This window comes from Rhinolophus hipposideros (genome assembly GCF_964194185.1).
Source record: "Rhinolophus hipposideros genome assembly, chromosome: 6".
NCBI lineage: Eukaryota > Metazoa > Chordata > Mammalia > Chiroptera > Rhinolophidae > Rhinolophus > Rhinolophus hipposideros.
In genome coordinates, this window is record NC_138052.1 from 46,167,577 (window position 1) to 46,744,292 (window position 576,716).

The 576,716-nt window shown below is 37.6% G+C and overlaps 9 protein-coding genes and 3 pseudogenes across 37 annotated transcripts; 7 read left to right on the forward strand and 5 right to left on the reverse strand.

Annotated features, from left to right (window-relative positions):
• Positions 1-59,960: 59,960 nt before the first annotated feature.
• DHRS9 (dehydrogenase/reductase 9) lies at positions 59,961-68,813 on the forward strand (the record flags this gene model as incomplete). Its single annotated transcript, XM_081051620.1, has 4 exons — positions 59,961-60,273; positions 61,451-61,709; positions 65,580-65,743; positions 68,590-68,813. 4 exons carry the CDS (start codon positions 59,961-59,963, stop codon positions 68,811-68,813), a joined length of 960 nt encoding a protein of 319 aa, XP_080907746.1.
• A 31,812-nt stretch (positions 68,814-100,625) lies between these two features.
• On the reverse strand, positions 100,626-300,472 carry LRP2 (LDL receptor related protein 2). Its single transcript, XM_081052410.1, has 79 exons — positions 300,262-300,472; positions 265,047-265,154; positions 262,127-262,249; positions 256,102-256,218; positions 242,230-242,340; positions 241,820-241,933; positions 240,510-240,626; positions 238,924-239,076; positions 237,470-237,589; positions 232,054-232,182; positions 229,757-229,926; positions 228,586-228,809; positions 225,825-226,031; positions 222,138-222,340; positions 220,169-220,309; positions 218,198-218,401; positions 212,495-212,687; positions 210,401-210,526; positions 209,415-209,545; positions 206,693-206,830; positions 206,027-206,308; positions 204,381-204,623; positions 203,149-203,268; positions 202,927-203,043; positions 200,557-200,934; positions 199,087-199,335; positions 197,627-197,838; positions 196,653-196,837; positions 195,509-195,737; positions 194,398-194,575; positions 192,156-192,284; positions 186,781-186,947; positions 185,642-185,785; positions 181,509-181,618; positions 177,603-177,780; positions 174,914-175,127; positions 173,560-173,799; positions 170,917-171,105; positions 168,075-168,995; positions 167,773-167,938; positions 167,227-167,385; positions 165,511-165,800; positions 164,564-164,767; positions 163,249-163,491; positions 160,362-160,487; positions 158,887-159,006; positions 156,093-156,224; positions 154,524-154,725; positions 149,119-149,414; positions 147,597-148,113; positions 144,648-144,800; positions 143,964-144,134; positions 141,972-142,195; positions 140,389-140,566; positions 139,059-139,255; positions 137,718-137,963; positions 136,885-137,013; positions 135,764-135,883; positions 134,519-134,635; positions 133,627-133,743; positions 132,623-132,760; positions 130,105-130,227; positions 128,469-128,597; positions 124,556-124,687; positions 123,289-123,420; positions 121,121-121,264; positions 119,535-119,700; positions 117,712-117,840; positions 116,446-116,666; positions 115,478-115,654; positions 112,886-113,005; positions 110,231-110,321; positions 109,330-109,397; positions 109,063-109,180; positions 108,459-108,588; positions 107,282-107,383; positions 105,592-105,699; positions 102,394-102,465; positions 100,626-102,212 (listed from the first exon to the last, which is right to left on the reverse strand). Exons 1-79 carry the CDS (start codon positions 300,338-300,340, stop codon positions 102,051-102,053), a joined length of 13,962 nt encoding a protein of 4,653 aa, XP_080908536.1. The 5' UTR covers positions 300,341-300,472; the 3' UTR covers positions 100,626-102,050.
• Positions 300,473-302,283: 1,811 nt separating this feature from the next.
• Positions 302,284-369,678, reverse strand: LOC308498533 (interferon-induced protein with tetratricopeptide repeats 1-like; annotated as a pseudogene). The gene is made up of 9 exons: positions 369,548-369,678; positions 335,452-335,548; positions 334,177-334,372; positions 325,852-326,081; positions 306,813-307,103; positions 305,592-306,680; positions 303,660-303,742; positions 302,593-302,794; positions 302,284-302,434 (listed from the first exon to the last, which is right to left on the reverse strand). The product of its transcript is annotated as an interferon-induced protein with tetratricopeptide repeats 1-like (transcript).
• Positions 369,534-393,163, forward strand: BBS5 (Bardet-Biedl syndrome 5). Its single transcript, XM_081052047.1, has 12 exons — positions 369,534-369,735; positions 371,930-372,012; positions 376,089-376,154; positions 376,839-376,888; positions 377,020-377,147; positions 380,202-380,337; positions 382,706-382,801; positions 385,368-385,430; positions 386,870-387,004; positions 390,286-390,369; positions 391,374-391,397; positions 391,548-393,163. Exons 1-12 carry the CDS (start codon positions 369,677-369,679, stop codon positions 391,647-391,649), a joined length of 1,026 nt encoding a protein of 341 aa, XP_080908173.1. The 5' UTR covers positions 369,534-369,676; the 3' UTR covers positions 391,650-393,163.
• Positions 393,164-394,422: 1,259 nt separating this feature from the next.
• Positions 394,423-409,994, forward strand: KLHL41 (kelch like family member 41). Its single transcript, XM_081052046.1, has 6 exons — positions 394,423-395,641; positions 398,702-398,859; positions 398,982-399,089; positions 402,561-402,746; positions 404,422-404,568; positions 408,200-409,994. The coding sequence occupies exons 1-6, from the start codon at positions 394,532-394,534 to the stop codon at positions 408,309-408,311; spliced, it is 1,821 nt and encodes a 606-aa protein (XP_080908172.1). The 5' UTR covers positions 394,423-394,531; the 3' UTR covers positions 408,312-409,994.
• A 6,987-nt stretch (positions 409,995-416,981) lies between these two features.
• Positions 416,982-417,926, forward strand: LOC308499220 (ester hydrolase C11orf54 homolog; annotated as a pseudogene). The gene is made up of 2 exons: positions 416,982-417,488; positions 417,640-417,926. The product of its transcript is annotated as an ester hydrolase C11orf54 homolog (transcript).
• A 654-nt stretch (positions 417,927-418,580) lies between these two features.
• On the reverse strand, positions 418,581-458,074 carry FASTKD1 (FAST kinase domains 1). 5 transcript variants are annotated; one of them, XM_081052412.1, is made up of 17 exons: positions 457,498-458,074; positions 454,248-454,369; positions 451,440-451,629; positions 447,064-447,576; positions 444,599-444,667; positions 441,047-441,172; positions 438,644-439,042; positions 436,184-436,294; positions 435,115-435,246; positions 430,946-431,432; positions 428,668-428,782; positions 425,219-425,347; positions 424,285-424,416; positions 423,801-423,914; positions 421,914-422,052; positions 421,132-421,246; positions 418,581-420,629 (listed from the first exon to the last, which is right to left on the reverse strand). In XM_081052412.1, exons 4-17 carry the CDS (start codon positions 447,396-447,398, stop codon positions 420,528-420,530), a joined length of 2,505 nt encoding a protein of 834 aa, XP_080908538.1. In that variant the 5' UTR covers positions 447,399-447,576; positions 451,440-451,629; positions 454,248-454,369; positions 457,498-458,074; the 3' UTR covers positions 418,581-420,527. The 5 variants fall into 5 exon arrangements, 4 of the variants coding, with proteins under 4 accessions (XP_080908538.1, XP_080908537.1, XP_080908540.1 ...); XR_013993568.1 differs by lacking the exon at positions 451,440-451,629 and having other exon boundaries at positions 423,805-423,914; XM_081052411.1 differs by lacking the exon at positions 451,440-451,629.
• Positions 457,841-505,401, forward strand: PPIG (peptidylprolyl isomerase G). Of its 15 annotated transcripts, none has more exons than XM_081052429.1 (16): positions 457,844-457,993; positions 458,900-458,967; positions 468,978-469,087; positions 470,527-470,574; positions 470,898-470,975; positions 471,070-471,144; positions 471,559-471,666; positions 472,317-472,361; positions 476,498-476,585; positions 480,848-480,877; positions 480,969-481,108; positions 491,567-491,777; positions 495,149-495,316; positions 496,412-496,499; positions 499,508-499,644; positions 499,833-505,401. In XM_081052429.1, the coding sequence occupies exons 5-16, from the start codon at positions 470,915-470,917 to the stop codon at positions 500,935-500,937; spliced, it is 2,256 nt and encodes a 751-aa protein (XP_080908555.1). In that variant the 5' UTR covers positions 457,844-457,993; positions 458,900-458,967; positions 468,978-469,087; positions 470,527-470,574; positions 470,898-470,914; the 3' UTR covers positions 500,938-505,401. The 15 variants fall into 15 exon arrangements, with proteins under 15 accessions (XP_080908549.1, XP_080908555.1, XP_080908541.1 ...); XM_081052424.1 differs by having other exon boundaries at positions 457,859-457,993; positions 470,884-470,975; XM_081052426.1 differs by lacking the exon at positions 457,844-457,993 and adding an exon at positions 458,082-458,371 and having other exon boundaries at positions 470,884-470,975.
• A 2,960-nt stretch (positions 505,402-508,361) lies between these two features.
• CFAP210 (cilia and flagella associated protein 210) lies at positions 508,362-530,713 on the reverse strand. Of its 5 annotated transcripts, none has more exons than XM_081052219.1 (9): positions 530,575-530,713; positions 525,474-525,697; positions 523,723-523,896; positions 523,431-523,624; positions 521,508-521,664; positions 518,816-518,955; positions 516,495-516,687; positions 515,575-515,739; positions 508,362-509,762 (listed from the first exon to the last, which is right to left on the reverse strand). In XM_081052219.1, exons 1-9 carry the CDS (start codon positions 530,621-530,623, stop codon positions 509,421-509,423), a joined length of 1,638 nt encoding a protein of 545 aa, XP_080908345.1. In that variant the 5' UTR covers positions 530,624-530,713; the 3' UTR covers positions 508,362-509,420. The 5 variants fall into 5 exon arrangements, 4 of the variants coding, with proteins under 4 accessions (XP_080908345.1, XP_080908344.1, XP_080908346.1 ...); XM_081052218.1 differs by having other exon boundaries at positions 518,816-518,982; positions 530,575-530,636; XR_013993559.1 differs by lacking the exon at positions 516,495-516,687 and having other exon boundaries at positions 509,065-509,762; positions 530,575-530,636.
• A 174-nt stretch (positions 530,714-530,887) lies between these two features.
• PHOSPHO2 (phosphatase, orphan 2) lies at positions 530,888-545,478 on the forward strand. Of its 2 annotated transcripts, XR_013993560.1 has the most exons (5): positions 530,888-531,052; positions 531,569-531,602; positions 533,304-533,469; positions 540,372-541,510; positions 543,632-545,478. XR_013993560.1 is itself a non-coding variant. In XM_081052222.1 (3 exons), the coding sequence occupies exon 2, from the start codon at positions 540,398-540,400 to the stop codon at positions 541,121-541,123; it is 726 nt and encodes a 241-aa protein (XP_080908348.1). In that variant the 5' UTR covers positions 533,332-533,469; positions 540,372-540,397; the 3' UTR covers positions 541,124-541,510; positions 543,632-545,478. The 2 variants fall into 2 exon arrangements, 1 of the variants encoding a protein (XP_080908348.1); XM_081052222.1 differs by lacking the exons at positions 530,888-531,052; positions 531,569-531,602 and having other exon boundaries at positions 533,332-533,469.
• Positions 545,479-558,175: 12,697 nt separating this feature from the next.
• On the forward strand, positions 558,176-575,568 carry KLHL23 (kelch like family member 23). Of its 3 annotated transcripts, none has more exons than XM_081052150.1 (4): positions 558,176-558,272; positions 559,652-560,866; positions 564,353-564,505; positions 573,607-575,568. In XM_081052150.1, the coding sequence occupies exons 2-4, from the start codon at positions 559,654-559,656 to the stop codon at positions 573,915-573,917; spliced, it is 1,677 nt and encodes a 558-aa protein (XP_080908276.1). In that variant the 5' UTR covers positions 558,176-558,272; positions 559,652-559,653; the 3' UTR covers positions 573,918-575,568. The 3 variants fall into 3 exon arrangements, with proteins under 3 accessions (XP_080908276.1, XP_080908275.1, XP_080908277.1); XM_081052149.1 differs by lacking the exon at positions 558,176-558,272 and adding an exon at positions 558,483-558,787; XM_081052151.1 differs by lacking the exon at positions 558,176-558,272 and adding an exon at positions 559,322-559,462.
• Positions 566,494-566,904, reverse strand: LOC308498970 (histone H3.3A-like; annotated as a pseudogene). The gene has a single exon. The product of its transcript is annotated as a histone H3.3A-like (transcript).
• Positions 575,569-576,716: the final 1,148 nt, after the last annotated feature.

Sequence of the window (576,716 nt, forward strand, 5' to 3'; positions counted from 1 at the left end):
GCAGATTCATTCTTTAATTCAGCTAATAAATATTTATGAGCACATCATATCATGTCTGTGTCTCTAATTTTTGCCCCTCTAACGGTTATTTCCAAATTTTAAGATGTAACAGAATAACAATAATAATAATAATAATAATAATAATAAAAGTTATAACAGGATATACTTTCAGGAATTTTCGCTTGAAAAATTTTATCTTCCTGAGTGTCATTAATATTTTTGGATCAACTTACACCATACAGAAGTCTGAATGCATTTTCTTTTCAAATGGGGAAGCGATTAACTTTACATTTTGTAGTCATACCACTGTGTAAAAAGCTGTTCATTTCTGCCCTCCAACATAAATGAAAGACTCGAAAAACTGTCGTTGAAAAGAGTCTCTCTTTTGTGCAAACTGTTCTGAGTCCAAATTTAGAAAAGAAGCATACATATTTAGACATTGAGAAATGTATTTCTCTGGGGCAGCAGTTAGCTCAGTTGGTGAGAGAGTGGTGCTCTTAACAACAAGGTTGCCAGTTCCACCCTACATGGGCCACTGTGAGCTGTGCCCTCCATAACTAGATTGAAACAACTACTTGACTTGGAGCTGATGGGTCCTGGAAAAACACACTTAAAATAAATAAAAGTTTACCAAAGACAAAAAAAAAAAAGAAGAAATTTATTTCTCAGGAGTAGTCTTAGCATTTTTTAAAGTGTAATTCTGCACATTTATGTTATCCTGTACTTTTCTCTCAAGCACTAACCAGTTTGCAACCACATATTTTTCTGAATGATCATTGGTTTAATGATGGTTTTGCTGACTAGACCTAAGCTCCATGAAGATAAGGACCATGACTCTTAAGATAACCACTGTATCCTTGACACACAAGTTCCTGGTACATGGCTGGTGCACAAAAATTTTGGTTGAATGAGTAAGTGAATGAAAGATTCTAAGAGGAGATAGTTTTATGCAAGTGTCAGCGATTTTAAAGGATTTGTTCATGATCTGGAATCAAGCCTGTAGACATTTTTAAAAATGAAAATGACAAAATATCAATTCATCTGAGGGAACTGTTCCAAGTATCTATCTAGCCAGGATGTGCCCAGCCTTTGATTTTTCAAACTTGAGTGTGTGGGTTCAAACATGCCAATCAGCTTGTTCTGGCCCTGGGGAAATTCATGTTTCTGTTCGCTCTGTTAGATGTCATTCCAGCTCAGTCAATGAAGTCCCCTTTACAAGTTTTGAATTACAATTTAAGATATGAACTAAAAAAGTAAAAAATGAAAAATAGCAGCCTACCCACAGCGCAGTCCATTTGTCCCGTTCTGGGGGAGGGAGCCGTTGGTCCACACTATGGTGTTATTCACACAGGCTTTTCCTGGGATCTGGAGTTCTTGTAATTCAGTGTCGTAGTCAATAAAAACATCTGTCATGGTGCCAAAAATGAGTAGCACGCCTGGATGGGCTAATCCATGGAGAAATGCGCATAAACTTCCCACAGACATCAGCCAAATGTCAGTCGTTGAAGAAAATCGAAACTTGAAAAACAAAGGATTCAGAGATCATCTATGGGTGAAAAGCAGGAGAGGTAGGAGGACTATTTAATTGTAGTGACTAGATTCTGATAAATAGTATTCAACACCAAGTTCTGTGGGAAACATCTTAACTGAACAACAGAGTTCTCACTAGTTATATCAAAATAAACAGTATATCAATTATCTAAAATGTCACACTTATATTATTAGTCCATGTTATTTCTTTCCTAGTTTCTAAACTCGTTCTCTTTATCTTAAAAGCTGACTTTAGTCTTAGCCATATATCCACAACTTAAGGGGGAAATAGTCGTGGACACTGATGCCATTGCCATGTGTATATACTGTCTGGGGCATTCAGCAATAGCATAAATTTGTTCCCAGAACTGATATCGACAGTGAATATGCCTATGTGTGCCTAAAAATGCCTCTACCCTGAGCAAATCGGGAAAAAAATACCTGTACAATGGAATTTCTAAAGACTTGTCATAAGAATACATATACGTGATATGATTACTGTGATGATTTTCCTTACTAAAATGATAATTATGGGCCTAGTGATTATTTCCCAGGACAATTTTTGATCTACCAAATAGAAATTGTGTGTTTAATCAGCAATATATTTCTAATTACCAGTCAGCATGTTATCACAGAGACAAAGTTGATGACTGAAAAAGTAATCACTGTAGTTAAAAACCTGCCAATATGACTAAAGATTTAACATCTTCTCCATGATCTGAACAAATTCACAGTTGCAAAACATATGTCATAAATCAGCACAGTTTTATTACCAATTGAAAGAAGCTAACTTGACTGCTGTCACCTTTCTTCTTATTTTGTAACCTGTGGAGAAAAATATAGCGATTTACTGACCATCCTTTCCAAACAATAAGAAATTCTCACTTGGTGGTGATTTTATGAGTCATTCTTTAGTAAGAAAACAAAAACAAAAACAAAAACAAAAAAAGGAGCCCACTGGCTGAGAAATTCTTGCGAAAACTGTTACCTTAAAAACAAGCTTCTATTCTCAGATTTACCTCTTCTAGAGATTCCAGTGTAGCTAATCTCATGTTCAGTAGAGATTCGTTGAGGTTTCTCTGAGAGAAAATAAAAAGTACTCTGCACTCCAATAAATAATTATTGGAGCTCAAACTTGACCCTTGACCTATTTCTACCCACATTTTCTTGTGGGTAAGTTGAGGTGGTTGGATTAGCTGATTTAAAATTCCTTCTATCATTTAAAAAGATTTATAATTATATTAAACAGAGTTGATATGATGAAAAATTCCAAAAACAAAACCCTCCCATACTTTCCAATTGAATCATATTTCCTTAGTATTTCTTGTCCATTTCATTTCTCATAAATTTCTTATTTATTTCATTTCATTCATTTCATTTCTCATTCTTATACTTAACCTGCCTTTGCCTTCTCAACTCCAGGGATCTCTACTTCTCCTGAGTCATGCATTCCTGGATACACCCTGACCTTGTTTTCATCAGGAACAACTCTACTCCATCGCAGGCTGGGACTACCCTGGCATCTTGTTTTCTCACTTCCTTCCTCCTTCCACACCTATTTGTCACTTCAGTGGAGACCTGCAGTCCCTTACACCTTTCATTTAGTATAATTGCTAAAACCCATCACGATTTTGCTTCCTGCCCCACGCATTCCAGGTGAATCATACTCTCATCTTCACCCTCAATTATTTTCCTCAAATCCTTCCTTGGAAACTCATTTCTGCATCTGTCCAGCTGTTTGCCCTCTCCTCCTGAAGCTAGGCTCTGGTTCTACTGGAGGCAACCTCTTCACCATGTGAACTGATGTCAACATATGCCATACCTAGCACTCGGTTGCCCTCCCTAAGATTTCTTTCCAGGTCAGAGTGGAATCCAAAGTCCTTGCCAAGACGCCCAAGGCCCACCATGATCTGCCTTAATTGGCTCTCTGGCCTGATCTCTGACTAACCTCCAGTTCTCACCACCTGAGCCACCTGGTCTCTTTGCTTACCTTCGTTCATACGAAATTTGTTCCCACCTCTGGGCATTTGAACTTGCTATTTTCTATCACCAGTACTCTCTTCAGATAACTGCATGACCAATTCCCTCACTTCCTTCAGATCTTCCCTCAAAAGTCATTTTCTCAATGGTGCCTTCCCTGACCAAAGTGTAAAATTTTTACTTTCCCTGCATATCATTTCATATCTCCATTCCATGTTTACTTTTTTATTTGTGATACAAGAAAGTGATAGATTATCACTAGCTACCATACTATATATTTTACTTATTTACAGTGTTTATTATGCCTCCATCACTAAAATGTAAGCTCCTCAAAGGCAGATATTTTTGCCTATTTTGTTCTTTTCTGTATCTTCGGCACCTAATTTTAGTGCCTGACACCTTAAGTAGGCACTCAATTAATATTTGTGAAATGAATGAATGAATGAATGAATGAATATGATCTGCAGCCTTAGCGCAATCCACAACATTGTACTTCATCCCTCTAGAGATTGTTTCCATTACCCTTAGCATCTTTATCAAACTTTGCTCTGATCTTCTCATTCTACATTACCACATCTATTATCTATTAGGAGATAGATTCATCTCCTGCTAATGTTACCACACCCAACACTTCCCTCTGCCATGAATTAAAATTTCTTAAATACCTTCAACCGCTCCCTTTCCACCACCTCTGTTTCAGAAACTTGCCTGGTGCCTCTTTTCTGTCTTCTAAACTAGACTCCATCTAATCCTGCCCTCATGCTAAAGTATGATTAAATGTTTTATATGAGAATTTAAACTCTTAAACTAAACAAAAATATCTAACAATTAAATTTTAGGTTTCTACTATTTGCCTGTGGGAAGAATTTTGGATTTGGGGACCTCCCCAGTGCCCACGGAATCATATGTATCTAACTTTACCTCTGTCCACTTAGGTGGAAAATTCTGTGGTTTTCTTAGATACACAGGGAAGATTTGGGCCTAGTCCCGAAGGATTTTCCAAAAGGTTTTCAAATCAAATTATAGCAATGTTTTAAAGAGAAAAAGAATTGATTATCTATACCATTTTACAGGAAGTGCAATGTGCATAAAAATATTTTTTTTGTACCATTTACAGGAATATTATGGAGTTAGACTAGAAAAGATGCACTGTTGAAATAATCACTTACCGTGAATTCTTGTCATTGTTATCTGTCAGAATAAAAACAATGCATAAAGCAATTAATAATGACAAAATGCAAGAGTCATTAACAATTTTACTCTGGAAAACATTGCTATAAATTACTTTTATTCATGGAATATTGCAAAATGATTATTTTTTTCTCCTTTCTTCCATTCTCTCTCTCTCTTTCTCTCTCTCTCTCTCTCTCTCTCTCTCTCTCTCTCCCTCTCTCTCTCTGTATAAACACACACTGATTCTCCTGGCATTTTAATTTAATTTAATTTGATTAATAAATCAATAAAGACACATTATAGTATATGTGGAGATTAATATCTTAGGTTTTGTAATCAGATAGAACTGGATTAGGACTATGGCTCCATTCATTATTAGTCATGTGATCTTTGCCATGTTTTAAAAAATTTATCCAAGTCTCACTTTCTTCTTCTGTAAAATGTAAAATCATAATATTTGTTTTAAAAAAATAAGAATTGCTTAGAATCATCTGTACTCACTATTGGTACTAGTGCTAGAGGCCCCTTTCACATTTTTTCATTCTGACCAACACAGTCTTGGTACAGTTCCTCTCAGGGAACAACACTCACAAAATAATTACTATTATAATTAATTATAACATTATATGAGTAAAGGTAGTAATAATCGCCAACGTTGGAAACAATCCTACTCTACTCTGCCTAGAAAAAAAGATATTTATAGGTGAGATACTTTCATTCACCCATACTTCGTGCATTTTTACCTTAGCATTTTCAGACATTCCATTACATGGATTCTAGGAAGAACCACCCATTCGTGTGTAAGGAACACATCCAGTAACAGTTCTAAATATTGTTTAACAGTTCTAAAATATAATTTTTCTCGGCCCCTTCAAACTTCACTAGCTTATTCCACTTTTGTTCTAACCTCTCTTTGTACAAGAAATAGTGAGAGAAAAAGGCCACATACATGATTCATCGGACTCAAAACCACGATTCTCCTCTCCAAATTTCTTCACACTGCGAAGAATTACTGAGTCAGACATGGTAATTGCAATCTGCAGCCAGTCACCCTATAAAATAAAATAAAAGAACCATTGCAACTATTCCTTTTCTCTTCTTTAACAACTTAGCCAAATGAAAGGAAAACTTGGTTCAAGAAATAGCCTTCACTAACAATCTTAGACAAAAACAGGTTTTTTAAGTGGTTAATAATTCCATGAAAGAGTCTAATGATTAAGAAAGATAAACCCAAACCATCGATTATGATTTTTTCTTGCTGATGAATGGATAGTTGCTTTTTATTTATTTGTTCTTTCTGCTTATCTGTTCATTCTTTTCTTTCTTTCTTTCTTTTTTTCTTCCTTCCTTCCTTAGTCTTTATCTTTTCTTCTTTCTTTTTAACAGTAAAAAAAGAAAAAAAAAAAGCACTAGAAGGGCACAGCCAACCAGAGACATTGTTGAGTCAGTATAGCTAACAAAAGATACTCAAATACTAGTGGGTAGCCTTTAACGCTTTTTTGTGAATGAAGCCCCTCGATCCAGGATACAGTAAGTCCAGTGTGGACCAGAAGAACTGCCACTCAACTTATTTTATAAAACAAGTATAACTTTGACATCAAAACAAACAAGCATGTTATAGAAAGAATTAAAGCTACTTTCCAAATAGATTTAAAATCACTAAATGAGATATGCTAAGTATAATTCAGCAGTTTGTGAAAGCACATAAGGATCAATGTTGAACCCAGAAATATCGTGATTGTTCAATTTAAAAAAAAAAGATCATTTTGATAAATGCAGAAAAAGTATTCAATAAAGATCTGTATGTATTCCTGATTCTTAAAATCCTATAAAATCAAAAGAATTATTATTTTGCAACGCCAATGAATAAACTTTAGGAAATGATCAGCAATGAGTACTAAAACCATTAATTGATATACTGGCAAAGATTGAATACCCAATAGTACAAAGTGTTGTGAAGATGTAGAAGGAAGACATTATATTGAGTCATCATATTTCCTTAATGTCCTCTTGCCTATGACAATTTCTCATAATTCGCTTGTTTTTAATGACTTTGACTGTTTTGAGGAGTATTGAACAGTTATTTTGTGGAAGGTCCCTTGAAATGGGATTTATATGATATTTTTCTCATGATTAAACTGGGAGTGTGTATTTTGGGGAGGAAGACCACAGAGGTAAAGTACCGTTCTCATGACATCATATCAAAGGTACTATGAACACGATAGTATCTACCAACATGCTTTAATAAAAGTTACATTTTTAAAAATAAATTCAATATTAAGAAGCAGAGTGAGAAACGTGATTTAATTAATTAGCTTATGAGGCCACTACATATAAAAAAATTAAATGAACCACATTCAAAATTATTTTATTCAACAAAATTTGTTCAGTATAGCAGTATTATATTCAGAGACTGCAATGTTTGCTTGTTCTATTGATTTTGATATTCTAACCTAAAAAAAATTTTTTTTTAGAAAGCACAGAAAGAAAATCTTTGATAATGAGAATATAATAAAACAACTTTAACAATAGTTAAATATTATCGCTTCTCGGCCTTTTGGCTAAGATCAAGTGTAGTACAATAGTTAAATATCGCATCTCCTAATTTTAAAATAAGACATTTTTTAAAAATTCAGTCTCCAATTACATATTCCCTGGTTTAGTTCTTCATTTAAAAAGGTGTAAATATTTGGCAGTATTTAGCAGCCACTGGCATAGCGTCTTGCCTGTGAACTTCAGAGTCTCACAGATCCTATGGCTTCACTCTATGTTACCAGATATGTTTTTTAACTTATTTCCGGGCCCTTATTTCTCCATCTTTTAAGTGAGGGACTGGTAGTGATGGTGGTAAATCCCACCATGCAAGGCTCGTGTGAAAATGAAATAAAACTGTTTCTGTACATTAACTGGCACAAATGGAGAAGGTAAGGTAATGTTCCCTTTGCCTTCCAAGCTTAGAGATCCAGTACCCCATTCCACCTCCTATTCCCTCCTTCTAGTGTCATTTGTAGTCATTATATGCTCTGTTAAGGAGGAGAATGCTGATCAACCAACATACTCTTTTTGGTTTCACTCTCTGTCCCCTCAGCAATTCTATACATTAGGTCTCACATTACATTTGCTTACCTTTTCCTTCTTTCTGAATGCAATGACTTTCGTGATCTCTATTTTGCTATTAAAAAGTAATGTTCTCAAAGACAAAAATTCATGCATAGCATGGATTTCTATATGCATAGCAATGTCATGCCCTTCAATTAAAGACCACCAGGAATATACCTATACCTGAACAATCTGGACTTATTACTCATTGCAGCAAAAGAAAACATACTGGGGAGGACCATACGTTTCTCAGAAAGAGGGTGTTAGGAAGAACACATTATAAGACTTGGGTTTTAGTTAAGTGATTCGGGAAAGAGTCCAAGGAAGTGGAGGTTTGCTCCAGATTGGATGTAGTCCAAAAGCCAGAGCAATTTTATGGTTAGGTAAAGAAACAGCAGGAACTCGTTTAGCAAGAGAGGGGATGTTTGGTATTTTGTACGCTGCTCAGTGACTTTGTTTTGTCCTGTACTTTGGACAAAATTATGAACTGGGCTTGCTTTTTCTCATTTTATCCTGGTCTTCGAGTGGCCTTGTCTGAGATTGGTGAGATGTTTAATTTTATGTGTGAATTTGAGTGGGGAAAGGGATGCCCATATAGCTGGTGAAACATTATTTCTGGGTGTGTCTGTGAGTATGTTTCCAGAAGAGATTATCATTTGAATCAGCAGAAGATCACCCTCACCAATGTAGATGGATATCATTCATTCAATCCTTTGACGACCTGAACAGATCAAAAAGGCAGGGAAACTGGGGGGGTGGAAGAACTGAATAGATGTTTTACAAAAAAAACATCCAAATGGCCAACAGGTGTGTGAAAAGATGCTCAATACTCATCACCAGGGAAATGCTAATCAAAACCACTATCAGGTATCATCTCACACATGTTAGAATGGCTATCATCAAGAAGACAAGAGATAACAGGGTTGGCGAGGATATGGAGAAAGGGGACTCTTTTGTACTGTTGGTGGGATATATTAGTTCTGCCACTATGGAAAACAGTATGGAGGTTCCTCAAAAAATTAAAAATACAACTACCACATGATCCAGCAATCCCTCTTCTGTGTATATATCCAAAGGAAATGAAAATAGGATATCAAAAAGATGTCTGCACTCCCCTATGTATTACAGCATTACTCATAATACTCAAGATATGGAAACTACCTAAGTGTCTGTCAACAGATGAATGGATAAAGAAGATGTCACACACACACACAAAATGGAATACTGTTCGGGGATGAGAAAGAAAAAATTTCTGCCATTCGTGATAGCATGGATGAACCTTGAGGGCATTATGCTCAGTGAGATGAACCAGACAAAGAAAGACAAGTATTGTCTGATATCACTTATAAGTGGAATCTGAAAAAGGTGAACTCATAGAAACAGAGAGCAGAATGGGGATTACCAAAAGCTTGTGGGTTGAGCAGTTGGAGAGATGTTGTTACAGGTACAAACTGGCAACTAGAAGATGAATAAGTTCTAGAGACCTAGAGCCCAGCACAGTGATTACAGTCCACAGCACCGTATTGTATACCTCAAATTTTCGGAGTCTAGATCGTAAATGTTCTCACCACAAAAAGAAATGATAGCTTTGGCATTAAAAAGATCAAGCTGGAAAAATGGCAGTGTGAGGTGGGCTTCTTGAGTTCTCCCTTGGAAGTTACCACGAATTGAACTCATCTATAACTCTTCAAAGGATTCTCTGCTCATCACGCAGAACAGCTAAGAGATACACCCGAAGGTGGGCAAACCAGAGGAGCTGGGGAAGAGGGGAGGGGGAAGTGCAGAGATGCAGCCTTTAGGCACAGAGACGTAGCCCACAGCCACGAAGACACGGGCCCCAGGACATAGACCAGAGATTTACAACAGCCAGGCTGTGGGCTCTCTCCCTGTGCCCCACAGTTCTGCCCTGCTGAAGGATCAGTATAGAGGACAGTGGTGCCCAGAGTTTGAGGCACAGACCTCAGCTGAGAAGACCTCTGCCTCATGGTCAGGCAGAGAGCAGAGAAAGTAGGGTGCCTAAACCCCTCCCCTCACTCTCCCTTAGCTCTCCTACCCCCTGCTCTTCCAGTTTTAAGCTGGTCCCAGAACGGAAAGGAGTAGTGTCAGATTACAGAGGAGCTGCAACCCCCAGGAACTGGAAGAAAGCCAGTTTGTAGCTGTGACCAAGAGAAGAGGCTGGGAAGACTGTGACACTGCTGGGCTGGCCAAAGGGAGACAAAGGCACCTGTTTACCCAGCTCCCACCTTTTCTCAGTGGCTCTTGGCAGGGCAATTAGAGCTGCTGAGACACACGCAGATATTAGCAGTGGCTTGCAGAGACAGCCCTGGGCTTGTAGCAGTTCAGAAATCTCATGCCTTCCACACCCCCCAACAGAAGAAGTGCCCTAAGACCCACGAGATCTGTGCACAGAGAAGAAGCCCACCTCCCAGTGGCTGGCTATGGTGCTCTTAGCGTGCTAATGTGCAGGCGAGAGCAGAAACTGCACTGACTTTGTAAAAACTACCAACCACACCCCGTAGCACCACCCACTTAGAACTGCATTGCCAGGGTCACTCTGGGTGCCAGGTGGCCATTTCCACCTCCACAAGATGCAGAGGAGTCTTTGCAAAGCAAAGGACAACCTGGAGATAGCTTGGCGGACTTAAGCCAAGACTGGTGCTGGGTTTTTTTTGTTTGTTTGTTTTATATTATCATTTTAAGTTACATATACATTTTTTCTTTCTTCTTTTTTTCCACATCTCTCTCTTTTTTCTTTTCCTTACTCTATTTTTCCTCCTTTCTGTTTTTCTGTATTTATTTTTTTTGTTATTGCTGGTTTCATGTTTTGCTTTTTGTATTTTTGATATTTTTGTTTGTGTTGAGTGTTGGTTGTCAGTTGTTTTTATGTGTTAGTGTATTTGTTTTTGTTGTTGTTGTTGTGCTTGTTGGTTTGTTTTGTTCTGAAATCACCCTGTACAAGGGTCCAGATCAAGAGGCTCAAGAATCAACACACACAGAGATCAACTCCAGACCAAACCAGAGCATTACAGGGTTAGACCTACCAGTGAAACACCCAAAGGGAATTCTCTACAAACACAAGAGCCCATAGGAGCCAAGGCTCGTCTGAGCAGTCATCCCTCACACAGCAGTTCATACACTGTGGGCATAGCCAATTCTCACAGCTAGTCAGCCTGGGAGGCAATCCCACCCACTGACAAGCCAAAAGCAAGTAAAGCTCAACATCAACAGGAGAATACACACAACACAAGGGACACCTCTGGAACACACGCACAGGAGAATAGGGAGACTGTGCCATTCAAATATGAAGGGCACAAACTACATAAGACCACTCAGCAAAGACTGAGAGACATGGGGAATCTACCTAATACATCAAAGCAAACACAGAGAAACAGCCAGAATGAGGAAACAAAGAAACATGTTCCAAATAAAAGAACAGAAGAAACCTCCAGAATTGGAACTAAATGAAAGAGTGGTAACCAACCTATTAGAGACAGAGTTTCGAAAACTGATTATAAGAATGTTTAAGGAACTTAGTGAGAACATAAAGAAGGATACAGAAATCACAAAGAAATAATGAGTCAGAATTGAAAAATACAATAACAGAAATACAATAACAAATACAATAACAAAAAGAACACACTCAAAGGAATTACCAGCAGATGAAGCAGAGGACTGAATCAACAATTTAGAAGATGAAATAACAGAAATCACCAAATTGGAAAAACAAAAAGAAAAAAAGAATAAAAAGCTATGAAAATAGCTTAAGAGACATGTGGAATAACATCAAGCACAAAAACATGTGCATAATAGGAATGCCAGAGGGAGAAGAGAGGGAGGAAGGAATTGAGAATATATTTGAAAAAACGACCAAAAACTTCCCTAACCTGGTGAAGGAAATTGACATACAAGCCCAGGACGTGCAGAGAGTTTCAACCAAGATGAACCCAAACAGGCCCACACCAAGACACATTATATTTATAGTTAAAATGGTAAAGGTTAAAGACAAAGAGAGAATCCTAAAAGCAGCAAGAGACAGACAGCAAGTTACTTACAAGAGTGCTCCCATAAGACTATCAGCTGACTTTTCAATAGAAACTTTGCAGGCCAGAGGAAGTGGCAGGAGATATTCAAAGTGATGAAAAACAAAGGCCTACAACCTAGATTGCTTTACCCAGCAAGGCTATCATTTAAAATTGAAGGAGATATAATGAGTTTCCCAGAAAAAAATAAACTCAAGGAATTCGTTACCACCAAGCCAGCATTGCAGGAAATGTTAACAGGGCTTCTTTAAGCAGAAGAAAGATGAAAACATCTAACTAATGAAGACCAGAAATACAAATAACAAAATGGCAATAACTATGTACCTATCAATAATCACTTTAAGTGTAAACGGATTAAATGTTCCAATCAAAAGACATAGGGTGGCTGAGTGGAGAAGAAAACAAGACCTATGCATAGGCTGTATACAAGAGACTCACGTCAGATCAACAGACACACACAGTAAAGACACACACAGTGAAAGTAAAAGAATGGAGTAAGATATTTCATAAAAATGTAAATGAGAAAAAACTAGAGTAACAATACTTATATCACACAAAATAGACTTTAAAATGAAGAACATAATAAAGACAAAGAAGGGTACTACATAATAAAGGGATTGATAAACAAGAGGACATAATCCTAGTAAACATCTATGCAGCCAACATAGGAGCACCTAAATATATAAAACAGATATTGACTGACATAAAGACAGAGATCAACAGTAACACTATCATAATAAGGGACTTCAACACACCATTGACACCAAGGGACAGTTCCTCCAGACAGAAAATCAATATGGAAACTACAGCGTTAAATGACACATTAGACCAGTTGGATTTGATCAATATTTTTAAAGCATTTCACCCCAAAGCTCCAGAATATACATTCTTCTCGAACGCACATGGAACATTTTCCAAGATAGACCACATGTTAGGCCACAAAATAAGTCTCAATAAATTTAAGAAAATTGAAATCATATCAAGTGTCTTCTCAGATCACAGTGCTCTGAAATTAGAAATCAATTACAAGAAAAAACTGGAAAACACAAATACATGGAGGCTGAAAAACATGTTACTAAATAATGAATGGGTCAACAATGAGATCAAGGAAGAAATCAAACAATACCTCAAAAAAATGAAAATGAAAACACAATGACCCAAAATCTATGGTATGCAATGAAAGCAGTCCTAAGAGGGAAATTCATAGTAAGGCAGGCCTAACTAAAAATACAAGAAAAATCTCAAATCAACAGTCTATCCTTACACCTAAGGGAACTGGAAAAAGAACAACAAAATAAGGCCAAAGGGAGTACAAGGAAAGAATTAATAAAGATCAGAGCAGAAATAAGTGAAATTGAGACCAAAAAAACAATACAAAAGATCAATGAAACCAAGAGCTGTTTTTTTTAAAAGATAAACAAAATTGACAAACCTTTAGCCAGACTCATCAAAAAAAGACAGAGAGGACCCAAATTAATAATATCAGAAATGAAAGAGAAGTGACAACAGACACCACAGAAATACAAAAAAATTTAAGAAAATACTATGAGCAACTATACACCAATAAATCAGACAATCTGGAAGAAATGGTTATTTTTCTAGAAGCGTCTAACCTTCCAAAGCTAACTCAAGAAGAAACGGAAAATCTGGATAGACTGATTACTACTAGTGAAATTGATTCAGTAATCAACTAGCTCCCAACAAACAAAAGCCCTGGACCAGATGGCTTTACAGGTGAATTTTACGAAATATTCCAAAAAGAATTATCACCTATTCTTTTCAAACTATTCCAAAAAACCCAGAGGGGGGGAAGGCTTCCAAATTCTTTTTATGAGGCCACTATCACCCTGGTCCCAAAATCAGACAAAGACATTACAAAAAAAAAAAGAAAAGAAAATTACAAGGCAATATACCTAATGAACACAGATGCAAAAATCCTCAACAAAATAGTAGCAAACAGAATTCAGCAATACATTAAAAAGATCATACACTACGATCAAGTGGGATTCATTCCTGGTATGCAAGGTTGGTTCGATATCTGCAAATCGATTAATGTGACACACCATATTAACAAAATGAAAAATAAAAATCATATTGTTGTATTAAGAGATGCAGAAAAAGCTTTTGACAAAATCCAGCAGCCATTTATGATAACAACTTTTACCAAAGTGGGAATAGAGGGATCATATCTCAACATGATAAAGGCCATATATGATAAACCCACATATTCAATAGGGAAAGCTAAAACCATTCCCCTTAAGATTAGGAACAAGACAAGGTTGCCCACTTTCTCCACTTTCATTCAACATAGTTGTGGAAATTCTAGCCACAGCAATCAGACAAGAAAAAGAAATAAAAGGCATCCAAATTGGAAAGGAGGAAGTAAAATTGTCATTATATGCAGACGACATGACTCCACCAAAAAATTATTAGAACGGATAAATGAATTTAGGAAAGTAGCAGGATATAAAATTAATATTCAGAAATCAGTTGCATTTGTATATACCAATAATAAACTATCAGAAGGAGAAATTAAGAAGACAGTCCCATTTACAATTGCTTCAAAAACTGTAAAATATTTAGGAATAAATTTAACCAAAGTAAAGGACCTGTAGTCAGAAAATTATAAGACACTGAAGAGAGAAATTAAAGAGATACAAATAAATGGAAACACATACCATGCTCGTGGATAGGAAGAATTAGTATGGTTTAAATGTCCATACTGCCTGAGGCAATATAAAGATTCAACGCAATTCCTACCAAACTACCAATGACATTTTTCACAGAAATAGAATATATAATCCTAAAATTTATAGGGAATCATAAAAGACCCCGAATAGCCATGGCAATCCTGAGAAACAACAAAGTGGGAGGTATCACGATACCTGACATCAAATCATACTACAAGGCTATAATAATCAAAACAGCATGGTACTGGCATAAAAACAGACACATAGATCAATGGAACAGAGTAGAGAGCCCAGAAATAAATCCATACCTATATGGTCATTTAATCTACTACAATGGGAGCAAGAATTTACATTGGGGTAAAGACAGTCTTTTCAATAAATGGTGCTGGGAAATCTGGACAGACACATGCAAAAAAATGAAGCTGGACCACCTCCCTACACCATATATAAGAATAAATTCAGAATGGATTAAAGACTTAAATGTAAGATCTGAAATCATAAAACTCCTAGAAGAAAATATAGAAGGTAAATTTGTAGACATTATCCTTAGTTATATTTTTACTGATATATACCCTCAGGCAAAAGAAGAGAAAAAATAAACATATGGGATTACATCAAACTAAAAAGTTTTTTTCACAGCAAAGGAAACCATCAATAAACAAAAAGTCATCCTACCAAATGGGAGACGATATTTGTGAATACATCTGATAAGGGGTTAATATCCAAAATTTATAAAAAAAAAAAAAAAACTCATTCAACTCAATACACCCAATTGAAAAATGGGCAGAACACATGAAGAGACATTTCTCTAGGGACATACAGATGGCCAACAGACATATAAAAAATGCTCAACCTCACTAATCATCAGAGAAATGCAAGTAAAAACCACAATGAGGTACAACCTCACTCCAATCAGAATGGCTATCATCAGTAAATCAACAAACATCAAGTGCTGGCAAGGATGTGGACTAAAGGGAACCCTTGTGCACTATTGGTAGGATTGCAAATTGGTGCAGCCACTATGGAAAACAGTATGGAGGTATCTCAAAAAACTGGAAATGGAACTACCTTATGACCCAACAATTCCACTCCTAGGTATCTATCCAGAGAAATACTAAATGCTAATTCGAAATAATATATGCACCCCTATGTTTGTTGCAGTGCTGTTCACAATAGCCAAGGCATGGAAACAACCTAAATGCTCATGGGTAGATGATTGGATTAAGAAGCTGTGGTACATATTTATACAATGGAGTATTTTGCAGCCATAAAGAAGAATGAAATCTTACCATTTGTAATGATATGCATGGACCTAGAGAACAACATGCTAAGTGAAATAAGTCAGATGGAGAAAGACAAATACCATATGATCTTATTTATATGTGGAATCTAAAGAATAGAATAAATGAACAAACTAATAAGAAAGTCTCAGATATAGAGAAAAAATGAGGGTTGCTAGATGGGAGGGGCATTGGGATGAAGGAGAAGGTGAGGGGATTAGAAAGCACAAATTGGTAACCACAAGATTGCCACAGGGATACGAAAGACAGTTTGGGGAATATAATCAATAAAGTTGTAAAGATTTTATAGGGTATCCAATGGACGCTTGTGTTATTAGGGAGACCACTTCATGGGTGTTGTAGATGCTTGATCACTGCAGTACACTCCTGAAGCTGAAGCTGAATAATATTGTATGTCAACTATAATTTAATATATATATAACTATAATTATATATATATATATATATATATGTAATCACAGGATGTGGATTACAGCATAGAGAATAGTCAATGAAACTGTAACAGCTATATACAATGTCAGAAGGGTAGTAGATTGAGGGAGGGGGTTCTCACTTTGTGAGGGGTGTTAATGTCTTGCACACCTGAAACTAATAAAAAAAAGAAATGATAATTATGTTACTTGATAGAGGTATTAGCTAAAGCTATGGTGGTAATCATATTGCAGTATATAAGCGTATCAAATCAATATGTTGTACACAATGTTGTATGTCAATTATATTTCAATAAATATTAAGTATCTATCATCTATCTATCCTATTGGTCCTATTTCTCTGGAGAACTCTGACTAATAGTATTCTGTGAGATTGCTTATTTCTAAATAGAGCATAACATTAGATGTGAATGCTACTCCAGCTACCAAATATCTGGGGCTGTACTTTTGTTTGTTTGTTTTCTTCCTCAGCATTCAGTGCATCACTCTGAACTTTGGTCGTCCCCGGGTCCCTTTTGATGATACTAAGGAGCTCTCCTTGGAAAGATGTATACTCTCCCGTGCTACAGGGCATGTGTTGTGTAGTATCTGACTGTTACTGAATCAGAAATGGAAGTTAGTTGCCTTATCTCTGGCCAGTTTAGAAATGGCAGTGATGACCTTTGAAGGCCATTGTGTTAAAAACGTTAATTACTTGCATGCACCCACAAAGACAGTGACAATTTTATAACACTAAGTTTAGGAAAGTGAAATGAGATACCAAAGTTACTAGAAAGAATAAACGAAGGCCTTGCAATGTTTCCAAGAGTTGGTGTTAGATCAATTGCTTCATATCATTATAAGTGTTGAATGAAACTCTGATATACCATTAGTTTTCTCCCACTAGTTTATTCCCTTTTCATTAGACAAGATCCTGGGAACATCATATAGTGTATGCTGGAGAATATCTCTGCTAATCTCTAAAATCCTGGAAATACAGTGGGAATCTGGTTTCCAGTGATAGATTTGTTTTATAGGGTTATGAGTATCTGCTCTTCACTTGGTACACTCTATGATTTAAGAGTGCTATGATATTTCATCACATTGTTTTTCCCCATTAATACAAGCAGATGTAATGCTATCTAATTCTATTCTCTCTGCACCGAAGATGACAATCTGTTTTTCAGCTTCCTAAAGCATGTGAAAGGTGCTTGGGTGTCATACCTTGCAGGAAGTTTAAATTAGGCTTTCTTAACAATTTACAATAACAAAATTTTTCTTTAACCAACACAAAACTCAGAGTTAAAAATAAGGTACCATACTATTTCCTTTTCACTCTGCATTTTTATATAGTAAATTATTTTAATCTCAAAAAAAATCTCTTTGGAAACTAATTTTTCAGGGTCTTTCAGAAAAACATTTCTTTCAACAAACTTGAGAATCTAGGCATTAGTAATAGGAAATCAAGATTTCTAAGCACTGGTTGGCAGACTTTGACCACCTAATCATGGATATCCCATGAATTCTTTTTTTTTTTTTTCCAGGATATATAAAGTTCTCTATTGGATATCTGTTAAGACAATACAGGGGAGTAGGATCTTCCTCTTACTTATTTATTTTTGTAACAGTTTTACTGAGATATAATTTAAGTACTATACAATTCACTCATCTAAAGTAAAATGCAATGGTCTTTAGTATAATCACAAGATTGTGCAGCCATTACCACAATCAATTTTAAAACATTTTCATCATCCACAAAAGAAACCTCGTACCATTTAGCTATCAATCCCTCAACCTCCCTATCCACTAGCTCTAAGCACCACTAGTCTATTTTTTGTCTCTATAGATTTGCATGTTCTGGAAATATCACATAAATGGAATCATATAACGTAGTCTTTTGTGACTGGCTTCTTTCACTCAGCATAAATATTTAGAGTTTCATCTATGTTGTTGTGTACACATTCTTTTTTGCTGAGTAATATTCCATTGTATGGATACACCACAATTTGTTTATCTGTTCATCTGTTGACCATTTTGGCCATTTCCAGTTTGGGACAATTACAAATAAAGCTTCTATGAATAGTTGTACACATGGTTTTGAATGAACGTGTATTTCCTATCCCCTTGGGTAAGTAACTAGAAATATAATTGCTGGATCACATGTTTAACTTTTAAGAATGAGCCAAACTATTTGCCAAAGTGTTTATAGCATTTTACACCCCCACCAGCGTACCTTCAAGTTCCAGGTCCTCCATATCCTGCCACCACCTCGCATGTGCAGTGTTTTTATCTTCAGCCATTCTAATATATATCTCTTGAGGGTTTAATTTGCATTTTCCCTATGACTCAAGGTGTTGAGCATTTCTTCATGGGCCTATTTGCCATCTACATATCTTCTTTTATCCCATGAATTCTTAATTGTCCATGCTAACACCAGTGTCCCTCTTCTAAGTGGCTTACACTCTATAACCTGTGTTCTACATATGCTTCAGTTTAACTTCAGGGTTAAAGTTTTCTTTTTTTTGATAATATGTAATCTTATCAACACAGAAACTCATATAAAAGAACCGTCTTTTGACCTTTACTGGTAGACATGTCAAAGATTTTTCTACCTTAGAACATTAGCAACTATATTCTGTAAGAACAGCACTGGAGGGAGGGGGCGGGGATGAGAGCAGCATGGGGTTGTCACCTGAGAGAACCTGGGTTATTGAAAGACCTCAGAAAGAGGGCTGAGTGAGCAGTGCCTCAGGGGCATGAGGCTGCCCAAACTAGAGGAGATACAGGGTCCTACAAGCCATGCCAGGAACAAATCAAAAATCCTAGGAGTACAAAACGTCAGTGCCCACCACGCGCCATCACACCAAGGCTGCTAGTGTGACTTCAAGAGACCAGCCTGGAGCAACAAACAAGTGAGCTAACCTTCACCAAAGACTGGGAGTGACACTAGGAACTCGCTACTGATATTGAAGGAGAACTGAAAAGAAGATGAAGGTGAAGTTGTGACAGACTATACCCCCCACCTCTATGCCTAAAAACATGTACTTTCGAGCTCTTTACAGGACATGTTTGCTAACTCGTGTATCATGAGGTCAGTTCAGGGCAGCCTAAAGCCCAGGGATAAATCTTCACGAACCTGATTGACCCATCTGAAAAACTGTGTGACGCTCCAGCCCTCCGACCAGCCCTACTTTTGGGGAGTTTATTGTATGGCAGGAAAGATAGATGACGCATAAGACATTACAAACATGGTGACTGAATAAAGAGGAAGCATGGGCATCTCCTAGACCCTCAAGCAGAGGCCCTTCCTTTCTCTGGAGAGTGAGGGAAGTCTCTGGAACCAGCGAGTTTAGGATGAGAACTTGAAGATGATGGGAAGTTAGCCAAGGGAAGAAGAGAGAGAAGAGTGTTGCAGGCAGGAAACAGCATGTACAAATGCCCAGACCTAAGAGACGGTACAGTAGGTTTAAGGACTGAAGGAGGTCCAGTGAGTCTGGGGCTAAGTGGATGTGGCAGCCTTGGAGGATGTGGCAGCCTTGGAGGATGTGGCTGGTTGATTCCTTGGGGCCTGGTAATCCTTAACATTGAGGACTTGGGACCTTATCCCAAGGGCAATGGGAACTAATAAAGGCTTTCACACAAAAAAAGGATATGATCACGTTTATGTTTTTTTAAAAACCCCAACATTGATAAGGCTTGGGACTTGGGAGCCAACACCCAGAGAGAGAGAGAGAGAGACTAAGAAGTCATATTGGGAAGGACAGAAATCTCCCCAAGACGAAGCAGCAGCTCAACCTCATTTATTAAAGTCGGGAACATATATAGTTCATTTCATTCCCAGGCAGATAGGCCGTAGGTGACCAAAGGAAACAGACTGTGTGATGTGACACAGCCAAGCCAACGGAGCCCAGGCTCTTGTCACTTTAGAAGATGGCTTTCTTGACTCGTCAGTGTTTGGGGTTTTGAATATTTTCTGGGGAGATTTGTTCTGCTTTCCTATCTCATTTTCTCCCCAATACTATTTTTAGAACATGCTGGTCTTGTCTAGACTGAATTTAGGCAGAAGAGGCTGTTTTCCCCATCCAGGCTAAGATGGTAAGGAGGATCTAAATGCTCTAACAGAGATCGAGGAGCTAAAGGGACAGCACAGTGCCAGGCTCAGGAGTGTAGCGGCCTTCCCTCAACCCCACATCACACTGTGAGTATTCTCCTTGGCTTTTCGCTTGTGAAGTCGTCCCCTCTGTGAAAACCTTTCAAGGCTGCCAGCTCCACAATTTCCCTTCCCTGCACTGCTAAGCGACAAAAGCAGAACTGCACCTGCTCCTCTTGAGTTTGAAAGTCATTTTCCAAGCCACAAATTCCGATTTTTCTCAAAAGCCCTTAAAATGTCTTTCACGGCTGACATTTAGGGATGTAAGTAGGGCCCCTTTGTTATCATCAAACCCAGCAAATTATTTCTTTTCCCCAAAGATAGAGGAGGAAAGAAATATTAGCTTACACTAGGAAGCTAGAAAAACATTATCTTGCAGGTTTTGGGCTGATGTGTGTCAACAATGGGGGAGACATTGCCAAGGAATAGGATGAACATGGAGCCCTTTCCGCCCTGAAGGGAAAGAAATACACAGGGATCCTCATGGAACACACAAATATCCTTTCTGCACAGAGTCACGATTGAGATGAAGGACTAAGGAATTGCTCTTGAAGGAAATACAATTTAAACTCAAAGTGCTTCCCAGCTCTTCTTTGTCTCTCCATGCACGCATAGTTCTTTCAATTTCAGAAAGTAACACATAACTCCAATACTTTGGAATTGGAGGAATACTGCAGGAATCCATTGATTCCTGCAATGAATGGAACTTGATCTTTTTTTTTTTTCTTTTTAGCAATTTTGGTGTCTTCTAAAACCACAGAGTCAGCAATGTTTTTCCTGAATTACTTCCTAATCCAATTCCAGGATTCATCAGCAAATATTTGTTGACATTACTCTTAGTAGTCGGACACACAAGTTATTCAAGGGGCTTACAATCAAATGGGGGGAGGGGTGTGTAAAGTTACTTCTAGGCAGGAAAACGGAGGCTTCAAACAGACAATTACAGAATGTTACAGAGCAGAGCATAATGGTAGCCGAGACTGGAATGGTAAGGGAGGTGTGGTGACAGGGTGGAGGGTGACAATGTGGTAACGGGAGGTGGGGTGGAAGGGGAAGAATTTTATTAAACAAGAGCCTATAAATAAGTCAATACTTTAAAAGTTTGATAATAACTACTATTAGATCCCAATATTAAGAGGCTTAGGTACAATCCTTATAATTTGTTTCTAACATGCCGAGAAAGTGACTCCTCCTTCAGAACCTTTAGAAACACTGCACTTTATTCCCAGTCTTAAATGTGAATATTTGATCTGTGTGTTCAAATCATCAGCAACATGTGATTTCTACTGGTGAGGGAAAACTAAAAATTGAGATAAGAGTCTATAAACCAACTTTTCCCCTCTATCCAGAGCTCATATTTTTTAGTATCTAAATTATTGAAAACTGGGAGACTGAGGAAAGGAGCATGGCATTGGGGAAAAGATAAGTTGGTATAGTTCTATATTAAACCAGCACCAACTTTCTGGGAAAGGATTTTTTGTTATCAATGCAAACAGAATTATGCTTTTATAAAGGCTAGTTAAGAAAGTTCTCCTGCATTTTCACTTTTGACAGATTATTCAATCTACTCACCCATTTGTACCACATACCCCATACATCACGGATTCTCAAAACAATTAATGTATAAACTAGGCTTGCTACCGTGTTTCCCCGAAAATAAGACCTAGCCAGACAATCAGCACTAATTTCGTCTTTTGGAGCAAAAATTAATATAAGGGTCTTACTTTACTACAAGACCGGATCTTATAACATAATGTAATATAATATAATGTAATGTAATGAAATATAATGTAATAGAGTATAATATAATATACGCCAGGTCTTATATTAATTTTTCTCCAAAAGATGCATTACAGCTAATTGTCTTGGTAGGTCTTATTTTTGGGGAAACAGTATAAACGAGACAGCAGCTAAGAGTCATCTGTATTGTATAATATTATGAAACCATTCATATATTCTGCAAGTTCCTATCCAGTCATTGTCACCTTATTTATCACATGACAAGAGGCCACCGTATTGTAAATTAGAAACACATCTCCCACAAAGTAAGCCTTAGAGGGTAAGGCCTTGACGAACATAGTCCTCAAATGCTGTAGACAGTATAAGTCACTTACCTATGAAAGTGAACTTGAGGAAGCCAGGAGAAACAATGAACTCCACTGTAGAGAGTCAAAGGGTTTTACACCCTTTTCTAACTTTGGTTTTCATCATTATAAAGCATTGAACAGAATTCAAGCTTTTTCGAGAACGTTATCTATTTACTTATGGGTCAATGCCCTGTCGGCCAGCCTAAGCACAGTTCAGTGACATCTGAGGAAAGGTTGAACATGCTCAAAGTAATAACCCCAAACACAGAGTGTACTGGGGAAGCCCTCTGAAGGGTCAACAGGCTCTGGAAATTGCTGACTTGCCTTGGAAAGACAGGTGAGACATGGGTCATGGGCCAGTAAGAGCCCTGGGATTCTGGCTATGTCCAGCTCTTCTTTTTATAGGCCCTACTTTTGAAAAGTTACTTAAAACATAACAAGGTTAAAAAGAAATATCTTTAAAGTTTTCCCAACAATTTGAAAGATTACTCTTGGAAAAATCCTTAGGTTGCATGCCCCTGAGGTTCCTGACCTAGCCCCAGAATTTCTAGAGACAGATGACTTAAAAGAACAACTGACACAGCCTTTTGTTCAAAACTCTGAGTGCTCTGCTGACCTTTGCACCCTGGCTTGAACAGTCATAACCCCAGGCTCTACCCACCAGATGAAGCCCTGTGTAAGTACAGATTAATGATTTTTTAAAAGGTTCAAATTAACAGGACTCCAAGTCCAATAAACACGTATCGTTTCTCCAGTAGTTTTGTGTTGCCCATATCTGTTGCTCTTCCTTTTTTTAATCCTTCCATTTTCTCAAAAGCTCCTATTTTTTGTCTCTCTCCCTGCCTGAGCTAACCCTTTCCTAAGTGTGCCTTACTATGGCCTTCCATGAAAGGACAACTAATAGTAGCCAAATGCTTATTGGCTGCCTGGCTCAGTTGAAGAGTTTTGTTTGTACCAACCTCATTTTGGCTTCTCAATAACCCTGGAATTTACGTGCTATCATCATTATTCCTGTTTTATAGTTGAGGAAACTGAAGCACAGAAAGGTTAAATAATCTACCCAAGGTCTTACAACTAACAGGTCCAGAGCGCATGCTCCTGACCACACTATGCCAACCTTCTTCCTCCCCATGCTTTGAAAAGCAGTCAATGTACCATTACTCCTCATTTTGCAGAAAATAAGATCAAGTAAAATAAGATCAAATTTTCCCAATTTAAAATTTTTCTTCTACTCTGGATCAAAATGGCGGCTTGAGGTAAGCCTCTGTAAAGCTCCCCTGGAATTTACAACTAACCAAACAACAACAACGCCACAAAGGACTCCCTGCACAGCAGACAGGCAAGACGAAGAGGCCCACTACTGAATTCACCTACAGTTGGGAGAATCGCGCGAGCGGGGAGGAGGGAAGGGAGAAGTGCAGAGACAGAGCCGCACAGGCGCAGGACGCAGACCTGGCTCAGTGCTCTGAGCTCGCTGCATCCTGGAACTACCGCAGCTGTGGGAGAGGGAAGAACTCGGACTGCTAGGGCTCTGCTTAGGACGCACAGGGCTGAGGGGGCAGCATATAACACGCCTGAACACAACACTCATGCAGAGACCTCGGAGAAAAGACTGAGGGAAGAAGCTGAAAATGATGGTTTAAACCCTCACTGCCGAGCGGAGAACAGAAGCTTGAGGCACTGAGACTAGCCGCCCCCTCCCTACCCTCCCAGAGCTCGCCCCACCCCCACCTGCCTGATGCGAGAAGCAGAACAGTAGCAGTGTCAGATCAAAAGAACAGAAAATTTGCTGTTCTGAGAATTGTGGACTGCAGACACAGATTCGCAGTCCAACTAGTTCTGGCAAAGGGGAGGGAGCTGTGGAAGCGGGACTGGCTGTGGTGGTGGTCGCCGCCATTGCTCTGGGCCACCTCTCACAACTCACCCCGCCCCTGGCCCCACCTATCTGGGCAGATCCCTGCAGGAGTAAACAGAACTGGTGAAACATGGGCTCTGAATCTGATGCAGGAAGAGCTTTGGAACTTCAAAAGCTCTCTGCACCCCCACAGGGAAATGGTGTCCCATAAACCAGGCAAACTGTTAACAGAGGAGAAGCCCATTTCCCAGGGAATCCCCCCATTGTGTGAGAAGCTGGAATAGTGCAGAGAAAACATAGAACTACTGTGTGAGAGAGGAAAAAAAAGGCTGTAGTCGGAAAGAAAATAAAACATTCTACCAACAAGTATTGGAAAACAAAAGAAAGACTTCTTCCTATCAACCTGTTGCAGAAACCACTCCTGGAGATGTCTAGGAAGAGAAATAATAAATCAGTAATTGCCATGAATAACCAAGGCAATAAGACAGCTTTGAAAGAAAGTGAAAAGTCTCCAGAAAAGGAACTTAAAGATATGGAGATATGTGACTTAAATGACAGAGAATACAAGATTGCAGTTCTGAAAAAACTCAATGAGATGCAAGAAAACACAGAAAGGCAATTTAATGAACTCAGAAATACAATCAAAGAACAACATGATCATTTTATGAAAGAGATTAAAATTTTAAAAAAGAACCAAATGGAATTTCTGGAGATAGAAGAAATTAAGAATGAAATAACCAGTTTAGGTAGTAGAATTGACCAGATGGAGGAAAGAATCAGTGACATCAAAGATAGAAACCTGGAAATTACACAGATGGAAGAAGAAAGAGACTTGAGACTTAAAAGAAATGAAAGAACTCTACAAGAACTTTCTGACTCTATCAGAAAGAGCAATATAAGCATAATGGGCATACCAGAAACAGAAGAAAGAGAGAAGGGAACAGAGAATATATTCAAACAGATTGTGGACGAGAACTTCCCAAACTTGTGGACAGAACTGGATCCTCGAATCCAAGAAGCAAATAGAACACCTAATTACCTCAATCCCAACAGGCCTTCTCCAAGGCACATTGTATTGAAGCTGTCTAAAATCAACGACAAGGAAAGAATCCTCAAGGCAGCCAGGGAAAAGAAGATGGTAACCTAAAAAGGAAAGCCCATTAGATTATCATCAGAGTTTTCAGCAGAAACTCTACAAGCCAGGAGGGAGTGGAACCAAATATTCAAACTATTGAAAGAGAGAAATTATGGGCCAAGAATAATATATCCAGCAAAGATATCCTTTAGATATGAAGGCGGAATAAAGACCTTTCCAGACATACAGAAGCTGAGGGAATTTTCTAATACACGATCTGCACTACAAGAAATACTAAAGGAGGCTATTCGACCACCATCAACAGGGACAATTTTGTGGCAACCAAAACATAAAAAGGGGGAGAGTAAAGTCCTGAACCGGAATATGGGAATATAGAAAGTAAGCGTGCTGAAGAAACTGGAATGCTCTAAATATCAAACTTTTTTTTACATAAACTTAAGGGTAACCACTTAAAAAAATCCAGAACTGAAATACATACTGCAATAAAAGAAGAAACAGAGGGAAACATCATAGAATACCACCACACAGAAACAATAGAAAATAACAAAAAGGCAAAGAAACAATGGAGACACAGCCTTACCAGAAAACTAAAGATAGAATGACAGGAATTCCTCACATATCAATAATCATCCTAAATGTAAATGGATTGAACTCACCAATAAAAAGGCACAGAGTAGCAGATTGGATCAAAAAACTAAACCCAACCACATGCTGTCTCCAAGAGACACATCTCAGCTACAAGGAGAAGCATAGACTCAAAGTGCAAGGGTTGAAATTGACACTCCAAGCAAATGGTACCCAGAGAAAATCAGATATAGCCATAATGATATCAGATGAAACAGACTTCAGGGTGAAAAAGGTAACGAGAGAAAAAGATGGACATTTCATAATGGTAAAGGGGACTATACAACAAGAAGACATAACAATCCTCAATATTTATGCCCCCAATCAGGGAGCACCAAAATATACCAAGCAACTACTAACAGAACTAAAGGGAGAAATTGACCAAAACACAATTATACTAGAGGACTTAAATACATCATTGACAGCTATGGATAGATCATCTAAACAGAAAATAAATAACGAAATAGCAGCCCTAAATGACACATTAGATGAAATGGACATAATTGACATATATAGAGCACTTCATCCTAAAACATCAGACTATACATTCTTTTCGAATGTACATGGAACATTCTCAAGGATAGAACATACATTGGGACATAAAATCAGCCTCAGCAAATTTAAGAAGACTGAAATCATACCAAGCATATTCTCTAATCACTAGGCTTTGAAATTGGATATCAACTGCGAAAAAAAAGCAGGAAAAAACACAAATACATGGAGATTAAACAACATACTTTTAAAGAACAACTGGGTCAAAGAAGAAATTAGAGGAGAGATCAAAAGATACATAGAAACAAATGACAATGAAAATACATCCTACCAAAATTTTTGGGATGCAGTGAAAATAGTTTTAAGAGGGAAATTTATATCACCACAGGCCTATCTCAAGAAACAAGAAAAATCCCAAATAAATAACTTCATGTTACACCTTAAAGAACTAGAAAAAGAAGAACAAGTGAAACCCAAGGTCAGCAGAAGAAAGGAAATAACAAAAATCAGAGCAGAACTAAATGAAATAGAGAACAAAAAGACAATAGAAAAAATTAATGTGACAAAGAGCTGGTTCTTTGAAAAGATTAACAAAATCGACAAACCCTTGGCTAGACTCACTAAGATAAAAAGAGAGAAGACACTAATTAACAAAATCAGAAATGAAAAATTGGAAGTTATCATGGACACCACAGAAATACAAAGGATCATCCAAGAATACTATGAAGGACTATATGCCACCAAATTCAATAACCTATAAGAAATGGACAAGTTCTTAGAAACATATAGCCTTCCAAGGCTGAATCATAAAGAACTGGAAAATCTAAACAGACCTATCACCAGTAACGAAATTGAATCAGTCATCCAAAACCTTCCCAAAAGCAAAAGTCCAGGACCAGATGGCTTCACCAGTGAATTCTACCAAACCTTCAAAGAGGATCTAATACCAATCCTGCTCAAACTCTTCCAAAAAATTGAAGAAGAGACAGTACTCCCTAACTCATTTTATGAGGCCAACATTACCCTGATACCAAAACCTGGTAAGGACAACACAAAAAAAGAAAACTACAGACCAATATCTCTGATGAATACTGATGCAAAAATCCTAAACAAAATTTTAGCAAATCGAATACAACAATGCATTAAAAAGATTATTCATCACGACCAAGTGGGGTTCATCCCTGGGGCACAAGGATGGTTCAACATCCGCTAATCCATCAATGTGATACATCACATAAACAAAATAAAAAACAAAAATCATATGATTATATCAATTGATGCAGAAAAAGCATTTGACAAGATACAACATCCATTTATGATTAAAACACTTAGTAAAATGGGTATAGAAGGAAAATACCTCAACACAATAAAGGCCATATATGACAAACCCTCAGCTAATCTCGTAATTAATGGTAAAAAACTGAAGCCCTTTGTCTACATTCAGGAACATGATAGGGCTGTCCCCTATCACCTCTGCTTTTCAACATAGTGTTGGAAGTCCTCGCCAGAGCAATCAGGCAAGAGGAAGAAATAAAATGCATCCAAATTGGGAATGAAGAAGTTAAATTATCACTCTTTGCAGATGACATGATGCTATAAATAGAAAACCCTAAAGACTCCACCAAAAAGCTGTTAGAAACAATCAATGAATACAGTAAAGTTGCTGGCTACAAAATCAACGTACAAAAGTCCATTGCATTCCTATATACTAACGATGAAATCTCAGAAAAAGAAATACAAAAAAACAATTCCCTTTGCAATTGCAGCAAAAAGAATAAAATACCTAGGAATAAACTTAACCAAGGATGTGAAGGACCTATATGCTGAAAACTATAAGACATTTTTGAAAGAAATTGAAGATGACACAAAGAAATGGAAAGACATTCTGTGCTCATGGATTGGAAGAATCAACATAATTAAAATGGCCATATTACCCAAAGCCATATACAGAATTAATGCAATCCCCATCAAAATCCCAATGGCATTTTTTAAAGAAATAGAACAAAAAATCATCAGATTTGTTTGGAACCACAAAAGACCCCGAATAGCCAAAGCAATCTTAAGAAAAAAGAACAATACTGGAGGTATCGCACTCCCTGACGTTAGCTTGTACTACAGGGCTACAATAATCAAAACAACATGGTATTGGCAGAAAAACAGACACATAGACCAATGGAATAGAATGAGAACCCAGAAATAAAACCACATAAATATGGACAGACATTTTTTGACAAAGAAGCTAAAAACATACAATGGAGGAAAGACAGCCTCTTCAATAAATGGTACTGGGAGGCAACCGACTGAATGGGAGAAGATTTTTGCAAACAGTGCCTCCGATAAGGGGCTAATATCCAAAACATGCAAGGAACTCATGAAGCTCAACAACAAAAAAAACAAACAACCCAATTGTAATATGGGCAGAGGACCTGAAGAGACATTTCTCCAAAGAGGACATACAAATGGCAAATAGACATGAAAAAATGCTCAACATCACTAATCATCAGAGAAATGCAAATAAAAACCACAATGAGATATCACCTCACCTCAGTCAGAATGGCTATCATCAACAAGACAAATAGTAACAAGTGTTGGAGAGGCTGTGGGAAAAAAGGAAACTTCATACACTGTTGGTGGGAATGCAGACTGGTGCAGCCGATATGGAAGGCAGTGTGGATGTTCCTCAAAAAATTACGAATAGAATTACCATATGACCCAGCAATCCCTCTCCTAGGTATCTATCCAAAAGATTTGAAAACATTTATACATAAAGACACGTGTGCTGCAACGTTCATTGCAGCTTTGTTTACGGTGGCCACGACATGGAAACAACCAAAATGTCCTTCGATAGATGAATGGATAAAGAAGTTGTGGTATATATACATAATGGAATACTATTCGGCAGTAAGAAAAGATGATATAGGAACATTTGTGACAACATGGATAGATCTTGAGAGTATAATTCTAAGCGAAATAAGTCAGACAGAAAAAGCAGAGAACCCTATGATTTCACTGATATGTGGTATATAAACCAAAAACAACAAAAGAACAAGACAAACAAATGAGAAACAAAAACTCATAGACACAGACAATAGTTTAGTGGTTACCAGAGGGCAAGGGGGGTGGGGGGGAGGGAGATGAGGGTAAAGGGGATCAATTATATGGTGATGGAAGGAGAACTGACTCTGGGTGGTGAACACACAGTGGGATTTATAGATGATGTAATACAGAATTGTACACTTGAAGTGTATGTAATTTCACTAACAATTGTCACCCCAATAAATTTTTTAAAAAATTTTTCTTCTGTAAATATTTCTTTAAAATTCAGCATCCACTACTGTTTGTCTCTACTGGAATCTAGATATAAGGTGGTTTATGATTTAACCCCAAATTTTGTATATTTTTATTAAATTTATATGTTAAAATCTCAATATATCAAGGTCAGCAAAAAAAGAAAATTTCCTACATGTTCCCCTATCTAAACTGGTTTGAGAAACTCTGAGATAGATTGACTTCCGAGGCAATGCAAATGTAATAATATTTGGTTTGGCACCAAGTAGGAACCAGGAAAAAGAACTTTACACAAAACCAAAAAAGCAGCTTTCATTGGGAAAAGATTCTCAATAGAATTTTGCCCCCTTTGTGTGGCAAAGTGATTGACAATAGCTGAAGGGTAAAAATGCTCAGGAAGGGGGCGATCCAAAATGGTGGAATAGATAAACACTGTGCATGCTTTCTTCCATGAACACATTAAAGTTACAACTAAATTATAGAACAATCAAACAGAGAACCATTTGAAGTCTAGCTGAACAGAAGTTTTAAAACTAAAAACATAAACAAAAAGCCATATTGAAACTGGTACAAGGGGTAGAGACACGAAATGGGCTGGCCCCAAACTTCTGTGTGGAGGTTGAGAATCAGGATGAGTATTTCAGCCATGGAGGTTTCCCCAGGAGAAGCAAGGTACTGCAGTTCAAAACCAGGCTCCCCAGCCCAGGGTACTGAGAAGAGGAGCCTCCACAACATCTGGCTGTGAAAAACAATTGGGATTCTGACCATCCGAGTGGGATGGAAGGCTAAGGGAAAACCAGACATCCTCTTAAATGGCTGGCTCACAGATTCTCTCACTCCCAGGCACTCACCCTGGGCTCTGGCAGAGGTACTGTGACTTAGGGAGTGGGGTGTTAGAGGCATATGGGGGCAGGCTGAGGTGTGTGACTTTGATGCAAGGACTGTAGGACGGTTGCTGTTTTCCCTGTATGGGGTCCTTCTCCTGTACAGCCAGCAGATAGGCACCATCTTACCTGTGTTGAGCCCTCCCACACCACTGCCAAATCTGAATCTTATTGACCTGGTGAGCTCTACTGGGATCCTATCCCACCTAACTCCCCCAATGCTGGAGGCACTTTCTCCCAAGCATCCAGCCCCACCCACATTGCACTCCGTAGGCCAAAGGCAGGCAGTGGTTCTGAGATTTGCTGAGTAGCTCCAGGCTCAGCACTGGCACCAAACCAGAGTCTACATTAACTCTTCCCACTCTAGTGACTCCGTGAGACCCTGCCTCACCCAACTCATATAACACACGAGTTATCAGTGGCTGGGCTTTAAGGGAGCCAGCAAGTGGTAGAAGGCCTCGAGGTGTCATGGTTTTTTGCAGAGCTACCCCAGGCCCAGAACTGGTGGCAACCATCCTCGATTCACAGTGTGATCCACATGCATCCAACTTTAGTAAAGGCAGTAAACAACCATGATCACTTTGTAGCTCCTACTAGGTAGTCCCCAGCTGGTCACAGGCAGTGGGTGACCTGGGCCTGCCCTGGAGCCCCTCCCAAGAAGCCCGAGAACCAACATAGTTGGAGGTTGTCTTTGGACCACAGCAGAACACCGCCCAATTAGCTCCACAAGTGGCACACACAAGGGGCAGTCTCAACTAGCACCAGAACCCACTGGGGTGAACTCCACTCAATGGGGTAAGACCCTTGCACAGCAGCCTCTAAGCTGTGGATGGGGCCAAACCACATAGCCAGTCATGGCTATCAATCCCACCCACTGACATGCCAGTAGCAATCAAGGCTCACCTATAACAGGAGGGCACACACAACCCACACAAAGGACACTCCCAGAGCACCTAGTGCAGGTGACCAGGAAGGCTGTGCTAGAGCCCCAAAGAGCTCCTAGTACATAAGGCCACCTAGCCAGGACTGAGAGACATAGCAGATATACCTAATACATAGTAACAAACACAGAGAAGCAGCCAAAATGAGGAAATAAAGAGAACATCCCAAATGAAAGAAAAGGAGAAAACTCCAAAAAAAGAACTAAATGAAATAGAGGCAAGCAACCTATCAGAGACAGAGCTCAAAATAATGCTTATAAGGATATGAAAGGAACTTAGTGAGAACTTCAACAAAGAGATAGCAAGCATTTACAAAGACGTAGAAATCATAAAAAAGAAGCAGTCAGAAGTGAAGAATACAATAACTGAAATGAAGAATGCACTAGAAAGAATCACCAGCAGACTAGCTGAAGCAGAAGATTAAATCAATGATTTGGAAGACAAGATAGCAGAAAACACTTAATCAAAAATAAAACAAAAAGAGGGCCGGCCCAGTGGCTCAGGCAGTTAGAGCTCCATGCTCCTAACTCCGAGATTCCCACATGGGCCAGTGCTCTCTCAACCACAAGGTTGCCAGTTCGATTCCTCGAGTCCCGCAAGGGATGGTGGGCAGCGCCCCCTGCAACTAAGATTGAACACGGCACCTTGAGCTGAGCTGCTGCTGAGCTCTCAGATGGCTCAGTTGGTTGGAGCATGTTCCCCCAACCACAACGTTGCCGGTTCGACTCCTGCAAAGGATGGTGGGCTGTGAGTCCTGCAACTAGCAACGGGACCTGGAGCTGAGCTGCGCCCCCCACAACAAAGACTGAAAGGACAACAACTTAAAGCTGAACGGCACCCTCCACAACTAAGATTGAAAGGACAACAACTTGACTTGGAAAAAAGTCCTGGAAGTACATACTGTTCCCCAATGAAGTCCTATTCCCCTTCCCCAATAAAATCTTTAAAATAATAATAACAATAATATTTTTTAAAGAAAAAAGAACTCCCCAAAACAAGAATACTTCAAGAGGTCTCTGGGACATCAAGCATAACATTCACATCATAGGGGTACAAGGAAAAAAGAGAAAGCAGGGTTTGGGAATCTATTTGGAGAAATGACTGAAAACTTTCCTCATCTGGCAAAAGAATTAGACATACAAGCCTAGGAAGTGCAGAGTCCCAAACAAGATGAACCTAAATAGGCCCACACCAAGACCCATTATAATTAAAATGGCAAAGGTTAAAGACAAAGAGAGAATCCTAAAAGCAGCAAGAGAAAGGCAACTAGTGACTTATAAGGGAGTCTCCATAAGATTGTCAGCTGATTTCTCAACAACTTTGCAGGTCAGAAGGGATTGGCACAAAATATTCAATGTGATAAAAAGTAAGGACCTACAACCAACATTACTCTACCCAGCAAGATTTAAAATCGAAAGACAGATAAAGAGCTTCCCAGACAAGAAAAAGCTAAAGGAGTACATCTCCACCAAATCAGTATTACAAGTTATGTTAGAGGGATTTCTTTAAGGCAGAAAAAAATAAATAAATAAAAATTATGAATAATAAAATGATAATAGCTACACATCTATCAACAATTACTTTCAATGCAAATGGATTAAATTCTCAATTAAAAGACAAAGGAGGGCTGAATGGATAAGGAAACAAAACCCTTACATATGCTGCCTACAAGAGACTCACTTCAGATTGAAAAACACACACAAATAGAAAGTAAAGGGATGGAAAAAGTTATTTCACGAAAATGGAAATGAGAAAAACAAAATCTGGGGTAGCAATCCTTATACCAGACAAAATAAACTTTAAAACAAAGGCTATAACAAGAGACAAAGAAGGACCCAGTAATCTCGCTTCTGGGTTATTATCTGAAGAAAACCAAAACGCTACTTCAAGGGGACATGTGCCTCCATATGTTCATTGCAGCAGTGTTCACAATGGCCAACATGTGGAGGCAGCCCGGGTGTCAGTTGATGGAAGAATGGATAAAGAGGAAGTGGTACATATACAGTGGAGTATTGCGAGGCCATAGAAGGGAATGGGTTCTTGCCATTTGCAGTGGCATAGATGGACCTAGAGTGAAGTGTCAGACAGTAAAAAAACAGATGCAATGTGATTTTGGTCATATGTGGAATCCAAAGAACAAAATGAATGAACAAACAACACAGAAACAGACTCATAGATACAGACAACCGTTTGATGGTTGCCAGATGGGAGGGGGTTTGGGAGTGTGCATGAAGAAAGGGGAAGAGATTAACAAGTACAAATTGGTTGTTAAAAAGTAGTTATGGGGATATAGGGTATAGCATAAGGAATATTGTAAGAAGTATGTATGGTGTCAGATGTGTATGAGATTTGTTGGGGTGATAGATGGGAGGGGGTTGGAGGGCAGGGTAAAAAGAGTGAAGGGATTAAGAAGTACAAATTGGCAGTTACAAAATAGTCATAGGAATGTAGATACAGCATAGGGGATATAGTCAATGATATGACAATAATTACGTGTAGTGCCAGATGGGAGCTAGACTAGTCAGGGGGATCACTTCTTAAACTATATAAATGTCTAATTACTATGCTGTACCCCTGAAATTAATGTAAACTAATATAGAATGTCAACTGTAATTGAAAAATTTATAAAGGGGGGGGAAACGTGAAAGGGAATAAGAGGTTCATATTTCTAGGTATAAAACAAGTTAATCATGGGGATGTAATATATAGCATGGGGAATATAGTCAATATTATTGTGATAGAATAGGATGGTGTCAGATGGTTGCTGGACCTATCATGGTGATCACTTCCTTAGGAATATAAATGTTGAATAACTATTTTGTACCCCTGAAACTAATAAAATATTGTATGTTAGCTATATTTTTAATAAAAATCTTAAAAAGACAAATATATGGTAATGGAAGGAGAACTGACTCTGGGTGGTGAGCACAAAATGTAATCTATAGATGATGTATTACAGAATTGTAGACTTGAAACCTATGTAACTTTAGTAACCATTGTCACCCCAATAAACTTTAATTTTAAAAAAATCTTTAAAAAAAGAAAAGAAAAGAAAATGCTCGGGAGAAAACTGTCACCTCAGGACCAGAGCAGAACGGCTCACTGGTCCTAGTGTCCTCAGACTTCCCTCTGTATGGCATGGCGACCTAGAGGAAGAGAAAAGCATGGAGTTTTAGAGTTGGAAACAACATTGCAGATACAGTAAGCCTTCATTTAATGTCATAGATAGGTTCTTGGAAACTTTGACTTTAAGCGAAGCAACATGTAACAACATCAATTTTACCACAGGTTAATTGATACCAACAAGAGTTAAGTTCCTATGGCATATTTCTGGTCACAAAGACATCACCAAACTTCTAAATAAAGACACAAAATACATTTACCATTAAACATTGAAATAATGTGAGCTATACATAAATTTAAGAAAGATTAATAAAACCAAGTATGATCATTACATTCCAGTCTGCTTACGCCAGTTCAGGGTCATAGGTGGCCAGAAGCTATCCCAACAGCTCAGGGTGCGAGGTGGGACCCACCCTGAATAGAAAACCCTTTTATCAATTTAAACACACACCGAGCACACACACACCCAACCTCACTCAGACCGGGACAATGTAGTCACACCAATTCATCTCACGTGCACATCTTTAGGATGCGGGAGGAAACTGGAGTGCCTGGAGAAAATCCACACAGATATGGGGAGAACAAACTCCACACAGACAGTGGCCCTGGCCAGGAATAGATTTTTTTTTCCCCTATCAACGTTGTAATGAAATGACATGGGAAAAAACGATGTTGTTATTCAAGGACCGTCAGCATTTCATCTCCTACCACCTTGTCTTGTAGATTAGAAAAGAGAAGACAAAGCGGCTTACCTATCCTCAGCCCCATTATCAGAGGGTTCATGGTGTCTTCCCCTGCTCCATCAGTTTGGCCCCCTGACAGGCCTGGGCAAAGAGAGTACAGAGTTGTTTCTAATTTATTTCAGTAAAGGGTGGGTTTTCTTTATGGTTTATGGTCTGAAAACAGGTAGTGCTATGGTTCCTGCTGTCCTCCAGTTAAAACAATGACTTTTTTAGTGAGTACTATGTGCCAAAGCTGCTTTAACCTCTGGGATTCAGGAAAGAGCAAAACATATGCGAATCCTTACCCTCAGAAATTTACATGCTAGAGAGGGAACGGGTAGAAAATAAACAAATAAGTAAAACATATGATATGTCAGATGGTGATAAATGTTATGGAGAAAAGCATTTCAGGAAAAGGACATGATAGGAAGTGTGTATGAATGTGTATGAGTGTGTGTTAGAGGAGAAGTATTGCTATTTTAAATCAGGTGGTTAGGGAAGGACTCACTGAGAAGGTGACATATGAGGAAGCAGGTGAGGAAGCAAGTACATAAGTATCTGGAGAAGAGCAAATACAAAAGCCCTAGGTGGGGCAGGGGAATACCTGGTTGTTTAAGAGACGACATAGAAGTCAATGCTGCTGGAATACAGTAAGAAAGCAGTAGTAGACAAGTGTCAGTGTAGTAATGTAGGACAGAGGCTCTCAAAGTGTGATTACTAGGCCAGCAGCATCAGCATTTCCTGTTAGAGATGTAAATTCTAGAGTCTACCCCAGACCGACAGAATCAGACACTCTGGAGGTGGGCCCAGCATGCCCAAGCTTGAGAACCACTATTGTAGAGCCTTGGAGGTCACTTTAGACCAATTTGGACCATGTTTCAAAATCATGGCCAAAAATACCTCAGGGAGGTCCCTAAATGACGAAGATAGAATTTAGCCAATTGTTGGTTTTAAAACTGTGTTGGGGATCATTCTAGGTGCTATAGAAGAAAGAAAAGAAGTTACTTCATTCCTTGAATTATTAAAAAAAAAAAGTTACTGAGTACCTTCTGTTTGCAAGACACCATGTCAGGTGTTATGCCGGTTGCCAACTGGCACACATTACAGTTAGTATCCTTGAGAAAGTTTAAATTTTAAAGGGAAGATAAAGCTTAACATAAAAAGCAATTAAGAAAAAAAATAAAACAGAACATCAAATATTAACAATGTAGATCTTAAGTGTTTAAAAAGTGCCATAGCAGTTGGGGACAGGAATAATCAGGGAGAGATTCTCAGAGGCAGGGGGATTTGAGTTAAGACTCCAAGTATGAGATGGACCAGGTCAGAAATATAGCATTAGCAAGTTCATAGAACACACGCAGGAAGCATTGAAAAGAACCAGAGGCCTACTGAGAGTAGAGGCTAGAAAACGGTGTTTGTTTTGCTGGCAAGGCAACATAGGCGAAGAAAGGTTTGCAATGCCAATAGAACGAGTTGCAGACAGCCTAAGACTGGAACTTCAGTCCAGGGAAAGTCTTGCACATGTACACCAATGACAGACTCTTTTGCTTGGTTATTACCACCCTGAAAATCAATATAAGTTGTGAAAAGCCAGGTTGACACAATATAATTGGCTGTACTTTTGTGGCATAGAAACTAGCAGAGAAAATAAAAAAGTCTAAATTAAAGCTTCCTTGAGTAGTTGTGTGTTTGTAAAGCAAGATGTGTGGAAGAATATGATTTCTATAGTTTAGTTCACTGCAGAGGGAGGCAGAATGGTACAGTGAAAAGAGCATAGGATCCCCTTTGTTCCGTGTATAGTCTGTCCCAACCCTATTTCAGATCTGGCCTTGGCTCCTGGAACTCCTTCAGGCCCCACCTGCTCGGCCATTTAGAGTAAAACACTTAAATAACACATTACACTTCATTATAGTCTCCAAATCATGCTTCCTTTAAGATGGTGGTGGGGATAAAAGTTAAAAGTAGTAAGTTGAGTAACCTCAGTATGTATTTCAGATGTTTTATGCTCCCTCTATAGAATTAACACCAAAAAAGACCATTGAATCACACTCTTATCATGTTGTCATTTAAAATTATCTAAATGAAATGCATACATTGATTTCCACAGCTATTTATCTTCTTCAGCACTCAATACTTAGTCAGAATTTCTATTTTTGTTCACATCTCTAGTGAGGAAAACTGGCACCAAAATATAGACTTCACTCATAAGCCAATCTTTTCTCACATTTCTGAGTGTATAGTTCTTGTCTGGCCCTACAGTATCATCACTGCTCATATCATGTCAAATACAAAAAATAATTATAAGGGAACATCAGTAATTGGAGAAGGGAGAGAAATAGGTGAAAGAAATAAAGAAGAAAATCATCAAAGAGAATTCTGCTACAAAACAAAATTAATTAATAAGTAGTTTTGCCTATGGTGTTGAGCAGACATTTGAACTGTCAAATGAACTCATGTCTTATTGGAGAAGGGCAAGCCTGCCTGAGCCTTTGGGTGGATTGAGTTTTCATGTCTTAGCTTCACTCAGCACACCTCCCTTCTTAAACTGATGTTTTGGAAATCTTTACTTTGTTGAGGTGGAAGAGGAGATGGGAAGGAATGGGTGGTTGTTTTTTTCCAACACAGTGTACACAATGGAATACTATTCTGCCATAAGAAAAGAGGAAATAGTGCCATTTGCAACAACATGGATGGATCTTGAGATTATTATGCTAAGCGAAATAAGCCAGACAGAAAAAGTTGAAAACCGTATGATTTCACTGATATGTGGGATATAAAACTGAAAGCAACAGAGGAACAAGACAAAGAAATAAAAACTGATTGACATAAACAATAGTTTAGTGGTTACCAAAGGGTAAGAGGGCGGGGGGAATGGTAGCTGAGGGTAAATGGGATCAAATACATGGTGATCGAAGAACTGACTCTGGGTGGTGAACACACAATGGGATATATAGAAGATGTATTACAGAATTGCACACTTGAACACTATGTAACTTTACTAACCGTTGTCACCCCAATAAACTTTAATTTAAAAAAAAAGAAATGGGTGGTTTTTATAGTCAAACATAGGTTTAGTGATCCACACCAAGTGGTTATAAATAAGATGTGAATGATATCTACTACTCCTTAGCTTAAAGCAAGACAATTTATTCTTAATACAACACACCTTTGTAACAAAGAACCAGTTTTACCAAATTAGTCAGTCGTGTCTTTGGATAACAATTCAATAGCCTCATAAAACCAAAATCTACTTATCTATGTAAACTTTTCAATCCAGGTGGATGTTGATATTTTTAGAGTCGAGGGGGAATAAAATGAAGGCAGACACATTATTTTTATTGCTATGTTGCAAATGGCTGTTTAGAGCTTCCCAGTTCCACTCATAGTAACTCTGGGTGACTCCATAGTGCAGCAGAAAACATAGCTGGTTTTCTGCTACTCTGAAACCTACTCTAAGGCAGTGAGCTATCTAGACCTAAGTCATTAATTCATTGTTTCTCAATGATACTTGTCTAGGCACACATTTGAGAATGTCACAATTTTAAATAACAATGATTAAGAATGACTAACTAGGGGACCCTGGTCATGTGCATTAAACCTCAAACTCAGGTAGGATAAAATAAAGGACTTGCAGTGAGTTCCAACCTGCATCTGACTGATAGAAATGTCAAGGTGGCTGCCATAACACTAGGGACTCTCTTCCAGTTCAGCCCTGGGACTGCAGCAGACCTCATGTCAGAGTCCACACTTACTGCTCTCAGCACGCAGTCAGACATCCTTATCTTTAGACCACAGCCCATCCCAAAATAGCTGATTTGCCTCACCCTTACTTCCGTATTGGGTGTGAAAGGCTGGTTGCCTGAATTCTCAGGAATTCAGTTCAGACGATCACATGTTACATACGAGCATATTACCAATGACAGTCACTAGTTCTTTTTTATTCTTCTGGATTGTTGAATATGTCTTTCTTTGTAATAAAAATGAATGAGTGTGTGTGTGTGTGTGTGTGTGTGTGTGTGTGTGTGTCTGCCAAGCAGAATCAAACTCACAATGCATATTCTAAGTTATAGTATTTCTCTCTAAGTCAAAATTTAAGAAATTATATCTGGTGACCATAAGGTGACATACCAAAAAATGAAGGGTCACATGCTGAAGATGGCAGGGTGGAGAGATAGAAAGAGCCTGGGCCTTAATGATATGATTGAGCCACTGAACCAACCCTGAAACTAAATGCCTCCAGATTTTATATAATGTGAAATGATTGCCTTTATTACTTAACGCCACCATTACCAGGATATTCTTTCCTATGAAACTAGATATAGGTTAACTGATATTCCTTAGCATTCCTAGATAGCTCCAGAAACTAAATTGCATCATTATTTTTCAAAGAGGTACAGGAAAACACACACACACACACACACACACTTTTATACATTCTAAAGATTTGATTATAAGGAATTCAGAAAATGACATGAGAAAATGAGTAAGAAAGAAAAAGAGGAAGAAACAGTCCAACTAAGTGACTCTTCAATGATTCATCTCAAATCTTTATTCCAATGACTTCTCATGGCTTTTCCCAGTGATTCTCCACATCAGTGATAATTGACTTCCCTCTTCTCCCTCATTCTGATTCCTGATGTGTCACTGCTAATTGAAATCCACTGTTAAAACATTAAACTTTTTTCTCCTCTAATCTCTACTTCCTGGTTCCCTTTCTTGTAAAATATCTGTAAAATATTGTGTAAAATATCTGTAATTATTTCAGTCAGCCATTCGTGGTGACAAACTTTCCATCCTAGAACCATAGTCAACCACTGAGAAGGCTCTGGGGTTGGTAATGTTGCTGCAATTTACTCAAATCCTGGATTAGCCACATTTTGACATGACTTTAAGGTTGAACTGGTTCCTTCAACCCCTGCTGAGATTCCTACAGATAATTAGAGCATGAAAAAAAAAATAATAATAATGAAGAGTACTCAAACCAGTAGCTGCAAACAGCTCACAGTAAAGGAAGCTGGGCTGAATGGTTTGGTGGCCACTGAGGTGTAGTGTGTTTTTATATCAGTGAGATCACAGGCAAGAGTGACATCATTGGCTATAACACTTAAGGACTAATCTTTAAATTTGTTTATATTTGGTTTCTTATTTTAATGTTCTTGGACCATGTGTGATCAGACTAGTAGCTGATCAAAATAAGATAATGAGTGATAAAAAACAAACAAACATGCTTTTTTCATGCATGAAACCCCATCGATCATTTCTGATAACTCCTACTATGTACTAAATTCTAAAACATTTGCATTTAAATTGTATATTAGGGGTAAAATTCACAGCAATGCTAAGTATACACATCCTCATAATTTCCAGTGTTGCTTCTCAATCATCACCTGTAAATCTCTAAGCCCTAAGCTACTTATAACTCCCAGCTCTGAGAAACTACTTCCTCTTTTCTTCATATTCCCACTGGATTCACATTTTTTTATTTCCCCTTGTAGGGGTCTGTAGCTGTGAGTTTTTGACACCGCTGTTAGATTTTATCTTAACTCCAGTGTCCTTCGCTCTCATTTTTATTTCATTTATATCATTATAACATTTCTGATAAATCCCTTATAAACCCATGGCCTTTTGAACTTCTGAAACAACCCAACAGTGTTAGAGGTTCTCCTTCTTCTTGGTAATTCCTCCTTCATTGTGAATATAAAGAAGAAGACTTCTCCCTTGCCGTTCGCTCATCTTGGCATTCATTTCCTCCATCCCAGAGTAAAGTGTTTGAACAAAGCAGACATTCCTGACACATTTAAGAGGGAGAAGAACAAGGGAAAGTAGGGGTTCACTCTCAAAAACATGTATACTCATTTTAAGAGATGTTATCTATGTATTATTTTTCAAAGTTAAATATGGTAGCAATGTGTAGTATGACACTTGCTCAAAGATGGCATTGATCAAATAAATGCTAGTATCACTATGTGACAGGCAGGACAGTCAAAGAAAATGGTGGTAGCACTGTTGTCGTTGGAGGAGCACAAGACCATTTTGAAGTGGTATTTGAAATTCGAGAATGTTGTAGAAGTACAACAACAATGGAGGTGTGAGTATGCAACAGAACCTCCAACACACCTAACAATTATATGCATTTGTGATAAGTTTGAGATACGTGGTACTGTGTGAAGAAATTGAAACAGATTGCATAGCTATGCAAGTAGACACTTTGGTCAACATTGCTCAAGCAGTAGTTTGTCACAATCAGAAGTGTCCGGACGCTGATGGTAACCACTATGAGCCCATTGTAATTGCAGAAGTCAAATGTGACTTGTATTCATCTTTTGTTTTCAGTATATATTGAGTATTACAATTTTAATACATTTTTTCTTTCTTAAAATATGTATACATTGTTTTGACACCCTCTGTATGTACATATATATGATTAGTTATTATTTATTAATTATTAAAATTAATAGATTTGTGGGTCAGGAGGGATGGAAAGTCAAGGATCACTCCAAAATTCCTAGAATAAATGACTAGATTGAAATGTCACTTAGTAATATGGAAAAGAAGTAGGAATAAAAATAATTGCAAGAGTAAGAACTAAGTGTACAGTTTTTAACATGCTTATTTTGATATGTTATGAGATATTAAGGAGAAATGTCTAGTAGCAGTGGGGTCTGGAATTCAGCAAGTAACTCTAGATTAGAAATATTAATTTTGGAGCCATTGTAGTACCTGTAGTATTTATGAGCTTGGGAGAATATAAAATCCCCTAGGAGAATAAAAAATGAAAAGAAATCCTACAATTGATCCCTGAAGGACTCCGTCATATAGAGTAGGGCCAAGAAGGGGTGGGTCAGCAAAGGAGATTAAAAATCAACTTCTAGAAATTTAAATTAAAAACCAGAAGAGTGTCTAGTAGAGGATTCTAGAAACTAAGTTTTTTAGATAGTCCATCTTTTCAGCATATCAGAGTCAGACATTAAGCAGGAAGAAAATAAATCCTGTCATTATCTTCCACAATTGTCAAAGAAAAAAGCATGCTAGACAATAGAAGTTAAATTAGTAGTATTTAGATCAATCTTCTATTCAACTGGAGAGAATCAAAAGGGATTCAAACATTATTCAAATGGATTGGTAACATCAGTGAAGATGGCAGAGTAGGAACGTAAGGGTCTTGTCTCTTCCCATGAATTCCTAAAAAAGTCTGTCAAAAACTGCAAGGAGCAACTTTATTGCAACTCTTGAAGATAGGCAACAGTTTACAGCAACCAAGTGAACATTTAAGCAGGAGAAACTCTGCTAGAACATAGTAAGAGAACTCTATGACTCTTTAACTAGTACTTACCCCACCCCCATCCTACTCCCCAGCACGATGGCAGCTTGAATGCCCAGTATGAACACACGGTACTGGAGAAAGTAGAGAGCACCTTGTTCCCAAAGAATCATGTGGGTTTTCTGAAGAACTAATACAAGGAGCCCTTGTTTCACCTAACTTGGAATTCTCTCAGGGTGGAAGATGTTCCTCAAAAATATTGACAACCAAATTAATAAGCTTCTGCCTACTGGGACAAAAATCAACAGTTGAAGCAAACACTAGACAGGAAAAAAGCTGGGGAGTGAGACTTTCTGTGGTATAAGGGCTTTGAAAAGCTCCTGAGTGTATCAGGTAAACCTAGAAAGCCATCTGTCTGTCTTCAATCTAGAAAGCATCATGCATGCTCAGGAAAAAAAAAAAGAAAAACTAGAGAACACTGAAAGCTTTCACTTCTAGCTGATCTTTAGGCTCAGCATAAGTGAAGGCTAATTCAGAGTTGTAAATGGCCTAGTTAAAAGTTGAGGAGTGGCCCAACATGGAGCCAATCTGCAAAGATCTGGAGACAATTTTTTCTCTTTTTTTCTTTTCTTTTGTTTGCTCTAGCCATTTAAGGAAACTGCTATCAAACAACTAGCTGACTACTAAGCTAAGAAATAGAAACTTCAGAGATCAACAAAAAACACATTCTTCACAAAAATAGCTTAGAAAAGTCATCCAACAAACTATAATCCACAGCAAGGAACAACAACAGATTCTAGAAAGAAGAGAATGATTTTCAGTTTTCAGTGGAAAAGGAATAGTCTTTTCAACAAAGGGTGCTGGAACAACTGGACATCCACATACTTCTACTTCAACTTCTACTTAGTTTTCAGAGCTTCTCCTATGTCTGCAGTTTTAAAAAAAAAAATTAACCAGCCTACAATAATCCTAAATCAGAGGAGACATATATTGGGGTGGCAAATTCCACTCCCCTACACTTACATGTTTAGTGGTTTGATGCTGGCAGATGGCTGTGCCACAGGACTCCAGCCACCTAGCCCAAATTTGATATGGTGGCAGCATTACAAGAGGGCAGGCACCGATATGCTCGTTTTTTAAGCCTGTCCTTGCATCACTTCTGATGATGTGCCATTGTCTGAAACCTGCCCTTTGGCAAACCCAAAGTTATTATGGGAAGGGACTACACACGAGGGCATGGATAGGGGGACGTTATTATTGAAACAATCTAACACAAACGTCAATCATATAAACCTGTTTAAGCAGTATAAATTTTAAGAATCTATTCTAAGTAAACAACCAGATGTGTACAAAGACATTCATTTAAACATGTTCTTCAAAGCATTATTCATAATGAAAAATTAGAACAATCAAAATGCCCAATTATAGGAGGTAAGCCACGCAAACCCATATGATGGAAAACAACTATAAAGAAACAAATCACTGAACAAAAGAATACGTGTTAATATCAGAAAATGTTTGAGATAAATTTATGGTAAACTTTTCAGAAAGCTGCCAGCCAGGAAGTACTCCCGGTACATTGTAAATATAAGGCACAAAGTTCATTTGGGACACTGACTTAGCAAATATTTGGCATCCCACTGGAGGGCCACTGACAGCTGGGGAGTTAGCCTGTATTAGGCCAGATCTACTTTGCCATGGGACATTATCTGTGTCTACAGCCAACCAACTTCCACAGGGGATTATAAAAATGTATCCTTTGTTTTTGGTAGGTTTCATTAACAACATCCCCATTCCCAGGATGTGATATTTTGCACTCAAATTAGTTTCAGGCAGTTCGCTTTCAAACTAATAATTCACATTTTATATATAAGTAACAAAGAGTGGTTATATCATGGTTTAAACTTTTTATAATAGAATATCTCAAACATACGTACAAGTAGGTTAGTATCCTGAACTCCCGTGTACCCATCACCAGCTCCATCATAAACCCATAGCTCATGCTGACCCAGCCATACATACCTACATCCAGAGTTCCCACTCCTACAGTATTTTGAAACAATTTCTAGACATCATATTAACTAATCCATTAATATTTCAGTAATTAACCTAAATAAGGGCTCATTTTAATAACATAATTCCATCTTCAATCTGAAACACTGATAACTAATATAATCAACTATTCATTGTTTAAATTTCCAATTGTCTCATAGAAATTGTCATAAATGAATTTATTGTTATTTTAAAGTATATTCCTTTGCATCAGGAGCCAAATAAAATTTGTGTATTATAATTGGCTATTGCATCTTTTAAGTCTCCTTTAAGCAATAGATTATCTCTTCATTTTTTATATGATTTATTTTTATTAAATAAATTAAGTTGTTTGTCCTTAGAATACCTTCTTGGTTTGCTGATTAGACTCCCAGGAAATCTTAACCTTTTTTCTTTATTCTCTGCTTTTCCTATAAATTGGTAATTGGATGTAAAGGCTCTCTCAGATTCAAGTTTTTTTGTTTGTTTTTGGTGCATTTGAGGGAGGAGGAGAAAAGCAGCAGGACTTGTTCCTAGCAGGCATTGTGTTGGATCATATTATTTTCAATGCAGTTTTAGAAAAATATCTTTTCTCTTTTCTCTTGCCTCTTCCTCTCCTTGTTTTATCTACACCACCTATGTACAAGTGACCCATATTCACAACCCAGTGCATATCCCGCCATATTTTCTCCACGTTCACTTAAATATCTTTATGCCCATTCACAGAGATTCTCTGTTTGCTTTAAAAAAAAAAAAGAAAAGAAAAGAAAAACCAAGTCATGGAGAGCTTTAGAAAGCCAAGTAGTAGAGCTCTCATTTGTTCTATTTAATGGCTGAAAAATAATATTCCATGTGCAGATCTACCACGATTGACTCAGCCACCCCACTTGAAGTGGCAATAACTGTTTCTGATTCTTATTGACACATCTTGTTCACCTATACATGTATACTGGGCTTTTGTTTTTAGATGGTGAATTGCCAGGAGTGGGATTGCTGGGTCAAAAAGTAATATGTAATTTTTTTATTTTAATAGATGTTTCCAAATAGCTTTCAAAAAAGTCTGTAGAGGTTCATATACGTCCCAGCTAAGAATGAGCTCACCCTTTCCCAAATAATCTAACACAGTCTCCAAGAGAAGGAAAATAGTCACAAATGAGTCACATGGGAGTGGGACTCATTCAAGGAGAGGAAAATCTCCATGGGATTCCTTACTCAGCAATTAATGAGCAAATGAATGGTTTCTCTATAGAAAAGGACCTATCTAGTCATCTTTGTATCTCATGAGTCTAACACAGGCCTGGCATGGAACAAACAATCCAGAATACCCACAAACAGGCTCGGAAGACAAGTTAGTTACCTCTAACTGCTCTCCATTTTTGGATCCCAGTGCGTTCTTTCCTACTGGATAGTGCTTGCATGTTACACAATAGGATGTATCTAGCATCTACTCTTAATTTCATTTGATTCTTTATTCATTTTAGTTAAGATTCTGGGGAAAGGAAGTTGTTTTTGGATTAGAAGAAACCAGGAAAGTTAGCAAGAGGATCATTCTTGATCCAGGGAACACTGCTGTTTTAATGCTCTACATGTGATGGTCACACCAAAAGGAATACCCACCTCCTCCCGAATGTGAGAGTCACATTTTTCTCATTAAATCTCCACTCTTATTTCTTGCAAGTCTCCCTGTTGCCAGGAATCCCTAGTGCTTCTAGTCCATTATCTCTGTTCTCACCCATCTTCTCTCTTGCTCCTTTTGCCTTTTCAGGACAACACTCCCCAATAATGCTCCCCAACCTACCTTTCAAATCAAGACTTCTTGTTTGAGTAACCTAAAAGGATGTGTGCTCTGCAAATAAGAAAAATCTTTCTTCAAAGAATCTACTAAACAGTCCCATGACTCAGTCCCTAAGAGTACTGGGAAGGGACTAATAGTCCCTAATGTACTATGTACTATGTACTAATAGTACATCTGAGGACCTTACTCTATAGGGGAACAAAAGATTAGCCCAGCTTCATCTTACAATTGGGAGCGCCAGGAAATGCCAAATGAGTAACAAAGCTCCTAGTTTTGACTAAGCCCAGCTATGTATTTATGGGCAGCATTTGCAATTAAGCTGCTTGCATGTCAAAGGCATTGTTAGTGTAGCTAGGGAGAACTTTCCAGCGGAAGTAAGAGAGCTGTCTGTTGACAAAGGGAGGAAGTAGAAATTACAAAGTACACTTTTAAAAACATAAAGTCATAATATCAATTCATAGTTATTAATATTAAGAGATATGCATTCCACTACAGGTGACCGTGGAGAGAGGATTATATTACTATGCCAGGAAAGAGGAGGTCAACAGGTACACTCCATACACTCCGTAAACAGCCTTGACCCTTGGTCAAGCTTACAAGAGTGACACCAGCCGTAGTCCAGGAGTTGGATACACCACGCCCTGCATCCAGCTGGGGTGTTTTTTTCTCCATTTGACTCCCATTTCAGGATTATCTGTGGCATAGACCACCCCCAGCAATGAGCAGTTACTAAGAAGCCCGATGTATGTCGCCTGAGACAACCTTGAATCAGGATATTCTCTCTGTGTTTTGGTGTCTGGAAAAGAGTGGAGAAGGCACCCTCAGGCAGAAATTGGAGACAAATATAGGCACATAAGGATTTAGAAGAAAGAGGACAGTCACTTGTTTAGTTTTTTGTCTGCGGCAATATCTAGCCTTACCCTATATAATTACAGTCTAATTGTCAACATTGATATTTACATTTGAATGAAATCCACAGAGCAATCTTCTGTTTTAAAAAGGAATTAGGGGGTAAAATAGAATGGCAATTTAGTTCTGGATTTTTTACATCACCTTTGATGACCAGAAGTCTAATGTTGGGAGAGTTCTGAACAAAGTAGCACTTTCTTGGTTTATCTTATTAAGGAATGGAATGAAAGAAAATTTAGCACTTAAGACGTGAATTGGAATGCAGATATAATTACAGTCTGGAAAAACTGCTGCTGACAAACGATTCCATTAACTGAACACCTAAATGGGACCATTTGATAAAGGGAGCAAGTGTTCCAACCCTGGTGCCAGGACTACTGAAACTGAACTCTTAAAAATTGGGTCCACTGGAATTGAGGGATCCAGACATGGCAAGAATTCTAGCTCTCAATATATAAATTAGTCAGAACATCTGACTTTTTTAAAAGTCTGTTTGGTGTCAATGTAAGAAATGTCTAAAAACCTGTAGAGAACTTTTATGAGTTTATGTGAGTCACATTGCTGGGAAACAATATCTCAATGAATTGAGAAAATGCTCCAGAGAATGGCAGTTTTGAAACTTATTTTATACATTAGAATCAAAGGAGGAGATGTTAGGAGAATTCCATGATATCCATTGGTGGTAGATTAAGGGGGCGGGAGAAAGCAAAGCAGGAAATCTCTGGGATTGGATGAAAAGTAAAACAGATACATACTTGTTTTACATAGGTGGGTACAGGATAGTTAATGTTTGCAGCACATAGAGATGGTATTTGGAGAACAAGGTATCAATGAGGGTTCTGTGGTCTCCTGTTCTGGTGCAGCTGTTGTGCCCTGAGGGGTCTGGAAAAGATTACTGTGACATTACACAGGTATGTTATCTTAGGGGCAAAAAGACAATAGACAGGCTCACTTAAGGTAAAGATTGATGTTTGTCAAGGAAGATACGGGCCCAGGATGTGATTACCCGGTATGACCCACTTTTGATTAGGAATTTGTATGTTTGGACCATACTATGTGGTTACTTTTGGTTTCTGAGTTTGCAGGCCCTGTCAGGATGGCCTCCCCTGAGCTTGTCAGGTTTAGAATGTGGCCTCTTTTTTGTCCACATCGGGAAGTTTTTAAAACAGGGTTGCACTAGATGAGAGTATTGAATCAGCAAAACGTACTACTGTTATAGCCTTTTCTTTGCCATTTTCCCTTCTCTATTCCACAACCACCCAGGTGTCTGCAGATATCTCCACCTCTCAGTGACATAAGCTGCTCACAGGAAGGGTCTAATATTAATCAATTACCCCTTTCTTCATGTGGATTTGAGTCAACATATTATTTCTCTAACAGGTTTTCTATTTAAGCCTTATGTTGACTTGCAGAGTGTTAAAGGGGAAAAAGTATATTTGGCATATTTTTGGTACTCTAAATCTTTACCTGAGGAGATTGCAGTCTTCCTTTCTTTTTTCTTTTGGAGAAAAAAGACCCCCATTTAACTTATAGGGTGATAGCAGCGTCTAGACTCTCCCTAGACAGATACGTCTATTCATCCACTCATCCCAGCTAAACCATAATAAACTGCATTTGAAAAGGAGGGAAATCTGAGATATAATAGCAATAATTTGGTGTATATTAGAAACTGAAACTACACAACCAGTGGAGTTTGTACCCGTCTGTCAACCTGTCTGGAAAGACTGCTGCTGACAAATGATTCCATTAACTGAACACCTAAATGGGGAGAGGAGGGGCTGGAGGGGAAGGGGTGAATATTAGCACCATGTCTTCTCATCACCTACAGCCTTAACACTTTCCATCACAGCCCAGGATATGACAGGTCAATTGTGCTAAACTCTGACACCGAGCAACTCTGGGAAGGGAAGGGGGTATCCTTTCCTATCCTCAGTGATCTCCATTCCAGAGACCACTTCAGTAAGATTTTCATCATACCACAAAACACAAATTAAGGCTCATAAATAAGTCCCAAATCTTGTTTCAGTCTTGTTTTGATCTCCTTGTTCACTAATGGTTTTAAAAAAGAAAGAAAGAAAAGTGGTAAAAATAATCATCAGAGACTCATTTCCCATACCTACTCTCCTAGGAGGAAAGGGTACTAAATCAGTAAAGGCACATTAACAGGAAGAAAAAAAACCACAGAGATCATGAACAATAATTATAATTCAAACATTAAATGACCAAAACAATGCACCAGGCAGCTTACAAAATGCTTCCATGTTACAGTATTTCAGCTGCTGAATTTGGCCAAGGGATTGTACTCACCGTTAAAGGAATGTTACTGATCATTTTTAAGTCCCTTCTGAAAGTTGCTAAATTCAATTTACTAAAGATACTGCAGAGTCCTTTGGAAACATATGACCCACAGCTTCTTGGTTTCCTTCATCCATAGAAGAGTTGATTTAGTCATCAGCCAGTGTCACAATGAGGGTGACTCACAGAGTGAGAAGGGAACTTGAGGGCACCTCACACATATGGGTACTCAGTCCTTGACGGAAGCCCAGGCACCTCCACCTCAAGAGGCTCAGCGAGGTCAGGGTGACACCACTCTTCCCCCCCAGCACCACGGACAGATCTCAGTCAGCCCAGTAGGTCCACAACAGCTTCTGCATCCCGACGTGTCCTCAGAAAGGTAACCAATGATGGAGTTTTGTTATTTGTTCCTTCCTTTCTCATGTCAGTCTTCAAACTGTCTGATTTTCTTCCCTCTTACAGAATGAATCAAGTTGTGTTTCATGCTGTGGTCAACTGTTGCTATTTAAAGAAAGTAATATGTTGGAAGGCAGTGATGGGCCCTGGTTTCATCTCGCCATAGAAGTGAGGTCCGTGTCACTGGGACCTGGCCTTGAACTCCCCCAGGCCCCTCTTTGAATGTTCTTTAGCGCCCTAGAGTTACAATGAAGTTTACATCTAGTTATTCTATCTGTGACTGTTCAACACCATCTGTAAATCTCATAATTAATTGGAAATGGGAGTGAGGAGTTGCTCCAAAAAAGAGTAAGAATTTTAGCTGAGTTTCTTACTGGAACAACAGATTTGCTTCCAGCTGTACGGCTGATCTTGTCTACCTGCTCTACCAATATTATCAGATGTCAATTTAGGTAAATGCGCTCACACACAGACACACACATACACACATACACATACACACACACCAAACTGAATGAGAAAAAAAATGCCTGCTAGGTGAGAAAGACATGGAAAAATTCCTCACAATGAACATTTGATTCCTGGATACTGGAATGATAGCAATAGACCTGTTTTTGATATTTAGTTTCCATTTTATGACCCTGTGGTTAGTATTTTACTTGAAGTGCATTGGGCCGAGGGCCCAATGTGAAAATCTGCTTTCACTTTGACCCTCAATTTACAGTGGGAATGGGAGAAAGTCAGTTTAGGGCTTTGCTGCCACTTAATCCTGGCAGCCCTTGTTCAAGGCTTTAGGATTTAAATGGTGCTCTCTGTGATGTTCTCTCTCAATGGGTTGATTTTTAGCGGTTGGTGAAAAAGTTTAAATAAAACACGTTTTTAAATTAAAAAATCAATTTAGGGTTGTACAAATAGTTCTGAAATGCCCTGCTATACTATTTGCTCAACGGTAAGGATTGTGCTTTATTTATCTTAGTATCCCTTAGCATATATTAGGTGCCTAAAAAATATTCTTCGCTAGTTACTACATAAAATGAAATTGAAATGTTGTATCATCTTTGTATTGCATTTTTGAGATTTGAAAAGTGTGCCCAATTTTTAGAACAAACTTCACTGTTTAAATACCAGAAAAAATTGTCACATATATTTCAAACGAGAAAAATGGGAATTGGACTTAAAACTCTTGTAACAAATGTCACTTTCTTAAGGTACCATCTTTAATAGCTCAGATCTTTTCTTGTGCTCAAAGATAATGCAATTGAAAGTAATATACTGAAGATTTGAACACACTTTCTGCATCTATACATAAAATTCTTTCTACATTCTAAGCTTTCTTTGAAGCCTTGTGACTATAAGCCATAATCATATACAATATATATTCTCTCCTAGTGAGCAATATTTATTCAGTGACCATAAATAGAGTAACCACAGCTGTAACAATAATTCTTAACCTGTCAATACTGTCAGGAGGCATACTGACAAAATAATAAAGCTAGGAGGGACTAGGAATAATTAATTAATTAATAATTATGAATGGTATGTAAATTATAATTAAAAGTTTGGAGAGAAGGCAAAAGAAAATCAGAAATGCTTTTATCCTTACAACTAAAAATGCCAAACGTAAATCCATCACCTTCCCTACATTAAGAGCAACTGGCGCACCTCTGCTAGGTGACTGAATGAGTCTGCAGAGGAAGCAGGCATTTCTCCATGTCTCGCTGTCCTGCCACCCAAAGGGCACTCGGGGTACTGTGAGCAGGTTCTCTCCTGCAGGACACAGGAGTCAAGGGAAAGGTACCTGATGGAGGAGCTTCTTTATCCCATTGACTGAGGGAACCTATATTCCATGATGAATACCACCTCAACGATATCATAAGCAGCATCATAATCATTATTAGCTATTTTAACCAGACCCTCAATGGAGCATGTTTTGCTTAATGTAAGCACATTCCATGTTGGCTCCATCTTAAATTTTTTCTTTGTATTTCTGGATGCCCAACTTAAGCATTTTTTTCACAGAAACATATTTCATTAGTCATAATTAAGTTTGTGTCGTAAGGCCCAAATGTTTGTTTTTCTTAAAGAAAAGTATAGCAGAAATCTATGAAAGGCCACTTGGGCTTTTTTAAAAAAAGAATTTCTTATTCCAATGAAAAGGTCAAAATAAAAATGAATTCGGTATCAGTTAACCAGGTTTACAATATTTAAATGTGCAAAGGACTTACATGTCAGTATTACATTACATGTCAGACCGCTGTCAGTATTACTTACATGTCAGACAGCTGTCAGTTTTAGGAAGCTTGTGAAAGAAAACCTCAAAGAGATAATATTTTAGAAAGCTATTGCTAAATGCTCTCTATTTAATGCAGATAAGTAACTTAGTTGTTTCAACTTAGGCCATGATTGCGACAAATTAAAAGTAAATAAAGATTCTAAAAATTCCAATCAGTGTGGTTGATTAGTCTTAGTATTGCTTTCTAAAACAACGATTTTCAGGGAGTTAATGTGTAAATGAAATCAAGTGGTGTGGGAGGAAGCATCTAGAAAGAACTCTGCTTTGTACAAAAAATATAACTCACAGTGACATTGAGACATTGTTTTCTGCTCCTTTTTTTTTTTAAACTGTCATTTATTTTTAAAGGGCAAAAGGATATGAATTAGAGAACTGAAACTACAGGATCTAACGTTAGACTTTTTACTAGAAAAAGAAACCCAAGAAGAGAAACTTAAAAGGAGCGGAAGTGAGCAAGGACAGCAATCGAATTACAATATTTTCCTATAGCTGCAGTCAGGTGGTTACTCTTTCTCATGAAAGAAAAATTAGTTCTTTCTTAGTTCCTTTTGAATCTTTGTGACATGGTAGAGCATTTTGGTGAAATATTTTTGTTCCTCTTATTAACTGATAATGTGTGCATCTCTTTGCAGTTCTCGTTTTACACAGTTTAAGAGTTCAGACATCAAAGTTTTAGTTTTAGCCACTCTGGCTAATGACTTTATGTGTGATATCTACCCTACTTAGCTGACAAAAATATTTTGAAACTTAAATGAGATAAATATTGCCTGAACACTTTTCAAAAAGTGTTGAAGTTATCTGATTGGAAGTGTAGTGACGATGATGATGATGATGGTGATTTTTGCCCTGATGATTGTGAGGACCCAAAAACTAATCCAATTATCACCAGAACCCTGGGGTTAGAGTGAAAGCCTCTTTCATCTCTTCCTCTCTTTCTCCTTTCCTTCCACATCATGTATTTACTTAATGTCAAGTATTACAAAAGGCAGTGGTGGTGTGGAGAAGGGTACACATAGCCAACACTCCAGCGTTAATGGGAATCCAGGTAGCAGGAGAGCAGAGGATTAAAGCATGATGGTGGAATACAGTGACCTAAGTGTCTTGAGCCAATTAACCTGCGTTTCTAAATTTGTTTCTTCATATATAAAACGGACATAATTTTATCCTAAGGTTTAAATTAGATAAATATTTATAGATCCTAGCAGAGGCCCTAAAACGTGGTAAGCACTCAATAAACCACAGCCATTACCATCATTCCTACCTGACTTGGTCATCTGAAAATCCCAAGAACCACGGGTTTCCTAGGAGCATATTCTGAATTCCACAGAGTCACCTGCCCACCCATCTGCAGGGAACCCCCAGAGGAAGTGCAAACTCAAAAGTCTTAGCTGGAATTTAGGCCTCACAAATGCTATAAGTGCTAATTTAGCAATTTCTAAATTCACAAATGGTGTCACACATTAGTTTAGCTTTGTTCACTGCCTCCTATCCTGCATGTGACAAAAAGTCTTTCTTTTTAAATCATAGAAATCAATGCTTGTAGCAACAGGATATGAGTACCGTTTATACGTAACAAAACTTTTCTAGTAAGGCCATAAAAAATAACACTCAGCAATATGTCATCACCAAGGAATCAATGACTAAGTTTCCAGAAAAATAGTTCTGGTTGCTATGAAGTTCTGGACCTCTAAGACAAGGAAGCTCTAGACCAGAGGTTCTCCACTAGGGGAATTTTTGACCCACACGGGACAGTTGGCATTATCTGGAGATATTTTTCATTGCCACGACTGGGGAGGGAAGCTACTGGCATCTAAGGGGTAGAGGCTAGGGGTACCACTAAACATCCTGCGATACACTGTCAAATAATTATCCTGGCCCGACTAGCAAAAGTACTGAGGTTGAGAAAGCCATGCCTAGATATGAGCACTACATACAGCAGACCCTTCACAAAGTAAAAGCTATTGATCTGGCCATCATGATAACGTTTACCCTGTAAGAAGGCATTTAGTCATTTTTATCTTACCACGTATTCTCCACGGTAGATATTATCTCTACTTTACAGATAGGAAAATAGAGTCTCAGAAATGATAAATGATTTGCCCAAAAGCCTTCTGAGGATAGAGGTACATGGACTGGACCTTTGTCTGCCTGATTCTGAGGCCTGAACTCCTAACCCTGCTCTAGTGCACGGGTGGGCACGGGCACGTATGTACACCTGTGTTGTCATAATCCTTGCTGCCTAGATTTTTACTAGCAAAGTGGCTAGTGTTTATTTTGGCTTAAGAAAAATCTCATGGCGAGCACAGTGGCTGTGTATTTAGAACTGCACCTGTCCTCATGCCCTGAGGCTTGGGGGCTGCAGACCTGCTTTCCTTGCTCTGTGCTCATCCTTGAGGAGCACCTGGGCTCACGGACACTGGATGCTAAAAGGACTGTTATAGACCGAGGCACTTCTCACTTTGTGCCTCTGCTAAGCAGTTTGTTGTGAGGTAAACTGGAAGACACAACAGATAAGCAAATAATCCAAGCAACTAAGGTCAGTGTCCTGAGTCTCTGAATTGTGGGGATCAGGGAGCCAAGTGGAGGTGACTACAGGGCAGAGTATGGTAGAGGCAGCCTTGTTAGTTGCAGTTATTCATTTACTTCTCAGTGGTCAATGAACCAATTAGTCATCAATCAGCTTCTGTGTACAGGTCATGTTCCCAAAGACTGACCAAGGGATATTTCTCAGAGGTAGCATCTTGGCTAAAATACTATTAGAGATCAAAGGTATCTGTTGGTTTGTGGCTGACCTGATCCAATGACCTAGAGGAATGTGAACTTTAGGGACTGAGGAAGAACGAGTATTTTTGGACAATAATATTTGGGGCAATGGCTCTGCAAAAACTCTAGGTCAAGGTGGGCAGTCCCTTGAATTCAGGCTGGAGGCTGGGACACCAGCATCTGAAATGACGCTCAGCCCAGAGGTGTACCTCATGAGGACAATACAATTGAATGGGAGCCCATCCTTAATCATTAAAAAGCTCCTCTCTCTTTACTTGTGATCAGGTAAAATTGGGTTTCGCTAGCAAAGGAGATTGAGGGGGAGATGGAAAGGATGAGGAGAGAAGAGGGAGTCTGACTGCTTTGGATTGAGTTTTTATTTTTCTCCAATAGTTGTGGAGGTGAAATTACGAAAAAGTAGAAGCCAGAATACTTGGTGTTGAAAGTCAGTAGACTCTGAAGGCCGAGGATTCTTATCTATTTTGTGCATGAGACCAGAGCAATCCAATGAAGCCATTTTTCGGGGGTGGGGGGGAAGGTTTACTTTCCCCTGTTATATCAAATCTCCAACTTTTTATTTTGAAATAATTTAGAACTTACGGAAAAGTTGAGAGAATAGTACAACCCAGATTTCCCAAATATTAACACTTTACCACATTCATGTTCTCATTCTCTCTTTATACATATATACGTATGTGTGTGTTCAATGTTTATTTATTTATACACATATTCTTATTATTTCCTGAACTGTTTGAGAGTAAGTTGAAGATATTGTGCTACTTAATCTTTAAATTTTTCAGTGTTTATTTCCTAAAAAGCAGGACATTTTCAACATAATCATAGTAAGTTATCAAAATTGAAAAATTAATATTAATGCAGTATTTTATCAGATCCACAGATCTTACTCAAATTTCACTAGTTGGTTCTTCCTGGCAAAAGAAAAAAAAATGATTTTCTGATCCAGGCTCACACGTTGCATCGGGTTATCACATCTCTTTAGTGTCCATTAATCTTTAACAGTCCTCGGTCTTTTTTTCCTTCATATCTTTGACATTTTTAAAGACTATGTATATGACTTTGGTTTGCCCCATAACTAGTGGTATTAATTTTTATCACTTGGTCAGGTGGCATCTGTCAGATTTTTCCACTGTGAAATTACTATTTTTCTTTTTTCACTTAGTATATATCTTATGGAGAGATTCTATAATTATTGTTTCTCGTTAGAATTTCAACCACTGGTTTTACATCCATTGATCATTCTTGCCTAAAAAATTGTTACCATGGCAGTTGCCAAATGGTGGTTTTCTAATTCCATCATTTCTTTTACATTTATTAGTTAGAATGTTAATTCTTCTATAAAATGAGGCAAATAATGTGTCCTCTCTAGCTCAAAAGGCTGTTGAGAGGATCAAATGAAACTTATAAGTGCAGTGTATAAGACTTCACAAATAGAAGCCATTGCTTTACTGTTACTACCCTATGCTGGCCCCAGGCGAACAAGACAATACAGAAAGTCCCCACTCTCTGCTCTAGGACACATTAAACCCCAGGGGTATTTGCCTTCTTCAAATAATTCTTGTGGGAGTTTGAATTGCAATGAGGGCTACCAGGAATCCATTCAGGGAATTTATCCAACATTTAGTTATTCAATAATTATTTATCAAGGCCAGACTTGAGCAAAACATTACACTAGTTGAATTTATAAATATAAAATTGCCTTAAAATGTCTAATTATGTAATTTTGCAAGAGCTAGCTACACCCACCCAAAACACCTATACATTTTTCATGTATTTATATATTTGAGAAGGGGGAATCCTGCTACGTGGGCATTGATTTGCAACAAATTAGTAACTCTGACACAGGAAAGTTTAGATAAACTATACCAAATTATTAAGCCCTGAGAGTCTAAAAACTTAACTGTTTTAGAAATAGTCATAGCCATACTACAAGAATCAATTAGTTTACCCAAACCTACAATATTTTAATATTTACCTTTGACTTACTTTTGTCAATTGATCATTCTTTTACCCTTTCTTTAACTGTAGATCTTTTGAGGGGGGAAATGTGAAAGTAGAGCCCAAAATTTACTTGAGAAACGAAGAACATATATTACATTGACCTATTTTTTACCTGAAATAATATGTTCCTTATAAAGCAGTAGAAATAAAATTGTGTATATATAAATATATATATATATTTATATATATATATATATATACACAATTTTATTTCTATATATATATATATATATAGAAATTGTGTATATATATATATATATATATATATATATATATACATGCATGTGTAATTCTATCTGTATGTATGTTTATATTACTTATTAGGGGGAAGATATTGATATGCACAGGGAAAAAACTGGAAAAAATGTGCTAAAATATTAAGAATCGAATGGGATAATCATTACTTCCTTTTTAAATTTTTTCTATATTTGCTAAAATTTTTTTTTACCATGAGCACGTCATTTTTTTTAATTCTAAGCTTTGTGTTTTACAATCCTCACAGTTTTGTTTTGTTTTACTTTTATTTTATTTATTTTAAGTGTGTTTTTCCAGGACCCATCAGCTCCAAGTCAAGTAGTTGTTTCAATCTAATTGTGGAGGGTGCAGCTCACACTGGCCCATACGAGGATCAAACCGCCAACCCTGGTGTTAAGAGCACTGTGTTCTAACCAGCTGAGCTAACCGGCCGCCCCATATAAGTCATTTTCACAAACAGAGAAAAAATGAGTCATTTAAAGAAATGAATCAAAGGAAAAGCCAGGAAATCATCGTTGTTAAAAAAAAAACAAAGTCCAAAGAAAGTTTGTAAAATTGCTTGGCCTTGCAAGTATTTTTTGAACATGGTGTCCATGAACAGCCATGACTCCAGAGGCATCCATGAGGCCCGAGCATCAGTCTGGGCCTATCTAGCCATTGTCTCCTATGAGGCACTCAAGGGCTCTCTTGATTCCAGATCAAGGACAAAGATATGATGTGGACCTGGGCAAAGCGAGGAAACTTTCTGAGGCATCAGGGAAGGAAATAACGCCTTTCCCACATGTGATGTTCTCTGTGGCCTCTCTTCCCTCCACAGACAAAGAAAGCCAATAGGGGCCCAGGGCTGCTCCTATGTGGCATCGGACCTGATAATCTCCTTCCCTTGGGTTTGCCCGATGGCTGTGAGTTAGGAGGCCTGGGCTGCCAGGATGCTCAGACCTGAGAGAAGCAGGCAAATGCCCTACAGTTCTTATTCACTTCCTTCCGGATGGCTTGTTCTTCCGCAGCTATCATAACCAGAGTAAAAGTGATAGTGTTGGCTGTCTTTGTAAATAATAAATGTTGTATTATAGATGGAATCTTTCCCTGTGATACTTTTGATATTACACATCCAAATTAATATTATACTTATTTTCAATAATAGAATTGTCTAGTTCATCCACTACTGTTATTTTGTACCCTGTATAATCATTAATGGAACTTTCAATGTGGTCAAGACTATTACATTTAGATAGATGGTCAAGACTATAAAATTAATATAGTATTTTTTAACATTTATTTTTAATCCAAAAATAATTGTGATGTTTCTAAATTGCTGCAGTAAACATACAACAAAAATTAAATTTCCTTTAAAAATAAATAAATAAATAAGTGATACATGCTAAGGCGAGATGCAGGGACATGCTGCTGAGGAAAAGGATAAGGATGCCCTCTGCCTGTTTGATTTTAGGCCCTAAGTTGTCGCTAGCCCTGACAAAATTGGTTTTCCAGGTCATTCAGCTGCCCTTATGGTCAAAGCCTCACAGTTTTAAAGTATGAATTTGCTTTACTTTGTCCTCTGTATATGTGATTTTTTTCCTCACAGGAACTTGGTATCCAGGACGGATGGAATCTGAGGATTATAGATTCTCATTTGGGATTTTGTTCCTTTGGCCATCATGTCTCTTTCAGTCTCTTCCCATTCATCTCACCCTCTCTCGGTGAACCTCACTCATTGGTGGCCTCATACTTTAATATTCCCTGCCTTGAGTTGTAATGGCATCAGAGTTGGGTTGAAGGATGACATTAACCCACTAAAATAAGAAAATGAAAAACAACTTGCAAAAATTTTTGTTGTGGCAGCACCAAACACTACTTTTCTCAACAGTCTGAAAAAAATTAAGAACCTCACAAATCAATTAAAATTGAACAATGTTTTCTAATAGAATTTTTCTATTCCAATCTTGAATTTCATGAAGTAGAAAGAGATAAGATTTTACCCTTCAGATAGATGAATTCACACATGGGATTAATGTCACATCAACCCAATGACCTGTGTCAGCTTTGCTGTGGCTCCTCTCTCTTTCTCTCTTCTCTCTCTCTTCTCTCTCTCTCTCTCTCTCTCTCTCTCTCTCTCTCTCTCTCTCTCTCTCTCTCTCGCTCTCTCTCTCTCTCTCTCCCTTCCTCCCTCCCTCCCTCTTCCATTTACTTTTTCTGACTATTACTTGGTTAGTTTTTTCATTACTTTAGAGAAGTGGTTTAGCACTTAAATGGCCATCTTCCCAAACAAATAAGAGTTATTTTTTAAACTATCTATCTACTATTTATTTATCTGCATTCAAATATCTCAAGTTCATCAATCCTGGAGTATAATGCTTTGATGGTTCTAATTTGAATTTTCTTTCTAATTTTGCATACTCAGGACAACGTCTTTTTCTTGTTCAAGAACAAAGTGTCGCTGTCATATAAAGGGGAAAAAATGTTCTTTTTTGTGTTAGCCCTCCTAATCCTCTGCGCTTTTCTATGGAATTATAAAGGACAACTAAAAATTTCAGACATCACTGATAAGTATATTTTCATTACTGGGTGTGACTCGGGCTTTGGAAACTTGGCCGCCAGAACTTTTGATAAGAAGGGATTTCATGTTTTTGCTGCCTGTCTGACTGAATCAGGATCAACAGCTTTAAAGGCAAACACCTCCGAGAGGCTTCACACTGTGCTTCTGGATGTAACTGACCCAGAGAATGTCAAGAGGACTGCCCAGTGGGTGAAAAACCAAGTTGGGGAAAAAGGTGAGTGATGTGATGACGGGGAGAAGGGGAGGGGGTGTTGCAAAGTAACTAGTGCTAAATAAAATGTGTTCAGATTTTCAATGGCCTTTCAAGAAAATGTCTTCTAAATACCAGCTGAACACTGGAGAAGCTTGGAATAATCTTAGGATAGCACCTGAGTAGTTCCAAGTTGCAAGCTCTCTGTGTGCATGAGAGACACAGCCCAAGTTATCCTCAGTCTCAAATCCAGTGGGTGAATTTAGAACTGAAACAGAGGTATTGACTTCTCCTGGTCTTCTCCCATGAAGTGCTACTCTAGCCACAAACACAGCAAAGGAACTCGAGGCTAAAATCTACAGGAGAATATGGGAACAATCCCCAAATTGTTATCTAGATACCCAAGCCCTTCTTCTCACTCCAAAATGCTTCTAGAACTTCTACATTTTTAATGGGAAAAGTAGAAAGTGCCCGAGAACCTGAGTAGAGGAGTCTGAGATAGTCATGGTAGCGTAGTAAGCCATTGGACTTCATTCTGCATTAGATGGCAGCATTCTGAGCTAGAAGACTTTTATTGGTTTGAATGAAGTTTGAAATATTCTCATAGGTGAAGATATTTGGGTCCACAAAAGAAAAAAGCAAATGTTTTTCTCTATCACATCTTCATAATAGATTAATAGTTGAGAGTCTGAACCTTAGAACCAATGGTTGGATAAGGCTCCAAATAAGTTTTAAAGCTTGAATTCCAAACACCTTTGCATACTAAATATTTCCCATCATAAATAGGCTAAGTAAATGATGGATTTTTTACCAAAAATAAACATGAAGTAGATTGATATTGCTCTTTGTCCATATAGAACTGTTTGTAAATATTCTCTGGCTTTGCCATCTAGCAAGGAAGAAAAATAGACCAATTTACTCTACATCTGAGATAAAAAGCAAAAAGTCTCACTGAGACAGTAGCAGTATTTGACATTCAGAACCAGAAATGGAGTAACTGTGAGATTAGCTTCTGATAACAGAACTTCAGCTATTTCAGTTTAGCCTCCTACCTTTTCTCTGCAATCACTTCCCAAAACTGCAAAGTATTTCAAAGCAGTAGTATGACTAGAGGAGGAAACAGCACCATTGTGTAAATCAGGGGCTGTATTTTCATTAAGGATGCTTCTACCACACCTCCTTTCCTTCCTCCCTGTGCTAGGTCTCTGGGGTCTGATCAACAATGCTGGAGTTCTCGGCGTGTTGGCTCCCACTGACTGGCTGACACTGGAGGACTACAGAGAACCTGTAGAAGTGAACCTGTTTGGACTCATCAATGTGACATTAAATATGCTTCCCTTGGTCAAAAAAGCTCAAGGGAGGGTTATCAATGTCTCCAGCGTTGGGGGCCGGCTTGCATTTAGTGGAGGGGGCTATGTTCCATCCAAATATGCAGTAGAAGGCTTCAATGACAGCTTAAGGTAAAGTAAACACTGACATATTAGGAAATAATAACTGTTAACATTTATTGAATGTTTATTATGTACCAGACACTATTTTTAGTGCTGTAAATTATTCCCAATTTATGGATGATCCCACTGAAACTAAGAAGGTCATTCCAAGATCATCTAACTATGATCTTAACCTAAGTCTATGTTTATAGAACTGAGATTTGAATGTCAGTCTTTTTTACTTTTTGCTTTAATGCATGATGCTGATAGAGGTAGTGAATTTATATTCAAAAGGTCAATTTGTTAAACAGTTTGGGAATCATATACAGAGGCTGAATCAAGGTAGGTCTCTCCATTGGTGTAACTGTCAGTGGTAGACACAACAGTATCATCTTATTTAAACCCTCAGTAGAAAATTATCTGGTAAAGTAAATGTAATTATCACAAAGTAAAGACTCAGCTATGCAGCTTTTTTTTTTTTTTTACCCTGTTGTAAGTTCTGGACACAAATCTCCATACATTTCATACACAATAGCTAAATGGATGATAATCTCTCCACCCCAATACCAAAGACAAGAAAGATAGCTTTCTTCTGATGCTTCCATTTTTAAATAAAACTCAGAACAGGAGTTTATTAATCAGAGGTGAAGATTTTGCATGAGAAAGCCATTGACCACATCTTTTTGCTGTGTGTTATCAAAGAACACCAGAGCTCAAAACAAAGGACCAAGGTAGCAAATAAATGCTCCAACTTAGTGCCCCCTAAGCATGGATTTCTCTGGGTTTATAATGTTTGAGTTTTACTGGGCTGCTTGAATCTGTAGGTTTGTGTCTTTTGCCAGAGTTGGGGAGTTTTCAGCCATCATCACTTCAAACATTTTTTTTCTGCAATCCTCCTCTCTCTCTTCTCCTTCTGAGACACTATGACACAAATGGTAGAACTTTTGGTTTTCTCCCACAGATCCATTGGATTCTTTTCACTTTTTCAATCATTTTTCTCTCTGCTTTTCAGACTGGATAATTTCTAATGATCTATCTTCAAATGCATTGACTTCCCCTCATTTCCATTCTGCTATTGAGTCCAACCAATAAATATTTTATTTTCATTATTGTATTTTTTCAAGTGGTTTCAAGTAGTACTTCAAAATCTGGTCTTCCATACCTTATCTACTAACATTTTCATTTTTGAGTTCTTTAATAGCTGCTCTGTGCGGGTTTTGTAGCTTCATTCAGTGGGAGAGACAGGGGAGGGGGGCAGTACTTAATCTATCTTACCTGAAACCAGAACTGATCACTGTCAGTTCAAAGTCCCTAAATCGCAAATGGTTGTTCCAGTCAAAGTTCTGGTAAGAAATGGAGGCACATTAAAACTGGGTAAATGGAGCAGAGTTTACTTTAAGAACTATTGGCAAACATGGGAGTTGTGTAGGGTAATAACAAAGGATGGTGTAGTATCTAGGGAATAATGGCAGCAGCGTTATCTCTATCCAAAGGACTGGAAAGAGGAGACAGAGCAGTTTCTAGAACCTGGATACACAGAGGCTATCACCTTCGGTTGAGGGATGAAATTAACCAGTTGCCATATCACAGTAGGAATAACTGTCCCAAGCTGTTCCTCAGATCTCCCTCTGGTACTCCCAACTGACTGTACCTGACAGAAGCCAAAATATAGTTAATACAGGTAGGCTTCCCAGGATACAGCGCCGGCAGAAGGGTGGAGGAGATTAGAGGAACAAACGGAAGGTATCTAGCTGAGTGTGCCATGATAGGCAAGAGAAAAGACACAAATATAGTCTTTTCTTTAATTCATCCACTTATTTATTCAACTAGTGTTTGTTGAACACACATTTTAGAGTTATAAACTAAAGCATGGATCTAGTTTTAGCTTACTAATAAGAGGTTAGATTATTCTACTGAAGTTAATAGAGCTAGAGCAACTCTATTTTGCCATTTGATCAGGGTGCCAGGTTTGATTCTCCCAGGAAATAAAAACAATGTCAGAATGCTTCTTTAAAAGAAAAAAAGATTTTTGTATTGAATATAGCTAACATACAATGTTATGTTAGTTTCAGGAACACAGCATAGTTATGCAACATTTACATACCTAAAGAAGGGATCATCATGGTAAGTCCAGCAACCATCTGACACAGTACTATGCCATCACAGTATAATTGACTATATTCCCCACGCTGTGCATTACATCCCGATGACTGATTTGTTTTATACCTGGAAATTTGAACCACTTATCGTAATAACTATGTATAGTGCTAGGGATGTACTAGTCAGGGGAATTACTTCATAAATCATATAAATGTCTAACCACTATGCTGTACCCCTGAAACTAATACAAAATAATATTGAATGTCAACTGTAATTGTAAAAAAATTTTAAAGGGGAAAGCAGATGAAGGAGAACCATGTTTCTTAAATCTTAATGCGCATATGAATCACCTTAATCTTTTCAAAATTCAGATTCTGATTCAATGAGTCTGGGGTGGGTCCTGAGTTTCTGCATTTATAACAAGCACCCAAATGCTGCTCCTGGTTCAGGGATCACACTTTGAGTAGCAAGGTCGTGGAGAACCTCCATTAGTCTCCTTTTAGAGATTTACTCACTTTTAAAAAGAGATTTCAACTGAAAGGTTTGTGGGATTGCAATGCAGGTATGCCAGGCCTGAAATTAACTGATAGAAAGTGTTTTTTTCTTTCTCAGTCATGGAGCCGGTATTGGAAATCGTACTGTGCATTCAGGCCACAGTCCAGTAGGAGCTCCAGAGTTTCCATATGGAGGAGGGTTACAGGCAGCAGTCCAGTTGGAAGAGGGTTGGGGCTCTTTAAAGCTGTATTTGCCCAGCAAGCATACTGGTTTCATACTTGCTTTACTCACCTGGTAAAGTTGATTGGGTGACTTAAAGCCATTTGTCCCTGGAGTATACGTTACTTTCATGCGTAGGTGGGGAGAAAAGTCTTCCCAAATACCCTTTTGGAACTGTTACTTTCCAAAACCCAAAGGAGTTCAGAAGACAAGTGAGTAAAATACAATTAAGTTGAAAATAACCTTTTTTATTTTACTTCAAGCAACATAGCTTTCAAAATATTTCAAGTGTCAAACTAATTTGCATTTTTAAAAATATACTTCAAACTAAACAACAGGTGTGTTGCTAGAATGTAAGACCTAAGATAAATCATATTTTAAGTTCACTGGTAGAGTTCTTAAAAAGTCTTATGGTAAAGTCTTCTGTAAAATGAATAATTGTTTTCCTAGATATTCCTAAAGGAAATACAAATTTAATGTAGGAAATCATTATTCATATAGTAGTTTGCCATTCATTGGTCTGCTTTAAAGAAAGGGGCACCATGATTCCCCTAATACCCTGTTGCCCAGTAAATGCATACACTTTTGAGTTTCTCCAGAGACATGATGAAAGAGCTTGCTGAGCAGCATAGAGAGCAGGTTAGTCAAGTCAGAACTGTCACACTGTGTCCCCCAGCATATCCTCATTTGTGCCGCAATCTCCTGAGATTCCTAAAATGGAGGTGAACTTGTCTATCCAGGCAAGTCATTGGTCAATGTCACCATAAAGTACCCCAAGTGCTGAACAGAAACCTGTCCTTAGACTAAATGCTTCTCAATTTAATGAGAGTACAGCTTAGGGGAAACACCGCACTGGGAGAGGGTCCTCCCAGGTCCCTTTCCTGTTCTGTCACTACATCAGCCCTCACTTCACCACCCTGAACTTGTTTCCTCATCTGCAAACTAAGTGGGTAGAACAAGATGCTCCTTTCCAATGCACCCAATTCTGTGATTCCACGAAAAGATTCACAAGAAAATAGTCACCCAAATAGCAAACATTCTCCAAATAAACCTCCATTAAACATCTGCAATGGGTTCTTTTCACAGAAGGGACATGAAGGCTTTTGGTGTGCATGTCTCATGCATCGAACCAGGATTGTTCAAAACAGAATTGTCAGATCCAGTAAAGACGACTGAAAAAAAACTCGCCATTTGGAAGCATCTGTCTCCAGACGTCAAACAACAATACGGAGAAGGGTACATTGAAAAAAGTGAGTTTCTGGATGACCCCAGGGTCCTCTAGGATTCATTGTCCTAGGTACCATGAAGGAGACTCAAACATAAATTCAAAAATAAGGTTCTCATAGTAATACACCAACAGAAATTTTATACGTAGATCAGGTATTCCTATTAATTCCAGTGTCATCTCTTCCTTCTTCGAGTGTTTACAAACATTTACTGAACATTTACTAAGTACCAAGTTCTGTACTAAGCACCTGATAAATTACCGGTATCATTTACTTCTCAAAAACAACTTCAGGAATAGTGAACAGAGACTCGGAAAGTGACATGTCCTACTCAAGGTAGTACAACTCCTCCTGATCATGCCCGTACTGGAGCCCATGGGCTTCACCTTTACACAAAACTCCTCTTTTTGGGAAACACCAACCACTCACTCAACATTGCTGCAGGACTTATGAAGGTTACCAAATATAAAGACTCAGACTCTGACCCTTGACTAGTTTACAATCTAGTTGACAACACAAAGTAACCAAGTAAGGCTGGAAAACAACGAGACTGCACAGCATACAAGAATATTGACCCTTTACTTCTTAGACATAACCCAACAGCTCAGAAGAGCGTTAGATGGTGTGGTCTCTAATTACCCAAGGAACTCACAGCAAGAAAAAAAAAAAAATCATTGCCTTTATTGGGCAGGCCAGGTTTAAGTAAAGCCTGAAGGACAGAAAGGAATTCTTTGGGTAGAAGCTTTCTGGAGCAGGAATGCATGGGAGTGGATATGGAAGGAGAAGTAACACAAGTCCAGAGATTCAGTCAGGGATGGAGGAATAATAATAAAGATTAGACTATGATAACATATAGTGAACATTTACCATGGACTTGTCACTATTATAAGAGCTTCATCTGCACCCTTTCTTTTAAAATGCCAAAAAAAAAAAAAAAAAAAAAAACCTATGAAGTAGATACCACCTTAGTTTCATAGGAACAGAGGGACAGGGAAGTAACTTGCCTCAAGTTGCACAGCTGATAAGTGGAAGAGCTAAATTTGAACCAGGCACCCTGACTTTGTTCCACACTGTGTCATGTCAACAAGGCATTAAAGAGCTGGTCAAATTTCCTGTGTCAGGGCTCCACCTCCACCTCAAACTCCCTGGCTGGTAAAATTTACTTCATGTTCTTCACACACTTACTGAGCTCCTGCTTTCAGCTGAACAGGGCCCCACCTAAGTATGTGTCACTCTCTCCCTCCAAACTGTGATCCTGCCTCTTCACCAGGTGGCTTGGTAAAACAGCCAACTGTAGTAAAGTTCAAGGCTAGGAGTTTGTAAGGTGGAGCTGAGACCAAGTCGGATCCTCCTGGGTATGTTTTTAGAATGACTGACTCCCTCAACCACCCCACCCACGAGAGAGAGAGACAGAGACATATATATCAACTAGAACATCAGGTTTGACAAACCTCACAGTGCTGACATGTCACTATAAATTTAAAACCATGGCTATTAAATGCTGTTTCTCACTCACTTACCAACTCTGAAGGCTCTAAGTAGATTCAGAAACAAAACCTCATTTAAAAAAATTTTCATTTGATATTGACATTGATACTTTCTAAATGTCTGTAAATACATCATCAACTTCCATCTCAAAATTATTTTTGCATTGGCCCCTGGTTCAAATGTCCCATCTCAGAAGTACCAACTGGCTTTGAGCCCAATTTTATACTGGTTGTTCTTATTGGCGTTTTCCAAGTCAGGACTTGGAGATCAGCCAGACTCACAATTCTGAAGAAGACCACAAATTTAAGCTCACCTTTCTTCGTTCCCCAGACTGGAGTAGTAGTAGTTTAAAATAGCCACTGAGATTTGTTAGGTAACCTCAGCTAAGATCTTTGAACAATCCAAGGCCTGAAGTTGAAAGGAAAATTTAAAACAATAGATTTCCCTTGAGAAGACACAACTCAGGTATGTCTTAAGAGCTCAGGATGAATGCTCCAAGCTACTACCAATCCCTTGATAAAATAACTGCCTCTTCAAAATTGTCTTAGCTCATTGCTCAAACACTTCATTTGCCTGAGAACCAGGATGTGTTTAGCTTCCTGAGTCAAGACCTTTGGGGGATGATTGTCTCTTTATTCACTGGATTATAGAGGCATGTGGTATATGAGTACACACATACACACGTGCACAAGTACACGTGTTTACCCACATTTCCTATAAACATAATACTCCCTGAAAACAAATTCGAAATCAAACCCATAACTTTCTGGGCTCAGGAAGCTCATTAGACTTTATGAAGTATCTTTACCTCATTGCTTTAAAGTAGTGCTTCTCAAAGTTAGTCTCTAGACCAGGGCTGTCAGCAGCACCTGGAAACTTGATAGAAATGCAAATTCTTGGGCCCCACTTTACATCTGCTGGAGGTGGGACCCAGCAATCTGAGTTTTAAAAAGCCTTCTAGGAGATTCTGCTGCTCACTCAAGTTAGAGCCAGTGGTCTAAAGAAAGCACTGCTAGGTCCATCCATATTTTGACTGGGGGTGAGGTGATGTCAGAGGGGTAGTAGATGGGGGAAGGGGGTTATCACGGTGTGAGGGATATAAATGAAAAATGTCTGTTACATTACATTGTTTTGTACACCTGAAACTAATAATAAATAAATAAATAAATAAATAAATAAATAAATAAATAAATAAAATAAAAATAAAGAAAGCATTGCTGCTTCCTTTTATGAGAAACAGACAGAAACCTGTCACAATGGGCCGCATTTATAATGGCAGATTCAGAGTTCCCACATATGCGTCTTCCCCTTGGCACCCTAACCACACATACTCCTTTTCCCTTTTTGCCAAAGAGTAAATATACTTTTTTCTCTTTTTATAGGCCTAGACAAACTGAAATGCACTACATCCTCTGTGAACACGGATCTCTCCCTCGTGGTGGAGAGCATGGACCATGCTCTCACAAGTCTCTTCCCTAAGACCCATTACGCCATTGGAAACGATGCCAAGACTCTCTGGATACCTCTGTCTTACATGCCAGCAGTTTTGCAAGACTTTTTATTGTTGAAACAGAAAGTAGAGCTGGCTAATCCCAAAGCAGTGTGACTCAGCTGACCACAAATGCCTGCGCCAGGCTATGAGTTCTGCTGGTTTCAAGGACACATCTCCTTTTTGAACTCATTCTTTGCCTAATCCAATGTGGACTCATTTAGGTCATGTTTCTTTGATAAATGAAGGGATCCCACCATCTCTGATGATGTCTCGGGGTCCTTTCTCAAGCATTCTTTGCAAAGAAGGGCAGGGGTGGCATATCACTTAGAAGGGCAGGCATGGTAGTTGCCCAATATTTAGGCTTTGCCTGCTTGGTATGACATAAGAGAAAGTGAAAGACTTTCTCATCCAAAATGCTCTCTGTCACAGCTTGCCCCATGCTTTGGGACTCCACCCCTTAGAATAACTCCTGAATGTTAATCATTTGTTTCTTATCAAAAAGTTCAGAGATAAATAGAATAACTTTCCTAAGTGGATTAGAGATGTTCTGTTATCTTGCTGAGAATAAAACCCTGAAGGACTGCAACTCTGTACACTTTGGTGGGAAAAGGAAAGGTAATGAAGTATAATGTGACTGGTATAAGCTAATGGGTAGCAGTAGGAGGGAAGGAAAAGGAACAGAGGACTGAAAAAAAGAAACAGGTATAAAAGTGGAGGCAAAGAGACTCAAAACAAGCTGCCTATTCTACAGGGAGATATGGAGGATGAACAGCCCATTCAAGGCCACTGTGAACACTGGTGCACACACCACTCTGGTGGAAAGATGATAACACCAAAGTGACTAACAATTCCAAAAGAAGAAAAAAGTAGGGAATATTAATGTGTCTTCTGGAGATTGTAAATATGACAAGACTAAGATTATCCAACTGAGAATGGTTGGAAATCCTGTATTTGAGGTGTCTCTGAAGTCCCCTGAAGACAGAGCTAAATAAAAGACTCTCTTTAGCCTACCATTACAGTGAGAGCAGCTCGGCTCCTTGCTCATATTCATGGTTCTAAATTGGATTGACCCTGGAGCCACACTCTATCCGAGAGAAGAATTCTCTAAACGGATGCTTCCCCAGATTCTAGTACACAGCATCACTCACAAAGGTGTGTTGAATAATTATATGGAAAAGCCTGAAGTGTCAGAATTCAACATTTGTTGCAGAGTCACATAGGGTAAAAGAGCCAGAGAAACTATCTATGGGCATGTGCAAACACATGCACACAACACACACTTATTATAAAGATCTGCTGCTTAAAACTATGTCCATTTAAAGTTATCAGTAATTCTTTTCATTTTCATTCACTTTTATGGAAACAACTGTTTATGAGGTAATTTCCTTCTTTCAAATGTACAACATATTGATGACTTTGAAAAATCAAATTATCAGTGGTGTCAGTCCACCTGGACATATATTTCATTATTCTGAGGGGAGATATACTCGTCCTTTTTTTGTCAAAATAAAGAAAATCACAGCAAGAATCAGGTAAAAGAATTCTCAGGCAAAGTTAACTAAACTATTATCATTAACTCTCTGTGAAGTCATTTTCTGGCCCTAGAGACATTTCATCTAAACACCTCTGATTTCTTCTAGTTATAATTAACCACCTATGGCTTAGGTGACCCTCACTCAACTTGTCCTTAGAGCTGAAGTTCATCAATATTGTTTGCTGGGGCTCCTCCTCCTCCTCACCTTGAATTCCCAGATCTTGGCTTCATTTCACTGCTTTAAAAATATCTGGCCTGCTGCTCCCTGATATTCCAGGCCTCTAGGGCTGCCAAGACTTTTAGAATCTGCAGGAAAGTCCTTTGCTAGCTTCAAGCATTTCAGTCCTGTTGTTGGGCTGACCTAATGATGTTATTTCCTTGGTTTTGCCTAGACCTGAGTTCTTCGCTCATTTCTCCAAGTAGCTACAGTTGGGAACTCCCTGTTTCATCCAACCCAAAAAAGCTCTGCTTAAATGAAAAAATATGGTAGCACCTCAAAATATAATCAAATATATTTAATTAAACAACTTCTATAGCTGCTAAAACTAAATGAAAAGTTGGGGTGTTTGGAGTATAAAGGTTTAACTGTCAACAAAAGCACTAGGCCTAGGGGGAAGGGCAAAAAGGAAGAAGGGAGAGACATCATGTCACTGCACCAGGAGTCTGAGGTATGGGTTCCTAGACTTCTCTCCATCTCACCATCACTTGTGGTCTCTGTGCTCTTGAGAAAATTATTTTTATCTATAATGTTTTGGGGAACACATGTGCTAGGAATTCTAATGAGTACTGGCCTGTAGTATGGAACAAAATAAATATGGGCTCTTCCTTCACAGAGCTTAAGATAATCCAAAGGCTGAGGGCCCTACTCAGGATGCCTTAGAGGAGCTTCTCCAGGACCATGGCCAAGATAAACTGAGATGCTGTCTTCTCCCCTCTAGCTTGGGGAATCCTTCCTCACTTAGTTTGGAGGGATCAGGAGAATCTCCCAGATTTTCCCTCTGATCTGATCCAAAAATCTAACTGTGTGCTCTATAGCTCTATCTGGACATCTACAATATTTTCAAATCTAGAGTTTCTGTCTCCCTCTCCTTACCTACCCTTTCCCAGTCCAGCAGTAACTACTGTTAATTTTATCTCCTAAGGATATCTCAAGTCCCTCTACTTTTCTTCATCTCCAGGGCAATCATTTGTTAAAGCTTCCGTTATCTCTTATCTCAACTATAGCATATTCACCCTGTGGCCCTACAATGATTGACCCTCACTGCAGTCACAATTGTTCAACATTAAAATCTGATCATTCTACTCCTCTCCCCACCACCACTTTCTTAAACCCTTCAGTGTATTCCCACTGCACATTGCCTGAAGACTAACATGCATAACATAAATTACATTGCCGTACTCCTCATTAGCCTCACTTTAGGCTACTATCCTTCGCATGTTGCTGCCTCAGGGTCTTTGCCCATGCTCTTCCTTGGAAAGTTCCCATTTTACCTGCTTGTCTAGTTTCCTCATCCTACATATCTGAGCCCCACCCTCAGGGAAGACCATACAATTCCAAATTCTGACCACCATCTTTTCATCCCAACTAGGTTCCCATTTTATACATTCTCACCGTGCCCTATAATTTATATCAGGGCACTCATCACAGTCTGTAATTATATATTTGTATGGTCAGTTAGTTAATATTGGTCTTCCCTATCTGATTTTAAGTTCCATGAAATCAGGAACCATTATGCTTTGCTTATCTTTATGTTCCCTTGCCTCGCACACTGCTGGCAGATAGGCCAGTGTGAAACAAATATTTGTTGAATTAATTCAGAAATCAAGTCTATATAATCCTTTCTGACTAAGGGGCAATCTATCACTTAAGATCAAGCTTGGCGACTCGATTAGTTGTGCCATCAATGTGTCAGTTCAATTTAAAACCTGTAACTTCCTTAAGCTTTTGACACTTCCACAAGGGCTCCTTCCTCTGGTTCTACTGTCAGCTTCCCCTAAAAGACTAGTAAGTGTTGCCATAGCGATTTCTCATGATCTGTTGGTCCAGAAACACTGTAAAGGAGCCTCCCTCCATGTTGAGCCATGTGGGACCCGGTGGTCACAGAACAAAGAACGTCAAGAATCATTTCATCCATTTCTCTGCCTGTAGACAGGACATGTCCAAGCCATCCAGGCTGAAGAGAATCTCTTCAACTTAAAATCTCTGCAGAAACTCCATAACTTCTGTGGGTAACCCAGCCCAATACTTAATGAGGAAAACTTCTAGGAGCCTCTAAGAAAAATGATGAATTTTAGCTCTTCTCCATACCATTAATCCCAATAATTCTCAAGAACATGAGAGATACAGTCCCATCAGTGGAGGAAATAAACATTCTCAAAATGAAAAGCTTTTTAATACTTAGAAATGATTTGTGACAACTTAAAATAAAACATAGCTTATAAGAATAATACTGGCCAACAGTTTCATGAATTTTTACATGTTGAAAAATGAGACAATTTTGTTGATGTTACTGACATCCTTCTTCAACTCTGTGATTCTTTTTTTTTTAATGAGTAATTTCTCTCCTGGTATATAAAGCACTAAAATAGCCAGGGCCGTAACACAGATTCTGGTTTAGCAGAGTTTCCAAATTCTTTTTTCACACAGCGCCTGCCCAACATAGAACCAGATTACAGCTTTTCCCTGATTAGTCCCTAGAAATAGATAGCACTCCAGCCTGAAATAGGTCAGGCAAGGCCCCATAGCATTCTACAACCAGCAACTGCACTGAACAGTTCCATTTCAGTTCCTTTTGAGAAATTGGAGATGGAAAGGATTCTGCTTTAGATACATACTATACGCTCTGGGCAAAAATCATTCAGTCCCATGACTAGGTAAAATATTTACTCTCTGCCCTCTAGGTCTGTTTTTTCCACCTAGATATGGCAACTAGAACTTGAGTAAGATGCCATCCAATGAATGGGGGTGCTTGGGTTGTGGATCGGTAATCAAAGCAACCTGGCTTCCCACCAGGTAGGTATAAGAAAAATAATAATGTTATTTAATAATTAGTACACATCAGGTTCTTAATGCATTTGCATATTACATGAATGATTCCACCTAATCCAAACCATATCTAAGGTATGTGTTTTTGTTTGTTTTTAATGTGGTAAGAACAGTTAAGATGCAATTCACCCTCTTAACAAGTGTACCACACAGTATTATAAATTATAGGCACAATGTTGTATAACAGATCTCTAGAACTTAATCATGTTGCATAAATGAAATTTTATACAAGTTGAACAGCAACTATCCATTTCCTCCTTCCCCCAGTCCTTAGCTACCACCATTCTACTCTCTCTTTTATGAGTTTGCCTATTTTGTATACCTCACATAAGTGGTATCATGCAGTATTTGTCTTTCTGTGACTGGCGAATTTAACCTAATATAATGTCTTCCGGTTCATCCATGTTGTTACATATGGAAGCATTTTCTTCTTTTTTAAGGCTGAACAATATCCCATTGTATGTATATACCACATTGTCTTTATTCATTCGTCTGTTGATGGACATTTAGATTGTTCCCATATCTTGGCTATTGTGAACAGTGCTGCAATGAACAGGGGAGTGCAAACATCTCTTTGAGATCCTGGTTTCAAATTTTTTGGGTCAATACCAAGAAATGGGATTGCTGGATCATATATTTCTATTTTTTAACTTTCTGAGGAACCTCCATGTTTTCTATAGCAGCTACAGCATTTTACATTCCCACTAACCATTCACAGGGTTCTAGTTTCTTCATGTCCTCAACAAGGCTTATCTTTTGTATTCTTTTTCATCTTTTATATTATTATTATTTTTTTAATTTATTGGGGTGACAATTGTAAATGAAATTACATAATTTCAGGTGTACAATTCTGTATTACGTCATCTATAAATCCCATTGTGTGTTCACCACCCAGAGTCAGTTCTCCTTCCATCACCATATATTTGATCCCCCTTACCCTCATCTCCCACCCCCGTCCTTGTATTCTTGATAATAGCCATTTTAACAGGAGTAAGGTGATACCTGACTGTGGTTTTGATTTGCATTATCTGATGATTGGTAATTAGTGATGTTGAGGAACTTTTCATATGCCTGTTGGACTTTGTATGTCTTCTTTGAAGAAATGTGTATTCAAGTCCTCTGCCCATTTTTAATTGGGTTATTTGGGGGGGGGGGGTTTGCTATTGAGTTGAAGGAATTCCTCATATATTTTGGATATTAGGTATGTTTCTCAGAGCTCTGGAAATAAAGTCACAGAGAGGTGAATAATTTGCCCAAGTTCATACTGCTAGTAAGTATGGGCCAGACTTTAAACCCAGGCAATCTGATGCCAGAGTACTCAGACAACTGTGCTGTACTATAGAGAACCTGAGTCTTACACACTTTTCTAAACCTCCATACTGGGTCTATACAAACAAAACCTTTATTAAATGAATCTAAAAGGAGTCTTGCCTAGGCAATAATTATTATGCATAAGAATGATGCATAATTTTGAGCATATATAAATACATACCCTTTTTGTTTTCCTAACTTCTATTTAAAAGTTTTTCTCACTTATGATAAAATAACAAAAGTACTTAAAGATTATCTCTCAGGTCCTTGAAGTTTTCTAACTAGATTTCTAGATTTTTCTTCTATCTTTTTTTTTCTTTTTTTGTTGTTGTTGTGAATTGTATTTATTTGTTGTTAATATTGTTGTTGGTTGTTTCAGGAATTTATATGTAATCACGTTTTGCTAATCTCAATAAAGGCTTTAGATCATCTGTCATGACTAAAAACCAACTCTGAATCTTTTAGCTTTTAAGATCAGAAAAAGAGAAAAGGACCTAAGACTGGGCTATATCACAGACTGTTTCCCTGTAGCTGTATCTTTTTTAATGTAGAGAAATGATGCAGTAGGTACCCTGGGAGTTAATGGGGGATTGTCCAGTGACAGTGGCTACCGCAAGCCCAGGAAATATTAATGAGGGAACTAAGGGAATCTTAGGAGGACCTAGGTCAGGGCCTCCTAGCACTAATGTTACAGTCTAAAGTAGAGCTAGTAGAGAGCCAGACATTCTGATTTGGCTGAAAGAGAACGTGTAGCTTAGTATGTCTCACAGAGATATTTCCACTAACAACATTCCCAGTATGATAACTTTCTGCTCCAATACCACCGAAGGATGGGAAGGTCACCACCTTTTAATTACCTTATTGATTATCTCTAGTTAATAGAATGTTCTTTAATTATTTTTGAACCAGAATCTATAAGTGGAGAACACAGAGGGGATAAAAGGCTACTGTTTCTGCAAACATCATGATAATAATGGTTTCTGTTCATTGAGCCTTTAAAATGAGCCAGGCTCCACCCAGAGAACTGTCCATGCATTTTCTCATGTAGTTGTTACAACATTTACACAACTCATCTCATTCCAGGTGACATAGAATGGTAGGGCTGGGGTCATGGATGTAAGCTACATAAAGTTCAAGTTTAGCGCCACTTAAGGAGGAGCTTTGCCAGTAAGGATTTGACTGAATGGCAAGCACAGCTGGAGGGCAAGCACAGAAAGGACAGCTCTTGGGATGGAGATGCTAAGAGATTCAAGTAATACGTGGTGGGGGTGGCTGATTTGGGTGACGTTTCAAGACTCTCACAAACCTAACATTCTATGATTGGAGTGAGGGGTTTTCCTCAAATATGGCACATACCAACAGGTAGACAGCTAAGAATTCCCAGCCTCTAAAGCCTGAGAAAGAAAGAAGCCAAATATATCTCACCCTACTTCTCACAAGGCCTGAAATTTTATTTCTTCAAGCTTTGAAAGGTGACCTTAGCCTCTGACGAGGAGAGTGCTCAAAGGGGAGCTACCAGACATCCAGATGAACTTAAGCTAAACTTCAGTTCATACTCAGAGGCAGCCTGAAAGTCAACACCGGGAGGGGAGGTTGGAAGTATTCTTCAAGCCTCCAAGACGCTTGCAATCCGCCTGTTCTTTACTAGTGTAGCTGTGTGTGTGTGTGTGTGCACGCGCGCACGCGCGCGTGCAGTTATCAAAAACATACGCTTACTTTTTAAGATGGATATGGTTTAAACAAATACAACTGTGCAAAGAGTATACAGTGAAAACCTAGTTTTCCTCCCATCATACCTCTAGTCCTTAGATAGGAGCGTTCTCAGTGTCCTTGTTGAGATGTGTAGATAAATATTGACGTATAGATATCCTCCTTGCACCCATTTTTACACAATGGTACCAATGCTAGACTCTACACACTTTTCTCTATAACATGTTTAAATTTAGTGAACAAAAGAGTGGAAACCTTTAAAACAATTCCTCACAGTTTCCTTTCTAAATCTGACCCAGCCATAGGCAATAGATGGCTGTAAGTCCATCATTTTACTTCTTCAGTGCCTGACTTAAACTAACATGCAAAGTCATTAAGTAGTGGTGCTGTTATTCCTTCATTAAATACATCTTAAAGTTTGTATTCCCTACACCCTGACTTCCTCTCTAATTTAGCGCAGCAATGGTCCTTACCCTGGATAAAATAATAAAGGAGACAAATGTGTTGATTGTAAGTAGTTCGTAAGAGTGTAATGCTATTTATCAACACAACACACTAGCGGTTACAACTGGAATCACCAATGCATTAATAATTGCCTCTGACTGTAAGTTGTTCCTCTATGAGAGGATAGTTAACTCTCTTAGGAAACCAATTAGAAAACGTTCGTTTCTCTTTTTGGGATATCTAATCTCGGAACAGTGTTTGATGCACTGAGTCCATTACATGTTATCAACAGTAAAGGGCTTCTGGGAGTTAGACACTGACTGAAACCTTCCTATTCACTCTTTATTCCTTAAACCTGTTCTTTCTGTTATTTTAGATGAAACCCAGAGATCTGCTTACTTGACTATTGGCCAAAAGTAGCAAACCCAGAGATCTGCTTACTTGACTATTGGCCAAAAGTAGCAGATAAGGCATTAACAAAGTTGCTCTGTTTGATTCCAAAAGCTAAACCTCTTGGACAGTTCCCTGTTAAGTAAACCACTTCTCAGCTGAGGGGATATGGCATCACTATGGTGATTATTATTTTGACACGACAGAAGGGAGATATTATGGGTTGAATTTTGTACCCTGCACAAAAAGATATGTTGGAGTCCTAACCCTCACACCTCACAAGGTGACTTTACTTGGAGACAGAGCCTTTCAGAGGCAAACAAGTTAAAATGAGGTCATCAAGAGGGCCCTAATCCAATATGACTGGTGTCCTTACAAAAAGGGACATTTGGACACAGAGACAAATACTCTTAGAGGGAAGAGACACAGAGAGAAGATGACCATCTACAAGCCACAGAGCGAAGCCTGGAACAGATCCTTCCCCCACAGCCTTTGAGAGGAGTCAACCCTGCTGATACCTGGATCTCTGACTGCTGGCCTCCAGAACTAGGGAACAATAAATTTCTGTTGTTTAAGCCCCCTGGTCTGTGGTACTTTATTACAGAGCTATGTAATGGTATTAATGTGGGATTGTTTTGGCAGAATCATGCAGTAAAAACAATCCTCAGGAGCTCACTAGTCCACCAACCTGCCTCTAAGCATCTTCCCCAGATGACTGCCTTTAAAAAATTGTGATAAGGCTGCCTAAAATTGCTTCACGAGTGGTTAAGAACAATACTCTTTGATCAAGCTGCTGGAGTCAAAACCTAGCTCTGCCATTCACCATTGGCAGGTTACTTCATTTCTGTAAACCTTAGTTTACTCATGTGTAGACTAGGGATAATAAGAGTACCTACATCCGACAGTTATAACAATTAGTGAATTCAGGTCAAAGCTTCGTGCTCAATAAATGTTAGGTACTGTTATTGTTCATTTTTTGTCACCTTCTCAGATTAGCTTAGATTCATGGCAGAATTTAGCTGTAGGTCAGCGCCTTCTTGGCCTGGTGTTTGAATGGACTGCCTAAGATAGAAGAAGAGCAACTTTTGTTCTTCTTAATTTTATAAGATAAGTGTGATAAGAAGGGATTGGATCTATAACAGAGCACACAGAATGATGAAAGGGAGAAGAACCGAGACCTGTGGGGAAAAAACAGCCACACAAAACATCTGCTGGTCACCACTTTTTTATCACTGGAGAGTCCTACCTGAGGTGCTGTCACCACAGAGGACAGAGGACAAAGATGGAGTCCAAAGATGGAGGGCTGGCCTGACAAGGGCTGCAGTTATTAGAAGGGTGTTAGAATTGAGAGTGGTAGAGTTTCAAGACCTTCAGATCTTTTGACCCATTTTCTAATTTCAAAGAACAGGAAATAGAGGCCTTGAAAGGTAGGGAAATCTGAACAAAATTATGTCAGATTCACAAGAGACCAATGAAATGGGCTTCCTCTGTTGTAAGAAAGATAAGAGAGTTCAGTTATGTAGAATGAAAACTGATTCCAGAGAGTGACTAAATGGAAATCTGAGAGCCCCAACATCATCGCACCTGAGGAGCTGTGGAAACAAGATGATGATGATGATGATATTATCAAATACTGGGCAAGGACTACACGTACAGCACTATGTTAATTGTTTTCCATACATGATTACCTCATTTAATTCTCACAAAACAACCTTGCAAAGTGGTTACAAAGAATATTAGAACTCAGATAGGATACTCAACTTACCCAGCACCTAGAGCGAGGGGGTAGCAGTTAGGACCATCAGCGTCTACTTTGGACAGGCACTTAGAGGCAGCCACAAGCAACAGATGCTGCGAAGGGCCCTTCTCGCACTGTGAGTACATATTTTTACAACATTCAAGACACAGCAATGAGAAGTTATATCTTTTATCAGCGAAGTAGATTCACTTGGTCTTCCATATAGACTTTTGAACTGAAAACTATCATTATCAAAAATAACCACTGCAATCATCTTGATGTAAGGACAGGTTCTCATACAAAATCTTTGGTGACATTTGGTCTAGTATTGATTGCTTTTGTGCTACCATAGACTTGCTGAAATCATTGCTTTTCGCTTAAGTGATAACATAGCAGTAGTTCCCCTTGTGCTTTTCTAGTACAATATAATGAAATGTAGTGAAAACCACAGGAAATACTGTGGTCGGGTTTTGAACTTGAGCCATCATGTGCACGTAAACACTGTGACAAGAGTTCTGTGGAATAAATAAAAGGGCTGACATAAGTGGAAGGTCTTAGTCCTTCTTTAGGTGACAAAGCAGCCTGGAGATGGCAAGAGAAACATCACTTGGGGGACCTGACTTATGGCCCTTGTTACAAATGTCTCCATTCAAATCCAAACTGAGGGCAAACCAGGGGGGTGCCATTTGGGACACACGCTCACCTCCGAGAAGCAGTGTGCTGACAAGAGGGAACATGGAAGGATGACTGGATGTGTAAGTCCTGGCATTTTTCCTAACAGCATTGTATTTAGCTTAAGTTAGATGACAAGCATTTCCTGAGCACCTTCTGTTTTCAGGGCCAAGAAGAGGACTAGCAGAATGTCCCGTTGCAGGATTACATAAACTCTTCCTCTCCATCTCATCCTTAGATGGTTAAAATAGCAACTGCTCTTCCATTTCAGCAGGAAGTGAAGTAAGACCACCTGTACTTCTGTAAATTGCCAAAGAAGCTTGCAAATGGTACATTATGAACCCAAAATAAGTTAGTGCAGAAGGAAAGTGTGAATGAATAGTTGCAGACATAGCATTTATTGAACACTGTTTATGTGAATGTGTGTTATGATACATTAGCTGACATAATCTTCTCAACAACCTTACGATAGGTGCTATTATGATGACTCATTTTACAGATGAGAAAACTAGAGATTTGGGAGAGGTGGAGTGACATATGCAAGGACACAAACACACACACACACTCCTGACCGGAACTCAGGCCTTGGGCATCAGACACGCGTGGGTGCCCTGCTGTTCCTTCCCCCACAGACAAGGCAAGCTTTCAAAATGACCCGTGTTCTAATTTACTCCCCTTTCTTTTAAGTAGTTAAGGCTATAGTAAGAGAAGTGAGCCTGTAAAATATTCCAACCCATACCTATACCGCCTAGGCTACCAACAATTTCTCTTTTCTCCCTCCAAAGTGAAAATGGAAGGCAGGAGAGTATTTTCTAATCAATCCTGTGAGAGAAAAGCTGCCCCAAATAAAGATAAGGGGAAATGAGAAGCCAAAAAGATTTTTTTTAAATATCAGAAAAATATTGCTATTTTTCAAATATTGTTAATCAAATATTGTTAGAAAAATATTTTGATATTACATTGGAGTGTGTCTCTAGGAAAATCTATGCATGACTTTTAGTCTGAAGCAGTACATCAGCAAGATAAGAGTTGTCACTGTCTGGAGGTTCTCTGCTGGCAACTCCAGGCAGGACAGGCCATCAGGGAGTGGGTCACCTCATTCAGCCACCGAGAGCTAAGGCTTGAAAGCTCAGCAGTTTAACACAATTGTCAAAGAGCAAATGGCCACATCTCAACTGGAAATGGTTCCAGGAGCTATTTTATATTCACGTTTGAGGGCGATTTACTTTTTAAAATCAATTAAAACAGCAAAACAAAAACCCCCAAACTCTTATAATATTTTTATACACGGAAAATAGCATATTCATGAAGCCAGCCCAGGTAGCTGTATCAAGTGAATTGGACCTGGGAAGTAGTTTCAAATTGGGATGAGGGACAGGAAAGAGGCAAAGGGGACTGTGATTTACTGAGAGATACTTCACATGTTGTTTCATTCTCATAGTAACCTGAAAATACACTTATTCCTGCCACCATTGTGAAGGTGCCAACATCAAAAAGATTAAGTGCTTAATACAAAGTCACACTGTTGGTTGGTGGCTAAGTTAGAGGTTGAGCTGTAGTTTTAATTCCCAAATTCAACCTCTTTCCTCTGTTTGTACCTGATCTCCTCGTGGTGACACTCGGTGAGTAAGGAAGTTGTGGACGAGGTCTGCCCTTTCTCCAAGTGGTATGGATACAGGACACAGCCGCTTCCAGGACTGAAGTGGTCCTGGAAGCTGGACCACTCCCTAACTCTCTTTCTCCCCACAACACCCCTAGCCCCAGGAAACAAATGAAATTAAGTGAGAACCCCCTCCTTACTTCCACATCTGTGCTCAGTTTGGGTCTGAATTAAAGTATGTTAGCCCAGTGCTGCCAATTGGACACGAGGGGGCGCCTGATGCTCACAAAATCCCTGGGACTCCCAGCAAGGGTCCTGCAGTTCCTGTTTGATGTTATTGGCATGGAACATAATCTATCCCTGTATTCCCAAGGAGTATCACTTCTAATGGATCAAAACATACCATGTTTTGCAACAAACTCACTTTTTTTGTTGTTTAATGGGCTTTTCCTACTGGAGAATTCTTCCTTTTAAACCATCTAAATCTGACATTCCTCCAGTTTAGTGCTATGAAAACACATTGAAAGAACAGCCTCTTTCATCTTATGGAAAACCATCATCCTCCTAAACCCTGCTATTCCTAGTCTTTAGGATAACCCAGAATAACACAGAATACAAGGAACAATGATAAATGTGATAATAAAAACAAAGGTGAGTTTTTCAGTCAAGATGACAGAGTAGGAAAACACTGCGCTCACCTCCTCTCAGGATCACATCAATTACAACTAAGCCACAGGACAATTATTGAGAATCACCTAAAGTCTAGTTGAACCAAAGTCCTACAACTACAGACATACAGAAGAAGCCACCACAAAACTGGTAGGAGGGCAGAGATGCAGGATGGAATGGGCTGGTCTCACAACCATGTGTGACCATCAAAAATTAGATATCTCAGCTGTGAAGGTTCCGCCTCCCCAAGGGGCCCCAGCCCAGGGTTTCAGAGCTGGGGAGGGAAGTCCCCATAATTTCTGGCTGCAGAAACCAGCAGAGATTGTGACTGAGTGCAATGCGATGGAGGGCAGCTGCACTCCCAGGTGTGACTTTTAAAGGGACTGTGCATGGACTTAGTTGCCGACAGACTCACTTGCTCTGAGTTCCAGTCCTGGGGCAGCAGCTTGAAAGGCACCAAGGACAGACATATGGGGAGGAACTAAATAGGCTAGCTTCACGGCAAGGACTGGAGGGGCAACTTTCTTCTGGTTGGAAGAGCTGGGGGAAGCCATGTTTTCTTGTTGGTCCCTCCTCTACCTTTGTGCAGATGCAGGCAGATGCTGTATCTGAGTCACCAACAAACTGGCTGTCACTTTTTGTGATTCCCTGAGACAATGCCCATCCAACTTTCGGGCACACCCAAGATGCTTCCAGTGGTTTTTCCATATAAATGGTATGCCTTGGCTTCTGCTGCAGACATTCCTAAAATCTCTCAAAGGTCCCAAACCCCAAACAAGCAGCATCTAGCTTCAATTTCTCCCATACCTCTGCCCGAGCAGCCCTAAGCCCGACACTACCAACAGCCAGCCTTGGTTCGCAGCTTGGCCTCTCAAGACAGCTCTAAGCACAGCATTGGTTACAGCCGGCTCTGGATTGCTTTGTGACTCGTGCCAGGTGGCCCCTGGCAGGGTACAGACTGAGGCTGAACTTGGCCTGCAGCAGGTCCCCTCCCAGGAGACCCCAGAATTGACAGGCCCAGTGAACAGCTTCAGACTTGGGCAGAACATCACCCGGCCACCTCCAAGGACAACACATCCAAAGACAGACTGGGCAGGCACCAGAGCCCCACTAAAGCAACCCCGGCTCTGCAGGGTCAGCCCCTGCACAACAGCTCCTCCACTGTAGTCACAGCCAGTCCTCACAACCAATCAACCTGTGGGTCAATCCCTCCCACTGACATGCAAACAGCAATCAAGTCTCAACTACAACAGGAGAGCACACACAAAGGACACATTTGGAGCACCCAACTCTGGTGACCAGGGAGAGTGCACCACTGTGTCCCACTGAACACCTACTACATAATGCCTCTCTACTGAGACTGGGAGGCATGAGAGCCCAATGTAGAAACAAACACAGTGAGGCATCCAAAGTGGGAAGACAAAGAAACATTTCCCAAATAAAAGAACAGAACAAAGCTCCAGAAAAAGAACTAAACAAAATGGAGACAAGCAATCTACCAGACACAGAGTTCCAAATACTGGTTATTAGGATGCTCAGTGATCTCAGGGAGAACTTCAACAAAGAGATAGGAAACATAAAAATGAAGATAGAAAACATTAAAAAAAACACAGTTAGAAGTGAAGAATAACTGAAATGAAGAATACATTAGAGGGAATCAACAGTAGATTAGAAGAATCAGAGGACCCAACCAGCAATGTAGAAGACAAGATAGCAGAAAACACTTAATATGAATAGCAGAACAGAAAAAGAATCCAAAAAAATGAGGAAAGTTTAAGGGGCCTCTAGGACAACATGAAGTACACCAGTATTCACATTACAGTGGCAGCAGAAGGAGAAGAGAGAGAGCAGGGAATTGAAAATCCATTTGAAGAAACAATGATGATGAAAAACTCCCCTAAACTGGCAAAGGAAATAGATATACAAACTCAGGAAACACAGAAAGTCCCAAACAAGATGAACACAAAAAGGCCAACACCAAGACACATCATAATTAAAATGCCACAGATTTAGACAAAGACAGAATCTTAAAAGTAGCAAGAGAAAAGCGGTTAGTTACCTACAAAGGAGCTCTCATAAGACTATCAGCTGATTTTTTTCAACAGAAATTTTGCAGGCCAGAAGAGATTGGCAGGAAATATTCAAAGTGATAAAAAGCAAGGATCTACAACCAATATTATTCTACCCAGCAAAGCTATCATTTAGAATTAAAGGACAGATAAAGAGCTTCCCAGAAAAGAGAAAGCTAAAGGAGATCATCACCCAACCAGTATTATAAGGAATGTTAAAGGAACTTCCTAAGACAGAAAAAAAAAAAGATGAATAATAAAATGGCAGTAAATACATATCTATCAACAATTACTTTTAATGTACATGGATTGAATGCTCCAATCAAAAGATACGGTGGCTGAATGGATAAGAAAACAAGACCCTTATATAGGCTGTCTACAAGAGACTCACTTCAGATCAAAAGACACACATGTGATTGTGCTTACATATGCAATCTAAAGAACAAAATAAACAAACAAAATTAAAACAAACTAATAGATACAGACAATATTTTGGTAGTTACCAGAGAGGGGGACAGTTGGGAATTGGGTGAAAAAGATGAAGGCATTAATAAGTACAAATTTGTAGTTATAAAATAGTCATGGGGATGTAAAGCAAAGCAGAGGGAATATAGTCAATAATATGGTAATAACTATGTATAGTGCCAGGTGGGTGCTAGACTAGTCGGGGGGGGGGTCACTTTTTAAGTTATATAAATGTCTAACCACTATGCTGTATACCTGAAATTAATATAAAATAATACTGAATGTCAACTCTAATTGAAACATTTTTAAAGGGTGGAAAAAGGTGAAGGGAGATAAGAGGTTCAAATTTCCAGATATGGAACAAAGAAGTTGTGGGGATGTAATGTAGAGCATGGGAATATAGTTAATAATATTGTGATAGTGTGGTAGTATGTCAGATGGTTGCTGGACTTATCATGGTGATTACTCTTTTAGGTATATAAATGTTGAATAACTAGTACGTACACCTGAAACTAATATAATATGGTATGTTAGCTATATTTTAATAATAATCTTTCTTTTAAAAAGGTGATCAAAACTACTCCAAGGCATAAAAGAAAAATGCCCCCCATCTCCCAATCCTGCCCATCTCCTGCGCCCAGGGCTCACTGTGCTTACATGTCTTCATGGAGAAAGGAGTGAAGATGTAGGAAGTCAGACACTTGGAGAAGCTGTTGTTCATTCTACACAGGGAAGCGCAGAGAGCCGCAGAAAGAAGGGGAGTGGCAGGGTGTTCTCATCTTGTGAAGCCCTATGCATAGATAGGCCCCAGGTTCTCCCCTACAGGCTGAGACCTTTCAAAGCTGGGCTCTTGGCAACAGCCTTTGAAATAACCAAGAGCTGGCAACACAGGTTTGACATGAATATGCAAATAAGAATACTCAAGTCTCCCACTCCATGCTTTTGGTTCTTTTTAAAAAATTCAGCCACTAACCATGACTAACAGAAAATAAAGGAGAAAGAAAAAGTGGTCTGACCTTCACTTAGTTTCTCTCACTGACCTTCTTGTGCTAGAGCCAAAGCACTTTTCAGATGAGAGAGAAAGATGGCTGGGGTCTCAACGAGGAGCTGGGACCACTAAGTGCTAAAGATATTTCCACCTCCCTTCTCTAACAAAAGCTTTAGAATGAATAAATGGGCACTACTCAGTTCTGTCAATCAACCTCCATTGCTCTATTTTCATTGCTACTAAGATGTATAAAAAGCTAAAGTTTGCTACAAAGCCCTCATCAATGTATTCAGGGAAATCATGGGGAGGCTTAATGAGTAATGTCTGTAAACTTGCCAGGACGCTAATTGTGCGTATCATTTCCTTACAGTCTCTCCATCCTGTCACTCTGGTCCCAATAATCACTTTGGCTTCCATACTTCTTCCTTTGTTTGCCTGCTCCCCGGAGATGGGCCTGGAGGGAGGTACCCCAGAGGCAGGCACGTCTCCATAACAAGATGTGACAATGAGTTTGGGGAATTCGCTGGCTAAACATAATTATAAAAAAAGAACTTTGCATCATTGTCCATTGCTCTTCTGAGGCACGAATGAGTGGTAAGGCTCCCCTGTTCCTACCACTCTCAGGATTGGGGCCGGCACACAGCAGGGATTGACTAACTGACCCATCCTGCCTATGGGGGAAGGGACAAATTTAAATAAAGCCTGAATCAACTGTCAAACCAAACCTAATACAAACAGCTGAATGCTGAGGAAACAACATGAAACATGTTCAGAAGATGAATTACTCCCATGCTCAAAATTCCTGGCACCCTTTAAGAGGAATCAGCATTTTGGACATTTCTTTGCCTTGATATCATTAGTGAGCAGGGGATTTCAAGCTTTTGCCATACGGATAGAGTCATAAGATGCAGGGCAGGAAATGGGGCAAAGATTATGTTTCTCTGCTAGAGCAGAACCAGGAAGAGGTGGCCTTACTGTCAAATGGAACATGGCTAACATACCAACATTCATAAAAAAGAAATCCTCCCAGGTCCCACTCCTGCAGGCCGGTAGATTACCACCATGTCCCCAACCCACACACCCACACACACCCTCCCAACAACATTCCCCAGCTCCTGGTCCTAATTCTCCTCCCGTTTTCTGATAACTGACCTTGCCTTTGGTACGAAACACAAACACTATGCACCTGGAGCTTCTTACGCACCAACCTTCACAGAAACCTTCTCCGAGCCTTCAACACCTTTTAATGTTTCTTCAACTTTATCTCTTTATTGATATCTGGACAGGCATTAGGAGTCACATTTTTTAGATGGAAATAGTGAACCCAGGGACCACAAATGACCTTCTCAGGCACAGAGGATCGCAGCCACAATGAAGCATCCAGACCAACTTCTGCCAGCCCGGTGGGGACGGCGTCTGGAGGGGGTGTGCCCGTGTATTTACCACTCTTGGCCTTTGTCTGCCCCTGAAGTCACCTCAGGGCCTTAGAACCTCCACCGGACAGTGGACACAAAGTGGCTTTATTCTAGCAACTGTCCTTTATGAGGAGAGGCAAGGGTGTAGGTAGGGTTGGAACCACCTCTTAGGGTTACGTTTAGGATTTACCTTCCAGCTTCTCTTATGCAGTTTTTTCCCTTCAGCCTTCATTATTGGGATTAATTGAGACATATTGGCATAATTTTTGAAGGTAACCTAATATTTGATAATCCGTGAAAGAAATTGCAATGTTCTAGAGAAACACAATGTCCAGATAGCACATTCGAAGCTCTGCTGCACTGGGGCAACTCCCAGTGTTCCATTTCTTTTTCTCCCCAATCCTTTGGCAACAATTCCTAGCATTCTTACTGAGGGCAGGGAGAGGGGAAGGAGACAGTGGGAAGCTATCTGGCTGCCCTTTAAGTGAAACTGTCAAATCAGTTTGCTGTAGCTAACAAGGGGAGGCAGGGAGCCAAATGGACACAATCGTACTGCATTGTAACCTGTTTGACCCATTAACATTTATATCCATCTGTCATGCTCCTCATCTTCCTCCTCTCTCTTCCTTGTTAGAGGGTAGGTGGGAAGAGATCCCCAAACTGAAATCTACAGGTAAATCCCCACATTTCAAAAGTTGTGAATTCCAGGAGTCTTTTTATAAGATTAGCACTAGTTCTGATAGAAGCCAAAAAGGTTACATTCAGGCAGGGTGGGGTTGAGCTGGGTCCTTCTGAATGCCCAGCTGTGGGCATCAATAGTCCTGCCAACTACCCATGGGCTCATTTCCCAGTACCCCACATCCCTTAGGGTGACCAGGTCAGTCCTCGGCAGCTGAAGGGTAATTTGGTCATTCTCCCCACTTCCCCACCCTGACATGGCTCCAGTTGCTGCTCTCCCAGGTGAGAGGACACCTCCTACCAGCATGACAAACCTTTGATGGGATACCTAAAAGAGGACTTTCCTCTCTGGGTTTCTTTAACACCCCTAGTGGTGTATATCTTCCCTTGGCCCTCTCTACCCATTTAATAAATGTCTTTCCCCAGGTACGTGCCCCAGGCCCTCTTAGGAGCCTGGAAGGAAGAGAATATGAACACTTAGATGGCCACACCAAGATGGTCCTTGCTGCTGAAACTCAGCTAGCCTAGAATATTAAGGAGCAAATACATCTCTGGCCTTCAGTTTACACCCCTCCGATTTATTCAAGAATTTCCTGCCGCGGGCCTGTCAGCCCCATGTCTGCCTTCACTCTCCCTGGGGGCCTACCAGGTCTTTATAATGCAAACAGAACTCCCCAATGTCCCCCACCAAAAACAAGCCCTGATTTGTCTGGACAAATCCAGGACAGGGTCCAGAATGCGTTTCCTTCTGAGACCAATGCCATTAATCATATGTTTGCAATTGAGAATAAATCTCATGGAAACAATATATCAACTGGTTGTTCCGGTCCCTCTCCAGCTAGCAAGAGCCCATTGAACCAAACGTGGCTCAGCTGTAGAATTAACTGTAGTAGACTCAGTTCTGTGATTTCACAACAGAGGTTACACAATCAGGGGGCAGGGGAATATAGAAAAAAGAAAAGCAAACGTCTGTCTCCTTTTCTGGGTACAGGGCAGCCCTGGGAAAGTTCCTAAAACAAATGAAGCCTGTTGCATCTTTGGCTTTCTGCCATCTCCCCCATGCATCCTTTCCCCAGGACCTAATGCCCACCCCACCAAGTCTTGCAGGACTCTTGCTGTTTGAAATCCCTCAGCTAGGCACCCCCTCAGGCTGGCCTACCTCTGAGCAGGCTTTAGGCACCATCATTTGGCCTGCCACCCCATCCCACAGTCACTCTGCATAGCTCTGCCCTCTCCCTGGGTTGTAGAAGGAAGGCAGCCAAATGACCTACTGATCAAGTATGAGGATGGACTGCATGTTGGTCCTCCCAGATGTGTGTGCAAGAACCCCTGGTGGCCATTCAGGTGGGTAAGCAGTGGGGCGCAGGGGAGCGCCCCGGGTGGAATAACATCAGTTATGTTGTCATGAGCACCGGTGGAGCTCCAGGCCCTGTGCTAAGTGGTTTACTTACATTATTTATTCAGCGATATTTGAGTGCCAAGAACAACGAGCGCTAAGATTATAGTGCAAAGGAAACATGTCCCTGTCCTCATGGAGCTTACTTACATTCTTGTGCATTATCTCAATTAGTTTCCATCAACACCTAGAAGCCTACTACTGTCACGTTCCCATTTTACTCATTGAAAACTTGAAGTGCCTAGTGATTAAAACACACGTCAAGAGTATGCTGGTTAAGGAATGAAACTAAGACTCCAAGCCAGGGTCTCTGTGATGCCTGAGCCCATATCTTCACCATCGGGTCTGGTGAAGATGTGGGAGCCAGAGCTCCCCAACTCCCCACTCCCACCACAAATGGGATAAAAAGCCTGGGCTCAACAGATTGTTCCTGCTTTTGTCAGCCTCTTCCCTTTCTTGTCTTCTGAACTCACAGACCCTCTAGAGACCCCAAATTTCCTACAAGCTGAGGGGAGGGAAGAGGGGCCAGGAAGGCTGGGAGCTGTGGGTTATATGTGAACTGCAGGCTGTCTTTAGTACTGTAGCCTCCATGCATCTAATTAGAGGTTTTCTCCTTGAAGCCTCTGAGCCCATAAGTGTCCACGGGGAGAGTCATTGTATAGATAGTTCCATCTTGAAATAAAACATTTAGCGTAACAAAATCATTCAAAAGCTATTACCTGGAATCTGAATAATTGGTGTATTTTATACCAAAACAATTAGAAAACATAAATTCCCTTTGCAATCTAGTGTAAGACATGCACACTCACTAGTCACTGAGTTGAAGAAGCAAGTAGAGACTTTTAAAAAGGGGCCAAGGTTCCCATGAGATCTGAAAGTGGGTACATTTAGTCAAGGTTAGCACAGTCTCAACCACCCCTGACCTTTCTAGAACTGAATACTTGTTTAGTTCTTCAGGGTGACCTGTTGTTTTTCAGAGACAAAAAGAAACAACCGGGGACATGCCTCCTCTGCTAACACTTGATCTCAGAGAAATGCCCTTTCCATTTGCAAGATCGGAAGGCTTCCCTTCTGTAATATCGAGCTTTAGGGGCCACCTAGCTCAGTTTCAAGTTCTGAATTCTCAGGAGACTGTTAGCCATCTCCTTCCATTTAGAACAGCTATCACATGTGTAGTTCTAGTCAGCAAAAGGATTCTGACCCAGAAAGAGGACTCCCTGACTCCTTCCACCATCCCTCCACCCTTCTCAGACTGCACTTGCCCACATGGAGGTGTGTGCCCCTTCCCACCCTGCCCCCTCAGCCTCCTTCTCCAGGGCAAGGCTTTCCAAATGACCAACCTCCACTGCTCAAACGCTGTCTCTGACAGCTTGGCTGGAGAGTATAACTAACAGAGGAGAGGGCAATGAAAAGCAAGAAGGTGAGGGGCGACAGACTTTGAAAGAGCAGAAACGTAGCTCTTTGAGTTATTTTTAGTATTTTTTTTAAAGATTTTATTGGGGAAGGGGTACAGGACTTCATTGGGGAACAGTGTGTACTTCTAGGCCTTTTTTTCCAAGTAAAGTTGTTGTCCTTTCAATCTTAGTTGTGGAGGGTGCCATTCAGCTTCAAGTTGTTGTCCTTTCAGTCTTAGTTGTGGAGGGCGCAGCTCAGCTCCAGGTCCAGTTGCCATTTTTCTAGTTCCAGGGGGCACAGCCCACCATCCCTTGCGGGAGTCAAACCGGCAACCTTGTGTTTGAGAGGACGCGCTCCAACCAACTGAGCCATCTGGGAGCTCAGCGGCAGCTCAGCTCAGGGTGCCATGTACAATCTTAGTTGCAGGAGGCGCTGCCCACCATCCCTTGCGGGACTCGAGGAGTTGAACTGGCAACCTTGTGGTGCTAAGTGAGGACTTACTGACCTACGTGCAGCCCCCTCAGCGCAGAACAGCGCACACTGCCTGCTTGGTAGACAACAGCTACCATGGAGCCCGATCTCCAAAAGCCAGAAACCTGGAGTGATTCCACCAGTGGCTCTCAGCAGCCCTGTTCCGTCCAACCGCACCGGTAAGTTTTAGGCATCAAGGGACACTGGAGGGGTGAAGCTTCTCTACCTACATCCAGCTGAACTTTCAGTAATGGCTCATTTCCTCTCAGGAATCTTTCTGGAATGGCACGATGGTAGCTCCTCTGATGTCTTCTAAACAACATTTGACCATTTGATTCAATGAAAAGTCTTCATACATCCCAGGAGTTTAGAGGAAAACAGTCAAGATATAAATTTAAATGGTACCTTGTAGTGACTAGAGCAGCATCACATACGTTAACTGCTCTGAACCACCCTGTGGGGTGGGCAGCATAAACATGTACCTGTGAGATCGTTTCTCTTCCCCTGGAGGCTCCAGATTCGCTGAGAGGATTTTTCTTGCCTCAGCCTTTAACTTGTTTTTCATGCACCTCATAACAACGTGGTCCCATAAGATTATAATGGAGCTGAAAAATTCCCATTACCTAGTGATGTCATAGTCATCGTGCCGTTGTCACTATTGTGACATTGTGGCCATCATGACGTTGTAGCCACCCTAATGTCGTAAGGCAACACGTTACTCACATATTTGTGGTGATGCTGGGGTGAACAACCCTACTGCACTGCCAGTCGTATGAAAGGAGGGCACATACAATTATGGGCAGGACATACCACTTGATAATAATATTAAACGACGATGTTACTGGTTTGTGTACTATACTACACTTTTTATCATTATTTTAGAGTGTACTCTTTCTACTTATGAAAAAAATACATTTTTCTGTAAAAGAGTATGCTGTGATACTCCAGCACCAGCCTCATCTATCTCGTGTTTACTGCATCTCTTGATTACATCATTTTATCTTGTGCTGATTTAATCTCATGTGTGTTTGTACAGTTACATGCTGCACAGGCTTGTGGCCTGGGAGCAACAGGCGATATGTATCATACAGCCTAGGTGTGTAGTGGGCTCTACCATCCAGGCGTGTGTAAGTGCACTCGATGTTTGCGCAAAGACCAAATCGCCTGACGATGCATTTCTCAGAACATAGCCCCATCGTTTTTTTCTCTTTTTTTTTTCAATTGAAGTTGATTGGGGTGACAATGGTTAGTAAAGTTACATCAATTTCAAGTGTACATCTGTAATGCATCATCTATATATCATGTTGTGTGTATATCCCTATTGTTAAATAGTTCAGGACTGTATTTACTTACTTAGCTAATGTTTATTCAGCACCTATAAAGTGCCAGGTTCAATGTTAGGAGCTATGGGTATAGGAGTGGAAGCTAACCATTACCCCTGAGACACTCACACAGGATGGGGGAGACATACAAGAAGGAGGATGATTATAAGGTGTGACAAGACTAGTATGGAGGTGAGCTGAGGTCAGTCAGAGTTCAGAAAAAGGGCATGCATTCCTTGGTTAAGAGAGAGACATGCCCAGGAAATTACAAATAGAAATTAGGATAGGGTTAGCTGTCTAAGCTGTTTGACTCCACCATCTGTTTGGAGGTAGAGCTCAGAAAAGTCAATGGAGCGCCCTTTCACATTTTTCTGCCTCATTGTTTCCCAGGAACAAGCGCTTTGCGTGGTCGGACACAGCAGGAGGCCCACCACTAATATTCAGCCTGTCCTGGCAGATTTATTTCCCCACTGAATAAATCAAGGCATTGGTTCATTATATATTTAAATGCTAATGACTCGTGTGAAGAAAAGGTTAATGCTGGTGGCACAGCTAGTCAGGGCTGTCTTGGCCCTTCATTGTGGGAGAAGTCAGCACCCAGCAGGGGAAGGAGCACCCCAAAGCCAGTTCAGCACAAGGAAGTCCCTCACGTGACTGAAGTCTCTCTTCCAAAGGCTCTTATTAAATTGCATTAGGGTCAACTGAAGGCAAGATAGTAACGCACATGGGCCAGAATTGGCTTCTCTGTCGTCAGTAGAACACAAGTCACTGAAGGATTCCTTTGGGCAGGAAGTTTTGATAGTAGTTAAGAAAGGTGTTAAGACTAAGAAGCTGTTGGGCAATAAGAGAAGAATGAACAGGGATGGAGAAGGAGTCGGGTGTGTGTGGGTTAGGGCGGGATATCTCCTTGCCGTCCTCGTTAGAACTCAGTGTGGCATGATAGTGCACACCCAGGGGCCAGACAGACTAAGTTACGGTCCTGCATCCAATGCTGAATAACTATAAGACCTTATGCAAGGTATATTTAACCTCTCTTGCCTCAGTCTCTTCATCTGTAAAATGGGAATGATAATAATAATCGACTTCATAAAATTGTTGCGAGGATTAAATGAGTTATAATACTTGGAAAGAGCTTAGAAGAGGTCTTGACACATAAGAAACATTCAGTAAATACCTGCCATTATTATTTTGTTGCTAGATAGTATAGGTCACTAAGAATCCACAGAATTAAAATGGAGGAAATAAAGGAAAATTTTTCCTAAGTCATGACTTTGTCTTAAAGTATGTTGTAGTGTGCTTTATAATTTACAAAGCATCTTCCCATACGTTATCTCCATTTTATGATCTGTAAAATGGTGAAAATAGTACATCTCACAGAAGGCTTCCAGAAGGATTAATGAGATACTTCACATAAAGAGTTCAATAAATGTTAGCTGTTTCTATTCGATACTATTCCTTGGTACCTAGCAGATGTTCATTCAATGTTTGTTGAGTGAATGAATAAATATTATTCTCACGAGAGCCGTATGAAGTTTATTATCCTCAATTTTTTTTAGGTGAAAAAAACAGAGAAGTTCAACAGCTTGCACAAAGTCAGCCAGCTAGTTGAGTCGTGGCTCCAATTCTAGTTCACTTTCCAAGATACCAAAACTGACCTCTCAACCAGGACTTGGTGGCCATGTGCTTAAGGTATTAACACTGATGGCTTTACACTCTACACATCAGAGCCTAGACCCATTCTGAGAAGTAATTCACATGGCCATCATAGCTGACTATGGCATTTCCTGCTGGGCGGGGCTGAGCTGTGTTTCCTGACATCTTTTCATGGACTCTGACAGTCAGAACATTAGAAGGAAATACCACGCCACAGTGATTATCAAAGCCTTCTAAGGGCATCTTGAAAAGCAAAAACAAAAATAAAAAAGGCCCCAGATACAACTTGTACCAGACTGATCATTAAGAATTCAAGTTTAAAATTTTATGTGATATGTATTTTACTACAATTAAAACAATTAAATTCAAGTTTAACTATCAAAGAATGGAAAATCATGATTAATTTAGTTGACTTCTAGATTCATTTGTTCTTTAATCTAGAGGTCATTCATGGGCCTTGTAACTCATCAGAAGTCAGCAGGATGCCCTTGGTTCTTCACAGGTGGCTCTTGTTCCTCAGGCAATCCTCATTCTCTAAATCCCCTTCATGTGCCTTGGGAAATTTGGTGTGGGCTCAGGTGCCATGAAAGGCCCCTGCAGCCTTGGATCTGTAAATGATGTTTGCAGGAGTTTCCTGAAAAAAGGAACCCTGAATGGCAACTTTCAGCCCTGCAATTGACAGGCAGGCTCTCAGACACTTCAAAAAAGAATTTACTAAAATGCATTTCTGATAGCTCACCTTAGAGAGATAGTGTTTGAGGATAAAAATTAAGATGCTATCATTTAATCTGCCTCCTTTAAAGTTGCTATAACAAGCCTAGAACTTACTGAAGCAGCTGCAGTGAGTTTAAAATGAACTAAATTTCAAATGAAGAGTGAAGTAGAAACAAATCATTGAACCATAGTGCTTGAAAGCTAGAGGAAAACTTAGAGAAAACTTGTCCGACCCCTTCATTTCCTAGATAAAGCTATTAATCTGTGGGGAGGTGAAAAGACTTACCCAAAGTCACAAGGCCAGTCAGAGTTTCACTCTCTCCTGAAGACCTACCTGCCAGTCTGACTGCAGTCTGTGTCCGCTGTTGATATGAGGCCCTTGGCAAGGACAAATGACAGATACATGGACTCCCCTCACCCAAAGCCTAGGTACCACCACCATAATAGGAGTAACCAGTGGAGATTCTGACCATCGGGGGTGGGGGCACAGAAGGCTTTGGGAAACCCAGGAAATCCTCTTAAACAACCCGCAAACAGACTCACTCGCTTGCAGGTACTTACCTTGGGTTCCAGCGGAGAAACGGTGACTGGGGAAGCGGGGAGGGTCGGAGACATGTGGGGGCGGGATGCAGACTGAGGTTGTGGCTTCAGGTGAGGGCTGGAACATAGTCACCATTTTCCCTGTTTGAGGTCTTTCTCCCCAGCAGCCAGCAGCTACCATCTTTCTTGAGTTGAGCCCGCCCCCACCATGGCCAAATCCGAATCTGATTGGCCTGGTGGGCTCCGTTCGCTCCACCCTGCCGACTCACTGAGATCCTGCCTCACCCAGCTCCGTACCACATGAGGCTTTATCAGTGCCTGAACCTTACAGGACCCGGCAGGTGGAAGCAAGCCACTGGTGTCCTGACATTTTGTGGAACAACCTCAGACCCTGTACTGGTGGCAGCCATCCTCAGTTCAGCATGGCCTCTCCCACACATCTTTAGGTCCAGCATAGTGACCAACTGTGGATTGCTTTGCAGTGCGTACCAGGTAGTCCTCGACCAGTCACAGGCAGTGGCTGACCTGGGCCTGCACTGGAGCCCCTCCCAAGAGGGCTCAGAACCAACATACTTGGAGGTTGGCTTCAGATCACAGCACAGCACCACCCAATTAGCCCCACAAGTGGTACATTCAAAGGGCAATCTCAACAGACACCAGAGCACACAGGGTGGGGGTGGGGTAGGCCCCCTGCACAGCAGCCCATAAGCTGTGGACGTGGCCAAACCCCACAGCCAGTCAGCCTGAGGGTCAAATCCACCCACTGATGTGCCAATAGCAATCAAGGCTCAAATATAACAGATGACATACACAACCCATTCAAGGGACACTCCCGGAACACCCAGCATAGGTGACCAGGGAGACTATGCCATTGGGGTTCACAGCGCACCTACTACATAGGGCCACCCAGCTAAGACTGGGAGACATAGCAGATCTACCTAACACATAGAAACAAACACAGAGAGACCACCAAAATGAAGAAACAAAGACATGCATCCCATATGAAAGAATAGGGGGGAAATGCCAGAAAAAGAACTAACTGAAACGGAGGCAAGCAGCCTACCAGAGACAGAGTACAAAATGCTGGTTATGAGAATGCTCAAGGAACTTGATGAGCACTTTAACAAAGAGATAGCAAACATAAAAAAGGACATAGAAACCATAAAAGAGAACCAGTCAGAAGTGAAGAATACACTAACTGAAATGAAGAATACACTAGAAGGAATCACCAGCAGACTAGATGAAGCAAAGGATCGAGTCAACAATTTGGAAGACAAGGTAGAAGAAAACACCAATTGGAACAGCAAAAGGAAAACAGAATTTTAAAAGACCTCTGGGACAACATCAAGCATAGCAACATTCGCACCATAAGGGTACAAGAAGAAGAAAAGAGAAAGCATGGGACTGAGAACCTATTTGAAGAAATAATGACTGAAAACTTTTCTAACCTGGTGAAGGAAATAAACATACAAGCCCAGGAAGAGCAGAGAGTCCCTGGGCTCTCTGCACAAACAAGATGAACCCAAACAGGCCCACACCAAGACACATTATAATTAAAATAGCAAGGGTTAAAGACAGAGAATCCTAAACACAGCAAGAGGAAGGCAACTAGTAACTTATAAAGGAACTCCCATAAGATTGCCAGCTGATTTTCCAACAGAAACTTTGCAGGCCAGAAGGGATGGGCAGAAAATATTTAAAGTGATGAAAAGCAAGGATCTACAAACAAGATTACTCTACCCAGCAAGGCTATTATTTAGAATCAAAGGACAGATAAGGAGTTTCCCGGACAAGAAAAGCTAAAGGAGTTCCTCACCACCAAACCAGTATTACAAGGAATGTTAGAGGGACTTCTATAAAACAGAAAATTTAAAAAAAGATCAAAATTGTGAATAATAAAATGGCAATAACTACATCTCTATCAACAATTACTTTAAATGTAAATAGCTTAATGCTCCAATCAAAAACACAGGGTAGATGAATGCATAAGAAAACAAAACCTTTACATATGCTGCCTACAAGAGACTCACTTTAGATTGAAAGACACACAGACTGAAAGTGAAGTTTGGAAAAAGTTATTTCATGAAAATAGGGGAAAAAGCTGGAGTAGCAATAATTATATTACACAAAATATACTTTGAAATAAAGGTTATAACAAAAGACAAAGAAGGATCTAGTATCCCACTTCAGAGGGTATTTATCTGAAGAAACCCAAAACACTACTTCGAGGGGACATGTGCTTCCCTATGTTCTTTGCAGTATTGTTTAGAATAGCCAAAATGTGGAGGCAGCCTGGGTGTCTGTCAATGGATAAATGAATTAAGAACAGGTGGTACATATATACAATGGAATATTGCTCAGCCATGGAAAAGAATGGGTTCTTGCCATCTGCTGCAGCATGGATGGACCTGGAGGGTGTTGTGCTGAGTGGAGTGTCAGACAGTGAAAGACAGATGCAATGTGATTTCACATGTATGTAGAATTTAAAGAACAAAATAAACAAACAAAATAGAAACACACACACAATATTATAGATTAGCCACTTTCATTTAGATTAGTAGTTCTAACCCACCTGTACATTAAAATCACCCAAGGAGCTTTTATAAATAATTTACTTTTTTAAAAAAACCTCTTCCCTTCGCCTCCACTTAGTACATGATAACAATCATGGCTACTATGGATTGAGGGCTTCCTTTGTACCAGGCATGAGGCTGTACACTCTTCACATGCATTTTCGCACTGTATTCTCACAGCCAGTAATCTCACTGAGATTACTCCCAGTTTTAGAGTAAGTAGCTGGGGCTCAGAGATATTAATGGCGGGAGGATCGTCTGGCTCCTCTGATGAAAATAATTGGTTGGGCAGTTGTCCTCTTGGCAAATAACTATCATTTGGGGACACTAGTTATCAGAACAGGGATATGTACCTTTCCTCTCTGGTCCACATAAGCTGAGGATGGCATTAAGTGACTGAAGATACTGTCGCTAAGTAGGACTCAATGAGATCTAATAGTTTCTAGAGCTATTATGTTTTGTTTCTTGTCATTTATTTCAGACTATCATGGACAGATGCTTGTTGATTTTCAATCAAAATGCTCTGGATTCACTTCCAGGAAGGAGCGGCACAGAATTGGTGTGACTGAAAACTTTAGAAGTGGCAAGGGGTCAGCAAGACTGGTAACTTTCCAGAGTTGACATACCCAGGTGATTTTTTGGGGTGCACCGTCTGCGGTGGTTGTGTGTAGGACCATTGGTGGTGTGAGACAATGCACTGTCTCCCCCCGCCACACCACCCCCAGCAACTGGCCTTCCTTTCCAGGGCGTCAGACCTTTCACAATATAGGCCCGTCTAACCTCCTTTGTAGTTCCATTCGTGGCCCCCACACGTCTCCTCCATGCTCCGAGCTAAACTGTATTCAATCTATCCACATGGACTGCTTACTATTCTCAAGCACCTTGTGTATCTTCCTACCTCCCTGTTTTTGCTCATGGTCTATTTTCTGATAAGAGGATTATCCTTGAACTCCTTTGCTGGCAAACTTCATCTTTCAAGGTCCAACTTGAAGATGCGTGATGAGCCCTGCCTGCTCTTCTATGCTCCCACATACCACATTATTGGGATTCGGTTCCTCTACTGGACTGTGAGTTCCCTTGGAGAAGGCGCCATAGGTCTGGGTTGAAGAAAACAAGCTCTGGAGACAGAGCTGGGTTTAAATCCTAGCCCTACTGCTTCCTGTGTGTCTTTTGGAAAGGTATTTAATCACTCTGTGCCTCATCTGTAAATTGGGGGTAACAGTACTTACCTTACAAGATTGTTATGAAACTGAGATAAAACACATTAAGTGCTCAGAACTAAACCTGGCACATGGTAAAGTGCCACGAGCTATTATTTGTATCCCTAGTGCCTAGAACACAAGGGACTATGTCTATTGAACTGAGTGCTATGGTGGCAATTTGTGAATGTGTATGATTTGGATCCTGAGGGAAGAGGTACGTGTGTGATGATTGGGCAAATACAATGAAAGGATGTATCTAACTTATTCAGGAAAATGGCAAACACACAAGAATAGAGAAAATAGTATGCTGAACCGTGTACCCCATGCCCAGCCTCAACAATCACTGACTCATGGCCAATCTTGTATCTACAATCTTGTATCTACAATCAGCTCCTTGCCCTCTCCCCAAAGCAAACCCTGGATTATTTCAAAGCAAGTGACAGATATGAAGAAAGCAATTTTATTCTTTATGCTTTTAAAAGAGCTTTCGAAAATGAAACACATAATAATAATATTATCCTCATTGATTTGTGCCCTGTGAGCTAGATGAGTGCGTAGGGAAGGCTGGAGAGAGGCTGAGGCAAGAACAGCCAATGGCTCCAGACTGCACGTCCAGGGCTCTTTCCAGGACCCCTGGGAAAGCCTATGCATCTCCAACCAGCTTCCTTAGAATCCTTCCTCACTCCAGGCCTAATTAGTTCTTAATTATCTTTGAGCCAGCCTGAGCTATTCCACCTTAAAAATCAAGTAATAGTGGTGTTTTTTTCCCAATTCAGAGAAAAATACAAGTTAATGAATGGAATTCTCAATTGAAAATTCTCCTCACATATTTTTCTTAAACTCATGGTCTTTGCTTCCATTTGTCTGCAACTGAGTGCTGGTAGAACACTGAGTAAGTGTGTGAATGAATGAATGAATGAATGGCAAAAAGAAAAATATCAATCGGAAACCCTGGAAACAGTGTGTTTGATAACTTTCTGTGGACACATCTGCTGAAATTTCATATTGTGTAGTATAACACATGTCTGCTGGTAAAATTGTTCCTGCTTCTCGTGATGAAATGGTGAGCAACATGAGCTTTTCAGTCCCCTAAGCAGCACCCTGCCCTGTCTTCCACCTGGCTGAACTTCTGATGAGCTGCTCCGCCTGGAGAGAGCAAGGAGGTGGCACAACTCTTGCTGGGAGAGCCTACCAGGAGAGTGACACGTGACTCTCCCACTCCAATGTCCATGTTAAGTCCCAGAGGAGGAGCCCGCAGCAACAGGCTTTCGGGTTCCCTTCTACGACAGACCCAGAAAGAAGCTAAGCAGGAAACTCATTCTCACAGAAGAAATTCCCCAGAATAATTTCTTATTGGGCTCAAAGCCCAAGACAAGTATCAAAGCTGGAAATTACAACCATTTCCAAGGTTCTCTTGCCTCCCTTTTACTCTTGGTATTCAGTTTTTGATACAGAACTCACATTCCAGAGTTAAGACATCAAAATACACCCGCTGAAGCTTGAATTCCAGTTCTGAACCAAACTCTCTCCAGCTGTGACCATCCTCGCGGCTCTTTGGTCTCAGCATGAGCAGCTCCAGGATAACTCAAAAGGGGGTACTTCCCCTTAGCTCTGGAACACAATTCCATCCTAAACCAGAATATAGCCCAAGACCTAGGGTACAAGGAAGGAAAAGGGGAGGTGGAAATTGACTCTGAAAGGCAATTAAAGGGGCTGCCCACGCAGAGTTCAGGTGAGAACCTAAAGGCGGCTTTACACTTCTGAGATCACGCTGCCAGGCCTGTCAGGGCTGAGGGCGCTGGAAATTCCTCTGTCCCTACCTGAACTCTGGGCATCCCAGTTTCCCGGGTTCTCCAACACTCAAAGCCCCAAGCTCTCTGCACAGCAAAATACCAGATTCATGACCTGGCCTTAAGAAGCACACAAAAGAAGTCTGATAAAATACACATTTATTAGAAATTTTTCAGCAGCATCATTTCCATTTGCTTTTCTGATCAAAATACATTTCAAAGTAATTACAATGAGCACTCAAAATATGAGCAACAAGTATTTTGAGAACACAGGAATAAAATAATCAGTAGTACATGTTTCATCCATCCATTCGTCCATCCATCCATCCAATCATCCACCATTCATTCATTTTTAAAAATGTGCAATATTAGCACAGAGAGCCAGGAACTTTACTTAGTATGAAAAGTGACTATTCCTGTCATGGTTTCGGTTGTAGAGACTATACCCACTATTCAAGAGAAGCTGAACTCTACATTCTGATATAAATGTGTGATTTAGCCAAAGGACCTAAAGAAGGCTCAATAAGAACGGTTTCCCTTTCTATTCAGTTCAACTTAGGAAATAAATAGTTATTATAATGATATTTTCACACACGGAAACAAAAACCCACTTGAGGCTTCACTTAACCAGGATTTGCTTTGTACCTTACTTTAGGAAAACACAGATTGGGTTTTAGCAATTCAGATACTGAGCTCCAGGACCACCTGAGAGTCCAGGCAAGGACGTAAGAAGTCGCCCTATGGTCAATCAAGTGAAGCAGTTCATTCAATTAGATACAAACGCTTTGCAAATTAACTTGCACTTCATGACATGGGATTTTTTTTCCCCACAGATATTACAAAATAAAAATGTTGCCTTGGCAACTAGAGAAATAACATATGAAACAGTGTTCTGGTTAGACAATGCAAACATGAAGAAGGGTGAGACTGAATTGCTTTTTCTACCTTCTGCATTATCTGTGATATCTGCTGTCAAATCCAGATGTCTATACAATACACAGTGTCCTCTATCAATGTATCTATTAATCAGGTTAACTGTAATATTTGACATTAAGTGCTGACATGTAAAAATGAACCCAAGAGTGGGGCCTGGATTCTTTCCTGGATAACTCTAGGGAATCTGAGTGGTGCCTCTTCTTTAGACATGGCTAAAGGCCCCAAGTCAATTCCTTTCTTTATTGGATCATTTACTGTAATGACCACCAACCAATTCAGCAGGTAGTTTTATTAGCAAATTTAATGATGTGATAATCTTTCCAAAATTTACAAATGTACAATATATTTATAACATTACCTTTAGATAGCTTCAGTGCACAGATATACATATAGTACATTGTGATAATTATTTGTAAAAATATGAGATGGCCTTAAGTAAAAAAAAAAAAAAAAAAAAAAACAAACAGACACACAAGGCATAGTTTCCAGAAACTTCCAACTACAGGTGAACAGGGGGAAAAATATATTTTTTTAATAAAGTACTGAATGTTAAGATTTATTTCATCTGTTTGTAAAAAACATATGTGCAAAAGTGGGTTTCTAATTATTCCCTAAATAATTGTAGCGTAGCTACATGTCAGAGTCTTCTTTAACAAGATTTGCTGTGTCTTTAAAAGTGTCTTCTGTTGCAGTGTAGGCTGGAGCTGGGGTTTTTTTCGGACGAATTTTAGCAGGGAGAGAAGGTGATGGAGGTGGGGCCACAGCAGCACTTTCCTTTGGCTCATTCTCCATCTAAGGCCACAAGGAAACATGAATTAGCTATCTATTCCCCCAACATGACTGGAAACAGTTTTGCATAAAGAAGACGAATATCTTTACCAGCTTGTTCAGAATATCGAGTGTATGTCCAATTTAGCCAACAAGTTATTGCTAAGGCAGAATGCCTGTGCTAAGAAAAATTGTTAATAATTACCTCTGCATATATTGGATTTTCAAAGTTGGTAGTTTGTTTCAGTTTTCGTTTGAAGATATTCCATTTTGTTGCCTAAATGAAAAATGGGAAACAGAAAACCTTCAGTAATGATCATTTTTGTGAGTTTCTTCTCCCATGTCTAGGTTTTTAAATTTTCTTTTCATGAAGGAAAAAGCAATTTGAGACCTGGGACCATGTGACCTGGCCCATGTGGTCAACTGTTCAATTCCTCCCCGGAGGGTTCCTGAACGTTAACTGAAACTCTCTGGGCTCTTTTCATTTAATAATTTTAAAACACTTCCTAAGTTAGAAATTTATTGTTTACAGAATCTGTGCCCATAGTGTCCAGAAGCTTTGACAGAGACAGGCAAGAGATTTTTTTCAGGTGCTGCCCGAAAATTTTAAGGAAAATGCCAGAATGTACTCTCATTTCCTAAAATGGTCTTGCTCCTTGGTCAACTCAAGCACATATCTCTTCTCCATTCACCATTTCTTCCTGTAATCTTATTAGGTTGGTGCAAAAGTAATTGTGGTTTAAAAGGTTAAAAAAAAAAAATTGCAAAAGCCGCAATTACTTTTGCACCAACTGAATACTTTTATGGGGAACTTTCTATGTCAGGGACTCTTCTGAGTCTTACACGTTCCTGATTTAATCTTCCCAACTACTCTGTGAGCTAGGTGCTCTTACTATCTCTATTCTACAGATGAGAAAACGGAGTCACAGCAAGATCATATAACTAACTGTAGGTGTAAGAGCAGACAGCAACTACAGGACTTAGAGGCCCATAAACTGAAGAACCAAAGAGAAATCATCCCAGATTATGGTGGATGCCCCATCTTGCTGAAAAGTTGGCTGTGGTGGCAGTGGGCACAGTTCTGGCTTCCAGATGAAGGGAGAGAAGGGACCAGGAGACGGGGAACAGATCGCCTATTCCAGCAGGTAGGTAGGGTAGCCTATATGTTCTACAGAATATCTCTTGCTCTGTGAAGATAGGGGGCCAGCATGAAGGAGTGGGGAGCACATGACTACAGGAGAAGAGGCCATTCCCTTTAACCTGCATTTAAGTGAGCTCCTACTTTATATACGGTCTCCACCAAAGGGGAAGATGAAGATATTCAGGTCAGAGCCCGGTCTCTGGAAGCTTACACTTAAACGGGGAAGGCCAAAAACTGAAACGTCATTGCTTCAGAATGGAATGGTTATTTGGAATTAAGCAATTATTAACAAGGGAAATGGTGGTGATTTTCATTTTTATCTCCTTGGCAAATTCATCGCTTGTGAACATGACTTTTGGAAAATCATACGACTGAGTCACAGGAGTTCATGTTCTTAACTTTTAAGTTCTTTGAGCAGATTTATCCATGAGAAATACATTTGTGAGCCTCGTTGGCACATTAATGTCAACCTAGGGTGACCTTAACCAGGGCTTCTATAGTTTTCCCACTGGCTGTCATCTCAGTGGCCGGGAGACAACCAATACATAGCATGGAGGACAGACCTTAAAGGGTCTCAGCCTTACCTCATAAAAAAAAATAACTAACTAACCCAGAGGAACTGACACACTGCAAAGATGGAGGTGAGAAATAAAAAGACTACAACTGGTGAAGATCTGCTCTTATCTGAACAAGTCTTTCAGTGTGCGTTTTGCTTTCGATGACTGATGTGCTCGTCAGAGGCTGCAGCGGCCCCACCACGCTCCCTTCCTGCTCTGTGTAGGGAGGAAAACCACTGGACTCCAATGGACTGAGAATAAAATGGCCCACGGCCTCGGGCTTCAGTCAGACTTGGGGAACCAAATAGGTGACGTTCAAGTATTCTGGTGTCTGTGGAAAACTAATCTTCAAAGTCCACTTTTTAATGTAGCTTGAAGAAAAAATTCAGTCTCTTGAAAAACATAAAACTGCAAATTCCTTTCTAAGACAACATTCGTGTGTGTGAGTGTGTGTGTGTGTGTCAGAAGAATATATTAGTAAATCCAATGTGAAAAGGGGGACAAAGAGCCCTTTGTTACGAGCTCTTCTCATTTGCATCATTTAGTGCAACTTTTATTGTGACCTGAACAAGCATAACAGGAACCAATCTCTGAAGTACTTGAAAATCCAAAATGACCTCCAAGGTAACTTTGCAAATACCAGCTCTGTGTATAGATTATGCAGTTTGAGAAATAAGGATTGTATAAAATGGTAAGATTTCTAACTACCCTTAGACTTGTGTTTATATTATTTCATAGAAGTCATAGAACCTTAGAACTGAGACATTCCAGACCCTATTGTTCTCAACTGCGAAGGTGGGGAGAGGATTTCCGGGCTCACAATGCACTGGGGGAGACACTCCTGGCACTGAGTGGACTGAGGCCAGGATTACTAAAATTTCCTGCCATGCATATCGTTTTATACCACAAAGAACCATCCCACCAATATGCCAATAGTTCCCTCAATGAGAAATATTAAGGTAAAATAGTTTGCCCAGAACCAAACAGCTAGATCTTCGATAGCGTCATGTGTGTCCATTAAAACCAATAATATATTATCCATTAATATACAGCTTTATATCAATTTTATTATTGCATTTCTCTGTGTAGACCAAATACTCTACAAATTTCAAGTGGCCTGCAGACATGGTAGGGAAGCTCTGTCTAGTGGTCTTTTTTCCTGTTAAGCTCCACTATTAAACGCTGTGCTTGGCACACTGAGGGCAATGATGTTGGTTGGGCAATTAGATGAACAAAGAGGGTATAAATTAGTGCCATCTAGTGGTGAACATAGGTGACGGCAGTAGAGCTAAGAACAATATCCGTTATTAAGGGAACAAAGATGTCCACTGTAGAAAATCTGCATTACACAGGAAAGGAAAGGGTCTTCCCTACGTATCCTTGATGCAGTGAACTCTTTATTGATAGTAAGTCATTCTCTCAAATTAAACGCCTCTAGTCTGAAGGGGCTGCATCCAGAAGTCTGTTGCCCTTCTTTTCGGAACATCATGCTCATCTCAATGTTACAATGTAGATTTATTTTGGTAGAACATTTTTTCAATTTATAACCTTTGAAAATTATTTTTCACACATCTTGGGGTCTGTCTACACATCTTGGGGTCTGTGAGCCTATCAGGGTCTCCCTAGTTTGCGTAGGATTAACAACCCTAGCAATTGCAAGGTCCTTTACAAATCCCATATCATCTCAGTTGTCAGCCTCTGTTACCTGAGTTCCATCAGCACTTGGCGAGGTTGGCTTTGTGTCGGGAGCTACCTCAGAAGGGTTCATGGGACTTTCATAGTTCTTATTATCCACATTTTCGGATGCAGTCACCTGTGCAAATATTAGAGTCCATTAACCAATTTGGAAAAGTTTTGCTGTGAAGTTTCTTACCAAGTCTTTGGTTCTATTTGCTCTCCCACAGATCTGCTCAGGCACCATTTTTATTACATGCGACTGACCCCAGGACCCAGGAATAACTACCTTTCCCATCTCCCCAGAATCAGAACCGCTAAGTCATTTATCTCATGCCTTAATCCTGGGAGGCAAATATACCCACCCCTGGTCATGTAGTAACAGCAATTTCTACTGTGTTCTCTGTACCCCCTTATTCCCACTGTTGACCATATTTTTGGATAAAAGATACTCTGGTTCTATATTGGCACCCGATATTCTAGAAGAATAGCATAAATCATTCCCAAACTCATCAGTGAACTGAGAATCTTATCTTTGGATGTTTAAAATAAAATTAATAATTCCAGAGGACTGCTAAAAGGGGGTTGAATTTTTGAAACAAGAGGCATAATGGAATTAATACTCCTCTAGACATTCCTTCTTAAGCCCAAATTACCATGGATATCTAATTAATACATTACAAGTAGAAATTCACTCTTCTTTCTGTATTTTTACATTTGCTTCATTTCTTCTCAAACTTGGATATATGTTTGTAAACATGTCCTCATTTTGCTTCAAGGAAAAATGCCAAATAAAAATGTTATATCTATTTCACCATGTGATTCAAGTTTTCCTATCTGGATATGAAAGGATTAGACAAAATGCTTTCAAGAGTCAACTATTTCTGATCTTAAGAAAGCTATTCATAAAATAAACATTTCTATCTTGTATTAAAATGTACAATATCTTGTAAGTTCAAAAGAAGTGCAGGTGTTAACAATAAAACCGTATTTCGCTGAGGCTGCCGTTGTTTTGACAAAGAAAGAGCAGGCTAACAGGTGACACACAGTGGGAGAGAGGCTGGGGCCAAGGATCCCAACGTAATGAAAAGTTGTTCCCTTCATCCAGACTCCTCTCTCACTCCCTCGTCCTCTTGAAGGTGAATGAGTAATAGGGCTGCACCAAAGGGAATTTAGATATCTGCCTTTCAAGGGTGGAGACTTTCGTATACATGTCGTGCTTTTCAGAAAAGTATAAGAAAGGCAAGCGCAGGGAGGTCACCTAAAATCTCACCCTCATGAAACCAACAAGAACCCTGAAGGGTATAGCCAGTCCCCACACCTCTGCACAAGGACGTGACAATCATCCACTCATTCATTTCACAGATATTTCTGGAGAGTCTATACGTGTCATGCGCCGTTTGCCAAGCCTCTGAACAGACTCATAGCTCTTGCTCTGACCACTTAGGATGAAAGGGCTCTTAGGTCTGCACCCCCAGAATGGTTGTCAAACCTCAACAACTGTGCCCCAGAACAGGATTCTGATTGTTTTCAGGTCTCATGTCCTCGGATGAGTCCTGCCACTGCAGACAGTTAGAGAGTGAAGTTGAGGACTGGACCGCTGGGTCTCCTTCCATGTGAGGAAAAGGGAGGCAGCCCGGCCCCTCGAGGGCATTCATTATGTGACAGCGCCAGAGCCAGCGGCAGTGTCACCGGAAAGAAAGGACGACGCGACTTCTCACCTGCGGAGGCTGAGCCACTTTGATAGCACTGTCCCTGGTTGCATACATTGGGTTTTCAAATATTATGGGCTGCTTCCCCATCTCCATGGCAAAGTGATCACTCTGATAAAGAAAAAAAAAGATACTGATCTGGTTCACAGAGGAAGGTGTCCCCCTCTCACCTGGAGGCATGCTAGGTACCATGGAGAAACTCCTTTTGAAAGCCCAGAAGAAACTAAAAAAATAAAAAGAGGGGGAGGCGAAAGAGAAGAAGGAGAAACCAGCAGAGACACAAGGCCTCCATGTGGCAAACCATCATGTAAAGTAACATAAATGTACAAATCCATCAGCTCAAGAAAATAGAAACACTCTTCCTATATCTACGGCTCTTTAGTACAAATACTCACTTAGGGATTGGATTTAGACAACAGAGAAAAGGGTGGGTGGTAGAAGCAGAGCAAAGAAGAGAAGCGGGACGGGAGAAAGAAGAGTGGATAATATTGTGCTTTTAGATAGAGATGAAAATGAAAGCTTTGAGGAAAAGACAGAATACTGAAAATGATTTCCCAATACTTATTATGATTGTATTGATTATATTGTACTAGTCCACTCATGAAATATCCATTTGGTTCTCACAGAAAGTATTATTGTACCCATTTTACAGATGGGGACAGTGAGGGTCAGAGAGATCAAGCTCCATGCCCATTATTACATACTTAGAAGGTGGCAGTGTTGTGATTTGAACCAACCATTGGCTCTAAAAAAAAAAATCATGATTTATTCCATCACTATACATTGGTGGGAAAATATACGAGACTAAGAAATATATATTTCCCTACTCCTTCCTTTAAACATACGAAAAGTCATCAAGTAAAAAGAAAATATCATGCCCTCTCTCCCCTCTCCCAATAATCGTAAAACTATTTAAGATTCCAATTAAATATTCCAATTAAACTTGATGATTCCAATTCAACAGCTTAGAGCAGGGGTAAATTTCAATTTTATTACTATTTTTACACACATTTCTGCAACAGACCTAATGTTTTCTAACTTTGTGTAGTAAACACTTTATTCTGAGAAATATAAAGTCTTTTTTTGTTTTCTAGGTTAATTTTATTCTTTATAAAAAGTGTCTTTTTCTTTTTTAAAGTAAAACAGTAAAAATGACAACCTTCAGTTATTCTGAAACCATACTCACCATCACCATTGCTCTGTCAATAGCAGACTCAGGCCCAAAACCAGATACTCCAATATCCATGTTAACATCCGCCCCTGATCGGAAGGTCACCCCATTTCCATTTTCAGAAGATTTGACAAGACTGCTTAAACTGAAAAGAAGTAATCAAAACAGTGTTCCTATTTTTTTGTCACAACCTTTTGCAATAGTACCCTTTCCTCCATCATACTGCTAAATCTTGATTAAATGAAATGTTCAATCCCTTCTCTGAATGTATACACAAATATGGTAGTCAATGCCCTTAGCTCCCTGGAAATATTAAAGCTTTGGTACTCGCAGGGATAAAGCCTGGCCCATCACACAGCCAACTACATTCTCCAGCGTGCCCACCAGGGGACACAATCATTTGGCCTATAAAATGGGATTAGCATTCAAGCTTTAAAGAAGCACTTGATTAAGAAGTTGTGATTTGAAGTGACTTCTTCAAGTTCACTACTTTTTCTTCCTGTAGAATAAGTGAATTGCATATTGTGCTTTCTTGACTTGAAAAAAAACAAAACTAAGTTATTCACATAGTCGTATCGCACAGGCTTCTAAAATCAATATTCCACACAATGAAACTGACCTTGGCAGCTTGGGCAGAGAAGGCAAAAGGGAACCAGTTTTCCTATAGTGAAAAAATCCTAATGTCGCCAGAGCTCCAATAATGATGATCAGAATGACTGTCAACAGCACAGCCATTGCTGCCGTCCAGGAGGGAAGAAGAGAACATATTAACATGCGAAGCAGAGGAACCATTCATTCTTCAAAGACTGGGTTAAAAAGAATATAAACAGCATTCAATTTAGGTACTGTGAAGTATTTCCAAGTTGTTCATATTCTTAAAACTCACTTGTTCCTGGAGAAACTCCTTTTGAAAGCCCTATTTCACAGTAATTTCCCATGTAGCCACTAGGACACCTGAAAGTAAAAGAATTGTTCACAACGGGTTGCCTTCTTAGGTGTCTGTTGCAATTTTATAAGCACATCTTGAGATAGAGAGAGGTTTGACTGAGTACATTAACATATTGAACAGACAGTGTATCCTCTATGACTTTCGTTTATTCTGCCAAGAGATGAGAGGCAGAAAGAATAGTAATCTGACTTTGGAAATTCACTTTCAATAGAATAGCTATGGCATCTACAAGGTCAGCCTTATCAAATAAACTTAATTGGCGTCTTCTCGAATCTATGGAATGTTTCCTTAGAGAGGGAAAATGGAAACCATGGTTATGTCCTTTCCTCTGATGTGCTTTCATTAAATGCTTTTTAAAGACCTCCATTTATCTTATTCTAGTTTAGAGCTTTCTCAATAATTCTCTTCTTTCCATGTCTTTAGCTCAGACTCTGTCATGCGTGCCTGGTCCTGAAGCACCTCTGCTGACAGCTGCTCTCCCACAATCCAATTGTAGCTGACAGGTGAGTAAGAAAATGTGGTCGAAGTCATTTCTCTAACTCCTTGTTCCCCAAAATGTGGCCCATACTTCTGTGGTCTGTCCCGGCAGCTTGTTGGAAATACGTTGTGAATGACATGAGCTTTTGAGCCAGACCCCAGCTGGTTCTTCTGCATGTTACAGTTTGAGAAGTACTGCCTTTGTTCTCTGTGGATCCCCCCAAGGGAGGGCCAGCTGGGTAAGGTGTGACAATTAGTGAACTGGCAAGGTTCCTGTACCTGTTTTTCTGGCTACTTTAAGGTCTTGAATTCCCTCAGAAGAGGCAAGTCCTACAGCTCAGAACTCAACATTCAGACTTACTTGCATTTGGGGAAGTCATCCTCATCAAAATAGCAATTTCCTCCGTGCATACACCTGCATGGGGCGGGCATGGTGATGGGATTTTCGATGGCTGCAGAAAGGGAAAGCCATGCAGGTGTTAGTGATACTCAGCACAGCACCAATATCATGCAAACCTGCTTCCAGCCCAGGGTCTGAGGATGGGGGTGTGATGAAGGCAGGGAGCTTAGTCTCCCTTTAAAAACACTACCTTCCCCTTAAGTCAGATGAATTTCCTTATCAATAATAAGGTCTTGGGGAGTAACATACATTTGATGGAAAGAAAGAGGCAGTTTATAGCATTTCTCCCCACCCACAAAACAGTGGAGAGATGCTAGATTCCTGAACACACATTAATAGTCAAAAGAAACTTGTGGTAAGGAATCTCTAAGGATATTCACCTTCTCATTTGAAGTATTCAGAATTCTCCTCTATGAACCCAGTCAGAATCGAGAGTTCATGTTAGGCACACCTCCAAACTAAAGGCTCCAAAGCATCAGCAAACCATCAACCAATAGACAGACACATAGATACAGATATGTGGATGCTTGAGAGACAGCTGGAGAGAGATCTCTTCCCTTTAAGTCCTCCAAAACTGCCTTTGCTCTGGGTCCCTGCTCCAGCTCAGACCCCATGTACTCTGGATATGCCTGATGGGTCATTAGAGTTTCCATGTCTTGTGTCTAGAAGATGCTCAATAAGTGTTTATCACCTGTGTGTTTATTTAAGGAGTTCGGATACCCTTTTGGCTCAGTCCCTCAATTTGAGTCTCTACTTAAAATTCCCTTTATTAGAGAGGCCTTCCCTCTATCTAAAAAGGCAACCCCACTTTCATCCCTCTTTTGCTTTAGTTTTCTCCTTTTACTTTTACCACCTGACATATATTTATTGGGTTCTCTACTTAGGATCCTATTAGAATATAAATTCAATGAGTACAGGGGATTTGTTTGTTTTGTTCACTTCTATTATCTCCAGCACTTATCACAGTACCTAGTACATAGTAGACACTCACAAAACACTTATTAAAGTAATTGATTAATTAATATACCAAAGCAAGACCCCATATGCAATGACTACCATCACTAACAGGCTTACTTTGGTTAAAGTTCTTTTAAATGAGAATCTTAATATAATCTACTTGGCAAAAACTGTAAATGAGGAAAGTGGTAAATGACACGACAACCTGGACAACACCTCTCCTTCGAAGTGAAATTGCAATCAATGTAAGAACAATCCATCTACAGCACAAATCTCAAAAGCTTTAAATTGTCATTTTGTTCACAACGTTGCTAAATATTGTAATCTTGCCAGTATTTCCCCAGTAGCCCTGGAATGAGAGTAGGAGTAGGGGAAGGAAGGCAGAGGGAAGCCATTTTTATTCCCTGAGTTCATTACCTAAACCTGCCAACTTTTCAGCCTTGTCTGTAGAGTCTGCAGGTTGTGTCTTGTGTACCTGCTTGCTCCCCCTAGTGGTGGAAGGTTGTGGTTAAGCCTCTTCATTTCCCCATTGGCTAAAACTGGGAGACGTGAGCCATAAAATGGGCTGCTAGTAAACTGCAGGATGATTTTTTAATGTGCTTATCAAGCATTGAATAGTTAGGGACACTAGTTATTCCCCATGGCTTATTAGCTCCTCAATTTGAGTCATTGAGGAAAGGTCTTGCCAAGCACAGATCATCCCTAGCATTTGGTATGAGAGTTCAACCACTGCTTCCTTACTCTAGCCCCCATCCCCCCAACAACATAACATACCTTTTAAAATGTGGCCCTTCTGCACTTGAAATGAGCATGTGAGGAAAACAATGAACCTCCTCTAGCCCTCCTCTCTGTACTGTATAAGGCCCCCTACTGCAGGAACCTGGTCTTCCACCTTGAGGAATCCAGCTAAGGTTGAATGTATTCTGGGGTGATAGTCATCCAGTATGGGGTGGAGAAAGGAGGAAGACGCCTTACAGAAAATCCCATTTCAAAATGTCTTTGCAAAACAACACAACAGTAGGTTTAGAGGCACTGCATCTATATCTCTGCTGATCTTAGCAAGTAATTCTCAGAAATCATTGGCACACAAGTTCTGTTTGGCCCCTTAAGTCCCATTCAGCTCTGTTCATATTTGCTCCATCTCTCCTCCCTCCTTCTAGCCATCTGTCATGCGAGGCGACCTGCGGGGTCTCAGCTCCCGCTCCCCACATGAGAATGCAGGATATGCTGAGGCCAAACAGGAACACCAATGGAGCCATAGATAAGGGAGTCATACCACTATAGTCTCACTGGTGGCTAGATCCACACGACCTGCAACCTGCTGTCCACTTCTCTGCCTGCCAACCAACTGATTAAACAACCAATGCAGCCACCACAGTTATATCAGTGGCTCATTGGCTAACTGGTTACAGCTGATGGCCAACCAGCCACAGCTGACGGCCATCCACTACCTGAGCCAGCACCTTTCCACATGAGGCCGAGAGCCTGGAAACTGCTTTCTGGGGCTCTGTCCCCACATGATCCCCACTCCATTCTGCAAAGGACCCAGTCCACAGAGTCTTCAGGCTCCTGAAGAAGGTGAAGCATGGGTAGAAAACCTACTGAAGAAGGCAGAGCAGCTCTACCAAGCCCTCGTGGCTGTCCAGGCAGTGCCCCTACCTGCATTACACTCGGTGATGCTCCCGTCTACAAAGGTAGACCCTTGGGGACAGGCGCAGCTGTATCCTCCAGGTCTCAGGAGGCAGAGATGACTGCAGATATTTTTACAGCGGTTGGGCACTGGAAAGCAGATGAGAACAGCAGTTAGGTTCTGAGGAGGAAATGAATACCCCAACCAAAGATATGCCATTCAACTGAGTTATGGCCCTGCCAGGTGTCATGAAAGCCCAGGCAGCATCCTAACACCTCTAGGCCACGTATCACCTGCCACCCCACCAAAGTGGCACAGTCCCTCCCACTTCTGCACTACTCACATTTTCTACTGACATCGTTTGTCTCCTCTATTGCCTTAGCAGGTTTGGAAGGCAGTCTGGTCACTGCCCAACCTCACAAACTAATCAGTGCTAAGCAATTTGAGATAGTTCAAAACACCAGTAAGACCCCATTATCATATCAAGATTTGTCAGTACCCAAGTTTGGACAGGTCATACTGTGTGGTCCATCCAAAGCCTACACTGAATGTAATTTCCACCCTCAGCCACCAAGGAGAACTTCCTTATTTGTAGGACAAGGATATTTAGATCTATGATTATCAGGATCAATGGGGAGCTATTCACAATGATGGATGCCCAGTCACAGAAAGTCTTATTTAAATTGGTCTGAGGTAGACATCCAGTATTACCACTAAAAGATCTTCAGGTAATTCTAGAGTCTTCTGATTTCTACCTTAGCATATATTCTGAGCTATCCAAGGATTAGATGACCTCTAAATTCCTTCTCAGACTACTGTTCTGTGATCCTGAGTCTCTATCATCCAAAAAGTAACCATTGACAAGGCATGGCGACAAAATAAGGCATGTCCCGAAAGCCTCACTCAGAATCTGTCCCATTTTCATTTCTTCAGCTCTCTAGAGCAGAGATTTTCAAACTTTACTGTAATATAAAACAACGGGGAAATCTGATTCAAAACTGCTAGGATGGGGTGACAGTCTGCATTTCTAACCAGCTCCCACGTGATGCCAATGCTACTGGTCTATGACTCCCACGTTGAGCACGGATTCCCCAAATGGGGTCCCGGCACAGCAAATTAGCATCAGTTCGGCACTTGTTAGAAACGCAAATTAGGCCACCTCAGGCGTATTAAATCAGAAACCCCTCAGGTGTAGCACAACAATCTGTGTTCAACAAGCTCTCCAGGTGATTCTGACACATGCTAAAATGTGAGAACTATTGGTCCAGAGTGAATGCTAACTAGGCACAGCTGGGTGGGGTCTCTGGCCTACACAGCACTCGGCACAGCACTCGGCACTGGCCTTTGGGGGCTCAGAGCGTGGGCTGATGGTGATGCTTCCCCTTCAGAGGAAGTCTCCGGACTTGGCTCTGTCTGAATCCTAGGCAGTCTTCTCTGCAGGGGCCCGAGGGGGCTCACCAGGTGTACTGTGCTCTCGTCCCCTGCCTTCAAAACTGCTGAGTGGGAGAGCCACAGGAGCTTTTAGGACGTGAGAGCTGGAGTGTTTTGGAGTATCAGCAACACTACCAACACAAGGCAGTTAGTCCCTAGAAAGGGCATTTGCCACCAGTGCCACTTCCTCGGAGGCTCAGCTCTGAGTTCCAATTTGCCAAGGCTGATTCAGGGTCTCAGATTATCAGTGAATTCAAGGGGACCTCAGGTCCCACCTTTGTTTCACATACAGGGATGGGAAGGGAGGTGATTTGTCAAAGGTCACACAGCTGGATCTAGGTATACTGATCACGGGACCAGAACAGAAAAAAGCTGAGCTTTGGGTTGAATGGAATTAAATTTAAAGATCATTTCTGTTTAAAACCCATCTGTTGGTTGTGTAACTTGGGCACACGAGTTACTACATCTCTCCCATCCTCAGTTACCTTATAGGTGACAGGAGAATAAAACCTCATTATACAGTTTTAGAGAATATTAATTAAAGTAACAGACGTCTGGGTTAGCACTGAAGAGAGAATCTGACATATAGAACTTAAAAGTTCAGTTCCGTTCCTCACTTGAAAAAGTTCCCTTCCCTTTCAGCTTACTCCTTATGATGAATCAGAACACAGGTGACCTGATGAAAGGGAACCAAGAACTAAGAAAATGAGAAAGAGGGGAAGGGGGTAGAAATGTATCTGATGGACAATTTTAGAATAAGTCTCATATAGCTCAGGATAACTTCACTAGTCTGGTCTTACAATTGCAAGAGCGAGTAAGACTAATGATGTCCAGAAAACCAATTTTGTGACTTATTGACCCAACTCACATTTAGCAGGGACCTGATGCCTGCTGGATTCTGTGACCTGGAAATACAGATCCATAACTCCAAACAATGAGGACTGAAATATTTTTACTTCATTCTGCTGGTGGTGTACATAATTTCATTTGACCTCTAATTTTCTTTCTTTGGTCAAAATAATTAAAATACTCTCTCTCTCTCTCTCTCTCTCTCTCTCTCTCTCTCTCTCTCTCTCTCTCTCTCTCCACGCACCACGAGATCCGCCTATTATAATGCACTACCATTTTCCAACAATATAGCCATTAATTTGAAATAATAATGAACATCATATTCCAAGGTTGATGATTACCTGACTGATTATATCTGTGTTGATGAAAGACTCGAACTTGAGTGAGCCAAGGGCTCACTGTCAGCATTTTTTCTTTCTCGTCTTGCCCGAATTTATCTTGTGTCCATACTTCTCCCTTATCCTTAGATACCCAGTATAACCGGCCTTCAAAGATGTCCACACTGTAAGGGTTCATTGCTGCTTGCCCACAGGGTCAAAACAAAACAAAACAAGGTTACTGAAAAGAAAATACCCTAACCCCACTTCTACATCAGACAACATTCTGCTTGAAATTATCCCTGAAACCACCCCCTTGAAATTCCAGGAACATTCAGGCAGACTTTCCGTATATGAGACTGCAAAAGTGTGCTGTGCTGGGAAATCAAGATAATCGATATTAAACTAGATTAATGCCTACCGACTAACACAAATTATAGGACACTTGCTCACTTTTAAGTTGCTGATTTTATTTTATTTTTGGGAAGTGTTCTGTATGGCAGAGATTTTTTTTCTTTTTTCTTTGAACATAAGACACCACTTATCAGGTAAACCTGATATGTGCTGGATTGTTGCAGTTATGCTGAGTCTGGATAAGAAAACAAAATGCTTCTTTTCTTCTAGATGTTTCCAGTTGTACATAATAAATAATCTAGCACATTCAAAACAAATGTGTCTAGAAGTGGCTAGCCACGGATGACCACTGGTACACATGAGTGCTACCTCTATCTAGACAACCTAACAGGAAACTCAGTTATTTTGATACCTGCTGCTGAGAGCATGTCTTTAAAATTATGTAAAAAGAACAAAAAGGACTTAATTATTGCTAATAGTTTCATTTACATTTAAATCAGCAACTGGGAGCTGGAGGGAAGTGGTATCTAGGAAACTATATAAACCATTTATTAAAAGCAGGGTTCCTTTTTGAGAAAATGAGCAGAGACTGGAAATAGATGATTTTTTAATACATGAAATTTTAACTCATTTCTAACCTGCACTGGCAATGATTCTCCTATCAGTCCCATCATATTTTATGGTTTCAATAGTTTTCTCCTTGAAGTCACTCCAGTAGATCCGATCATTGTTCAAATAATCAATAGAAAGGCCGGTTGGCCAACCAAGGTCCTCATGAACCAGAGTGTTCCGATGCTGCCCATCCATCCAGGCAGACTCGATTTTAGGTTCTTTGCCCCAGTCGGTCCAGTACATAAGCCTGTAACAGAAGGTTTCTTCATTGTAGCATTTCATCTAGTGAGGCATCTTCCCTGAAAGGAAGCATGGACTTCCAAAAGACAAATCAACTGTTTTCCTGGGTGCTAAGTGACGCTATTTATCTACTTTACTTTAGAAGACAGGGAGAGAAAGGGGTCTATCCTTCTGGAACACTGCACTTCCTCCATGGAAACTGCCCAGCCCTGCCAGAGGATATACATTCACACCCTTTAAAATATATACGTAACTACAAAAGCTGTTCCTTCTTCAAAAAAATATTTATTGATGATTACTGTGTGAGAGGCACAATTCTGTGTTTGAGATGTATCAGAGAACAAACAAGGATTCCTACCCTCATGGAGCTTACGTCCTAACTCTTTTAAAATGTATTATTTTCCATCCAATGGAAAATTAGAGAAGAATTTCATAGACCAGGGATTGCACTACTTCGAATACCTAACAAGGACCAGGCAGGCAAGATAAATGAGTGGAGCAGAGCAGTTACAAATGTTGAGTGAAGGGGAAAGCAAGACCCTGTCTAAAGGTTCCAGGCAACACTGAGTCAAGGAAAACATACCTACCTAGTGCTATGAGTCCTTCTGATTTTGCAAGCCCAAAATACAGATTTAAAAAAAAATTTTTTTACATGTTAGCAAATAAGTAAACAAATGAAAAACTCAAAGCTCTGTTAGTTCAAATCAAATATGCGTATGGGCCATATTTAGCCCACCAGCCACCACTTTGCAATCTCCAGTCTAAATCAATCATCAGGCATAGGCCAATCCTTAGATTCCACTGAGGAATGTGTGGGCTCTGGAAACAAAGTTGCCAGAGGCCTCCCCCTTACACAGCATCAGTCTAAAGCCTGCTTGGTCCTAAATGATCTTTAGGGCCCATTATAATTCTTCAAAATAGTCATAGAGGCCACTACAAAAAAAAATCCAAGAAATTTTCAGTACAATTAGGAAAAAAATAATCAAACATGCAATTTTTTGAGAATCCAGTAGACAATATCTAGAATGTTAAAGACTCTTTCAAGTACTTACCCTAGTTTAGGATTCACAACCACTGCAGCTGGTTGATCCAGTTGGGTGGAAATCAGCCACTTTCTATACCTTCCATCAAGTTTAGCCACCTCAATCCGTTGACTCCTGGCATCTGACCAGTAAATATGCCTGAATTTAGAGGGACAAAGTTAAACGCCCAAAAAGTATAGACTGGTCACTTCTGGGGAGATTTGAAGATGAGAGCATTTAATTTGGAAGTTCTGGCTGGTGAGACAGCTACTCTGATATTGTGATCCCAGCACAGTATCCCTCTCTCGAGAATGCCCCAATCTCTGCAGCCACGGGGACATTTGGAAGGTTACAAGTAGAAAAAGGAGGCAAGGAGGAGACTCCTGCCTGACCAGCCAAAAATCTGAACCAGCCAAGGTTCAGCATGAAGATGGACCTCACATCTGGCATTAGTATGAGACATGTACTTCTAGGGACAAGTCTTAAACACGGTTGGGCTGCCCCTTTAATCCTCACTGGCTGTGAGTCGGCTGAATCAGCCAAGAGCCCCACTGGAAACAACAGGAATATGGCTTCAGTTCCAAGGATGGGAAATACGCTTTCAAAATAACAACCACAGCCAGGCCATCCTGTCTTCTTCCATCCCTAAAACTGCAGGTCTCAGTCTCTCACAGGCAGAAAGCATTCCTTCTGTTTCATAATTCACTCACTCATTAGGCTGAGAAAGAGGTAAAAACTTCAAACAAGAAGATAGGTCTGCTATTGCCGGCTTGGTTTGCAGAAGGAAGTGTTCAAGCCTAGAGTTTCAAGTTCCTGAATCTCTGAGGCCTTGTTTCCTGACAGAAAACGCTGAAATGAGTCTCCTGTTAGCCTGCAGTCACAGTGGGGACTTAATTAACTTCTTCAGAGATATTCAAGTCTTCCAGAAATACCAGAGTTTATTTAAATAAATATTAAGTTTATTTAAATAAATACCAAGTTTACTTAAAGGTTAAAATTAAGAAATATGGCAAATGACTCTCAATTCTCCGAGAGGGCAGCAAGTCCCTGAGCCTTCTCTCTCAAATCTGTTTCCCTTATTAGTTCATTTTCAAGGCCATAGGGGATTCTATGAATGCTTGAGCTCTGATTCTAATGATACCACTTTTCCACAAACATCACTCCAGTGCAAGGCTCTTTGATAAAGAAGGAGCTTACTGACTTTTCCACATCAGTTTGTGTCTCATACATCCACCTGATTATAAACCTATTTAAGGTTCTTACTTAGGGATCATCCAAAATGTGTGGCTCTGGTTTCTGGGGTTCTAGGAAATCTAAAAGAGCAGAATGGAGCTTACACTACCTCTATTATCAAAAAGAACCCCAAAGATTAAACAGGAGAATCAAATTTCCAATTTGTTCAGACAACATAGCCTGTTAAAAACACATGTAGATTGTTCCTCCCTGAAATGATTACCGCAGAGAAAAATGTTTCATCTCAACTGCTTTGCTGGGAGAATTGTGAAGCTGTCCCATTTCTTCACAAAATAAACAATGCTGAAAAGTTAATTTTGGAATCTAGAACTCTGTTGACAAGAATGTTCTCACAGATATAAATATAGAATCTTGACCTTTTGCTTTCCCAAACTTTGTCATGGTGCACATAGGATACAGGAAATGATAATGTTTCTAGGACACAGTGGGGTAAGCAGAGGTGGTCGCTGGGACTAGAACAAGCCCAGGCATCACCCAGCTGCTCCAGCGGCTGAGCATACCCATATCTGGTCCAGCTTAACTCATGAGCCCAGGTGTGCAGGAACCAGCTCTGGCCAGGAAAATAGAACAGGCAAGAAGGGAATGTGTGCTAAACTTACCTTCCTATCCAGTCCACTGCTAATCCATCAGGCTGCATTATGTACTTCAGGCCCAGGTTAATTACCTGCACATGATTATTGCTGCCAGATTCAAAGTTGGGGATGTAGGCACGTTTGATAGCACCAAAATTAGATCCATGCCCTAACACAGTGTAATACAGGACACCTGCAGAGGCAAGACACACACGTCAGTTTCCTGTTAAGGGAGGAACTGGGGTTAATTAGGTGAACTACTGTTCAATTACTGACATCTCTATCTCCTCATTGTTCCGATAATACTAAAAATTCAATAACATCAATACGATCAAACCTCAAAAACTTGAAGAGCTATTAGCAACGAATGCTTTAATTGATAGCACTAATACGTACTTCGTCATCTCTATTTGAAGATAATGCACTAAAACATATTTCAGCCAAGAGCTTATTTACTCTCATTAGGATCAAGTTCTAGTTTCCAAAATAGAATTATAGATAAACCAGGGGCAGGCTGTTCAGAGTTTGAAATCATACTTGGCAACAGTGACAGTAAAGGAGCCATGTAGATAAGTCCTATTTGATGTACAGACTAAAGGATAGTGGACAGCAGACACTTTAAAAAGCATAGGAAGATTGTGACTTTTAAGGAATATACTTTCCTAGCTATATACTAGTCTTAAAAAGCTTATTGTATTGCATAACTAAGTATGAAAACACAATAATAACAAATCATACATTGCATAGTTACTGAGAGTTTGCAAAACATTTTCCCATCTACGATCTCATTTGATCTTCAAAACAACTCTGAGGTAAGCAGGCAGAACAAGATTACTGCTCTTATTTTATAGATAAGAAAAGGAGATCCAGATAATTGTTACAATTATGTAAGGTCATAATATAGCTAGTAGATAACGGAGATAGGAATAGAAGTTTTCTAACTCCTGCCCCATTACCATCTCCCACACACTGACCAAAGCATGGCAGACTCAGCAATAAGCATTCTTCATTTTTTCATTAATAGAACTAATTTTTCGAGCTCCCATCTCATATACTACACTAAATATTGGGTCAGGTGCTAGGCATGTAGACATGAATTAGATTCAGTCTCTGGTTCCAAAGAGCACATGGTTAAGGGGTAGTGAGAAAAATGTGAACAAGTAGCTGTAACATGTGTTTTTGTAAAAGCATGGATAAAATGCTACAGGCTCATGAGTGAGCAGTCATGGAACTGCCAGGAGGAATTCCAAAAGATGTCACTGAGAAGGTGCCACCTGAACTGAGTCTTTGAAGTTTGAGTAGAAATTTTCTAAGTGTACAATGGCGGGGAAGAACAAGATCCGCATGAGCAAAGACAAGGAGATACTAAACAAAGGGATATGAAGTGGTCCTGAAAGTATTAATCTCCAGAGATGGGAAAGGTTTTGGTGAGAAGTTGTGAAAGGTTGGCTGGGACCCATAGCCGTGCTAAGGTGTCTGGAGCATGCTGGATTGGAGGAGCTTTCTCTTCTGCTCATGCAACAAAATTCATTCAAAAGAGTAATTCTCCAAGCTCAACACCTTGTAAATCAATCCAATCCATGTCAAGGACATATGCCAAAGCTGATACTCACTGAGTGCTATGCCTTCGGGGTCCCAGTCATAATCAATGGCCTGAATATGTTCCTGTTCTTCCAGATAATCCGCGTACTTCTCAGATGAGAGATTATATTTTCGAATTCGCACGTTTTCAGGAAGCAGCAACAAAGGAGGGTTACCTGTAAATAAATGAAAGTCTGCTTTATCTGTTTGAATTCTCCCTGAACTTTCTAAATATAAAGTATATAAAATACATTTTATATAAACTAGTACATGTCCTACCCCCCTTAAAAAAAATAACATGAGTTTTTATAGGAATCTGACTCTTTCTGCTAATCAATAGAGTTGACAACCCAACTGGGTTGCAAAGTCTAGGACAGTGAGTTCATCTCCATTTCAGGTGGAAAGCTAACATTTCTGTTAGGGACATTATCAGTTCTTTATTCTTTGTCCTCAGTGGGCAACAGTTTGGAGGAAGGCAAGACTGAGACCCCTAGAAAATGTCTTCTTTTCCCCTGAACTTTTTTCTTTATTCACTGACGATCAAACAGAAGAGATTGTAGACATTCAGCCTCACAGAAGAAATACATTATGTATAGATAGTCTTACTAAAAGTTTGCCAGTAAGTCCTCGTTGCTCACTCTTTACTGACACATTTTGTGATTCTTTTAATGGATAATCAGCTCCATGACCCAATTTAGCTTCTAGCTAATTACAAAGAACAGCTTGTTCTTGATTTAAAAAATTTTTTTTTTTTACCTACAGCAGCTATTCTAATGGTGACGCATCCTGAGATGTATTGTCTAGTTTTTTTTATTTAATTTACTTGCCTCCTGTCAGTTGAATCTAATGTAAGTAACATTTGAAAGTTCATTTTATAAATTTCCTATCTTGACATTGTTTTCTATGAATATTCTAATTCATTTCAGTCATCTCCTTAGTTAAAAGATTTAAATGCTTTTTAATTTGCTGCTTAATTACCCAACCAACTGTTCAAATGCCTTTACCCTAGTTTTCATTCAGTGTCAAAAATGTTTGGAGGGTAAAATATTTAAGTATGCTAGTCAAATATATGCATTAAAAGCGCAATTTGTATGAAGAACTTAAACATCCATTTACCCATAATTTGCAAAATAAAATGCTCTTTTCTTATCAAATTCCATAAACTCTACTACAAACTTCAGATTCAAATCTGTAAAATTTTAAAGACCTATACCTCTTAACTGGAATATGCTGATTTAAATCAGACCTCTGGAAATTTGGACTATACTACTTCTGAATTAGTCATTCTCTTTTTTTTTTTTTCATTTCTACCTAGTATTTGTTACTATTTTCTATCTATCAGGCCTGATTCTCAGATACTGGCCTTAACCTAAAATGTAGAACTAATGATTGAAATTATGAATGTGTCAGGCTTTCTGGCACATTTTTTCTATCTGTGATCAGTAGTCCATGGACCATAGAAAAGGGACATGTCAACCAGATGTGTTTGATTTGCACCAATTGAATGTGACTGTTTTTATGATCCATCGTGGATTAGAGGGCCTCAGACTTTGATGTCAGTGGAGTGGGAGCTGTAGAGCCAGAGCTTCATTAATCTCATTCTGTCAATGATCATTCTATGAGCATGCTTTTGTTGTTTGAATCTTCTGGAGGGTGATATCTTGTCCACCTTCTGAAGTTTTTATCAAGCTGGACAAGAGGCTAAGTCCAGAATAATAAGTAACACCTGATTGCTGTTTGATTTCTACTGTGTTTCCACGAAAATAAAATCTAGCTGGACAACCAGCTCTAATGCGTCTTTTGGAGTAAAAATTAATATGAGACCCGGTCTTATTTTACTATAATATAAGACCTGGTCTATGATATGATATGATATGATATGATATGATACTAGGTATAATATAATATAATATAATACTGGGTCTCATATTAATTTTTGTTCCAAAAGACGCATTAGAGCTGATTGTCCGGCTAGGTCTTATTTTCGGGGAAACACGGTATATATTTGTTGGAAGACTGTAGTTATTGTTTAAATCTGGCAAGGGAGGAGAGTGAAGAAGAGACTGGATGGGTTTTGGAAGAGAAGTAACTGATGAATTAAAAATAAGACTGAGAGTCTACAGTTCATTTTCTGGTATATCATACTCATCAGCATTTATTTCACCGAGAGTCAATTAATCCCGACATGAACCCATCGTACCATCAGCTTCGCACCGTTTTCCATAGATGCCACTCAAGGATCTGAAGCCTTCGGCACAGTAACACTCATAACTTCCTTTGGAATTTTGGCAGTTCTGGGGACAGGTCCCAAATTGCTCACATTCGTTGATGTCTGTAGGCAAAATAAAACCAAATACGCAACATCTGTTCTCATACATTCTTTAGAAACCCTGCTTTTGTTTAAATCCACATTCACAAGCAACGAGGACTGAGAAAACAAGCAGATACCAACATCTATAGAACACTGTTTCAGATACTGTTTCACATGCTTTCATGTTTTTTTCCCTTGTTTAATCTTCCAGAAAGACTCTATGAGGTTTGAACTATTGTTAAACCCAAAGTCCCAAAGCTGGTAAGCAATGAAGACAGGGTTTAAACTGAAGCAGTTTGACTCTGTACAATAGCAGAACAAAATTTTCCCTTTCAGGAAGCAGATATTTTTGTTGTTGTTGTTTGGTACCACTTCCCCTTCTGCTAACTAGCTTCAGGAATGTAAGCCATTGATTTGGTTTTTCAATAGAGTTCTTAAGCTTCAGCTTCCAAAAGAACTGTTCCAATCATCTGAGTATGGCACATCATGAATTAGAAAAAGTAAATTCAAATAATAAAGGACACAGAATCATACTCATCCCTTGCATCTTCATAAACTACTTTCCGATTCTATACCTTAGAACTCATTTATGTCTCACATAAGTAGGCATGTAATAAATATGTTGTCTGACTTAAGATGAAGAAAGTAAGGCTTGTGTTTGTTAAAAAAATTGGTCTCATACAGTGATACAATAAACAGCCATCATCATTGAGGCCTTCATAAATCATATCAATTGCACAGATTTTACTGCCGATGAGCTATCTGCCCAGTGCTCTGCTAGGCACGGTAATATTGCATGGAAAAAAGCAATTGGAAAAAAAAAAAAAAAAAGCAATTGGAAAAAAAAAAAAAGCAATTGGCATTCCCTGAGCTTTGGGTTTTATTTCACAGCCCAACAATTTAATGAGGAAAACAGATCTTGACATTTGTCACCATTGGTTATATACATCATGAATGTAGAGCTCACTACCTCATTCAAAACTGATCATTACTACCTAAGAGTAAAATCACTGTGCACCTGAGTTATTTTAATGAGCTAGAACCATGAGGTTAGCCCCATTAAGGGAATTAAACAGTGGTTTAACAAAAGGGAATGAATGGAGAACATAAAATGTACACTTTTCTCCTAAGAGGAATTGGAGGAAATACACTATACCATCACAGGAGTTTCTGTCCAAAATACTGGCTTTGAACCCAGGTCTACAGGAGCAGATAAATCCTCCTTCACTTAATTGGGTACAATTTTGTTCGCACAGATTTTCAGTACATGATCTTTCTTTTCCTTTATCTGTAAAACAAAATATCAGCATTACAAATGGAAGGTATAAACTAGATCAGTCACAACTACACATTGCTAAATAAGTTTTGGACAGCATGAATAAAATGCATGTAATTAGTTATAATTCATACTACTGTTATTAGAACCATAAATCGGTATACATGGAAAGGAATTTTGCAATAAGTATATATCAAGGACTTCAAAAATATTCATACTCTTTTACCCAGTTATTCCACATTAATAAATTTTCCCACAAGGAATAATAATATGCAGTATGATTTATGTTTAAGGGTTATAATATTATTTATAATGAGAAAAATTTGAAAACAACTTGAATGTACATTCAACAATAGGGAATAAATTATGGTGTACTGTGTTTTATCAAATCTAAGACACCACAATTATTTTATGTAACACTAAAATAGAAAAGATCTGGGACTAACACTATGGCATGTTATGAATTGTAAGATATATACTGGTTTCAGAGATATTAAGAGTGAAAATAAATATGCATCTTAAAATCAATGAGTTATGATTATCTATGATAGATTGCTACGTGACCATTAAAATTCATGGTTTCAAATGATGCTTTGACATAGAAAATATCTATAATAAAAATGGAGAAACAGATTGTAACAACATAAAACATTTCTTTAATTTTTTTAAATATTAAGAATGATTTTTTGCACATATGTGCAAAAGAAGACAACAGAAGTACATCAAACTTAGACTAGTTTTCTCTTAACAATGGGATTCAAGCAATTTTTACTTTTAATTGTTAATATATTTTCTAGATTTTATAACTTTCATAATAAAAATATTCAACTGATAGTTTATCTTTGTAGGGCCCATGTGAATGGCCCTTGTTATCCCTGCTGTTCTGTGGTCCAGATCCTCCAGGACAGACTTTTAATAGCTCAGACTCCACTGACACTACTTGCTCATCACCGCCCCCAGTTCTTGTCTCTGCCAATTTCTGTCCAAGCTATCTGGCTTTCATTCTTATCAGTTTGCTTCTTTTATCCTGAGTCCTCATCTTCCTCCAGACCTAGATCTTACAGGGAAGCTGACAAAGATAAACATAGATAGTGAGTGATGATGGGATGTGGGGGGCTGAGAAGGGTCGTTGCCTCCACAAAGGATTCGAGCTTCATCTACTTCTCAGATGGTCACAGCCTTCTGAATATTTTAGTCAAAGAGACTGTGGTATCTCCTGACTCAATTCTTTCAAATGCAAATAGATTTACATCTACCTATCTTCTACAGCAGGGATGAGGTGAACTTAACCACTTCTCAGGGACCCTTAGGGTACAGTGACTATATAAGTGTATGTGGTTTAAATAAACTAAAAACATTGACTTTCAAAAAAGAAAAATAACTACAAAATAAAACACAATAGTACTCAACGGAATGCTTCCCTTGGAGTTCATACTTCAGAGCTTTACACATGAAAGCCTTATAATAAAGGTTTAGTCTGAGCTCTTAACAACTACACATTGCTGAATACGTCTATTCATATTTTCTATTTCTTCTGGAGTGACTTTCAGTGTTTTCTGTCTTTCTAAGAATTCATCCTTTTCACATAAGTTGTCTAATTGATTGGCATAAAGTTTTTCACAGTATTCCCTTATTATATTTTTAATTTATGTAAGATTGTTGGCGATGTCTCCTCTACATTGCTAACTAAATGTGACCTATTTTTATTAACTTGGATAGCCTTCAGCCTGTCACATAACCTCTCTGAGTCTCATGTGGCTAGACTCTAATCTCCTCCCAGCTCTAAAATCTATAATGTCATTAGGGGTCCCAGGAGGTAACAATTTCTGGACCAACTGCTCTCTTGAGTGAATATACTCATGTGAAACAAGAGTCCTTAAGAAGAGCAGAAACCACATAACGTTATGAGATTGTTCCTCAAATTTGAGGGCCTTCTCATAACTTCTTTCATTTGAAAACAGTCACCATTTTAATCCATATAACAACAGATTTCTCCAAGTCCAGACATAGGACAATTTATTTTTAAAATAGACACTCTATTTTCCATTTTATGAAGAAGGAATCAGAACTCACTGAGACATAGCAAGTCAATCTACCTTTATAATCACATACATAATATTGGCAACCTAAGATTAACTTCTTTCCTTTATACCTCAATGGTACTAGAAAAAATACTGATGTCTTTCCTGATTTAAAATATTTTTTAAAAAGCAAATATATGTCCTGAACACCTTAGTGATCCTATTTAAAAGAAAATTTTAAAAAAGAAGAGGAATAGGAGATAGAAGAGGAGAAAAGGAAAAGAAAGTCAAGTAGATTAGATTAAGTCTTTGTCAAATTATTAGCCCATAACAGTAAGACTGAATTCCATGTCACATATCCACTTAATACATAAACAGAAATGCTGCTTTTATACCTAAATTAATGTATGCTACTTATTTCCTTTAAATAAACCTTGCTTTCAATTAAACATCATTTGAATACAAAGTACCATAGTCAATTTTAAGCCTTTTAGTTGGCACAGGCAACTAAAACAGAAACCAATGTTTGACCCAAGCCCAACTTGGAAATACTCCCAACTCCTAGAACTGCTCACATAGCAGTCTTTGAACATCAAACCCAAATCTACCATCCAATTTTGCAAATCCTGTCACATTCATGCTTTTTAAAAATATTTAATCAAGTACTGCATTATGTCAAAAACTCTAAAACCCCACCGAGAAAGTGTATGACATCAACTCTGTAGGGATGGTTATTCATCCCCCTTTGCAATCCAGGCAGTAGAAATGTCTGGGATGCCTCAGGAAAAAAACTGATTAAAGCCGAAGAAGTTGAAAACACACGGAGCTGACTAAGGTGACTAAGTCAGAGGCTCCTAGAATTTGAAGAACTCCCTCCTTTTTTCTGTGAAGAAACAGAGGCCTGGAGAATTCAGTAGGTGCCAAAGGGGCATAGCTAGTGGCAGAGGAACTAGAGGCCAGCTCTCCTAGCCTGGAGTCACGGGACTGCTCAAATTCTGCCTCTCCCACTCTATGTAATTTCACGCAAGTTACTTAAGCTCTCTGAGCTTCATTGTATAGTCATTATAGCAGTGCCCCAATGGGGCTAACTTGAATGACAAATTAAATGATGTCTGTGAAAGCATTTCATAAGAGCTATAAAGGACTGCAAAGGTGCAAATTATTAACATGTCTCTTGGTTGTGTTCATTATCCTTTTCCCACACACACTCCTCCCTCTACTTTGAAAATAAAAATAAATGTTCCTTCCAAGGTCCACTGTGACATTCCCGTCTTTACCAACTACCCTTAGAAGTTTTTTCCCTAAGTGCCAAGGATACTGTATTTGGCTTAAGGTGAAAAAATATGCAGACTGATAAACAAAAGATGCAGCCAAGAGGCACCTAGGGAACTGCGAAGAGAACACCTGGTGTTCTGCAGTTAGATGGATCAGAGTTCGAGCCCTGACTCAGTCTCTTAATGGCTGAAAGACATGGCCAATTTCACCTCCAGGCCTGTTTTCTCATTCGTATTATAAAAAGGGAGAGACAGAGAGAGAGAGAGAGAGAGAGAGAGAGAGAGAGAGAGAGAGAGACCTAACTCAAAAGCGTTTAGCACAATGTCTGGTATAAAGTAAGTGTTCAATAACAGGCAGCTGTGGGCTGGACTACAGTTCAAAGCACAGTGTACATTAAAGAGAAATATATGATTATCATATACTTTTAAGTCATTGCATGCTTTCCTTCTATAAGCCTGAGTTACCACAATAAAGTATAAAAATAAGCATTTACTTACTGCAACCCATTTCATCAGACTGGTCACCACAGTCATCAATGTCATCACATGCAAGGTGCTGGGAAATGCAATGCTTGTTGCTACATTTAAATTCATCTTCTCTACAAGGTCTAGGGGTTGAACCTACACCTGTAATTTAAGAACAAGTAAAAGTCAAAACTTTTTCTTCTGTGACACAAGATGCCTCCCTCTGTGGCAGAGACAGTTACTGCTCACAAATAAGCCCATGCTTCCTGACATTTCCCAGTCTCCCTGGCAACTATGTTGGGATCATGTGACAAGTTCTGGCCAAAGGACTATAAGTTGGAAGTGACGTGTCACTTCTGGGCTGAAGCTATTAAAAGCTCATGTGTCAACCCCTGCTTGGGCCACGTGTTTCAGGTGGCCTCGCTACAAGATGGAGGAGGGCTGTGTAACCTGCACTAGCATTTACATGAGTGATAGAGAAATCATTGTTGTCACACCACTGAGAGTTTAGGATTTGTTGGTTGGGACAGCTAATATTAATTACCCTGACTAATACAAATGCATGGTATTTTCATAACAAAAACCTAAAATATTGGCCTTGTCTTCACAACTAGGAAGCAAACGATGAGGAAACAGATGCTGGAGGCAGGAAAGATGGAGACTTGTGTGATGCAATGGTAAAGCATTTGGTAAAGCTGTCACCTTGGAAAAGTTGAAAGGCAGGCCAGGCTGACTGAACTTGTCAGTCTCAGCAAAGAGGGTAGAAAACGGAGGGTTAACGATATGCATTGCTTGCCATTACCTGCGTTTGGCAAGGTAGTATAAGAAAGAGATAAGCTCAGAGAAGAACTGGCTGATTTACAAGTAGAACTGAAAGAAAGTCAAGTCTGGAAATTTGCAGTGTGGGAAAAGCTGACTGCATTTAGATCCCAAACAGTGAGAGTCTAAAGTTTAAAAGGCTTTGAGACACAAAGGCCCAGTAAAACCTCTTAGTTGGATGAAATGACTGCCCGTCTACTTTTCTAGATGGCCTGAATGTAACTGACAAATAGCTAACACAAAGGTGCAGGAGGGAAACAAAACAAAGAAATAAAGCAGATTCAAGAACTATGGCTCAAAAGGAGCACTGAGTGAGGTTATTGACTTTTATAAGTGACAGGAAACAAATAGATCCAAAGCCTGCTGTTCTAAGAAAAATATATGACCAAATAAACCAAAGCACCGTGACTGAGACTTTTCAAAAGCTCTTGGGCCCCCACCCATTACAAGCTGGAAGTGGGCTGAGAAAGCTGGTCATATTCCCGTTTCCTCTTCACTTGAAGAGGAAACTAGACAAGGAGGCAGAGTCAGTGTGGAACAATGGACACAGGTAGTCCTTCCCGAGCAGAGCCATGGACTCTGCAATGATTGTCCTTCACTCCCCATTCCCCATGGTGGGGGCCTTCACTTGCCAATCTCTCCCTCAAAAGAGATAGGAATAAGTGGAGAAGGGTTGCATCTGAGTGATACATGTGTTTTTAGGGTCGGGGAAACAACTGTCAGCAGCGTGTACCGTCATAGGTATAGCTCAAGCCTCTGCAGAACAAACTGAAATCCTAGAGGTCGTTTTGCAAACTGCAGACACTTTAGGGCCCTTAGATTTTCCTTTTCCCTTTTGACTTTTGCTTACAGTTTTCCTCTTTCTCATCACTTCCATCTCCACAATCGTCCACATGGTTGCACACCTCATGACTGTAAATACAGCGATTGTTGTCACACCGGAAGCGGTATGGTGATTCACAGGGAACACTCACTAAAACAAAAGATGAAAAACCAAAAGTACAGGTTAAGAGTAAAACACGTGTCAATATTTAAACACTCCTATGCCAGCACCAGGCTTGCTTGATGCATCCATTCATTCGCTCATGCGATTAAGCAATGGAAACATACCTCCTGAGTACCTAGCACATGGCATAGCACTGTGCTAGCCTTCAGATCCAATGGGGAACAAGGAAGGCATGGAACTCAAGGAAGGCATTGTCCTCATGGAATCATCATCCTAGCAGAGAACTGGACTTTACACACTAACCATTCAACTACAATAGTGATAAGAGCCACAAAGGACACATGCTAGGAAAGCATCTACTGGGGGCACCTAATACAGATCTGGGGGAGGGGGGTTAGAAGAGGTTTCATGTGGAAAGGTTCTGAGTCAGGAAGGCGCATGGCAGGCTTTTGGACATGAATAAAAAGACTCTGTGGCTGGAGCACAGAGTGAGGACAATGGTGGCCGTGAGGCCGGAGGGCCAGCAGGACTATACATGAGCTCTTAGTCTAATAGCCAGGTGGCCATTGTTTGTCCCTCTCACTGCTGTTGTCATTGAGTCTCCAGAACATGAAGTCTTTTCATGAAAATCTTACAGCATGATGGCCTTTCCTTCCTTTATTCCCTCACCTATTACATTTAAAGTTGATATCTCACAATCAAACCCTGACTCATTTTGTTACCCAGAGTTAGACCTCTAACTGATGCTTGTGCACCTATGAGGAACCCAAGGGCAGACCCCAGGTACCTTACTTGTTTGGTGCAGGGGCAAGGTCCTCTATATATGGACCAGGAATTCAGTGACCTCCACACACGTGTGTGTTCTTTTTTCACATGGAGGACTTGGGCTGTTTGATTTCCTTCTGCCTTTGTACCACACACAGAGTAAGAAGAAAGACTTATAGTGACATTGGTTGGGGGAAAGATCAGGTTCAAGAGCTGGTTCTTGGAAGTATGGTTAATGGAAAAATATGGAAGAATTATTTGCTATGAAAGGCAAGTGCAACATTATAAAACAGTGTTGGTCACTTTTTAATGTGGTTGTGTCTCTGCCTCTCAAAAGTTTAATTCTACTAGCTACAAGCTCTTTATCCTATAGAGGAAAGTAACTTCCTAAAGACGTCTTTGAAAATTACACATGCTTAAGATATTTTTCAAGATTCATCAAGTTAAAAACAAAACGAAACATGGATAGATAGTTCCTAACAAAAACAAAGGTGGCAAGAAGGATGGTGGGGTGCCACTGTGAAAATATAACGTATGCCAATCACAGTTCTCTGAAGGGATGGAAATATTCTGATATACCATTTTCTAGAATCAAATCCCTGGGTTAAAATGAATAGTGATGAGTCTAGGAAACCAGAAGAGCTGAGGTGAACTTGAGAAGCAAACCGTAGTGGAGTCAGAGTAGGAGCTAATCAAGAGTTCCAGCAGGAATGTTTCTGGGGGTGCCTTCTCCTGTGCCGAGGGTTTTACTTACACAAAATTCTTAACCTTTAGCTTGTATCAGAATCATCTGTAGGGCTTATTAAGTGCAGAGATTGGTGGGCCTCACTGCCAGGGATTTGGATAAGGTATGGCTGGGGTGGGCCCATGAATTTGCATTTGTAACATGTTCCCAAGTGATACCAACTCTCCTAACACAAGGAAGGCACTTTGAGAACTCCTGCCCTAGAGTCTCTCCAACGACTTCAAGCATGTAGGAAAATAAACAAAACAAACTCTATTGTAAATCACTTTGTTAAAATCAGTAGTTTTCAACCACGGGACTAAATTAAAAGCTAAGGAGTTTTTTAAATGTACATTTGCCCAGCCCCCATACTTGGAGATTCTAGTGCATTAGGTCTAAGCCTGGCGTGAGTTCAGGGCATGTGATTTTAAAACACTTCTCCCCAAGTGATTCTGATGTGTACCCCAATTGAGATTCACTTGTTTAAAAAACAAATTTACATCATATGACAGAAGAGAATTAGATAAGCTTGATTTATGGCGTAAAGGAAAGTGACTTTGGGGTTTGGAAGAGATGCTTTTGAGGGGCACCGATAGTAGGATGAAGCAGGAGAGATACAACACCCCCATGTATTCAGACTTCAACCACCACAGATCTGCCTCTATTTATGTATATTAGGTTTCCAACTAAGACTTCTTTTAAAGAAATTGTGTTCTAAGGCCATTAAATGTTTAAAGCCATGGATGTTTGCCAACTTTCTCAGGTTCCAAATAGAGAACTAAGCAAGAAGTCCAAGTGAAATTACAGGAAAGCAGATCATGTGTCTGGTACTCAAAAACTGTACAACTGTCTTTAAGGTCACATGCTCCACGTAACAGACATTGAGATTTTGCTAACTAGCACTCCCATTCGCTCCATTTCTCTTCCTCTTACAGCACAGATGAAGTTCTTCATCGGAACCATCGCCACAGTCGTTATCGCCATCACATATCCAAGACGACTGGACACAAACATGATTTTTACATTCGAACATAACAGCTGGGCAGTAGGTACCATTGGGAAAGCGAGTGGCTGTTGGTGGGGAAGACACATATTCAAATTATTAGAAGAAGCTACTGGTTTTGACAAGTCAACCTGCTATTTCTTCTCCTTTAGCTCTTTCCATTATCACCTGTTCTTTCTTACTCGTGCAGAAGTACTATGGCCTTAAACTGAAATTCTGACGGAATACTTCTTAAGGGGAGTTGTCCAAGCCCAGTGTTCAATGACATGAGTCATTCTGTGGATAGCACTGGACTTTTCTTTATAGGCATGTGCCACTGTTCAGCTCTGTCAGCACTCGCTTTACCCATGATCCATGTATACAGTCTCGTTGAAAGCAGCTTTTAGGAAGTGGCAGCCTCATTATCAACAATATCTACCAGGGAGCATCATCAACAGTTATCGTTTATTCAGTGATCCATAAAGACTGAAATATGAATAATCATATTGACATTGCATTTTAAAATAATTTTCATATGCCATCATGCAATTCAGGAAAATTTTCAACACTGTAAATTCATTATATGCTAATACCCAATCCAAGTTCTTTATACCCACTAATTTATAGCTCAAATAGTCTTCTTTTACCTGCAATGTTTTTGTCCAATCAATGATTTGTATAGTAGCTGACACTATGTAAATATTTTTGATAACACAGATACTTAATGTAGTCTCTATTTAAAATACTATTAATGAAATGCCCTTGAAAGACTACTGCGAAATATATGGATATGGTGAGTTAGACCCTGGGTGTACTGATAATTATCAATGAACACTGAATAGAAAATACCTAAAGCCTTTTAATCTAAGAAGTGGTGGCTGATGTAAGAGGTGGGATTAAACTGCCATACCCATACAGTTCAGATAAACAATGCCACAGGTGTCTAGGCACTTACGACAAGCAGTTTCATCAGAGGCATCCAAACAGTCGATCATTCCATCACATTTCAAGTCGTCAGGCACGCAGTGTCCACTCTTACATTGAAAATATTCGGGATGGCAGGTCCTCATCTCTGAAGAGAAAAGACTGTCATTCCCAGAATGCTTTGGTATTCTCAGACAGGTATTAGCGCCATGGAGTGTCATAAGCACTCCATCACATTCCTAGCCATACCCTGTCACTGGCTCACAGCAAACCCACAACTTGTGGTTCGCGAATGAATAAACTCACAAAACTCACACCTTCTCCTTACAAGACAGGGAGATGGAAGTAACTATCTCTCCTCTATTAAATAATTTCTATCTCTTAAGCCTTTCCTTGGAAATCTGAATTCCCCAACTTTTAATGTTTGCTGATTTTTCTCAGACCCAACCCTTACCCATTAAAGAGCTATAAAAATTACTTGGGGTTTGACTCCTATTCTAATGCTCTGACGTCTACACCAGGGAACTACAGTGCTATAACCCTTAGGGCTACTTTCTGGGGAACAGTAAGACCAATGTTTCTATTTGTTTAAAAGGCCGATGCAGATTAAAATCTGCTCCTAGGAAATGTTTAAGTTATAATGAGATTTAGAAAGAGAGAGAGAGAGACAGAGAGAGAGAGAGAGAGAGAGAATCTCTTGCTATTTTCCCGTGTTGATCTAGACTGCTGAAGCTAAAAATAAAGCGTAGAAAATACAGAGCAGAAGGTACTGTGTAATGCTAAGGTTTATGTAAGATATAAATTATACAGAAATCATTTCACTCTAAAACCTTATAAACACTCCTTGGAAGTCCCTGCTTCTGTCAAATGTGCGGACATTAGGACGAGATGCTACGGACGCCCCTCAAAGGACTGACAGTTACCACAGTCCCGCTCATCTGAGTTGTCGCCACAGTCGTTGTTAAAGTCACATATCCATCGCGAGGGAATGCAGCTCTGATCGTCACACCGGAACTCACTCTCTGTGCACTCCCGAGGGACTGCAAGGGAAAAACACGTGGCCATCAGTGGGTACCAGGAGTCACGTGCGGAGCAGGTTAGTGAGGGGGCAGCAGTGCCCTCAGCGCCCAAAGGCCTCCGGTGTTCCAGGTCACCGAGGTCTGCTTAGGCGGACTGTCCATCCTCCAAAAACAGACCTTCCTCCTCAATTTCAAATCTGTACGTGGTGATTTAATCTTAAGATAAATTTGGATTTCATGAAACTCGAAGCTAACCTCCAATAGGATTCAACACGAACTTTCTTATAAACAATAAAATGCCAGCCGGCTTGCCCTTTTGTGTAAGAAGTTTTTCACCCGATTGATATTTGCAACTGTAATCAGCATCCTGATTTTCTCAATTGCCTATGGAAAATGATCACGTCTTACTTCTAAAAGGTGACTCCAATTAGAATGTATTTCGTATTAGTCAAACTGAAATTGACATGTATCATGAGTCAATGGTATATGTCCAGGGAAGGGCCTCAGTAAAGCCACCTTCAAAAACACATCTAATTATTCAGGACTATCTAGTTTGGTGGGATCCAGATCTTTGACTTTCTTTCTTCGTCCTTCCTGTCCAATTTCTTAGAGTCAGCACCTTCACTGAGAGCAAGGAATTAAAACCTGACCTGTTATCTAACCATTAGACCTCCTAACATAGCCAGCTATTCCAGGAAGTTTGAAAATCTGAAACACAAGTTCTCTTTCTTTTGCTATTAAAGCCCTTTTGGGGCAAGATCTTTAGAAGCAGGATCTTTGAATTCCTATATTTCTCTTGGTCCTGATTTTCTATTTCTATTCTATTTATCTTATTATATTTGTCCTTTATTTTAAGTCACCTCAAGTTCCTTTTGGGAAAAAAAGTTGGGTGTAAATAAATTCGACAGACAAAAAATATATACTTGGGTAAACATCCTCATCCCAAAGTTGGTTATAAGCATCTCAGAAGGAGATGCGTATGTTTTTAGTTAAAGAATAAGTAGAAATGCACCAGTCAGCAGAAAAGAAGAGCAGGTAGCTGTCATTCTAGGCCTTGAGGACAAATGGCACAGACAGTGGAATTAGGAACAAACAGCAGACATCACAGCTGTGGTGCGGCATAAGGATGACAGACCCCTGAACACTCACCACAGTTTTCCTCATCGGAGTGATCTCCACAGTCATCGTGCCCATCACATCTCCAACGAAGAGGGATGCACTGGTGATTAGTACAGCGGAAAACCCCCACAGGTTTGCATGTCATCTCCTCTGCAAAGCAGGCGTTGCAAAGAATTCAGAAGCCAATGAATGGTCAAGAAATGCCCAAATAGCGCTGGCTTTCCTGTGAGACAGCCTGAGAATTATGCTACCATATGCTCAAAGCTCCCAGAGGGAGGAATGCCAGCAACATTCATTATCAGTATTCTTCCTTTGGCTAACCTGAACCTGTCCTTGAAATTCGATCCATTCTCTTTTGTAGAAACTGTTCTAAGAATGAATTGGTATCTGGCTTATCATTTGCCACAAAGGCCTGAAAAGGAAAATTAAGTGATGCTACCAGCAAATAAATCATTGCCATCACATTGATTAGATTCAGTGTCATTTTTAAAATAACCTATTATTTCCCTATCTCTCTTCCAACTAACCCTAACACACACACACACACACACACACACACACACACACACACACCCATGCGTAAACATTTTGGTTTCAAGTTAGAGTATATGCCTAACCTTGACAAATTCCATTAATTCTTTTGGCCTTTTGTCCCTAAGTTCTTCTCAGGTTGCCAGAGTGACTACAGCTGACCAATAGATGATATGGAAAGTCAGAAAAACATTCAGAATATAAAAATCTCCCCATATGAAATATTAATTTTGGATCCTGTTTGGTGGTAGATACCAAATCTTTTCTCTACCCACCCCATCAATTTCAATCAATCTACAAGAGTAGACAAGTAATTGAAACGTATCAAGTATAAATAAGAATACTACATTAGGGAGAAATTTTACAAGTTCTTACTATTTTAATAATGTCTTCCCCAATTATAGCATCCTTTGGGATGAGATTTCATTTAAGATGCTATAAATTAAACTCCCCCAATAACTGTAAAATGCTACCAAAATGTAACATGTTATTGGAGGAATCAATAGATGGATGGCCCTTTTTCAGAAGTAAACAAGGAAAAGACTACATGGGAAATCCACTCATCTCCTAACAATGGCACTGGACACTTATCCCCTCCCACTCCCTGCAGTGCCTCCTACCGCAGCCTTGCTCGTCACTGTTGTCCCTGCAATCATCAACACCATTGCACACAGCCCACTGTGGTACACAGCGGTAATTCGTCTTACAACTGAATTCCGTGTGGTTGTCACAGCGATAGGCAGGGCCCACTGAAAAGAAAGAAAGTATCGAAGTCAGAACTCTCAGACCTGCCAGGAAACAGCACCAAAACACACCTTTCCATTGTCATGTTTAGGAAGTGATGCTGATGAGTAACAATTACCATGTCACAATGTCAATTAAATTGACTCAGGGAACGTGTCTATTTTCAGCGTTATCTATTCATCAAGAGTAGAAAGAATCCTGCTTTCTCACTATCTCAGTACCACTCATTTGTGTTGTGGTGTAATTTTGTGGGAGGAAAATGGACTGGATTTGAAATAAAAAGCTGTGGTTGTATGTCAGCTCTGCCACTAAATAGGAAGATGCCCATCCCCTGAATGTGAACCCCAGTTTCCTCATTTATAAAATGGGAATTGGTAACAACCACCTTTCCTACCTCACAGTGTTTCTCTGAGGCTCAAATGAGAAAGTTCTAGATACACAAAATGTAAGTTCTTGTTATCATATTCTGGACAGATAGACATTCAGAGAGGAGAAACCAGCTACTTCAGATACAGGGGTCTGGTTCACCCTGCAGGCCATATAGCTGCACTTCGTCTTGCAGTGCTAGAGTCAGCAGAGAGAGCCGAGAGGGGTGACCCATGGGCTGACGCAGGCGCGCCACATCCTCTCTCAGGCCTTACAGAGCTTCTCCTGGTTTCCTGCTCCTGGTCAGGCCACGCCCCCTCCCACTCCCCCAACAGGCACGTACTGCACTCCTGGATGGGCTCATCTGAGTAGTCTCCACAATCATTGTCCACGTCACACTTCCAGGACTGAGGGATGCAGTGGCCATTGGCACACTTAAAATAGCCCGGCTGGCAGATCCTGCTGGCACAGTGGGAACTGTCTTCATCTGAGTTATCCCCGCAGTCATTTATTGAGTCACACTGCCAGGCTTCCGGGATGCAACGTTTGTTGGCACACTGCCATTCATTGGACTCACATTGGTGGTGCTCTACAAGCAGGGGCATTTGGTTATCAGAATGCAGCATCAGGAACAGAAGTTATTAACGTACACTGATGGATCCTGGAGAACTCAATCTTAATTTCCTATTAGAGGAATTGTGTCCTCATGCACTTATTATCAACCAGTACGACTACATACACAGTTTGCCCCTGGGCTATTACTGTCTCCTAAATTCTTAAATATCTTTTCATTAGGTTGGCACAAAAGTAATTGCAGTTTGAAGGGTTAAAAATAATTGCAGGGGTCAGCCAGGTGGCTCAGGAGGTTGGAGCTCCAAGCTCCTAACGCCAAAGGCTGCTGGTTCGATTCCCACATGAGCCAGTGGGCTCTCAACCACAAAGTTGCCGGTTCGACTCCCGCAAGGGATGGTGGGCTCACCCCCTGCAACTAACAATGGCAACTGGACCTGGAGCTGAGCTGCTCCCTCCACAACTAAGACTGAAAGGACAACTTGATTTGGAAAAAATCCTGGAAGTACACACTGTTCACCAATAAAGTCCTGTTCCCCTTCTCCAATAAAAATCTTTTAAAAAAATAAATTGCAAAAACCTCAATTACTTTTGCATCAACATGCAAAATTAGGGGCTAAGGACTGAATCACTGATGGCCTACTAAACAAACCTTCTCCAGTCCCTGTTATCCTAATGAACAATGTTTTTCAAACATTGTGTTTGTTACTATTGTTGATGTTGTTTTAGGTTGGAGGGTTTTTGTTGTTTTAGGTTTTTCTGGCTTTTTAAAAATGGAAACATAAACATTACACCTGAGAGTCCTTGATTAAAATGAGGGTGGGAAACCTTCATTTTGCCCTCAGTGTTAACTCTCAAGGAGGATTCTATGCATAGCACATGGTAAAGAACCAATATAGTCAACTTACTATCTACCTCAACCTTTATACCTCAAGCTTTATAGAGACCTTAGGAATTCTAAAAAACTTTGTAAAAACAGATCTAGAATGGAGTTTTCTCCTAGGTCTTTGGACTGTTTTTTGGTTTATGACACTCAGAAAATCCTCACAGAATCCTGACTGTACACAATGAACTATAGAAATGGGCAAAGAAGGCATAAGGCAATTCAACACACCACAAAGAATAAGGTCTTCATCGGACCCATCAGGGCAATCTTGGTGGGCATCGCATAGGAAGTATGGGCTGGTGCAGTTGCCATCCTTGCACTGGAACCGTCCTAACCGGCAGTAACGCGGCGGGCAAATGGGGGGTTCATCGGAACCATCTGAGCAGTCTCTCTGTCCGTCACATTTCCACCAGATAGGAATACACCTGCATAGAGAAAATATACCTCATAGCAAAGTACCGAGTGGGGGTGATAAAGGAGCAGGCAATGACTATCTGAAGAGAAGGCAAAACTGAATTCCAAGTCATGACACTCATGAGTTCTCACATGGCCCCAGAAGAAGATAAAGTAAACTTTGATTACTGTGTGTATTTTCAGAGAAAACAACTAGATGAGATAGAACAGGTTTGTTAAGACTTAGATACATGCTGAAAAACTGCTTTGAGTCTGATGATTAAAATCCTGCCAAAACAAACAGTGGAGTGTGTGTTTGGAGCTATGGTTCAAGTAGTGGGAATTGACTAGGATTGTCTGCCAGGGTGATATAAGAGACATTTGAGTATTGGTTGGGAAGCTGGAGGGCACTAACATTTCTTGAGAGCTTATGTCATGATCAGTGTATGCTAGATTCTTAATCTAAGATATCTTATTTAGTCATCAAAATAATCTGCCATTGAATCTTAGATGCTATGATTTATATTAACACCTCCCCCCCCACACACACACACACTGCCTGACTCAGTCACCCTAATCATCAATGGCTTGTGGCCATTGTTAGGAAAATCATCTATAGTTATGTTTCACAGCAGACACGAATGATCAGAAATGGATTTGAATGTGTAATCCTAGATCCTCTGCCATAGTTAACTAAGGAGCTAGGTCAGTATATGTGTTAAAAAGACAAAAGAAAGTCTATCACTCTTCTGTAGTAGCTAAGTAAATACAATAAAAATAAATGTTTGACTTATAAAGTAATAAAATAAAATAAAATTTACAAAGGAAAAAAAAGAAAGTCTGTCACTCTTGAACGCCATTTTTCAGTGTATATGTATACTCTGGCCCTGACACTTAAGACAATTTATTCTAAATGAAAAACACATAGTTTGCATCCTCTACAGACATAAAAACTTGCATACGTAGGTATAAACACGTAGTTAACAAATTCCTTCTACTTATCTAAGAAATTATCTGAAATTGGAGACTTGGTACATTCTAAACGAATCACTTGAATTAGCCAAAACCTTGGTTCATTTGAAAACTTCCATACCCAGGAGCTTTGAAGTTCAATGTGTATCCAAGGAATGGAGAGGCAGTGGGGAGAAGGAACAGAGAGCCTTACTTTTCATTGTCAGCACACAGGAATTGTGTGCTAGAGCACATAGGCAAGCAGTGGGTACTGTCAACGAGGCGTATGGTCTTGAAGTCATCTGGACATTCGCAGGTGAATCCTTTTCCTCCTGCTTCGATGAGGCAGAGATGAGAACAGCCACCATTGTTGGTACCACAGGGATTGTTCACTGGTGAAAGCAGAAAGAAAACAGATGTTCATTCACTTAAAGAGAACATAAAGCACAGATAAGGTGATTACCCACCTGATTAAACTCATCACCTCTTAGTAACAAAAATCATTGTCCTAGTTTCATGCTTTTTCCTAAAGTTCATAAATAGGATGAATGAGAGAGCTGAATAAGCAACCCTGTGCTTTGAGAAAACTGATGTATGTGCTACCAGAAGTAAGGCATATCCAGGGTGTTTGGGGCTACAAAAGAAGTGTTTCTCCAAGTCTTTGGAGAGTAAGTGGGAAAGTTAGCTTGCATTCATGTGTCCTGAACCTAAGTTAACGTTTTAACTTCCAGCAGATGCTATATTCTCTCATACTAGGGATACAGGCAACAGAACTGTGGCCAAGAATGAGGAGGATGGATCACCTGAGGAGCATATCTACTAATTTTCTGGGCTGCTGCTTGGAAATGAAGATTAATTTGAACTTCTGCTAAAATAATATTAAGAATATTAACTTAAAAAATTTAAGTTAATTTTAAAGAAAAAAATACTGAGCTTATTTTGCCAATTCTCATTTTTCCTTACTTCCAAGTTTATTGTATGTTTTAGCAAGACACCACAAAAAAGCAGGCCCACAAAATCCATTCTACTCCCAAAATATACCAGACATTTGTTAGACTATCTCTAAATTATAAAAATGGCTTTAATTGTATGAAGAAGAATATAAGTTCACAAACAAATGAAAAAAATTCCCTAACTTATGATATACTGAAATGTGTTGTTCTCGACATTAATACCTTCTTGAAAAACATACATTCAATACACAATGTCATATGCAAATAGGAATTTAATAAATGATGTTTTATAATTAGTATTATTTTCTTTTAAATATTTCTTTTAACTCAATTACTTCAATAGATTGATCTTGGTATTAAGGAATGTTATAATTACATGTAAATAATTATAAGACATCTCTTAGGTATTATAATTTATTGTAGTTATATAGGAAATGTCCTTATTTTGCAAAAGTGCTTTCTTAAATATTTAAAGCTGAAATGTCACAATATTTTTAACTTGCTTTAACGTACTTCAGTCCTCCCACCAAAAGAGATGAAGTAAACATAGCAATATAACAACTGTTAGTTCTCATCAAAAACAAAAACTCAGATTGATCATTAAGAATAGAGCCACTGTTAAAAACAAAAAAGAGAGAGAGTTTTTTATACAGCCTTTCCAGGAGTAGGGGAATAAACTCTATAGATATTTCCATACCCTCAACACTCAGCATCTGCCTTGTAGAAAACATTAACAAGTAACACCATTCCCTTTATAAATCCCGATGTGTATGCTTAAAGAAACAAGAATGACATGCTCAAGAACCGAAAGCAACTGTGCCAAACTTCTGGATCACCTACTCACCAATTGGCTGCCTGTATGGATGATACACATGGATGTCATATGGCTTATGTGTGGTGTTCACCAGCATCATCCTATCTGATCCATCGTATTTGTTTCCCTTTTCAACTGTCCTTGTATTCCAATCTGTCCAATAAATAGTGTCTTCAAAAATGGTAAGAGCAAAAGGGTGAGACAGTGTCCCATCATACACTGCGTGTCGATGGCGGCCCTCCAAATCAGAGTACCTGGGGTGGGAGGAAGAAAGTCATTCAGTGAAGATAACTCCTCTCCTATAATGCCTTTAAGGATAGAGGAATTGATAAATTAATTAATAAAGTTCTACTTTCTAGAAGTAACTGAAGTTCAGATCCTCCCTAAAGCCCTAATCTTTATTTAAAACAAAAATAAACTAAAGGATATTTTGACTGAACAAAAGATGGAAAAGTTGAAAAAGCAATGCCTTAAAAATAGGACTATCCAGTGGAGTTTAAATAATCACAAATTCCTTCCAGCACATGCAGCTAGTTCAGTTGTTGTAGGTTAACAACCTCTTACATTGATGTTCTCCATTAAGCATTGTTTTGATATCCTAGGATGAACACCGGTCTTGTTTCCTAAGTCATCAGAAAAAATCAGAGGATAGCAACATAAAGCTGGAATTCTGCCTTCTCGTGAACATTTCAGGAGAGAAGCTGTTCTAGGAGACAGCTGGATTCTCAGTACACCTGAGCAGTACATGCTTGCTGACTTAAACGACAGGGCAGCACGGTTAACTTGCATACACTGGCAGCACACTAATTATCAACCACGCCCTGGGCACTATTAATGAATAAACCTCCACAGGAGGTTCTCTGATTTCAAGATGTCACAGAGCATCCACAGCCGAACATTAGGCCCTCCTACTTCCAATGGCTCATTCATTTCTGAGTCTATGTCAGAATATCAATATTTGAAAATTTTGGAGCAGATCCTAAAACTCAAACAGGAGATAGAATGAGCTAGCAACTAAGAAGCTTGATAATGTTACCCATGTGATGTTAGAAATATTTTTCAAAATATCATAATTGATAGTCACTTATAGAAGCCTTGAAAGGAAAACCTGAAGACCTTCTTGGTCTCTGTTGATAAGACTGCAGATAAATGACCAGAACTTAGTCACTATCCATTTCTTAAAAAAAAAAAAAAATCGTAGCCCAGAAAGTAGTTTTGAGATCTTCCTTTTCAGTTCTTGCAAGATCTCTACATGGAGATCTCAACACACCATTATGAGTATGTTTTGTCCAGTGTAGACCCACAGGCACACCTACAAAGGTGTGTTGGCACATCCCAATATGTACAAGAAATGGACTGGATGCTCTATGGAAATTTATTGATTTACACCGTCTATGAAATCTATTTCTGAACACAGGCATTGACACCCCTTCAAGAGCTGATCAAGTCAGCATGAACACTGAACGGGCTGGTGCAGTTGGTTCATTCATTCCAAGATCAGAATGCCTGGTATTATGATTTGACTTTTAGACAGTAACCTAGTGCCTGGATTTTAAAATACAGCTACACAAATTTGATAAAAAAGCGAACAGAATATTGAGTAGCTAGAACATTACTTTCTGCCTCTAACACTCCTTAAAATACTATCCATGTGTACACTGACCATTTCAGTTAAAGCCCAAGTACAAGGAAAAGGAAATGAACATGAGTTGAGCACTAAGCTGACTAACCACAGAAGAGAGATTACTAGCTCCATTTTTTTTAGATGAAAAAAATAAGAAGTGAAAGCACCAGGACAAAAACCTGATCTGTATAACTTGAAGGTTCACTGTCTTTCTAGTGCATCATACCTCAGAGCTCAGTGAATTGCCTGTAGGCTGTTTTAGATAGAAGTGACCTCAGAGTGACTTCCAATTCACAGGCCAGGTACAAGCTGCCTGCGAATGATACATTGGCAACACAAGCCCTGGTGTTTGGAACAAACAGTTACCCAGTTGACTTTATTCTTTTCTGTATACGTACTCGATGTAACCGAGGTGAGCATCAGCCCAGTAGAGTAGGTCATTGGTGTAATCAATGGTGATGCCATTGGGCCACTCTAACTTGGTAGAGATAATCACAGACTTATTCATTCCATCCATGCCGACTCTCCCAATGTATGCTCGGTGTGCCCAGTCTGCCCAGTAAACATACCTGTTGGAGCCAACACAAAGGGTCAGTTCCTAAAGCCAAAAGAAGTCAGTAGCCAAAAGACATAGCTCTTCTCCGATGAGAGAAATAAAGTGTACATTCTACAGAGCTTCTCAGAAAGCAATGAGAACTAACAGAAAATAATCTAAACGGGGATGATATACAGGGAATATTCAAGAACGAACATGATTAACTAGGGCATTTCACTGGACTTGATGTGGAAAGTAAAGGTCAGTTGTTTTGTTTTTAACCATAATTTTCTTTTCATGCAGCCAAAGCATGTGACTTGAAAAGTGAAATGATGAGTCAAGGCAAAGAAAACAGAATAGCTCATGAATATCATTGGAATAAGCCATGCTTCTACCCATTATACTAAACCATTTACCAGGTAAGAAAAGCAGAAGACAAATCCCAGCAAGATATTGGCCTTGAGATAACTACATGAACAGCCTTTCTGGCAACAGAGGCAGAATAAGGGCATGAAACAAGAGTCCAGGGTTACAGGGAAGACAATACCCATATTGAGGGTGAAGGGCAATTCCTCTGGGGTTATCAAAGCAGAAGGTGTTGTTGGCATCCAAACAGTGCTCGGCCAGCTTGCGGCGGTATCGACCATCAAGGTCAGAGACAGAGAGGCAATTCAGGTGGGCATCCACCCAATAGAGCTTTCTGAAATGCAGAGCCAGGAGTTACCAATACATCCAATTTGCTTGTGAAACTGCTTATTTAGCCACCCAAATTCCTATCCAAGCTACCTTGGAATCACACAGACAGCTGTTTGAAGGCAGTTTCCCCAGGCAAACAAGGACAAGGGGAAACAGTTGGCCTTCCTGCAATGAGGCAACAAAAGATGCAAGAACGTGTGCCACAATTCCCACTTTAAGATGATGTCACATAGGAAATTCTGGGGTCACACCTCACACAGGGATTCTGCCTTTACTTTCTTCATGTAACGTAAGCCAGCCCAGGCAATGCAAAGGCTTAGAGGAGCCTTTTGCTCCTCTAAGCAAGAACAATGAGTGTCATGAACTACAATTTAAATGGTTGAGCTGAGGAAACAGACTTGTCTAAGTGTATCCTTGAGACTGCACAAAGGAACTCTGAATTACGGCACCCTTAAAATAAAGAGAAACTTTACGCCACCCTGGCTCTGTCAGACTGTTGGCAAAATGAGTTTCTTACCCTGTGCTAAGTTTTACTTAATCAAATTTAGAAAGCTTTGAAAACTTACTAGAATCTGTTAGAAACTCCTATCTCAAGGATATTTCAGTTCTAAATATTTCTATTCAAAAAAGTCTATTTATTTTCTATAAGGCAGGGGTTCTTAATCTGGGGTCCTTTACCGGACATCAGTGTAGCCTGGGCTTTAGGGAGACTGTGTACTCTCTAAAATTGATACAAAATTGTGTGAGCATACATGTGTTACGTGCTTTTATCCAGAAAGGGGTCCATGGCGTTCACCAGAGTCTTAGGTATATATAACCCTCCACAGGGTTCAATGCCCCTAGAATTTGAGTGTCATGAGAGTCCAACAATCAATTCCAACTGGAAGAATGATTTTCCTTCCTGGATGTCTCCTTGCAAGAAGTAAGCGCTGATCCCACCATGCTGGGTGTGATAATATTTAACTGTTAGGATGGCAGCATCCTTTTAGGCTTCAGGAGGAGGGAATGGGTATGCATCAAAGCGCAAGCCTTGCCATTTAGTGAGGTAAATCCTGAGGAAGGAGATGGCCACAGTGTTGGATTCCATCATCGCAGATGCTAAGAATAGCGATAGTAGCAGCTACCGTGTTTCCCCGAAAACAAGACCTAGCCAGACCAGCAGCTCTAATGCGTCCTTTGGAGCACAAATTAATGTAAGACCCGGTCTCATTTTACTATAATGTAAGACTGGGTCTAATATAGTATAATATAATATAATAGCGGGTCTTACATTAATTTGTGCTCCAAACGATGCATTAGAGCTGATGGTCCGGCTAGGTCTTGTTTTCAGGGAAACAGGGTATGCCTTGAATACTTACTAAATGCCAGGCCTTAGGCTAAAAACTCTTTAAACCATTATTTTATTTAAGATCACAACAGCCCTAGGAGTAGGTACTATTTATTATTACCCCTGTTTTCCTGAGGAGGCTGCTGAGAGCCCAGGGTTGGATAATTAGTAAGTGCAGAGCAGGAATTCGAGACTGGCTACACCATACTGCACTCCACTCTGTTAAGCTTCCTGCCAATTCATTAATTTCTCTTCATTCCACCATCAAAAGACTGACCGTGTGAGCACTCTTTTCAAGAGAATGTGGAGAAGACATTCCTTCCCCATTGCTGGAAAAATTAAGAGGACTGAGAGCCAGCAAAATCTTCCAATGTGCACAGTGGTGCTTTTAAAAATGAATAGGTCAAGTTTAAGGGCCTTGGAAACTAAGCACCCTCGTGTTAGCAGTGGGCATCTTTATTGATATTGGGGATACCATTTCTAATTTCAATGCAGTTCCAATCTTACAAATGTCCCCTAAAAACTTAAATGTAATTACGTTCTAGTCTTCCTTTGTGTTTTAAGGAATGTTTAGCCTGGTTGTACTTCTTCCTGAACACCACTATTCTTTCTGACACCTCGTAAAGCCCCTATACATAAAATATTCATATTCAGCACTGTATTCATTATTCAGCAGGCACTTATTAAGCACCTATGGTAGGCCAGATAGACCTAGGGAGCAAACTCCCCACTCCCCATTTTACATCTTTACCCTTAAGACAGTCAAATAGAAAAGATGCAGAAGAGTCCTCTGGAGGTCTGGGCTGACTGCAGCGATAACATTGGCAGTATACGCGCCTCAGGCCTCATGTCTGTTAACCACAAAGCCAACTACTTTATGCTGCCAGGTCTCTGACAGATGGAATAGTCAATAGAGATGTTAAGAAGTGTGGTTGATTTGATAAAGTTTGATTAAAATATCCCTTGCCTACCTTAAAGACCCTCTTTTTCTTGAAGGGCTACCTCAAATCAAAAGTTTCAGGTTAACCATTCTCTATTTTATGACCAGCCCAACGCTGGGAATGACTAGTGTTACAAGCAAGCCTGTGAACTCCAGGAAAGCAGGGGCTGCTCTAACCCCCTAGTGCCTGGCAGAGCCCCTGCCATGAAGCAGTTGGAAATGACTGAATGCACCAGTGAATCCCTTAACAGCATTTCCGGTTGACTGAATGGCCAATAACAACAGAGCTCTTTCCTCATTTGTGATGCCCCTCCCCCAAAAAATGATACCGTAAATTCTTAAAATCACTAGATTTTAGGTTCGGTGGTATCTCACTTGAGTATTAGCTACACAGCAGGGGAAAAAATGTGGAAGCATTAAATGTATCCACATATTAACCCACATTGCAAAGATCAATTCTCTGTTAAGATGAAAACAGTTAGAATTTTTTTTTTTTAATTTAACTTTTAAAAGGCTCCTCAGTGTTTTCTTACCTGGCAACCCAGTCTACAGCCAGACTTTCTGCAGCTGGTAGTTTGTGCTTCATGATTGTCTCCCTGTTTGTCTTATTCAGAAACATTCTCTCAATGACTTTTTTCTCTATATCAATCCAGTATAACCTCTTTTCTACTCGGTCAAAATCCAATGCCACAGCATTGCCCAGTCCTTGCAAAATGAGGGAGTAAAAAGAGCCATCTACAGTTAGATTTCTCAAATAGTAACGGTTGCTAAAAATGAGATAGGGCTCGATGTTACTGTTCTGCCGACAGCTCTTTCCATCTGGTTCTCGGATGTAGCCTGGGGCACACTTACAGATGTAGGAGCCCATTACATTCTCACACCTCTGGCTACAGACAAAGGGCGTCTCCTTGCATTCATCAATATCACTACAAGTCCTCTTGTCAGACATAAGCTTGTAACCAGGACGACAGGAACAATAGAAACTGGTTAAGGTATTTGTGCAGTTTTGGTCACAGCCACTGAGTGAAGGGTCATTGCACTCGTTAATGCCTGTAGGTAAAAGAAAGTTATTAGAGAAGCTAAATGTCAGCAATGGATCCACCATAATGGTCCCAAGTTAACATTTCCACTCCACTGTACAGCACCAATTCTTAATGAATCATGCTAAAAGTAGACAAACAATAAGGGATTTCGCAAGGCCATATGCTATTCAAGTCTCCAATTTAATCTTTCACCAGTGGTTTTAACAACTAATACAACTAAGAAGCTTAAGTTCGACTTCAAATCCTGTACACGGCAAACTTCTTTTAACCAATAATGTACAAAGTAAAATGGCAAGAGAGAGGAGAAAGAGGAGCAAAAGAAAAGAGCCTGGCCAGTTGTGTTCTGGTCAAACGGGCCTCCAGGCTGGGGTACGGGCATTGGGAATGCCCTGATTATGTAGCATCTTCCATTTTGGTGGTGTGACTACATACACCATGGCCAATTTCAGGTTTCCAGTGTGACGTCACTGAACACTGGTAAGAGATGCACACATTTGGCTCTCACAAGATGGGATGAGCCACCCAGCACTCCACTGGGTATACCTCTGGCTGGTCCTGTGACACATGGCCAAACTCATGCAAAAACACAGGGAGGAGAACACGTTCTCATTAATTCTGTATTTTATACATTGTAGAGTGGTTTACTTCTGGAGGTTGGGATGAAAAACAGGCTAAGAAATTCTAGCAGAGGGGCAGTTCAGGCAACAAGTCATTCGAAGAGTTCAAAGAGAATCAACATTGTTTGCCTTGTATAACAATACTATTGGACACTGGTGGCCTGACTTTGCTCATCTTCTGCTCTCTGTAATGAACTAACTGACAAAAAGTCTAAAACCGTTTGTGTACTGAACTTATATACCAAGAAATCTTTGCTTTTGATAGATAAGGAACAGTAATTTTCTGGTAACTTTTTACTTAGAGGACAGACTGGAAAGTTCTGATGTCATAAAGGGTTGAGAATCCATATTCAATCTCCTCATTTTCCTTTTCCCAAATCTTATGTCATACTCACCACATCCTTTCTCATCACTGTTGTCTAAACAGTCATCTAGGTGGTTGCAGACTTTCACCATTTCAATGCAGTTCCCATTATCACACTTGAACTGATGAGGGGGGCAAGTGGCTTCCGGGGTATGGCAGAGGTGCTCCAGCTCATCAGAATCATCTCCACAGTCATTTTCCCCATCACAGGCGTAGCCCTTATAAATGCAGAGCCCGTTCTGACAGGTAAACTGATTTTCATTGCAGGTGGGGTATGAACAATCCCTCTCATCACTGTAATCACCACAGTCATTGTGCCGGTCACACCTGTGTGATGAGACCCGGTACAACTCTTAGAGAGGTTGATGAGACTCAACGATCTCCTCTACCTGAATGCCAGGTCCACCATTAACAAGATCACCCATGTCCTTAGTCCCCTAAAATCTTCATCTACCCCACCAGTCTCCAGCTCCATAAGAATCTAACATTTAGCATTTCACACAACATCCCTAAGGGATAGTTGCTACCACTGGAAATGTGGGTCTAGAGCTACTAAAAATAATTGCATTCATTTTTTTCCCCCAGTTGACTGACTAAATACAACTTTTATAAATCTGGTGTTCATCGGATATAATCATCAGATAATGAGACAGCTTATGGGCACAGGCAATATCCTGGTAGCCATGTGTTAGAAGTGCCCACAACCCAAGTAGATACTCAAAGGATAAGTGCTATGTATTATAAATGATGAGATTATTAAATGTGTCCTTGAAGAACACATGTCTTCTAATAGAAGTAATACTTGCACTAGCAGTCCTGTTCCTTCCATCTTTCGTTACAATATTCCTGCCACCTACCATGAGATATGAGTGGTTATGGTGATAGGAAGGAGGAAAAACTAGTAGGTTACCATGGATCACTGTCAAAGGAAAAAGGCATTTCATACTTCTAGAAGCTATTTTGGGACCTGACATTTCTAGGCGTCTCAAGGACAATGTAATTTCCTGAAGTTCTGTAAACCAGATTAGTCTTTCTTGTCTACATTACCAAGATCCCATCAAAGTCATGATTACTGAAGGGTGTCCTGGTAACAGTAACAAAACTCCTCATAAATATAAAGGGATCTTGAATAATTATTGGCAAAACTAATGTTTGGCAATTCATAAAAGAATTTACTTTTCCAGACAAGAAAAAGCTAAAGGAGTCCATCATCAGCAAACCAGTATTACAAGAAATGTTAAAAGACTTCTTTAAGAAAAAATAAATAAAAAATATTTTTAAAATATCAGACAGAAAAAAATTCATTGACAAAGGCAAACACATTAACAAAAGCAGTGTATCAACACTAAAGCTACAAAAGGTAAAAGGCAAAAGTAGAATGATAAAGTGTAATTACAACAGTCAATTAAGGGACACAAAGTAAAAACTAATGACAAAAAAATAAATATGGAGAGAGTGAATAAAAATAGTAGTGATTTTAGAATTGTTCAAACTTAAGCAACCATCAAATTAAAATAGACCACTATAAACATAGTTTGGTATATATGAAGCACATGGTAACCACAAATTTAAACTTTATAAGAGATATACAAGAAAGAAAGAGAAAGGAATCTAAACATAACACTACAGAAAGTCATCAACATACAAGAGAGCGAGAGAATAAGAAAGGAACAGAGAAGAATTACAAAAATAATCAGAAAACAATAAAATGGCAATACTACATACCTATCAATAATTACTTTAAATGTAAATGGATTAAATGCTGCAATCAAAAGACAAATGGATAAAGACAATGTAATGCAAAAATACAATGGATGGGCCGGCCCGGTGGCTCAGGCGGTTAGAGCTCCGTGCCCCTAACTCCGAAGGCTGCTGGTTCGATTCCCACATGGGCCAGTGGGCTCTCAACCACAAGGTTGCCGGTTCAGCTCCTTGAGTCCCGCAAGGGATGGTGGGCAGCGCCCCCTGCAACTAAGATTGAACACGGCACCTTGAGCTGAGCTGCCACTGAGCTACCGATGGCTCAATTGGTTGGAGCGCGTCCTCTCAACCACAAGGTTGCCGGTTCGACTCCCACAAGGGATGGTGGGCTGTGCTCCCTGCAACTAGAAATGGCAACTGAACCTGGAGCTGAGCTGCACCCGCCACAACTAAGACTGAAAGGAAAACAACTTAAGGCTGAACGGCACCCTCCACAACTAAGATTGAAAGGACAACACCTTGACTTGGGAAAAAAAAAAAAAGGCCTGGAAGTATACCCTGTTCCCCAACAAAGTCCTGTTCCCTTTCCCCAATAAAATCTTAAAAAAAAAAAATACAATGGATTATTACTCAGCCATAAAAAGAATGAAATCTTACCATTTGCGACAACATGGATGGACCTAGAGAGTATTACGCTAAGGGAGATAAGTCAGAGAGAAAAAGACAAATACCATATCACTTACATGTGGAATCTAAAAAACAAAATAAATGAATAAATAGAAACAAACTCATAGATACAGAGAACAAACTGATGATTGCCAGATGAGAGGGGTGTTTGGGGGCTAGGTGAAAAAGGTGAAGGGTTTAAGTACAAATTGGCAATTACAAAATAATCACAAGTATAACAAGGGGAATATAGTCGATATTATAATATTATAATATTATATGAGTATAATATTGTAATAATTATGGCGTTATATATGGTGTTATATATGGTGTTAGGCTATATATGGTGTTAGGTTGGTGCAAGACCTATCGGGTTCACTTTGTAAGTTATATAAATGTCTAACTACTATGCTGTACACCTAAAATTAATATAATATTGAATGTCCGCTGTAATTGAAAAATTAAAAAAAAACTAAGAATTTACTATGGAGGGCGTACAAGTTGGAGGCAGAGAATTAAAAGATGATAAGGTATCAAAGCGGAATGTGCTCAATTTTACAGCTCCTTCATGGTCAGGTCTTCTAACCAGCACACCCCTCCACAAACTTAGGGTATTGCCAATGTGATTTATATCAAAATGTGTACATGTAACTGTAAAGAACCTTCGATCAAAGCAAGCTGGCTCAGCCCCATTTGGTCTCTTAGGAGCTATTTAACCTATTTCCAAATGATTTAAGATACCAATGCTTTCTTTCCCCCAGCTTAGATGCAACTCATGAGAAGAAAAAAAAGTCAGTTAAGTAAGCAAATCACCAGTTTTAGACACAATTGCATGTCAGTATTCCAGCGAGCTGCTTACAACTGTGTCTTATCCAAGTTCTTCAGCAACATCAGTAATGAGCCAAGAGAAAAAAAAGTCGATAGGAAATATGATCCCTTGTACCACTGCACCAAATGCGGGAGCACCATTCTGCCAAGCAAGCGAGAGGGTGCCCGTTGAGGATGCACTTAGTGGGGGCCACTGGCACTCCAGGCAAACAGAATTGGGAGTTATTTTAGACCCTACAGCTCAGGTTTCCAGACAAACAGTATTTCTTCTCTTCTGCCATAGCCCTTGGCAAAAGCAATTCAGAAAGCTCAGACAAGGAGAAGTGGGGTGGGGGGAAGGAAGAGAAGATGAATGAAGTCAAAGTCTGGAAAGGCAAGTAAGTCAGCTGTGAGATCACAGTAATACTGACGGCAGAGCTCAGAGAGCTCAGAAAGGCAGTGAAATAATCTAGATCAAAATTAAGACCTGATATAATTCTATTCCTTAGATCCTATGTCTAAGTTTTCTAAGACAGATGGTATTAAATATTTACTAATGTCAAAAGGACCAGATCTCAGTACAAATGATAGAACTGTTGTGCAAGTAAGGAGAAAATATAAAGATCGATTCCTTTCCACTTACAAGGACTAAAAATCTACAGATCACATCCATATCAGATAAGTATAAACAAAGCATATTTAAATGCAAGATCACTACAAAAGGCAAGAGTTCTGTCTCCTGAATGTCTTCAGGTTGTCAGTACTCAGACGACCACCTCTCAGCAATGTCTGTGTGGGCTTCATGGGAGATGAGTCATTGCACAGGAGTACATAGAGTACATTTCCTAGATGACATTTATCTATCTCTTTAATCACTAACATTTTGGGGGGCAGAATGCCAAGTCCCTGTGCTTTCTGCATCCTTCACAGAAGGTAACCTAACCTTCTCTGGCTTCCTCAGGACCACCTTCATGAACACAGGGTTCTGCACCATGCTGTATTCCAGCAGTACTTCAGAGCCTGTTGAGAGGCTGCCTGCCCCTAAGCCAATGGCCCCGGAAGCTCTGCTGCTCTGATCTTGTGCCTGTTTCGTGTATCTTTTCCATCCCCTTCCCTAGCAGGCTGTAAGTTGACAGTTCTTATCTCAGTATGCATGTACGTCCTTAGTACACGTAATATGCGTATCTCTTCTTCGTTCCAGCTCCAGGTGTCTAAATGCCTAGTACATATTTTCACCTCAGGAAGTCCTACTACATCAAACTCACCTTTCACCTTAGGCAAACTCCCTCCTGCACTCCCCTACCTTTGTTAATGCTCTTATTATTCTGCCAGTCCATCAGGATGGAAACCTACACATCATTTTTCTTCTCTATTTCCTTCTATATCCGAAAAGTTTTTAAGTAGGAATAGTTAGCGGTTCGGGCACTAAAAATATATAAATCTTTGGAATGTCCTATTTTGGAAAAAAAATGATAAGAAATCAAACACCAGAATACTACAGAAGAGGTCCCCAAACTGGCAGGCTATCAGCTGAATCTGTCTGACTGACACAGTGTTAGAAGTTTCAAATCTGCTTTAAGCATTTAAAAATCAAAATATTTCATAAGAAAATCCAGATTTCCGACATCTCATTACAAAAGAGCTAAAAGGTGAGGCTTTCCTGCGACTCCTGCATGATGCTGAACGGAACCTGCGCTCTCCTCTCACCTCACCAGCCTTGCCCTGTTGTCTCATGACTCTGAGCCTAAGTGCCAAGCTCCATTGATCATCATGCTGGCATCATCGTGCTATTTTTCTCGTAGCAGAGAGAAGAAAGTGAAACATTTCTTATCCCCATGCCTCCTCTCCAAATGGAAAACCAAGAGGGTCACCTGCTTCAAGAAAAAAACTTTCTTATTGCAAGCCCCCTTTATTCATCTCCCTGGCCCTCTGGGCAGGGCTACATTATGCCTTTTATGAGCCCTAAGCACTTTCAACTTCATGGGCCCCTTCCTCCATAAAAATATTTAAAATTATATTTAATGACAGCATTTATATAAAGGTAGACATACATTCATGTTGTATCTTAAATAAAATACTTTCTTTGACCTAAAATTTCTCCTTGTTTTCCTTTTGATTTTAAAAGAAAGCTAAACATTTTCAGTGGCCACAAAAAATACCACGGGCCTGAGACACCGTGACCACCTGCCTAATGGAGAAAAAGGCAGCTCTACTGCCGTGGGTGCAGAAGTTTATCAGGAAATGTTTTAATCCCCAATTCACCTGTATGAGTCCGGGACACACTGCCCATTACTGCAGGTGAAATCGTTTTCAGAACAAGATCCTCTGGTGCAGTTCTGCCGCTCGTCGTAGCCATCAGTACAGTCTGCGTCTCCATCGCACACCCAAGACTGGGGAATGCACCTCCTGGATGGAGGCACATTATTTACACAGAGAAACTCAGAACTTGAGCAGCTGTGGCTCTCTGAAACCAAAGCACATGAGAATCAGAAACCACGGGAGCGCTCCTGTCAGCAGGCAAATTCATTCTGAGCCACTATTTCTCTTACTTTATGTTACTTAACAGCCTGAGAGACAAAAGGAAATGAAGGGAAAACAAGTTGACACATCAGATTGCTATGGTAACAATAAATCATAATAAAAATACCGCCAATAATGTTAATTGCTTTGGACCTTGGATTTTTTTTCAAAAGTAAGAAATAAACATAATAAAATACCTCACTTAGTTTGCCATAAAATTAATGTGAGACCATATTTTTCCCTTAAGGCTTCAATAAACTACTCCCATTTTGTTAACTGGATACCAAAAATGCCTTACGTTTGGTAATATCTTTTAGTTTACAAAGTGTAACCACACAAACACAATGTGAGATAGGTATTTTAATGCCAATTCTACAGCTGATAAAATTGAAACTCAAAATGGTTTACTAGATGGCTCAAAGTCATAACACTTTCTAAAGAGCTAGGGCTTCAAACCTAGGTCTTTTTTCCCCCAAATTTAGTGCTTTTTAAAGTGCATTATAGATACCACCCCAAGTAGAATTGGGGTATATAGGAAAAACATATACCAACAAGAATTGTCAGAAACCATGTTAGGAAAGAGATGAGATAGTAATATATAATTATTAATGTCCCAGAATAAAAGAACAGGTGTTTTATTTAATCTCATTGTGGGTGAATATGAGACAAACAGAAGGGACTCTTGGTGAAGGGGTGCAGAGAAAAGCATATGCTGCAATCCATGTTTGTGCACCTGCCTACCACCCATTTCAGTGGCTAGAGAGCTGTGGACCAATCACCAAAGTCACTGACATATGAAGTTACAATCAAACGCTAACCATCAAGGAACCATCATTTTAATTGTTCTACCATGGAAAGACACTTTTCTAATGCACCTTGGCTAAGACTTCCATGCCCTGTTGGTAATAGCAAATGGTGTTCCACAGTCTGTTCCACAACCCTCCCCCAAATAACAGCTCTATGGTAAGAGATGAAATCGGAGGCACAATTAATGCTACACTGTTAAAGCTACTAATAATATTAAGAGTGGCCTACTTAGTTGTCCTTATCTGCTCTAGAAATATAGATTATTTCTCTTAGCTAAATGAAAGAGAAAAAAATAAACATTAAAATCATTTTTCATCATCTGAAAGCATTTAAGTACTTGATATCAAACAATTCCAGAATGGAAAAATAAAGGTAACTTTCTATCAGTGTGTATTCAATTAAAGAGGAATCTGCCGGACAATCATATCTCCAAAGACAGAAAAATCAATCTACTGAGTTTCTCTGGAATGTGACTTTGCCAAGGAATTCATTGGTTTCACTTACCACAGTGATGTCTTTCATCCTCATCACTCATGTCCCCACAGTCATTATCACCATCACAGATCCATTCTCTTTGGATGCACCTTCCACTGTCACACTTGAACTCATCACTTAGGCATGTTGACTCATGGTACACTGAAAAAGTAAATAAAAAGCACTTTTGGTGAAAAGAATAGTTTGTAGTCCAGAAATCTTGAGAGAAGTCTGCTACAGCATAGGCTGTCTATAACACTGATACAAATTCTTTAATCATATCCCCACATGTGCCTATTCAACTAAGCAAGTTGTCAAAGACCCATAAATTCAGGGACCCCTCAAAATTTTGCCCTAGAGCAACAGAAAATTTAATTTTAACTATTAAAACCACGGTACAAGGATAACAGTAAGGAGAAATAGGACCTTTCATAAACAGATAAGAAAGGAGAACAGATCGTCACATATCCCCTTTGACAAAGCAACACCACTTCATGAAATCTAGCCTATAAGAATGTTCCCACATGCGCAAAAAGAAATTTATAATAGGATATTGAAGGGAATCAGAATAGGCCTCCTAGCCAAGATGTGCTACTTTTTTGGCATGTAGGTTATTTTGAGCTGAAGGCAATAGAGACCCTGTGGGCTTAAGAGAAACCTTTACCTCTCCCTTAAAGAATTTACATTGGGGGACTCTGATCATAATAAGAATATCACCAGAAATAAATTTAACTGACCTATCTATAGGGCAGGGCAAACTTCTAATTACTGAATATTTGCTCTCCTTACAATCTTGTGAATGACCTTCCTCCCCCCTGAAGCCCAAGGAATAATACCTCATCCTTCTAACTTTCTGTGTCTGAAGCTCACAGACAGAGCTTCATATGTAGGGCCTTTGACTCTCATGTATGTGGGGTTCCCATATGTACATATGTAATTAAATTTGGTTACTTCTATTCTTAATCTCTCATGTCAATTTGATTATTAGACAAGCTGAATGAATCTAGAAGAGTAGAGGAAAATTTCTTCCTCCCTCACAATGTTCATTCTAGCATTATTTTTCATAGTGAGAAAAAATGAAACTACCTAAATGTCGATAAGTTAGGAAAGGAATAAAATCACATGGAACATCCATACGCAAGAGTAATATGCATCAGTGCAAAGTAATGAGATAGATCTATATTTGCTCACATGCTGACAAGATGTTGCTAAGCTAATTAAAAAAGAGTGAGGGCAAATTGCAGAAAAATATATATAGTAAGATCCTGTGTTTTAAAAGCTACCTATCAGGATATACAGATAAAGGTGAGAAGACATCCACCAAACAATAGTGATTATCTCTGGGGAATGAGGGGGTTGAACAAGAGTGAAGAAATGGGAATTTTCCTGTTTTGTATACACCTTATTACTTCTTTAAAATAATTCCTCTGCATATTATGACAATGTATTCATATATATAGATTCTGTGTTTATTTTTATTTAAATATGTCAAGTAGTTGGTACTAATTGCTATCACTATGACTTTGGTTCTCATGGAAAAATCTGGAAACTATATTTATTCTTCATATGATTGAACCACTAATTCATATATTTAAAGCAATCTTTCATACTATTCTACTCACATTATTTCCTTTATGGCTTCTTAAAACTATATGTGTCCTTTGTTTTCTACAAAACTTTTAGCGTTTGGTAGGAAAAAGAACTTAACAGAGCTTCAAATACTCTCCAACTATTAGTCCCAGAATTTTAAACTGCGAGAAAATAGGAATAGAAGATCCTCTGAATTCAGCTGCAAAACTATGCTAACGATTCTAAGAAAACATCTCCCAAATAAAAAGTTTTATATATGATGGTATTTGCTGCAGTGACATTTATAACAGAGGAAAACTATAAGCAATCTAAATGTTTAAAATAGAGGCAGTTAACTCAATGACAATATAATCACTCAATGGAATATTAGACTGCCATTTAAAAAGGGATATAAAGACAATATAATAAGGGTCAGAAAACTTTCTCTTAACCAGATAGTAATAAGTTTTAGGCTTACAGGTCATATGTTCTCTGTACTTGTCACTACCATTGTGGCACAAAAGCAGACAATATGTGACCACCTTCTAATAATTTTTTTTTTTTTATATAAAGACAGGATGTTGGCCCATGGCCATAGTTTTCTGACCCATATACAGCAATATGATTTGTTGACAGATAAAAAAAATGAATGTAAAAGATTGTATCTTTATATTTTTATATTATGCAAAAAAAAGTTCTTGGATCTAGATTACAATCTGGAAAGGTAGCAGCCTGCAAATATAAACAAGCACAACTTTCTCCAAGAATATACCAAAAGCTCCCTGGAACTCTTAGGAATTTCAGATGGCCATGGACCTTACCTCATAAACTAGTACATAGACAGAACAGGAAGAGGATGTATGTCCCTTCCTGGTGCAGATGATGATTCCAATCCTTTTGGGATCCTCCCACAGTCTTATGGGTCAGAACTCAGCCCAAATCAGAAATTCCATTTCAGAATCAATTAAAATTAATTGAGTTCTACAAGCCAAGCACCACGTTAGGGGCAACACCAACATAGTCTCATTTATCAGCATCAATCAGCAATCTCCATATCCTGACCAGCAACCCACACCCTGCCCTGCACAACTAATACATTTTTAATGAATGTCTGCTGAGTGATTTCAGCATCTCAGCTGAAAATAGGAGCAGGGCATTGCAATCATTTAGTCATGACCCTGGTCTACATTTGAAGGAGTTGGAAGAGGTTCTCTAGCTGCATCATGGCGCATTTCATGTTTGCTTACTCTCTTACCACAAGTGGTAGGTTCATCAGAGCCATCAAGACAATCTCTTTCTTGATCACAGTACCAGTGGCTAGGAATACAGCGTCCAGACATGCAGTGGAACTCATTGTGGCTACACGTGTGAGAGGCTGCGAGAGGAGGGAAAGAAGATAAAAACCCATGAGCAAAACACAAGCTTGTTCCCATCAGTCTTAACAATCTGCCTATATCTCTGAACTGAATAAATAGTTGCCCAAAAAGGAAGATGGACGCTTAGGAAATGAGCTTTTGTATACGCTTTCCATGAAGAGGGAGGAGTACGGAAGGGAGAGAGGGCAGGCAATACTGCCCCCATTTTCCGGAATATGTTTTTCCAGAAATACCAAAATAAATTGTATTTGTTAGAAATAACAAAGTACCATCTTTTTGATATGGGAAATGACAGATTAATGTAAGAGAAGACATGCTTCTGCCATAACATAAAATTAAATAAATTCTATGGAAATAATGATTAAAAGCAAAACAACAACATAACCATATCTGAGCTCACCACACACATACAACCTTGAGCATGTCAGACCATGATTCTAGAGAATTAGCCAAGTTCTGGTCTTATCCATCCTTGTTATATGGGCTTTTGTTTGAGTAAATGACTCTGCCTGTGCTTGAATATTGGTTCTTTTCTCCAGGAACTTTAGGTAGCTCAGGCCAAAAGTATTTTCCAAATTGTTATGTGGATACAAACCAGAATCAAACCTTATAATTCTTTTGATCTACAAGGCTCCCTTGCTTTAGCCCATGATTTTGCCAGGAAAAAACTAATAAGAAAGCAGAGGTCTCTAAAAGAACAGTACTAGCTCCTATCTGTATGTCCTTATCTGACGGCTACATCCTGAATTCTGTTTCTTCTTGCTGCTGTTACTATAACTGACTCCTGCTCTTGGACTGTAGCCTGGCCTGGTGACTATTACTGAATTGTTAAATTATGCATCTATTTACACTAATAGTCCCAAAGTTATCAAGTTTAAGAAAGACCTTTTAATTTGAGCTACAAATACAGGAAACTGTGATTGAACCAAATTGCTAAATACGAAATAAAGGTTTCTGAAAATCAAACATTTAAAAACTGAAAAATCCTTTAAGTTATGAATGGCCACTATACCCATATTATGAGTAAATATAATGGCTTAACATGCACACTATGTCTGAAGTTCCTGAAGGCAAAAGGCCTTCAACTTACAGAAAAATGGCTCTGCAATTGCAGGTTAGGTATCACAGCAGGTCTCCGGGGAAATATGTGGAGTTGGGCCTCCAACCAGGAAACAGAGAGGGGCTTCTTATGCCCCTCCAATCACCTCCTAAAGTAACTGACTATTGCATCTACTTACAAGGTCAATTTGAGATGACAAATTGAAACTATCCCAAACACCCAGGCCATGCATCTTTGCATTAGCTGAAGGCATGCATCCTGGGAACCACAGAAAGAGAAGCAGGCTTATATTACCACAAAAGGTTGGGCTTTCGTCACTCATATCTCCACAGTCATTGTCTCCATCACACAAGTACGTACGAGGAATACAAATATTTGTACTGTGACATTTCGTGAATCCAGGCTGGCAAGTGCGATCAGCTTGAAAAAGACAACCAGATAAACATTTGGTTTATGTCCACCACATACAGATACCACAAAGAATGTTCATACTAACAGATCTATTGCAGAATTCAAACCATCAGAAGGGAGGCATTTTGAAAGCCATCACAGAGGCATGATCCATGACACTTATGTCACACCATAGAAAGATATTTCCAGCAGATATATACTGCAGGGAGGGGAGGGGACACAGAGAGAGAGAGAGACAGATAAAGACAGAGAGAGACAGAGAGAGAGACGATTGTATTAAAAACAACAATGAAAAAATAAACGAATTTTATTGTCACCCCTACGGATAGACTGAGAATACTAGTAAGGAGCGGACAGGGTGGAGAGGACAGGATGAGAGACTTCTGTCATATCATTTCGTCATATCATTTTGACTTTGGAACCATGTACATTATTTTGAATAAATAAAAACAATGTAATAAAAATGGGAAAAAGAAAGTAAATCCTAAAATTTGGAAATAGTAACAAATGAAGGTAATATAGTTAATGAAGTTGATAGCATAACCATACAGAGAAAAAAATTCAAATGACTAAAACCAGTATTTTTAACTGCATATCCCTAGAGGGAAATAATCTAAGAACGAGGACCTAAAATCTTAAATTACATTTAGTAGATTTATTGGTAGTGGTATTATTTGTGTGGTTATTTTGAAATTATTGTAGAAAAAAGCTAATCAGTCATTATGTTAATGTCATTAGAAACCAATATTTTTAGCATAAGAGACAAGATTATAAAATCTAGGAAGTTAGGTAAAAAAACTGTAATCTTAAATTAAAATGGAAAATACCAACACAAATTTATATTTTTCCTTAAAAAAATGTATTTCCTAGTTCTAGCCACTGAAAAGGCTTAGAAGCAATGAAAACCAATAGGAATGGGTACTCCAACCCTACGGTAACTTTTAAATACCATAAAAGGAATGAGGTCTCCTTCGATAGGTGGTTACTTCCAGGTATGAGACAGGAAATATACAAGTCTGAGCTATAGGAGACTGAATGGACCATGTCAGAATAACAGAGGAGCCAACTAAGCAGAGCTCCGCTGGCCTGAGATAGGACCATTGAACATCCAAAAGAATAAATGACTTTACTGCCTTAAAACTCATGTACGTAAAATATGGGAAATATGTAAAATCCATGAATTTAATAAAATACTAAAATCAAAACAAAAACTTAGAGCTCATTATTCACTAACATATTACTCTGACAACTGACAAAAACAGGAAAAGCATCAAACATGTATCCTGCATAACTGTATTTCAGGGTAACAAAATAGTTGATAAGGGAAATTTCTTCTTTATGGACCTTCAGCTAATCAATGTGGATGGAATAGCAGAGTTTTTAAATGCCTATTTTGTAACCCTTAAAGAAGTAATGGATTTATGGAACAACCATCCGTGGATGCTAAAACTATTGGGTGAAGGGTTGATGGGAACTTCCTAAGGAAAGATTCAGGCTGACTTCTAATCCACTAATTAATTTTATCACTACCTAAAGAGGAATCAAGCACTATGTGCCTCATAATGTGAAGCAACAGGACAAACATAGTTCCACCAACGAAGTATTCTTACCCAAAGAATTGAACCTAATGTATTCAAACCTCAAGGTCTAAATACCAGTTAGTAAGAAATAAGAGGGATAAAGTAACATATTAAATGGTTCAATTATGCAATTAGTAACATCCAGAATGGGGAACATTCCACAAGACAATTCAATGGCATTTTAAAACAATGGAAACTGTTGTGGCATAAAAGATATTAAAGAGTTATAACAATCAAAATCCATGTGTAGACTTTGAATCTTAATTTGAATAGAGCAACTGGAAAAAGACATTTTGGGGATAAGTGACAAAATTTGAATATGTACTGAGTACTAGAGGATATTAATTAAGTATTGTGACTTTACTATAGCAGTTGTTTTTCAAAATGTCTTTATCACTGATATGCTTGTCTACTGGAAGCTGCTTTAAAATACTCAGAAAAAAAGTGGAAAGAGATAGATGAAACAGATGGGCCATGTTGAACCTGGATGATGGGTATATTATATTATTCTTTTTGCTTTGGTGTATGGTTAAAATTTTCTGTAAGAAAAACTTCTTTTAGACGCATACCCAAATAAATATTGTGGTAACTCCCTACAAAAGCAGCAAAGCATGTAGATGTATCTAAACTGAAAATACATTTGAACTCACACTCTGCTTTTTTGTTTTCCCAAGATGCTGAACGGCAAACCCCAGAAATTTTGAATAAAATCAATTAATGAAAAAGCAATTTCCCAAAACAAAAAAGAAAAGAAAAGAAACAAAAAGAAAAGAAAAAATCATTTCCGTCAACACTCTACTGTATAGTTTTTTGCACAACAAATATTCACCACAAAACATTTATGCAATAATTTCTGTCAGGAAATATGTTGGTAGTTTTAAAACAATCAAAAATTTTGTCAAAAATGAAATTTTTAATTGACAGATATATAAACCAAGGATAAAATATTTAAGGTGATTTAAGTAATCAATAGTTGTATGGGTCCATAAATTTAGGTAAATAATTCAAATATTACGTAGAGTTCTTTTTTAAAAATCATTTAGTAGATATATTTAAATGAAATTTATGTTTTACATGAATATTTAATTCTTTGTTTTTTCAGAAAGACTTTGTTTTTATATAAAAATTTCATCTTTTATGATCTAAGACTTCAGACCCCAAAGCACAATAAGTACTTAAGATGAACTTACGGCAATTTTTCTCGTCTGAAGTATCATTATCATGGCAGTTGTTTATACCATTGCAGACAAACGCAAGAGGTATGCACCTTTTATTATTACAAGTAAACTCCGTGGTGGCATTACAGTCACTGAACAGGCACCCTTCCTCATCACTGTTGTCACCACAGTCGTTGTAGTGATCACAGCGATAGCGATACTGGACGCATCGCCCGTTGTCGCAGGTGAAGGCTGTCGAATGGCAAGTGTGAAACGCTAAAAGGAAAAAAACACAGTGAAGTAACCTCTTGATTAAAGCATCATCCTAATTTCTAAAAAGATGTAATCAAATAAAATAGACACTTTGAGTTTACCTTCCAAGGCAAAACGGCTGCAAAATGGACTGCATGCAAAGTGAGACAACACCTTAATTTAGTTAGACAGAGCAAAATATGTTGCGCGCTTTTTTTAAGCAAATGGCAAAGTCACTCCATTTCTCTATCATCTCAATTTCAAAATTTATCTCGATCATAGAAAAGCAGGGAATAGAGTATCTTTGGGGGGAAAAAAAACTTTTTGCCATTATATAGTCTACTAGAAAAAGGTCACTAACCAACCTCAGAAAATCTTAAGAAAGTCCACTGTGTTTTACTCACCCCATTCGGATGGAAGCTGCATATTGGGAAAGATTTTGGTAAAATTATTGAATTAATGATCATTCTTCTATGAAAATTAATAAAAATGATAATAATCACCGATCGGAGCTCTTAGTTCCGTGCTGTTATGCTTAACAGGCATCAAGTCTCACGCTTTCTTTTTATATATTGTTTCTCTTATGTCTCACAAGAATCCTAGTAATAGCTCCATTTCACATATGAGATGTCTGATGCTCAAAGAGGTTAAGTAATTTTCCCACGGCTATTCAGATTGTGTAAATGGCACAGGCAGGATTTTTATTCAGTCAGTACCTTTGCTCTTAAACACTACAGAAGGGCTTCCTAATAAAGCATCAAACGCTACTCCACAGCATATACCGAGGGAATCAAAAAATGTATACACATTTTAAGAAAGGAAAAAACTGCATTGAATATAATACTTGATACATACTAATACCAAAGATGAATGCAAGTCATGCATATACATTTTTTTGGCACCCCCAGTATATCAGCTTATATGTGATTTAGCAGAAATGCAGTCTGGATACTCAGAGTAAATATTTTTCCATTCTAACAGGATACTGACAAACACACAAAGCTCAAAGCTATTCACACACTGCAGGATACTGTACCAAATCCTTGACGTAAAGACATCATGAGCTCCTAACAAACGTTTCAAGAGTCCAACTCACCACAGACACTCTCCAACTCATCAGTGCCATCCCCACAGTCGTTGCTGTTGTCACACTTCCACTGCTCCAAGATGCAGTGCCCGTTGAGGCAGGTGAAATTGGAACCATCACACCGTATACCATTGTCCACAATGCAGTGCTTATTGTTGTTGGCCAGATACCAGTGGTGCCCCTGTGGACACTGGCACTCAGCACCATTTGGACCTGAAGAAAAGTAGGTCCAGAAAAAGCAAACGATTTGTGTAGCAAACATTCATATTTTATTCTCCTCCAGAATAGCACTGGTAACAGCTTCTATATTAAATGTGCTATAAGACAAGCCATGGAAACTGCTCCCATCAATCTTTCAATTACATTCTGAGTCATTTTTCCATCCAGAACAACAACCATCAATTAATAAATGTAGCTAATCCACCCTGACCTTTAAACAACTACCTCTCGTCTACATTGAAACAGGTGCAATGATTCTGCCTCCTCAGCAAAGTCTGCAAAGCAAAGGTATCAAAAGGCACATTTTCCTATGAATTTGTTGTTCTGTATAAAACACACCATGAAGCACAAATCACACATCATATCATCAGAAATATTGCAAACTATAAATAGTACTTCCTAAGTGAATGAATTAAATCCTTTCATAAGAAAGATAAGCTCAATGATGGAATTTCTATTCAAGTCAAAGTGTGGCAGCCAAACCCTCATTTTTCTTTCTATTTCCATCAAGCTTGAATTAAAAATGCTTTCGTAAGAGGGATCCATATCTAATAGGAAAAAAAAACCTGTCAAAATCTTCCTCTCAACATACAACCCCCCAACTCTACTTTTTAATTACCCTGAAATCAAGGAAAATTTGTTCGCCTGTTAGCGCTTAATATTCCTTCAGCTTTCCCTACCAGTTGTCATCATTATTATTACTCTCCTTGATTCTATATCCATGGGCAATGTCTTACCTGGTGCACAAATATGGCTGCAGCCTCCATTAAACTGGTCGCAAGGATTGCTGCATTGCTGTGGGTGGTCCTTTGCAACAAAGCGAATACCAGTAAGCCGGGAGGGAAAACTTGGGGTCATTGCAGTCTGGCCTGATCCATCATATTTGTTAGCTCGGTAAATTTTTCTTGTGGACCAGTCAGTCCAGTAAATATACTGGCCATTGATAGTCAAGCCAAAAGGACGAAAGGTTGTGCTGACAATGACCTCCCGCTCCATGCCCTTTAAAGTGCTGCGTTCAATCTTGCGCCTAAAACAAAGTTTAAAAAAAAAAAAATGCTATAATCCAGAAAGAATAATTGACATCCCAATGCCGGAGCCTAATCATTGCCTTATACATCTCAACTTTCTTTTCAAGTAGAGCATGTGCCAACAAGAAATGTTTCTTCTGGTGGTTTGCTTATCAAACAATGGTCTATATAAATCATTGATTTCCAAATATCAATATAACCTACAAGTAATCCTATAAATAGAACCAGACTCATATTAGTAATAAGAGAATATTCTGAAATAATACATGTAATCTGTGGAACTTGGTGTTTAGCACATAAAAGTGACTCAAAATGTTAATTACTTTTCCCTTCCCACTCCTTTAATGACTTTTTCAATTTGTCATTTACTAAGTGCCTTGAGATATTCACCTGCAATAATACAAATTTAGACACAAAACATCACTGCTTTGTTGCAAATGAGAAAATGAAGAAAAGATCAGGTTGTTAGGTGCTCAGTGTCACAAGACCGAAAACATACCCTGTTTCCCCGAAAATAAGACCTAGCCAGACAATTAGCTCTAATGCGTCTTTTGGAGCAACAATTAATATAAAAAGACCTGGTATTATATTATATATTATGTTATGCTATGCTATGCTACGCTACGCTACGTTACGTTACGCTACGCTACGCTATGTTACCTTACGTTATGTTATGTTATATTCCCAGTCTTATAGTGTAGTAAAATAAGACTGGGTCTTATACTAATTTTTGCTCCAAAAGACACATTGGAGCTGATTGTCTGGCTAAGTCTTATTTTCAGGGAAACACGGTAATAACATAAGCAAGAAAAATTAAGATTTCTGACATGTAGACACTAGCCATAATAAACAAAATCATCTCATCTCTTCAACTATTCCATTAGGATGATTGGAATGTGAACAATTTCAAGGGTTTCTTGGAGAAGTATATAAAATATAAAATTAGAGTTGACAAAAGTTTCTAAGGAAAACATGAAATTGGCTGAGAAGAAAGAAGCTGGCTCAACAAGAATCTATTTGAGAAGATGACCAAAAGTCAAGACTAAAGGAAAACGTTTTTATAAGACATTGAACGCTAAAGCCCAGAGAAAATATTCGTGTGCAAGTCATTCATATTTTATGGTAGTTACATAGGGTCTGTAGATTATAAAGTGAGTGATTACATTTGTAATTATAGCTGAAAATAACTCTAGTAAAGCATCCTGAAATGCCTTTAGTTCATAATTATTTAATCTCATGACATAGATCACTTTTCACAGGTATATTCACCAGGCTAGAATATCGTTCATAAAACTGTGATTCTACTATTTGGCCATGTCTCTTTGGCATACTTTATTTTCATCACATTATGCAAATCTCTCTCCTTTGGAAACAGGAGAAAAACTCTTCTTATCAACACCTGTATGAATAACCAACGACACATACAGACTAGCATCTGTCCAGTACAGAAGGTCTTCCTCATGGTCCACAGTGAGCCCACTGGGCCAGACCAGGCTGCTGTTCACAATGGGTTCCCGAAAATTTCCTCCCAGTGTGGCTCTCTCGATTTTGGCAGTAGTACCCCAGGAACTCCAGTAGATGTACCTAGTCATCCAAAAGGAGTCATAATTAACTCATCATACGGAAATTCATAATCTTTTTTAGTTAAAAAAGAATGGCAGCATTCTTTAACTGTAAATTGACATTAACTTGACAAATGTAATCCTACTCCATTCCCACCCACATAACTTGCCTGACCAAAGGGGATCTACTGAGTCAGAGCATTGACTCCCTAGTAAGCTGCCAACCTTTCTAGCATAACTATGATTTCCTTCCCGGGTAAAGTCACACATGACCTTTCACCCTTGAGTCTATAGCTACTCTGTTACAAGCCCATAAAATGTTGGCCCTCTATGAATACAAAATAATTTCAGGCCCCCCTCCCTACAGAAATAAGTAGACAGAAATATGGTAAAGAAGACGATGGCATACCCTCCACAAGGATCTAACACAATTGCTCTTGGCTTTGTAACGTGGGCTATCACAGTGCGCTGAGACCCATCCTCAGCCATGGAGTTAATCGTCTGGTTGGTGTAGTCACTGTAATAAATTCTTCTATTGACCCAGTCAAAAGCAATGCCGTCAGTAGTCCCTATATCTGGACACATACCAACAAACACACATACACAAAGACATTAAAGTCTCAATATGCATTTTAGAATCACTGGGTCATCCACGTGTGTTGATCCCCTTGTGTCAACTTCCAAGATAAGCTGCACCTGGAGAGCACTTACCTGAAACGATGACAATGGGAGAACTAATCCCTGCATTCATGTTGACATAGGAAATCTGGCCATGTCTAGTTTCTAAATTTTGTGTGAAGTAAATTCTGTTATTTATGCTGTCATAATCTAGGGCCATGGCATATCTTCCCACACTTATTGCTTGGAAAGGTGGGCTATGGTCTTCAGGATCCAAGTGTAAGCTTCCCAAGGAATTCTCCAAGGCAAAGATGAGGAAATTTTCTTTTGGAATGGCACAACTCTTGCCGTCACTGTTCAGAGTCCCAAAAACACAGCCACATTTTGGGGTGTGTGATCCAGGAAGAGCAAAGCAGAGATGGGAGCATCCACCATTATTTTCCAAACAAGGATTGTTGTTGACCTCTGCTGGTGAACGGGGCTGGACGTTCTGGTCAAAGATGGTCACATCTCTTAGCCAGTTGATATTGTCCCTTATCACTGCTGGCGGCTCTGTGTTCCCTGGCTCCTTGCTAGCTTGGAAGATTTTTTTTAAATTTCTGTCTACCCATATGATAGAATCTCCAAAAACAGTGATGGCATAAGGAGTTGGGTAACGACTGCCATAACGAATCACTTTCAATTCCTTCCCCTCAATACTGATCCTTGAAATTACATCTAAAGTATCATCAACCCAATAAATGTAGCCACTGCTATGGTCCACTGCCAAGCCCCGTGGTGTGACAATGCCCTCTGATACAAGCACAGTTCGATTGGTACAGTCAAGAAAAGAACGTTCAATCTTTGGGTTTTGCCCATAGTCAGCCCAGAAGAGATATCTGTTCTTGGGGTCTACAACAATATCCCTGGGCATATCCACTGTGACTCTAAGGAGAACACGGCGGTAGGTGGTATTGATCCGCAGAACTTCTATCAGTGCTTCAGATTCAAAAGCATTGATGAAATAAAGATTTTCTGCAGGAAAATAAAACAGCATGCTGATGAATGGAAAACCAAGAAAAAAAATAAGAGGATACTTCTTCAAATTCACAACAAAATATGTAACCTTGAGGTTTGGCTCAGTATAGAATGTCTTTTCCAAGATGATAAATGTCTCCATTTAGACTTAGGAAAATAAATATTAACTCTTAGGATCTAAAGAGATTGTTTCTTCAAATTTAAAACAAATGTGCCCATCTTCAGCTTCTAAAGCACATTAGAATTCATAGCAAATGTCATAAGCTACTTTCTATTGAAACGTGTATTTTCCAGAATGTCTTTCCTCTTTTACCTGAATGTTTAACACCTGAATCTTCAAAGGCTCTAAATATATATTATCATGGCATAACTTCTACTCCAACATGAAGAAAGGAGCAAAGAGAGAGACCCAGCAGGATCTCAGGTTGTGGATCAATGTCATCACATGATCTTTGTGCTTAGCATTATTAATATGGGATCTTTTCCTAGCCTTTCTAACTACCGTGTTTCCCCGAAAATAAGACGTACCCGGACCATCAGCTCTACTGCATCTTCTGGAGCAAAAATTGATGTAAGACCTGGTATTATATTATACCAGGTATTATATATTATATTATATTATATTATATTATATTATATTATATTATATTATATTATATTATATTATATTATATTATATTATATTATATGACCTGGTCTTATATTATATTAAAATAAGACTGGGTCTTACATTAATTTTTGTTCCAGAAGATGCAGTAGAGCTGATGATCCAGCTAGGTCTTATTTCAGGGGAATCATGGTAGGATAGGTGTTCTCATCACATGTACCTTCTAAAGCCACCAAAACAAAAGTGCATTTGCCTTTGAGTATTACAGAACAGTGAAGATGCTAGAACAAAAAGACCATGGTGTGAAGACAGTATAATGAGTAGAGAGTGATCCCAAATTGATTCCATGTAGTTGAAAGTCTGTCGTTAAACTATCTACCGAGGCACATCTACTTTGTTCTATATATGACTCAAAATGGCTCCAGAGTAATCAGGCCAATATGCAATATTACTGATCTACTCTTTTCATTACCTCTCTCTAATTGCACTATATGTGTACTCCAACACTTTAATCCAGGGTTGGCAAACTTTTTCTACAAAGGGCCAGATAATAAACATTTTAGGCTTTGCAGATTATATGATTTCTTTAACAAGTACTCAACTCTGCCATTGTAGCATGAAAGCAGCCAAAGACAATACACAAACAAATGGACATAGTTGTGTTCCAGTAAAACTTAATTTACAATAGGCAAGTGTGCTGCATTTAGCCCATAAGCCACAGACCACTCACCCCCAGAAATAACATAGTAAATCTGTAATCAGGAATGGGATTTAGGAACCCAATTAAGGCCTTATTTGACCATATTACCATATTCACTGCATGCAATAAATACATTTTTGAATAATACATTTTAGAATTTCTATGTGATGTCTACTTACCAAGATTGATTAACACTCAATGATACCTATTTTTATAGAATGGCATTATATTCTAAAAATTATAATACATTTAATACATTGGTTTCTCAGTGTGGCATTAAAAATGAGTGGTAATTCAAAATTAAGTACATGAATCAATACAACTAAGTTAATGTAATATTGGGCCCAGCATTTCAACAGAACTACAATAAAGTACCTAATGATCAAAAGAAATTTTATACGTTAACAAGAGGAAGCAATTAAGAATTTGGCAACTAAAACTGCTCAGCTTTAAAAGAAATGATTTCCATTTCATGGTTTACATTATATTTTACTATCAGAGAAACAGATCTGATGCATATAATGTTAGACTAAACTTTCTGGCATAAAATAAAATGATAGAAATACAAACACAAAAGACCTTTCAATGAAATCACTATACAGCTTACCTACCTGCTACCCAATCCACTGCAATACCCCGCACTCCATTTTCTCCTATTCCTTGGGTAATGATGTTTGTAAAACCAGATCCATCTGGTTTGACTCTACGGATTGCATTATACGATTTCTCAGAGATGCTAAAATCACACCAATAAATAAAGCCGGAAGATATATCCACGTCCACATGCAGTGCATTTCGTCCTGGAACATTTAAAAAAGATCATGAAACAAGGCTCTTGCTGGAACTAGAACTTTTCAATGCCTACCCTTCCTCTCAAACCCTCATTCCCAACTGCCTGCTCTGACTATGCCCCCGTTACAAAATATAACTATTTGTTTCCCAGGCAAAACAAACACACCTACCACCCAGATCTTGGTTTCTCACATTTCCGACAATAAGGAACACTGGCTCCTGGGAGAAATGGATGATGATGGCTTGATGTAGGAAAGTATGAGGTGAACCTGGAACATCTCATTGTACCAGAAAGCAAGGAAGCACTCAAACATGAATGAGATCATGTCAAAAGAACACAGACAGCCACTTTGAGAGGAGCCCCCTAGCCAAAATGAACCAACTGGAGCATCAGAAGAGTAAATATGTTAAATGATTGATAACACATTGAGTTAAAAAAGTAAAATCTTGAGGTCATAGTGATAATAAATATTTTTAAAGATTAATTGGGTAAAAAGGGCAGCTTTCCTAGAAGAATATTACCTAATAAATGTAGAAGAAATGATAGAATAAAAAAATTACCATTTTGCAATCCTAATTAATCATTTCAAATAAGAATCATCAATAGCTGCTAAAACCAATGGGTAAAAGGCACTTGGGGAACAAGATATTCACTGGGTGCCAAAGTATGACCCCAAAGATTTCACACAAGTTACAAAGGGAAAAAGACGCGTACACCGTGAAAAGGCTGGGATTTCATGGTGACCACCTTAATCAACTGATCAAGTTTAAGCATCACAAAGAGAGGGACAAGTGACATTATGTTCTTAATAAGATTCTGTATCAAGTACACAGCATCACCTATGAAGTATTCTTGCAAAATGTGTTCAACCCCAATTTAATCAAACAATTAGACTTAATTTTCATTTCATGGTAAGTACAAGCTGTAAATTGAAAAAAAGGTTAAATGACACCAGGAGACATTCCAAATACAATGTTATGGGCAGGTATGAATCTTGATTAGATCTTGGCTGGAACAAAACAACAGCCATAATAATATTCTGAGGCCAACTGGAGAAATATAAATATGAATATTAGATGATACTGCCCTTAGGTGCTGCATGCTAAAGTATGTAGGGGTGAAGTATCATGATATCTGTGATTTATTTTCAAAAAAATCATTAAAAATGTATATATACACATGCATACACACCTACAAACAACCACACAGAAATTGAGAGCTCAAATGTGGTGAAATGTTAACAACTGTTGAACCTACGGTGTTTCCCCGAAAATAAGACCTAGCCGGACAATCAGGTCTAATGCATCTTTTGGAGCAAAAATTAATATAAGACCCAGTCTTATTTTACTATAAGACCGGGTCTATTATAATACAATTTATAATATAATATGATATAATATAATACAGGTTCTTACATTAATTTTTGCTCTAGAAAATGCATTAGAGCTGACGGTCCGGCTAGGTCTTATTTTTGGGGAAACACGGTAGGTAAGAGTTTAAGGATGTTTACTGTTCCTTTCAACTTTTCTGCATTTAAAATTTTTCAAACTAAAAAGTTGGGAGAAAAAATGGTTGATTTTATAATATCTTTACAAGATGTTAATTCAGATGCATAACTTTTTATATACTGGAAAACAAAGATGAGTCATGAGTACATGTGAATCAAGCAGGAGCATGTGCGGTGCCAGAACACTGACAGCTTTCACCATTGGTTTTCTGTCTCTTCTGACCATTTCTCTCACCCCTTCATTCCCTTCATCCTTTCTTCCTCCCTTTCTGCTTTTTGTTTCTATCATTAGCCTGTGACATACTGCTTATGATGCTACTAAACACTTAGTTCCTCTTGTGGAAACATACACCTAGAAACCTCTTGGCTCATCTAGGAAGCAAGTGATCCTTTTATATGTTCATGGTACGCAAGCCTAAAGTGCTGCAAAATTATTAATTATTAAAGAGAGACTAATACTCAACTCATCAAAGATATATTGATAAATCATATTGGGGACTATTTCATTACTATTCTAAATAGTAGTATACTTTTACCCTAAACCTCCATTAATAGTCAGAAACAGGGTACAGTTCTTCTGATCACCAACTCTGTAATACTTCTTGTGATCTCATGCTACATTCTGTATTGCTCTAGGCCTGTCATTCTCAGGGTGGTCCAGGAACCGGAAACATCAGCATGCCCTGGGAATTTGTAAGGAATGCAGATTCTCTAGCCCTACCCCAGACTACTAACTCAGAAATTCTGGGGATGGGGCCCAGATCTGGTTTCAATAAGCCTTCCAATTCTGCTGCACACTCTAATTTGAGAACCACTCGAGGCTGAGACAGTTGAATGGGAAAGACAAGCTTCATTATGTGCTGAATCTAAACATGGAGACATGATTTATGGCACCAAGGATTTCAATGTGGCACCAGATGGAGTCAAATCTTACTTATATTGGAGTTGGCATACCTTGGCCTGCCACTGGCACCATGGCTTCTGAATGATCTGACAAGTCCAAGCTAAAGCCTCTGATTGCAGACAGCATTGAAACAACAATGAAAGAACTGTATGGAGAGCAGGTCTGATTATCAGGATTGAGTTTAAATCCAGTGGCACAGGCGCATGAGAACCGTCCTCCTGGTACGGGCAGGCAAATCTGCTGACAGGCATTCACATTGTTGCTACAGCCATTTGAGGATTGGACAGAATCTAAATGAAATCAAAATCAGTTTATAAGTTTTGAGCCTACATACTTGCCTCTCCATCTCAGACATTTAAAATTAAGGCACCAAATAATGCACTATAAAAATGAATAAGAAAATACGATATCTGAGTTAACAAACTCAAAATAATATTAGAGAAACTAGAATTTATGTAACTAACACCTAAAGGTATGAAAGCAGGACCACAACTATTATATAATAGTGAGAGAATGGAACATCAATTGTATTTCTTCCACAAATCTTGTAAGAATTAAGGCAGCCAGTATACAAATTCTAATTTTTTCCCACTCTTGGCCTATGTGCTGGCATTTAAAATTATATCAGTTTAATTATATGATCAACACTGTGATATGCAGTTTTTATAAAGTATATTAATAAGAGTATTTAAAGGGTTTTTTTTTTTCCACATGCAATAAATATAAACACCAAGTGGCAAACTAGTTACAGGACAGCTAACAAACTGATAATCTTTGGTTAGAGAGTAAAAGTTATGAAATATATCTAAAGAATAAAAAATAATCTCTAGATGATAATGCTAATTTAAAGGGTATGCTAATTTAAAGGGTCAAATCAAAAGTTAGATTATTTCGGAAAAAATATGTTGACACAGGCAACATCTAAGAGTATTCCTTTTAAGATTAAAAATTCTGATTAACTCTTTCCCAGCAGTAATTCAACAAATATTTACTGAGCACTTCAATGTGCCAGAACTATTCTAGTCACTGGGTAGAGAGCAAGAAACAAGACAGACAAAATGACTGCCCTTATGGAAGTCACATTCTAACGTGAAACACAGGAAATGAACAGATTTGTCAGCGAGTGCTATGAAGCAAAAGCAAAATAAGGAGTTTAAAGTGATGGGAAAAGAATGGAAATAAACTTACACTGAAATCAATCTGGCCTTTCAGATGCCAAATTAGTCTTTGACACTTAGCCATGCTTAAGACATTATCATTTTTTAAATATTTTGGGTAATATCTATTTGCATGCATGTGTATGTACATGGGTCTGTGTATGGGCATGTGTTTATATGTGTAAGTGTATAGATGTAAATATATTGTTCATTCATGAATGTATATGTTTCAGTAACAAATACTTACTGTGTCTGTGATAAACTCGAAGGCCCCTCAGATCTGGAGTATTATCTCGAAAGACCACTTTGTTGGACCCAGTGGCCTTGTCAACTCTTTCAATGACCTCATAATGTTCATCAGTATAATAAAGGAAAGGCCCATAGACAGCAATTCCCCACGGATGGGAAAGATGGTTTACCAGGACCATTCGATCTGTACCATCCACATTTCCTCTTTCAATCTAAAAGATCAGAGTTTTCATTATAGACTGATTCATGGTAAATGAGACACACATTTAAAACTAATATTCTCTTAATAATACCTCACATTTATACAGCACTCTGTCCTTTACAGACATTTTTCATATCTATTGTCTGATTTGATAGTCACAACTGCACAGAGCAGTAGGTCAGGCAAATGTCATTGTGCCCATTTCACGGATAATGAAGCTGGAGTCGAGTAAGTCAGTCAACTTTTCTCAAATCACATGGTGAAGAAAACGGGCCTAACTTCTTTCATCCCTGCATGTAATATTCTGGTCAAGGACACTCATTTAATATCTAACTGTGGGCTATTAAACAGTTGACTGACCCCGCATTTAACATCTCCATCAACAATTTCTGCAAAAGGAATAGGAAACGTGCTCCATACAATCACAGAAGACAGCAAGACTGGATGGGGCAAAGAGTAATGCTGTTATAGCAAAACAGGTAACAAGCCTTAGTCAAAATGATTTGGTAAACTGGAAAAGAACACACAAGAATGGATGTCCCAATGGAAAATGACAAATTGTCTGCTTCTAGAAGAAAAACAAACTATAGACATAGCTCGTTTGATTTCATTCCGAAAATGTGTCTCAAGTACCTCCTCTGTGCCAGGATGTGATCTGAGCACTGGCAAGAGAGGCAAACAAGGTCTCACATCCTTCCTCACTGGATAAGGGAGCTCAGCAATTATAAGAGCAGGTTGTGCCCGGGAAAGTGACAGAAGTTCCAGAAGGCTAGAGCACAGAGGAGATAAGCTTGTAGGGGAGTTGCTGAGGGAGTAATCTGGACCAGATCAAGCGTGACTGACCAAGCTGGACCAAGCGTGACTGAAGTATTTGGAGCTACTCCTCTAGGCCAGGGTTCTAGGCTGAGCAGTAATCTAACCTATTTTTTGTGGTTTAATGAAGACAACATGCCTCCATCATGAAAGCAGGTCCAGTAATGAGGGCCATGAGCTATTCAAGGCCAGAGAGGAGTGGCTCAGAATGGTGGAGGTGGCACAAAAAGGTTGGACCTGAGGAAAGAGGCAAAGGACAAGTTACCAGGATTTTGTAATGATTAAATAAGGACATGGTTACTAAAGTGAAGGAAAAATATGAGGATTCTAGCCTCGGAGAAAGGTTGGAGACTCACACCATTAATAAGCTCACGGATTCAGGAGAGCAGATCAGAAATAAAAATAGGAAGGGAGGCAGGTGGTGAGTACTGTGTAGGTCATGCTAAGTTGTATGCAGAAATCATACCACGTGACAAGAGCTTCCTCATTATTGCACACATGCATCAAAGTCTGTAAAGTACTTTCACATACATCACCACTTGTTTTTTTTTGTTGTTGTTATTTTTTTTTTATTTTTTTTTTACCACTTGTTTTTAATCCCCAAAGTTTATCACCATTACAAGTACATTTATTTTTTTTTCAAGTTTTTAGAAGTAAGATTAGTCAATGAACTGAAAACCAAATCTGCTGCACAATATTATGGACAGCACCCATGTCAAAGACAGATCTGAAATCACTGCCATTTAAAAAGCAAGGAAGATTGCTAGATGACGTAAACAAGATGAAAAACAGTGGGTAGTGAAATGAGTCATTAATTGGTAAACTTGTTACAATGTAATACATGTTCACAGTTGTAAGCATACATATATATGTGTGTATATATATATATATATATATATATATATATATATATACACACACATTCAATATACATCAAAAAAAAAAAGCAAGGAAGAGACTGGCACACATTCAATTCCATATCCAAGGCAATATTTTAATTGATCAGTAATTATTATTGACCACCGTCTTTATGCCTAGTCCCAGCTCAGCTGCGTAAGCATAGCAGGGAAGATCAAATATTATTTCTTTGAGTGAATGAAATTATATAGTTTCTGCTTCTTATTGCAGAATATAATAAACTCAACCTTAAAGTTTAAAACTACCAGTAAAGGAAGTTTTCACATATGTTCAACCATGTTATGATATTATAAAATAATATGTAGCTAGGAGGGGAGGCTGAGTGCAGAAGTTTGCTATATATTTGTTTTTCTTAGTCTCTACAACTGGAGAGCCTAGAGAACTTTCAAAGAAAAGCACTGAAGTCATTAGCACATGAAAGAAATGTCTCTTCATGGACAAATAAGAAATAAGAAATGGAATTATTTTATCTCAAAATGTAAACATTATAAGAAACTATGCACATACTATAAAAAATTGGACTTCAACTAGAGCAAGATTTGCTCAAGGGAAAGAAGTTATTGGGCAAAAAGGCAATAAAACACTGGTACAAGTTGCCACGTGAGATTGTTCAAGACCCACTGCCAGACAAAACAGAACAATCAGCGTCAGCTACGCAAGCTCAGCAATGACATAACCAACATGTGTAACCAACAGAAAAAAAGGGTGCTCATGTAACCTCATGTGTAACCAACAGACAAAAGGGTGCTCATACCACGCCCCTGCTGGTGACCGCCCAGTAGAGTTTCTGCTCCTCCATATCAAGGGTGAGAAACTCTAGGTGTTCAAGGTTCCCAGTGAAGAGAGTCTTTGGAGATGTGCCATCCATGTTAGCACTTGCAATCTTGGCAGGAACCCCACTGTCAGTTCCTTGGTCTGACCAATACAGTTTCCTACAACCATGAAAAACACCAACATTTAATGAGACAGAAGGCGGATTAGAGTAAATGGTGTTCCTAATTCAAAAATTTAAATGAAAAGGTGTGGGTTTCTTTGTCCTCAAGATGCATACAATTCAGTGGACAATGTCTGACACATCAATGTCTTGTTATATACGATGTGGAGGAGCGCTTAACCAGTGTTCTATCAATGTCTGTATACTACCTAGTTATTATTGGGGGAGATGCCATTTTAAATGGTATATAACTAGGAGGTTAGCATCTTCCATTGGTGGGTGACCCTTTAGGTTGGTCAGTCAGATGGAAAGGTTATGACTAAGAAGAAGCCTACATCAGTAGTCAATTCCTTTCAAAGGCTCACATATTGCCCAGTACCCTGGGAAGGGCAAAGCTAATGTAAATGTTGTCAGGTATCTCCCTGCTCACTTCTCAGGCTTTGTATTTAATTCTCCAAATCATCATCTACCACAAGACCCACTACTTTCTTATCTAATATGATTTCAGTGGTGAAAAATTAAAAGTTTGAAATTTAACATAAAAAATAGGAGAAAGTAAGAGTAATATTTTTCTGAGTGGAATCCCATTAGCATGCTAATATCAGGAAGTATGTGCAACTTTTTCTGACCTTTCCATTTCACAGTGAGATCAATGAATTAACTAGACTCAATATGCACACTTGAACCCTGATCACCATACAGAATTACCACACCTATGATATATGAAAGGTCATCAAAATATATGAAGGGTTCTTTCTATTTCCACTGAGGACATAACTTCTAGAGTTGAATCCAAGTTTCAACTCCTTTCTATCTCTTCTCCTGTTATAGCCAATAGACAATCCTTTCATACCCTTTTCTCACAAGTCCTCAAACTCCTTAATTCCAATCATCTTTATTTGCATACCTCTTCCACCACCAATCCAATATACCCATCCCATGAACCTCATCTTCATCTCTAAACTTCTCTCCCTCTTAAGTTCTCAAACTTTGAAATTCTCTTTGACCAAACTCTCCCATCTTTTCCCTGCTTCTATTTTATTTCTCCTGTTGAATCTTCTTTACCCTTAAAACTTGCCTGAGCTCCCAAACCTCCAGTCCTTCCATGCCTAGACCTCATGTGTAACAATTTTAACAATATTCTCATTTATTCTCTTTATCTCTCATTGTGCCTACCTTTCTAATTGCTAACCCTGCATTCTTGCCATTATTGTCTTTTACCTCTCCCATTCTAGGCTACCAAACTATGCTGGACAAAGTCACAAAACTCTTGTGAATTCGGAGTTCATTAAAAATTTAAGCTACCCAACCCTAGCTGAGAATGTTCACCCTTAGCTGACTTCATATCATGTTCTTCATATAGGTTCTTCCAAGGTCGTTCCTATTCTTCATGAATTTCTAATCCCTGGCCCATGATTTTCACTCTCAATTATTTCTCCATCATTGATCTTTAATCTGCTTTTAAAAATATGCTCAGTTTTCCCTATTCTAAAAAAATTATTTTTCTGCTACATTTTATCTTTTCTAATTTTTCAGTACCAAACTCCTAAAAATAGTCACACTTCCTCACCTTCCTTTCACTCTTTAACTTTTGTATCTCTAATGAATATTTTGTCTCAAATGTCACCAGCAAGTCTATAATCGCCTCAACCCTTTATTACTGATGATCCACAGAAGTAATTTTTGCAGCAATTGATTCAATAACATTAACCATAACTTTCTCAAGTGTTTCTTTTACTGAATATACAAGACATTACATCCATGAGTCTCTGTCCCGTTTCCCTTCCCACTTCCGCAAACAAAATTCTAAGCTCCTCTTTGCCTCCTAATCCAACTGGTCTGCTCTTAGTTATCTGAACATGTCCTCACTCTTCTGTCACTGTTCTTGACTTCCTTCCCTCATAGAATGGGAGGTATCTTCAAAGCTAGCTCTGCCTAGTGAAATGCTAGGTGTCTAAATGGCATCACCTCCATCAACCTGAAAATGTCTCTCTGTAGAACTCTCAAACCAATTTTTTTAGCCTCTCTTATGGCTCTTAATCATATATAGACCTAGTTATTTGGTGTCTATGCATAGGCTTTATCCTCCTTACTAAATTACAAATTCTTGAGGTAACAAAGTTACAGGTTATGTCTTTAATAATCTTTGTATCTACCCCACACACCCCCGACCTTGGCAGAGACTGCTTTCGCTGGCCAAAATCAATGTCTCCCTCTTCTTTCTTAGTAAAAAGCTGGACTACATGTTCTTCCTTTTTTGCAGTTAGTTGTGGCCATGTGATTGAATTCTCGCTGAAGGAATGTCAGCGGAGGTGGTATGCACTACTTGTAGGCCTGGTCCATAAAAACTACCCAGCACATTCCTGAATGCTCTTTCCTTTACAGCCCAAAGATGTCAACACCCAGGGTGACCCTGAAAGTCTCCTCCTGAAGATGCCATCAGCCTGAGCCTGGGTTCCTGAATGACTGTGTAGAGTAAAACTTCCTCACACCCTCTGCCCAAATGAAAGACAAATAAACTTCCTTTGAGCCATTATACATTTGGAGTTTATTGCAATAGTTAACTGATCCAAAATAATAGACCAGCCAATGACAGGAGTACAATAAAGAAGTGTCTAATGAATGAAAAATGAATAATGAATGAGCTTGAGTCTCAAAAGTGGGACTTTAAATCTAAGATAGTCCTTCTTCTGGAAAGGATAACTGAAAACCAGGACAATCAAGCGATCATGGAATAGAATTTTGATTTACACATCTACTTTATTTGAAGTAGGGAGCTAATACAAATTAGTTCTTCAGCTCCCTTCCAGGACTAAGAACCTGCTCACTTTCAAACAAAAGGTCAAAATCCACTTGGAGTGTCATAGTTAGTTCTTTAAAAAAAAAAAAAAAAAAATCAATGCTCATATTTTATAATTTATTATTCTGGTTTATAATTCAGTATCATAGAGCAACAAATTGAATAACTGATCAAACAAACTAGAGGACTCTAACGTCTGTCCATTAATTCCACTTTCTCCTAACTGTTCTCCCTGCCCCTGGCCTCTTCCACTCCAATCCTAAGCAATCTTTCTGAAATACAAATTTAGTTCTATCATTCCCTTTCTCCAAATTCCTTGGTGGCTCCTAATTTCTCAAAAAAACTAAAATCCAGCTCCCCAGAATGACATTAAAATCTCTCCATGATTTGTTCCTAAATATCTTTAGCTACTGTATTTCCCATCTGGTCAACTGCATCCTACCCTAAGCCTCTGGTTCCAGCCTTCTACACAATTATGCTAAATACCACAATGTTTCTACACCTTCAGTACTCACTTGGCTTCGAGTACAACTACCCAGCGGCAAGACAGTCTCCATCTACTGGAAGCCTTGTCCTCTTACAAGATCTATTTCAAATGTTATCAACCCTCTTAAAGCTTTCCACATACACTCAAAGTCAGAATATATAATTCATTCATATAATTCTACTTTACTATTCCTGAAATTCTTGTTTGTTTGGAATTAATTTTCAATCTAATGTCATTAATTTTAAGAACACAGAAAAAAACACATATCTTTCACATTAAATATAACACAGAGCTATTTCTTTTCCTCACCAATCTATATTTTTCAAATGTTGGCAAATGAAATCAAAAAATGTCCTAAGTTTGAAATCTTCCATTTAATCAGACCATAACACTTACGAACACAGTGCTGTATAGGTGTGAGCCATCTTTGAACACTCACCCATTAGTAGGATCGATAGTGATGCCAACCGGAAAACCAACTCCAAGAGCTGTTCCATCATTGGTAATAAGTGTTTTTCCATATCTGACATCACCCCGGAGTGTCAAAACCTAAGACATAAAATTACTTATTAGAACTGAGTTTCATAAGAGGAAAACAAAGAAAACTGAGATGAAGGAGAACGTAACACATACAACAAATTCCAAAGCATGATTAGAGATGAATGGGACGGTTTGGTGAGGTTTAGATAATTCCTAATTGCATTTCAGGGCTATGAGGAAATCAGCTCAACAGAAAATGAAAGTAAGAAAAGCAAAATCACCTTTCAAATTCCTAGTTTTAATTCACCTAAAATTTCAGAAGAGGAAATGTGTATGAAATAAAAGATTCAAATGGGCGGACGTAGAAAAATCACTGCTGGAGAGAAACTACAAAAATGCCATCAGAAAAAGATAAGACTCTGGAAGACAAATGGGAACCCCACAGCTCTCCTGCACCCAGTGCCTGGGCCACAGCACCCCTTGGCCCATCACTACAACATAGTTTATCACACAGTGCGAATTTACTCAGAGTTCAAGTGAATTCTGTTCCAAGTTAACAGCCTGACTTAAAACCCAAGAGTTCAAATCCCTGCCCTGCCACATCTGACTGAAACAAGTAATATCACCTCTCTGAACTTAAGTTTCTTTAGCATTACAATGTGGATGATAATGGCACCTTCTGCTTAGAGCTCACAGGATTACCATTTCTCATGTAAAGCCCTCAACACAGAACCTAGCAAAACTTTCTAATAAATGTTTCCTAAGTTTTTTATTTGTACATTTATTGGGCACTTACTATGTGTGCAATAACTGATGTGCCCAGCAATTCTACTAAGCATTATTGAATTCAATCTTTACAATAATTCTGTGAGATAAATACCACAGAATTTTATTATGCCCATAATTGTATTATGCCCATATAACAGATGATGAAAAAGAAGACTGAAAGGTTTATTAACGTTCCCAATGTTATCTATTTTGAATTATTGTTGCTATTATTGTTATAATCACAATGTTAACAGAACCCTGACACATCACAGAAAGATATGGATTACTGGACTAGAGGCAGTCTCTTATAGGAACAAGGCTATTTTAATAGGCACCTGAGATGGTCTGAGAGGAGAAACAACTAGTAAGAAATTTTAAAAATGCTTGTTGATTTGCATGAAGGATTTTCTATAAAATTGCTTTTCAATGCAAATAGTTACTTGTGTGTCTGTGTTTGTTTCTTTCTCTGCCCCTCTCTCTGTCTCTATGTCTGTCTCTCTATTTCTGTGCGTGTGCATGCGTGCACACACACACACACACACACACACACACACACACACCCTTCTTCTCTCCCTCACTCTTCTCTCTAAACCTTTCTCTCTCCTGTCTGGTATCTTTCTTTCTCTCCTCCTACTTGGACTAACATGATTTTTCTCTTTTCTGTTTGCCTCTTTCTGCTACCATTTCTCTGCTTTTCCTAGGCCTAAGGATCTCTTTAGTTCAAAGGAAAGTTCCTTCCTTGTCTTTTGGAATACTTCAAGCTCTCTCTCACACACCCATTCTGTAGGCTTCACATTTTAGTTACAAAATGGCTTTTAGTGAATGGGCACACAGCTACCCCTAGTGGAAAACTATTTCTTAAATGTTTCTCTTTTATTTTCAAGTTGGAATTAAATATGAATTACTCTTATGCTGGAAAGGATTTTGTACAGGTAAACAGTAAGTGAACACTATTCTTGTTTTCGTAAGCAATCTAACATTCTCCTGGAAAAGTCACAATTGATAGCACCAAAGGGGAAATCCAATAAAAGCACTAAAAGAGCAATTTACCTTTGGATCACTATTCTCATAGGTTCTTTATAGATATTCTAAATATATTGGTGATTTGAGGGAAACAGGGCCTGAGTGTCATGAAGTACTTTCACTTATTGAACAACTAACCCCATTTTACCAACAAGGAAAGAGAGGCTCAGAGAAGTTTAGTAATTTTTCCAAGGTCAAACAGCCGATGAGTAGAGGAAACATAGTAGTGTTCCCAGTCACAAAATACATCTTCGTATCCCAAGGTTTTCAATAAAGTATTTTTCTCTGCCTTGGCTGCCTCTCCCTACTTCTTCATTTGGCAGAAATAAATATTGGTCATCTTTCAAGACTCAGCTGACAACGACTTATGAAAAGGCTGCCATTCTCTCTCCCACACTTTTACCTCTGCCCTCAACCACACAGCTCTTTATATTCACTGCTTCTACCACACTTATCCCACTGCAGCAAAGGTATTTATGTGTCTAGTTCTCAGATGTGTGAGCTACTTAAAAATCAGAAAAAAAAACCACCTGTTTTGTTCATCTTGGAATGTCCAGGAGTAACCATGGGACTTATCCATAGAAAGCATTTACTAGTGTTCGTTGAATGAATGAATAAAAGAACCAGAAAACTAGACTCAGCACCAGGTCTTTGGACTCCAAAAGCAAATTATCTTCCCTCCATGCGTCCCTGCACTGGGGCACAATTACAAACTGTAGGTTTATACGGATACGTAGACACGTACACGCACATGCAGATGCACACGCACGTGCTCAGTTATTTTTCAACTGGCACCGTTCCATTCTACCTAATACTGATGCACGAGACACGTTCCCTGTTTGGGGAAAACTATCAGTCTAAAAGGGAAGACCTCCATTTACAAAGCAAGAGATCAAGAGATAGAAGAGAAGCATATTAATTGTCATTTGGAATTAAGGCAGCTTTGGGCTGAGTGGAGTCTGGAGAGATATGAGTTCGGTATTAAGGGTCCTAGGCTATAAATTTTGCCTACATTTTGATGGGAGAAGATATTTTAATTGAGATTATGAAAAACACCTTCCGTCACTGTCAGAAGGGGTTACACCAGGCTGGATTGCTAGAGTTGTGGTTTATAACAAGGCAAAGTTAGAACATTGCCCGGGAATTAGGCGGTGAAGCTGAATGATGAAGCCAAATTCTTAACTGCTGTGGGCTTCAGGTTCTTTACTGAAAAACAAAGGGCTTGCACCAGATGAGCCTCCAAGTTTCCCTGTTAAAGGAGTTGATTCTACCCAGTTTTATATATTCTGGGGGTTAGCATTTGTGCATATCACAAATGTTCCTCTCATTGTGAATGATTGCTACACTTGCCTGCCTTTGGGAATACGGTGGAGATTAAATGAGATGATGTTTATGGAAATTGTAAAATTGTAAAGCACTGTCTGACGTGAGCTGCTCCACGCAAATCTGCTCTAAATTAGCCACTTGGCTGCTGTGTGCCCTTCTCATCTTCAGTATCTCTCTGTCCGAATGCCCTAAAGAGCAACTGACATTGTAGCTGGGGCGTAACCCAGAACGGTGGATTGTCACTTTCCACGGCACTGCTAATGGTCCTTCTCCAAGACCCTCACTTTGCTTTAGGAATTTTCGCTGTCAAAACTATTATGAATTAATAATCCCTTACATGTTTTGACCTTGTCCCAGAGTGGAGAAAACCAACACTAGTCAAGTTACTTCTGATTTACTTCATGTGGTTTCATACCTGCACCCCATCTAGAATTTCTTCTGGGAATTGGAGTAAAAAAGAACAGTTATCGCAAAGAGGAGAGTATCAAAGGAATTAGAATCAAGTTTCTACTTTCTGTTTCACTGTTAGAAAAACTGTATTGGAGCCATAGAAAGATTTCCATCTTAGAACAGAGGTAACTTATAAATTTGGTGTGGGACTGAAATAGCATTGGAGATTTGATGAGGAAAGATAGTGAAAATTCCCTGCCTACTGTAATCTTCCCTTTATGCTGAATTCCTTATGTAATTTTTTATTTACCTTTTTATATATTTTTATAAATTATCTAAAATCCTTTTATAAGAACAAGTTAGTGTTGATGTTTAGGAGGAGACAAATAGAGCAGTAGAAAGTTCCAATAATTTATTTTTAAGTTGGCTTTCCTCCTTAGCATCAGAGACTTTGATAGCTAATACTCTCTTTGCTTTTGCTTCTGCTTAAAAATAATTTCAAAATCCATGAGAGCATTTCCTGATAATAGATTTTACATGAATCAGAAACCAATGCTTGTGTAAGTAGTAGTGTGGAATCATTACCTCAATTGACTGAGTTCCAGGATTGGTGTAATAAAGGTTTCTTGATATCCAGTCTAAGGCCAGGCTCATGGAAGAGCCCAAACTAGATAGAGGAACAAACACTGTCCTGTTAGTGCCATCGGTCTTCACTCTGTGAATTTCACCCTGAAAATAAGGACAAGAAGAGAGCTGTCTCAAGGCCACCACTTCTACGTGGAAACACTTTCTTCACGGTGGCTACTGCCAGCTACTGAGGAGTTTAACACTCCTCAGATTTGGAGAAAAGGCAGGGGTTCAGCACCATTGGGTGGCCTCATTGTGTATAATGCTAACGCCAGCAACACTGAAAACACTCAGTTTTAAGTGTGTCACAGGATACACAAGGCTAGCCATTCAGACTATCTTTGCTATTGGATACAGAGCGTTATTTCTTAGCTACCACAGGCTAGAGTCATAAAAGTAACCCAAGTCACAGGTGCGAATCAGACCAGGAGTATATTCTGCATAGTGGTGACAAGTATCAAACACAAAGATCTTTCGTTTCTTCCTCATTTGTGTTCTCTTTGCCCCTTCCCCATCCTCACAGGTTTCATTCCTAAAGGCTGAGGAAGGGGCCCAAGGGAATGGGAAAGGAATTGGAAAAATGTCCTTTTTATCCTGGAGGCAAAGATTCTAAATGAAGGCCCTAACAGCTACTTCAAATGCTTTCCTGAAATTCCTTTAGGGAACTACTGCTTTTTGCCTTGAGTTATGATCATTTTTATGTTAGTCTAATATCTTCTACGAGCTTAAAGCTCCTTAAGGACAATCTTTGTGGCTGTTGCTTCTAAGCATGTATTCTGCAGTTGAAAACAGCTAGTTCAGTGCAGAGCAAACAGTAAGCACTTAATAAATACTTGCTGAATGAATAAAGAATACCCAATAGATTCAATGTGTTTATTATTCGAAAGCTAAAGAGTTCCCCAATCTTTTCTCGAGGCCAACCTCCGATTTACATTCCTGAGTCAAAAAAAAGGAAAAAAATAAAAACTCAGTGGTAAATTAACTTATTTCTGGACCCTTTTCCTTGTATCCATCCAGCCAAAGTTTGCTTTTAAGAAGGCATCAGTGCAAGTTCTTTGAGAACAAGTTATATACTTGGAATGTTATTTAAAACTTACTGGATTCTCAACCCAATAGATGAATTCCTCTGAGTCATCAAATTCAACATCATAACCATTCTGTATCCCTGATATGGGAACCATAGCATTGTTGCTCTTCACCTCAGGGTTAAGGGAGATTCCAAAAATTACACTGCGTCTTACAGTTATTAAGAAAGGTTGATCATCTGTAAAAATAGCAAAATATCAGTCAACATTATATCCCACTATTCTCAGACATTTAGACATTTAGAGTAATAGAACACAGTGGTTGTTATCATTTTTTTTTAAGATTTTTTTGGGGGAAAGGGACTAGGACTTTATTGGGGAACAGTGTGTATTTTTCCAGGATTTTTTCCAAGTTGTTGTCCTTTCAGTCTTAGTTGTGGAGGGCGCAGCTCAGCTCCAGGTCCAGTTGCCGTTGCTAGTTGTAGAGGGCGCAGCCCACCATCCCCTGTGGGAGTCGAACCAGCAACCTTGTTTGAGAGCCCACGCTCCAACCAACTGAGACATCCCGGAGCTCAGTGGCAGCTCAGCTCAAGGTGCCGTGTTCAATCATTAGTTGCAGGGGGCAGAGCCCACCATTCCTTGCGGGGAAATCGAAACTGGCAACCTTGTGGTTGAGAGCCCACTGGTCCATGTGGGAATCAAACCGGCAGCCTTAGGAGTTAGGAGCATGGAGCTCTAACCGCCTGAGCTACCAAGCCGGCTCAGATTGTTACCATCTTACAGGATAAAATACCACTGCAGCACTGCAGCAATAAATATAATGCATGGAAGCTATTCCATCAGGCAATCCAGGGCCTTCCATTGGATTTCAGTGGGTCACTGGGTCACCAGACCTCTAACTCCACACACAGTGCTTCTGGGCTTTCCCAAGGCAGATCAGTATTTACCTTACTCTTCATCAATTCCCAACTTACACTGATAAACCACCCACCTTCACTAAGCATCACATTCAGGAAGTTCTTCCATTTCAACCCACAGACAAACCTCACTAACACTGAATAACTTAGGGAAAGGACAGTTGAATTTTGCAAAAAAAAAAAAAAAAAAAAAAAAAAAAAAACATGAGAAAACTTATAAACGATTCTTGGTGAATGGCAGTTTATTAGTTTTAAGTAGGTTCAGAAAATAAAACAACTCTGCAAAGCATTGCCTGGTGTTTATTAGAGACTTTAATTACAAAATAAATCCAATTTATAATCCCACCAGTTGTTTGGCTAATGAATGTCCTCCACCGTAGATTCTTACTCTCAAAAGGCAGTGACTATGTCTAATTTACTCACTACTATGGTCCCAAAGCCTGGCATATTATAGTTGCCTAATAAATAACTGCTGACTCAATGAATGACCACGTAAATAAATAAATGGATGGATGCATAAGTGAATATGTAAATATGTCTTCTAAAGTTTTCAAAAGTCTCTGTACATTGCAACTTAAGCAGCCTCATAATACGTTATTCAAACTATCGGTTCACTTAGCCTCCTTAATAGATAATAAAAGGTCCTTTTTCAAAGATAATCTTTATCCTAGATGTAGTCCCATTTTCAAAAAAAAAAGGAATATAAATTAATAAAATTCAAAAGTGGGCTTTTACTTTATAATTCCTCTGAGAAAAGGAAAACTTTGGAATGTGAGTTTTGTGTTAAGACACATAATAAGATATATCACATATTAAGACACAATGTAAAATGATTAATCGTTGCATAATTTTCATTGGCTAAAAATGACATTTTATTATTTTGATAATCTGGGAAGTTTTATATCTTCAGCGAGATTATTTTGACACTTTTTCCATTAATTTTCACATCTCATTAGCTTTTCCTCATTCCTGGTATTTTTATTACTGAGAAATAACTCAGCATTTATTAAATTTGTATTTATTAAATACAAATTTAAAGTAAATTTTGCAACTACTAATGCTTTCTGCTTTACAAAATTTTATAATATATAGCCTTTCATCTTTTACAACAAGCCTGCAAAGTTGTTTTTAACTGAGGCCGATGAGACTCGCAGGGGCTATGTGACCTGTACAGGAAACAATGCAACAAGGAGTAAATCACAGGTCCGTCCTCTCTTGGCTACTGCACATTACCCCTCTTCTAAACAACTGCAATAGCCATAATAATCACCCCCATTTACTGAGAATATGTCACACAGTATGTTCCAGGCAAATACTATTTCACTTAACTTATCTCCCGGAAGCCTCATAACTCTCTCTGTTAGATAGTTACCACCCCCATACATCCACACACAACTTTCAAATGAGGCACAAAGAAATTACCAATTTAACAAGTCACACAACTAGGTCTCTTGGACTCCAAAAACTATGTTCTTAATCATTAATTTGAAAAAAGTGCAGGTTGGGTGAAACTTGCTGCATATCCATTACCACTCAATCCATTTGACTTAATAGCAGTAACAAAAAATGAGAGCTATGAGTTCAGATATGCCTTGAAATTATATTGAGATGATATTTACTTATTTACTGATTATATGTTATAAATGCTATTGATTCAGTAAAAACAAGAAATATTTCCCAATTTCACAGGGGACATTTTAAATTTGACTTACTCAAAACCTAATCCTGCCCTTTTAATGGGTAATTAACTGGAGCAGTTCTCAACCAAAACACTGTTTTAAGACCTAAAAAACTTTGAATTTCTCATCAGACCTGGGCCTTCCTGATTCCTCTGAAGCACTCTTCTCTCAAGCACTCCCAGCTCTGCTCCTCCTTGGGCCATTACCCCTTCCTGGGGATGTGTCTCAGGGCCTTTATCTGATTGCTGCTGGGGTACTGAGAGCGCTTACCACCACTAAACATTTGTGGGCCATGGACTGGCAGAAAGTGTGAGATCCAAGGTGAATGATGTCAGAGAAACACTAGAAAGGAAGTGACCTCTGAGACCAGTGGCATAGGAGGGTGCATGAAACGTGCTCTGTCGGAAAGAAAAAAGGAGGAGGGATTTTATGACACTGCACCTGTATAAAGGAGCAAATGGGTGAAAAACACAGGACTGCAGAATGAACAGGAAAAAATAATAATAATGGAGGATCTGTCACTCACTCAGCATTTACTGAGTGCCACTATGTGTCACAGGCAATAATGTACGCCAGTGAATCATGTGGAGGCTTTACCCTCAAGGAACTTCAAGTCTAGAGGTCAAGACAAAGTATATGGGCCCTTACGATCCCCAATGTCAATAGCCAGGAAGGAGTAGGCACAGAAGAACCTAGGGTTAGGTGGAAAGGAGTTCAGGAGGAGGTGATATTTTTTAAGCTTTCCAAGGTCAGTATGCCTCAGTCTTTTGAAATGAAAGAGCATCTCTTCATTTTTACATTTTATGTCATGATTGCATTTAGATTAGTGTTAGCAGAAGTACAGAGACGACAGTCAGGAATGGGAAATTTATGTTGTAATTAAAGGGTGAGATTTATGACTCCCAAATCTAGGTCCCCCTTAACTCAGAACCTTGCAGACACTGACCAGCACTGCAACCCTGACTAGAGTATGGGCAAGGAGTGTTTGCATCTTTTTTTTGCACATAATCACTGAAGCAATTGTCTCATGTCCCTCAGACTGAGTCAGAAAACTATTTGGGATTTGAGGTTATTTTAGGAGGTGCTAGGGAAATGTTTTGGTTTGAGTTTTGTTTATTTGTTTTAGCATTATAGGGAAAATATTTTCAAAAGAAAAGCTAATTCATACGAAGAAGGCTCTCACTTTAAAATATCTATAACATAAAACTAGGAAAAAACCAGAAACATCCCCAAATTCCCTACCCAACTTTAACCACTATTTGGCATGTGTGGTTAAGTCTTCCAGGCTTTTTTAATGCTTGTTTTTACGTGTCTGTTCCTAGACAGCACCTGCTTTTTCACTTAACCTTATCACATAAGCATTTCCAAAGACATCCCACTTAGTGAACACTATTTTAAAGGCTATTGAACATGTACGTTAAGTCAAATGTTTTCATCTATAAACGTTAACAAGACTTCCAAACTTCCTGTTGAAAAAAATGTGTGACCTTTTTGTAGTCAACAAATAGTGACACTCAGTTACCTAACTTGTACTCAGAAACCAGCGGGGAAATAGCAGAAAAGTTCCACTTCAGTCAAGTCGGCCCATGGAAAAGCCACTAGTGGAATTATTTGTGAAACAACAAAAGGTACTGTTTAGAATTAATATTTATCAATCACCATCAGTTAGTAATATTGATGACACCAATCCCCAATGCACAATTCAACAATCTTTGTGTGGTGAAAGAATGCTTTGTATCCTAAATGTCTATAGCCCAGTTTAATCTTCTGCTGAAAGACTCTGAGGACACACTAAATTAAACAATGTCAACAGGGATTAGATGCATAATAAATCTCTGAAGAAAAATGGCAAATGCCAATCCCTTTGTAAGTATCACCAATAATTAAAATCTTTCATCATGGACATATCATTGCAAAATATTACATGCTGTTGGATTAAGCCTGCATCTGCATAATTTGTTAACTCCATAAATTTCCTGGATTCAGCATATATTTTCCATTTTTAAATTAAATTTCCTGGTAGATTAGGATTCTATTTTTGCTTAATGTAGGAATTTTTTATCATTAAACATTTAATTTTCTTATCTACAGCCATTTTTATGAGTATCAAAACACATTCACTCCCCTTCATTGAGAAATGAAGGAAACTTAAGCTTAGAATAACTCGTTAGATTTTTAAGCAAAGGCAAAATGCTTTTTTAAAAGAGTTTATTGTACATCAAGTACATACTCCAGAAGAAATCTCTTTTGTGGGTTGATTGCATCTTTTCCTTCCTTACTTCCTAAAGTACTGAGTATAACCCTTCTTCACATACTCATCTATCAACCCAGCAAAATATCTAAGAGGAGATAAAGATTAAATTGCTCAAATAATCACTTAAAATATTTCACACAAAGAGAACTTCAAGTATCAGACAATAATACTAAAGTTATTGAAATTAAAGTCAGAAGACCTAGGCTACAATACTCAACACTGACTATTGGCTTTGAGAATAAAAATGAGATACGAAACCTGAAAAATGAGGCCACACACTAATGTAGAGAAGTTTTGCTTCTTAGATGCAGAATTTGGAACTTTCCACTATCATAGCTTGTCTGACTGTAACCAGGTAAGAGAGAATATGAAATTAAAGATCGGTGAATCACATACACACGTAATATTAGCTCCATATACAGAAACTATATTACAACTGAGGTGTTCAATCGTATCACCCCAAGTAGCACACACTCCACAAATACCTGCCGAATCAAAGGGTACACACTCCATCAGCAAGTGGTTTAGAGTTTACATTGCTTTGCACAAACTTTGGCAAGCTCCAGCTTCAGGACACACTTCAGGGGCATACGGTACCTCTCAAGCAGGTCACAGAATCATGTGAGAGACTCCATCCCGAAGCACAAACACAGGAGTAAAGCTGTGGTTTCTGTGAGGAAAGCAGGCATAGATGGCTGCAGGGGGCAGAGGCACATGAATTTATGCCTGCAATAAAAAGAAAGAAGTAAACGTTGCTGAATGGAAACTCCACACACACACTAAAGTGCACAGAACGAATGGATAAAGAAAATGTGACATATATACAAACACACACAATGGAATATTATCGGGCCATTAAAAGAAGAACGAAATCCTACTATTTGCAACATAGTAGGACCTTGAGGTGCATTATGCAAAATGAAATAAATCAGACAGAAAAAGACAAATACCTACATGTGAATTCTAAAAAAAAACAGAACTCATAGAACAAATTGGTAGTTGACAGAATCAAGGAGTGTCAGGTGGGGCAAAATGGGTGAAGGTGGTCAAAAGGTACAAACTTCCAGTTATAAGATAAATTAGTCCTGTGGATGTAAATGTACAGCATGATGACTATAGTTAATAATACTGTATTATACATTTGAAAGTTGCTAAGAGAGCAGATCTTAAAAGTTCCATCAAACACACACAAAATTTGTAGGTATGTGTGGTGATGGATATTCACTAAACATTGTAGTGATCATTTCACAATATATGCATATATCAAATCATATTGTACACCTAAAATTAACACAGTGTTATGTGTCAATATGTCTCAATTTAAATAAATTTTTAGACGTCCACAAAGTCTGCTGTTATTGTCCTCCCCGAGGTCCCAGGTATTTGGAGTACACAAAGTTACCTCTGTTGGTTTGGTTTTTTTTCTGAAACTGTTTTACCCTTGCCTAACATCATGTTTTCAATATAAAATTCATAACAGGCATAAGAGGGAGGAGTGACTTGCCCAAGGTTACAGATAAATTCAGTCTATAACTGGATTATGAACAAACAGCCACTGAATAATCCAGGGCTTAGTATAAAAATATGATGCTAAATATTATGTGTCTCCTAGCCTGGCATAAAGGAGATCTTTTTACATTAAATGAAACCAAGGCATGTGCTCCCTATGTGACCTTGACATTTACCTACTGTTGTCCAAATTTTGGTTAGATAATAATCTTTTAATTTTTTATTGATGACATCTTTGTGTGTCTCTGCTCCTTGACAAAAGGATCCTTTGTGCATCCCAAGCTCACAGGATGTTCTCTAGATCTTACATGTTCTTATTACATATATCTTGTTCGATTCATTAATCCATTCAGTCATTCAAAAAAATGGTAAGCCATCACTATGTCCCAAACACCATTCCAAGCACTGGGAATACTATAAACACGGGGCAGATATTCTAACAAAAGGAGACAGAACTAAACTCATAAATAGTGTGATTTCAGAATGTGAGAATAAAGAGCAAAATAATTGTGAGAAGGGAAGGCTATTTTAGATAGGGTGGCTAAGGGCCACCAAGGAGTGTTTGGTAGACTCCTACGTGACATGAAGGAGCAACTAATGCGAGATCTGGAGGAGAGAAGTTCCAAGCAGACAGAAGAGCTAGTGCACAAGCACAGAGATGGGAAGTAGTTTGGTATGCTTCTGGGGCCAAATGAAGTCCGAGGTGGCAAGAGTGAGAGGGAGAAGAGACCAGGTAGATAACAGGGACCAGATTCTCAAATGTGATGAGAAACCATTATAGAGTTATAAGGAGAGAAGACTGAGTGACGTATTCCCTCCTCCCACCAGAAAGAACACTACCAAGGCCAAATTTTTAAATCACCTAACCACCCACACCATGCACTTAAGGATGATTTGACGTGACTGCAAGAAGACACCTACAGGGCAATGGTGCCACAATAAATCAGTCCGAAAAATAAGTTGCTTTAAACCGCAAAGTGGTAGCGATAAAAGGATCTAAGGGACTAGGTGTCTGGTCTATACTATATTTGTCAGCCAAGGAAACTGAGACTCAGAGAACAGTCACACAGGCAATAGTGAATTGCTGAATAAAATGACACATTAGATCTGCTGTTGTTACATACAAGATTTGAGTTTCCCATGGTAAATAAAAGTAATGGAAATGTTAGGCCTGGGGTGGTAAGTAAAGGAACATGTATTGCCCAAACAAAAGGGGTCTGCAACATTACGTATTTTGCATTCCCAGAATAAGTGTTTTCCAAGCCACTCCCAGGCAAGATGTCTCTCTCTCTCTCTTTCTCTTTCTCTCTCTCAATTTTATCTCATTTACCATTTGGCTGTTTCGCAGGATGAACTGCAACAATCCCAAAGGGCTGGTGGACATTGTAAATTACAACCGATTGGTTCCCTCCATGCCACTTGTTGGCTTGAGTAACCTGTTGAGTAATGCGGTCAGTCCAGTACACGGAATCTTCAAAGAGAGTTAGGGCATAAGGATGCCGCAGTATCTGTGAAGCAGAAGAGAGCAATGAGATCTCGCCCAGAAATAAAAACCAAGGTGAACAAAGTAGAAAAGGATGCCCAAGGAGATGGTTTCCTTTAGCGTTTAATTATTTAAGACAAACATAGGGAAGTCACTGTTCAAGAGACAGACAAAAAATATACCGCTTGACCTACCTCCCACTATACCACTCAAAATCCTTTCACACACGTGTCATTTAGTCTTCATTTTTACTGTCATAATCACACTGGGCATCCTCTTTACAAACGAAAGCAAAACCAGAGTGCAGAAAGTAAAGTGACTTATCTGGATCCCTTACTCCCAAGCCCTAACGGCCACCCTGTTATCCACACTCCTTATCCAGTGCTATTTCCAGTCTTGTTCTGCCACTCACATATGCATGTAAATCTGATAGAGCTTAGACACATATTTCCTGAAGGTGGGGAGGCCTCCCCAGGGTCTCTTCAAGTCACAGAACTGTGAACAATGACAATCTTAAATAGAAATCAGTAACAGTTCTTTTGGTAAAGTACATGTTTTCTGTATATTCTCACAACTTGCGAAAATAAATTCAACAGAATTTCCTGAATGGAAATACAAAACATATAACAAGCTATCATTTAACTGAGACGGTAAATATAATTATTAATTTTTTTAGCACTTTAAAAGGCACAAAAGCAACAGATTAATAGCTATAGATCAACTAAATCACACAAGTAATTGATCCTTCCTGAACATAGCAGAATCTGACATGAACCGAATTTTAAAAATATGTGTGATGTTACTGATAAAAGATGAACTGGCCCTTATTCCTCTTGATATTTCCTGGATTGGCCATGTCATGTCTACGACACAAAAATGAAATTCTTAGTTTTGTTACTCTATTGCTTTCCATGAAGCCACTATGATTTTAGTTTAGTTTTCCTCACTACCAACTTACCAAATCACTGGCTATCACCTGCCTCCGATGGTGTCCATCATAATCACAAAAGTCTAAGTAATCCAGATAGGCATCCAAGAAGTAGAGCAGTCTGTTGGGGTAGTCAATAGTCAAGCCATTGGGCCATAAAACCTTGTCCTGGACAATGACAGTGCGGAAACTGCCGTCCATGCTGGCTCGCTCAATACGAGGGTGATGGCCCCAGTCAGACCAGAATATCAGATGGTCACTGTAAAAAGAAACCAATTACCAATCGGTGGGGACATATTTCAATATGGAAAATAACTGTCACCTAAAGTAATAGAACATCACATTTATACTCTGCTTAAAAGAAATCATCTCCAGTTCAGAATATACGCACAGAGCTTATTATTTTCTCTGAGTGTCACAACGTAAAACTGTAATCATAATGTCATCAAAAGCCATGTGGGTGTTTTTATAATGTTCATAAAATTTGCAGTACATTATGACACTGCAATGTCTCAATGTCAATTCATGTTTCTGTACAATCCACAAATATTTGATCTAGAAAATTCCATCTATCCTTGATTATCTACCCTGTTATGGTTGAGATAAGAGAATCAATTTATTCATCATCAGAGATTCATCTAAGTTTCAGTGGTGTGTAATAGTCTACAATATCTAGAAGTCTGTGTCACATTGAACATAATTTGCCCAAATAACCATCGTGCAGAAAAGAGTCCAAGTGAAGAATTGAAGTAAATTCAAGGAAGGAAGCCCTCGGAGGTGTCTAAGCAAATGGGAATATTAATCCTTCTTCCCTTTAGGACCAACGAACAAAAATGTTCTTCTTTATATGATGTAAAAGGAAGTGCTAGGAAATGACTTATGTAATTCTACAGCAATCATTTCAGTAATTGTATTGCCCGGCTAATAAATCAATGTGGTCTCAAAGTGAGCAACCACTTGCTCTTGTGTACTTCATGAAGAAAACTTTCAGATAAAGGAAAGATAGCAACAACCAGTAGGATGCCTACCATTTCTATAGAGATGTTTAAACAAGGGATCATTTTAAATTTTATGATATTCATATTAGCTGTTTTACTGTTGTTTTACTGTTGTTTTTCCCTCATTATAACCAGGTCAAGGCAACATCATTTAAAAACACTATAGAAAGTCTTACCTAATTCTGGGATCTAACGCTAGTCCCCTTGGCATTGTCACATTGTCACTAATCAGCACAGTCCGATGGCTCCCATCCAGTTTAGAGACTTCAATTGTTTGCAGAACATAGTTCGTCCAGTAAAGATTGCGACCTACCCAATCTACCACCATACTTTCAGTCATGGTGCCACCACTATCAAGCACCTAAAGACAAAAGTGAATAAAGAATGAATTCTAAAAGGAATAAATGAATGCTAACATGGACATTATATGAAGATCTGGAATAAGGCATCTAACTTGTCCTAGGATTGCTTGTGAGCATCAGAAAATTTTGTCTTCCCATGTAAATAACCACAAAATCAACAGTAAGTCTTTGTAGGAAAAACATACAAGATTTTGAAGAATTGACTACTCTAAGATAACTCTACAGTTGGATAAGTATCTAGTTTCATTTTGGTTTCAAAGTGTTTGCAATTAAAAGAGCTCTATCCATTCACTAAATTGGCAACCCAATGAAACTTTATAATGTCCAGATGCCAAAAGTAACATTTTTATTAAGTACCAACAATTATGAAATAAAGTTCTAAGGGGCAGAGGAAACATGACCATCAAATTGGCCAAGAAATTGAAATTGGGAGATGGACTGAGAAACATAACTAAATTCAAACTAAGAAAATCAATCCCTTAACTCCCCTGCATTTTCCTCTGCTCTCATCCACTAGAAAAACTTTGCAAAGGGGACCTCATAGATTTTTGTGAAGTCTCTGCATTGCATAATCAGAGTAATGGATCTGCCTTTAGAGGCTACATACATATCTAAAACACCCACAAATTAGTCTTGGGTGTTTTATGCCCACGTTTCTTGGGTATGATGTGGCCCAGAGGGGAATATGAGTTACCCAAGATGAGGTAGGGCTTTCTTCCAAGCAAGAGTAATAGCAAATAGACCCAAGACAGGATGATTAGGCCAAATGTCAGTAGAAATCTACTTACCACTTTTCTATCTGTTCCATTTTGTAACACACTCCAGATTTTACCATCAGTTCTATCAGACCAAAAGACACGACCACTAATTGAATCAAAATCAATGGCTACAATGTGAGAGCCATCCTCAATAAGTGCATAGATATTGTGGACACTGGAGGTGATATTGTCAACAATAATTTGGTTCTGACTTGCCACGAGTAACAAAAGATTTTCAGATGCTGTCCAAAATGAAAATGCAAAAATGTCAGAAATTCTGGGAGAAAACAAAACTAAAGTGTCTCAAATATTTGATGTAATACTTTTGGTAACAGACGAAGATGTAATTCCAAAATACAGTAATGGGAAAAACAAACAAAAATCCCCATAAGAATGATTTTCTAATCATTTCATTCCTCACCTAAATAGCTGATTTTCATTAGTATCTAAAATAAGCTTTTTTCTGTAATATTTTTCTTCCTTGAATTATACTTCAACGTTTGACTGAATATCAATCTGGAGTGAACTATACTTGCATTCTTCCTAGTACTATAATTCCTTTTGTTCTTTGCTTATCTTCCTTCCTAGATTGTAGGCATCTTGATAGCAAGAATCATGTCTTAAATACTTTTGTTTTCCCCAAGGTGTTCAGCTGTGGCAGAGACTTCTAATTATTTCCCAGTATCCTCCCTCCTTTTCCTCCTTTTTAGTAATAAATCATGCCAAGTTTTAGATTGGCACACAGCCACCCAGCTAGAGATACTTCTCTGCCTCCACTTCAGTGTAGAGTGGCCATATGACTAAGTTCTGACCAATAAGATGTGAGTAGAAATGATGTATCAAATTTCAGGTCATATCCTTAAAAGGAAGCTACTTTCTCTCCATTTTCTCTTGTCCTTCCCTATTTTCTGAGAGCAAAGACTGAGGCAGTAGCACTGGATTCCTAGATGGAAACCACACAATGAGGATAACAGACCAGATTTACCCCCTGGATGGTCTACCATCTAGGCTCCTACTTGAAAAAGAAAGAAATTGTCTAATTTTTTTGTTTTTTGGCCTCCTTTATTTGGCCACTTTTAATGTACCCAAATTAATATCCTAATACATAGTATAATCACTTTCACATAGTAGAAACTGAAATTAATATTGGGTGAATTGAATTCATTAAGCATTATATAAAGATGATTAAATATAGAAATCATTTTTAAATAATATAAAAACCATTTTTATTTACTCTAAATAATAAAACAACTTCTATCTGTATATGTTTTAATGTCTATTTTCCAAAGTACATCAAGATCTTTATGCATAATAGCTCATTTAATCCTCACAAGAAACTGAGGTTTAAGGAAGGTATATAACCCATCCAGGATTCAAGTCCATTTGACTCCTAATCAACAGTCAAATCTCTACAGGCAACATTTGATCTTAAGCTCTGGGGTATGTTGTTAATAGGCGGAAGTTAGTTCACTTTCAAACTCAGTCATTACCTGTAACTTTGCAAGTCTTTCCATCAGTGTCTAACATGTATTCTTTATCACACCAGCACCGGAAAGAACCTCTTGTATTGTAACAGTGCTGGCTACAAAAGCCTGGAATGTCACATTCATCTATGTCTTCACAGGTCTTAGAATCATTGGCAAGCAGGTATCCCAATGGACATAGGCACTGAGCCCCAAAGGGCCCTTGAACACACTGGTGAGTACAACCAGCATTTAAATTTGAGCAGCTCTCCTGGTCTAGAATAAAGAAAAAGAATCAGAATGGGCAAAAGTTAGGAATTTTTGCTTTTTGGTTCACTCTGTTGTAATATTTGTCATACAGTCTTGGGCCATCTTCAGTACAATACTCCGGTAAGAGGTAAGAGCAGCATTCACTTGGATGAACTCTACAGGCTATTTATTCAGTGTCTGCTCTGGTTTGCCTGAGGATTTACCATCCTTCACATCCATTGGGCCTGGACCACTTTCTTCACTACAACTCTCTATTAAAACTCCATTTAGTGCAATGAAGGAAACTTGAGGAAATACTGTTGACATTGAGAAACACAATTGTTATGGATAAAGCATGCAAAGAGACCTAAATTACTTCCCACTTGCTTCCTGTTATTCTTCTACCTACACAGAAATGGACAATAAGACTTTGACATTTAAGAGCAAGGGCTGGAAGTTCTAAGAAAATGAATACATGGAAGGGGAAAGGCAGTTGGAACATTAGAAGGCACAGATTCACTAACATGCCATGCATTATTCTTTATTTTCTGGGCCCAAACAGCAATGCATGAAGTCACCCAAAGACAGTTCATATCCCTAGGGATGCAAATGCCCTCTATTTCCATGTGTACTTTAACTTAGTTATAAGAGTCAGGATATGAAACATGCACTAGAAGGGGAAGTAAGTCAAAAGGATTAGGACATTTTCAGAACAAACACAACGCATATAAAATCATAAGAATCGAAAATACTTTGCAATCATACCTGGCTGGGGTTCATCTGAGAGTGAGCATTGATTAAAGAAGAAAGAAAGAAAGGACAGTAATTAGGATTACATGCCAATCACAGACTTTTAATCACAGCAAACACAAATCCCCAGACCTCATTTGTTTTGTGGCAAGTTCTGATTGAAATTAGAAAACATTCAAGTTAGAAAAACTTATGAGCACATTATCAACAGAACCAAATTTAATTTGACAATCTAATGGCCTCATTTAGTCTTATTTTATTCAAACAAAATGATATAAAAAGAAGGAAAAACACAGAACCAAGTGCAGATGATTTAATGAGAGATATTATCCAGTGATTTATTTGAATCATGATGGTTATCCCTACACAGATTTGAACTCAGAGAGGAACTGAAATCCCCTCCTGAAAAGCTACATGGTGACAATGACAATGATGGTGCACTGCAGGCCACTGGTCAAAATGAATTTAAGTCCAGTAAACTGTGGTCAGGAAACTTACTGCAAAGTGGGGACTCATCTGTCCCATTGGGGCAGTCAGGGACGCCATCACATACTGCACTCAGATTCACACAGATGTTATGGCCGGGGCAATGCCATTGCCAACTGGGACAGAAAAAGGCCTGGGTGGGGCAGTCCTTCTCATCACTCATATCCCTGCAGTCATTGTCCCCATCACAGAGCCACTCTCTGTGGATGCAGTTTCCGTTGTCACAAAGGAAATGAGAAGAAGGGCAGGTCTTGAGCACACAGCCATGGTGCTCATCCGAACCCTGGATGCAGTCTGGGTGCCCATCACATTCCCAGGTCCCTGGGATGCAGAGACCATCTGCTTGGCACTGAAATTCATCTGGGTGGCACATACCAGGAGGCCTGGTTTCTAAGAGAAAAGCATGGGGGAAAATGGGCTTGTGAGTGTAATGTAGAATCTCTTTTATGCAATTCCTAGACTCCGAGGAAATGATTTTAGATCAATGATAGGTTTATACTATGACAAAATTAATATTAAAATCTAAAATGATACATATAGGGTCTTCTCCAACATTGTTGTAGATAGAAAATTTTTTTCTGATTAATGGATCTGACAATAAACTAAGAACAGGAGGCACAACTCAAATAGAAGATAAATCCCTGAGGCAAAAGAACGTCCTGGGGCCGGCCTGGTGGTTCAGGTGGTTGGAGCGCCGAGCTCCTAACGGCGGAGGTTGCTGGTTCAATTCCCACATGGGTCAGTGAGCTGTGCCCTCTACAACTAAGATTGTGAACAACAGCTCTCCCTGGAGCTGGGCTGCTGTGAGCAGCCAGAGGTTAGGGTGAGCTGCTGTGTGCTGCCGTACGAGGCAGCCGGGTGGGGGGAGCACAAGGCTCAAAGTACCAGCATGGGCCAGGGAGCTGTGTCCTACACAACTAGACTGAGAAACAATAGCTTGAACCGGAGTGGGGTGGGGGTGGGGGCAGGAAACAATTATAAAATATTTTTTAAAACACGTGACTATAAAATATTTTTTTTTAAAAAAAGAACATTCTGTTTTCTGCATTTCTAATGTTCATTCAATTATAGATTAAATAACACAATGTATCTATCTCTTTATTAAAGAATCATCAGAGCATTTCAATAGAGCTTAAATAGCTATGGTCACTTTGAATCTCATGTGTTTAATATCATACATTTGGATGTTATTATAGTTGCTCCTCAAATGGGCTCTGTATCCAAAGATACCATCACACATTGAGTAAACAAAAGGTGACAGAAGTCCTTAATTCTTTGCAAACTTTCTACTTCTCATCGATCTATCCTTGGGAGATACATTAAACTTGTATCCCTGTTTCACAGGGGTTACACCAAACTCCTTCCCAGGGACCTAATAGGGCAACAGCAAGTCACTGGCAACTGGAAGTTTACCCTCATATCATCACAGAAGTCTATGTTTTCAGTGTGAAACGGGAAAATCAGTGATTAAGAACTTCTGAGTGTGGTACACATCTTTAAAGTATGCAAACATTTTATTCAACTTTTCATTTATCCACAGATTTAAGCACTTCTTTTCTGATTGGGGAGAAGAATTGATAGAAACCTACTTTTTATGGTACAAAATATCATTATTCAAACAACTGACCCCCTCACCGACAATTTTTTACAAGTCTAAAATCCATTTAACACAAGAAGCAGACAATAATAACTCCTGGCCATTATAGGATTCTGGTCTGTGGAGATTGTAGGGCTAACAGATTTCTATTCCACTAAGTCCTCCTGGAATCCTCTGACTAGGAGGAATTTCTTTTCTCTGAGTCTTCATAGGATTTTATCTGTATCATTTCTAAGGCCCTTGTACTGTCCACCTAGCTTTGTCTCTTACTTTCTATAATTTCTCTTACCAGACTCTAAGGACAAAGACCATTTATATCTTAGCAGATATTCAACAAATAACAGCTGAAAGAATGAATTTATTAGAGTCAATATCTAATACTGCTCCATACCATATCCATACCATGATTTGACCTCCCTATTGAGATTTAAAAGAAACCATTAAAATACCATAAAATATATGCTAAGTCTCAAAAATTTGAAACACACTAATTTGGGATGCCCTAGTGAGAACAAAAATATCTCTAAGAAATATTTAACCTACTTAAGAAACTATTTGAAAGTGCCCATTTATACAACCACTTGGTTCACGAATTATAAAACATTACTTGGTAATGCCCCATCAACTTTATTAAATATTCAATACAGCATTTCTTCGATAATACTTTGTACTTCTGGCCATTTTCCCTCCAGTATGTTTGAGTTAGAGAAAATTTATGGTACTATCAATGCTGGTAAAATAAAATTATTCCTTCACCTGAAACATGCTGGGTATATGGTACTTACGACAGTCTTTCTCATCAGAGTGGTCATTGCAGTCAAAAACACCATCACAATGATATGTGTTGCTAATACACTTATCCTCACTGGCACATTTGAATTGAGAAGAAGTGCAATTAATTACTAAGAATGAAAGAGAAAAGCATTAGAAATGAGCTCAAGGAGAAAAATGACTCAACATTGAGATTTTTCTAAACATCATGAACAAAAATCAAGCTCTCCACTTACCACAACCATTCTCATCGGATCCATCAACACAGTCTTTATCCCCATCACAGACATAAAATATGTCAATACACCGATGGTCAGTGCAGTGAAATTGACTAGGTAGGCATGTCGCTGTAAAGTCTAATGTCATCCAAAAACAAAACCAAGTAACAGTTTATTGCTTGTTCAACATGTGCCAATACCACACTCAAAAATGCTAAGGAGATCATTATCTCAATTGTTTATGTGTTCCAAATTCCTTCAAATCAGCCACATTGCCAAAGTCAGCCCAGAAACAGCACTCAAAGTTAGGACAGTTTTTAGAACCAGGAATAAAAAGATGATGGGCCAAGTCAGAAACTGTGATTACACCTTTAAAAAGAGGCCACACTTAGAAAGTGAGCATGATGGGGTTGGGCTGGACTACACCCCATGAATGCTGTTAAGCCCATGACTCTCCACCACAGCTAAGCAATGGAGCCTGACTCAGCAGCATGGTCGGCACGACCCATAGACCTAGTAGCAACAGTGTATAGACAGATCAGGATAACTGAATTTAATCCAAACTTGGAGCAGAACAATTCTAAAACCAGGGTGCTCCTTTGCTGAAGAGACACAGCCCTAGAATTAGATATGCTGGCTGCCCCATCCACAACATGCAGTTGTATTAAGTATATGCATAGAATGTGAATGCTGGAAAGGATCTTAAAGCTCATCTATGCCAGAAGGAAAGTGACTGGCCTAGTCATAAAACCAAGACTAGAACTTAGTCCAGGGAACTTTGCAGACATGAAAACAACCTAAGGGAAATTAGAACTGGCAAGGTGAAAAGCAGGTGGGTAAGATTAATGGAAAGTTAAATGTGCTGTGCCTCTTTATTCTATTGCATTTTTTTCCTATATCAAAAGAAAAACCAATAGCCAACAGTCTGGATACGTTTATACGATTTAGAATAAAAAATTATTTTAAATATCTGAACAGTTAGTTGAGGGATTTTTTTTTTTTTCAATTTCTCTTTGGGTGTTAGATTTCAGAGGCAGTCCTAATTTCGCTTTCATAGAACTCAATATTTAGGACTCTCTACTTTCCATGTGTTTGCTCTTACGGCCAGTTTGACATGAGGATTGACCGGTAAAAGTGGCTAAGAGACAGTGAAAATTGTGTGAGCCTGAGAGGAATGTGTGCATGGCCTACTGATTGTTCAAATTTATTTACTCAGCTGACCGACCAAGAGAAATCAGTGCAAAACTTACTGCAGTCCTTTTCATCAGATCCATCCCCACAGTCATTATCTGTGTCGCAGACCCAGTTCCTTGAGATACACAGGTTATTATCACAAGTAAAGAAAGACGCAGGGCAGGAAGTGGGCGTGTGGGCGGGGCAGTTCTGCTCATCACTGCCATCCACACAATCACTGTGCTTGTCACAGCGCCAGTGGGCGGGGATGCACTCTCCTCCGTGGCTACAGGTGAACGCTGATGGTGCACAGGAATTGTCTACAACGGAAATGAAGGGATTGTGAAGACCTGTAAATGAGTTCTCACCTTGTAAAGACCCAATTCTCCTTTTTCAATAGAAGCATTATATAAAATACGAAAAAATGTGCAAGTCATTCAAACCATCATCATCATCATCACTGTCTGGCATTTTTTAAGCAATGATCATATACCAGGAACTTTTCTATGTGATTTATATGTTTTCTTCTTTCTTAATCCTCACAAGAATACTGTGAGGTACATGTAATTATCTGCATTTACGGATGAGGAATCTGAGACTTTGAGAGGTTGAGGAATCTGTCCAGGATTCAAGCTCTAGTTGGTGTGACTCTAAGGCCCATCCTTTACTTTTAAGCTTATACTTCCTCCAATAACAATTGCAAACTCAGTCTATAGAAACCTCAATAATCATTTTGAAAATGATTATTTTCAAAATGAAAATGAAAATGTCATTTGAAAAATGCAAATTAGTAAAATATTTGGGTAATAATCTGCACTTTTAAAAAGAGGGAGATAATACATAACAGAAAAAAAAACAGAAATTTCAGAAAAATGTACAAGCACTTATATTTTCAAATCTGTCATTCTTCTTTTTCTCTAAAAAAGACAGATTATTATTACTATTAATCTCACCTTGATAGAGATTTCTGAGATTTCAACTTTTCTCCATCTTTTTTTTTTTTATGGAATACTTTTGTCTTCTGCAATAGCATTTATTATGCTCCAAAATTTATAGACTGGATTACCATCAACAAAAGATTATAAAGGTTAAGACCACCATTTCACCCCTAATTCATTTTACACCAAACAGCAGGGGGAGAGGAACATAAGCCATTAGATTTTCTAAAGCTGTGGCTGGCCCAATGGCTCAAGTGGTTGGAACGCCGTGCTCCTAACGCTGAGGAGCGCAAGGCTCATAATACGAGCATGGGCCAGGGAGCTGTGTCCTACACAACCAGACTGAGAAACAATGGCTTGAACCAGAGTAGGGGGTGGCGGGGAGGAAGGGAATGGCGGAAGAAGTGGGTGGGGGGGAAGATTTTCAAAAGCTATTATTGCAAGTACTTATTCTGTGATACTTATTCTCTCAGATACTAAAGATTATATCCAGCTTATTTTGATTTGACTTTTTGAGTAATGACTTCATTGGTCCAAACAGCCAATGGCAAAAAGAAATTTTATTGAAGATCATCCAAATCAATGCTAGAAATCATTTGTAATATTATCTATGATATTTATTGTCTAACTTCCTAAAAGCATTTGGAGTACATGTTGAAAAACTGAAATTTTAAAGGATACTGTTTTTCCCACAGAGATAACCCAAGCTTCTTTTTTTTTTCTTTTTTTTCCCCCACCTCTCTCTGTTCATCCCAGGAAGTATCTCCAGTGTATAAGTTACTTACTAAATGTGCCACACAGATGCTCATCGCTGTTATCATGACAGTCATCAATTCCATCACAGCGGTAGTAACTGGGTACACATCTGCCGTTGTTACAGGGGAAGGAAAAGGAGCCACACTGCGCCAAAGGTGGTTCATGGGACGGGTCTTCCAGACACGTTAAGTGATTGGAAGTCAGGCTCATTCCATAAGGGCAACCACACACCCGCTGGAAATTTGGCACTGGGAAGCAGAAGTGGCTACAGTCGCCATTTGGATGGGTGGGTCGATTACAATAGTTAGAACCTGAAGAAACAATGCCCTGAAATAGTGAGTTAAGCGTATTTCCATTTGGTTGATCACATGTGCAGTTATTGCAGGAAAACAAATGAGAAAGAACGTTTTTCATACCCAATACTAAAAAGTACCTTCCTCTGGGAAATCAACATGACAAATAAAACATTCAATATAAATACAGAGAAGTGCTAACATGTGTGTTTTTTCTAGCAATACCGGTAGAGTTAATAGAGTAGAGCAGAGATTTTAAAGTTTTTTACACTATTAAACTATTTAGGTAACAGGAATATAAAACTATCAGGAACTACATGAAGTAACAATTACTGAAAGAAAAAAGGAGCCACCATATTAAATAAATCCACCCATATAAAAGAGCCCAGCAATCTCACTCACCAATTTGAATACTGTCATCATATGATTTCACATGCATTATATTACTGATGCCACTTCGGATAACTGTCATGTCTCCACCATCTGTTTTCCTGACTCGAACAATAGCACCCAGTCTCCAATCAGTAAAAAATACGTAGTCTAAGAAGAAACGTGGGTGATTAGTATGTTTATCACAGCTCACCTACAAGTAACTTGAAAAAATGCAATAGTTTTGTAATGCTTGTCGCAAATGTGAGAAGCTTCTCCCATTAATATCTGTAAAATGTTTCTGTAATCATTTTCCATGACTTATTACTCTCAAGAAATGACTGTTAAACAGCCTATATATGTAATAATACTCGGGTTTATGTTAAGGTAAGCATGTATGGAGCATTGTGATGGCATTTAATAGCATTTAGGCTCAGACTTCTATGGGTAAAATTAAAAAGCCTCAGGATTCTTCTACAGAGCATTAAACGGGGCCTCAAAAGACTGAGTTTATACACCAGATAAAGTACTAACCTGATGGTGCTCTAGGGCAAACACTTAACTGTGTGAGGGTTCATTTGTCTGGGAAAATTAAGGCAATAGACTAAATTGTCTCTAAGCTTCCTTCCAGGTTAAGCATTCCATATCCCATATCTTAATGGGAAAATTTTTAAAAATTTTTTTCACTCAGTTTTAATAAGAAGCTATTGAGAAGGAAAAGTACAGATTTAGTCCAAAATGGAAAATTAAGTATATGTTTAGAGGTCAAAACAATTACCCACAGAAGTGTGCCTATACCTATAACCACATTAATGTTTCATGAAGCTCATTATAGTAAGATAATGTAAGATTCTAAACATCAAAAATTTAATCATGTTCACTTTACACTAGCAACTAAAGCAGGGAAATAAATGTATATATTTTAACAGTTTCTAAAAAATAAAAAGGAGTTAAATTCTTTTTAACAATAGCTTAACTAACTGAAAATTCCAACTAACCAGAAAATGACGAAGATGTCACAAATATTACCATTAGACCAGTTTTCCTTAGGCATGGTCTAATCAATGACTAGTCAGTCATTGGATTCACTATATACCTAGACTGACTGGCAATCTCAGTCCCATCACTCATGAAGGTATCTTATTCTTAAACAGAAAGGAGTTCAATAAACATTTTAGTCTTGTGTGATGTGAAAGTCAAGCAAATCTAGGCTTTGTTTTTTAAAAAAAGGCATAATTTCCATGGTGTTGCACAATAAAAGAGACTTCCATTAAAAAATTCATAATGAAAGACAGTGTTGGAAGAAATTATTATTATTGTTGTTGTTGTTATTATTATTATTATTATTATTATTATTTTGGGAATGTTGTATTGTTCCCCTGGGTATGCACTCAAATTTTTTCATATTGGTAAAACCAAAAGGTACTGAACTGCCTTTTTATTCAATCCCAAAACATTCCAACAAAGAGCAGAGAAAATTTAACATTCTTATAAAGTTCCTATGTGACAGCAAATAGCACATGTCTGATACTGTTAGTAAAAAGGGAGTGAATGCATGGGGGCAGGGGGCTGAGTATAACTGACTCATCAAAAAATCTCATCAAAGCATTTTTAAAATATTTTTAAATATCATGCACTCCTCTACAGATAGACAGCAGGATGGAATATGCAATATATTTACTAACTATTCATTCCACACTACATGGGTGTGAAAAAGTTTTTATAGTCAGTGTCTAGGTTTGTTTTTCTTAAGGCACTGTACTAACTACTCAGAGTAGGACGTTTCAAACAGGGACACAACTAGCAGTTGGGTAGGGCTGTTGGTGGATCACAAAATGGTACCCCCTTTAACTAGACGAATTACAGTTTATCAAGCAAAAGCCGGGTAGATTTTAAGTGCCTGATATTTAAAAATAGATTTTAGTCTCTCCTCACCCTCTTGGTCAGGCACTTGAAGCCATACAATCGTTCACAGAAACCCTGTTTTCAAGACTAAACAAACCACCTATTTGATGGTGCCAAGCTACATTCCTATTCCCAGCAACTAAACTCACAACAGCGTGTCTACACTCAAGAGGAAAGATGAGAGAAGGAAAACAGATACATTGGTATCAATATTGCTGCTGTAGTTTCCCAGAATTCCATGCCCCCAGCAATCTTTACTAGTAACATTAAATTATTTGGAAAGGTTGATGAAAAAAACAACTGTCTTCATAAGCCATATCCTAACATTGCTGTTTAACAAAGATGTTGTCAGTTACCCAACACTGATTAAAAAGCTTCAGTTATTCAGTGAGTATACAGTTGATAAGTATGTGTTAATAGTTTTTCCACAATGATGCTAAAGAGAATCTTGCAAATATCAGAGAACAATGAAATGCTACAATAGTTACTACAAACAGCTCTTGCTGTTTATTCTTGAAAATGATGAAGCCAGTAATTTACTATTTCTTCGTGTGATATATAACAGAGAACTTGGTATGTTAAATTATATAATACATGAAATCTACATTGAGCTATACCAATATAAGTTGTCAATATTATCTAAAAGTGTCTAAAACAAAAAATACACTCTAAAAGTGAAATATTCAATCAACAAATCAAATATTTTGTCTATACGTAATAGCACCACTTTAATTTTTGTACTCTAAAATGAGATTTAGCAGGACTATGAAATTGCCAAATGAGGATGAGTCTACTGTTACAACTTGCAATGTACAAAAACAACACAAATGTTTATTGCTTCAAAATTTACCTTGAAAGATGGTAAGTCCAAATGGATGTGTCATCTGCTGTATATGGCCCAGGACTCTTCTATCTAAACCATCAAAGGTGCTGTGCTCAATTTTATCAAATAAGGCATCTACCCAGTACAGTCGTAAAGCACTAAAATAATAAAATAATTCGTTATTTGTTATCCAGAAACTAGCAAAGCACCCTTTACAATGAGGGCATTCAAAAACAGTATATTCAGTTGACACATTTATTAAAGTTTTTAAAACTTAAATTATACTCATTAAAACTTTAATAGTTTCATGTCCATCCCTGCACACACACCCCAGAAACATGCAGCCACTTTCATGAAGTGATTTTCAATTAAATCTTTGAGTTAGGAATTTTACTTTTCTCCTTGTTAAATCAATAAGAAAAACATTGGTAGTAAACCTACGTTTAAAAGGTTAAGTACATTTCTTCCTTTTTTCTCCTATAAACTGTTTTGGCATTTCATGGCTATAACCTTATTTACCCTGTTACTTTTACCTATATTCTTAAATAGATCATCAAGTTTTTGAGAGCATATCTTATAATTCAAATATTCTCCCAAAGTGAATATAAACAAATATACAGTTGTTAATTGACACCAAAGATTTCCGAGCATCGAGATGCCTCCTATAACAATTAAGCATGGCCTCCACTTCATCAAATCCCTCTCCTACTTCTAATAAGGCTTGGGTCTTGTCTCTTCCATATTGATCTCCCATAAGGCCTTATCATTCTGCTTCCTCTATCATTTTGAATATTCATGAATACACTAGTTTTCATCCCAGCAAAAGCAGACTAACTGTGTTTGTGTTTTTATGTTCTTATATCATTCTATATCTTTCTCTCATTACCAATCAATGATGTAAAAATACCTAAGGGCATGTAATACCAGTGTCCTCACTCCATATTTCCACATATTGCCTCATTCGTGTTCCTCAGTAAGTGAGAACTCAGTATTTTGGGATGGTTTCTACTTACCCCCAATCAATGGCCAACCCATTTGGCCATCCAAGAGTAGTATTTACTATAGGTAAAAGATTAGATCCATCACCCCATGCTCTCATAATTTTAGCAGGACGAAACCAATCGGTGAAGAATATATACCTAGAAAAAGAGGTAATAAATCAAAGATGTTAACACTGGGCAAATTATATGGCTTAGTGAGATATAGCACAAACACAGGTTCTCCAGATACTTGCTGCAAGTAATTTCATTTTTTGTGTATGTTATCGGGCTTAAATGACGAGGAGGGACGAGAGCAGAATCTGTTTATTAAACAGATTGAGTGTACAACTTCTCTAATTCTTAATTAAAAGTTTAGTTTTCAACATATAACCAGTCACAAATACAAATGGCATTAAAATGGACATCCAGAGCAGAAAACCACTATGCTATACCTAGGACCCAAAACTATTGTCACCAAGTAGATTCTTTAAAAAGACACAATTCAGGTTACATTTTAAATATTCCAATGTTGTTCAAATGAAATAATAAACTATGATAAAGAAAACATATTTTAAACTCTCTCTTTTTCTCTGGATTAAACATCCAAGATCCACTAAATCTCTCTTTGGTCATCTTCCACATGGAATTGATAAATTTGCAGGAAAGCATTTCATCCCTGATGAAGAATGCATCCAAATCAACAACATCTTACCCAAGGCATCTCTTTTTATTCTGAGGAGTGGCAAAAAAGGTAAGTCTGGGGGCGAAAAAAATTTTTCTCTTTCATATGAGCCTCAGGAACAAAAATAAGTCTTTTCCAAAATGTAACTTTCTAAAGTGTGACTTCATATTATTTTTAATGCAGGAGCCATTAGGAAAGGAATTTAACAGCTTTTCAAACCCAAATACCAAAGATTTAAATAAATTCATTAGAAAATCAACTCTCTACAGGGCAATAAAATTTCTTGCCAATTATTATCAGTTCTAAAATGTTTCTTACATTTATTTCATAAGGAGAAAATTAAAATATAAAATAAACATTCTAGAGATAACATACAGAGTTGTTAGACCTACAGGCTTTCTAGTCAAACAGGCCTGGAATTTGATTACTAACTGTTGCTTAAAAGCTTTGGGTCCTTGAATCTCTCTGAGCCTCAGATTCATTATTTCAAAAACAGGTATTATACATACCTTGCTCACAAACTAGCTTTTGGATTAGACAAGATTATACCGGGGGTGCCAAAAAAAATGTATACAAGTGGACACTTTTGTCAACATTGCTCAAGCAGTAATTCGTGGTAATCAGAAGTGTCTAGAAGCTGATAGTAACCACTTTGAGCACCTCTTGTAATTGCAGAAGTCAAACGTGACTTGTATTCATCTTTTGTTATTGGTATATATTGAGTATTACAATTTTAATACAGTTTTCCTTTCTTAAAATGTGTACACATTTTTTGGCACCCTCTGTATATGTAAAGTGCTTACTATGTGCCTGCAGTGAATCAGGCTTTAGTGAATTATCAGTCATCTTTTTTTTGTTTTAATTATTCCATTCAAATATAACTACCTAGTTTAGACTCGTTCTAAACAAACATATTAGCTATTAAACGTATTTAAATAAGAAAGGTAAGAACCTAAAAGAAATACTGTAAAGTGTTCTGTCTTTTCTTGTCTGATACCACCAATTATGGAATGGCTAAACATGAAACTTTATCTGTGCTCTGAAAGATTTTATTCTGAAAACTACCGAATGATTAAGCAAGTTTTACTAAGCTCTCTATCAATACATTAAAGCAGGGAAAGAATTTGAGCCTTTCCTGATAATTCTGTTGCATATTCATTTCTTCCCTAATGAATCTGTATCACATTATTTGGTCCTCTGCAATTGTGGAAAAAAAAAAACACACATCGGTGAAGACTGGGAAAGCTGAAACTAAAGAGAAAGTTTTTTGAAGGAGATAAAGTGATTACTTAAGCTTATGCTACAGGGATAAAATTTAAGGTGATTTCAATTTATATAGTTCAATCTTATATTTGTTGAACTTGCCAAATCCCTATTACATCATTTTTCGATAACTTTAAAAGACATACAGTTTCGAGCTCTCAGGAAAACATGAACACACTTACCCAGCAATAGGATGAACTACAATTGCTCGTGGATTATTTAAATTCTTGACTATTTCACGTCTCGATTTATCAGCTAGCCTCATGACACTGATACTCCTATAAGAAATGTCTGTCCAATAGAGATTCTTTGAAATCCAGTCAAAAGTCAAACTTTCAACACTTTCCACCCTGTTAGCTGTGAGAATTTCTCTTCCTATAAGTTAAAATATGGACATGGTTTAAACTAAGCATATTTTGTAAGATACATTTTCATACTACTGTGCATTTAAATTTTGTGCAATATATCAGAGCATATTTCAGTAACATGTAAAATTCTTTTTTTAAAAATTGTAAACTACTGAGCAACAACGTGAAATAAACCTAGAATCTATTCATTCGCAAAAGTTTAGATCTCAAAGAATAGATATGATTCTGATAAATGCAACCAGGAGTGGTAGGCCTAGATTTACTCCCTTGTTCAAGCTTCCAGAAAAAAATGTCTCACTGCAGAACATCTGAAGAAGAGATACCTGAGTTCACATACTCACAAACACCTCCCACAGACAGCTCTGATAAGCTGACACTGCCAGGTACGCCTGGGGGAGATCTCGGAGGTATGACTGCCCAACCCTCTCAGACAGTCTTTTATAGCCACAAAGTTGCCAAGTTTGGAAAAGACCAAGTTTGATACCAGAAAGGAAATAAAAACTGAGTACAAGAGAAAAAGGCCACTTTCCTCTTTGTGAAAATGTATGCCTTTTCCCCTATTTTTCCTTTTCTCACCAAAGGAAATCTGAATCAGAGTGAACAATCACACTTCTTTCTTTTGAAGTAAGAAAAGCAACCTTTGTGCTTTTTCCATGTTTGTTCAGAAAATTGTAAAAATAAAAAATAAAAAAATTCCTCCATACTAGATATTTAGGAAACATAATACTGCTAATAGTATTTATTAATAATAATAGCTTATATTTACCACCTTCTTTGAGCCAGGAACTGGCCCACGTACATTACATGGATTCATCAGCTCAGTCAAGAAGGTATTATTAGTAACCCTATTTTACAGATGAGGAAAAGAGAAATGTAGACACTGCCTTCAAGGTATTTATAATAAATGGGGGAGAGAAGAGGAGGTAATTACTCCGAGAGGCAAAAAATAAGAGTAATAGGTGCTGTGCTGGAGGTCTGCACAGCATGGCATAAGAGCACAGACTCTGAATGGAGCATATGGCTAGGTGGAGGGATGGAGAGGTTTCCCAAAGAAAGTGGTGAATTAGGGGCTGTAGAAAAGCAAAGACTTGGGAGAACGAGAGAGAAAGAGAGAGAGAGAGAGAGAGAGAGAGAGAGAGAGAGAGAGAGAGAGAGAGAGAGATTGAGAATTCCACATGTTTGGAGCATGGTTGGAAGTTAATGACATAATGATAGGTGTAAAAAAAAAAAAGAAAAAAGGGCGGGGGGAGAAGTTTAGATAACCACCAGATTTCTGGGAGGAATATGGGTGGGGGATAGAGGGGGCAGGGGGAGTGGTCATGCTCTTCCCTGGAGGCAGGAGGTCTGTGAGAAATGGGAAAGAAGTGTCCAATTAGGCATATTGCTTTTGAGGTGGCTGTGGGATGTCAAGGTGAGATACTCAAAAGGCAGTTGGCACTGTAAGTCTAAGAGATTTGGATGGAGATTCTGATCACCACCTCCAAGAAGCCTGCCCTGACCTTTGCCTCGTTCCCCAGGTTAGGAGGAAAAACCCTCAGTGAGTGCCCTGTCCTAAGTGTCCCCATACTGATTTATAATTGCTACACAAATGGCAATCAAAGACACGGAAGGTGCAAAATTAGCCTGAAGAAGATGCAGAATAAGAAGAGACTGGTGTTGAACACTAGAGATCACAGTTATTTATAGGACAGGCAAAGAAGAGACCTCTAAGAAACACTAGGAAGAATGACCAAGCAATAGAAGGAAATCCAGAGTGGTGTTGGACTGGACTGTCATGGAATAAAACATTTTAAGAAGATGACCTAAGTGCCAAATTTAAGAACCGAAAGCTTCTAACAAGGAGACTGGCAGTGACCAAAATGAGAAGGGTTTCAAGTGACATAGTGGGCAGATTGCGATGAGGTGAGGAATAAGTGAGAAATGTGGAATTGGGGACAGGAATGTGCAGACCAATCTTTTCTGAAGCTTGTCCACGAAATGAAGCAGAGAGAGGGCTGTAACTGGAGAGGCTCATGGAGTGGTGTGTGGGTTGATTTTTGTTTTAGGCATGAGAGACTTGAGCACATTGATGGGAGAAAATCAGCAGAAAAAGAGAAGCTGGAGAAGAGAAGGGATAATTGATGAAGCAAATTCCCTGAGGGCTTCATTCAGCCAATCCTGACTTTAATTTGATTTCCGACAACTCATTGACACTTAACTTCTCCCAGGAAAAACAGAGCAGTGTAATACTTTCTTCACTTAAGCATAGAGAGTTTATCCACTGACCAGAAGAATAATTTAACTTGCTCAGCATGTGGACTTGAAACTGACAAAAAGCATGATGAGAATTGCAGTTTGACAGAGCAGAAGGAAGCTGACCTGTGGAGGTACCTGCAGGAAACCCAATACTGCCTTGTGGTGAGAGCTGAGATTGACTGGAGTTCTGTAAGCTCAGCGGACCTGATTCTAGTCCCCAGAAAAGATGGATTCTGCTTCAAAAGAGCAAATTAACCACACGTATTTACCTCCTCTTCCTTCCAAACTCTATCAAAATGACAGTAAAAGAAGAGCAGATGAGAGATTTCCACAGTATGGAAAAGAAAGGGATTGGAGGAGGAGTAACTCACGAAGTGGAGGGAGAAAGTTGTAAACTAAGTGCCAGCAGAGGGGAAACCGACACACACACACATGCAGAAACCTCAGCATATGTCCTCTCAGAGACACCAGGCTCTGTGAAAGGCAGAGGCAAACAACTAAGAGGCTTAGTTAAAAGTTAGTATCAGGAGCAATTAAAACCCCAGGTCCCAGACCCTAAGCATCTATTCCACTCCCTTCCATCTACCCCCTCTAACAGAACAGAGATTTTCTTTTCCGGAGGAACTGAAGCAGAGAGGCTATGGGTTCAGCACACAATGCACAGAGGAGAGTCAGGGGGATACTGAATTGACAGGTCGCGGCTCCCTGTCCTCTGTACTGCTCCAGACTATTGCCAGTCAGCTCCCCCACCTCCTCTTACTCTCCACCCTGAGGGGAACAGAGACATCTACTAAGGAAAAACTGCCTGTCTCCAGAAAAAGATTTACTAGTACTGACATTTGTGAGTTCCCCGACCAAAATGCTGCCTCATCACCTGAAGTTCGCCAGCTGGTGAGGCCCATCCGTTAACCTTGCTCTTAATATCAAACAAGGGTACAGAAATTGAAAGAAAGCCTCCATCATGGAAAAGCAAGTTGAAAACAAATCAAAAGGAAAAAGGAACCTAAAAGAGGAAGATTCACTTTTCAGTGTAATTAATATCTTCAGAGAAAAAAGATTGAATTTCTGGAACAAGAACAGTTTTATGAGAAAAAAGGAATAATCCAAGCGCTTCAAAATTGAAAACATTATAAATAAAGTTGAAAAATTCAATAAAAGGGCTGAAAACTAAAATGCCAAAAAGAAAAATAAAATCTAACAGAAAGGAAAACAAAATGATAGAAATTAGAACTAGGAGAGTAAATAAAAAAATAAATAAATGGTTAATTTAACATTTTACTATTAAGAATTACAGAGGGATTAGAAAAATACAGAGGCAAAAAACTCTTCCAGAATAGGACATAAATCTTCAAATAAAAGGGATAACAAAAAGATTCTAAAAGCTTCTGGAAAGGAATGAAAACAAAACAATAATGATAACAAGCCCAAAAGGTCAAATACATTGAAATGGTACTTGAGATGATATAGGATTCTCAACACTGGATACTAGAAGACAGTGAAGCAATGTCTTCAAATTTACAAGGTAAACTTATTTTCACCTTATAATTCTATACCCAGCCAAATAGTCAAGGTAGAAGGCAAGATAAAAACACTTCCAGGCATACAAAAACTCAAAAACTATACCAGCTCATTTTTCTTAAGAAGCTACTATGTCCTGTGTTTCAGCAAAATGAGGGGGAAAAATCTGGAAAGAGAAATAAATGTCCTGTCCAAAACAGGAGATCCTGCACAGGAACGGGAAAAAGGGAAGTCTAAAGACAAGAGCTATGCACCAGATTCAGAGAGAAATGAGTCTCAATGGAACAGAGAATAGAAGTCTCCAGAAGTGGAAAAAATTTAATCATTTGCATTTTATAGATAGATGATAGATAGATAGATAGATAGATAGATAGATAGATAGATAGATAGACAGACAGACAGATAGACATTTGATATATCTGTTGGAGCATTTGGGGGAAAAATATATGATATTATATAGGAAACTAAGCAAAAGAAGGTGGGACAATTGATAACTCCAGAAAAAAAATCAAAAAATGTTCAAGAAAAACCATCATAGAATGTTACTTGGCTTAGTAGTGAACAATACTAATATTTATATCATTTCAATAATATAAACAGCTACTGTAAATTTAATCAAAAATTACAATCTAGCTTTTTAAAGAGCCTGGGCAGAGAGTGAAGTTGGAAGAGCGGAAATCTAAGAGTTAAATCCTCATTTGTGACAAGAAAGTAAATAGTCTAAAATGACAAGAAATAGTCGTACAAGCAAAGTATTACAAACATGGGGACAAATAATAGAAGTGCTGAAAAAATGGAAAGCAATAACTTCTGAAGAGCAAGTCTGGCTTGGGGGAAGGATAGAACAGGGTAATACGGTTTTTCATTAGTAACAACTATAATAATAGCTAATATTTCCTGAATACTTACTATTTTCCAGGCATTATTTTAGGTGTTTTACATGTACTAGCCTAAAATTTTCTCAATAACCTTACAAGCTAGGTAATAGCCGTATTATTATTATTATTCCTATGTTACACATTTAGGAGAGTGAGGTAGAAAGAAATTAAGTAACTTCCCCAGGATTACAAAACAAGGAAATGTGAGAAGCCATGAATCCAAACTCGGCAGTCTAGCTCCTGAACGGCCCCTCTTCGTTGTTATGTTATACTGGCTAATTTTTTTCCAACTGCAGGGTTGCAAAATCCAAGTTCTGGATCGTGCCATCATCCAATAAAGTACCCAAATGTAAGATGAGACTGACTTTAATTTATCTTTCTGTGATGAATATGAAGATTTTAACACAATTCCAATCAATTAAAAATTTACAGTAAACCCATACTCGCATATAATTCATGTCTTTTTAAAAATGTTATTATTCCAAGCCCAGCATTCAGGGAGCGCAGCATTCCTAAGGAGAGGTGGTCCCATTGGATCAATCTGGCTGTTTGCGTATGAGGAACAGCCTCTCCAAGTAACCCATTAACTGCTTTCATGCACTTGACACTCTTATGGAGTATAAGCTCCGTTTACACTGATTTTGTCATTGTTAAAATGCACCCTCATGTATAACTTATTTTGAAAATAAAGGAAAAGTATTCATTTTAATTTAATTTGTAAGAAAAGCAATTGATTTCTTTCCCTGACCTAAAAGTATGTAGCAAGCTTAGTAAAAGACTCTGCTTAAGAAGTGAATGCAAAGTTTTCTAATACTAAGCAAATTATTAGCATGATTATTGAAAACAGACAAAACATGCAAAAAAAAATTTTTAAACCCTCTCTCACCTGTGCCATCGACCTTTTGTTTATAAATCATGTCTACTGATGTATCTGAAAAAAAGATAGTGTTCTCCTGGGCATCAAAGTCAATTCCAACAAAGAAAGAAGGATTTCCTGTCACTGGAACCATGACGTCTTCCTGGGTAGAGATAGTGAATGGGATCCCACGAACAGCCACTTCAGATGAGAAAATCAAGAACTGCTTAACAGCTATAAGGAGAAGGACAGAGAGCAGTCAGCCACAGGATGGTTCTTGCCCTCTCCGAATTCCAGAGAAACTACTTACACATCAATAAAACAGACTTTATAATTCTGAAACGTAATTCTGAAATAAACATAAAAAATAAATCTGTGGAAAACATACTTGGAAATAATGAAGGCATACAAGTATTACAATCTTACATCTTCTTGAGAAACTTATTCTTCTGATGCATTTATATAAAAGATGGTGCCTATATGCTTTATTTTTAAAGCCGCATAAACTGAACTGCTTAGTAATTCCATCAAAATTCTCGAGAATTTACTTTGGTATAGAGATCATTACCAAGAATCCTACTGCAGTTTTTGAGATGTCAAGATCAGTAAAAGAAAGAAGTAACAGCAACCAGGTCAATTATTGAGAAGAAATTAAAGGTGTGAAAGAAGGGAGGGGAGGGGAGAAACGGAAGAAATGGGAAATGAGTGTTGTTTAAAATCAAAGGAGACAGCGACAGTATGTCAGGAAATCAGAGAGATAAAAGATGTATATCTAAGACAAAGATATAAAAATTACAGAAGGAGCTTAAAATCAAAATTATTAGATAACATAGTATTGATATAATAGTTAGAAACATGATTGTTTTTTGAAATCACATTTGCTTTGCATGAAATCTGTAGCATGCAGATTTTAGTTTAATGAGCAATTGTCAACACAGCTCTTCCTAGCACGTTATCTTTGACTAAGACCAGATACTAAAAGAGATGTTGGTGGATAGTGGCGAATGGCAAGAAAACATCTAGAATACATGATATTTGGATGGTAAAATTGCATTTTAAAGACAGAGTTGGATTGACTGAAAGAAATTTTCATGAAAACACGTATGCTGTGCTGGCATGTTCTGCAGGTCTCTGGAGCCATTTCTATCTAAAATTGAGAAATATGAATTTTTAAATGAGGGTGATTTTTATCTAAATCTGGGATTATTTACAAAGCTAACAAATTTATCTGAATTGGAATAAGAGAACTTACATGCTAAGCCAGAAGAAGCACCATCCGAGGAGCAAGAATTTGTCAAAAGCATAAAAAGGAGCACGGTCAAAGTCAGAATAAGAGAAACAAATACTGTAGAAGTTTAGTTCATCAGCAGCAGAGGACAAGGCAATGGCTGGATTATGAGTAAATATGTAAGTAATCAAAGAGGAAAAAAGGAAGTCTTTAAGGTAAGAATAGATCCCAGAGTATAAAGGCAGATATAAAGGGAAAATTTGAACTGAAAAGAGAAAAATAGATGAGGAAAGGAGCCGCCCCGACACTTATGAGTTTATGTTGGAAGATAGCAATAAAGCCAGGTGGGATCAAGATGTGATTACCTGACTCAAAGTGGCATAAGTAGCAGTCTAGGACAGGTCAATAAAAGTGATGGGAAGTGCTAACATCTAAAGTGGAAAAGGAATACATAATAGAAAAAAGAACTCAAAATTAAATCCTATGGAATTTCAAGAGCATAGTTTATAAAGGAGACAAAGATTTCAGGAAAGAGACAAAGGGGAAAGGGAGCCCCGGGAAATCCAAGCTGTGAAATTAAAGGAGAGTCCCAAGGGACAGAAAGGTACACAGCTCTGAGTATAAGGGGAGTGGTGCCCACTGATGACGATGCCCTATGGGCTACAGAACACTTATTCACAGTGAAAAAGCGTGACTGGGAGCTCTCCTAGTCCAAGAGCAGCACGTATCCCTGTGGTGTCTGCCAGAAAGACAGTCCCAAACGGATTTCTTACCAACACAGAGGTGGCCATCCACATCCAGGTTGAAGCCAAAAGTGCACTTGCAGCGGTAACCCAAACCACCATTATCTGTTCTGTGACTGAGGACGCAGACCTGTTCACAGCCCCCATTGTTACTGCCACATGGATTGCTAGCTGGAGGGGGGAAAATGCACAGGGTTAAATCTCAGTTAGAAACGTATAATTATCCCCGACATGGAAAGCCACTTTGAGACCTGTAGGTGAAAGTAAATAATGGGTTTAAAATTTGGAGACATCACTACCGGTGGCTACATCCGCATCTAGATGCACTGTCCCTCCCAATCTCATCGCTGCTCTCCCATCTACTCAAACAGGTGGTGGCAAAAAGCAAGATTCCTACAACTGGATCATTCTGGGGGTTCTCTCCCCCCAGTAATTGTGTCTGCTAGTCTCAGTGACTAGAAAATGACTGCTTCCCGAAAAAACTTTGGCACTCTTTTACCATTCATAAGATATAATAAATAACTATAACTCACTAGATGCTTACTCTATAAGAAAGCCAATTTACAATCAACGACTCTAAGATATAAGCAGCAGTACCCCAATTTTGCAGAAAAGGAAACCAAGTCTTCAAAAGATGAAACAACTTGCCCAAGATTATTCAGCGGCTAAACAGTGACACTAGGTTGAAATCCACATCTGACTCCAAAACCCTACATGTCTGCAACACAAACCAGTTTGTACTTCCAAAAACCATCCTCAAACACAGTGACCTCAGAAAGTTCACTGTACACAATGCTGCCACAGCTAAAAATGTCATATGTGCTTTTGAAATTGTCTTCTTGACCTTGAGTTATTCTTTAAAATAGTCTCTTTACCCTCTCAGGTGGATTGATTTGGAGTTTACAACAGCCAGACATCATTCTGAGGCAAATAACAGAAATAATTCAGGTGATAAAATTGGGTAATATTTTTGGTGATGGGCAGATTTAAACAGTCCACGAACTGACTATTCCAAAGAGAGATTTCCAAAATGTTTTGAGATACAATATGTTTTCGGATAAAGTATGTTTTCCCAGAATGACTACATTAAGGGATATTCATCTGAATAGTTTCTTTGAAATAAATAAATAAATAAACCTAATTATAGTCTTTCTCCATCAGCCAGGTAGGATCAAAATGTGATTATCTGACTCCAAGTGGCAAGTGTGGCAGACTAGGAAAGTTCAGAGACCCATCACTTAACATGAGAGTTTCGGAGTGAAATCTGTCATTCTCTGAATTATTGTTCACTGATAGTAAGCATTCTACCAATATAGTCTAGTTGTTTATATTTCATTTCTTTGCTGCACAAGTAAATACAGAAAAGAGCCATATATAGTCTAGACAGTCATGTCAATTTAAAACCTTGAAACACACACAAAGCTTACTATAAAATAAAAGAAAACTAAACAGTGTCTGAATATAAATATTTCTTTTTTTGGATAAGTTACCATCCAGGGTCACCAAACCCAGTCAGCTTATGACAGATCTAATGGAAACCAAAGAACAGGTGTCTGACATATACAGCAGAGAAGAAAAATAATGGCTCTGACAATACCTAAAATGAGTACTTAGGCATGTCATTGTCTTTTTCTGGGCCTCAGTTTCCTCAGCTGTAATACTAGAGGATTGAATTACAAGATTTCTCCCAGTAGAATGAGTTTGGTTTCTTTCCTGCTATATCAGTAGTATTTAGACACGATCTGGCACATTGCAGGTGACAATAAAAATCTGTTAAATTAATCTCTAAGTTTCCTGTAGCTTTGACATTTTAACTCTGAAATATGTCAATTTCTCAAGAATGCCCAGGATCTGCAGAGCCAATTTCAGAAGGTTTAACTCTCTAGGTAACTCTTCATATATCTCACGAGAACCTCCTCATCATTAACTTCCATAGCTTTGAGAAAACCTTTCTACCAAGGCCAGTACCAAACACGGTTTCCATTGTTCTGGAGCTTACCGTGGGGCTGCCTGAGGGAATGGTAAACAGTCACTCCAAAGGGCCTCAGGGAAGACTGGTAGTACACTTGTGGGTTGGTCTCCGTGAACTTGTTTGCCTTCATTACAGCCATCTTTGTCCAATCAGTAAAGAATACACTCTCTTCAAACAAGCTTATTCCAAAGGGATGAGGAATGCGTGAGCCTCCATGAAGCACTGTTTTCCTGTTTCAGAAGATACATATCATACAATTTTTTGTTTCTTTTTGCTTTACTTTGATTAAAAGTGGAATTACTTCAAGCAAATGCTTAAAAAGCTAAATTTCTTCTTACAAATATAGAAGACATAAATAATACACATTTTAAGATACAGGTGTATTCCCGCCTATACTTGATAGAAGGATTTTCATATATCTCTTGGACAAGACCTTTGAAACTTCAAGTCTAGTCTCAGTCCTAGCTTGTTCTAGATTTTTTAAGAAATTATTGTTTTCTTATCTGCTCTTCATTCTTTTAAGGTTGTACCATATATCAAAGGACAAAGATGTGACATATCATTTTGAAATCCGTGAGAGAGTGTACAAGGGAACGGCAGTCTGCGAGAGCATGCCTTCCACACATACTTCACACTGAAACACTAACCATTTCTCAGCAATTAGGGTACAGGACAGTGAGTGGTAGAATTCAACCCACAGCAAACACACAGATGTGTTCCTGATGTCACTCTAGGGGGAGAAAAAAACAATGCTACCACTTTTAGGGTTCCTCTCAATGAAGCCATCAACTGACCACACATGCAGTGGAGACATAGTGTGCTCAGAGCTACTTAAATGGGAAGAAAATAGAAGTGAAAAGTGCTAAGGGGAAGAAATCAACAGTGCCCTCTATGACTACATCTGCATAAATGATCATTCACTTAGGCTATATTAAAAGTGACATGGAAGATGGCTGATGAGGAAAACCTTTTTTTTTTCTCTTGGCATAATAGATCTCAAAGAAAAATCTTACCAGCCTCTCAAAACTAAAAAGCACAATAGAGCTCTAGGAAGACTCAAAGATACTAACACTAGAAACATACTAAGGGAGAAAAAAGAAACTAAGGTGACAAGTTACTGCACACTTTGAAATACTCAATAATGACATGATACATTAAGATTGGAGAATGGTACTGGGAAAATTAAAAAGTCACATACAAAAGAAAGAAACTAGACTGCCATCTTTCACCATACAGAAAAATTAACTCAAAATGGATCAAAGTCATAAAATATGAGACCTGAAACAAGAAATTACATAGAAGAAAACATAGTTACTAAACTTATCTTGGTCTTAAAGAGGATTTTATGAATTTGACCTCAAAGGGAAGGGAAGTAAATGCAAAAATAAATGAATGGGACTATATCAAACTAAAAAGCTTCTATACAGCAAAAGAAAATGTCAACAAAACAAAGAGGCAACCAACCAAATGGGACAAAATATTTGCAAACAACACCTCCAATAAGGGGCTAATATCCAAAATATATAAAGAACTCCACAACTCAACAACAACAACAAAAAGCAATCCAATTTTAAAATGGGCAGAGGAACTGAACACACACTTCTCTTAAGAAGACATACAAATGACCAACATATATATGAAAAGATGTTCAACTTCACTCGATATTAGGGAAATGCAAAATGCAAATGCAAAATCAAATCAAAATGCAAATTAAAATGTCTATAATTGACAAGACTAATAATAAGTGTTGGAAAGGTTGTGGAGAAAAGGGAACTCTCATACACTACTGGTGGGAATGTAAGTTGCTACAGCTACTATGGAAAACAATATGGAGGTCCCTCAAAATAATTGAGAATAGAATTACCAAATGACCCAGCAAACCCTCCTCTGGATATCTACCAAAAAAATCTGAAAACATTTATCCATAAAGGTACATGTATCCCTATGTTCACTGCAGCATTATTCACAGTAGCCAAGACATGGAAACAAACAAAGTGTCCTTCAACACATGATTGGATAAAGAAGATGTGGTATATACTATATACAATGGAATATTACTCAGCCATAAGAAAAGATGAAATACTGCCATTTGTGACAATATGGATGGATCTTGAGATTATCATGCTAAGTGAAATAAGTCAAACAGAAAAGGCAAGAATCATATGATTTTACTTATATGTGGGACATTAAACTAAAAGCAACAAAAAAAAAGACAAACAACCAAAAACTCATAGACACAGACAACAGTTAAGTGGTTACCAGAGGGTAAGGGGGGGAGGGAAGAGTAAAGGGGGTCAAATACATCGTGAAGGAAGGCAATTTGACTTTGGGTGGTGAACACATACTGCAATATACAGATGATGTATTATAGAATTGTACACTTGAAATCTATATAATTGTATTAACCAATGTCACCCCAATAGATTTAACTTTAAGGGGGGGGGCAGAATTATTGATACATCCACACACACAAAAAAAAAAGGATTGGAGAATGATTTTTTCAGTTAGCAAATTCCAGAACCCTGAATGACACCAAAGCAAGAGGCAATGCCTATGGTTTCAGCTATACTCATGAGCTTTAACATCACTTTGATGTTTCTTCACAGCCAACGAACCACTCAGATTTTTCTGAAACTAGTAATTTTTTATCTTTTACGTTTTAGTTTAACCTCAGCATAAAAATATTTGGACTATATAATATATGCTGTGAAAGAGAAAAAAATTAAGCAATTTCTCAATTATTTTTATATGACTTAATGGGTTACCTAACATTTTTTTCAATAAATTAATTCATATTCTCACTATAGGAACCAGTTTCAGTGACAAGAAGCCAGTCTTGATACCAAATCACTTTATTTAACCAAGTAGAGACTGTTCCAAGAATACAAAATCCAGTGACAAACTGTGATACCATCCTAACAAAATAGCTAAAAGAGAAAACAAAACGATAATATTCTTTTCATTGAGAAAATAATAAAATCAAGTCATTTAGAAAAGTTTAACTGGCCAGTTTGTTTGCTGGATACACAGAATAATTTTTCTTGGTCAAAATTTGAAGACCATTTTTAAACCAATTTTTGAAATCACCAAAAGGAGAAAATAGTTAACAATTTAACTAATTTACAGTTAGTTTTAATCAGATTAAGAAAATGAAGAAAAAATATGCCACATTTTTTATTCAAATATTCTAAGTATCTTTGAAGTATACCAGGTAAAAATGCAAGTCAGAATTTCTCTTTGAAATTTTAAATATATATAAGGCCAGAGAAAAATCCAATTAATTTCCACCAGAAAATGTTAAATGAATAATAAAGCATTTATTTATTGGGGGAAAGTTAGAACACTAAAAGATAAAGTGATCTTTAGAAACAAACCATAAGGGACTCAAAGTATAATGTGCCTGTGTATAAAAAGACTCAGGAGTTAATGAAAAAAAATGTGCTTTATCTGGGAGTGGAAAAAGGGCTGAGAGGAGAAATCAAAGAACAAATTTCTAGGCAATATTTAATGATTATTGTTATGGAACACAAGAAAAGTTAACAAAACTCAAAGCAGGTCACATCATGCAAATGTCAACACAAAGGTCATTCAAACCATAATTTCAACCAAAAAAGCAATATTTTAATTCTGGTTCATTGATATTCCTCTCCATAAATTTTATGTACTTTCTCCAAAACTCATAAAGTTATAAATATATCCATATATACTTCTTACCTTTGAATTCCATCGTAAGTTACAGTCTCAATGTAATCAAACCGGGAATCAACCCAATAAACACGCTTTGATACAATATCCAGAGTTATTCCAGCAGGCCATCCCAGCTTTGTTTTTACCAAATCTTTACGGTTAGTCCCATCCATGAAAGCCCTTTCTACGGTAGGTCCCCCAGAAAGGCTCTCCAAATCTGAGAAAAATAAATAACTACAAAAGAAAAACGAAAGATGAAAGAGTCAGTTATTTTACAAGTTTAGCTGGAAAATGCATTTTTAGATCATGTTTAGATCCATGGAAATTTCATCCAGCTGATTAGAGAACTATGGGGGTATAAAACAACAAAGAAATTAAAAAGTATTAAAAAGCAGAGACAAAAACATAGGTACTAAACTTATGGACCTTAGGTTCAAAGAGCATTTTATGAATTTGACTCCAAAGGCAATGGAAGTAAAAACTAAAATAAACGAATGGGACTATATGAAACTTAAAAGCTTCTGCACAGCAAAAGAAACCATTGACAAAATAAAGAGGCAACCAACTGAATGGGAGAAGATTTTTGCAAACAGTGCCTCCGATAAGGGGCTAATATCCAAAATATACAAGGAACTCATGAAGCTCAACAACAAAAAAACAAACAACCCAATTGAAAAATGGGCAGAGGACCTGAAGAGACATTTCTCCAAAGAGGACATACAAATGGCAAATAGACATATGAAAAAATGCTCAACATCACTAATCATCAGAGAAATGCAAATAAAAACCACAATGAGATATCACCTCACCCCAGTTAGAATGGTTATCGTCAACAAGACAAATAGTAACAAGTGTTGGAGAGGCTGTGGAAAAAAAGGAACCCTCATACACTGTTGGTGGGAATGCAGACTGGTGCAGCCGTTATGGAAGGCAGTGTGGAGGTTCCTCAAAAAATTACAAATAGAATTACCATATGACCCAGCAATCCCTCTCCTGGGTATCTATCCAAAAAATCTGAAAACATTTATACATAAAGACACATGCGCTTCAATGTTCATTGCAGCTTTGTTTTCGGTGGCCAAGACATGGAAACAACCAAAATGTCCTTCGATAGATGAATGAATAAAGAAGTTGTGGTATATATACACAATGGAATACTATTCGGCAGTAAGAAAAGATGATATAGGAACATTTGTGACAACATGGATGGATCTTGAGAGTATAATGCTAAGCGAAATAAGTCAGACAGAAAAAGCAGAGAACCCTATGATTTCACTGACACGTGGTATATAAACCAAAAACAACAAAAGAACAAGACAAACAAATGAGAAACAAAAACTCATAGACACAGACAATAGTTTAGTGGTTACCAGAGGGTAAGGGGTTGGGGGGTGGGAGATGAGGGTAAGGGGGATCAAATATATGGTGATGGAAGGAGAACTGACTCTGGGTGGTGAACACACAATGGGATTTATAGATGATGTAATACAGAATTGTACACCTGAAATCTATGTAATTTTACTAACAATTGTCACCCCAATAAATTCAAAAAATAAAAAATAATAAATAAATAAATAAATAAATAAATAAATAAATAAATAAAGCAGAGATTATGAAGGCCAATCAGGAGAGAAAACAACCCCAGATAGCAACTTTTAAAACGCATTAAGGGGCAGCCAGGTGGCTCAGTTGGTTAGAGCTCGGGCTCTCAACAACAAAGTTTCAGGTTCAATTCCCACATGGGATGGTGGGCTGTGCCCCCTGCAACTAAAGATTGAAAACAGTGACTGGACTTGGAGCTGAGGTGTGCCCTCCACAACTATACTGAAGGACAACGACTTGGAGCTGATGGGCCATGGAGAAACACACTGTTCCCCAATTTTCCCCAATAAAAAAAAAATTAACAAAAAAAATGCACTAATACGGCAGTCTAAAAATTCATATTTACCCTCTTAACTTTCTCCTCGTTCCCTGGCTCATTCATTTCTCTTTTACAAATACATTTTAAAATAAGCTAACAAGCCATTTCCCTCCTTAATTTCCATACTAAGGCATAGTCTAGAGAACATATCCATCGTTTTCAAGGAAGGACGGCTGATATCATGCGGTAGAAATAAATAAATCACTATTAACCAACACTTAAGTAGCCCAAAGTTTATACAAGCGTCCTAAGAATCAACTGTGAAAACCTAAGAGAAAGCTAAGTCTCCGATAACTGTTCTCAAATGTGGAGATCAGGAAAATTTGGATTTACACCTAAAGAAAAGTAAGCATTATCAGTCTTGCTGCATTGATTCACACTGAACAACTGGTGATACAGGCTTAGCATTGACATCTCCACCACAGGAGAGCACTAAAAGGGATAGTTTCAATCTTATTGTACCAATTTAAAAAACTGTACAGCTAGTTTATGATAGAGTGAGCATCTTTACAATAGTGAAACGAAAGTTTAGTTGCAACAAGATTATTGGATTGAGTCAGAACATAGAGTTCAATCTCTCAGCCAGGCAAATATGGCCAACACTAAGGACAAAGTTCATACCCCAGAAACATCACATAGTTTTAGTATACCAGTAAGCGTGTTTGCATTACATATCCTCAAATGAGATGATACTTAGCCAACTCCTGTAAAGCTTCTATGAACAGAGACATAAAGTAAAATGGGTTCTAGAACAGAGCCTAAAAGAAATCAGAATTAACCTTTAATTAATCCAATGGATGTTTTATGCATAGGAGAAGACATAAAACTCCAAATATACTGGAATCCGTGTGTTTTCACATCACTTACCCAACAGTGGGGTCCAGGGCAATTCCTCTAGGATGCCCCAAGTTTTCAGTGATAAGGATAACCCGGTGGCTTCCATCCAAATTAGCCATATCTATGCGGTTGACCCTGGTCTCCACCATATAAAGTTTATTATTAACCCAGTCGACAGCCAGGTTCTCTGGATCATCAATAGAAACATTGAGAACTTCTTGGATATCTGAGCCATTAATGTTAACTGAAAAAACCTGAAAGAAAAACGAAATTATTATACTTCTTAAGCATAACTAACTGGGCACTGTTTTCCTATCCTTCATTCAGTGTGTCTATGTTGTACACATCCGTCATAGACTAAAAAATTAATTTCACTGGTGATTTGCTATTTTACAACATGGGATACTGGGGGGGGGGAGAACTTCTTTTAAAGAATATATGAGGTAAATATATCAAAAGTTTAATTAAAGAATGCGGACGTTTTGGGTAGAAACGGTAGTGGTAGTTTGTTTCGATTTTTAGCTATAATCAGATCAGAAAGGCTAATAATCCAAATTCTCAATTCTTAAAAATTATCACTTAATGGAATTAGAATTTTATTAATGGCACAAGGAAATATAAGAGAAATAAATAAAGTCCCATAATTTCTCAGGAGTCTTTAAAATTTGTTTTAAAAACATCTCCATTATATTGCTCAAAGTTGCAGTTAAATCCATCACACTTTCCAAATAAGACAGTACAATGAAAATTTGGCTGTTAGACAAAATACTGTCAATATTTGTTACCCAATCCTCAATTATGGTTCCATTTAGAAGATGCAGGTAAAATCTGATTTTTATCATTCGGGAAAGCAGAGTACTTTTTACATTTTAAATGATCAAGTTTCAAAAATTACTACCAAATATCTATCCAGTTTTGAAAGAATGTCTACTATTTCTTTTAATTAGGCTTTTGGACTCCATTTCGAATAAAATTAAAAGTTGCTCAAGGCTAATCCATATAATAGACTGCTTTGTTTAATAGGTCCCATGTAATAGTATAGCATGGAAAAGGTGCTGATTAACATAAAATATCTCAAGGGCCTTTTTTGTTAGAAAACAAAGGAACTTTCCCCTCAACTCCCCCCAAAGTGAAAAGCTATCAACACTTTGTGCTTGGGGTTCTATCAGCTCCAAGCTACGCTCCTGAAATTTCTATTTACCTTATCTTGCACGGTGTCAGTCCAAAAGACTCTTTGTAGGTGATAGTGAAAATCCACACCCACTGCTGCTCCACGATTTTGAGACTCTACCAGGACCGCAAAGGATCTTCCATGAATATCACCAATTAGCAAATCCCGACCATGGGAGAAGATAATGGAGGCCTCGCCAGCTAAATGTAATGGAAGGCATTATCACTCTTTCCAGTGAGCAAAGATAATGAAGTAACTTACAACTGATATGCTTTCTGCTTTTTCAAATACTTTCTTCTCTGTCTTCTTATTTGATTTTAAAATAAACTTCTGACCCAGACACAGAGGTGCCATTCCACCCATTTTGCCAATGGGCAAACCAAGGCAAAAAGATGCTTAATGAAGAATTCAAAGTCACAGTAAATTAAGAACACCGTCTGCCAAGAATTCAAGTGTCCCGACCGCTAGTCTAATGCACTTTCAATGACACGGAGGGGAATATATCACATATTTTCAAGAATCCTTGATAAAATGGGCACTTTATGCCAGGTGTAAGTTTAGGTTGTGTAAAACACAGAACTCATTTTAAGGATTACTAGGAAATCACTCTCTGAAAAACATTTCAAAGGTGGATCCAAATCACCTCTACTTTTATACTCACAAATATGCAAAATGAATAAGGTTATCCATGACAGTCATGTAGAAGTCTATCAGTAGGGCACTAGTTAAATAAATTATGCACATCTAAAGAATAGAACATTATGCCACTAGAAAAAAAGAATGAGAAAGACCTCTCTGTGTTGCTGTGGGGACAAAGCCCCAAAAAGCAGTTTCCAGGCTCTCGGCTTCACATAGAAAGGTGCTGGCTCGGGTAGTAAATGGCCATCAACTGTGATCAGATGGCCATCAGCTGTGGCTAGTTGGCCGTCAGCTGTAACCCGTAAGCCATTGGCCACTAATATAATGGCTGTGGCTACGCTAGCAGAAAAAAATGGGGGCTAGCAAGAAGATGGTGGCTGGCAAGCGCGGACTGCTGTTAGGACGGCGGGTTGCAAATTATGTAGATCCTGCTTCCTGTGTCTCCAGCCCAGCCGCCAGCGAGGCTATATTGGTTTGACTCCCCTACCTATGGCTCCGTGGGTGTTCCTTTTTGGCCTCACCGTGTCCTGTGTTCTCATGTGGGGAGCGGGAGCAGAGACCCCGCCGGACACTCCGCCTGAGGCCCTGCACGACAAATGGCGCAGCGAGCAGGGTACCCGGCACGACAGTTGAAATGGAAACCTCTTGAAAATATACAATGTAGCATTGGCAAGATACAGACCTGTGTGGGTAGCTTACTACCATACATGTAAAAATAGGATTAAATAGCTACGTTTGTATATCCTTATTTATGCATTAGGTAAATCCCTAACATTGAAATTGACAGCAAGTATCCATGGGAGAGGGGAACTGAAAACTGGGCGGAGGGGAACAGATGGAGGAGACATTTACTATTTACCTTTTATCATTTAAAATTCGAATATATGAATATATTGTCTATTCAAAAATAAATAAATTTAATTGTTAAAAATTAGTTGTCCCTAAAAGTTAATACACAGCACAACAGGTATTTCTACACAAAAGCAACTAGAAAACGGGCCATTCATCAATCATGTGCGCAGATAAGTTTCAGAAGGCCACCAAAGGTACTTTAAAATCCAGTGTAAAATAAAAAAATATTTTAAAATAAACGGAAAAAAGGAGTAAAGTTGAGATCTTCTTATCCAGAAATTCATGGTAACAAAAACACTTCAGCAGGGAGAGGAAGGGAATAAGCATCTTTTTTAACAGATTTTCTCCATAACTTCTGTACTACAATACTCTTAGATTGATTCCAACAACACATCCAGAATGAGGGCATTTGGATTACAAACTGTAATCCAGATTAGCAGTTACATTTTGAAACACCTTTAAATTTTGCATAAACAATGCCAAAATTATTTCTACCGTTGCCTTCTCACCTACATTTACGATAGGTAAATTAAAAGTTAAACGCCCAAGGAGGTCAAATGTAGGCATAAAATTTATTCCATGATTAACTGTGATGGATGACATAATAGCCCAGGCCCAAAGTGAACAAGCAACCAATTAAAAGAAAACTATTAATAGTGCTCATCATTAATCCACAAATTGGTCCCTAATAATCAAAGTGTAAAATTAATGTTGAGCCATTCTTCCAGCAGCAGGAGACACTACCGATTTGTGAATTTCTTTCGTCATCTGCTGTAGAAGGAGGATATTAGTCAGGACGATACTGTACAGAGATACAAGTGCTCTAATTTACTCACAGGAAGTATTAGCTTTGCAATGCTGCTCATGCTCCAAGATATACCCTTCCGCACAATGGCACTGGTGGTGGCCAATTCGGTCTTCACACATCTGGTCACAAATTCCCCATATCTGGCAATCGTCAAAATCTGATGCATGAGACATGAACATTTGCAATCATGTTTGCCAGCATTTCTTTATCACCCTCTAAAAAAAAAAAACTTGGACAAGCTGTGCAGGAATATGGTGATGACCCTGTCTAAAAAAAACACTGTCTGAGGGTAGCACAGATTCTAAGCATACAATAGGAACTCAGATCTGGCTTCTTCCCCCTACGGATAAACCAAGAACATTTAAACAGGTTTATAAAAATCTACATAAAGGATAACTTTACAGAAGATGCACAATGCTGCTTGGATTCATAGCCTTGTGATATTGCATTTCATTTATTAATGTTGGCTTACAAAATATCTGAATTTTGATGTAAGTACTTTCCTTTAAAACTGTGCTTTCCAATACGGTAGCCAATAGCCCTCTATGGCTTCTTAAATGTAGATTTAAATGAATTAAAATGAAATAAAATTAATAATTCACTTTCTCAGTCACACCTGCCACATTTCAAGTGCTCAATAGCCACATATGATTAGTAGTTACCGTACTGGAAGGTGTAGATATAGAACATTTCCATCATTGAAGAAAGCTCTATAGGACATTGCTACTTCAGAATAAAGTAAGACCTGCCTTATATCCAGATCCTTAAGAAGACACAAATCTGTGACTGCAATAAAGTATTTGGAAAGGTGTATTTACGCAGCTGCCTTTCCTCTGGTGTCAAAAAAAAAAAATCATAACCAAATTAAGTTGAAATTATTTTGAAGAGATGAAAAATATCTTCATTAACTTATTATTCATTCATTTAATAAATGTTTATTGAAAGCCCATTACATGATAGAAGCCTGTTCAGAGGCACAGTAGTCCCAGTTCTACCATGTAAAAAGTGATTCAATATAATTGACCTGTGTATGTAAGCAATACAATATTGGGGGGGAGAACAACACAATCTAAAGAGTGTTTCTTAAAGATTGTAAAGCTTAACAGGTACAGAAGTTGTCCTCTTCTTGATAGATCGATGCTAAATGTTTTGTTTGACCCTCAAGATCACATCCATTCTTCACCCTGCTCTCTTCCCTGGAAGGATGACTTCCACAGCCTATTATCAACAGGGTTCCCAGGCCCTTGAGCTTCAGAAAATTCTCAAGTAAATTATAATTCCTGAAACCATTGTACCCTCAGGCCTAGAATTCTCCAGATTTCTAGGATCTGATTACATTTGCAATAAATGTAAGAGTTGTAAATTGGGTTCTACCACACCTGCTAGAGATGGCTCACCATCTCATGACTCCTTAACTAGAAAGCCCGAGAAGATCCTAGAAATAAGCTAATGGTTCTAGTTTTCCCAAACATAACAACATGAGCCAGCATATCTTTCTTTTCAAGGACTGTTACTAACCAAAGAAAAAAATTAATCCAATTTGGACATGACAAGATGAAAGGACATGTAGGTATAAACAAAAAGCCCTCATGGATCAATCTCTTCTGTGCCCTCATCTCGGCCGTGAGAAAATACCACCGCAGACTTCGCCTCAACAGGAATGAAAGTACAGGACATTCGCCCTCCAACTCCCAGAATGTCATGACCTCATTCTGAATGCAAGACTGATGAGACTATGCTTAAGAGCCTGGAGTCACCTGGGAGCAGGAGTTCTGATGGCAAACAGAAGAAAACCAAAGGTGGAGAAGCCAAAACTAGGAATTTGTGGGTGCAAATGCCCCTCCTATCACCTGGACTACAAGTACTTGAAAGGTTTGAATGAGCTTATAAAATCACTGTCACTTTTAATGACTAAATAAAATTATATTCTGCCTTTGGGAAAAAATAAAGGCTGATTAATATTCGTAGTCAATTAAACTGAAGACAAGAAAAATGAAAGTAGTCTTGAGGATTTTCATGAACACAGGAAAGGTAGTGGAAACTATATAAAACACTAAAATAATGCATTTCAATACCCACCTTCCACCCTATTATTCTGTATTTCCTTTTTATTCTTTGTCCCCTCCTGCCAAAAAATACTGCTTTGAAAATAATTCCAAAAGCTGTTTTTAGCTTAGACTTCCTGGACATCATCTGGCTGTGTGAAATCCCACCATGCTGAATGAACTTCCTGCCCTAACTCTGTACACAACGTCATTCCATCAACAAACAGCATGTCCTGTCAATCAGAAACAATAACCCCAGTACACTGCTTCAGCATGCCACCAGGTCAAGACTGCCAGCAGCAGATGAATGGTAGAAAGACACAAGATTTCATGGCAGGATTATTCAGTTTTATTCTTGATTACCACTGAGGCATTCACTGCGGAGCCAGGTCTAAGATGATAAATGTTGTGTAGATTTCCAACACCTGAAGCCTCTGTAATGAGTCAGCCAGGCAGAGGATTGCAGCCCTACAGAGTATTTGTTGAATTGAAATGCTTCAAAGAGCAAACCAAAACAATTCTCTTAAAAAGTCAGCTGAAACAAGTGTAACTGGTTTCATAATGTCATGTATGGAAACTAATGAGTTCTCTTCAAAAAGAGAGCAAAACATCGCCTTCTTTGACATAAATGTTAACCCAGCCTCAAAACTCAGGGGTCAAAGAATACGTTCTGGAAGGACAGAGAAGGTCACAGACAAGGTCTCTGCAGGTGGTAGGTGCCTCCAATTCACTAAGGCCTTCAAATGTAAGCTTTTGAGCTGATGTCCAAACGAGGGTATCTGTACTAAAATCCCAGACAAATACTCAAGGAACTGAAAGATGTTGGTCACAGAACATGAAACTAGAGCCCAGTATCAGATCACACTACTACTTCCAGTGTGCACTGAATTGAATGTTTTCTCTAAATCCTGAAATTATATTGTGCCTAATATTGCAACTTTTTATATTACATTCACTAATAGGTTCAAGGTAAAAACTTTGTTATGACAGTTTTTCATTTCTTAATGGCTACAAAAAAAACGGAAGTGGCCCAGACCTCTGACATATGAGAAGTCCTAGACCCTTGGATACGTAACCCAAAGCTTATAACTGACTTAGACATTGGGGAAGGAAAGATGTTGGAAAATGTGCTATCTGAACTTCAGGGTAAAAAAAAAAAAAAAAAAACTGAGAACAAACAGGTTGTGGGGAATCACAAGACTGAACTAGGGATTCTGAAAGAGTAAATCATTTTTACAGAAAAGACATAAGGCCTGTCAAGTTTCAACTGCAAGACAAGCCAGCCCCAACTCCTCTTGGGGGCTGAAAGAGGAAAAGCTGATGTAATACTGAGAATGTGGCTTCTGGTATTTCTATTGGAATTCCTTTTCTACTAAAAGAAAGGAAGAGAGCCTGGAGAACTAAAACACTGGAAATCGGATTGGCAGCTGGGTGGCAGTAAAGGGGGGTGGAGAAGCCTGACATTCGCCAAAGACAAAGAACAGCCTCACACCCACAGATGAGCACCACACAGAGAGAAAAGGGGTGCTGTCCTCACAGAGATGCCAGGGAGCACACGCAGGGGTGCCAAAGTCAGAAAGCCGCCAAACAAAGAAGGGCATTCGTGTGAAAAGCATTTTTAAATGTCTTAAATGCATCCCCAATGTAATGAGAATGAGAAGAAAACACAGAAAGTGTTCTCATTTAATGCCGGTTGCAAATCATAATGTTTTATTTGCAAAATGTTTTCAAATGATTAGAAATTTGCAGTTTTCTCAAATAATTCGGCATTCTCTGTGAGTCTTCGGCTTCTCTAGGGCTGACTTGCATAAAGCATGTGATCTTAAAATGTCTTGTCGAATATAGTTACTTAAAAGGAGCAATCTTTGGGCAAATTTTGAGATATGGTCCCTGACATTAGAAACCTAAAATTACCCATTTTGAACAAAAGGACAACTTCGACTGGATTGCTTTACCAGATATAAAAATCTTGTTTTTCTTGGAATATGACAGGGAAATAAGCCCCATTTTTATAGTTCTCATTAACATTGAGGAATAGCCTTTCTCAACAGTTCCAAGTTTAATTTGTAAAGCAGAGTTTATTTCTGGCATTAAAAGTTTTTCTGGCTAGAGTGGTTATGAAGATCAACCATAACTGTGAAAGTATATTTAAATTGGAAACCATGAGCTGAGACTAAAGACTGAATAAGTTCACTAGGTTTTTTCTAAAGTCAATCTTTTTGGCCAAATGATGTTAATATTTTAGATGTTATTTCATAAGAAACACTTTTATAAAAGTACTTCTTATGTATGCCATGTTTTGTTTTTATCCAGAAAGCCCTGAAGAGTATCAAATTTCTATAGAATGTCAAAGAACACAAATATCCAGGGAAAATTCTGAATCATCTATCTTTTGGAGATCTATAGACGACTACGAAACTTAATTTTAATCAATTGTTTCAGTTGCCTTATAGATGCCTTCTCCAAACACCAGCAAAAACAAAGTTTTTTTTAAAACCTCTGTGGTCATTTTCTGCTACTACATTTGTCGTTCACGTATCAAAAATTAGAAAGAAGAAAAAAGAAATCGGAGCATTAAAAATTCATTGTTCAAATCCTAAAACACTGACAATCAATGATACTTGGCCATGTCTAATTCTCCCATCATAAGACCCCATCCTAACCTCAGTGGGATACAAATCTAGCTCATATCGAATTCAAAACTTCCCAGTGAGAGAAGTCATTCTTATGATTTGGGTAGGAGAGGTGTGGGGAATATTTGGTGCACTGGTGCCTAGTTCAATGCCAGCCACCAGCTAGAAGCAACAGGGTAGAGTTTGTCCTTCTTAAATGTTAGCTTCCAGGAGAGGTTAAAAAAAAAAATCAGTGGGATTAACCACCAGCATGGCTCAGTGTGTCAGTGTGGTCAGCGTAGCAGAGGCCTAGTGATCTTCTGCTATGAACCCCGCTTTAGTTGCTGGATCCTGGAACAGTCTGAGCATACTGGAGAAGAGGCCAGAGAAGCAGGGGGGTGACTTGATGGGTTCAAGGCAGCCGCTGTTTACCAATGGCATGGCTGTATTTCAGTATTTAACGCCCAGTATGGCCATACCAACCCTGCTTCCAAATACTCAAAAATAAACACAAAAAGACTATCTCCATCTTCAGGTAGTAAAAGGTATCCATGTAGCTATCAACTCACACATCATAGAACCACTATTTTGCCTTGTGCACCTCACAGAAACTCCTCAGAATTAAAATTTCACATCACCCAGGTTTTCTGTGAGGACTGTGTTGCCCTTTACCATACAGACCATCACCCCTATGCCAAGTATAAACTTCTTCTTGTCAAAGATCATACAACCCATGAGTGTGGCAAGCACTGTGATGAAAGCACAGGCTCTGCCACCTGTCACTTACCGATACATTTACGGGTGTTATTTTGGTCGACGACGTAACCTGGGGGACAGTAACATGCCCCTCCAAATGGCGCCATGTGGCATTGATGCTCACAGCCCAAGAAAGGACACAAAGTCACATCTAAACAGAGAAAAAACACTTTGTTAAATGAATGGTGACCTCTGGACAAGACTTTTACCTATGAAGTAAGAGCTTCTTTTTTCAAAACTAAAAGCTAAGTAAGGCACAGAAAATCTGTCACCATTCAAGCCTTACTGCAATGTTACATAATTACAATACAAAAGCTCAATTCATTTTTTTTTTACAAGAGTCCTTTTTAAAGTTATAACTATGTGCAAGAATTAATGTAAGTCATCATTAATGTAAGGGCCTTTTATGGAAAAATTGGGTCATAAGTCTACCTTTGTGTCTACATAGTAGAAGGGGCCAAGAATTACCAAGTGACTGGATTGAAAATAACACCAAAAACATTAACTGTGGCTAACTGGTGGAATTTCAGGTGACTATATTTTTTTCTGTTAATTTTATTTTCTATTTTGTATTGTATTTTGTACTATTTGTTTTTATTTTATACCATAACTATATATTTCTTGTTCATTTTTAACACTTTTTTTAAAGGGCTCCTAAATAAAACAGGGGAAAAACAGAATGCCATATAGTCTCTGCATATGTAAATATTACAAGTTTTAAAAAAAAAAAAAGAAAAATGACCTTATGGTTACAGGTACATGGCCACTTCTAGGCAAATACTAGATAATTTAGAGAATATACCATTGATGAAATCAAGGTCATAAATTGTTATGCTCTTACAGGACAGTCAGCTGTCCACAGAGTTCAAGGGTTGATGGTGGGGTGAATATTCTACAGCCACAGATAAAGAAGGGGGAAAAATAAACTAACTCAAAGTATATGTCCCAGGAACCAAAAACTTCTTTTTCCATAAATACAAGCCAGGGAATAAAATCTGCAGAACATCTTTAGAGTCATCAAAATGGCCATTAAAACCATTCTGCCTGGGTGAAAGAAAAAAGCCACAAATATTTGAAGCTCCTCCCATCAAGAGATGGAATCTATTTCTTCAATCCATTGAATCTGTGCTTGGCTAAGTGACTTGCTTTGGCCAATAAGACATTGAGCAACATGACATAAGCAGAGGCTTAAAAGAGCTCATGCACTAGAGTTTGCCCTTTCTACCACTATGTAAATAAGCCTGGACTAGCCCAAGTTTTTATCGCCAAATGCGGACAAGGGAGTGAGCTGGCCTAGGTCAGAAGAACTACCGAGCCAACCCACAGAACTGTGAGAAATAATAAATATTTGTTGGTTTAAGCCATGAAGTCTTGGGATAGTTTGCTATGCAGACAACAACTGATGTTCTCTATACCTGGGGATGTGTTATAGGAAAACAGAAACATCTTTATCTGAAAGCCACCCACATAAATGTCCATACTCACCACAATGTCGACGTACAGTATCATTGGCTTCATCTTTCCCTGATGGACAATCTAAGATTCCATCACAAACTTTTGAAATTGGAATGCATTTCCCAGACTCTGGACAGGCCCATTCACCTGGGTAACATTTATGAAAATGATGAGGACTGCTTTCTGTGGAGAAGAAAAAAGAAATTTACAGGTCACATGATAAGTGGAGACAGCTCTTTTTAATCCATGGTTAAGAGAGCACGTAGATCAGAAAGACTAGAGAAGTCTATGAATGTTTTATAATAAACCCATAGTTTCTAACTCTACCAGTAGACTTTTATTGAGATTCTAACGAGTGGCAAAATGGGATTATTTAAGTTCCACTCTTTCTAGAGGAGGCAGCCACCAGCCAGGTTATAAGAGTAAGATCCAGATATGGGCCTGAATTATCAACAAATTAAATAAATAACCCCTAGAAGAAGATCAGTTACTTACATCACGAATTATAGAACTAGGACTATCAAGGTAACACCAGGGTTCCAGAGTTTTTATTTTGTTTTTGTTTTTGTCTTTTTCAGTTGTTTCATTTGCTTTGTTTCTTTAGTGAAATGTCGACAGTGAAAGAAAAACTATAACCCAAATGTAGGAGGATTACTTCTTGGAACACCAAAACGTAAAACAAGTGGATGTTCCGAAATCAAACATCGCTCTTATTATACAGAGGGTGCCAAAAAAAGTGTAAACACATTTTAAGAACGGAAAAAACTGTTTTAAAACTACGCTGATGGTAATCACACTGAGCACCTTTTGTAATTCCGGAAGTCAAATGTGACTTGTATTCATCTTTTGTTATCGGTATATATTGAGTATTACAATTTTAATAGTTTTTCCTTTCTGAAAACGTGTATACATTTTTTGGTACCCTCTGTACCTGAGGCTGGAACAGTACGGGTAACTTGCTTTAAGATGTGGGTGTTAGTCATTTCTGAACTGTTGGAGGCACTGCAGAGTGAAGAGGGCAAATAGTATTGGCAATTTCCTTCCCATAGAATCTTTACGTGCTTCCCTGGAGAGCAGCCCCTCCTGCAAATACCAATCCCTAGCTCCATCTCTTCAGTTACCTCTGTGGCCTCTCTCCCACCACTGGAAGTTACTCATTATTTGGAAACCAGAATTTGAAAACAAAGCAAAACTGAACTGAACTTACCCTGAGGTTAAAAGTCATTTTTAAAGGTTAGAAGGTCTGAGACAAATCATATTTTATCCTATTTCCTCACCTTCCCCACCCTACTTCTTTTCTATGCATAAGTCCAGTTTTTAAAAAGTAGGTTTAAAGGGTAACAGAATGCTCTATAGAAGAGGGAGAGACTGCCCTATCTCTGTTGCCTTCATAACAGGAGGGAAAGAATTATAATTTATGCTATATTTGCTTCTGGTTGTTTTTAGAAAAAGCTAGCAGAGTCACCTTCTTCCCCATCCACTAAGTCCCTTCAAACTCGGTCAATCCTGCAACTTGGTTGTCACACAGATAATTTCTCACAAGGAAAGTAGGAAACACAAGTTCTGAAAGACACTTTAAGACAATGCTTTTCAATCAGCATCTCTCCCCTCCTTACCACATCCATCTTCATCTCCATTATCTGTGCAGTCATCATCTCCATCACAAACCCAGTTCTGATTAATGCAGTGGCCATTGGGGCAAGTGAACTGATTGCCTTTGCAGGTCCCGTAGTCTGGAAAAAAGCAACAGCTGCACTCCCAAGACACAAATCACTTGGAAAAACTCAAAGTGCTCACCTCACTGCTTACACTGAGCTCCTAGAAACTGAAATTTTTCTATTTAGTCTTCTAAGTATCTTGACAAAAGTGAAAAAAGGAGGAAGAGAAGAAAGAAGAAAGAAGATGAGGAGAAGAAAGACGAGGAGATCGCAGCTTTGGGTCCGGGAAATGAACTCAGGACCCAGTCTGTGTTTCTCAAAATCAAAAATAAGACAACAAGCTATACAGATTGACACAGAACAGAGAACACAGACTGGTAAAGATGCTACAGATAGGCCAATGTCCAACATTCTCCTACTTTACCACAAGCACTGTAATTGCTATTTAACACTGAATGATTCTGAGTCACCCATTTCATAATGTCACATTCTTTTAAACATAGTTACTAAAATAAGCCCAGATGCCAAAAAAAAAAAAAAATCGGTCATCACTCATAGAAAATTTGAGTGATAGTGAAAATATTGAACCACCCCTAAGGCATGGGCACCAACCCATCAAAACTGTGTACAGAAAAATCATACATTCTAGTAAATAACTGACCACAAAAAGCTGCCAACATATTAGAATTAGTAAAACACTCCCACGGAGATTTCATATATGAATAAAATGAGTCCAGAGGTGGCAACAATGAGAGAGAGATGGTTTGCACTGCAGGCAACAGCATGAAAGGAAAAGTAAGAAGCAAGGAAAGCCACCTGCACCATATGGAAACTTTCCCAACCCTCCAACCTTTAGGTGGTAAGAATTTCAAAGTAAAGAGGAAAGTTAGGAGCTCTGCTATCAGGGACCTTCCTCTCCCTTTCAAGCCCTTCTCTCACTCTACTATCAAGGTTATCAGACCCATTCCTGAGGTATGGGTAATTTGAGAGTCCAGTGATACAATACACCCTGCACCCTTGTAGCCTAAGGGAAGAATGCAAACTGTCCATCAGCAACCCTTCAACTCTATACAGATCCTTGGAAGATAAGGAGCCCAGGTCCAGTAACACTGCTGAGGCTCATGCCATGGGTCTTAAGTAATCTTCTGGCTCTATCTGCCATCAGACATAGTGACCCTTTTGTTTGCAAAGAGTGATACAATGGTAGGGGGGAAAAAAACCCACACACACCCCTAACAACATGACCCAGCCTAAGGAAATCACCGTACTGCAAGAGTGTTCATCACTGCCATCTTCACAGTCAGGGATACGGTCACAGACATAGTCATGAGGGAGGCACTCCCCACTGTCACACTGAAACTGGTTGTGGGAGCATAGCTCAGCTGGAACACAAGGTTAAGAAGGAAAAGAAAAGAGAGAATTTAAATTCCACTGTAGTCATTTAATCTCACAGGAAGAGTCTGTCTCAAGTTTTAAAAGGGATTCTTATTATGCAATGGTCTGCTGGTGAATGTTTAACAACCAGTTCTCCAGGAACAGAAAGGCGCTGACTTGTAGTGTTTGCCCGTTCCCATGGTGTAAATGCGCCCATCATGGCTGACTTGAGAAGAGATGTGAATAATTGGCCAGTAGAAACGAGCTTCAGCACAGCACCGCACATCTCATGCATGTTACTTACTGCAGTTGACTTCATCAGAGTGGTCTCTGCAGTCAGCTTTCTGATCGCATCTTTGACTGGTGTTATAGCAGGCTCCATTGGCACAAGTAAGCTGCACACATACTGGGTAGCCTAAAGGAATGGAAACAGCACACAAACCTTAAATTAAGACATTCCTATAGCAAACACTTCTTGAGTGACTACTACATGCTAGACATTAAATGCTGAGCATATACTGGTAAACAAGAGATGTGAGAGTGTACCGTAGGGGGGTCGGGGAGCCCAAGGAAGTCTCCCCTGAAGAAGTCAGCTTAGAGCTAAAGAATGAGAACCAATCTAACATTTCAAAATGGAACCTTCTTTTACATAATCCAAATAACATCCCAGGAAACTAATGTACCACCATACATGACTTGGGAAATGAAGGCCATTTCTTTCGCTGGAGGGTCCAGGTCTAGAAATCAGGAGAGCTGGAACATGGACTACCACTCAGTAGCTATTTACTCTTACTCAAAGCTGCTTATCCTCTCTATGTCACCACTTACTTATCCATACATTTGGATAATTTACTTCACAGGGTAGAGGGACCTCAAAAAACAATGTGTAGTAAAGAACTTTGAAAAGGCTAATGTGCTCTACAAGCACAAATAACTATTATCACATTGTGCACATATGGTCACCTCACTGCCATTAACCAGAGGCTTACCCCAGGTTTTCTAGGTCTCAGTGGAAAAATCAGGATGTCCCTTGCAGGAATAACACGCTGTCAGTCCTTCCCTGTGCTTCCCCAAACTTGAAATACATATTTCTCATGATCCCTAACTGTAGGCTTCATTCTGTTGGTTGTTTGTCTGTTTCCCCCAAGGACATAAGGAAACCCTCTGAGATCAAGGGTCCTATCTCACTCACTTTAGAATCCCGAGGGACTGGTCATTAATGAATGTGCTCAAGAAATGCTCGCTATTATTATTGAGTCATGGCAGGTGAACGTTTTAGTTAAAAAGCTTTGAAAAATATTTTGAACTTCTACTATTTGTGGTCTTTCAATATACTCCTCATAAGTATGATATCTTGGTTTGACTACTTTTTTTCATTAAAAATTGTTTTAATGATTCTGATTGTCTTCAAATTTCTTCTTAACTAAGTTAAAGGTATTTCTTACTTCGGATCTCAAAGACCAGACTTTGAGGCTCAATTTTGCAGTTAAGAACCCAACCTGAGGTTTCATAAACATTGACAGATACTTCAGGTAATTCCTTGGATAGCCCCAAAGTATCCTTCAAGCAGAAGCAGTGCACAAAATTCTGTGCTGAAACTATATTAAACTTGTCCCATGTTAACGACTTGCACTTTTAAAAAACAAGAACTCGCAAGTGACCTTTTATTGTATAGTGAAAGATAAATAAAATAAACCCAAATATTCTCATCTCTGGAAGTTGAAAACTAGTCTATTAAGTGTCTTTAAATATCTAAATTGCTAAAGTTACATGTAGTCAATCATATATTAAAATGGAAGGCATTTTAAAATAGCTGATTAAAATTTTAAATTTTTTCTGAATTTTATTTAATTTCTTACTAGTCCAAGAATCAGCCAGTGATCAGTGTTACTGTTGTCTTTTCATCACTGAGATGGTATGCGCCACTAGCGTGCCTTCAAAGAGTCACACAACTCTGTTTACTAATTCTCCCTTCAAGAGATGCAGGAGAAAAAGAAAAAAAAAAGAGATGCAAAAGGCCAGCTGAGTCAGGCAAGCAATTCCTTTCCTCTTGTGTCCTGGCTAACTCCTAGAGTAAGTATGTTATCTAACCTTTTAAGAGCAGGAGCAAGCAGGAGAGCAATCTTAGAAAACCCAGCTCTTCGCAGTAGATAAGATATCTGTCAGGAGGAAAATTTATTTGGGCTTGGGCTGTGACTACCTCATTTAAGGTGATTATTGTAGATATGAAGGATCTGGGACAAATATGCTAGAGGGATGTCTTGTTTTCCCTCTCCTGCTCTTTGGGAGCCAGTGCCATAAAACTGGAAAGGGAAGAACTAAACCAGTACCCACTGACATGATAAAAAGTTTATTGACATGGCTCATCTCCCCCTACAAACAACAAGGCCAGCTTGATGTCGTCAGGGAGCGTATGGGAATAGTCAGAGGTCAACAGCTTGACACTCGGAATGAGGAACGAACAGCTTTCTTGTCTCCATCGATGCTGATAATGAATCTCAGGTCCTCAGCTGAGGACCTGTCTCAAACCCTGCTCCCTTTCTGGTCACTTCTGTGAGTAGTTAACCATAGGTGCACGCCCAAAGAAAAGACAGCACAGAGCTACCTGACTCCATTAAATACTGAAGATATTTGGAAAACACTTCCAGAAGATTTTCCCCCTTTGGAGACACACACCGAGGGAACAGGTCCAAGCTGTTCACACTGAGCAAAGTAACAAATGAACATATTCTACTTCCCTTCATGACTTCTGTTGCTAAAGATGTTAATGAATGAGTTTCAATCTACCCCTGGAAATAAGAAGTTACAACACTTTGGGATTGGGGGATATCTAAAATCTTATTTTGGGGTTTATTTGCTTGGCACGTCTGAGTCTAGCCTTGTAAACATTTTTCCATAGAGCAAAGACATCATGTTACTTGCAGGATTTTAAGGGAAAGGATAATAAGACAGGAGGTAATATACAAAAACAGAGAAACTCATCCTAAGTTCTGTCTCAGTGGAAAGATTGACAATGACTCACTAAGCCTTAGACCTCTAAAGTTTCCCTGACACAAAAATGCAAGATCACCCTTGCTCACTCCACTTCTTCCCTCTCCCTTCTTTCCTTTCTCCAAATTCCAAATGATACATGTTCAGGTTTGTCCCCCCCATATCTGGGAGCTACCCCTAAATATACATATAAGATTAGTGCTTGAAGATTTAAACTTTTTTTCCTTTGTGAATGATTTGGTTTGGAGCAAGAGAGTTCCATGCCACAGTTCTATTTACGTTACCAACGAGGCAAATGTGGTGAGGACCTCACAGACCTCCAAGAACAGAAATCAGTCACAGCACAGTAAGATACAAATATTAGACACTTTATTATCTGAACAGGAAAGCTGTAAATACACTCCCCTCGCAGAATTTTCTTTAATGGCCCCAAAAAATGATACATTGGTTATAAAGAAAGAGAAGATATCATAAGCCAAGATTTAAAGGAAAACAAGAAGTTACTGATACAAATCCTGCCCAGACACCTGGAACTTTTCAAGTTCCTAGAGTCATCCTTTGTAAGTAACGCTGTATTACTCTAGTGCCAAAGAGGCCAATCCAGTTAAAGTAATGATTTGCCGGAAAAAGCTTACTAGTTTGGCCTCCAGCACCTAGTTGCAAGCCCTATGTACAAAGTTAAATAAGCAGTAACAACACTAATCATCAATAACATATATTGAAAACTATGTGCCAGACACTTGTCTAAGTACTCAATATGTATGAATCCAATTCATCCTTATAACAACCCTACGAGGTAGATACTATTATACTATTACTCCCATTTTATAGATTTGTATTTTATAAATATGTGCCTCTCTGGGACACAGAGACATTAAGTAATTTGAAAACAGTCATAGAAGTGGTAAGTTGGAGAGCCAGAACTCAGGTTCAGGCAATCTGGCTCCACAGCGCATGTTCCTAACCACTACAATAGGTATAGCTACTGCTCAAAAGCTTCAGGAAGAAGCAAAAAAATTACAGAAGAATGAAAATGAATGAAAGGAAATAGAAAATCTTTAAAAAGGTAGTATGAAAAGAAAGAGAAGAAGTAACCAAAGGGAAAAAAGGTTTTCTTTCTTCCATTCTGTTTCCCATTCCACTCTGGGAAATCTGGAGAAATGAGTCCAACTCTAGATTTTGGCAATTTGTGGCATATTCTACTAAACACTTCAGTCTGGTGTAATCTAGGGATTCCAGGAAATCCTACGCTAGGAAACAGTTTTCCTGGAGTACCAGGACAAAAATAAAAAGTCAATAACTCCCCCCACCCAAAAAACAGCAGACCACAAAGTAGCAGGAGACCCCCTTTACCCTCGCTTCCCCACCCCTCACCTCTGCCTCAGGCAAATTCATGTCCCTAAAGTGACTGCCATCACAGACTAGCATCTGGGGAGTACAGTAATAACAAGAAAACAGAAGGGTATTTCCTGCATCTTTCTAAAAATAATTTGAAGTTCCTCTCATTAAAAAGCATATACTAATACGACTTATAAAACAGAAACAGCAATTCAGCACCTTGGAAAGGGAAAGCAAATATAGTCATCCCAAGGGCTGGTAGAATTGGACGGACGTCAAGTTTAATCTGAGCAGCTTTCAGGAAACTGAAGCCAAAAAGGGAAACACTTTCAGTTATCTAGTTTTCCTTACCCTGCTCTTTTTGAACTACTGGATCTTAAGTCCCAAATCCCTACCTGGTCTCTATCCATGCTGACCTGATCACAGACCTAAATTAGAAATGTGCCTGAGAGGCCTACTGCAAAGATTTTGGATATACAGTACCTCTTTCTTCCCAAGCACAGAACTATCACCAAAATCTGCATAGAAATTAAACACTCACATAGTTCTACATTCTTTAAAAGTAATAAAAATCTCACATGAGCCTTAATATAGGAGTAACTGAGAAACAAGATAGAAAATTGTGTATCAAATGCTCCAAGAAATAGTGTGAAGTAAAATGGCTTCTCATGAGTGATCAAATACTTGTGATATGCACCAGAGTTAGTGGTACTGGCTCTATATAGAAGGAGCTATAGGGCTATATGTTCTCGTTCAGGGCCTCACAGCACCTTGGTCCCATTCCTATCTCTTCCTTACGATTAACCCCAGTGACTCATCTGGGTAGAACAAATAGGCAAAGTCTAACCAAAGAGACTAGCTGCACCCCAGAATTATGAGAGTGGCCACTTTCAAATCACAACTGAAAATGGTGTGGCTCAGTCTGTCTGCTGGGAATCTGGCCCCAGATAACGGAGTACTTGTTAGCAAATCATTACTGAGTGAATATCCATATGCTAGAAGCCAATTACCCTACAGACTGCTACCTGCCTCTTAGTTACAATTTTATCCTATCCAACATACATGTATTGAAAAAACCTCCCTAGATACTGTGCTAAGAATTGAATAAAGAAATAAACAAAATTACAAGTGAAGTCAGAACTCCCACAGAATTTTTTAAAAATATTTCATTAAATGAATAATTATTGCACACTATAGGAGTGCTAGGCACTAGAGATAAAGTGATGAACTTCGTAAGGTTCCTCCCTACTCTCGTGGAACTTACATTTTTATTTGGGAGAGTGAAAGGACAAACATTAAAATACATATCGCGTAGAAAAAAATAGTATGGAAATATCGCAGAGTAGACTAGTAAAGATCGACACACGGAGGAGTAGCTCTCTAATAAGGTGATATTTGAAAAAGAACCATTAAGTTTAGCAAAATGGAGGTCACTGGTGGCATTGACAAGGATGTTTTCAGAAGACTGGTGGAGATGAAGTACTGTTTTCAGTAAGTTCAAGAAGGAAAGGAGGAGAGGAAATAGAGACAGTGATTAAAGACAACTAAGTAACTGTTGTAAAAGGGAGCAGAGAAATTGGGTAATAGCTGAGAGGGATCTTAGGTGGGAGATATTTATAATGTGCTTGAATGATGGAGACTAAATAAGAAATTTTTCTCTTTTTTCAAAATTTCAGGGCTCTGGATCTTATCTCAAATGTAAGAATGCTAAAAAGATGCATCTATGATGTTATATGTAAGATGGGGTTGGTCTCTCTGCTTCTGCTTTCTCACCTTGAGAAGGGAGAGTAAGGGCAAGACTGATTGGGCAGCTTGCATATGGAACTGAGTTTGAGGAGCATGTTTTTCACGAGTCATCAGTCCACAGAGTGACTTTAACCATTCTCTCTATTCCCCTCCAAATGTTCCCCAGGGTAGAGTTCCAGCAGTTAGATACGGAAAATGTTTAAATTCTAAGGAACAGAAAGTCAATAGAAATATAACTTCAGGAACAAAGCAGCCCCAGTCAAAGGCAGAACAAATACTGCTGATTACTTGCAAGAAAGCCTTCATTGTGACAGGGATTTTTACCCTTTCTTTGGCATTCCTAAGTAACAAAAGAAAAGTGCTTCAAACCAATGATAATTAACGATAGCTTTACTCACAGCAAAATCATTCTAATATGGTACTTGATAAAAACAAAATAATCTGTTTATTTAACTGAGGGGGAAAGGTACTATTTTTGAGCAACTGAAAGCCACCTCAAGATATTAATTGAATGACCCATAATTGCTGCATTGTTCTGATGTTTATCTTAGACTGCATGAGTGGTTTTCCTTGAGGCTAATCCCATTAAAAGGAAAATGGACTGCAGTTTTGAATCTCTGTTCCTTAAAAAAAAAAATTAATTGAGAATTTGTTTAATAGCAGGTGCCATTTTACAGATGGCCAGATTGAAGAGTAAAATAACTTAGGGAAAAGGTTTCACAGCTTTTAACATATATGTCCAGAAATAGTTTTCAAACAGTAGAATAACCAAAAATACATTAGGCATAAAGAAATACAGCAAACAAAAGACCAAACACAATCAGAAACTTTCATACTACACCAAATTTATTTCAAGCATAATCTTTTTATGGGGCGCTTAATGCCGTTGCCTTCCTCACCATCTCACCCATTCTCTCACCTCCCCTCTCCCTTCCTCCCTGAAAGAACTGTTACACACCATTCTTTGTTCTGTAAAAGGAATGCCTGGAATGGACACAAGGTGCTCTGTCTGAGAACTCTGTCTTGATCTTCTAAGCTTGAAAGGGTGGGACTATGACCTAGGGATCTTGTCTGATGGCAAGACTGAACTACAGAGACAAGCTTCCTGATCTTTTCAAATATTTAGGAAAAGGAATTAGTCCTTCTTTGGAGCTTTGCCAATAGCCATTACTATATTGAAGTGGTTTCTAGGTGCTTAATGTACTAAGACTGGTTCCTATAGAAAAGGTGACTTCTGAGAAATAGAAAAATAAAAGTCATATTTATAGGCTGATTCTAAGTTCGTCCACAAGTAGCAATTACTATGCATCATGACTGCAGAATAGAATAAAATGTTAAGCCTCACTTGATCCTTGATCACGTGGGAACATCCTAATTTAAAACAACTAATAAACAGCGACTATATATATGAAATGACATTTAAAACAGCTAAGTACTTCTATGACTAAATGGATCAACAAAGATCATTAATGGCTGCTAACATCACAAAAAGACAGTTAGACATTATGTGCCTCCTACTACAAATATAGACCTATATATACGACGTATGTTGCCCCCCAACACACACAAAGAAAAAAAAATCCTTGCATCATTTGTTCAAGCCTCTATACTAGTGCTATTCTGAATCGGAGCAAGGAAAGGGAGAACATTTTGCCCCTGGATGACATTTCACATTGTCTGGACACATTTTTGGTTGTTACAACTGGGAAGTGCTGCTCGCTTTTCCAGTAGATAGAGGCCAAGGATACTGTTAGACAATCTACAACGCACAAGACGGCTTCATACAATAAAGAATCATCTGGCCCCAAATGTCATTAGTGGCAAAGTTGAGAACCCTTGCTCCAGATCTAGCTGTCAATTTCCAGGAAACACAGGTGATAGAAGAACATGTTAAAGGATATCAGGGGATGCAATGAGCATAACCGAGACTGGAAACTCCAGGATAACTGACTTGGTTTTTTTCAATAAATAAATTGCAAGGAGTAAAAAACAGAAATGGAAGGCAAGCCTACAAACTGAAAGATGGCAACTAAGACTAACATGGAGATTTAATTTGGATTTTGATTTAAATAATCACACTGCAAAAAATAATAACAGGACAATTGAGGAATTAAAAAAATTGATTGACATCTGATTATTTTAAAGAATAGTTTACTTTAGATGTGATCATGATATTGTGGTTTTGTTTTAGTCCTTGTATCTTAGAGATAAGTACTGAAATACTTACAGGTGAATTTATATGATGTCTGAAAACTGCTTCGAAATAAGGGGGGAAAGAATAAAGAGATATGGGTAAGACAAAATTAACTATGAGTTGATAATTAAAATAATAAGGATGAGGACAAAGAGGTTCGTCATACAGTTCACTCTGCTTTTGACAATGTTTAAAACTTCCCATAATAAAAAGCTTTAAACAATAAATTTTTCAAAATAAAAAAAATAGCTAAGTAACCTTCAGACAAAAATACTCTGTAAACTTCTCTTACTAAAGCAAAGTATTCTGAGAGCACAGGCATGGGGTTTAGACCTAGTTGAAAAGCCTGGCTCCTCTGCCCTTGCTTCTTGACAATCTTTACAATCTCTGTAAAGTGGAGATGGTCATCACATACCTTATGGGACTAATGTAAAAACTGCGTAAGATAGTGACCGGTGCTTGGTGAATGGGACTTCCTTCTCCCACTTCCCACAAGAGCTCCGAACAAAGAGGGAAAACAAAATGAGGCCAATCCTGTCCCCCATACTGGCACTCTCTAAAGACTCTGATCCAGGCCATTCATTTCCTGCCTGTACAGATCTGGCAGTGGCCAGGAGATCAAAGCACCAACAAGGAAGTACAAAGATTCTTTTCTTAATTTCCTCCGATAGATTTTTTTTCTACTCTTCCATAAATCACACATAGCAATAAGTAAACAAAGTGGAGAGAAATAAGAAAGACCACCTCATTGTAAAACCCCCTTACAGATACTGTGGATGCCTGATCATGGCATTGTACACCAGAAGCTAAACAATAATGAATGCCAACTGTAGTTTTATATATATAATGTAATGGCTGTGTGCGAGGTCGGAGGGATAGTGGATGGGGGAGGGGGATTCACAGTGTGAGGGATATAAATGATGAACGTCTAAGTATTACCTTGTCTTGTACACCTGAAACTAATAAAATAAAAAAAATAAAAAAATACATAAGACCCGGAAAAAAAAAGAATACATAACCTGAAATGTTATATTGTTTACTATATAAAATAGTACTGTTGTAAACTGTTGTGTTTTTTCATTTATGAGAAAATTCAATTTTATAATATGAATATATTCGTTTCATATTTGGTTAAAAAAAAAAAAAACCTTTACATGTGTGAGATTCATTTTAGGGCCATGAACCCTGACGGGTTCATAACTTGTATAATTCAGAAACAATGAGCTAGAAATCTGGTTCTTTCCTTAACACATCCTTGTTTCACCGATTACTTTTACTTAAAAAACACACAAAAACTTGATTAAAAACTCCTGCCTAAATGTTGTGTAAAGCTCACTTCCCTTCCTTCCTTCATCTCTACAACAGTTGCTTGCTTTCACGTATCCTGCCAGCTTTTCTCGGGAAGGTACATTGGCAAAGTCGTCGGGCAGTTGGACTGACTTTAGACTTGGCTACAGGGTGTTCACATGCAATAAATCCAAACAGTCTGATTCGGCTGCCTTTTATTTTCCCTGAAATAGCATTTCCTTCAGTCCCATTGCATTTACAATAAGGCACTCATTCTTATCCACTTGTAAATAAGGGGTAAAGACACAGGCGGTTGGCTGGTGGCACATGCCTCTGGTTCCCTCTTAAACTTGCACAAGGTAGGACTTTCTCTTTCTGTAAATCAAGCCCTTCATGAAGAATCATCACCAGACTTGGAACCATAAGAAGGGTGGAACACTAGCTCTACCACACATCATACAACCTTGAACAAGACACTCTACCCTTTCCAGTTTCAGTTTCTTTATTCATAAGAGAGTATAAGTATAGAAAAGGAAGCCTCTTCAATAAACGGTGCTGGGAGAATTGGAAAGCCACAGGCAAAAGAATGAAATTAAACTGCTATCTGTCACCGTATACTAAAATTGATTCAAAATGGATCAGAGACTTAAACATAAGATTTGAAACAATAAATTGCATAAACGAAAGCATAGGTCCTAAACTTATGGACCTTGGGTTCAAGGAGCATTGTATGAATTTGACTCTAAAGGCAAGGGAAGTAAAAGCTAAAATAAATGAACGGGACTATTGCACAGCAAAAGAAACCATCAGCAAAACAAAGAGGCAACCAAATGAGTATCAGAAGATATTTGCAAACAATGTCTCCAATAAGGGTCTAATACCCAAAATATATAAAGAACACATATAACTCAACAACAAAAACAAACTATCCAATTAAAAAATGGGCAGAGGACCTGAACAGACACTTCTCCCAAGAAGATATACAAATGGCCAACAGATATATGAAAAGATGCTCAACTTCTTTAGCTATTAGGGAAATGCAAATCAAAACCATAGTGAGATACCACCTTACACCTGCCAGAATGGCTATCATCATCAAGACAAATAATAACAAATGTCGGAGAGACTGGAGAAAAAGGAACCCTCATACACTGCTGGTGGGAATGTAAATTGGTCCAGCCACTATGAAAAACAATATGGAGGTTCCTCAAAAAATTGAGAATAGAATTACCATATGACCCAGCAATCCCTCTTCTGCGTATCTACCCAAATAATCTGAAAACATTTGTCCATAAAGATATATGTACCTTTATGTTCACTGCAGTGTTATTCACAGTGGCCATGACATGCAAACAACCGAAGTGTCCTTTGATAGATTATTGGATAAAGAAGAAATGGTACATATATACAATGGAATATTACTTGGCCATAAGAAAAGATGAAGTACTGCCATTTGCAACAACATGGATAGATCTTGAGATTATCATGCCAAGCAAAATAAGTCACACAGAAAAAGTATAGAACCACATGATTTCACTCATTAGTGGCATATAAAACTAAAAGCAACAAAGGAACAAAACAAAGAAACAAAAACTCATAGACACAGACAACAATTTAGTAGTTACCTGAGGATAAGGAGGGGAGAGGGAATGGTGGAAGAGGAAAAGGGGGTCAAATATATGGCAATGTAAGGAAAACTGACTCTGGGTGAAGACACAATGCAATATATAGATGATGTTTTATATAAATGTACACTTGAAACCTATGTAATTTACTAACCAATGTCATCCCCAATAAATTTAATAAATAAATAAATGTACACCTGCCCTATTGTCCTCATTGAGAAACTTAATGATGATAACAACTGGAATTTATATAACATTTTGAAGTTTACAAAATACTGCAAAATATAATACAGTCTTGTGCCACATAAGAACATTTTGGTCAACAACAGACCACATATATGACTGTGGTCCCATAAGATTACAATGGAGCTGAAAAATTCCTATTGTCTAGTGCCATCATAGTCATCCTAAAGTCATAGCACAATGTCTTACGTGTTTGTGGGGATGCCGGTGTAAACAAACTTACTGCGCTGCCAGTCGTATAAAAAGAGAGCACATACAATTATGGACAGTACATGATATTGATAATGATAATAAACTGTTACTGATTTATGTATTTACTATACTATATTTTTTATCATTATTTTAGAGTGTACTCTTTCTACTTAGAAAAAAAGTTGCTGTAAAACAGTATGCTGTGTAACGCTGACAGCAGCCTCATACATCTCATGTTTATCACATCTCTCGATTGCATCATTTTCTCTTGTGCTTGAATTAATTTTGTGTTATTTGTACAGTGACATGCTATATAGGCTTGTAGCCTGGGAGCAATAATAGGCTACACCATATGGCCTTGGTGTGTAGTGGGCTCTACCATCTAGGTTTGTGTAAGTGCGCTCTATGATGTTCGCACAATGATGAAATCACCTAAGGACGTATTTCTCAGAACGTATCCCTGTCATTAAGCAGCACATGACTATATATGATTTACCACTATTATTAATCAAAAATATCTTCTTTAAAAAAAAAATATCTTCTTTACTTGCCTCAATACTTGGCAGAAAGAGAATCCTTGACTCATGGACTTGTTATTTTGCAACATCCATACATACACTACCATCACTAAAATTGCCAGTGTGGTGTCTAAATTCTCAGCAACATGTCCAAAGTGAAGGGATACCCAAATAAGAGGCAATCTCGTCTCTTTCAAGAGAGAACATTTAACTTGGAAATTATACCACAATAGCACTGTACCAGAAACTTTGCTAGGAAACGGAGATACAAAGACAAATAGCACAGGGACGGGCCCGGTGGCTCAGGCGGTTAGAGCTCCATGCTCCTAACTCCAAAGGCTGCCGGTTCGATTCCCACATGGGCCAGTGGGCTCTCAACCACAAGGTTGCCAGTTCAATTACTCGAGTCCCACAAGGGATGGTGGGCTGTGCCCCCTGCAACTAGAAAACGGCAACTGGACCTGGACCTGAGCTGCGCCCTCCACAACTAAGACCGAAAGGACAACAACTTGAAGCTGAACGGCACCCTCCACAGTGAAGATTGAAAGGACAACAACTTGACTTGGAAAAAAGGCCTGGAAGTACACACGGTTCCCCAATAAAGTCCTTCCCTAATAAAATCTTTAAAAAAAAAAAAAAGACAAATAGCACAGTGTCCTCTCAAAGAAAAATGACATACAATTGAAGAAAGCATTGGAGGTAAATAAAGTGTAGTTTTTAAAAAATATACCATGAGATGATGGTATGGATGCAGCATGAATCTGGGCCTGTTTGGTCTCACATACAAGTATTTCTTCCATTAAGAGAACATTTGAACAATACAGTGAGTAGGAACAATTTGTTATGACTAGTTTATGTTAGCTCCTCCCCTAGATATGGTACCATAGTGGGAAGTGTAGCAAAATATACAGAAGATGGTTTTTTCATCCAAAAGCATAAAATATACCACGTGGACCAAAGGAAATAATTTATGGACAGTCCAGAGAACTAAAATTATATCAAAATGATCAAACAATAGCCCATGAAAATAGACTAAAAGTTAAATATTTAGATGGAGACATGATAACCAAGAAGTTTATGATCAAGGTTCCTAAGGTATACAAAATCTGTCCACTGATTATTGGAATAGTGGAATATTAAAGTAACTCTTTAAAGTTTGAAATATAAATTTAAGAGCAAAAAAAGGAAGTATCTTAGTAAGAAAAAAAAAACGGAAGCACATAGTAAACTTATAAAATGCAGAATACCAAAAGGAGTGTCAGGAAAAAAATGTATAAAAACTCAAAGAAGTTCTGGATAAATTCATAAATGATAAACTTATAAGGGCTTTTAAGAGGAACTGGGTATATCTGAGACTTAAGTCAGAGTTGAATGGACTGTAGGACTGACAAGGTAGAATAATACCTATATTCTTATATTCTAACAATTCTACATAAACCTCAAGAGAGACAGATTACTCTTTACTTATTTGTAAAATGTCCATATGCACCATGACTGCATGTCTTATTTTAGTTATGATGATATTTAAACGTTATACACAGAATACTGTGATATGCCTGATCTTGAAGTGATCAGTTACAAACTAATATGGTATGCTGCCATTATAGGGAAAGCAATTTTCAAAATATAACACTTTTTCAGAAGTAATCTGGAAAAAAAATATTTAGCCCATAACAGCACAAAAGCTAATGAGACATTTGACCTAGGTAGTAATATAATGACAGTTAAAATTGACCAAACTGCATTTTGTGTTCAATGTATTCAGTGACCTTTCAGGATTCTGTGTTAATGTTAAAAGTTTCTTACTTCAAAAAAATACAGAAAACTGATGTGCTCAAGCAGGGCACACTTAGAACGTCTTGGTAAAAATAGACTCATATCAGAACATCACCTCTAATCCACAAAAGAATCTGCCACGGGATTTCAATAACAAGAGGCATATTGTAGGCATTTCTGTCCATCAACAAATCTAACAAATTGATTAAAATGCCAAAGGGACAAAGTTGAAACCAAATAGAGTGCAAAGACTGAAAGGGACTCACGGCAGTCTCTCTCGTCAGTTCCATCTGAGCAGTCTCTGACGTGGTCGCACCTGTATTCATTTGGGATGCATTCACCACTGGAGCATGTCATCTGGTGGCTTGAGCATGTTCTCCCAGCTGGGAAGGGGAAAAAATATTACTTTATAATTACTGCTAAACACAGACCGATCCACTGACATTTACCAAATATGAATGAGGACATTTGAAAGCCAAGCAGAGTGTACACTGAACATAAAGTTCATAGGGTCACAAGGTAAAGCCCCCAGTCACCCCAAGGGAGAGAGCTTACAATGCAAAAGCAAAGGTTTTATTATCAGGATACTACCAAAATGCCCATAGAATCATATCAATATTCAAGCATGTTAGTGTATACAATTATCTTATCAACATATGTTGAGAACACAAAGTAGAATAAAAATCTATTTGACAAAGAGGACAAATGAAATAAGAATTTTGCAGTTATAGGCATTAATCAAGGATCAGTAAGGTCCCTCTCATTGAAATCCTGTTTAAACAAGAACGAAATACACCAAAGGGTTAACAGTCATTAATTCTGAGTGGTAGGAATATGGGTGATCATATTTTTTTCTCTAGAGTTTTGTCTATTACATAAACTCTCTACAATGAACATGTGTCAATTTTATAAACAGAAGGAAAACATTTAAGCTAGCTTAATTTTATCCTATGTTGATTAGGCTACTGGAAAGCAGGCCATCAGTTTATTGAATTTGCCTGCGGATAAAACATATAAAATCAAATTACTTGATGCCTCAAGCATCATGTGAAAACTATGCTATAAGTCTAAGGTAGGAATTATCATGAGATTTTTTTTTTAATTGTCCACATAAAAAGAAAAGCATTTGGGGAAAATGTGATCTGCTAAACAAACAATATAATCAAAATAATATAAAAAGTCCCCTAAATTTTTAGTTTGTTACACTTCTGTATAGTAAAGATACTTAAGTTCAGCAAAATTTGGGTTTTTCAATAAAATTATATCTTTTAAGGGATGTGCCATCAAAATTTACAACGAAAACAATGAACAATGACAGCTTTAGAGTGAGTACTTGCAAGTTCAAATCTATAAGGAATATCATGTGATAAATAAGGTCTAAAAAAATTAACAAGAATTACTACCCTTAACCGATTATATCTTTCTTGTCATCTTGTTCCTTCTTTCTGTTTAATATGATGGTTTCATTATGAATGTTGTCATGTAATTCCTAGATAGCAAATAAAATTTTCCTACTCAGCCTATTTCTGACAGGTGGGCAGTATGATTTCATATCTTCTCCTGGAACTTGATATCAGTGGGTTAAATTTTACTTCTATTAATAAAAGTAGAATAGATCAAATTTTCTAAAAGTCATTTAAATGTCTGAATTCTGCCCACAACAGAGACATAATTTAATGTGAATAAGATTTAAAAGATTAGTATTTCCTGAGAGGTAGTATTTATTAAATTCCCATATAACTTATTGAAGTACATATTGCCAATTTCCACATAAAAGTAAAGAGCTTCCTTTTTTTCCTAAAAAGGTAAGTAGTCTTAAACAAAATATGAACAGAAATTATATCAATTGCCAATATTATTTTAATTATCTTGGCTTTCTTTTTTTATTTTATGATGCACAATAAAGAATTCATTTATTGGTTCTCTCGCCCTCCAAGTTTTTAGCAAAATAATTCAGATCCTGATTTTCTTTAACTTGCAAAAACACATTGTTTCCCAGGGTTCAGAGTCCTTCAGAGATCTGATGTCAGCTTCAGTTTGCTTTCTCCTTAAACTTAAGCCCAAATCATTCTATATTTTGTGTTTCAGATTCGAAAGATTTACATGGGAGCAGTTAAAAATTCGTTCAAACATAGAGAAATGACAAATTAAAATTATATAGTTCCATCAACCGATCTAATGCCTGGATTCACTTATTCATCATGACACAAATATCTACTGAGGGCCTATTATATGCCACAAAGTACACCAGCAATGGGGATATAAAGATGAATAAGGCACAATCCCTACCCTCAAGGAGTCCATAGGTTTCTGGGGGAGACTTCAGAAGTAATTAGAAAAAAATTATGACAGTGAATTATAGGCACACGGAATTATAAAAGCATCAGGACAGGGTGCTCAATTCACTCTGGGCTGGGAGCAAGGGCAGCGACAGCTTCCTTGAGGAGGAACATTTCATGTGGGTCTTTAGAAGAAGTAGCAATTAACCAGGCCAAACGGAAGGAAGGTCCATCTAGCAATGAGCATTCAGGCAGCATGCACAGAGGCAAAAGCCGGGGACTCTGCATGATATGCCCAAGGGAACTACAAGCACTGCTATGGCCCCAAATGGCCATTTCAAGGCAGGAATGGCGAGTGATAGGCGTGGAAAAATAAGAACAGACCAGGTCTTAGAGGCCACTGTAAACCATGTTAAAGAGTTGAACTTTTCTCCTTGGGGTGATGGAGGGCTACCAAAGGGTTTGTTAGATCTTTCCAACATCGGTGTCAGCGAGAACCCGAGGAAGCACAGAACTGGAGGCAGGGAGACTGGTCCAGAGGCTGCTGCGGTCACCCAGCTAAGAGATGGTGGCAGTGGTGCATAAATGGGAAAGAGATGACCTTCAGAAATGTTTATAAGGCGAATTAGACAGGGATGATTAAATGTGGACAGGGAAACAGAGAAAAGAATCAAGAATAACTTCCAAGTTTTTGGCTTGGGTGCCTAGGGAATTGTGATATCTTTTTCATACTTACTGATTGCATCCTTAATATCCACCTACCATCATCTTTCTTTTTTGTCTAATAACATGCCTCATGAAATTCTAGACTAACAAGGAAAACAGCCTCGATCTGCCTATTTTGGATAGTTTGAACCAATTTTGCATTTTCTGCTAGTACCGTATAGTGGTTAATTTTATTTCTATAATAAAGATAATACATGTAGACCAGCAAGTATAGAAAGATACAGTTCAGGGAGGGAGACGATTGATTCTAGTTGGGACACCTTGAGTTTAGGGCATACTGGAGATGCCCGACGGGCAGTTGAATATACAAGACTGAAGTGTGGGCAAGAAACCTGGGTCCTACATAGATTTGTATGTCATCAGCCCATTGAGGGTTATTGAAATCATGAGAATGGTTGACATTATCCTGGAAGAGCATATAGAGTGAGAAGAGCTGTGGAGGTCAGACTGAGCAACATCAATACTGCAGGGCTGGATAGAAGAAAATAACAAAATGGAATGATCAAAGCAGTTAAGAAGAAAGCCAGGACAGTGGGAAGTCATGGGAGACCAGAGTCAAGTACAATAGAAAAGCCCATCCAGTATGATGAAGAAAAATTGCCTAGTCTATTTGACAATCAGAATTCTCTGGTGACCTTAGTGAACATAGTATTGGCATATGCTGTCTGTAGTTAAAGGATGTCTAATAAAGACTTTTATATCATTTTAAAAAAGCAAGAATTACCTTAGGAAATCCATACTCGTTTAAAATGGTATGTAACATTGCTTATAAATTACTGCTGTAAAGTTACCTCCAGTCTCTCTTCGCTAAGCAGTGACCCTTAGTAGTTCCCACCCCCTCTATAAAGTATAATTATTAGCAAGAGGTCATCCGCCACACTTTGTATCACAATCTACAACAGCTCGTTTTCTTCCCACTCTGTGTGGGGAGCAAGGGAAAATAGAACCAAAATGGCATATCCATCCAAAAGAAAAATAAACCACCATTCTTTCATTCAGAATCCATTTATCAAGAACCTACTGTCTCCCAGACAAAATGCCAGGCTTTAGGGATGCAAGTTGAATAAAGCATAGTCACTGCTCTTCAGAGATTCACTTCAGAGATTCAATCTAGCCCCAACCTGTTCCCACTAAGTACCTGCTATCTGTAGGTCACCCCATCTTTCCCCTAGGACCTTTGAGAGGCTAGCCCAGAGTAACTTCCTGGAAACAAAGATTTTTTCCTGCTTCCTACTACATCTGGCATTTTCCCTTCCTTCCTTCCTTCCTAGCTTCCTTCCTTCCTTCCTTCCTTCCTTCCTTCCTTCCTTCCTTCCTTCCTTCCTTCCTTCCTTCCTTCCTTCTGTACTTCTGATCTCCCATCTCTCTCATCCAGATCTCATACTCCCCTTTGGGCACTCCACCTCAACTGCTGACACATAACAACCTGATCTGGATATGCCCATTTGGCCTTGATTAGCTCCCATCCATGCCTCCCTCAGGACTGCCATTTGTCACCACCACCAACTTCCACGGCCTTACATAGTTTGCTGGTTTACCCTGAACCACTTTGTCCCAAGGATCACCATCCCTTTGTTGCTGGCAGAACCCACGATCAATACTGACAAGCCCTAACAGGCTATTTCATTATACAGTCTGCCTTTTAAGTTTAAACCAAAGTCGAACTCAGGGGTATTTTAAGAATTTCTATTCTCTTCCTCAAAAGACCCTTGGCATCTAGTGGCCTAACTGAAAAGAATTCAATGCTGAATTCAAAAGTCCTGGGCTAATTTCCAATCTTTTATAAGTGCATTCAGGACCTACTGAAGGCCATGAAATCTCCATCACTAGTCTACTAACGATTAAACAAGTTCCCACATGAAGTAGCCATCAAAAACATCTGCTTCTTCTTTGATTTTTGTAGACAACGAGTATGTGAAAAAGCCAACAAGATCTTAGCTGACATCTTAAAGCCAGAACAAAGAGATAATAAATGTCCATGATTCGTGGGATGTGCATTTAATGAAGCAGAATGTGGTGAGACTCAAAGGTGAATGCCACACAGTGATCGGAACTGGACACTGATCACTTTTCCTCCCATAGAGGAAAATGAGGGTCAAGAACCTGACCCTGGGTCTTTATAGCCTGACATCTTTTCTCCAACTTTCACCTTGGTCCAACCCAGACTTACTGAAAACTTTTGAGGTTTGTTTCTTGGGGATGGAGGGAGTGAGGTTGGCTTATTTAAAAAAAAGAAAAAACAGGGAAAGAAAGTTGATGTTCTCTCTTCTACATGTTGAATTGAGGGAATGTAAGTTTTGGGAACTCTGCCACTTTCAGGTAATCACAAAAAGCTGATAGGCTAAAGATGGCAAAGCAAAAAAGTAGGAGAAAACCAAATAATGTTATTGAGCCGAGAATTAATGAACCCTGGAACAACCCTGCATTTAGACTTTTTGTTATGTGAGATAATAAATTCCCTTTCGCTTTACTTTTTTTAAGTTCCATTTTTCATTCTTTGCAGCTAAAAACATCCCCATTGACATAAAAATGATTGTAAATTCTACAAATGTCCTAAATAAAGCAAAGAAATGATACGGATGATGGACATATTTCTCACATGTTGCCATCTTATATTAACCCAAGATTATTCCCCCACCCAAAATTATTTTCAAGCCCAATAAAACGCTCTTTTCCAGTTTGACCCCAAAGAAATTAGAATCTAAGGGTTTCTTGCAGGTCACTGCCCCGAACCCTCTCGATGTCCAGGAAGGCATAGCACTTGCTATGGTCTTCATTACTATTATTTTCTTTCTTGTGGCCGCTCGTCCTACAGCGGCTGTAGCAACAGTCACTGAAGCAACCACCACCAACGCCTCCAACGAACCTGACTACTTGCTCCACTCAGTCAAAATGGAGAGAGTTTAATACAGCGGCAGAACGGGTGGAAGGTTTGAAAGCAGAGTGCATACTGCAGGAACAAAAGGACTCATCCAAATGCCAACCACACAAAGACCCCACCTATAGATACCCTTAAATGCTTTGCTTCTTTCTTGAGTAACATAATCCAAATTAAAGACTGGTAACCTATCCCATTTCCAAATTGCTGAAGTATATTTATAATTCTTCAGCATGTTCATACGTTCAATATCGTCCAACCTGAGTGAGATTCCTGGCACGGGTTCTATTGTTATTTAAGGCCCAACTCAGCATTTATAGAAAATCATCCCATGGTGCTTTGTATTTGTTCCCGATTCAATTTCAGGTGCCCAAAGGACCAAAGCGAGATCCCTCCATAAACACTTACGGCAGTGCTGGTGTTCATCTGAGCCATCCTCACAATCCTGCTCATCATCACACACCCAAGAGTTAGGGATGCAGAGCTCTTTGCTCTGACACTGGAAATAGCCTGAGTGGCAAGAAGCGGGAGCTAAAACAAACCAGAAAGGGACTCATGAAGTCAAACATCCACTCTATTATAACAACAAGCAATGCTTATCTCGAAAGAATGTATGTCAACTCTGTTCAATATATTTGATGGCAAATAGGAAACAACATTATACTAGAGCCTGTGGACCCTAATCAGAGTTCCCTGTCAAGTAATCTCAGCAATGGCATCACAACACACTGATGATCGAAATCAATACAAAAATACAGAGAACAGCCCAAACACACACACACATACTTATAACAAAAAGTATTAGACTAAAATTTTTAATTCAAGTAAAAGTTAACCGTGAATTATTATTAAATTATTTGAAATGGTTTGTAATAACTAATAGTAAAGCACCATGATAATTGGAAAACCCAGGAGATTTGAAAAAGACCCAGAGTCAAATAATTATTATTTCTACAATTTCCTTGCTTTAGAATCTTTGGCATGTTCTCTGCACCTCAATGTTTGCATCATAAAATGGAGACTATACTTATTACATGGTTTGCTATTAAAAAATAAGTTAGATAATATACGTGAAAGTACCATGTAATGTTATTGCTATCACTTTTTATGATCATTGTTATAGGATACAGAAATATGATAACAATTTCTGAAGAGTTATTGATATAACTGTTCATTTATTCCTTTATCCCAAAATATACTGTTCTTGCCTTTTTGCTCCTACTGTTTAACCTAAAATGAACTCAGTAAGCCCAGAGAAGTCAAACAGATGGTACATGATTATGTCGCTACAAATAGAACCACTTTCTTGCTCAAACTGTGGTTCAGAGACTAGCAGCATCAACATAACATGGGAGTTTTCAGAAATGCAGAATCTCAGAAACCATCTCAAACACATGGAATCCAAATCTATACTTTAACAAACTCTGCAGGTGACCCATTTGGGCATGACAATGTGAGAAACTATGTAGGATCTACTCTCTACCCTCCTCTTTTCAAATGCTTTGTCATCCAAACATTACACCAAAGTTTGACAGTTCTGTTGTGCCATAATATGACCAACGATTTAAAAAAAAATTACTTTTTCACCTGCTTTCCTGATTTTTGGATGGTAACCCTTGTCTGTTCACCTATCTTCATGAATTAAATGGCAGGAGTGTGACTGACCATCTATGGCAAATGCACATAATGGGAAAGCAATGGACGTTAGGGTTGGGATTGGTGCACCAAATGAGGGACCTTTAATACGTGACTTGACTTCTCTAAGCCTCACTTTCAAAACCTGAATATTGTTGAGAAAAACTAAATAAAGAAACACATGTAAAAGTGGTTTTATAATTAGTTAATTTGGGGGTTTACAATATTACCATGTTTTTAACTATAATTTTTTAAAACATAAAACCACACTAGCCACTTCTGTGATCTCTGTATGGTAATTCACACAAATTATACTATATCCTTTGTATTAAAACAGACCCTAGAGTTGCAAATCACAGTAGTTCAGATAACATTATTTTTAAAAAAACAAACAAAATAACCTTCTTTTCATTTTTTATTTTCTAATTTATTTTGAATACATACAACATTAAATTAGTTTCAGGCATACAACATAGTGATTCAACATTCATATACTTTACGAAGTGATCACCGTAATAAGTCTAGTAATCATTTGTCACCATACCTAGTTATTACAATATTATTAACTATATTCCCTATGCTGTACATATTACATCCCTATGACTCTTTTAATGCTATCAATACAAACAGCCTGACCTTTCTTTTTTTTTTAATACTTAGACATTTATCATTTATATCCCTCACACTGTGTGAACCCCCTCCCCCCATCCACTATCCCTCTGACATGGCACTGAGCAATTACATTTCCATTGTCTCTATTCCTAATGCTGTACTCCGCTTCTTGTAAATATATATATATATATATATATATATACATATATGTTATAGTTGGCATTCATTATTGTTCAGCTTCAGCTTCAGGTGTACAGCGCAGTGATCAGGCATCTACATCATCCCTGAGGTGGTCTCCCAAATGGGACAAGTGTCCATCGGATACCCTATAAAATCTTTACATTATTGATTACATTCCCCAAATTACTTTTCAAAACCCCGTGGCCATCTTGTGGTTACTGTTTTCTCATCCCCTCACCTTCCCCCTTATCCTCACCCCCCTCCATTCTAGCAACCCTTAGTTTTTCCTCTATGTCTCCAAAACTGTTTCTGATTAGTTCATTCATTTATTCTTTTCTTTAGATTCCGCATATAAGTGATATCATATGGTATTTGTCTTTCTCTGTCTGACTTATTTCACTTAACATAATATTCTCTAGGTCCATCCATGTTGTTGCAAATGGTAAGATTTCTTTCTTCTTTATGGCTGCGTAATACTCCATTGTATAAATGTACCACAGTTTCTTAATCCAGTCATCTACCGATGGGCATTTCGGTTGTTTCCATGTCTTGGCTATTGTCAGATAACATTATTTTTGTTTTTTCTTATTGGTTCACAAAATTTCCAGAGCGAATAATCTGAAATAGTTACTTATAGGTTTCAGAAAACCACTCACAAATTTGTTTCCTTATCAAGGTCATGGGATTAAGGGTAAAATAGAAACTGATGTGAACTGAACCCTTCCTCGCAGGGGAGTGAAAAAATACCATCAGTCCTCTATTCAACCACGCAAGTCTCAAAAGACTTGTCCCCAGTCCTGACTCTATCACTAAAGACACAACTCTTTTTGTGACAGCTGAAGTCACTCTGAAGCACTTACGTTAGTAAAAACAGAGCTTAGCCTGGCCCCTCCCCACTTACGGCAGCCAATTTCATCAGAGTCATCCAAACAATCTTTGGTCCCATCACACCTCCAGGATGCAGGAATACAGTGCCCATCTTCACAGCGAAAATGCTCACTGTCACAGTCTGCAATCCCACAAGCAACAGAAAACCAGTTAAAAGGGGGAAAAAAACTGCCACACAGATATTTCACAGAAGAAATACAAATTTTTAATGAAAATGAAAAATTATTCAACATAGTAGTAATGAAAGGAATGTATAGCACTTTATAAAATTAGGACAATATTTGTATAATGATTAGAATCTCTGTTTTGGGGTCTACAGGACGGTTGTTTTCATACACAGTTGATGACAAGAGTGTACCCTGATGTAACCAATCTGGAAAGCAATTTGACATGCATCTTCTTTTTTTAAAGTGCTTACTCTTAGTACTTTTACTTCTAGGTATTTTCTTCTAAGGAACTAGAGATTTTGATCACTTTGTTATTTATAGTAAAGGAAATTGCAAACCTCCTAGACATCCAAGAGGGAATAGGAAAAGGATTAAATTTTCTTATATCTATATGTTGACATATTAAGAACTCATAAAATCATTATGAAGACCTGCTAAATGATTAAAAGAAATATTTAAAATATAATGTAACAAAGACAAGAATGAAAAATTTTACGTATAACAAGTCACATGTGGAGCAGGGGAAAGCGTAGAAAAAGATCAGAATGTTAACAGTGGTTATCTCTGACTGATAACATCATGAGTAACTTTTCATTTGCTTGACGGTGCTATTTTCAGTTCCCCACCCTATAGTTTTCTTAAAGTGCCTTCTTGTTACTAAATCATAGATGGCAATTGATGGTCCCTCATTCTTAGATTCAGATCCATATTTTGGCTTTTGTTTTTTAATGAATTTGTAAGATGCCAGGTCTGTAAACTCATCTCTGCAAACAAATATTTAAAAATTAAAAAGACAAAAAACAAAACAATCTCTGCAAACAACCAGAGTGCATAAACTTGGCTCTAAAAGTTGCCACATTCCCAAGTGGCAGTGATTATCCCCTAGTGATGCCAGAAAGAGAATATAACTTAAACAAGTTCATTTCATTTAACCAGTATATCCTTCAATTTTCCTGGTTCTCCCCAGGAGACTAATTTGGCAGTTGGAAATCCTGAGTTTCCCCCAAATATCTGACCAGTGATCTCCTCATGCATTATGTGCCAAGGAGGAAATTTTTTAAAGAGAGCAGCCAACACCAGCCCAACTTGGAGAAGACTCAAAATTATTTTCAAAAACCCAAGACGGTAGAGAAGTAATTTGGGGGTTAGAAGAATAATTGTATTTTCCTCACGTATTTAAGCAATCATGCTAAATCACTCATTTCAGGTTGTGGCTAATTAACCCCAAATTAGGTAAATATACAGACCAATTACCTACTCCTAAAATAAATAAACAATGTGCTATCCTGACTTGTGTAAATGCAGGCATATCGACAGCATGACATAAACATAGTTAAGTGATCTATTCCTAGGGGATATAGACTACTTTGTTCATGGAATGTTCAAATCTGATTGTCTGGTAGTGACAGACAATCCTGATTTATAATGTATGCTGCAAATGGTCAGAAACTTCCCTTGGCTAAATGGTGGTACCGAGTGGTACAGGAATACGTACACCCAAATACCTTCTATAGACTAATGCATGATGGTGGTTGGTGGTGCAGGTCTGGGGTTGGTGGTGCAGGGCTCTTATCAACTACCTTTAAAACACAACAACCTCCCTTGCAAAAATGCCCCTCAGGAATGTACAAATTCACTCTGGAATCCCAGAACTTCTCATTGGATTTTGTTCTACAAAGCAATATTTCCATGGGAGATTAGGGGCTTTGGAGGTTGAGCTATTAACACAACATATATTAAATCACTTTTATCAATTAGGTCTATTGTGATAATCCAAGGTATTACATTTGAAAGTTCAGTACCTTTGTTTCCCTTAGTATCTAATACCTTCTGGTTCAAAAATTATAACAATCTAAAGATCTGTCCACTTACAAAGAGCTTCCTTCACACTGCTATGGGAAAAAGAAAAGCGTAAACTTAGAAAATAAATATACAGAATTAAATTCTCAAAACAATATATTGCCTGTTTTGAAAACATATGTTTAGTACTATTCCTTAAGCAACTTTTCTTCCAAGTCAAATTTTGAGGTTTGTTATTTTTGCTAAAACATGAAGTTAAACACAACATGAAAAGAACACAAAATAGACACCCAAGTCATTTTTTAAGCACTTTGAAGTCAGTTATTTAAAATCACTTACATATAAAACTTAACTGGTAGGGGAAATTTTGCAATTAAGTAACTCTTTATAGTTAGTGTTTTTCACATTTGATCTCCCAAATACTCAGTTTTCTAAAGTAATATATCAAACCCAATTTACTCAATTTCTCAATATATCCATGATAATTCATTTGTCAAATCCACCTTTTCAATATTAACTTACATGCTTGTTATAACTCCCAAATGACTATTGTTTGGAAATATCTATCCAGAAAAAACAAACTGCTACTCTTATCATTGCTGGGTGGCCTCTTAGCAATCAACCAAAACGCCCCACTGGTGTCAGGAGCCTGTCATTCATTCTATTATAAAGCGAATAGTGCTGTTTCAAAACAAACTGCTGGTGACTAGTCAGGGTCTGGTCTGATAACAATTGCAGGTGCCCCTGATTTCAATCGGTCTGTATTCACCTTATTTTCTGAATGTTTTGTTTTAAGTAAGTAGCCTTTACTCACAACCCCCCTAAAAGTTACTAGATATTATCTATATTTTATTGTTTAATAACTTGAAGTCCAAAAAAATGTGGGAAGTGGGGAGTATGGATTTCATATACTGGAGCCAAACACTGAGTTTATGGCAGAAAAAAATCTAAGTAGAGAAAAACGTAAAACTTTTTTCAACAAAGAGTGTCTAAACATCCATAATCAACCACTCCAGATTTTAACCAAGAGGTAGTTTTGTAAATAACGACTTTTATAACTTTAAAATATCTTCCTCTAGTAAAAACCAAGGAAGAAAACATCATAACACGGGCTGAAATTAAAACCTTTTGTTAAGAACCAGGTTTTTCAACAAAAGAACAAGACAAACAAATGAGAAAGAAAAACTCATAGACACAGACAATAGTTTAGTGGTTACCAGAGGGTAAGAGGGGTGGGGGGTGGGAGATGAGGGTAAGGGGGATCAAACATATGGTGATGGAAGGAGAACTGACTCTGGGTGGTGAACACACAATGGGATTTATAGATGATGTAATACAGAATTGTACACCTGAAATCTATGTAACTTTACTAACAATTGTCACCCCAATAAATTTAATTAAAAAAAATAAAACAACCATGTTTTTATTTGACAAAGAGTCACTGGAACCAAATGGACAACTTCCGTCCCCAGCACTAGCCTTTCCCAAGAATCAAAATAAATGGTGCAAAGATGAAAAAAATAAACATGTGCTGCTTACATGGCATGCATTGTTCTAAGCACTTTGCCAGCTTTAAGTCATTTAATCCTCATAACAACCCTATGGAACAAATGCCATTATTACGAACATTTTATAAATGAAGAAATTAGGCCCAGAGCAGCTCAGTAACTGCCTAAGCTCAAATAGCAAATATATGTAAAGCCAGGATTTGGACCTGGCAGTTCTGGTTGCGGCATCCACGCTGTACTGGTCATTGTTGTATGTTCCCTTACACCAAAAAAAATGAGGTGGGGGAGATTATTCCACCAAATTCAAGAATGAAGATGTAAAAATTTGATTTTTTTTTCCGAAGTTGCTATCAACATTAACTGAATTCATCAATTGGACTGGTGTGACATCCATACCATATGCTCATATAATTCAACTAGAAACTAGTAGTCCACTTGGCAACAAACATTGCACATAAAAACTCTTGGCCAAAGGAAAATTCACAACAATCAAAAGCAACACAGGAAAGTCAGAGTTTCAATCTCTTCAAAAAAAATTGTAGACGACCAAAGGATAAATTTATTTTCCAACCTAATAGAGCCCCAAGCTGGAGAAAAAACAAGAGTAATCCTTTCTTCATAAATAGTCACATCCCAAGCTTTCCAGTCTAAGTGTTGGACTAAGAATGTGTTAAGATATTAGAATAACAGGTAATGTCTAGGAGGGAATAAGCCATTTGTTTTTCTCGGACAGGGAAAAACACTGGATTAAGAACACCACTTCTGTATCTTTTACTGTCTCTAGCACAGGACTAGGCACACGTGGGATAGTCAACGCATATTCAACAGGTAATGAAGATTCCTCTTTGTGAGATTCATTTTGTTGGGATCATTATATATGAGAGATATAAAAAAACATCAGGGAAAATAATGAGAATTTAAATTGGAGTTTACCATCTTAAATCCAAACAAAGAAAAATGAAATCTGGAATAACTTAAAATAAGAGGAATATCCAGAAGTTTTTTAAATATTATGAGATAAATATTGAGTCATATTAAAAACAGTCTCATTCTTTTACCCTTTTCTTGTAAGTTTCTTTTCCGGCTCACGAATCGTCTTCTTAGAAGAGAAAGGTAAATCATAGTCAATAAATCGTTGTCCAAAGTTAACAGAAGAAGGTAATTTCTATGGCAAATCCTATTTTCCTGCTAGATCCTCATAACATGTGCTAGTCCTTCCAGACATTGAAGAGATACATGTGCTCTTTCTGAAAACATGAAACACTACATGACCAATAGTCCTACTTCACTGAACTCAAAGAAACAAATATCAGGGGCAATTCCTTAATTCATCTATCATTTTACTTCATTTTTTTTTCTGTCCTTTATTTTTATTCCCTTTGTATTGATATACATACTTCCGATGTTTATAAGTTGGGTGATGATTCACTGCAATTCTCACACCTTATCCACACGAGCAGGACCAGTCCCCTTTTGAAGATTCAATCGCTGACTTATTTTCAAAACTTTACACTGCAGCCCTGACAGCCGAGGGTAACAGATTGTGGGGAAGACCCTGCTCTGCATAATGTCAACTGGTGGAACAGGCAAGGACTCAACTGATTGAACTGAAACAAGACACACACAGCAAACGAACCTACTACTCTCTTTCTGAGCAATATGTTATCTGCCTGGTTTTATAACACAGCTAGATCACCAAATAGGTGGCAGAATTCTTTTTATTTTTTCTTTTAGCCCAGTTTACAAACCCCTCAGTTGACTGCTTTTTCTAAATTACTGTTTCAGAACCCAGGTGGTTTGATAGAGCAAAACAATAGTAAGAGAACATTTCAAGAAGTCAAAGACTTTGAGGCAAAAACTACAAAGCCAGTTGGTGAGTGATTGTGTACACACATCATTTAAGTGCAATTAAAACATAAAAAGGGCCAAAAGAATATGATGTCAGATTCAGTAAAGTCACAAAAAAGTCACACCTACTGTGTGCAAAACATTGTTCTAGGGTTTGTGGAAGAAACAAAGAAAGCTAAATGATCCATGTTATAGAACTTACAAATTTATTCATACATTATAAATTAAATAGACATGCAAAAATAGCTGCTGTAGGGCCAGCCCGGTGGCTCAGGCAGTTAGAGCTCCGCGCTCCAAACTCCAAAGGCTGCCAGTTCGATTCCCACATGGGCCAGTGGGCTCTCAACCACAAGGTTGCCAGCTAGATTCCTCGACTCCCTCAAGGGATGGTGGGCAGCACCCCCTGCAAGTAAGACTGAACACGGCACCTTGAGCTGAGCTGCCGCTGAGCTCCCGAATGGCTCAGTTGGTTAGAACATGTCCTCTCAACCACAAAGTTGCTGGTTTGACTTCCTCCAAGGGATGGTGGGCTGCGCCCCCTGCAACTAACAATGGCAACTGGACCTGGAGTTGAGCTGCGCACTCCACAACTAAAACTGAAAGGACAACTTGACTTGGAAAAAAGGTCTGGAAGTACACACTGTTCCCCAATTAAGTCCTGTTCCCCTTCCCCAATAAAATCTTTAAAAAAAAAAAATAGCTGCTGTATATTGAGAAACTGCTATGTATTGGACCATATGAAAAGCTTTATACACATCCATTGGATCCTCTTAGAAATATTATAAAGTGGGACTTCTACTTATTTCATAGAAGGGGAAATTGAATCTCAAGTACATTAATAAACTTACCCCAGGATAACAGAGGTAGAAAACCAGGATCTGATTCAGACCCAGGACCTGTCTGATTCCAGAGTCTATGCTCTTTTCCATTCCACTTCTCACGAAACAAACGACAGCTTTCATTTACCCAGAATTTACTATGTGCCAGAAGTATTTTAAGTGTTTTCCATAGATTAGCTCACTAGTCCTCACAACAAACCTATGAGACAATAGTGATAGCCCAAGTTCATAGATGAGGAAACAGGCTCAACCAAATCTCACAGCTGGTGAACAGAGGATCAAGGATTCACATCTAGGTAGTCTGACTCCAAAGCTGTGCCGTATCACAGATGATTTGGTTCCAAATAAGTAGCAGGGATAAGTAAGAACCAACTGGTGTCACTGCAAGCCTTCATGATGGAGAACAAGACTGCACTGGGCCTTTGTGCCTGAGCAGGAGGGACCGGGCATTGCATAGGGCCCAAACAACCAGAGACAAACCTCGCATGGGTGAAGGCCTAATGAGCAGTCTCCATGGACAAAGCGCAGAGAACCTCTTGTAGAGCAGTGGCCACCAAGGCTGGGGAGATGGAGAATAAAAGGACTTGAATACCAAGCAAAAGAACGACACGATTAAGTGGGCTGAGAGTGAGAAAACGTAGAGATCACTAGTCAGTAACTGTGTTAAAACTAAAGGCTGCTATGGGTAGATGCCAGCCTGAACTAGGACAGAGACGCTGGTCATGAGAAGGGCATGAGGCTCCATTTCTTTCCCCAGATCATTGCCTGGAGCATGAGCTCAGTGAGCAGGCTTGTGAGGGGTTTGCCAACAGGCTGCCAGCAGAGATGGCCTCACCTCGCAGCCCCTCCAGTTTCACCAGGCCTGATCCAAAGCAGCTTCACTTGCATAGTAAATGGCCAACAGCTTCTACAGGTGCCACCAAAATTATCCTAGTGTCCTTTCTCCATCCTCCTTTCCAAGCTGAATGTGTCTGAGCATCCAACATACAGAATTCAGTCAACCCAAGATAGCCAGTTGATCTCAAAAATTGCTGAAATGATTGCTTAATCATTTTTAAAGTATCTTTCCAGTGGTCAAAAGCCAGCAGAATAATGTGATGCACTATCAAACTAGCCTCTCACTTCTGAGAATTGGGAAATTAAGTTTCTACCTTTTCTACTCGAGCTACTCTTCTCCCTTTTCATGTGAACACTCACTGCCTACTTGCCTTTCTTCCCTTCTATTTAGTCTCTCACACGCTACTTCTTTTTCATTGAGTACCTCCTACCCCACAACCAGCGTCAATCAACCTTGCAGAACATTATATATAAAATCACACTTCTCAGGGGTTCTCAAGAGGATGTGATTGGCATTTAGGGTGAAACAATTCCTCTGTTGCCCTTGGCGAAGCAGGCCCTGACACGAGGAATACCAGTAGTGCCCATCCCCCTGTCACTGTGACAACAAACACCCCCATACAGGCCCAAACACCCCTTGAGAGTGGTGGTACCACTCCCAGTTGAGAATAACTTAGAACCTCTAAGCAGCTTGGACCTTCAGAGCTCAAAACGTCTTAACCCACATGAAAGAGATCATCTAAGAAAACCCCTATAATAAATTCTTGCCTTCTAAAGATAATAAAATTTCTTAAACAGCAATCCACTCCCTCCCACCCATTAATAAGAGGGCCTGCGATTGGGCAATATCAGGCTGCAGCTGCTAGTACCAGCAACGTGAAATGAACTCCCCTGGGAGTGTGATAAAGAATCTAAGTTCCAGGGAGGCCTGCTTCACCCTGGAATGCTCCACCGTGCATCCACAGGCTTCCCCACTGGGAGGGAGGGGGTGGGGGGAGTCACACCAGAAAAAAACATAAGCTGAAGATCTAAAATCCTCAAGCAGTTCTTCATTAATGTAAAGGGTTGTTGCTATGAAACATAAAGTCCTAAACGCACCTGCTTTATAGGGAAAACTTTTCCCATCTGTATAATTACAAGAACAAAATAATTTCTTCAAATGCCCTCTCCCCACCCCCGCCACATACACTCACTATATATGTAAACTGACAATCACTTAAGTGCATAAAACATTCAAAAAAATCTCCAAGTTTTTACCAAGAACACTCAGCATGAAAACTTCCTGCCAGCCAATACCAAAACATTGAAATGTATTTGTATTAGTCTTCTCAGTAGTACTTCCCCGAATATTTCACCCAGGACTTTCTCTATCAGCTGAGTTTGATGAAGTTCCTGTAGATGAACTCTTCCATGTGTAATAAAACGAAGCCCAAAACCTTCATCCCTACTCCCCGCAAGGCACTAACTGGTTATTTACTTTTTAAATGGCCAAACAGCTACACTTAGGGTGTTGAAAAGAACGCTATCCAAACAGAAGAAAACTTCGGATAGTCTGCCTGCTCAGTAAATAAGGACCCAATGAATCAAACTACTTAAGAGTAAATGCCCTTCAGCACTTAACGATTTAATACACCTTGTACAAAAACTATAAATCACCCCCCTTTAAAGGGCTGATTTCCAGCCTCAATTGCCCAAAGTATTCCTCTATGGCTTCTTAATTAGCAATACAAATTATTGGAAAATGGTTCAATGGAATCAAACAGTGAAAAAGAAAAGAGATATTTGTGAAAAATAAGCAACTATACACGTGTCTGGGCAGGCAACTTTCCTGCTTAAAAATCGTTTATAACTACTTCTCGACTAAATCCCACAAACAGCTTGCTGCATTCCTTCTCTCTTTCTCCATGTTATTTAATTCTTGACTATCACAAAAGTTACACCAAGCTCTAAAGACTTGAGCAAGAGAGAAGAGGAAGACATAGAGAGGAAGAAAGGGAAAAAGAGAGAAGATGAAAGAGGGGGTGGTGAGAAGAGATGTCCAGGTTAACGATCAGTGTCCAGACACTAAATTTAATGACACCTAGCATCTTGCACCCTAACCTCAATTTGCTACAAAATGGTAACTTACTTTTATTTAGTCATCTCCCAAATCCATATAGGATCAGTATGCAATTGTTAAGTGGGCTTATAGGTCACAAATGTCATGCTAGGATGACATTATAGGATCTCGTTATAAATATGTACATTTTCAAAAAGTACAGATCAGGTATTTTTTACCTATGTTATATATAATAGGGAATATAGTATATACAATATAAATATAACATTTATAATTGTGGGTATGTATATATAATTTACTCAGAAGCAACCGCTGTTTCTACATCAGTAAGCAAGTCTGACGACAACTTGGATTAAGAATGTCGATGCCTATGGTAGCACGCATTACATTATTTACACAAGCACTGACCTTTACCAATCGTTCACTTGTTAGATGAGTTGAGGTACACACACATGCGTGACTCAACCTTGAACATTTAGCTTAGGGGCATGTATGGTCTCTGTCAACAAAAAATTGTTTAAAACTCTTAAGAAACTGTGCAGCAAGAATGTGGAAAGATTTCTACCAATAAGTTTAAAAGCCTGTTCTCGGGCAAGTATTGATAATCATCTGGTAAACTGAAGTCAACATTTTTAATAACAATATACTATGTCATTACTTTTTTGTAAAACTGGTTTTGCTGATGTTTTACACAGTGTTTTTGTATTTTTCTTTCCCGTTCTAGTGACAGGTTATATCTCGGGAAGGATTTTATATGCAGAAACTCAGAATTCTCCTACTATGACCTGATATATGATACACAATGAATGGAAGAAGTAGATGAGATTAAGGGCCAAAACAAGGATGATAGCAAGGGGGCAGTAATTTATTATGATTCTATGATGAACAGAACATTATTCCAAACCTTAAGCTCCTAAGGGCAGGAATAAATACTTCTGTAATCCCAGTGCGTAGCACAGTCCAGATGACTCTCAGTAAATAAACAATGTATGATGCATTAGAATATATGGGTGAAGTCAACATGATTTCCAAAAGATAAAGTCTTGAGATCCTGATGACTTGTGGACTTTTATAAGGGACTGCTGTTTAGAGTCACTGTTTCTTCCAATTTAATTAACAATTCAGCATTTCAACAGTCATCTTCCAGGTTGACCTCCATGAGAGGCCATAAAGACTCTCAGAAGTCAATCCCAAATCCCTGGGAGCCTATTCATATGTTCAGGTCATTCTCTGCTAATTCAGTAAAGGAGGGGACTCCCCAACCCATACTGTAAAACATTACATTTATATCCACCATTACTCTGAAGTGAAGCGTACTCTACACCCTGCCCCACCCAAAAACTACTGCAAGAGAACATTCGATTCTACAAATCAAAATTTGTAATTTGTATTATACACAGTTTGATAACATAATATAATCATGATTTTAGTTTCCCTATATGGAGTCAAAAGTAAGCTGAGTTTGTTAACTTGAAAATCTATAAAACGGTATCTGTTATATTTGCAAAGACTTTCATAGTAGAATGACACTAAATCTCTTGTGCATACTCTACTAAAATCAGTCTGATTTTAACAGCCTGAGCAAAAAAGAACTTCAGAACATGCCTCTCCTGCAGGTTATTTGTTACATCAAAAGTTCTATGGCCCTGGTTCTATGGCCCTATGCTGCCTAGGTGCAAACAGCATTTATAGGTCTCCAAATCACTTCCCGGCTCTATAAATGTCATCATGTCACGTTATAATGTGACTGTGACGACTTGAAACAACTCAATAGTTTGTTGACACAGAATCAACAACATTATATTATTACCAACTGGTACCCATGTGTACTGAAATGGTGTTTGGGCTTCTGACTACATACGGTGAAACTATAATGTCCCAATATTAAGAGCAGCTTAAATGGAATTACCAGTTCAACTGCAATGATTGTCAGAAGCAAAAAGAAGAAAGGTAGAGTGTATTTCCTAACACATTGCCTAATCCATACTTTAACTATCATAAGTAATGGCAGTAAAAACCTGTTGTCACTATTATTAACATACATTTTTAACCATGCATTAAAATAGAAACTTAGAATTTTAATACTGGAAAACGGTAATTGTTTTGGGAATAAACTATACTAGAAAGTACATACAATAAAATGTCTACTGACACACAAGTAATTAAAGTCATTGCTTACTGAAGTTTTGCTAGTGTTACACTTTTTTAAATGGCAATCACAAGAAAATAAACTGATATTAAGGATTTGGTCAAAAATAGAGTTTTCAGTGGCCGTCTCAATTCTGGAAATTGGCTATCTATTGACAGTCCTGAATTAGACAGTGGTATTGTAATAATTGAATAAAATCTTAACTATATTCAGTAAGAAATTCAGACTTTTCAATAAGGACTAAAATAAGATGTAAATAGAGAAAATACTAGACTAAGAGCCAAGAGACACATCGGTTCCAACCCCTGCAACAGCACTGACTGTCCCAGATCAGTCTAAACTCGAAGTTCCATAAGGGCAGGAACTGCTTCTCTTTTTTACCATTGAATCTTTATTCAACAAATATTTGTTGCTTAACTGACTTAGCTTGAGTGAACTTGGATTTAAAGTCTCCGATAAGCAGTGGCCTGAACTGCAAAATTTCTGACCTACAAAATCAGGTTCTGGTGAGGATTAAAGAGATCCCTGTAAACCATTAGCACAATGCCTGAATTCAGCAGCCCCTCCATGAAGGCGAAATGCCCTCCTGGCACTCCCACCCCTCATCCAACTCTAACATTCTAGGAAATAAAATACTCAGGGATCGACGCCTTTACCAAATAAGACCTGTTTATTCCATTAACATCTAACTGAGAAAACTTCCAAAATCTTGCCTGTAGGATTGACAATCCTCCTTGCTCATGGGAGGCTCAGCATTGAAAACAAGGATGGATGGAGGACGAACAAAGTATCTACTGGTCCTGTCTGGGGCCAAGGGCAAGACTCAAAATCAAGATTGATTCCAGGAAACAAAGGTTCAGCTAGAGCCAAAATCAAGCTTGCCACTGGTTTCCTTTTTCTTCTTCATTCATCTTTCTATTTTCCTACAGTAAGTATTTTTATATTTTTGTCTATTTTAAATCACTCTATCCCAGGTAATCCTCTGGAGTTTTTATGTGGAACACTGTAAATGAATAATTTCAAGACCAAAAATAATGATAAATACAAAGGTTTTCCAGAGTAGACCTTAAATCATTACACTGCACATTAAACTTGGACATGGTTACCTTTTTATAGTCACAAAAGGATTCCTGTTGACCTCTCAACTCATGCCTCAACATATGGCATAGAACTGAGGACATAAAGAAATTCAGGATTTTAACCAACTGAAACTAAGCCAAAAAGCTTTCCATTTAGAAAGTTCAGAAATTCTCCAGGCCCTAGGTTCAAAAGAATGAAATTTCAAGTTCTTCCTAAAAGTGGTAAGATACTCATTATCCTAGTTCTCTAAACTTCGTCTTACAGAAAAACGCTACAAGTGCAAACATATTCTTCAAATACAATCATTTGTGATCATGCCTTTCTAATACATTCAAAGGAAAACTTTATCATCTTAAGTTATTGGCTTCTTTCTGCTTGAATGAGAATGGATTTATGTAAACCTAGATACCCAAAAGGAGAAATAAAATATCCCACTGGCCCCAGTCCTGGGTGTCCCTGGTGAGGAACTAGAGAGACCTTACCACCCTCCTAAGTATTCTCTGCCTCTCAGAGCAGATGCTCCACACTCAGTACAATCCAACAAACATATACTGAAGCTCTGGCAGACCATTTGTCTGTGTGCCCTTAAGGAGGCAGAATAACAGCTGTCAGGACACTACTGGAAAGAGAACAAGCCCACAGCAATTTGGCTCTCCTAAAGCAAACGAACACAACCATTTCATTTCCTGCCAGAAACTAAGTGAGGCCAGTTCTTCCCTGAGAAGGGTTATGTTCACTGTTTACTAAGACCACTCAACACTTCACTGTTTCGTGGGTAAAAAGTTACAAAGAGGGAAAAGCAACTTAAACTTAAAAGGCTCTTTTGATAGTCCAGGAATGAGGCGATTAGGGCCTTATCTAGTTAAATGGTTCTACCTCTGCTTCATTTCCCCCACCCTTGTCTAAAAATCCTTTTCTTCTCTCTCCCTTGGATCCCCATACTGTGGCTAGAGTTTTCATGGCTCTCAACCTGTCCTGAATTAGACCTGCTCCCAAAAGAACTTACTCACAGCAACATTTAAGTGATTTTTAAAACCCTTCCATGGGTATTTGCACTTTCAGCAGAAAATAGGAAGCCCTCAAAGGAATAAATTTTCTAACTGTGGCATTTTAGACATTCTCGAATGCCCGAATATCTTCCTCACCAGCCTGATGGGGCAGATTTTAGGCAGATAGAGTATCTTATCAGGGCTCCTGATACCAAACCACGTTGGTTGTGGGATGTGTAGTAGGGCCATCTTTGCTGATACCAGAAACCTGTCAGCAGGAGATAGCATTTTTCCACACAAGCACAGGCCAGTTGAAGCCTTTCCAGGAGGATTTGGTGACATCTCTAGATCAATGTCTTAGATTAATCTGGGCTAAAGGAAAAGGCCCCAAGGAAATATTGCCAAAGCAATGACTTCAAAGACCTAGAGAATCAAGTAACAAATGAACATGATTTATTGAAACACTAATTTTGGTTCTTTTGTAAAATGAAACCCCTTACTCTACTATTTGTAACTCAAAGAACTCCTTCCACTGGAAACACAAGATTCATCAATTCCATCCAATCCACATGCATATTCATGCATGTACACACACACACACACACACACACACACACACACACACACAAGGCCACTGTTAGAAAGCTTGCTGATCCAGGAATGGTCTTGACATGCATTCCTAAAGGTGCACTTTGGGAATGCACATTACGTCAAAGAGTCTATATTTCCCCTCTTCCATTCAGCCCACCCAGCATGTCTAAAAGTCAACAGCTTTTCCAGAGTCTGAATAACCAGGAGGCTATATACTTGATACACTACTCTCAAATTGGGGGAGGGAATTCAGTGAGGAAGAGGAGGGAGGAAGGAAAGACTGCTTAGAAGCCAGGTAACTCTCCAGAGGTAAATCCCTAGAGTCAGACAGCCTGGGTTGAAACCCCAACTCTACCTACCTCTTACTAACACTATGGCAGGCATGTAATTTAATTTCCATGCTTCCGTTTCCTCATCTAAAAATGGGACTAAGGGCTCCTACTCATAAGGTTAATATGAAGATAGAAAAAGGACTATGGACCTGGCACATAGTAAATGTTCAACAAATGTGAGCTATTGTTACTATTTTTAGCCAAGTGTTTTCTGATACTTTAAACGCTATATATATTGTCTCCCTTTGAATTTTTCAGTTTTTTTCGTTTCATATATTTTTGCTTACATTCTAGCACTTCTATATTCATAATCTGCAACGCAGTATGAGAATCTTTTTAAATTACCCTAATTAAAATGATAGTTTAGGTCGGCCAGTTGGGTCAGTGGTTAGAGCGCAGTGCTCATAATACCAAGATTGCCGGTTCCATTCCCACATGGGCCAGTGAGCTGCGCCCTCCACAACTAGATTGAAGACAATGACTTGGCTTGGAGCTGATGGGTCCTGGAAAAACACTGTTCCCCAATATTCCCCAATAAAATAAAAAAGTTTTAAAAAAATGATAGTTGATTCCCAAAACAGCTGATTCAACACAGAAATTTCATATTATTTTATTACATTACCACTATTTTAAATTATACTCTCTCCTTAAATAAATATTTCTTATATCCCAAGTTCACAAGAGAAGCACACACACACACACACACACACACACACATATTCCAAATAAAACTGAACTAGAAAAATAGAACTTAATTCACAAAGATAGGCGTTTTCACGCACTTTCAAAAATACATCACTATTTGGTATAATAAGCTAATTCTTTCCTAGTTTATTTATCTGATTAATAGTACCTCTGTTTTTCAGACATTTTCAATAATTACATTTCAAGAGTGTTTAAAATGTTTAGTGATAATATAATAACAGTAATAAAATATATAATAACAATAGTAATAAAAATGTTTAACTAAATAATATTAACCAGTTGCCTAGACACCACTATCTTAGTCCAAAGAAGTTGATAGTGACAATATTGATTGAATTACTAAGTTAGACAACATGGAATTACTAAAGTTTGATCTTAGTATCTGCAATCTACGAATTCTCCTCATTTCACTCTAAGCGTGAAAATTGTTTCTGACTCAATGACCTTTTGAAAAAGGCTAATCATGAAGGAAACAGAGGCTACATTTCACAAAAGAAAAAGTCTTGAGTTTTTCAGAATGTAAACTGCTAACAGTATCACCACTATAGCAACCATTAAGAAAAGGTGATTCTGAAGTAAAGAACCAGAGAACAAGCAGTATTTCTGACCTCAAAATAAGAGACTCACACATGCATATATGTGGTATACATCTCTACTATATAAGGTCTTTACTATATAAGGTTAAAAGAGACCTTAAAGTCTAATTCCAACATTCTTTTGGTGCATGCTGTATGCCTACAACTTCCTTCCTATCCTTTAGAATCATTAATAATAGGCTGTATCTTCTTCCATAGGATAGAATATTTGAAGAGAAAGCCAGCTATTATTCCCCAGAATCTTCCCCAAAAGAAACAGCCCTGGTTTTTCCATCATTTCTTTCCATAACATGGTGTGCAGTTCTCTCATCATCCTTGTTTCTCTCCTACAAATGCAGTTCAAATTGTCTATATTTCTCCCAAAAAGTGGTCCTCAAAGCTGCACAAATGCCTAGTGTCATCTATGGTCAGCACCACAGCAGCCTACCTCAATATTCATTCCCCTTTCCTCTTCAGAAACAGAATCTCATTTTCACTCAGAAAAACAATGTGTTCAGGTAAAAGGCTACATTTCTCAGACTTCCGCTAAGTGTTGTCATAGGACTAAATCTTGATCAATAACATGAAATGCAAGCAGTAGTGTTGTATTGGACTCTCAGAAAGTCTTTTTTAAAGAGAGAAGTCACACCCTTCTTTTTCCTTCTCTATTCTCACTCCCAAGCCTGGAACAGAGATGGTTATGGCTGTAACAGTTATTTTGGACAAGGAGGGCTAAGTTAGGGATGGAAGCCACCAACAGAGAATTGTGGAGCAGGAAGACAGGTTCCTGGTTCCCCGATTATACCATGGAAATACCAAACCAGCCTTCTACTGCTGGTTATATAAGAGAGAAACATATGTTTACCTTGTTCTGCAACAGCAGTCTGGAGTAAAGCCTGCCTACCACCTCCCCTAGGTGATGAAGTTGCTTTACTACAACTTATTAATATGTAGTTCTTTTAACTTTCTATGAAACAAAGATTTCTTGAGTTCTAGCTTATGCATGGCTCTGTGCCAGACACAGGATACCAGAGGAGGCGGGTATAACTCTTAACATCAGTGGTCCTTTTCTAGAGGAAGAGATAAAATACATACATAAATAATTATAATTCATGGTATGATGATAAGTGCTGTGAGAGGTTCAGATAACATTCAGTGGAGATCAAGAAAGGGCCTGTGAATGAAGGTGCATTTATGCTACAATATGTGGGTCTGAAGGGAGGCCATGCCTGGCAGAGGAACAAACTAAAACTGGCACAGAGGCAAGAAAGTGTAAGGCATGTCCAAGAAAGAGCCACATTCTTCATCCAGTGTTACTGACACACGCCTACAAATTACAAATTAATCTGCTTGAGGCAAATTATCTTTTATATGAAGTAAAAAACAAATTTGCAAGATCCTGGCACCCTCTAAAACCACGAAGTGCCTCCATGGAGTCAATTCAATTCACCAGACATTCATGGAGCATCAATTGTTTTATCACAAAAGAAGAGTTTCTCTCAACCCATAAAGCCATTGTAATTTTAAACAAATGTCTCGAACATTTTCCGTATTTTAAAAAACACTTGGAGGAGATACTTTAGCAATATTCTACTGGACTGGAAGAAATGTTTTCAAGAGGTATATTCTGAAATTTGATAAACTATTAGTACACAATGCAAATGTATTTCTCTTTTTCCTCTTATAATGGATCGATTTGTTTTATTAAATTGAGGATGTGTTCAATAAAAGTTACAGAATCAAGAGAGTAAGCATGTGGAAATAATAGAGCATTAGAGTTAAGGATGCAAGATTCAGAGACAAACCTACCTTGCCTCAGATTTAATCATTTGTAAAATGGGAACAGTAATGGTATTTCCCTCCCTGGACTGTCACAAGCACTAAACGATAGTTATGGTGACTGTACCTGAGGCATGTAGTAAGTTTCAGGAAATGTCAGCTCTTATTACCAGTATTATTCCTTCCTGCATCTTTGTTTACTCCCTAGCAACCAAGATGGGGCCTCACAGAGAAACTATTGGCATTTGGGATTGGCCAGTTCCTTGCCGTGTGGAACTGTCCAGTGTATCGCAGCTCCTTTAGCACCCCTGTCCTCTGCCCTCTAAATGCTCGCAGTAACATTCAGGCATCGTGACAACAACAACAAAAAAAGCCCCTCCACATTTCCAGCTACCTAAGGAAGCTGTACCAACCAGGAATCGATGAGCTAAACCCCCCAAAAATGTCACACGCCATGTGTCCAGGTGGTCAATAACCTAGAACTTTTTCAGACAAGGGGATTCAAGAAAATACCATAAACTATTTATGAATGTAAATAACATGCATATCAAAAAGATACGTGTACTACTCCCATAAATAAAATATATCAACTAATAAAACAAATAGTGAAATGAGCAAAAAGAACAACAAATAAAAGCTTCCTCTACATTCCATGGTGACTCTCTGCCCTTCTGGCCACCTCCAAGCACACAAGTTCAGTTCAACCTTCATCATCTGTCATTCAGATAATTACAGTAATTCTTTAACGTATCTGGCTGATCTGCTTTTCTTCATTGTAACAATTAGAAAATGGAAATGTGATCACTGCACTTCCCAGCTTATATTTCTTCAAAGGCATCAACCTTACCTTGACGTACAAAGTCCTCCGCAGCCTAACCAGAGCCCACGTTCCCAACTCCATCTCCTGCTGACACACGTCCCCCAATACTCGGTGCAAATGCCGAATCTGTGCACTCTTTCTTGGCTTGCTCGGGCCTACACGACTTCATAACTCCCGTTCCTGCGTTCCCAAACCTCTATTATAACACCTCTCACCTTGTAGCATAATTGTTTATTTACATGTCTTACTCATCTCTGAGTCTCCAGTTCTGGGTACCACAGGCTCTCAGTAAATGTTTGTGGAATAAACATTTAATGGTTATTAAATATGAATATAAATGAATATTCATGATCAAACTCACTGTAATTATTCACCAAAACTAGCTTTATAGCTTTCTCACCTGTTGAACTTCTCACTGACATTTCTCTAGTTTCATGGAACAATAGGAAACTGCTGTAAAGGAAAAGAAACACGGGGTGGCCGGTTAGCTCAGTTGGTTAGAACGTGGTGCTAACAACACCAAGGTGGCCAGTTCAATCCCTGCGTGGGCCACTGTGAGATGCGCCCTCCTAAAAAAAAAAAAAAAAAAAAAAAAAAAAAAAAAAAAAACCCACATCATTGACTGTGATTCTTACATGTTTTGCTTGAAACTTCCCACAAAGCCAAGTGTTCATCTTCAAATATACTTTTTCTCCTGGAAATGCTTCTCCTTGACGAGAGAGCACACTGAGTTCTACTTAGACCCCTGCTTCCCCATCATTTTTATTCTCAGAGTCATAGAGATATCATCAGTCAACTCTGCCCAGGACCAAGCTTACAGGAAGCATGTACAGGACACAGGAAATGGAAACACTGGCTCCATGGAGAAGGTTGCCATTCTCTGTAACATGACACTTTGGATCTGTGCTTTCAGGACCTGACAGGGGAAGGACCAAATGTTCTGGGAGTATAAAAGCAGATGACAAGCCCTGTCTCCCAATGCCCCCTTGTCTGATAGCTTCACCTCCTTAAAAAAACTGGTTTTCCCCCTGCAATTTCTATGGATAGAGGATTTGACAAGTGATTCCTTTATTTCAAAAGACCACAGCATGGTGGCTGCTCTGATACACTGACCTAACCCAAAGCAGGTCAACTATAAATGATTTAGCACCAGGTTCCCTGTGGGGCCAAATGTTTACTGAATGCTCACCAAGTGCCAGGATTTTACAAGTTCTTTAAATGTCCTTTAAATATTCCCAGGAACCTCAGGGGCAAAAACTACTAACGCCCATTGCATAGTCCAGGAAACAAGCTCAGAGAGGTCAAGTGGCCCAAGGGTACACATCTGGAAAGTGATGGAGCTAAATCTCCAAGCTCCAACACCAGACAGTGTCTACACCAGAAAGGGTTCAGCCACCGGCTAGCTACGTCCAGGGTAGATGCCTGAGAATGACAATCCTCGGGCAGATGAAGGAGCCAAAGTTTCTACAACAGCAGGAAGAGCCTGCAGTTTTGCTTGGCAGCCAGAGATTTAAATTTACATCGCAGGCTTCAGCTCATTCCCACAGTTTAGCCTACCTTCTACACCTTCAAGGAAACTAAGAATTTTCTCTCTATAAAATGTGAATGATTTTAGCATAGAATGCCTGTAAATATGTACTAACTCTTCAAAAGTTATTCAAGATGCCAAATGTTCCTTCTTAAAGCAATCCTAAACAAACTCATATCATCCTTCCTGCAATGCAGACCCCCAAGTGTTCAATGCCTTTCAGAAAACGCAATGGCAGATTTGAGGTGAAGGGAGATAATTTTGTAATGTTCTTGCTTACACGCTTCATTGGAGACCAAGACATAATAAAATCATGTAAGCAGGAAGAAAATTTTCAATTATGAGGATTCTAAAAAGTGTCAACATATTAGTTGTATATTTTTATGGTATTTTAAAGCTGCAATCAAGCTTTACAGACTAATGCAATCAATATACCCCAACATTTTTTTATAAATTCCCTCTAAATGGAGCACCCAAAGGATCCATTCAAGTTCACTTCTAGATAAAAGCCAAGTTCTGTTTCATTTTATTATATCTTCATTCAGTTTTAACTTAGAAACATAAAACATTTTATAAAACTTAGTAGTAAAAGCTTATCCTAGAGTGAGTTTCATCATGACTTACTACCCCCATTCTCTTTTAATATTATGTATACACTTACTTATTAAGTTTCATTTCCCTAAATCATTCTTTCAAATCGTGCTGAGATGAAAGAGCAAAGGAGTCCTCCAGCCTTCTTTTCCTTAAAACCATATTAAAAGTTACCCTGGTGTGTTCCTCTAAACCTCTAACTAGCTTAAGAGTTCTCATTTGTAAGAGTAAGGCTGGCAGGGAGGGAATGAGATGAGAAGAAAATCTCTAATTTGTCATCAATAAAATAAATCAGGAAATAACCTTTAATCTTAAGAGTACAATTTACTGGTTTAGTCATTTATTTACAAAATTGATGGAAATTGTTAACAAGGAGTTAATTGATTTAAGTCACCTGATTACCAGTTAAATAACCACACTGACTTAATCTTCTTTGAAAACATCAACTAATCATTTCCCAGGTGTCAAGGGGTAAATCGTTAAATTAAAAAATAAACCTCTGTCCTCCGCTCCAAGGGAGATTTCTTGAGTATGTTTTCTTTGCAGATTCCAATCTAGCAAAAAGACAAGTGCAAGGAAACTTTTTTCTTATATAGTTATACTGAAAGAGTTGCCATCTTTCCAGAGTTTTTTCCTCTGTTATAATAAAGGGGGAAAAAAAAAACAGCCTTGCAAGCTTACCATCCATGTCACTTTGAATTACTTCAAAAATGAGCTAGGAACACGTCTTGAATGAAAATGAACAAAAGAAAGGAAATTGAGACTTTCATACGGGAAAGTGAGTTTTCCAAAAAAGAATTTAAAACCTTCTGTTTGTAGAATGTGTCTACAAAGGAATAGTCTAAAGGAACTTGGGGGAGGTGATTGAACTGTTCTAATCCTGACTATGGTGGTAGTTGCACAAATATACACAGGTATTAAAATGTATAGAACTATACACATACATAAAGTCAAATTTAGTCTATAATAATCTTTAAAATAAAATAAAGCATTTCATTCATGCTAATACTCAAAGCCCGCCCCTAGGAGAATTGCAAAATTTTATTCCCTTCTTGACTGATAGAAAAACTAAGGCCAACCCTTTGCCTCCACCTAATAAAGGTGGGGGGGAGGGGTCCTAAGAAAACCAGCATTGTTACAGCGAATCAGAAAGAATACATGCTATGCGTCTTCTGTCAATCCAGTTCTCAATTAGTAGATCCACTGCTTCTCTGCAGGAAAAACAGAGCCAATTGTGTTTGAGCTACTAACGTACCCACAGCAAGAAGGATGTAGAGGGAAGCGAAGTCCCAGGTCACTGTGACAAATCATGCTTAGGCCTCCCAAAGGGAAAGAGTGCTAGGGCCTTAATAAAACGCCATTCTTCTTTCCTTCACTTTCTCAGTCCTTCAATCACAGCAAAATACTTGAAAAATAAATCTGGATTACAGTGTGATTTTGTTGCACATTTCACAGTCAGCACAACTATTAAAGACCTCTTTGATTTCCCTTATAGGGAAATGAAAGGGTTAAATACGATATGGGTTCTTCTTAGCTCAAGTCCTGCTTAGCTCAAGACCCCTGTTTTCTCCTGTCTGAGCTGTGGGGTTTAATTATTTACAGCAAGAAGCATCGAACTTGCTGTCTTCCAGTTAGTACCTTCAATTTTTAAACCATGCATTTTGTTTTTCACTAGAATCTCAGTTTCCAATGATTACTTAGCAAATTCTTTCAACACCTCACTGCACCAAATATTGGGGAAGAAGTAAATTTTTACGTCAGAGTGAACTGGACAAAAAACAATTCAGAGTTTGGTACATAAAAATTAACTATTTCGCAATTTACTTGGGAAATGTGTGTATTTTACTTTATTCATTTGCAAATTATTTTTTGTTGCATACTAACTAGAAAAAAGATAGCATTACCTATCTGATGATGATCAATAGTCATCATTATGGTCAAGAAAAATTATAACTTCCAGGTATATTAAATCCAAGAGCCTCCTCTCATTCTTACTGGCACTGATGAATCCAAGGAATGATTGATAGAATCTTGAATCTTTATTGTTTTAGGATCAACCACTCCTTTTGTTCTAACAATCCTATTTCAACTGAGCTAACTAGAGGGAGGAAAGCCAGGCTAGCAGGTAAGTTCTGTCTTTGAGGTCCATTTGATAGATTCACAGCAGAAACTCTCCATAGAGCCATCCTAAGAAAAAACACATGCAATGATACGTTTTGCCCCAGAAAAGCTGGCTTAGGCAAAACAACAAAAAAGCGTAAGTTGGCTCCCTTTCGAGACTACCTCTCACCTTCTTCCCTTCTTTCATCTCCCACCAAAACATACCTGCATTGGGTCTCATTTTCTCTGAAACTGCTGTGGCAAACATTTACTGTGCTTTACTATCTCAACTAACTACTTTATCTTACACGGGCAAATATTTTTGTACTTTAACCAGAGTTTCAAGAGGAAACATGGTCTTATTCGAAAGAATTGGCTGTAATGGTGACAGAGCACACATCTTTGGCCGGGGTGAGAGATGCTTTGGACTCAAGAGACCTTTCAGCACATCCGGCCCACAGACAAAGGCCTTCCCCATCTCTGGAAGAGCCGCCTCCTCAGATGTAAAGAAACTCAGTTCTCAAATGGTTATTGATCACTTTATTCTAGAACTTTGAATAACAGAACTTGGTAGAAATTTTTCCATCAGCATTAAACAACAACAACCTTTAAAAATCACAGTCATCCCTAATGGAAAGTTGGAATAGAACTCTATGCATGAGTAAGCGTCTTTTGAACTAAAAGACATGTAATTATAGAGACAAGGACATCGCCAGATAATGGAATGCTAGTATATGAGAAAGGCAACAGACAGGGGTGGGTCAGTACGTAAAGAGTATGTAGACAAAACTAGGTTAAAGTAGAAATGTACTCTTCTCAACAGTAAGCTGTTTTGGACAGGCCTATATCGCAGGAATCTCTCTATCCTTTGTTGTACCTAGTTACATCATGTCTGGAACATGATAAGGTCTAGATAAACATGTATTGAATGAATGAATAACTGCCAAAAGTAGCACAAAAATGTCTAAGAGTTGGGTTGCAAAGGTGCTAACCTCTAAAACGAGGTCACCTTCTCATAATCTGAGACTCATTAAATGAGGCTTTCTTTGATTGCATGGAGGCACTATCTTCACTTGCTCTTACTTATCCACAGTGATAACATGGAAGAAGTACTCTAGGTTCAAATCTTGGTTCCACCACTTGGTAACTGGATGGCTTTGCGTAAATTATCTCACCTGTTTTTTGGTCTTTCATCCATACAATTTGGACTGTTAATGAAGCAGGTAAACTAATACTTGTAAAACACTTAGGATAGTGTTAAGCACATAGAAAGCATTCCAAAACATTTAGCCATAATTATCTAATTCATTCCCCACATCTCTACCCATACATGAATGTAACTGAGTCATTCCTCTGCCTCTAACCTATTTGGTCATGGTTGAAATGGAGTCCTCAAAAGAATGGGGTCTGAAATGAGAAAGATTGTGCCCAGGGGACAAACAGCCATGGGCATTTTTCAGCAGTTTGGGGCTCTCTTTGGTTGGGCCCATTTTTCCTTCATTCATCAGGAACAAGATCCATGAACGTCCTGACTAGATGTGCAATGTTCTTTCCACCACAGTCCAAGCCACCTTTTCAAGTAGGGAAACCACTGCCCTCTTCAAAGAGGGCCTTTTATCTGACCAAGGCTGTTTTCACTGTGCTGTGGTCTCAGACAGTTGTGTGTGTGTGTGTGTGTGTGTATGTGTGTGTGTATGTGTGTGTGTGTTCTGTTTAAACACAGAACGACAGTCCACTAACATAACGGTCTAAAACTTTGGCTTATCTCTTTGTAAAATCTATTGCATCAAATCTGTCTTAAAAATAGCAGAATGCCCACTTCTGTATGTATGGGGGATTCTCACAGGATAATGAAGTAGCCTGTGCAAGTAATGCAAGTAAGAAAGACTGATGCAGAATCAGCTACTCTCAAACACATTGGGAAGCAGCAGCAGTTGGGGGACAGCAAGGCGGAGGAAAGGGGAGAGTCAAACAGAGAGAAACCGCGTTGCTAAGCCACTTGTTTTCATAGAGACAGCAATTTTCTTTCTTCTCCATCAAGTCTTGATGGGGCCTCCAGGAGCTTGGGGCAACACCAGGGACATGGTAATGGGCTGGAATGCCCTTTCTTAGCTTTACCATCCCTGATGCAGTACCTATCTACTCATTCAACGTATATTTATTTATTTAGCCCTATTCTGGATACTAGGGATAAAACAATGACTAAAAAAAATTAAAATCCCTATCCTGGTGGAATTTACATCTTAAGGATGGAAAGACAAAAGTAAATAAATAAGCAAAGTACAATGGAGAAAAGGCAATCGGGAAAGAATCAGAGAAGCCACACTGAGAAGGTGACCTATGAGCTGTAAGAGGCAAGGAGCAAGTAATGCACAGTCTGAGAGCAAGCAAGTACAAAGGCCTCAAAGGTGCTCACTACCATGGGGAAAAGCAAAGCTATTACTGCGCGTAGAGCCCTGCGATTGGGGGAAAGGAGGAGATAAGGTCAGAGAGGTAATCTGGAGGCCAGTTGGTTAGGGTCCTATGGACCATTGTAAGGACTTGGACTCTGGCTCTTTACAAGATGGAAAGCGATAGTGGACCCACCCGGAGTCCCCTTCAAAGACTCTCTGCATGCAGTCAGCTCCTTTGGGGTCCACCTCAGCTATAGAAAGGCACCTTCTCAAGATCATACCCTTCCGAGGACAGACCACATCTAGTAACTAAGGAAGGCCATTTCAGCCTGACACAGAACATGCACAATCAACTCTTACCCCAGAAACCCCCTTTAGATGGACTGAGGCCTTGTCATAGTTCAACTTCTTCTGCCCATCTCTGTGTTCTCTCTTTCCTTCATGAACATTAATCTTACTTAACATCTTGCACTTCAAACTCCAACTCAGTATCTATTTCTGGACAACCCAACTTGTATGTGACGGAAACCAACTGAGTTTTTGAGCAGAGGAGAGACATGATCTGACTGATGTTCTAAAAAGGTGTCGAGCAGAGACAGAAGGGGAACAGAAGGAAGCAAGCTCAATGAGGAAGCTATTGCAATATTCCAGGTAAGAGGTGACTTGAATCAGTGTACAAGTGAAGATGGTGAAAAGCGATTAGACTCTAGATATATTTTAAAGATTGAAATAATGGGATTTTTTGATGGATTTGGATGTGAGGTATAAAAGAAAAAGAGGAGTCAAATTACAGTCCAAGGTTTGGAGTCTGAGCAAGGATGGAGCAGCCATATACTACGTGTGGAAGTTTATGTGGGAAGCCGGTTTGGGGCATTAGTGAAGATCAGGAGCTCAGTTTTGGACATAAGTTTGAGATGACTATTGAACAGTCGGGTGGATATGTCAAATAAGCAGTTGGATATATGGTTCTGAAGTTTAGGGTAGTGGTCTGGATTAGATTCATAAATTTGGAAGTTGTCAGCATATAGACGATATTTAAAGCCAAAAGACAAGATGAGGCTACCAAAGAAGTAGTAGATAGAGAAGTAGATGATAGAGATGAAAAGTAGTCAGGGAGATGAACAGGAACAAGCATGAAATGCCAGAGAAATACTAAGGAGAAGCCAGCAAGGAAGGAAGGAAACCAGGAGAATGTGGTTTCTAGGAAGCCAAAATAGGTGTTTCAGGGAGGAAGGCATTGCTGAACAGTTAAATAAGTCCAGAGCTGAGAATGGATGGTTGCAGTTAATATCATGGAGTTCATCGGTGATCCTGGCAAGAGAAATATCTGTCAGAAGGAAGGTGCCCTACATGGCATGAATTTGAGGCAAATTCGAGCAGAGAAATTACAGTGGATATAGACAAATATACCAAGGAATTTTGCTACAAAGACAAACAGAGAAAATAGGGTGACAACCAGAAGAGAATGTGGGGCAAAGAGGATTTTATAAGACAGGTGACAATTGCTGTAGGTTGAAGTACAGGTGATGATGGCTGAGTTATGGGCATTTGTAGAGTTCGCTTCTGATTGCTTCTGTTTTCAGATTTACAAGAAGCAACATCATTTGAACAGCTGGTAATGAAGGTTTGAAGAAAGAGAAGATGCAAGGAAGTAGGAAAGTGAGTGGCCTAGCCAACCAGCAGGTCTTAAAGTTGAGATGAATTTAAAGTGTGACGAGTCAGCATAATCCTGTGTTTTTCTCCTTGTGTTTTCTCCATAGTCTTGTTTTTTCCGCACATTCAGCGACAGCAATGCAGATGTGGAGAATGAGATTCAACCAGGACTACGGTTTTGCAGAGCACAACAGAGCAAGATAAAGGTCCAGGCTGCTGAGGACATAGTCAAGGAAGTGATGTTAAGGATGGGCCACACAATATTGCTGAGGAAGTAAATAAATGAGGGATTCGAAGGACAGTGAAGAGATGGTAGGATCAACAGACTATAAATCCCAGCGGGGTCAACAAAAAGTTGGGTTTAGGATATAAAGAAAATCCTATAAAGTTTCCCAATACTCCATTCCAACCATGGAATAGAGGTGGCTTAAAGCAGACAGACAGGGATGCTCTGAGATGAATCCATGGCTTGGGTTAGAAAGGATTAGAAGACCAACAGTTGTTCAACTCAGAGACTCTAAGGTTCTCAGATGGGAGGAAGGGCTTTAAGAGTGCCCAGGGAAAGAACAAAGAATACAATTAAGACACAAACAATGGCTAAAGGGAGAGATTATCACGTTGGCCAAGAAAGATGTCCAGTGATGGGGGCAGGACTTCCTATCACCTTCAGATGTGAAAGAATAGTTGTCCTTGTCACTGTAACTACCTTGCAATTTCCCCATCCAAAAGAAATAATAGATTTAACAGCGTCTACTTCACTGCCACTGGAAGTAATCTGCCATGGCGCTAGTTCCTCTCTGAGTTTCAGTTTACAAAAATAAAAAAAGAGCTTACCTAGATCAGTAGTGCCCAAGCTGTCTGACCCTCAGAATCACCTGGAAACTCAGAAAACACAGATTCCTATACTCCTGATTTATAAGTGTAGGTTTTGGCCTAAAAATCTATATACCTTTTAAAGCTCCCTAGGTGATTTTGATGATACGCCAAGGTTGGGGAGTTAACTAACTTCTATCTAGAGCCCTTAGCAATTATAACATTCTGTAAGTTGCAATGACAGCATGTTTTGAGAATATAAGTGAAATCTTCTCAAAGTTGAATTGCCCCTGGATCAAGACACCATGTAGCCCCATTTGCCCTGGCAGCTATAATACAACAATATAGGAAGCCAGACTGAAAACCAAGCTGAAACCTAGAGGGGAGTAGAGTCAAGAAAAACACAAAGAAAGAGAACTGGAGTCCTGACTGCACCTCACCTGAACTCCTCTCTGCCTCAGAAGTTTTTACTTACAAGAGCCAATAAATACCCTTTATTGTTTAAGCCAGTTTGCAATGGGTTTTCTATTTCTTGATCCTCCACACCCTTCCCCAGATCAAAATTAAACCAGTGTGGAAGTACATGCAGGATTTTCTCCTCCTTTTTAGTAAGAGTAAAATGTAGGTAAGAGTGACATATTTCAAATAAAAGTTGAAATTAAATTTAACTTAAATTTAACTTTATCTGAGGATTTCCCCATGAAATAAATGATTTTATTTTTTAGCGTTTGCTCGGAAGTTTCTCCTTGTTAATGAGATTAAAAACCAAAAACTTGGGCCCAAAGTGACAAAACAAATCTCTAACACTATCAGACAGGATGTTTTCGTGTGGAAATCCAGGTAAGTCTAACATAACAGAATTCAGAACTATAGCTACTGTCTTCTTCCCCTTTTTCAAATTTCCTCAATACCTGTTGAACCCTCGAAAGTAGATTAAGTTGTTAATGTGAATTAGCACATCAGTGAGTAAAGCTTATTTTCAAAGTTACTAAGAATCTCCATGTATTATTGGCTGATAGTACATAAACTTAAAGGAGACCTCTGGTATTGCTTACAAACTTGGATCTCAAGATCTGGACAATAAACAAGCCATTGTATCCATGGTAACAGTGGCTTAACTTTTCAATGAACAGAATGGTAATTACATTTCCTCCTTGCATTCATTTCTCACTGTTTCCAATAACTTTGGGGGTCAGGCATGACCTGAGGGTTAATGACCAAAAGCATAGGGATTTCAGCATGAAACTTCACATTGTCTAACCTGTCATTTTTTTCTAAGAGACATATTTCCTTGCTTTGGCACTGCCCTAAGTCAGAAGTATCTGAATATAAAAGTTAACCATCTTACTTTTAGAATGATAATGTTTCTAGTTTCTCAGTATATGCTATTAGAAGTAAGACTTAAAGACAAGCAAAAAAAAACAATCAGCATAGAATGCATATATTTAGTATTTCTGAGTTATCCCAGGGATGTGTGAAGGATACCTGTTATACTATACGAGTATCTGGAAGAAGTCCCTAGGGTAAATGCTACAAACTCTTGGATTTGCACCAACATGTATTCTGTCTCCATAGAAGCACCTTACTATGTCTCCAAACCCGTCTTTTCTCTTCTTTCTCTCTACCCCATTCTCATAGCTGATGTCTAGTGTCTGGAAAAGGGGCACAGTATTAGGAATATAAACAAGGGAGCAGAGTAAGTTAGAAAAGGAGCATGAGCCTAAGATTCATTGGAAAATGATATCATCCAATGAACTCAAGAGCTCCTGTACTCTAGTCTTTCGGCTCATTTTCCAGAACTTTCCTGTGCATCACAAAGGCCTTCTCCAAATAAGAATTCTTTATGCTACAAATAAACTTTCTCAAATTCCTTCTTTCTCCTGTTCTCCTTCTAAACTTAAAGCTGCAACCTGATCACATGAACACAGAGTCCCATGTCTTTTGTTCTAATGTTCCCAATACTTACCCTCCTTCAATTCACTGAATTATCTATCCCAGGACTGCCTGCTCTTGAGAAATTTCTATAGCCTTTTCAACTCTGTCTTCATATATAAAATGAAAATATAACATCAGTTGGTTTTATCTAATAAGTTTTATCTGTTGTTTTTGTACACCAATATCTAGTCACCATCCTCCTGGTAGTTTTACCCCAGTTTCCCTCTGGGGTCCATCCTTAGTCCATGACTTTACGGACCATGCGTGTGACCCAAGCCTAAGCCATGGGCACACTTCATGCCCCTGGATAGATTGATTGGTTCTCCAATGAGCATCTGACCTAAGCAGAGCCCCTAAGATGCACCTGAGACTTCTGCTGAGAACAATTAAAACACTCTTACTCTTAACTGGTGGACATGACCTGAAAGGATATGGCTCCAGGAGTCACAAACAGCCATCTTATAACACCAGAGGAGAACAAGTTTGAGAACAGTCATCTCAGAGCCAGGAGATTGAGAGAGAAACCAGATCAGCATGACATAGGCTGAGGCCCCATTTTATAATAGGTTGAGCCAAATGAAATTGCCAATATTTCATTATTTATAACTTAGAAACACAGTAATCCCATAAGGTTCAACCCAATAGCTGTATCTTTTCAATTACATACTTCAACATACTTTAACTTTTTTGGCTTCAAAGCAGTTTAACCTAGGTTTCTGACATTTACAAACACAAGAGTCCAGACTAATATGTAAAGTTGTTGTAGCAACTTTATGTCAACATGCACAAGTACATCATTCAAAGGACTACTTATTAAAAATAAAAAATGGAATATATATAAAAGGTAAATGCTTGACGAGGGTAATAATGATGGATAGAAATACATAGGAGACTTCACAGTCTGAAAAACTTTTCACACTCACTGTCTCACTTAATCAGCATAACTACCTAATGTGCCCACTTTGCATGTAAGAAAACTGATCCAGAACAGTTGAGTATGTTGTACTGAATTTCCCAGGTAGTAAATGGCAGACTTGGGATTGAAACTGAGGTCTTCTAACCCCAAAATCTCACTCTTCCCACTTCATCTCACAGTGCTGAGATTATTGAAAAATTGCTTAGGAAACATTTGCCCAGACCCCTATGGAATACAGGAAGCATCAAAAAGTCTCTAACATTTCAAAACAACTACCAATCTGATCATTTTAAAGAAGCAGCCCAAAACTGAGGCTGAAACATGTCAAATCTTTCTAATGTTGATAAGATCCTGACCAGGGTTATTAGAAACTAGTAAATGATTACCTAGAAAGCTTAAATGCAAAGTTGCTGTCTAATATAACTGTAACCTAGACCCCTCTTTTCATTTCTCATCCTCCTTAACCTCTGTAGTATTGGTACTACTGACTCACTGACACACCAGAAACACTTCATAAATGCTTTTGTGGAACACCACAATGCTGACAATGTTTAAAAACTCCTTAAAATCACAAAGTTAATAGCGTATGATATAACCATTTGAGTTATGCTAACAAAGGCTCCATCAGACTCATTTTCGCCATCATAGAACAGGGCTTCAAAATTAGTACCTTTTTAGTTGTTCTATATCATACAGTCAACTGTGAGAATCCCTTTCCTTTCAATTCAACCAACTTTTGTAAGCACCCTCTACTTTCTACATACCTTGTTCTAACTACCAGAACTTAACAGAAACCCCAAAGCCAATACAGTGGTACCTCGATTTTTTAACATAATCCGTTCTGGAAGACCATTCGCGTTCTGAAATGTTCGAAAACCGAGGCACGTTTTCCCCATAGAAAGTAATGCAAAATGGATTAATCCATCCAGACCTTTAAAATCAACCCCTAAAACTGCAAATTTAGCATGAATTTTACTATCTAATGATATAGATTCTATAGATCCATAGAATTCATGGCATTCGTAAACCGAAATGTTCATCAACAGAGACGTTCGAAAACTGAGGTACCACTGTATTATAATGTGGTTCAAGTCACACAGGAAATAGATGTAGGCTCCCAATATCATTATTAAAACTGATTTAAAAATGTAATTTAACATTATTTAAAAATGGACAATGTGTTTAGAATGCCTGCTTAGAGAACACGGACACTGATTCACCATGACCTAATAATTACCTTGAATAAGATTAGAAACCTAGTCACGTAGCAGCCTACACTATGAAACCCAGAGGTCTTCAGGAATTTGCTTTGATGGGCCAAGATTTTGACAAATGTACCTGAGGGTATGGTCTTTGGGAGTTGGAGCACTGTAACGACATAAGTTCTAGACCAAGCTGAAAGCATATGGTACATGGTCGCATTAATCTATCATACGATTCCTCTTAGGCCTGGAATAGGTGACCCATCCAACCTTTTAAGCTTCACCAAGATTATATTTTCAACATATTTTGCCTCATCTGATAAGTCAGGATCAACAGAAAAGGAATCTAGAAAATTCCTCACCAGCCAGGCTGGGGACATTCAAGGGACAGGTATACAAACATGGTTAAGTGGAAAATGAGGAGGCTTGGGTTGATTTTAGCTCTAGTGAAAACCATAAGCCCTTAGGCAAGACACTTAACTCACATTCCCTTTCACTCCCTTCAGTCCCCTCCTTTCCCTCTGGGGTTGAGTTGCTTCCCTATAAAAAATGCAATTAGACCAGTTGATATCTAACGTATCCTCCAGCTATAAAAGTGTAAGTTTCTATTAAAACAGGACAGCCACATGATTGAAGGGAGTTTAAGCAGAAACCCTATAAAGACGGGCAAGGAAGAACTTCAAGCAGAGAAAGAGAAGCCAATTGCTGTGAAATAAAAGCAGCAGTGAGGGATCAGAGATGTGATAAAATCAAAATGTTGCATGTTTGTTATTGGTCCCACATTCTTTTTAACATAAACTTCGCTGGAAGCTGGAATTGTCATAAAAGCTGATATTTACTATAAAGGGCATAATCAACCTTTTATTGGATGAAAGGATTTAACTTTGTTAAAGATCAATACCATTTTCTCAAAAAACTTCCAATCACATCCTTGGATTTGGGAATTCCTCAAATGAAATATTAGTGAAAAATGCTTAAAGACTTTCCTATGTGCATTTGGAAACTGGAAATATGAATAGTGAGCAAAAGAATGTTAGTTTAAGTGTTGGTCAATATAATAAATAAATATTTGCTAGTTTATGATCATTGTCTATATGCCTTACACCATGTTAAGCACTTTTATCTCTGTATATTGATAAAACACCACAGACTCAATTATGCAGATAAGCAACCTGATCAATGCAAAGTGAAGTGACTTCCCCAAAATTACACAGCTAGAAAGTGGCAAAGCCATTGCTGGGTTCAGGCTTTGCAAAACTTTTTTAAAAAAAGCATTATACAAAATATGAGGAAAATGCAAATAATTTTTATCTACAGATATGCTATGATTATTAAAAAAGACAAAGCATAAAGCACTCAGAATTCTTTTCTAATGATACAAAGTTTGCAGTAAGATCTTACCTAAAATGTGGTGCTAAAATAAGGGCATTTACAATGTCATCCTACTTGACTTCATCTGATAAGTCAGAATCAAAAACAAGAATCTAAAAATCTTAACCTTCCAGGCTGAGGACATTCAGAGGACAAGTACGTAAAAATCATAAAGTAGGAAGACTGGGAGTGAAGATACTTGGGTTTAGGTCATAGAAATGTGAAAAGAATTTTGGGGAAAAAATGTCCACAGTTAGGGAGCAGCAGGTGGATTCTGCCTCATGTGGCAAAGACTTGCAAAATGCCCCTCAGCTTCTTTAATAACCTCACACGTGGGTAGTAACTTAAGGAGCATAATATTTTTCATACAAAACAAAAGAAACAGAAAAACACAGAGAGAGCCACATACTTTAGCAGTTAAATTACAGCCTCCGGAGTCAGAATTTCTTGGATTGCCTCACAGCTCTGCCATTTTCTAGCAGTGTGACCTTGGGCAAGTTACTTAATTGCTCTGTGCCTCCATTTCCCCTCTATAAAATAGAGCTAAAGTACCTACTTTAAAGGGGTCTTAGGAAGATTAGATGAGTCAATAAGTATAAAATACTTAGAACAAGACCTGCCACACATGTAAGTGTATATGTTACTATTACTATACATATTATTCTTATATATTATTATTATAGAATAAAAGACGGATGGCTCTAAACTACCAAGAAGAGTAAGTATAGGTTATTTGGCGACTAAACCACCAATCTAAGGGAGAGAACATCTGTTTTAGTTGTATGGGGACAACCCAGATGTATCCCAGATGAATCCGGATTGGATTTCCTTTTGCCAGGCAATAACAGGAACATATAGTAAATCCTATCCCTATATTTAGGACATGAGATATATATAACCCTAAACGCTGAGGCAAACCCTCCATAATAATAATAAATCCTCTTTCTGTGTAACCAACACTGAGAAAAGGTGTTTCAATAAGAATTATTAACAGCTCCCCCTGCCTCTCCTCCCTTTCCAAAGATTTTTACAAGACCAGTGGGATTTGTTGGCGTTTCCAAACTTCTTCCCAGGAAGTCTGAAATGGGTACTGCTAGGAGTTGCTGTATAATTACTTAGTTGATTCCCTCTAAGGAGCTTACGCTAAGAATTGAGGAAAGAAAGCAGATTAACCATTTGAATACAGGCCTCGGCCCATCCGCAAGCCCTCCCCTCTCTCCGCCATAAATGGGAGTTTCTACAGTCCTCACCCGTCAACCGCAATATGTGATCCAGGAAAATCAATGTATTGCTTTGACTAATCCTACAACAATAGGGGTTTCGTTTTATTGTAGGGCAATTGAGTTGTCCGACGTAAGGAACAGGAGAGAGGGTGGTACTCTCCCATCCCCACAGACAGATTAGTCCCCGTGGAGGCAGCAGCGTTCTCTGTCTGTCTGGTGGTGGGTCACACGCGGCTCCCGGCTGCTACCTAGCAACGCAAAGCCGGGGAGAGACCTCGCGGGTTCCCCTGCCTCCTCCTCTTCACACTTCCCATTCATCCCTAGTGTTTCTTCCTTCCTTTCTCTCTCTCTCTCTGTCTCTCTCTCTCTCTCTCTCTCTCTGTCTCTCTCTCTCTCCCCCCTTCTCTCTCTCCCCCCTGCCCCTCCTCCCCTCCCCCTCCTCCTCTCACTCTCTCCCTCCCCTCCCTCCCTCCCTCTCCTTCTCCCTCTCCCTCCCTCCCCGCTGCGCTCTCGGTCCTCAAGCTCTCTCTCCCCTCCTTCTCTTCCTTACCCTCTCTACTTGCTTGTATTCTCTGTCCTCTTGCCCCTTACAGTTTTTATTCTCTCCACTTCTTCCTCCCTCTCTTTCTCTGCCTCTGTTTCTGTAAAAACGTAAACTCTCCAACAAACTGAGAGAAGTGCGAAGCGTTTCATACCAGAAACTTTCTCCATTCGAGCGCTCAAAACGCTGGCCGCGCAGACGCGCCCCATTCATCAACACAAAAGCCCCCACCACCCGGAGGGAAAGGAAAACCTTTCAAGAAAATGCTAGCGTGTATCAGCCGCTCTCTCAGCCAATCCCACTTCCCCGCCTTATCTTGGCTCGCAAGTGGTCTGTATCAAGATGCGGTCTCTTGGGGGTCACCGCGGGACCAAGTTACGCTGGTGGAAAGAGGCGGGGGTGCTTTAGCCGGCAGCCGGGGCGAGCAAAGGGGGATCTCCCCCGCGGGGCGCTGCAGGTGGAAAACTGAGCAAGGAGCAGCGCGGAGGACCGCTCAGCCCTGGAGAGCATAAACAGGGGCGGGGGGCGCACAGGCTGCGCACTCCTAGGGGAAACCTTCCTTCTCGGGGTTCTGAGTGCTTTCCAGAAGGGTCGGTGCGCGCGTGGGAACAAAGACGGGGTCCCCGTGGGGTGCGCTGTCACCAAAACCGGCGGGGCTGCTTTCTCAAGTTTGCGGCTGCTCAGTTCCCGGGCGGGCAAAGGAGGGGCGCTCCTGCTTGCCTCTCACTGGGCAACCTGAGCGCCCCCGGGGGAGCCGCTCCGGCGCCGCCGCCCTCCCTGGCCCAGGCCCGGCCTCGCTCTGCTCTGCCCGCCTGCGGACTCGACCCTGTCACCGCTGGCGAAGTCCGGCGCTCCGCGCGGAGCTCAGCCGGGAAGGAGCTTACCTTGGCCACTGGCCGGCGCCAGGCAGGCAGCGAAAGCCAGCAGCAGCGTGCACGCCACTGCCACCACCCTGCGCTCCATGCCGCCGACGGCCGAGGGCTCCGGCCTCGCCGTGCCTTCCCGGGGAGGTGGGCGCGCGTCGCACACGGCAGCAGCCGCCGCGCTTCCGCTCGCGAGCGCTCTGCTAGACCCGCGCCTCGGCGGGCTCCTACTAGCAGAAGGTTGGCCCGCCCGAGGCGTCCCGTTTTTCTACCCGCGCCAGTCCCCACCCTCCAGACAGTGCATAAAGCCCTTTAGACCCGACCGCCCCGGAACTAGCATGCGGGAATCCAGCGGGGAAGGCCCCCTGCCGCCCGGCCCGCCCCCTGCATTTGGCCGCCGAGTCAGGAGTGGGGACTCGAACGCGCGCTCACACGTGCACACTCCACACGTACTCACTCATACATAGGTTCACACAATCGCACACACGTCTCACTGTCACGCAAACGGACACACGCAGCTCACACGCGCGCGTGCATACACTCCTCAGTCACACACACACACGTGTGCGCGCACTGCACACTCAAAAACACTGACTCACGTGCACGCAGACTTCACAGCTACATACTCTTCATTCAGACGCGCTCACACGTCTCACAGTGACACACTCACATGCGAACACGTACGCTGATTCACACACGCGGGCACGAGCTGCCCTCGCCTCTCCGCAGGATTTGCCTCCGCACAGAAGTCGGGTAGACAGTCCGCGGGGAAATGTGCCACCGACACAGTCTTTCAAAAGGAAGAAAAATCGGAGAAGGAAAGGGAAGGAGTTAAGAGCCTGCTGGAGAGAGTTGTGATCGTTCTCTAGTCTGCAATCCCTAGGCTCCCTCCGACACCCAGCGAGTCGAGGCGCGGAGACGGAGTGCTCTGTGTTTTTACGTTGTGGAGGGGGTTGACTCCATGTTGGGGAGGAGGTTGGATCCTTGTTTAGCTTTTCTTAAGCACCGTATCTGCAGGTGTCACGGCCAGATCGCACTTCTGACACTTCTGTTCGTTTTGAAGTAACATTGCAAAGAATGAACGTCTTCTCGATGGTGCGGGTGCCCCTTTCAACGAGGGAGAAGCGTTCAGGGGTTCAGAGAACTCCGCCGCTCCCTTCTGCGGTGCAGCGGAAAGTCGGGCTGACCGGGGACCAGCCCCCGAGAGCACTGCCGGTGACCCTTACACTCCCCGTCAGAGCCTCGTCCTCAGCCGGTCCGTGACACCAGAGCTGACAGAAAGAAGGGGGGGGGGGTGCACAACGTACTCCCTGGCCCTGGGAGCCCTGTGTGAGGAAGGGATGCTTCCAGACCTGAGGTCGCCCCCAAAATCTGTCCCTGTTCCAGGACGAACTTTGCATTGGGGCCCCAGGCTCCAAGTCCTGGCCCAGACTCAGGAGCCCTCTCTTCCAGAGGCGGTAACCCTGCGGGCGGCAGCCCACTTTCCGCGTAGTCCCGGGGCAGGGTCCCTCCGCCTCGCCCTCCCCAGGGGCGAGAACCTGCCGGTTAACGCCACCCCCTCCTCTCCAGAGCGCGGATCGTCTGGGGCTCTGCTCATCCTCAGCAGTCCGGATCGCGTACCCTCCGTGGGTTTTAGAGGTTTATGAAGCTTTGCGGAGGTGGGGGTGGGGGGTGACAGGTATCACTTCTGAGACAAAAAAAGGGAGAGGGAGAAATAGACGCAGAAAGAGAAAGCTAAGCCTTACAGAGTAGGTTGTGAGAAAGGGCGGGAGAGATTTCGTGGGTTTCTTGTCGAGATTTCTGAATGTGGAAATCCAGAGTTGTCTGCTCTGGCCAGTCACCGGAACGCTATTTGCCTTACAGCCGCGCGGGGGATGAGGCCGGATTGGGGACCTGCGGGGGCGGCGGTGGGAGCCGGGAAATGCGGAGGATGAGCCCGGTGGGAGGAGGGAAGCTGCGAGGGGGCAAGAAGCTGAGCTTTAGTCTTGGCTGATTTATGCCGGTTCCGGGCGGCCGGGGCGATGGTACGAGACCGCGCGGAGGTCAGGCCAATCCGACGCCCGCCGGGCCCGCTGCGTAGTCAGTGAGCGTCCCCGCACCCGCGCGTTGCCAAGAACAGCCCAGGGCGCTGGGGAGGCGCGCGCCTGGGCCCGCGGGCGGCTGGGGGACTGCATGCGCGGGAGGAGGGTCGCTCCTAGTACACGCGTGGGCGCGAGAGGGTGAGAGTGAGCGTCTGTGTGCGCGCGCGTGTGTGTCCTTTCACTAGAGCAGCCGAGGCTCCAAACATTCCTTTCTGCACTGAAGGGTTTTCTTCCTCATTGTTGTCTTTGTGCTTCTGTGTTGCCAACTTACTGGAATTCCTGACGTGGTTGCACAGCAGGGCTCAGGCTGATGGTAGGAGCCAGCTGCGTTTGTGTACAGGCCGACCCCGCCGGTAATCCCAGAATAACGCCGGAGAAGGGGAGGGGGGGAATGGAGGGAGAACGGGAGGGAGGAGAGCAGATAAAGGTTGGGGATAAGGGACGACTAACAGTACGGTCCATCATTTCCAACACTGTGTAGGTAAACGCACACGTTCATACCCTCTTCCGCTAAAAAAAATAAAATGAAATAAAATAAACTTTCTCAGTGCAACCCAAACTCGTGCTGCTTTTGCAGCCCGCACTATGTATGTGTTTATCTCCGGCATCTAGACCGGAGAGTGCTAGATTTGGAGGGTTAAATCTAAGCACCAGGCTCTGGGAAAGCCCAGGTTATTGCACTTGTGATTTAAGTCAGCATTGTTTCTATATCATGCAAAAGTGTAATATCTTTCTTTTCTACATTGCTGTATACATATATTCATATGAGACTTTACAGAGTGGTTAACCAAAAGAGGTGATGAAAGTGCGAAAAATGAAATTTATCCTAGTAAATTTATGTCAATTAACTTCCTTGGTATACTTTTGACTTGTCTGTATTATTTTATTGATGCGGCTCAACACCAAATTACTGGAAATATTGTCAGAGCATTTTTTTTCCTGTCCTGAACCAATTTCTGATTTTTGCAATGGGCAAGAAGTTGTAAAATCTCCTTGAGTAAAATCCAACTTCAGTTTGCTATTAATTCAACCCAGATTGACCTCCTGAGCGCCAGAGAGCCAACTGCCCACTGAACGGCTCCAATCCAATGTTCCTAAAACCACAAATTCAACATGATGGGGCCTGAACCAAAAACCTTCAGTGTTCCTTATCTCAGGAAGAGGCACCATCATCTGCCCCAGAGGCCAAGGCCTTAACCCATCATTCTTGGCTCCGCCCTCTTTTCCCCACCCCCATATGCAATCAATCATGAAATTCTGTTAACTCAAGTTCCTCAATCTACTTCTCTCTCTCCAACCCACCCACTTCTCTCAACCTCACTGCCAGTAGCCACAAACCTCTCATCTGAATTATGGCAAAAGCCTTATAAAGGGCTGCTTGCCCATGTTGCCCCCTCCCATCTATCCATCTATTTTCCATTCTGCAAGCAGACAATACAAAGTGATATTTCCAACAGACGAGTGCTTTCACACTGAAGTCATTACCCATTAGAGGGTTCTGAAATCAATTTAGTAGGTCAGACATAATAATTTTCAAACGAAATAAAACAGAATAGGAACTAAAATAACCTTCATATATAAAGGATATGTATTGTTTTACTAAACTCTTTTTTCAGATATATATACAGCGTATCACCATGTAAAATATGTTTCTTATTATACATCTCAGTCGAAAATATTTTGAAGTATCTCTCCACAAATTACTTATTATTTTTAAAAAGTAAACAGTAATTTTAAGTGGAGAAACTGACATGTTTTAATAGGTTTTATTATTATTTAGGTATGGTAAGGTCAACAGATCAGGAGAGGACTGCCATTGAAAAGATAGTTTCTTATACTCACAGATCCCAGGAGAGGGAATATAGATCATACCTTTGGGGGCCTCCCAGGGAACCACCACCGAAGTCTTCACTCTGAGAGGGATAGTAGGGGTGGGGGGAACTATGGGCAAGCACCTCTACTGTGGTTTCCAAGGGAAGGAGCAGGTAGGCAGGGTAAGCAGGTTTAGGACTGGCTAGTTAGTATTTGAAAAGCACTCCAAAGGGAGACAATGAGGGAGGCAGGAGGTCAAGGCAAGGTGACAAGGCATACTATCAGCTTGCCCAAAACAAGGTGTGTCCAGCATATGCACGCAGGGCAGGTGTTAGGGCATCAACATTTCAGGAATGTGGTAAACACAACATATACCCAATGGTATTACTGACAAAAATGTATAACCTGAATCTAATCATGAGAATGCATCAGACAAACATAAACTGCGGATCATTCTTTAAATAACCAACCTGTGTTCATCAAAAAATGACCAGGTCATGAAAGGCAAAGGAAGGCTCAGAAACTTTTCACAGATAAGACAACTAAATGCAACACATGGTCTTGGGTTGGACTTGGACTGGGGGATAAGTAGCTCTAAAGGTGTTATTGAGAAAGTCAGTGGCATTTCAACATGGACTGATTGAATAATAGTATCATACAACGTTAAATTGTCTGATACTGGTTATAAAAGAGAATGTCCTTGTTTTTAAGAAATATACCGTGAAGTACTTAGGGGTTCATGATTTTGCAATTTACTCTCAAATAATTCAGAAAAAAAAGTGTGTGTGTGTGTGTGTGTGTGTGTGTGTGTGTGTGTGTGTGTTAGGAAGAGAGAAAGGAAATGGGCAAGAGTATGTGGGAGTTTTTTACACTATTCTTGCAACTTTACCGTGAGCTTGAAATTAAATTAAAATAAAATGTTGTGTGTTTTTTTAAGTTTGAGAAATTTTGCATTAACTCATAAGTTCCACAAGGATTGTTCCTTTCTTTGCTCCTATTATTCCCTCTGTCTAGAACACTCTTTATTTCCCATTGCTCCCCTTCCTCTGGTTAATTTTCCAGTTTCATCTAAAATATCTCCTTTTCTTCCAGGAAGCTTTCCGTAACTCCCCATACTGACTTAGAAAGAGCATCTTCTCTTTTTTTCTTTTAATGTAATTGTAATGTTTTGTTTGTTACAAGTCTACTTAACAAACAGTTATTTCTACTCTGTAGCATTCACAGAGAAATGGTTTCTCTCTCTTTCCCTCTTTCTCATACCTACAGATATATTTTTTTATTTCACTAACTAATGTTTTATCAGGTTTGAGTAATTCTTCAAAATTACATTATTACATAATATGTTTCTGAAAGCAGCAATCAGAAAAGATGGTTAGTACCTGTTAACCTAAAAACAAATGAAATGTGACAGTGGTCCATATTTCAGGGCCTAAGGAATATGTCCCACTGAGTTCTCACTCAGCAGCCAGCCTCAGGGCCCACTCATAATGCTGTAGGACTTTACCAATTTGTATGAACCCAAGGATGTTCAAGCTTTCTATATAAAAAGCATTTCTCCAAAGTTTCTTTAAAGCCAATTTCTCTAAAGAAATTATACTTTTATCCTTTAAAAACGATGCCTTTTCTATTTTTACTGCTTTTAAATAATGGATAATTGCATCAACTTTCTATTTCCTTTGAAATCCCTAAAATTGGCCATAGTACAAATATATCTCTTATAATTTTTCTTCAAGAGATTTCATGCATAACACTTTTTGATAAGCGTCTTCACATTTTCTGCAATTGCCTGTTTCTATGTACATATCTGCCAGGCTTATGTAAGCAAGGTCAAATGTGGGCTTTTGTTCCAGAGCAAATTCAAAATGAGATATGGCTAATCTTGTCATTCTGTCATTTTTCTTTATCCTGTCCTTTAGATTGCCAATTTGTGGCTTTCTTTATTTGAAAAACTTGTGTTCCATAGCAAAGCCGTATCTGGTGATGCAGGAAGGCAGAGGAGGGTGTCGTCTGCAAGGCCATTTTTAAGAGCTGAAGAGCTTTATTCAAAGAGCCTTTTCTTCCGTAAAACTTGGCTGCGTATCGAAAGACGTCGGTCTGCAAGGACATGTTGTTCAGTGCTTTTTCAATGTACTTTTGCCCTTCAGCTTTTCGCCCTACATCTAGAAGCTTCAAGGAGAGGAGAGCCTTAATATGTGCATCTTTCAGATTTAACTTGATGCCTAGGGGGTGCAGAGAAAATGTCTCACTAATCTGTGATGCTTTGTTACAGCTGTCCAGGTGATAGGTGGTGATTGCATACCAAGGGCTGAATTCAGGGTATGCGGGGTCCACTTCCAGAACATTTTCCAAGCAGGCCCTGGCCCATTCATAATTCTTCCCTCCATATTTCAGCAAGGCCCATCCTTCCTCACAGTCCACCTCAGAACACTCCATTCTATCGCAGGAGGGACTGAAAACTTCTTGCAAATGTTCTCCACCGTGTCCAGGTAAATCTGGACTTCTGCCAGTCTTCCAAGATAGCAATACAGCCAGGTATACCGTGTTTCCCTGAAAATAAGACCTCACTGGGAAATAAGCCCTAGCATGATTTTTCAGGAGGACATCCCCTGAACATACGCCTTAATGCATCTTTTGGAGCAAAAATTAATGTAGGACCCGGTCTTATTTTCGGGGAAACACGGTAGTTGCCCCCAGGTAACCAGCCTTCTCCATCCAAATGGTTGGAATGTTCTTCTTGGATTAAGTCTTCAGCTTCTTTCAAGCTCTCCAGGGTTTCCTCATTCTGGACTTTCAGGTGTTTCATGTCTGCCAATAGGTTGTGTGTTCTCACATTGTATTTGATGTGTGGGAACTCGATCTCATTGAAGACCCTGCTTTCTAAATCAGACATTTCAGTCATCAACTAGCAACTCCTATGTAAAGTGACATCTCAACTGCTCCAGCCTCTTTGCCCTGATCTTCATCAGCATTCTAACTCATAGCTGCTATGAACTAGGCAGCAGTTCCGCAATGTTTTGGTTAGCTGGATGGGCTCCTCTGAAATCTGGCCAGCAGGAGGCCCTTCTGTAGTCCCTCATTGCTCTCTTTATTTCCCTCAGCCCAGCTCTGGCCACACTTGTTTCCCATGGCCCCCGCAAAGCTTCTCCCTCTATAGCCAGAATAATTTGGGGGCAGTCATGCTGACCATATCAATCACTTGGTTACAACACTCCAATAGTTTTCCCATTATTCCTGGAATAAAATTCAAAACTTTTAGCATGGTCTACGAGTTCTTGCTTATCTGGTCCCTGGCCATCTTTTGAACATTATATGACAGTCCAGTCATACTGGCTTCCACTTCCTTGCACATGCTATTTGCCCAGCTTTGAGGATGAGATTAGAGGAGAGATAAACTGAGTTCATAGAGCTGCCTAAATTCCTGACCATGCTCTAGGTCTACTTCCTAAGCTAGTGAATCCTAATAGTAATCCTCCTTGCTTGAGCAAGCTTCAGTGGATCTCTGCCCCTTGCAAAACAGAGCCAGACTGAAACCATCAAAAAAGTGCCAAAAGACATCAAGGCAGCTCACTCCCAGACAGCCTCAGTATGCTTCTGATGTAATAATAACTGTAATTCACAAGGGAAGAACATTATATTTATGACCCACCCCGACCCTCACCCCCACCCCTATTTTTACAACTTTTGACTTGCCAGTCTCAGCACCAGGTCCTGAGCCAGAAGTCAGCTGTCTATTCCTGGTGCGTAGCCCGGGCCAAAAAATCCACAGCAAGACCTAAAGGGAAACCAGTGCAGCAGCCATGTTGTCCAAACCAAAAATGGAGTATAATGTGACAACGGAATCCTCCTCATGTACAAATATAGTCACATGAAAAGTCTTGGCAGAGGTTTAAAGAAATAACAGGAAATCTAACAAGTTTCATTGATTTTTTAAAAAGTTCAATAAAATTGGGACTTTCCTAAAAAATTTTAGAATGTAAAGACATGATTGCAGGAAGCCCTGAGAATCAGGTGTGACTAAGGGAGACACAAACGTTCTGATCAAGTCAGTACCACAAGCACCGGAGACAAGAACCTGTGCAGGGGTACTTCCGAGTGTGTCGTGAGGATCAGAGTGAGGGTCAGAGTGGTTAGCCTCACAGCTTTTAAATTCCTCTCTCTTAGCAGCAATTTCTGCAGGCAAAGGTAGTGAAAACATCTGCCTTGATAATGGCTCTTGAGAGCAAGATCAATACAATTCCATCAGTCCCACGGTCCATCTCTTAGTTCAGGAATTGTGAAAGGGCTGAAGGTTGTAGAAATGTGAGGAGGAGGAGAATATGCGTGAAGAAAAAGCCTATATAGGGGTGGGGGGAGGGAGATGAGGGTAAGGGGGATCAAATATATGGTGATGGACGGAGAACTGACTCTGGGTGGTGAACACACAATGGGATTTATAGTTGATGTAATACAGAATTGTACACCTGAAATTATGTAATTTCATTAACAATTGTCACCCCAATAAATAAATTTAAATTTAAAAAAAGCCTATATAAAGTTAGAATCCATATGCGATCATTCAGGTGAAATCAACTACTAAGACCATTATCTCAGGATCACCATTACATGGAAGTCTAGTCTTCAATGTCCAAAGGCTTAGGGGCCTGCACCAGAATTTAACCAGCTCCCTATCAAAGGAGCTGAGTCTGTCCTGTTCACCACCAAATCCCCAGAACCTAGCACACAACCTGATACATGGCAGGCCCTCGATAAATATTTGGTGAATTGGTTAATTAATTAATTAATTAATTAAGGAAATAAAACCACATAAAGTCTGCATTTGGTTACTGGCATTTCACCCAAATCAGACCTTACAAGATGCAGCTTCTTCTGACGCAATCTTGAGATCTCATATGCTTTGGGAAGCATCTTCAGGGTATTTCAGAGTTTTAACTTCTCTGGACTTGCTTTTAGGGCCTACCATTAACTTGGCAATCTGAGTTTTTAAAGGATCTAGTATTTCTCTAATGTTCCATGGGGACATTTGGCAATATTTGGAGACCTTTTTGGTTGTTGCACCTGGGGGGTTCTATGTTCATCTCAGTAGGTAGAGACCAGGAATGCAACCAACTATCCTGCAATGAGCAAGACAACTCCCCACCACAAAGAATTATCTGCCATCAAATTTCACTAGTTTAAGGTCGGCAAACCCTGATATAGCGCAATCAAATGGTTTGTGACAACAAAATCTTTACACTGGATGTTAGACCTTTAGATCAAGAACAGAATAATAAAGTTTGTTTAAAAACCACTTCTGCTAATTTCATCTTCCGAATAACTGGACAATCCAGTGGACAAAGGACTACAATTCCATAGATCGGAGTTCAGTCAAGAGAAGAAGATGGGGTATGCCAAGAAACATTTCAAAATGGAGAAGCTGCATATCAGTTCGCATGCTTCAGTGATGTTTCAGCACATGAAAACTAAGCAAGAAGGGTACTTCTTTCCCCTCTTCTCTCTGGTTGACCAACTGCTATTTTTCCTTCAAGTTTCAGGACAAATGTTTTCTCTTTTGTGGTAAAATCCTCTCCACCTTTCCCAGAGGCCTCTTTCTTTTCTAATTGCTCCCCACCAAACACTTACCTTCGTTAGGATTCTTGTCACATAGTATAAATTCTTTGATTACACTCATATCTCTTCCAACAAACTGTACTCTTTGAAATCTTTTTAAATAAACTTTTTAACTGTAAAATAGATTTACATAAAAATTTCAAAGTACGGAGAGCTCCCATATATCCCACACACATTTTAGCATATTATTAACCACTGACATTGGTATGCTGCATTTGCAACAATTAATTAGCCATATTGATACATTATTATGAACTAAAGTCCATACTTTTTTCCAGATTTCCTTAGTTTTACCGAATGTCCTTTTTCTGTTCCCGGATCCCTTCCAGAATACACATGATATATAGTCATCATGTCTCCTTGGTTGTGACAGTTTCTCAGATGTTTTTGTTTGTGGTGACTTTAACAGTTTTCAGGAGTACTGGTTAGGTATTTTGTATAATGCCCCTCAATTGGGATTTGTCTGATGTTTTTCTCGTAATTAGACTGGGGTTATGGGTTTTGGGAGCAACACTACAGAGGTAAAAAACCATTCTCCTCACATTATATCAAGAGTAGGATCTAGAGAACATTATGTTAAGCGAAATAAGCCAGAAAGAGAAAGACAAGTACCATATGATCTCACTTATATGCGGAATCTAAAGAAAATAATAAGTGAATGAACTAGTCAGAAACAGTTCTGGGGACAAAGGAAAAACTGAGGATTGTTAGATGGGCGGGGGGGTGGGGATAAGGGGAAAGGTGAGGGGATTAGAAAATAGTCGGTAACCACAAAATGGCCTCAGAGTTTTTGAAAAATAATTTGGGGAACGTAATCAATTATGTTGTAAAGATTTTGTAGGGTATCTGATGGACACAGGTCCCATCTGGGAGACCACCTCAAGGAAGATGTAGATGCTTGATCTGAAAAATAATGAATGCCAACTATAATTTTATATATAAAATGTGATGGTTCGCTGCGATGTCGGAGGGATAGTGGAAGGGGGAATGGGGGAGGGGAGTTCACGGTGTGAGGGATATAAATGATGAACGTCTAAGTAGTACCTTGTCTTATGCACCTGAAACTAATAAAAAAAAAAAAAAGAGTAGGTACTACCAACATGACTTATCATGATGTTCATCTTGATCACCTGAGTTGTCAGGTTTCTCCACAGTAATCACTCCTTTTCCCCCTTTTCATTCTTTGCTCTTTACAAGGAAGTTATTAGGCACAGCCCACACTTAAGGAGTAGGATGTTTTATACTCTACTTCCTGAGGATGAAGTGAGGGAACTCTTCTGCCTGGATAGATTCATCTATTCACTCCTATTTATTTATTTATTTATGTATTCAATAATCTATTTCTATCAATATGGAATTATGGATATTTACTTTATAGTTTGGGTTATAATTCCATATTATTCATTTTATTCCTCAAGTTGTTCTAGCTTTGGTCTTTGGGAGCACTTTCAGTTGGCTTCTATGTCCCTTTGCCATACACCTATCATTGTGGGGGTTTTGTTTTTAGTTTTGAGCACTTCCTTACTTTCTGGCACTAAAAGATGTTCCAGGCTCATCTTATATATTCCTGTTACTAGGGTGTCGCCCTTCATGTATCTTGATGGAAAACACTCCATGTTTTCCAGGACCACTACTCCTCCTTGGAGGCCTGAACCCCAGTGTTAATCTCCCCAGCGCCATGATACTACCACAAGCTCTGACTGATCTTTGCATCCACTTCATAAGAGACATCTTAGTTCAATGCAGTTTACAAGTTGGAAATGCCTTAAGGAGAAAAGGAGCAGAGAATTTCGGGCTTACCTCATTATTTTCCCTTTCTTTTCTTGAATCTTGGTCTCTCAAGTACTAGATGTCTTGTTGCTCTCCAATGCCTATAAACAGTTGTTTTGTATTTTAAATTTTTTATTGTCACTCTTTGCAGATGAGATGATTCTATATATAGAAAACCCTAAAGACTCCACCAAAAAGCTATTAGAAACAATCAATGAATACAGTCAAGGTGCGCCTACAAAATCAACCTACAAAAGTCCCTTGCATTCCTATATACTAACAATGAAATCTCAGAAAAAGAAATAACAAAACAAAACAATTCCTTTTGCAATTGCAGCAAAAAGAATAAAATACCTAGGAATAAACTTAACCAAGGATGTGAGAGACCTATATGCTGAAAACTATAAGACATTTTTAAAAGACATTGAAGAAGACACAAAGAAATGGAAAGATATTCCGTGCTCATGGTTTGGAAGAATCAACATAGTTAAAATGGCCATATTACCCAAAGCAATATACAGATTTAATGCAATCCTGATCAAAATCCCAATAACATTTTTTAAAAAAACAGAACAAAAAATCATCAGATTTGTTTGGAACCACAAAAGACCTCGAATAGCCAAAGCAATCTTAAGAAAAAAGAACAATGCTGGAAGTATCACACTCCTTGACTTTAGCTTGTACTACAGGGCAACAATAATCAAAACAGCATGGTATTGGCAGAAAAACAGACACATAGACCGATGGAACAGAATGGAGAACCCAGAAATAAAACCACATAAATATGGAGAGACAATTTTCAACAAAGAAGCAAAAAACATACAATGGAGAAAAAACAGCCTCTTCAGTAAATGGTGCTGGCAGAATTGGAAAGCCACATGCAAAGAATGAAACTGGACTCCTATCTGTCACCATGTACCAAAATTAATTCAAAATGGATCAAAGACTTAAGCATAAGACCTGAAACAATAAACTGCATAGAAGAAAACATAGGTACTAAACTTATGGACCTTGGGTTCAAAGAGCATTTTATGAATTTGACTCCAAAGGCAAGGGAAGTAAAAGCTAAAATAAATGAATGGGACTATATAAAACTTAAAAGCTTCTGCACAGCAAAAGAAACCATTGACAAGATAAAGAGGCAACCAACTGAATGGGAGAAGATTTTTGCAAACAGTGCCTCTGATAAGGGGCTAATATCCAAAATATACAAGGAACTCATGCAACTCAACAGCAAAAAAACAAACAACCCAATTGAAAAATGGGCAGAGGACCTGAAGAGACATTTCTCCAAAGAGGACATACAAATGGCAAATAAACATATGAAAAAATGCTCAACATAACTAATCATCAGAGAAATGCAAATGAAAACCACAATGAGATATCACCTCACCTCAGTCAGAATGGCTATCATCAACAAGACAAATAGTAACAAGTGTTGAAGAGGCTGTAGAGAAAAAGGAACCCTCTTACACTGCTGGTGGGAATGCAGTCTGGTGAAGCCGCAATGAAAGGCAGTGTGGAGGTTCCTCAAAAAATTACAAATAGAATTACCATATGACCCAGCAATCCCTCTCCTGGGTATCTACCCAAAAAATCTGAAAACATTTATACATATAGACACGTGTGCTCCAATGTTCATTGCAGCTTTATTTACAGTGGCCAAGACATGGAAACAACCAAAATGTCCTTCGATAGATGAATGGATAAAGAAGTTTTGGTATATATGCACAATGGAATACCATTCGGCGGTAATAAAAGATGATATAGGACCATTTGTGACAACATGGATGGGTCTTATGGAGATTATAATGCTAAGCGAAATAAGTCAGACAGAAAAAGCAGAGAACCATATGATTTCACTGATATGTGGTATATGAACCAAAAACAACAAAAGAACAAGACAAACAAACGAGAAACAAAAACCCATAGACACAGACAATAGTTTAGTGGTTACCAGAGGGTAAGGAGGGAGAGGGTGGTAGATGAGGGTAAAGGGGGTCAAATATATGGTGATGGAAGGAGAACTGACTCTGGGTGGTGAACACAAGATGTGATTTATATATGACGTGATACAGAATTGTACACCTGAAATCTATGTAACTTTACTAACAATTGTCACCCCAATAAGCTTTAATTTAAAAAAAGAAGTGCATATATTTTAATTTTTTTTCATATAATTGAAAAATAATTGACTATTCTCATACTATGCCAAAACTCAACAAGTTATAGTTTCTTAAAAGTTATTTACAATATGGAATCTGAAACCATATCAATGGTTTTTCATCCTCAGTTTTATTGAAATCCATTGTTCTATCCTTCACTTTGAACAGATTTTGTAACATTATGCACTTGGAAAATATCAGTACACTCTTCTGATGTTTTTCTAAAAGATGATATATTTCATTAAAGAATTTTTTTAATCACTTTGGCCAACATCACCACAAAACTCATCCAAAGAAAGTCTTTAAGTATTGTTAAGCTATCAAGCTCCCAGTCACAGATACAAGTTTTCCAAACTTCTAATTTTCCAACTGAAAGCATAACATGTTCTGCCTAATGATTTCAGGGCACCTTACTGTTACAAGAACTTCTTTAGTAATAAATATGTCACAAAAAGAATAACACATTATATTTGAATATACTGTGAGACAATATTTGGATGATATATTATAAACAGCATAAATAAAATTGTACCAATACGCTTCAGAATTTGTACATTCTGTCAACATATTATAAAAATAATATTTAAGTCCAGAAATACCTCAACCTGAAAGGCAAATTAGACTAAATAGAATTTTTTTTTTCTAATTAGGATACAAATAAAAATACAACCTGTCATTAACAGTGTTTGGGAGGGTGATTAGCAGAGGTACATCGATCCTGCTGCCATTTGACTTCATTGACCATGGTAATTGTTGACAGACAACTGTTTAACAAAGTAACTCCGAAGTTCATTCTTTAAAACTGACTTCCTACTTATGTGACTCTTTACAGTCAAAAGCCTTACTATTTCTCACACTAGAAAACTGGAGGTGCTAGAAGAGAGATGTGCAAATTCTTTTCTTACAGCATAGCCCCTTCCAGTAGGCAGATAAAAATAAGGATATTTTCTGTACCTTAGTGTCTTTGCCACTGCTGCCTCAGAGTTGGCTGGTTTCCGTCTGAGTTTGTGTCTTCACTAATCAGTCATAGGAAGGCTTCTCTCTATGTTCCCTTCTTGTTTGTATAGTATCTACAACTAATAATTAAATAATTGTCTCAGTTATAACAGAAGAGAAAGAGTATTAGAACTAGGACCTTACAAATTGAAATTTAAAAACAACTTTATTTGCCTTTCATAAAATCCTCTGTATGTAAATTGAGTCTAACTCAACTGCCACGTCACTTCAGTTACTAGAAATTTAAAGGATTAGTTTATTATAAACATTAAAGATTATTTTTATATTCATAAAAATGTTCAGTACATCAGTTTGCAGACGAACATGCATTATTTGCGCTGCTTGTCAAGCTGCATTCGTGTGTGTTTAGAGAGAAAGAGAGTGAAAGAAAGAAGAGATGCATAAAATCAAGTCCCAGAATGAACTCTACTTGAAAGAATAGTCACTAAAGCAGTAAGAGTATTTAGCACCAAGTGGTGGAATTTGGGATGGTTTTTTTAGCTTTTCTATATTGTTTAAATTATCTACAATGAACATGTTATCTTTATGAAAAGAGAAAAAAAAAAGTTAATTTTTTGACCATAGGACCATTTTTGAAATTTATTTGCTTGCCTATCTTATCCTTCATAGCTTAAGAAATGTGGACGCAAAAGTGGTTCTATGGAAAGTAACCTCAGGGTGATCTGATTATAAATTCCTAACTGGGAAGGTCATGGTGGGTAGTCATACCTCAGGCATATAACTTCCACAGTAAAAGGCTTATCTTTTTCTTAAGCAAAGTCCTGTTCATTGTTTCTGTGCAACTAGGCTAATGCACCATTAAAATAGTTCCTTTTAGACCCCTCCTTCTGAAGGGTGACCTGATCATAACCAACCTCAACCAACACAGGGTCAAGATGGCAGAGTAGGTAAATGCTGTCTTTGCCCCCCTCCCATGACCACGTCAAAATTATAACTAAACTACAGAACAACCATCTTTGAGAACTGCCTGTAGTGTAGCTGAACAGAAGTCCTATAAGGATATACAGAAGAAACCATTTTGAGACGTAGGGACATGGAACGGAATGGTCCTACACAAATGTGTGGTGATTAAAACTGAGAAGGATATCTCAGCTGTGGAGGGACCCCTGAGGAGCGAGGGGTCTCAGCCCCACACCAGGCTCCCCAGCCTTAAGGCCAGTGCCAAGAAGAGAAATACTCATAACTCTGGCTGTGAAAACCAATGGAGACTATGACTGAGTGAGACAGTGGGTGACTGGAGTTCCAGGTACTCCCCTTAAAGGGCCCACACACAGATGTACTTGCTGAAGGACTCATTTGCTCTGAGCTCCAGTGCTGGGGCAGCAGCTTAAAAGGCATCAGGGGCATACAGGGAGAAACTGAATTGTCTGGCTTCAGGGCAAGGGCTGGGTGAGCAGCTTTCTCTCAGACAGAAGGGCTGGCAGAAGACATTGTTCCTTTGTTGAGCCCTCCCACCATTCAGCCTGCAGTCACAGTTGGTGTTATATCCGAGTCTCCATCAACCTAGCTAATACTGTTGGCCCACTCTAGTAACTCCCTAAGGACCCGATCCACCCAAACAGTAGACCCACCCAAGCTACTCACACTGGCTTTTCCATATAAATGGCCCATCTTGGCTCATACTGAGGACTTTCCTAAACTCTCTTAAAGGTTCACAAAACCCAAACAAGAAGCATCTGGACTCTCTATGCCCTGTACTACTTGCTAAGCAGCGTCAAGCCTGCCACTAGCAGTAGCCAGCCTCACTTCACAGTTTAGCCTCTCCCAGGCACCTCTAAACCCAGCACAAGTGGCAACTATCTGCAGATCACTTTGTAGCTCATACCAAATGGCCCTGGGCAGGGCAAAGGCAGCAGCTGACCTTAGCCTCAACAAGAACCCCTCCCAAGGGGCCCAAAACCAACACACCTGTGGCAAGTTTCAGACCACACCAGAGTACCACCCAAGCACCTCCACAAATGACATACCCAAAGGGCAGACTCAGCAGGCACCAGAGCCCTGCTAAAGTGAATCTTGTTCCATAGGGTCAGCCCACACACACACAGCTCCTCCACTATCATTACAGCCAATCCTCACAACAAATGAGCCTGAGGGTCAATCCCTCCCACTGACATGAAAACAGCAACCAAGGCTCAACTACAACAGGAGGGTACACACAATCCACATAAGGGACACACAAGGAGCATCCAGCTCAGGTGACCAGGAGATTGTGCTCTTGGGCCCCACAGGACACCTACTACAGAAGGCCACTCTATCAAGACTGGGAGACACAGGAGCTCTACCTAATACACAGAAACAAACACAGGAGGGAAGCGAAAATTAGGAGACAAAGAAACATTTCCGAAATAAAAGAACAGAACAAAGCTCCAAAAAAAGAATTAAACAAAATGGAGAAAAATAAATAAAATAAAATATATATATATATATATATATACATACACATACATATATATATATATATATATTTAAAAGTAGTAATAAAAATACAAAATAAATTTTTTAAATGAACCGCACCCAGAATTCTGACCCACCAAATCAATCATTCAATCAATCAATCAATCATGACCACACTTGAGAGCATATACTCATAAAAAAAAACACTACAAACTGTATTTCTCTGGATCATTCGAGATCTTGGTCTCCAGCATATGTCATCAGTTGAGTTCAAATTAACTATTATAAAAATTCTTTACATGTTTGAACATACTTTGAACGTGTTCCTAAAGTCACCAACAAGCAAGTGACATAGCCAGAACCCAAATTCAGACATACTGACTAGTAAACTAGGGTTCTTACTATGTCCTTACTGGTTTTTGTTTGTTTGTTTGTTTCTTTTCGGTTTTGGTTTGAGTTTTGCACCATAACAGAAAATGAAGCTGAAATTGACTTTGCTAGGAAGTTGAAATAATAAGACTTTAAGGAAGCTGAAATAAGCTCTTCCCCCAAAGTCCCCAGTTTGGCATTTTATGACATCCCAGATCTTCTCTCGAAAGACTCATAGGGTTGACTTTTTTTATTGAGATAATATCCTCAGTTTGCCAATTTTTTGTCATTTTCTGTAAACCACAAGACTCTTCATTTGAATCCATCTTAGGATGAAAAATAGGGCACCCGAATGGAGGAAAGGGGTGAGATTATTAATTATTTTTCTCATTGGCTAACAGATTGGCACCAGTCTTCAGACATAGTAAACGTAAAACTGTGAATGATGAAAATATGGGTTCTCAATCTAGTTCTCAGCAGGCTACAACTGATCTTCACATTGGAATTCCTTTTCCCTGACTAATACATGGCAGGCCCTCGTGTCATGTCCTGACTTCATAATTCAGAGCAATAGCAAATGATAGTCAGCAAGGGCCCTCACCAGCATGATCTGGCTTGTGACCCTTCAAACATCCGAAGAGGAGAAGCAAAGACTGTTTGCATTGGTGATGTCAGAATAAGTAAAGAATCTGAGGTTTTTAATAAGTTTGCTCAGGTGTTGTCCCGCCTTCTACCTGTGTGTGCATTTCATATATTCTTCTTATAGTATAATTTATTTATTTAAGAAAAAAACTTGACAAACTTTTTTTTTTAATTTATTGGGGTGACATTTGTTAGTAAAATTATATAGATTTCAGGTGTACAATTCTGTATTACATCATCTATAAATCCCATCGTGTGTTCACCACCCAGAATCAGTTCTCCTTCCATCACCATATATTTGAGACAAAACTTTTATAAGGCACAGGAACATAGTTTTTCACAGACTATATAAATAAATCCTGAAGGCAAGCCATGAAGGACTTCTCAGATGGTTAAAGTTGTAATGCTCGCAATTTGGCTTGTACAGATTTACCAAATACCTATGTGTCAGGCACTGAGATTAGCTAGATGAATAAAACTTTGGTCTTTTTTTTTGAGGAATTTATGGTCCAGTTAAGCAATACATACAGCCTGATAAATAGTATAACCAATGTGTTCACAGAATGTTATGGAAGCACAAAGGAAGGCTCATCTAACTCTCCTTTGGGAGGGAAAAATAAAGGTTGGAGAATAAAATGATCTATAAGCTGAATATTCCAATGAGGAAAAAGGAATATAATAACAATCCTTTATTTAGTATATTATAGTTCTGAAAAACCTTATGTAATAGGTATTTTTGTTTACCCAAGATCATCTTACCATGTATTATTTATATCCAAGTTCTTGTTTTAGGTATGTTTTGGAGATCAACATTATCAATTCCCTCGTAAAAATTCTTTTATTGATGAAAGTTTTTACTAGATATTTAACAGACCCTAAAAAGATAGGGGTCTTAAAAACTGGTAGCTTTGAAAAAGTGTAATATAGAAATATCTTAAATATTTATGCACTAAGCATATTACTTAGACAAAAATTTACCTACCTATCTACTTATTCAAGGGATATTAAAACATTATTGGACAAATTTAAGATTCCTAAACCAAGGATTTTATATATCATGATCATTTTAGCTTCTAGCTAAATTTGGTAGATTTGCCTAGACCCAGAAAAAACAAAATGTAATGAATAAAATGGATAAATTCCTAAAGCACATAAACTACCAATACTGACTAAGGAAAAAGAGACAATCTGAATAGACATATGATAAATAAAGAAATTGAATCAATAATGCAAAACCACCCAATAAAGAAAAGCCCAGAACCAGATGACCTCACTTGCAAGTTTTACCAAACATTTAAAGAATTAACACCAATCATTCCCAAACTCTTCCAAGAAAATTGAAGAGGAGAAATATTCCATAACTCATTCTATGAAGCCAGCATTACCCTGATATCAAAACTAGACAAAGACACTACAAGGAAAGAAAATTACAGGTTAATAGCCTTTATGAATATAGATGTAAAAATCCTCAACAAAATACTAGCAAACTGAATTTAACAACATATTAAAAGGATTATACACCATGACCAAGTAGGATTTATCCTTGGAATGCAAGGGTAGCTTAACATACAAAAATCAACTAATGTAGTATATCACATTAATAAAATAAATAATAAAAACCATATGATCATTTCACTTGTTGCAGAAAAAGCATTTGATAAAATATAACAACTCTTCATGATAACAAGAAGAAAAAAAACACTCACTATACTTGGAATAGAGATAAATGTCCTCAATATGATAAAAAACCACAGCTAATATTACACTCAGTGGTTAAAAAAAAAGAAAAAGAAGAGAAAGCTTTTCCCCTAAGATCAGGAACAGGACGAGGATATCCACTTTCACCATTTCTACTCTACATAGTACTGGAAGTTCTAACTAGAACAGTTAGATGAGAAAAAGAAGTAAGAAGCTTCCAGATTAGAAAGAAGTAAAATTATCTCTGCTTAAAGATAAGATGATTTTGTATGTAGAAAATCCTAAAGAATACACACACACACACACACACACACACACACACACACTGTTAGAGCTAATAAATGAATTCAGCAAAGTTGCAGGACAAAAAATTAGCACACAAAAAAATCACTTGTATTTCTATACACTGGCAATAAACAATCCACAAAGGAAAATAAGAAGAAAAATTCTACTTACAATAATACATATATATATATATATATATATATATATATATATATATATATATATGAATAAATTTAACCAAGGGGACAAAAGACTTGTATATTGAAAACTACAAAACATTGCTGAAAAAATTAGACAAGAATAAATGGAAAAACAAACATCCTATGTTTATGGATGTTTATGGATTAGACTTAATATTGTTAAGATGGCAATTCTCCCCAAAATGATCCTCAAATTCTATATAATCTTATCAAAATCCCAGTGGCATTTTTTGCAGAAATAGAAAAGTCAATCCTAAAATTCATATGGAATTGCAAGGTACCCCAAATAGTCTTAACAATCTTGAAAAAGAACAAAGTTAAGCAACTCAAACTTCCTGATTTCAAAACTTATTACCAAGCTACAGGAATCAAAACAGTGTGTTACTGGCATAAGTAGATAAATACAGATCCACAAAAATCAATTGAGAGTCCAGAAGTAAACTCATACATCTATGGTCAATTGGTTTTTGACAAGGGCACCATAACCATTTACTGGGGAAAGAAAAGTCTTTTCAACAAATGTTGCTAGGAGAACAGTATATCTACATGCAAAAGAATAAAGTTGGAACCTATCTCACACCATAAACAAAAATTAACTCTAAATGGATCTAAGATTTAAATAAAACTGTAAAACTCTGAGAAGAAAACAGAGGCAAATGGCCCTGAATTTGGCAATGGTTTCTAAACTATGATACTAAGGAACAAGCAACAAAAGAAAAAATAGATCAACTGGACTTCATCAAAATTGAAAAACTTTTGTGCATCAAAAACACAATCCACAGAGTGAACAGATAACCCACAGAATGGGAGAAAATAGTTGCAAAAGATTTAGTATCTAGGGACATATATATTTATATATATATATATATATTTATTTATTTATTTATTTATTTATATTTATATATTTATATATATATTTACATATTTATATATTTTTTATATATTTATTAATATATATTAATATATATTTATATATAACAACTTTTCTCTATATATATATAATTATATATATATATATATATAGAGAGAGAGAGAGAGAGAGAGAGAGAGAGAGAGAGGTGCCAAAAAAAGGTATACACATTTTAAGAGATGTTATCTATGCTCAAGCAGTAGTTTGCTGTAATCAGAAGTGTCTGGACGCTGACGGTAATACTTTGAGCACCTCTTGTAATTGCAGAAGTCAAATGTGACTTGTATTCCTCTTTTGTTATTGGTATATATTGAATATTACAATTTTAATACAGTTTTCCTTTTTTAAAATGTGTATACATTTTTTGGCACCCTCTGTATGTGTGTGCACAAACACTCAACAAGAAAAAGGCTAACAACTCAATTTAAAATAGACAAAGAGCTTGACTAAGCAGTTCTCTAAAGAAGATATGCAAATATCCAAGTAACACATGAAAAGATGCTTAATGTCATTAGTCATTAGGGGAATGCAAATCAAAACCACAATGAGATACCACTTCACACACATTAGGATGATCATAGTAAATTAAACAAACTAAAAAAAAAAAAATAACAATGTGGAGAAATTGAAACTTTAGTACACTGATGGTGGGAATATAAATCATGCAGCCACTGTGGAAAACTGCTCCGTGTTTTCTCAGAACGTTAAACATAGAATTATGATATGTTCCAGTAATTCCACTCCAGGGTACATAATCAAAAAATTTAAAAACAGGGACTCAAATGTTGGTATGCCAGTGTTCCCTTCAATATTATTCACAATAGCAAAAGGTAGAAATAACCTGAATGTCCATCAACAGATGAATGGATAAACAAAATATGGTATATACATACAGTGGAATATTACTCAGCCATAAAAAGGAATGCAGTTTTGACACATGCTAAAACATGGACGAACCTTGAAAACACTATGCTGAGTGAAATAAATCAGACAAAAAGGACAAATGCTATATGACTCTACCTATATGAGGTACCTACAGTCGTCAAACTCAGAGACAGAAAATAGAGTGGTGGTTACTAGGTAGGGGCTTTGGAGAGAAAGGAATGAGGAGTTATTGTTTGTGGATAGAGAGTTTCTGTTGGGGATGATGAAAAATTCTGCAATGTTAATGCAACATTGTTTGTACTTAATGCCACTGAGTTTTACACTTAAAAATTATTCAAATGGTAAATTTGATGTTAAGTATATTTTATCACAATCAAAAAAATTCAAACAATAAGAGAAAAAGAAATGGAAGACAACAATAGAGAGCCAGCTTTACCCTATTTCTTCTTGTAGAAAATCTAGCCGGTGGTCAACATAAACTGAAAAGTGATCAACATAGACTGGAAAGTTTCTTCAGACCTTCTCATGTTTTTGTTCTCCTTAGGAGCTTCAGAACTTCTTGCTCTTTTTCTGCACACTGATACAAACGCTACACACCCGCTTTTCAAAAGTAAATGTGTAATTAAAATCACTTATACTCCAAATGAACTCAGAAGGTTTTGTTTGTTTGTCTGTTTGTTTGTTTGTCTGTTTGTTTGTTTGTTTGTTTGTAAACCTCCAGATAAAGGGATTGCTACATTATCCGTTAGGATTTTTCATGGCAAAAGTATTTCAATGGGTTGACTTTGCTTATGTAACGTTGTACAACAAAATCCATCACTTTTTTTGTTTCTCCAAACTTCCTTATAGCTAAAAGAATTAAGAGAATAAATGTAATGGTCATAAACCATTCACGTTTTCTGATTTTTTTCAATCATGCAACTATGTCTTCTTTTTATTCCACATTAATTCCACAAATAACATTGACTGGGCTACTGAAAGCTTTTGTGGCAGGTATTGTATAAGATAGACACGAAGCTGTTTAGCCTGGTTCTTGCCTTCCCAGGACTAAAAATCTTGAATAGAGTGTGGCAAACTGTAGGCCAAATGCACCAGCTGCCTATTTTTGTAGAGCCTACAAGCTAAGGATACTTCTTACAATTTAAAATAGTTGAAAAAACTGAAAAATGGAATAGTATTTCATGACATGTGAACATTTTGTGAAATTCAAATTTTAGTGACCACAAATCAAGTTTTGTTAGAACAGAGCTCTACCAGTTCATTTATGTGCTGACTATGGCTGCCTTCACGCTACAACAGCAGAGCTGAGTACTATGACAGAGACCATATAGAGCACACAGCCTAAAATAGTTACTATCTGGCCACTTACAGAACATATTTGTGAACCCCTGATCTAAACGGTGAAGTGAAATGCACATGGATATAACAGTAAGGGCAAGCAGCATGGGCTAACTACCCTGTGACCGACACCCGCCCAGTGCTGAGTGCAGGAGATTGCGAGGAGGGCAGGGCAATCAGAGAAGGCATCATGAAGGAAGCCGCTTTCAAACTGGTCCTTGAAGGATTGCAACAGTTTCAATAAGTGACAATTCAGAAAAGAAGAATGTAAATAATGGGAAGAGTTTGCACAAAGGAAGGAGAAGAAAAAGTATAAGCTGGAAAGGGCTTTGGGGATACACCCCAACTTTACAATAGAAAGGAATTATTAGGAGCCAAGAACATGAATACCCCAGTGGTTGTCCCCTCTTTATTACACGCTACCAATCATTAATAATCACAAACATCCAATGTGAAATATAATAGCACTTTAATTCTCAACACTCTCATCGGGAATTCAGTGCATTGCAAAACCTATGAGAGCAAAGTGCATGGAGAAATGGTATAGTCTGAGAAATAGGGTTGGTCAATAGCCACACCAGTGGTGATTTGAATAAAATGGACATGAACTTGTATAGTTGTGTTCTTGGATGTGTCACTCAGAAATGCCCTAGCATTTTATAACTGTATTTTTATATGTCCAGTCTACATCCGCATGTCTGGTGGCTTAAAAGGCAGTGAATAAAAATGTGCCAGTCTCCAGAAATCCTACAACTTGCCAGAGTAGATGAACTGTGTCAGTAATCCAAAGGTCCTGAGCCTCCTGCACTGAGGGGCACTAACTAGTCAATTTTTTACCCCTTTGCCAAGGTGTCTTCTTTTTTTTTTTTTTCCAAGGTGTTTTCTTAGTTAAGAACCTTCCCAGACAGTCATCTCTTAGGAAACAGCAAAGTTCCAACCCTTGGACCCTGAGATGGTGAAGGTAATTGTTTTACTTGATAAACCATGGGGGAGGTTAAAAAAGGAAATGTTTAGCTCTTGCTGCCTTTTTGTACACATTCAAAGTATAAGGGGCTTCATGGGCAAGCTTGGCTAGGCGGCACCAACACCGGGGCCAGCAGCACTTCACAGGCGAGCCTTGCTGGTCGTATAGAAAGACAGCATTTTTAGCAATTTTCCCCCAGATCCTCCCAGTAATAATGACATTGAGCTTACAGAGGCTCCGTCACAATTAAAGCTACATTGCTTAAATCCCAGCTCTACTCCCCCAGCTATATATAACACGGTGTTGGCTTGTAAACTCCTGGTGACTTAGTCTCCTTATCTGAAAAAATGGGGCTAACACTAGTGTTTATCCTATATAGTTTTTGTGAGGAATAGTATTCAGTAAGTATCAGTTATTCTTATTGATGGCTCCAATATTTAAGTCCTCCAGAAAACCAAGATACCCACTCTTGTCTTCCTGTCAGGGAGTCTTCAGGCTTTCCCAGAGTCCATTCTATTAATGACACCACATTTTCCATCATATAGTATAAACTTCTATTTCTGTTCACCTTCTTTTCTTACCACCATTCATCAGACCCCACTATAGTCCGTTATGAGGTGTAAGAACTTCAGCCTCAGCAAAGATCTGTCCTTTTCCTTTTCAAGGAGGAACAACCTAGAGCTCTATGATTAGAGGTATCTGTCTATTTCTGATAGTCAAGTTAAAGACCATCTAAAACGTATTATGTTTACAGCTGAGGTTTCCACAGCTGACAGTGGGCTACAGGTGCCCTTAGATCTTCGAAGGGTCCCCCCAAATCTGTAAGCCTTTGTTGACTAAAGGTATTCCTCTGGCTCAAGAACTAAGTATGTGATATTAGAATAAGAATCAATGAAAGAGGCCACTAACTTTTAGTACTCAAGAAGTGTCATAGAAACAAATCTAAAAAGAAAGGGGATAGGGTGAGGGGGATGTTGTTAAAGAATTATCCAGAAAAAGTCAGCTGTTTCAAAGTGGCTTCACTAAAGATTGAAATTGTTTTCTTTACTTATCAAAGACCCGATATGGTGTTTAATTTCAAGCCTCTTCAGTGAAGATGTGATTTTATTTTTGGACTTATGAAATATCGAGATCCATTTGGGTCAATGGATTAATTCTGATGAAAAAAGAAGCTCCCAGAAGCAGTCTCACTTGCTTTGAAATCTTCCTAGTACAGCACCAGAGTACCTTATGAATCATTAATTTGTTTCTTTTGGGCTGCTGTGAATTGATCACCAAAAATAAACAGAATGCTATTTTCCCTTTTCTCGTTCAACAAATACATTCAGGTCTTTGTGTTCTGAGTTTTGCATTCCTTTGCTCCTGGAGAGATAACAGTGTTTTGTGTGCTTCCTAAGCTTTTTTTGCAGAAGGCTCTGCCCAGGCAAGAAAATGATATTAAGGCTTCTATGCCTCCAAGAAAAGGAGGGTTCACCTGGACTCCCAAGTATTGTTGGATCCTGCAAGACAGAGAGGAGCGGGATGGGATTCTGTGAGGCAAGGAAGCCTCCACTAGCTTTCTTGCAGTGCCCAGAATATTGAGGAAGGGCTGGGCACACGGATGCCTGTGGAGGTCACCAGCATTGGGAACAGCAGTGGGTCTCTCCATGGCCAAGCCTGCAGAAATGTGAGATGATCTCCGTGAAGGAGTTCTCTGTGGTCTATCTGGAGCCAAACAATGAAGGATCAGCACACAACAGGGGCATCAAATGGGGGAGGAGTGGCTTGATCATGGGGACTGCTATAGTTCAAAAACTCAGCGCCGGCCCGTGGCTCAGGCGGTTAGAGCTCCTAACTCCGAAGGCTGCCGGTTCGATTCCCACATGGGCCAGTGGGCTCTCAACCACAAGGTTGCCGGTTCAATTCCTCGAGTCCCGCAAGGGATGGTGGGCTCCACCCACTGCAACTAAGATTGAACACGGCACCTTGAGCTGAGCTGCCTCCTGGATGGCTCAGTTGGTTGGAGCGCGTCTTCTCAACCACAAGGTTGCCGAGGTTCGACTCCTCGACTCCCACAAGGGATGATGGGCTGTGCCCCCTGCAACTAGAAACAGCAACTGGACCTGGAGCTGAGCTGCGCCCTCCACAACTAAGACTGAAAGGACAACAACTTGAAGCTGAATGGCACCCTCCACAACTAAGACTGAAAGGACAATTTGAAGCTGAACAGCACTCTCCACAACTAAGATTGAAAGGACAACAACTTGACTTGGAAAAAAGGCCTGGAAGTACACACTGTTCCCCTTCCCCAATAAAATCTTTAAAAACAAAAAAACAAAAAATCCAGCCCTCCTATCATGTCCATAAAGCCAGGCTTCTGGTGCAAGCCAAGGGCAGGTGAGTTATTTGTATTGAATTGTTTATTGATCTTGGCAAACAGGAATTCAGAAATAGATTCAATTTAATTTCAAATATCAAAACAATGTGATAGTCGTTATGGAAAAATTCATAACTATTATAGATTGTCTTACCTATAAAGTAGGAATAATAATAATTATGTCCACCTCAGGGGTTTTTGGTATGACCAAATGAGGTCTACTGTGTATAGTATAAAGTACACTCGAAATGCTTCTCACACTGTCACAGACATGTTTAGACATGTTTAGCATGGACCTCCCTTCTCTTGCTGGAGTGTTGACTAACCATTTGCCCCAACATCATTTCTCTCTCCTTTGTACTTAAATAAGTTAAGTCTCAGTTCACTGCAGCCAGCAAGAGTGTGTTTCCCCAAAAATAAGACCTAGCCAGACCATCAGCTCTAATGTGTCTTTTGGAGCAAAAATTAATATAAGACCCAGTAATATATTATATTATATTATATTATATTAGATTAGATTACATTAGATTACATTACATTACATTACATTACATTACATTATATTACATTATATTATATTATACCTGGTCTTATATTAAGACCGGGTCTTATATTAATTTTTGCTCCAAAAGATGCATTACAGCTGATGGTCCGGCTAGGTGTTATTTTCGACGAAACACGGTATGAATGTCAGGAATACATCAGTGTAATAGAAACAGACCTATGGCCAGGCTCTGCTGTTTTGAGTTATCGTCCCTCTTCACACCAGCACCAAGTGCTAGTAGCATTATGCCACAGGACAGAAGTTCAAATTGATGTCTAGGTTGCACCCCAGCCCAATTAAATCAAAGTCTCTGAGAGTAGGGCCTGGGCATTGCTAATTTTTAAAATTTCCCAGGTGATTCTAATGTGCAGCCAGATGGAGAAGCCTGATGTTAGGGATGCTATTGTTTGAACAATATTAATAACGTTATAGATCTGTGCAGACAAGATAACTAAAGGAAGGGTTTGAAGGTAGTTGAATTTTCTGTCAATAATTTAAGATTTCTCTTGGCTTTGTTATAAATTTCATTTGTCAAATATATAACTATGAAAGGATTTTCTAGGTCAAGTCTATTTTTCCAGTCCAGGGAAATTGATTTAACCCTTTTCTGCACACACACACACACACACACACAATGGAATATTATGCTGCAATAAAAAAAAGAATGAAATCTTGCCATTTGTGACATGATTGATTCTAGAGGGTATTATGCTAAGTAAAATAAGTCAGGTAGAGAAAGGCAAACAGACAAATACCATATGATTTCACTTATATATGGATTCTAAAAACAAATCAAAACAGAGATCAAAGGGAGGGTTACCAGAAGGGAGAGGGTGGGGGTGCGTGAAAAGGGATGGGGGAATATAGTCAATAATGCAGTGATAAGGTTGCATGGTGACAAGATTACTAGAATTAATGGGGTGATCACATTGTAAGGTATAAAAATGTTGAATCACTATATTGTACACCTGCAACTAATATAACCAATATAAGATTATATACTAAGGATACTAAAATTTTTAAAAAAGTAAATAAATAAAAGTAATTAGGGGATTTTTTGATTAGCAAAACTTTTTGCACTGGGAATAATTACTCTCTACTACTTCTCAAAACAACCTGATGAGGGGGATGTTATCTCTGCTTACACAAGAGAAACATTTTAAGAACATTTAAGCAATTTGTCCCAAATTCCAAGACCTAGGCAATGGCAGGACAGAGATTGGAGCACTTATCTGTCTGAATCAAAGCCTAGACTCTTGATTATGAAGTTCTAGGGATATTCTAGTCTTCTGGATAATAGCACCAAAAAATCTTTTCCTAAAATCTTATCAAATCCAACCCAATTCCTTCCTCAAACAAGAGTCTCGAACTCAGAGGCCTACAGGGCCCAAGTCGCCAGTTTGATTCCCACATGCGCCAGTGAGCTGTGCCCTCTACAGCTGAGGTTGTGAACAACAGCTCTCCCTGGAGCTGGGCTGCAGAGAGCTGCCTAGCAGTGACTGACTGCCTCAGTAGCCGGGGAGTGGACTTTCCCCTTCCACCCCGCCCCCAAGGCTCATAATACCAGCATAGGCCAGGGAGCTGTGTCCTACACAACTAGACTGAGAAACAATGGCTTGAACCGGAGTGGGAGGGGAGGCGGAAGAAAAATAAAAAATAAAAAAATAAAAATAAAGTATGTAACTTAGCTATAGCTCAGCTTCAGCCAATTATTGTCCTGAAAGTAGTTAACCTTGGTATTACCAGTCCCTAATTTTGTAACAGGAGCCAGAAATTTGGATTCTTGTGAGAAACACCCAATTTTCAAATGTTAAAAATAAATTTACATGTTTGTTTTTAGAAGGACACTACATGGGACAACACTGAGCAGGCTAAACTATGTGAGCCACAGTTTGGCCAGAGAAGGGAGACTCCTCCAATATTCTTATTTTTTAACGTCATTAGATACAAGTAAATGACTTTTTAAACAACACAATAAGAGAAAGGAGAAATGCCCATAAGTCTGTGGTAGGAAAAATAACAGTCAGCTCATTAATTAATCAGTCTTACTTATACACAGACCATGGAAATAACTTTTGGTGATATTTAATAAGATTTTATTCCTTGTCAACAATGGTAAGCATATAGAAATGTTGTATACTAATTACCGAAAATATAAATATTATGTGAAACTTATGCATATTTCTTTTGACAAATTCACTGGAATAATTTGAAGCTAAATCAAAATCAACTCAATCCTTTATCGCAAAAGTTCTCTTATCTGCAGCAAGCCAAGGAAGCCTTATCAAGCTTGGAGGTAGGTTTTTGCTTTCCTCCAAGAATGACAACTTAAATGAAAAGCCCTCAGGTTGAATTACAGCAAAAGGAAAAAAATTCCTATTTTCTAAAATCTCTCTTTAACTCTGACTCTCAGATCTCTGAACTAGAGATAGGCCTGGAATGTGCTTGCAGACGGGAGTAGTAGCACCGGAATATTTTCAATGGAAGTGCTTCTAAGCGCACATTTTTTAAAGAAGTTTCCCAATTTCACTCAATGGAAAACAATATTTAATCCCTGGGTCTCAAAATAAGTACTGAGCCAATACTTGGGTCTCCTTTTCATTTCTACCAGCCATTCACATTAATGACTATAGTATTCTCATTTGCCCACTTGTTTTAGTTTTTCTTCTCTCATAAAAAGTCAAATTCATGGAAACAGAGTAGAAAAGTGGTTGCCAAGGGCTGGGGTGGGGTGGGGGAAATAGGGAGAAGTTGAGGAAAAGGTACAAACTTTCAGTTATAAGACCAATAAGGTCTGAGGATATAATAATCTAATATATAATATGGTGACAATAGTTGATAACACTGTATTGTATAACTGAATGTTGCTAAGAAAACAGAACTTAAATGTTCTCACCAAAAAAAAAAAAAAAAGTAAACATGTGAGATGATGGATGTATTAACTAACTCGATGGGGGGGAATCTTTTCACAATGTATACATATATCAAATCATCATATTATATAGTTTAAATGTCTTCCACTTTTATTTGTCTATAGTACCTCAATAAAACTGAAAAAAAATAGGGAGTCAAAAATAGGGAGTTCAATGATTATATGAACTAAATTAAAATGTTGTCAAGGGTCTTGCTATGTCTGAATGCTTCAGACTATGTAAAGACAGCATTTTTCATTGCTAAAACGATGTGTTTATGTTTTAATTAATGTTTTCCTTATTTCAACCAAAAAAGGGAAAGTGAAATTCAAAGAATTTCCACTACACTTCAAAAGAATTATTGAACAACTCTGGATGCAAAGAAAAAAAGCAGCTTCATATGGTGAGTTGTCATTAAAAAAAAAAAGTAATTAATGAATGGGAATACAAAACCTTGAGACAACTATCACTATATTTCTAGAAAGCTGATAGTTATTCTAAATATAAAATGGCCCAGGTTTTCTATAACTGATTTAGATTTTTAAAAATCTATAAAAATACAAGAACTGCACTAACTCTGGTAGGCTATAAGAATGCCATAATTTCCATGGCAACGCCTTAATTAAAAGTTGTAAAGGTGGAAATCATGGCAAGAGATCAAAGAATGAGAAATAGGTGGCAGGCCATAGTTCTACATCAACAGCATTCAGCCGCCTCCTCTTCCTTTTTCTTGATAAAAACCTATTAATTCCCACTCCCTTCTGTGCTAACATTCATTTCAAGAAATATTTGTTTGGATCTGCCCTGTATCTGCTTTTCACACTGTGAGGAGAAGTGTAGAAACATGCTGAACATCTGAAATAGCTCTGCTCAACTCATGGCTGTGTGTCTGGCACCTCCACCCACATGCAATGACCTTGCAAAGTCCTGAGGAGGAATTATCAGCCCCTTTAAGGCCTGGGGTGGAAAGATCTGATAAGGGCATGGAAAAGGTTATACAGTGACCGAAGCATTTCTAACCCTAGGCTCATTGTGATAACCAGAAAAAAACTGATGGTTGTTAGATGGGAGTGGGGTGGGGATGGGGGAGAAGGTGAAGGGATTAGAAAGTACAAATTGGCAGCCACAATATAGTCAAGGGGATATGAAAAACAGTATGGGGAATATAATCAATAATGTTGTAAAGATTATGTAGGGCGCCAGATGGGTACTGGACTTATCGGAGGGATCACTTCATAGACTTTGTAGATGCCTGACCACTGCTCTATATACCTGATGCTGGAGTAGAATAACATTGGATGTCGACTATAATTATACATATACCATGTTTCCCGAAAATAAGACGTAGCCGGACACTCAGCTCCAATGCGTCTTTTGGAGCAAAAATTAATATAAGACCCCGTCTTATTTTACTGTAAGTCTTATAGTAAAATAAGGTCTTATAGTAAAATAAGACCAGGTCTTATGTAATATAATATAATATAATTATAGTATAATATAATATAATACCAGTCTTATATTAATTTTTGCTCCAAAAGACACATTAGAGCTGATTGTCCGCCTAGGTCTTATTTTCGGGAAAACAGGGTATACTATATTCACGGGATGTAAAGTACAGAATAGGGAACAGAGTCAATGGTATTGTAACAGCTATAAATGATGTCAGAGGGGTAGTAGATTGGGGGGTTATCACTTTGTAAGGGGTATAAATGTCTATTACATTGTTTTGTACACCTGAAACTAATAAAAATAAATTTTTTTAAACCTACTAACCCGTTTTTCCATGCAATTTGGGCAAAAGATGCCCATGGGGTAGATTTTTACCTATAATATTTCTTAAATATTAATAAATATGCTTATTTTGGAGAAAATTGATTTCCAGGAGAGAATAAAAGGACAAAAGTGGAGGATTAAACATGCCCTTTCTAAAATGTGAACCTCTGCCCTACCATTATTCTTTTCAATTCTTACTTTCATGTGGGTAAAATATAGCACCTCAAGGTCTTATGTATAGATGGCACCTAGCCAGTCTATGTCCTTCTAAGTAAACTTTTTAAATTAAAGAGTAAAATACATACACAAATCAGTAAGTATACAGTTGGATGACTTTTTAATTTTTACAAATTAATCCATGTAGTCAGCACTAGGGTGAAGAGACAGAAAATTACTAACATCCCAGAAGCTCCCTTCATGACCCTTTCTGGTCATGACACGCTTTCCCCAAAAAAATAACCATTAATCTGACTTCTAACTACACAGATTAATTTTAGGAAATATAATTTAATGCAATTGAATTGTGTCTTTTTGAGTATTGGGCTCCAGATAAAATCTGAAGATAGGTATTGAACAAGCCTAGCTATCCCAGGCATTCATTGCTTGACTACATGGCTATACTGAGTTCTGCATAGTGTGGACAAAAAAGGGGCTTCTATGGAAAGTAACCTCACAGGTGATCTGACCGTAAATTCCCAACTGGGCAGGTCATGGTGGGTAGTCATGCCCCAGGCCTATATCTTCTTTAGTGAAAGGTTTTAAACCAGCCCTGTCTTTTGTTCTTGTACATCTAGGTTAACACACCCTTGAAATGCCAGTAGTTACCCATGAAGGGGGTATTAACCCTCAAGAGAGCAAATAATCTGTTTAACTATCCTGTCATCGAATCCCTGCCTTGCTTTCTCCCACTTCCATGTAATCTTCCTTACATTCCCTCCTCAATTTCAAATGCATAAATGAAGCTGCAGAACTGTTGTTCTCCAGAGCATTTGAGATCGTGTTGAGGGGCGTTTGGCTTAAATAAATTCTCATAAAAATTTCTACAGGTTTAGATGTGTCTTACACTGACATAGTAAATACCATTTTGGAACAAAAGACCTCATATTTAGTCCCTGCACCACCATATTTGGTTGTGATCTAGAGGGAGTAACTTCTTCATTTTGGCCATTAAATTCCTCTTTGTAAAATAAGTACATTTAATGAGCAACAGCACAAGATCTCTTCTGAATAAATATAATCTTCAGAATGAAAATATTAAGGGTATATGCTTTTAACTATATAACACTTCCAATTATATATATATATAATTATATATACAAATATATATTCATATATACTCAGTTAAATATATTCAATTATATATATATAATTTATAATAATATATAACAAGAGGGAGAAATATTCATAAAATATTGTGCCTACTTAGGCTGTGCTCAAATACAAATATTTATTACAGCATTGTGGCATTATACATGTGGTAATAAGACCATATCTGGGGCCCCTGCCCTCATACAGTTTCCAGTCTTGCTCTAACTGAAGCAAAGGAATTAACAAGTGACTAATAATGGAGAGAGAGAACCGTGGGACTAAATACATATGGGTCATTAGGTGACATTTCTTTCCAAAGGGACACATAATTCAAGGAAACAGAAGAGCTCTATATAGAATTCCAAAGTAAAGGAAGTTAATCTTTGCCGTTCCTTTACCCAGTGGGAACTCTTTTTCTTCCCCAAAGTGTTCAGGGCCCTCATTGCTCCTTATCAAAATCTGTTGCTAAGATTAGTTTATTCTCATTAATATGTAAATCATGTCTTGCCTGAACTTCTCTCTCACAGAAGTGTTTACACTTATCAAGACATTTTGATTTGAAGGAGGCAATTTCTAGTTACAGAATGTCAAGTAGGGCAGGTCCTCTTTTAGACAAGGAACTAAAATCACTCTACTCACTCTACTCCCCCAGACCACGAAAGCAACCTTCTCTTCTAATATTAGTGGCCTCTATTTACTGAGTTCTTACAATTGAATAACATTGTGCCAAGCCCTTTACAGACATCGTCCTATTTATTTCCCCAGGTCGTACCATTATTATCATGTTTATGTCACTGATGAAGAAACTGTTAGTATCCAGCCTAAGGGCAAACAAAAAAAATGGCACTAAATCCCATGTTTGCCTTTCAGAAAGGCCAACCTGACCCAGGGTTGGGGAGCATTTACCAGCCAAAGGCAAAAGTAGAAACAAGAGGCCAAAGTCTCCAGAACAGTTCCAAGAAGGGAACTCATTCTTCTGGATCACTGGTGGTAGAGGCCTGAAAGGCAAGGAAACAGCCACACACTTTTGTGATTCTGGCACCTCCGGCCCTCGTCCTTTGCGCTGGACCCTTTCAGAAGCTGCATTAATGCTTTCAAGGCTCTGAAAAGTTAAACAAAAGCAAGGTTCTAAAGGTACGTTAAAATACTGCTCTGGCAGGCCTACAGAGCTACCAGCCAGGTGCCCCTGACTTACAGTCATTCCCAGCCAAGGTGTTATTGAAGCTTCTAAGGCCAATAGGGACTTCAGCTGCAAATCAAAGGCAGCTTCTGCACATCCTGACAGGGCATAAAACACCTAACATTCCTCTGTGGACTCAAGCACTGATCACATCTCCTAACTCTTAGAAAGCAATACTGCCCAGTCACTCCAAAGGGACCTGTTTTAAAGCCCAGAGGCTTTTCAAAGGGCCATTTACTAACCAAGCGCTCTAAATGCTGTGCTGACAAAGAGAACACAGCTTGAAAACAGGTATCCCCCAGCACTTAACCCTCCCATATCTCTAATGATCCCAAGGGGTCTGAAGCAATACTCGAAAGTGCTCAAAACCCAGGTGTAGCCTCCCACAGTGCTTACAGTGGGGGAGGATGTAGAAACCCAACAGCAGAATATATTAACTCCAGAAGGTTAGGAATCACTGGCTTCCTGTTGAAGCTACATCTCAACACATGCTGATTGCATTGGTTTTAGAAAGATTACTGGCATTTGGTCCAGAATGGTCTCAATGTCAGTCCAACATAATGGAAGGGTAAACTTGGGGTCATAGCAACCCACAATAATTACTGAGACTCATTTGGTGCAGCCCTATTTATAGGATGACAGATTTCAGTCAAACTGCTAAGTTAGAAAAAAATGAAAATATGCTCAATCCAGTTCAGTGGCTCAAAAAGGAATGAAACCAAGCAGTATTGTTTAACCCAAATGAGAGGGGTTTTGTTTTGTTTCATTGTTATTTGCAAATATCCAGCTTTGCCTGATTTTATGGTGTTTTCTTTTAGGCCCTTATAATGCTATGCTGTATCTTAGTGGCCGTAATATGACTGTGGCTTGGCTTAAGTGGACCACCAACTTCTAAAGAGACTTATCAGAGACTGTAAGATAAACAGAACTTAGAGGTATGTTCAGAATTGTTGGAAGAGTTTGGAAGAAAGGAGGAGAAGGAGCATCAAAGACTTGCAGACCATCAGAGGTGAGGACGTCCGTCTTCTGAGTTCCTTTTCCTCTAATCTGGATTGGCACGTCTGACTAAATTCTTGCCTTGGTACCACTTTTAAAATCCTAAGAGATGAGAACATCAGAGCAGTATTTATGATCTTTTAAGAAGGATGGTCTCGGTCCAGAATGAGGCAGATCTATATTGACTGATATGAAGTAACTACCAAGATATATTACTAAATATAAAAAGAAGAAAGTTTTAGAATGGCATATATACTGTGCCATTTGTGTATTTAAAAAGGGACGAGATACATCTACATAAATGCTTGTGTATACATAGCATATCCATGCATAGAAAGAGGCAAAGATAAGGGGATACTGGGGCTGAGATGTGCCCTTACACTTACACATTTTGTAGTTTTACCTTTTTCCTGGTTTGAAAAGGTAATCATAAAATAAAACGCACCATTTTACTAAAAGAGCTATATTTTCCAGATCAATATTTGAACTACAGGACTTTGAAATTTTACATAGTCAGAGTACTATGCAGAAATAAATTCCCCCAATGATGTCTTCCACAGCTAGTCAAGCTTAGCCCAAGAAGATTTTAAAAGTACAAATGTCAGTTTATTTTTGTTAAAGTTGCTGCTGTTTTTAGTATTTTTTTTTCTCCTCTGACTTTCTCAAAATTAAAATCTTCATGGTGGTGAAAGACAAATCACAAAGACTTCAAAAGAGAAAATGTGTTATTGTTTTAGCTATTAAATAAAATTGCCCCCCTAACTCTCTGGAGAGAGAATGATGAAGAAAAGCTAAAGTCATTTAAGAGTTCTTTCTGAAACTATTTGTGAATATGGATCAAGATTGACACCCAGTGGCCAAATTTAATCCTTTTTTTTTCACTGAAATTTCTTTTCTGTGTGATTAGTCATTTTCTAAAATTTCCCTTCATCTGTTTTCAGTTAAAAATATTATTTAAATCTATGACTTGTTCACTAAAAGTGAATTGTATTTTATAAAGCTAGATTAAATTAGTAACTCTTGTTTCACACATAACTAATTGATTTATTTCTGTATCCAATTTGTTTGCATTTTTTACCTAACATTAAAAAGCAATTATCTTTCATTTGACAAAGTAATGTATTCAATTTCTAGTAGAAACTAATGGGACAAATGGGAATTAATGTAGCAAAACTAATTAGTATAATTTATACCCTAATTTTTCTATATCAAATAGCAAAATCACCAATTTCTGGTAAGTTACTTATAAAAATTTAACATTCAATCATTTTAAAGTCTTGAGGGTGATATAATTGTGCATAAAATACGCTAATTAGAGAAACTTATCAGCATTTAATTTTATCTCTAAAGAAGAGGAAAAAAGGTAATAAAATATGTAATTTTTTAGAACAATCTCTTATATGAGCACGTTAGAAGTTTTGTGATAAGATTTAGATGAATGTGCATTGGGCATCCATTTTAATGGCTTTAAAGAAGAGAGAAAAAAACCTTGATTTTTAAGAAATTAACATTTTAGCACATACTTCTGACGTGTTTAACACCATTACCAAACAAAAAAGTAGTGAATTTAAGAGTCAGAAAGATCAAAGCCCAAATTCTTGCTGGGTAATCTTGGGCAATTTCAATTCCCTTGTCAATAAAATGGAATTATTAACGCTGCTTTGCAGAGCCATTGTGAGGATTAAATGAGACGCAATTTAAAATGCATATCACGGCATCTGGCAGATAAATATATAATAGTAGCTATTATTAATTACTACCAGTGTACCAGAAAAAGCAAGATTACAAAAGTCAAACCCACATGAAGCAGACATCTCTTCTTGAATCACTTTTCCAGGTCTCCTGCTTTGATGCAGGAGAACAGTGGCCTCAGATAATTCAAAAGTATAATTAGTCCAAAATATCAAATAATCCTAATAAAAACATTTACAACTGGTTTTTTTTTATACAATATTTTTATGGCCTATTTACTTTCATAATTATTTTTTATTTGTCAAAAATTAAAATTGGTTGAAATCCAGGCTCTCCAAATATTTTTCCTTTCAGGAAAAAAAAACAGTTTAGTGCAGCCCTCACAACTCTTTCTATATGATGTATGTAAAATAATTTATTTATGAATCATACACACGTACTCATACTATTTATGTACATTATAAAATACACTCAAAAATAGAAAATGTTAAAGTATGCGATAAAGAGAAATCAAAGTGGAGACATTCTCTTCTGTTCCCCAATAGAGTATGTGGCTGAGGTGGGTCCCCCAACTCTGCACGCCGTTCCCCTGACAGTTCTCTGATTTCTCACCAATAAAGGGGAGAGAAACCAACAGATTGGTGACTGTGTACAGCAGAACAAACAAGGACTTTGAGGACCCCAATCCTGCACTAAAAACGACTCTTCTATAGATGGCCGATGTTGCCTTGGCACACTTCTTCATCTCTTTGAGCCTCAGTGCCCTCCTCTTCTTTCAAAGGAAGGTGATTATACCTACAAATGATACTGTCCGTAATTATTATTACTGAGAGTTGAAAGAAACTTTCAAGGATCACTTAAGACACTAAGGCTGGAACAACAGTCTCCTGGATTTTTAAGTCTGGGAGACTTGCTGAAAGGCACAAAGCTGGCTACTGACAAATCCAAAACCATCCTGTTCTCTACTCAGCTCTTGGTGGCCTCAAAATGTACACTGTCAGACAAGGTTTCCCTGGGACTGGGAATTTAAATTCTGCCATAAAATTTCCCATAAATTTTACTCCATGTATAATCTACATAGAGATACAGTTAAAAGTTACCCGTAAAAAATGAAAAATAAAATAACGAAGAAAAAAGAAAAAAGTTACCCAGATATTGTTGTTACTATATGGCTAAAAAAAATCCCACAAGTCACAGAGGAAAATATGTCCTACTACCAGCAGTAAAAATCCCTTCAATATATTTAATTTTTAAATCTATACAATGGGAAAAGCTCTGGTCCAGAAGAAATGCTATCTGGATTCTAGTCTCAACTATGATATGGACAAGTCACTTACTTGATCATTCTATACCTTAGTTGCCTCATATATTAAGCAACAATGACAATATTTACACTTGCTGTAAGTATAGTATACAATAATATAGGTTAGTGAAAGGATTCTACAAATAACTATTATTGTTGCCAATGGTCTCCCTCCCACAACAGCAAAATTGCAAAATTGTAACACACACACACACACACACACACACACACACAATTCTTGAGTACTAAGTATCCTCCCAGACCAAAAGATCTGGTCTCTTTAGAGAAGAAACCAAAGACCACTCCACCAGGTCACCGATAAGTTTTACCAGCAAAAAACACTGACATTTTCTGCCTTCTCTGGTTGCCCTTTTTGTCCTCTGACCTCTATAGGAGCTGGCTGCAGCCCATTCTGAGTCATTCCTTACCAGCAACCCCAGGGCCTCCAGACTTTATACAAGGTCTACAGTTTGCTAGAGATGGAATTACACATAGCCAGGTCATAGCATTTCCTACCTGACTTCAGTCTGCCCAAGGACTCCGAGTCCTTAAGACTGAACTCACCTGTTTGGAGCTCTTGTCCTTCACTAGGACTGATGTCTCAATCAATTAAAGTATAGATGCCATACTGTGCTGGGTATTTTGCATACAGTATTTCCAAGCCTTACAACAGCCTATGAAGTGGTAATTATTATTCCATTTGATAGGTATGAAAACTGAGACTCAGAGAGGTTAAGTAACTCTCTAAAGTCACACAGCTAGGAAGAGGAAATGCCAGGATAACCATTTCAATCTGGCTCCAAATCACATGCTCTTTCTAAAATATTTCACATCCTGATTCCCTGCCTAGTTGCCCTAATTTAGTCGTAGATTCTGGATCCTGTTTCTTATACCCTTGCAGGGGTCCTACTAGGAACCACTGGACTGGCATACACCACACTCTCCTGCTTCTAGATTTACCTACTAAATAGAGCACATATGGGAGCCCACGGAAGCATTCTTCTACACGCGTACGTACCTGATTCACTAATTGCCTGACAAGCTCATATTGGTAGCCCTGTAGGCCCTAGGCCCAGGGCGTTGTGTTGCACGGCCTTCCCACCTGAACACTTCCATTTCTCTCTCAACTCAATCCCAGCTTCCTCCTGTTTCGTGCCAGCTGATGTTCTGAGGTTCCAGCATGCTTCACATATCTACTGTTTTTCTCTTAATGGTGAATCACAATTATCCATCCAAATGAAATATGGTATTTTCTAAAGCAGTAAATAATTTGTCAATTTCTTAAGTCATCATTCTAGGGAGAAAATAAGGTAATGATTACTCTTATATACAGTGTTCCAAGATCAGATGCTTCACATCTGAGTTTGCCTTGTGTACCATACATACAGGACATTTAGGTTTGTCTCTTAAATGCAAATAGTCATTTGAATTAAAAACATCTGTGAGTATCAAAAACGCAAAAATGTTTTTAATCTCTATAGCTACACAGGGATCAGAGCGAGATGGGTCCCACCACCACCACCACCACCACCACCACCACCACCACCACCACCAGCCTTTTTAAAATTCAGGGACACTGACACCAAGCCTCAGTAGAGGGCAATAATCCATGTGAAATGTTAATGAGTTCACCCAATTCTCCAAGTTCAGAGAAATGGAAAAAACACCACAATCACGCTTTTATAGGCATTTGAAGAAAATATTTAGAATGCATAAATTAACTGTGATGTCCTAAGAATGAGCCTTGCAGATCTTGTACAGTGGGAATGATGCCATACATGTGCTATCGGTCACTTTGCCAGAGACTTAAAGTCCTGATTTAAAAGAAAAGTCTTGCACTTCTCATGCTCTAGTGAACAAAGCTATCTTTAAAGTTGGAGCTTTAGCTATAATCCTAATTATGTAAATTTAGGAATCAATATAGCAAAATGTAGACCAGTAGCAGAAGGTAGACACACAGGGCTCTTACAAAGTGCCTTCAACTCCTAGATTAAAAAAATAAAATATGAGTGTGTGCAACAATTATTTAAACAACTATTCTCGAGGTTAGATGGGGGTAACTCTATTTTGATCCCCAAGCAAGTGTCTGGAGAAATGTGCCAAGGCCAATGATATCTTTGCTCTAATTAGACTTCAAGCTCACACGCGACCCTTTCTCCCTTCCTGTCTGGGGACTGACCAAGTCTCACAAGTGGAATCCATCTGAGGCAGAATGATTCAGTAAGATCAGGTAGATGGAGAAAACATATTTCCTTAAAGTATGTTTATACTTTAACAAGTACTGGGCTTCTCTTCAGTTGGTACTGTTTCCTTCTGTGTCAGAAACTGTAAAGCCAAGTACTCTACCATATTTGTGAGAAACAGTAGTACATGGCCCCGGCATCACTTGTACAACAGCCAAATTGCTAAGAAAATCTTAAAGGGTAGAGATCAGAATAAATCAGTGTCAGGGCCCTAGCAAAGAGCTAGAGTCTGCTCAAAACGTCGGACTTCAAAGAGGACAAATGTTGGTTTCCACACAAATTCCCATCAGTGTCGACAAGGTCATGAATGTCAACCTGTGTCAAGTTTTTTCATGACTTGCTGCTATAATAATATTGTGTCTTTAGACAAGATTTCATACCAAGGAAACACTCTGATTCTTTCAAATTTGCTATCAAAAAAATAATCAGAAATCTAGTTAAACATAGAAACTGGCCTTTACTTTTTCCTGCCTCTAACAGGGATGATTTCTGCTGATGTTATCAGAAGGGAACTCACTGCGGACACCCTGGAGCACAGGAGGTACTGGTGGCCTAGCAGGTTATAATTTGATGTTGACATTTTGGTTCTTTGGTGCTTCTGTTGCCCGTTGGTTCAGTAATTGGGAGGGATCCCAGAGTAGTTTCGAAGTCATAGGAATTCTCTTGCCCTAGGCCCTTGCTTTTTTATCTGTTGCCAATGTTGTCATTGTTTAGCAATGAAACAGGGCCTCGTATCATCCCTGGGTCACCTTTCCATGAACTACCTATAGTTTAACAACAGATCATCCCCCTGCAGCTTGAGCTCGGAAGGCCCCTGTCCCACCCAGTTCTCTGCTTTAGAAAATTACCCTGAAACTTATGATGAATATCCCCATGCTTACTGATCACAATCTTTATGGCCTAGCATTCTTCCCAGGTTACTGTCATCCCTGCTCCTGGGTTGATGACCACAAAGGAGAGCCACATCACCAGAGGGAAGGCTCCATGCAGACCCCTGGATCCATCCATCAGGTAGCCCCTGAAGGAATGCCCAGATTTGCCCTGAAATATCCCAGGCCGGTCTGAGAATGTCAAAGCAGTTTTTGGAGGTGTTAACACGCTGTCTTCTCACACCTGCGGGTGCTCTGATAATAAATGCTTAGTCTATGACCCAGCTCCCGTGTCGCTCTACTGGCTGAGCGGAGCAGGCAGCGCGAGCCCTGGACTCAGTTGGTCTCCAGTTTCAGCAACACATGGATTGGTAGACACTAATATTTTGACAATATACTCTTAAAAGACAATTTGTTTTAAAAGGTAAGATCATGACTCACATCGATATAAAAATGAACACGTGTCAAAGATTTTATTTAACTCAGTGAGAAAACTGAGGAGGTGTTATAACCAATTCAAAGGAGAAATCAAAAAGCACAGATTTACACGGAGTAAAGAAATGTTGAAATGAATGTGCAAATGGAAGAAAAACTAGCTTTTTCCACAGTGGGTAAGGGTTGTCCAATGAAAATTTGCATGTCTATAGATAAGAATTGTTTTACATTTCTATCAGTTATCTACGATTTACAGAATTCTAAAGTAGCTCCCACAGAATCAGATAACATGGAAAGGTGTCCCCTAGATAGTATGTAATTTTCCATTGAAGCACAAAATGTTCCCTACATCGATATTTATGCCAAGATGAGATTAAGGAATTAATGGATAGGTAACTTGTCCAAGTAAATAGTCTGAAAGAATGGTACAAATTATCAAAGATCTTTCAAGGAGCACAGCCAATAAAACTTTCCCAGTTTCATACTATTAAAATGTCACTCCATGTTTAACAATAGTAGTAAATACTATTAGGTTGGTGCAAAAGTAATTGTAGTTTAAAAGGTTAAAAATAATTCCACAGCCTCAATTACTTTTGTACCAACCTAATATTATGTGTCTAATGGTACATATAGTTAGTTTCAGAATTCTGATTTAAGCATTTTATTTCATGTTCCTTGAGGAGTTACAGCCCAAAACTGTGTATTTGGGACATTGTTCTTCTGCACCTAAACTTCACTCATTTTTTTTTTTTTTTTACCACAAGAGTAGGATCTGTGGAACTGGATAGAAAAAAGAGCTCCTGACACCATAATTGAGGTAATGATGACTTTTGTATGCAGTGTTCCAAGTTCAGATGAGCATTTAGATTTGCCATATTGATCAGTAATAGAGGTCTTCCCCTTTTGTCTTCTCTGGTACCATCTGGCTTTGATTTTACTTAGTTTTGTTTTATTTTATTTTTTTAGTTCCTCCAACTGAGATCTCACAAGTCCACAAAGTGAAGGGAAGCGATGATTCCTCTCTAGTCACAATTGCTGCAGTAGAGTCAACTGATATTTCTACACTTGCTTGTAAAGGTTAGAGACAAACTTATAAATGGCGTCCACTCCCTTATTACATTATAGGCCAAATGGAGATCAGTGGAAATATATGCCATGGACCTACTATTGATGTAAGGCAGGATATTTTTTAAATAGTAAACTGATGCACTTTTGGTCTCATAACCCCTAGTCATTCCTCGTTTCCCTGAGGCTTCCTATTTACCTAGCCTAGAACAAAGAAGCCAGTTAAATTACTTGTCAGCTTCTAAAAGACACAACAGTGTCAAAGCAAAAGCAAAGGGACTAAGTTGCGAGTGCTTGAGAAAACAGTGATGGTTTTGTTTTGAATTGCAACAGGATTTGAGTTAACAAGATCGGAGCCAAAGCCAAAAAGACTAAGCATAGAGTTTTATATCAGCCATAACAACAGTGCCATATAGAAAGTAAGGGCAGCTTTTTCTCCCCATAAGGAGGATAAGGATGGGGAAGGAGGGAAGTTCAAATATAAGTGAGTGGTCTGCTCCTTGGTTCCCTCCCTTCACCTTAGATGAAGTTCAGGCAGTACTTTTCTGGTCATTCTTAGATAATAAAAAGCCCAAAGGATCACATAAGTTGCAGACAAAAACCTCAATTCAGGAAACAAAAGTGTGCAATCTCAAGTTATTACAAAAACACTAAATTTGATTTAACAGTTAAACTTTCCCTGTCTTTCAACTGGTCTTTGTAGGGAGGTCAACCAAAAAATGGAATGGGATCCTATTTCCTCACCCTCGGCTTCTATCCCTATTTTTCTATCTTGCTAGCTGTGTTTTCTGACTCCTCGAAGGTCAAAGCAGAAAGAGGTAAGAAGGGAAAGGTGAGCAGAGAGGGGAACAAGAAAGTTGTTACTTGATCAAGACTGTCATAAAATGTCCTTGTCCTCTGGTCCGAAAGATGTTTAAAGCTGGTTCTGTGACTTACAGTCCCCCTTGTGGGTCCCTTCAGAAATCCTCATTGGAAACATTCAATTTTTTTTCTAGCCCTTGTGGATGCATTTTCCTCTAGCTAGCTGCTCCACCTCAGCATTCCATAGTCACTGTCTCCTTCCTGTTTCCAGGACTCAGTCAGGCTTGGACAAGATTTAAAAGAGCCTCAGGCCTATTCTTTCTCTCAATGAGCACATCTGATCAAGGAAGTTCTCATGCATCCTTTGCTCCCGCCTTGATCAGCCGAATACTCCACATTCCTGCCTTTAACATTTTTCAGTAAAAAATCAGACACTAGTCCACACTGCCACCCTCCACCTTGAACTGCGTAGACACATACCAAGATTTCAGAGGAACTCTTCTCACCAGGATTTAGATGCAGGAAAAGGAGGCAAAAGAGTTCACAACAGAGCTCTCTTCAAAGACATCATCTATCTAAGCCTCCCTTCCCATTTCCAACCCTATCCTTTAAAATTTTAATATGAAAACAGTTTACAGACTTCCCTTGAAATTTTACAAATCCTATGTGATCTCACAATGCACTCGGCCATCTGGCATTTGTCATCTTAGGATCTCAGTTTAAACTTCCATTTCTGGATCTTCTTATATGGGTTTTATACTAGTAGAGGAAACAAGGACTCAGTAAGAAGGTAGGTGCAGTTACAGAGGGAAAAAAAACGTTAAATTTTAACACATCTAAGTTATGACTAAACATTGGCCCAGCTTGAGTCTTATTTACCCTCAGTACAATACATGCATGACATAGAGAGGCCTGGAAAACATGGGTTCACAAAGGACCCAATGGAAACAGCAAACAACTCTGTGGCCAAGAAAGGAAAAGCAATAGAGTGAAAGGGTAAACAAGTTGGCAACCATCTGCAAAAAGACCAAGTTTCCTCTCCCCCATTAACATCAAAAGAGTTTGTGTGCCCATAGCTCTGCTGCCCCAGAAAGAAGTATAGACAATAAGTTATGGCTAATGCTTGCTCTATATATTCAATGGAAGCAAGAGGTAAAAATGTTCACAGCCAAAAAAACAAAGACAGCTGAGTCTGAAGCAACAGTGAAAAGAGATGATGGTTAAATTGGAATGAACTTAAAAGAAAATTCTGATTTACAAGATTTGCTGTTTGCTGGTTATCTCAGAAAATGTTAGGTAACTGAGCACAGACTGAGTGTGCCCAAGGGCTTAAATACCCACCTACGAGAGAAATTAAGTGGTATTATTTGCAAGTTAGATAAATGAGTTGTACAGCTTGGAATCATGTGTAACTCTGTGTAAAGTCAGCCCTCCTAATGTTTCATATGGTTCCATTTACTAATCTTCTTAACATAATTTCATATCAGTATTACAAATGCTGTGTTTTAGATGTCACCAAGAATGCTATTAATATTGGGGATAATGTAAAAATCCTTTAAGTCTTCAGAAGAGAGCATACAAAAGCACATACAAATGAACAGAAATGAGAATGGCCTTAAACATCTCATTAATGACCATAGATGATAGAAGACAAAAGATCAGGAGTCTTAAAATTTTTGAAAGATAATGACTTTCAACCTAGAATGTCAACCTAGAATTTTATACCTGGTCAAGCTTTAAAGTAGACTAAAAGCATTTGCAGACACACAAAGGCTAAACAAATTTACTTCTTTTCTTAGAAAGCTAAATGTATCCAGCAAAATAAGCAAATGCGTCATGAAAAAGAAAAACCATGGATCCAAAAAACAGAGTATCTGATTTAGAAATGAGTCAAAGAATAGTCACAGAATGACAGCTGACCTATAGAATAACCAGTCCAGAGTGATTCCCCAGAGGGTTCTGAGGGGAAACTTCGCAGAAAAATGCGTGAAGTTAATAGACTATCTGACATGTTCAGATGTTGAACATGTTGAAACAAATGTTGAAAACAAAACAAATGTTGAAATCATCATCTTTGGGGAAAGCAATTACAAGAACTATAGAAGCAAAGAAATTAATTCATAATATATTATTTGGCTCAATAGTGAATAATATTTACACAGTATGATGTTATCCATGACTGTCAATTGAACCAAAAATTGTCATATAATCCTATTATAATGGAATGTTGCTGCCTACCCAACATTCCATCCTTCCCTCTCCCACCTTTCTCCATCTATATTTTGTTCAGTTATCTATCATTTTTTCTCTGGCAATGTGCTTTAGAGGAGTCTAATCCCAACACCAGCCCCAAAGGGTAAACCTAATTAGTCCCAATCATGAAAATGTCCTTGCTCTTATTTGTGATTGTTTTAGGAAGAGGCATAAACCCAAGTCTATTGAGGGGCTTCTTAAAGAGAAATGCAAGGTAGAGTTATCACCTCTTTTTTCACTGGATATTTGCTGTCATCATCTAGAAATCATGAGGGCAGTTAGCCTGAAGTCAATACCCCAAGGATAGCAGAGCAAAGATCTTTGATGATACCACTGAATTATGCAACCTTGAGAGATATTATCTTCAAACTCATGTTAAATGGAAATAATAGACATCCTTGTTGAGCCAGTACAGTCAGGGTTTTCTGTTTTCTGTAATCTTCACTTGATAGCATTCTAATTGTTTTGTTTTGTTTTGTTTTGTTTTGTTTTGTGTGTGTGGCGTGGGGAGTAGAAGAAGGGTGTAGCCTGGTAGTCAGAGAGCTAAATTGCTAAATCCACATCTACCAAGACAGTATATATGTAATATACTGTATTAAATTGTTAAACCAAGATAGAGCAACTTAAAACCCTACAATTAGAAATATAGAGGCAAATACTTGGGGGGAAAGATTAAAATAATAGATTGTGGGTGGTTCTAGGGAGTAGTGTAATACTACCGTGTTCCCCCAAAAATAAGACCTAGCCGGACCATCAACTCTAATGGGTCTTTTGGAGCAAAAATTAATTAAAATAAGACCGGGTATGATATATGATATGATATGAAATGATATGATATGATATGATATGATATGATATGATATGATATGATATGATACGATACGGGGTCTTATATAATATAATGTAACATAACATAACATAATACCGGGTCTTATAATATAATATATAATATTATATAATACTAGGTGTCTTATATAGTTTAATATAATATAAGACCCGGTAATATAATATAATATAATATAATATAATATAATATAATATAATATAATATAATATAACATAACATAACATAACATAATATAATATATAATACCAGGACTTATATTAATTTTTGCTCCAAAAGATGCATTAGAGCTGATTGTCCAGCTAGGTCTTATTTTCCGGGAAACATGGTAAGCTCCGCAGAGAGATGAGGTAATATAATTTGATTATTTTTAATTTTGCTGGGTAGGAAGGGGCACTGACCTTTTCACCAGACTCCGCCTATACCCTATCTGACACTTTTGCACCAATCTTGGACTCCTACAACATGCCCACAAGCTCCAGGACAGACACCAGTAGCAGATGAATTAGTAAGATTATGGACCAGGAACCCGTCTACTCAACTACCCTACTTGGTGTCCACATTCTACTACCATCACTCCACAGATTCCTCATCATACATCCTCCCTTGGCTAGAAGAGAGCCAGAACCCCAGAGGAAATAGGAATATCTCCAGTGTAGACTTGGCATATTTAGACACCATTAGTCCTGCTAATGCTTTCTTCTCAGGATTTTCCCCATCCATCTCCTTTTCTTTGACCACTGCTGCTTCTTAGTTTGAGCCTGGATTGTTTGAAACGCTTTGTTTTATGCTTATAGTTTCTCTCATATCTTATCATCCTACACACATCAAATAACCTTCCTAAAACATTTTCTCCTTGTCACTTCTCTGAAATCCCTCAGTGCTTCACCACTGCCAATTGAATGTTAATAAAACTTAGCTTCTGAATCTCGTTTTAGAATCGTCTTATAATGTAGCTCTAATTTCTTTCCAGATTTAAATAATCTCCCAATTGATTCCATATGGTACTCCACACTCACCCCAAAATTCCCTATTTCTGTGCTTTTATTTATACCTTCTCTCCAGTTTCTAATTCTCTCTCCATTTCTCTCTATCAAAATTCTTCATCTTCAAAACCTTTTCTTCAAGGCCTAAATCAAATGTTAGCTTCTCAAAGAAGGCTTGATTACCCAGTTGAGATTAATCTCTCTCCTTGAAACCATCATTATTTTCTCTACCACTTGGTCCTCACCACTCACTGCTTTGTAGTAGAATCACTTCCGAGCTCCCTAACTCCACTCTAAACTTCAGGAGGACAGTGGAGCTTTGGATGCCCTGAAGTGCTGGTCAAGTTCAGATTGCAGATCCATTCTGTACAGTGATTTTAAAATGTTCAGTTAGTTGTTGTCCATATTTAAAATTTGGAGGTTTCTCAAAGGAAAGCTGGATTTCCTTTCCTCTCAAAAACTCAGAAAATATTGCCACACTGGCCCTGCACCCCTGCTTAGAATATGCTGAGGGCAAGTAGTGCCACCTCTTCAAGATGGGGCAGTGTTCTCCAGTTCACACACGTTCCCATTTCTCAGAGTCCTGAAACTTCATATATACCCTGGAAGCATCTGAGTTTATGATCTCTGCTTCTAAAACCTCTACAGACTAAGGAAAGGAGGGAAGGAAGGAAGGCAGGAGGGAGGGAGGGAGGGTGGGAGGGAGGAAGAACAACTTAACCTAACATGTGGTAAAATTCACATTCTCCCCATGTCTCCTAGACCTCAGACCTCAACAGCTTTATTTTTGTAATTGCCCCCTTTCCCACTCTTTTCTTGTCCTGGGTCATGTTCAGAAAAATTCTGATCTAAGCTTAAGTGGACAAAAGAGATATTCTCTTTTAATAAGGACTTTCTATTCTTCCTCTCAGAACTCAAAATAAGTGTGAGACAGCAGTGAGGAGTTTTAAAAACTCATTCCTTTGCCTCTGTGCCTGAAACTGGGAAAGTAAAACCTCAAGAGGGATCCATGCAAGTCTCAGCCTTTGCTTTGATGTGGCCCGTGGAATGCATGACAAGGCAACACATAGCTGTGGATTCCCATTGTTAGAGTCAATGTGATCTTCCTTACACAAGGGGACTGTGGTTTTGATCAACTGAAAGGACCCCATAGGCAGCCAGGGATCGTCATAAAAGGTGAAAAGGTGAGCAATAAATATGCCAGGGCATAACACAATGAGGTTTATAAAAAAGGCACTGAGGCAAAAAGGAACATGAGGGGTTTTATAAAGCACCTGACATGTTCTGTGTTTTAGAGAGGGATTTATGGCTAATTAACTGTCCAGATCCATTCTAATTCCTGTACATAGGAAACATGAGCTGAGATAAAGAGTGATTGATTTTAGTGGGAAAGTCCTATATTGTGAAATGAGAGAAAAAGGGAGGACGGTGTAAGGCAATTATGTGGAAATATGCAGCTTAGATGTGGAATCAGGATTTTGCAAGAAACTGGGTTTTGTTGCTGATGCTCTTCTTATTGCTGCTGTTTGTGTCATTCTAAACTATTTTGTAGTAAGGTAATCGTTATATATGTCAAGAAAAGGTGGCTGTATCACAAGACTTACCAGATCTTTTACTAGCATTGGAATCCAACAGGAGAAGATATTAACTCTCTATTTGTTAGAGATTATCATGCTATCATTACAAGAGAAGAAAGAGGAGCTTTTGGCTTTCATAGTAATTAATTTTTCCCTTTTTAGAGTTTCACCTCGATTTCAGGGGTCTGAAAAGGTGACCAAAATATAATAGGGCTTGTTATATTTTGAAAATTTTAAATAATTTCTGTTCAAATCATTCTGTGCCCAGAAATAAATCCTTTCTCCCAAGGGTTCCATATGCAACCATTTTCCTAGCCTTAAAACAGTCAAACCAAAAGAGTGTATAGCACTAATAAGTATCAGCCTAATACCAGACATCTATGTTCAAAGTAAGAACTAAGCATAGATACTAATGACAACAGGATTCACCATGCTTCTCTCCTGCCTCCACACTTGCTAAAGATCAATTGCTCTGATGGTGGTCACCCACTTCCTACCTCTGGAGAAGCTTCTAAAAGACATAAGTGAGACTATAACCAAAGGAAAATGAGGAGCTAAAGCCTAATAACAGAGAAGACATGGACAATACAAGATAGAGGGGGTCCACAGAGAGTGAATACAGGTTGGATGAAATTTAAGTTGGTTGAAAGTAGGTAAGATGAAAGATCAACAAATATCTTGCTTTATTGAAAGGGAAAACCTGGATTGTAGATTTTGTCGATTAGCAGATATCAAGCTCTAGAAAATATAAACTGGCTTAAACGTAGAATTGGTTAAGCACTTAAAAAAGAAATTGGAGATGACTCAGAGCAAGTTTCACAAATCAACCTCTTTTTCTTTTCTCATAGGATATCTACATTGGTGGATCAGATAGATGTAAGTTGGGGGTTTCAGAAAGTCATGTTACAAAGTCTTTCACGACAGCCTGGTAGGCAAAATGGAGAAACTAAGGCAATATGATAATAGAGATAAGACTGACAACCTTACGAGGACAGGGATTGTCACTGACTTTTTCACTGCTATATCTTCTCTATGCATCACAGAGCCCAAAACTGGCTCAAAAAATTTGTGATTTAGTAAAGTTAAGTGCATTCACTGATGATTGAAGAGCAATATCCAAAGCACATGGTTTTTTGGATCCCTGTCAATAGATTTTATTTTACCTTCATACCTCCAGGGCTTTAGAAAATACCAGGCATATAGTAGGCACTTAATAAAATGTGATGAATGAATGGATAAAACTATAGGTCTTTTATAACATTCTTACAAGGTTCTTTTCTTAGTATTAATCTAGTCAATGTTTTAATCAATGATTTGGTAGAAGATATACTAAAACAAGGGATTATTAATTATTTTAGTTAGACACATTAAAACAACAAATAGATGAAATGCAGTGGATGAACAGGAGACAATATGACAAAATTTAATATCACTAAATGTATATTCAAAAAATGCACAAATGAACGACAGAAGGGTTCCCTGCGTGAAATAATTTACTCTTCTAAAAGAAATGACAGTCACTAAGACTATCACCCTCTTGAGCCACACAGCTATAAAACCTAGATAGATACGTGGAGCAACTATTTGAGAACATTGAAAAGTAAATGACAACAGGAAGATTTGGGAAGAAGACCAGAACTGGAAGTATCACCAAATCAATACTGAGTTTCCCCTTTTGTTCCCTCCAGTATCTCTGAAAACTCAGGAATGGGCACCTGGGGATGGACAGACAGTGCTCCAAGAGGAGCCCTCTAGTTTTGACTCAAGGAGGGGGAGAATACTAAAAATGAGCGAGAGGACATTCACCATTTTCTTTGTTCACTGTTGTGTCATGCTTCAGAACCCAGACAACCCCACGGCAACAGCAGCAGCAATGACAGTGGTGGCCGATAGAGGCTTCAGTTGCCTGACATTCTGAGGTACCAAACCTTCCTCTCCTGTCAGACAAGTTGTGGTCTCAAAAAGTAGGGTAAACTCCTACTTTGTTGGTTTTTTTTCTTCTTTTTCTTCTTCTCTTTGTTCTCCCACCACTTGACCTTGAACACATACATAATCATAGGCAGGTATGAGGCAGACCCAAAGGCAAAAACCCAGTTTTTTGGCTAGAAGACAAAAATAGAGAGCCCCAGCACACTGGACAATTCTGGGGGGATCACAAAGAGAAAGGAGCTAGGAAAAGCAACCCAATAAAATAGTGTATGGATTCCGGGGCTCATCCCTGAGTAGAATATGCCTGGACCTGACCCTCAATGGCATACCATAGACTTTGAGAACTAAAATATGGAGAGACTACTGCTCAGCTCCTCCACTGGTCATTGGGTGGCTCAGACATGAGACAGATCCAAGTAGCACTACAAAGTCTTTAAAAGCTGAACTACATTGGAACCACAACCCATAGAAAGTTAGTGAGAAATTATGGCCTGCACGCAACTGAGTACTCAAAGTTTATGATATGTTGTCTACTTGTTCTACTGATTACTGAGAGAGGAGGGTTCAAGTCTCCAACTATAGTTGTGGACTTGTCTGTTGCTCCTTCTAGTTTTGTCAGTTTTTGCTGCATGTACTTTAAAGCTTTGTCATTAGCTATATACCCATTTAAGATTGTTATGTGTTTTTGGTGAATGGACCCCTTTTACTTTTTTTTTTAATTAAAATCTTTTGGGGTGACAATTGTTAGTAAAGTTACATAGATTTCAGGTGTACAATTCTGTAATATATCATCTATGTATCCCACTGTGTGTTCACCACCCAGAGTCAGTTCCTTTCCATCACCTTATAGTTGATCCCCTTTACCCTTCTACCACCCCCACCCCCCTTACCCTCTGGAACCACTAAACTATTGTCTGTATCTATGAGTTTTTGTTTCTTCACTTGTTTGTCTTGTTTTTTTGTTGTTTTCAGTTTTATATCCCACATATCAGTGAAGTCATATGGCTCTCGACATTTTATGCCTGATTTATTTCACTTAGCATAATAATCTCAAGGTCCATCCATATTGTTGCAAATGGCAGTATTTCATCTTTTCTTCTGGCACAATAGTATTCCACCCTTTTTCTTCCCTCTCTTTCAGAATAGATAAAAAACAAAACCCAATTATAATTTTACCCTTACATATGCTGCCTACAAGAGACTCACATACAGACTGCAAGTAGAGAGATGGAAAAAGATATTTCATAAAAATGAAAACAAATAAAACAAAAATCTGGGGTAGCAATACTTATACCAGACGAAATAAACTTTAAAACAAAGGCTATAACAAGAGACAAAGAAGAACCCAGTAATCCCATTTTGGGTATTTATCTGAAGAAATCCAAAACACTACTCTGAGGGACATTCATATGTTCATTGCAGCATTGTTTACAATGGCCAAGATGTGGAGGCAGCGTAGGTGTCCCTCAATGGATGAGTGGATAGAGAGTAGGTAGTACATATATACAATGAAATATTACTCAGCTGTAAAAAAAAGAATGTAACCTTTCTATCTGAGACAACATGGATGGACCTAGAGGGTATTGTGCTGAGTGTAGTAAATCAGACAGTGAAAGACAAATATATGATTCTACTTATAAGTGGAATCTAAAGAACAAAATAAACAAACCAAAAAAAACAGAAACAAACTCATAAATACAGAGAACACTTTGATGGTTGCCATATGGGAGGGGGATTGGCGGTGGGTGAAAAACAGAAAGGGATTAAAAAGCACAAATTGGTTGTTACACAGTAGTTATGGGGATGTAAGGTATAGAATAGGGAACACAGTCAATAATATTATAATAACTATGTATGGTGTTAGATGGATACTAGATCTATCAGGGTGATAGTTGGGAGGGGAGTTGGTTGTAGGATGAAAAAGGTGAAGGGATTAAGAAATACAAGTTGGTAGTTACAAAATAGTCATGGGGATATAAAGTAAAGCATAGGAAATATAATCAATAATATGGTAATAACTATGCATGATGCCAGGTGGGTACTGGTGAATAACTATGATGTATACTCGAAACTAATATAATATTGTATGTTAGCTATAGTTTAATAAAAATCTTTTAAAAAACTAGAAAAAGAAGAGTAAAATAAACTGAAAGCAGAAAAAAGGAAGCAATTAATAAAGATAAATGCAGAAATCAATGAAATTGAAATTAATCAAACCAAAAAGCACCGGGGGGGGGGGGGAGGGTGAGTCGGTGGGGGACTCAGTAGAGGAAATAAAGCCAAAAGCTAGCTCTTTGAAAAGATACCACAAACAATCCTATGCACATAAATGAGAAAAAATGAAATGGACTAATTCCTTAAAAATATCAAAATACCAAACCTCACCCAAGATGAACTAGATAACCTGAATTGTCCTATAACTATTGAAGTAATTGAGTCTATAGTTGAAAATCTTCCAAAAAGAGATTTCCAGGTCCACATGGTTTCACTGGTAAATTCTACCAAATATTTAAAGAAAGATATTATACCAATTCCACACAATCTCTGCCAGAAAATAGAAAAGGAGAGAACATTTCTCAACTAATTTTATGAAGTTAGTATTATCCTGATGACAAAAACAGACAGATAGTACAAGAAAACCATAAGCCAATAACCTTCATATACATAGATGCAAAAATCCTCAACAAAATTTTATCACATCTAATCCAGCAGTATAAATAACAAAAATATAGTACAAGTAGGTGGGATTTCTTCTGGGAAAGCAACACTCATTCAATATTTCAAAAATCAATACAATCCACTATATCAAAAACCTGAAAAAACAAAACCAAACCACACGATCATCTCAATTGATGCAGAAAAAGCATTTGATAAAATTTAACATCTAGTCCTGATTTAAAAAAAAAAAGAAAGAAAAACTCTCAATAAAGTAAAACTAGATGAAATCTTTTTCAATCTGATAAAAGACATCCTCAAAAAGCCTGCAGCTAACATCATACCTACTGATAAAAGACTGAATACTTTCTTTTTAAGGTCAGAAACATAGCAAGGATATCCACTCTCACCACTCCATTTCAACATCATACTAGAAGTAGCCAGTGAAATAAAGCAGGAAAAAAATAAAGTGCATACAGATTGGAAGGAAGAAATAAAACTGTTTCACAAACAATGTATAGAAAACCCAAAGAATCTACAAAAAAACTCCTAGATCTAATAAGTGAATTTAGCAAGATCACAGGCTATAAGGCCAACATACAAACATCAACCATAGTTTCATATAAAAGCCATAAACAATTGGATACTGAAAATTAAAACACAATACCACTTATAATAACTCCAAAAAACAATGACATAGGTAGATACAAAGCTAACAAAAGTTTTACAGGAACCAAATGCTGTAAACCTCAAAACAATGATTTTAAAACAGACCTAAATAAATGGAGAGACATATTATGTTCAAGAATTGGAAGACTTGATATAGTTAAGATGTTAATTGAGCTATAGGTTTAATGCGTTCCAATAATAATCCCAGTAAGATTTTTCATAGATATAGACAATCTGATTCTAATATTTTTATGGAAAAGCAAAGGAACTAGAATGCTTGAAAAAGAAGTATAAAGTTGGAGGAATCACACCACTCTACTTTAAGATTTACTACAAAGCTACAATAATCAAGAGAAAGTATTACTGGCAAAGGAATAGATAAAATAGAGTCCAGAAATTAAAAAATCACACATATATTAATTTTGAGAAAGATGCAGAAGCATTTCAGTGGAGAAAGGATAGTTTTTTCCAACAAATGGTGTTGTAACAATTGGGCGGCTATATGCAAAAAAAAAAAAAAAAAAGAACTTCAATCCATAACTTGAACTATATAACTATATTCAAAAATTAACTCAAAATAGGTCATAGATCTAAATACCATAAAACTGTAAAATGTTTAGAAGAAAAAATATAAAAAGAAATTCATTGCCTGAGGTTAAGCAGAGTTCTTGGGCATAACACTAAAAACTCAATCTATTAAACAAAAAAAATTGATAAATTGAACTTCATCCAAATTAAAATATTGTAGATGTCTAGTGTTCTATTTGGGACATTGATTAAAAATCAACACTATCTAGAAGAAGGAGACAGGATGGTTAGGGGATGGCAAAAAGAATTGAGATATTTAGCCTGGAGAAGAAAAGGAATGACATAACTCTCTTACTACAATGTTTCCCCCATAATAAGACCTAGCCAGACAATCAGCTCTAATGCGTCTTTTGGAGCAAAATTTAATATGAGACCAGTATTATATTGTATTATATTATATATTATATTATATTATATTATATCCGGTCTTATAGTAAAATAAGACCTGGTATTACATTATATTACATTGTATTATATTATATTATTAGACCCGGTCTTATATAATATAGTGAAATAAGACTGGGTCTTATATTAATTTTTGCTCCAAAAGATGCATTAGAACTGACGGTCCGGCTAGGTCTTATTTTCGGGGAAACATGGTATGTTAGGAAAATTGTCCAATAGCATACTAAATCTTACTCTGTATTACCACTCCTGCGGAAAGAATTAGGTTCTCTGGGAAGTAGTCACATGAAGGCAGACCTCAAATCATTATAAAGAAAAGTTTTCTGATAATTCAAGCTGGGAATAAATAAAATGACCTGCCTAAATAAGTAGCAAGCTTCTTGTCATTGGAAATTATTGAAAATGTTCAAGCAGATGTTAAAAACCCATCTGTCAAGGTCATTGTCAAAGGGATTACTTCACTGAGTAGGAGATTGATCTCTTTAACCTCTAAGGTCTCTCCCAACTCCACCCCCTGTATTCTAAATTTAAAAGGATGTTGTAAATCACCCTCACCCTGTGTGTATCTCCAACTCCCTATAACTCATTAGCTCATACATTATATACAGGAGTGCCTACAGAATCTTCATGCACTCCTCCGAACACTGTCCCAAAACTGCTTTCTAGGCTGTTTTAATGATTTTCAACCAGCAACAGAGAAGATGTGCAGAATATGTGAAAAAAATAAAATTGTGCAGAGAATAGATAACTTCTAACAAGAATGTATAGGGAATTTTTGACCCTGATCTATGTTCGATGAGTTGTATCATCCTAAAAATGGATTAATATGAGGTCCGAGACCTATTTTCACTTTCCTGATTTGGTCTTTGCTCTAGTCTAGATAAGGAAACTGGAAGTTCTATGTCTTAAAAATTACCAAAAAGGCAAAAAGAAACACATCTATTCTTTCCAATCCTTTTCAGTTCTTTACATCATACTTCTTACGTTTTACTTTCTAGTTTTCTCACTAAGAATTATGTAGGCCTAGACCTCTGAAAAGTCTGCCTACAAATTAGGAGCAAGAGTGCCTCGTTAAGGACCCAGTGGGCAGGACCAAGGCAGGCCTCAAGCTTAGCAGACAGGCATCAAGACCACAAGGATTGGGACGAGGAGCAGGCTATGGCGATTAATTCTGTCTGGCAGGATGTGAATAAGGGCAACTGATCGGTATGGGTATACTGAAGCTGGAAAGGCAAGATCTGAAGCAGTAGGTCAGGCGTGGGTTAGACAGGTCTTCAATCAGAGGTTATGTGTCATCCTAATGATTCCAAGAGAGCGAAGTTGCAATACCCAAGGCCAAAAGCTGTAATGACGCCTTTCCTCACTAGGGCCCACAGGCCGCATCCCCTTGGTGGAACTCTGGTTCCAAATTATTTATGTCAGCTGCACCTTGGCGCTTTTCAGAGTGCTCATGAAGGTACAATAGTTCTCCTTACGAGTCCATTACAGAAAGAAAAAGTCTGTTGGGCAGACAAAACTAATCTACGGTATTAGTGATCCAAAGATAAGGCCAAACCCCTGGGCAACGGCTTCCCAACGCCGTCCTGGCTCCAGGCAGCCAGCGATGCAATCACTGTGCCTCAGTCCTGGACTCACCGCCCTTTCTTTCCCAGTGTGCGCATGCGCACCCACTCTCACCGATGTGCACATCCCAAAACCCAAACAAGATCTACTCAGAGGCAGGAGAGGCCAGCAAGCACACTCCACAAGAGTGTATTTGCCTTCTCTTCCCAAGCCTGACCCAGATGTGGCTGATGTCACTTTATAGACCAGGATTTGACACTGTACACATCAGTTTTGGAAAGGGGTCCTCCTTCTTGGTAGAGATCTAGGCCCCCTGAGGTGAAAGAAATAGATAACTTTAAACATAAGTTAACTAATGATACCATATGTGTATGTTTATGTATGTTTGGCAAAAGGAAAATAAATACATCAAAAAGTTAGCAATTATTGCTGAACTATGGGATGAATTGGATATTTTTCTTTATCCTTTTCTCTCATTTTTATGTTGTCTATGGTGATTGTGTATTATTTTATAATCAAAAAATATATGTGTTATAAACAAAAATGTATATTTGTATAATACATTATCATTTTCAAACTTACAAGTTTGCTCAGTGGATTCTCTGTATATTTTGAATACAAGTCCTTTGTCAGACATGTGTTTTGCAAATATTTTCTGTCTGTGGCTTGTCTTTTCATTCTTTAATAGTTTCCTTTGCATAGCAGAAGTTTTTAATTTTAAGAAAGTCCAACTTATCACTTTTTTTTTTCATGGGTTGCACTTTCAGTTGTAATCTAAAAACTCATCACTGTCACCTGATTCTTATAAAAATTCACTGATATTAGTATCTCCATTTTGCAGATGAGTAAACTGAGACTCAGTTTAACTAATTAGACTAAACTCAGATGGGCAGAGTAATGGATTTGGTACTGACATATTCCAGGACTCTTTCCACTGTACAATGCTGCGATGCTATCTAATCCTATTCATATTGCCTTTTTGTGTTCTTCATCTTTCTTTCCTTTTTTCTTTTAAGTCTTTTCAATTAGCAATAATAGCGCCTTGGATAAAGCTCATTGGCTACGATACTGCCACTGCGCAAAGCTGTTTTAAGTCTTTTAAAGTTTTTTTTTTTTTAACCTAGGGTGAACATGGTTTGCCAGAAGAAATGGCAACTTGCAGAGAAAAAGAGATTGATGAAGCTAGTCCAATGTGTGTCATAATTGTTAGAAACATGCTCTGAGGTAGCAATGTCAAGTGTTATAGGACCATGGAACCCATGGGAGCATTTTATACAAGCTAAGGACACATTTCCCCAGAAACACACATACACACATTTTGCATACATATTTAGGGGTTCTGGATGCTATAGCTGCTCTATGACATAAATACTTGCAAAGTTTATTTAGCACCTGGTCATATGGGGAAAATATAAAATAATATAAATAATATTTATGAAAACACTAGTTTAGTTCCGGTGCATGGTAGGCTCTCAATATATTCTCATTTAATCTGAAGTCTGATTAATGGTTGACAGTACTTTTTGCCTTCAAGGAGGTAATCCCCACCCACTGTTTAATACAGTCTATTACAAGAATTTACCACAGGGTGTCACCATTGTTCTAGAGAAAAGTTTAAACACACTCCATCCACAACCAACTTCATTCAACCCTATCTCCTTAATTCAAAAAGACTAAATCTCTTTATGATGAGGAGAAGGGTGAGGGAGGGGATTACTTTTGTATCCTGATACATTTTTTAAAAAATGCTATGTGATAGGCATGGTGCCAATCACAGTAAGCCAAGAGGGTTGGGCGTATCCCTGCACTCTCACAACAGCTGGGATACTTAGGCCCCTACTAACGGTAGCAATTAAATAGGGATTTAGTTCAGGATCCCTACAGAGAACTTGGTCACCCCAAACAGCCTGTCATAGAAAAATGTCATAATAATCCTATATGTTTAGTGTTTCCTGCGGTAATATCCATCCAACACTGCTAAGGTGAGCAGCAAACAGTCATCTATAAAACGTTGACCTTGCCATGGCTTCCTCCTTCTGGGAGGAAGCATTCACATGAATGCTTTTGTCTTACAAGAGCATATCTGATATATTCACATACCATAAAAGTCACCCATTTAAAGTGTACAAGTCAGTGGTTTTTAGCATATTCAGAGAGCTAAGTAATCATCACTATTTCGCTTATTCTGGACAACTCACATAAATGGAGTCATAAAACATGAACTGTTTGTTTTTCAACGGCAAAGGGAAGCAATTCTTTCATCTCTACTCCAACTACCATAGCTTAATTGGGTGGATTTCTGCTTCCAGAAAAGTGCTTCCAGAATAGTGTTCCATATATAAATATATAAATTGTTAAATCCCTACAATATACATCATGGACTCCCTCAGCGGAATTTCTTAACATTGCTAAACAATTACAGCCAAAATTGAAGTGAAGTTGGTTTTACTCAGGACAAAAGTGGCTAAAATTAATTGTCTTCTGAAATCATTATTTATTTTTTTATTTTAAGTTTCTTTTTCCAGGACCCATCAGCTCCCAGTCAAGTAGTTGTTTCAATCTAGTTGTGGAGGGCACAGCTCAGAGTGGCCCACGTGGGGATCGAACTGGCAACCCTGTTGTTAAGAGCATCGTGCTCTAACCAACTGAGCTGACCAGCCACCCCCTGAAATCATTACTTTTTAAGTGTGGTCTGGGACAATGTGGAGTCTGTTTGGGTACAACATTTATATCTATTATCTTATATTTCGAAGTAGGAGACAAAAAAAATTAATGACAAGGCTCTGCTAGTCTCTCTTAATTAATCATTAAATCAACATCTAAGTCCTCCACCCAGGCCACAGGGTAGAATGAGCTGACAATCACCTATCTGCTGGTGGAGAATAACATCAATAAAGAGAAACCGTAACAGACATTGTAATAACCATTTTCCTCCCACCAATCCTGCAAAATACGTACCATTAAAATGAAAAAATGAGTCTCAGTGGGATTCAGTACCATGCCCAGGGGAGATTGCATCCCTGGTATGGGGAAGTGTTGAGTAATGGATAAAAACACAGAATCAAAAGCCAAGTTTCTGGGTTCAAATCCTGAATTCTATAGCACACTACAGAGCAGGGATGTCAAAACTGCGGCCTGCGGGCCAACTGCGGTCTGCAATCCATTGTTAATTGGCCTGCAGCAAATTCCAAAAATATATTTAGTTTACTTAAATAAACCAGGTGAGGCAATATGTACTTCACCTCGAGTGAGTGGCCCAGCTGTTTGTGTATTTTACTGAATATGGCCCTTGGTGAAAAATGTAGAAAAAAGTTTGGACACCCCTGCTATAGAGTTTCAACAAGTTCCTTTACCTCTCTGTGCTTCATATTGCCCCTGTAAGGAAGGGGTCCTAGTAATAAATTTGAATTCTCATCTCTTAACTCTAAAATGTAGTGTCTTTTCCAGCAAGAATGCTGAGGTGCGTATCTGTCCCATCTACTCCACTGGCCTCTTCTGGTAAATCCAGGATACAGTATTGATATAGATCAGACACTGGAATGTCTAAGATCTAAATGATATCAAGTGAAACAAAAGTGAAATATACATGAAACACTGGTATATGTCATTATATAACACCAAATTCTATCATGAGATGTAGATGGTTCAGTATAAATTTACATTTTCCTCTGATGTCATGTAGATATACTCTTTGACTATCTTTCTTCACAAAGCTGAATAAATATTTGTTAATTACTTAAGAACAATGTCACAGTGAGTGCAAGACAGTATTATGTGGCAAATGTGGTTGGAAAACTTAACAGAGTAGCTCCCAGGAGTCTAGGTCCTAATCTTTCCCATCCCCAGCTGAGGCAGGTGGTAAGTGTGTGAATAAGAGAGTACATATCTTACAGACCAAAGAATCCCTGGAGTTTGAATATGAAACCTATGAGAATGACTATAATAAGGGGAAAGAACATTCTACATCTTCATTGAATCCTCAATATACCATTATTTTGATAGGTGAAAATAGGTGTAAATCTATATGAGCCTCAGATGTAAGCAGTGTCACCGTGACTCTAACAATGAAATAAGATTGGCTAAAACGTTGAGTTCACATTCTACGCAATATCCAATAATGTCCCCAAGATGCCTGTAGTATCCCAGAGGCTTTATCTTCCCACACTTACCTACAGATCCAAGTTTTGCCTTCCTCTGAATTAATTGGTTCAGATTATGGATGACCCATCTGAACAAACCTCATCCCTGTTCTGAGCCATGAAATTTAGCACCCCTTTCTGATAAACAGGGCAGAGATGGGGTGCAGATACTCACATAAGCTTTTGTGTTTTAACTTAAAGTTTTGTGAGATGAATGAAGTTTACATCACAATTACATAAATAACTTAAAATCCAGAGTTAGATGCCCATGACATTCAAATGACCTGCTGCCATTATGTTGAAATTGCAATTTCTACTTCAGCTTCCCTCCAGGCTTCTCGCTTCCTCTCCCTTGTTACTGCTCCCCCTTCACAATACATAAGTATCCTAAAGGTATATAAGGTGACAACTTTTTAGAAGGCATTTTTCATACTGCTTACTTTTTTATTCGTACAGCTTACCAAATGGATATTTTAAGCTTTACTAGTTATGGTATTACCAGTAGAAAATAGAAATTCTAAGAAACAGACAATAACTTTTTTCTTCTTTCTATAACCTCTTTAATCTTTAAAATTTAACCTAATGGTTAATGTACTGTAAATAGTTTCAACATCATCAGATTGTTTTTGTGTTTTGGATTTGCATGAAAGAACAATAACGATTAATTCCATTTCATTTCATAATGTTTATGTTTATGCTGTGACAAGTTGCAATTTTGTCAGCCCATTAAGCACTGAAGCTCAATTTGAGTGTACAAATCATGTTGTAAAGCAAAATGATAACCTTCTAAATGTGTCACTATGTACTATTAATGGGATGCTATTAAAATAACTTTGGGCACCACAGATCTACTTTGGAAATATAAGTTAAAACGTTTATAAAACGTTTTATTAAAATGATTAATAATGAAATATAAATAATTATAGACATTTTTCTTCTTTTTTATACAGAGATACACAGGAGCCATGATGCAGATCAACTTAAATTGAGGCCATGCATGGAACAGGTGTAATACAATCACACCATGATATGGATATAAATGAATATACTTAGTTTGGGTAGGGAGGGCTGCCACAGGACTGTCTATCATTTTGTCAGTAATGATCACTATATAAAGGTTTACCCATTTCTAGTGGAAGTTGGGGTAAGATAAGTATAAATTTAGGAGTATAATTTGATAGTCTGATAGGTTTAGATTGGGGAGGAGGGTATATCCAAGCAGAGAACCACATAAAGAGGACAGGCACATACTGGGAATCAGGAGTTCACTCAATAAAAGGGGAAAGCTGATACCTTGGACTTACCTACGAACTCTCAACATTAATTTTTTTTTAAAAAAGTGATCATTTTAAAAAGGAGATGACTCTCTGACATAAAGATAATGAGTTTTTATTCTTGTTTTGACTTTATTGTGCATCTTGACTATCCAGGTTTTGTACAGTCTTTCACTGGGCTCTAAAGTCATTATGTATTTTCCCCTTCAAGCTCTTACCTTTGCTTTTAGTGATAAATATAAGTAAGTGTTCTTGAAAGGAATGAGCAGGCAAGTATAGTTCAACAGGTGCTAGAACAACTGAATATCCATAAAGAAAACAAAGGAAGCTCATGGGGGACAAAAATGAATCTCTAGCTTTCCTCACAATATATATAAAAAATAGGTGAAAATAGATAATATAGTTAAACGAAAATCTAAAACCGTACAACTTCTAGATGAAAATATTTGTGATCTTGGGTTAGGAAATATTTTTTGGGACACACACACAAAAAACACATTAAACAGAAAATTAAAAAGTAGTAAGTTAAACTAAACCTTAAAAACTAAAAACTTCTGCTCTTTTGAATACAAAAAGTAAGAAATGAAAAGGCAAGACAGAGACTGAGAGAAAATACTCACAATACATATATCTAACAAAGGACTTTATTCTTACAAAATTTAATAGTAAGAAAACAAACAACTCCATAAAAATGTGAAATGAAATAAATGGGCACTTAACAAAAAAGATTTATAAATGGCCAATAAGCACATGAAAAGATGCTCAATATCGTTAGTCATCAGGGAAATATAAGTTAAAATCTCACTAAGATACCACCACATACCCACGAGAATGGCTAACATTAAAAACATTGACAAATGGTAGAGATACATTGTTGGTGGGAATGGGAAATGGTACAACTGTTACGGAAACCAGTCGGCAGTTTTTAAAAAAGTTAAATGTACAGCTACCATGTAAACCAGCAATTCCACTCCTAAGTACACCCAAAATAAATGAAAACCTATATCCACAAAAACACTTGTGCGTAAAAGTTCTTGGCAATTTTATTAGTGATTTAAAACTGGAAATGACCCAAATGTTTAACAGGTGAAATAAATTGTACTATATCCACAGAATGCAATACAAGACAGAAATAACAGGGAAAACTGGAATGCCACATGCAAAAGAATGAAACTATACTGCTAGCTGACACCATACACCAAAATTAACTCAAAATGAATCAAAGACCTAAATATAAGACCTGAAACAATAAATTGCACAGAAGAAAACATGGGTACTAAATTTATGGACCTTGGTCTTAGAGAGGATTTTATGAATTTGACCTCAAAGTCAAGGGAAGTGAAAGCAAAAGAAAATGAATGGGACTATATCAAACTAAGAAGCTTCTCTGCACAGCAAAAGAAACCATCAACAAAACAAAGAGGCAACCAACCAATAAAATAAGATATTTGCAAACAATACCTCTGGTAAGGGGCTAATTTATAAAGAATTCATACAACTCAACAACAAGAAAAACAAGCCAATTAGAAAATGGGAGGAGGACCACTTCACCCAAGAAGACACACAAACAGCCAACAGACATATGAAAAGATGCTGCATATTGCACTAGCTATTAGGAAAATGCAAATCAAACTCACAATGAGATATCACGTAACACTTGTTAGAATGCCTATTATTAACAAGACAAGTAATAATAAGTGTTGGACAGGCTGTGGAGAAAAAGGAACCTTCATATACTGCTTGTGGAAATGTAAACTGGTACAGCCACTGTGAAAAACAGCGTGGAGATTCCTCAAACAATTAAGACTAGAATTAGCATACAACCCAGCAATCCCTCTTCTGGGTATCTACCCCCAAAATCTGAAAACATTTATCCATACAGATATATGCATCCCTATGTTCACTACAGAATTATTCACAGTGGCCAAGATATGGAAACAACCGAAGTGTCCTTTTTTTTTTTTTTTGCTGTACATTTGATATATTTGCCCATCATTGTAGCCTATGACTCCAATCACTTTCTTTTCCCTTTTTTTTTATTAGTTTCAAGTGCACAAGACAAGGTAATACTTAGACGTTCATCATTTATATCCCTCACACTGTGGACCCCCCTTCCCCCCTCCCCCCATCCACTATCCCTCCGACCTCGCACCGAGCCATCACATTACATATATAAAATTATAGTTGGCATTCATTATTGTTCAGCTTCAGGTGTACAATGCCATGATCAGGCATCTACATCTTCCCTGAGGTGGTCTCCCAAATGGGACACGTGTCCATCAGATACCCTACAAAATCTTTACAACGTTATTGATGACGTTCCCCAAATTAATTTTCAAAAACCCTAAGGCCATTTTGTGGTTACCGACTGTTTTCTAATCCCCTCACCTTCCCCCTTATTCCCACCTGCCCCCCCCCGCCCGCCCATCTAACAACCCTCAGTTTTTCCTCTTTGTCCCCAAAACTGTTTCTGATTAGTTCATTCACTTATCCTTTTCTTTAGATTCCGCATATAAGTGAGATCATATGGTACTTGTCTTTCTCTTTCTGACTTATTTCACTTAACATAATGTTCTCTAGATCCATCCATGTTGTTGCAAATGGTAAGATTTCTTTTTTCTTTATGGCTGTATAATGCTCCATTGTATAAATGTACCACAGTTTCTTAATCCAGTCATCTACCGATGGGCATTTCGCTTGTTTCCATGTCTTGGCTATTGTGTATAGTGCTGCAATAAACATAGGAGTGCATACAGATTTTTGAATTGGAGTTTTGGATTTCTCCGGATAGATGCCTAGGAGTGGAATTACTGGATCATAGGGTAGTTCCATTTTCAGATTTCTGAGATACTTCCATACTGTTTTCCATAGTGGCTGCACCAGTCTGCAATCCCACCAACAGTGCACAAGCGTTCCCTTTCTGAAGTGTCCTTTGATAGATGATTGGATAAAGAAGATGTGGTACATATATACAACGGAATATTACTTGGCCATAAGAAAAGATGAAATACATTTGCAACAACATGTATGGATCTTGAGATTACCATGCTAAGCAAAGTAAGTTTCTACAGAAAATGTCGAGAACCGAGAACCGTATGATTTCATTCATATGTGGGATATAAAACTGAAAGTAACAAAGTAACAAGACAAACGAAAACTCATAGACACAGACAACAGTTTAGTGGTTACTAGAGGGTAAGTAGGGAGGGAAGGTGGTAAAAGAGGTCAAACATATGATGATGAAAGGAGATTTGACTTTGGGTGATAAACATACAATGTAATATATAGATGATGCATTACAAAATTGTACATTTGAAACCTACATAATTTTACCAACCAATGTCACTCCCAATAAATTTAATAACAAAATAAAGGAGAAAAAAGACAGCATTAAAAAGAAATGAACTATTGATACATGTAACAATAAGGATGAACCACAAAATATTTTGCCAAATGAAAGAAGCCATTCATATAATACATAATTTATTAAACCATTTATAAGAAATCCTAGAAAACTGAAAATTAATTTATTTTTTTGTGTTATATTTTACTATATTTTGTTAACACAAAATAACAAATTTTGTGTTATATTTTACTATAGTAAGATAATGAAAAAGAAAAACAATCTAGAGTGACAGAAAGCAAACAAGTGGTTTTCTGGGATCTGGAGTTGGCTACAAAAGGGCGCAAAGAAACTTTTTAGGGTGACAGAAATGTTCTATACCTTCATTATGGGAATGGTTATGTGGATGCGCATACTTGTCAAAATTCATCAAAGAGTATACCTAAAAAGGGTATATTTTATTGTAGGCAAAATGTACCTCAATAAAACTGACTTAAAAAGTAAAAACAGATAATTTCATAATGTATATAAATATCAAATCACTATAATGTACACCTGAAATGAATAGGATATTGTATGTCAACTATAAGTCAACTTAAAAAAAGTAAAAACACAAAAGCACACACACAAAACTTTACTTACAAAAGTAGCAAAAAAAAGTCTGGGAAACAAAGTATATAAAGATCCAGTTATAAACGCATTGAAAAACAAGTCTGCATTTCAATATTAATTTCAAAAGTCCTATGGTGATGTTACTGTATTAATTTAATATTGCCGCACAATATATTACCACAATCTTAGAAGTTTAGAACAACACAAACTTATTGTCTCACAGTTTTGTGAGTCAGGAATCTGGACTAAGATTTTAGGGTCTCACCTAAAATCAAGGCTCATTCAGGTTGTGGGCAGAATTTGGTTCCTTGTGGTTGGATGACTGGAGTTCTTGTTTTCTTGCTGGGCCTCAGCTCCTAAGTCTGCCCTCAGTTACTAGCCACAATTTGGCTACTATTTCATTGAAGCAGGAAAATCTTTTAAGAGCTCACCCGATAAGGTCAGGCCCACCAAAGATAGTCTCCCTTTTGATTAATTCGAAGGACATTAATCACATCTGCAAAACTTCATTTATGCCATATAGCATGATTTAATCACAGGACTGATATTCTATCATATTCACAGATTCTTTCAAACTCAAGGGGAGGGGATTGTTTAAAGTACGTACAGGTATGTACAGCAGGGCCCATTTAGAAGTTCGCCTAACACAGTCTGCCTACCCTCTGGCCCTCAACAATTCATGTGCCTCTCAAAGGAAAAAAAATTCACTCCCTCCCAAGCTTCCCCCCTCATCCATCACAGCATCGGCTCAGAATCTAAGATCTCATCATCTAAGCTATCGGTGTCCAATATAAATGAGGCTCCTGGGTATACAGGCATACCTTGTTTTATTGTACTTCACTTCATTGTACTTCACAGATGTCATGTTTTTTACAAATTGAAGGCAAGATCCTCCACCAGCAAAAAGATTACAATTCATTTTATACTCACTTTATTGCGGTGTTCTGGAAATGAACCCGCAATATCTCTGAGGTACGCCTATAATCCACTAGGTACAGTTCCGTGAAGCACAATTCCTCTTGGCAGACCTATGAAACTGAAGAGACCAGATGTCTGTTCCCTATTCCTACCATACAATGGTGGGATAGACAGGGGAGAAAAGTTAGAGACATTCTGGTTCAAAAAGGGGGAAATGAAAGGTAAAAATGAATCACTGGCATGTAATAATTCTGACATCTATCTGGGCTGATGTTGGATTTGACCCTTGAGGAGTCGGAAAATACAGCTAGCAAGATAGCAAGATAGGGAGCAATCTTCACCTCCAATGGCTGGAGCCCCACATCGGTGACTTCTGGATCACTTTGGCAGCACAAACCTCCATTTGCCTCAACGAGCCTCCCCTCTTCCTCACTAAATCTGGTTTCCTGCAAGATGACACCCCCACGGTCCCAGCAACGACCTCCAGCTCACAGCTCTGCAACTCCCTTATCTGACCACAGCAATTCTGGCCTGCCCACTGGGCCATCTGTGCATATGCAGCTATGGGAGAGACACTTTTCACTGTATAACTTTTAGATGTAATTCTGACTTAGTGTATTACTGATTGAAATTTTTTTAAAACTGAAAGCACTCATGTTACTTTTTTTTTTTTTTAATCTCTTATGGGCTTTGTGTTACCAGCAAGTGCTTTAGGCATCCAAGACCTTCCACAATTAGACTCCAAATAATGGGACTGATGACACCAAGGGAAGCCATCACCACCATCCAAATCAACTACCTACCTTGAACTTTGGCCCATGGGCCAAATCCAGCCTACTGCCTGTTCTTATAAATAAATGTTTATTGAAACATACAAAAAAAGATAGCAAAATAGGGGAAGAAGCCTAGGGTGGGGAAATAGGATCATGTTTCGTTTTTTGGTTGACCTTCCTACAAAGACCCCAGTTGAAAGAGGGTAGTTTAAATGTTAAATCAGATTCAATGTTTTGGTAATTACTTGAGGTGGCACACTTTCATTTCCTGAATTGAGACTTTGGACTTTGCAACTTGATCATTTGGACTTTTTATTAAGAATGACCAGAAAAGTCTTGCCTGAACTTCATGCGGGGTGAAAGGAGGTTGCCCTTCACGTGCGTTTGAACTTTGAGAACCATTGATATAAGAATTGTCATGTCATTAATGAATGCCAACTATAATTTTATGTGTATAATGTGATGGCTCGGTGTGAGGTCGGGGTGGTGGTGGATGGGGGGAGGGGGGTTCACGGTGTGAGGGATGTAAAAATAAAATAAAATAAAATAAAACTATAAAAAAAATAAAAGAAAAGAAAAAAAAGAATTGTCATGTGTTGGGGAAAGGAAACCCTTTGACTCATTCAAAAAGTACTTTTTGAGTGCCTACACCGGGCTAGGCACTGTTGAAAGAGAACGAGATAGATCAGGCCCTGTCCTCAGGGTGCTCAGAGTCAAGTAATAGAAGGATGAGGGCCCGCCTCAGTTTACATTTGAGCTGAGACTTCAGCGGCAAAGGGCACGTTTGTGCTGAGATCTGAAAAAACAGCCATCCAGACGGAAAGTGGGGGCCCTCCAAATGCTCTGAGCCCTGCCTGGCTGGAAGGTAGGCAGAAGTAGCGAAGGGGGTGCAGGGGGGGAGATGAGCTCTGATTGGTGGGCAGGGAGAGATGCTCAGGGAGCCAGATAAGGAAGGTAGAGTTTTAAGTCTCAGTTCTTGCAGGTGTAGAGAAAAAGGGGAGTGGGTAGAATGGCTTCAGCGTGTGCGTTTGCTAAGACGGTCACTAGCATGTCAAGCTCACGCTCCTGCGCTGGGGTCAGCGTGGCTTTTCTAAGCCGCCAACCCGGGCCTGGAGCCTTACATCCGCTTAACCACACGGCAGGGCAGGCAAAGCGCCGAGCCTACGTCGAAGAAGCTTGGGTCTCGGCGCCCGCCGTAGACGTCGGGACGGAGGCGGCCCGTTGCCTTGGAGCTGGCGAGACGCCACTCGGCCTCCAGCGCTGCGGAGAGGGCGGGTCGCGGGCCTCCGCCACCATGTCGGTGCTGGACGCGCTTTGGGAAGATCGGGATGTCCGCTTCGACGTGTCCTCCCTGTGAGTCGCCGAGATTCCCTGGGGGCCCGGGAGCCTGGAGAGGGCGCCGCGGCGCGATTTCAGACTCGCGCGCGGAGCCTGCGCCCCGCCGCGCGCGGCCCTCGCGCGGGTGGGAGGTTTGCGTCGGTAATCGGCCCCTCGTGAGACCCCAGATTGGCCCGGGCACGGCGGCTCTGCTGAGGCCGGCGTGGCCTCCGGGACGTGTCTGGATTGCACGGTGTGGATCCCGTGCCATCTCTGGCCCCGTCCTGGCCCAGGGACCTGTCGGGAAGCTGAGCCCAGACACGTCGGGGACCACGCGGGACCCGGGCGTCCAGCACACCCAAGCGAGCTTCGGGTGCCAGCTTAGGTGGGGAGAGGAACGTAGGGCGAGGGACCCAGGGAAGTAGGTTCTAGAACTGAGCTGGAACAACGACACACACTGTGAGGCCTTAGCCGAGTGACTTCCCTGTCCTATGCTGGAGTCCCCTCGTCCGTAAAGTGAGGGGGGTGGGAGTGAGCATTCTCCAAACGTCTTAACCACACAGACTGTTTCCGTGGTAAGCGTCCGTCTACTTATTCATCGGAATCGCCAGCAGGAGGAGGGAGCCTTGTTTTTGGAAAATTTCACCTTCTAAGAGAGAATCGAAAAGCCCATTTGGATATTAAGTGTTGGAAAAGCTAGGGTTCTTGGGTTAACGGCATGGAAACTTCTTAGCCACTTCTTTTGATTCCTTGTGCTGAACAGAACCTTCTTAGATGGAAAAATGACATAATTATTTCCCAGACTTATTTGTGCCTTAGCTCTTTTAAGAAGTTATGAGGGAAGGGAATTTATCAAAGTATAAACCATAGTTCTATATCGCACACATTATGTGACTCTTACTGTTATTCTTGGAGGGGTCTGAATCCAAGAAAAGATCCATCTCATGAATGTTTTCAGTTTATTAAATATTTATCAAATGCTTATTATGTGCTAGTTACTACTGTGCTAAAGAGACACAAAAATAATAGGAAATGATTTCACTCTACCCACCCCCATTCGAGTGCAGGAAATACACATAGATAACTAACTGTGTGATAAATGTGATAAATCCTGGGGGGAAAAAAAACGAACAAAAAAATTGAGGGACCATGGAAACAGAATAGTTAATTCTGCCTAGCGAAGGCCTCAAAGCAGACGTAATACTTGCGCTCTGAAGAATGGGCAGGGCCTTGTCAGGGACAAAATGAGGAGAGTATTCCAGAAAAAAAAAGAAAAGAAGCAGAGTCTTGGAAATAGAAACCTCATTGACTAGAAGGCAGGGTCTGGCAGGTAGAGGATGGAAGTACAAATAGAAAGGTAGATTAGCAAGATTGTGAAATGTTCCGCTGAGGATTTTAAACTGCATTTTCTAGGCAGTGGGATGACTTAAAAAACTTTTAAGCAGGGAAGTGATATGACCTTGTCTGTATTTTCAATAGATAAATAGAAAATATGTTAGAAGCCTCACCACATATTCTGCTAGATTTTTGGTGGTTTTCTTTTTTGTTTGTTTTTCTGTTTTTGACACACTAGAATGCATTCTATCAGTCAGCAAACTATTCTTCATTATTTTTTTTTTGTCTCCTGTTTCTAATTGTGTGCCAAGTCCTAATGGTGCTTTCCTTTAACCTGTTCATTCTGTAACTGCCTGAGCTTCTTTCCTCTACTCGGAAACCTCTGGAAATTCTTCACTCTACGTGGGATTAGACACAACCCTATCAGACTAGCATTCAGGTTTTCTCCAAAATCTGGTTCCTCCTTATCCAACTATATCTCTCACTACCTCTCAGAATGGACCTTCTTCTCCAGTCAGGCCAATCTTCCCACATTCCCTTATCATTTCTTATTTCTGGTCTTTAATCATTCATTCATTTTCCTCTGTCTCTGTGTCTGTCTCTCTCTCTCTCTCTCTCTCTCTCTCTCTCTCTCTCTCTCTCTCTCTCTCTCTCTCTCCTTATCTCCCTCCCTCCCTCCCCAAAATTCTACCTCTCCTTCTAGTTCTGGTCACTCCAGGCCCACTGATCTCTAGGTTCTTGAAGTTCTTGAAGACCTTATTTTCAAATGCATGAGGATTTGGTACTATATTATTTATACTGTTGGCTGTTTTATAAGCATATATCTTCTCTCCCTAACCAGATCGTAAGCGTGTATGTTGCAGCTTTAAAATTAAAGCCTTTGTATTTATTTTAGACAAATGAAAACAAGACCTGGAGAAGTCCTTATTGATTGTTTAGATTCAATTGAAGACACCAAAGGAAATAATGGAGATAGAGGTGAGTATATTGTATTTTATATTTCTGGTTTAATTTTCAAATATTAAATCATACTAGCTGGAAAATGTGATGTAGCATTATATGTAAATGTAATTGTGAGAGTGGGACAGTTAAACCCACATAAGACTTTTCTCAGACTGAAATGGAAGAAAAGGTAGGTATTAAACCCATAGCCTGGCAATACAGGTTCTCCCTCAAAATTTTGGTCCTTTGGAAAGTCCTGGTTCTGACATCAGCTTTATCCAATGTAACTGTTAAAACTCCAGGAACTCTGTTTGCAAGAGTCATGGGATAGTTCTGACTTTTGGATCTGTCTCCCAACCAAAAGAATATGGGGTAGTGGAACATATATAAGTCAGAGCTGTACTATGTGGGTCCATGCTTCCTTTTAAGAAACCAGGAGTAATGCCCAATTCCCTAAGACTGACACCGAGACAAAAATATGTGGAGCAAATTTAGTGCTCTATTGTGAAGTCTATTCATAGGATAAGTACTGGAAAATCCTGTGAGATATCTCAGAATGTCACTGAGGAGCAGCCAGGACTGGACTCTAGAGTCCCTCCCAAACCAATTTCCCTAAGGCTGGAACCTTAAAAAGTCCAGGCTGCATACAGCAGCCGTACAGGGAGCCAGCGACCAGTGATTAGCAGGTCTTAGAAGCATCACTACTGTTCTTCAAGGAAAGTTATAGGGGATGAGGAGTGGGCAGTTAATCTAAAAAGGTTTTGGGGAAGAGGGGGGTTTAGTATGGTGGGACATAAACCTCTTATGGAAGAGAAAAGTGAGGAAAAGGAGCAGACAGGATGAGTAAATCCTACCGTGTTTCCTCCAAAATAAGACCTAACTGGAAAATAAGCCCTAGCATGATTTTTCAGGATGACATCCCTGAACATAAGCCCTAATGCATCTTTTGGAGCAAAAATTAATATAAGACCCGGTCTTATTTTCGGGGAAACACAGTAGAGACGGAACAGTAACCCTTACTGGCAGGATATGATCACTGCAGCATTTTGAGTGGCCGATTGCTCTCTGAGCCTTTCTTCTCATCTGCTCTGGGATGATATGTGAACGGAGGTTCATTTGTGGCGCTTATTTCTCTGTGATGGGAACCTGACATCACCAGCTACAGGCAGATCCTGTCAATGGCTAGAGCCTATCTTTAAAAGAATGCTTAGATCACATTTCTGATATGCTTTCTAGTATCAGCCAGGCCAGGTGAGAATGAGGTATGAAGATCTAACAGCAAAACAAGAAGTCTTAGTTTGTGAAATAAGAACCTCTAGGTGGTCAGATCTTGACAAAACCTGAATTAACTTTAGTAAGCCAAGAGAAAGCTTTGTTCGTCTCATCCAGATTGGCAGGATGTGACATCTACAAGCCCAAACAAAGAGTATGGGTACTCACTGCGTACAGAATCCTATATACTAGCATTTTGGAGTAGGGAGGGCAAAACATCTCCCTGGCCAGAAATCTCCATCACAGTGCCTGAAATCTTACCATTAATAAAAACCACTGTGTGCACACATCTCAGGAACAATTCCTCAGAAAATGGATTTTACAGGAGTGTGCAGAGCTTCTGGGAAATAAGAAGGTAGAAAAGGGAAGGGGAATCCTGCCTTCCAGCCATCTCTCTCCCCTCCTTTTCAGAAGTTTGAAAATGACCAAGTTAAGGCATTGCCACGTTCAGGAGACCCCATGTTAAAACTATAAATACCCCAAAAGATTAGCACGTTTAATGCATTTCAACTGTAAGTACTCTGACATGAAATTAGCAATTCAGATTAGTTTTGCGCAGTGAAGCTGTATGTATGAAGCTTTAGTATCTAGGAGATTAGGAGAAACAGGGACAATTATATTTTGGTGTTTGGGAGGACAGAGAGAAAAGCCCATGCCTGGAACACTGGTTTTGGAGTTGTAGGATGGGGTCCTTTAGCAGAACAAAGACATAAGCACATGCTAGAGACGTGTAGATGTGCCGAGAACAGAACAGGTAGACAGAGTCGATCAGTGGTTTTATAAGGCAAACTCTTCCCACGCCGTAATTTTTCCTTCAATCCTCTAATAGAAAAGTATCACAAAAAAAAACCACAAAAAACCAATAGATGTCCTGGGCTCAGAGCCCAGATATAATGTTACTTAGATGAAATGGCATAAGGAAAACATAAATCAGTATATCTATAATAATAAAATAAGCCATAAAAAGCAGTTTATAAATATTTAAAAAATAATTTTGAATGTTTACTATTTGCCAGTCGTTGTTCTGAATCTTACATAATTTCTGTAATCTCATTAACACAAACAATAAACAAAAAACGAAGTAGAAGCTTTTCTAATTTTTTTTCAAATAAGGGAACTGAGAAACAAGAGGTTATTTAACTTTTCCAAGGTCACATAGCTACTAAGTGATGAACCAAACTGCCAACATTTCTTTCTAAACTGCTAAGATTACATTATTCTCTTCTCAAAAATGTTCAGTTCTCCCCAATCCCAATTCTAAACCCCACCCCAACTCCACTGCCTCCATTGCTAACAGATTTAAGTCCAGATTTCTTGGTCTAGCAGTGAAGAACTTCTAATTTGTCCACAGACAGCCTTTCTTGCATGTGCCACTGTCCTCCATTTGTCCCTCCAGAGCCAGCTCCCTTCTCTACCCCTCCCACTGCATCAAAGGACTCCCTGTGCACTTCTAGCTTCCGGTTGGAAGAGCCATGGCAGAAGATCAAAGGGAGACAGGAGAGCGAATTCTGAGTATTTATTCCCTGGGTTCTTTCCTCTCAAAGCATTCAGCTCTTTAGGATTCTTGTTCTTCTGGCTTTGATTAACTGCGATCCTTGTCTTTCTGTGCCTGGGATGGCGTAGGTCTGCTGTACTCACATATGGTTCCTGACACCCCATCTATACCTTTGTAATAAGTCCTTTTGTACATAACCCGCAATTATCCTAATTTGTGTATGCCACCTCTTTTCTGTTTGACCCTGACTGATAAATGCAATGTTTACTCTTCTATGATCTGTGTGAACCTTCCACTCTAACCAGGCTGGGTTACTTATTATCTGTCAAACTGATCATGGAATGTTCCACAGCTTCCCTTGAGAACACTCTCCTTGATTTTTGGAATCTCTTATCCCATCTCATTCCAACATTCATAAAGATGTAGTTTCTCTAGTTTTAGACATTCTAGGGGTTTTCAGGGAGGAAGGAGTATGACCTGGCTGTAGATTACACATCAAGAGTACTATGGTTATAATTTTTTGAAGAAATGTTGTGTTAAACAAAGTTAAGAGAGTTTTATTTTAGGATATCTCAAAGCTATCCTAATATGCTAATTGTATTATAACTTTCAAAGACGCATAGTTTACCATGCTCAGATTTACTTGACTTTTTTCCCTTTGGATCATCTATGTGGACTATTCCATAGGACACACTTTCAGAAATGAAGTTTATCTAATTTTGTATTTTAGTGTAAGAACATCAATCTGAGGCTATGAATGAAAGGCATAAAGCCTTAAACAGACTTCAGCCGAGCTATAATTTCTTATGATCAAAAAGGTTTCTCACAGCAAAAAACAAAATTGGGTATATAAGTATATGGCTCATTTAAATGAGAACTGCTAAGAGAGCACTCAGATGGCAGAGATCAGTGAGTATATGAGAGTTCTTGGAGAAGTGTGATTTCACTGAATGGCTTTGTAATTATATACTATCCCATACTCATTCTCAGCTGTACACATATACCTGCTGGGATCCCCACCCCTCCACCAAGTAGCTTCTACCAAAACAAAAACAGTACCCAATTCTCTCCTCTATCAGTTTGAGTCAAACCAAGATGTTGGCAGTGAATACTTATATCCCTTCTGTAGCTATCAGATTTGTTTCTCTGGGATTCTGAACCATACATTGTATACCTTACATAGGCTAGATATGCACGATAAATATTTTCAAGTAATAAATGTATGAAAAACATCTATGGGTATTGCTGCTGATATTGGACCAGAAGTTTCATGTCCACCTCATTCTGTACTGCAAAAATGGGTCCTTATTTAAAGTAACCTATTGTTTTATTTGTTTTCTTTTAGGCAGACTCTTAGTGACAAATTTAAGAATTATCTGGCACTGTTTGCCATTACCCAGAGTCAATCTTTGTAAGTATCTTTGTTAGATAACACCAAAGGAAGAAAAAAAAAGCTTTGTCAAGTGATCTTGCACAGTGACTTTTGATACTAAAAAAAACTATACTATGAAATATGTGGAAAACTTTAAATAGATAAAAATTGGAGAAATCCTAGACTAACCACTGCATCATAATGCAAAAGAAATATTTTCCAGTCTGTCCGTTTTGTCTTTGACATACGAGATTAGTGTTTTTGCATCAAAAGATTTTTGTTTGTTTTTTGCTTGTCCTTGACAACTTGCTATATATACCCCGTTTCAAGGAATCCCAAAAAAGAGAGCTCTACATGCTAATACAAGTCCAACCTTTTATTGTGTTAAATTTTTTCACTTATTTTTTTAAAAGTGTTTTAGATTATCCAGCTAGACTTTTTTTCTTGATATAGTGATGCTAGGATTTTCAGTAAATAATACTGTACAGGTTTTAGAGATGTAAACTTCCTATGTCCCATGTTATGTTTGTTCAGAGGCAGAATTGACTTTCTACTTCTTTTTATTATTTAACTTAAATTTGTAGTTATTTCATAAAATGTTTAAAAGTTGTTACTTTTATGTTTAATTTTTAAAACTGTTAGAAGTTAGAAGTTCTGTATATATAGTTTTTTCTCACTTTATTGTATCATGTTCTTTAAATCCTTTTTGCTTTTGAATTTTAGCTATCGGTTACAACTGCATATTGAATATCACAACAAGGACTGCTAATTCTGTAAGTCTGAAAAAAATCTTATTGAAATATATAGTGAAGAAACATTAGATAGTTGAGATTGATGTTTGTTTTCATTGTAAATGAGAAATTGCTCTTAAAATCTGAACTTTTAAATAAATTTGTCCTTACAGAAATTACGAGGCCAAACTGAAGCTCTTTATATACTGACAAAATGTAACAGTACTCGTTTTGAGTTTATATTTACAAATTTGGTTCCTGGAAGTCCTAGACTTTTTACTTCTGTGATTGCAGTACACAGGTACGATAATATTTTGTGGATTACTGAATATTTTAAAGATAATTCTATGATATAATGGTTTAGAGAATAAAGTTTCAGGAAAGTGGTGCTATCTTCCTCCAAGCTTTATTGCAAATATCCTGAAGATATATAGAACATGTTGCATTATCATTTAATAAACAATTTGAAAGTTATTTATGAAACAGGTAAGACTACTGAAGATTCATAAAAATGTCTACTGAAGATTATTAAATTAGCAGCCAAGGTAGTTACAGGGAAATAGAAAATTCATTTCATGTAAATAACCAAGTTAGATCATTCAGTTAATGACTTAAAAAGATTATTTTCCTAACAGTAGAAGGCATGTTTGGGTGTTTTCCCAAAGAGTTTTGTTGTTTTGTTTTGCAGTTGTTTCTTGTTTGTTTGCTAAATTCTTCTCTTTTCAGTACCTCAGCTCTTTTTTTTTTAAACCAGTCCTAAGTACTATGATTTTTTTAAAAGCTTGACTAAGATGACAGCCAAAATAAATACATACACAAATTTATACAGAGACATATTTATTTATGTATACCGGAGGTGCCAAAAAATGTATACACATGACTTGTATTCTTCTTTTGCTATTGGTATATATTGAGTGTTAGAATCTTAATACAGTGTTTTCCTTTCTTAAAATGTGTATACATTTTTTTGGTACCCTTTCTATATACTATTTTAATTTGCATTTCTTTTATTATTAATGATGCTGAAATTTTTCTTATTTTTTGCTTATTTATAGTTTTCTATTGTATATTTCTTCATTATGCTCCTATCAGCCATATATGTGGCAAATGTATTCTTAGTTTCCTAGTTTGTTGATTTTTCGTTTTGTTGATTTTTAAAAAATCTATATAATGGTATGATTTTTTTTTTTTGAGATATCATTGACATAACATAAAATTTACTATTTTAAAGTTTACAGTTTGGTAGTTTTAGTATTAGGTTGGTGCAAAAGTAATTGCGGTTTCTGCAATTTTTTTTTAACCTTTTATACTGCAATTACTTTTGCACCAACCTAATATATTCACAAAGTTTTGCAACTATCACTATTACCCAATTCCAGAACATTTCTATCACCTCAAAAAGAAACCCCCATAGCAGTCACTCCCCATTCCCTCCCCTCTATCTCTTGGCAACCACTGATTTACTTTATGTGCCTATGCATTTGCCTATTCCAGACTTTTCATAGAAATGGAATTTTACAATGTGGTGGCCTTTTATGTCTGACTTCTTTCACTTACATGTTTTCGAGACCCATCCGTGTTGTAGCCTGTATCAATACTTCATTCATTTTTATAGCTGAATAATATTCCATTGTATGGACACATAATTTTTTTAGCCACTCATCAGTTATTAGACATTTTTGTCTATTATGGATAGTGTTGTGAACGTTCATGTATAAGTTTTTGTGTGAAAACACAGTTTTTAGTTCTCTTGGGCATATATCTAAAACATAGCTGTTTATTTCAGTTTACTTACAGAAATAATATAAAATGAAGGTTGAAGGCAGCATGGAAGCTACTTTTCTTTAATAGTATAAAAATTATATGTGTTCCCCCCAAAAATAATTTACAGTATAAGTAGTTTCCATTTTTCCCCCGGGTTAAATTTGATGATTACAACAGTAAAGCAAATTAAGATTTATAAGCTAATGCTCGAATCCTGCTTTTTCACAGTTTATATATTAGAAGGTTAATTAGAATAAATAATACATTTTAGAATTTTATTTTTAATAAAAATTTTTAGAATTTTTAATAGAATTTTTTAGAATTTTAATAATAAATATAATTTATATGAATAATTTCTAAAGTTATTCAGGCTAAAAAAAACCTTTTGGTTTTATTAAATAGGTAAATTAGCCTATATTTTTGTGGCGTAAAATTAGAATTAACTAATCAAAAGTTAAGAATTTTCCTTTTTTTTACATGGGTAATTTTCATTTTATTTTACGTTTTCACTTTTTCTTATGGAATATTGCACAATATATAGGGTTAAGAGAACTTAGTAGGTGGTAACTGTCTACACATTTAGTGGCACGATTAAACTAGGGACAGAAAGACATGTATTATAAAACTTGCAATTGGAGGGAAAACCATTTCAGGAGTGAACTGAGGTCCTTGGTTGCTGACAGAATGCCCCCTGGCTTTCAAACACTAAGTCTTTGTCAGTATACAAAACCAATTGTACAAAATCGCTGTCAGGAGAAACAGTAGCAACAGGATGTATTAAGTTATTGGCGCGCGTGGGGCCTAGCGTCTGAAGGGAGCAGGGCTGACGGGAGGCTGGAAAATTCAGGGTCTAGAGTAGAACAGCGGCCTGGGAAAGTCAAATGGTTAGTGCATTCCTCAAAAACCCTCATTTCCAAACCAGTTCCTAGGATATGCTTTTCTCAAACAGACGAATTTTCGTCTGTATTTGTTATTTATCAATAGGGAGACGTGGAAAGAAAGCAAATTTACAGGGATTACACACACACACAAACACACAAAATCTGTCCTAGAGTCCCTTTTGGAGTTAGTACAGATTCATTCTAATTTTCTGTGTAAAGGTAGATGTGAGCATAATGTTTTCAGGTTGCAGTGAGAAAAATAATTGCACTCTTATTTATGTCAAAAGAATAACTGTGTCTTTGACTAAAATGGAAATGAAGGGAAGCATTTTGATAGAAACAATAATTTCCATGTCTGTTACAAGCATTGTGTTTCAGTTTGAAAGAAATTCTGTGTCCTCTCATTTGAGCTGTATGATAGATAGATAGATAGATAGATAGATAGATAGATAGATATGCATATATATGTTGACTTAAATATTAGACATCTGAAAATTAGGTTACTGAGATAAAATGTGTAAATACTACACTAAAATAACAGTCTGCAAAAGACTGTAGTAACCAAAACTTACTGAAAACATTTTTAATTTACTGTAATAATTATTTGAGTGATGTACGTAAGTACTAATAACTGTATGTTTAGTAGGTAAGTAACCTAAGAAAACTACATTTTCAGTTCGAGTTAGCCTTTTGTTTGTTCTCTTTTACAGAGCATATGAAACTTCTAAAATGTATCGTGATTTTAAATTGAGAAGTGCACTAATTCAAAATAAACAACTAAGATTATTACCACAAGAACATGTATATGATAAAATCAATGGAGTATGGAATTTATCCAGTGACCAGGTATTGTGCAAAAAACTAATGAACCTTTTGGGGCACTGCCTTGGTATTCATTTTTCCATTTATCATTGCATTTGTATATTCATTTAACTCTATTAAAAATAGCATTATACCTCTTGATAAATTAGCATTATAGCTCTTGATATAAAATAATATTCTGATTTTCATATATTTATGGTTTTGTCCTTTTAAGCAATATTTGTTCTACATTGAATTTAGAGCTGGAATGAACCTTAGAGATCATCTACTTCAGTCTCTACTCACTGACAGATGAAAAACTCAGACCCCAAAGAACTAAGTGACTTCACACATCTAGTTTGTCCCCGAGCATGGTCTTCCCTCTATACTACCCTCCACACTTGGTAACTTATGCTAATGGAGAGAGCCATGGGGTGGACAGTCACCAAAGCCTTTTTACTTGGTCTTTATGGAATTAAACATATAATTCATCTGGTGACTTTGACATCCATTATTGTAACTTTTCATTTGCTCTTGAAATTATAACCAGTTGAAACATGTAAGCAATTAATAGTTGGACTAAGTAACACATCAATTTCTAGAGAAAAATTTGTCTCTTAATAAGAATAGTTTCCAGCCTTTGTGTTACAGTCTAGATTAGACTGATAGCCACTGTGGTAAAGCTGTAGCTTTTAAATAAAGTGCTTCTTGCTAAACATCGAATCATAAACTTAAATTGTAAACACGCTTTGCCCAGTTGAACGGTCTAGTTTTAAACTATGATAAAGATTCTACATATAGGATATAGACATTTGAATAACTCCTTTTCATCAGGAGTCAGCGAAGTTTATTCTGTAAAGGACCACATGGTAACTATTTTAGGCTTTGCAGGCCATATAGTTTCTGTCCCAACTTCTCAATCCTGCCGTTGTAGTGTGAAACCAGCCACAGACAATATAGAAACAAGTCAGCGTGGTTGTGTTTCAATAAAACTACTATGGACACTGAAGTTTAAATTTCATACAGTATTCATGAAATTCATGTCATGAAATATTGTTCTTTTGACTTTTTCCCCAACCATTTAAAAATGTAAAATTTATTCTTAGCTTGCGGGCCATACAAAATGAGGTTGCAGGCCAGATTTGGCACGGACCATAGTTCACCGACCTCTGCTTTAGGTCATAGCTTAGATGTCACTTTCGAAGGACCCTTCTATGTGTTCCTTATGCAGCCTATACTTATTATTACTATTACTACTCTAAATTATTACTACTCTAGTATACAGAGCTTGTCTATACCTCCACATCAGAGTGTAGACTTTATAACCGTAGGAGTGGAATTACTCTGTTCATACTTAGATCCTTACCACCGAGCACAACACCTGGCATTTTTAATTTAATTCAGATGTTCCAGGATTATCAGCTATATAATTTTATTGAAAATAGGGATGCTATTGTTAACCTACCTTATGTTTATTGAAAAATAATAAAACAAATAAAATATGCCATCCCATTATTTTAAAAACTCTTTAGGACTTTTTGCAAGTTCTCTTTTTCTAAAATAAACAATGACATAAAGAATTATTCCTTATAAAGTTAGAGTTAGTATTTTAAATGGGACTTGGGCTCAGAATAATAGGGGCTAAAAATTTTTTTATGACAATTTTTTGCAAGATGAGAGTGGAGGAGGAAATATATATACACACATTTACTTAGAAGGCTTTTTAGGTTTTGGATTTGTGAGATAATGTTTTATGTGCAACCTCAAAATATAAAGTAAAATCCTCTGGGTGTCTGTGGTGGGGAGGAGGTGAAGGTAGAGGTGGAGAATGACAGATAAATAATAGAGGCAGGTAATTTTAGTGCCATGTTATTATGTCTTGAAGATTTTTTTAGACCACTTGGCTATCATACTGGGATGATTTTGAGAGATGTTGAGGGGCCATGTAACTGGATAACAGTTTTGATCTATACTAGTGTGGAAGAGCCATAAAATATCTCTTGTGAACTGATGGGGGTTATCACATGTATTTTCTCTCTCTCTTACAATTCTGTTGCCTTGACTTTCCCCAGGTTTTGAGTAATAGTCAGAATAACGCTTGTAGAATGCTTAGTTTATGTCAGACACTGTGCTATGGGCTTTATTTACATGGATTATTTAATCAGATCTCCATTTTACATTAGACACAATGTGCCAAGAAGTTTGCTCCTGGGCCAACAACTGGTAAGCACTGAGGGTGTAATCTAACTGTACTGCCACCTCATGAATTATGAAGTCAATTAATACTTCATAACATTCAATTCTGATATTTCCTGCTACTCTGATCATCGAATTTATTCTGGTGTTTAGAAAGTAAAGAATAAGGATTCAAACAAATGACCGTTGATGGATCCCTCATTACTCTTTTTTACAGGGAAATTTAGGAACCTTTTTTATTACCAATGTGAGAATTGTGTGGCATGCAAATATGAATGACAGTTTTAACGTCAGTATACCATACCTGCAAATTGTAAGTGCATGTATTTTGATGCCCTAATTGTAATGTAGACTAAATAATTTCTACTCAACAGTTAATAGAACTTTGGAATTAGATGATTTCTCCTTTGTTAAGTGGCAGTAGTTTAGCTGAGAGCATACTTTTAAAGTGTTGATGATTGATTATTTCAACAAAGAAAAGACCCAATTGTACTTACTACATTCAAGGGAAACAGCACTATTATCAACTTGCTATTAAGAAAGAAATATACTAGATTCTAAAAATGTAAATAGTTTTCATACAGTTTAAGGTATATTTTCCTTAGATTCCATTCAAAGGGCATTAGCTGCTTAAGTTTTCCATAGCCTTTTCACGAGGCGGATATATGGTTATTCCTTGGCTATGGCTTCAGCACACTGCTCGACACACTTTACTTGGCTCTCTTGCCACTTTCTGCTCAAACTTTTAAAGGCAGAATGAAACCATTAATTCTGTGAATGAACGGTTTTAATTGTATTCAGATACATAATGTAATACAAACTGGATTCACGCTACATCTTTGGTGAAAGAAATGAAGATGCTTTTTAATGATGATAACGGTTTTAGCTTAAGATCCAGAATAAGAACTAACTACACCTAAGACTAATTTGTTTTGTCGGCACATAAAAGTGGTTCTTTTTATTCTGCTGCTGCTGCTGTGGATAAGTGTGTGATGTGGTGAAACAAACAATAAACTCCAATAAACTGAAGAATTTCATTTTATATTAAATATATATATATATATATATATATATATATATATATATATATATATATATATATAGGACTCTAGTACAAATCAGATGGAACAAAAAAAAACTTAATGAAAATCCTGTGAGGTTACCCTATTATCATCGTCCCATTACAGGATATAAGTCTTCTTAAGACTAAGCAGTTTCATTAATAAATATTTATGGATACAGTGTATATGACGTCTGGAAAATGTCATTTTTTATGAGACTTCTTGGCCTGTAAGAAGGATAATTCTTTGCAAAATATTCCCAAGCCGATCTTTTTCTAAATTGTTTAATTTTTGAGTTACTTTAAAATATCTGATGGTTCATTTGCCAGACACTGAGAGCCTACTCTGTGCTAGATACACAATCATGACAATCATGAATCGGTACTACACAGTTCTGGTGGTACTTCAAGGAGCTTTAGTCAGGCGGAGAAAAGCAATACATTAAACAGAAAAATCACAGAATCCCATAGGAAGAAAATTATTTCTGGCCATCTTGAAGAAATATAAGAATTTATAATCATGGCTGGGAAGATGCGACAGAGTCTATATGGTAGTCGATAAATCAGCGTTTGTTTTGTTCATTACTGTCTTACATTGTATGCACAGTGTTATAGCTTGCCTAACCTCTATTATGCTGAATAATTGGAGTAGTAAGCAACCTTGTGATTTCTATTCGTCAGATTGGCTACTTTTTGTTATTTGAAAATAGAATTGCCAGATACAGCTTCTGGAATGAATACAGCCTGGTCCAAACAACTTGCAATCTGATATCATCACAGTCTGTCACTGTGGCAGTCATATTCTGACTTCAGCTCTACACCTCCACCGTTGCCCTGACCGCATTCCTATAGATAATATATCAATATATATCCTCTTGCCACTTGCTGTCTTACCAGCCTGTGTCGCCCAGTCACCTGGTTAGATTACCTGTTGACATCCAGGGTGCAGTGCTCTATGGTTCTTAACCAGGACTGTGTGTACCCTGGCGGGGTACAAAGCAGTCCAGGTGAAAACCAGGTTTTCATAACTGTTACCGTTTAGTCAGTCTGTGTCCCCCCCCCACACTCCCTCCCCCTCTCCTTTCTCTCTCTCTCAACTTCCAGTGTCCATCTGTCTGGATTTCTGGTTTGTCATCAGCTACCACAGATTACCCCTCTCTGGTTTTTGGTCTGCTGGTCGTCATGTTCTCTAACCCCACTAACAAGTACATTTTGTGTCACTTTCTAAAAGTCCTGCCTGCCACTGTACTCTACGTCTCCTTCCCTTCTAGGCCACTCAGTGTCACTGCTTAATCCTCATGTCACACTTACCTGTTGATGTTAATTACATTCGATTTATCCCAGGATTCCTTGCTGCCTGGTGATGAAGGCCCATAACTTATTTTATTTTAATAAGTGGAATGGAGAGTCCTTAAGAAGTTAGCCACCAATGGTGTAAGAAATAGAAGGCACATGTGAACTTTAAAAAGTAACGCAGCCTTAGGAGCCACAAAAGACACTGGCCCTACATAACTAAGACTGCTGGCCTTTGGTTTAAAATATTCAGAAAAGTGTGACTTCCTGGAAGTCAGAGAATTTTGTACACATTTCAGAGATGTCTTCTTTGTATTACTGCCTTACAAGTTTGCCATCTATTTCCAGTTTGAAAATTTTCATATTTGATCATACTTGATCTATGTGGGAGTGTAATGAAGGAAAGAGGGAGAATTCTGTTCTTTATGTAAAGTAGTTGTGCAAAAGTTGAAAAATTTGTGTGAAAAAGTCACTATTAACAGATAATAAAAACAAGCCTTTTTTTCCTTTTTCATTTTACATCTAGCGTTCAATAAAGATTAGAGATTCAAAATTTGGTTTAGCTCTTGTCATAGAAAGCTCTCAGCAGGTAAGATACTTTATATTTGTATTCATTTTTAATATTTTAAAACTACGTAACAATCTATTTTTAGTTTTATTTACATAGTAATCAGTTTATATCCAAGAATAATATTAGCTGTAACGTGAAGTTATTTGAAGAGTTTAAAGTCATATATTGATTATCCTCGTAGAAAGAAGCCTGCCTATGTTTCTTTGTTGGAGGGACATAATCATTATCATCCTTAATGATTGTCATGTTTAATGACAGAGTCATGTCCCTGTACTTTTCATGCATTATCTCAATCTTCACACAACCCTATGAAACAATCACTATTTTTTCCACATTTTACAGTCAAGGAAACTGGGGCCTGGAGAATTTAGGAACCTTGCCCATGTTCTCACAACTAATAAGTGGTGGGGCTAGGTCTGACTGATGAACAAGACTGTGTTTCAGAAACACAGATATATACAGACACACATCTGCACCCTATTTGAGATTTTATGCTCTCACACAGATTATATTGTATGTAATTATAAACTGCTGTGCCCCTTTATGCCAGGTTTTTAAGAAATACACCGAAATAAAACATTTACTTTTTATAAAATCACTTCTTTTCTAAATTCTAAGTTTAAACATGACTGTGTACTGACTCCTTTCCCCTGGCCTATAGATTATTAGCTGACATTTATTGAGTATTTACCATGTTCTAGGAACTGTTCAAAATGTCATACATATACATTATTTCATTTAATGCAACAACTTGATAACCATTTTATGATTAGAAAATTGAGGCTTAGAAAGATAATGAAAGTAAGTTTTTCAGCATTACACAACTAGTAAATTTGTTGTAAAACCAGAATTTGAACCCAAAAGCATATGCTCTCAACATATGCTCTTACCTATTACAGTATGCTATTTAATTTTTTAACACTCTTCTCCAACAAACTGTCATGGTCAAGTTTATTTCCTAATTCTTCAAGGAGATACCCGTAGGTAGGCCAGTCCCTTAATTCTTTTAATATGTAGTCTACTTTTCATGGTCTAGCTCAAGAAAATCTTAAATCGCTTGGCCTCAACTCTCCAGTGTATTTTTTTAAGTCTTGAAATATCAACTTTGATATTTACGTATGAAATGATGTGATATCTGGATATTGCTTTAAAATAACCCTGAGTGGGTGAGGGGAAGAGATTTTGGGGGGTAGGGTAAAGTTACAGATAGAACATAGTTGGCCATATTTTGTTACTTGTCTAAGCTGGATGATAGCTACGTGGACCCTTACTGTACTCTTTTTTTCTATTTTTTTATGTATTAAATTTTCCTTAATAAAAATTTTAATTAAAAACGAGCTTACATATTGTGCTCTGAAATAAGGACAGTTGGAGCTATAATTTATCATATACTTAAATACCATTTCTCAGCCTTGTTTTTTTGTGTTTTGGGGTTTTTTTATTATTTTTTCTTGTAGAGTGGAGGATATGTTCTTGGCTTTAAAATAGATCCTGTGGAAAAACTACGAGAATCAGTTAAGGAAATCAATTCACTTCACAAAGTCTATTCTGCCAGTCCAATATTTGGAGTGGATTATGAGATGGAAGAAAAGGTAATTTGTTCACTGTGTGAAATACAGTATTTACTGAATTGTTACGCAGTCTATAAAATTCAGATATAAAAGCATTGTACACGATTTTATTTTAAACTATGTTTAAAATGATGAATATACAAACTCTGCTCAGTGAAGTGAAGTATTTTGAATATCACTCCCACATGCCTGCACTTTGCCTTCTTCATGATTTCGGTTTCTGCACCAATCTCCTCTCCAAGTACATCAGTTCTCTTTGACTTTACTCTTCAGCCTCTCCAGCTGGGACCCTTGTGTACCCACCAGCCACTGCATTAGAGATGTCCTCGCTGTCTGCTCCATCAGCGGTACCCTGGCCACAGGCTCTCCCTGGTGCCCTCACTGATTGCTCTGTCACAGGTTCTCTTGCTATCTGTTCTTGTGGGCCCCCACCCTGTTGCTCGTGTCCTTGTCATCCACTCTTTCATCAGCGTCCCTGCTGGTACTCAGCAAGTTGAGCCATATCACACATCACATACATTACCTATCTCTCTGCTCCTGCTCTGGGACTACGGCATGTGACCAGAGATCAGGAAGTAGGGCTGGGCAGCGAAGTGCAAATTCACACCCTCTGACTTCAGCCAGGCCCTTGTTGCCTCGTAGTGCTCCTTGTTCTGAATTTTATTTCTCTCCCTGCCAAATCCCGTCTATAGGTCCCTTTCCCCTGCCAGCTGAAACTTTTCTCTGGGTTATTGTTATTGTATTTCACATATGCTCCATGTATTTCATCTCCTTAACCATCCTCTTATGTTTTCTTCCCAGCCTACCCTTTTTTCAGCATTCTCCCTTTCACTCCACCTTCTCTGTGTATTCCTCAGTAATGTCACTTGTTCCTCCAGTTTCTTCAACTTGTACTTTCATAGATGACTCCAAAATCTGTCTACCTGATCTTGTCACATACTCTCAGCTTATCGTGGTTCCAAATATTCTTGGATATTTCACATAAATGAGCATTCAAATAACATAAATGGAATTTCTCATTTAAAAATTTACCTTAATAATTGGGTAAATAATTTTCCAAGTCCTTAAAATACACCAGGACTTGGTTGAGTATCTTAAATTTGGCATACCTAAAATGGCATCATTTTCCTCAAAAGTAGCATCCTGCTGATTTATCTATTTACTACTTATTAATATGCATTTTTTAGCATTATCAAGGTTAGCTGTCCTCAAAACCTTGGAGTTTTCCTTTTTTATTTTCTCATTATCTTATTTTACACATTCAGTCAATTATACCAGTCTCTTCTCTGTTCCTAGTCCTTCCTTTCCGTACAAACCTGACTTCAATCCCAATCTCACCATTTATGTGTGACCTTAGGCAAATCTGAGGTTGTTTCCTCATTATAAAATGAAGATGATCTCTCTTACAAAGTTATTGATCATATGCATAAATGCCTGGCACCTGGGAGTCACTGAATATGTTCATTCTCCTACCCATTCTCTCCCCACCTTTCATTTCTCCTCTCTTCCCTTTCTTTGGCCCCAAAACATAATAATAGCCAGCCCTAATAGCTCACTCTGTCACCTCATATAAGTACCTACTCCAAAGCTACCTCTTCAGGGAGGTCTTCCCTGACTAGCTGGGCTTGCTTGCTTTATTTTTGGTAACACTAATCAGTCTCCTCTACTATTAATAATCTCCATGAAGTCAGGGATTTTTGTCTATTTTCTTTTTTTTTCTTTTTTAAATTAAAGTTTATTGGGGCGACAATTTTTAGTATGTCTATTTTCTTTAACCACCGTATCTCCAGCAATCTAAACTGGCACATAATAGGCTCTTAGTGAATATTCATAGTTGTTGAATGATTGTGTTGAACACCTACCATTTACCATTCACTGCTCTAAGAACTTTATATATATCATCTCATTAAATCCTCCCAAAATACTGTGAAATATTATTATTATTATTATTATCATTATTGTCTCACAGGTAAAGAGCCTGTGAGATAGGCTGTAAATAGGTTAAATTACTTGCACACAATCACACAGCTGTGAACATGGTTGAAACACTGAGGTTAACCTCAGATTATGGAATCAGGTTACTGTTTTGTGAAGCATTACATTTGTACCCTCAACCCTCCCCCACCAATTACCTATAAATAAAGTCCAAATTCTTTGGGCTGGTATTAAAGAATTTCAGTAGACTTCAGTCTACCTTTCCCACCTTATCTGCACAGCCACAGTGTCTGGTTGTGCATGTTGTACACTGCCCAACTCTAGAGAACATTGTTCACATAGACTTTATGTGAAGGATGCTTCCTGGTGTTGTTCAGTACAATAGCCCTTCTTGGATCCTTCCGTCTCATGAGACTCTTATGTTATGACCACACTGGATTATTCACCATTCTCCAGCCTATCCCAGGGTTTCTCACCTTTGTGGATGATGATACCCACTGTCAGGAATACCCTTTCCCCTAATCCTACCTATAAAATCATCGTCATCCTAAAAGCCTTAGATTACATGCCAACCTTTTCTTCGTGAAGGTTTATGGGATTCACAAGCCAGAAGTTGTGCTGTCTCCAAACTTTTATTATCATAGATACTGCATTTGGTACAGCATTTGTTTGCATAGGTTGAACCATATGATATTAATATTTGACTATTTTCGAATTACAAAAATGGTAATTTCATATGGTTCTACCTAATATTTAGTTATTTGTAATTGTATTTTATCCTTTGTTCCACAACCACTCGATTACAAACCTTTTGTGGGTAAGGGCAAAAGGTTTTATACCCTTGATAGGACTAGCATAGTGCCTAATACACTAGAGATACTTAAATATTAGAAAAATGAATTAAAATATGAGTATTGTATTTTATTCTGCTTTACCTTAGGAATATTCTAAACAAATCTTAGTACTTTTCACAAATTATTTTAATGACTACTTTGAGGAAAACTGAAAATTTGTTATTATACAAAATTAGTTTTTTTAACTATGTGAAAGAAAATCAGATAAAGTCCAATGGAGTTTTTTCTTTAAGGATATCTCTAAGTATCATACGGAGTATGTGTCAATTTGTCATTTTCATTCTTTTGATGATAGTGACTTTCAGATTTAAAAGCTTAGGTTAACTGACTCATTTTATTACTCCGGTTAGTTTTAACAGAATATGTTATGCAAGGATTTTTATAATACTTGAGTAGTTTGTAATTGTATTATCTTTTTAAAAGTACTTACAATTCTCGCAGCACATTTTACTAAAATTATCTGTTTAATTAATATTGTCTCTTTGATGCATTTTAACATCTATTGATTTTCAGCCACAGCCCCTTGAAGCTCTGACAGTTGAACAAATTCAAGATGATGTAGAAATAGACTCTGATGATCATAGAGATGCTTTTGTGGTGAGCATCACACAGGAGAGCTACTAAGTTTCCTGTGGGTTTTTTCCTAATCTGAGTCATGTTTTACTAAATGATGATTTAAGTGTGTAAAACACCATAGAACTTGAGACTTTTGAGAGTATCTTAAACATGAGCTGGACAGTAATTTTCTTTTAACTTAGAGATGGTGTGTGTGTGTGTGTGTGTGTGTGTGTGTGTGTGTGTGTGTGAAAATATTTTTAAATTACCAAACTGGGAAATAATTTGAGAACACATTTATTCAGAAGATTTCAGATATGTGAAAAGTTTTTTCATACCTTAGAATAGAACATGTTAAATATAGTTAACTAAGTTAATTTAAAATCTACTTTCTATAATTAATTTTTATGAGATGGACTTCCCTTCAATTTTAGGTATATTATCTTAAAATGGGTATCTATTTGAACAGTGAACTTTCCTGTTTCTTAATTTGTGTTATTTAATTAATAGCCAAAATAATAATAATGTTTACTTTATATTGTGGTCCATGAATCTGACCAGAATGGCCCTCTGGAAATAAATATTTTTAAACAAAAATGTAAAATTAGTATAAAATATTTCATTATAAACTACTACTACATCTTAAACTATATGCATTTGCTGACACATTGAAGCACTGATTGTTTTGTATTGCCAGCATCTTCTTCTAAATGAAAAGGAGGGAGGAAATTTTATAAAAGGATGAAATTTTATACCTTCTAAGTCATTTTTATCTCTATTCAAGTTAACAATGCTAATTAGACACTAATTACAAAGCACAATTTTTAGAGCTTCAAGCATAACTCTTGAAGACTTTAATAATTATTGACAGAAAAAATGAATTCTGCTACCAGCACTGTAAAGATAGTTGAGAAAACCATTAGACACATAACAACAGAATATTAAATACGTTTAGTCACAGAATTGTTCTGAAAATTAAGTATCCGTTCTTTAGCCCACTGACCTATTATATTGGTATGTAAAAGATAATTTTCTTTGTCTTACAGGCTTATTTTGCTGATGGCAATAAGGTAAGGATATTTTACCTATAGTATATGAAAAAAACTTTCTATTTTCTAATATTTAGTATTCACAAACTTATGTGAAACCTATTTTTTGTTTTTTTCCTCTTCCTTGCCCACCTTCTCTGTTTCCATCTCATCCTTTTACCTCCCAAAAAGCAACAAGATCGTGAACCTGTATTTTCAGAAGAACTGGGGCTTGCAATAGAGAAATTGAAGGATGGATTCACCCTACAGGGACTTTGGGAAGTAATGAGTTGATCTTGAGTTGAGCTGGATTTCTTGAAAGATATTTCAAGATTAAAAATAGCAGTCACCTGTTATAAGGCATGAAATAATTTTTACATTTACAGAAATAGCTTTTAGGAAAGAGTTTTTTAAATGATTAAGGAAAAACTCATTTATCTAAGATTTTACTGCCAGTTTTCTAAAAATTATATTTAAAATTATAATCAAAATATATCTGGTTTGTAAATATGTTTATTTTTTACCTAATACTTGTAAATTACTAGTCTGCAGATACTAAATGACTGTATCATGTTGGATTTAATAAAGAATTTATGCAGCACCATTTAATGTTTTGAAAGTATTAAAAGAATAAGACTATTCTTATGGAATAATCAAAATACGGCTTTTAAAATTACAAATATATGCTTTAAATATATTATCACATAGCTCCAAATGTAAGCCAACCCTTAACATAACTTACAACCCTTAAACTTGTCATTTTTAGATGATCATTTCTGTAAAAACTAAAAATTATAACTAAATCTGGAATATATCAACTCCTATATATCAACTCCTATAAAGTTTTGGGCACTGTTTTGTAAATAATTTCTATATAGTTTTGGCAAGAATACATTTATTTTGTAAGTAAATCGTTTTAAGTATCTTGTAAATAAATAGTTCATTTGACTTTCTCCTTGTTTGTATTCATTGAAAATTCTTTGAAGCTTTCAAAAATGGGATATTATTTTCAGATTTTTTTGGTTAGATAAGATTTGGTGACCCCTCTGGCCATCAGTGTTTTTTGCCACTGCTTTGGTATAAATTAGTATCATCAGGAACCTTTGTCAAATCATTGAAATTAGCCAATGGAGCCCTCTTTCCATAGAGGGAAAAAAATGAGTGTATAAAAGCATTTAAAATAAGGTTCAACTGTATTCACAACCATAAACACATAGTACAACCAAATGCTAACCTGAATCTAATAAACCAATGAACAAAGCTATACAGTGGTTTCTTTACTTAAATAGGAAAGGATTTCTACATTTTTAAGGGATGGGATTAGAATAATCTATATTAGGGGGGAAAAAGGATGTTGGAAAAATGTATACAGGTCACAAAATGCTACCAGGACTATTGTTTAGTTTTTCAAGCAAAAAAAAGATTTATAAAATTGCCAAGTAGTAAGGAAAAGCTCAAATGTCATATAGCTTTTGCATCTGACTCATTAATCTTTTTAAATGTTAGGTGTTACGTGTGGAGAGAAATGAGTCATTTATTGTTTAAACAAGGGAGCAGCTGTTATTTTTCTAGCATGTTAAAACCTTAGTGGCATCTATAAATGGAAAAAGAGTCAATGAGCTCTTCTTTCAGCTGTTGTTTTAGCAGCTGACTGTACCACTGACTTCACCATGATGTAAAATAAGAGAAAAACCTTTACTCATGGATAGTGATCTTGAAGTTTAAAAATACATAATTCTCTGATCTACGTATGGGCATTCCTTCATTCAGCAAATAGTATGGAACACCCACAAGGCCCTGGAGCAACAGCATTGAACAAAACAAACCAAAAAGAAAAAGAAAAAAAATCCCTGTCTTCATGTTCTTTTGAGCATGTTTAAGAATTCCAGCCTTTGAAAATACAGCATGTCTAGTATATCCACTGAGGATATACTGTATATCCACTGAGTTTGGAAAAGGTGACAATTTTATTAATATAAGAAAATATTTCATGAACAAATACATGGTGGTATCTGTATGTAAACAAAGGATCAATATTCTTTCAAATCATGCCTTCCACATTCCATAATTAATATGGTATTCTACTATCATCAACTTAAATTATTCCATTTATACATCCTTTTTTTTTTTCGTGTTTAAGAGCAGTTTTCAAAATTGTGCAGATGAGATAGCACTTCGTCCTGATTGGGCTATGTTCTGTTGGTGACATTATTCTCATGGGGTGACATCTGTTCTAATTTTTAACTTTTTATTTAATGAAAGATCATCTTCAACACTTAAAATCACAGAATATATTTAGTGATCATATTGTTTGTGTTTTTTATTTCCCTAGTGTTGACTTGGAACTGATTTTTTTTTTTCTGGTCTTGCTAGTTCCTTTTAACCTTTTGCGTTTATTTTACTTGTTTTGTTGTTGTTTTAGATACTTTGTAGAGCAAGGCAGGGTATGAATAAAGTAAATAATTTTATAATTTAATTCAATACTAATTGCGTTTTTTTCACCTAAGAATAATGTCTTAGGAAATTAGCAGTTTCTCTGCATTTATTATTTCAATTGTGATGGGGTATTATTTTTAAGATTTTTTTTTTCTTAATTATAGTACATAAGTAGAAGTCTTTAAGTTTCCTACTTCCAAAAGAACATTACATATCTCACTGTGTTAAGTGGAAAATAAAAATTTGTGAGTAAGTTATTTGAAAGGGGTATGACTGTTCAAATGAATTCGCTTCATATTTTTGATGCCTGCATCATTAATCCAGATACCCAGGTAGCTTGCCACTAGACCATTTTAGTGGGCTGACTCATTTTTATGATTCAGTTTTGTTAGTTCAATAAACATTTTGTGGTAGCCTTTATCAGCATATCTTCTAATGCTTTCTGTATTTTAAAGCTTTTCACTTCATTTAAATCTCTTGCTTTTTAGCCGTTTCCTTAGTGATAAAAAATTTCAGTTGTTCCTTTCAATCTATAACAGCTGCAAGAACAACTCTTCTTTCCAAACTAGCTCTCCTACATTCCCGTTGTTAGAGTTGGTATCTATATTTAGCTGGTGGGATTAAATTGCAAAGGCTTCAAGCTGGGCAAAGCACACTGATCTGCCTTTTACAGCTAGACCTGTGTGCTGCGAGGAGCTAAGGCCTTCAGTGTCCCCTTCCTTACCCAGGTTACTCACAAAATGGATTCCCAGAGGGAACTCGCAGAGGAACTGCGGCTTTACCAATCCACCCTTCTTCAGGATGGTCTAAAAGATCTCCTGGATGAGAAAAAATTCATCGATTGCACCCTCAAAGCAGGTGACAAAAGTCTTCCTTGCCACAGACTGATTTTGTCAGCTTGTAGTCCTTACTTCCGTGAGTATTTTTTATCTGAAATTGATGAGGCCAAAAAAAAGGAGGTGGTACTAGATAATGTGGACCCTGCTGTACTGGACTTAATCATCAAGTACCTCTACTCTGCCAGCATTGATCTCAACGATGGAAATGTGCAAGATATTTTTGCATTGGCCAGCCGCTTTCAGATCCCCTCCGTGTTCACTGTCTGTGTGTCTTACCTTCAGAAAAGACTTGCTCCTGGTAACTGTCTAGCCATCCTAAGGTTGGGACTTCTTCTCGACTGCCCAAGACTCGCCATCTCTGCCCGTGAATTTGTGTCTGATCGCTTTGTACAGATTTGTAAGGAAGAGGACTTTATGCAACTGTCTCCCCAGGAACTGATCTCAGTCATTTCAAATGACAGCCTAAATGTAGAAAAGGAAGAAGCAGTATTTGAGGCAGTGATGAAGTGGGTGCGAACAGACAAAGAAAACAGGGTTAAAAACCTTAGCGAAGTGTTTGATTGTATCCGTTTTCGCCTTATGACAGAAAAATATTTTAAAGATCATGTTGAGAAAGATGATATCGTTAAAAGCAACCCAGAACTCCAGAAAAAAATCAAAGTTCTCAAAGATGCCTTCGCAGGCAAACTCCCAGAGCCTAGCAAAAATACAGAGAAGGCTGGGGCTGGCGAGATGAATGGTGATGTGGGCGACGAAGACTTACTTCCTGGTTACCTGAATGACATTCCCAGGCATGGAATGTTTGTCAAAGACCTCATCCTCTTGGTTAATGACACAGCCGCAGTGGCTTATGATCCCACAGAAAACGAATGCTACCTTACTGCACTGGCTGAACAGATTCCCAGAAATCATTCCAGCATCGTTACCCAACAAAATCAGGTGTATGTGGTAGGGGGACTATACGTGGATGAAGAAAATAAGGATCAACCACTACAGTCGTATTTCTTCCAGGTAAGAAAGGCTATTTTTACATAAGAAGAGACATAAAGGAAAGGTGGTTACTCACCATCCAGTGAGCTGCTTTGTGACGTGTTCAGGCTGCTTGCATTTTATTCTCCTTGATATCTTATTCCAGTTCAAAAAGAAGCTATAATCAGATTTCCTACCGTTTTCTAAGTTTCCTTGAACTGATTTGAAATTCTTGGCGGTAGCATTTCATCTCTTATTTATAGTTACTGCCTATAATATAATTTTGTTTAAAATGAAAAAAAACATGTATATATTTTACACACTTTGAATTACCATCTAGGAAACACGGCACAGTGTCACTAATTTGGATTGTCTAACAATATTTAGAAATTTTTACTTATGATAATTTTTTTGTTGTTAGTAATTTTTTACATATGACAAACAATCACACTTAGCCATTATTGCAACTTAACCTGTTTTGTGAAACCACAGAAGTTTGCAAGAAAACAAGTCCTCCTAAACTAATAGACTCTTCCTCCCTTGTTTGAAGGGAGTTTGTTTCATAGTAATGCATTGTACTTTATCAGTTTAAAAAGGAATCAGTGACTTCACCTTTATCGTTAATAATGCCAGTACAAATACTCTGTAGCTTACAGCTAGCTCGGAGAGTCTGTTTAGGTCATACCTACTCATGGCCTGGGGTTTATGGACACTTGAGTCGGAAAGATACGGAAGTGTGGCCTGTCATACCACAGTCACTGTGTACTCAAAGTGTGTGAATACTGTGCATTCACAAAATACTATGTTTAACCAGCTTTTTCTAATCTTGAAAAATGTAACTGTAATAATACATCTTAATCATGCTTCTCAATTTTCAAAGTTCCACTGAACTATGTTAACTATGAAATGAAAAAATAAAACAGTAGAAGCTGTAATCGTAAGTCTGAATACAAGCCAGAAATTTTCCTAAGCCCTAATTTTAAATTCAGATAAATTTCAGAAAGGGTAAATTCAATTTAAAAGGCAGTAATTACATCTAGGAAGTAAAAATGATATCAAAGCAAAGATACCTAGAAATCATAGATCCAAGGAATACTCATAGCCTTATCTTTATTCTCTTCTATCCTGTTACTACTCTTACTTTTATTGACACAGCCTCTCATTTCTGGTTCAAGAAACCTGCCTGATGGTCTTCACAGCTACAAAAACAGTTATACAAAGTTGAAAGGGTCAACTCCCTGTCATTACCCATGCCGTGCTCCTTTTAAAAGGCACAAGATGCCAGGATAAAAACACCTGACCATAAAATAGGGTTATGACTAACAAAATACATGTATGAGAATTTCGGGTTTTGCTTTTTTCTGCTTGGTGACATCTGTTTAAAATGTATTAAATTAGGAGTAGTATGACCTTTGGTCGTATGCTGTAAATAAGATGATGAGAATTTTTTACATGGGTAAGGTAATTTTTTTCATAGAATTAATAGATTCACCAAATCTTTGAACAGCACCACATCTTAAAATAATCTAAGTCTAAACCCTAATTTTCAGGAGGAAACTGGAGCCAGCGAGGTTAAACAGCTTGGCAGCTTACCTAGAAAAGAGTCTGTCAGGCAGTTTACAGTTTCTTCTTCTGTAGGAAGTGCCCTATCGGGGGTAGGATGGGGATGTAACCCCTCCAGCGTGGGATTATGGTGGCTGCTGTTCCTATTTTAAAAAACAAACCGGATTTATGTAGTTTGTATTTGAATATCACTTAAAGGCTCTGTGAGGTTGGGCAAATTATTTAACCTTTCTGTGTCTCAGTTTCCTCATCTGTAAAATGGAGATAATAAAAGTGCCTATTCTGGAGGACTAAAGGAGATTACCTGTGTAAAGTATTTAGTGGGAACCCTGTCACAGAGTAAAAACTCCATAAATGTTCATTATTACTTGTACTACATACCACTTTCTTATCAAAGGATTTTCTTCAAAAATGAAAACATTAGTGGCCAACAATCTAGATGTCGAAATCAGTAAATGCAAAGCTAACGATGCACATATGGGGATTAAACCATTCATCTCATCTAGTCTTTATTAGTGCTTTGCTTTCTACTAGATACAGATACAGAGAGGTTTCCACAGGGACCTCTCCCTATACCACAGCCTTTAATATCTGCACCTAATCTTGGTATCCAACTATTCTGGGTTTTCTTCCCTTTTCTTCTGCTACATAGAAGTAGCACTAGAGAGACCAACAAATCTGTGGCTGTACTAACCTCAGAAAGTTGTTTTCTTGTTCCTTGGAGTCCTAAAATGAAATGTGGAAAATCTTAAAATTACCACTAATGTGTTGTAATAGTACTAGTAAGCGGAAGCTGATACCAGCCATAGCAGAATCACCTACCCCGGGGACATGGGCACTTAGAGGGCTGTCTTAGGCTTGCAGAAGCAGCAGTAGCAAAAATAAGCATAGTTACTTCCTAATATAAACAGAGAGAGAGAGGAAGAGAGAGAGAGGGGAGTATTTCAATTGATTCTTAATGAAAGGAGAGGAGATTGTAGGCTATAACAGCTGCCTATATCAGACACTAATAAACCTAAAAGTGTTTGAAGGAAAGAAAAAGCTACTGCCTAACATTCCCGTTGTCTGTGGACTGAGTGACATGTCCAGCTGTCCTGGACGCCGGCTTGGGGAGCATGTTAAATATAGCATGTGGGGATCGCGCACATTCTGTGACCCTCCCGTAGCAACCTCTTTCCCAGCATTGTAAAAGTATTGGGATTCCTGTTCAAATTCCTGAACAAAGAAACATGAGAAGAAAACTTGACAAGAAACTTCAGTTCTAACTGACCTCTGGTGACTATTTTATTCTCTTTCCTTTCTTGAAGTCCTGTACATTTTGGTACTTTCACCTATTTTGATAAGCCAACTAGATTTTCTCATTTTTCTAGGTAATTCAGAGGTACCATAGGATAATTTTGGATTATAGTTTGACTTTGTTTGCAAGATCTTTGACGACCCCAATGAATTCTAAACCACACACAAAGTATAGCATATTTTCTGGTACACCTGTAACTTTTTTTTAACAAGCTCCACAACTCATATGCTTTTTTCTTTCAGCTTGATAATGTAGCATCTGAGTGGGTTGGACTTCCCCCTCTGCCTTCAGCAAGGTGTCTCTTCGGTCTGGGAGAGGTAGATGACAAAATCTATGTAGTTGCGGGCAAAGACCTTCAAACAGAGGCTTCGCTGGATTCGGTATTATGCTACGATCCTGTGTAAGTTGGCATAACATTCCCTTTTCCTAAGCAGGCAGGTGTATGAGTGTCTATAACATATTCATATTTTGAGAATTGGAATTTACTGAAAGCATATAAATTCTATCATCTTCTGATTTTAGGGCTGTCAAATGGAATGAAGTAAAAAACCTTCCTATCAAAGTCTATGGCCATAACGTGATTTCACATAAGGGGATGATATACTGTCTAGGAGGAAAGACAGACGACAAGTAAGTACCCTGAAATCTCCTTGTGGTTTATAGCCAAAGGATTTTTTATTACAAAGGTTCCTTTCTATTTTAATTTGCATCTACATATTGAAATGAGACTTGGTTCTCATCCATAATTCTTTGGAAATAAAATTTTGAAAAGTTATTCAAGTATATTATAAATGATTTCTGAAGGGAAACTGTAGACAATTTGAAAGTTGATAAAGTAAATTTGTAGATGCCCAGCATACAACTAGGAACAAACATTAATACCTCTAACGTAAGCATTCTTATAGTAGAAAAACAGCATTTAGGAACATAAGCAAGTATTTTATTTTGCTAATTTATAATTATATTTTACTACATTAAAACCAATGGGCTTTTTAAATTAATTTAGCCATAAGTAAATAAAAATTAAGTGTATTTCTTTAATGTAGTATTTAAAATATTACTACTAACAGCAGTGCATAAAAATGTGGATTTGTATTTTACATTCATAAAAGAGAATTTAGATAGGTGAGTTTGAAACTGAAAAGCACAGTAAGTAAAAATAAGTTGATTATTTCCTCAGCAATGTTTTACTTATTTACTCCTGAACAGAGGTGGCATGCAAAATATTTAATAACTGGTCACAAACAGGCATTGATCAAACAGAACAGATATACTCTGGTATACCCACTAGCACCCAATCTCTTGTGAGAAAAACAGGATGAAATTTCATATAGAAACCTAACTTGATTTGTAGGCACTTCTCAAGGGATAGGTAATTAGGAAAGAGATCTTAGACCTCAAAGGGAGAAGCGAGTTCAGAGTACTCCAGAAGTCAGTCAGTTAAGCCAGTAGCCTGTCTGATAATATGAAAATTTTCAGATTAAATAGTGAGAATTTCCTGCCCCTGAAAATTCTAATTTGGCTTGTCATCATCTGCCCAGTTAATAGAGATGTCCAATCCTGGAAAGGGCGCCAGAGTTAAGAATTGTAAGGGCAAAACAGGAGAGTAAAATATGGAAATGTGCTAGAAGTAAAGAACTTTATATTCTGGAGTTAGTAATTAATGGTTATTATTCAATTAAAATAATGAATATAGCACAGAGAATGTGATTTTAAAAAGCAATGAGTTTTTATACAATCTTTTTATATTCAAAGGTAACATTCTGAAATTTTGATATCCTCCTTAATCCCAGCTATTAAATCCCATCAAGTGAATATTTAAACAAAGGCTATAAAACCCACTCTGTGCAAAACGTTATTTTGGATGATCTACATTTCTGTTCAAGATCAAATGTCAAACCCACTACAGATGAAATAAAAGTTCTGTAGCTCAAAAAAATCTTATTTGGGGCATTTTTCCTGAGTAAATGGAATGGAAAATCTATGAAGCAGCTTCTGACTTTGGAAACAGTGACCCAGCCAAATAATTAAAATTGTTTCCTTCAAGTAGTATTAGTAACTAGGAAATTGATATGTCAGTAAGCAGCATACAGGCCTGGTCACTAAGAATATAGTAATCTTGAGAATATGATTAACCAAGACAACATTGCTTGGTAAATGCCAAAGTCAAGAACTTTGAAATGAGTCATTATCTAAAAGTGAGCCCTGAATTGCACTCGTTACTACCACTGAATTTGAAGAACATGACTTTGTATCATGCTCTTATCAATAAGTTTTAAAGTCACCAAAAAAACAAACATTCCAATTTTAAAAATGGGCAGAGGACCTGAAAAGACATTTCTCCAAAGAGGACGTACAGATGGCCAACAGACATATGAAAAGATACTCAACATTACTGATCATCAGAGAAATGCAAATAAGAACCACAATGAGATATCACCTCACCCCAGTCAGAATGGCTATCGTCAGTAAATCAACAAACATGTGTTAGTGAGGTTGTGGAGAAAAGGGAACTCTTGTGCACTGTTGGTGGGGCTGCAAATTGGTGCAGCCACTATGGAAAACAGTATGGAGGTACCTTAGAAAATTAAAAATAGAGCTACCTTATGACCCAGCAATTCCACTTCTGGGTATTTATCTGAAGAAATTAAAAACACTAATTTGAAAAGATATATGCATCCCATTTTCACGGCAGCACTGTTTACAATAGCCAAGATATCGAAGCAACCTAAGTGCCCATCAATAGATGAATGGATAAAGATGTGGTACATTTATACAATGGAATATTACTCAGACATAAAAAATAATGAAATCTTACCATTTGCGACAACATGAATGGACCTAGAGGGTATTATGCTAAGTGAAATAAGTCATACTGAGAAAGATAAATGCCATATGATCTCACTTATATGTAGAATCTAAAGAACAGAATAAACAAACAAAACAGAAATAGACTCATAGTTACAGAGAACAAACTGATGGTTGCCAGAGGGGAGGAGGATTGGGAAACTGAGTGAAAAAGGTGAAGGGATTAAAAATATACAAATTGGTAGTCACAAAATAGTCACGTGTATGTAAAATGCAACATAGAGAATATAGTCAATAATGTTGCAATAACTATGTATGGTGCCAGCTGGACACTAATCAGGGGGGATCACTGCATAAATGATATAAATGTCTAACCACTATGCTGTACACCTGAAACTAATATCAAATAATGTTGACTATCAAATAAATAATTTTAAAGATAAATAAAAAAAGTTTTAAAGTAATAGTCCTAGTCAAATATCAGAGGAAATTCTTCTACTTCAGATATCTGAAGGCTGGTCTTTTATAAGACTAAAGACATAAAAGTCTTCACAAAAAGCTGGGGGTTTGTTTCTTTGCTTTTTGGCTTTACCAAATATATCCAGTTAATCGATTATTATTTGGAATTCTGAATTCCCATCAGTAAATTATGGATAACTTTAAGGAAACATAAGAAGAATAATTCAGATGAGTCCAGGTTTTTCTGGTAGCATTTAGCATATAATACTGTTTTCATTACTCATCAGCTCAGATGATTAGTTGTCTAACCTATGGGCCAGAGTTCTTAGAGTTCCTAAAATGCATTGGTGTATCAGTGGTAGACTAAAATGAAATGAGCCGTCATATTACATAGTTAAATTTAAAATAGGTGCATTCTCACCTCATTATTTTTTAACTTAACTGATTCATCCAGATAATGAAATAAACAACATTTTTGTTACTGAGGCACAGTAAAGGGTTTATGATTGTTTTAGTCTATTCATGTCTTTCATTGAAGTTAGCTACAGATAGGATTAAAATCCACCCTCCTAGGGCTTCTAGGCAGTTGCCAAAAGTAAAGGTAACTTACCTTCCAGGAGTATATTTAAGTTATGAAATAGTTTGGATCCTCACATTTGGAATTGTCCTTTGCTTGGTGGCATATGTTCAGATTAAGAATACTTTGGAGTTTTTCTGATCCTCTGCTGTATTACATATTGCATATGAGAAGCACAGCTAAATGACTAATGAAGTTGCTTCTTTCAAAAAAGGAAGCTTCTAAAAGAACCATTTTGTTGTCTTTTATGTTTATAGAAAGTGCACAAACAGGGTTTTTATCTACAACCCCAAAAAAGGAGACTGGAAAGACATGGCTCCTATGAAAACCGCTCGCTCGATGTTTGGAGTGGCAATCCATAAAGGCAAAATTGTGATTGCGGGTGGTGTCACTGAAGATGGGCTTTCAGCTTCAGTGGAAGCTTTTGACCTCACAACCAATAAGTGAGTTACTCTCTCTTACTACATGCACCATGTGAGTCATACTGCTTTCACCTGGGATAAAAATTAAGCTTTCTAATTAGGAAATGAGTGGAGGGCAGGAAGGTAAGGATTGAAGAGAAAATATCTTCATCTGGGTTTCTTTTGCAGTTAGTGGGTGTAAAATTGACTAATATTTTGCTGCATTACAAGTGTTTGTAGTTTGTAACACATGATTCTCAAGTTAATGTTGGAGTGCTTACTTTGTATTTGTTATTAACTTAACTTGTGAATTTAGTTGTGCAAAGGTAACACTTCTGAATAATTATCCACACATAGGTGGATATACATGTCTCTATAGAGTTATTTGATTTGAAATACGTAGTTTCTTTAAGGATGAAAAAACCTCCATCTTAGCTTATGTTATTTGTAAAGCATGAATGCTTCAGACGTTTAATTCTTTTACACTCTTTATAGTATTCTTAAAACTTTCATTTTTGAGCTTTTATTGGCTTAAAGTTATGTGAAAAGACATTTGACAAATATTTATATAAAATTAGTCTTTTTCAAATTTTTGAGCTCACACATCTGGATAAGTATATAGGTTTTATACTCCTAGTTTAGCAATAAAGAAAAAATTAGAGCACTATTATTACTTCTTAAGGAAACCATGTATACTGCCTGATTACACAGTAGACTAGTTCTGCAAATCACAAGGAACTTCTATGGAATAAGACTTAAATAATCATTAAAAATCATGTTTTTGAAGAATATATAATATGGGTAAACTCATGATATAGAAAGTTAAAGCAGTTCACAGTTATAAATATGTTCTTAGTTTGGTTCATATGTATGTATGGATGTTTATATTTTAATTTATGCTTAAATTTATTTTTGTATTTAAAAATGACAAAATTACACCAAAACGTTGCTTATGATTATGTCTGGAGGGCATGATCATAGAACATATTTGTTTTCTTCTATACTATTCTATGTTTTCCAGATTTTCTACAATGTACATATATTATTCTTACAATTGGAAAAACAGATATGTTTTAAGACGAACTATAAGGTCCACTTTTAATGCCAGCGTCATAGAGAGCTACCAAAATGATTAACTCATTCTAGACTCTTGTTCCTCCCAATTAATTTGATTGGTTTTATCTTTCGTTGTCCTATATCAGATGGGTGTTAACATTAAAAACTTCCCTTAAATCCTTTATTTAAAAAAGGTTAAGTACAAATCATTAAAAAAAAAAATTTCCAACCCTAATTTCTAAACTATCCTTATCATGTTCCTTTATTACAAAGGATTTGGAGATTTCTTGAGAAATGATGGTGGATCAGAGTTTTTAAAATTTTGTGTTAGCATTCAAATGAAATCCAGTACAGCAGGGCCTAGGAATCCTAGAAGCGCAGCAAAACTCCCAGCTTACGGCCCATGGTTAGATAACCACTGCTGAAGGTGTTAACTGATATGAAGTATGTTAAGACTGACATAGTGAGAGCTTTATATCTAGTCTGGTTACAACATCTTTTAAATAAAGAAATAATATTTATTTTCCAGTAGCAAACTTAATCTTCTAATTTGGGGTGCTTATGCTAGTTGAATTTATTATAATTTCCTATAATTGTTCAGTAAATGCATTTGGCATTTCTTTTAAGTTTTACACTTGACTATATTTTCAATAATTCCTAGATGGGAGGTAATGACTGAATTTCCCCAAGAAAGAAGTTCCATTAGTCTGGTCAGTCTGGCAGGATCTCTGTATGCCATCGGTGGTTTTGCCATGATTCAAATAGAGTCCAAAGAATTTGCACCCACTGAAGTCAATGACATATGGAAGTAAGTATTTTCATTCCAATTTTCTGAACCAAATCTAAAATCAGATAAGCTACTTCTTGGTGATAGACTAAAATACTCTTTGAACCTAAATGAATGTTTGCATATGCCACTTACTTGATCTGGTCGGTACTGCTTCTAATTAGCTGTGAGCTTGGGGAAAAAACTTATCTGGGTCTGTTTCTTAATTAGTAAAATGAGAATTGGACTGTTGACCTTTTAAGCTCCATTCCAGCTCTAAAAGTGTATGCTCTCGGTAGAGCAAAGGCTACTTCCAAACCACTTACCTTTCTACTAGAGAGTATTTTATTTCCTAAGAAAACAGAGTTCTGAAGAAATATTTAACCTTTTGAGTTTCCCATGAACTCATTGATGCTATTTTAAATCTAGAGTTTTAAAATTCTATTTTAAATCTAAATCATTTAAATTTAAATGATTTTCCAATGTTTTGAGGATAAAGTTACAAAAGCTGTTGGAAAAATGAAAAATTAAAAAGTAGCAATCCATTTGACCTCCCAGATAAATGTAAGTTGTGTCATGAAGAGTCACATAGTCAGGGGCAGTATGTAGAGTGCGTAGATATCTGGTCACCATGGGGAAACCAGTGTCTGCTGAATGGCGCCTGTTGCCTTCTGCCCAGACACCATGCTTGCTGATCTAAGACGACAGGAAACAGATCTCAGTTGCCTGAGGTGAGCGTTAAGTGAGTGAGTTCATGCTGTATACTCACCCAGAAACTGCCAAACTGCTGCTTTCCCCCTCAGCTTAAAGGCCAGCCCCCACTTCCAAGACTGGATGTCCTTATCTGACCTGTCACCAAATTGCCCAGAGCTTTGGTATCTAAAGTATGGTCCTTGGACCAGCAGTGTTGGCAAGTCCTAGGAGCGTCTGGAGAAGTGCAGAATCCCAGGCCCCACCCCAGACGTACTGAGTCAGAAGCTGCATTTTAACAAGATTCCCAGGTGATTTGCTTGCATATTTAAGTTTGTAGGTACAGGCTAGCCCCCATTTTCTGCTAGCGTAGCTGCAGCAGTTATATTAGTGGCCAATGGCTCACTGGTTACAGCTGACGGCCAACTAGCCACAGCTGATGGCCATCCAATCACAGTTGATGGCCATTTACTACCTGAGCCAGCATCTTTCCACATGAGGCCAAGAGAATGCAAACTGCTTTCTGGGGCTCAGTCCCCACAGGTGCGGTCAGTGAGCTGAACCCCACATGAGCCACTGTGGTTCCCCATGGGGGTCACATGCCAAGTTGCTTCAGCAGGAGGAAGTCATAAGCAGCAAAGGAAAGTAGAGCATCTCCTGCAAAAGGCAGCCCTTATATTGCTGAGGGGAGCCTGAAAGAGGGATAGTCTCTGATTGTGGTTTATTTTACAATTAGGGCAGTGGTAGCCAAACTTGCTTGTTCATTGGAATCACCTAGGGAGCTTCAAGAAGTACTGATACTCTGTCCTACCTCTATTGATTGTGATTTAATTGGTGTCAGGATTGTCTGGGCTTTAACTTTTAAAAGACCCTGGCTGATTCTAATGTGCCCACAAGTTTAGGAAGCTCTGGATTAGGAAAGGCAAGAGGGGCATTCATCACTTTGTGCTTGGCTGTAAACTTAAAATTTAGGTACGGGTATTTTCCGTTTGGGTAATAAAATCTAGAATAGTGATTCTCCAACCTTGCGTGTATTAGAATCACTTGAAAAAAAAACTTTAAAAAGAATTCTCATACCCAAGCCATACTCCATATCAATTCAGTCAGCCTCGGGGGTAGAACCAGGCATCAATATTTTTCATGTCTCCATGTGGTTCCAATGTGCAGTCAAATTTGAGGCCCAATGATCCACAATGGTTCCGTTCCCAAAGCAGCATCAGCAGCACCTGGGTATACGGCAGATCTGCAACTTCTCAGGCCTCCCTCAGACCAACTGAAGGGTCTGGGAGTGGGGCCCAGAAATCTGTGACTTGGTTGAAAGCCAATAATCTATGGAAAAGTGGCTGCCCACTTGCCCTCAACTTCTTAGTGAATCTCTATTCACACATGCTGAGAAGGAAAGATAAAATACCACATTCTAAACCTATGGACCCTCTTACTGTGATGTGTAAAATAAAAAAAAATCATTTTTTTCTTGAAATCACTGCATTATTTAGGATTAGCCAAGCTGAACATAAAAACTGTAACTGTCCACAGACAATAGTTTAGTGGTTACCAGAGGGTAAGTGGGGGGGAGAAGGGAGGTAGCTGAAGGTAAAGGGGGTCAAATATATGGTGATGGAAGGAGAATTGACTCTGGGTGGTGAACACACAATGGGACTTATAGATGATGTAATACAGAATTGGACACCTGAAATCTATGTAATTTTACTAACAATTGTCACCCCAATAAACTATAATTTAAAAAAAAAATCTGTAATTGCCAGGACGCAAATGCTTTTAAGCCTCATTTAAACTCAACCTCCTACTGCTTAAATATAAGTGGTCACTTTTTAATTGGGTCATTTAAAACCATTTTTTATCTCTTAATTCGCTGCCCCAAAGTTTGTATAGATAATTAAGGTTCTTCCCTTTTTCAGTAGTAAAATATTTTTTTGCCTACTTTTCTCTCCATAAGAATCACTGGGTGCACAGTACAACTGTTGAGAATTAAATCCGGACCACTGATGAAATTAAATCAGATAGTGCATACCTTACATAGGTATCAGCTCATTTTAAAATTATTATTTTAAATCTTATTCATTCATCATAGAATTATTTGGGATATTTCCTATATGCCAAGTATTGACAGCTTCTGGAAGAGGGAAGATACTCTGGTGAATAAGATATATTATTTGTCCTCAAATACCTTTGAGTTTGTTGAGGACATAAATATGGGGAGGGAATAAAATAGATTAATTGCTAAAATACATATTATATAAAGGACAATGTGGGAGATGGAGAAAAAACAATAAACACTGCTTGGGGAGGCAACAAATGCTTCAGAGAGAAGGCAGCATTTAGGAGTTTCTCATGAAAAGAGAGAAGAGCTTTCCAGGCACCAGAGGAGAGGCTCGTGTTTCAGAGGAATTCAGTTTGTCTGTATCTTTGTAGCCCTGAGTATTCAAAGAGAATGCCCAGTTCTTACCTAATCTGAAGTGCAAAGTCTAGGAGTAGGACTCACACAGGACAACAAAGGGGAAGGAAGTGGGTGCTTATGTAATGACTGACCACTAGTGTCAGGTGCTGGGCACGAGTGTATGCAAACAACTGAAATCATAATCAACGAACAGTCCCCTGCTCGTCCCAGTTCTTACTCTAAAGGTCGAGTCTGCTGGCTTTGACACTTAAAGACCAGCCATATTTATCGGTCCAAAGGTGAATGCTTAATTGCCAGTGTCTATTACTCCTCGTTTCTGGACAGTCTTTGATTCCCAGAGAACACTGTACTGACTAAGCACCCGGAATACCGTAGTAGCAGTGCAGGCGTAGGTCATTCAGAGGAGGCATGTTTGGGGAGGAATTCCGTGCTATTCTACACCAGTCATATGCACCCGCCTCTGGCTAAGAGCCAGTAGGGTTTCTCAGAGAGCTACATTTGTATATTTAACACATAAAAAACTATCTACTTAAAAACTGTTTGTTACTTTGTTTTCCCCATCAGGTATGAAGATGATAAAAAAGAATGGGCTGGGATGTTGAAGGAAATACGTTATGCTTCCGGAGCTAGTTGCCTCGCAACACGTTTAAATCTCTTCAAACTGTCTAAACTATAAACAAGAAGGTGAAGGAAAAAAACATGGATCGGGAGATGTTTGCTTGGATAATAGGGCTTTAATTTATTGGTGTTTTTTTTTAAAGCCCATACAGAGATTGTTGTAGAAATTATTCACTAAGTTATTGTTAGCAGTGGGTATCAAGACCTCAGTCATTGAATTTTCAATGTCATGTTCAGTGCTTAAAACTGTTTTCTAATGAGATAATAAATATTAACTTGAACAGATTATTTCTTTTGTTAATCTATCTCAATCAATTGTAAAGCAGGTTCCCACATTTGGGTTACTAATCCTTTCATTTGCATTGTTAGAGTAACTTTACACTCATTTTCTATTACAAATGAAATCAGAGAATGAAAAATATACATCAACATTTTTTTAAATGTTTAAACATAAAAAACCGTCCCTTGTGCTTCAAGATATGACAGAATCCTGCACATTATATTAAAGATTACATGCCACGAGACTTTGGAAATGCTGTTTAAGGAGTATAATAAATGGGTCTCATTTCAAGGCGAAAAGTCTCTAAGTAAAAGTCTCTAAGTCTAAGTAAAAGTGGTCTTTCTTTTTTCTCCGTTCCTTTTGTGACACTGGTATACTGTTGGTGATTTAAATCAAATTTAATTTTTTTTTTCAATTTAAAACCAAATCAGTTTTCAAGCCATCAACTAAAGTATCTATGGTGGGAAAGTATGCTTAAACAGCTGAGGCAGAAGCTGAGGCCAGTGGGGGCAGAGGAAGGTATACAGTCATTGGTTTAAGCTTTAGCTATTCTTTCAGTGAAAAAGCTACCTATTTGCAAATATCTAATAGAACGAAAGGTGACTATATTATTCCACTTTCTGGGATGTGAGACCCTTACATTCAAGCCTTTTGTTCCTAGTGTACGTAGTAAGTTGGCTCCTGGGTCTGTCCACAACCATCACATTCAACTCTCTGGAAGTCATCAACTAATCATTGCTCATGGGTCTCACATGCTTTTATAGACATGTTTAACTTCTGACATATGTTATTTTCTGAGAACCCTGACTTGGGACTTATTTGGAGTATTCTATGATTGGGGAGAGAGTGCTGAACTATATAGACATGAGATTAAGTTGTAAAAATAATGTTTTGGGATGATGAAATGTTCTGGAACTATAGTGGTAATGATGGTTGCACAACCTGTGAATATACAAAAACCCACTGAACTATACACTAAACGGGTGGATTTTATGGTATGTGAATTATATCTCAATGAAAAAGAGAACACTTTTGTATATAACAATCCCAGTTATATAGATAGACAAACCATCAAACAGAAATATAAGTGTATATATAAAGAAAACAATTTGAATCGGGCAGTCTAGAGAATGAAGAATAAGAGATGTGTTACATGAGAAGTCGGATTATGTGTAACAATAAATGAAGGGTACATTAGGGTCACTTCATGAAGATGTCTATGTATCTAAAGTATACAGTATCTGGGTTTTCATTTATAGACAAAGGAAACAATTTATAAACCTCATCATTCTAATCATTTTACTTGAAAAGTTGCATAGTAAAATATTTTAACCTGTTCAATCAAGGGTTTAGTTATGGTAATCATTGGCTTGGAAATAGGACATGTTCATAAAAATGGACAATAAACACTTAGCATTTAGCATATAAGCTAATAAAAATGCATACCAAGAGGAAATTCAGAATTACGGAGACTGGCTAAGAAGAAACGTCTTTCATTTGCTTAGTGTTGTGATTCTGTTTTTCAGAAAAGGCTCTGTGAAGTTCATATTTTGCAAAATCATTAAGTGTTGAAGCTCAAATCATGCAAAATAATTGGCTATTTTAAACAAGCACTTTAAGCCTTAAACTAAATATCAATGGAGCAAATTACATGCAGGATACACATTTTAAAGGTACACACTTATGACTCAAGGCAATCTAGTTACCAACTTATTTTGGGACAGAATGAATTTAGAGGGTCATGCAGTCAGAAGATAGCAAATTTCAGATGGCCAGTTATTGCACCCCCACCAAGTGGCCTGAGGGTAGTTACAGTATGGTTATCGCTGAGCACAAATATGTCCTGAAAGAAGGGTTAGGGATTACATCAGGCCTTAGTAACTATTTTATTGAATGCATGTGTTGTAAGACAGAGAAAATTCTTATTCCCTCAGCATGTGTAGGATCAGACCAGTTCAAGATTGGTCCATTTCCCACTCAGTTATCTCACTGTTTCTTTGCTTCCATGTATAAGAAAAATCTTCTCTTTTCCCACTTTCTCTTGAACCAGGCACACCTTTCAGAAGCATCAGTTCACCAAAACCACCGTTTTCAGTCACCAGTGATTTTCATATTGCTAAATTTAATGGACATTTCCCAGTCCTCATCTTACCTGAACTATCAGCAGCATCTTATATAATTGCTCACTTCCTCCTCCTTGAAATGCTCTCTACTTGGCGTCTAGGAAGTAGACTACATATGACTTTTCATCCTACCTCACTGGTCAATCCTGTCCAATCTCCTTTGCTTCTTGACCTCTTCGTTAGAAGCGCCCCACTGTCAATCCTCAGACTTCTCTTCTGTTCACACTTTCCTCTAATCACATTTTAGTGATTTCATTTAGTCTCATCACATTAAATACTGCTGACAACTTCCAAATGTATATGTGGAGCCTGGACCTCTCCCCTGACTTCCAAACTCATTTACTGAAGTGCATATTTGGTATCTCCACTTAAATGTCTTAAAAGGCATCAAAAACTCATGTTTAAAACAAAACTCATGACCCTCACCCCCACTACCTCCCGTTTCTCTTCCCATGGACTTCCCCATCTCAGTCAATGGCAAGGACATCTTCTCAGTTGCTCGGGACAAAAATGTAGAATTATCCTTAAGTCGACTCTTGTCACTCATACCTCATATCCAATCATTGAGTAAATTGTTGCCTCTGCCTTCAAAACACATAAAAAAAATCTGACCACTTCTCATTGCCACTGCATCTCCACTGCCACTCTTCTCTCCAAGCCATCATCCATTTCTTGCCTGGTTTATTGCAATTGACCTTCTAATGGGTTTCCTTGCTTATATACTTGTCCCACTGCAGTCTTTTCTCATCTCAACAGTAGCCAGTGATCCAGTTAAAATATGAATTCTTTATTCCTTTGCTAGATATCCACCAATGGCCTCTCATTCACTCGGAGTAGCCAGGAGATCATATATATTTGATTCTGTTATCTCTCTTTGCTCTTATTAAACTTCCAATTCCCACCTCCCATTTATTATGCTCCAGCCATAGATTTCTTGTAATTTTCAAACATGCCAGGCATATTCTCCCTTCAGGATCTTTACCTACTCATCCCTCTGCCTGGAGTACTCTACCCCCCAGATGGCCTCACCTCCTTAAGTTTTTACTCAAATGATAACCTCAGTAAGTCTTTCCCAAACAACCTTATTTAAAGTTACACCTGTCAGCAGAGATCCAAGATGGCAGAGTAGATAAACACTGTGTCTGCATCCTTCCGTGAACACATTAAAATTACAACTAAATTATAGATCATTTAACCTGGAGAATCATGTGAAGTCTAGCCAAACAGAAGTCCTATAACTAAAAATATAAAGAAGCAACATCGAGACTGATAGGAGTGGAGATGCAGAATTGGCCCCAAACCTCCGTCAGGAAGTTAAGAATCACATGGGATATTTCGGCCGCAGAGGTTCCCCCTGGAGGGGTGAGGGATCCCCAGCCCCCACACCAGGCTCTCTAGCCCAGAGTACTGGTGCCAGGAAGAGGAGCCTCCACAACATCTGGTGGTGACAAACAGTGGGGATTCTGACCATTTGGGTGGGACAGAAGGCTGCAGGAAACCCAGATGTCCTCTTCAACAGTCTGTGCACAGACTCACTGGCTCACAGGCTCTTACCTTGGGCTCCAGGGGAGGGATGGTGACTCATGGAGGAGCATCAGAGACATACAGGGAGCAGACTGGTGTGTGTGGCTTCCGGGGGTTGGACTGGAGGACAGTCAGCATTTTCCTAGTGAGGAATCCTCCTCCCAAGGAGCCAGCAGGCGGGAGCCACCTTGCCTATGTTGAGCCTGCCCCCACAGGCAAAATCTTGATGATTGGCCTGGTGAGCTCCCCTGCTCTGCTCTGCTGACTCAGCTGGGACCAGCAGGTGGAGGCACTTTCTCATCGAGCAGCCAGCCCCGCCCCATCACACTCTTTCATGGAAAACTATCAAGTCCACGGGCCCCAGGCGAGAGGCGACTGGCCTCGGTATGCTCCGAGATTTGCAGAGTAGCTCCAGGCTCAGCACTGGCACCAAACAAGTCTACCGTATTTCCCCGAAAATAAGAACTAACCAGAAAATAAGCCCTAGCATGATTTTTTAGGAAGCTCATAATATAAGCCCCACCCCAAAAATAAGCCCCAGTGAAGATTGTCAGATGAATGCATTTAGTAGCTCCATTGCAACACACGACAAACGTATTGAATTATAAAATAATGTTAATATATAATTAAATATAAATATTGACATTAATACTTAATATAAATTATAGTTAAGTATTTGTAAACACCCAAGCGGGTGCCTTTGGACGAGAGGTAAATGCCTATGTAAACAGATGAACTTAAGACATTGCCGAATGACCAATCGGAGTACAGATGTAACACAGGAATAACATGCGCACTTGATAACAAACGGACGTGGTTGTGTCTGATATGAATCTTCATAATTCAATACATCATGTGTTGTAACAGACGTACTTATTGCACTCATGTGAAATAAATGTTTTCTGAATTTTGGTGCCTACAATTTTTCTTCACTTTTGTGTGGACCATCACTTTTAACCGTCCTCATTTTTGTTGCCACTCCTGTCTCGTAAGTCTTCAATTAACACTTGATTTAATGGTAGATTGCAAGGGAATAATATTTTGACCCCCAGACAAGATGAGTGCAAAAAGAGCTATTCGATCGAGTACAAGAAAGGAATCGTGGAGGACTCCAGGGGCAAGAATCTTATGGCTTCCTGCAAAGAGAAGTTGGATCTCTGAATGGACCAAAACTGGCGAGCAGAGTACAATAACCTGTCAACAGGTGGACAAGTGAAATGCTAAAAACCACAAGTGTGGATCAGGTTGGCAATGATTATTTCCTGAGCTGGAAGACATCATCTGTGAATGGATTGCTGATAGCAGAGCAAAGGCTTTGGTTGTGCGCAGGGCTGATATTCAAGCATTTGCTCTTGCAATGGTACCACAGTTAGAAATATTCCCCAGCAGAATTCAAAGCATCACAGCACTGGCTGGATGGCTTCCTTCAGCGATATGAACTGTTTCTAGGATCGACAACACTGTTCAAGCTGGGAGATACTGAAGTTATTAAACATGCACTTGCATTCAAGTCTTTTGTTGATGGCATCAGCTTTTCTAAATACCAACTCTCCAACATGATTGCTATGGATGAAACTGCAGTGTTTGTGGGCCAAGGATCTCAAACGACAATTGATCAGAGGGGTGCCTCGTCAATCTACATTCCCTTCATTGGTTACAAAAGTGCACGTGTTACCTGTATTTTGGCAATTCGTCTGGATGGAAAGAAAGCCCCACCTCTAATCATCACTAAGGGCAAGAAAGATAAGGTTGAACGTGTTTCAGGCATTTATGTTCTTGAAACTGAAAAAGCCTGGTGCACACAAGCAAGTATTATAAGGAAGTGAGTCGATTTAATGCTGCCACTTGTTTTGCAGGGTGACCAAAAAGGTCTGCTAGTCTGGGATTCAGCCAGCACTCACCGCATTAAAGACATGAGGAACTTCCTTGCAGGGAGAATAGATCAAATAATGATTCCCACAGGAATGACTGCCTACAATGTTTTCCCCGAAAATAAGACCAAGACCAACAGACAATCAGCTCTAATGCATCTTTTGGAGCAAAAATTAATATAAGATCCGATATTATATTACATTATATAACACTGGGTCTTATATTAAGTTAATATAAGACCCGGTCTTATTTTACTCATAGTAAATACTCATAGTAAATACTCATTTTACTCATACTAAAATAAGACCGGGTCTTATATTAATTTTTGCTTCAAAAGATACATTAGAGTTGACTGTATGGCTAGGTCTTATTTTTGGGGAAACAGGGTATCTCCAGACTCTTGATATTGCGATAAACAAGCCATTCATTTGCACGTGGAAATCAATGACTACATTGAAAATAGAATGGAGAGAAATCAGAGTGGAAACTTTGTGAAGCTTAGCCTGCAAGAGGTCGTGACTTGGGTGAAGACTTCATGGGATAAAATCACTGACAGCTGTGTTGCCAATGCACTATGAGCAGGCTACGTGGACAAGAAGTCCTCATTTAAGGAAAGCTCTATTGCTGGACATGAGAGATTGGAGCCAATGGTTCTACAGGAAATGGAGTAGCAAGAAATTCAAGCTGGAATTCGGGGTTTGGAGAGTTATGACGATGTTCCAGAAGAAGATGACATGACTATTTGAATAAATGTAGATTTTTATACATGAATAAATGGAAATTGTTGTACATGAAAAAATAAGACATCCCCTGAAAATAAGCCCTAATGCATCTTTTGGAGCAAAAATTAATATAAGACCTGGTCTTATTTTCAGGGAAACATAGTACATTAATCTGGTGACCACAACTCTTCCCACTCTAGTGACTCCCTGAGATCCTGCCTCACTCAACTCACATACCACACAAGGCATTATCAGTAGTTGAAACTTAAGGGAATTGGCAGGTGGCAGCAGGCCTCGGGATGTCCTGGCATTTTGCAGAGTTACCCTAGGTCTGGTACCAGTGACAACTGTCCTCGGTTCGCAGTGTGGCCTCTCTCACGTGCCTCCAGGTTTAGCACACGCAGCAAAAAACTGCAGACCACTTTGTAGCTCCTACCAGGCAGCCCCTAGACAGTCACAGGCAGTGGCTGACCTGGGCCTGCACTGGAGCCACTCCCAAGAGGCCCCAGAACCAACATACTTGGAAGATGGCTTCAGACCACAGCAGACCACTGCCCAATTAACCCCACAAGTGGCACACACAAAGCGAGGGCTAAAAAGGAACCAGCACCCACTAGGGTGAATCCCACTCAGTGCGGTAAGCCTCCTGAACAGCCCATAAGCTGTGGATGTGGCCAAACCCCACAACCAGTCAGCCTGAGGGTCAATCCCACCCACTGATGTGCCAAAGCAATCAAGGCTCCACTATAACAGGAGGGCTCACACAACCCACACAAGGGACACGTCTGGAGCACCTAACTCAGGTGACCAAGGAGACTGGGCCACACAGGACACCCAATGGAACAAGGCCACCCAGCCAAGACTGGGAGATGTAGCAGATCTACCTCATAGAAAAAAACAGAGAGAGAGGCAACCAAAATGAGAACATGAAGAAATGCGTCCCAAATGAAAGAACAGGAGAAAAATCCAGAAAAAGAACTACACAAAATGGATGCAAGCAACCTACCAGAGACAGAGTTCAAAATACTGGTTATAAGTGTGCTCAACAAAGAGATAATAAAGGATGTAGAAACCATTAAAAAGAACCAGTCAGAAATTAAGAATACAATCACTGAAATGAATGCACTAGAAGGAATTAACAGCAGACTAGATGAAGCAGAGGATCAAATCAGAGATTTGGAAGATAAAGTAGCATAAAACACACAACTGGAGCAGCAAAAGAGAATTTTTTAAAATGAGGACAGTTTAAGAGACATTCACATCATAGGGGTACCAGAAGGAGAAGAGACAAAACAAAGGATTGAGAAACTATTTGAAGGAATAATGACTGAAAACTTTTCTAACCTGGCAAAGGAAATAGATATACAAGTCCAGGAAGTACAGAGGGTCCCAAACGGGATGAACCCAAACAGGCCCACACCTAGACACATTATAATTTAAATGGCAAAGGTTAAAGACAAAGAGAGAATCCTAAAAGCAGCAAGAGAAAGGTAACTACTAACTTATAAGGGAGCTCCAAAAAGACTGTGAGCCGATTTCTCAACAGAAACTTTGCAGACCAGAAGGGATTGGCAAGAAATATTGAACTTGATGAAAAACAAGTATGTACAACCAAGACTACTCTACCCACAATGCTATCATTTAGAATCGAGGGACAGATAAAGAGCTTCCCAGACAAGAAAAAGCTAAAGGAGTTCATTACCACCAAACCAGTATTACAAGGAATGTTGGAGGGACTTCAAGATGGGGAAAAAAATCGAAATTATGAATAATGAAATGGCAATAGCTACATATATATCAACAATTACTTTCAATGTAAATGGATTAAATGCTCCAATCAAAAGACATATGGCAGCTGAATGTATAACAAAACTCTTACATATGCTTCCTACAAAAGACTAACTTAAGATTGAAAGACACACACAGGCAGAAAGGGATAGAAAAAAGTATTTCATGAAAATGAAAATAACAGATGGAGGAGGTGGAGTTGAAAGAGGCAGGATTCCGTTGCAGGTTTCCCTAAGCCATTAGAAGACAGATATGAGAAACACGGTCCTATCTTCAAAGATCACAGTCTAGGGAGAAGAAACAGAGCAAGAGATGGTCACAGAGCAGCAGCTGTTCCGGTTGGGTACACCGTTCACTCCTGTGATAATTAGCCTACAGGAGCTTTATTTGTATATCCTTACACCTAAAGAAAAAAGAAAATGGCATGTGCTGAGTATTCCTTTCATGTGCCAAGTCTAGAAGAGTTTGTTGGAGTTCTGCAGAAGGGGCTAAAGGATAACTTTGCTGATGTCCAGGCCTCTAAAGTTGATTGCTGTGATTTGAGTAGGAGCCATTTACCTTTCCTGTAAAAGGCATCTGTAGGAAAACTAGAATTGCAGAAATAGGAGGTGTGCCTTACTTATTGCCTCTTGTAAAAAAAAAAAAAAAAAGTTTATGATCTAAATAAGATTGCAAAAGAAATCAAGCTACCTGGAGCTTTTATTCTTGGAGCAGAGGCAGGCCCATTTCAGACTCTTGGGTTCAATTCTGAATTTATGCCAGTCATTCAAACACAAAATGAACACAAACCTCCTGTAAGTGGAATTTACTTTGCCCGTGTTAACCCTGCAGATGGAAGATGCCTACTAGAGAAATACAGTGAGAAATATGATTTTGGGTGTGCATTACTGGCTAATTTTTTTGCCAGTAAGGGCCAACCTGGAAAGGTCATTGAGGTGAAAGCCAAAAGAACTGGAAAATTTAATTTTGTGACTTGTATGAATGAGACAGACTCTTGAAAAACATTATGAATATAAGCATGTAGGGATGGGAGGTACTTTTTTAATTTAGAAGGGAAAAGTGAAGGTTTACATTATGCCTGCAGAATTTTCTTCCTGCCCACTGAACTCTGAAGAGGTGAATAAATGGTTGCATTTTTATGAATGAAGGCTCCTTTGGTTTGTCTGTCAGTTTTTGTCTCTAGAGACCCAGGGTTTGATTTGCAATTGGAGCACACTCACTGTTTTAGTCATCATGGAGAAGGTGGACGCTACCATTACGACTCTACCCCAGATACAGTGGAATATCTTGGCTACTTCTTACCTGCAGAGTTTCTCTATCGCATTGATCAACCAAAAGAGACCCATTCATTTGGGAGAGATTAAATCAACTGATATTTAGAAAAAGAAATGATTAAGGACAATTAATTCATACAAATATAAAATCCAAAAGAAGTGATCTCACTACTTACATCCTATTTTTTTAGCCTTTAAATGAAACGTATGTTGACATTACTCTGTATTATTTCATAGATCTACCTGAAAAGTTTATTGGAAACAAAGATACATGATGGAGATGTTCTTCAATATTCTTTTATTCTAAGAATCAGTCCTAAATATAAACATGATCTGGAATTATTTGGTTATTTTTACTACTTAATAGTAACAACTTACATTTGTTTCACATTATTATATTTTTCAAATTAGTCTCACAACTGCTAATTGGATATTTCTGGGTATTAGAAAAATCAATGTTGGAAATTTTCATAGTTGTTGACTCTTTGTACTGAATTTTAAAAACCCATTTTAGAAGTCAGCGTATACTTTTTTCATGGCATAAGGTGGTCAGAGGGAGCAACTTTACCCCTTTTAGTGCAGTTGAACCAGACTCAGTTTGCAATTTGCCTTTCACAAACATTAGCAACTAGATGATTAGCCATGATTTCTCCTTTGTTTGGATTGCCAACTGGAAGCAGTTTGTGTGTGGTAGGTTATTTGCAAGAAGAGAAGGAAAAAGAAACAGCATCAAAATACAACATTGAAGTGAACATACTTTAATTCATAAGTGAGGCTATTGCTAAACATGACCACTGTCTTTCGTAAAATATAAAATTATACTCTTACTAATTATGGTTGAAATTATCTTCAGTTTTCTCCTATAATAACCATTAGCAAAAAATCAACTCTGCAATTTTACTAATGCCAACAATGTACATAATAAATCTTCAAAAAACATTTTTTTTATTGTCTTCTTTGGATGTTAGCTATTACACGTCCTTTGAGTTAGCTATTACATATTAAGTGAGTATAAATCACTAAATGTTGTTTCAAAATAAGCACTAGTTTGTAGTAAAAAAAATGAATAAAAGTTATATTAAAAAATACTGAAAAAAACATAAAAGCTAGGGTAGCAATAATTATACCAGACAAACTAGACTTTAAAACAAAGGCTATAAGAAGAGACAATTAAGGACCCAGTAATCTCACTTCAGGGTTTTTATCTGAAGAAACTCAAAATGCTATTTCAAGGGGGCATGTGCATCCATATGTTCATTGTAGCAGTGTTTACAGTGGCCAACATGTGGAGGCCGCCTGGGTGTCTGTCGATGGAAGAATGAATAAAGAACAGGTGATACATATATACAATGAAATATTGCTCAGCCATGGAAGGGAATGGGTTCTTGCCATCTGTGCCAGCATGGATGGACCTGGAGGGTGTTGTGCTGAGTGGAGGATGTCAGACAGAGAAAGACAGATGCAGTGTGGTTTTGTTTGTATGTGGAATCTATATAACAAAATACAGAAACAAAACAGAAACAAACTCATAGATACAGGAAACATTTTTATGAGAGCGCAATTGGGGGTGTGGGTGAAAGAAGGGAAAGGAATCAAGCAGTACAAAATGGTTGTTACAAAGCAGTTACAGGGATGTAAGGTTTAGCATAAGGAATACAGTCAATAATATTGTAATAACTATGTGTGGTGTCAGATGGGAACTAGATTTGTTGGGGTGATAGATGGGAGAGGGTTGGAGGGCAGGGTATAAAAGGAGAGGGGATTCAGAAGTACAAATTGGTAGTTACAAAACGGTCGTGGGGAAATAAAGTAAAGCATAGGGAATATAGTCAGTGATATGGTAATAACTATGTATAGTGCCAGGTGGGTACTAGACTAGTCATTTCTTAGATTCTATAAATGTCTAACCACTCTGCTATACACCTGAAATTAATATAAAATAATATTGAATGTCAACTGTAATTGATACATTTAAAAAGGGGGTAAAGTGAAGGGGAATAAGAGGTCCAAATTTCCAGGTATAAAACAAATACACCATAGGGATGTAATGTAAAGCATAGAGAATATAATCAATAATATTGTAATAACGTGGTATGGTGTCAGATGTTTGCTGGACTTATCATGGTGATCACTTCTTTAGGAATATAAATGTTGAATAACTTTTGGTGTAAATGGTGTACCCCTGAAACTAATATAATATTGTATGTTAGCTGTATTTTTTAATAAAAATCTTTAAGTAAAATAAAATAAAATAAAATAAAATAAAAATTACACCTGTCAACAATATTCCTAACACCTCCTCTGAATTCTTCTCCATAGCATTTAATATCATCTAAGGTATATTTTATTCATTTATTTTGCTTGACTCCATCCCTGGAAGATATGCTGTATTCACTGCTCTATTCCCAGCATCTAAAACAATTCCTGGCACATAGTACGTACTCAAAGAGGAATTGTAAACTACTTTAAGTTTCTTAAAAGCTACATGTCTTTTTCATTAAGAATTTTAAATAATTTCCCAACCAGACAGAAGACAAAATATTGTGTTGTAAAATGTCTGTTTATTTTAATAGGGATGCAATTGACCTTGAAATTAGTTAATTCTATACTATTATAATTTAACTGAGCCAGGTCACTTAATTAAAATAAATTTATATGTGATACCATATGATAACTAATCTTAAATAAAAACTACAATCGTGATTTGCCTTCTCCAAATATACGTTCTCTCAGGTAATCCATACGAGCATCCTTTGTCGACAGTGCCATAGAATTCCATTCAAAATGAGGGATCTGTAACATAAGCAGTGTAGTTTGAATGGAATTTTTAAGCAACAACAAAAAGCATGACTGACCAGATCTACAGGAACCCTATAGAATTAGTTTACATAAGCATAGCCTCTGAAGCCTTTCTGGAAGCCAAGTGAGTCCTTCCTGACAAAGCCCAGAAGACTTTTTTCTGCCTCACAATTTCTTTCATCCTTTTCCTATAATATCAACAATGAACATTTTTTCCTATGTATCTTTCCTACATTCATACTAGCCATTTTCTCTTATAATTCTATCCATTTTGTGAGATAAATGTACGAATCAACAGATCTTCTAGAGGCAAGAAACAATGCTTTTTATTCTCTTCTTACGTCCTAAATCGAGGATGTTTTGTTTTAGAGATATTTTAATACAATTTTTTAAATATTAAAAAGAGGGAATTCTAGAACTTTAACATTAAAAGGTAACGCATGTACAGGCAAGGGTCTCTAGGTTTTTGAAAGACTGATTTATGTGAGTCTCATACCTGAATTACACGATAGCCCAAAATTTCCAAATGTCGTTTTTTCATAGCAGATTTTCCTTTTAAGTGAGGGATGTTTCTACAGAAAGCTCTTAAATCCAAAAAGTCCAAAGCAATTCTATGTAAGATAAAAATACATTATTCTAAAATCAAAATGAGAAACTGAGTAACTATAAGCCTTTTAGAAACAAGGTTGCATCTTTATAAACTAACAAAAACAAAATTAATATAAATGAGTATAGCTATTATTTTTCTACTTAGTAATTAATGACAAGCCTATTCATTAGTAGAATTACAGTAAATTATAGTAAATATATCTCCATGCTTTCATCCATTTGTTTCTTTGTCAATATATATTTACTAAGCACCCAGCATATGCAAGGAAGGCACTGTGAGGGAAACAAAGATAAATAGACATAGCTTATATTCTGACAGAGAACACATAATATATAGTAAGTAACTGTAATGTAGTGTAAGAAGTGGCTAAGTGCCATCAGAAAAACAGAGAGATATGGAAGCTCCAAAGAAGATACTATTTGCTTCTGCTGAGGTCAACTAGAAGGTCAGCACTATTGTTAGAGAGATGCAAGGCTTTAGACAATGAAGACAATGAAGAATGGATATTAAGGAGAAAAGCACAGGAAGAACAAAAGCACAGAGGTAGAACGCATGAGATAGTTGAGAAGCAGATTTTACTATATCATAAAGCCTTGATAAATGAGATCATTAAATTATGCCAAATTTAACATTTAGATGACAAAATCTGAAACGAAGAAATAACTTACCTTTCAGCTCCTGGCGGCAGCCTTGATCTAACAAGTGGGGTATTTGATTCCCAGTGACTTGCTGGCAGTTTTCCCATAGTTATATTATGGTTTTCATAAGGAAGAGGTTTTTTCCTTTTATCCAAGATACACTCAAAATCTATAAGCAAGTATAGGAATCAACAGTATGAATTAGTACATTCTTACATTATTACAGGTAAAAGTTTAAGATATTTTGAATTGCTGTTGGCTGAACCTGGAGCAATCATTTTGGATCATGAAGTGTAAACTACATGTTGAGGATGGTGGATTATAGTAAAATGGAAGGATCCTGGATCTTTAATATTTGTGGAGCTGGCATCGCAGCCCTGGACATCCTAACTGTAAGGGAGAAGGAAACACACGTTGTTAAGTTCCTGTTATTTGTGGACTTTTGTCAGTCATAACCAAACCTAATACTGGCAAATATAAAACCAAATAACTGAGAGCGTGTGTTTTGTAGTGCAAGATGAGGGTATAAATGACCATGTGGTTCAGCCTCCTGCCAAGTACAGAAATCACATGCACACAGCATCATCTGACCATCGAGCCCCTGCTTGAACATTACTTCACAGGTAGGCCATTTTAATTTTTCAACAAGTCATAAAATACTCCATATATTCAAGTTAAAATATTCTTCCTTTAATTTTTACCATTTTTTATCCTTGAGATAGAGACATCCAATTCTTTCCTATCACAATCCTTCAAAGATTTTAAGTTATGCTCTCCATAAGACTTCTCGCTTTCAGACTAAACATCCTATTTTTTAAAATAAAATTTATTGAGGACTTACTACCCAAGGGTAGCACTAAATGCTTTTCATGCAATATTTGGTTAATCCTATTAAGCAGGAATTATCCCCAGTTTACAAATGAAAAAACTAATAAGGTTCAGAGGTTTACGACCTTGCTCAAGGCTTGAAACCAGTGCAGTCCCAGTCTTCTCTAGTTCTTTCTATGACATGATTTCTAGATTCTTTGTTTCTGTGCTTTATTTGTCACTGTCTCTCATGAAATGCAACACTTAAAAAAAGAATACAATACTGAGATGTGTGTAAAGGACAGAATACAGTGAGACTACCAAGTTTCGTTATTACTAATAATATACTTTAATAATATATTAATAATGAATAGCAATTAATTAATAATTATTAAAACAAATAATTATTAATAAATTAATAATATGCTTTTAAAAAGCATTTTATTTTTGGCAACCACTTACATTATTTATACCTAACCGATAACCCTTTAAAATACCCTTTATGTACACAGATGTTTTCTAAACCTGATTTAGAAAATCTATGTTAATCCTCTTAAAATTTCTTCTTTTCATTTAAGCCTACCAGTTGAATTTAGCAATTTTTTAAAATCTTATGTTGCCATCCAACATATCACTTAGCTTACCAGCTTAGTCACCCACAACTATATAGGAATGCCTCTACCATTACACCTCTAAGAAACAAGATTAACCAGTTTAGAGTTGAGCACATACCTATGGAAATCCTCGTCCATGACAGTAATCCAATTAGTTTGAGATGAACGTAAAACAATGAAATTGACATAAATCATTCCCTAACTTTAGGGCACTAAGTGGAAAGGACATAATCTTATCAAGATCCAGAAATGTCCAATGAATCTAAATCTTGGTTTTACGTACTTAGAATTGGTGAAAGATTGACCTTAAAAATCTTAAAAAGTTTTTTTTGTGGAACAGCAAAATACTGATGGTTACAAAAGTTGGGTCATGTGAACTTAAGGATTCATTGCACTGTTCTTTCTACTTTTGTCTCTGGAAATTTTCAAGATAATGTGAAAATATTAAAAAAAAACTTTTTAAAAATTCCAATTGATGAGATGATTAAAGACTTACCTACTGTGTGGTAATAAGGTGTAAGAATCGAGGCTTTTACACAATTGATTCCTCCTAGTACCTCTGCTAACATTTTGTAAATATGCTGTTTTACTCCATTCATGCTGCCAATATCTTTATGAAAACAAAAATAATTAGTTCACTTAAAGTAAGTTAATCAGTTTTTTTAATGAAAATCATCCAATTCTATAAACTGAAAATAAAAGTTATTATTTTCAACAAGAACTTCAATGTAATAACATATGCAATGACACTAAATTCAGTATAACACAAGTTCTTTGCTCTCTACCATGAGGTTTAGCGTCCTAAATGTTAAGAAATTCTTATAACAAAAATCTCACCTACAAAATAATTCCATTAAATAGATCATGGCACTCTTGGGAACTCTGGTGTCATGGTTAAGGTTTAACAATAATATCATTGTACTACCTAATAATTTACTTTATAATTAAACTTCACTGTCTGACCCAAAGAAAACTCAAACCTTTATTATAATGTTGTTGACAGAAGCGGTCGTGGAACCATGGAATCTGATACTCAGGACATTCCAAGCAGACTGCTCTATTTAATTCCATAAGACGAAACTGGACCCTCATATTTAGAGAGGAACATAGAACTGAAATTAAAAAATATATTAATGGATTTTGATAGCTTGGACCTAGCAAAAGTAATCCATTTGTTCACAGACATTTATCCCCATTATTGGTTGATACTTTTATTCTCATAAAATCATTTCAGTTGTACACACATGCTTTATATTTTTAAAGTATTACATTCAGTGGCATAATTACGACCAACTCCTATATTGTTTCCACTGATTATGAATGTTAAAACTACATTTTTAAAAATATTACCACAAAATTTTCATTGACCTAATATCCCACATGTAGGAATCTATCCTCAATAAACAAAAATGAGGTCAATGATTCATGTATAACAACCATTATTTATAATAATGAAGAATTGGAAACAATCTACAAGGTTACAAATTTTATTATATCCATATAATGGCAGATTATCTAAATACTAAAAAAATCATGATATCAAAAAATATTTAATGGCACAGAAAATTGTTCAACATAGTTCAACGACAAAAGGCAACATACACAAGTGAATATATAAATAATCCAAATTTTCTTTTAAAATACACATAGGTATATAAACATACACGAAAGAGCAAGAAAGAGACACAAAAGCAACACTCCGAACACTTAAAAGCAGTAGTTCCTCTTGGTAGTAAGATTATGAGTAATCTTTTATTTTCTATTTTATAGTTTCCTATATTTCCCAAATTTTCTACCATAAGCAGGAAATACTTTTATAAACAATAAAATTAACATTTAAATGCTTCAGTATAGATAGAACTGAAACTTGGATATAAAGTACAAATGATAATTTAATAAAATCCAGATACATACGTTCAAGTTGGGAATCCAATCTGTCTAAGAATTTGATGTTAAAAATTGTCTTTAGCAGATCTTCTGGAAAATACTCAAGTGTGGCGAAAGAGAAACCAAGAAACACTAACATGAGGGGATCCAGTACAGCTAAAACAAAATTAAGATATTTTTTAAAATTATAATGTACAGCCACCTCACATGTACATAAGCGCACACTTCATTCAGTTAAAACCAGTTTTTAAAAAACAGATACAGACACAGCCTTCACAAAACTAATCTAATATATATTGTTACAATACTATAACAGTATAGTGATGAAGTTTGAGTGGTTACCTTTGTGGGGGGGCTAGATAGAGTAGGAAAGGGGAACAGAGAAGAAGGCTACTGTGGTATATTCTATTTCTTGATCAGTGTACTCCTTTGTTGGGTGAATCAAGTTGTATAAATCCATACTATACAGGATACGTGAACATTTATTTACTATTATCCTTCCATAAAGTTTTTTTTAAATCCCTTGAAAAGAGAAAGAGTTCAAACCTAAGGTTAATAAAAACTAAAAGTTAATAGTATATAAAGGGGCGGCCGCATGGCTCAGTTGGTTAGAGGCGAATTCTCAACAAGGTTGCTGGTTCAATTCCCGCATGAATTGAACTACCGTGTTTCCCTGCAACTACCGTGTTGCTGCGCCCCTGCAACTACCGTGTATCCCCCAAAATAAGACCTAGCCAGACCATCAGCTCTAATGCGTCTTTCGGAGCAAAAATTAATATAAGACCCAGTATTATATTATATTGTATCATATTATATTATACTATACTCAGTCTTATATAAATCTCAGTATTATATTATATCATATTGTATCATATTATATTATTGTTATACAAAACCAGGTCTTTTATTAAAAATAAGACTGGGTCTTATATTAATATTTGTTCCAAAAGATGCATTAGAGCTGATGGTCCAGCTAGCTTTTATTTTCGGGGAAACACAGTAAGATTGAAAACGGCAACTGGACTTGGAGCTGAGCTGTACCCTCCACAACTAGATTGAAGGACAACGACTTGGAGCTGATGGGCCCTGGAGAAATACACTGTTCCCCAATATTCCCCAATAAAATTTTTTTTTTAAAGTGTATATGAAAAGAAGTTATTCCAGTCTCTATGTATTGATGATAATATAATATCGCTCAGAGTGTGTTAGATACCACTGTAAGCACTTTCCAAATTTAAACCTCACTTCAGTATACAGTAGAAACAATTACTATCTCTGCTTTATAAATGAATGTACTGATTTACAGAGAAGGTAAATGACTTGCCCAAAGTCACACGGTTAACAAATAGAGAGTGAGATTTAACCTGGAGGTCCAGCTTGGAGCCTGGACCACTATGTTGTGCAGCTCTGTAGGGATCTCAGATCTCCAGGCTGAGTGTAGACATGTATGAAGCTCAGATCTCCCCTAGCACCTCCTCCCTTACCTGTCACCGAGAAGAATGGTACATATTCCACCATAGGGTGTGAGATAATTTAGCTGACTTGCCTCATCCAAGACACATTTCTGATGACAGCGAAGGGATTATCCAAAAAACTGTATCGCAGCAATATTCTTACAAAGTACAAAACTGACATTAAATATTTTTTTGGATTTTTTTGCTGAGTGTCTTTAATAAAGCAAGATCAAGTCATAAACAAGGTTATGATGATCTTCACCAGCAAAACTGATCTGTCAAAACTAACATTTATTGAAAATAAATTACTCTGAGTTATGTAAAACTGTACTTAAAAGGTCTCAAATAACTTTCCAAACATTCTCAGTAAATCTTAGAAAAAAATTAAAGCTGTACATTTCAACATTTTTCTCATACGTTTAATTTTTTTCAAAAAAATTGTAATATATAAGCCTCTATTTAGAAAACATGGGAGGACATGTACTTTCATTTCCTTCTGGTTTTTGAAACATGACTAACAACCAGGAAAGCACACTCCATTTCAAGTCTCAATTTCAAGTCTGTTTCAAGTCTCATCTTTCTACATATATTTGTAGTAAGTACTAAAACGGGGTATATGTGAATTCACATATGCATACACTTACACATAAACATGGACGTTTTACAATCCCATTTTACTTGTCTATGAGCAGACACAGCAGTACCAGACATGGTTAGACACTATCTGGCCTATAGATCCCATGGAAGTGTGTAGCAAAGTCTATGAGCATGATACTGATATAATTAATGTATTTATAGTGATCTTATACCAGCTTAACTATTAAAATTGACAGAAAAAAACAGATATTACGTATCTCTACATGTGATACAAATATTAGGTACACAGCACCACACACAAGGCATTTTTGCTAAAAATGTTTAATCTGAATCTAAGTAAGCATCTATGACTAACTAACTTCTAGTTTACAAGAAATACTGGAGATAGAAAAGCAAGGTTTTAACAGAAAGCAACCACACAAATCCAGAATGTGCATGATCCATAACAAATAGCCAATCTCTTTTATAAAAAGATAAATGCCAACACAAAAAAAGACAGGGAGAAAGTGACATAACAATTCAACGTTGGTTGCTTTTAAAAGTTATAAAAGACAATCTGGTGAGATTTGGAAAATTTTGATTATGGTAGTATATGGTACTTGTTCATTTTCTTAAGTGTGATGCTTTACTTCCTTATAACCTATTTAGGGCTAACACTTCAAGTGTTTCATCATACACACACAGTAAATGTGGCAAAATGTTAATCATTACTCAAAAGCTTGAGTGTGAGTATATAGTATATAGATGTTTGTTATATTGTTCTTTCAATTTTTCTGTGTATTTGCAAGCTACGGTAACAAAAAGTTGTAGAAGAACAAAAACGTTTCCCCCAAATCGAAATCAAGCAAAAAACAAAACAAAAAACCAAGAACATTCTAGACTATAAGAGACCACAAAAGATAACTATGAAACACAATGAGTCAAACTTGATTGAATTCTAGGTCCAAAATAACCACTCTACACGGTATTTTGGAAATAATGAAGGACATTTACACATGAATTGTGTGTTTATATTAGAAGACTATTAATTTTCTTAGGTGTGACAACAGAATTGTGGTGATATAGGAGGTCATTGCTCTTAAGAAGGTGTATTCCTGAGTAAGAGGTGAAGGGTCACAATGTCTACAACTTACTTTGAAATGGATCAGAAAAAATAGAGCAAGAGGCACAAACAGTAAAGCAAATAGAATAAAATGTTAACAATTATTTGAATCTACCCACTGAGTATACAGGTGTCCCTTGTTGGTTCTTTTCATTTTATCCATAAGTTTGACATTTTTCATAATAATAAAGTTTCAAAAATGGATAGAAACATTTTTTTCGGTATAGAACTCACAGCTATGATCGTTACCCTTTAAATGATGAATATCTCCAACAGTATACTCTCACCCATTCATTCAATGTAGTACCAAACAATATACCTACTTAAGTAAGGATTAAGGTGTTGAATACAGGTTCCGAAAAATTCATCCCTTTGAGGTGGATCATAATTCAAGATGCTGAATGGAAGAATAATAGCAAGGACTGCAAAAGGATGGATCTACATATAAGAGAACAAAAATGTTATAGTTTAAACTTCAGTAAAACAAAATTTTAACCTAATTATTATTTTAGAGTCTTTTTCTAACATGCCTATAAAGTTAAATGAACATGCCTACAGTTAAATGACAAATGTGTCACTATTTACTAATTTTTCTACCCTGCTATGATCTATTTAGTTCTACCACTAATTTCTAGCAAGCCTAAGTGTTAACAAAAAGTACATCAGATTATCCACAAATTAATTTTGTTAGGTATAAAATCCTGTTCCAGAAATACATCAGTCATTAAAGTGAATAGGAAATGGTATCATTAATTTCCATGTCATCAGTGCATTTTGTAGATACATCATATAAGGTAATTAAAGAAGTTTATAATCAGAATTTGTTTTCCTTTTAGTCATTCATTTTTTAATTTCATTATTTACACACTCGTCTAGTATTTAATGACTGCCAACCAATATGCTAAACAAATAAGACAGACTTTCATTTTCATTAGTGAGAAACACTAAGTAAAAGCCTTACCCTTGTATATATACATTTTGTGAGTTTCTTCTCATTTAATCCCAAAAGCAGCACTTTATAAGTAAATTCCAGAAACAAATTTGTAAGAAGATACACTGACAATTTAAGAATACAGTAGGCCCTTCAGCAAAACAGGTTTGAACTCCATAGGTCTGCTTACATGCAATTTTTTTCAGTAATTACTATAAATGTATTTTCTCTTCCTTAGGATCCTCTCAATAACATTTTCTTTTCTCTAGGTTACTTGATTGTAAGAATACAGTATATAAAACAGATATGAGGTCAGACAATTAAGTTCGCAAACTCATCCTAGAAAAAGTGCTACATACCTCACTGTTGAATATCACTATGGTCACCTTCGAAGTACTCCCCTTGGGAAGCTATGCACTGACGCCAGCACCTAATCCACCCTTCAAAGCAATTTTGGGACTCTTTTCCTGGAATGGGCATCAGAGCTACCGTCATATTACCCTTGATGTCCTGAAGGTCATCAAAATGCCTTCCTTTCAATATTTCCTTTATCTTCAGGTGCAGAAAGAAGTCATCGGGGGGCGAGATCAGGTAAGTAGAGCAGGTGTTCCAATACAGTTATTTGTTGACTGACTGAAAACTCCCTCACAGACAGTTCTGTGTGAGCTGGTACATTGTCATGATGCAAGAGCCATGAATTGTTGGCAAAAAGTTCAGGTCGTCTAACTTTTTCACGAAGCCTTTTCAGCACTTCTAAATAGTAAACCTGGTTAACTGTTTGTCCAGTTGGTACAAATTCATAATAAGTAATCCCTCTGATATCAAAAAAGGTTAGCAACATCCTTGCAAAAGTTCGCGAACTTAATTGTCAGACCTCAAAACATACAAAATATGTTAGTCAACTGTTATCAGTAAGGCTTCGGTTCAACAGTAGGCTATTAGTAGGTAAGTTTTTGGGGAGTCAAAGTTATATGTGGATTTAATAATAACCCCCACATTGTTCAAGGGTCAACTGTACTGAAGTCAGTGGATATCTTATAACTTTTTCGATTTTCACACTTTTGAATATGGTTTTTATTTTGTTTGGGGGGTGCATATATTCTTTTCTTAATTATTAGTTTCAGGTATACAAAACACAGTGATTAGACATTTACACACCTCACAAGGTGATAACCCCAACAAATCTACTACCCATCTGACCTCGTACGTAGCTGTTACAATACCACTAACTATATTCCCTATGCTGTACTCCACATCCCATGACTATATATACTTTTAATTACAGTTGACAGTCAATATGATTTTATATTAGTTTTATGAATGTAGTTGTTCTTAAATAGTAAAAGTAGGATTACAGGAAAGAAAAAGGGAAAAAAATCATTCACACTCTATCTTAATATAACCAGTATTGTTTTAAGTATTTCCTTCTAGTCAATGAATTTTGACTATTGATCTTAACAATACTGCAAGAATGAAAGGATGACTGCTAATCTGCTCAAATCTGCAATGCTGAAGAAAGAAACTTTAAGAGGAGGAAAAACAAACTGCTGAACCAGAAACTAGTTTAATTTTTAAACTTCAAATTCCAGTCAAGTTCTCAAAGTACATATGATACACATTTATGCTTTTAGAAGTTGACTATATAAAACTGTGTGACATTTCCATTTCACCTTTTCAATCTGCTGAAGGACCACTGAGGCTATCCTATCAAGTATCAAAGTATTGAGGTAGCTTGTTCTAGCAATAAAAGATGAAATTCCCGCAACATTTACGTAATCAATTCCATCCATCAAACACTGCAAAGTAGCAATTGTTTCTTCAAGAAGTGACTCGACAAACCAGTCTCCTTTTAAAGATTTAAGTTCTTCCCATAACAGATTCAAATTGTTGCATTTTTGTAGTCTCTGATGACCATAGTGATCTAATTTTTGAAGTAGTTTCAGCTGCTTTCCAGTAGTACTCTCCAGATACATGTAATCATCCTGAATCCATCTTAAAACAGATGTGGCCAAACTATTCAGGTCATTTAGGTCACACTGTGGTAAAACTGCTTCAATTCGAGATATCACCACTTCATCTAGCTGAGGAGATGGAAGCATGGAAATAGCATAGACCAGGAGGGATATCTCACTAGATTTGACACTAATTTTCAAATGACTGTAAAGGGGGGGGAAGTAAAAAGAACAAAATTAATACATTGGCAACAAAATACAATGTACATAATTATTAAAATACGAATATGTTATTATTATTATCATTATTATTATTATTATAATTAACAGGTGTGGTAGTCTTAAAATAAAGTTAACTTATTTTAAGAAGGGTTAACTAATTCAAAGATGACAGGTCCACAAGAGTTACAAAGGGAAGCCTTAAGATAATCTAAAGCACACCCTAAATTTTATTATGCAAAAATAAAACCACAGTCTCTGGAAAACAAAAGGTCAGTGTCAGAACAATGTTTCTTTCCAGTACTGTTGCTAGAGACAGAATTTGGGCTGAATTTTTGATACGACCTGTCAGAAGTTGGTATGACCTAGTATAGGCCCTGGCATACAGTGATAACTAAATTAATTATATTAGTTCCTGTCTTATTTCTGCTATATAATAAGTCCAACCTTAAAAAAAGCCCAGAAAACACAGGACATATAATTAAATCCATTCTCTACTCCTCCTTTCCCAATCCCCCACAGTTAAGAGTCCTATCACCAGGACAGCAGTTTTTAAAATACAAATAAAACACCAGGACCTTTTAAAGAATCTTTAGGTTTTGAAGTAGTGAAAGAGATAGTCAAATCTAAATTAAAACAAAATTGAGTAACTTTTTAAAATATTAAATTAATACATTTAAATAATCATTATATTCAACACTAGCAAGGGTGCATTGATACAGGCACTCTCATTCACTACAGTAAACTTTAAAAGTTAGTATAACCTTTCTGAAAAGTAATTTAGCAGTACAGCTCAAAAAATTTAAAACTAATTATGTAATTTGACATGATCAATCCCTGTTGACGAAAGTAGCCTAAGAAAACAATCTAAAATGCAGGGAAAATGTATGTTATGTTATTCATCATATTTTTAATGGGGCTAAAATTTGAAAACAATCTAAATACCCAATGATGGGGAATAGTTAAGTGAATTATGGTAGTCACATGTTGGCTAATATCTAGTCATTAAAAACATTTACAAATAGTTCTAAATCATGTGGGGAAATGCTGATAAAGTTAAGTGGGAGAAATAAATAGCATGAATACCACAAACCATCACATTTATGAACCACAAAAAGATCTCAAAATAATTTTTATATAATATTTGGCCCAGTACCTGACACAAATTAAGTTCTCAATAAGTACTAAATGAATATCTTATTCTAATAACCACGAAAAATTAACACATTGTTTGTATAAAGAAAAGAAAGACCCCAAAAGCTGTATCAGTTTCCCAAATTGACTCAAGGACAGAACTCTCAATATTTGCTAATCTTCTCATAGTTGTCTAAAAACAAACCCCAGGGGCACCAGATGGCTCAGTTGGTTAAAGCGCAAGCTCTTAACAGGGTTGTCGGTTCAATTCCTACATGGGGTGGTGGGCTGCGCCCCTGCAACTAAGGATTAAAAATGGCAACTGGACTTGGAGCTGAGCTGCACCCTCCACAACTAGATTGAAGGACAACAACTTGACTTGGAGCTGATGGGTCCTGGAGAAACATACTGTTCGCCAATATTCCACAATAAAAAAAATAAATAACCCCAACAGACAGAATCTATCCAACCTCCAACTGATGTTATTCCTTGTGATTCTTCCTCAAATTCCAAAATTTACATACGTATGTATTAATTTACAGTACTATCATATATCTACCCGCATGGCTAAAATTAGACAATAAAAGAACACCAAGTGTTGGTGAGGATGTGGAGCAACAGGAATGCTCACATTCTGCTAGTGGGAATATAAACTGGTCCAGCCACTTCAGAAAACTGTTTAGCGGGATCTGCTGGAGATAAACATATGTATAACCTATGAACCAACAATTGTACTTCTTGGTAAATATCCACAGAAATGCATACATATGTCTACTAAAATATATTCCACTAAAATAGACGAGGATATTCATAACAGCACTATTTATAACAGCCCCAAATTAGAATGAGTAAAAAAAAATGTTTGTTACATTCTTATGAGAATACAACAAAAACATAGGTAAATCTCCTAAACATGATACTGAGCAAAAGAAGCCAGAAAAACAGGCAAAACTAACCCATGCAGTTAAAAGTAAGGATAGTAGTTAACCTGGGTTGGGGGTGAGAGAGCAGGGTAATGAGGAGTGGATAGTTTATTTTATGTAGATTGTATTTCAGTACGTTCAAATAAAGAAAACCACATTATTCCAGTACATGAACTCCCTGGGTTCCCCAAATGGTTTCTGGAGCTATTTATGTAAATACTTACGTGAATTGGTTTAAGTAGATTACATTGTGTTCTTTCACACAATCTGTACTGAGTGGGAGAAGATAATTCTGAAGCATAAGCCCTCTGATTTTATGTAACATCTCCCAACTAATTTTTGATAAAATTTTAAACTAGAGATATATAGGGGCTCTCGCTACTGACAACTACTAAACTTCAACACTGTCATATTTGCTTCAAGTCTTTTTATAAAGGAAATAAAACATAGGTAAAGTGAAATCCCCTTTGATGCTCCTACTCCTGTCTTATTTTTCTGTTAACACACCTATATGCAAATAGTATTGTATCATTTAATTTTTTTAAAAAACACTGTGCGGGCCAAATAAATCATGTCTCTGGGCCAGATTATGATAATTTAAAGCATACAATTCTTCATTCAGTGGCTATGCGAAAGTCCATGCTAAATACGGAAAAGGTGAAGAAACAATAATGCTGCATATGTAAGAAAGTTATTTCAAGAAAAGTGTGAACTTTCTTATAACATACTTACTATGCTAAATTCTCATCTGATAAAGTGCCACCTCATATTCCTCCGCTCAAATCCTTCTTAACCGTAATGGCGTATCACTTTGTCAAAATAATGATCATTTTCAATTATATGCCAATCTTTTGAATATAGCATAGAGTCTCATGCCTGGTCTTTCAGAAATCACAGTAAGAAATCAAACTAGTATGGGAAAATGGAAGGGAAAACGATTAATCTGGTTCTAATTTCATTCAAGTCATTATTCTAATCTTTAAAATAAAAATTTTTAATGGAAAATTCCATTGTAGTGTAAAGAAAGTCAATAGAAAACTGAATTAACTTCTTAGTTGAAATATGAATGCTATCTCCATAGAAAAGCAGAGAAGTGTTAATTATAAAGGGAGAATTCCGCATAAAAATACCTTTTCATTATCATTACCCTCACATATTTTATTTTAAAAATTACAAATTAAAAAGTGTAATATGCCTTAAAATGCACAAATAAGCAAACTGAAGGCCCCTAAATATGGTGTTCCCAAATGGAGTTTGGCCTTCATCAGCTCCACTCTTTTCGAAGTTATTCTATTTCTGCAGGAAAGAATGACTTGGCTTTTACTGTTATTCATGCCCTATGGAAATCATACCCAACTGGCCTCATTTCCATTTCAGAATATACCAAGCTTAATTGGCAGAATGGGTATGGGGAAAGATAAGTGTCTTAACGTTTTTAATAATAAGCTGTCCAATTCTTCCTCCAACAGTTCCAACAACTCTATACATAAGTATATAAAACTAGGTTATAAATTAAAAGGATTATAAAATGAAAAATTAAATAACCACTTCTATTAGCTGGGTGCAAAAGTAATTGTGGTTTTTGCAATTATTTTTCACCTTTAATCTTACCTAAGCAATACTTCTCTGAGTTTCACAAAAAGCTCTTTACTTCGGTAATGCAGAAAAATCAATGCTTGAGTTATCTTCAATAACTCACTTGGTTTATAGTCATCCAAATGCTTATGCAGAATTGAAGCAATTCTAAAAAGAATAAAGATAAAACATGTATTATAATCAGTTCATTCATTTATTTATTAAACATTTACTGAGAAGCTCTTTCACACCAGACAAGCTCTGTGCGAGAGAAACAGCAATGAGATAAGGTTTTCTGTTCTTAAGAACTGCCTCAAGATGGCGGTAGAAATGTAACAATTAAAATAGAATAAGTAAGAGCTATCAATGAAGTGTAAATGAAATATTTAATTATCAATAGTAAAAAGACAGAAAAGCATAGTTTTACTTCCTAAATAAAAAAGCCTCCCAGAACAGCCATCAAATCCCACACCCTCACTCCAAGAAAATCTTTACCAAGAGTTACTAACAATTAGCAAAACTGATTTAACTTTCTTCCTTAAATCCACTGGCCCTTTAACAGAGGTGCTTAAAGGCAATGGACAATGCTAACAGGCAGTAAGTTGGAGGAAAAAGGGCAGAGGAAATATTTTTTAAAAGGGATAACAGATAATAAAAAATCATGTACATATGTATAATCTGTACCATGTACTTTTTTCCTTGTTAAATCTCAAATTAACAAAAAAGTCAATATACGGCATGGTAGTTTGAGTTCAAGGTAACAACTGTGGTGTGAAACGATTCAAGTTCACAAAGATGTCAACTGTTTTGCAATAAATGTCCTTTTAAAAAGTAGGGTCCTGCTCTTTATCGCCACTTTCCTAGATTATGATGCTCTGCTTGAGAATAACAACAGAAGCAAATGAAATAAAAAACTATAAACAATTTTAGAATCTATTTTTAAAAAACAAACTATTTAGGAAATAAACAATACCTTAAGTGTTAATTCCTTATTTCTTCAAAAACAACAGCTATATTATAGACAAAAATCGTAATTTTCCCTCAAAAACATAGCTACTTATGAATGACAACTAAACTTAACACCATAAATTTCAGGAAGGACTACTTTTTAATCAAACGTGAATTTCTGCTTTCCATCTCTTCCATTGCTCCTATCACTGCCAAAGCTTGCTGGCTGGTCAACTCTTCTGACATCAGTAATATAGATGATTCAAGTCTAGAAGCAAAGGAAAACATTTTTATGTTGAAAAACTGACAACTAGCTTATAAAAACATTTTTAAAAATAACAGTTGTTAGGTGACAAATAGGAAAGAAATAATACGAACAAAAACTTAATTCAAATATATAATTTCAATTTTCTCTCCACATAATTGGGGAATATAAAATATTATCAAATAAAAAAAGTTTTTCAAAGCAATGAAGGTCTCAGTAAAATCTAAACTGTCTCTTAAAAATACATAAAAGGTTTTTTAATTCATTTTTCAAAATAAGATTACAATGGTTATAAAATACAATGGTTCGGTGAAGTTATTCAGTACTAGAGAGCTAAAGAATTAACAACTGACATTTTAACAATATCCCAATTTTTTAAATTAATATTTGATCAGGAAATCAATATATGTGCACATTAAACAAAAATCTTATATACTAAATACTTGCTGTAACACTATAAACTGAAAATTTACAAAGACAGTCCATTTTGAAACCATCCATCATGCAGTAATAAAAGTATCAAAATATAAGTGTCTTTTAGAATAATTTAGAAGACAAGCCCAAAACATGAAATCTGAGAGTAACAGGATAAGCTAATTTTCTATTCACACTACTCCACATCATCCTTTTCATTAACCTTATCAAACATTTCAAACCCAGCTTCTCATAGCTTTTCCCAACTACCGTGTTTTGCCATGTATAATGCACTCCTATGAATAATGTGCACCCACATTTTTGGCCCAAACTTTCAGGGGAAAAAAATCTTTTTTCAATTCAAATTTTTATTTGTTTATATTTAGGTACTTGTTTTTTGTATTATAAGGGAATTTTAGCATTTATTTTTTAACATTGTACATGGTACAAGAGATTTTATGTAACAAATAATTACAAAACACAAGAACAGATACAAGGTACCAAGAAATTTTATGTACTGGTAACAAATTGAGGGTATTTATGCATCATAGAAGGCCAAGAAGTCTCCATAGTTGGAAGTTTGTCCTAAGTGCAACAAAACTGATTATTGTTTTCCAGGATCCGTATTTTGCATACGGATATCATTATTGATTTCTAGTTACACTTTTAACTTATAAACATAAATACAAAAAAACATTTATATAGATATGGAATACTACCCATGTATAATGCGCATCCATATTCTTCTCTCACAAATTTGAGCAAGAAAAGTGTACATTATACAAGGAAAAATATGGTACTTTAGTCCACATTTTTCTCTATTCTCTCTGCCCATGGCACTTACTATCAATATCACTAATTTGAGTATTTATTCATAAACTATATTGCAGTATCATAGCATTTACATTATTTCAATTATTATTTCTATCTTCCCAGCTGAAATATAAAATCCTTAAAAGGTGGGGCCCAGTTAAGTTCAACTTTTATACTCCTTTAGCATATGAGATTTAAACAGTGCTTGATGACAAGAAAAAGAGAAAGATTCCAATAGAAGTTTTTTTAAATCATCATCTTGTTCCCATCTTGATACAGTCTCTTAAAATGTACCCTTAAATTTCTTCATGTATAATTCAAAGGACTCTTAAAACTCTCCATGAAGTTTTGGCTAAGAATAATGATGCAAATACCTCTATTATGCAACTCCTGAACCCCTGCATAACCGATCCACTAATAGTACTTATCGTTTTGCTATCAATAATCATGTATTTAGCATTTATATCCCAAATATTTCTATCTACATCAATATCTGGCAATACTGAAAATTCTTTTTTTAAGGAGGGCACAGCTCACAGTGGCCCACAGTGGCGGTATTCGAACCAGCAACCTTGGTGTTATCAGCACCACGCTCTAACCAGCTAACAGGCCACCCCTAAAAATTCTTAAAAGATAGGAGACAGATCAAATTCACTCAAACCTGACATGAGAACATATGCCCATGTGCATAATAAATGCTTTTGATGATGAATGTGAAGACAACAAAGCAAAAATGGTCCACTGTGAACTACTACTATAATTCTAAATAGTCCACACCCTATCCTGGGGGTGATGGAGTCTTATGCCTGTGTTAAAGTCAGTCACATGGCCTAAAAAAGTAGAATAAAAACACTTAAATGGTGTTCTCCTTCATCCATTGCTGTGCTGGCCAGCACCAAAGGGTTACTGGCCCCCTTTTAGAATACAGTAGACTGTGTAAACTACATTGCAGAGTGTGAGGAGTAAATTAGAATAATTAGAGAAAGAATCAAGGAGCAGAGCATATAAGATTACTTTCCATTCCATGGTTGAATGGGTTGATTTTTGTGCCTTCCAGAACTGCAAGATCTAAGCTTAAAGGATCCATATATTCTCAACAAGTAAAATATTTTTAGCTGAACTTACTGTTTCTTTTCTTCAGGTCCTGCAGTGGGTCCCAATGCTACAAACAATTTTACAAAGCTAGGAGGGTGATCAATTAGAGGAATCATTTCAGTTAGCCTCTTTTTAGCCATTAAAACAAATTCAAAACTATGAAACTGTAGAAAGTGGTACAGACTAAGTATTTTACTGATGGACTCCAAATCAAGGTGGTTCGCATGGCTTAAGAATATTTTATTACACCTTTCTAATAGCGGGTAATAACAATATTTAATATTTCGAAGAAATTGTACTATTCTTCTTGCAATGTTGATCTGGGAAGAATCTATGGTGTCAAAAAGAAGTTCTGCTTTTTTCACTAATTGTTCTTGAAAACGTTGTGATGTTAAGTAAGATGTGCTGACCATCAAAACAGACAAAGACCTGAAAAAGGAAAAAAGATGTAAAGATATTTACGTTATTTAAGAATAATGAACAATTCTAAAACTAAAAGAATAGATATGAAAAGGAACTGGTAAAAATATTATGGGTTTTATACCACAAAATTTTTCTTTCAAGTACTAGTAGGATTTGATCCTAGTAGGACAGATCTCCCAGTAACTGAATCCCTTTAGACAAAAAAAACCACAAATAACATTTTTTATTCAGTGTGTATAATATCTCATTTTATAGATTACAACTACTTTGAAGGAAAATATTATAGCGAAATTTACTCAGACATCACTGGATTAACATAACAGCCCATGAATGCAACATTAAAAGTCTCATTTTATGTTTTTGGAAGTAGACTTTGCTTTATTACTCCTTTCTCTGTATATCTGTAATTTTTTAACAAATATGTTGGCAAAATATTTCTCACTAATAATTTCATATTTTTTAATGTTTCATGCTAAAATGATATTAATATATGACAGACAATACTAAATATGAAGTAGCATTTAATAGTTCGTCACGCAGTAAACACTCTTTTTTTTTTTTTTTTTTTTTTTTTTTAGTAAACACTTTTTAAGGAATATAAATCATTCTTCTTGGAACTGTGGAAGACACCAAAATTATAAAGGTGAGGTCCCTGCTTTCAAAGGACAGTTTTTGCATAATATAAAATACAAGAACGCACCCATAATGAATACAGAATGCAAAAGGAAAAGATAAATACTTGGGAATGATCATTAGAAAGCAATCTACAAAAAAAAAACATAAAAATATAAATCTTAGATTATCTCAACCATTAGAATAGTGGGACTATGCATTGTTTTGTTTGCTAATTTCTTTAATCTTTTCAATAAAATAAATACATTTTTAAAGACCCAGTTTACAAATACTTTGGCTTCTCCAATCAATATGTTTAATGTTAATGTTAACATTAATTAGTAATCTAACACTGCTATTTAGTTTAACTATTAAGACCTCTGAAATGATTTTTAAAAACTACATGTATATATGTAATTGCAGTTTGGAGTATGGAAATGCCCAAAGATTTCATTAGATTCTCAAAGGTATCTACAAGAATTTTTAAAAGTTAAAAAAAATTACAATAATTATTATTGTCTGCTTTTATAAGCTAATTTCGTGTGTGTATAAAAATACACATAATGTAAAATTTACCACTTTCAACATGGTTAAGTGTACAGTTCAATGGAACTAAGTATATTTATGCTGTCGTGAAACTATCACCACCATCCACCTGCAGAACATTTTCATCTCCTCAAACTAAAACACCTTACCCATTAAACAGTAACTCCCTGTTCTTCCCTCCTCCCAAACCCTGGCAATGGCCATTCTACTTTCTGTTTTGATAACTTTGATTACTCTAGGTAACTCCTAATAAATTTCCCTTTGTGTCTGGCTTGTGTCACTTAGCACAATGTCTTTAAGGCTCATCCATGTTGTAGCATGTATCAGAATTTCATTCCTTTTTAAGGCTGAATAATATTCCATTGTAGGTATATACCACATTTTGATGGTCAATTCATCTGTCAATAGACACAGGTTGTTTCCAAATTTTTTGGCTATTGTGACCAATGCGTCTATGAACACTGGTATATGTTATGGACTGAATTATGAACCCTCAAGATTCATGTTAAAGCCTCATCTACAGTATAACTATATCTGGAGACAGGGCCTGTAGGGAGGTAATTAAGGTTAGGTGAGGTCATGAGGGTGGCAGGCAAACTTGTCAGCTCGCAAGTAAGGTAAAACCTCAAACCTTTCTCAGATCTCAACAATATAGTTATACTTTAAATACTTTATGTCGAATTCCCAGAGCAACAATGCAAAGTAGATAGACTACTATCCCTATTTTATAAATGAGGTTAGTGAACTTTCCAAGTTAAAAATAACATAGCTAGGAAGTGACAAATCCAAGTGCATGAGTATCCAACACCCAGCATCTTTCCACCACAACACAAGGCCCCTAAATAAATTTACCTTAAGTCCTGTATGGTTTCCAACTTCCTATTTACAATATCAGCTATTTTTCCCATTAATGGACTAAAATGTAAGTGTTGATCTGCTAGGCATGTGGAAAATTTTGATAGCACAGGAATATCAAACCTATTAAAGGAAATATATAAAAGAGATTATTAGTATTTACTTTCACTTAAAACACATAAAAAACAGTTGTAAAATAAAAAGGAATCAAAAATACTAGTACTGTATTACTAATACATTACTAATTTAAAATGAATTTTTCTAAAATGTTGATTACTTATTATAAAAGTAACCCATGCTAATGTTAAAAAGTCATATTCTATCAGATTTTAGAAAGGGAAAAATTACTCAAAATTATTTGAAGCATCTACTTATTTTTTAAGGTGACAGAACAATTTTGACTCCAGATTGTATATTAATAAGCAAAACAACCAGTACTACAACTGTGCTGTGAAAAACTTCAGAATTTTTCTGTAAGAAAGAAATGACCCAATTCCTTCAATAAGTAAATGGCAAGATGAAAGGGAGGGAAGGAGAACTATTATAGATTTTAAGACTTAGAATTCACTAAAACATAAGCATAAGGAAGTTCACAGCAGCAAAACATGTGATAGCAAAAAACTGCAAACAATGTAAATATGCATTAAGAGCACAATGAATAAATAACTTGCACATATTTATAGAATATCACACCACAAAATAGCACAAAACAAAGAACTATTGAATCATGCAACGTTACGGATAAATCTTTAGAACATATTGAACAAACTAAACTAGACATAAGAGTATATACTATAGGATTCCACTTCTATAAAAACAAAACTAACATGAGAAGTCAAGATAGTGGTTATTACCTCTTGGGATGAGGGGACATGAATGGAAGAGCACATAAAGAGAACTTTGGGGAAATAATGTTCTGTTTCTTGATCTCAGTGCTATTAAACAGAAGTGATCAGTATGTGAAAATTTATCAAGCTGTACATTTATGATTGGTTTAATTTTATGACATTCTTCAATCAAATGTTTACTTACAAGGAAAGAGAAACATGAGACAAAGCAATCAAAGGGAATGTGTGAACCTTGTTTGGATACTGATTTAAATAAACCACCGATAAAAAGACCTTTATAGAGCAATGAAGGAAATTTGAACAAAAACAGTTATTAGGTGATATTAAGGAATTATTATTCATTTTTATAGGTACAATAATGGCACTGTGATAATACATACTTTTAAAAGAGTGCTCATCTCTCAGCAATATACTGAGGTATTTACAGATAAACGACGTAACAATTTAAAATATACTGAAGATAGATAAAGAGCACATTATGATGGCTTCCAGCTGGGAGAGGGGTGAAAAGGACAGGAGATTAAGAAATACAAATTGGTAGTTACAAAATAGTCATGGGAATATAAAGTACAGCACAAGGAATATAGTCAATAATATTGTAATTATGTTTTGTGTCAGATGGGCACTAGATTTATTGGGATGGTCACTTTGTAAGTTATGTAAATGTTTAACCACTATGTTGTACACGTGAAACTAATATAATATTGTATGTCAACTGTAATTGAAAAATACGTAAAACAATTATACAAAATAAAATAAAATATGGGGTAGGGAGGGAATGGGAAGGATTTAGATAAAACAAGACTGCTATATGTTCATAATTGTTGAAGCTGGATGATGGGTACATGAGAGTTCATTAAACTAATGTCTCTACTTTTATAAATGTTTAAAGTCTTCTATTTGAATTTCAAATATATGCTAATTTTCCTCGTTATGATCCATTATATATTACTAATACATAATTTATCTTATTTGAATCATTACAAATTATATGTATGTAATACAAATTCATAGACAATTTAACAAAACGACTGATTAATAGCTATTGGGAGTAACAAAAAATTAAATCATAGGGCACAGCAACTATAAAAAATCAGAAATTAACACTTATTTTATGACTCTTAGGCTATAGATGAAATACAAATTAGGGTTTTTAAATTTTTTACAACTTTGTATTATAAAAAAATAAAAATACTGCTACAAATAAAAACCTCCATATAGAACAAAGTCATTATCTTCTGAGCTACTTTGAAATGAAGTAAAATTAAAAAGCAATGTCTGATTCACTGGGAAGTACAACTGTACATTTGTAATTTAATTACTTAGTATATAGTAAAAGCAAAATTTTTAAAAAACATGTATTTTACAACAGATTTGTTCAAGCTGTTCAGTATACATAACACTTAATGCTGCTTTGAAGAAAAATAAAGTATTATTATCAACAACGACTAAAGTTAACCACAAAGATCCAGTAGTTTAGATTGCTCACAAAAGAAGTTAAGATTATTCTCTTTACTCTCAATAAAGGATAGTTATAGATAAAGAGAATCCAAAACTGAAGGATGAAAAGACAGATGTATTTGGATAATGAGATTAAAATCACAATTTAGAAGGTAGACTTTCTAACCCCAGAGAACTGTTCAGTCCCCTTTAATGTAATTCAGCCCCTATAATAAAGGCCTACAGAGCTCCCTCATATATGACTACAACTCTAGGAATTTATCATGGTTTTGGCTTTAAAAAGCAATATGCTAAAAAAGCATAATACAGGAATGCCTGCTCCTCCCTATCTACAAGTAAATAGCCTGTTGTTTTTTCTTTATCTTAGTCCATCCTCTCCTTTCTGCCCTAGGTTACTATTTGGTTTAGAGGGTGAGTCGTTCTGTGGTTTTTAAAAAATTTTCTTGTCTCTTTCCCACCTAGATTTTTCCTCTCTTCACTAACATTTGCTTTATTCCATTAATGGACCTTGACTATCCGGAATTTCTAGGTTTAAAAATTCAAAGTTTTCAGAACTTAGCTGAAGATTTACCAAAATGAACTCTGTTATTATCAAGCTGTCTTATAAATGGAGAGCTACTCATATACTCTTATATTAGTATAAATAATACAGATTTCTCAATACTCATTAAGAATACCAAGAACAAATTTGACATGTTTTTAGATGATTATCAATTACAACAACACATTGAAAATAGCTGTATAGTTTAGGAAATAGATCTGAATTGATACTATTCACAGCAGTGAACCCGAAAGTTGCTAAGTCACCTATGAGCTCTGTTCACTGCCTCTCCATAAAGGAGAGACAGGCAAGTATCCTCAAATGCTGCTGAACAGTGTTTTCCTTTCTACTAAACTGGTGTCTTCTTTTTTCACTTTTTATGGCTCCTGAACTTCTAGGTTTTAATTGATTGCCTATCACTCAGAGAATCTTTCTGAAGCAGAACTCTTCCAGAAAAGAAGATTCAAAAATGCCAGTCCATGAATAGCTGTGACTCTACCTTATTTATATTTGGATTAATTATAAATGTCCAAAAGCACACTATGTTCCCTACTCTTAATTTAAAGAGGGAACATTAGAAATACTGTTCTCCCTCTTAAGGAAAAAAGACACTCTCTCCACTCTTTTCCTACAATATTTCACTGTGCTAACCCTGAAAAAGATAACCCTGATTATAGATGAAGAACCCAGAGTACTTGCCTTTCCAGTCTTCTCCATGCTTCTGTAACTAGTGCTTCAACTAGTGGGTCATGGGCCTCAACAGCAAACCTCCATAAAAACAAGAGAAAATAACTTTCCATACACATGCATCTTTAAATCATTAAAAACACACGTAGTAAGAATTATAATGCAAAAGTGAACCTCAAGTTATTATACTCTTGTACAGTGAGTCCTTATTTTTGGTCCACTCCCACTTCAGTATTCTGATTTTTTAATACAATCTAATAAACATTCATATGTAATATCTCATGTCCCTCTCACCCTTTTATATGTTCATTTCAGTGCCCTCCAACGAACAATTAAAATGCTCAAAGATGCATTTCACATTAAAAGTGCATACAACATATCACTTTGCTCTGACTATAAAAATATTTCTATAGGAGAAAGTTTGTAAAATAAAGAAAAATTTAATACGGTAATAAAAATCATTTATAACTGCTATTCATAAATAGCCACCATCATTAATTTGGAACATTTCTCTCCAGTTATTGTTTCTACACACATATGAAATATACATATATTTCCTTTACATTGCCATATCCTGCCCTTTGCAGTAAGTTAACATTATATTGTGGGCATTTGCTAAGTCATTACGTATTCTTCAAAACATTATTTTTAATAATTGTATAATATTCAATTGAGTGACTATAATATCGTTTGGTTAAACATCCATCTACTATTCGAATTTTAGTTTTTCAATATTATAAACAATGCTGGGATGAATATCCATGTACAAGAATACAGGTAACCTCCGTATAACACAGCATTTCTAGAACACTGTTCAAGAATTGGGGGGAACCCTCATACAACATGCCATCCCAGAACACGGTTTCACACAAACACGGTTTAAGAATTAGAGAAATCTCCAAACAACATGGAACGTAATAAAAGCTTAGTAGTGATGATGAAGGAAACATTATTTAATACATATTAATATGTTATACTTTTGGTGAAAATTGCTTTAATAAAGACATTTCTCTTAACTATAAAAATAAAATACTATGTTTTTTTACTTTTTGGAAACTAACCCCCTTTTTTGTACTAGTTCTTTGTTTCGTATAACACAGATTTGCATAACACAGCATTTTTTAGGAACCTAACAACAGTGTTATACAGGGGTTACCTCTATTTATATATGTGTCTTGGACTCTCAGGATAACCTTAGATGCAAAATTATTGGATGTAAGGGTATTTTTAAAATTAATGATATATATTATACCACCAGCAGTACCTAAGAGTTCCTGTTCCAGTATACTTTCACTAACAATGCATATTTTACATACATAATTAAGCCACATATACTATATACTGTATGTATAAAAGTCTCTCTTTTAAACCAATTTCAACATGTTTATAATGTTAAGGCTATATTATTTTGTCTCCTAAAAGTCAAAGACTTTCGGGTTGAGTCATGAAGCAAAATCGAACTATATCCTATTTAAAAAAAACTCGAAAACAAAATTATATTCCACTCTTAAAATCCTTTCCTTATTAAAATATGACTTAGGAGGGTAACATAAAAATGCAGCTTTTAGGTAAATCATTACGAAGCAGCATTTCTCCATCTGTGCCTGACATACATCAGTCTTATGAGGTATTCACATGATGTTTTGTGGTTAAATAAGTTTGGAAAATGCCCCGATTTAGAAATTCACAATATACACTGGCATATTAATGGCTCCGAAGAATCCTGCAATAAAGATGTTTAATTTTGTCTGGTTCAGCATTCTCCAAAATAACATGACTAGAAAACAAAAACAGGTGTCTTGCCTGTTATCATTACATATTTTTTTCATTAATTTATTATAGTATTCCAAAAAAAAATTTGGAATATGAGAAAGACCACCACAAAAATAAGGAGTCACTCACTCTTGGTTAGCCTAACATCAATACCCAAAATAAGTAAAGCCTCAATCCCCCTCCTGTATGCTGACTCTATAACAAAACAACTGCATCTCTGCATTGTGCAATGCTGACATCTAAAGCTGCTTAAATAGTCCCTGCAGGTTGGATAATCATGTAAGAAAACTGCTGTTTTTCCGTCAATGAGACTAAGAAACAGACTAATTGTAACTTTCATGTGCTTTACTCCTTTTATATAACTGGTAAATCCTTTATTAGGGAGCCCGGTTCTTCTGAAGGCTGGATTCCCTTGCAAACAATGTAAAACTTCTTTCCCTTTTTAATGCTTTTTCCAGATTTATTGAGGTATGATTAACAAATATAAATTGTATATATTTAGGTTGTACAATGTGATGTTTGGATATACAAATATTATAAAAATACTACCACAATCAAAGAATATCCTCTAAACATCTTAAAAATATTAGATGGTCAGTAAATTTACAGAAAAAAAGTTTTTCATTTTAAAGAGATATTTAGAAAATTAAAATACAAAAACAAACTATAATCATTTCTATAAAATCTAAAAATACATTACTTACTGTTGTGTGATGTACAACACATTCACTAGGGTATCGTCATTCATGAATTCCACTTTACTTGTAGTCAAATTATAAAGAGTAAGAAATTGGGGATGGTCTCTGATACATTCAACACTTTTTAACAAGCTGGTCTTCTGCTTTTGAAACTGCCAAAGTATATTAAATGCACATCCCACTTGCTTTTCTGAAAGTACGGCTTTGTTTTTTTCAATAAAATCAAATACTTGTTCTTCGTCTGTACACTTATCCATTTGGCTAATTAATGGTTCACAACTGAAGGGTCGAAAATGAAGCAGTCTCCAAGGAAATAGACAAATAGCTCTTAAGCGAAGCATATTTGTTAACAGTGTCTAGAAAAAGGGTATATTTTCATTTACATCACAAATTTTCTTGGGTAAAGAAAATTTAAAACTAGTGGCCAGTTGCCATATGCTGGTATAAAAATAACGGTTTTTCCTTCATATTTTTTGCTTTCATTCTGATGACTCCAAATCCCATTCCAATTAGCAGCTTCTGTAAAGAATTGGTTTAACATCGTTATACTTTTATTATCTAATTCTAACATTCAAATAAAGTAACAAGCTTTTTCTGCATTAACTAGCAATCTTGGTCTTAGTCTGAACCACATAGATCTCATCCAAAACTAAATGTCCAATTAAGTGGCTTGTTTCTTCACCCCACTTAAAAAATGTTCGTTAGGGAATACAGTCAGTAATATCATAACTTTGAACCGTGACAGATGGATACTAAACTTATCAAGGTGATCATTTAAGGTATAAATGTCAAACACTACGTTTTACACCTGAAAGTAATATAATATTGCATGTCAACTACAATTTTAAAATTAATGGACTTTTTAAAATGTTTGTTACATCTGACATTTACATAAAGTTTTCAAATTTCACCATAAAAGCAGAAGGGGAAAAAAATCCCAAATTCAGAACTGTCTTTATAAATAAAAGAGTAAAAATGTTTGCAATAAATAAATATCAGCTTTAAAGTTTCTACAAACAGTAGCCATTAATTCAGGGCCATAATAAAAAATTTTTTTTCGGAAGGATAAGTCTCTGGTTTATTTGCTTTCTGGATAATTTCTTGCTCCTTTCTCTTGGAGCTCCAAAATAACTCAAACAATTTAGTTACTACTGACCTTAGAAAGGTTTCAACCAATAAGCAAGACCAATAACCAATCAGAAAATATGAAGAAATCAAGTAATGTAACAAAGACATTGTGAGGCAATATATGAACCAATATATGAAAAATAATTTGTTTAAAAATATATATTATGTTTATATTTCTAGTTGAGAAACAATGGTTTAAAAAGATGGGACTAAAATCACGTCTAATACTTCTGCAACATTTTACGAAAAACTTTAAAAATATATTATCCCATTAGATTCTCTGCACTAACCTGCTAGATTGATATTATCGTTTGCATTTTTTGTATAACAAAAGCTAAGTTCAAAAACATTTTAAAAAACTACTCTAGTACTAGCGAAGCTGGAACAACCACCCAGTTATTTCGACTCTCAACTTGAACAGTCACTTTACAGTAAAGCAACAAACCAACACTAAAAGTACGCCTTAGACTCCACTCCGCTCTATGGCTATGCCAACCTCACAAGAAAAACCGATGAGACAGCATTGACTACTCTGTGCCAATCAGTACAGCAACCTGACCCAAAGCGACCTGGGTCACACACATACACAGAAAAATCTGCACAGAATTATCTTCAAGATTCTCCTGTTCTATCCATCTGAAAATGGAAGCAACTCAATTTTTAGAATACCAAGGTGTCAAGTCCCCAGCTCTGCCCCAGCTAAGGACCCTGGGGAAGACATTTAACCAAAGGAGGGGCCTTGGGACTATAAATGAGGGGTAGGTACCAGCTCTGAACAGGTATAGTGCATTTTAAACAGTGACACCCTTTGCAAATGACAGGCATCGTCCGCTCCGAGCACAACAGTAGCGTTGAACTTGTATATGTGGTCTCTCTAGATGCCGACCAGGAGTGGGCTCAGCCCTGCCCTCCTCCTCCGCGCTCGGGAAAAATCCAATACCCGGGTTTTCTCAGCCGAAGCCCGAAGCCCGGGCCTGAAAACGTGCTGATGGGGTAAAAAAAAAAAAAAAAAAAAAAATCTGCCGCCACGTTCTGAAACTTTTCAGGAGGATTCCAGCGAAGGCTGGTAACAATGCCTCAGAAATCAAGGTTATTCCCAGCAAAGAACGCAACAGGTTCGGTTGTGTCGCGCGCCCCTCTTTCATATCCCAGTTTTTACCCTTTTCTCGAGAGATATCACCTTTCCTCCGGTGGTACCGACCCCAAACCAGGAAAAAAAGCCGGGGAATGCAGCATGCACGGCAGAAGGCACGCACTACATGCCCCAGAGGACGTCGCGGCGAAGTCAGCGGAGTAGACGTCGCTTACGCATTTGGGAGGAATTCTGGGCATTGTAGTTCCTCATTGAGAGTCGCAGGGGCAGTACATTTTAACTGTGGAAGTTGCCAGTCGTTTAGGTTAGTGTTTCTCAGCTACCTGAGGTTTTATCCCAGTCCACGTAAGACTAACATTTTTATAATATAAAATAAAAGTTAATATTTAGAAAAATGAAATTTTAAAACGTAAACATGGAAAAGACGTGTGGAATTTTGTTTCTTACTATAGGGATGAAACTGAGCGTGACCTGTGTCAATGCCCTTCAGTCAAAGACCACCAGAAATACACCTATAGTTCAACAAAGTTGGGGTTACTGACTGGTTGCAATGAAACAGAACACACCCCCACGGGGAGATAAATTAAGAAGGTGTTAGAAAAAATTTATTATAGTATTCAACCATGTGTTAAGTGACTGGGGGAGGTTTAAGGGGTTTTTCTCCACATCGGATGCTGTGAGGAATCAGGGTAATTCTATTATTGGGTATCTTAATAAACTTTAGAAGGCAGAAGGAAAAAATATTTGCAAATGATATGTCTAATAAGGGATTTATATCCAGAATATATAAAGAACTTCTACAACTAACGACAAAAATATTTTTTAATGGGCAAAGAACTTGAATAGACATTTCTCCAAAGCTATAGGCACATGAAAAAAAAATGCTCAACATCACTAATTATTGGAGAAATGCAAATCAAAATTACAAGACACCACTTCACACCCAATAGGGTGGCTATTATCAAAAAAATCAGAAAATAACAAATGTCGGCAAAGATATGGAGAAATCAGAATGCTTGTATATGGCTAGTAGGAATGTAAAATACTGCAGCCACTGTGGAAAACAGTATAGTGGCTACTCAAAAAATTAAACACAGAATTATCATGTAATCTAGCAATTCTACTTCTGGGAATATACTCAAACAAATTGAAAGCAGAAATCTGAATAGGTATTTGTACAGCAATGTTCATAGCAGCATTATTTACAATAGCTAAAAGGTAGAAGCAACCTAAGTGTCCATCAACACATGCATTGATAAAGAAAATGTCACATATACATACAATAGAATTATATTCAACCTTAAAAATGAAGGAAATTCTGACACTTGCTACAACATGGATGAACCTTGAAATACTATGCTAAGTTAAATAAGCCAGACATACACACAAAAAAACAATTTGTAGGATTCCACTTATATGAGGTACCTAGAGTAGTCAAATTCATAGAAACAGAAAGTAGAGTAGTGGTTTGCAGGCATTGGAAGAAAAGAGAAATGTGATTTCTCAATTACATCACATTCCAATATGGTTATCCCTGGTCAGTGGAGGACTTTTCTCTACACAGAAATTCAGAGAACTAGGCTTCTTCCATAATCCACCAGGGGCTTTAAACCCTCTGGATCCAGCTGACAAAAACAGAAAGACAGGACACAGAGAAGGCATAGCACTTCAAAACCATATTGGCTTGGATGTAATACACATCTTTTTCACATACTTTCCACTGATGAAAAGTATTCACATATCTTTACTCAGACGCAAGAGGACAACTAGCAGGACAGACATTTCCCAGTGACACCCTGCACCATATGAGTGGGAACACAAATTTGGGGGCTGTCACTGCAATGCTAATCAAAGACTCTGGCATTTTATAATGGGAGCTGGCAGAGACTCAGATTATTAATATATGAGATAACCTCTTGAAGAAGTCAGTCTAGAGAACGAAGCCAAAAAACAGGTAAGTAGAACTAGACAACAGAGAAAAAGTTCCATGATATGCTGACTATTCTTTCTTCTCTGTATTAGTTATTCATTGCTGTGTACTAAATTATCCCAAAACTTAGTGACTTAAAACATTTATTATTCCACGGTTTCTGTGGGAGAAAAATTCTGAAATTGCTTAGCTGAGTGGTTCTGGCTTAGTTTCTCATGGGATTGAAGTCACCTGTTAACAAGGCCTGCACTCATCTGAAGGCTTGACTGGGGCTAGAGGATTGCTTCCAAATAACTCATTCATATGGCTGTTGGCAACAGGTCTCAGTTCCTCTCTGGCTTTTGCCAGGAAGCCTGTTTCTTGCCACTGGGCCTCTCCACAGTCTGCTTGAGTGTCTTCATGACACAGCAGCTGATTTCTCCTAGAGTGAATGATCCAAAAGACACAGCAAGAAGAAAATCAAAGTGCCTTTTATGATTTGGTCTCCAAAATCACATACTGTCACTCTGCCTTATTCATTAGGAGAAAATCACATTAAAGAATGCATGGCCATATTTTAAAACTACCAAACTGTCCAAACAAAACCACACAGTTTTGTTTCATGAACCAATACATTCCCAATGTTACCTAAGCTAGTTCAAACTGGGTTTCTATTATTTGTAAATGAGAGCTCTCACCAATACTGGAATCAAGAGGCATATACAACAATAGTATTATACAAGCACTTCAGAAAAGTCTTTGGCAGTATCTACCAAAGCTGACCTTATCCATACCCTATCATGTAGCAATTCCATTCCTGGGTGTATTTCCAACATACATGCAAAATATATGTGCTCCAAGATACAAGAATGTGAATAGAAGCTTTCTTTGTAATAGCTAGAACTCAACACAAATATCCATCTAAAATAAATTGAGCAATACCCATTGTGACGGTTAATTTTATAGGTCAACTTGACTGGGCTAAGATTAAACATTATTTTTAGGTGTGTTTGTGAGGGTGTTTCTGGATGAGATTAACATTTGAATTGGTAGATTTAGTAAAGTACATTGCCCTTCCAATGTAAATGGGCATCATCCAATCCATGGAGCATCTGAATAGAATAAAAAGGCACATGAAGGAGGAATTGGTCCCTTTTGCCTTCCACCTGCCTGACTGAGCTAGGATACTGGTCTTCTCTTGCCCTTGGACTGGGATCTTATCATCAGCTCCCCTGGTTCTCTAACTTGGACTGAAATTACACCACCAGTTTTTCTGGGTCTCCAGATTGCAGACAGCAGAGCGTGAAACTTCTCAGCCTACATAATCACATGAGCCAATTCCTCATATTAAATATCTTCCTATATATATATATATGCTATTGGTTCTCTTTCTCTGGAGAATTCTAATACACTTATATAATGGAGTACCGTTCAGAAATTAGAAAGAACTATTATGGCATGCAGTAATATTGATAATCTCACAAACACAACATTGAGCAAAAAAGCCAGCCATAAGTAAATACATATTCGTAATTCCATTTACACAAGATTCAAAACTGGATAAAACTAATACATGCTGATGTAACTCTGAATAGAGGTTACCATATTTTACCGTGTGTAATGCACTGCCATGCATAATGTGCGGCCACGTTTTGGGCCCACATGTTCAGGGGGGTAAAAATCCTTCACTTTAATTTTTTAATTCAAATTTGTATTTGTTTACTTTTAGGTACTTGTTTTTCGTATTACAAAAGAATTTTAGCATTTATTTTTTAACATTGTGGTACAAGAAATTTTATATAACAAATAATTACAAAACTCAAGAACAGATACAAGGTATAAGAAATTTTATGTACCGGTAACAAATTTACAGTATTTACGCATCATAGAAGGCCAAGAACTCTTTGTCACTGCAAGTTTATTGTTAAATTCAACAAAACTGATTATACTATTCCAGGGTATTATTTTGCATATGGATATCGTTATTGATTTCTAGAGTTACAGTTTTAAGTCTTAAGCATAAATAAAAGAATTAAAAACATTTATATAGATATGAAATTAGTACTACCCATGTATAACATGCATCCTTATTTTTTCCTCACAAATTTGGGCCAAAAAGTACACATTATGCACAGCAAAACACGGTATCTTTGGTAAGGTGAGGTTGTAGAATTACAGAAGGAGGGCATGAGGGAGGCTTTCTGGGATGCTGACATTGCTCTATGTCTTCCCACAACCCCACCCCCTTTTTTTTGTAAGGAGAGTGCAGCTCCAAGTGGCCCATGTGGGATCAAACCAGCAATCTTGGTATTAGTAGCAATGTGCTCTAACAAACTGAGCTAACTGGCCACCTTCCATGTCTTAACGTAGTGGATGTTAGACCTTATGGTCTCTTTGTAAAAATATATCAAAGAAACCTATAACTATACTATGGTTTATGAATATATGTTAAACTAATTTTTAAATACTACCTTAAAAAAAGGCATGCAAAGTAAGTCAAGGGCTAATTGAAGTCACCCCTTGAAAACCCATTTTGATGATTGTAAATCCAACTTGTTTGGTCTTTACATCTGCTATTAAAAGTGACCTTAAGTAACAGTTCATCTAAGAGTGCTGGAAACTAACCATATTTCAAAACACTAGCAACATCATAGCAAATCTTGTGTCTGCTCACAGTGTAGAATGGTCACACAAACTAAGTATGCAAACAATTATCTTTTAATGGGATATGTGGCCCAGACTGTTTGTTAATTCTCCCCAAAGTACCTTTTCCTCTTCTTTCTGGACATATGCCAACATTACATTTCCCAGCACTTTATAATTGAGTTTGGCAGTGTTTTCATTGATGGAATTAGAGCAATGTGGCATGTGCTACTTCCTGGTTTAGGCTTTAAAACATTACCTCTTCTTCCTGTTTCTGCAGGCCAAAACCCATGGCAACACATTCTAATTATGCAATGTCAAGGCTCTGGAGTAGGTTGGAATAACATGATGGAAGGAACTCAAGTTCCTGAATGAACATATGAAGAAGAGCTGTGTTCTCTGACTTGGCCCACTCACCTCAGGTCTATTATGAGAGAAATAAATCCTTTGTTCTTTAAGTTGCAGTATTGATAGAGATAATACTTCCTTTTACTTGCAACAGCTTTCTTCTTGAAACAATAAATCCATGTCAAGGCAATCTGGAAAAGTTTCAGATTTCACACACCAGTAAAATTTCAACATATTTGGGACCCAACAAAGCATGTCAGTTTTTCATCTGTCCAAGTGAGGACATCTAGAGAAAGAAAACAACTAACTACATTGTATAACCACAACTAACCACATTTCATAAAAGGATATTTTAACACTAAGAAAAAGTGACAAGCTCAATTTAAGAAAACAATTCTTCTTAAGAAAAGAGCAGTGAAAACTTTGTCATGGCCAGCACCAGCCACCAGTCCTTGAATTGCCATTTGTAATGCTGCTTCAAAACTTCTTTCAAGAATCTCCTAAAATCTGACCATTTATAATATACATTATATCTAATAAGTACTGGGGGGCTAAAAAAAATTAATGCTTTTCCTCTCACCTTCTAAGGTCTTCTAGCTGGGCTAATAATCAAATTGACAAAGACAGATTAACAGGAGAAAATCAAATTTTAATACATGTATATGGGGAATTCACATAAGCGTGAAAATTCCAAAGACAGTGAAGCAACACAGGATATGTATGACATTTTAGACAAAAGAGAAAAGGAGAGGAACAAGGATCCTAGATCTCAGAAGTGAGGATGGGCAACTTACAGGTAGTTGAGGAAGAGCAGAACATACCTGGCAGAAACATTCTTGCTGGGCAACCAGAAACAATGGAACACGGGGGATATCTAGCTAATAGGCCTCTGCCTGAAGCCCTATTTAACATAAGACGTAGGACAATTAAGTTCGCAAACTCATCCTAGAAAAAGTGCTACATACCTCATTGCTGAATATCACTACTGTCACCTTCGAAGTATTCCCCTTGGGAAGCTATGCACTGACACCAACACCTAGTCCACCCTTCAAAGCAAGTTTGGAACTCTTTTTCTGGAATGGCCATCAGAGCTATCGTCGTATGACCCTTGATATCTTGAATGTCATCAAAATGTCTTCAATATTTCCTTTATCTTCAGGTAAATAAAGAAGTCAATGGGGGCGATATCAGGTGAGTAGAGAGGGTGTTCCAATACAGTTATTTGTTTACTGGCTGAAAACTCCCTCACAGACAGTACTATGTGAGCTGGTGCATTGTCGTGATGCAAGAGCCATAAATTGTTGGCGAAAAGTTCAGGTCGTCTAAGTTTTTCACACAGCTTTTTCAGCACTTCCAAATAGTAAACTTGGTTAACTGTTTGTCCACTTGGTACAAATTCATTATAAATAATCCCAGATATCAAAAAAGATTTGCAACATCGATGAAACAAGTTCATGAACTTAATTGTCAGACCTCGTATTTAATTCAAATTATGCTATGTAGGCTAAAGCCATCCTAAGATTTCCTTCCTAAAGCAGGTTTTTCTATATGAATCTCTTGGGCAGGAAAGGGGAGAGGGTCAAATGTTCTTTCTGAGTCTTTTGTTTCTAAATAACCAGCTTAAAAATCAATATCCTAAAAAGGCAGCTTTAGGGACAAAACTTTGGTTCCCTTCAGTTGGTTGATAATTTGGGCAGGCAGGGACAATCTGATAGATTCTCCTGGTCTGTAGTTTGAATGTCTCTGATAATGTCATCAAGTATTCAGGTAAAATCTCTGTGTGGCTTACATCAGTCACTGAGATTGTTTAAACATGAGCTGTTGTGGCAATTTCTCTGAAGTGTGTATCATGTTGTCTAGCTGTAGTTTGTAATTGCAAGGCTTAAAAAAAACAGTTTTAGTTCTCAATAATTCCAAGTCAAAAGACAGGAGAAAAACAAAACATTAGAGGATGTAGCCAAATATTTAAAAAAACAAGACAACTAAACTAGAATCTAATTAATATCCACAACTATGTATTATAGTTTCTATTGAAGTACAATTTTTCTCTCTAAAATCACTCTCATTTTTCTCAAAGATAGCCAAATTAAGACTAATTTATGTACTGCACAAGTCTAGTTTCAATGATTTTGGCTCAATTATTTGTATAAATACAACAATAGCAGTTGATCATACAGGTTCTTTTAAATCTGCTTTGCTGGAATTTTTTTGCCTACGTGAATTCCCCATGCGCATGTATTAAAAACTTGATTTTCTCCTATTAATCTGTCTCTGTTAATTTTATTATTCACCCAGCTAGAAGAACTTAGAAGATGGGAAGACAGGTATTATTTTTTAGCCCCCACAGTACTTATTAATATTTTACTTAATATTAAATAATTCTTCAGCCACTCCATATGTCTGTTTCTCTTGGAAGATGGTATATCATAGAACAAGATTAGTAATGTTATCTTTCTACATCTCAAAATGTTAATTACAGCATTATGATGATCTGTAATGTATCTTCGAAAATGTCTCTGACTGAATTGGTGTAAAAGAGGAAGAGTACACCAATGTTAAGAGCAATATCACTTACACATTCCCTCTACCAGTAAGTACGAATCTAAGAAACTAATATGTGTATCATAGCTAAATAAAAATATATTCCCATGGAAGCTGAATCAAAAATCAAACAAATCAACGGTCAAAAAAAATCTATCTTAACATAGTGCTTAATATAAATCGGATTTATTAAGATATCGCAGAATTGCCCTCCTTACTGTAAAGTGTAAATCATACAACCACTGAACTGTCTAAAGATGGGTATCCTGTTACTGCCCTGCAATAAAGGCAATGGCTTAAGGCATTTTCTTCAGTTTTACAGCTATGTAAAATTGGTCAAGACCCTTACATGTACCACATGCCTAACTGTTGTTGACAATTAATTCACCTCACGTAAATGAGTGAAAATTTTAAATGATCATAACTTAGGTTCTTTTTATACAATAATATAGAACTCAGATTATAAATTTCCTTATCTAGTTCCTTTAAAACTTACCCACATTCCCACAAGGATTTCTGATTCCTCCTCCCCCAAATAGCAGTGGGCATTTATTTCTAACATAATCTAGACTCTTGCTTCTTAAAACAATAACAATGTATGTCCCATTTTCCCTACAGAGAGAGATGGATTTGGAGTCATTGACTTGCTTTGATATTTAGAAACAGCGTCTTTGGGAAGGTGGCACTTGCCCTCTCTGGGCCTCAATTTCTTTATCTGTGAAACGATAACCTATATCACGGGTTGGTTGTGAGAATGTAAAAAACAAGCATCAGTTACCTTTGTAATTTCATGCTTTCCTCAATTGCACTTTGGTCATTTCTGTGTTTTAAAACTCGTGTCACAGCGTTAAGTGGAAACGGAACTAGAAGCTCCTTGAAAGTAGGGCTTCCTTCCCAATACTCTGGCAGACGATCAACAAATATTTACTAAACGAAGCACTTCATTTCACAAACGACGTGGCCTTCTGAGGGTTACAAACGTTCCCAATCAACTCACACTTTATAAAGCATTTAGCTACCTATACACCAGGTATTTAACAGGCTCCCAAATCCTAGAACTCCCGGGCGGGCCGAGGTCACACAATCAAGGGACCACCAGGAGCGCCCGTCCCCCGGTCCGTGACGTACTTCCGGAGCGACGCTTTCCCTCCACGCTGGGACTGGGTTGTGGGGGAGGGAGGCGGTTAGTGGGCTTTAGCGCCTTTTCTGGCGGCGGTAGATTTGAAGCGCTGTGAAGGACGGGACCCTAGGAAGAGGAGACGGTACTGGTTCAGGTAGGTGGCGTGAGGCCCGTGTCGTTCCGGTGGCGTCCTTCGCAGCAGACCCGGGGTAGGAGAGCGGGAAGGGCCCGAGAAGAGGGGCGGAGCCGGCACGGTAGGCCCTGCCGAGATAACCGTCTTCCCCTCGCGGTATCGGGCTGCCGGATTCCAGAGGGGACCCCCAAGGACCGTGGCGCTGGCTTTGCAGCTGGAGGAGGCTTCCAGCCGTGCCTTCAGGTCTGGGAAACGTTCCTCCTCCTGCCAGCCCCCGCCCTCTCCATTCGGGCGCACGCCTCCCTTCCTGACGCATTTTGCCGCACAAGCTGTAATATGGCGGCAGCGACGGCGGCCTGGACTCGAGAGAGCCAGGGTGATTTTTGATGCTTCAAAATTGTAAGACTAAACACTAAAGTGGTGAAGGTGGGAGGATCGGTGGGGCAGGGGGAGGCGTAACATGACGTCCTGTCAGGTTAGGGTTGGAGAGCGGCAGGCGACGAGCCTGAATCACGGGTTAAGATTAGACTGAAGACAGGCGTTCCTCCTCCTGCGACCTTTTCCTTTTACACAGCGTCTTTTGTGCAGAGGTAAGTGGCACAGGCCACTTAGTTAAGCATTCTTCTAAAACTCGAATCCAGGCTCTCTTCCCTCCTCCCCGAGCTGTCTCCACGTTCTCCCACGTTTCCCAGGAGCTTTGAGCAACGCAGGCCTTTCAGGAGGAGGGCATTAGTTTAGGCAGAAGGTGATGGCTTCGGAGCTTCTTATGCTTTGGGGGTAGTTGTGCGAATTTGGCTCATCTTTAGACGTTTAAGGAGCTAAGTTGAGGTCTGCGGGAATGAAGAACTCCCAGTCGTTTTGGAAATGTTATAAAAGCATCATTTTGTGCGTTGATTTTAATTTCTCACAACAGTACTTTCTGTGCAGGATCAAGTTTTTGCAGTAGTGATAACAAGTACATCCGAGGAACAATTAAATGGTTTGGAAATTTGGAGGTACGTCAACATTCAGTAGCTAAAACCAGAGTGGGGAAAAATATGTGTGTGTGTGTGTGTGTGTGTGTGTGTGTGTGTGTGTGTGTGTCTGTATGTGTCCCCCTTTTGGCGAAGAATGGCCAGTAATTTACAGATTCGGAAGGATGATGGGGAGGGGGGTGTGTGACATTTTTAAAATTGTGCCATAAAAGCCAGAAAAGCACAGATATCTAGAATACCCACTTTTCTCACTGATAATTTGTTATGTCCCGGAAAATTTACCCGTTTTAGCATCCCCCCCTTCTAGCCATTTGAGATGGGATTATTTTTATAACAAATTACATACTTCAGTCTTAGAATTCATTTTATGTTGTTTAATGTTTTATGATTCAGGATTATTGGGACCCTAGGATCCTAATGGGTTTCTCTAGTGGTAGGATTCTGTGCCTTTTTAAAAAAATCATGTTTGCTTTTTATGGTCTTTTGTTGTCGCAAGCTAATGGCAGGGTCAAGGCGCCTTCCCCTGCTGTCAGGAGTGTACAAGTTTGCACACTTCCTAGGTTAGAAAATTTTGGTTTGTTTCTGGCTCAGCCATCTTTCTGAACCTCAGTTTCTTCATATATAAAATATTTTGATTTCAGACTATCAACTATGGGCTTCGAAAATAAATATTCAGGTTTGTTAAAATTTTGTGTAAAATTGGCTTTCAGTAAGAACTCAAAGCTTCTATGAAGTGAAAGGCATACATTACATTTATTGTGACTTATTAAAGGTCTGTAGTTTTTGGTGCTTCTTATTGTGGTCTTGCATTATCGGTAGCCTCTATGTAAGGTACTTTTTGTACTTTTGCGTATTTTAAATTAGATTTTATGATAGGCAGCATTCATTCTTTATGCAGAGGGAAATTGGTAGCCATTCATAATAGGATGAACTAGTTGTAATAGTTGTTAGCACACCATCTGCAATTCTTTCAGTGTTGCTCTTTTAAGAAATACATGTTGATTGGTGTTTTTTTCTCTTACTATACTAACAGGTTATTTCAACAGAATTATAATGTATTATCTACTTTTAGTGTCCTAATGTATTAAGGTGTCCTGGGAATCATAGATAATTCAAGTGATTTGCAAAGTTTGTTGCAAATCTCTGCTACATTGTGGTATTACACCCTTTTTTTGGCTTTAATATTAGCAACAAGCTTCAGTTTTCATTTAAGTGTCAATGATTTTGCCATAGGTTGATGCATATACTGTCTCCGTAAGAATTCTACGTTATTTTATTTCTATAGGGCAAATCTTGCATCTGGACATTTACTACATGCAGTATTATAAGTACTCAGAGAAAATGATTGTAACTGGGACTTTGTACTTTTAGTGCCAAAGAGGAAATCTGTAGTACTTTGTTTTAGTTTGAGTGGTGGCTTAAAATAATCACCAACCTCTTCCTAAAATTTAATTGCGTTATACTTATAAATATAGGCATCAATTTTTGATATTAAAATGTTCTTTTTAAAACGTGAATGATTTAACTCATTGATTTTTTAAATGAATGAAGCCTGTTATAAAGACACCTAATGTAAAATCTCAGCTAATGTTTACTCATAACTAAATCATTGCATTATGGTCGGATGGTGGAAAATTAAATAAGCCATTGCCTGGAATATTTCTGGATAAGCTCGTTTCTACAATAAAGCTGTAGAGTATAAGACAACTCTTGCTTTTTCCCCCTTGTAACCTTGATCCATTCACTTCAACTCACTAGTTCTCTTGTTTTCAATCTATAAAATCAGAAAATTGGACTAGATTATCTCTTAAGTTTCCTTTAAATTTCAGAAGTCTGTAGTTCTTTCTGCAGGAATTAACTGGGTTGAGTAACATTGCTAACATGGTGGAATTAATTTATCATTATAAGAATTGAGATAATTACAAGTACAATAATAATATTAGCAGGGATTTTCCGCTTAATATACTCTTTTTTTTAGTTCAGTACTAACACAGTTGTACTATATTTTTGTCTTAGATTGTATGTGTGAAAGCATATAATCTCTGTTATCTATTATTATAGCATATTATTTACACTGAACTTGGCAACATTACAGCTTTTCTCTAAAGGTTTAAGAATTCAGGAAGTGCCTATACATTGTTTATCGTGTTTCTACCAGTGGTGGTTTGTGACTAACTGGCAGAGACTAAGGGAAGGGACACTATGTGGAAGAGGATAGTTGTCTTTCCTGACACCTCAGAATTTTAACTTTTTTGTACTTAGTTCATTAGCAATCTGGCATTCATAAATTTATTTAATTATTTTTGAAGCAATCCATTTTTATTTCTCATTTGTTCTCTGTGAACTACATTAGGAGTAGGGTAAAGAGGCTGGTTTGAATATTATATTGCTCTCTTTGAAAGTAATCTTCATTTCAAGAGCTGCTATAATTTTAGTTAGTTTAACTTAATATGATTGCACTTAGAGGTGGAACTCTTGTATGAGAATTATCACCCATTTTATTAAACTTAAGCAGATAAGAACTTCTCATCTTTGTTTCTTGGTCCCGAACTGAATATGCTCCCTTTTACAGCGGATTCTGTTTTTAAAAAGAGAGGGGGAGGGAGGAAGAGAGAAAAGGAAAGAAGGAAAGAAACACTTTGTTAATAGAACTCAGTAGGCAGATCTAGGAAAAAGGCTGTTTCAGTTATGAAACAGGCTGAGAGGATGGTTAGGTAGGCTCTGGGAGAATTTACTGACTATAGATACATAGTACTTGTAGGAGGAAAGGCACTAAGTTTTAATAGCAGAGTCTAGTTCTGCACGTGCCTCAATGAGCATTCCTTCTATTTGATAATGTAGTCCTGGGCCAGGCACTGACTGCTTGGTATTGAAGATACAAAGGTTCTGAATTCAAGGAATTTACAGACTAGTTTATGATAAAGAAAATATGATTCAACAAAGGAAGATTATTTAAGCTTCAGAGTAAGGGCTGAACTCCCAAAGTGTATCCTGGCTAGGTTGAATCTTTAAGGACACATAGAAATTAGCCAAGGGAATAGGAAAGGGTAAAGACCTGCTAATCATGTTAAAAGTTTAAAAGGATTTATTATCTGCTTTTTCAAAATTCAAGACTATGCTGACTCCTTCATACTGTGTGAAGCTTCCAAATAATTCTTTGAATGTAATAAAATCATTGCATTATTGCTTTCCTAATTACAAATACCTTGTCTTTTACTATATATTTTAATTAGTTGCCTATATTCTTGTGCCTTCGTCCTTGTTACTTTAGGGTGAATATGGAAATTATTTTATGTATGAACCTGTAAGAGTAAACTTTTCAAATATGAATTTGTTACTTCTGGTATTTTTTATGGAATGCATTTGTTGCAGAACTTTATACATCTTAGCAGTTAGTATTTAAAAATTTATAACATCTATTACTGACATACAAAAATATGATATTGTTGATAAACATTTAAAACATTGTGATGTTGTCTGCTTAGAAAAAAGTAGAATATACATTAAAATATTAAAAGTTATAGCTAAGTATCAGGATTTTATGCATTTTGTGTAATCTAACTTTTCAATGAGCTTATTAACTTTATTTAAAATATTTTCATTATGAATAAAGGAGATGAAATTAAGTATTATCACATACTAAATTTTTGAAGGGGTGGGGCAGGGTAGGTGAGTGCATGAGGTCAAGTAGATAAATAGTAACGGCTAATAGGCAATAATGGAAACTAGGTCAAACTGGAACATATACACTTCGTGTAATGGGGGCAGACTATGCTGATTTCTGCATGGGAACAGGACACATTGTAATAAATGGTGATGATTTTTTTCAAGAAAAATTTATATCTGGATTTTATAGAAATAGCTGCAACTCATTTGGATTAAACAAATTTGCAGCAAACAGATTACCCATGTAGACTACTACAATGAAAGCTTTCATTATGTACGATTCTTGGGAAATACATGAATTATTTTACTGAAAATTGCAAAGGCTTGATTTTTTTCCCCCTGAGCTATATTTTTGGTATTTCTTTGCAGTTCTCTTTTTCTTGGAAAAAAAATGAAAAAATTGACCAGATGTTTGTTTTGTGGTTGATTTTAGATACTATTTGAGTAATACCAGGAAATCAATTATAGAGGAAACATGTCCTTTTTCTGATTAGATGAAATCTGATTTCAGTAACATTAGAGACATACTATTGAGCCACCTTGTGTCACCATTGTTCTTCATTAGCTGTCAATAATAGATCATTTACATACTTAAGAGATTTGTGTAGTGCTGTTAATGATAATTTGCTATCTTTAATCTTTCTTGAATTAAGACATATTTGTCATTTCAGGAAAACTAATCTTAATCTATTTCTATGAAAAGTATCCTTATGTGGTGTATGTAACCTAAGTATAATAACTACTTACAGACATATACATTATAATCTTAGAAAGTTGTATATATATTTTCCTTTTTATTACGAATGTTTTCTTTATAATAGCAATTAGTATCTTTATTAAAGTAGAAAAATATACAGTCAGACAAAATCCCTCTCCCAGTCTTACAACCAAAAGCAGTAATGATTATTTCTTTACAATCTTATTTTTTTTTCTTTTTGTAAATCTTTGAATTTGAGGGTTAGGGGTGGTTTATGAGATTATAATGATATTGCATATGCTGTTTTATATCTTGATTATTTTAAACAAATTATGAGCATTTTCCAAATTATTAATCTTTGTAAGCATTGGTTTAAAAAACTATGATATTTTATTCAACCACAGGACATAATTAAACCATTTTTCATATTGAATATGTTGCTTCTGATAATATGTTAATAAAAGGAACAGTAATATGGCCAACTTTATACATGAAGAGTTTCTAAGTTTAGGGTAGTTCCTTACAGTAGATTCCAAGTAGTTGAATTTTACTGATTTAAGGTATAAACCAACTTAAGGTATAAAAACTTAAGAGTTTCACATATTGTTTCCAGAGGAGTGCTGTATTGGGAATTATTCTTTTAAAAGATCTTTGCTTATTTTGATAGGCAAGATATTATCTCATTTTATTAGTATTTTTAAAAATATTTTTTCTTGATTATAACAGTGGGTACTGCTTCAACTGTTGAAAAAATTTGGAAAACAAATACATAAAAATTATCCTTAAACCCGTGGCCCAAGTATAATCAATGTTAATATATTGGTAAATCCTATTTCTTCTTGCCTCTTATTTTTTTGAGATATAATTGACATATACCATTATATTAGTTTCAGGTGTACAACATGCTTTGACATATGTACTGTGAAATGATCTCTATCGTTAAGTCTAGTTAACATCCATCACCTCACATAGTTATAATTTTTTTCTTGTGGTAAGAACTTTTAAGATCTCCTATCTTACTTAGCAACTTTATATGGTACAGTATTAACTATAATTACCATGCTCTACATTACATCCTAGAACTTTGTGGATTTGAGTTTTTGTTTTTTTAAGATTCTACATATAAGTGAGATCTTAAGTATTGTAAGTATTTGTCTGATTTATTTCAGTTAGTATGATGTTTCCAAGGTTCATCCATGTTGTCACAAGTGGTTAAATTTCCTTTTTTTTATTGCTGAATAATATTTCAATGTGTATGCATATATTTTTTATTCACCTTTTTCAGATACTACATTTAAGTGAGATCATACAGTATTTTTCTTTGTCTGATAATTTCACTTAGCTTAATGCCCTCAAGTTCCATTGATGTTGTCTCAAATGGCAGGATTTCCTTTTTATGGCTGAATAGTATTCCATTATGTATCTCAATCACATTTTCTTTATTCGTTCATATGTTGATGGACACTTAGGTTTCTCCATCTCTTGGCTGTTGTAGATAACGCTGCAGTGAACATGGTGTAGTTATCTCTTCAACATAGTAATTTGGTTTCCTATCTTTTTTTAATGTGCATCTGATATGTGTAAAATTGGAATTTTACAGACACTACTGCTTACTAATTTGCTTTTTTCACCTAATATGAGTATTCTCTCATTCATGGGGAGTCTTTGAGAATTTTTAGTTTTCAGTTTTATTTATAACTTTTAATAATATTCATGTGCTATAAAATTGACGAGGTATAGGTTATACAGTAAAAAATCTTCTTACCCAATTTTCCCCAGCTACCTGTTTCCTCTCCTACCAGATGACTCTTTATTTGACAATGCCTCTGTATTATTTGTTTACTTAAAAAATATATCTACAAAGAAAGTAGTTTATACACATTTCTGTACCTTGCCCTTTTTTTCCACAGTTAACAAAATGTCTTGCAGATAGCTGTATGTGGACAGCTTCCTCTGTTTTTTATGCAGATGTGATAGGATTTATGTAACTTATCCCTCCTATGTGGACATTTAGGTTTACAGCCTTTTAGCTACTACAAATGATGGTGCCTTGAATAACCTTATTTTGCAAATGTGTAGGATATATATAAAATAAATTCCCAGAAATGGGGCTATTGAGTCGAAGAGTATTTAATGCATTCATAATACTTTATGATGTCTGATTAGCAAAGAACTATATCGATTTACTCCTTTACTAGCAGCAGCAATGTATTAGGTCAGTATTTTTTATTTTTGTCAAATCCATAGGTGAAAAATATTATCTCTATAATTTCAACATGTAAGAATATAATTTCCAATGGCACAGATGAATACCATCCATTTTATGAAGGTATCATTTATTTAACCAATTTCTATTACTGTACCAACCAGTTTGTTTTTTATTTCACTATTATAAAATGTACTATAGTGACAGTATATATGAATTTTTTATGCTTAATAGTTTAAAAGGATTTATTATCTACTTATAACATGTAATATTGGTATCTTTCATTTAATATTTTTTCCATGTTGTATTTAAAAGTTGTGTTTTCATAGGCAGCATAATAGTCCATCATAGGAACATTTTCTAATTTACTTACTTAATTGTGTTGGACATTTACGTTGTTTCTAATTATTCTCTATTATTAAAAAAAAAAAACAAGGAACATTTCATTTAAAATGGTTGCCTTTCTAGAGATTCTAAGAGACTGAATTACTAAAGTATTAAAGGTTAGAATGAATATGAATATATTCAAAGTCTTAGTCTATAATGCCAAGTTGCTTACCAGAATTGTTCATACTGTTTGTATTTTTAATTTTACTTTCTGTGTATTGTATGTTTATGTTCCTTTGGGTGGGCTTTCTGCTTTTAGTTGTTTGGTATATGGACCCTATGATAGTGGTTCTCAAAGATGGAACAAAGGGACAGTGAGAGTTTTCTTTGATCATCACTTGGAGTGATATTTAACAGTTAGGACCAAGGATGCTTAATTTTCTGCAGAAATTAGGACAGTCCTGGTCAGTGCAGAATTATCCTAGTGCCCCCATTCTTAAGCACTGTTCTACAGAAGAAAATTAATATATCATGTTTGTTGAAAAGATTTACCCCAATTTTTTACTTTCTAATTTTCCATTAATAGATATAAATTTTTTCATGAGGTCAAATTTGTTTATATCCATTATTTATTTCATTATTGTGAACCTGAAAATGTATTTAAATATCCAGAGTTTAGGTAAATGTTCACGTGTATTTTTCATAGTTTCCATTTTAGGGGATAGTTTTGTAAAAATAAAAATTTCCCAAGATCTTCTAGACTTGACAACTCTTTTGAAGAGTTTGTTTTACAGGTCTATATCTGTTGTAGAAAACATGGGAAATAAAAAAACTAAAATAAAAACCACCTATCCTTTTACTTAGAGGTAGCCTCTTAATATTTTCATGTATTTTCTATTTTATTTTACTATGCAGATATTTTTAAAATTTTATTAATTTAAATTGGGAAGCTAATACATGAATATATTGTCGCTGCAAAAATTCAAACCTTATAGTTAAAGCTAAAGACCCACATTGACTTCCATCCCTACTGCTGGTCTCTGCAAAGTACTGTAGGAGTTTTGGTATATATCTCTTAAGACCCTTTTGTTTATTTAGATACAGAGTATTATTTTAGGGTATAAAAAATACTTATGTGCAATTTTGCTTTTTTTTTTCCTTTTCAGTTAAATAGGGTTTTTTTTTGGATAATGTCTGTAAAGACTTTTTAAACTGCTGTGTAATATTAAATAGTATGTATATACCATAATTTATTCAGCTTTTCTCTCATTGTGGGACATTTTGGGTGTTACCTTTTTGTTGTTTTTGCAATATTGCAGAAAAGCATTTTCACACATGCCTGTCCTTTCATGTATGTATTAAGTTGCTGCAAAAGTATTTGCAGGTTAAAAAGTTAAAAATAATTGCAAAAACCGTTATTACTTTTGCACCAGTGTAATATATTCATTTATTAAATACTGGTTTTCTGCCGTAGCCAAACACTGAGGCACTAAGAATTAAGAGGTGATATGATATAAATTTCATATCATGGAATTTATATTCTAGTAAGAGAAATAGATATAAAAACTTGAATTTTTAATAAAATATCAAATAGCAATGAATGCTGGGAGGAAAATAAAGCAGAATAAGGGGATATAAAGTGGTGGAGGACAGGGGTTGCTCCTTAGAATAGTTTCCATGAGGAAGTGATACTTGAGCAATGACTTCAGTAAGTGAGAGGAAGAACCATGTTCTAAAGATCTGGGGTTAAGATCATTCCATGAAGAGGGAACAGCAAATGTGAAAGACTGGATGAGGGAATAGGGCTTGGAATGTTTGAAGAACAGCAGAAACACCAGCGTGTCGGAAGCAAGTTGTGAAGAATGTTAGATAAAGTCAACAGGAACTAAAATACTTAGAGCTGTGCTGTTCAGTACAGTGGCCCTGAGATACATGTGGTTACTGAGCACTTGAAATGTGGCTGGTCTAAATGGATAGACACTGGATTTCCAAGACTTAGTACCAAAAAAAGAATGTGATATATATCATTAATAACATCTTATGTTGATTATATGTTGAAATAACATGTTGGACATACTGAATTACATATATTATTAAAATTAACCTTTTTTTTTTACTTTTTAAAATGTGGCTACTGAAAATTTAAAACTACGTTATGTGACTCATATTTTATTGGTCAGTACTAATTTAGGGTCTTAAAATCCATGTTAAGACATTTTGATTAAATGTGATAGTAAGACATTAGAAAATATTAGGCAGAAGAATGATGTGATAAGTTTTGTGCATTTAAAGAATCATTCATTCTATCCTGGTTATTCTGTGGAGAGTAGACAGTACAGGACTAAGTAAAAGCAAGAAAACTAGTTAGAAGGTTTTCATCTGCAGTAGTCTAGATGAAACACGATAATGGTGAAAGACAGTGTGAACATTGGGATAATTTTTGAAGCTCGTGTCAAACTGACTTGCTAATGGTTTTGATAACGGGCTGTGAGGAGAATAGAACCAAAGATGATTCCAAGTTTTCAGCCTTAGCTGCTGAGTTGGATAGTGAAATATTTACTGAGTTTTGAGAGAATTGGGGTAGAGAAATATGAGTTTTGTTTTAGATATATTATTTTTAATAAAGTAAACTTGAAGTATAATGTAGCATATTGAGAAGGATGCAAATTCTAAGTGGACTGATGTTTTCCCAAAGTGAACTCACCTATACAAGTAGCACTCAGATCAAAAAACAAAACAAAGCACTATCCTAGTCGCTCCCACTTGTGCTCCTAACTCCATAAATTAGCGATGGTGTTCATTGCAATTTCAAAGGCCCAAAACTATAGGATTGTTTTCATTGTACTTCAAAATTGAGAAACTCAGAAAATCATGAAAGATTGTGCTATCTAAAAGATTATATATAGGTAATTAGGAATTATTTTCTGAGCTTTCTTAACTATTGCCTGCTTTTCATATTTGGAGTTTGTTTTCAAGAACACAAGTATATAGGAAATTAACTGTAGTCTTAAACTATTTGATGTATTTCGGGCAGTACTATATATATTCTCATTTTGTAAGGTAGAACTCTCTACCTGGGATATTGTAGTTAAAAAGATCTAGAGGTGTTTTTTTATTTTTTTTTTATTTTTTTAGGAAAATAAATACTTAAACTGCTTCTGAAACTTCCTCTATCGCCAAAAGTAGAGAATTTAAGAACGCCTACAGAAATTATTTAGAGGATAAAAGGGATAATTGGGTACTACGTAAGTAGTAATACAGTACTTTTCTTTAAGATAGTGTAGTCTCTTCAGATTTATGGATTCAACATATTCTTAATTTTAAATGTGCAGTAATTGAAATTCTGTACAAGTAAAAAACTTAATGCAACAAATTTGGCAAGATATTAGAATTGCTAAGTTTTTGTTTTGTCTCACTGTTTTCAGGAAGTCTATGTCCATAGTATGCTAGAGAATTCAAAGGTTATCTTTTTTGCTTTGTTTCATGTGAAACAAATTCTGGTATCAGATATCTGTTAGAAATAAAAAAATTAATTTCTGAGAAAATGGTATATTCTTCCTGTTTTCACTCAGTAATGCCAAAAGTGACTGTACCAGCAGTTGGATTCAATTTGAATGCAACATAATCTTATTTTGTATGTAATTTAATCTCTAATTCACATTAACATTAAACAAATGAATGAATACATGTAATTTGTATTGTTTCAAGTTATTGGTAACTTGGGCAGTCTTTGCTTTTATTGTTGAATATTCTGACTTGGGCTTTGTGGAGTTTGTAAAGTTGGTAACGGATGATGGGAGCTACGTGAACCAACATTTGGATAAAATTATGTTGAGTTACATAAATACAAATGCAAACAAATGAGTATAAGTAAAACCGGGGAAATGTGAATAGGATAAGTGGGTTGTATCAGTATTTTTATGCTTTTATGCTACAATTAATACTCTAGTATAGTAATACTAGAGTTTTGTAAAATATTACCATTGGGTGGAACTGGGTAGAGTACACATTGTATCTTCCTGTATTATTTCCTACAACTCTGTTGTGACTGGGTGATTTTCCCAATAAAAATTGATAAAGAGAGGATTGAATCTGTTCAGGATGGAGGATAATTGATCTTTCAAAGCCTCACTGGACCCAGGATATCATCATGTACTGCTTGCTGAATTACAAGCTCAAATACAGTTATCTTCAGGAAAGCATATCCATTTTAGTTAGTCTCTGTTTTGAGTGGATGTAACTGTCATTTTTATAGCCCATCATTTTTGTGTGCTATTTACACTAAGTGCCTTTGTTTCTTCTCTTCACCTTCATCCTGTCATTCCCCACCAGGTATTATGATTCAAACTTTTTCAGTCCTTAAATGCTTTATCAAGAAGAATGTCTGTTAAATAATAGCCATCTGCTATGTAGATAAAACTGTTACACAGAGTAGCCTACTTATTGGTGATTTTTGTGTCTACACTAACTAGCATATTAGTAAAAGCTATTACTTATGATCAGAAAATAGCCTGATATGTAAAACAATGTGCTTTTACTCAAAATGTAAATCTACCATGCATTGCTATAGTTAAAATATCCTACTTTCTTCCTTGATGATTTCTTTTTGGTGATTTTTTAAGGAATTTGATTGATTTTCTTTTTAAAACTACCATTTTAATTAAAACTAATTTTTGTTTTCTAGGAGCAAAAGGATTGGATCAGTTTGTCCTTGATTTTTCTCTGTTTAAAGGTGATTTACCTGCTGAGTTCACTAAAACAGACTTAATACAATTTTCTGTTTGGGGTGGCAATTTGTATTTGGTTGTTAAAATAGAAATTTAATTATATAATGGCTAAGCCTTTTCTTATATCTTTTCTATTTGTCTCACAAAATGAACTCTAATCTCTTAAAGAACAATCCATGTGATTTGTCATGGAAGTAAATATCATCAGAGGAAGTAAATACCAAAATAAATTCAAACTACATTTCTAGTTTATGCTCCACAGAGTATTTTTTCTGGAAATTTATGGGAAATCTTTGTCTGTTTGCCTGAAACAGTATTTTACTCATAGATTGAGTTATTGGAGCCATGGGAATAAAGGTTCAGCGTCCTCGATGTTTTTTTGACATTGCCATTAATAATCAACCTGGTAAGAAAATTAACGTTCCTATTTAACATTTATAAATGAGTGTTTAATATTTTAAATTAGTAAAGAAGTTTAAAACAACTACCTTTCTTTTCAGCTGGAAGAGTTGTCTTTGAATTATTTTCTGATGTGTGCCCCAAAACATGCGAGAACTTTCGTTGTCTTTGTACAGGTTTGTTGACACTTTCAATTGCCCTAATAGTAGTCCCACTTGACTATGGCTTGGTTTAATTTTTACTTAACACATTTTAGATTTCTTTATGCATATTACTTTTTTCTCTTAACATACAGATTATGCAACATTGACTAGAATGTGAAAGTAATTCTTAGAAATAATAGTTGTAATGGGATTTTATCTGAGATTGATTTCTACATTTTTACACTCCAGAAAAACATGGATGATTTTTAAATGAAGTTTTTAAAAAAATTACTGAGGGGAGTGAAAAATCCTATAGTTTAAAGAAATCTGTATAGTTCAAGAGAGGTATATTTTACAGAGTGAAAGCTTTCGTCATTAATTTTGCTTCAATACTACTTCCTTGATTTTCTTTCTACTAAATGGCCTACTAATTTTTCTTATTTATAGGTGAAAAGGGGACAGGGAAATCAACTCAGAAGCCATTACATTATAAGAGTTGTCTCTTTCACAGAGTTGTCAAAGATTTTATGGTTCAAGGTGGTGATTTCAGTGAAGGTAAGACTTTGGTTCCCACGAAAGAAAATCATATATTTTTGTTAAATATCATAGGTCTCAACATTAGACAAGTCTTAGTACAGTTTTCTTCTCACCCCACTTAATCTTTGGTCAAATAATTAGAAGTATAATTAGAAGTACTTATAGAAATACATAAAAAGAAGGAAGCATAGGAAATGCCACTTTTGATACATGAATGAATTTCAGAAATTTGCCTCTGGATAAAAAAACAAAGTATTATATTCATTTTTTAGTAACCTATCAGTGTATCTGTCTGCTTTTGTCACACCTAATAATCTTTATAGTATAGTTTTTACCGATCCTTTTTTATTAGACAAACATTGAAATTGTACTTTAAAGATACTTTGAACAAAAATGTCAGTTATTTTTAAAAACCTACATAATCATTAGAATCTGAACGTTCTTTTTTTCACATATCTTAATAGATTTTGTCATATTCTTACTATTGTATTACAAGGAAAAGAAAGTAAATTGGGATCTTGTCAGTATTGACTTTATGATTTGCTGTGGACCTTTGAGTATTATTGATTCAAAGTCATTCGATCACCAACTTTCTAAGAAGTTCAGGTAGCATATTCAAGGAGATTACTGTCTTGAGAGTTCTAAGAGTCCATGTTTTTCATTCTTAGGAAATGGACGAGGAGGGGAATCTATTTATGGAGGATTTTTTGAAGGTAAAAATGCTTACTTTTAAATTGTGTTTTTAATGTTTTCTACTTTATTCATTTGATTTTCCTCTTGAATCATTAAGATTATTCATTGAACAGTACCACCTATCTTCAACTATTCTGGAGGTTAATTTGGAAAAATTTTCTATGAAAAATTTTATAAAACATTTATAGATGTAGGATTTTTTTGTCTAGGACATCATATATCATCTTCAAGAGTTGCAATAATCTATAATAAACTCAGAATCATAGTGCTAGACTGGGAACTTCTATAGCATCTTAATCCTTTTTTAAACTTATATTTTCAAAGCAATTTTTAAAATTCTTTTTATTGAAGTGTAGTTGACATACAATATTATATTAGTTTCAAGCATACAACATAGTGATTAGACATTTAAATACCTTATGAAATGATACCACATTAAGTCTGGTAACCATCTGTCCCCATACCAAGTTACTACAATGTTATTGACTATATTCCCTATGTTGTACATTACATCTTCATAATTCATTTATTTTATAATGGGAAGTTTGTACCTCTTAGTCCCCTTTACCTATTTCACCTGTCCTCCTATATCCCTCCCTTCTGGCAACCATCAGTTTGTTCTCTCTATGACTCTGTTTCTGCTTTGGTGGTTCATTTGTTTTTCCTTATAAATTCCACATATAAGTGAAACTGTATGGTATTTATCTTTCTCTGACTTATTTCTATTAGCATAATACCCTCTATTTCCATCCATTGTCACAGATGGCAAGATTTCGTTCTTTTTATGGCTGAGTAATATTCCATTGTATGTATATACCATATTTTCTTAAATCCATTCATCTATTGATGGACACTTAGGTTACTTCAGTGTTGTAAATCTTGTTTATTGTAAATAATGCTACAGTGAACAAAGGGGTGCATATGTGTGTTTGTTTTTTCTTTGTTTGTTTTTTAACCCTAACCCTGCATATATGTTTTTGAATTAGTGTTTTTGTTTTCTTTGGATAAATACCCAGAAGTGGAATTGCTGGATTTTATGGTAGTTCCATTTTTAATTTTTTGAGGAACTTCCATACTGTTTGCCATAATGGCTGACCAATTTGCGGTCCCACCAACAGTGCATGAGGGTTCCCTTTTTTCACTTGTCATCCTTACCACTTGTTATTTGTTGCCTTTTTTGGTCTTTTTAATTTTTCAATTACAGTTGACATTCAATATTAGTTTGTAGTGTATAGCATAGTGGTTAGACATTTATATAATTTAATGAAGTGAATCTACTCAATTAGTCTAGTACCTATCTAGCATTATACACAGTTATTACAATATTATTGACTATATTTCCTATGCTGTACTTTACATCCCCGTGACTATTTTGTAACTACCAGTTTGTACTTCTTAATCCCTTTTCCTTTTTAACCTAACCTCTCTCCCATCTGGCAACCATCAGTTTGTTCTTTGCATCTATGAGTCTCTTTTTTGTTGTTGTTTGCTTTTTTTCTTAAACACAGCTGCTTTTTTTTTTGTTTTTTAACTTTTTGATTTATTTTAAGTGTGTTTTTCCAGGTGCTAAGACCAATATTTTTCCAGGACCCATCAAGTAGTTGTTTCAATCTAATTGTGGAGGGCACAGCTCACAGTGGCCCACCGTGGGGATCAAATCGTCAACCTTGTTGCTAAGAGCACAGGGCTCTAACCAACTGAGCCAACTGGCCGCCCCCTGTTTCTGGTTTTTTTTTAATCCAACCTCTCCCATCTGGCAACCAGTAATTTGTTCTCTGTATCCATGAGTCTGTTTCTATTTTGTGTTGTTTATTTTGTTCTTTAAGTTCTACATAAAAGTGAAATCATATGGTATTTGTCTTTCTATGTCTGACTTATTTCATTTAACATAATACCCTCTAGGTCTGTCCATGTTGTTACATGTTGTTTTTGATAATAGCCATTCAGGCAGGTCTGAGGTGATATCTCATTGTAGTTTTGATTTATATTTCCCTCATGATTAGTGATGTTGAGCATCTTTTTCATGTGTCTGTTGACCATCTGTACATCTTAGAATAATGTCTGCTCAGGTCCTCTGCCCATTTGTTAATCAGCTGTTTTTTTGGTGTTATATCAGTTCTTATATATATTTTGTATATTAAGCCCTTTTCAGACATTTCATTTGCAAATATGTTCTCCCTTTCAGTACGTTCCCTTTTTGTTCTGTTGGTTTTCTTTGTTTTCTAGTGCAAAAGTTTTTAGTTTGATATAGTCCCATTTGTTTATTTTTGTTTTCGTTGCCTTGACTGTGAAGAGAGACTCCAAAAAATAGTGCTAAGACCAATGTCAAAGAGTTTATTGCCTATGTTTTCTTGCACAAGTTTTATGGTTTCTGCTCTTACATTTAAGCCTTTAATCCATTTTGTGTTTATTTTTGTATGTGGTATAAGAAAGTGGTCCAGTTGCCTTTTTTTGCATGTATCTGTCCAGTTTTCCCATTACCATTTGAAGAGACTGTCTTTACCCCATTGTATATTATTGCCTTATTTGTCATAGATTAACTATGTAAGTGTGGGTTTATTTCTGGGTTCGCTATTCTGTTCCATCTTTATACATGTGTGTGTTTGTGTCAGTACCGTATTGTTTTGTAGCTTTGTAGTATAGTGTGAAATCAGGGTGTGTGATACCTCCAGCTTTGTTCTTTCTCAAGGTTGGTTTGGCTATTAGGGTCTTTTGTGTGTGGTTCCATACACAGAATATTCTAATTCTGTGAGAAATTCCATTGGTATTTTGATAGGGATTGCATTGAATCTGTAGATTGTTTGGGTAGTAAGGACATTTTAATGATGTTACTTCTTCCAGTCCATGAGCATGGTGTGTTGCTTTCAATTTCTTTCAGTGTACAGGTCTTTCACCTCCTTCATTAAATTTATTCCTGGGTATTTTATGCTTTTTGATGAAGTTGTAAATGGGATTGTTTTCCTAATTTCTCTTCCTGATAATTCGTTGTTAGTGTATAGGAAAACAGCAGATTTCTGTATATTAATTTTGTATCCTGGAACTTTACTGAATTTGTTTATTCTGATAGTTTTATTGGTAGAGTGTTTAGGGTTTTTAATATGTCGTCTGCAAATAGTGATAGTTGTACTTCTTCCTTTCCAATTTGCATGCCTTTTATTTCTTTTTCTTGACTAATTGCTGTGGTTAGGACTTTGAATACTGTGTTGAATAAAAGTGGTGAGAGTGGGCATCCTTGTCTTGTTCCTGATCTTAGAAGAACAGCTTTCAGCTTTTTACCATTAAGTATAATGTTATCTATGGGTTTGTCACACATGGCCTCTATTATATTGAGGTATGTTCCCTCTGTGCCCACTTTGTTGAGAGTTTTTATCATAAATGGATATTGAATGATCTTAATCTTTATTAAAGAAGATTTTACAGTTTTTCTTAGAAACGATATCTACATTTTTATTGGGCCAATTTTTCTGTGATTTTTTTTTAAACTCTTTGATATTCTAAAATTTGGCTATGATGTTTTTCCCAAGTTTAACTTTTCTCTCTGAAATTTTTTTTATTGATCTGAAGATTATTTGAAAGATTATAAGCATGTGATCATAGAAATAACTTCATATTTCCCATCATTCATCTTTGTTATTCACTGAAATTTTGTTTCATATTCCATTTGCTTTGTTCTCATTCTGATCCACGATTGGAAGGCAAGCTTCTCTCTTTACAATAAGTGATGCTGTGACAGAGATTAAGTTAATGAATGCCTCTCTGTGCTCAGGGTATGTGCCTTTTTGTGCTCAAAAATGAAACAAATGAAGTATAAAAGAATCCTATCTGGATTCTTTTCCTTTTAAGGAGTTTCATTTTCTTTAAATAAGCAAAGAAATTTGTATTGTCTTTTCCCCCAAAAAAATGTAAAGGACAAATGTAAATGGAAAGAAAGGGAATTGATAAGTAGTTGGATTTTATAGCAAGAGATTAAAAATTAGAAATGTATTAATCTGAAAAAAATGGAGGAAGGAATTGGTTAACATTTGACTTTTCTTTTAACCTGACATTTATATAAATTTTGTCTGACACTAAATTGCACATGATATGAACACAAAATGATGTGGGGTTTTTTGGAGTTTATGCCTATATTAAAACTGAAAACTTTGCTTCCCTGTAGATGAAAGTTTTGCTGTTAAACACAACAAAGAATTTCTCTTGTCAATGGCCAACAGAGGAAAGGATACAAATGGTTCACAGTTCTTCATGTAAGTATTTATGATTTGATGGCTTAAAATATCCCTATTTTGGTGTGTCTTTTCTCTGTGTGCCTGCCATCGATCACTAATAAATAGAAGAAGGATTCATAAAGGGATAATTTTCGAAGGAGGGAGAACAAAGAATTGTTGAAGATTGGGAAATTGTTGAAAGGGGAGTTGAACTGTAGGGCTAAAGTTTTCAAATGATAAAAACTTGTCAAGAGGACACAGGAGCCAGTTTGAAGGGGTGGAGTTCCCAGTGGCCAAATTAGGACAATTTGACCAACAAAATAAATAATGATAATAATCAGGTTATAAAATAAAACAAATTCAGGAGTCCACACAGATAGAAATAATAACTGAGTGAATAACAGGGAAAAAGAAAAGCTGTTCCTTAGAAGAATGTCAACTAATAAATGTAAAAGGACTGATAGAATTAGAAAAAAATGACCATTTTCCAATCATCTAGTAAATAATGATTCAGGAAAGAATTGTCTATTATCCTGGTAAATTTAGAGGACATATTTAACAAGGAATGAGGTATTTACATAGAGACTCTCTCCATAAATTAATTATAAAGAATAGAAATACAGTCAATCCTTATTATTCAGAGATTCTGTATTTGTGAATTTGCCTACTCACTAAAATAAATTTGTAACTCCAAAGCCCATACTGCTAATGTTTTCCAATTCTAACTACAAAAAAAATTGTGACCAGGACTCTTGTCAGCAATGCATATTTTTATCGTGTCCTGTGGGTACAGATTTGCTCTTTCCTTCAAGACCCTTAAATTCTTCTGGTCTCAGAAGAACTTAATCTGTCAGCACTGTGTGTATTATTCTAATGTTTTTCTATTCCATATTTATAACTATCTTCTTTAACAGTTAAAAACCTGGCTCCCATTATCTTCAAATTTTCTACTCATTTGCTGAATCCTAAAATAAAAAATTGCCATCCTATACCACTGTGAAAAGGAACTTATTAACTAGATTTCACTGTTTATAGCTATTTTTGTGTTTAGACAGAGAATGATATTTAATTAAAATATTATGTTTAAAAGTTACTTGGGTTAGTAATTTTTGGTGTGAATTTTATATGGTCTGATTCAGAACATGGTGTATATGATGTTTTATTCTGGAAATCACTCCATAGATAAAACGTTCTCTTTTTTTTTTTTTTGTACCTGTATAATGCTCTATTATGTGTATATACTGTAGTATATGGGTCTTTCTGATATTTTTAAATGGAAACAACTACCATGTTTGTTGTAGAAAAATTAGACCCCACAAATAAAAAGAAGAAAAACACTCCCATCCCCAGAGCATCTTCCTAATACAATAAAAATGTAGGTAGAATGTTGCATGTAATCTGTAATCAACTTTCAGATATAATACACATTTCTTTGCAATCACTAAACATTAATCAACACTTTAATAACTACATGTTAATTTATTGTTTGAATGTACTGTGCTTTATTTAATTAACTTTTGTACATTTGTTTTGTTCCCATATTTCAAAGTGCTACAATGAACATTGTGCCTATTATTTGATGCATTTTAATTATTTCTTTTATATAAGTTACTAGAAGTTTACTTAGTGAAATGATTATACATTTTCAAGCCTTTCCGTGTGTATTGCTGCTTTGACTTTCAAAAGGAAGTACAGTTTAGTATTAGCAGTAAGTGCCAGTTTCACCAGATCCTTAGCAACACTATTATCATTAATTTTTCTTTAAAATCCTTCCTGTGCTAGCTGAAACCCCTATGTTAAGTTCATATACTCTTTCAAGTATATTCTCTGAATCTTTCTTATAAGTGTTAATTTCCTCTTACCTCTGTCCATTTCTAAATAACCCCTCTCTACTTCTCCTGTGTTCTATTGTTTTTTCTTTAAAGGAAACAGCTTCAGTTTTTTTTTTTTTTTAGAAAGTAACTTCTTTTTTTTTTTTTTTTTTTTTTTTTTTTTTTTTTTTTTTGAGAGCCCACTGGCCCATGTGGGAATCGAACCGGCAGCCTTCGGAGTTAGGAGCACGGAGCTCTAACCGCCTGCGCCACCCGGCCGGCCCACAGCTTCAGTTTTTAATCGTTAAATTTTTTTTATCTTGGTAACATACATAAAATTGACCACTTCACCATTTGTAAGTGTACAATTCAGTGATATTAAATATACAGAGGGTGCCAAATATATATATACATTTTAAGAAAGGAAAAAATTGTATTAAAATTATAATACTCAACATATACCGATAACAAAAGAGGCATGCATACAAGTCATGTGTATACATTTTTTTGGCACCCCTAGTTTTGAAAGAGCTTTGTTAACTATCACCACTATTTCCCAAACCATTTCATCATCCCAAAGACTTACCATTTTCCTTTTCCCCCACCCCTGATAACCTCTATTCTATTTTCCGTCTATGAATTTGCTTATTCTAATGGAATCATACAATATTTGTCTTTCTGTGTCTGGCTTATTTCACTTAGCATGTTTTCAAGGTTCATTCATCACATGTATCAAAACTTCCTTTTTATGGCTGAACATCACTTCATTATATATATCTACATACCACATTTTATTTATCCACATTCATCTGTTGGTAGACATGTGGGTTGGTTTCACCTTTTAGCTATTATGAATAATGCTGCAAAGAATATTGACATACACATTTGTTTGAGTCCCTGTTTTCAATTCTTTTGTGTGTGTGTGTGTGTGTGTGTGTGTGTGTGTATATAATATATATATGTATATATATATATATATATATCTAGGAGTTGAATTGTTGGTTCATGTATTTTATGGTTAGCTGTTTGAGGAGCTAACCAAACTGCTTTCCACAGTGGTTGTGTCATTTTATATATCACCTGCACTGTATAAGAGTTCTTATTTTTCCATGTCCTCATCAACAGACTTTTTCACCAATCTGAGAATGACCATGAAAGCACTACAAGTATTGCTTTAGGGGTTACAAATTCTAGTGAGCAAGTAAACTTGCAGATTCGGAATCTCTGAAGTGAGGAGCAACTATATGTAGATGCAAACTAGATAGGTAGGTAGGTAGGTACGTGGGGGGGGGGAGATACTGAACATAATAACGTAATATAAATACGTATGTGGCGAACACCTAGGTTTTTACATGTCTAGATCGTTTTAGCAAGTTCAAGTGAGCATAGCTTTTGATACTGAGAAAATAATAATAGGTATTTTTAAAGTAAGGTGAAGTTTTAAAAATATATGTACGTGTTAGAAAATTTTTTAGTAGTATTGTGTGTGATTTAGCCAAAGGTTAAAGTCTTTTTGATGAGATTTTAAAAAAATAATAAATCTTATGGAGTGCCCATCTTCAGTCCACGGTATCAGTATGTCCTAGCAGCTACTCAGGTATCAGTGTTCTTAACTACAAAGCTTTAAGGCTGGCATGGAGAAAGAAAGGATTTTTTAAAATTGCTTCATTTGCGAAAAAAGACTTGCTGCTTATTTTGGGTTTTGTCCAAAGTTTTAATCAAGATCTTTTTCTTCAACATGATGCTTATGTCAGGGTTAACAAACCCAAAGGTCTATAGTTCTTAGGCAACTAATATAAGCAATAAAGCCTGCTGGGACAAGAAACTAAATTGTTAATCCCTGTACTAAAGAAGACGGGATTCTGAGCCTGGCCAATGTGTCATGTGCCAGGTGCTACATCGTCCACGTTTCCAAAAGGTCTGGAATCTGGATTTTTGTGTAAAAGTATCCAAAATTTAAAATATTGGCAGCTAATTTAAAAATTTATAAACACTATATGGATCATTTTCAAAAGAAAATGTGAGGGCCATCAGAATATTATCTGTACTTTAACTGTTTAAAATGTTAAGATTGAAAACACTAATGTTAAACCCATAAACTGGTGAAATGGTTTGATAAATTATCGTATGTTCATATAATAGAACATTATACAACCATGAATGTTCAGTGAGAACCCAGTCACATGCAAGAAACATAGGTGGATAGAAATAACACCAAAAATTTCAACTTTAATTACTTGTGCGTTTTCAACAATGTGTAGATATTAACTTTTACAATCAGAAAGTTTTTGAAAATTCGTTATGTGGAAAGCGTCTTACATTCTCTTCTACTTAAAGTTAAGGTAATAAGATTCTATTATGTTTAATATATATGATTTGTTTGTTTGCAACTTTGTTTCCAATGCAGTTATTTTCTTTTCCTTTTTAGAGATGCTAACTTTGTTTTTCTCTGACTTTGTTTTTATTCTTCTGTCTGATGATTCCCAAAAGAACAACGAAACCAACTCCTCATTTAGATGGGTAAAGATTATTTTAATTTATTTTATAACCTACTTTAAATTAATATTAAAATAAGAAGCTTTTATTTAATCATCTTTACTTGACTCTTTAGGCATCATGTTGTTTTTGGACAAGTGATTTCTGGGCAAGAAGTTGTGAGAGAGATAGAAAACCAGAAAACAGATGCAGCTAGCAAACCATTTGCTGAGGTGCGGATACTCAGCTGTGGAGAGCTGATTCCCAAATCTAAGGGTAAGAATTACGTATTTCTGATAATTCTTATGCATATAAAACTAGTGGGGATATTCTAAATAGTTGGCATGAAATTCACATTAAAATGAAAATATAAGGCTTTTATGTTTTTAATATATTTTTGTGTGTTTTAAATGTGTTTTATCTTCATACTTGGTTCATTTACCACAGAACCACTTAACTTTTTCTTGTTATTAATTTGTAGTAATTTGTCCTTCTGCTTCCACTTTGTTTTGGGGGTTTTTTAAAAACTGTAGTTGTCCAAATAGTGTGGACAATAAATACTCTTCTAAGGAAAAAGATGATGGAAAGAAGATGACAATTGAAGAAAATAATATAGATTAAGAAACTTCAGGGGAATAAATTATTTACCCTTAATTCACTGCTTAGATTCAGAAGCATCTGGCATGTTTGAGAAACTTCGTTTACTTAGACCAGACATTTGAAGTTAACATTAATATTTTGATATGATATTATCTGAAATGTTAAGACCTTTGTTTTTAGTAAATATGTGTCTTTATATTACATATGAAATGTGTAACTGCTACCATTTGTTACAGATACTGGGTCTGACATTCAAAAGTAACGGGATGAGATTACATTCAAACCTGTGTAGAAAGCAATAAAATATTAAATTGACTCTTTGTATTCTTCCTAGTCTAGGGACCAATAATATCAGTACTTAGTTTTTCATAGTTAACAAAGGTGAGAGTCATCTATAATCTTACTGATCCTCACAATACCCCTATAATATTATTTCCCCTATTTTACAGATGAAGATATATTTACCACATCAGGGAACTAAGCATCAAACCCAGTTTGCTGCTTCCAGATCTAAAGTGCTTTCTGTTATGTGTTGCTAATTAAATGAAGTCTTTAACATTCCTTTCAGAATTGCCCAGAGTAGAACATTGTATTCTCAAGTTTGAGGCATACTGATTTGCTCTGTAACATTTAGAAATATGCACATTTTGATTTGTTTTAATTTAAAAAGACCCAGGATGGTCAAAGAGAAAGCTTATGTTTAATTTTCTGTCTCTGCATTCCATTTTGATTCTGATGATTTTCTTCTGTCTCATATCAAATATGTACGTCATAAACCATTGCAGGAATATGCTGCAGCTCATAATGGGAATGTTTATATAGCGTCTTCGTGTTCATGCGTCTGGCTATCCTCATTTACAAACAGCACATGTAATGCATGCTTTGTGTTCCTGAAGATACAGTAAAGAATGAGGTGTTATTGAGTATCTTACATTTAAAATTTATTTTTTAATTTGCAATTACAGTTGATATACAATTATGTGTAATTTTCAGGTATATAGCATGGTAATTAGACATTTATATACATCATACATTAAAAAAAAAACACTAAAACGCAGTCTGTATTAATGTTTGCAAATTTTAGACCCTGAAAGTACTGATCTTTAATTCTTCAAAGTGTTGTTGTACAATTGGAATATTTTAGTTTAAGGCATTATTTCTTCCCACATCATCTAGAAAATCTTCCTCTTCTGTTCTCTACATAACTTTTTTTTCTTACATTTTGTAATCTTTAAGTCTCTTGTGTTAGGGTCTGTTCTCTGCTTATAAAAGTTAAACATGCTGTGCGGTTTATATTTTTAGAAAGAGTTTGAGGTAATAAGCTTACATTTTAAACCGTAAACAGCTATAAACTAGTAAATTTGGTGTAAAGATTCTTTTGGTATTAAAAGATCAGTGTTTGAATATTTGCTGAAAGGATGACAAAGTAAATGAACATCACTCTTTACATAAGATTTATGCCTTTATAATGTATTTTCACTTGAAGAGAATAAATGGTAATTTTGCCCGTGCTGTTGTGGTCAGGAAGTTGTGCTGAAAGTTGATGTGACATCTTAGTGTATGTTCCTCAGACTTGCACGAAGGAAGCAGAGTATGTTTCAGCAGTTGGGGAAAATGTGGCCCCTTATTAGTATCTGCCTAGGAGCTCCTGCAAAGGTCCCATTTGTTTTGAGCGGTACCTCCCCTGCCTATGCTATTCTGAATAATACTGGAAAGAAAGAGGAAAAGATCTTTATGTTTGAGATCACATAGTTTGGTACTTATTTTACAGTCCTTCAATTACCATTCAGAACATTAGTTGGAATGGATTTTGTCATGCATTTATGTAATCTTTTTTTAGGCAGAGCTGTGTCCTTACATCCATTTTAAAAGTTTCATGGCCTCCTTACAATTTTAAATCAGGAACCGTCAAAAAGCTTTGTGCAACACTGTGGAGTTCACCATCATTGCAATTAAAACGTTGTGTGAGAGATTTACACCCCAGTTTAAAAAGGAAAAAATACAGAATCTTTTTTTTTCCCCCCCTAACTTCCTGAAAGAAAACAAAAAGACTTCTGAAGAAATCTGACTGTCTCGGCCCACTTGTATGTGGTCTTGGTGAGTCTGGGCAACTTTCATGGGCCTTTCTTCCTCTACTTTTGCAAGATTGGACATTCTGCTTTTTGTGGCTATTTGAATGTGCCTAAGAAGGTTCAGAATCTGAGAGAAGAACCTGCCGACAGATGCAGAGATGGAACAGTGGAGGCTAATAAAACTGTAATACTTCCCTACACAGGCCGTCAAGGGGCAGAGTGGGGGATAGAACACAGGTCTCCTGAGATGGAAACTACTACCTTGATTAAGGTACTTCCTGGTTTTTCATGAGTTGGCATGACTTCAGGTCATGCTGGTCTTTTCAGGATTCATTGCAGTTGTTTAAAGAGAGATCTGTCCACCTTGGCCATACAACAAGAGATGGGGGTCATTGCTGTTTACAGAGAAACAGAAGTTCTGAGTTATGGCAATATGTAGTTATATGAGCAGAAATTTTGCATATACGTGGCAGGAAGCAGATTGGTTGGCAATATAGAAAAAAGCACAATAGAGGAAGCCGCTGGTGAATCTTGTACTCAGGAGACTGTGGAGAAGAATACCAGAGACTCATTTCTACGATGAGAGGATCCCATTTGTGTCCTTATTCTGGAATTAAGAGCCAGGGTGATGCTACTTTTTACTGGAAAATAGTGGGATGTTTAGAAACTATTTGAAAAAGGAGACCAGTAACATAGAATGAAAATATCTAAAGGAGACCTATTTTAGGAATAATTCTCCTTATTTCAAATTTTATTTTCTTGATGGCCTAGAAATTTTCTTCAATATAAAGTTTTCATGTGAAATTCATTGGTATAACATTTATAGATCTCAAATAAAAAACTAATGAGGCAGCATTTTCTCACCTTCGATTTTTTACAAGTAAAATGTTCAGCACTTACAGAGTTTGTTGTTAAGTAAAGTCAATGCCTATTTAATATTAAGGATTACACCACACCCTACCCCACCCCACCCCCAAAGAAGATCCGTGAACAGGTTTGGGAAATACTTCTACGTAGTAGTGATAAGCAAACTACATAATCTAAAATAAACCAGAAATGGCTGAAGAGTTGGAAGTGCTAACTCATTTGTAATTCCTTTTCATCCATTTTGATTCTTAACTTGCATTGTGGTTTTGCTGTTAGTTTGCTTTTGTATGCTTGTAAAAGATATTTTGAAACAGATTTTGTGTATGTGGTTAGGCAGGAGATAGGGTTTTTTGGAGCAAAGAGTGAAAGCAATAGTTGTCATCCTTGGAAGTTTTAAAGTTTCTTCAGTTTTTAAATGTAATACATTCATTTGGCTCAAAATTTAGAGTATAAAAGGATAGTCAGTAAAGTCTTCTTTCCATCTCTGTCCATCGTTTCCCATTTCCACATTTTGTATCATTCTACAGGTATGTGACTGTTGATCATGTAAGATTAATTCCTAGAAATGTAATTCAGATTATAGGGGTCATGGATTTGTAATTTTGGTAGACACTGCCACTAGAGTATAGGAAAATAAAATTTCTCTATACCCTTTGTAGAACCACACATTATCAATCGCTTTTATCGTTGCCAGCCTAAAAGGTATTTTTTTCAAAGCTAGCTTAAATGGGCATTTCTCTAAGCTGTTTAATGTTAGCATCTCTTAGAGACCCATTTATATTTATTTTTATATGAACTGATTCTTAATTTTCTTTACCCTCTATTTGAACCCATTCTATTACTCTTTCTTCCTGAAATTCCAGCCTCTTGTTGTTTTCTGTTTGGAGGACTTTCTTTTGCTCTTTTTTTTTTTCTTATTGGGGAACAGTGTGTCTCTCCAGGGCCCGTCAGCTCCAAGTCAAGTCTTTGTCCTTCAGTCCACTTGTGGAGGGCGCAGCTCAGCTCCAAGTCCAGTCACTGTTTTCGATCTTAGTTGCAGGGGGCACAGCCCATCATCCCATGTGGGAATCGAACCGGCAACCTTGCCAAGAGCTCGCGCTCTAACCAACTGAGCCATCTGTCCACCCCTTGCCATTTTTTTAAGGGTAGGTCTGCTGGCAGTGAATCGACCTAGTTTTCTGAAAATGTCTTTATTTTGCATTCATTTGATGAATATTTTCACTGAATGTAGAATTCTGGGTTGATATTTCTTTCAGCACATAAAAATGTGTCATGCCACTTCCTTCTGGCCTATCTGGTTTCAAATGAGATGTGTTTTGTCTTTCAAATTGTTGTGCCCCTGTAGGTAACTTACTATTTTTCTCTAGCAGCTTTCAGTATTTTATTTTTGTCTTTCTTTTTTAGAAGTTTTATTTTGATGTGTCTTGGTGTGGGTTACTTAAAGTGTATCCTGTTTGAGGTTTGCTTAGCTTCTTGAATCTGTAGATCTGTACTTTGGGCCAGATTTGGGAAATTTTCTGCCCTTCCTTTCCCCCCCGACCCTCCACAGTTTCAAACTTTTTCTCCTGGGATTCTGATATCACAAATGTTAGATTTTTTGTTTATTCTTCCACAATTCTCTCAGGCTTTGCTCATTTTTTGTTTATTTTCTCTGATGTTCAGATTGGGTCATTTCTATTAGTCTGTCTTCTGGGTCACTGACACTTTACCATCTCTACTCATATTGAGCATGTTTAGTGAGGTTTTTATTTTGGTTATTGTATGTTTCTTTTCATTTGGTATTTTACATCATCTTTTTTTCTGAGTTTCTTTTCCACTTTTTGTTCATTGGCTTAAAGAGTTAATAATCGATTGTATTTGGAAATATTTTTAAGATGGCTTCTTTAAATTCCTCTTCAATTCCAGTATCAGTCTTCTGGATGTTGGCATCGTTTGTCTTTTTTTATTGTCTTTTCTCATTAAGCTGCAGTTTCCCTGGTTCTTAGTATTATTAGTGATTTTTTTTGTTTGTTTGTTTGTATCCTGGACGTTTGGGGTATTATGTTATAAGACTCTTGATTCTGTTTATGTTTTCTGTTTTAGCAGGCAATCACCTTATTTAGGTTTAACACGTAGGTCCTGGCCTATCTTTGCGGACTGTGGTTTCAATAATTAAACTTTCAGAGCCCTTGCAGTACTATTCAGTTGTGCTTTGTTTGTGTGCTACCCAGAGCTTAGCTGAAAACCTGGATGCTATTAACAATGCTGTTTAATTCTCAAACCTTTTGCCATATTCTGATCCCCAATTTCACTTGGTGGTCTTCCCAGGACTTCATATATAAGTTTAAACAATCTATTTCTACAGCTTCCTTCTCTCTTGAAATCCATGCCACTTGCCAGTGCAGGGAGGGGCACCAAAACCCAGGCTTCACATTTGGTCTCCACTGACATCACTCTGCCAAGGAAAGGGGGGAACATGCTTGCTGTCACGGGGAAAGGGGGTTGGTGGTGGAGTAATAGGTATATTGAAAATCCAAGTTCTCTACTTTGTCTCTGCTGACACAACTGAGGAGTGGATATCTTTTTATTTTCTTGGTATTTATTTACCTAGAGTAGGGCAAGTGTTGGTAACGAATATTTAAGGATAACACCAGCCATTCTTCCCAGTCTTTTCTCTGGAGAGAGCTTTTCTTGGGGCTTTTGAAATTGTGTCCCATTGGCCTTTCTGAATTTCAGGCTTCCCCAGCATGAAGTCAAGGTTATATGGAAGGCAAATTGAAACCATCATGTCATCCTCCAGAGATCCCTGGCCATTTTGCCTTCTGTTTTTCAGTCTTATGTTTGTTTTTTTGCATTATGCCTAAGGTTTCTACTTACACTTGGCCGGTTAGAGAGAGATGACTCTATTTCATCTTATACAGAATTGCCCCATTCCTTTTTTGAAGCTTTTTACCTTATATAAAAAGCTGCCCTTTTTAAATCCAAAATCTACTCATCCTTAATTTAAGCCTATAAGGACTTTGTTCAATGCTTATTAGCACTCTATAGGTACTTTAAAGGTATTACTTTCTGCTAGCTTTTCCTACTCCTATTTCTAATCCTAATATAGTTAATTCTGCTGTTCAGCTTGTTTTGAAAACATGCGTTTGTTCCATTTGGTTGATATATTAGAAAACAATTTGAAGATAACACCAGTTTCACCTATTACTGTGCATGATTTTGTTTATAAGAAATACTAAGTGAATTCAGAAAACCATACCCAGCTGAACAGCTTCACACATGCACATCCTCAAATATCTCCTAAGCTACCTCAGTTCATCACCTGTGTCATGAGCCACACCTAAGCACAATCTGCTAAAACTTTCCATCTGCTTTCAGATCATCCTCCTACTACTTTACAGTAACTTACAAGCTGCAGCCCGTGTGACGTTCACTTCCACAAGCAAACCCCAGGTCTTTTTCAAAGCAGTATTGTCATATTTATGTATTTCTTAACCATTTAACAAGTGTAAAAATCTGCCATTTTGATTAGTTTCTTTTCTTTTGATGTGTCACTGATGAAATTTCTGGGTTTTGTGCCCCATTTTTCCAATAGGCCATGTGGCTTTTATTTTGCAGTTTTTCATAGCACAGTGATTTATAGTAACACAAATGTTGTATAACTATACTTTCTACTTTACAAAGCCTTTCTACTTTACACTTGTCCTTGCTGACCACACTCACTTCTAAATCCATATACAATCTATAGTCAGAGTTTCTAGAAAATTTAGTAAGTGTATATGTTCCAATGCTGTTTGCTATTGAATTCAAACATGTTGATCTTACTTTCCAAGTAGATTGTAAACTCTGCAAGGGCAGAGCACATGTCTTACAAAGTTCCCTGTGGAACTTCCCCATGTATTCTACAATTCTTTCTCTCCGTGTCTGAGTTTCACGTTGAGTATATATCTAATACAAGTCAGTTAAACTGATTGCTGATCTGAGAAGGATAAAATTCCAGTCAGATTCACAATGTACCTAAATCATATTTAAATTTAGGTTAACATAGATTTGTAACTGAAGCTACAGTCTATTATTAATAGAGTGTAATATAGTATTGATACCATCGTGTATATTTTTTGCCTTATTACTCTTCTGTTTAACTGCCATTTCTCAATCATACCCTGGGGTTTTTTTGGTTTTTTGGTTTTTTTTCTTAGCAGACTCATAAGAAAAGGGCATGTAAATTAAATTTTATACATTACATGGACAAATATGAAAAGGGGAGCTTTTTCAACCTTAGCGGAACTTTCCAAACTCTCTTCCAGGGCATCTTTTCTAAAATCAGTTTCTTTTCCTTTTAAAGTTGATGTCATCTGATAGGCAGATAAAATTACCATGAAAATACTTATAAATCTCATTCTGGCTTTCCATATTGTTGTAATATCTTGCTTCACTCAACTGCATTATTTAGTGTAAACTAAATTATCGTCATTTGAAATATATTTAATACATTTGGTGGGGAGCATAGACTTGCTTTTTAAATAAATGAACGACAATGTATTTCTCATAGGAAAGAATCCAAAGAATGCAAAATAAATATAAAAGTTGGAATTAGTGAAAGCTTTGTTAATCTTTGGGTAAAGCATTACTGCTATATTTTGTCAAGTAATTTTAACAGCTATGTTTTGTGCTTATGTGGAATATTTTTATTTTGCTTACATATTGTGTGGTCTCCAATATTTTTATTTAGAGTTACTCATTCATTTGAATTTATTTTCTTCCTTAGATTTTTTTGAGTTTGATCCCTTCCCCCATCCCTCAGATTTTTAGTATATCTCAGTAGATTTTTTTTTTTGTAAGGTTGTACATGTTTGCAAAGCCAGTCTGCCTCACCAGTAACAGTGGTCTTGGGTTCAGGTTAACAACTGAACTCATGGGACAAGGTAGGCTTCACTCAGCAATAAGTTTATTTACCTTTACCTTTAAGTTTATTTAACTTTAAGAAAGGATACAGGACAGAAAACAGCACAGCTTATGTAGCAACAGCGTAATGGAAGTCTCACATATTCCAGGCAGAGCTTGCACACGTCCCAGGCATCTCACACTTGGTATTTTCATGATCCTGAGGGGCACAACTGGGTGAGGAAAGACCACCTTAGTTCAATAAAGCCATCACCTCGGGGTCCCTTCAGCTTTTTTACCTTGTTCCTACTCTCCAGTAGCATATCACTGTTACTAGAAAAGCAATTTTGACTAAACTACAAGTTCTCGACCAAGTGTATATAGTAACTTGAGGCAGATTCTCACTTATCTTGGATTTAGTGCATGTCTATAAAGTCTGAGCTAAGAGTCTCAAGAATGATTTGGCCAAATGCCAAATTCTTAAGTCTTCCTGAGACTAAAGAAAGGTTGCAAACCAGCTGTTAAACCTTCCAGTTAAGGTCTATAAACAGACAGCCAGCAGTCAGTCCAAATAAATACTTTGTCATTGATTTTTCTTTTATTGAAAATATTAACATACAGGGAAGTAATTGAAATAGTACAACAAAACACTCATGTTCATTACCCATGGGTTATGAATGATTAATTCATGGCCAATTTCGTTTTTCACCTCTGGTTGGCCAGTTCTCCATTTCCTGTTATTTTGAAGCAGATTCTGGGTATAACATTCTATTGCCAAATATTTCATTATTTATCTTTAAAGTGTGACTCTTTAAAAACATAACCAATACCATAACATGTACACATATGTGCACATACATATTCCTTAAATATCAAAAATCCTGACAGTATTCAAATTTCTAATCGTTTCATTGATGTTAATTTTTTGATGTTTGAATTTGAATCCAAATAAGGTTCAAACATTGGAGTTGGTCTTGAAAGTTTTTTTGTTTTTGTTTTTAATAGATTCCACTACCATCTCCTTTTATTTGCTTGAGATTTGTTCAGAAGTCTAGGTCATTTGCCCTGTAATGTTTCCCATTATTGTACACACTGGATTTTACTGATTATGTCTTTATATGTATGTTCCTTCTGTGCTTCCTATTTTGTACACTTTTGAAGTTCTAGAAAATCAATCAGATGTAGTTTGTTTTTTTTTTTTAATTCCTGTTGATAGGAGCAAGAGTCACAGAGTTGCCTTTGTGCTCCGCAGCAGCCATTGGTGATTAGTACCTCATTAGGAGTTGTCACATTATAATATTCTAACTATGATTCCTTCTTCTTTTATTCCTGGAATACTTCTGATAAAGAGCATCTCCTTTTCATCTACTATTTAGTTAGCCAGTGATACAGTTCATATAGAAAAAGGATAAATGCTTTATGTTTTATTTACAAATACCATTATGAACTGATGGAATCTAATATACTGATGTGTTCCAGTTTATTGTAGTTATCCGTATATCAATGTTGTCTCATCTTTGGCCTGAATTCACTTCTTTAATTCCACCATGGTTTGAATTAGAATACCTTTAGATGGGTCAGGCTTTATCCAGTTTGTCATATCTTTCCCCAGTTCCTGATGCATTACACCAGGTTAACATCACTAATTTATGTTAGTTGCCGAGTCCTTAAAGCATTTGAGTTTTGGGAACTCTTTTAAAATTATTGCTTCCTTAACCCAAAACAAAATTTCAATTTGAAATGATTTTTTGTAGAAACCCCAAAATATCGTTATTAATCATTAGTAAATAACTATCCTCTGCTGTAAGTCTTTTCTCTAACTTACAAATTTCTTAATCATCAGGGAATGCTCAGGAATTGAAACAAGCCCATGCCAGTGGACTTGTGTTTCTTATCTTTCAACAAAGTATTTTATACTTCATACAAAGTTTTGGTTTTGTTTTTTTCTGTTATTTCTCTCCTCTAGTTGTACCTCCAGTCTTGATAATGAGAGAAAAAGTTGAAAACTACAAGATTAGAATCTGGGATTCTTAAATGTTACTTCTGTGCTTTTTTATAAACTGTGTTATTCAAATGTTTCCTAAAATAACTTAGTTTATTGTTTTAGATTTACTTAATACTTTTCCAGAATTCTTTGGTTTACTAGCTGCAACTCTAACCCATGAATCTGGGTATCTGGGTTCTAATCCTGACTCTTGACTCCATTCCTGTACTCCTCAGTTCAAATAGCCAGATGAGCTAAATGTTAAATACTAGACTTTAAAAACATAAATTTCCACTTACAAAGTTTGTCTAAAAAGTATTGACTAAAGACCTGTTATTTTTATTAAAGCTAAGAAAGAAGAAAAGAAGAAGCATAAATCCTCCTCCTCCTCCTCCTCATCCAGTGACTCAGATAGCTCAAGTGATTCTCAGTCCTCTTCTGATTCCTCTGATTCTGAAAGTGCTTCTGAAGAGAAATCAAAAAAAAGAAAAAAGAAACATAGGAAAAATTCCCGAAAACACAAGAAAGAAAAGAAGAAGCGAAAGAAAACCAAGAAAAGGTCTTAATTTTATTTTTCCAACACTAGATTTATATTCTAATTCCCTTCTGTTTATAAGTAACTGTACTGGAATTTTGGATTGATTATATGGGAACGTTAAAATAGAAATATTTTATAGCATGAAGATAAGACTTCTTGATATTCCATAGTCTATAAATTAAATGGGGGTACATTCATCTTCATTTTCTTTTATTTTAATAATTTATTTTCAATTACAGTTGACATACGATATTATATTAGTTTCGGGTGTACAACATAGTGATTAGACATTTAAAAAACTTAACAAAGTGATCAACTCAGAAAAACTAGTAGCTATCTAACACCATACGTCATTATTACAATATTATTGACTGTATTCTCAATGCTATACTTTACATTAATCCCTTCCCCTTTTTCACCCAACTCCCTCCCATCTGGCAATCATCAAAATGTTCTCTGTATGTGTGTTTCTGTTGTGTTCATTTATTTTGTTTTTTAGATTCCACATATAAGTGAAATCATATGGTATTGGTCTTTCTCTCTCTGATTTATTTCACTTGGCACAAAACCCCCGTCTTCGTCCTTGATGTTGCATATGGCAAGATTTCATTCTTTTTTATGGCAGAGTAGTATTCCATTGTGTGGGTGTGTGGGTGCGTGTGTGTGTCTGTGTCACTTTATGCATTCTTCTACTGATGGACACTTAAGCTGCTTCCGTATCTTGGCTGTTGTAAATAATGCTGCAGTGAACATGTGGATGCACATGTCTTTTTGAATTAGGGTTTTGGGTTTCTTTGGATAAATACCCTGAAGTGGAATTGCTGGGTCCTTCTTTGTTTCTTGTTGTAGCCTTTGTTTTAAAGTCTATTCTGTCTGGTAAAAGTATTGCTACCCAGGTTTTTGTTTTTTTCTGTTTTCATTTATCTTTTTCCATCCCTTTACTTTTAGTCTGTGTGTGTCTTTGGATCGGAAGTGAGTCTTACAGGCAGCCTATGTAGGGACCTTGTTTTCTTATCTATTCAGCCACCCTGTGTCTTTCATGGAGCATTTTATCCATTTACATTTAAAGTCATTGTTGATAGATGTGTAGTTATTACCATTTTATTATTCACATTTTAAATCTTTTTTTTCTTTAAAGAAGCCCCTTTAACATTTCTTCTAATATTGATTTGGTAGTGATGAATTCCTTTAGCTTTTTCTTATCTGGGAAGTTCTTTTTCTGTTCTTTGATTCAGCTATGCTGGTAGAGTAATGTTGGTTATAGGTTCTTTCTTTTCATCTTTGAATATTTTGTGCCAACTTTTGTCCCTGCAAAGTTTCTGTTGAGAAATCAGCTGACAGTCTTATGGGAGCTTCCTAGAGTTTTGTTCTGTTTCATTTGCTACGTGTTTCTTTATCTTCATTTTACCTGCTTCCCTGTGTTTCTTTGTATTAGGTAGAGCTGCTGCATCTCCCAGTCTTGGTAGAGTGCCCTTAAATGGTAGGTGTCCTGTTGGGTTCAGTAGCACAGTCTTCCTGGTCACCAGAACTGGATGCTCCAGGTGTGTCCTTTATGTGGGTTGTGTGTGCCCTCCTGTTGTAGTTGAGAGATGTGGTTGCTTTTGGGACATGAGTGGGAGGGATTGATCCTCAGGCTGATTGGTTGTGAGGACTGGTTGTGGCTGCAGTGGAGGAGCTGTTGTTCCTACTTGCAGAGTGGGATTTGCTTTAGCAGGGCTCTCGTGGCTGCCAAGTCTGCCCTTTAGGTATGTCATTTGTGGAGGTGTTTGGGTCGTACTCTGGTTTGGCCTAAAGCTGGCCACTGAGTGTATTGGTTCTGGGGTCTCTTGGGAGAGGCTGTGGTGTAGGCCACGGTCAGGTGCTGCCTTTGCCCTGCCCAGGCCACTTGGTGTGCGCTACAAAGTGATCTGCAGATGGTTGCTACTTGTGCTGGGCTTGGAGGTGTCTGAGAGATCTCGGCTAAACTGTGAACCAAGGCTGGCTACCACTAGTGCCGGGCATGGGGCTGTTTATCAGGAGGTACAGGGTACACCAAGGCCAGAGGCTACTTGTTTGGGGTTTGTGAACCTTTGAGAGATTTTAGGAAAGTTCATAGTGTGAGTCAAGACAGGCCGTTTGTATGAAAAGCCACTGGAAGCTGCTTGAGTGGACCGAGGTCCCAGGGCATCACCAGAGTGGGGCAAATGGTGTTAGCTAGGTTGATGAAGACTCAACCTTACTGTGTGTGAGGGTTGGGTGGTAGAAGGACCAGCACTTCTGTCTGGGGAAAAACCCCCTCTCTCCAATCCTATCCTTAAAGCCAGACAATTCAGTTCCTCCCCATAAGCTCCTGATGCCTTTCAAGCTGCTGCCCCAGCACTGGATCTCAGAGCGAGTGAGTCCATCAGAGTAAGTTTGTGTGTGGACCCTTTAAAAGGAATGCCTGGGACTCCAGCTGCCTTTCATCTCACTTAGCCACAGTCTCTGCTGGTTTTCACAGCCAGAAGTCATGGGGACTTCTATTCCTGGCACCAGGCTGGGGAGCCTGGTGTAGGGCTGCAACCGCTTGCTCTTCAGGCAGGACCTGCAAAGCTGAGATATTCCTCCCTATTTTTAACCGCCACACGTGGCTGTGGGACCAGCTTATTCTGCATCTACACCTAGTCTGGACATAGCTTCTTCTCTCTTTCCTTAATTACACGACTTTTGTTTAGCTAGAGTTCAGGTGATTCTCAGTGATGGTTCTGCAGTTTGAATTTTGGTGTGGTTGTGGGAGGAGGTAAGCACATCATTTTCCTACTCCACCATCTTAACCTAAAGCCCATTCATTTCCATTTTCAACAAAACTATTGTTTATTTTGTCTGAACTGAATGAAATAATGCTTTTAGTTTTACAGGTTTGTATTTGTGGGAGGAATATAGTATTAGTGAGAATTATAGGAAACTTACAGTTGTCTTGCTTTGTTGTTATTTGTTTCACTCCTCTAAGGACGTAAGGGTAGAAAGCAGATAATGTCAGCATATTTACTTTCTTTGTTTTGTGTGGAATAATATGTTTTATACTAAAATTTGTCTTTATATGCCTATTGCCTCTAAAGTAATTAATTTCTTTACCTATATTTTGAAGTATTTTAAATTTATCAGAATACATTGCCTATGGAGAGTCATATTTTGATTCATTTTATTGGGAAATATTTTTTCAGAATGTGGCAACGGAAATATTTGCTTTGGGTTTTAGGTTGGTCACTTGGTTTGTCAGATGAATGAAGATTTTCCCCATGAAACTGCACCTTTGGAGGGGTACGGGATGGTGTACATATTGTGACATCTTCCAAAGGAAAGAAATACTAACCACTGGAAATTTGGGGTAGGCACATAATAACCAAATTAAACTTGTTTTGTCTTCCTATTAGTGCATCTAGTGAAAGTGAGGCTGAAAATCTTGAAGCACAACCCCAGTCTACTGTCCGTCCAGAAGAGATCCCTCCTATACCTGAAAACAGATTTCTAATGAGAAAAAGTCCTCCTAAAGCCGATGAAAAAGACAGAAAAAACAGAGAAAGAGACAGAGAGAGAGAATGGTATGTGAATGTCAATGTCTTGCACAGTGCCCCACATTCTGTACCATAAACTTTCTAAGTTTCTTCTTCTTTTAGACAAGATTTAATTGGTGATCTTGTTTCAAGATTGAAAATTTTTTTAAGAATAATGTTAGTAAATCTCTTTTTTGCTAACCACACAGCAAAAAGATAAATTGACTTAATTCAAACACATTTTGAGTCAATGTTACTTTTTAAGAAACTAAATACTGCAAATGCCAAAAAGATATGTTAAGTGGCGTTCTAAACCAATTTTATTTAAAACAAGATAAGTGTTTTACTGTGTTGTTTGTATGCATTAAACTTTTAAGGAAGTAAAAACCTTTATTTTTCAATTTCTGTGTAGGGAAAAATGCTCTTTTCCTTGTGTAGTTTATGATACTGTGGTAATGAAAATTGGTGTCATAAATACTTGCAAGATTTTTCTACATAAAAGGTTGAAGTCTTTTACTTATGATCAGAATTATGTTACATAAAAGTAATAAAATTCTGAGCAATCCCCCTATATGTTTACAATACAGTAAAAATATAAAAACGTCTTGCTAATTCAGACCAGTTTTGTTTCTGCTTAATTCACATTAATTACCTACTCTGCAGTTTTATTACCAATGAACAGCTGCTCATAGAATAATAAGGTACTTTGGAATAAGGTAGTTTTTAAATTGTTCCCTCATAGCATATAGCCTACTCTGAGCTCTGCTATGTTGATTTTCCTTAGTACTATCAAGTTAACTTCATCTTAGTTAATAATTTTATGACAATTTTATAACAGTGTTTCTCCACAGGACACAATTGGAATTTGGGGGCAGAATAGTTCTTCATCCTCGTGCATTACAAAATTTTAGCATTCTTGACTCCTGGGCACTTGGTACCAATAGCACCTGCTGGTTATTGACAGTTGAAAATAATACTCCTGTACGTTTCCAGATATCTAATAGAAATTGCTAACATTCCTTCTTGAGAACCCCCGATTATATATAAGATTTAAAATTTATTAGTTTAGATCAGTAAAACTGTGTTTTCCAGATTTATTTTGATAAAATAATGTGTTTGAATTTTCCCTTTCCTTCGTTCTAGTAATCCACCTAACTCCCAGCCAGCTTCATACCAGAGGCGACTTTTAGTTACTAGGTCTGGCAGGAAAATTAAAGGAAGAGGACCAAGGGTAGGTGATTCTTTTCTCATAAATCTTAATAGTGTTGTATGAGGTCTGACAATTAAGTACGAGAACTCATCCTAGAAAAACTGCTACATACCTCATTGCTGAATATCACTACTTTCACCTTCGAAGTATTCCCCTTGGGAAGCTATGCACCGATGCCAGCGCCTAGTCCACCCTTCAAAGTAATTTTGGAACTTTTTTTCTGAAATAGCCATCAGAGCTGTCGTCGTATTATTCTTGATGTCATCAATGTCTTGAATGTCATCAAAATATCTTCCTTTCAATATTTCCTTTATTTTTGGGTAAAGAAAGAAGTCATTGGGGGCCAGATCAGGTGAGTAGGGAGGGTGTTCCAATACAGTTATTTGTTTACTGGCTAAAAACTACTTCACAGACAGTGCTATGTGAGCTGGTGCATTGTCGTGATGCAAGAGCCATGAATTGTTGGCGAAAAGTTCAGTCGTCTCTTTTTCATGCAGCCTTTCAGCACTTCCAAATAGTAAACTTGGTTAACTGTTCATTTGGTACAAATTCATAATGAATAATCCCTCTGATATCAGATAAGATTAGCAACATTGTTGCAACAAGTCTGTGAACTTAATTGTTGGACCTCGGATTTATCTTAGTCTTAGAGTGTTTCTTAAATATTGTTTTACACGTTAAATGACTATAACTTAGAATAGATGTGGATATTGAAGTGTTATGTTCTTTTTTTTATAGTAACTTCGTGTTAATTACTTCCGAACTGAAAATCCATGGGATGTTAAGGGATTTTCCTTGTACGCATATTTAGCATTAAAATTACATCAAGGTCTTTCTTCTGCCCCCTTGTTACTTCCTGACCCCTATATTTCTACTCTTGATAAAAATTAATAAAAAGTAAACCTAGTCTTATGTTTTATCATCTTTGTCTTTACTGGATTTTCCCCATCAGAATTTAAATATCTACTGTGTTTTCAAAACTTAGAAACTTGGCTATACTTAGTATATTATTTCTTCTACTTCCTGCTCATTCGTCAGTCATTTCAGTTTGTCTTCTACCGTTCTGCTGAAAACAGCACTTGCCATGTGGTCAGCTACGTGTCATAAAATCCAATGGATCGTTTTAGTCTTCATCTTAATCTCCTTCCTCGTAATACTCTTTCAGCTTTGCTTCCATCATATTTTCTTCCTATTTCTATCTTGAATTTCCAATGCCAGTTCTTCTACCTCACCTTTAAATATTGTAGTACCTCAAGGTTCCAACTGTTCTCGTTCTACATATGCTCCTTGGGGCAATTTCCCCTCCCATGGCTTTAGTGGCTGCCTAAATGCTTATAACTCAAATTTTCATCTGCTGTCCTGTCACCTACTGGGTGCCTCAAACTCAGCATATACAGTGTTGAACATAAGCACTTTCTTCAGACCTGATCCCTCCTTTAGGTTCCTGGTCTCACTGACAGACACCACCACCTGTAGAGTTACTTAAGCCTGAAGCCCAAAAATAACTGCTTCCCCTTTTTTTCCTGCCTTCTGTATCTTATTGGTCACCAAATCCTGTCAGTTCAACCTCCTAATTACCCTGAAATTCATCTACTTCTCAAGCTTCACTCCTGCCAACTTAATTCAGTTCATTATTTAGTCTTAGAACTATAAATAGCTTCCTAACTGTCCTCCTGGCAGTTTTTAAATATTTTTGTCTTGGAACCTCTTAACACTTAAAAGAGATTGAGTATTCAAAAGATCTTTTGTTGATGTGGATTATATCTATCAATATTTACACTTTTAAAAATTAAAACTGAGAAATATTTCAAGCACAAGAATATATAAGCACATATTCCATTAGCTATGAAAGCAAAGGCATCAAAACATGTTAGGTTGTCTCTAAAAAACTCCACTGTTCAATGATGGAAGAATGAAAGTAAAAAAGGCAAATACTATGATATTGTGAGAATGGTTTTGACCTCACAGATCCTGAGTCTTGGGATCCCTATATCACACTTTGAGAATCACCGATCTAATCCTTTCTCTAAACAGTATCCAGAACAGTCGTTTAAAAATAAAAATGTGCTTATGTCACTTCTTTTCCATTTACCTTAGGATAAATCCAAAATTGTTACCGTGGCCTATAAGACCTTACAAAATCTAATCCTTGCTTACCGCATCAGGTTATCTAGTACTACTTTCCCTTGCAGTTTTTGTCTTTAGCTATCTGATCTATCTTCTGATCATCTCTAAAACATGCTATTTATTCCTGTCTCAGGACCTACAAACACGATATTTCTTACGCTTTACACGTTCTTCCTCACCCATCTATCCTCACCCCTTTATACTTTTCTTACATATTCTTTAGTTCTCAGCTTTTAATTTATCATTTAATTTTCACACCTTTTCCCTATACTAGGTCAGACCTCTGTTATATATTCTCTGAGTGCCTATTGCTTCTCTTTTACATTCATCCTAATTGTAGCTGTATATATGCTTAACATCTCTGATTATATGTCTGTCTGTGTGTGTGTTCTAGCCTTGTAGAATATAAGTTCCCAGAGAGCAAAATCTCATGTGTCTCGGCTCACTAATGTTTCCTCAGTATGTGGTAGAGTGGTTGGCCATCCTAAGAGCTGAATAAATATTGGTTGAATAAATAAACATCTATACATTTACTCAGTTTTTCTCATAATATGAGAAATGTCTGCTTTGAAACATTAAGAATACCTAGATCCAAATTGAAACTTGGCAATTTATAAGGGTTCCTGCACCTGTTGTGCTCTAGCATTACTTAAATAGGACAGTTCCATGGAGAAGGGCGGCTAGAGTTTCTGTGGTTAATGCTTCTTTGGAACGTACAGTATGACTAAAGAATTTCTGCCGCACTGATTTCCTATCTGAAAATTGGGAAACTTTAGAAATTTCAGAGGATACGGAAATTTCAGACATTTTGTTTGAACCTAAAAACATATACTCTTTAGCTATTGTTGTAATGCCTTTATTTTTTACATGTTAATTTTTTTCTCCTTTTTTATTTTCTTCAGCGTTATCGAACTCCATCTAGGTCCAGATCAAGGGATCGTTTCAGACGTAGTGAGACTCCTCCACATTGGAGGCAAGAGATGCAGAGAGCTCAAAGAATGAGGGTATCAAGCGGTGAAAGATGGATCAAAGGGGATAAGTAAGATTTAACTATATTATTTCAAATATAGTGATAAGTATTTTTTTACTATTGTACATTAAGTTATTTATAGCCATTTCAATTGTGTTTAAATATCTTAAGGAAAATAGAATATCATTTTAGCTAATAATGGATATCAGTCTTTCCCTAATAAAATTTCAAAACAAAAATTTTTTCTTATTTTTTAGGAGTGAGTTAAATGAAATAAAAGAAAATCAAAGAAGCCCAATTAGAGTAAAAGAGAAAAAAATCACTGATCATAGGCATATGTCTGAAAGCCCAAACAGAAAAAGTGAAAAGGAAAAGAAAGTTAAAGATCATAAATCTAACAGCAAAGAGAGAGACATCAGAAGAAATTCAGAAAAAGATGATAAGTATAATAAAAACAAGTTGAAGAAAAGGGCCAAATCCAAAAGTAGGAGTAAAAGCAAAGAGAAATCAAAGAGTAAGGAAAGAGATACAAAGCATAATAGACATGAAGAAAAGAGGATGAGGTCAAGGAGTAAAGAAAGGGATCATGAGAATGTTAAAGAAAAAGAAAAGTCTGATTCTAAAGGAAAAGATCAGGAAAGGAGTAGAAGTAAAGAGAAGTCTAAACAATTAGAATCCAAAAGTGAGGAGCATGATCATAATAAAAGTAAGGAAAAGGAGAGACGCGCACAGTCTAGAAGTAGAGAACGTGATTTAACTAAAGGCAAACACAGTTACAATAGTAGAACAAGGGAACGAAGCAGAAGTAGGGACAGGAGCAGAAGAGTGCGATCCAGAAGCCACGACCGCGATCGCAGCAGAAGCAAGGACTACCATAGATACAGAGAACAGGAGTACAGAAGAAGAGGCAGGTCACGGAGCCGAGAGAGAAGAGCAACACCAGGAAGATCAAGAAGTAAAGATAGAAGGAGGAGGAGGAGAGATTCACGGAGCTCAGAGAGAGAAGAAAGTCAGAGCAGAAACAAAGAAAAATATAGAAACCAAGAAAGTAAGAGTTCACACAGAAAAGAAAATTCGGAGGGTGAGAAGAGAATGTACTCTAAAAGTCGTGATCATAATAGCTCAAATAATAAGGAAAAAAAGGCCGATAGAGATCAAAGTCCATTCTCAAAAATAAAACAAAATAGTCAGGACAGTGAATTAAAATTTTCCACGTTGAAAAATGAGGATGAGAAGACCATATCCTCAGTGGAAAAAGAAAACCACAAATCAAAGGGTCAAGAAAATGACCATGTACATGACAAAAATAAAAAATTTGATCATGAATCAAGTCCTGGAACAGATGAAGACAAAAGTGGATGAGTGAGTTGTATAAATATCTTATTTCCATTCTGTCTCACATTTTAAGTTTTAGAGACTTGCTGATGAATCTTTTATGTTGTTTTCCTCTTTTCATTGTTTTTGGGTTGTTTTATGTTTTTTGGTTTTTTTTTTTAAATGTGGACTTTATTGAGTTGATCTTTTGATAATCTGCAACCTGGATAATTTGTACTGCTAAAGTTTTAATAAACTTGAAATGAGAAAAACACTTTGGTGTAATACTGTGTGCTGTGTTTAACTATCTCATGTATGCATTTTTGTATTGCAACAATCAGCCAGTAGCAAACATGCTATTCTGTATCTTAATTTATGTGATCAGCCAGTTAGAAACCAGTATAACTGATTGTTGGAATACATTGTTACAAAAGCTTTGTGTTCATGGTGATTAAAGTAACTTTAGAAGCCACTAGATAGAAGAAGTCTGTAAAGATTTTCTGATTGCATTTATAATAGAGGCTTGCAGCAGCAGCTTTTAATTACACAGAAGCAGGATCCTAATAACGAGATCTTAAATCATCACTTTCAATTTTATACTAATTTGTGCTTTAAAATAGATAAATATTTAGTTATTTATATTGTACATCATGTTATTCTTTACAGTTCCATCTGTAGCTTGTTTCATATTAATATTTTTTCCTATATAGCTTTGTTTTACTCTCCATAAAAATAGTTGAGTGTTTGTTTCCAGTTGATGTACTGATTGAGGTTGACTTGCTGTTATACAGCATCTGACAAGAACTAGACCCTGGAAGATCAGATTGTAATTCTCAATCTATGTTGATTTTTGGTATGAAGAAATGAAACTTGCTTTTTGACAGCATTGTTTTATTGTTAACCTTCTCCAAAATGAAAAAAAGTACTCTCTCACTAAAACATACCACTTTGTGCAACTCTTTAAGTTAAATTCTAAAAAATGTTAATATTAACACATTAACTTACAAGATTTCTTTTTTTGGCCACTGACCTATATACAGTTGAATGTTAATTCTGCATGGTTGTTTGTTTGTTTTTTATTTTTATCTTGAACTGATTAACACCCATAGCTGTGAGTTTCAAATGGCAAGTAAATGCATCTTTTCTATATCTGTATCACAATAGGCTATAGCATGTTTATGACTCTGGTTTCTTTCTATTCAGGTGGCTTTATACCATTACCTTTTACATTATTTTAGCTTGGCAAATATTGCCACATGCAGTAGAAAGTTGCGAAATTTGATAGCTTACAGAGTTAAACACTAAAGATATCTAAAGTCCGTTTAGAATTTTATGTGTTGTATATTGCTATTTTTGTGATGTGTGGCCTTTTATTCTGTAACTTTTCTTCTAAATAAAATACTGAACATCCAGCAAACACAAAACCTGCCTCATTTGAAAAGAAATTTCAGAATTCCGATTAATAGCTTCTAGAGTATTTTGTACTTTAATATTTGTCAACATAGTGTCTATTACCACGATAGCTTCTTGGTAAAAGCAATAGCTTTATTCAATGCTATTTATATTGAGCAAAGCAATGCTTAACATAATATTTCCCATTATTGATTAATATAGTAATGAAACATAATGTTTGCATAATGAATAGGGTAATGATTATAGATTGTTTGGAATATCTTGAAACAAATATCCAAAGTGGAGTCTTTACAAATTTTTTTTCCTAATCATAAAAGTTAATAGATATTTATAATAATTCAGGGTAGCTTTGACCACCTTGGGAGTAACTGAATCTTAAATGCCCAAGCTGTATAATCTGTTATATTAAATTAGTTATTTGTTTTAAATTCAGTAAATTGCATTTTAAAAATCTTATAAATTATTTGAGCTTCAAGAAAGGTGCTATTAAGAAAGAATTTTTAATAAACAATTACATTTAAAAAGAAAAACCCATGCTAAGTAAAAATACTATGTTGTCTGATCCCACAGCTTTATCTACTAAGAATCATAGGCAAGTAACTATAGGGAGGAAATTTTAGTAATTTCTATAAGTAGTATTGTTGTCTTTGGTTTATCAAAAGAGCAACTCCATGGTAAGCATTATTTATAGGCTTTTTAAAAAAAAGCTTTTTTAGTTTTTAGTGTAGAACAGATAATGGTAAAGGAGTGAAGAAGAGACGACAATCGGCTAGATTTTATTCAGAATATAAAGAACATTTAGAAAATGAGTAAACAGTATTAACTGTACCTGAAGTCTGCCTTTGCATCTGGATAGCGCATGGCTCAAACGGTCATTTCCTTCCGTTACATTTTTAATAGTTGTACCACCTTTAGTTAATACTTTGAGCATACTCGTTTTCATAAAGTCAACCAATTAATTCCTTCTTGTCAAATTGATTTTATAGTTTTCATGTTTACAGATTACCTAAAGGTGTCTGACTTAATATCTTCTTAAAGATATTTAAATTGGTTTGTCTTTATTGCAGAATTGGCAACATCTGAGAAATTTTTCATGATTATTATTTCACGTGAATGCTTTTTTTGGGGGGTGGGGAACCATCTGCCACAGAAATGGGTACAACATAGACATTAGTGAACAGTAGAAAAGATGCTGGTTTTAAAACATTTTTTAATTTTAGTTAAGAGTTCATACAAAGACCATTGTAGTTTGAGTTCCTTAAAGCCCTGGCAGAAGTTTCTGAGAGTTTGACTGATAAATGTACACTGGCTTTCCTGAATGGCCTTTGATTCTTGTACCCAGTAGAAGATAGGAAACTGAAATGTAAAAGTTCCCTAATATTATGGACAGGAGCACATCGGCTTTCTAGTATTCTTGAGTAGTGGTATTAACTGACAATTTTAAAATTTGTTTTCAAGTTAGTATACGGAACAAATTAGCATGTTTTTTAACAAGTAGTTCATTATGCTTCTCTCTGGGTGGCAATCTTTTACATCAGCTTTGAACCTTTTATAGTAAATTTCTATAGAAACTTGTTCTCTTTACCACCAGAAAGTACTTTAAATATACACAATATAGTTGATTAGTGTAAAGAAAAATGGGTATTTTTCTGTCTCTTTTTTGTCTTATTTACTATATTTAATCAGTTTAGTATACATACATTTACAGTTGAATGAAGTCTCCAAGGATTGTAGGTTCATAACTTGTTTATTGTGAAAAGATGTGTTTTGTTACAAATACTTGTTTAAACTCAAGGAAGTGCAGCATTGGCTAACAGCTGACCATAGTGGGCTTCCCAACTGCCTTTAAAGGATTCAGGCAAATGCAAACTCTGGCCTATGGTGTTACACAAGAAGCGAATAAAGGAAAAGAAAAATCACAAATTAAAATTCTATCAGCAAAACTGGAGAAGTGAGTTGTTGAGGGTTTTGTTTGTATTTAGGTGCAGGAGGGAGTGGTGGGGTGATTTGTGTTTCTGCCTTTTTTCTTTGTTAAAGCAAATTCCTATGATTACCAAAAGCACATGCTGTATATTTTGTTCCCCTTAGTATGTTTATAGTATTTTGAAGGATTGATAAATGAATTGGGTATTTGTATGTGGGGATGTTAAGAGTTGTGGCTGCTATATTTGTTGAAGGGAAAAACAAATGAAGTTAATGCACTTCTTTTCCTAGCTCAAAGTCACTGTGATGTATATTTTTTTAATGAAATTTAGGAATAAAGCGGTTGTCACAATTGCAAAATTAGTTCCAAATGCTGCTTCTCTTATCAGACTAATAACTTAAACTGTTTTCTGCAAACTGCATTTTACAGAATTTAAACTCTGAAACTATCAACTTTTATAGTTAAACATTGTATTAATCTATAATAAACTTTGTATTTTTAAAATTATTGTATTAGTTACTCAGCCTTTATTAAGAGCTAAATAATGAAGATAAATCAACTAAAATATGCTTTTATTTTACCCATGGGGATGTAGAATTTGTATTAGGAAAAAACTGAGCAGAGTTTAACAATACTGAGCTTCTTTAAGAATTTAGCCAGCAGTGACAATTTCCAGAATGTTTGGGAATAAGTTCTAGTGTAAATGTTTAACTATAATGCTTCAAATTGCAATGTGACTTTGCCTCAGCAAACTTTTAAGGTTACACTTGGAATTGGCATAACTATCTACTGGAATGCTACCATTTGCTTTTTAGTTCCTCCAAATTTCTCAGCATTGGGAACACTGTATTATATGCTGCGCCTGACAGTTTTAATGTAACATTTACTGTTGTAAAGCCATATAAATGTTAATTGACTTGTAAAAAAATTGACTCTGGTTTTTGGTTTCTTGTTTAGTTTTGTTTTTATTTAAATTAGACATTTAGGGAAAATATACCTACTTGATTTGACAGTCACAGAAAATATAAGTCGTGGTTTGTACGTATTAACAGGTGAATAATATTAAACTTTCAAATTATGGAGTGTTTTTAAATGCTTTATTTAGCCAGAACAATATGTAAAATGGGAGTGCTTCCTCATATAGACTGTGCAAATTGTGTATTAAAATACTTTTAGTATCGATTTGCTTTTTCAATTTTCATTGCTTTCTAGGTTTCTTTCATAAACATTTCCTAATCTAATACTGTATTTTTATTTTCGGTGCTGATACATAATTTTGACACTTTTTTCCTCAAAGTCCTCTCAATACCCAAAATGTCTTGGTTCGAGTTCACATCTTTGCCACACATTTTAGCTATGGGTTTCTTTTATCAAATGAGTAGACTAGAGCAGTTGTATTTCCACTGCTTTGAGTTTGTTTTGCCAGGCCGTTCTTTTCACTGAATTGTTTTGATTAATTTTAAAACTGCATAGCCTTTTTGTTTTTAATGTGCTTAATTCTAGTAGAAACCTCAGCCCAGTTGAAAATAAAACAAATGGTATGTTTACAGGAGAAAAGCTTATAGTGTTTTTGGTGTTTTATATTATCCTTCACAGCTAAGATGGTTATAAAACATTTATGTAATTAACCATTTTGTAGAAATTTGTTTCCTGTTTTAAAATATGCAAGTAACTTTATCCAAAACTAGTAATCATCCCTAAATAAATCACTCCCTAGAATAATTTACAGCAAAGGATATATGACAGGTTCCCAGACTTAATTCATTATACCTTTGCACCTCAGTAATTTTAACGTGGTGGCAACCCTAGTCTAAAAAAAACAAAAAAACAGTTCTATTAAATAGTTAAGTTCAAATAGCTAAAGTATGTCCGGACAACTTAGTATAGCTGCCATGTGAAAAAATGAAATATTTTTATTTCACTGTTAACCACAATTATTTATGAGATGTACACAACTTAGTCATTGTACTACTCAAACTATTCAGGTTGGATTCCATCATGCTCTTTTCTTACACATAAGTTAATTTTTGTGCCATCCTTGCATTTTATCCCAGCAACTGCTAAACTACTCAGGTTTACAAAGATAGGATGTCATCAGAAGAAATGGCACATTTAATATGTTGAAACTGAAACTACCTCAAAACAGTAATACCTGTGGTGTCCTATAGATGTAAAATATACTCTCTTGAAATTTTTAAAATATCCTACCAGCTGTGCCTTTGTGAGTTCACTATGGTCCCTTAGAACCCCTTGGCATATAATTTGGGAATCAGTGTATGTAGTGTTATTCTTAATAACTACATTATTCCTTTAACATAGGATTTGTTTAATCTGGGATCCATAAACACAAACTGATTCAGAATGGTGGCTTTGCCTACAGAATCATCTATTCCATTTTTAAAAAGTATGGGTGATCGATCGCTTCTCGGCCTTTTGGCTAAGATCAAGTGTAAAAAGTATGGGTGGCCATCCTTGTCCCAGATACACTTAATCACGCTCTTGGGTATGGGTGAGAGTCACTGTCCTATGTAACCTATGAGAGGGTGTTGTGGTCCTGAAATTCAAGTCCTGAAATTACGTGTAGAATATTGAGGGAGGGAGAGGAATAGTATACCTACTGCTGAAGGAGTGCTAAGTTTTATCAGATTCCCAGAGAGGATCATGGCATCAGATATTTTTGCTATAAGAAAATGATGGTCTGTAATTTATACCTATCCCCAGCGATCCTATTTGTAGAAATCTATCTCAAAGTTACATTGATGAAAATATGCAACAAATCTGTTGCAGAAATTTCTTTTTAAGATTTTTTTTTCTATTGGGGAAAAGGAACAGGACTTTATTGAGGAATAGTGTGTACTTCCAGTACTTTTTTCCACCTCAAGTTGTCCTTTCAGCCTTAGTTGTGGAGGGCGCAGCTCAGCTCCAGGTCCAGTTGCCCTTGCTAGTTGCAGGGGGCACAGCCCACCATCCCTTGCGGGAGTCAAAACCGGCAACCTTGTGGTTGAGGGGACGCGCTCCAACCAACAGCCATCCGGGAGCTCAGCGGCAGCTCAGTTCGAGGTGCCGTGTTCAATCTTAGTTGCAGGGGGCAGAGCCCACCATCCCTTGCGGGACTCGGGGAATTGAACCAGCAACCTTGTTGAGAGACCCCTGGCCCATGTGGGAATCGAACTGGCAGCCTTCGGAGTTAGGAGCATGGAGCTCTAACCACCTGAGCCACCAGGCCGGCCCCTGTTGTAGAAATTTTTAATAGCAAAGATTGGGAATCATATCTCTTGGTATGCTGCTGGTTGAATAAACGTACATGCAACAGAATACTATGACAATTGATAAAGGAACGGATGTATATGCTGCTGTGCTGTGATCTCTAGGATATATTAAATGAAAAAAGCAAGGATCCTTTGTGCAAGAGTAAAATACAAATTAAGTATTTACTTAAAATACTTATTAAAATACAAAATAAGTATTTGCTTTTTTAAAAAAGACTAGGCAAAGGACAGCAGAGTAAAAAGGTAAGATTGTTTTGGGGGGTGTAGGGGAGAAAATAATTTGCAAATCATGTACCTGATAAAGGATTAATATCGACACTGTAATGAACTACAACTCAACAAAAAAGTGAGGGAAAAGCTACTCAAAAGGACTTGAGTAGACATTTCTCCAAAGATGATACACAAATGACCCAACAGATACATGAAAAAAAAAATGCTCAACATCACCAAGTAGGGAAATGCAAATTAAACCATAATGAGATTGCACCTCATATCCTTTAGCATGGTTACTGTCAAAATAAGTGTTGGTGAGAATGTGAAGTGATGCAGCTCATGGAAAACTGATGGTTCCTCAAAATTTTTTAAATAGAATTGTCAGGATCCAGCAATTTCACTTTTGAGCATATGCTAAAAGAATGAAAAGCAGTGTGTCAGAGACCCATGTTTATAGCAGCATCATACACCATAGCCAAGAGGTGGAAGGAAGTTACCCAAGTGTCCGTTGGTGAAGGAATGGATAAAGAATATATACGTAAGATGTAATATTTTTCCTCCCAAAATACGGCTTTTTATTGTCTTGGAAGCAAGTACAGTTTTATTTTTGTTTTTGTTTTTTATTTTTATTTTTTGTTAATTTCTTTCATTTTAAAATACAGTTTTTAAACTTACATATGATGCAATATTGAGTCTTTAAAAAGGAAGGAATTCTGACACGTGCTACATTAGATGAACCATGAGGATATTATGCTAAGTAAAATAAGCCAGTCACAGACAAATACTGTACGATTCTACTTGGTGAGATATCTAGAGTGGTCAAATTCATAAAAACAAAGTAGAAAGGTAGTTCCCAGGAGTTGAGGGGCGGGGGAATGGAGTGTTGTTTAATGTATATAGAGTTCCAGTTTTAAAAAATGAAAAAGTTCTGGAGATTGTTTACACAACAGTGTGAATATACACTACTGAACTGTATACTTATAAATGGTTAAGATAGTGAAGTATCACAAAATTTTTCAATTAAAGAGCAGGGGAATGCAATGCATAAAAAGCGCCTATATCAAGTTGGTCGCCTAACTACATGTGATTATTTCAAGTGACCTTACAACATGGTAATTTGCACATGTGTAATGAGATACACTAAACCACAAATTCAGAAATTCAGAAATAATTGTAATATTGGTAGTGTTATTTGAAACTAAGTATTGAATAATAAGGTAAATAAGTACGTAAATTTCTTAAGAGGAAAGACTTCCAGTGGAATATTCAGCTATAAAAAAAATTACACATACACTTCTGATAATGGTACATGTATGAACCTTGAAACTGCTAAATGAAATAAGCCAGAAACAAGGCCACAGTATGATTCCATTTATTTGAAATGTCCAAAATAGGCAAATCTTAGAGACAAAGTAGACTATTGGTTGCCAGGGGCCAGGTGTAAGGAGAGTGGGGAGTGAGTGTTTAGGGACAGTTTCCATGTGGAGCAATGAAAAGGTTCTGGAACCAGATAATGGTAATGGTTATACAATGTTATGAATATAAATGCCACTGAACATTTTTAAGTGGCTAAAATAATGTGGATGTATTTTATCAAAGTCTTAAAAAAGAATGAATTAACCTTGGATGGTGAAGATCAGACATAATTGTATTTAGATGAGCAGTTTTATTAAAAGGATATAATTCACTTACATTTGAAAATAAACTTTTTCCTACCACATAAAACCTAGCCTTCCCTTAGACTTTTGAAAATTATATTTTGACCCCTGAGAGTTACAGAAAGGGAGCTGGACTCCAATGGCATCGTTTGCCTGATAGCTGGGTCTTAATCCACCTCTGTCCATACAAACGGGTCCAGGGCCACCTCCAGGCCCTTCCTGTGCAGCTTTTACAAGAGGATAAATATATTTACTTGTTGAATCAGACTCAAGCTCAGTTACTTCTCTGGCATAATCCTGAAATTCTTTCTCCTTTTCAGCCATCAGAGCTTCAGTAAGTCTCCAATACTCTAATTCTGCTTGTTTTGCTTGCTTCACATTAAACTTATTTTTGGCCTATTGGGGGAAGAAAGAAAATACAATCCTATATTGGTAAAGAAGATCAATTTTTTAAAATATAACATTTGAAGGTGTAGATATAATTTTCTAAACTCATTCATATTTGACAAGTTGACTTAATAACTATATTCCATAATTTATTTTGAAAACTCTCCCATGCTTCTCAAAATACCATCATGATCAAAAGTCATGGCTCAATGAAACTTAATAGTCTTCTGTGATGATACATCTTCAAACAAACAATACAGTAAAATGGTTAAAAGAATGAAGTTCGGTTAAAAACCAACCAAGTTTAGAATCCTGGTTCTCCATTTATAACGTGTACTTTGTCAGGTGTGGAAGAAATACCAATCTCTGTTCCCCCACCCATCCACTATTCTGAAGGAACTCAAACCCACTGTCCTCAGTCACCCCAATATATCATAAGACCTAGCGACCCACGTAAGACTAAATCGGCAATGAATATCTGAACTAAGTTAAACCAATTATACTCTCCATTTCCAAGAATCTGAACTTGGAACAAGTGACACCAATGTAGGCTACTCAGGAGATGGGGGCAAGAAGTACTCTAAGCAATCTACAAAAAAACAATCTACCGGCATTTTATAATTTTTTTCTTTTAACTTTATATTTACAAAAACATGTTCTTTTAACTGCTTATTTTATATGAGGTGATTCTAATAGCTTTTAAAGACTTCTATGAAGTTTTAGTTAACAACTTTTCAATTTTGTTTTCTCAGCAGCATTTTAAGAAATGCTGTCTGTCAAAAATTGAGTGATTTGACTTCTTATATTTAATATTCATGAAAATATTTTTCAAAGTCAGTAACTAATACTTCAGCACAAAATAGTAGCCCAAACCTGATTATCCACCATACATTGAAATTTATGAGGAAGTAGAGCAAGCATTTCAATATAAAATACCAAATTTTCATTACTGAGTGATACAATTCAAAATTAAGGCTTGCATCCTATTTGTTGGATTGGTGATAGAATACCAGGAGTTTGAAAATATAGAAAATGACATTCAGTAAGAAAAGGCTAAAAACTATCTCATCAAAAGTAAAATACTCTAATGTGGGGTCTGAAGAAGCAATTGAGATATGTTTATTTGGTGATAATTTGTAGAAAGATATTGAGAGAATAGGGAGAAACATTTGAAATAAAGGAAGTGACAATGGAAGGAAAGGATTACATAATGGCTCATATGATTGGTGCCTCAAATTTGATACACACTAAACATAAATACAGATTCATAAAGAAACTTAAAATATTGGTTAAAATCCTAAAATTTATAACTGATGGGGGTAAAGTACCAAGCACCTTTTTGAAGGTTGCTAGAAAGCTAATTATTTTAAAAATTGGAAAACAAAGTGAGAGAAGTATTTATCCTTTCATTTAAAAATTGTACCTCAGGGAACCAAACTGGTGATCATGAAAAGGTTTTTGAAGATGTCAGCAAATGAATCAGAAGGAATAAAAGACTATGAACATTTTGCCACCTCATGAATTAAAAGATTTAGGCAATTATCATCAAAGGCTGTTCATATCATAGAAAGTGAGACAATAGTCATTATGTGCCTTCTAAAGGAAGTACATAATACCACCTATGAGGAATTTCACCCCAAAATTGAACATAAATCTGAACTAAAGTAGATTTTATATGAAATGCAGGGAACATATTAAACGACAACATACGGATCCAACCAGCAAAATCCAGACTAATAATTCTAAAAAACAACAAACCCAGTTCTTCAATAAATAAATTGTAAGACACAATAAAGACAAGGAAGGAGAACTTAAGACAAAAATGATGGGGGTGGAGAAGGAGTTATATATTAAAAGAGACTTGAAAGACATATCAACCAAACAATATATGGACCTGATTCAAACAACACCATTTAAAAGGTATTCATGAGACTATTTGTGAGAAATTGAAGCACTGAATGTTTATTGTTTTAGATGTGATAATGGAATTGTGATGTTAATTTCTAAAGAGTCCCTGAGTTTTAGAGATACATACTGAAATATACATCAATAAAATGATAGGATCTCTGGGATTTGCTTCAAAATAATATGGCAGCTCCTACTTCTGGTAATGGCTGCATGAAGACGTTGGCCAATGCCCCTCCACAGATAGCAAGTCTATTAATAATTATTAAAATCAAATATTTCAGAACACTAGAAAGTAACCATGTGCAGACAACTACTTCAGAAGTTTCTTTTCATGAAAAACTGCTGCTGAATCAGGTAAGAACTGTAAGCTTATGGCATTGTTTTCTGGAGGGCATTGCTATCCCTCCAGCTCAGGTGATGAAAATTTTGCAGATGTACTGGATTATAATGGTAGATTCCATTTGGGTTGAGTGGCAAAGCAGCTAGAAATTTATGGGGGAGATTCTGGAAGTGAGACAGTTACAGAAGGGCTGAGATGATAAACTCTACAGACACCCCTGACTAACTGATAAACTACATATTCACACAGGAGACCTGAGGAAGCCTAGCAAAAATTAAACGCCTAGAGGAAATCATGAATTTACTGTTCTTTGGAATATCATCCTCAATCCACACACAGTTTACGCAGCAGGGTTACATAAAAGCATTATTGGCTTAAGGTGTCCCAACATAAACTCTATGTTGTCTGCCAAACAATGCCAGTACAGTGAGGAAACCTAGAGAATCGCGCTTTAAAAAATCAAACGCAAGCAGAGACATCAAAGGCTACCTATTGTGGTGAAAATAGATTTCGTAGCTTGGGTCCAGGGAAAGTAATTGCCTACTAAAACAAAAAGCAACAACTATCAGAACAAAACAGAATTTACAACATATTCTATACAACGTCAAGTTTTCGATTAAAAATTACTAGACCTGCAAAGAAACAGGAAGATGTTACATTGTTCTAAGGAAAAAAACAACTAGCTTTGAGTGGACTGCATATCGAATTGAGCAATTAGATTTCAAAGCAATTATTCTGAATATATTCAATGAATTAAAGGAAGTATGCTCACAATGAGTAAATAGATAATCTAAACAGAGAAATAGACACTAAAAAGAATCAAATGAAAACTGTAGAGTTGAAAGTTCAATAACTGAAAAGAAAAATTCACTAGATGAGTTCAACACCAGAATCAGTGAATTTGAAGACAGATCAATAAAAACTGTCCCATGTGAAGAACAGAGAGAAAAATATTGATGAAAAATGAACATATATAAAAAAAAAAAGAAAAGAAAAAGAAAAATGAACACAGTTCCAGAGATCGGTGATATGTCAAATATCTCTTTGTATGTGCAAATTGGGCCCCCGGAAAAAAGAAAAAGAAAGAGGCAGGAAAAAATATTTGAAGGAATAAAGTCAAAAACTTCCCACATTTGGTGATATTAACTGGAACATCCAAGAAGTACCACAAACCCCAAATAGGATGCACACAAGAAAAACACATCATAGTCAATCTGCTGAAAGCCAAAAATAAAGAAAAATCTTAAAACTAGCAAAAGATAAATGACACATCACATTTAGGGGCCAATGATATAATTAACAGCAGATTTTTCATCATAAACATATGAAGGCCAGAAGACACTGAAACAACATATTCAAAGGACTGAAAAAAATGATATCCAATAATTTTATATCCAATGAAATGAAGGCAAGATAAAGAGATTATCAGAAAAATAAACTGAAAGAATTTATTGCTAGCCCACCTGTACTATAAAACATACTAAAGGAAGACTTCAGGCTGAACAGAAATGGTTATAAGCATATAAAAAGATGTTCAACATCATTAATCAGAGAAATACAAGTTCAAACTCCAGTGAGATATCATTTCAAACCCATTACGATGACTATTATAAATAACAAAACCAACAACAAACCCAGAAAACAATAATTTGTTATGGTTTGGAGAAATTGGCACCTTTGAACATTGCTCATGGGAATGTAGAAAGGTACAGCTGCTGCAGAAAACAGTGTGGTGGTTTTAAAAATATATATTAAATATAGAATTACCATATAACCCAGCAATTCCACTTCTGGGTATACGAACAAAAGAACTGAAAACAAATTCAAATAGGTATTTGTATACCAATGTGCGCAGAAGTATTATTTGCAATAGTCAAAAGATGGAAACAGCCCAAATGTTCACTGATGGATGTGTTGAATAAACAAATGTGATATATATGTACAATGGAATATTATTCAGCCGTAATAAAAAAATGAACTCTGACACATGCTGCGATATGCATGAACCCTGAAGACATTATGCTAAGTGAGATAAAAGACCAAAAGGACAAATATTGTATGATTCCACTAATATGAGGTACCTGGAATAATCAAATTCATAGAGACAGAAAGGAGAGCAGTGATTACCAGATGTTGCAAGGAAGGGAGAATGGAGAGGTACTGCTTAATGGTATAGTTTCAGTGTAGGATGAAGAAAAAGTAATAGATATGGATAATGGTGATAATTGCACATCAGTGTGAACACTTAATGTCTCTGAACTGTACACTTAAAGTGGTTAAAATGGTAAATTTTATGTTATATATATTTTACCACATTAAAAATATTATTTAAAACTCAACAATAAGGGGCCGGCCCGGTGGCTCAGGGGGTTGGAGCTCCGTGCTCCTAACTCCGAAGGCTGCCGGTTCGATTCCCACATGGGCCACTGGGCTCTCAGCCACAAGTTTGCCAGTTCCATTCCTCGACTCCCCCAAGGGATTGTGGGCTCCACCCCCTGCAACTAAGATTGAACACAGCACCTTGAACTGAGCTGCCGCTGAGCTCCCGGATGGCTCAGTTGGTTGGAGCGCGACCTCTCAGCCACAAGGTTGCCGGTTTTGACTCCCGCAAGGGATGGTGGGCTGTGCCCCCTGCAACTAGCAAAGGCAACTGGACCTGGAGCTGAGCTGCGCCCTCCACAACTAAGACTAAAAGGACAACAACTTGACTTGGAAAAAAAAATCCTGGAAGTACACACTGTTCCCCAATAAAGTCCTGTTCCCCTTCCCCAATAAAATCTTTAAAAAAAAGAAAAAGGAAAGAAAGGGAGGAAGGAAGGAAGGAAAGAAAGAAAGGGGAAATAAAAAAAAACCTCAACAATAAGAAACCAAGCAACCCAATTGAATAATTAGCAAAAGATTTGAATAGACACTTCACATAAGAAGGCACACAAGCTAAAAAGTACATGAAAAGATGTTCAATACCTTTAGTCATTAGGAAAATGCATAGTAACACCATGAGATATCACAACACTAAAATAGTTAAAGTCAAAAGACAACAATACCAAGTATTAGGGAAGAAATGGAGCAATGAGTCCTCAGATCTGTTGCTAGTAGAAATAGAAAATGGTACAGCCATTTTGGAAAACAGTTTTTAGGTACAATGATTGAATGCCAGGTCCTCAATACATGTTCTAAAATCTTTAGTACCCATACTCGCCTCAAATATGAAACCAGAGAACCCAATCAACATAGTCTCTGGGTTATGGTTATAAAGAGGGGGAAAAGTAAAACAAAAACGATAAGCATCATAGCCAGACATATGCATTTGTATTTTCTTTAATATGTTCTAAAGCACAATAGACACTATTGAAAGGTAAATATTTGTGCAAATGACATGAACCTGTTATGGGCACATCAATACAGATAAAAATAGAAACTAACTTTGCATTTCTTATATATTTTATTTGTCATAACCACAATGACCATCTGATCTTACTTGACAAAGGAAACTGCACGGGAAACAGAAAATTAATGTGACTCTATACTACATCTTTATCCCTAAAATAAGTATAAAGATTTAGGTATAATTACCATTTGCTGAATATGGGCATCTTGAATTTCTCGATGTTCTTTATCAGCTTTGCGTTTTTTCTCCTTTTCATGCTCCCAGAAAAACTGATCTGCTTTCAAGACAGCCAGCAATTGTTCTTTAGCCTCTATTTTTCTTTGTCTTTCTTCTTCCTCTTTATTTTTCATCTAGTGTTAAAAAGGCAAAGGAAAACATTAAAAGCATTTTTAACCATCAATGCTCTCTAAAAAGAGTCAGAAAGCTCCAAGCAGAAATGCTGCCAGGAGCAATGCAGGGGCAGAAAACTGTAGGCAACTGGGCTGATTCCCATGTGGACAATTTACTTTGGTTTTATTTTATTTCCTGAATATCAGGAAACCCATGTGGACAATTTACTTTGGTTTTATTTTATTTCCTGAATATCAGGAAACACAATGAAAACTTAAATAGAATAATATTAAGAAGAAAATAGAGGAACAGAAAAGGAGTATCTTCTCAAGATAGGGAAATATTTGTAGGTAGAAAATTAATACAATGTTTACAAACTAACCAATTTAAATGTCTCACAGTTAGTCATGTATGAAATAAATTCTGAAGGAGTAAGAAATACAGAAATACAGTAAGAAATAGAGTAATTTCTACTTGATTTGTCTTAAAAATGTTCAAATGAAAAGTATATTAAATGAATAACATTTTTGTACTTCAGATGGTTCTGAAACAAGAGATTATTTGTACCTGTAAACACATTATTTGTAATGAATTGTCATGTCATCTTGTGTTAGAAAGTAAATATGGTCTGATTTCAAGAACATAGGAAGATAATTTATACATTGTTTTTCAAATCTGCTACTTTTTTTTCTGTCAGAGAGGCAGAGGGAGTGGAAAACTACAGTGAATGGGCTTAAATTTTAAAATTTTTATTTGTCATAATTGAATTGCTTACCACAATGCCTCTATATTCTGCAATTGCTTTTAATTCTGCTTTGTTTTTTTCATATTTCTCTTTTTCTCTTTTTTCCTGTTCAGCCTCTGCTTCTGCAATATCTCTAGCAATAATCAAATCTTCATTGTCAAGTTTCTCTTTCATTAGTTCACTCAGGAAGTTATTTATTCGTTCTCTATGTTCCTCCATTACCCTATAACAAAATAACCATCACTTGCCAAACCTTCATGAATAGATCTGCTATGGAGCCAATATAATTTAATTAGAGAGTCAGATATTTTATATAGTCTTGTAAAAGACTAAAAGGAGCCCCATTGCTCCTTAAATATACAGATTGTTTTAAGTGGAAATTATTTTTTAACACTTCATTTTTAGAATAAAGTATGCAGCAGTCACCTCTTGTCTGTGGTTTTGCTTTATATGGTCAATCAACCATGGTCCAAAAATATTAAATGAAAATTTCCAGAAACAAACAATTCATAAGATTTAATTGCACATCATTCTGAATAATGTGATGAAATCTCTCTCAGTCCCGCTCCATCCTGTTCAGGACGTGAATCATCTCTGTCCAGTGTATCCACATTGTGTATATCCACTGTATGTACCCAAATGTTAGTCACTTAGTGGCCATCTCAGTTTTCAGATCGAATACTATCATATTAGAGTAATTCTAAAAATCCAAAGGGAGTAATGCATATAATATGATCATGTATGTGTATGAAATAAAGTATTAAAATTCTCCATAATGAAAAATATTTTATATACTTTATTATACAACCCTGCTTACTCTAATGTTGGAGGCTTAGGATGTAAATTAAAATAAATCAAAGGCCTTTCTTTAAATAAAAATTGCAAAAATGTCTAGTAAAAATTATCAAAATTCTGAATAAATCCATCCTCTCATTATCCACAAAACTGTGGATAAGGGGGACTACTGTAATTTTTTAAAGGAATGGGTCATTTTTATTTAGAAAATTTGGCACAAAATACTTTTAAATATAGATGTGACAAATTCACTAAATTATTGAGTGAATTTGCAAAGCAACTTGGGAAAAAGGATGAGAAAGGACACAGTGCATGCCTCAAGGAAATTACAATCTAAAGTGGAGAAAAGACATTTATGCACATAACTCTACAAGGCAAAAGGTGATAAATGCCATGAGAAAGCTGGAAATGATATGGACAAATGAAAAAAAAAAAGAAAGTCTTCATGGAAAAGGTGATATTTTATCTAGGCATCAAAAATAGTATTTTAAACTTTGCCTACTATGTGCCAGGCTCTATTCCAGGTGCTGAAAACAATAATAATAAACAGAAAGATTAAAAATCTGTCCCCTCATGGAGCTTTCATTATAGCTGAGGTAGGGGGACAGTAAACAAAACAAATAATTAAAATAGTGTTATATCATGCAGTGAGGAAAAAGGAAGCAGTTAAAAGGATAGCAATGCAGGCAGTGCGGTTGTAATTTAAATAAGGTAGTCAGGGGAGGCCTCAATGAGAAAGTACTATTTCAGTAATGATCTGAAAGAGGTAAGGGAGGTGAGTATTTCCCAGAGGCAGTACAGGGGAAGTCCAGTGTGAATGATGAAGAACAAAAGGCAGAGACAACAGTAGGAGAGGAGGTCTGAGAGATGAGTCTGGGGGCAGCTGTAGTAAAGACTCTAAGTGTGATATAAAGCCATCAGAGGATTTTGCCCAAGGGAAAAGCATGATACTGGCAGAAACATGAGGTACTGCATCTAGATTCCTACTCTCCTCTCTCACCTCGTTCCAAACTGCTCACCAAGGCAAGCAATGACCTCTAAACATGATGAATCCTTCATTTTAAAAATCTCATTGAATCCCTCTATTGATCTAATACCGATCATTGCACTTTTCTTACTGAAACTCTCCTCCCTTGCAGTTTTCCTCCAGTCCCTAGAAACTATTCTTTGGTCTTTACATTATCTTCTTTCTCCATTTGACCCTTAAATATGGACTTCCCTAGGGACTATGCCACCTTCCTTCATTACCTACTTCTGTATCCACACCTCCAATCACCTTCCACTTATATCAATGGCTCAAAGCCATCTCCAACTCATATCCGTCTTGTAGAGCAGCGATTTCCAACCATCTATTAGACAGATGTCCTTGATATTCCAAGGGAATCCCAACTCACATGCCCCAAACTGAAATCATGATGTCACTAAACACCCTCGTCATGTATAAAATAATGAGACCTTTATTCCTAAAGGCTACTCTCATATCACAACTTCTGATTTATAATAAAATAATTCCAGATAGTACATTGTTAATTACATAAATTATTTTAAAAGCTTACCTACGTGCTTCAGCTTCTTTTTCTTTCATCCTTTGTGTAAGACGCTTTTTGGCTTTGATAAATTTTCTAATCTTTTCATTTTCCTCCTCTTGCTGCTGCTGTTCTACAGCTTTGATGATATTTTTATCATTCATATGTTCCTTGGAGAAAAAATATTGTGTTTTATCCTATCACGAAGAAAAATATTTCTCAGCATATCAGAATCTAAGAACCTGTCAAATGGGCACAGCTTCTGACCCAGTTATTTCTCTCTCGGAAATTTATCCCAAGGTCATCAGAAATGTACACTAGGTTTTATGTACCATGTTCTTCATCTCAAAGTTGTTTATAATGGTGACAAATTGGAAACAACCTCTAAATATTCAATAATGGAGAAATAGTTAAATAAATTATATTCTCAGTGACATGAGAAGGATACAAATAATTTGTAAGTAGCGGGGAAAAGCAGAATACAAAACACTACATAGCATATTTAGTTTTGAAAATATATATATAAGTACAAGTTTATAATGTATACATAACTGGAATAAATGTATCAAATGTTAACAAATGTAGTTATCTCAGGTATGACTTTTACATCTTCTTAATGCTTTTCTGTATTTTTTTTTCAAATATCTCATTTCTTTAAAATACTCAATTAAAATAATTCTATAATCAGAAAAAATACATTAAATATATACATTAAATACATTAAATACACAATTTTCATTTAATGTTTGAATAGTTAATAATCACATAGCACAAACATTAAAAATATTTAAAAGATACACAGTATAAAGTGTCCTTTGGTACACAATCCACTATATACCTACCTATTCTTAATTCACCCCACCAGACTTAATCACTGTGAAACTAGTTCCTGTCCAGACTTTCTTTTTGCATATATACAAGAAAATACACAGACGTATATTCTAACAAAAATTTTAAAAATAGGTCATTATTTAAAAAAAAAAAAATCTGTTCATATCAGCATACATTCCAGGACCCAGCAATCATAAAAATAGGCACCTTTGAAAACAATAGCCTGGCTACACAGATACATTACTGTATTCTGTTAGTACAGATAGAAACCAATTCAATGCAAAAGTTATTAGAAGCAACATTTAATCTTCAATATATTTAATCTTCAATATCAGGGTCTACTATGTGCCTAGAACTCTTAATTATTCTTCTATTTTATGGGTTGTTACTTTTAAAAGCTTGTCATCTGGTTAAAAAGATGCATTAGCCAACATGAAAAACTAATAAAAATACCAAACTGTTAAAAGTGCTTGTTTTGAATGATTTCTCAAAAGTTTTATTTTCCTGTTTTTTCTAAGTTTATTGAAATGTTCATATTTTTTTTAATAAGGAAAGCATAGAGTTAATTAACACAAAGTTAATTCTCAATTTTAAAAACTGAAAGCCTCAGCTCAGGGTCACATAGCTAGTAAGTGGCAGAGGTAGCATTCAAAACAAGGTCTATCCCATTCCAAAGTGACTTGGAGAAATAAAAATATTGCATTCATGAAGCAAGGATAAGATATTTTACAAAAAGAACAATAAGATTACATGTAAAACTCTTAGAAATTAAAACTTTGAGAGCTAAAATTAAAAATTCAATAGAAGGCTTGAAGACAAAATTGAGGTAACTCTCAAGATTGAACAAAAAACAAAAATGGCAGGAACAATTAATTGCCTACCCAAGATTTTTTTCTCTGCATTAGCAGCAGGACACCGATTTTGTTCAGAGAAGCAATATGTTCAGCTAAAAGACTGTATTTCCAAGCTTTCTTTTCAGCTAATGTGACTAAATTATGACCAATGAGATTTAATGGAAGTCATCAAGTGGGACTTCTGGAAAAGTTCCTTTAAAGGAGAACAGATAGTTAGGGCACTCTTTTTTGTCCTTTATCCTTTCTTCTTTCTTGGTGCCTTGAATCAGGACATGAGGGCGGGAGCTCCAGCAGCCATTCAGGGCCATAAGGCAACCTTGATGACAGAAGCCATCTATATTCCAAGAATAGCAAAGCAAAAAAAGAGAAGCTGTCTCAGTTGAGCTAAAATCCTCAACTACTAGGGCAAAGACACATAAAATGTCTAAAATAGAAAAATCAAGGTACATGTCTTTAGAAGTTAATATATACATTTAAAATATATAATTATTTAAAATATAATTTTATACCAGAAGATACAGCTAAAATAGCTTGAAAGTGGTTGCCTCCAAGAAGCAGAACAGATGAAGCAAAGAACTTCTACTCTTCTTTTAAGCCTTTTGGTCTTGTTTGATGTTTTAACTCTGCATGTATTACTTAAGAATAAAAACTAATTTTAAAGAAAACAATGTAAAAAATTACAAAATAAAATAAATTGCAATGGGCATTAAAAAACAACCATTTATTGAGCACAAGTTAATAATGCAGCGGACACCAAACATATGTTACCCCATTCATTCCTCATAATAACTTTCATTTTAAGGATAAGAAAGTAAAATCATCTGGAAAAAAAGAAATCTCATTCTCTTCTGTCTTTATTATCCATGCATGAGAGCACAGCCACATAAAACCATACCAAATATAGCTCCCCCAAAAGTATACTTAGAAACCCAAGTTAATAGCAACTTGTTTTCTACTCCACTGTTATTAAAATACATTAAAAGTTAGGCATTGGACTTTGTACATATTTTAAAGAGATACTGTTACTTTCAACTTACAAAAAACAGTCTCCTGCTTTCATTTATCTCTTCTTTTTTCTTTTCTAATTTTTTCCTCATTTCTATTTCATACAATGAATTCTGTCGCTTTATTTCCTCAGCATCCTTTTCTTCAAGTTTTCTCCTTCTTTCTTCTTCCTCTTCATGTTCCTTTATTCTAAAGCAAAAACAGAATTATAATTGAAAGCAAAGGAGAAGAATAGGTTACATTTTAAAGAAATGAATTAGATTCTAACCTGGGATGATTTGAAGCTATAAGGGAAAACTTGGGGATTTGGGTGGGGAGGGAATATGTAAAGAGCAGTGATTAAAACCAAATCCAATCTGGGTTAGTCCAGAATTGCAAATATTTTCCTTTGTTTGAAATTTGTTTTACTCCTCATCAAAATTAAATCCTACACTAGATTCAAATGTTCCTTTCCTTTAGAAAGAACCAGTTAACTGAATGACTGTAGAGTGGAATGGGGACCTTAGTTTTCAGAAATCCCTAGTGCTTCTCAATTTCAGCACTAGACGACGCTACCTAAAATATGGGTCTAGCCCCTCAGATGGTGTTTGATGGAAGCTTAGGAACAAATATTTCCTTAACCAACTGGCCAATTTCTCATTCTTCCTCCGGCCAACACTGAGCAGCTATTGATGCCTTCTGAGTGGTAAGCCACCAAATGCTGCTTATTTATTTTAAATAATTTTAGATAGAGCTGTTCCCTAAGACAAGGAAGATTTCTTTTAGCTGGTGAAAGCCCATGGATAAAGACTGGGAGAGTAAAATTCCCGGCAAAAGAAAAAGCATGTGAGAAGGCCCTGAGGCAAACAAGGGTTTGACAGATCTGGAATATCAGAATTAAGTGCAGGAGCTGGTTGTTTCTGAAAAGCCTTCTCTAACTGGATCAGGTGTCCACTTATACACTTCCACACGCCCCGAACTTATAGTTGTCAAAATATTTATCATCATATTCTCTACAGTTGACCCTTGAACAATACAGGGTGGAGGGGTGCTGGCCCCATGCAGTTGAAAATCTATGTATAACTTGACTCTAAAAACTTAACTACTAATACCCTACTGTTGACCAAAAGCCTTACAGATAACATAAACGATCAATTAACACATATTCTGTATGTCAGATGTATTATATATTATATTCTTATAATAAAGTAAGTTAGAGAAAGGAAAATGTTATTTAAAAATCATAAAATCTATGTATAACTTGACTCTAAAAACTTAACTACTAAAACCCTACTGTTGACCAAAAGCATATAGTTTTAGAGTACTATAGATATGTATTGGAAAAAATCCACATGTAAGTGGACTCAAACAGCCTGTGTTGTTCAAAGGGCAACTGTAATTATTTGTTCCAGATGTATAGCCTCCACTTCAGACTGTGACCTTAAAGAAAAATACTTTATTTTATTCAGCTTTATAGTTGCTTTTTCTTCTCCCTGGATCTCAGAATGAATAATGCGCAGAGCACATGGGAGCCCTCCCCACAACAAGCAAACCCCGCCAGTTCTGCAGTTTGAAAAGCTGCCCAGCCAAGCACAACCAACCCACACATACATGAGAAATAAATGTTTAATACTGAACCCACACATACATGAGAAATAAATGTTTAATACTGAATGCCACTAGATTGTGTGGGTGTTTGTTATGCAGCATTGTGACAATAGTAACCAACACATTATCTTGGGTAAGGGCGTAATAGTGATGTAATTGTGATTTTTAACCTCTATCTTTGTATTTTTTTCTATTTTACTTACTAAAATACTTACAAGGTATTTTAGCCTGTATTACTTTTTTTTTTTACTTACTAAAATACTTACTAGGTATTTTAGCCTGTATTACTTTTATAATCAGAAAAAAAAATTTATATCAATTATGAGAAAAAGAAGAAAGTACAAAAAAGGTAGTTTATGTATACATACTGTTTTAAATGATCATTGGCAAGAGCCACTCTATCTCTGCGTTGTTTTTCTGCTTTTCCTTCTTCTTCCTTAAAAGCTTTTTCAATGTTCAGTTTCAATTGTTCCTCCCATTTTTTATCTGATTTTATTTTGTTCTTTTTGGATTCAATCTGTGCATCACGTTCTTTCAAAACTCTACTAAGAAGAAGTCCTGACTACAAAAAAAAATTTCAGTATTTAAGAAAATAAAGTCTAACTATGTATAGATATGTTAAATATATATGTATATGAATATAAGACAATCAAGTAGTACATGAAAGTTTTTCACTCTTTCTGTCTGGTAAAATTGAAACTGCTTTGCATATTCGATGGCCTTTTTTCTTTCTCCTTGTTTATATATTTCTTCTTCCAAATCAAGAATTTGTCTTTCTGCCTCTATTTCTTCATCATGCTTCTTTTTGGCTTTAAGTTTCTGTTCTTTCATCCCCTGTAAAAAGATAAAAGCATTTTGAAATAAACAGTCTCTTTGCATGGTTAAAAAAAAAAAAAAAAAAAGATAAAAGCAGCTTTCTGTTTTCACTTTTTAATTTACAAAATTTAACATTATAATGTGATAATTTGAGTTTTCATTATGAGTCTTTATAGTATTTACTATACTACGTGGTTCAAACATTTACATGGTTCAAAACCCCAAAATATAAGAGTATACAGTGAAACTCTCCCTCCAACCCTAACTCCCATCTTCAGTCTCTAAGATAATCACTATTAGTTTCGTATGTTTATTTCCAAAGTTCCTTTATATATTTACACAGTAAATATATATTAATACTTTTGTTCCTTTAAAAAATCAACAGTAACATATTTTACATGCTCTTCTACACGTCTGAGGAGTCTACTTTCTATATCTTAAGAAAATCTTACCCTAAAATCCTGAAGCTAGTCCATGATTTATTTTTAAAATTTTAGTGTTTTGCTTTTCACATTTAGGTCTTTAATCTAACTGAAATTCGTTTTTGTGTATTCTGTTCCATGGGGATATAATTTTATCTTTCTCATATGCCAATTATCTCAGTATCAGTTATTGAATTCCTATCCTTTCCCTTCTGATTTGCAATGACATTTCTGTCATATGCCAAGTTCCTATATATAACATAAGATTGTTTCTAAGCTCTGTCTTCTGATCTATTATTTTGTCACTCTCTGTGCCTATATATTACAGTTTTTACTACTACATTTACTACATTTTTTTCTTCTTCTTTAGTACCCATGGAGATGTAAAGTATTACGTATAGTGTGCTACTTCTGTGTAAAAAACATTAGGGGATCTGTTCCACTCCTCTATACCTTTAGGGACCAGAGGGTTTTTTGAGAAATGAAAGCCTATGTCCATACATAGACTTACACATGACTGTCCATAAGCAGCTTTATTTAGGGTAGCCAAAAACTGCAAACAACTCAAATATCAACATTTGGTTGATGTCAAACAAACCAACAATTGAACAGATAAACAAATTGTGGTATATCCATACAATGGAATACCACTCAGCAATAACAATGGAATGTTATAAACAAATATAACAATTTATAAATTTATAACAATTTATAAATTTATAAATAACAATTTATAACATTGTTATTGTTATAAGCAATAACAATGAATGAATAATTGTATATTTCTTGTGTTGAAAGAATGTCAAAATAATTGTGCTGAGTGAAATTCATAATAGAAAGCAGATCAGTAATTGCCAAGAGACAGGAGAAGAGGGGCAGAGAAGAGTGAGAGAGAGTAAAACAGGGTGTGAGGAAACATTTTTGGGGTGATGAATATAATCATTATCTTAATTATAAAGACGGTTTCAGGGGTGTATAAATATGTCAAAACTTATCAAATTGTACACTTTAAATGTGTCCAGTTTATAGTATGTCACTTATACCCAAATAAAGCTGTTTAAAATGTGTTTTAATGCATATTTATATTTTACATGTAAAAAATACGTATAAGAATACTTTCTGAAGAAAAGCAAGCCTTCAGTGCATGTGTACTCCTGGGTGGTTAACACTTACTGCGTATGTATTAGTCCAATGTTTTGCCACTTCCTGGGATCGGAAATGCATTTCTTTCTTGGCCTTTCTTTCTGCACGAAGGCATGCGGCTTTTCTTGTCAAACCATCTAGGCTATCTCGAATCCTTTTCCACTCATTGTGTGGAATTATGGTGACCTGCCGGAGATCCTCCTTACTAGGTAGAAGAGGTGGATAGAGAACTTGGTCTTGAGAGTTCTTTATTTCTAATAAAGTTTAAAAAGTGAATATTAAAGACTTTCAAGAAGGGTCAAGTGATATTTCTTCTCAGACATTTTTATATTGTCATAATATCTGGAAATCATTTCAAACAATAATTTTTTTCTCGTTATCTTAAGAACAGCTGGGGTTAAGTGGAAAGTATACAAGACTTTGAAATCAGAAGACATAGATTTGAGTACTTGCTTGGTCATTTCTTTACTATGTAAACTTGGGCAAGTCAATTAACTTCTTGGAGACTTGGTATCAACATCTTTAAAGTTGAGAGCAATAATACCTACTCCAACGGGTTGTTATAGAAGCATTTTTCAAAGTTAACTAAGTAGCAGTTTATAAATGGATAACTTTGGGATGGTCATCTTTGGCGGTTGTAGACTTTGTGATTGACTCTATTTACCCCCTTTCCTAATTGGGTAGCAGCAATGTCCTTTGGAAAAGCCAGGGTCGGCTTCATTAGTTTAAGAATACTTGCATCTCCCTTGCCAATAATTATTTCTGTAATAAGCAAATAAATAGGAGAAGAGGTTTATTTGAGACTTTTAGAAAAGTTCTTCCTTGTTCTTCTGGGAGACATCTGAGAGTGATTCACAAGGTAAGTATGAACAAGAAAGCATGAAGCCAGATAGGCAGCCATCCTATGACCACAAGAGGATGAACGTGTTACTGGGAACCACAAAGAGGAAACCAAAAAAGCACCTGGAGCAATGAGGATCTCATATACTGCTAGATCAATCAGACCTGAAGCCTGGAGTTCCTGTTACATGAACAAATAAAATAAGGAATCATTTTAAAACATGATTGAGTTGGGTGTTCTGTTATATGAATTCAAAAGCATCCAAAATGACACAATGAGCTCATAACAGCTCCTCTCTGAGAAATGCTCCTATCCTTTTAATCAATTGAGATTCTTAATTATAAATAACCAAACTCATTCTACCTCGTTTAAGCAGAAAAGGAATTCATTTAAAGGACATTAGGCAGCCTACTGAATCTCTCAGTGAGCCAGAGAGTGTAAAACATCACACAAACCACATCACGAGGTTCCAGTGAAGGCTCATGGCAAGTGGCACTGGGTAAACACCTCAGCTGGCCCCACTTACATCTTGCTCCACTGCATACTATATATCTGAACCTTCACCAGCATTGCCTATGAAATTGGTACACTTTTGCTGCTCCTCTCCCCAGAAAATGGATTCAACATGGTGTTTGCTTCCTCGTATGGCTCTCTTCAAAATGTAAATCTTGTACACGTACAACTGATTGGTCCCATGCCTGTGCACTAGCTACAAGGGAGGCAGAAAACTGAATTCTGCCTCCTATGTGAAGAGGTAAAACTTGTAAAGAGGGAAATGTACGAAAATAGTAAATTCATTTAATGATGGGTGGCCACAGACATAACAAAGGTAGTAAAGCACAGTACGGATGTGTACTATGGAGACTCCCTGGACTTTTTCTGAACATACCACATACGAACTATGTGAATCTAGACAAAATTATTTAACCCTCTAAGTCAAATTCCTTAATTGCAAAATGGAGATATTAAGAGTAACTACTTATATGATTGGTGTGAGAATTAAATGAAATAATATTTGTAAACAATTTAAAATAGTGCCTGGCATACAATATGTTCCCAGTAAATATTAGCTATTATTATTATTATTATTATTATTACTACTATTTTTATTAAGAGAAAAATGAAACAGAAGTAGAGAGAATACTGGAAGCAAGAAATCATATGGCTCTGGAAAGAAAGAAAGTTATTGAGGGAAAATCTGCCAGGATCATTGGAGTCTTCTTGGGGTTTGAATTATGGCTGATGAGAGTGAGAAGTTGGTTGATAAACTAAAGTGTGAATTTAGAGCTGCCAGCACCATCTTGCCTACCACATACAAAATCTCCACATGCAGAATAAAGTGAAGGAAAGCTGGGAAGTAAAACAGTGTACTAGACCAAGTTATACCCAAATTGCCAGATATATGAGCCAAAATATTCCCCTTCTGTTTTAACTACAGTGAGTTAGTCACTTATAATTAAAGAATCCTAACCTTCTAGTCTTGTAACACATTTCCTTTGTTTTGCCTAAACTGGCTCAACTTTGTTTGTGTTACTTACAATCAGAAGCTAAGTAAACAAAGTTAAACTATCTGCATTTTGATTAACATATTGTTAGCCATGTTAATATCTTCTTTGACCCAAGAGTCATTCCAATTCTTGGGAAGTAAAACAGAGAAAACTTAATTCGCAAAATACTAAAGGGGCTGGGAAGACCTCACAGCCCTTATTGACAGGAGCTGCTTCCTACACAGCCTGGAGAGCAGGCTTTGGCAGTAGTGCAAGATGGAAGGAGAGCAGGATTTCAGAAGCTGTGCAATGCACAAGGGAACCCCTCCTCTATGACATCCCAAATCTTCAGCATTGTAACTGCATTCATGAGATGTTTTATTCAAGATCTTTTCACGGACTCTGATACAGGAAGAGAACCAAGAAAACAACCACAGAAGAAGCAGAAATGGGCAACCAAAAGAAATAAAAGATCCCACAGAAAGTTTGGGAAAGTTTTTTGACTCTCAGGCCACTGAAATTGGGACAAGTTCCCCCATCTCTTTGAGGATCAGGAGAGCTCTGATTGGTATCAGAGCTGTGGCTAATTTCACATGTCCATGCTTTAATCCACTGGGTTGATGGAGTTCAGCTCTCAGAGGATAATCTTATTTCTAGGATTCCTTCCTCACAGTAGCTCTCATACAATGCTAGCAGTGGCTGTTAGAGAAGTTACACAGGCCACAGATGAAAGAAGGGACAAGAAAGACAGATGGGCAGAGAAAAAAAAGAATATGAATAGGGAAACTCTCAAGCAACAGAGAGGGGAGAAATGTAGTGGTAAGTGATCTAAGGGTATCTAAAATCAGTCCACGAGTCTGTCATCACTGACACATTTTCTGTGGTTTACAAAATCTTTTTAAATTGAGATATAGTTCACATATTATAAAACTCACTATTGTAAAGGGTAATATCCAGTGTTTTTTGTCTATTCACAAGGCTATGCAATCATCACCACTAATTTCAGAGCATTTCATAACCCCAGAACGGAACCTGCACTCATTAGCACTCATTCCCCCATTCTCCCCTCCCACAGTCCCTAGCAACCATTAATTTACTTTCTGTCTCTATGGATTTGTCTATTCCAGACATTTCATATAAATGGAATCATACATGTGGCCTTTTTATGTCTGGCTTCTTTTACTTGTATAATGTTTTCAAGATTCATTTATGTTGTAATGTGTATCAGTACTTAATTGCTTTTTATAGTTGAATAATATTCCATTGTATAGATGTATTAGGTTGGGGCAAAAGTAACTGCGGTTTAAAAGGTTAAAAATAATTGCAAAAACCACAATTACATTTGCACCAACCTAATATCACATTTTGTTAGTATTTGGGTTGTTTCCACCTTTTGGCTATTATGAAAAAATGCTGCTATGAACATTCATATGTAAGTGTTTGTGTGGACACATGTTTTCTATTATTTTAGATATATACCTAGGAGTAGAGTTATAACTCCACGTTTAACATTTTAAAGACGTGCCAAATTGTTTTCCAAAGTGACTGTACCATTTACATTCCCATCAACAACGTGTGAGGGTTCCAATTTCTCCACATCTGCAATTGTTGCAAGCCTTTGGTTAATTTCCTGAGTTCTCAAAAAATTGATTTTGACTATTTTTGCCACTGTTCTTTTTGATTTAATGGAAGAGAGGATTTTCAGAAATCCTCATTACACCATTCTGGCTGATATCATCCTACTAAACCTTTACATAATTATTTTTTTTTACAGATATCTGTCTACATATCTGAACCCCTCTCCTACTTCATCCTCTTCCAAATAGAGTTTACAATATAGCAGTGAGGCTCCGGTGGAAACTCTTGGACCAATTACCACAAAAAATGTATCAAGTAAAAATCTAAGTCTTTCAGTGCAGTACTGCATACACAGGATAGTGAATGTGTTGGAGTAACTGTTTTTTCAATGCATGCCACATGGGTACTGTCTCTCTCCTACATACCATGACCCTCTGTTGCTACTTCTTAAGTCCTCCACTGCACAAATACCCACTAATGGATAATGGCTGGCTCTCACTCTGCATCTGGCGTAAAGGACTCAATTGCTACAGAAGCTCAGGCACTAAAATGAAGACAGTCCAAATTCCTAAGGTTCTAGTTGTCACCATGAGATCATTAATGGGGAATTTACAGACTTAAGAAACTACAATGGTTGGAATTGATAAGTAGCTCTTAAGATGTCTGACTAGTCTACTTCTGTTCTAAAAACTTTATAGCAGGTCATCTGAATTGCAATACCTTAAGTAGCATCGTTTTTTACAGCCTATCAAAGCATTTTTCTTAGGGTGAGACCATACCCTCACTTTAGAGATGAAGAAATTACGACATTTTCCCTTAGAGACTTTCATAAGAGCACTCAGTAGGTTCACATCAGCGCCAAGACTCTAATGAGGTCATCAATATTTCCAAAAGATATTCCAATTCACTCAATAAAGAACAAAGCTTAAGTGCAAGAGGACTCAGCAAACACCAGACTCGGAGCTGCAACTGCGCAGCTAGAGAATTGGATCAGCATTGTTACATTTTCTCCACCTCTACTTATGTAAACATTTCTCACGCCTAATTCACCCGAGGGCAACACTGTCTAATTTACGTAGAACCCAACGATGCCCAAAGGGCTGCTTTCAACTTGGTGGAGTCCATTTCACGTGGACTAGGCACCCTCACTTGGCACCCTCTTCTCTCACCCCATGCCTGGGGGCCAGAAACAAAGCCCGTGCCGGGATGGGCCAGTTGAGCTCACCCGTGCTTTCCCTTGCCTGTCCACAGCGCCTTCCGAACCGCGCCAGCATGTCTGAGGAGATGCCCAAGGCGACCCAGACTTGGGAAGGAGCCTCCAAGGCAGAGCAGCACAGCCTCTAAGGCAGCGGAGTGTATTGTACACCAAGCAGTTGCTTAGCAACGCCGCCGGAAATGACGGCGGCGGTCGCCGAGGAACGAAGACTACGCCGCAGTCTGCAGAGGGGCTGGAGAGCCTAGGCTGCGCCTGCGCGGGAAGCCGCGGCCGGGCGTGCGAATGAGCCGGCCCCGCCCACCGACGTGCGCGGGACCACTCCGCGGGAGCGGGGCGGGGCTGAGGCGCTTCCGGACGCCCGGCCGGGGCCGCTGAGGAGCCCGAGGGAGCCCGCTCGGCCTGGTGTTTCCGTTCTAATTCACTGCGTGCCTCGCGCGGGACGACCCCACGTCGTTTCAGGCGCTTATCTTCCCGGCGAGCCTCACAGGTGTGTGGGAGAGCGGGGCCTCGGCTTGGGTGCGTGCGGCCCACAGACCTCCTCGCGGCTGTAAAGGGGAAGGGCAAAGCCCGCCCTGAGCTAGGAAACCCAGGGATTAATGGACAGAAAACCTACTTTTAAGTACTGTGGTTACTTTGGTTTCTAAGGCATGATCCGGGCTAGCTGGGACTTAGCTGTTTAAAATACAGGAATGCTAAAACTTGGATGTTGTCTCAGAACATGCACGTTAGGACCTTTAAGATATTTTAAATTGCTTGGTAAATACAGTAAATTGAACGTATTTGGGGGACCTCTAAGGACAAAAAAAAAATCTGTTAAGAGTAGATGGTGGGCTTGGTTTCAAAAGATCCTTTTCTAACACATCAAGGTACAAATTGTTTCGTTACAAGCTAGTTAGCTACGGCGTGCACACATTAGGCACCCGGTTGGAGTCGCTCAGAATGAAAGGAGGTAAAATTATTAATCGCTAAACTTCTAACACATAGTTGTACTATTTTTCTTCAGGTGTTCTATCAGATGTTCCACCGTAATAATGCTAGTAAGTATGAAAGTATTAATAAAATATTTGTTGACAGAAATTAGTTCTTGCACATACAACGTTGGTGGGGATTTTTGGAAGCGTAGTGTTTAAAATGTCAAGAACTGGGAGAGGTCAGAGATTTTATCCTCCTTGCATACTAACAACTGGACGTAGCTTGCCACAGTTCTGTGGAAGATGCGGACCTGGATTACATCAGGTACACCTGAATTAGATGCAGAGGTGAAGTACAGCGGTAGCCGGAATCGCAGCAGTTTTGCCCCAGTCTCCACAGGATGATGTAAAGAAGGCCAGAAGTCCCCTGCACATGGAGTTAGGTTAAGGAACCCAAATCTTGATTACAATGAATAATAAACATGCCTTTCAAGGCTGTTTTCTATACACGCATTTTTGAGACAATCGTCTAGAGCAGGGGTGTCCAAACTGCGGCGCGCAATCCATTTTTTGTTGGCCCACAGCAAATTCCAAAAATATATTTAGTTTACTTAAATAAACCAGGTGAGACAATATATACTTCACCTCGAGTGAGTGGCCCGGCTGTTTGTGTATTTTACCGCATATGGCCCTTGGTGAACAACGTTGAAAAAAGTTTGGACACCCCTGGTCTAGAGCAAAGAGCAGTGAGTGCTTTGCTTGTAAGACAGGCAGAACCCTTAGAGACCCACGGAGAATTACCTTCCAATAAAAATTCTCTGGAATTTTTTACTGAATTGCTTACAAAAAGTATTGAGTCATATGAGATTTGATGTCAGGAAGTTGCCAATTTGACATGGTTGTCTGATATAATTTGACTTCCTACGCCTTTTTCTAGCTCTAACCCATGGATCTTCAGAGCCAGCTCAATCCAGAGTTAGTTAGCTCTCTAATACATCTGCTCCTTTTTTTTCTTTGTTAAGAAATTCAGAAGATAGCATGCGAGTATACGCTTTGATGTAAAACAGACTTTAAATTATTTTGGAGAAAAAAATCAGTGTAGAAAAAGATTGCACAACAATTGAATCACCCATGCTCCTACCACTGTATACACAGACACTTATTTTTTAAAAAACAAAAATGGCATTATACTAGGCATATTTTTGTGATTTGCTTGTTTAATTTAAACTGAACATCTTTGCTTTTACTGGCTAAATATTCCATTATATGGCTATCACATACATATCTTATTTAACAAGTATATCTTATCCCCAGTTTGATGTCTGTGTAATTTCTAGTTTTTATTATTGTTAGAAGTACATAGGTTATTATTAGACTATGGAAACATTGTGGATATACCAAATATACAATGCACATGCTTTTGAAGAGAATAGTTAATAACTATTTTGGGAATTTTAACAAATTGGTTTCAAAATAGATTTATATTAAAACTAAATCTTTGTGCACACCTAATTTTTGGAGACATCTCAAGTACAGCACTAAACCTTTTAATGTTTACTGACATTAGAATATCGTCTTTGTCTATAATTTAACAAGTGAAAAGAAAAAAATAGAATCTGGAAATCTCAACATAGTCAGCCTAACACTTGGGATTTTATCTATTGGATAACAACATATTTACGTAACATACCCTGTTTTGTATATAAAGTTTCTGTTTAATCAAAAATTTGTTTCTCCCATTGCCAATAGGTGCTTTTCTGATGTAGAGAAAATAGCATAATTAGAAAACAAATTAAAAAATATCTTACATACTCTTATTAATTTTAGGAGTTAAGAGGTCTCCATTCCTTTGCTCCTAACCAGAGGACTTTGTTTCCTGCATATGGAGTAGGAGTAATGTTGGTTAGAAACTGACTGTTGTTTAAAACTGAAGATTGTCCTGACTGATAGAACTTTATGGTGAAGTAAGATTGTGTTGGAAATACTAAGTTGGGTAAGTATTTTTAATAAAGTTTTATGTTGAATGCTGAAGAAAAGACAAATATAAAAAGATCTGAAATTCAGAAAGTTTGACTTTTAGATAGAAATTAATAGCAGTGGAACTATGTCAACTTCAGGCTTATGATACATCTTAGTTTTAGGTTAATAGTTCAGGAATTTCAGTAATTTGTGGCTAATTAAATATAAGCTTGAGATAGTTTTTAACCAACAGTGAGTTCCATTTGAAATAAAATGGTTAATTACGTATAAATTCAGAATACTTAAAAAGCATGTTTAACTTGAAATATACCTAGGTACAGTACTAATGTGATTGTCAACTATGCCTTATTGCTACTTATTGTATTGTTTCTGTGGGAAAGTGAATTCTGCACTTCAATCTATGGGAGCTAGTCAGACACCTGGATTAGACATTTAGAGATACAAAGATCCAGAGTATCAGAATATTATATACCATCTAAATTCATACCACAGTAGATACCCCTCTAGGTTATTCTCCAGATCTCCTTATTTTTATTTTTCAATTACAGTTAACGTACAATGTTATATTAGTTTCAGGTGTACCACATAGTTTTAGACATTTATGTACCTTACGGAATGATCACCCTGATAAGCCTTCTACCCCTTGACTCCATACATAGTCATTATATAGGGAATAATCATTATTCCCTATGCTGTCCTTTACATCCCTCTGACTATTTTTATTTTTATAAGTGGTAATTTGTACTTCTTAATCCCTTTCACCTTTCTCACCCAGCCCCTCCAACCTCCCTCCCATCTTGCGACCATCAGTTCATTCTCTGTATCTATGAGTTTGTTTCTATTTTGTTTGTTCATTTGTTTTGGTTTTTAGATTACAGGTATCAGTTAAATTATATGGTATTTGTCTTTGTCTGATTTATTTCACTTAGCATAATACCCTCTGTGTCCATCCATGTTGTTGCAAATGGTAAGATTTCATTCTTTTTTATGACTAATACTCCATTCTTCTTTATTCATTCACTATTTTTTTCTTTATTCATTCACTATTATTCACCACTTCTTCTTTATTCATTCGTCTGTCAATGAACACTTAGGTTGCCTCCATATCTTGGCTATTATTAATAATGCTATTGACTGTATTCCCTGTGTTCTACTTTATATCCCGTGACCATATGTGTGTGTGTGTGTGTGTGTGTGTGTGTATAGTTATTTTAATTATATTTGACATTCAATATTATATCAGTTTCAGGTGTACAATGCAGTGGTTAGGCATTTATACAATTTATGAAGTGATCCTCCCAGTAAGTCTAGTATCCATCTGATACCATACATAGTTTTTACAACATTATTGACTATATCACCCATACAGTATTTCACATCCCCGTGACTGTTTTGTGACTAACCAATTTGTATTTCCTAATCCTTTCACCTTTCTCACCCACCCTAAACACCCCTCCCATCTGGCAACTATCAGTTTGTTCTCTGCATCTATGACTGTTTCTATTTTATTTGCTTGTTTATTCTGTTCTTTAGATTCCACATATAAGTGAGATCATATCGTATATGTCTTTCTCAGTCTTATTTCACGCAGCATAATATCCTCTAGATCCATCCATGTTGTTGCAAATGATAAGATTTCATTCTTTTCTATGGCTGAGTAATATTCCATTGAATATATGTACCACTTCTTCATTATCCCTTTGTCTGTCAATGAACACTTAGGTTGCCTACATACTTTAGCTATTGTTAATAATGCTACAGTGAACATACGGATGCATATATCTTTTCAAATTAGTGCTTTAGACTTCTAAAACAGAAAATAAATTCTACCCAGAAGTGGAATTGCTGGGTGATTTTTAATTGGGGACCCTCCATACTGTTTTCCATAGTGGCTGTACCAGTTTATAATCCCACAAACAGTGCACGAGGGTTCTCTTTTCTACACATCCTCACCAGCACTTGTTTATTGATTCATTGATGATAGCCATTCTGACAGGTGTGAGGTGATATCTCATTGTGCTTTTAATTTGCACTTCTCTGAGGATTAGTGATGTTGATCATCTTTTCATGTGTCTATTGGCCATCTGTATGTCCTCTTTAGAGAATGTCTCTTTAGGCCCTCTGTCCATTTTTTAATCAGATTGTTGAGTTGTTTTTGTTTTTGTTTTGTTTTTTGGTGTTAGGTTGTAGTTGTATGAGTTCCTTATATATTTTGGATATTAACCCCTTATTGGATCTGTCATTGGCAAATATGTTTTCCCATTCAGTAGGTTGTCTTTTTATTTGTTGATGGTTTCCTTGGCTGTGCAAAAACTTTTTTGTTTGATGTAGTCCCATTTGTTTATTTTTCCTTTTGTTTCCCCTGCCCAAGGGTATATATCCAAAAAATATTGCGAAACTCATACTGCTTATCTTTCCTTCTAGGAGTTTCATGGTTTCAGGTCTTACATTTAATCTTTAATACATTTTGAGTTTACTATTGTATATGGTGTAAGAAAGGGGTGTCATTTCCTTTTCTTCTATGTATCTATCCAGTTTTCCCGATACCTATTATTGAAGAGATTGTCATTACCCTATTGTATATTATTGCTTCCTTTCTCATAGAATAATTGACTATATAGGCATGGATTTATTTCCAGGGTCTCTGTTCTGTTCCATTGATCTGTGTCTGTTTTTATGCCAGTACCATGCTGTTTTGATTACTATAGCCTTGTAGTATAGTTTGATATCAGGAAGTGTGATATCTCCAACTTTGTTCTTCTTTCTCAGTATTGCTTTGGCTCTTCAGGATCTTTTGTGGTTCCATATAAATTTTAGGGTTATTTATTCTAGCTCTATGGAAAATGCCATTGTTATTTTGATAGGGATTGCATTGAATGTGTAGATTACTCAGTATGGACATTTTAACAATATTAATTCTTCCTATCTGTGAGCATGGTATATCCTTTCATTGGTTTGTATCCTCTTCAATTTCTTTCTTCAGTGTCTTATAGTTTTTCAAGTACAGGTTTTTTACCTCCTTGGTTAAATTTATTCCTAGGTATTCTTTTTGATGCAACTGTAAATGAGATTGTTTTCTTAATTTTTAAATTTCTCTTTCTGATACTTCATTAGTGGTATATTAAAATGCAAATGATTTCTGAATATTAATTTAATATACTGTTACTTTACTGAATTCCTTTATTAATTGTAATAGTTTTTTTGGTGAGATCTTTGGAGTTCTTTCTGTATGGTATCATGTCATCTGAAAAATGACAGTTTTACTTCTTCCTTTCCAATTAGGATACCTTTTATTTATTTTTCTTGTCTGTGGCTAGGACTTCTAATATGACGTTAAATAAAAGTGGTAAGAGTGGGCATCCTTGTCTTGTTCCTGATCTTAAAGGGAAAACTTTCAGACAGGCCTTATGTAGAAGGTGTCCTGTGGGGCCCAGTGGTGCAGTTTCCCTGGTTACCTGAGCCAGGTGATCAGGAGTGTCCCCTCTATAGGTTGTGTGTGCCCTCCTGTTGTAGTTGGGTTTCAATTGCTGATGGCATGTTAATGGGTGGGGTTGACCCTCAGGCTAACTGGTTGTGAGGGCTGGCTGTGACTACAGTGGGTGAGCTGTTGTGCGGGGGCTGACCCCAAAGAGTGGGAGTCGCTTTAGCAGGGCTCTGTTGCCAGCTGAGTCCATCCTTCCCTTTGGGTGTGTCATTTGTGGAGCTAGTTAGGTGGGGCACTGGTGCAATCTGAATCTGCCCCCCAAGTGTGTTGGGTCAAGGTCATCTGCCGCTTGTGCCAAGCTTGGGTCCACTTGGTAGGAACTACAAAGTTATCTGCGGTTGGTTGTCACTTGTGCTGGGCCTTAAGATGCTTGGGAGAGGCTATGCTGCGAACCAAGGCTAGCTGCCACTTGTGCTGGGCATAGCATCCTTTGGTGGGCACTACGATGTGAGCTGAAACCACCTACCACTTGTGCCAGGCTTGAGGCTGTTTAGTTGTAGCTACGTTACACTCTAAGACTAACCTCTGCTTATGCCAGTTTTGGGGCCATCTGATGGGAGTTACAATGCAAATTGAGACCAGTCACCACTTGTGCTGGGCTTAGGGATCCTAGGCAGGAGCTACACTGCATGCCAAGGCCGGCTGCTGCTTGTTTGGGATTTGTGGACCTTTGAGAACATCTGCAGCGCAAGTCTAGGACAGCCACTATTCTTTTGGGGTTTGCAGTCCTTTGAGTCTGTAGCATGAGCCAAGGCAGGACACTCCTGTGGAGTTGCTGCAGGAAGAGGCCAGGCCTGGTGAGTGAGTTGAGTGGGGCTGGTTCTCAGGGAATCACCAGGGTGGGGCAAATGATATGAGCCAGTTTAACAGAGATCACAGCTTTGGCACGTGCCTGTACCAGGCCAATTGGGTGAAAGAATAGCCCAACAAGGAAAACGGTGTCTGCCAGCAGTTCTGTCAGAGTTGCCCTGACCCCTGCCCCTCCAGCCCTCACCATGAAATGAGTAAATTTAGTTCCTCCTTGTATGTCCCTGGCACTTTTCAAGCTGCTGAACTTGTGCTTGAGCTTAGAGTAAGTGAGTTTGTAGGTGAGTGAATCTATCCGTGGGCCCTTTAAGAACAGCACCTTGGTCTCTAGCAGCCCTTTGTCTTCCTTAGATGCCATCTCTGCTAGTTTTCACAGTTTGCCTTCAGCTGAGGAGCCTGGTGTGGGCCTGCGACCCCTCTCTTCTCAGTGGGGACCTCCATAGCCCAGGCATTCCTCCTGTTTCTTAATCTCTACACTGTGGATAAGGGACCTGCCTGTTTCATGTCTCCACTCCTCCTACCTATCTCAATGTAGCTTCTTCTTTATATCCTTAGTTATAGGAATTCTGTTCAGCTAGTCCGCAGGTGTTTCTCAGGGAAGGTGGTTCTATAATTTAGTTTTATGTGTGATGTGATCATAGGTGGAGGTGAGCACAGTTTACCTTCTTTGCCATCTTGACCAGAAATCCAGATATTCTAACCTGAAAGATACCAAATACTTACTCTTATATGGGTCATGAGCTCTATTCTCAGTTTCACCTACTAGATGTCTGTCGTTATAAATCAGAGAATAAATGTGGTTAAATGCCATGTTTTCCATTTTTAATTGCTCTCTTCTTTTTCTTATTTGTGGGGTTCTTCACAAATTTAGAACTTTTTGCTAAAACCTCAGAATGGTTATAAAATAGATCACAGATTTAATATTGTACTTAATGTGTACTTTGTGACTAATGAGTGTTTTCATATAATTAAACATATTTTCATCAAAATAACCATAGTATTTTATTTTTAAACAGTTTTTAAATATTCTATGTGTTACACACTAGAGTGTGGTATTTAAAAGCATGAACTTTGGAGCCAAGCCAACCTGAGTCCAAATTCCAGCTCTGCCGTTTAACTGATACTTAACCAACTTGGGCTACTTAACTAATATTTGGGCTCCAGTTTACATATTTTTAAGATGAGGATAATTCCTACTTAAAAGGGTTTTGACAGTTAAATGAGATGATAATTATAAAGTCTTTAGTCCAGTGCCTGGTGTATAGTAATATTTTTAGTATTACTCTTTTTTAAAAAATTTTTTTGTCTATACATACTAATTGTAGCTTTTGTTTGCATAATCTATAATTATCATTTTTACATGATAATTTTCAACCATACCATCTGTTGACCAATTCTTTTCTCTTTAAATTTATAATTAACAAGCTTCATTATCTTTTAATGTAAATAGAGATTTAAGTAATTGTCACATCTTAAGCAATATGATTACTCAGGTATATCCAGATTATTTGGCACTCCAGAGCTAAACTACCTAGAGAAAATGTCAGTAAATGTGAAAATTGTTAATAAAAATTACTATTAGTCTAGAAGAACTGAATTGTCCTCCACTTCAAGTAATATGTTTAGAATTTCAAGTACAGCATCAAGCAACCATTTAGTTATAGCATTGGCATTGACACTAGAAATTAATTTCAAGCTGAACACCTTTTAAAAAATTATTTAAAGTTTGCAAGATTTCATGTTATATTAAATTTGGTCCGAATTTTGGTTAGTACACAGAGAGTCAATATTATACATGACCTGTTAGTTAACATGAAGATTATTGTAAATATTTTAAGCTAATCGATTTGACTATGCTTGATAAAAACAATGAGAATGATTAGCCTACATTTTTTTCTGTATCTTTTTTTTTTTCCCTTTGGGGATTATTGGGGAACAGTGTGATTTTTCCAGATGTCAGATTGTTGTTTTTCAATCTAGTTGTGGGGGGCGCAGCTCAGCTCCAAGTCAAGTCGTTTTCAATCTAGTTATGGAGGGCACAGCTCACTGGCCCATGTGAGACTCGAACTGGTGACCTTGGTGTTATGAGCACCACGCTCTAACCACTGCGCCAACCGGACCCCCACTGGCGGCCCAGCTCCAAGCTCAAGCCGTTGTTTTCACTTTAGTTGTAGAGGGTACAGTTCACTGGCCCATGTGGGAATTGAACCGGCAACCTTGTTGTTAAGAGCTCACGCTCTAACCAACTGAGCCATCTGGCCGCCCCTTTTCTATATTCTTTTAAAACTTTTCTAAATTAGACTGTAAGAGAATAATTGTTTCATTACTTCTCTCAGTGGGCAGCTGTATAGTTTAATTCTGAATGGTCAAGGAACAATTTCCACAGGAATATAATAATACTGTGAGTATCCTTTTTAGATATTCTGTTTTCCATTCACTTAGAATATTCAAATGTGAAAACTTTACTTCTTAGGAAAAAAGTGCTTAAATGGTGTCTTAAAATGCTTAATCATTTTAATTTGTTTATATGTTTTAGCAGATTAACACTCAATAATGTTTGCTAAATAAATATAATAGCTAGATATGTGAAACAGAGTGTTTAGGGAATATTTTTTCTTTTTCAGAGTAACCCAAATCTGTTTCTGGAACCATGAAAATTTTGCTGGTTTTTGACTTTGACAATACAATCATAGATGACAACAGTGACACCTGGATTGTACGATGTGCTCCAGAGAAAAAGCTTCCTATTGAACTAAAAGATTCTTATAAAAAAGGATTTTGGACAGAATTTATGGGCAGAGTCTTCAAGTACTTGGGAGATGAAGGTGTGAGAGAAGATGAAATGAAAAGAGCAGTAACATCAATGCCTTTCACTTCAGGAATGGTGGAACTTTTAAACTTTATAAGAAAGAACAAAGATAAGTTTGATTGCATCATTATTTCGGATTCAAATTCAATCTTCATAGATTGGGTTTTAGAAGCAACCGATTTTCATGATGTATTTGATAAAGTGTTTACAAATCCAGCAGCTTTTGATGGCAGTGGTCGTCTCACTGTGGAAAATTATCATGCTCATTCTTGCTATAGGTGTCCCAAAAATCTTTGCAAAAATGTAGTTTTGGTAGAATTTGTAGATAAACAATTACAACAGGGAGTGAATTATACGCGAATTGTTTATATTGGTGATGGTGGAAATGATCTTTGTCCAGTAACCTTTTTAAAGAAGAATGATGTTGCGATGCCACGGAAAGGATATACTTTGCAGAAAACTCTTTCCAGAATGTCTCAAAATCTTGAGCCTATGGAATATTGTGTTGTAGCTTGGTCTTCAGGTGTTGAAGTAATTTCTCATTTACAATTTCTAATAAAGGAGTAATATGCCAACAATTAAAATGTGTGTTAGTTAAGTACAGCAGCATAAAACTAAAACTCCAAATACCAGTAGCTTAAGACAAAGAAAGATTTTTTTTCCTCTCACTTAAAAATTCCAGAGGTAGGTATCTCAAGGCTCCTGTGTTGCTCTACCAACTTCCAGTATTTGGCTTCCAACTTATGATCCAAGATTGTTGTCCCAACTCCAGCCCTCACATCAATATTATGGTCAGCAAGAAGGAAGGCAGTGAGTTGCACGCTCATTTAAATTGCATTGGCCAAAATGGCACAATGTCCCCACCTAACTATAAGGAAGAATGAAAAATATCACTTTTATTCCAGATGGTCATATGCCTGGGAAAAATTGGAAAAAAAGGAGTACAGAATTGAGGTAAGTGTGACTAGCGGTCTCTACCAAAGGTGCATGATAGAGAGATTACACATTTTTTAAATTCTCAGAGAAAGTAGTCATAATTTTACTCTCTTAGATATTTATTTCAAAACCATGTCTACTAGTTATGTATCTTTAAAAAAAGCCCAGGGGCCAGCCAGGTGGCTCAGGCGGTTAGAGCTCCGTGCTCCTAACACCTAAGGCTGCCAGTTTGATTCCCACACGGGCCAGTGGGCTCTCAACTACAGGGTTGCTGGTTCAATTCCTCGAGTCCCGCAAGGAATAGTGGGCTCTGCTCCCTGCAACCTAAATTGAACACGGCACCTTGAGCTGAGCTGCCGCTGAGCTCCCAGCTGGTTCAGTTGGTTAGAGCGCGTCCTCTCAACCACAAAGTTACCAGTTCGACTCCCGCAAGGGATGGTGGGCTGTGCCCCCTTCAACTAACAACGGCAACTGGACCTGGAGCTGAGCTGCACCCTCCACAACTAAGACTGAAAAGACAGCGATTTTACTTGGAGAAACTCCTGGAAGTACACGCTATTCCCTAATAAAGTCCTGTTCCCCTTCCCCAATAAAAAATCTTTTTTTAAAAAAAAGCCCAATGCTTTATTCATATAAGAATAAAAGACCCCCAAATATACTGGGGGTGCCAAAAAATGTGTACACATGACTTGTATTCATCTTTGTTATCGGTACATATTGAGTATTAAATTTTAATACAATTTTTTCCTTAAAATGTGTATACATTTTTTTGACAACCTCAATATAATGTTCTCCCAAATCTGTGTATTTTAGAGATAAGGATGCAGTACCTGTTGCCCAAGTTGTCATCAATTTCAGGCTTTCCTTTTGAGATTAAATGCAAATTAATGTTTTTGAAATATTTTAAATTAACATCAGTATCACAACTATAACTCCAGTATGCTGGCTTAGTCAGTGTGTTATTTCTACTGGTCAATGCACTCTTGAATGATATATGTAATTTGTAGGAATACTCAACATTTAAGAGACCTTTTTATATAGGGACAGTAGCAAAATACCAGGTGATCTAAAAAGATTTATAATTCCATGTTAATTTCTAGGCTCCCATGTTTTAAGCATATATGTCCATTATGTAATAATATTAAGGATTTTCTTTTTATGTTATAGAAAGCTCTGGAAATAGAAGTGTTCAATATAATTTAGTGGGGAAAAATGATACTTTTTAATTTTTTCAGGTTGGAAAAGTAAATCTCTGTTTTGCTTTACATTTTTAGGTTAGATTATGTTTAAATATATTTACTCCTATACATTATCATTATAGATTATCATCTCTACATGTGGAGGCCAGTGACAAATTACAAATTATGGAAGTAAATAATAATAATAAGACTTTTATTTATAATAATGGTAGAGCAAGTAATTTGGACCAGATCTTCTAATGAGCACATCTAGAAAAGCTGATAGCTTGAAAACATTTTTAAAAATATGTGCTTAAAGACATGAGAGAGCAAACAACAATGAACAATTGCTACGGAAGCACAGAAACGTAGGTAGGTGAGCTGATTTTCCCTAGAAGTGTTAGCTGATTCTGTAAGTGGTGTTTGAGATGCTCAGTGGCTATCTTGACAATCACATGGTATCAGGGGAAGAGGCATTGGGGTATGTGGCCTGCAGTGATAAAACCCTTCCCCTTAACTTTGAATCAGAATCCCAAAAGGAATTAGAGTTGCCCACTAGGGGTAAAAATGATCCAGAAGTATACATACCTGCCAAGGGTGGCAGCTCAGCTTTGAATACTCTTTCCCTGAAATTGGATTGAGGTTAAGATTTTTAGAGCTCCCAGGTGCATGGCAGAAGCAAATCTAAATTACCTCAAGAGAATGTTAACATCCTAGGAATGGTGGACAGATTCTAGGATGGCCCCCCCCCATTATCCCTGTATCCTGGTATTCCTTGTTTGTGTGTAAAGGAGGGGGCATGTGACTTGCTTCTAATCAATAGGATACCACAAAGATGATGGGATGTTATCATAGGATACCACAAAGATGATGGGATGTAAGATAATTATACATGATTATATTATATCATATTCTTATTCCCATCTTGTTAAGGAACTCTCTTCTCTCATTGATTTTGAAGCGATGTTGTAAAGCACCTGTTGTGTACTGCTCTTCAGAGAGGGCCACATGGCGAGCAACTGAGGATGGCCTCCAGCCAACAGCAAGAAATAATCTCTGGTCCAGCAGTCTACAAGGAACTGAATGCTGCAACCGTGTGAGCCTGAAAGTGAATCCTTCTCCAGCGGAGCCTCAGCTGATACACAGCCCAGGCTGACACTATGATTGCAGCCTGTGAGACGGTGAAACAGAATCCCCAGCTAAGCTGTGCTTGGACTCCTGATCCACAGGACCCATGAGATGATAAATGTGTGTTGTTTTAAGACACTGAGTTTGGGGTAATACTGTTATACAGCAATAGAAAATTAATGCAATAGGTCTCAAAATTATAAACAGTTTTGCAAGTACACTGTAAGTCACACAAAAAAATAGCCATACCAAGAGACATGATTGAACACCAGTAGAAACTTCCATTTAAACAGATATGAAGGACATCCAGATTCAGAATTTTCAGACACAAACTAAAGTTAGGAGAATTTTGGCAAAGAATTGAAAATTATTAAGAAAAAATACAATATGGAAATACTAATGCTGAAAATTACTATGACTGACATTAGAATCTTGATGGATTTCACAGTAGAACAGATATAGCTGAAGAGAGAATTAACAAATGAACACAAGTTAGAAAAAAATATCCAGAATGATGTAGAAAGATATCAAATAATGAAAATACAGAAAAGTAGGAGACATAGAAGATACAGTAAGATCTAACATAGGAATTCAGTGTCCAGAAGGAAAGGAGTAAGAAAATAATGACAGAACTTTACAAAGCTGATACAAGTCATTAAACTACAGATTCAAGAACCCCCAACAGGATAAAAAGAAAACAACATGAAATCACATCATTGTAAAACTGCTGATAACCAAATATGGAAAAAGCATAAAGTAGCCAGAAAAAAAAAGATGACATTGAAAGGAACAACAAACAGCTGGTATTCTTTCTTAAATGTTTGGTAGAATTCAACAGTAAAGCCATCTAGGCGTGGAGTTTTCTTTGTTGGAAGGTTTTTAGCTAGTAATTCAATTTCTTTAATAGATATAGGACTATTCAGTTTGTATAGTTTTTATCACATAATCTTTGGTAGTTGACAGTATTTGTTATCTATTGCTGCATAGTGAATCACCTCAAAATTTAACAGCTTAAAACTAAGCATTAATTACCTCACAGTTTCTGTGGGTCAGGAATTCAGGAGCACTTAGCTGGGTTGTTCTGGCTCAGGATCTCAAATGGGTCAAGATGTGTACAAGGCGCAGAAGTCATGGAAGCTTGACTAGGGCTGGTGGATCTGCTTGCAAGGTGGCTCCTTCACATGGCTTTCTACAGAAGGCCTCAGTGTCTCACAGATTATTATCAGTAAGTCTCAATTTATTGTTGGTTGTTGGCAGGAGGCCTCAATTTCCAACCACATGGGCCTCTCCAAAGAGCTGCTTAAGTGTCCTAAGGACATGGTTTGTTGCCAAGTGAGCAATCTGAGAGGGCCAAAAAGGAAACCACAATGTTATTTGTGACCTAGTCTCAGAAGTTATATATCATTACTTCTGCCATATTCTAGTTGTTAAAACAGAACAATAAGTGCTCAAAAGAAGGAGAATTAGACTTCCCCTTTGAAGGAGGAGTCAAAGTGTGGACATACTTTAAAATCACCATAGTGTCTCTTGAGGATTTTGTCTATTTCATGTAAGTTGTGAAATTTATGGACATAATATTTGTCATGTTCCCTTATTAACACTTTAATTTTTCATTGAACACCCGTATGCTTACTATCTAGATTTTACCATTAACATTTTACTCTGCTTGTTTTATCACGTATCATCCATCCCGCTATTTGTGTTTTTTTTTCTTTTGCCTTTTTAACATAAGCATTGTTCTTCCCCTTTGCGTCTTTATTTCCTAGTGGATCAAACCCAGTGCGTCTCAGGGTCTGATTGGAACTCAAATGTCTTCCAGTTCTGTATGATCTGTCGAAATTATTTAACTTATAGTTCTGAGGTCATTCTTTGCCCAGATTTATGGAGTTTCACCCTATGCATGTATGGCTTAGTATTCTGTCACAGACTGAAGGGGACATCTCCCCTTCCAGATTTCTGGAATTCTCTTAATTTAGCTCCTTCCTGTCTCATATTCTGCCCTACAAATTCCAGCCACTTCTGCCTCCCCAAACTTATTTCCATCTCCTCAACTCAGCGAGACCACCATAGTCTGCCAGGGATTCCCTCTTCCTGTACCGTGAGCTAGAAAGTGTCTCCAGGCAGAAATACAAGCAATTATAGGGCTGCTTCATCTGTTTCCTTTCTCTTAGGGATCACAGTCCTGCGCCACTTGTTCAATGCCTGAAAACTGTTATTTTATGTACTTTGTCCAGTTTCCTTATTGTTTATAGTGGGAGAGTTGGGTTAGTCCCAGTTCCTGCAGAAGCAGAAATTTTATCTCATTTTACACTTCTAATACAACATGGTGGTGAAAAGAAACAACAACAAAAAAAAACCTGCTATGGATTAGAAGATCTGAATTTAAGTTCAAGCCCTGAATTGCATAAATTACTAGCCTTTCAATACCTCAACTTCTTTATCTGTTAAATGGAGATAATAATAGTACCTATCTCCTAAGATTGTTTTGAAGGTTTACTGAATTAAGCATTGTATTAGTTTACGGTAGCTACTAACAAATTAAACTGGGTGGCTTAAAACAATAGAAATTTATTGTCTCATAGTTCCAAAGGCCAAAAGTTCAAAACAGTTTCACTGGGCTGAAGTCACGATGTCAGCAGACCCACTCTCCATTGGAGGCTGTAGGGAAGAATCTGTACCTTGACTCTTCCAGCTTCTGTGGCTGCCAGCATTCCTTGGCTTCTGGTTGCATCATTTCAATCTCTGCTTCATGGTCACATTGCTTTCTCCTCTTCTGTCAATATTAAATTTCCCTCTGCCCCTTTCTTATAAGGGTGCTTATAATTGCATTTAGGGCCCACCCACACAATACAGGACAATCTCCCCATCTCAAGATGCTTACCTTAGTCACATCTACAAAGACCTGTTTTCCTTATAAGGTAACGTTTACAGATTCCAGGGATGAGCACCTGATATCTTTGGGTGGCTATTATTCAGCCCACTACAAGATAATAAAGCACTTAGCACACAGTGGTAATATTCAATATATTTAACAACCACTACTGCACAGGCTCCAACCAATCAGAGCACAATTACGAAACAGAATGGATACTGGCCACAAACGTAACAGTGGCTGAATAGCACACCTGCTCTTGTCATATATGCTAGTACCTCACACACATACTATGCATTCAATAAATATTAGTTCACCAAGGTCGAACTTTACTGAGTCATTTCTACTTTCTTTTTTAAAGTTCTGGATATGTCCTTTTATCTGTGGGATCTGCTTATCTATTTTTTCTGAGTACTTTATATATGGAGGATACTAATGTTGCCATATTTGTGAAAAATACTGTTTGCATTACATTGTGTTAATCTTTTCTAAATCTTACATTTCATAATTTCTAGATAATCTGGTCTTAATCTTCATTTTTAAATATAAACATCTAAATTGAATATATGGCTTATTATGTCTTTAGGTTATATTTGATTTAATGAAACAAATATATTGATACATGCTAACTAGGCTTTTTAAAATGTCAGATTCTTGTTCTCTAAAGTTTTCCCTTTGCAGACGAAAGAATCCTGATATTTCCCCAATGGTAAGCAAATTCTTTGTGGCTATTTTTTACTATGCTGAAATGTGAGCTTATAAAATTGAGACGTTAGTTAAATGTGAATTGGAAAAGACTATTAAAGTCATAATAGGATTGGATAGGGAAGAATGGACATCCTATTCTTCTCCCGAGACTATAGCACAGCTATGGTAGGCAGAATTCCAAAATGGCCCCAGAGATTTTCCACTGCCTAGTGTACATGCCATGCGTATTCCCCAGTACTGTGAACTTGATATACGTTACTACTGTAATTAGGTTATGTTTTATGGCACAGGGAGATTTTCTGGGTAGGCCTGATCTAAGCACATGAGTCCTACAAAAGTAGCGAGTTTTCCTGGCTGATAACAGTAGAGGAGTCAGTGATTCGAATCACAAGCAAAGACTCAACATGCCATTGCTGGTTTAAAGGAGGGAGGCACACAGTAAGGAATGTGAACAGCATCTAGGAGCCAAGAGCAACCCCTAGCTGACAGCCAGCAAAGAAACAGGGATCTCAGTCCTACAGTTAACTGCAAAGAAATGAATTCTACCAACAACCACTTGAGTTTGGAAGAAGACCCTGAGCCCCAGATGGAAAAAGCACAGTGCAGGCTGACACCTTGATTTCAGCCCAGTGAGACCCTGAGCAGAGAACCCAGTCACACCACACCCAGATTTCTGATACATTATCAGATATGCTTTTGTTCAGAGGATGAGAAGAAGAGTCTTTTACTGACCTAGTAACCCCACAGCACATCTTCAGATGAGACCATTTGTAGGGAATAGATATTTGAATTGACTAAACTCTTACCTAATACCCTGTCATTTTGTGCATCCTTTTGGGTTTCTTTTTTAGGTGTACAGTAAATAATTCTGTTGTAGACAGATTTTTTGATGTGCTGTATAAGGGCTTATGGAATAATATATTCTAGGAGAGAAGTATAATCCATCCTACTTATTTGTCATACAAACTGGTATCTGTGTGATGATGGCTCATGTGGAAACAAAATACTAACATAGATGTTTCCTAACACAGAAATTCTTAGAAACTACTGTTTATGGAAGATATTACTTAGTAAAAAATTACTTTGTCTTTTATATTTAATTAATAAATTTTCAGTTGTATACCTAAACAATTAGTAAAAATATTTACAATTAAACTAAATACCATTTGCCGCATAGGATTTTTTATAATCAGTGCAAATTGGAAAATCTGCACATTCACATTTAGTTTACCACTCTACAGTCATGTTCTGGATTTTGTTACATGTCAAAATCACAGCTCTTCACAACCTGGTTCAGGCAATATTTTATTATTCTCCACTCAACATAAAAGTATATTGTTCAGGGCTTAATTAACAACTTAGCCCTTTTCACATTTAAATCCAGAAAAATATCTTATTGCACAATTTTGAGGGCTGAAAGTACTTCATTCAACAAATGTTTCGGGGGTACTAACTATATGCAAAAGAAACAGAAACCTGTGGGAGTATAAGAAGTGTAGGACTATGTCTTACAAAAAATGATGCCCTTCAAAGAACTTAACAATTTGATTGATGAGGTAGTGGGACATGTGTAATTTATAATACCAAAGTATGCTTCGTAAAGCATCTTAGTAATCAGCATAAACAAAAAGGACTTAGGTCAAGGAAGTACTAAACGACCATATAGCATTGTGTTTTCTATTCAGTCAATTGATTAATTGTTATATAAAAAGCTTTGTGAAAGAGGTAGACTGATCCACATCTTAAATGATGGAAAGGATTTAGAGACATGAAAAGGACATGGGAAAGCTTTCCAGGAGAAGGGAATAGTGTGAATCAAGATGAAAGTGAGCACAGCATATTCATGAGGTAGTGATGAGGTAGTTGGCCTGATGAAGTTAGGGGTTGAAACTGGGGAGTAATAGAATACAGCTTCATAAGTGGGATTTGGCTAATTTATGGACAGGTTTGAAAACTAATCAACTGAGTTTGAGTTTTTTTCCAGGAAGGTCTTAGCAGCAAGTAACGGGAAGTGCTGTGAAGAAAGTGGTGTTTGGGGAGTATATAGGTGGTGTATAGTTTGGGAGGAAAGGGGGGAGACTGACATGGGAAAATCTTGCAGTAAGTCAAGTGAAACGTGATGAAGACCTGATAAGAGTTGAGTCAGAAAGAATGAACAGGAAGGGATAGATACACCAGATGCTTTGAATTTGAAGTGAATAAAGCACAAAACTTTTAGACCATGTGCTACAGGAAGGCAGTGTCTGCAAATTAACTAATTTATGTAATTTATTAGAGAACTGTGGGCCCTTGAACAAGTTTTTAAAGAAGATTCAGAAAGTCTTTCTTTTAACCCCTTCATGTTTTCATTTATACAGCAAATATTTATTGAGCATCTGTTATGTTGCAGACACTGTTCTGGGAATACAGGAATGAACTGGGGATATAATCCTGAACAAAACAGACAAAAATCACTGCATTCATTCTAGTGGGAGATACCACACAATAAACTGATAAATAAACAAAATATGTAATATAGATGGGAATAAGTACTATGGATTAAAATAAAGCAGGGAAGGGGGATAGTGAATAGCAGGAGGAGTAGGGAGATAATTTTAAATAGGTTAGTAAATGAAGGCCATACTGGGAAGTTAGTATTTGAGCAAAAACCTGATGGAAGTGAGCAAGCCAGTCATGTAGCAGTAGCTGGGAAAAGAGCAGTACAGGTAAAAGGAACCCTAATCGTAAGGCCCTGAGGACATTCCTGGTGAGGACAGAGCAGGGTTGGGTGTGGGGGTCCTGGAGGCCATTTAAATACTTTAGCTTTTACTAAATGAGATAGGAAGTCGTTGGAGAGTTTTAATCTTTGACTTACGCGTATTTAAGAGTATTCTGTCTTGGTTTATTTAAGCAAAAGCTCTTTTATTCTTTTTCTAGTTGGAAGATTTGGGTTTCTATTGCTTGTAATTGAAAAAGATCCTAGTTTATGATCCTCTGTCTTGTATTAATTATATCTGGAATTGAGCTTTAATCGTGGCACCCAAAAACATTCTCAATAACTGCTCTCCTTTAAATGACCCTCCCGCCCACCCTACACCCCACAAAGAATAGTAGGCTAGTTCCTGTTTTGAGAATAGACCCATGGTCTTTCAATATTTTTTTGAACAAGTACCCCTAAAATAACTTTGAAAAACTATGTACTTACCTCCATATTTTCAGATTGATATGGAAAACTTTTCATCATAAGTTTAAACATTCACCAATGTTGTAGTTTCTAGTAAATTGTAAATAATGACTTTTTAATAGGTTTTTAAATAACTTTTAAATCTATTTAGTACAATCTAGCTATAATAATTTGAAACCTACCATCATTCATTTAAAAATACATAAATAAGTTGTTCTTTAACAGTGGGAAATTTTTATCTCATTCTTTTTCCTACTTGAGCTCATATTTCCATTCCACTCCTCCCAGAGAATGTTGTCCTATTGAAAATACAAGCAGTCCTCACTTTGCACAGTAGTGCAGGACCATAAAAATGACCATCCAAGATTATAATACAAAGTAATCTTGATAATCACTGGGAAAAACTATAATTATCCTGCGACCTTTAAAACTCTTTTGTCAGAACATTAAAAACTCTCTTACTGTCAGTTATAAAAGTATAGGAAAATGAAAAACATAGTAAGAGCAATATTTACTTAGTATAATGCAGTTATAAACATTGGAAATTAAAGTATTTTATTTCTTTGTAAAAAGTAATTTATCAAGAGCAGTTTGAATAATTCTTGCCTTCTTTTTGTCATCAATTACAATACGGAATGACCATCTTTCTATACCTTGATGAATTGTCATAAGTTCTTTCTAAGTTTGGATCAGCTTCCAACATTTTATCCTTTGCACTTTCAATGTTGTGAGGTATCTCCACGAGTTCCTTTAATATGAAGTTTTTTCCCGGCATCACTTCTACTGGGACGCCTTCATCCTTTTTGTCAACAACAGCTTTCCTCTCTTAAATCATAAATTCACCTGCACCAAGTTCCACTGCCTGCGTATCCAGAGTCCCTCCAATGACAACAGTGTCAGCATTTCCATGGTCATTTATTCCTTCTAGAACTTCACTGTGTTCCATTCAAATTTCACTTGCAGCATTATCACTTTTTAATTCTTTGATGCCCTTTGATTTTTGTTGGCCAATGCCATCTTCCAGTGATCTATTTTTGTTCAATATTACACAGATTTATTACTAGCAGATGAGGTAAGACAACTAGAAGCTTTGCTGTCTGTATGTGAACTGCATAACAGATGCACAATGACCAATCACCAGCAACCTTGAAAGCAGAGACATGATTGGTCATTGATCATGATGCTCATCTGTTATTTATGTAGTGATTTGTGGACTGAAGAGCTAGCAGGTGAAATTTGTATTTTATGCAATTACTCACAGTTAATATACCACAGTAATTGAAATTTGAAACCTGTTTAGGGATTGGCGTTATTTAACTAAACCATGATAAATGAAATTCGTGCATACTGGCACCATTCAAAGAAAGGATTGTCCGTATATTTTTATACTTGAAAATCTTCTATTAATTGTCTCTTAAACTTCTCTACAACAAAAATGTACATAAATTAAAATTTTAACTTTTGTGGCCTTGACTTTTTTCTCTTATTTTTAAAAAATATTTATTTTTCAATTACAGTTGACATACAATATTATATTAGTTTCAGGTGTATAACATAGTGATTAGATATTTATATAACTTACAAAGTAATCACTCTGATAAATCTGGTACCCAACTGACATCATATATTCTTATTACAATATTATTGTCTATATTCTTTTTGCTATACTTTACATCCCCATGACTATTTTGTACTTCTTAATATTTTCCCCCAAAACCCCTCCCATCTGGCAACCATCCAAATGTTCTCTGTATCTATGAGTTTGTTTCTGTTTTGTTTCTTTGTTTTCTTTGTTCTTTAGAGTCCACATATAAATGAAATCATATGGCATTTGTTTTTCTCCGTCTGACTTACGCCACTCAGCAAGTACTCTACTCCATCCATGTTGTTGAAGATGGCAAGATTTCATTCTTTTTCATGACTGAGTAATATGCCATTGTATATATGTATCCCCTCTTGTTGATCCATTCATCTATTGATGGACACCCAGGTTGCGTCCACATCTTGGCCTATTGTAAATAATGCTGCAATGAACATATGGATGTATATGTGTTTTCAAATTAGGGTTTTGAGTTTCTTCAGATAAATATCCAGAAGTGGGATTACTGGGCCCTTCTTTTTCTCTTGTTATAGCCTTTGTTTTAAAGTCTATTTTGTCTGATACAAGTATTGGTACCCCAGCTTTTTTTTTTTCATGACATGTCTTTTTTCCCATCCCTTTACTTTCAATCTGTGTGTGTCTTTCAATCTGAAGTGAGTCTCTTGTAGGCAGCATATGTAACTTTTGTTTTCTTATCCATTCAGCCACCCTATCTTTTGATTGGAGCATTTTATCCATTTATGTTTAAAGTAATTGTTGATAGATATGTGGTTATTGCCATTTAATTATTCATATTTTTGATATTTCATTCATTCATTCATTCATTCATTCATTCATTCATTCATTCATTCATTTGTTTTAAAGAAGCCCCTATAACATTTCTTGTAATACTGGTTTGATGGTGATAAACTCCTTTAGTTTTTTTCTTGTCTGGGAAGATCTTTTTCTGTCCTTTGATTCTAAATGATAGCTTTGCTAGGTAGAGTAATCTTGATTGTAGGTCCTTCTTTCCATCACTGTGACTATTTTGTGCCCATCCCTTAGGCCTGAAAAGTTTCTGTTGAGAAATCAACTGACAGTCTTATGGGAGCTCCCTTTTAGGTAACTAACTGCTTTTCTCTTGCTGCTTTTAAGATTCTCTCTTTGTCTTTAACCTTTGAAATTTCAATTATGATGTGTCTTGTTGTGGGCCCATTTGGGATCATCTTGTTTGGGACTCCCTGCACTTCATGGGCTTGGATGTCTATTTCCTTCACCAGGTTAGGGAAGTTTTCTGTCATTATTTCTTCAAGTAGGTTTTCAATTCTTTTCTCCTCCATCTGGTACCCCTATGATGTGAATGTTGGTACCATTGATATTGTCTCAGAGGACCCTTAAACAATCCTCTTTTTTTAAATTTGTTTTTTCTTTTTGCTGTTTTAATTGGGTGTTTTCTGCTACCTTACTTGCTACCTTATCCAAATCACTGATTCAATCCTCTGCTTCATCTAATGTACTGTTGATTCCCTTTAATATATTTTTAATTTGAGTTATTGTATTCTTCATTTCTGACTGGTTCTTTTTTATGTTTTCTATCTCCATTTTTATGTTTCCTATCTCTTTGTTGAAGTTCTCACTGAGATCATTGAGCATCCTTATAACCATTGTTCTGAACTCTGCATTTGGTGCATTGCCTGTCTCCATTTTGTTCAGTTCTTTTCCTGGAGCTTTGCTCTGTTCCTTCATTAGGGACGTATTTCTTTGTCTCCCCATTTTGGCTGCCTCACTGTGTTTGTCTCTATGTATGTATTAGGTAAGGCTACTACCGTGTTTCCCCGAAAACATGACCTAGCTAGACAATCAGCTGTAATGTGTCTTTTGGAGCAAAAATTAATATAAGACCTGGTCTTATATTACCGTGTTTCCCCAAAAATAAGATCTAGCCAGACCAGCTCTAATGTGTCTTTTGGAGCAAACATTAATATAAAACTCGGTCTTATTTTACTGTAAGACTGGGTCAATATAATATAATATACCATACCAGGTCTTATATTAATTTTTGCTCCAAAAGATGCATTAGAACTGATTGTCTGGCTAGGTCTTATTTTGGGGGAAACACGGTATGTCTCCCAGTCTTAATAGAGTGGCCTTATGTAGTAGGTTTTCCGTGGGGCCCATTGGCGCAGTCTCCTTGGTCACTTGAGCTGGGTGCTGCAGATATATCCTTTGTGTGGGTTGCATGTGCCCTCCTGTTGTACCCTGTTTCCCCGAAACTAAGACCTAGCCAGACAATCAGCTCTAATGCGTCTTTTGGAGCAAAAATTAATATAAAACCTAGTATACATTATATTACATTATTTTATATTATAATATTATATTAAAGACTGGCTCTTAGGGCCGGCCCGGTGGCTCCGGCAGTTGGAGCTCCATGCTTCTAATGCTGAAAGCTGCCGTTTTGTTTCCCACATGGGCCAGTGGGCTTTCAACCACAAGGTTGCCGAGGTTCGACTCCTGGACTCCCGCAAGGGATGGTGGGCTCTGCCCCCAGCAACTAACAACGGCAACTTGACCTGGAGCTGAGCTGCGCCCTCCACAACTAAAATTGAAAGGACAACAACTTGACTTGGAAAAAGACCTGGAAGTATACACTGTTCCGCAATAAAGTCCTGTTTCCCTTCCCCAATAAAAATCTTTAAAAAAAAAAAAAAAGACTGGATCTTATAGTAAAATAAGACTAGGTCTTATAAAGTCCTGTTTCCCTTCCCCAATAAAAATCTTAAAAAAAAAAAAAAGACTGGATCTTATAGTAAAATAAGACTAGGTCTTATATTAAGTTTTGCTCTAAAAGACGCATTAGAGCTGATGGTCCAGTTAGGTCTTCTTTGTGGAAACATGGTAGTTGAGCCTTGGTTGCTATTTGCATGTCAGTGGGAGGGATTGACCCTTGGGCTGATTGGTTGTGAGGATTGGCTGGTGACTACAGTGGAGGAGCTGTTGTGCAGGGGCTGACCCTACAAAGCAGAATTCGCTTTAGCAGGGCTCTTGTGTCTGCTTAGTCTGTTCTTTGGGTGTGTCATCCTTGAAGGTGACCAGGTTGGGTCCAAAGCTGGCCACCAGGAGTGCTGACCTTGGTATGCCCTTGATTCTTCAGTAGTAAAAAAGTTCCAGGCTGATTAATGTTGCAATTATTATAATTTATCCAACAACATAAATACATTTAAATTAAAAGTAAATTTTATCAAAAATTATTTCAAGCTGATGAATGGGACTATTTTCTTTTTACTTAGACCATAGATCTTTGGCTGAGTATTACATACTGCTAGAACAAGAGTTTAGGATGATATTCTTGTTTTTAATTCCTATAGATACAGTCCGTAAGAAAAAGTGTTCACATAGGCAAGCAGATGGAAATGAGAGAAATTTATTACAGCAGTGCCACTCATTTTGTGGATTCTTTCCAAATTACTTGTCAAAAATCCTCTTTAATTTTTATTGCAAACAAGAAATTGGAAACTTCGTGACTTGCAAAAGTACTTGTTATCCAATCATTAGAATGTTCACTTTCTTATTTTCCAGGAAGCGTAACAAAAAGACTGCCAAGAACATAGCAACTCCAAGGCAGCCACAGACACCCATACTGGTTGTATACTGTACAACTCCAGAGGACTGTGTTCACATTGCACTCTACTTGAGTGGAATGAGCTGGAATTGTATAGTGCATAACTTTCACAGCTGTATGTGGTGGCCTTATAAATTATACCCACTATGTTTATAGTTAGTAACAACTTGTTTAATTTAGTATGTAAATGAAGTATACAAAATTTCCTGTTTATACTCACCATTTACATACCTCAATAATGATTTCACAATTAGCACATCAAACACTTAACAGCATAGCAATACTTAGTGGAAAGATGTACTAATAAGGTAAAAACAATAAGTACAATTGTTATTTTTAGAAACCAACAGTCTTGAAAAGCTTAAGTGTGATGCCAAATGGCATCCAATTCCATGTCAAGTTTAGTATGTGCCAAGAGTCAGTTATGTTTCATCTTTGTAGTAGCTCTTTATTTCCTTATGACTTGGATTCACAGATGGCACATTTGTTTTCTTGAACAGTGCCATTAATTTATTTAACTTATGAATGCTAATTATATATTTTTGAGTACATCAAAACTATTAGCATTTGCAGTGGTCTCTTCGATAAAGCATGTGGTAAAGAGGAACTGCTAGCAATACCATTCAGGACATGCCCTTTTCTTGGCAAGTTGAAGCAGTCTAATATGTACTGATATACACCACATTTTTTGGTCTTTTTTACTGACATGTAACTTAAGTTTATACACTTTTAAGCAGTAATTCACAACCAGGGAACATCAGGCAGTGGAAGCAAAAGTTTTAATTGATCTATGCAGCAATGTGAAATAATTGTACCAATGACAGTAGTGAATTCTATTATTCAAGAATCGTTTATCTCATGCTGTTATGATTCTAGAAGCCCCTACTCTGAGTTAGAGCCTATAACATTTTCTGTACATCAAACCTGTCATCACAGCCACAAACAGCATTTCCACACTTCAGTGACAAACATGGAAAGAATGCCCCATCTTCAGTCAGTCACAATCGTGTCCTTGAATGACAACACCAATAGCACTACCCATTACAAAAGATGAACTGTCTGTAATTACAGTTAACTAAAACATTAATAATCTGTAAAGAAATGTTAATAAGATGCTAATTTCCAAATTGAGGTTGTGATGGAAATTAAGTGTAAATATCCTTTCATTATAGTAGCTAATATATGCCACATCCTAAGTGACACAACCTTCTGCCACAACTTTCTGTTAGGTTTAGAAAGTATGATATTTTTTGGTGTGTTTTACAGATCAGAAAACTAAGAATCAGAAAAGGTTAGTAACTTGTTTAAGGTTACATGTGAGATAAATGGCAGAAATGAACCTTAAGCCTGAAACTAAATTTCATTTACTTTCCTTCTTTACTAAACTGTAAACCACATGTTGGATATTAAACCTTTCTTTTTTCTTCCATCTTGGGTCCAACATATATTCTTCTAACTGCAAAAAAATCACTTGATGCCTTTGATTAGAATGCAGATTCCTAGGTCTTCACCCCAAGAAGTCTGGGTGGGGTGGTGGTACTGGTTGTGGGTGCTGCATAAGCAGCATCCCACATAATTGCATTGAGATGGTCTGAGATGTGGAATTAAACTAAAACCACCCAAATGACAACAGATGCTATTTATTTGGATCTTGCTATAACTGAGTCAGCCACCATTACTTGCCTTTGGCACAGGCTCAAAGACAGGTAGGGGAGTAGAAAAGCTTTACATAAAAGTGAAAAAAAGAGGAAGGTCTGGGGTCTGCTCTGACTGGCCTGGGAAAGCTGTAGACCAGCTATTAGAAGCAGAGGGTATTTTGTGTGATTGGTTCAGGGAGCATATTTGGCTTTCTCTGGTTGGTCCTGAGTTGGAGGTAAGGGTAAAAATATGGAAGCTGGCAATCTTGACCAGTCTTATTCTGGTCCAATTGCTGCAGAGGTTGTGGTTTGGCTTCCTGGGCTGCTTATGTGGTTCAGAGTTCTGTCCTATACAGTCCAGCCATTGTCCATTTGTATGTTCTGTCTTTCATACCACACTCTGAGATACCACCCTGGGCCTCTAGTGTGCCTTTCATGCTGGTCTCCTTCCTCTCTTAAAGTGGCTAGACTCTAAGCTTCAGGACAGCCATGGGCCATCTTTCACCACTCTTTTACCAATGTCTAGCCCTATCAAGCAATCAGTAAAGTCTTGCAAATAAATGAATGAAAATATTTGATATTGGCTTTTGTTGGAACAAGAAAATGAACTTTCTGGTGTAGCACATGGACATCTTTATGTAGTTAGACTGGCTGTTGTCAGGAGGAAAGACTGGATGGAGGCTGCTCATTCCAGCTACTCTGCTCTAAATACGGTAACCTGAATCCTTGACCTTGGCTGCTCCCAGTTTTTCTCAAAGCTTCCAGGTTAACCCATAGTGTGCAAATCAACCCCAGAGGCTCCCTCCTGAGTTTTCTGCTGGAGGCGGGATGGCGTTCGTGGGAAAGCGGCAGCTACTTCTGGCATTTTGAAGACAACCTCGACCCCCGACCTTTAGGTTTGCTGCATTTTCCCCACACTTTCCCCGGCCGGGCCTGGTTGGAGCTGTTGAGAGAAGGGCAAAGGGCAGCCCCCTCTCAGCCCCCATTATGTGCTCTTAATTCAGGACTTACCGAGTTTGTCTAGAGAGAAAAATGTTTGAGTTGCGCGTGTGCGTTAGACACAGACCCCAGGAGAGGGGAAAGCGAGCGGCGGGGGCAGTCTCCTCAGGGCAACCGTCCCACCTGCTGCGGGGCGAAGCGCCCCGGAGGCTCCTGCTGGCAGCGCGGCCCCCCACCCCGGCATTCCCGCCAGGGGCCGGGAGTCCGGGCCGCGCGGGGGGCTGATCAGATGGAGGCGGGCTGCAGCCGAGGCACCAAAATAGGAGCCGCTGGTGGGCTGGAGCTGCACTAGGAGGCAGCCTCCGCCGCGCCTTTGCCAAAGATGGTCAGAGGCTCCGGAGTCGCTCCGGCTCCCGCTCCCGCTCGCCGCTAGCCCGCGGGCCAGCACCGCGTCCCGGAGTGGCCACTGGAGGTAGGTGCGGTGCGAACTTGCCGCCCGAGGCCAGCCGGCGGGCAGCGAGCAGGACCCGGCGCGGGAGAGCGAGGCCGCGCCGTCTCCGGAGCCCGCCCGCCCGCGGCGGAGGAGCAGACAATGGCCGCGCGGGCGCCGTGCTGGGCCGAGCGCGGGGCCGCCCGCGGCGCCCTCCCCACACCTGTGCGGCGTCCCGCGTCACCGGGCCCCGCGGGCGGCCTGCGGGCGGGAACCCAGGCGCGGGGCGCGCGGAACCCCTGCGGCACCGCGGGGGAGGGGCGCGCGGGGGCGGGGGAGGGGGCGCGCGGGGGCGGGGGAGGGGGCGCCCCCTCCCCCGCCCCCGCGCGCCCCTTTCCTTTATCTCCTGCCTGCGGCAGAAAGGCACAAGATTTTCCTTTTCTGAGACTTCTTTTTGTCGCATTGTATTTCGATCATTCCTCTTAGCATCTCGAACTGACTTGAATTGGGGCCGAACAGAGATGGCCAAAGTCCGGCCTCGGGTGGGGTGACCCCCGGACACTTGGTTTGCCAGGTGTGGGATGTCTGTCCGACTGTGAGCTCGGGGCCGACTGTGGAGACTGGGTAACTGGGGCAGCAAATCAGTATTTCTTCCAGAAAGGACTACTGAAAAATCCGGGGGCTTCGTTTCAGATTCCGAGCTACCCTGAGTTTAAGGTGACCACCATATACTTCATCATATAGTCCGTCCACATTTTGCATTTGTTGCTTAGAATGTTGAAGTTGGTCTAGTTTTGCAGTATATTTGATGCCAGTCAATCATGATAATATTGGAATATTTAGCATTGATTATTTGAGGTTACATGCGAAATTAAAACCATGTTTATTGTTTCATATTTATTGCAGCCATGGCTCTAAAGGGACAAGAAGATTACATTTACCTTTTCAAGGATTCAACGCATCCAGTGGATTTTCTGGATGCATTCAGAACATTTTACTTGGATGGATTATTTACTGATATTACCCTTCAGTGTCCTTCAGGCATAATCTTCCATTGTCACCGAGCTGTTTTAGCTGCTTGCAGCAATTATTTTAAGGCAATGTTCACAGCTGACATGAAAGAAAAATTTAAAAATAAAATAAAAATCTCGGGCATCCACCATGATATTTTGGAAGGCCTTGTAAATTATGCATACACTTCCCAAATTGAAATAACTAAAAGAAATGTTCAAAGCCTCCTTGAAGCAGCAGATCTGCTGCAGTTCCTTTCAGTAAAGAAAGCTTGTGAGCAGTTTTTGGTAAGGCACCTGGATATTGATAATTGTATTGGAATGCACTCCTTTGCAGAATTTCACGTGTGTCCAGAATTAGAGAAGGAATCTCGAAGAATTCTGTGTTCAAGGTTTAAGGAAGTATGGCAACAAGAAGAATTTCTGGAAATCAGCCTGGAAAAGTTCCTCTTTATCTTGTCCAGAAAGAATCTCAGTGTTTGGAAAGAAGAAGCCATCATAGAGCCAGTTATTAAGTGGACTGCTCATGATGTAGAAAATCGAATTGAATGCCTATATAATCTACTAAGCTATATCAACATAGATATAGATCCAGTATATTTAAAAACAGCGTTAGGCCTTCAAAGAAGCTGCCTACTAACTGAAAATAAGATACGATCTCTAATATACAATGCTTTGAATCCCATGCACAAAGAGATTTCCCAGAGGTCCACAGCCACAATGTATATCATTGGAGGCTATTACTGGCATCCTTTATCAGAGGTTCACATATGGGATCCTTTGACAAATGTTTGGATTCAGGGAGCAGAAATACCAGATTATGCTAGGGAGAGCTATGGTGTTACATGTTTGGGACCCAACATTTATGTAACTGGGGGTTACAGGACGGATAACATAGAAGCTCTTGACACAGTGTGGATCTATAATAGTGAAAGTGATGAATGGACAGAAGGTTTGCCAATGCTCAATGCCAGGTATTACCACTGTGCAGTCACCTTGGGTGGCTGTGTCTATGCTTTAGGTGGTTACAGAAAAGGGGCTCCAGCAGAAGAGGCCGAGTTCTATGATCCATTAAAAGAGAAATGGATACCTATTGCCAACATGATTAAAGGTAAGTGCAGATTACGTTTATTCTGTATTTTTTAGGTGTTGGGCCATTGGTCTTGCTTCTCTTGAGATAACTTTTAAAAGAATTTATCACTTTGGAATGCTATCTAGGAATTATAGTAGATTATACAAGTAATTTACAGAATGTTCCAAGTAAAAACATAATGTAGCTTGTTTGAGTTATGTGCTTACAGTGCACTACTCAGGCTAGAAAAGATATATCATTTATATTAGAAAGCAGTATAATTCATTCTACTTACTCTACAGCTTGTTTTGAGCCTAGATCTTGCTTTGACTCTTAAGAATTTATATCTAAGTCAAAGGCTAAACAGAGAAAGCTGGGTAGTTTTATTTGTGTTTATTTATTTATTTTGGCTTGCTTTTTATTATGCTCTTAAATATTCTGCTTTTTCCTTTCATCATTTGATCACCTCTCTTTTAAAAGGTCTTTTATTAAATTCTTGAAAGGTCTGGTCCCTGCAGGGTGTAACAAATTACTTTCTCTCAAAAACTAAAGACAAATAGCCACTGCTTTTCTGATTCAAGTCTTGTCTCATAGAGTAAAAGAGAGGGGCAGATTCCGTATCCTCCCTTACGTGGCCCCCAGAGCGAGGCACGTTATTGTGTCTCAGTATCTGTCTGATGAATACGGTAGTTTCTGCTGTTTGGCACTAGATTAGCCTTGCTCTCCTTCCCTCCCACTGGAAAAAAAGTTAAACTGGAATCGTATTTAATTACATGTGTTCATTGGTGCTGGGGAGTTGCACAGAAACAACTGGTAGGTTGTTACCAAATTTGTGTCATTTCATCCCCAGTGTTTCTTCCCAGGCCTTTCTGTTTCTTTTTTAACACTAGTGAGGGTGTGGGAATCTGACCTGGTGTGGGAATCTGACCTGGTGTGATCCATGGATGACAAGCAGGAAGCCTGAGAAACAGAATGGTCTTGTGATCAGGCACACTGCTTCTGAAGCCAAACTGCCTGGGTCCAAATCCCGACTTCCACTTCCTTGCTGGTGAGCTTGGGCAAATTATTTAATCTCCTTGTGCCCCAGTTTTGCCATCTGAATAATGGAGGTGACAACATTATATAACTTAGGGTTTTGAGAGAATGAAATGAATTTATGCAGGTGAACTGCTTAGAACAGTGTCTGGCACAGAGTGAGCACTCAGTAAGTGTTAGGCATTGCCTTCATGAGCATCATTATAGAACGTGTCAGCTCTGATAGGGCAGAAGTAACTCTCATATTAAATCATGACTGCTGTCTTGCATGCCCAAAAATTCAGCAGTGGGTGGATGGGTGGGAGAAGGTGGCTTAAAGTCCACTGCTATTGTTGCTCTGGTTTTTGACTGCCTGAGCATGTCCCCCACTTACGGATTCTAGGTCTCCTCTCCAAGGTGGTTCTAAATGTCCTGTCTGATGCCTCTTCCACAGAAGAAAAAAAGGACATTGGAAATATTTTAGCAGCTGTTGCAAACCTGGATACATTTCTGACTCTGTTTCTTAATGATGAGATAAGTTTCAATGGTTTTGTAGTTTACGGTACATTTCTTTGAGGATGGAAATGTATTACTTTGCCAAAATTTTGTTAAATCATTTGAAACAATGCTTGCTGATGAGAAAATGTTGCAATGGTGTATGCACCGTGAAAGAAAGCCATATGTGTACTTGACTCAGCCATGAGTGGAATGGGAGACCCTCATATGCCAAAGTCCTCCCCCACCTGCCAGCTGGGTCTGACATTACGATTTTTTTTTTTTTTGCTTTTATCTTGAAGGTTTGATTCTTCGTTATATCTAGTCATCCCAAGGAAGGGTAACTGTGGGGACAGAGTCCCAGAGAGCAGTTTCCAGGCTCTCGTCCTCACATGGAAAGGTGCGGGCTCGGGTAGTAGATGGTCATCAGCTGTGACTAGTTGGCCATCAGCTGTTACCAGTTAGCCATTAGCCACTGATATAACTGCCTTGGTACGCGGGTTGTTTGCTGGGTTGGCAGTGAAGCGGATAGCGGATTGCAGCTAGCACGTGCACTTAGCGAGCAGATTACATTGCGGCTCATGTTGATCCTACTTCCTGTGTCTTGCGCGGCTGTCAGCGAGACTAGGGTGCGGGAAGACCCCTCGTTGGGGTACTGACAGATGTTTGCTTTTGTGTCTCGACCAACCGCCATCGAGAATACAGTGGTATGACTCCCCTATCTATGGCTCCGGCGTTGTTCCTTTTTGGCCTCACCATATCCTGCGTTTTTGTGTTGTGGGGGCAGGAGCTGAGTCCCTGCATTACAGTCACACTTTTGTCAGTTATGCATTTTGGGCTAGTACTGGTTCCAGTGATCAGACTCATGCTGAACTTTTAGTTTCACATTTTTCTGTAGAAATAATAACATTTTTCCCAATTTGTTTTATTTTGTAGTCTTGAAGTGAACTAGCAGTTTTCTCTGGTAATGAGAACTTAAATTGGGTAGAATCAAATTTCAAATTCATTTCCTTTTTTGGTTCAGGAAGATACAGAGAAGAAATAGTTGGCTGTTTAGGAACTCCTAACACGTTTCCCCCCCCCCCCCCGCCCATAACTGCCTTGCTTATAAACTCACTTTTGTTTTAGAGTAGAAATAAACAAGGAGATTAAACTGCACCCCTGCATGTAGCAGTGCTAAAAGTTTGTTGAAAGACTAAACCGACTTTTCAACTAAAATGAACCTCATCATTTTTCTTCCCTCTTCTTGTTCCCCTGCTAAAACTATTTTCTCCTCCTCTGTATTTTTCAATGGCATCAACATTTCCCAATTTTGCAAGCTCAGGATTTCATAATGCGTCTTGTTTGTGTCCAACTCAGTCAGTTATCAGGGCTTATCTGTTTTACCTGTGTCTCTTGTCACTTTGCCCTTCGCTTTATACCCAAAGCCCCTTCTAACGCAGACCCTTAACACATTGCACCTGGATCAGTTCTACCTTTCTACCTTTGTAATCCCTCCCTTGCTTTGTTTAAAAAGCTTGAAAATCCTGCTGAATTAAGTCCAGATTTCTTAGTTGGGCATCAGGATTCTTTGCCATGTGGCTCTAACTTACCATGCCAATTTTAATTCCCACGAGACAACCCCAGGTATGCCAGAATCAAAACTGCTACTTGGATTGCCCAATAAGCATTTGCACTTGCCTTGCCTCATTTAGAATGGCTTCCTCTAACCTCTACCTGCCAAATTCCTACCCACTAAGGCCGAGGTCAAATTTTGCCACCTCCTGCCATGATTTCCCTAGTCAAAAGCAATGTCTCCTTGCTCTAAACAACCACAGCTCTGTACCCTGTGTTCTAATTATTTTTGTAAATGTCTCACCCTCTTTTAAGAGTGCAAGGAGCTTTTCTTTTTTATTCTTCAGTCCCTCGGATTACATGCCTTATGTGAATAATAACAAAACCAATATGGTATTCATCGTAAAACAGAATGAAAGATCAGCTGAAAATGTGATTTTAATGTGATTTTACTTACCCCAGGCGTGGGAAATGCTACTGCCTGTGTCTTACATGAGGTTATCTACGTCATTGGTGGACACTGTGGCTACAGAGGAAGCTGTACCTATGACAAGGTCCAGAGCTACAATTCAGACATCAACGAATGGAGCCTCATCACCTCCAGTCCACATCCAGGTAACAAAATACTGTCAGTAGTACATGTTGTGATACAGCTTATCAGCATAAGAGATGGCTACAAATGGGCTGGAAATAAAAAATACTACATTTATAGTAGACTACACATGGTGTAATTAAAAGGCTCAAAATACTCATATTTCCATGTAACAATAATCACAATGTAGATTATTCAGATTAGATCATGTCTTTAAATACTTTCCTTCATGTCTTTATACTACATGTATTTTAAGCCTGTGTGGTTAAAAGTAGTAGTTTTTAAAAATTTTTTTCACTTAGATTCTTTTTTGTGTGTTTCATATTCCTTATGTGCTTTCATTTACATATATTATATAAAACACAATTTAAAAAAAATTTTTTTATTGGGGAATATTGGGGGACAGTATGTTTCTCCAGGGCCCATCAGCTCCAAGTCATTTTCCTTCAATCTAGTTGTGGAGGGCGCAGCTCAGCTCCAAGTCCAGTCGCCGTTTTCAACCTTTAGTTGCAGGGGGTGCAGCCCACCATCCCGTGCGGGAATCGAACCGGCAACTTTGTTGAGAGCTCACGCTCTAACCAACTAAGCCATCCGTCCACCCCTCCGGAAGCTCAGCGGCAGCTCCTTGTCTTCATTCTAGTTGCGGAGGGCGCAACTCTCTGGCCCAAGTGGGAATCAAACCGGCAACCCTGTTGTTCAGAGCTTGCACTCTAACCAACTGAGCTATCCGGCCCAGATTTTTTAAGCAGTTAAACACTATTTTTATAAGCCCCAAAACACAATTTTTATAAGCAGTTAAAAAGCACTAGTCTAACAAATAGTTGGGAAGGATACCTGTTGATTAAGTTCAACAGAAGATGGTTTCTTCTTTTAGAAGCGTGGTCTTTCTGGGTTTCAATAACTGTTAAGCACTCACTCCTACGGTGTGCAGAGCCTCACGTTGGCCTCATTTTAGCAATCATAAAGGGGACGTGTTGTCTGCCCACAAGGAATGGCCTGCCTTCTGTGGTGTCTTTTGTTCTTTGACTTGTCTCTTTGTGAAGAGCTCGGGGGAAGCATAAGCTATAGCCTGTTAGTTATGTTTAAGTTTTTTTCATTAGAAAAGATTCATATCACCAAATCACTATACTACTTTTGAGTCCTTTTCCATATAGCATCACTTCTAAGTGGGTTACTGGAGAGCATAATTGAAATTCACAAGCTTGACCTATCTGAGAGTAATAGAAACAGGTAACCTTCTTGAGCACTTTTCATAAGTTAGGTATTGACTAAGCACTTTGCATGTAATATTACCTTAAATTCTAACTACAACCCTATGAGTAGGTATTGTTTACCCCTGTTTTACATATTTGGAAATGGAGGCTTAGAAAGGATAAGTAACTTATCCAAGGTCACACAGTTTGGAAGTGGTGGACCAGGACTCAGTTCAGGCGGTCTGATTGCGTAAACGGTGCTATAACCACTAAGCAACCTGCCTATTTTTTTTTTTTTTTAAGTTTAATGTATTTTAATAGCAAACTTGCAGGAACAGCACAGAAGACAGACAACATTAAAAACATGTACTTGCATGTAGGATAACTCAGTTAGAAAAGTATAGCGAATGAATGGAATCTACTGTATGATAAAAATGCTACAAACACCATTTAGTTGTCATCAATAAGAAATTTACTTGTTTTAAAAAAATCCAAATGCTGGCATTGTCCGGAAAAATTTAACAGGTTTATTTATAATTGTTATAAAGTTGAACTGCTGAAACTTGTTCACTGAAACTTTTGACTTGCATTAATGCTTTGTCCCGCATTTATATTAAAAATTCACACACAAATGAAAATGGAAAAACTGCCAATACCTGATTTCTGTCCCCTATTTTTCCACTTGCAATCGTATACTTAGGTACCTTTTGACCCCATGGGAAAAAAAAAATAACTAACATTCAGAACTACCAATAACAGGAAGAAGAGAAATTTTTTTTTTTTTTAAAGAATGAAATGTTTCCCATCATAGTGGATTCTTAAACACGTTCTCCACGTATGCGGCGTGCTAGCTGGATGTCTTTTGGCGTAATTGTTACACGTTTGGCATGGAGAGCACACAGGTTGGTATCTTCAAAAAGGCCAACCAGATAGGCCTCACTTGCCTCCTGCAAAGCACCAATAGCTGCACCCTGAAAGCGCAGATCTGTTTTGAAGTCCTGAGCAATTTCTCGCACCAGATGCAGGAAGGGAAGTTTGCGAATCAGAAGTTCAGTGGACTTCTGATAACGTCTAATTTCACCGGGTGCCACGGTACCAGGCCTCTAACGATGAGGTTTCTTCACCCCTCCAGTAGAGGGCGCACTCTTGCGAGCGGCTTTTGTCACCAGTTGCTTCCTGCGTGCTTTACCACCGGTAGATTTGCGGGCAGTCTGCTTTGTACGAGCCATGGTATAGAGACCTCCTTACTTACCCCCCTTCTCCTTCGGCTGGAGCTCGGCGAGCTAGAGGCGGCGCTGGCGTTAGAGAGTGACGGCGGCCCTGCCTATCCTTAAGGAAGCAGACTGTCCTGCTTTTGACCAGTGTGGCTAACACCCGCATCTCAGAAATGTCATCTCACAGTTTACATAGAGCAGAGCTGAATCTGGTGCTGTATCTCCATATGCCATGAGCTTTACACAAGAGACTTCAGCTGCAGGCTGTCCTGGCTCAGAAGACCTCATGGAATGGGTAGCTTCTGTGTCCTAGTAGCCCAGATGTATTATTCCAGACTCCTCACCACTTTCTGTTACGACCAATGAAGTTATAAGGAAAAGTATTAGGTTGGTGCAAAAGTAATTGCAGTTTTTGCAATTATTTTTAACCTTTTAAACCGCAATTACTTCTGCACCAACCTACTAATAACAGCTCACCCTGAGTAGTAGCTAACATTTTATTCAGTGAGTATGTGTCAGGCACTAACTAGTCCAATAATTTTCCATGTATTAATCTATTTAAATCTCACAGCAATCCTATGAGCGAGGTGCTATTGTTGATCGCATTTATCATTTCTTTTTTTTTTTTTTTTTTTTTTGTTGAGAGCCCACTGGCCCATGTGGGAATCGAACCGGCAGCCTTCGGAGTTAAGAGCACGGAGCTCTAACCACCTGCGCCACCGGGCCAGACCTATCATTTCTATTATCTAAAGCACACAGAGAGTAAATACATTGCTCAAGGTCAGCCAGCTAGTGCTTCTTAGAGGTGAGGTTCAAATCCAGGCAGTCTGGCTGGGAGCACCATGCCCTCAGTAACCACACTTAGATCATCTGCTCCTCATGTTCACCATGAGTTAGTTATTACTCTGAGTTATCTTTACAAAGAAAATCCAATATAGTATGAAGAGTCAAATTAACCAATTAGAGGGCAATTATTTACATTACAAATTTAATACATGTTTCGTAAAGGGGTTCTTTTAAAAGTAAATATCCCACAGCATATTTAAGTTGATATATAACTTATTAACTGCTTGCTTGAGAGTCTAAAAGACAGTGAGACTTCAAACAGTGTGAAAAGCCATGGAAAATTGAAAAATCAATCAGAAATAAATATTAAATTACAGTATAAATCAGTGGGAACTTATCATTCTATTTGTAAAATCTTGATTTACATTGGACTTTTTCCTGAAGTAAGATAAAAAACAAAGTTATCAAATTAGCACCCTGCATGGTATATTCTCTTTGGCTCTGACAGTGTTTAAAACATTTTTTAACTGGCTTGTTACCACTACTATTTAAAATTCAGGAGATTTCAAATAAAAATCATGATTTCTGGATTTTAGGAAAATGAGAAGAACTGGCAGCCTCAGACCATATTCCATTCTGGCAGCGATCATTGGGGTCAAATAGTGGCAGTTTCCTTTAGAAGAGGCTTGTGTGCACCTTGTCACCACAGTCTGTCCCATTCTCATCATGTCACAGACCTAGGGGGCCTTGTGCTGATCTTTTCTTACCCCTAGCAGGCTTCATTCAGCCATTCTGTTACCTCCTGAGCCTTTAGAAGCATTTGGATCTACAGCTTCTGAATTAGCACAAGATATGCTGCTTAGGTATTTTAGGAGCACCGCCTGAGGAACAAAAATGTCAGTCTTGAGCTTGTCAACCTTACAGTATACATAACTTAGATTGCAAAGAAATCATTACTGTTAAAATGTAATATAAATGTTATCTTTTTTTCCTTAATGCCTTTAAAAGGCAGTAGCTTTGTAAATTGAAAAACAGGGGACTATAATTCCATTAAATTCAAGATAACATTTATTGAGACTTTACCTTGGGAAAGATATCATTCTAGTTATTATATAAGATACAAAGATGATTAAGGGCTAGTCTCTACTGTGACAGGAACTCAGAATCTAGTAGCAAATATGCATTCATAAGTGGACTACAAGACAATCTTATAAATAAGTGCTATTGAACTTGAGGATAGAGAGAGCTTGAGTCTGATTAAGGGGAATCTAGCAATGTTAGAAGCTTCCAGGAATAGGTTGTTATGATTTGGGACTTTTTAAAGAATGGCTGCAATTAGGGAAGGTAGTTTTTGAGGGAGGGTTTTCTGGCAGAGAGTTAGCCAATGAAGGAAGGCAGAAGGGAAAGTTTGAGGTTTATTCCAGTACCTGGGAGTAAGTGTATACGAATGAGATGTAAGAGGGCAGAATGAAAGAGAGGATGGGAGAGTTCAGTTGAGTATATCATGGAGGGTTTCGAATGGTAGTCAGGAGAATTTAAAAAAAAAATAAAGAACTGCCAAAGGTTTCAGAGCAAGAGAACTGTGTGATCAGTTCTAGTTTTAAGAAGAGCGCTCCTTTTAGAATAGATTCGGAGAAAGACAGACTGCAGGGAGATCTGCAAAAACTATTGGTAATAAACCAGGTGGGAAATGCTGAAAGCCTGAAGTGGTAGGAGTGGAAAACGAGCAGATGTGAGGAATGTTATAAATTCAACATTGATTGAATTGGTAGTGATTGTAACCTTGACTGATTGGATATAGGAGATGAGGGAGAGAAAGAAGTTGACAGTTATTCCAGGCCTCTGTTTGGTTGATTGGGACGATGGGGAGCATTGAAGGAGCAGCCAGTAGGAAGGGAGCAGTGGAGAGATGATGAGCTCAGTTTTGTAGTTAAATGTGAAAAACTAGTTGGATAACCCAGAAGAGCTGTCCAGCAGTTGGTCTGCAGCTCAGGAGGAAGAGTGCAGCTAAATATAGAGATGTGGGAGTTGTTTGCTTGGAGATGATGGCTGTGGGTGTGGAAATGAATGAGATGCCTTCAGAGGGTGGGATGAACAGTACAGCTATGGGCAGAATCTTGGAAAATAGCAGGAGTGAAGGGATAAGCTGAGGAAAAAGAATGCATGAAGAACAGGGAAGAAGCAGTAAGTGATTAAGGAGAAAAACCTGTGGAGAGCTGTGTCAAGTCAGGAGAGAGCTGTCTCCTGGATCTCCTGTTTATTTACTTACCTAATCGTGGGCGGTGGCTTAAGCTCTTGGATCTTTCCAGTAAAATAAAGAAGCTAGGTTAGATAAACTGTACAGGTCTGTTCAGTGGCAAAAGTCTTTAGGAAAAAAATGTAAATCATTTCAGTGGATATGGAATACCTGGTAATATTGTGGTTGTCTCTGAATTCCCTACATGGCTTTGTTCATATCACTCATGTAACACTGAATACAGACTCATGTATTTATAGTGAATGTTTTCTTGTAAACTCTGAGCCATGACAGATGGTGCCATTCCCATGCTTGGTTTAAAATTGTTCATTCAGGGTGGGGGGAGGGAGATGAGGGTGAGCAGGATCAAATATATGATGATGGAAGGAGAACTGACTCTGAGTGGCGAACACACAATGGGATTTATAGATGATGTAATACAGAATTGTACACGTGAAATCTATGTAATTTCACTAACAATTGTCACCCCAATAAATTAAAAAAATGTAACATGCACCTTATAGCTTTAAGAATTAGGCATTCTTTTAAGAAGTAAATATAGTTTTTTAACATGTTTTTTTTTTTTTAATTCATTCATTCATTTGTCCAACCGCTATTTGCTCAGCGCTTCCTACGTGCTATGTACAACGTTAGGAGCTCACTAAACAAGACACAATCCCTTGACCTCAATAGCTTCGTAGTGTGACCAACAAGAAAAAAGGCAGTTACAGCTGAGGAAGAAAAAGTTTCCGTCAACAAACAATAACATAACATTATGTTGTATTAGGGTAAGGGGAAAAACTATCAGGAATCACTTTATTTTAAACATTTTTACTGCTATAGAAAGATTGAGATACCTCTCTTAACAAAAGAATTACAAATTGAGGATTTTTTGGTAAACTTTGAATAATTTAAGAAAAGCCTAGTAAGCTCATTGTCCATTCACATCAACTGATAAAATTTTTGAATCGTTAATTTTCGTAATAACCACTTGATGGAATGATTCGTATAATTTATATAAACAATGTTTCATAAGTACTGAAATCAACTAAATCCTATTAAAAATTCTACCTGTACATAACTGGAAAGTAGCAAATGGATTTTTCAGAGGTAGGAGGAATCTTATTTTCTTGGATATCAGAAACTTGAGAACAACAGTAAGTGGACTCAAAACAAAAGTGCCATCTTCTGAGACTTTTTCTTAGTGTTCAAAACCTAAATAGCAAGAGCTTTACTGATAAAAATTTGTCTTCCATTCTGAAAGGGGAAATCGCATTTCTGATTGTACATTCTCTCTTTCTAAAGAGGGGCTTACAAGCTTTTATTTTATTCCACAAAATAATGGGGGCACATATTTGGCCACAGAGGGTACATTCATTTATTGTTCCAACAAACATTTATTGAGTCCTTACAAGGTGCCAGACACTTGCCATTCCCCAGCTGGGAATGCAGCAGTAGGTAGGGCATAGTCCTGCACTGTTGGAAGGGAGAGTGAGACAGTAAGTAAGAAGCATACCAGACAATGAGAAGTGGAGAGAATTAACATCGTGTGATGTGGTAGAGATGCCTGACTGACCACTTCAGGTTGGATTGTCAAGGAAGGCCCCTCAGAGGAGATGACAGTAAGATGAGACCTGAATGACACGAAGGAGACAGCTGTACAAATATCTGGGCAAAGAAGAGATGTCCAGGCAAAAGGAACAGCTCAGTAATGGCAGAAAATGGCAAATAAACAAATACATCTTCATTTATTTGCTGTAATATTAGTGCCACTGACAAATCTTGCTCTTCCTTCAGGTCTGCAACTAGAAGTATTTACAAGATGGGATCAAAATATACGGTGAATGTTTAAATAAAAAAAATAATTTATTACAGTAAAAGACACATTGCCATTAACCCCCCTCACTTCAAACACACGTATCCCAATGTCCTTGCCACTTCCTGGAACAGTTCTGGAAGTCCTCTTTCGTGAGTGTCATTAGTTGCGCTGTTGTTACTGCTTCCATGTCCTGAATTGATGCAAAACATTTACCTTTCATGGTCATTTTGACTTTGGGAAAGAGCGAGATGTTGTACAGTGCCAGATGCGGTGAATAAGGTGGATGAGGACACACTGTAATGGTTTTACTTGACAGGAATTGTCGTACCAGACACGTACGTGTGACATGGAGACTTTCTGTTTTGATCAAAAATATGTAAATGCTGCTGCCCAGTGCCATCCAACCGAAAGGCAGGGATCGTCAATACAGGAAGCAGCGCTTTGAACCCTAGAACAGTGTGACAAGTTTCAGCTTGTTCCATGCAGTCAGTCAGGTGTGAGCTACAGTTGAGAGAAGATGTGTTTTAAAATGTGCCATAAATCATCATCATGACAGTGCTCCGTGTCACACATCTTCTGGTGTACAGCAATTTCTGTGAAATAAAAACATCACGGTGGGTCCTCATCCACCTTATTGACCGGATCTGGCTCTTTGCAATTTCTGGCTCTTCCCCAAAGTCAAAATGACCACGAAAGATAAACATTTTGAATCGATTCAGGACATGGAAGCAGCCACGACAGTGCAACTAATGACACGAAAGAGGACTTCCAGAACTGCTTCAGAAAGTGGCAAGGACGATGGAATAAGTGTGTTCAAAGCGAGGGGGAGTATTTTGAGGGGGATTAATGGCAGTGTGTCTTTTACTGTAATACTTTTTTTTTTTAATTTAAACATTCACCGTATTGTTTGATCACACCTTGTAAGTATAATCTTATGGTTGATATTCCCAGAGAAGGAACTCACTGGCTGGTAGTGACGTTAGAAATGCGGGCGTGGAGGAAACACCGGGCTGGGACTAGGGTGAGGCACGTGAGTCGCTGGAGGCACAGAGTTAAAGGCATCGCTCAGAGTGAGAGCCTCCTTGCGTTTCGCAGTGTGCGCCTCACTTGCCTCACCTAGTCCCAGCCTTGGCAAGAAGGAAGAGGAAGTGAAGTTGCAAAAGATCTTGCTGCGTTGAAGAGCCAGCAGATTTGGATGTGCATGGGGCAGATCAATAAAACGGGAAAAATTAAAACAGCCTGCAAGGCAGACCCCGTGGAGGCAGACGCCCATCTCCACCTCACACAGCAGTCAGTCCTCTGCCTTCGAGCACCTTTCACAGCTTCTGAAGATGATAGACTACAGTTCCCCACTAATATGGTTGTGTGTTTTTCTAACTTCCTGTGTCCTTAACTTGACCAGCAGTATAAGAGAGGCAAGCAAGGTAATCCGTGGGACACCTGTGGCAACAGACAGGCCAGATTGCCTGCCACCGGTTACAGAGATAGCTGCTAAGACTTGAGGGAACCTACACCAGTTACCTGGAATGTCTTCATGTCGGAGGGACTTGACTGCTACCATCCTTTACCCAGAGCTGTAGAATAAAAGACGTCTATGCTGGGTAATCCCCAGAAGGGTGGTCTGAGGATGAGTTCCTCCCTAGCGTCCTGCAGAGGCAGCTTAATGATGACCTGAGAGAATGGCAGGAGCAGGTCACCTGAATCAGGTGAGAGGGAATGGACCTTAAGGCCCGGTGTTGCAGGAGTGCGCTGAGATCAAAATGTCCTAACTACTCTATTTTTGTATGCTAAATTGTAAAGGATTATTACATCACTGCCCTAGGGTATCTCTTTTGTTTGTTATCCTAATAAAATCTGCTTTTTTTTTTTTTAATAGAATATGGATTGTGTTCAGTTCCATTTGAAAGTAAGCTCTATCTAGTTGGTGGACAAACTACAATCACGGAATGTTATGACCCTGAACAAAATGAATGGAGAGAGATAGCTCCCATGATGGAAAGGAGGATGGAGTGTGGTGCCGTCATCATGAATGGATGTATTTATGTCACTGGGGGATATTCCTACTCAAAGGGAACTTACCTTCAGAGCATTGAAAAATATGATCCAGATCTTAATAAGTGGGAAATAGTGGGTAATCTTCCAAGTGCCATGCGGTCCCACGGATGTGTTTGTGTGTATAACGTCTGATTGAATCCATAGAAATGACCAAGTAATCACTGTTTTTGGTGTCGTAAAAAAATGTAGGGTTTGGAGTATCTTGCTTGTTCTTGTGGACTGGTACATAATGGGTAAATTCTCATTCCTAACCCCCACTCTACACCATAACCCAATGATGAATGGTCAAGAAAACTCTTAGGTATATTTACAATTGAATCAGTGGGGTTAACACCTATAATCTCTGCTTTTGAAAGGTGATACAGAATGTTGAACACATGGTAGGAGGTGAAATGCCTTTGTAGTGAATTTTTTCTGGTAGCATGAACACTGGGTATTTGAAATTTAAGGAGGGAATCTTCTCTACCTCTACAAAATCAAATCACTTTAAAAAAAGGGTTTTTTCCTTTGTTGTATGTATAACTTATTGTTGTTGTTCTTTATTTACTGACTACCACAGATATACAAGATACTGTGCAAAAGTTCATTACTATTCAGAGTTTACAAACTAAATTTAAAAGAATGGCAAATCTGAAAAATTGCAGAGAAATAGTCAAATATTTGTTGATACTAAAAGCTATTTTTAATTTTCAGCTTTGATGTGCATTACTAGGTTAAGTATCTTTAGTTTAAGCATGTTGGAAAATCCTCTTTATTCTTAAATATAGACATGTCTGCATATAAAATTGAATGTTAGAGTCAGAAAGCATGTAGAACAAATTGTGATATAGTAGAAAATAACCTTGTTGAGAAGAAATTTGCATTGATTTCCCAGCTCTGCCACTAACTAGATTTTGTAACTTCAATTGAGTCACTTAACCTCTCCTCAATGAGAGCTTTCTAACCCACGCACACTGGCACTTTGGGTCACAAATGTGCCTCAATAAGGATCCTCATAATTCTTGGAGCATCCAGAGGTGGCCAGGGTGGCTGGGCTTCTGGGCCAGAACACCTTTGTCCATTTTCTATAACTTTGTCCATGTGTGCCATAACTTCAGAAAAGTTGGAAAGCATTGCTTAACTCATCTAAACTTTTAGTAATTTGTTAGATGATCTAGCCACACTCTTCATTTTTTCTACAGAGGCTATTTTTAACTTTAAATACAGAAGTTTAATATTATCTAACCCCTCTGATTTTATTTTTTTAATTTTAGAAAGAAACTGTTTTATTTCAGATGGCATTTTAAGTAGATACAACCCTTTGGGATTGTAACATGGTACTACATAAAAACAGCCATAAAAATGACCATATCTTTCTCATAAATTCTACTCCTAGATTTGTAACCTAAAGAATAATATAAAAACCAAAATGAAAAAGGTAAATGCACAAGGAGGTTTATGTCTGCCTTATTTATAATAGCATAAAATTGGAAATACTGTACATTGCAAAGAAGAAAGTGGGCTAATAAAAAGTGAAGTATCACACTACCATTAAAGTAATTATTTGCACGACTGTAGAACTATGGACGTGTCTGTGATATGTAGGTAAAATAAGCACAATATAAAGTAGTATGCACACTATGGTTTTGTGACTGTAAAATCTTTATGCATGTGGAAGGTAATATGCAAAACTGAAATTCATTGTGTTAGTGTAGGGGAATATGGAATGATTTGTAATTTATTTGAATGGTTTTCTTTAATACTACTTTGTATTTTCAATAAAAATAAATCAATCACTGTGTATGTTGTTAACACTGCTTGATTTGGGCCAGTTGAGTTGAAGGACAGTCTGAATTAGTAAAACAATTGAATTATAGACTATTTCAATCTACAATTGAATTACACACCATTTTATTGCTCTTAAGAACATTTAGCAATTAATGTTGCCCAGTAGTACTTTAGAGATCTGTTTTGTAAAGTAGATGAGAACCGTTGCACTCATCTGCCCCTCCTTTTACTTATGTAGGTCCTATAAAATTTTGACTCAAGTCCAACCTATGGGAATTCTTTCCTGACTGGTTCAGCCATAGTAAACTCCCATCATCACATTTAAAGAAGTAATTATTTATATGTCATAGTAAGTCTCTTGGCCAGTTTTGAGATCATGGATCACACCCTATTCTTAGTATTCTCAAGGTCTAGCATTTTGTTTGTATATCCAGTGTACTCGTATTTTTTCTGAAGGATGGTAGATTATTTTTACTGACAAGCATTCTGGAGGTGCTTTAAGGATCTTGAAAATAGTATGTGATCTGAGGTGTTTAATATTTTCTGTAGAATTCTTTTTTGCTGTTTGTGCACACAAGAAAATATTAAGGAAACTAAACATTTCTGTCAGAATTATCCCAGGTTCCAAACCACTGTAGTATAAATGAAAAATATTTTACTGTAATTGAATGCAAGCCCTTCCTTTGGAAAGAACAAACACTATTTTACGAAATAATTAAAAGTGTGGAGATGATTTTAAGCATGACTTAATTAAGAGGACTCTTAAGTATCCAAATTTTATAAGCTGCTGTTTCTCACAAGTTTTATTTTTTAGCTTCAACGGAAAAAGGATCAATATCTATGGTACTTGCTTTAAAGCACATTAGCCTTTGTTTTCACATTCTTGTAAATATGTGTTGTGTTATGGATTGAATGCTTGTGTCCCCCAGAATTAATAGGTTGAAGCCTTTGCCCCCATTGTGACTATATGGAGTTAGGGCCCATATGGAAGTGATTAAGGTTAAATGAGGTCATAAGGGTAAGGCCCTGAGCCTGATAGGATTAGTGTCCTTATAAGAAACTCTAGAGAACTTCCTCTCTGCCCCCTACCATGTGAGGACTCATCAACAAGGCAGCCATCTGCAATCCAGAAAGAGCTCTCACCAGAACATGACCATGCTGGCG

Coding starts and splice junctions, on each gene's coding strand:
- LRP2 (XM_081052410.1), bottom strand. CDS start 300,340: ATGGAGCGCAGGGTGGTGGCAGTGGCGTGCACGCTGCTGCTGGCTTTC. Junction 242,341..256,101: donor AACTGACGAGAGAGACTGCC/GTGAGTCCCTTT, acceptor CCATTCCTTTAG/GCTACCCAGTATGTGTGCAG. Junction 115,655..116,445: donor GAGAATCATTGCCAGTGCAG/GTTAGAAATGAG, acceptor GTGGGCAAGCAG/CAATGAACCCTTACAGTGTG.
- BBS5 (XM_081052047.1), top strand. CDS start 369,677: ATGTCGGTGCTGGACGCGCTTTGGGAAGATCGGGATGTCCGCTTCGAC. Junction 385,431..386,869: donor TCATAGAAAGCTCTCAGCAG/GTAAGATACTTT, acceptor TTTTTCTTGTAG/AGTGGAGGATATGTTCTTGG. Junction 390,370..391,373: donor ATCATAGAGATGCTTTTGTG/GTGAGCATCACA, acceptor TTTGTCTTACAG/GCTTATTTTGCTGATGGCAA.
- KLHL41 (XM_081052046.1), top strand. CDS start 394,532: ATGGATTCCCAGAGGGAACTCGCAGAGGAACTGCGGCTTTACCAATCC. Junction 395,642..398,701: donor TACAGTCGTATTTCTTCCAG/GTAAGAAAGGCT, acceptor TTTTTCTTTCAG/CTTGATAATGTAGCATCTGA. Junction 399,090..402,560: donor GGAGGAAAGACAGACGACAA/GTAAGTACCCTG, acceptor TTATGTTTATAG/AAAGTGCACAAACAGGGTTT.
- FASTKD1 (XM_081052411.1), bottom strand. CDS start 447,398: ATGCTTCGCTTAAGAGCTATTTGTCTATTTCCTTGGAGACTGCTTCAT. Junction 428,783..430,945: donor TCCTTCAGCAGATTGAAAAG/GTGAAATGGAAA, acceptor TCTTATATGTAG/ATCCATCCTTTTGCAGTCCT. Junction 420,630..421,131: donor TGGGCTATCGTGTAATTCAG/GTATGAGACTCA, acceptor CTTATGTTACAG/ATCCCTCATTTTGAATGGAA.
- PPIG (XM_081052423.1), top strand. CDS start 470,915: ATGGGAATAAAGGTTCAGCGTCCTCGATGTTTTTTTGACATTGCCATT. Junction 470,976..471,069: donor TGCCATTAATAATCAACCTG/GTAAGAAAATTA, acceptor CTTTCTTTTCAG/CTGGAAGAGTTGTCTTTGAA. Junction 480,878..480,968: donor CCAACTCCTCATTTAGATGG/GTAAAGATTATT, acceptor TTGACTCTTTAG/GCATCATGTTGTTTTTGGAC.
- CFAP210 (XM_081052218.1), bottom strand. CDS start 530,623: ATGCTGGCGCGGTTCGGAAGGCGCTGTGGACAGGCAAGGGAAAGCACG. Junction 523,897..525,473: donor ATTGGACTAATACATACGCA/GTAAGTGTTAAC, acceptor ATCTTTTTACAG/GGGATGAAAGAACAGAAACT. Junction 509,763..515,574: donor ATGCCCATATTCAGCAAATG/GTAATTATACCT, acceptor TTCCCCCAATAG/GCCAAAAATAAGTTTAATGT.
- PHOSPHO2 (XM_081052222.1), top strand. CDS start 540,398: ATGAAAATTTTGCTGGTTTTTGACTTTGACAATACAATCATAGATGAC.
- KLHL23 (XM_081052150.1), top strand. CDS start 559,654: ATGGCTCTAAAGGGACAAGAAGATTACATTTACCTTTTCAAGGATTCA. Junction 560,867..564,352: donor TATTGCCAACATGATTAAAG/GTAAGTGCAGAT, acceptor TACTTACCCCAG/GCGTGGGAAATGCTACTGCC. Junction 564,506..573,606: donor CACCTCCAGTCCACATCCAG/GTAACAAAATAC, acceptor TTTTTTTAATAG/AATATGGATTGTGTTCAGTT.